The 511,898-nt window shown below is 39.2% G+C and overlaps 2 protein-coding genes, 2 long non-coding RNA genes and 1 other non-coding gene across 14 annotated transcripts; 3 read left to right on the plus strand and 2 right to left on the minus strand.

Moving 5' to 3' along the window:
- Positions 1-40,546: 40,546 nt before the first annotated feature.
- On the minus strand, positions 40,547-441,840 carry CEP112 (centrosomal protein 112). Of its 9 annotated transcripts, none has more exons than XM_049113963.1 (28): positions 441,713-441,840; positions 434,544-434,657; positions 431,392-431,582; positions 428,906-429,078; positions 401,045-401,138; positions 399,112-399,189; positions 389,980-390,027; positions 389,203-389,280; positions 366,924-367,010; positions 364,430-364,529; positions 361,076-361,194; positions 354,926-355,069; positions 342,173-342,327; positions 341,735-341,864; positions 340,848-340,940; positions 340,037-340,096; positions 331,690-331,769; positions 285,125-285,260; positions 268,792-268,899; positions 248,819-249,001; positions 193,746-193,976; positions 173,661-173,816; positions 133,436-133,498; positions 126,700-126,849; positions 84,238-84,327; positions 45,261-45,362; positions 41,549-41,613; positions 40,547-40,723 (listed from the first exon to the last, which is right to left on the minus strand). In XM_049113963.1, exons 2-28 carry the CDS (start codon positions 434,647-434,649, stop codon positions 40,720-40,722), a joined length of 3,024 nt encoding a protein of 1,007 aa, XP_048969920.1. In that variant the 5' UTR covers positions 434,650-434,657; positions 441,713-441,840; the 3' UTR covers positions 40,547-40,719. The 9 variants fall into 9 exon arrangements, 7 of the variants coding, with proteins under 7 accessions (XP_048969920.1, XP_048969921.1, XP_025292567.1 ...); XM_049113964.1 differs by having other exon boundaries at positions 401,045-401,135; positions 441,713-441,810; XR_007412846.1 differs by lacking the exon at positions 40,547-40,723 and adding an exon at positions 56,418-56,564 and having other exon boundaries at positions 41,593-41,613; positions 441,713-441,810.
- LOC112653022 (uncharacterized) lies at positions 84,323-87,851 on the plus strand. 2 transcript variants are annotated; one of them, XR_003131874.3, is made up of 2 exons: positions 84,323-85,473; positions 86,770-87,851. It is a non-coding gene; the product is annotated as an uncharacterized LOC112653022 (long non-coding RNA). The 2 variants fall into 2 exon arrangements; XR_007412848.1 differs by having other exon boundaries at positions 84,323-84,513.
- On the plus strand, positions 298,552-298,654 carry LOC112653044 (U6 spliceosomal RNA). The gene has a single exon (XR_003131892.1). It is a non-coding gene; the product is annotated as a U6 spliceosomal RNA (small nuclear RNA).
- A 12,448-nt stretch (positions 441,841-454,288) lies between the features above and the next one.
- Positions 454,289-466,927, minus strand: APOH (apolipoprotein H). Its single transcript, XM_025436742.3, has 8 exons — positions 466,777-466,927; positions 465,928-466,104; positions 464,563-464,659; positions 463,154-463,230; positions 460,769-460,957; positions 457,742-457,921; positions 455,924-456,121; positions 454,289-454,440 (listed from the first exon to the last, which is right to left on the minus strand). Exons 1-8 carry the CDS (start codon positions 466,838-466,840, stop codon positions 454,385-454,387), a joined length of 1,038 nt encoding a protein of 345 aa, XP_025292527.1. The 5' UTR covers positions 466,841-466,927; the 3' UTR covers positions 454,289-454,384.
- A 1,580-nt stretch (positions 466,928-468,507) lies between these two features.
- LOC118355786 (uncharacterized) lies at positions 468,508-482,226 on the plus strand. Its single transcript, XR_004818923.2, has 3 exons — positions 468,508-468,682; positions 479,966-480,094; positions 481,160-482,226. It is a non-coding gene; the product is annotated as an uncharacterized LOC118355786 (long non-coding RNA).
- The last annotated feature ends 29,672 nt before the right edge of the window (positions 482,227-511,898 follow it).

The raw sequence follows: 511,898 nt of genomic DNA on the forward strand, positions 1-511,898 counted from the left end.
TTCCTGCTGATGTGTGGGATGGTCCTCCTCACCGATGAGGCTTCTGTGAGTCTTTAAGACACAGTGAGCTGTGACATCTTGCTGCTGCAGTGATGTTGGGGGCAGGCCCCTGGGGTGGATGGGAGGTTTGGAGGACAGGAGTCCAAGACTGAGCCTCTCCCGGCTTCCCTCTGCCCCCCTGGTGCTCTGCACACTGACTCAGTGCTCCCTTAGCAAGCTGCGCCGTGCCCTTTGCCTTGCCTGGGCTGCCCTCATGCCGTGTGTGTGCCTGGCATGGGTCTGCGGTGTCCCCAGAGCCCTCTCGGCTCGGCCTCATCAAGGGACATTGCGGGGGCCTGCAAGCCCACCTGTTTCCCCCACCAACTTTGAAGCACACACAGTAGCCTGCAGGGCCGTCATTAGTTTTGAAGGCGGTAGGAGAGAAGGCAGAGAGGGAGGAGGGAGTTTGGTCATCCAGGAAGCACTTGACCCTGGATCGGCTCTAGTTTTTAGATTTCATTTTCCCTGGTGGGGGCTGGGAGGCCAGCCGGGGAGGCTGGATGGCCTTACTAGGTGCAGCGCACCCAGCCCGGGACCCCTGGGCCTGTTTCCTGAGGCTGGATGAATGTGCGGGGGACGGGAAAGGGCAATGGGAACATTTTGGGGCTTTCCAGCCGGACCTTCCCTGCTGGGCCTTGCTCACTTTCAGTCAAGTGGATCCCTGAGTGCTTCAGGAGTAAGGAGTAAAGGCCACTGGACACCTCTCTTCATTGACCACATCCTCTGACCACCCTTCACAGATGCAAGCCTGCTCCATCCTCTGCTGGTCAGCTGGGAGGCTGGGTCCTTACCTCCTGGCCCTCTGCATAGGCGCATGCTTCCCCGCACTCTTTTGATCCCATATGGGGGAGGGACCCCCAGCCCCAGAAGAGGAAGAGACTCACCAGGGTGTGTGTAACTCTGCCCATCCCTCTTTGGAATCAGCCTGTAGAGTCTCCCCATCTTCATCAGCTCATCAAAGCCCTAAGTTTCATAGGGCAGACCCCGCTGGGAAGATCCGAAGATTGGTCGTCCCTCCAAACCAGTGTCAAGTAAGCCTGTCTAATTTGGTCCGGGCGCTCAGAAGCTGGATTGCAGACTACTGCTGGACACCTAGTTGATCAGCAGCAGACTTGATGCATCATCACCACCTGCCTGACCCCCTATGTCTGCGCTCAATTAGCTCTATGCTTGGGCAGGGACAGGGGGTGCTATTTATCGGTGCCCCCCTGCTGGAACCTCAGCCCCTAATTTAGAAGTTCTCTCTATAAATGTACTCTTTGAGGTGGACCTTGTTTGGGAACAGGAGGGGACAAAATAGAGACACACAGAGACAGGGAGTCACAGTCACTCCCATCCCAGAAATAGCCTCTTTGCCACCCTTCTGCAGGTGACCTGGGCTGGGCCGCTTGTCTTGCATACAGAACGTGCTAGACTTGTCCAGGGATGCTTGTCTGGCCAACCTGACCTGCACAGACCTGTCAGATGCTGGGACCAAGCAAACCACTTCTTTTGTATCCAACGCAGTATAACGAAGGAAGGAGCAGAGGAGTTAACGAATGAGAAGCAACACCACTCTTGGGACTTTGGAGTCAGAGATACATCAACTTTCAAATCCTGACCCCACCACCGACCCGGAAAAAGTTGTATATCCTTTTTAGTAAGTTGGATATCCTTTTAAGCCTTCATTTCCCCTCCCACAAAACAGAGCTAAGGATAGATAATCACTTTTTGGGGTTGTTTATGACCGAAATAACTTTCAGGCTATTCTTTAAAAAAAAAAAAAAAAAAAAGTCTAGATAATTTTCAGGCTATCCTTTTTAAAAAAAAAAAATAAAAAAAATAAAAATGTTTCCCACTTACCAGTCCTGGGTTAACAGGCCCAAGGTGCTGTGGGTATCAAGATAGTCTATACAAAGTGCGTGGAGAAAGCAGAATGACCGCTATATGACCGCTATCGCTGTTGGGATTAACATATGTCCGGGCCAGGGAGCTGACCCCAGAGGCCTGGGCAGGATGATGACACTCGGGGGTGCACATGCAGCTTCTGAGCCAAGTCAGACCTGACTGTGGACGTTTCCAGGCCGACGCGCCCGGGCCACAGGGAATCCGAGGCCTGCATCCAGAGGGAAGGTGCGTCTGTCTGTGTCTTGGGAGCCGCGGCCACCAGTGATGGCTCCCTCCTTGGCGCCATCTTCCGTCACAAAGAGCGGCTCTGTCTGAACCCGCAGGGCCCGGGGCTGTAAAAAGGGCCATAAACAGAGCAGGCTGCCATAAACCAGAGACAGAGTCGTTAGCAGTTTCCTTTCTGATAAGGGCTTCAAGCGCTCCGAGGAGACTGCTGTGATTTCCAAGTCTGGTCCTTGTGCCCCAGATACTGGAATCCTCGGGTCAGAGTCCACGGAGAGAGCGAGGCTTGGGGGGGAAGTCCGCCGGGGGACAGAAGGGCGCGAGGCCAAGAGGCAGGCTGCGGGGGCTCGGGGGGACAAGAGGGGCCTAGGGCTGAGGCGAGGAGCCACTGCTGCGGGCCAGGCTCCCTGTGAAGGCAGCATCGCCGGCTCGCCCGCCCAACCAGCCTCGCGGGAGACGCTCTGTCACAGCCCGTGTCCCAGGCCGGTGAGACGGGAGTGCGGGCCCGGCCTGACTTCAGGAATCTCGAGATGGCGCCAGCACGGGCCCTCCCCGCCCGGTGACTGTGACTGCGCTGACCCCCGCCCGGGCAGCCCGCCCGCCTGGACCTGGAGGCCTCCGGCGCACGCTTGGCGGTCGGCGGTGGCGGGCTGGGCGCGGACAGGTGCGGGCGGAAGGACGAGGCTCTGGGTTGGCTCTTTGGCTCCTCCCAGCCCTTCTTCCACCTCACGGAGGGTGCTGCCACCAGCCACGGGGGCGAGGGCTCAGAGAGGGCAAGTGCAAGTTCCTGGTCACCCAGCTCGCCGATAGGAGCATTCTGCAGCTAGGGCAGGGATTCCAGGGGGGGCCATCGCCCGGAAGACGTCAGTCTTCGCTCGCTCAGATGCCCTTCTGGGACAGAGGAGGCACCGAGCTGGAAGGAGCCGCCACGCAAACATCCCTTGTAGACAGACGTTCCTGGGCTCTGCCACCAGGGCCCAGAGCCGGGGCCCAGGCCTGGCTCCTCTGAGCTGCTGGACTTTCCTCATCAAAAACTCTGGGCCAGGGTCAGCGTCCCGTTCTCTGAATGACACGTGTCGGTTCCCAGAGGTGTAAATAGCTGAAGGCGTCTAGTCGGAACTGCTAGCTTTAAGAACCAGACCCACCAAACCGAAGAGGCATTTTATTAATTTTCCAGGAGGCTGGGTGTTCTTATCAGTGGAACGCGTAATCGGGGAGGGTTCGCGGCGGGCGCCCAGGCCTCCATCCCAGTCCTGGGGCTGCCTCCAACTTGCTGGGTGGCCCAGGCCACTCTGGGCTGTGCAGGGCTTCCCACCTGCACAGGACGGGGCTTGAGGACCGGCATCTCTGCCTCCTACCCCCTGGGTCCTTCTACTGGATTCTCCTTCCTCACTGCAGGTCACACCCACAGGAGGCGGCACAGCCTCACCTTGGATACGGCTGGGCGCATCAGCTAAGAGCAGCAAGACTTCAGAAGGCAGCAGGCTGTCCCCCACTCGCTCTTCTTCCCCTGGTGCAGCTTGTGGAGGCCTCCTCCGAGGGAGTGGAGAGGGGCCGGTCTGTGACCTTTGGTCTTGGCCACAGCTCCAGCATTCAAGAACGATAAGACGATAAGACGGATGCAAGCAGATACTGAGAGGTGGGGACCTACTTCTCCTTTCTGTCCCCGCGGCCTCTTCCACGGAGCCATCGTGCCTCTGCTTTGGGAGGAAGGGCCAGATTTCCCAAACTCTCCTAAAATTAACAATGTGTCTAGGATGCTGTCCCGTGCATTCCTGACACTATTGCAAGCATTCAGGGTTATGTATAATCCTAGGGATTTTAAAATAACATCTACGCCTGTAAGAGGACCGATTAAGGAGATCATACACACGGCGCAGGCAACACAGAGGAACATTATATAGCCGTTGAAAGGTAATGGAGGGCAGCCCCGGTGGCTCAGCAGTTTAGCACCACCTTCAGCCCAGGGCATGATCCTGGAGTCCCGGGATCGAGTCCCACATCGGGCTTCTTGCATGGAGCCTGCTTCTCCCTCTGCCTGTGTCTCTGCCTCTCTCTCATGAATAAATAAATTAAATCTTTAAAAATAAAAAATAAAAGGTAATGGAATGGGGCGCCTGGGTGGCTCAGTGGGTTAAGCATCCGACTCTTGAATTTGGCTCAGGTCATGATCTCAGGGTCATGAGACTGAGCCCTCCATTGGGCTCCTAGCTGGGCGTGGAGTCTGCTTAAGACTCTCTCTCTCCCTCTGCCCCTCCTCCACTCTCCCTCTCTAAAAAGAATAAGTAAAAGGTAATGGAGCTGTAATGATATTGGAAGTACATATGAAGTTAACTCTAAAGGGCAAGAGGCAAAAGTTGTCTAGAACATGTATTCAAATAGGCAAAATGTATAGAAAAAAGACTTGAGTTGTAGATGGTGGGAGTATGGATAGTGTTTCTCTGGCTTTTTACACCGTGTTAGTGTGCTTGGGTTGAGTCATGCCCAGCCAGGCCTGGATGGTGACATTTTGCACCGTGTGACCCTACCCTGGCCTGGGCACAGCTGACTGAACTACGTGCGGCCACGTCACTCATGGGCGGCCCATCCGAGGCCAGCCGGCGCCGCTTGACTGGAGTAGTCAGGCCTAGAAAGAGGAGCTGGGTGGTTCAGTTTTTCTCTGAAATTTGAACTGAGAAACAAAGAAAAAATTGTGCTCTATGAGAGCCAAAGCTATAGAAAGGGGCCAGAGCGAGGCTGAGGGAATAGTTGCCATGGCCAGGGAGCTTTTGAAATGATGAGGGGCCCGAGGGAGGGGCCATGTCCTGAGGAATCCCCAAGCCCCTCGTGTTCTTGCAGCACATCTCTGCTCTCCCTTGGGGAAATCAAGTCAATCAAGTGGGTCTCTGATCCTTAAAATGGAATAACACTAATCTTGTGTTTTCCAAAATTTCTACAATGACATTATGTTACTTTTAATAAAACAATTCACTACCGAAGAGGGGTCCCATTGCATTCTTGGCAACCCTACCATTTCAGAGTGCCTTCTACTGGGTTCAAATATTTTAAATGAGTTTGGCCTTGCTTCATTTCACCAGGGTTACGGAGGAGCCACAGTTCAGGGCCATTTGAATGCTTTGCAACGCAGATCTCCATCTGGGGGCTTTGGCATCAGACACCCCCCAGCCAAGGCCTGCTGGGGACAACCCGATGGGCCAACAGAGCCTCGTTCCTCTCAGAAATGTCATCTCTGAAAGGCAGCTCGGCACTGCTCGTTTTGTGCCGACCACACTGTTAAGCAAGTCAGAGTATCTGCATTTGCACCGGGGTCTCTCCGCGGCCTCGCACAGCCCCTCACGCTCACACACGCAAACCAGACGGCGAACAGCCTGGAAGTAGCAGACAAGAAGACGGAAGGAAATATGGCATGGGTTGTATTGAATTTGAAGTCCGTTCCCTCGGCGAGGGGACTTCTGTTAGTGAGTCTGAACAGATAAGAGTGATAAATCTCTGGCCCTGTGATCCCTGGGCATTTCCATTCCCCTCACACACTTCTCCCCTTGAACGTTTTGTTCTGCACACTTCCTGCTATCTCAGGCTCTTGGCCGGGGCTGCTGACTTGAAAGGGGCGGCAGAGTGGCCTCAAGCGTTCTCTCCTCCTGGACAAGACGCACAGGACCCTGTCCTCCTGTCTCTCAGCTTTGGTGGCCCTTCTTCCCGCCTGCTTGTGCTGCAGATTGCTGGGTGGGAAAGGCCCAGAGTGGGCAGGCGGCATGGGAAAGGGTGGTGGTGGGGTGGGGGTGTGTGTGTGGGCTCTCCAAGCACCCTGGGCTCCTTGGGACAAGGCAGGGGTGGTGCAGCCACACGGAAGCTGCTGGGGATCCCTCGGTTCCTGGTCTCCTATCCCCGTTTTGCCACTTAAAAGCCATGTGGCTTAAGCAAAATGTTTTGCCCTTTTTGTGTCTCGATTTTCTCAACTCTGAAATGGGAGAGCGAAATGAGGAAGAGGTCATAAAGGTCCATGTGCTTAGTAAGTGGCCTCTAAATGTTTGCTTCCCTTCAGCTTAGGGAACCAGGTTGCGACGGCCTCTCCCTGCCAACCCTGGGGCCCCCAGCGGGAAATGTCTGAGAGCCTCTGGAGAGACTGGTGGGGGCCGGGCGTGCTGAGCACAGGGCATTCACCCCAGGCCGGGCACCTTTGAGACTCTTCCACGAGCAGACCGATGGCTCGTTTTGCAGACTGTGTCAACAGGCAATGCTGTCCTGGCTCAGGGAAGGGTGAGTGGCTGCAACCAGGTTTAGAAACACATGTCAAACCCAATTCCAACCAGATGAGGCTGGCCTGCTTCCAATGGCCACTTTCCATCCCGGTCCTGGCCAGGGGGAGGCTTGTCCAGATCCCGTCCCTGGGCAGCCGGGCCTGCTTGTTCCCTGGAGTCCTTGGGTCCAGACTGAGAAGCTCACCTCTCCACCCTAGAGGCTCCATTCAGGAGGTCCAAGCCATGAGTCACGGAGCCCAGGGAAGCAGCTGCCTTCCGGAGAACCCCCTGCCCATCCTATAGTAAACAGGCCCGTGCTCTCCCTGACACAGGTAGGAGCTGGGCAAAGAAGGAGGCTAGGAGATGCTGTTTAACAACCACAACAAGGGGGTTGCATGAGCCATTGGCTCCCCCAGGAAGTGAAATAGCCCATATGTAGCAGATGGGCCTGAGCCAATTGGCCGGGAAGCCACTGGCTTCTCTCTGCTGGGTTAAAAATGGTGGCTGGGAAAAAAAAAAAAAGTCACCACCACCCAAAAAACCAACCCACGAGAGAATGCAGCATACCAGCAAAGAGTCAAGAAGGAAAGGAAATCCAAATGTTTTGAGTTTAACTATTAAGCATAGTTTCCAGCGAGTGTACTCATGTCTTGAAATGAAACAGATGAAAGCAACATGTGTCAATGGCTGTAGGAAGGCGGCAGTGTCATCAGCAGGAAATAACGGAATTGAACCCTGAAGCCTCAGCCCAGAACTTAACTCTTCTGCTCCAGTCCCAAGGCCTTTCTGCATGGAAAGCCAGGGAAGTTTCTCACCCCACTGGGTCTCTGGCTCCACGGGCCCTGGAAAAACCCTCCTCCAGGACCAGGAGCACCACAGAAGGACTTGCTTTCTTAAGGGCTGATGGCCTTGGAGGGAAGGGAGCCCCACGGGCCCAGGAAGAGGATGGGAAGCACTGAAGAGGAACCACACAGCCTCTATCCATGGGGAGTTGGGACCACAGTTCTTGGCAAGGGCAGTGCTGGCTGCCGGCAGAGGTGGCCAAGCCAAGGCCAATGTGCTGGCACTGAAAGGGTGGGTGGCTCCCCGGGGAGACCCACAAGCCCCAGGAGGCTGTCAGGGCGGCTCTGTGGCCAGGGGTGCAGATGGGGCGAGCTCTTCTCACCTGATCCCTTCGTTCGAGAAGAAAGAAAGCACACATCCCCACCCCTTGGGCCCACCCTCAGAGACCCGGGAAAAACAGCAAGTCTGGGCCCAGGAAGGTGAAGCGGATGTCCACATGCCTTGAGAGTAGTGAATGGCTTGTCCAGGCCTCTCTCTCCCTGCTTTCATCTCCAATGGACTGACACTATGCAGCTTTGGGGATACCTGCCTCACTGTTGATCTGCATGCCACATGCAAATACTGCATATAATTTAAAAGTGAAACAGAAAAAAGTAGAATAAAACAGATAAATGACATAACGCGGGAGCACAGAGTGAGAGCCTTATGTGAGTTTGGTTGCAGCGCAGCGGGTGCACCTGTCACCAGCACCAGAATCCTTGGGGAGGTCCCCAGCTCGGCTCAGGAGACTCACTCAGGAGGCCAGGTTTAGGGGCTGGAGCTAGTCCACTGATTTTCCGACTAGGCTGGGCCAAAATAAGCTAACATGAATGGCTGGTGGCATCATTACATGCAGAGAAAATTAATGCTTCAATTCCTTCTTTTATCCCTAAAGAATTAAATGTCTAACAGGCCTCAATGCCCATCCCAGCGTAGGTGCTTTGGTATTGCTCAGAAATGTACATATTCGGATTTACCGTGCCCGTGTACACCGGTCTACTCAGGCCATCATAACGAAATGCCATAGACTGGGCAGTTTAAGCAACAGAACTCTACTTCTCACGGTTCTGGAGGCTGGAAATCCAAGATCAAGATTTCAGCCCATTCAGTCCCAGGGGAGAACTAACTCTCTTCTTGGCTCACAACAATCACCATCTCACCATGTCCTCAAGTGGCAGAGAGAGAGAGAGAGAGAGAGAGAGAGAGATCTGTTCTCTTCCTCTTATAATAATGGCATAAATTCCAGCGTGAGGGGCCCACCCTCATGACCTCACCTAACCCTACTTACGTCCCTAAGGCTCCATCTCCAAATACCATCATCTTGGGGTTTAGGGGTTGGACATATGAATGGAGAGGTAGGGCTCATTTCATTCCACAGCCGTGGGTTCAAGGACCATCACCAGGTCACTCTGACCCACGTTGGGAGGTGCCTGCCATGTACCATGCACACTGTCAGGCTCAGGGACTGTGTCAGGATGGCCAGACACAAAATTTTGTCCTTTAAGAATCTGGGAGGTAAACAGAGAAGCAGATGACATAACAAGAACAGGGAAAGAGCCAAAGCAGCGATAGACATGGGGCGCTGGGAAGAAGGGGGTGGGGACACAGGGCCCACCCTAGATGTGATGACAAAGGGGCAGAACCAGTCCAAGGAAGCTAAGGAGGACAGCCCTGGAAGGTAAGAGAGCATGAGCAAAGGCCCAGAGGCCAGACACAGCCCTGGGCCCGGGCACAGCTGCCCGCCGGATCATACCTCATGGACACACGACATGCCAGGCAAGCGGCTGTCCAGAGTGGAGTGGCCAGAGCAAGGAGAAACCGAATGTTCTGGTGTGGAGTATGGCCTTGGCTTTATAAAGAGGTGGGAGGGGGGGCTGGGTGTAATGAAGGGTGGGAGCCAGAAACCAGGGACCCCGGTGGGAGTCCACGGGAATCTAAGAGGTTGTAGTTAGATGTTTACATTTCATTTGAGCAACTTTCTTAGGTTGGGCTCCCCAGAGGCAGACCCGGAGATGGGAATTCAGGTGAATTCCTAGGAAATAGTCTCAGGGAAAATCTATAGGGGGAGGAGGTGGTGGCCTGGGTAGGGAAGGAAGCCAGTGAGGCTGTGATGTCCATTAGTGTCCCCCGGCAGGTAACTTTGGTTCACTGTCACCCTGGCTTAGAGACAAAGGAGCTGGGTACTGATGCCCTGGCATTTCTTAGTCACCGGTTAAGGGCTCAGGGGATAGGATAGGAGAGGAAGGCACTTGGTACTCTCGGAGCTGGTAGGCAAAGTGGGTGCTCGAGGGAGGGAGGGAGGGGTCGGATGGCAGAGTGTGGAGTCTTAGTTACCTGCTTGGGTTGGTTCTTAGACCTCCCAAGGACACCCAGTGTGTCCCGTGAGCCTCGGAATTAGCCAGGAACTAGTGCTTCAGAAGAACTCAGATGGTTCAAATCTAGAAGGTCAAGAAACGTCCAAACCAGGACCACAGGATTATGGGGACCCTGTGGATCTAGAAGCCTCCTCCCAGCTGTGCAAGGGGCAAGGGACACGGCCAGGAAAGGAGCGGGGGTGGGGGGGCCACCTTGAGCCAAGAGCTAACTCCGAACACCAGGGCTGTACAGCAGGGCTCGGGGCTGGGTTCCTGGAGCCCGGGAGCCCATCCATGGGCTGTCACTGACTGGTTATCTGAATGTGGGGCAAGGGCGCGTCCCCATCCATCAGTGACTCAGTGCTCTTTATTCCCATAACCGGGATGGCTTTACCTGCCCTGCCCACTTCTAAGACTGTTATAGGGATAAAAATAGGAATCCACCCTGGGAAAGTTCTCCAAGAATGTCCAAGCACACTCCGCTTCCGAAATGGTGAGTAATGTCAGACGTGGGCAGGCGGGGAGGAAAGTCACATCCACCGAACATTCCCTACAGGCTGCCAGCAGCCTGCTCAGGCTTCACGCAAATGAGAGGGTGCAGGGACAGAACTTTGACCCTCAGGCGGGATACCTACGGAGGCCACAAAGACACGTGATGTCCACCTCAATGCAACTCATCACCGAGCATCTGAGTTACCCCTTCAGACTTGAGGATAGAGATCAGAGTGAGCCAGCTGGTGGGGCGAGGATCAGCCTGTCGCTGGGTCCCGGGCTGGCTCCCTGCCCTGCTCCCCCCCCCCCCGCCCCCGTCCAGCCAGACACCCTCGGCCGGCCTCCAGGGCTGGGCATTCAGCTCCCACGTTACCCTCGTCTCCTTCAGATTGGGCTCAGGGAAGGCCCTGCTTCTCTCTTGGAGAATCATATCATCAGTGAGTGATATGGCTTGGGGACCCCACCCCGTTCCCTCTTTCCCTCGAGGACCCCTCTGCATCTTCATCCTGGTCGATCCACCAGCAGAACTGCTCCCCATAAGATGTTAAAGTCCGTGCCCTGGGCCCATTACAAAGCCTACTCGTCTGGGACCTTCAAGGTTGCAGAGGGGGAAAAAAGAACTGTGACTGTAACATCTGAGCGGGCAGAGAACACCAGTGTCACCCTGGAGAGCTTCCCTGTTAGGATTTGTGCCCCCATCTCACTGTGGGCATCCTGGCAATAATCCAAGCTGGTCGGGCTCTCCTAGGATGCCTGTGTCCACATCTAAGTCCCCATGCCACCGGACAGCGAGGCAGTCTGGACCCACAGCCCAGGACCCTTCAGGGTGAGGATGAAATGCCTTCACTTTTACGTTCCCAGAACTTCACCCGGGCAGGTGCCCAGCACAGGTAGGCGGCCTTGGCGCCTGGCTACCAGGTGACCGTGTTTCCTCACACACCACCCGAAGAACCGGGGACCTGAGAGGCTACGGGGCTTGTCCAAGCTAAGCTGGTCAGTCAATGGCAGAGTCTGAACTTGAACACGTGTCTGTCTGACTTCAAAGTCTGGGCTTATTCCAATACACCTCACATGTGTCTAAACTAAGACATCTGGGTTACAACATCATAAAAATCAAAGGTTGGCGATACTCCCATCCCCAGCATCCAGTTTCACACATGGACTCGTTCTGTCGCAGAGCCAAGGACTTGTGACCCTGACCTCAGGCCCATCTCTGCCGACGAGGGGTTCTGGGCAGTGAATGCAGACGGTGTCCGTGCAGCCCCCAGGCAGGAGGGATAGGCCACACTAAGCGTGTTTCCAGTTTCTTCCAGGTGCTCTCTTCTAAGCAGGGGAGGATCTAATATTGGAATTAGCAGATGATTTTTGAGGGAAAACTTTGGATTGGACCAAATCATGTGTATCATTTCCCCCCTATCCGGCTATGCTGAAAATTCATCATGATTTTCTATGAACAAACCAAATGCAAAGACCTGGCGGCACGATCCTCCCTGGCGTAACTCAGAGGGTAGGCGACCCCTCTGCAGTCATGGAGAGTCTCTGGTAGGCCGACTGGTTAGAGCATTTGGGTTAAAACTTCGAGGCGAAACCGGCTCCTTTCCCTGGTCCCACTTGCTGTCTCATCTCCGAAGTGGTCTTTCTGCGAAGGGGTGGCACCTGCAGGACAGGAGGCCGCTGCACAGGAGGTGACACTGCAGAGGTGCCACGAGGACCCTCCCCCCGCCCCCCCGCCGCTGTCTCCTGCTCCACCCAGATTCTTCCACCAGGGCCCGGGTGTGTGTGCACTTCTACCTTAGGAGTCCGGGAGTGGGGAAGCTGCAAACCCTCCCGCTAGGGTGGCATTTACAGCTCTCGAGGGAAGGTTTTGCAAGAACTGGAGTGAAGGCTGCAGGTGGATGGGGCTGCAGTCGGGTGGTCTCAGGCCCGCAAAGACCCCTGCCCCGGAGCCCTTTGCGCTCTGTGCACACTGAGGGAGCTTTACAGGGCACTTGGTGGCAAGGGCTGTGTGGGCCCTAGTGGCCCAGGGTGCACCTTCTGGTCCTTTGGGGGACGCAGGTGGCTCTCTGCAGGAGCCGGGAGGAGGAGAGGCCTTGCTGGAGGAGCTGAGGGGTGCTGGCAGTGGTGAAGGTATTCCAGCGACTTCCCGCAGGCCCAGCCTCCCTACATGACGGGCCCAAGAATGCAGCCAGAGAGCCCTGGCCCAGGTCTGCAGAGAGGCTCTGGCCGCCCTGGCAGCTGTTCAAGTGTCGATCCATTTCAAAGGCCTATTGTTAAACTTCTAACGGCCAAAAGGACAGCCCCAAGCCACGCACAGGGAAGTCCTCCAACTGCAGTGACCTGGAAGGCTAGCAAGCTCCCCTCCAAGCCGGGCAGGAGCTGGGAGCTGGGCAATCAGTGCAATAAATCAGAGGAAGGATCCGAAGCGGCCGTAGTGACCAGGAGGAGACCCCTTCTGGCCTCTGGGATTCATGGCCACATGCAGGTGCGCAGAGCCGGACGGTGACCTGGAGCTTTTGCACAAATGCTATGGAGGGATGTTGCAAATGTCTACACTAAATGTCGAGTAGAGTCTCCCTTGGGCCATCATCTAGTTCATTTTCCCCAGGTCTTGTCTGCTCCACCACCAGTAACTGTGGGAGTCAGAGTTCTTGGCTCTGCTACCACCTACCTACCTACCAGTTAGCTGGTGATTTCAGGGCAGGTCACCCCACCTTTCTCACCACAAAACAGGGGTTGGCCTGGTGGCCGGGCCTGATTCTCTCCCTGAACCCCAGGGGCTTCTCAGAGGATGCAAGGGAGGTTGAGGGAAGCCTCCGCTGAGGCCGGGGCGCCCACATTCCATCCTCAGACCTGAGAGTTCGAGTCCTCCTCCTGCCCACGGCCCACCCCCCAGACCAGCACAGAGTGGATTTGGGCCCCAGGACCCCCAGGTCCCTGTAAAGCCCGCCCCAGCTTCCAACACCCCCGTCCTCCCTTCCAAAAACCCTGGCACTTTTTATGTGTCTTTCATTTGATTTGAATTCTCAATTGCCATCACAAAGAGGTGGGGGCCAAGTGGGACCTTTGATCCTCTTGCAAGCCCCCCTCCCAAAGTTTCTGGGTTCTGTGGTTTGGCAGAGAGGTTTGGGTTAGCAGCAATCACTGCCATCCTGGGAGGGGAGCGCTCGGGCCCAAATTGATGTCAGGTTCCCGGCCGGGCGGAGTGTTACCTGGAGCTTTGAAGCTCGTAAGGACTCCAGACCGTCTTCTCAAGTCAGCGGCTACAAATGTTAATAAAATTAAAGCCACCTGAGAGCTCGCCCGGCGATCCTTTGAAAGCGAGTCTGTGATGGGTTATTACCCTCAATTATCTAGTTGTCCACTCTCTTAGCTTGGGGTTAAACTCTTAACTCTTCCCTTTGAAGTCATTATCCTTTTATCTATGACTGGACCAAGGAATCTCAGGACAATAATCAATGGAAACTTCATAAGAATAGAGGAGCCGGGAGGGAAAAGGTGTGAATATCCCTTTAACCACTGGCCTGCCTGGGAGGGCAAGAGTGGGGGGTTGGGGTGGGGGGGCAGGGACAGGACAGCTACCTCTACTTGGGGAAGAAAAAAATATAGAGGGTGGGGGGGATCCCCCAAAACAACAGCCCAGGGAGCAGTTTTCAGATCCTCTGGAAAACAAAGAGAAAGGGATCATGGTGGGGGGGGGCAACCAGAGAGGTGCAGCCTTCATCAAAGGAGGAGAGAAAGTAATGAAGCAAAAAAGACACAATTAAAGAATGGGTTTAATTAGGGCTTTGATGTCTGACATGGTGCACAGCACTGTTCAAGGGGAAGGGGACCAAACTCTTCGTGCGCCAGGAAATGGCTTGTTAAAAAGATCTGTCCCCCAAAGGGGCCTTGGGAGAGGGGAACTTTCATCCCGGCTTCTCCCACCGAGGAGGAAAGTCTGGTCTCATGGAGAGGGAAAAAACATCACAACTCCTTTTTTTGTTTTTTTGCAAAAGTCTTTCTGGGCTCCCGGAGGCAGCAGCGCTTTCAGGATCATTATGCTGCCTGTCTCTCTGTTTAAAGAGAGAGAGAGAGGAAAAAAGAAAGGGAAAAACATGGAGGGGGTGCTAACTCACGTTGCAAACGTGTCTTATTTCTCCAGTTCCCTGAATCCCATTCGGAACGCATGTCTACGCAGGAAAGATGAAAACACAGAGGGGGAGAGCAGGCTCCTGCAGCCCCCGACCCTGGCCGCGAGGAGTAACGAGAAGCAGCCCTTGCCCGGTTTCCAATGTGACATTTCTAGCATCTGCCTCTCCACCGTGCAGCCCACACCTCTCTTTCTGCCCAACACACAGGCACACCGAGGATTTGAAAAGCTCACATTTTGCCCTGGTTACAACTCCCCCTCTCCTCATTAAAAAAAAGAAAAAAAAGAAAAGAAAAAGAAAAAGAAAAAGAAAAAAATAATAAAATAAAAACCCGCTTTATTGTGCGCAACATCTGGAAAGCTCCCTTCTCCATCTGCTAGGCCCTGACAGTGTTTTCAGCCGCAGAGCCAACCTCTCCCCCTGCAGCCTGTGTCCTGGAGCTGGGGGTTGGGGGGAGGCCAGGCGGTGGAGGAGGCCCTGGCAGGGAGGAGGTGGGTCAGGGGAGCAGGCCTGCCCTTGGCCTGCGAGGTGCAGGGGCTCTCGGAACCCAGAGCTGGCCCCCGGGCCTGGGTTCTGGGGCCTGGGCTTCGTGGTGCTCCGGGTTCAAGGGAGGCAGCTGGTGGCTCCTCCAGCCTGTAGGGACAGGAAGCCATGGCTGCAGGTTCTCGTGTTCCTGGGAATGCTTGGTCAGGCCCTCCCGCCAGAGCTGGGAAGGACAGTCAGCTTCTAGACCCCAGTGCATATGCTTCTGATGAGGTTTGAAACGAGCCTGTCTTGGGTTTGGTTTCAAAATACCCCTGCCTTGGGTTTTTTTTGTTTGTTTGTTTCTTCTATCTTATTTATACACACGCTTCAGCTAGCATTCTGGGGGGAAAAAAGCAGAGGTTTCGAAAAGTAAAGTGGTTTATGTGCAAAGATCAAAATGTTTCTCATACTTTCTCCCAAGGCCTGGGGCTCTCCTCTCCCAGCGACAGAGCTTTGCCTCTGAGAAGGTCCATACTCCTCCATTACGGCCTCAACCCCCATCTCTCCTAGGCCACTCTTGCACTTCTTGGATTTTCTGCAACCAGAAGGGTCACGAATGTGGGCAGTTCCCTCAGAAGGAGTGGGGGGCAGGGGGGGCGGCTTGGGCCATTGGGATTCTGGGGCTGAGGAGCCTGAGGCAATGACTCCCCCGGTGACAGGGCCTGGTGGCACCAGCTCCGCCCATGAGAAGGCATAGAAATGTGGGGGTGCTCGAGCCATGGTGAGGGGTGGTGGGGGATGTCCCAGGCCATGCTTCTCTCTGACGTACTGCCTCTACGTAGACGCGCCCATTTATATGTGAGCAAAGGTGCTTGTCGTCCTGGGATGTGCAGTACATCTGCTCCCAATTAGAATCGATGCTAAAGTTAGCTTAACAAAAAACAAACTCCTTCAAATCAAGTGTAATTATTCTAGATACATAAAAGCTGCTTTATAATATGATTTGTGCAGACCCTGGAGGAACTTCTACTTGAATTGGAGGGTTTCATTTGCATTTTTGCCAGAACTACAACTGCTTAAACATTTCTACTGTGAAGAAATAAAAGATTTAAAAGGCACTGTGAGCCCAAATTGGCCCACATTAGGAATAACCGTAATCTCTCCTCCTTACTTCTGGATTTTCCATTTTATAGTGGTTTTCTGATCTTTGCACATTGGAAAGTAAGATGCTTGGGGATGTTTATAATGGGGGGGAACTTGGGGAGGACCTGGGTTTTTGTTTTGTTTTGTTTTTAAAGAGCTTTAGAACGCCTTGGGTTATTCTAAAATACTTTGAAACATTTCTTTCAGCGTTCTTTCCTCGCAAAAGGAAGATAGGATATGAAGTCTATTTTTAATAGTTGGTTTTGGGCAAGTCTAGTTCGGGCTCCTGACATGTAACTCAGCTGCATGGGGCTGGGCAGTCAGGTGCGGGGGGAGGGCTCTGGGCCAGTGCAGAGATCGGGAGTCTGGAACGGTGAGCCTGAATGCTGTGGGGGACTGGGGTCAGGGTTTGGCTTGATTCTTCAGCCCCCCTGTCCAGATCCCTCTTTGGGGGCATGCCGGTATTTCTCCTTTACATCTTGCCTTTTTTTTTAATGTGACAAACACTTAAAAATGAATGTTCATTATCAAGAGAAGCTAAACCTGTGTTTACCAAGAAGGTTCTCCAAAAAAAGGCAGCAAGGCCACAGAGAGAGTCTTAGTTTAGGAACCAAGTGAAGGGCTGTCTTTTCATGTTGCTTTCAGAGGGGAAGGTTTCCCATGTGATCAGAGGAGGTGTCAAGAGCAAGCTCTATTAGAGGTGGCTTTCCTGGAGGCAGGAGAGGCCCAAAGCCAGGGACAGTCTTCTTAATAAGCTTCCACCAGGCTTGGCCTTCAAAGCAGAAACAAACTCCAGGTTAGCACTTGGAGGATGGATGGCTTCCCTTCCTTGGGCCCCCCTCGGAAAGGACATGGGGCACACGTGTGTGTGTGTGTGTGTGTGTGTGTGTGTGTGTGTGTGTGTGTTTGCATGCACGTGGGGGAGGGGAAGTGGGAGGAGCACTCCAGAATGCTTTTCACTTCTGTGGAAATAAAGACTAAACTTAAGGGACGCCTGGGTCCCACGCTGGGTGGCTCAGCAGTTGAGTGTCTGTCTTTGGCTCAGGGCGTGATCCTGGAGTCCCAGGATCGAGTCCCACATCAGGTTCCCTGCATGGAGCCTGCTTCTCCCTCTGCCTATGTCTCTGCCCCTCTCTCTCTCTGTGTCTCTCATGAATAAATAAATAAAATCTTAAAAAAAAAAAAAAAAAGACTAAACTTAAGATCCAGAGATCCAGCCTGAGTCACACCCACTGCCCCAGGAAGCTGGCTTTGTGGAGTATCATTTTATCTAAGTCTACACCTCACTCTGCTGTCTGTCGGCTGAGGACATTTCTTGGAACAAGTTACCCAAACTCTCGGTGTCTCAATTTCCCAACCTGTAGAATGGGGGGTGTGGGAGGAGGAAATCTCTAGCTCATAGGATTGCTGTGGTTGTCAGAGGCAACGGAGTGTCTGGCACATTGTAGCAAGTGCTCCCTACACTCTTTATTCTTTTCCCAATAGTTGTTCTGGGGTGCACAAAAATGGGTAAGAATGAGCAGATACTGTATAGCCCTAAAGACCGCAAGCTCCTTGAGAGTAGCAACTGCATCTCCCTTTGTATCCTCAGATCTGAGCACTCTGCCAGCAACACGCTGGGCACCAGAAGTGGTCATGGTTGTGGCCGCAGACCATTGCAGATTTGCTATAGGTAGAGGTGGGGGAATGAGGAGAACTACAGCGCCTTTTCTTTACAAGAGCATAATCTTATAGGATTGTCAGAATTGGAAGCTGAGTAGTTGGACTGAATGGGAGCGGCCAACGCCAGGTGTGGGTTCAAGTCCCCTGGGTGTTGAGCAGGGGGCACCTGTTGTTGGTAAAGCATGGAAACACAACCCGATTCTATCAGACATTGCCAGCGATTAGCCCAAAGGAAGAGGAAGAGGAGGAGGTAGTTCAGAGTTGGGGAATCCTTGGCCCTGGAAGCAACAGAAGAGGAGCTGAAAGTGAAGGAGACATTCTTAACTTAGAAGAATCAAAATGCCACCAGGTTCTCAAATTGCTGGCTACAGGCCACACACAGAGACCAAGCACACCCAACATGCTACGGACCTTCCAGCGGAATCTGATCCTCACTGAATGGCTCTGTCTAGCGGCCGTGAAGAATCTGCTTCCATCCACCCTAGCTATCTTGTCTGGGCTCCTCCATGGCCCATCACAAACATAAAATGACCAACTAGGGCATAATCTTCAATGCTGGCACAAAGGAAATGGGATGAGCCAAGAGGGGGTCATAGCCATGGACCTGATGTGTGCTCTAGTAGACTGAACGAATCCCACCGGTTCTCCTGCTCCCCCCACTCCGGGTGACAGTTAGCTCTGGCCTCACAACAGAAGCCGATGGGAGAATAGGATGCACTTTACAGTGATCTTTGCTGGAACCCATTCATTTTGTGCATTGCCTTGGCCTTTGCTCTTGGCCGGGAGTGGGTGTGTGGCTAATCTGATGAGGTTGTCCACCACTTATTTCCACTAACATTCATTGAGCACCTACTGTGTGCTGGGCACTGTGCTAAGGCCAAAGGCCCCCTAGCCCAGGCTCCCTGTCCATCACACTGCTCCACTGTGTCAGGGCTGTTTGACAACTCAGTGACACTCAGCACCAGCTAGCCACCGGGCCTCGGCCAGGCCATCAAATGCCCTGTTTCTCCTGCTTTCTTCTGCGAAGTGAGGGGTTTGGACAAGACCATCTCCAAAGTCTCGTTCAGCAAGAATCCTCTGAGCCTCACGATCCTTGTGGAAGGAGCAGTTAGTTGCCACCGCGTGGTACGGTGGAGTGGTGACAGGTGCTCCTCACTGTCTGCCACAATCATCCTGTGCCACGTCAGCTCCCTCTGCACACAAATGTTTTCTCCCTTCTCAAAAGCCTGCTCCCTGGCCACTGTTGGTGCCACCTGCTTCCGGTGGGCTCCTTCCTAGACCCGGAGCGCGAAGGCCTCCATGCCATCCTGTCCCCCGCCACCTAGGGAAGCAAGTCAGGGACACGACAGCTCATCCACTCCTCCCTGAACACCTCCCGAAGGAGGGGAGGAAATCGGGCCATTTGAGGTAGAAGAATAAACACGGGCAGCGTTCTGTTTCTGGAGCAGTCGTGTGGATGGCACAGTGGCACCCCGTCCCTGAAGTTCCAATGGTCTCCTGATCCCTTGCCTCACATCTGGGGAGGTTTCTGGGGCCAGCTGAGTGGCATATGTTTCCCTATCTTTTGAGAAGACTATCAGGCGTGAGATGGAGCATCTTAACATTTTTGTAATTATTATTTCCCCATTGAAATGGAAATGTCTTCCCTCCTACCCTGTTTTACTGGAACATTGTGTAGGGTAGGTCTTCTGTTGTTCAAAAAAAAAAAAAAAGAAACCGTTTGGAACAGTTTGAAATATCTTTAAAGGAACAGTCAAATCATCCATTCAACTAAATAGGAGTCAACTCCCCTAGAAATAACTTACAAAAACTTCTTTGGAGTATGACATTTTCAAAGCAAAATTCTTTTCTTTTTTCAAAATACCACAAGCAATGCATTGAGTTCAGGGAATACTGCCTGCCAAACTTCAATTTTTATATTTAACCTTTCTTCTTTTTTAATGCCTTGCAAAAACATGCTTGAAACTCTTCAAAAACCTTTTCAGCTTGAAAGTTTGGGAAAGAGTCTTAACTGACGAAACCTTCAGTTCTTAGCTTCCCCGTACCTTCCCTCCCCCTCTCCCCTGGTTAGGGAGGAAAATTATTACTGCCTGTTCACCAAACACAGTTAACTCTAATCAAGCTGGGAAGGGCCAGGCACTCAGTGCTGGTTGCTGACTTGGGATGTCCATGCTGCCCCAATGACTCTTAATTAACTCACAGGCTCTTAGGCCATTAATAGTGAGAGCCCCTCCCACCCCCCAAACTGTGGTTACGGGAGATAAACCATATCAACCCTCCCCCGCAATTCTTGTTTTAGGGCAAATCAGCAACGTGTAGTTCTGTCAAAGACATTGAAAATAGATCTCCATAAATATATCAATAACTAGGGGAGCTGGTGGCTAGTCAGTAGGAGAATTAAACTTTTAAAGAAGTGTTGATCACATACTTGTTGGGGCAGGAAAATTGGATTAGTGGTGGTGTTCTGGGCATGACGTCCTTTGGGCCGAAAAAAAAAATAATCATCTTGTTCTATTTTTCCTGGAGCCCAGAAAAGCACTCTCAGCCCAAACATCAGCCCCCTAATCTTATTTTCTTTTTCTCTAGCATGTATTTTATTAACCCATTTTCTCATTTACCCACTCTGAATAGCGCAGTGGGTAGCATCCTTCTTAGAAAGTGAAAGCCTCCTTGGAGATGCTGTGTTGGAGCAGAAATGCACACAAACTCCCAGGCCTAGTGCAGCAAAGAAAAGCCCCTTCTGTAATCCTGTCTGGTGAATCCACACATTGTACTCCGGCCTGCCAGGAGTGCTCAGGCCTTATTAAAACATGGGCCGTCAAGGGATGCAGCTGGCAACAGGCTGGCAGTTTGCAAAGTGATTAATATCTAGGTGGGGATGAAAAGCAGTCTTTCCAAGCCAGGGCCCAGGGCAAAGGCAGCTGCTTTCCACTTATCTGCCACCTGGCAACAGGCTACTGTCCCAAACACAACAGCACCAGAGTGGATGGGCTTGTGGAGGCATCCAGTGTGGCTTGCCTCTGACTGTGTCTTAGGAGATCCGTCATGGGTTCAGATTCAGTCAGGTGACCCGAGTTCTCACCTTAGTTACACTACCGTCTTGATATCATCAACTTGGAGCCACTTTCCTCCTTACGGCCAATTTATAGGGGTAGTCCCCAGGGATCTTGCTGTATAAGGAAGTTGTGGAAAATTTTAGGACAAGACCCAGTTCCACTTCGCTTGGAAGAATGACATAGAGACATACTGTCCCTATTTCCAAGGCAGGGCCTTAAGGTAGGGGCTATTTCTCCCCAATCTGCCATGCTGACTCCTAAAAAAGTCTGTCCCCTGGTCTCTCTGCCGAGTTATAGGGTGAGGTGGAGACTGATGAAAACAGTACAGGAAGTGAGCTGACTCCGCTTAATCCAACAAAAACGGCGCTTGCTCTCTGCTCCAGTCTGTGCTGGGTGCTGGGACCATACAACATGCACGACATCACTACTCATGGGGGAAATGCAAATTAAAAACACAACGAGCTGACACTACACATCCACTAGAATGACTTAAATGAAGAAGGCTGACAATACCATGTGTTGGCAAACATGTGAGACAATGGGAACACTCATACATCATTGATAGAAGTGTAAATTGGTTCATCCACTTTGGAAAATTATTTAGCAGTTATCTACTAGAGCTAAATATATGTCTATCCTCTGCCCCATGACCTCTGTTTCACATCCAGAGGAAATGTTGCACATGCCCACCAAAAGACATGTATGATAACGTTCAGAATTGGGGTGCCTGGGTGGCTCAGTCAGTTAAGCTTCTGACTCTTGATTTCAGCTCAGGTCATGATCTCAGGGTTGGAGGATCAAGCCCTGTGTCGGGCTCTGCACTAGGCATGGAGCCTGCTTAAGTTTCTCTCTCTCTCTCCCCTTCTGCCCATTCCTCACTCTCTCTCTCTCTCTCAATCTAAAATAAATAAATAAATCTTAAAAATAATATTCATAGCATTTTTATTCTTAATAGCCCCAAACCAGAAGCAACAAATGTCCATCAATAGGTAAAGGGACAAATAAATCATGGGATATTTGTACAATGGAATACTACACAAGAGTAAAAAGGAATTGAATACTAACGCCAACAATAACATAGCTGAAACTCGCAGATGTTTTGTTAACAGAAGAAACTGGGCACAAGAGGACGTACTACATGAGTCCATTTATATTAAATATAACAACAGGCAAAACTGAACTTTGGTGGTAGAAGCCAGACTAGTGTTACCTCTGGTTGTGGGCACTAAATGGGAGGGGGGCACCCGAGAAGCTTCTGGGGTGATGGAAGTTTTTCCATCTTAATCTAAGTGATGATTCAAGCTGTTCACTTAAAACGTGTGTTCTTTAATGCATATAAATTATATTCAATAAAAAAGCTAAATAAAACAAAACATTTCCTAAATGTGTATGTTAACTTTTCTTAAATATTTCCTTGGTCTTCTTAACCAGACTACAAAATTTTTTTAGCGCAAAACTATGTCTTTTCTTTAAAAAGATCTATTTATTTGAGAGAAAGGGAGCGAATGAGCGTGTGAGCATGTGCATGGGCATGCGAGTGGGAGGAGGAGCAGAGGGAGAGAATCTTTAAGCAGATTCCCCACTGAGCACAAAGCCAGGAGTGGGGCTCCATCTCACAACCCATGAGATCACCACCTGAGCCAAAACCAAGAGTTGGACACTTGGCACCGACTGAGCCGCCTACGTGTCCCCAAACTATGTCTTATGCTAATAAATATCTATTGGAAAAAAAACCAATAAAACAAACTAGCCACGTGTGTGGTAAAATTGCACTGACCTAAGCACAAACAGGTACGTATACACATTTCCAGTGCACTCCAAGCCAAGCTGCAGAAGCAGTCAGGGAGAGAGGAGAGCAGGGGATAAAAGATGGTTTCTGAAACAATCTGAAAGGATGGCGACATCTTTCCAGCAGTTTATGGATGATCCATTGTCTTCTGGCCCCCAGTGTTGCTGACAACAGGCAAGCACTCATTCTTAACATGACTCCCTGGTTATAATGTCTTTTTTCCTCTGGTGGCTTTCAAGGTTTTTTCTTTATATTAACAGTCTACGATGTACCCAAGTGCAATTTTCTTTGTAGAATTTATTCTGCCTGGGATTTGCTGAACAACTTTGATTTCTAAATTGATGGTTTTCATGAAATTTACTGATTTTTCAGCCACTATTTCTTCAAATATTTGTTCTTCCTCATACTCTCTCCTGTGCTTTTGAGATTCTAATTGCACATACGTTAGACCTCATGTATTGCTCCAGAAAGCATGGAGGCTTTGATCTTTTCTGCCATATCCTCTTCTTCAAATTGGATGCTTTCTATTTTTAAATTAACTGACCTTTCTTCACTATCTCCAATCTGCTGCCAAGCGTTTTAGTAAAATTTTCATTTCAGATATACCTTCCAGCTCTAGAATTCGATTCTTTAGTTCTTAAAAAAATTCTATTTCTCATCTACATTCTCCATTTTCAAATTCATTGTGATCGTCTTCTCCTTTAAATCTTTGAGCATGTTTATAAAAGCTGCCTTGAAGTCCTTGCCTGCTAATTCCAACACCTGTGCCATCTTGGAGTCAGTTTTTTTTGACTAAGATAATATTTTCTGTTCCCTTTCATGTCCAGCAATTTTTAAATTATATGCTAAACATTGTATTATAAATGCTATAGGGACTGGATTTTAACCTCTTCTGAAGACTATAGTGATTTTGTTTCAAGCAGACGGCTAACCTTACCAGGTCTCAAACTCCAAACTCAATTTCTCCTGTGGTGTGGCACTGACATATTTGCTCTTCTCTTTCAGCCTCCCACCCAGTGTTCTCTGTAGCTCCTTGGGGTCTCCCCACATATCGATAGTTCATGAGTCAGCCAAGAATTTGAGGTTCATCTACAGATTTTGAGGCTCCAAATCTGTAGCTGCCTCCTTTCCTGGATCTCCCCTTCCATGTCTAGGCACTCTGGCAGCCCCAGTTATGTCTTCTGCTATCTCAAAGCTATAACTACGGCTTTTCCTTGAGTTCTAGTCTCTCCATGTCCTGCAGACTGTAGATTGTATGTAGATAGGGAGAACTACATGTATGTGGCTCTCAGTATGGTTCCCTTCTTCCTAAAGTTGAATACCTTCTAGTTTTTGCGCCTGTGTTTGGCCACTCTCCAGTGCCTCCAAATAGATTTTTTTAAAAATGATTTTGTCAGGAGTTTATCATTGTTATCTTTCAGAGTTAGTTCCATATAAGATGTTCTGACATTACTGGAACTCTATACAGTCTTTATCGTCTTTACCCTCCCCCCCCAAACTTTTATACAATGAACATCCTCCTCTATCCAAAAGAATAGGAAAATTGTCGTATGAACATCTAGGGTATGGTTGTGTTTCTGTTTATTTTTTTAAATTTAAAAAAATATTTTATTTTTTTATTCATGAGAGACACACACAGAGAGGCAGAGACATAGGCAGAGGGATAAGCAGGCTCCCTGTGGAGAGCCTGATTTGGGACTTGATCCCAGGACCCCGGGATCACGACCTGAGTCAAAGGCAGACACAACCACGGAGCCACCCCAGTGCCCCTATGTTTCTGTTTACATGGTAGCAAGGAGAATGGGATCTGAGTTGCCTGGAGATTCTCCTACTTGAAAATTTTCTAAGCATCTATGGGGACAGGGTATTCAGTTAAGGGGCAAGGGATCCTTTAGGGCAAAGACCACATCAGCTATGCTTTGAAGCGCCAGGGCCAAGAAAGCACCTTGCACAAAACCAAAAGTCGGCAAATGCTGACCTGAACTGAATTCCTGTTCTCAAAGATCTTATAGCATGCTGCTGTTCTGAGAGAGCTTATAACATGCTCTTAAAACAAAAAACATTTTACCAAGAAACAAATCTGTGGCAAATGATTTTTTTTTTAAAGTAAGCTCTATGCCCAATGTGGGACTTGAACTCATAACCTGAGATCAAGAATCACTTGCTCTTCCATCTGAGCCAGCCTAGTGGCCCCAGCCCCATTTGAAAACAGCTCAATGGTAGAGTAGATGAGGCATTAAGAACTTTACCTAATCTTAGGTCCACCACTAACTGGCTATGTGATATTGCATAAGTGCCTTCCCATAATTTGGTCCCCATTTCCTCATCTTTGAATGGATAAGGGCCTCGCCATATGACCCAGATTCCATTCTGTAGTCATAAGTCCCAGCTCTGTGAATAACATGAATGTGTTTTGATTCACAGAGATCAGAGGGGTCCTTGCTCACACTTTTGCTTGGGGCCCTGGGTTGAAGTTCAAAGCTGCGGTGTGACATTAGCCCAAGTCAGCTTCCCTCTTGCACAAGGCCCTGACATAAGGGAACTTCCAGATGGTCAGCTGCTGCTCACCCTGGGCTTGAGATGCCCCAGGAAGGAAGCCCTCTGCCTTCTCAGACGCATGGGCAGAGATAGCCAATCGCCATGGCAATTCAAGGAGGAGTAGCAGCAGAGTGCTAAGAAGGATAATGAAAACAGAAACAAGTCTTTATTGAATTCCTCTTGTGCTGTGCTAAGTACTTTACACACGTGATGGGTGTGAGTAAAAGCTGAACAGACCTCACAGAATTATCATGATTAAAACTGAGCTCCAGTTCCCTGTTCCCTCCAACCTGTAGCACATGTGGTTTGTCATCTCATTAACAGGAGACGGCATGCGTTGTGTTGCTCAGGCCAGACATTCTGGAGCCATCCTGCATTTTCTCCCTCACACCCCACTTCGACGCCATCAAGAAATCCTACCCCATCCGAGTTGGTCCCCAGGACCTGTGCCTGCTCTGCTCATCCAGTGCCTAATGAAGTCAGTCCTTCCTAATAACAACAGCATATTACTTTCCCTTTGTTTTTAACAAATGAAGGGAAAAGGCATTTTAGTTGTCCATTAAATCAATTGACTAGATGAATCCCCAAGACCATGGCTTCAAGTCAGACCAGACCCAAGCTCTGAAATCTTCCAGTTTTGTGAACTTGGGCAAATTCCTCCTTCATGAAGTTAAACACGACTGCTCTACCCCATCCATCCCAACTGGCTTAGGCCTAAGGGTATCCCAAGATGCCTCCTTCTCTGCTTTTCTTCTCTCTGCAACTTTCCCTCCTTGACCTCCTGCAAAAACACAAGAGCTCAGGAGGCTTGTCATCTCGTGGTTCCTGAGGATGAAACTCCTCAAAATCTGTCTTCATGGTACTTGTGGACAATGCCTTTTTGTTTCCAGATGAAAATGGTGGAGACTAAATCTCATAGTGAGGGGGCTGGGGCCTCTCCTCCCTCCTGCCTGCGTTGGCCAACTCCATAAGGACAGGGCCACTTATTATTGGGGAGCCACCACAATTCTTAGGTCACCCATGAGAGACATTGCCACTAGAAGGGGGGGCATCTGAATTGGCTACAGATGTAGATTTAATGTAACATTTGCTGCTTTTTCAAAACAGAACTTTGAAATGAGGCTTGAAAAGTCTATTGATTTTCAATTAGAAAAACTTCATTTCATGGTGCCTGGTGGCTCAGTCAATTAAGCATCCAACTGCTGGTTTCAGCTCAGGTCATGATCTCAGGGTTGTGAGATCAAGCCCTGCATCAGGCTCTGGGCTCAGTGCAGAGTTGCCTGAGACATTCTCTCTCTCCCTCTCCCTCCCCAATCTCGTGCTATCTCTAAGAAATAAATTAATTAAATAAAATCTTTTAAAAATTTCATTTCAACCTCTTTTCTCTTTGGTAGTTTTGAAGATACAATGAATCAACATGGTATAATGGGACCCTTCATTTAAATGAATGGTTTATACAATGCTCCCTGGGATCTGAAGACAACTGGTGATGGGTCCTATCGTTCTTTACACTTGAAGACAGGATGAGCACTGGAGTGGAAGGAAGGACAAGCTGAGGTTGGTGCTATGCACCTTGAAAAGGAAGGTGGGGACTCAGGAATTTTAGGGGTTTTGATAAAAGGCGTATCACCTGCTTGCACCAACCTTCTGCTCGTCTTGGGACTCGGGTCCCAAGTATTTGTCTGGTAAGTATGTTGTCTTACCAGAGACAAGTATGTTGTCAGGGTCATGTGTCACCTTCAGGGGTAACATACCATGGGGCTACCTCAATACAACCTCATGCAAGGTAGGTGCTGTATCTGTTATACGGGAAAGGAGACTACACTCAGTGGGACCAAATATCTTGAGGTCACAGAGCTGGTAAATGCTGTGACCAGGATCTGAAGCCAGCTTGAGCTTCAGAGTCAGGCTCCCTCATCATGCTCTGCCCTGGCCAGGCATGCTGTGCAGGGAACCAAAGTCCTCAGCAGCGACTGTCCCCTGAACAGGGATGAGCTGGTTCTCAGATGAGCTGGGGGTGAAACAGGGATCAGGAAAAATCTGGGCTGCAGGGTGCTGTCCAGAGGCAGCGGACAAATCCTTTCCCAGAGTGCGAAGGCCCTGGACTCAGTGCTTCTCCTAAGAACAGGGCACTGAGGCACCAGCGTTGGTGAGAGGGGCAGGGCACCAAAGTGGGGGAGGAAACCAGGTAAGTTTAATGGCTTCCTCCTTGTCACCATCTCTTCTGTCACCGTTCATGGGGTGTTTTACCAGTGCCAGGCCCTGGCTTGGCACAGTACTTGCATTTCCTCCTTTAATTCTATGGCTATTGTATGCAGCAGGTTTTCTGTCCCTGCAAACGAAGCACAGAGAGGGGGCATCGGAAATCTGAATACAGTGCCTTTGTTTCTCTGCTGGCACAAAGGGCTGCCAGATGCCACTGCACGGGTTCTCGTGAGAGGGGACATTGGGAGAAGCCTCGGCCTAAGCTGGGAGAGGCTGATTGGAGGATGTGCTTGACTCCTTCCCAATGCAAGGGGCTAATAAGAGCAATAGAAGTGTCTGCAGGCCCTGCCCCAGGCCTGAGCTTCTTATTCAATTGGTCTTGGGGGAGCACCAGGCTCGTGTCTTAAAAGCTTCTCCAACGATTCTAATGCGCAGCCCAGGTGAGGACCACAGTCTACTTTTGCTGGGTTAGTGGAAAGGTCTTCATGAGACAGACCTGGGTTCAAGTCCCTGTCCTACCACCAGGACGGTTTCTCCTCGGGAAAGAGCTTCTCAGTCTCATTTCTTCATCTGTAGAGAAGAGCCAATGGTACCCATAACAGAGTGGTTGTAAAGAGTCAGGAGAAATACCTGTAGAAGTGACTTGCCCTCAGGAGGTAGATTGATCCACATATGTTTTTGGCTCAAAGTTGGTATGCTCTGTGTTGTTTTAGGGTGTTAAATACAGCCAGCAACTGAGGTTGGGCTCTCTCAAGGAATTGCTTGCACCCTTTTCTGTGAGCCATGTGCAAACCACAGAAGAGGTGGGGACTGCAGGCTTATTTTCAAGTGATCCTGAGCCCCGATGACTTGTGAGGGGTCCAGGAGCCACTGGCCCTGGGAGGTGGCTTGAATATCATACTATCTAAGAGCATTTTGTTTCAAGGAAAAAAAATGAGATTTTTAAGAATCTCCCTTCAGCGACAAGGAGACCCAAACTGGGAAAACAGGAGGCTCTCTGCTTGTTTCCTTCTTTTTTTTTTTTTTTTTTTTTTTTTACTTGTTTCCTTCTCAAGTGACGTCTCGGGCTGCCCCAGAAACCAGCCACATTTCATTCACATCCTTAGCTTGTGTTTCCACTGTCTCCAAATGGAAATGAGAGACAGGCGGCAATGGGAAAGCCCAATCCTTATGTGTTAAGGGTCTTTCAAAAATAAGGTCCCCGTGTGAGGATATATGGCTGGCTATCAAAGATCTGTCTGGTTGCTTCACACTTTTCCCTCCCATTGCCCAAGTGTAGCTACTTATCTGCATCCTAGGATTTTGTCATAGGATCTTGGAGTTGCAAAGGACCCACGAGATACAGATCAAGGGCTTGCACAATGCCCTCTCTCATCTTCCCTACCGTTTCCCTGCCGCCACTGCTCCCAGGCTCGCAGGAATGAGGGCCCACTAGCTTCCAGGGGAACGGAAGGCCTATCTCAGATGGTTATTCTAACCTTGCAAATAAAGAGGAAGAAATGAAAGTGCAAAGAGAAAGAATTTCTTTACTCAATTCTAGCACTGGCCAATGCGGGAAGGCAGTGGCTTCCTCGTGGACCCCTTCCCCACCGCCCAGAGGGGATCTCTCTGGGGAAAACACCAGAAACAGAGCCCACGCATGGAGGGAGAATTGCTTGAGGCCAGAGAGCATTTGGAAGTGATGCCAGGACTCCTGTCTTGCAATCTCCTCTTCATTTCACAGACTCTTGCCCAAGAGCAGACTCTTGCCCATGCCACTTCTCTGGCAAGTGTTATTCTTCTACAAAATATCTTATCAGATGGTTTATGAAATTAAGCTTTGATGCCTTATAGCACATTTCCAAACAGACACTGTTGCCAGGGCCATGAAGGTCTAGCCAGACCTCTTAGCCTTTCTGGATCAGGAGGCACATAAAATACTGAAGAAACTAGCAAATGGACCTTGGCCCAAGTGTGACCATGTGAAAAAAAAAAAAAGAAAAGAAAAGAAAAAAGAAAGAGCCTTGACTCCTATCACCTGGAGTTCAATTAATGTGTCTGATACATTACAGGAGGGGGCGGGGGAGGATGGGAAAGAAAAAGCAATGGGGGGAAATAATGGGCCAGAAACTTGGGTTCTAGAGCGAATTTGGCCACTTGGTAGCTGACCTCCAACCTCAGAAAAATCACTTTACCTTTGGTCTCTGAAACATCAATCAGATTAAACACTAGGCCATCATGTTCCCTCTTGAAGGCTTTTGGTTCATGGGCTGGGTTGGATGGATTTTCTTAAAATATGAGCCCAATGACATTGCACAGAAAATGGCATCTTTGTACCAGCATGTTTCATTGCTTGGAGGGCCTCGGAACTGTGTTCAGAATGAGGGTCATCTCCAGAAAACAGGTACTGTGGCTCTCATGTGCATGGATGCTCTAGAAACCCACTGAGTGGTAACGGTGGGGGGAGAATATTCCATTGCTTCCTTTCATTAACTTTTCTGTAGAATTCTTGGATCCTTCTGAGTAGGTTCTGAAAGGTTTCTCCTGCCTGTACTTTGACATCAAACTAACAAATTCATTTCTAGAAGTGATGAAACACTGCTTTGGTGGTGCTGAAAATGCCTTCCTGTTCTTATGTGTTCAAAAGAAGAGTGATTTTTTCCCCCCTGAACTAGTGCTGGATTCTGAAACATACAGATCCATCACACCTGATTAGGTTCCTGTTATGCCATCAAAATTTTCTTCTATTTTATAAATGAGCCTATCTCATTTTCTTATAACTGAGGAACTGGCTCTCTACATGCTTCAAATTTTTGTATCCTTCGACATTGAGCTCACAATCAAATAAAATGTCTTCCTTTTCATTAAATGCTTTATTTCCAAAACTATGGCCTTTGTTTATTCATTTGTCGATGCAGGAATCCACACATCACATTTGCTTTGCTTATATCTAGCAAAGCATGAAAATACGCTAATATTCAAATTTTTTAAGTGAAGTATTGCAAAAAAAGGATGCATTTTTCTTTTCTAAGCTGCAGATGGGAGTCAGAAAAATCGCCATCAACCTTGACCTTGAATGTGACATGCTGTCCACAGTAACTGTACATGGCATTTCCCTTTCAGGATGGCCAATGTGATTTCTATAGTGGGGCTTCTAGATTTTAAACACATAGCTAATTTGATCATCTTATAGTCATTATTTCTTGTCTGTTTATCTAGATAATGAACTAAGGCACACAGAGTTTAAGCAGGTAGCCTAAAGGCCTATTTCACCAGTGTTAGAAATTAAATTTGTCTATCAATATAAGCTCTTGCTTTAAATAAAGTATGGTGAACTATACTTGGACCATAAAATATTTAATAACTTGCCTGAAGACACAGTAGAATTATACTTTCCTTTTCCTGTGGTCAGAAGGCATAATATAAAATTCAACTACCCTGGGGGGCACAATCACAGATAAAACCATTATGACCAAGCAGGAATTAGAGCATAAAATCTAAGTATATATGAAATGGAATTATTTAGATGGTGTTAACAATCAAGCTAACCTGAAATAAGGCTTTTCTTGTTTTTAGCTCAGAGGCTCCCTGCAGAGGAAGGCACATGGTACTCCCAGTTTTACCCATATTTCTCAAGACTTCTCAGTATCACTGGGATCCTCTCCATTTGTTCCTAAAGTGCCTGGGTGAACAGGACATCCTATCCAGCTGCAGAGTGGTATTTGAAAATCAAGCTCCTAATTACCTGTGGCATTTCTCGGTTTGCCCTTGGCTGATGCCATCTGGCAGAAAAGTGACAACACTTTTGGGATACCAGTGGCAGAAATACCCCGAGTCCGTGTCTACAAACCCTCCTCTCCTGCTCTCTATACTGCTGACTTCTGCAACGGACAAGTCAAACATGGCCATGCTCTGAGCTTGAGACTGGGCTCTGACTTCTCTTTTTTGTAGCTTGATGAGGCGTGGGGGTTGGGGGAGGGAGGGATTCTGTTGCTGAGAAAGAAATCTAGAGCTAAATTAGTGGTGGCACACATGTAGGCATCACAGTCCTCTTCAGACATTCCCAGTGGGGACCCACCCCCAGTGCCCTGGGGCAGCCTCAGTCTGGCCAGCTTGAGCAGACTAAATTCTCCCAGAAGCTCAACGGTACCAGGCTAAATTGGGTTCCCTTTATCATGTCTTTGGAGGATGGTCAGGAAATCTAAATCATGTATCCCCTCTCACCCCCTCCTGGAGATATAAAGTGACCAAATATCCACTTCTCAATTTTTCTCAGTAGAAAAAATAAAAGCTATCTTTTCTCCCTCCCTCTAAAATAAGGCCTTATTTATTCTTATTAATTCTTATGCAGAATTAAAATATCTTGGCTAATTTTCCTTCTAAGTCCCTGCTAAGAACTTTTGGTATTGGCATGAAGGAAATTTTGATGCCAAACTATTTTTTAAAGTATTTTATTTATTTATTCATGAAACACACAGAGAAAAGCAGAAACATAGGCAGAGGGAGAAGTAGGCTCCACGCAGGGAGCCCAATGCAGGACTCGATCCTGGAATCCAGGATCACGAGCTGGGCTGAAGGGAGGTAGCCACCCAGGCGTTCCTGGTGCCAAACTATTTAAAAAAAGAAAAAAAAAGTAAAGGAAGACATTTATGGCTTTTAGACACTGTGGGGTACATATCTACAAAATGTATTAAAGAAATTTAGGTCATCAAAATGTTTTTAGGTAGTAAGAAAGTCTCACCTATGGTTCTAGAATATGAGTAAGTTTAATTTCCCTTTTAAAAAAGTTATTTTGGGGGATGTCTGAGTGGCTCAGAGGTTGAGCATCTGCCTTCGGCTCAGGTCGTGATCCTGGGGTCCTGGGATCGAGTCCTGCATCGGGCTCCCTAGAGGGAGCCTGCTTCTCCCTCTGCCTATGTCTCTGCCTCTCTCTCTGTGTCTCTTATGAAAAATAAATAAATCTTTAAGGAAAAAATTTTTTTTAAAAAAAGTTTCATCTCCTGGTCTTCCATGCTAAAGTCCCTGTCCTATCCTTACATTGCTCGACTCGTAATGCAATCTTCTTTACCCTCAACATGTATTCACTTGGTGTTCTTTACTGTTTGGGATTTGGAGGTGGGGGTGGGGCATCGAAAAGTATAATTTTTGCGATCAATATACTAACCGTAGGTTAAATTCTACCTAAATATCAAGTTCAAGGTGACTTTTCGTTGTTGCTGTAAAAACAAAAAAGTCTGAAAACCAACCTAAGTCTGTATCAGTAAGGATCAGAAACACAAATATTTGAATGTAGAGGAATGTCCCTTGAGGACAATCCACTGATTTTATCTGGACGGCTGACTTCATTTAGTGACTTCGCTAAATGGACAAATGGGTAAAGACCCTATGATGAGAGAAGACCTGAACTTTCAAGGACGCTTCCCTGGTTTCATGGATGGGTCAGGACACCCACTGGCACAGCCGGCCCGCGCCAGCTCCTGGGCCCCGTGGCCTTGGGGTCCTGTGGAACCTTTGCCAATGGTGATCTGTTATCTGGAATCGGAGCAGGGCACCCCGCCTCCAAGCCCCAGGGGCCCCTCAGAACTCAACCTGGCTATTCTCCACTTATCTCAGGGTGGTGGATGTCTGGGAGGCACCGCGCCCTTCAGGCTGGACTCTCAAGGAATTTATGGGGCTCCTCTAACTCTGCCCCTCCTGTGTCTCTTGTCCAGGGCAAATGGCAGATGTTCTGTGCTCCACTGGGCACCCCCTGCCAGCCCTCTCCTGAGCCCTGCACCCTCCACCTCTTCTTCAGCTGCCAGAGGAACCGCGCGCCCTCACCTCCTGGTCCCCTCCTGCCCCCTCTTCCTCTCCTCTCCCCACTTCTTGGTGAAACCTTCAGCTTCTCAGCACCAGCTCTCACCCACAATGTTCCTGACTGACGCATCTTGGGGCCCTGACCCAGGCTTACTGGTTACCTGACCAAGCCCAGCATGTCTACACCCAAACTCATCACCACCCCCACTCCCAAATCTGCACCCTGCATCTTTTTAGGCTGTGGACCTCGGCCCTACATTTCTTTCGCCTTCACAATCATCTCATTCATTCAGGTGGCACAGTAGCTACTGAATCTTTGGCCTAGTTTCCATTCAAAGGGGGGTGAGGATGGGGGATGCTCCTTCTCCCTCAGGATTTGGTGGCACCCATGGGACTCCTGCACGCATTTCCTGTCTCTTTCTCTGTCTCCAACTCTCCTGGGCCTCATGCTGCTTCAGGACAAATGCTCATGCAGCAGTTTCTCATGGTGTCACTCCCCTGCTCAAAACACTTTAATTGTTCCCTGGTTTTGTATAATACAGAGTCCACACTTCTCCTCATCCATGGGGGCAATGCCACATAGCAGGAGGAGCAAAGAGCGAATTACAGGGACACGAGCTCCAACTGCACATATTCGAAGTGGGGCCTTGGCCAAACGTCCAAGCTTCTCTTTGCTTCGGTATCTTCAAGCATAAATCGTACTTAGCTCATGAAATTATTGAGGATGGTCAGAAAATAAAGAGCCTTCACTTTTTGCATGTTTATTGCATGTTAGACTTTGAAAATGCATTATCTCATCCAGTCTTCACAACCATGTTCTACTATTTCCTCCACCTTCTAAGATAAGGAAATGGAGACTCAGGGACCCAGCAACCTGCCTGGCTCCAGATCCTTCTGACTCCAAAGGCCTCGGCCACATGTGCTCAGAGGCTCGCTCAGCACTCAAGGGGGTCAGTAAGTTCCCTTTGGCTCCACAACCTGACTCCAACACACCTTTTACATCTTCTCTCGGACTACTTTCCTCCTCATGCATGTGATGCAGCGGACGTGAACGACTTTCCCGGCTTTGCATTCCAGCCGGAACACCCGCCCCACATTTTTAACCGATTAAAATCTTACTCTTACTCCAACATCCAGACTAAATGTCACCTCCTCCTATGAGATGATTTCAAAATGTTTCCACTTCCTTCGAATTCCCAGAATATTTGGCATTTCTCTTATACAAAGATCATGCTCTCTCTCTCTTTTTTCTTTCCTATGTATGTCTTATCTTCCCGTATGGATTACGAGCCCTTTGCAGGCAAAGAGCAGGTCTCATGCATCTCTGTGTGTCTCAACTGCCAGCCTCAGTCCCTGGGACGTGTCAAGCACTCAGCAAAGGTCTGCGGGGTATTCAGTTTGGGAGCAAATGCATTCCAGTTTTGAAGGACTGAGCTCAATTTCCATTTGCACGAAGTAAAAATGCTCCTCATATGGTAGAGGTGATACTGCAGAGGGAACAATAATTATAATGTGAGCTAGAGGTGAGGCCAATTAATCTCTCTCCTTTACCAATTGAAAGGCAGAAACAGTGACTATTACTATTATTATTTTAAAGATTTTATTTATTCATGACACACACAGAGAGAGACACACACACAAACAGGCAGAGGGAGAAGCAGGCTCCATGCAGGGAGCCTGACGCGCAACTCGATCCCGGGTCTCCAGGATCGGGCCCTGGGCTGAAGGCGGCGCTAAACCACTGCGCCACCCGGGCTGCCCGACAGTGACCATTAGATGGTCTTAGGGAAAGCACCTGATAGCAGGGGCTGGCAGTAGGTGGTCTACTTAGGTTTGCTGTCTTAATTAGCCTAGTAGAAAAAATATGAGACACACACACACACACACACACACTCCAAGTAAGATTGCAGAAATGATTTTGAAAGAAAAATATTCCTTTAATCCACCCAATTTGTCTTCTAGAAGCTTCCAAACTCACATACCCAAATGCATAAATACAAATACCGAGGAAGAAAATCAGATAACACAAGTGGGAACTCCGTCAGAGAAAGTTTCCCTAACATTGTAAGAGATTGCACTCTAGGCAGAAAACGGCTAGCAGATCCTTAACTCTGAGGAGGAGCAGGTGGAGACATGAAGAGGCCGCCCGCCCGGGCTTCACACCGTAACTGCTGCGCCCGGCTTGGATAAATATTTTTATTACAAACACGATGATCAGTAATGGGCCAAGTGATCCATTCTGAAAAGGATTTCCCACCGGATGGTGACACCGCCGTAGCCGGGAAACACAAAGCGTGCAGGGGAAGCCGGACTGCAAACCGAGTTTGCTCAGAACGTGAAGAGCGACATCAGGGTCGATGTCAGGTCAAGGGCAGCTTCAGTCAACCTGCACGAAGCCAACGTGGGGAGCGCAAACCCGCTCCCAAGACAGCTCAGTCGATGTCAAGGGGACTTCTGCAAAAAGAAGGGTGCAAGATTCTCAGGACCCTCGGCCACCCCTCCAGGAAAACATTTTCTCCTTCCTGGGGAGAGACGAGGTCTCTTCTCGCTTCCTCTCCCCGTGAAACTGCCAGGCTGTGCTTGCTGACCAGAGCTGAACTCGGGGCGCACCACGGCTTCTGATGCTTCCCCCCAAACACACGCTGATCACCAGGCCGGATCAATGCTCGGGGAGCCTGGGGGTTGGAAGGCGGAGGAGTGTGGCTGGGCGTCAATTCCTCGTTCCCTCCCCCGCCCAGGCCCAGGCCCAGGCTCAGGCTGCGGAGATCCAGGAGCTGGGCTCCTGAGCGCGAACAGAGATAACCCGGTGGTGGCGAGGAAGCTAACGGGGCAATTAGGAGGCTGATTCACTTGTTTATCTGGACGATTAGCTGAGTGCTCTCTGAGTGCTCTGTGGTTCAGGGAATGTTCCCTCGCAGGCTCATCAAGACCACGCCTTCCATGCGCCTGATATTTCCACGAAAGAAGGAAAAACCACGCTAAGCACTGGGTGTGTGTTTTGGTGGACCTTTATAATGATACACTTGCTAAGATAATTACGGTAAACAATGCACACCAAGCCCCAGACAGAGAAGGGTTGGGAGAAGCATTCGCCTGTGGTTGCTACCATCTTTCGAAAGAATCACAGAGGAAGACCTGGCCTTAGTGAATCCTCGTAACTCAGGGCTTCCCCACCAGTGGTGTTTCGGAATCCCCTTTAACCCGTGATTGTAGCAATACAACATGGACTAACAGAATGTTGCATGGGAAGAGACTTTTTAGCAATCACCTGGATTTGGGCTCTAACCCATATTTCTCAGAACGCTGGGCAATAAGACATGTGTGCTACAGAAAGACTCTTCATGGATAGACTGTTTAAGCAGAGATTCCAGGTTAAAGATAGATAGGCTCCTTTCTTGCCCAAGTGGTGGCAGATTAGAGATGGCCACAGGTTCTTCGACACTGCCTGAGTCTGTGTCCTCTACCCTTGAGTCTGGGCGGGCTCTGTCTTTGACGAAGTTGAGTAGAAGCCATGCTGTGCCCTTCCGGGGTCCATGGCTTATGTGGCTGGTGACTTCCACGTCTGGGCTCTTGTTGGCTTTGCCCTTGATAGCTCCCGATGTCCACCCTGTGAGCGCAGTCCCATGGCCTCCAGCCCTGTGAGCCCCTCATGGTGACAGCCCCAGCCACCATCTCACTGCACCTGCTTGAAACCCAAGCAAGAACAGCCTAGTCGAGCCTGGTCAACCCTCTGCACTGAGAGAGATTATAAATTATCATGGAGCCACCCACTTTAGAGGCGGTTAGGGTGCTGTCAGCACACAGCAGGCCTCAGCATTTGTTACACGAATGCCTGAGGGAGGGAGTGATGCGGATGTGAGCCTTCAGGAGGGGGACATAGCATGCCACATTTCCTAAATATGCCATCTGAAGACGTCAAGACAAGTCGTACAGGTGTGATAGACTAGAATACGGGTGTGAGAAACGCTGAATTAGAGGTTGAAATGGTGGAGTTCGGGAAATAACCAGTCAGGTTACAGATGACCCAAGTGAGGGCCAGAGAGGTGAAGGGAATTCCCTAGGGAAACAAAGCTAACTGGTAGACCACACCTATGGACTGATTTCCTTTCCTAGCTGAAGTAAAGGGGTGTGGACGACATTGTTTCCCTTACAGAAGCACGTTTCAGCTGATGAAGTCTATCAGGCTTCTCGTTAGGTAGCCTTGTCTTTCTGTTCGCTGATCAAGTCTTCGTGTCCAGCTAGCTCTCTTTCCAGGAGACCTCTCTTAAATGGTAGACTCCCAAAGAGGATATAGGGTATTTATTAGCCTGACATCTAGACTAAGCTCACTTCTAAAAACAGCAGAATGTATAGCAACATCTTGGCCCTTTGGTCTTAAAACATTTGCCGGACGGCAATCCTTGCTTAAAACTGAAAATCTCTGGAAGAACGAATTTTTTCAACTGACCTAGATGTTGGTGAAGGATCCAGATTTTAAAATTCCTTTAAGTCTTAAGTTACAAGTTCCATCTCTCTTCTTCCATGTGAGGTAAATAACAGGATCTGAAGTCTGACTCCGTTCTTAAAACACTACAGGGAAGAATGTTAATGCAGGTCAAAATCTGGGATGTTCGATTTTTACCTTTCAAATACCATTCCAGCCTATGCCACAGTTTCCCAATCAAGTCTCCAAATCCAAGAACCATTTCAATGGGTGAAAAAAGGTTTTATCTAATTATCTTCTTCTCCTGCTTTGAATTGACCAACCATGTATCTTTTTTTGGTCTTATCAAAGGGGCTGTGAGGACAAAAGCACATCCAATTTTAAGTAAGCTTTAGTTAGCAGACTTAAAATTGATCATGCATTTTAGTTTCAGTAACTTGCAATTTCTACACACTTTGATAATTCACTTTAAAGAGCAAACTGTCTTTAATGACAAGGCTTAAAAGAGATGACCTTTCTGAACAAAATATGAAAGCTCCGAAGAGACTGCTCTTTTAAGGAAACTATGAATTAAAATGACCTTGTGTTCTGAAACTTTTCTCCAACCATTTTTGATGTTTTACCTTTCCTTTTTACTCTCAGAACGAAAGCTAAAATACCACTGCCTTCTGCGGATGGTGATGCACTTCAATAGGGAGCTGTTAATTGTTAATTCAAACTCACAGTTTCTCCTGTCTGTACTTTCTCGGCCGACACCTTTAATGAGGTTGCTCACGACCACAGGCATATGCCTGTTTCTGAGGACTTCACCGTTACTATGCAACATTATGGGATAACGTCGGAATTGAGCAATTTCCCTTGAGTCACAGCCGATTCTTTTGTACAAACTACGAGGCAAGACCGACCCATTCTCCATTCCCTCCTCTTAGGCCTTTTTTCTCCATTGTGTCCCTGGATGGCTTGCCCTCTGAGGAGTTGATTGTTGAATGGGGAGGTTGCAAAATCAGGGGGCATGCCCCTGAAAGGTCTCGCTGCTTGGTGACGCAGAAGCGGTGGACCTTCAACAAAACCATGACATGGGCAGATCACTGGCTTTCGCATTGACCCTTCTCCTGCGCTCGATCCCATGGCTGGGTAAAAACACGCACCCAGAACCCTGCACCCCCCCAGCTTCCTTCCCCTTGGTTTTTCTCCGTGCCTCATCACCCACTGCCCATGGACGGTCGCACGTGCACACATAGAGAGCACAGGTGGATGACTCCAGGACAGGAGCCAAGAACGACAACCTGAGATGGAACTAAATGAGGTACTTGTGATGAACAATCGATCTTCCACCAGATAAAAGAAGGGATGAAATCTTAGATGATTTTATAATAAGGCACAATGTTTATAATTTATTTCCTGAGCACTTGCTTTTTCTCCCAGTAGCCTTTTGTACACCCAGGGCTCAATTCAGGAAGGGATTTTAAATGTGCCAAATGCAATTTTTCTTTCTCTTCCTTTATCAGAGGACGTTCACAAAAGCATTGGTGTCGGCCATCTAGTCCTCACACACACAATCAAACTGACCTAAAGTTTCGGCACGCTTACTCCCAGACGTATACGACACGCATCAGAAGGGAAACAGGATCTGGGTAATGTCAAAGGTTCACCAGTGTTTGTGATTTCATAACCCTTGAAACAAGGAAAAGAAAGAATAGCAGGCAACCTTCCAAAACACCTACTGATATTTACTCATGGAAAACAAATATTCTTGAGTGGGAGTTCCAATTCCAGCAGACAATACAATTCACCAAGTATTTTCACTTCAGGCGGCTAATAACCTTACTAATGAAATCTGTTGAGCTTCAACCTGTTTTTCACGGTCTGTAGAGAAGCACTTAAAATTAATCATGTAGCCTTAATCTTTCCTTTTCGAGCACTAAATCATAGTCTGAGTACCAATTGTCCTCATTTGGTAGGTGGTTTTAATAGCATCTGCTTCAATTGGACCTTTTCCTGAATATTCTTCAAGCCTGTGCTGTAATTTATTGTAAATGCAAGGAAGACCTGAGCTTTCAAAGGCCAGAGATCTCTACTTCTGCAGGAGGTGTCAGGGCAAACGTTACCAGCCAGAGATGATCTAGAGTAGCAAGGCAAGGCTTTTTATTGCTGGCCGCCACAAGGGAGCATTTATGCCCATCCTGGCCCTGGCTTTGGAATTGGCTGTAAAACCTGTTACTTCCTTATCATTTCTGGGTCTCAGTTACAGTGCAAGAAAGGGTCATTAATCCTTGGGCAGCAGACAAGAGAGGTGGGCGTGGGAAAGAGACAAGAATTTTGAAAAAGTGTAAAGAAATGTCCTGCCCTGTCCTGTTACAGTAAATGGGATGACTCTGGCCCTGCTGGCGGCCCAGATTTTTAGAGTGTCTCAAAGGGCCCATGGCACATACCACAGTGCAGTCAAAAGAATACGGAGCGTTGGACCACGGCAAATCAAAATTTCCTCGGCACGTGGGATTGACCAATCTGCATAGAACTGCTTCTTGGCATTTTCGTGGAGACAAACATCCAATCAGGGGAATACCACCATATTCTCAGAGAGAGAAATGGGACCAATCACAGCTCATCTGCCACCACCTGATGACACCATGTTGTGTGTCCTTGTAACACCCCTCACCCTTCATTTTTAGGCTTTCTTATGGAACGTCCATTGCTATTATAATGAAAACAACAACCATAAAAAGAGAAAGCAACAATAAAACCAGAGCTGTTACATAAAATTCTTACGCCATTCTGCCTCTGGAGTCCCAGGGTCAGATGAGACCAACGCGACAACTTCTTAAAATGGTATCAGGTGACTTAGTGATTTTTTTCATTCTAAATAAATGAATGGCTTATGGATTTGATCTCTGACATGATGACATAAAGGTATTTTTTTCCCAGAGTACAATTTCAGATTGTCAGGGTTTTCTAGGGAAAAATACCATGAATATGTCATACTTATATTGGCAAATGAGGTGCAATAAAAAGTAGAAATAAAATTGATAAGTACAAAATATAATGTTTTAATAATATATGAACATGAACATGAACACAACATAAGCATGTTAAAAATTGTGATACGGTACTACAAGCGTGATTTTGATTATACGCAACCGGTAAAATTCCATGCAAAAGCGTCAACGAGGCATATTATAAGAAATCATTTCTTTTCCCAATAAAAGCAATTCTCAGTACACACCCAAATGCACGCGAATATGGAGATAATAAAGAAATGTTAAAAAAAATAACTTAGGCAGACACAAATAAAACTACCCCATAGTGTATGAGTGATGCATGTGTTTATGGTCTTAATTACATTACAGTATTAAAAAATACCACAGAGCTCACAGTTTACAACATCCAAATCTTCAAACCTGCTGGAAGAAATCCACAGTGCACTCAGACAGGACATCCACTGCCCTCGCCTGTGCTACTAAGGCCAAGCCTTGGTGCAGTTACCTGAAAATCAAAAATCTCAGTTAGGGTTTTCTCCAGGTTTAAAGAGCATGTCAATGAAAAAATATGTCCCAACTCGGGAGGAGTTGGATGGCGATTAAAAAGGATATTTGATATCAAAATATCATCACTTATGTCCATAAAGGATCCAGTCCCATCTGCACCAGGCAGCGGAATCTTTGGGAAAGTGAATGATTCACAAGATCTGAACTTCTAATCCAATGCCAAGTAAGTGCTTTGGCCTTTCACTGCACAAAAACGGAGGTTGTTTGATTGAATGAGAGCAGGTAAACATGACCCATGCCTGTGATGTCTCTGGGGGCCTTGGACTAAAAAGGCATCCTCGAGAAGCACACACGGGGGCCACTGAAGTCATGGTGTTGCCACACCACCAAGCCGTTTATCTATTTTGGTCGCGAGAACATCTAGCTGCAGCAGCGCCAAACCTCCAGGGGATACAGGGCTTTGAAGATGTGGGCTACCGTACTAAGAATTGCATCATCTCGCTATCTTAAAAGAAAGACGGTCTCCTTAACCTGCAACTGATCTTCAAGACAATGTCTTGTCAGGACTGTGCAGGTGAGGTCCAGACTTGTCAGGCACCTGCAGATTCTCTCATTCCATTCTGATCATACTGACTAAGCACTGTGATTACAAGAGGTGGGTGGCTTCTCAAAGACAGGCTATTTAGTAAAAATATAAGTTTTCTTCCTCCTGAAATCGATACTATGTGTAAGCATTTTAATAAAGACCTTAATGTCAACCCCTGAGACTCACAGGTGCAAACAATACACAGTAACCAGAAGGCATTAGGAGCATGGGCTGTACCTTCTGCTTTGGTATGTAGTCAGTTCTTCTTGAAGGACAGAGGCTCTCTTCTGCAGAAAGTTAACCTAGAAAAAGACACCGTGTATGAGCAGAGGCGAATGTGGCCGAGGTGGCAATACTGTGCAAACAACGGGGCTCCCTAGGTAAAAGGCAGAGGATTTGCTGAATGTCAGTGTTATGCTTTTCACTTCTGATCACATTGCATCCCCTCCTGAAAATTCATCCGAGACTGGAGAATCAATTCAACCTCCTTTTGCAGAGCCATTTTGATCTGGCTCTAGCCTATCTTCAAGGCTCCATCTCTCGTCTCGCCCTCCCAACCATCACCATCTTGCACACCATGCTTCCCAACTCTTTTGCCCTTTGGCGCAGGGCATTTGCTCTCTTTGAAATGCCTGGCTAACAATCTCCTATTTACCCTCCACTATTTGGTTCACATGTCACTGACTTCCTTCACTCCTCCCCAACCACTCCGAGGCGAAGTCAGCATCCCTCCTCTGTATTCCTGAGCTCCATTATTAGCAATTCTTGAGCTGCCACGTGGTTGTTTGTTTTCATATCTCCCCCCCCCCCAAAAAAAAAACACCTGGGAGCTCTTCTGGGACAAGAAAGGATGTTTCTTCATCTCTGTGTCCCCAGCTTCTTTCATGGGGCTGAGTATGAATGACGCTGGTATGCACTAATGTTGCGTGAATGAATGTATGAGTGAGTAGAAAGAAAAGTACTGTCTTCTGGAAACCTTAGTCCATCCTGGGGATTCCCTGAGGTGGGAGAGACAATATTGGTACCATAAAGAGCTGAAGTCAGAGTTAGGCCAGCTTGGGTTCAACTCCTGGCTTGGCCTCCCTGACTCTAGGAAAGTTACTTGACCTCTCGATGCCTGTGAAATGGGACCAATGACAGCTGCTTCAAAGGTTAGGAGGAGGGCATGAAAACACTAATAGAAGCCACCTAGCACAGAGCTCGGAGCAGTACCACTCCCTGCTCCCACTCTCGGGGGTGCTGAGGGATGGAGCAAACTGGTGACTCAGCAAAGTCTCTTAAATCAGATCTTCAGAGTGTGGTTTGATTTTTTGGAAGCATAAATTTCCGTATAGTATTAAAGATACCTATATCAGGTATGAATTCAAAAGCACCTTCCACAAGCAAACAGAAACGGTTTTGGGGGTAACTGCTCCCACAGCTCCATGTAATCAAGAGTCAGCGGCATTTGATCATTTCAGAATTGTTTACTCTTGCCACTTTGGTCTGAACTGAAACCATGGCAACGGTTGATTCTGAAGCCTAGTTAGGCAAGAGAATACAGCTAGCAGAACGGCAAATGTGCTTGCAGGAAAGGAAGGCACACTTTCTCCAGATGGGTACATATCCAAGAGGTCCCCCTCGGTTTTGTTTACTTGTAATATCACCCTGGTCTTAATTCTATCCAATTGCTCATATGACCCATCGGACAATTGATAATGTTGACAGATGCAAGGATTATACTCATTCGGCTTCCCTTCCCCCACTGCGCTTTGCAATTGGAATCCCAACAATTTTCAGAAAACACAGGCACCTGTGCTTTCAAACTAAATTTGCTCACTCTATGGCCTGCGACTCCTCCATGCAGCTGCCAATGCTGAGGCCCTAACGCAGCTGGCAGCACTCTTTCTGGGTCAACATCCAGTTTTAGGAGGCTGAAGTGGCTTTTATTACAGGGAAATGATGTGAATGATAACAGAAGCCCTGCAGGTGGATATCAGATTACTTTCTTTCGTTCTTTTTTTTCTAAAAAAAAAAAAAAACAAAAAAAAAAACCAACAACAACACCCTCCTCTGAAGGTGCCAGGTCCTACATAGCTGACCCTATGGGAGCTCTCCTACAAAGTTAATAGGTAAACCACACTTCAAGGGGAGCTTTTCATGTAAAGAAAGAGGACTTAACCCTTTGTACAGTAACACTTCCCTGCAGTACTTGTTTTTATATGCAGGAGTGGAGGAGGCAAGACTCCACCGGCAGAAGCAAAGCCAAGAGTAGCACACGGATTGATATGATGAACATTTTATCTTCAGATAAGAGGCTTTTGACTGAGGGGAATACATGCAGGGCGGCCAAAATTTGCTGTGTGCGCTGTCTTACACAGGATAAAAAGCTAATGTGAATATCATTACATCCTATCAGTTTGTAAATAAATTTATTGAGCACCTACTATGTGACAGACACTGTCTTCATATGAAGAACAAAGACCTCTTTCTCTCAAGGAGCTCTCCCAGAAAAAAAGTGTGTTTTCCTTTTTTTTTTTTTAAGTTTCTTTACAGATACACGATTTGCAAATATTTTCTCCTATCCCGTGGTTTGTCTTTTCAATTCCTGAATGATGTCTTTTGAAGCATAATGTCTTAACTTTTAGTAAAGTCCAATTCATCTTTTTTTTTTCTGCTGCCGCTTAAATGCTTCATGTCATAGCTAAAAATAAACTTCCACCTAACCCAAGGCACAAAAATTCACTCCTTCATCTAAGAACATTTCTTCTTAGAGATTTCTTCTAAGAGTTTTACAGTCTTTTTGGAGGTACATTTAGGTCTATGATCCATTTTGAGTTAACCTGTGGCAAACATGTGAGGGAGGTCTCCATTCTTTTCCATGTGAAAGATCTGACTGTCCCAGTGCCTTTCTTTCCATTTTCCCCTCAGTGAATCATCTTGGAACATTTGAAAATCACCTGACCGAAAATATGAGGTTTTTTTTTTTTTCCTGGACTCTCAATTCTATTTCATTGATCTCTGTGTCTATTCTTTTGCCAATATCACATTGTCTTGATTGCTACAGCCTTCTAGTGAGTTTTTAAATTGGGAAGTATGAGCCCTCCAAATTCATTCTTATTGTTTCAAGAAGGTTTTGGCTACTCTGGGTCCTGGGTATTGTTTTTCATCAATCTCAGTCATACAAGGATCCTTGGACATACAAGAACATGATTGTTGTAGGGAAAAAGTATGTTTTAGATTTCTAAGTGTATTAGAAGTGGGAGTATGTAGATTCTTTCCCATGTTGGAGCACACGATCTCACTGCACTGGCAAAATATAAAATGTGTTTATAGAAGTACATGGAGAAAACTGACGCTGGAAGTTGTGAAAACATTTTAAGCATCTAAATTTACATCAGTTGCATCTCTCACACTGTATTTCATAAGTTATACCAGGAACTACACATTTCAGCAAGAAATATTTGACCCAATTGTTTGAATACCTTGTCATTATTCTGCTCGGCATCTAAAATGCATCTTGTTGTGTCTAACAACCATATAAAACACACCAGAATAAAAATGCTTCTAATTTAACCATTGTTTCTGTTTCTCTGCACTTTCAGTCAGGAATCACCAATGTGCCAAGTCATGGCATTCGAGGCCTGGTACCAAGAGTAAAAGGGGGGAGGCTGTCTTGGAATGTACACTGTAAAGTGAGTAAAAGTAACCATAACTGAACTTCTCAATTTCATGGGCGCTTTTAAGAAAATCTTACTGAGACAATGAGTTCCAAAACTAGTAAGAAAAACATTCTTAAAAAAAAAAAAAACACAAACAAAATCCAATTCATCCTCAGTTGTACTTTATGTTATGTATGATATTACATTAATTTCTGGCATCAATTCACAATGAAACGTATTCATAAGTCTGTTTTCAAGATATGCACACCACCTGGACCCTTAGGAAATGCCTTCGTTCTAGTAATTACCTGTGACTTTAAGGAGGAAATGGTGTCTTCAAGCTCTTGTCTTAGAGATGCTGGCATCAACCCTTTGAATTTTGTTTCGTATTCTTGTCGTATGTAAGTTATCTATGGTGAAAAAAAAGAGAGAGCTTATCAATTTCTCCTTAGAAAGAATGGTTTTAAATTTAAAACAATGAATAGTAATTATCTACTTATCACAAAGGTAAGTTTGTTACATGTGGTCAATACAAATGAAATGACAGGAAACAGAGTTACAAACTGCAAAAGGCACTCAGTCTGCCCTTGTGCTCTGGGATAGACAGTGCCTCGGACACTTTTCTTTAAAATCCCATTAATATAATTTTCAGCACTTGATAAATAAAACCTGTTCTCCTCTTACCACCCATGATATGTTCCACTATGCTGACCTTTTCTTGATCAGGATGTGGATACACTGTGACTTGAGGACAATTCATAGTATGCTATTGATTTGATTAAGATCCTCCCTCAAACTGGCTAGGTACTTAGGGGCTCAGTATAATCCATAGGATGATGGGGATAGGAAAAAAGAATAGTCTATGCCAAGGTGTCTCCAAGTCTCCACACAGGTAGACCAGAGTATCTTGCCATTGTGAGTTTCTCTGGCTCATGGGCTTCCCTCTCCCTCCAGAACACAAGGAAGCCTGGGCTCAGCTAATTGCTGGGTCCCTGGGCTGGTAAAGGAAAGTTTGGTGGCTCATCCATTCATCTCTCTAAAAGCTACAGACAGAAGCAAGTGGGGAAGGGGTGAGAAAAATCTTTGGAGGGATGTGCCTGAGCAGGATGCAGAGGTGCATGAGTGTGAGCATCAACATGTGTGTGTCTTGGTGTCCTTCTCCAGCTAGGCTGATTTCTCTTCCTCCTAATCTGAGATGTAACAGAATTAAACAACCTATTGCATATGCTGTATGTGACTTAACTGAATATTAAAGCAGAATTGCACAGTATCCCATAAATGATTCATTGGATGCATCTGGAAATAAGGTAACATACTATGAAAATCTGTGCAGCTGAGCTCACTTAGACAAGCCTATGGGTTTACTGAAGATAATTTAAAATTATCAGCCTTTAATTCCCAACTTCTCCTAGACTAAACCAAATTAAGAAATGTGTTCTAACAGTTCATTTCATTATCCACTAAAATCCCATGGCAAATGTTCTAGAATATGATTTTTCAATCTTTGGCAAAGTGTTTTTTGACAAATGTTATAATCTTGTGATTTACACCTAAAGGAAGAACAGAAATAATAAAAAATGATCTCTCCCAGTGGTGTAATATTTGATTTTTCCCACCTTCTCTTCTTAGACTTAAGTTCAATAATTAGAGCAAAATGAAAGGCACATGCAAAGCAAAACACAGATCTTAAGGGTAACATTTATCGAGGGTCCACAAGCCTATTGACTCTATTTTTCTATCCTTTAAGACTGACTCTGAAATTTGGAGCTACAACTCTTTCAAAAGGGACTCCTGCTGTCTTTCTTTCTTGTATCCTTGTTTGTTTGGAGTGTCTGGTCACTGCCTGTACATTTGAGCTGGATATAATAATGCCCAACCCTATCTCCTTTCCCATAGAACTTGGTGGCTCTTCTTTCTTGACTTTCATGACTCTTCATGTCCTCTGGCATCACATGGACCTATGGTAAAGTCTGAAGGCAGACTTCTTTCTTAGCTTGAATGTCCACATGATTTTCTTTTTCCTTGATTCAGGGACTTCACTGGGATATCTTTTGGTTTGAACGATGACCACTTTTCCTGAGACATTGTATGTGCCCTTTTCATCTTTTTTTTTCTTTTTAAGATTTTATTTATTTATTCATGAGAGACACACAGAGAGAAGCAGACACAGGAAGAAGGAGAAGCAGGCTCCACGTAGAGCCTGACGCGGGATTCAATCCCAGAACCCCAGGATCACGCCCCAAGCCAAAGACAGATGCTCAACCACTGAGCCAACCCGGCGTCCCCCGTTTCCATCTTCTCTTGAGGCCATCTTCCCTCAGTTTTAACTACTTTGGAGGTGAAGTCCAAGCACGTACGTTCCTCTGTGAAGTTTCATAGTTTCTCTTGACTCCCTTGTCCCCACTTCACTTTTCCTATCTGAGGGCCTCTTTGTATTGGAGGTGAGGTCATAGACAGCAGAGAAAGGTGTGTGAGCAAGACTGCCCTTTGATCATCCTATCACATCACTTTTAAATTCAGTAGGCTATATTTTCCGTCTTTTACTGAGGATTTGAGCATTCCCATTTCCTGTCTACCACCCCCCTCCCTTTTTTTTTTTTTTTTTTTATGATTTCAATGAACCTGAGTGAAAATGAGCTCTTGGAAAATCTGAAACTACCTCATTTATGAATGAGACTATCAACCAGGAAAATATTACTATCCTGAATCCTTAAACCCAGATCCTGAATTTAAAAATCATTATACCAAGCAGAATCCTGTTACTTTTAAAAAGTCACGGAAAACTTTAACCTGTTTTGCTCTATTTATAAGGTTAATAATGTTACTATTAGCAAACATTTATTGAGTACTTTTGATGCGCCAGATACAATTCTAAGTGCTTTAGTAAGTGGTTAATCCTTCTGACAACCCAGTGAGCTAAGCCCAGAGAGGTGAGTAAGCCATGATTTGAACTCAAAGAGTCTGCTTGTCAAGCACACATTCTTAGCCACTATGCTCTGCTCTTTCTCAAATAACCTTTCCAAATACTGAAATGTTTCTTCCACTCCAAAAGGAAAAGGACATCACAGACATAAACAGAGAAGTTTCGTCCACTACACACTGGCGCTCTCCCCAATACAGCAGGGGCTAAGGGAGGGGGTGGATGTACTACCATCCTTCCAGACATTCATCTATTATTTGCTTTATTTTTTTTAATGACTACAATAACAACAATGACAACAATAATTCATTCCTCATACTTTCCTTCCCATGAGTTTAACGTTTTAAAGATTTATAAATAAGACTAATTTAAAAAATCTCTGCAAATGCAATGCACATATTGACCTAAACTAGAAGTTCCATAAATCCCCCACAGAAGCACACATTTTAAGGGCCAACCAGTGAAGGCTCTGTCATGTGGCAAAATGAGAAAGAGGAAGGAAAGAATTAGCTTATGTTGCTTCATATCACTTTTGACGCCTGTTACTATTTTTCTATCTCCACCTCTGACCCAGGATATGTTTGAGGGGGGAGAAGGAGGGGGTGATAACACTTATCTATAGCCTAATCACTAACTATGAACTGCTAAATGTGCCAATCTCCCTTCTTCCTGCCTTCCCACATTTCCCTTGTGGTCTGAATCTGGCCTAACAACAGATCAAGAAGCAAGAGGAAACTGAACTGATCTGAGCAAAGGATTTGATGGACACATAAGCCCTTCTACTAAGGGAAATGAACGTTTTTACATATAAATCTACCTTATTATTAGGTGTGAATATTAATTTCCATTAGCCTACACTGTCCAATTATACTAGTGGGTGCTATATTAGCTTACAAAGGGCAGAAGCATTCAAAGACTGTCCTCACTTGAGTAATTCGGGAAAGGAATTTCCAGGACTGTTTTGGCTCATTTCCATCCCACCTCACCACTCCCACTGCCCTCTAAAAGCACTGTGTATAATTATCTGCTCTTCCACATTCCTCAACCACCTCACCCCAAATAGACATAAGCCTCCCTTGCTCCCTCTTTCCTTCATCTTCTTCCCTTTTGCAAAGGAGACTTAGGAAACATAGGACATCGTGACAAACAATGACATTCCTGTAATGTAATAAGACCCCTGGACGCTGAGTGAAAATGGTGTGTGTATAACATGGCACCCACGTGACCAAAGATAGCTGTGCTCCGCACCATGGCAACCGACTGCCCACCTTTCCCTCGAAGGCAGAACACTGACAATATTTCCTTTAATTTTTAAAAAGGGTCACGAAGACTGCGAACATCCATAACTAGAGATTAGTGTTACACTCTGGTAAAACTTATACCTGGGTAATCAGACAAATACGCGTTTGCATAAACAAGAGTCTACAGGGTGTACAGAATATGTAGTTGCCTTGAGCCAAAAGGATCTCTGGAGATAAAAATTCAAAGTGATGTTGAAAAAAGTGAACCTTGAAATCTTACAATTTCATTGAAAATATGGAAGGAGAATGAAAGCATATTTTGCCGTGTTTTTATCGAAAGACACTGTCAACCACTCGATATGTCAAAACCATGTCAAATATGTCATTCTCCTGTTGTGTAGCAAGATGACATGGAAGCCTGCAGCTTTATACACACAACCTAGGGGATGTGCCTCAACCACAGGTCGTCTTACTGTAAGCTTCGGTGTGCCCGAGATGGCATTCACCTTTGAAGAGGTGAGCAAAGGAGAGGCCACCTATTGAGTGGCCACTGGTGTCCACTGGGGTTTCCCTGTCACACGTCCCTGCACAGCCATTTGTAATTGTCCTCTGTGGTGAGAGGGAAGCAGTTTGGGAAAATGAGTGTGCCTGATGTTACTTCACAAAATCCAACGAGCGTTTCTGGGGTCGGTTCAGCAGAAAAAAAAGGAACTAAGTAAGACTTCTGCTGCCATCTCTGAAATATCTCCCCATTTCGCTGCGTGGCCCCAGGACCATCTCAGCCTGGGATGCCTTCATCTCGCACCTGACCTGCTGTAATATGGGTTATGTTGGTTTTGGTTTTTGATTCAAATTTTCTTAACATTTAAAATCAAAATCAAATCCTTTAGTGAGACCAACAAGGTCCTGCACCGTTTGGCCCCTGGCCACCTCACTGCATCCCTTGTCACTTGAGGGTCCTTTCACTTCCTGGCACCCAATTCCTTGGCTTCCTTCTGTCCATTCACCAGATGCCTGGATGCTTTTCCTCATGACAGGCCCTCTCTCCTCTCCCTCTGCTTACTCCCCTATCCCATAGGGCTTTGCCACTCCTCCATGTAGATCTCTGGGTCCGGAGGGTCCTGCCATGTGGGGTCTCAGGGGTGCCCCGTGGGAGCTTGGCAGGCTCTGGGGAGGAGGCTGCATCAGGGGCAACTCTCTCCTAATTTCAGATGAGCTGGAGCCCCTCATTGTGGCAGGCAACAGCCTTCCTCAGTTTCCTTTGGAGAACGGGGGTCACCCTATCCATTGCTTTCAAGCTGTAACCCAGTCTCTTGTCATTTCCCTGGCAAGGAGTCCTCTCAGCATTTTTGTCCCCATTACTCCTGGGACTTCCCTCCCAGCTGCCTCTGCCTGCAGATGGGCTCGGGACCCTGTACTTGCGGCTTTGGCTTCACTCATCACTCTGGGGCTCTGTTCTGTTTCCAGGTCACACACTAATGTCCATCCTGCTTTTGACACTAAATACATTTTACCTCTCTCTCTTTTTTTTTAAAGATTTTTAATTTATCTATTTGACAGAGACATAGAGAGTGAGTGAGAGCACGAGCAGGGGGCAGTGTCAGAGGGAGAGGGAGAAGCAGGCTCCATGCAGGGAGCCTGATAGGGGGCTCAATCCCGGGACTCCAGGATCATGACTTGAGCCGAGGGCAGATGCTTAACCACTGAGCCACCCAGGCACCCCATTTACTTTGCTCTTTTTGTATTTTCTCTTTTTATATTTTACCAATCACCACTGAGTGGTTGCAGAGGGGGTACCTGTGACTTGCCCTTATAAAGTCACCTTGTGCAAAAGGACAGACTGTTTTGTAAACTGCCTTTTAACTTAACAGAGTCAAGTATAGGGCTTAAGAAACCAGGCTCTGGATGGGGAATGTTGGAGTTGAAAATGAGCTGGGTCCCTAAACTGTGTGCCCTGGGAAGGCTAACCTCTCTATGCTTCAGCTTCTTTTTCAGGAAAATGGGAATTATAACTTCTCAAGGCTGCAGTGAGGTTTAGATGACTAAATATATGTAGAAGTTTTACAAGAGTGGAACTTAGTAAATGTTCAATAAATGTTAGTAATCATTACATCATATAATGGAGATTATACATATATATTTCATTACATTATGTCATTGTATATTATGAATTATAATTTGCACTACTAGAAATCCTGATAGCAAATTATTTGCATGTATTCACGATTAACTTGAGGGTCCCATGCAAACCTCTTTTTGCATTTTTGAGTGTCTATGGATCGAGAAAGTATATAATGGCAAAAAAATTCTATGATTTCAGAATCACTTTTAAGTAGATTTGTATTTTATAATTAAAATCTCTACTTACATTTGGAAAGCAGTAGTACCATATTATGTATCCTGGCTACCTAAAGTGATTAGTGTGTATGTATGAATTTTCTCAGACCTCACCAATAGCTCTGGTCCATAGGTGGGGAATCCTTGCTCTACGCTGAATGATTTAAGGAAAGGATCTCAGCTTAAAACTGTCCATTCAGCCTGGATTTCTACCAATTAGATATACATGGGAGGGGTGGGGGAAATGATCAGATGCTGCTCCTCATTGTGGATTAGTGTTTCCATAACTGTGTCCTTCTAACAACTGGCTTAGCTGAATGTCATAAAGGAAACGGAGTTTGATTGTGGAGTAAATTGTAGGGGTTTGGAGATGACGGCAAGAACAAGAGGTAAATTTGGAGCATGGTATGTATTCTGAGAGAGGGTGAACATGGGTGGGCACTGCAGTGGGTGGTTTGGAGTAAGTGGAAAATATCAAAAGGATGCTGGGCGTCTGAAGGGTGGTGACGGACAGGTAAGGGGTGGACAGGAGAGGGACACAGGGAGGGAGGTTACTGGGGGGATCTGATATAAGGCGGAATGTGGGGATGTTTCTGAGAGATGGGCCTTTGTGCAGCAAAAAGTTTTTGCACAGGCCTTTTTGGGGAGTATATAAAACTCATCGCTTTGAGACTGAATTCCAATGTGGTTTAAAGAATAAGAATGAAAGAAACTGTAGTAAAAGATGGTGCCAAAAAAATGCTCTAGTGCAGCTGAGAAAAAAATGCTCTGCCTTCTAAGAAATTTCATTTTTTATTGGGGTTAAGGTATTATGCGTTGCCACAGCAACTGCCAAGAGAGATCCATTTTAAGAAAGGTGCTCTGCAGCATAGCTGGTGCACTTTGATTCTAAAATACAACGTGAAAATGTAGAAGGAACCATAATTTTCTCAACAATCTTCAAAATGTTCATTTTCCCCTCCTTCTTCAACATGGTTTTATCTTATGGTTCTTTATTCCAACGGGTGTTCCCCCAGACTGAGGTTGCAGCTCACAGGACTCTGGTTCCCTGTGCAGAGGGGCCAGTTTCCACCCTCAGGGAGCAAAGCCTGCTGCAGACTGGACCTGAGCCTCCCAGGAAAGGGGGTGGCTGATTAATGAAGCAGCCACCAGCCCCTGTAGTGTGAGGATAGCATGAACTAATTTCTGGGAAGGGTTATGGTTTAGGAGGAAGGAACAGTTTCCTGCTACTGTGGAGTTAACAGTGGCCTGAGGGTGAAGACAATGGTCTGAACCTAGCACTTTAATTAGGTTTGGATGCTCTAAATCCAGCTCTGGGTAGTCAAAAAGGTTCCTGACGGCAAAAAGAAACATGGGTCTCATAAGTCTATTCATAAGAAACAACATACATAGAAAAGATGGGACGCGGGTATGATAATCATAGGCCAGAAACTTACCAATAAACTGCCCAAACCTGTCCATGAATCAAAGACTTGAATAAATATCTGATAAGAAGACTGAGGTTGGGGCATGAAATAAACATGGGCAAATATTACAATTTTGGAGGACATTTCGCACATAAGTGGTACCCTTTCTCTTCTGTTATAGAAAAAAAATCTGAGACCATATTTTAGAGTTCCTATAAACAAATGTGGCCTTTGGAGGTACTCATTTAGAATTTCACAAGATATATGTAGTGGATATTTGTTTCACCCTCCAGCATTCATTTGAGAGGCTTTGAATATACCTCTCCCCCACACCGTCCCACCCAAGGTCACAGGATGGGGGGGGGTAGGAGGGTGGAGTATGTGATAAGGCCCAGCCAGGCATCATGTCACATTCCCCTTGTGCTGGGATCATTTGGGGCCTGGGTACATGACCCCAGCCTTGGTAACCAGAGTCACCAAGAGTCATGGGACAAACTCTCTCATCCGCTAGACTTCACCCAGGGGACGTCATTCTGGGGTTGTGACAGCCATGTTGCTACCCCCCGAGTGAAAGCTGGACTGAGAGGGGAGCCAATCTGGAGGGAGGAGAGCTGAGAACTGGAGAGACAGACACTGGGCCTCTGTCACGCTGACCCTGAAGCTAGCCCTGATCTTAGATTTTTCAGTTTGGGTTGTGTTTTCCGTTACTTGCAAGCGAAATAGTCCTGATTGAAACAAGGCAGATTATGCAGAATAGTAACTTGTGACATATGTTGCGTGTTTGATCAGGGGCCAGGAAATTTTGCCCTATAGGCCAAATCTGGCCCACTGCCTATTTTTGTGAATAAAGCTTTATTGGAACACAGATAAGCTCATTTGCTCACTTACTATCTGTGGTGCTTTTGCATGAGCCATCTGGACAGAGACCCCAGGGCTCGCAGGTTAAGCCTCAACTATTTTCTGTCTAGCCCTTCACAGAAAGTTGGCTGAGCCCTGCACTAGGCTGAGGACCGCAAGGTAGGGCCGTGCTCGCTCTGCTGACTGAGGCAGCTCCAGCAGTTATCTCGGGGTCTGGCCTATGGCAGCAAGTCACCACATATTTGCCAAGTGAATGAATGAATCAAGCTTCACGGCACAAGGTGTTATTAAGTCAGTCTCTGTCTTAAGACGACAGGGTCTTCAGAACGTCCAGAATAAATGAGTCACCAAACCTTTCCCAAATACAAAGAGCAGATTCTGTCGTTATGGTCCTGCAGTTTTTCGTCAGCACCGTGGCTACGAATAAGCAGGCCAGCCTCGGAGCTGAGGACGAGGGAGGCAAACCCCAACGCCCACCGGGCTGCCAAGATGTGCCCTGAAAGGGGGGGGGGGCTGCTTCATCCATGGTTTGCCTCCTCCTCCGGCTTCTTTCCCCCACCGCACAACCACACTTTTTATAGGGTTGCAACATTAAATGGTAGAAGCCTGAGAGGATCATGATGCCTGCCTGCACCCACTCTGGAGGCGGGGACCGAGAAAGGTTGAATGGGGAGCCTGGGGTGGTGCATGCCAGAGACACGTGGAGGGCCGAGCTTATAGGAGTTAAAGGGAAGCAATATGTCCACCTCGGAAGGTCTGTCTCTGAAAGGGTTTGGAGAGAACAGTTTGGGGAGGGACGGGGTGGTTTCCACTGTCTTCCTCTCAGAGACAGAGTGGGTCTGCCCCTTTGGGGTGGGGCCAGACTTCATGAAAAGGTAGTGTCCATCAACAGAGGACCGAAACCCCAACCAAGGAGGAAGGGGAAAGACTCCTGAGACTTTTAACTGACTTCCTTAATAGAAGACCCAAGAGGACTTACGGAGTGAGCCTGCTACTGGTGAGGCTTTTGGAGTCCATTTGATATTTAACTCTCTGTACACTCAAGTAAGGTTGGAACATCTGGCATATGGTAAATGCTCAGCAAATACTGTTTTAATGAGCTAATGACTGAACAAAGCTATGGCTGAACAGGTAGTTGGGATCTTGAATTTATGGAAGGCAGTAAAAGTCATCCCACTGAATATAACAGAAAATAAACAAATCAACACTTACAAACACCTGACATGTCAGGCACCGTACTAAAGAACTGATACCTAATCTTCCACCTGTTATGAAGACACCATTCAATCCTTCCATTAAATATGGGAGACAGATAATATCACACCCATTTCATAGATGAAGAAACAGGCCCACAGTGAGCAACTGCTAGACCCAGGGCTGAAGCTGAACCCACACTGTGCCCACTTATGGTGGGGCCACTGGGAGATGGGACCCTAGGAGGGAAAATCTGGAGATGTTGTAAAGAAATCTCAGGAGAGGAAGAGCCTGGTGCTTGGGGACAGTGGGAGCAGCTGGAGTGATATAGTTGAGAGAGAGAGAGAGAGAGAGAGAGAGAATGAGAGTGTGCTCTGGTTCAAAGGCAAGGCTGTAGGAAGGTCCTATTACAGATGGTGATGATGAACTGGCTTGTAAAAAATAAAAGTGAGAGGTGAGTTGAATGAGAATTCAGGCCTCAGCCACATGCCCAGAAGAGCAATGTCCCTGGAGAGATGGGGTGATGGGTGGAGGGAGCCTGTGTGTAGGTGGGTGGGAGAGAAGACATGGTCTGGGTTTGTATTCACTTAGCTTGACACACCAGGGAGGTGCTCGGAAATGCCACGGAGCTTATGAGAAAGGCGGGGAATGGATGCCTGAGAGCCCTGGCTGGAGAAGCAAGGTGAAGCCTGGGGACTGGAAGGGCTTCTGAAGGGGGAAGGAGAGATTAAGAATTTCCCAGGAGCAGAGAGTCATCCACAAGGGGCTCCACTATTCAGGGTGTAGGTGAAGTAGAATGAGAGAAAGATCAGGAATGGTGGAAGAGGTGGGCTGAAAGGCAGGGGGTGGGGAGCATGGCCTTGGGTTTCACAGGTTGGGCAGCTGCAGGGGGGCCGAGGACCACGGCCATGGTTCGCCTCCCATGTTGTCACCACATGTGAAACAAAGCCACCTGGACCTCGGATCAGTCCTGGGAGATCTGAGAGCCACTGTGCTTCAAATAAAGAGTTCAGGATGGAATTTGTTTGTTGATAAATATGTTGTTTCCTATTTTAAAGCAAAAATTACAGGAGTATCCACATCTAACCTTTAAAGATCACTCCCAATATCTGATTTAGTCTGAGGTTTCTGACCTGGTTTGAGGGCATTTTTTTTTTCAAAAGAGGCAAGCTATGACTGCTCTTTCTTTTCTGCATATTTAAACTCTTGACAATTATAAATAAGTTAAATCTCTCCCTCAAAGTACCAATTATCTCCTTATGTTTGAGAAGGCATGTCTTGCCAGATATGGCATTCTATACAAAACACAAAATAGGAATACAAAGGCGGTCATTGTCCCCCTGGCGCACCCGGGATTTACTTAGGCAGTTCCAATTAACACTAATGAGGATTTTGTGCATGAATCCCCTTACCTCCCAACTAATGGGAACAGAGACCCCACAACCTCATAGCAGAAAATTTCAAAACACCATTGTAAACAGTCACTGACTAAATTCATGAGTTGTTCACCTTTACACAGCAGAGATAAAAGGAATTTTCATTCAATTAAAAGTTGGGGAACGTGCAGTTATCCAAAGACTCCATTCAGGCTTTCTGAATGACGACGGTCGGGAGCTGTATCCAGCCAACGTTTCCGGGTGATTACTCCGCGTAGCTCTGTGTGGAGTAGCAAATGGTTTTTGTCCTCGGGAAGCTTACACATTTGACATCAGACACGTAAAAAAGGAGCTACATAAAAACATAATTGAAGCATAATAGGCCAAGGACGGGAATCGGAGAGATTGATTACTTCTAAGTGGGATAATGGGAGTCTTCACAGAGGTGATGAGATGGGCCTTGGACTTTGTGGGATGAGTAGGGACTTTCTGAATGCAGGAGAGGGAAGGGCCACAAGCATCCAGGTGGACGTGTGTGGTATGCTTTGGGGCTGCCAAGGGGTGAGGTGTGGGCGGGGGTCGTGCAGTGACCTGGGGATAAAAGGGACAGGGAGAGACTGCTTCCACTTTTTTTTTTCCTTCAACTGCTTATCTACATTGTTGCCTATTTCTCGAAAATGCAGATCTGACCATGTTGGGAGCAATCAGGGGGGTGCGTCAGTGACTTTTTTTTAAAACTGATAGACTAAGGACAGCCTTGTTCGCATGGGTCACCTAAAAACCTTCTCAGCTGATCTTAGCCTAACTTTTTAGGACACTTTATGCTCCCATGAGGACTTGCATCCCCCCTCCCCCCACAACCAAATCACATGCCATTCAGTGCCTCACGCCTTTGCACGTGTTCTGTGCTCTCTCCTCCTCCTGACCAGCTGGAGCACTACTCATTGCTCTCACAGAGACCTTTTCTCTGGGATGCCCTTCCGTAGTGGTCCACTCAGGCCACCTGCTCCCTCCTCTAACAAGCCTCTAAGTCTGAGGCAGCAAATAGTTATGGCTGTTGTGACGGTGGCCAGCTGAGAATTCCTAACTGTCTTCTATGCACTATGCACCATAATGCATCCAACTGCATATATTATATTTTATTTCCTCTCCCTACCAATTCCACGTGGTATCTTTATGGCTATTAAAATCCAAAGAAACAGGCCAAGAGCGGCTCCTCTCTATCCAAAGGCACACAGCTAGTTAGCAAGTGCACTAGGACCCATATCCAGGTCTTTCTACCCCAGAACCTCTGTTTTTCTTCATGGTCACACGACAGTTATTTATGCACTCCTCCCTCATATTAGACTGTGGGTCCCCTGAGGGTAGGTTCTCTGTTTTACTGGAAATCAATGGTATTTGAAAAGAAAAGAAGATTGCATTGTTATTGAGCTGATACTTGAAAACATCCTAAGGATTGTTTTTGCCAACATAAAGGCATTTTTGCCCACCTCTTATGCTGGCTGGAGTTTGCACAAAGCAGAACATACCCGACTGTAAGCATCTGGGCTCCCCGCCTGCTCTAGGTCAGGTGCAGACATGGCTAGAGAGCAGCTCACGTTCAGTCTGAGAGAGACTGGCATTTCTGTTTTTATAAATCAGACAAACTGGGAGGAATAATAACTTGGCTTGGTCTACTGGGACATGTGTGAAAGTAAAATTGCTGTTAGAAACAGTTACATTCAAGTATCTTTTAAAAACTTGGGTACGTTGTTCCTGTCTTCAATAAAACTGGCACAACCCTAAAAAACTGTGGGGAGATTAGCAGTACGTTAGATTGAGCAAGAGGCTTCCTCTTCTAATCTTTTTTTCATTATTATTTTCATTGGTGTGCTTTTCCAGGAATGTCTCGGTGCATTCTTTATAAAACTGTTGCCCAGATCTTTTTTTAAAACACATCAAACCAACAAAGGTCAAGTAAAGAGCAGGAAGATTTTGTTCCTTCAGTTGAAGACATTTCTTTAATATTAAAAATGTACTGAAATCTAGAAACATATTCTGATGATGTCTGAAAAGAATTCACGGCGGAGAGTCAAAACACAAAGGGAAAAAAGCTCTCGACAACCGTTGCTGGCTGAGGGCTCCTCATCAGGACAGCTTTCTTCTTTACTTCAATGACAGAGAAAAATCACTGTTTAAAATTAGAAAAAAATTCCTAAACATTGGTGCTGATATTATGACTAATGTTATTCTTTATGTTTATTGGCCCTCAAGGCAAAATATATTATAGCGGGCATTTCCACTACCTCATTTATATGTGAAAACAAACAGAAAGAGTGTCGTTTCTAATTCTGATTGAATCCGCGAGGTTTTGTTTTTGCTATGTATTTCCAAGCACTGTAGGCCGTTATCAGATCTTTCTGTGGGGCTCCAGTGCCCGAGTGGGTCGCTCAGAACTCCAGAGCCATTTCATTTCCCTCTTTATCTTGTACATATATTTAAAACCAATGGTGGCAGCAGAAAGTCTGAGATTTGGGGGATAAGGATACCATTTATCTTGCATTATGCTAACATTTTTTTTTTCCAGCCTCGAGAAAATCTTTTTGTGATAGATTTTCTTTGAGAAAATTAATCTTGCTTCCTCCTGGCCTTAACATCTTATTTTTTCAAAGAAGACTTTAAATAGCCTGACAGGTGGGCCCAAGGGCCTGTAAAAGTGGCTTATGTGACTGTTGTCAGGTCCAGTGATCCTGGAAAAATAAGGGCTGTTGATCGCAAACTTACGTTAATATATATTTTAAATGTCCCTTAAGGCAGAGCAAATGTTTGGTGGAATGAGAACTTTCAGAAGATTCAGCTGAAATTTTTAATATAATCTACTCATGTAGCTCCACTGTGCCGTTGGTTGGCATGTGGGAACCAGAAGCAGCCTGGGAGAAAGGCAGGTAGCCAGTGTGGCTATAGAAGGATTATGTGTGCAACGTATCAAAGGGAGGCTAGTCTTAGGCACAGGGGCCTTTAAACTACTGTCTCAGGATTTCTGGAGCAACCTTTACATCTTCACTTAAATGATTCCATGCCAATGGGATGTAGGGCCCAGTGGGAGGTCAGGCGGAGATCCACTAGGATGGGAGGAGCCGACTCAAGGAAGTCTGGCCTCCAGTGTGCTCAGGACTGGGGGCTGACATTTCGTGCCAGTGTTCCCTCTTCACCTCTCCTAATCAATGCTGAACCCCTAAATCATTCTCAGTCCTAGCCTATGCTCCAGGAGGAACACAGAGGAGGAATCAAATCCTGTCTCCAATCCTGTCTTCCACTTTTGTTGGGAAACAGAATTAGCCCACAAACATTACACTTTCAGCTACGGGGACCCTGAGTGTAATAGAAGCTTGGAACGAGATCTTTGTGGCGTGGGACAGTTTGGAAGGTCAGAGGGGAGGAGGTGGGTGTTTAGCTATACCCCGAAAGGTGAACAGCAGTTGGATGGGTGGTGATTTGGCAAAAGGACATTGCAGGTGAAGAGAAATACCCTGTGTGCTGTGGCACCAGGAAGCGTGGCTTGTGTGGGAGTGGAGGCCTGCCGGGCGGAGGCCAGCCCATGGGGGCTGGGGGCCTGGACACAAGCCTGGACAAGCCCTCCAGACCACCAGAGCCCTCAGAAGCAGGCAGAGAAGTCTGATACGAGACCGTGAGCCGGTGGTCTCTTCCAGCAGGAGAAAACACAGCAGCAGTGGTATTTAGGGAAGATGAGTCAGAGATGGAGGCAGAGACACCGGCTAGGCAAGAGGCCATTTCCTCCCAACTTGAGTTGATTCGGATTCAAACAAAGGTGACAGCCAGGAGGGTGGGAGGTGGGGAGGGAAGGACAAAGTGGAAGAGAAGTCACACGTGTTGGTGATGAGACACTGTAAGGAGTCACTGACGGAGGAGGAGGAGGAGGAGGAGGAGGAAGAGGCCGAGGCAGCAGCAAGCACAGGCTTCCTCTCAATCCGCTGACGCAGTCCAGGCTCTCTGTCCTCACTGATGGATGATCCTGATTCCTCTGGCCTCTCAGTCCCAGCTGGTCTTCAGTCAGCTGAGGCTACTGTATCAGAATTCCATGGCCCAGGTGGCTTGGACGACAGGCATCTACTCCTCATGGTTCTAGAGGCTGGGAAGTCCAAGACCAGGGCGCCAGCAGCATCAGGATCTGGTGAGAGCCCTCCTGCCGACTCAGGGCCAGTCACCCTCTCGTGGTGTCCTCACACGGTGGACGTGAGCCAGACCTCTCCTGTCTCTTCTTACAGGGGCACTAACCCCATCCCCAACCCAACTACCTTCCACAGGCCCCATCTCCAAATACCATCACACTGGGACTTCAGGCTTCAAACACAAGAATTTGGGGGAGACATAATGCTGTAATGCCACTTCGGGTTTTTTTTTTTCCTTAAGAGAGTGCCAGGGCAAGAGAGAGTGGGGGGACAGCATGGGGGGAGAGAGAGTCTCAAGCAGACTCCATGCCCAGCTCGGAGTCAGATGCAGGGTCCATCTCAGCACCCTGAGATCCTGACCTGAGCTGAAATCAAGACTCAGATGCTTAACTGACTGAGCCACCCAGGTGTCCCAGTACCACCTTACTTTAACGATTTTTTAAATTTAAAAATACCACACTCTGGGTGCTTTTCATCCTCACTCTACTTGAGCCACTGGGCCCTTACACTGGCCTGCTCAGCCCTATGAGCTGCTGGGACAATGCAGGTAAGGACAGGAGACACATTAGTAGCTGAGGCCCAGCAGCCTGTGGACTTAGTAGCCAGTGGCCCCAGGCCGCAGGCCCCAGGCAATGGTGGTTTGCTTCATTAACCCCATTGGTTTGTATGAACTGCCTTTCCCCTCTGCCTTCTGCTCCAGGCCCTGCTAGAATTAGAGCTTGAGGCCAATGAAACTGAGTCCAAGACTCCCGCTGCTGTGGAGGGGAACTTTCTCTTTTCGGCTGATTTGAGCCTAGACACACACGCCCAGAACTGCTAGCAGTTAGCTTGCAACCACGAGAGGGATAACCTGCGGACAATAGGGACGCAGAGCTAACAAATGGAGAGAGAACTGGCTTTTGGTCACATAGTTTGAGTAATTGGATTAAGCCTCCTTTGAAGCCAATACTACTTCTCAGTTACAGGAACCAAAACATTCTTACTGTTTAAACCGGTGTGAGATTCAACCAACTATTTCTAATGGATTATTTGACAGGGGCCGAGATTCTCTGCCAAGGCTCCTGACTTTGCACCGACGAGCTGACCCAACCAATCAGCCAGCAACGATGACATGAGGATGGCCACTATTTAAAAGCCACCACACCCCACTGACCCTACTGGATCCTGGGGCACAGACATCTGCCCCACCCCCTGCACCACCTTCCACACCTCCACGTATCTTACCTCCTGCCCTCCTGTTACCTGCATTCCAACTCTGGTCACCCCAAGCCTCCCTACTTTCCAAATTAGTGGGTTAGTTCCTGCGTGAGCTCTCTTGCCGAATTAAGGTAGGCTTTACATGCTATCATCTGATGTTGTTGGGTGCTCTGGGCCAATCCCCAGCTCTGGGTACTGCCCACCATCTGCTCTCCCCATTCAGAGACTCTCTCTTGCTGCTGCAGAAAGTAAACAACCATAACACACATGCACACACGCACATTATTTTGATAGGGTCAACCACAAAGTCACATTATTCAACTGCAGTGTACCTTCTACTGGCCTCTGTTTTACGTTGTGGTGGGCCCTTTCACACAACTTCTATCTTATAAGAGACCTACATACCCGGCAGCCAACATTGCTGAGGACCTGCCCATGACTGGCCTTGGGGCCCTTCAGGCCCTAATGGCACCTGTGCTCAGTGAAGCTCTTGGTACTACCTTGGGGAGCACCACGGAAAGGAATTATTCAAACACAAGGGGTTTGGTTATTTGCTGTGTGATGCAGACCATCAAAGCAGTGGTTTCAGAGAGCAAGGCAGAAATCGATAAAATAAGTGGAAGTGACTGAGGACAGTGCCACTTTGAAGCAAGTATTGCCCCATCTCCTGAAAACGTAACCAAACTGCCTTACAAGAAAAATTGCTTTCGTTTTTACGAGAAAGCACTAATAACAAGTAATGAGAGGCTCAATTGATAATTAAAGAAAAAGAACACTTCACTCCTGAGCTTTCGTAAGCGAGGCAATCTTTTTTCAAATTATGAGTCTGGCAAAACATACTCAAGGTACTCTGGTTTTTTTGTACTTTTCTCCCCTTTATTTCAGATTTTATATGAATGAAACACGATGAGTAATTCCTTCTCTTTGGATCCTTCAGGATATTATTTAAACACTGGCATCTGGTCTCAGGGAAATTCAATGCTAAGTCAGAGAGGAGTATTTGAAAAATAGTTGACATCTGGTTTTGTACTACCCATCCCTGGAAGTACACAGTGAGAGCAGAGGAAATGAGTGTGCTGCTGGCTTTCTGGGTTCTGGTGCTGGTGGGGCTGGTGCTTTGGTGTAATGCATACCACAGCGTTCCCTTTTATAAAGTGAAGGATTAGTGCCACCTTCTTTGTAGCAATGTCGTGACCTCTATAATGCTTCTTAAATTGAGGACAATGATGGACCCACCAAGCCTCAACACATGATTTAAATCTGATCTGACAGTACTTAAACCCAGAAGTCCAGAAGGCTAATGGTTGAACAAGCTTGGGAAAATGTCCAGGGAACCAAATGTAGAAGCCCAAGGAATTACAGAGAGTAATCACAACTTCAGGGCCATGGGGTAAGGGAATAAAAGGATATTTTTGGAGTTGGTATCTGTTATAGGATTGACTTAAACTGTGGTCCCACTCTGATGTACTAGAAAGAAAAAAGGAAAGCCAACCAAATAAAAACAACGCCAAAAAAATAAAAAAAATAAAAAAAATAAAACACCCCAAAACTCTAAAATCCTATGTTCTTTTCTCTTATGCCTCTATAATTGATTGTATTACTAACATGCATTTTAAAAATATTCCTACTTTCATGCAAAAACAAAAGGCCCATTGAAAGGAGTCCAAGAGAGGCTAAAACTTAGCAGTGGGAATTAGAGTGATAATTAATTTTGGGAACCAGCATATTTTACATTTCATACATTTAAGTAAACAAAAATGGAAGCAACATTAAGGTCAGTTTCTATTATTTGTATGCTGAGAATAAAATTAATTTCTAGAACAACCTCAAGGAACAGAATGCACAACAACTCAGGCAAGGTAGAGTCCATCCTGGCCGGGGGTCACTACCTCCATTGTCTCCCACCGCCTGGGAAGCCTTAGCGCAGGAGCTATTCCCTGCACTTCATGGGGCGCGATGCCTGGGACACCATTCTTAGGGCAGTCACCCCATTTCAACAAAAAAAGACCTTATGACCCCAGTGACTTGTGTTTTAGTGGTTTCCTTTTCATGACTCCGATCCCCCACCTGGAAAATCCTCTGTTTGTGGTTAAGCACTAAAGGTCTATATGATTCATAACCACAAGGGCAGAGAAAACTCTAAAACCACCTGACTACATGTGGCTTTGGGGGCACAGCATTCCTGGGATTATATAAACTGAGCAGGAATGGAAGTGCTCTCTGACAACAATGCAGGGTTAAACCCACTTAGCCCCTGGCTTGGGGTGGAAGAAGAAGGGTTTCCTTTCCTCTCGTTTTGCTACAATTTGAGTGGTTTGTCTTCTTCCAGAGTTCAGCACTACTGATTCACGGAAAGAGTTCATACCACCCTGTTGGCCAAGAACAGGTTCGGAGGGGCCCTTTGTTCTTCTTTTAACTTTTTATCTCAATTCCAGTTAGTTAACATACAGTGCAGTATTAGCTTCGGGTGTACAATATAGGGATTCAAGGCGTGCAGACAGCACCCGGTGCTCATCACAGCAAGTGTGCTCCTTTCCCAACCCATCACCAGAAGGCTCTAATTGACTCCCAAGCCAACACTATGCAAAACTCTCGAGTGACACTTGTCTCCTGGTTTCTCCTTTCTCTGTCCTCCTCCTCCAATCCTGTTCTGGTGCCCAATATGTTCACATTTTCTCACCACTTTTTCCTAGCCAAATGCCTTTTGGTAAGTTGTGATAGGTGACCGGTTCAAGGGATATCTTGCAGTAGGATGTCTCTAATTGGGAAACAGTCAGGCCTCTGATACCTGAAATTGTGCCCCAATAATTTATGTTCAACAAGTTAGGAGAGCAAACATCTTTGGGAAAAGGGCAGTGAATCTTTCCCCCTCTTCACTGAAATCACACTACCAGCTTGACTGCTTGGTTTTAAGACAAACTCTGTTCATATTGCCTATTACTAATGACTCATTTCTCTTTCCTCCTGAAGATGAGGAGGAACTAAGAGTCCCAAATTCTTAGATTGACTCTAAAACCTAGATTTAGCAGCAAGGAGTTCTTTTTCTAAAGACCCTGGCTTTCAACCCAAGAGTCTGATATGCCAGACTAACATGCATGTGTCACTACACAGGTAGAAATAGTTTGAGAAAGAGGTACACCTGTGAATAGAAATTTGGAAGTTACTGAAATAAGTGAGTGTTGAAGCCCCTGGGATAGATGCTATCACTGAGGAAGACAGAATGGATAGTTGTGAGAACTAAGAAGGAAAAGACTAGAAAGCAGAGGTTACCTACAAAAAGGGTAACTCCCAAAGACCAGAAGTCAGTAGAAGAGATTGTGAGGGAGGTGAAAAACAAAGCAGAAAAATCAGATTATGCTGAGTCAACAGGCCAATACAGGCTAACTTCAAGAATCTCTTCTGTGAGGCCATGAGCTCCTTCTGGGAAGTTTCTCCCACTCATCTTATACTCCAGGCTAATAGTGCCTCGCCCATAGTAGGTGTTCAATGAATGTTTGCTGAATGAATAGGCGCCATCTCCCGTTAAAAAATAGCTTGTTTCTCCCATCAGTGAGGCATCTCTTCTTTATTTGGCTTATCGATGGTTGAAAGAGGGCCTAAAACTTTGGTGTTCTGTCATTTTAAAAGTATACTCCAATTATACCGTAATATAGTTGCATCGATATCATAGCTAGATTTCCCTAACAAGCAGGTCAACTCACTATTTGGGTCCTGTTGCTGTGTATTGTTATAACTCAGTTGAAATTTTAAAACTCATAATTTAAATTCTCAGGAAACTTTCTAATTGCTGGCAACATCTTTGTACACACAAATGCAAACACTTTTATCATTGTTTGTCACCTGTTTAAAAACCAAATAGCAAAAAGTGCCAACTTTACAACACATCATGCATACTTCAGGTTTCAACCTAACCTTGCCTTCCTCCAGACTTAGATCCTCCCAAATGTCACAGCTCACAAAGAAGTGGAACTGGCAACAATTAACCAACATCATTTTTACATATGCAAGCTTCACTAAAAAGGTTAATATATGCATAAGCAAAAATCTAGCAGTTTTAAAGATTAATGAAAACCAAGCAGACATTACTTTAGAATCATAAATCTGTCAGCCAACTCAGTCCAAAAACTTATGGAATGTATTATTCACATATTCACTGATCAAGCAGTTGGATACCCATTCTGCACAAAGCGCTGTGTGGAGGCAGGTACCAAGATTAAGACCAATGTATATGATTGGGGAATTAACTCATCTTACGGTCCTTGAAAGAAAAACTTATTATTATAAAGAAATAAAGAAAATATTAGATATAATATATTAACATAAGAAATACAACATAAGCAATGTCTACTACTGTTTCTAAAGGGAAATGCATTTTTCAGATGTTCTTTGAGGTTGTTTGGCCACATGGGGGTGAGTAAAACAAACAGCATGCAGCTGGTTGAAAAGAGAAATACTGTAAGCAGGTGGCAAAAAAGGAAAACAGTAGTCAGTGGGCCAGGAATCTGAAGGTCAGACCACAGGGTGGCTTCACAGATTCCCCCTGACAGTGGCCTAAGGGCTCCAGAAGGGGGGGAGTAGGGAGGGAGCATGGATATGCAGTAAGGGGAGAAGTGCCCTCTGACTCCTACACAGGGGATTCTACACCTTAGAGATGAGGGTCTTACACAGAGACCCCACTGGTATAATAAGAGTGGGCCGAGAAGTCACTCGTGGCTGATGACAGGACAAATCAGAAGGCAGAGGTACTTCTATCTTGCATGTACAGGAGGACTCTGAGGCTTTCTGTATGTCCGTCTAATTGGTGCAAATGTCCTATACCAAGTGGAGATAAACTCTTCTCTGTGCTGAAAGTTGACTATGAGGCAGATATCACACACACACACACACACACACACACACACACACACACGATCTCAGTATATGCATGTATTCCTACTCTAACATACACTTGGCCCTTAAAGGAGTCTTAGCCTAGTGGGAAGGACAAAACATGGACATAATTACAATGAACGTGATGTGTCTCAACCCCACAAACAGTAACTATCAGAAGCTCTCAGAAACCAGAGTACTTGTATGAGACCTAAGAAGCATTCTCATTAAAAACAACTAAAAGACAAGGACAAATTCTATCATTGCTGCTCCTCAGCACTGAACTAGAGGCCTCATCTGGGCAATAAAAAAATCAAATATCGATGAAAGAGGGAAAGGATGACACAAAATTATTATTTATTTTTTTAAAGATTTTACTTCTTTGTTTGACAGAGAGCAAGAGAAAATGAGCACATGAGTGGGGGTAGGGGGATAGGGAGAGAAGGAAGCAAACATCCCACTGAGCAGGGAGCCCAAGGAGGGACTCCATTCCAGGACCCTGAGATCATGACCCGAGCTGAAGGCAGAGGCTTAACTGACTGAGCCACCCAGGTGCCCCAACACAAAATTATTTGTTAAGGAACACTATAATTGCCTACTTAGATAAATTTAAGAAATCAACTGAAAATGTGCTTAAATTTTTAAAGAAATCAACTGAAAATTCAATAGCATTAAGGTTGAGAATAGTTCTGGTTAGCTGGATATATACAAACAAAACATGAACATTTTCCTAAACATGAGTCATGACTGTTTAGAGAATATATGGGGAAAACCCATGGAAAAAATGCCATAATATACCTGGGAATATATTTAATAAGAATTGTACAACGTCTATAAAAAGATAAATTTCAGTTATACTGAAAGACACTAAAGACATAATGAAATGCAAAGAGATGTGAAGTTCCTAATAAGTGAACTCAATATTGCAAAGATGTTAGTTCTTCCCAGACTAACACATGACTTCAATGCAGTTCCAGCCAACCAATCCCATGAATTTTACAAAATGGAAGTTGGCAAGATGATTCTAAGATTCACATGAAAGTGTAAATGCTTGAGAATGACTCAGGCAATTCTAAAAAGAGGTCTTAAGGGGAACCTTTCCCTAGAGATAATAGGTACTATGTACTGATACTTTTCTAAAGTTTCTACTTCTCTATAGTTTCTAAAGATGTTACTTATAATGACTGACCATTCTCACAACTTTACAAGGTGGGTACTATTACCAACCCATTTTCAATATGGGGGAACTGAGACAAAAAAGTAAAGTAACTTGTCTGAAGTCCCAGGGCGAGTAAGTAGAAGTAGCAGAGCTGGGATTTGAACCCAGGCACTGTGGTTCCAGAGTTCATGCTCTTAAGCACCATAAAAATGACTCAATAATAATAAAAAGACTCTTACTGGCATAGGAAATGGATGAATAAGAAAAAATACAAAGTCCCAAACAGATTCATGCATATATGGAAAATTTTATTCTTGACGAAGGTAGCATTTCAAATAAAAGGGGGAAGAATATCTTAGTCAATAAATGTGATCAATAATTGGCTATCTAGGGCAGCCCGGGTGGCGCAGTGGTTTAGCGCTGCCTGCAGCCCAGGGTGTGATCCTGGGGACCTGGGATTGAATCCCACATCAGGCTCCTGCATGGATCCTGCTTCTCCCTCCTCCTGTGTCTCTGCCTCTCTCTCTCTCTATGTCTATCATAAATAAATAAATAAATAAATCTTTAAAAAAATAATAATTGGCTATCTATTTGGAAATAAAACTAAAAAGGTAAGATCCCTGTGTTAGCTTTCTACTGTTGCTCTAACAAATTACCATAAATTTAGCAGCTTGAAACAATGCAAATTCATTATCTTACAGTTCTATAGATCACAAGTCTCAAGAGGCTCACCTGGTTCCTCTGCTCTGGTATCACAAGGCTAAAATCATGGTGTTGGCTAGCCTAGACTCTCATCTGGAGGCTCTGGGAGAGTATTTATTTCTGAGCTCATTCAGGTTTGGGGCACAATTCAAGTTCCTTGCAGCTATAAGGGCTGATGTCGCTACTGTCTTGCTGATGGTTAGCTGGCAGCCTCTCTCAGCCCCTGAAGACCACCTCATATTGCCCTCTCCAATTTTAATCAGCACCAGTGCACTGGATCCTTCTCAAACTTCAAATCTCTCAATCTCTCTGACCTCCTCTCCTGTCACATCCCTTCTGCTTCCAGCCAGAGAAAGTTCGCATGCCCTTAACCCATGCCCAATCATGGGTTTAGATTGGGCCTACTCCCTCTTTTGAAGTCAGTGATTAGTAACTTTAACTACATTTACAAAGAGAATATATTTTATAATATTAGGGTAGGGAAGACCTTCCCAGGCAAACTTAGAAACCATAAAGAAAAAATGAAAAACAATGTTCTCAAAAAAATTAAAATATTGAATACAAAATTAAAGAAGAAGCAACTGAAAGTATTTGCAGTTTACCATACCACTAAGATACAGAATATGTAAGAAAATTAATTTCTATAGGTCAAATTAGAGAAACAAATCAATAGAACAAATTAGCAATGAATGTCATTAAGCAACTCACAGAAATGCAAATACTGGATTTCCACTTCTAGTAATGGACACTTACATAATTCTCTACTAAGTCTGTTTCAAAGTTTAGGGAACTAACAAGGCAGGGAAGAATTATAGGACCAAGATCCTAGAATTATGGCTATCAAGAGAACTTGTAAGTCTGGCATTTGGAATATTTTAATGTAGTGGCCTTTGCCAACTCTGGAGTCATTGGTAAGAGGCTGAGAAGCTGAACAGATCTTTTAACAGCCTCACAAAAAAAAAAAAAAAAAAAAAAAAAGCCATGGAGACACAAATTGCAATCCAGGTCTCACTAAATGGGAGTGCCTGGTAAAAATCCCTTGCTTTGGGTAGATCTCAAAGGGCTAGCCCCTATGAGAAGGAGTAAACTGGAAATAGATAAGCTCTCTCTAAATTTGAGGTCTAGCTTCAAATCATCTCAATCCCTGAAAGTGGATTAAAAGGATTATTCACCATAGCAAGGCCACTACCTGCCTACCTAGAAGCAAATGCAAATTATCTATGGAGGAAATTATCATCATTCTAGGTAGGCCTCAAATTATTTCTATAAAGTTCTATATAAAATATCTGGCACTCAATCAAAAATAGCCGGCTCACAAGAAAGAAAGACAATATGACCAAAAGCCAAGACAAACAAAGGCAATAAAATAAGATCCATGTGAATTCCACATAATGATGATCAGACTTAGACTTTAAAAGAACTGAGATAAATATGTTCCACAAAATAAAAACAGTTGTGAACTTCAGCACAGGGCAGGAAACTAAAAAAAAACTAAGTAAAATTCTAGCTCTGGAAAATATAATAACCAAAATTAAGAACGGGTTTAACAGCAGATTAAACACAGTTAAGGAAAGAATTAGTGAACTAGAAGCTGAAAAAATATCCAGAATAAATACAGAACATATGGAACAAAATTAGAAGGTCTAATATAAATACAATTATCATCTCAAAAAGAGAAGAATCAGGCAGACATTAAAATAGAAAATCTGATACTATAACCACTCAAGAAAGTATATACACAATTAACTGAAAATCTTCCAACAAAGAAAACTCTAAGCCCCAGTGGCTTCATCTACCATTTTAAGGATGAAATAATATCAGTATTAGACAAACTCTTCCAGGAAACAGATAAAGAGAGGATATCCAGCTTGTTTTATGAGGACAGCAAACTTTGATACCAAAGTCTAATATGAACATTATAATAAAAGAAAACCATAGGCTAATCTCAGTCATAAACACAGATGTAAACCCTAAACAAAATATTGGCAAATTGAAATTCATTGAAAGATAAACAGGGATAAGTCATCTTGATCAAAAAGGGCTTATTCTAGGAACACAACACTAATGATTCAACATTAGAAAACTAACCTATGAAGCTCACTATATTAGCAGAATGAAGGGCAAAATTCGTATGACTATCTCAAAGGATGGAAAAAAAAGGCATTTAAGAAACATCCATTTTTAATTTAAAAGTGAAAATTTTTTTTATAAGAATAGAAACTTTCTGGGGATCCCTGGGTGGCTCAGTGGTTTGGCGCCTGACTTTGGCCTAGGGCGCGATCCTGGAGTCCCGGGATTGAGTCCTGCGTTGGGCACCCGGCATGGAGCCTGCTTCTCCCTCCTCCTGTGTCTCTGCCTCTCTCTATGTCTATCATAAATAATAAATAAATAAATATTTAAAAATAAATAAACAAATAAATAAGTCTTTTTTAAAAAAAAGAATAGAAACTTTCTTAATATGACAAAGGGAAACTACACAAAAGTCAACTTTATTTCTATATATCAGGAACCAATGGTGAGAAAATAAAATTTTAAAAGTAATACTATTTCAAACAGCACCATAATATGTAAAGTAAATAGGAATAAACTTAACATAAGATGTGTGAGACATCTTTACATAAAACAATAAAAATGAAAAAAAATTAAAGAATGCTTAAATAAAGCAGAGGAATATACTATGTTCATGGACTGGAAGACTCATTAGAAATTGACAAGTTGAGTTGAAAATTTATATAGAAATGCTAAAGGCTGGGACGCCTGGGTGGCTCAGCAGCTGAGTGTCTGCCTTCGGCTCAGGGCATGATCCTGGGGTTGGGGATAAAGTCCCACATCAGGCTCCTTGCAGGGAGCCTTCTTCTCCCTCTACCTCTGTGTGTCTCTCATGAATAAATAAATAAAATCTTTAAAAAAAAACACAAAAGGCTATGAAGAACCTATCACTAAATGTAAGCTTCCTAAGGGCAAGGGTTTTTCTTTGCTTATTGATGTCTATCAATAAGGCCAATAAAGGACACAATTCATAGTAGGTGCTCAGGAAATATTTGTTGAATTGAATTGAAATGTTGAATGTACTACTTAGGAGTTGTTTTTTTTTTTAATTTTTTTTATTTATTTATGATAGTCACAGAGAGAGAGAGAGAGGCAGAGACATAGGCAGAGGGAGAAGCAGGCTCCATGCACCGGGAGCCCGATGTGGGATTCGATCCCAGGTCTCCAGGATCGCGCCCTGGGCCAAAGGCAGGCGCCAAACCGCTGTGCCACCCAGGGATCCCTACTTAGGAGTTTAAAAAGAAAGTTCACCCTGAGCTTAGTTACCATGGCACATTCTGATTTACCATCTCATTTACCTTCCTCTGTTTACCAACTCAAGCAAAACCTCAAAATCTTCTGAGCCAAATGAAGCATTTGGAATCATTTAGTCTAAGTTGCCAATTTTTTCTTATTCTCTCTGCATGGGCATTCACTCAAGTAAAATCTTAAAGTGGAAGGGTAGAAAACAAAATACACTGCTGTTCTGGATCCGTAGTGGGGTACCAGGCCCGACGCGACACCTATCCGAACCAAGAACCAAGCCTGATGTAAGCCTGACATCTGGGACCTTTCTTCTTTATTGTACCTTGCTACCTACCCGAGCCAGGAAAAGCCCCCCTACATGTCTGTCGTGGCTAACACAGTGCAAACCCTCCCTTACTTTTTTTTTTTTTTAATAAATTTTATTTATTTATTCATGAGAGACACACAGAGAGGCAGAGACACAGGCAGAGGGAGAAACAGGCTCCATGCAGGGAGCCTGACATGGGACTCGGTCCCAGGACCCCAGGATCAGGCCCTCGGCTGAAGGCGGCACTAAACCGCTGAGCCACTGGGGCTGCCTCCTCCCTTACTTCTTAATTAAAATGAGAAAATCTACTGTCAGAGAGCTTTCTACTCCTACTTCTCACCTCCTCTCAATAAACCTGAGTGTAAATCTCACATATGAGACCACAAATGGATCTTTAAATGACATCTTCCTTTATTATAAAAACAGAAGCTCCTAGAAGACAAGATTTCCATGTCAATTCTATATGCTGAGCACTGAGAAGGTATTAGGTTTGTCTGCTTCAAAATAGGTGTCATATTTCATACAATTTATCCATGCCAACGACGCTATATTCACTAGTTCTAATTTCTCCATGTGTTTCAAGAAGTCATTTTTTGCACTTGAACATTTTATGACAATTGGAACTGTCCTTGAGTTCTGTGTAGAAATCCAAAAGGTTACTACCTACATGTAAAATATGTTCAAAGGGCCTTTTAAATTTCTGAAATTTCCAAGGGGCACCTGGGTGGCTCAGTTGGTTAAGTGTCTGTCTTCAGCTCAGGTCATGATCTCAGGGGCCTGGGATTGAGCCCCATGTCAAGCTCCCTGCTCAGTGAGGAGTCTGCTTCTCTCTCTCACTCTGCCCCTCCCCCCTGCTTAGTGCTCTCTCTCTCAAATAAATAAATCTTTAAAAAATATATTTCTGAATTTTCTTTTGTATAAAAATATCACCATTCTTTCCCTATTTCTTTTTTTTTTCTTTCCCTATTTCTAATTTAAACTGATAAACATCTGATGACTCTAAAAAACCTGTGCTCTGTCATTTGTTGGACAATAAACAATTTCAATCACTTCTACCTCAAAATAGCCTCTTTCAACAGGAATGACATATCTTCTGGCTAGAGAGAACAGAAAAGGAATTGTAAGTAAATGACTCAGAATATTTGATAACTTTTCTGAGTGTGACAGGCACAGTAAGTAGTCATCAAACATCTCTCTGTAACCCTGCTGACTCACTCCCACCCTCTTTTACCATCTCTGTGTTTCTCTCTTCTTTTACTTCCTCTTTCCAGCTGTTCCCTCAATTCCATGAATTCAGTGCTTAGCAGCTGCCAGAAAAACAAGGCTTTATATGACACTGCTCAGGGATATATTCTCCTTTCTCTCCTCCTCGGAGACTGTATTCCATTACCTAGGTTAATGATTGTGATAATTCCTCTTGTCCACCAACTTAAAAAGGTAGCATAGAAGAAAACTTGGTTTTAAGCTTTTATTCTTGGGATTTAAGTGCCTCTATAATTTACTGATCTGGAGTAAATCATTTTTGGAATAAAAAGATGATTAAAAAAAAACACTAAAATTCCAAACTACCTGAAAAAAAAATCAAACCGTAAGAAGTCAGAATGTATGATCACATTACTTCATTACACATTACAAGATGAGAGCCAGCCCCAGGCAGACACAGCCAAGCTTTGAAGCCGGCAGCCCCAGGTCAGAGACCTGTGTAGTCCCTTTGTGGCCCTCATCCCCTGTCCCCATCGTCCCCCAGTGTTCGCCACATGGACAAAGAGCCACTTTGACAATGTAGAAAAGGCTTTATGGAAAAACACCTGCAATGATGCAGTGGGTGCTCTGCTGACACTTGGATGTGATATGTCAGCAAAGCACAGGATTAAAAACACGCCTCCTCTCTCCTCCCCCCAGCACAACCAGCCCAGTGAAGTTAAAAACAAAGGGAATCTCAAGAAAGCCATGATGAAATGCAGAGCACATTCATCCCAGAAGAGCTGCTTTAAGTTCTCATTTAACAATGGCGTTGTGATCATCGTGCATAGTTTGGAGTAGACGTTTTGTGTACAAGTGTTGACTTGCTTTGCCACTAAAATCTCTAGAATAACTGATTTGTAAGGAATATTTTGATGAGATGTATATTTTAACAAAAATATTCATGTCCCTGACACTGTGCACCAAATGTTTTTCCGAAAAGAGGCAAGTATTCAAATAAACTCTCATTGAGAATAAGATGTGGCCAAAATTAAATGTGGTTCTATTCCTCATAACAACACAAATTTTAGAATGATGCATCATACCAGCTGTCTGGGAACAAATGTATTTTGTTGGCATGGGAACAAAAGAATTAGTCTGAATTTTGTAAATAAACTGTGGTTATTAAAATTACTCGAAACAAGCCAGAATAATAACCATTAAACATGAAAAGTCAATAAAAGTCTTTGAATTTTATTTCTGTTGCAATTATTATTCCTGTTTTCATAATGTGCTTTCGGATAAAACATAGTTTTGAGCTGTTAGTACTTTTAAATAGATTTCACTGCAGATGAGTTAGCCAACAGCAGCTAAGACTGTGAAGTTTTAAAATCCATTATGGAAAACAGAAATTAAAGGCTTGGAAATCTGCAAAAGACCAATTCTTCCTCTTAACAATTGTCACGATTATTGCTTAATTGATTTTCTGTCTACATAGCAGGGCTATGTAGGGCTGCTTGTGACTCTATGGATTTGTTAGTTACTCTTGATGACTGAGGTAGTTTAAAGACAAGCAGTGCTACCCAACGAAAGCTTTAAATATATTGATGTTGCTTCTAAAATCCATGTTACTCCCCCATAGATCACTAGGCTTTGTGGGAGGCAATTAAATTCTTTGGGAATACAGATGATTGTCATAATGGCGTACCAGGCAGAAGCAGCTAAGGCTCTGCCAGAGACGTGTAGTATGACCCCAAAGTCAGATACTACAGAGATCCAGGTTTATTCTTAAATCCAGGAACCTAGGAAGGAAGCTGCTGAACGCTAAGTTTATCTGTAGAGAAAATAAAGGACTTTGCTGGTATCCTTCCTGCTTTGGCCTTTTGAGGGCATCTTATGGAAAAGATTTGCAAGGAAAATCTGTCCTGGTTTAGAGAGGAGCTGAAAAGTGGGCTGCATGGCATTTGTCACACCATGGATGAACCTAGAGGACAGTAGGCTGAGAGAAATAAACCAGAGAACTCAGAGGATCTCACCCATCTGCAGATTTCTAAAAAGACAGAAAAAAAGGTGAACTCACAGAACCAGAGTGGAATGCTGGCTGCCAGGAGCTGGAGAGTGGGGGAAATGTGGAGACATTGGGTTAAGGGTGAAGTTAAGATAGTTCTGGGTTCTACTGTACAGCATGGTGACTATTACTAATAAGACTGTGTTGTCTCCTTGAAATTGTCAAGAGCGTAGATTTTTTTTTTTAAGAGCGTAGATCTTAAGCATTCTCACCACACACACACACATAACATTAAGTATGGGAAGTGACGGAAGTGTTAATTAACTTAATTGTGGCAATCATTTCACAATGTATACCATGTCATCACATTGTTTTATGTTTGTTTTAAATAGATACAATTTTATTTGTCAATTATACCTCAATAAAGGTGGAAAAATTACTGAGAAAAAAAGAGGAAAGGTGGGCTGTGTGGGTAGGGTGCTGGCATTTTGCTTTCTCCTTGTTTTCCTCAACCTACGAACCCTTCTGAGGGCCCACAGGTAAGTCATGAGAATGCTCAGTAATCCCACTCACCCCAGATGACAATTATAAAATAATTACAATATTTATTCTAACAAAAGCCTAGACAAGAATATGTTCAGAAAGAGTCTACTTAGCATATGTTTAGGGGGTGCAATATAAAAGGATCTGGAGTCATTACCCAAGTCTGGTGGCTTTTCCAACTCTTTTTTTTTTTTTTTTATTTATGATAGTCATACAGAGAGAGAGAGAGAGGCAGAGACACAGGCAGAGGGAGAAGCAGGCTCCATGCACCGGGAGCCCGACATGGGATTCGATCCCGGGTCTCTAGGATCGCGCCCTGGGCCAAAGGCAGGCGCCAAACCGCTGCACCACCCAGGGATCCCTTTTCCAACTCTTCATTCTCCTTGTAGCACACAAGGCTGCTAATCCTCCCTCCCTCCTTCCTGTCTTCCTGCCACAAATTCACCAAGTGCCACATGGGCCCAGCACTGGGTTGAATGCTGAGATACAAGGATGTAGATGACACAGTCCCAGCCCCAAGGCCCACCTTCAAAAGAACATCTACTACGGGGGTTTGATGGGAAAACCTTTAGTAGAGTTTCACAGAAAGTGTTAAAAGAGCACAGATGAAAGAGGGAAATGAAGTGGGCAAGAGAATTCTGAGGATGAGATTCAGGACAGGAGGGGCTTTACTGAGCAATTCAGTGCAGCATTGGTGGGCATCTTGAGGTGATACACAGAGCTGTTACTCTGAAGGACCTTAAAGTCTAGTGGGGAACTCTTGTTGGTTTTCATGACATTAAATTCTTCTGGCCTTCCTCTTCTCTCCCTGACCATTCACTCCTTTAAAATCCTTTATGGGGGGATCCCTGGGTGGCTCAGTGGTTTAGCACCTGCCTTTGGCCCAGGGTGCGATCCTGGAGTCCTGGGATCGAGTCCTGCATCGGGCTCCTGGCGTGGAGCCTGCTTCTCCCTCTGCCTGTGTCTCTGCCTCTCTCTCTCTCATGAATAAATAAAATCTTAAAAAACAAATCCTCTATGTACCCTTCCCTACTTTTTCTTGTCCATGCGTCAGCCCATGGGCCCCTCGTCTCTTCTCTCAGTATCATCCACATCCTGTGGGCATTAATAGATTCCCCCATCAAGAGGATTCAGACATATATACATTCCTTCTTGAGTTCTAGATTCAGATTTTAGACCCCCACCCCTCCTTGTGTTCTAGTTCAGATTGTCAACTACATGTCTCCAAATGAATGTCCTGCTGCTAGTCTCTCAGACTCAACATTCAGGGGACAATACACTATTCATCAGCCTATCAATTCAAAAATGTGGTATTATTTTTTTCTTCTGCCCTCTAAATCTTCGTGTTCTGTGAATTTCAAGTGAGGCTTCATATCTACTCCTTTCTTTCTATTCCCTTTGACAAGATCCAGTTCGAGCCCCCCTGATCTCCTGGGACTCGTGATGTGAATTTTAGTGCTATACCCTCTGAATTTCTCTTTTCATCCCTTGTTCGTCTCATCTTCTGCTGCCAGATTAATCTTTCTAAAGTATAAATGCAATCATATAACACTACCCAGGTAAAGGGCAAAAAGCCTCAATGGCTGGCAACTGCTTTCTGACCAATGCTTGAATTCCTTAGCACTGCATCCAAGATTGGCCACCAATGCTCCTAACACATAGCACGGTGCCTGGTAAAGAAGAGGTAACACAGGTCAGTTCTTTTTTTGAATGGATGAAATTAACATGGCTAACTCTCTGGTCTTATTTTCCTTTTCACTGATAATACCCTCTGACCAAGATATTACCCACTATTCCCTGAACCTTCTGAGCCCGTTCTGCTTCACACCTTCTCTCATTCTGTTCCAAATGTCTTTCCTTCCTGCTGATGCCTAGCTCATATGTCCCCTTGTACTCTATGGATAACTATAATGAAACACACTTCATCTGCATTATGTTTTATATTTTTTGAAGTATTTCTCACACATTATCTTGTTTTGATGTTCAAATCACCTGTGGGAAGGAATTATTACTGACATTTTATGAACTCGATATCCAGAAAGGTTAAGTAACTTGTCCAAGAGCATATGACCAGTAGTGACAAAGATAGACCTAGAACCAGCAGCACTTCTCTGCTGGATCATACTAGTCCTTGAAGGCTCTCCTTTTACTCCTCCTGGTGTCTTGGTAGCGGTCTCTGGGACAGTCTCTCTCCCCACCTCAAATACAATTACCTGTGACTACCTTGTTCACTAGATTCTCTTTTAATTTTAATAGATTTTATTCATTTCTTCACGACAGACACACAGAGGCAGAGACATAGGCATAGGGAGAAGCAGGCTCCCTGCAAGGAGCCTGATGCGGGACTCGACCCTAGGACTCCAGGATCATGACCTGAGCCAAAGGCAGACAGACGCTCAACCACTGAGCCACCCAGGTGCCCCTCTCCTAAATTAACTGATGTGGCTAGACCTTAAATATAAAATGCACTGCTACAAAGCTGTGATTGAAATGTTAAGTGTGACTGGATGTTGTTTATTCAGTTTTTGTACTTTTTAATAATTTTTCAATGTGAATATAATTGACAATGTTCCATTAGTCTCAGGTGTTATGACATAGTGATTTGACAAAATTATACATTATGCTATGCTCACCACAAGTGTAGCTACCATCTGTTACCATAAATGCTATTATAGCATCATTTACTATATTCCTTATGCTAGGCCTTGTAGTCCCATGACTCATTCCATAACTGGAAGCCTATGTCTCCCACTCCCCATCACTCATTTTGCCCATCCCCTCATCCCCCACCTCCCCTCAGGCAACCATCAGTTTGTTCCAATGTTATAGGTCTGATTCTGCTTTTGGTCGTTTATTAGTTTTTTTTTATGAATCCAAATGAGTAAAATCATATGGTATTTGTCTTTCTCAGTCTGAATTACTTCACTCAGCAAAATATCCTCTAGGTCTATCCATGTTGTTGCAAATGGCATGATCTCATCACTTTCTATGGCTGTGTAATATTCCACTGTGTGTGTGTGTGGGGGGGAGAAAGGGATAAATTGGAATATACGTGAGATACGTATAAAATGGGGTATATTCAATGGAATAAATTCTCACACACACACTCTCTCTCTCAATACATATATGTCACATTTTCCTTATCTACCTTTCTAATCATGGGCATTTAGGTTTCACCCCTATCTTGGCTATTGTAAATAATGCTGCAATAAACGGGGTGGCATTTATCTTTTTTTTTTTTTTGGCATTTATCTTTTTGAATTAGTATTTTTGTTTTCTTTGGGTAAATTGTATTTTTAATTTTTTGAGGAACCTCCATACCATTTTCCACAGTGGCTGCATCAATTTATCTTCCCACCAACAGTGCATGAGGATTCCTTTTTCTCCACAACCTCATCACTTGTTATCTCTTGTCTTTTTGCTTCTAGACGTTCTGACAGGTATGAGGCACTGTGGTTTGATTTGCATTTCCCTGGTGATGAGTGATATTCGAGTATCTTTTCATGTGTCTGATGGTCATCTGGATGTCTTCTTTGGAAAAATGTCTATTCAGGTCTTCTGCCCATTTTTTAATCGTATTGCTTGCATTATTTTGGTGTTGAGTTGTAGAAGTTCTTTATATATTTTGAATGTTAGACATTATAGGATATACCAGAGGCTCTCCAGGGACGGCCCCAGGCAACAAGATGAGGCAGGGGCTCAGGTGCTCCACAAGAAGCTGGCAGAAGCACTGGTCCTTTCCTGACCTCTCAGCGAGGATCTGGTTCCCTTGAAGGCCACAGGCTCCTAAACCCACTGCCTGCCTACAGGCTCCAAGCTCTGCCTGGGGAGATGGGCCCTAACCTTTTACCAGCTAAAGATCTTTCCATTCCTTCCCCTTGGGGAAGATATGCAGCAGTATCAATGTGCGTGTTTTTTCTGCATCTCGTGATTGAGTCTCTATGCTGCCATTTAGAAGAAAAAGAACCTCCTTTAAATTCCATGCCCGGCATCCATTTTACACGTATGTTCTCTGCTCTACTCAACTGTAAACTCTTTGAGGACAAGAACTATAACTTAATCATCTTTGTTTCTTCTCAGTACCTATCATTGTCTGGCACAATAAGCCTATCAAAAGAATGAAATATTGTGCAAAAAAAGTATGACCCTGCAAATGAAATACACAGCATTATACTTTATTGAATCTCAAAGGTATTATTTTTTCTAATTCATTTAAAATGATCTTCTGAGAAACTGAGTGATCAATGTAACCAGAGCTACTCAGACTTTCAAAACTTAAGATACTCCATACAAAGGACGAGCTTTGTCACACATATGCTATTATTTGACATTGTTTGGTGCCTTTGTGATAAATATGTGCTCTGTATAGTGTTAAAAATACCATAAGTAAAATGTTAGACTATTTCTTTTCTTCTTTTTTCTATAACTTACCAGACCAAATTATCTTGGCTAGAGCTAGCACATTACTTAGTCTCACTGCAAATACTGAAATATGGTTTGCTCCCAAAAATGAGATTTAGTTTTACATGTATCTGTACCTATGAGATACATGGCATTTATCCATTTTGCATAGTGCCCAACATCATGGGAAATAAATTCCGGGACGCCTGGGTGGCTCAGCAGTTGGGCACCTGCCCCCGGCTCAGGGCGTGATCCGCGGTCTCAGCATCGAGTCCCACATCGGGCTCCCTGCCTGGAGCCTGCTTCTCCCTCTGCCTACATCTCTGCCTTTCTCTTTCATGAATAAATAAATAAAATCTTAAAAAAAAAAAAAAAGAAAAGAAAAGAAATTCTTTTCTGGGAGTGAGCTGCCCACCTAGCGCACAGGTAGGAGCAGTCTTACCCTGGAGCCCACCACTACCATGTTAGGGATTCACCTCCTTTTCTGATGGTTTACTTTCCTTGCATGATGAGGAAGTTCACTCAGAGCTCTGATCCCTCTTTTTTGCTGCAATTATGGGATTCTTGCTTGGATCTAATTTACAATTAGAAATTATTAACCCCTGGAATGGACTCAAATAATGATGATTTTAAAATTAGTTTGTTATTTGTGGATTACAGGAAACCTGCTTCTATATAGCGTTTAGAACATTAGTATTTTCTCATTTTATTTGTATTATCTTGAATGTAAATGAGGAGCAAATTAACCCTTTGTAACTATGGGTGAACAAGCCTTCTTTGCTCGCTGAGGAGCAAAGACTGAGCTACCCAGGGTGAGGGGAGAGGTGATGGCACCCGGGCAAGTGGTGGACAGCGAGAATACCACCCATCAAGACCTGATGAGAAGCAGCTTTTTGTTTTTAATTAAAAACATAACTTTTAAAATGCCTCATTCATTTTTTGTTTTTATAGACTCAAAACACAGGAATTTTTCTTAAATGAAAAACAGAAACAGTTTAAAAAAAAATTTTTTTTTTTTAAGCAAGCAAGTTAAAAAAAGGAAGGCCGGGAAGTTGTCCTTTGTAATCCTGCCAGTCTCAATTTTGATTCTTTGTGCAACGAGTATCAGTATAATAATATTCGGTTGAAAAGAAAGAGAAGAAAGTTCCAAGAAGCTGTTTTGATTATTTGACAGGCTGATGTCAGGCTGGCTACTGGTACTGCAGTTGCTTTGACAGATGCAGAGAAGAAAATCATACACAATAATTTCGACATCTGAAATATCCTAAGTAAGCTCCCTGTATAAGGAGATCCTATACAATGTCCATGGCGATACTCACAGTTACTTTTCACTACTTCCATTAGGGTCGCAAATTGAAAGGGGGCTGCAGATAAAATCAAAGTTAGACGAAAGATAGAGGAACAGAATGTATTACATGCCCGTTATTGGCTCCTCAGTTTTGTTGAAACAATTGGCATTTAATCCTAGCCACACCCTAAGATCTTGCGGAAAGAATTCAACATTTTATGGTTGCAAAGATTACGAAATACTCAGTTTTACCCGTGGGTATTTCCTGACATTTCTTTGGTAAACTGTAGCCATAATAGAAGATATCAGGAATTGGTGCAAGAAATAAGTCTAAAAAGCCATTGTCACTGGAAAGATGAAAGCAACTTTGATGATCAAAAAGAAGTCAATAAAAAAAGATAGAAAATGGTCCCTGGATCCTTCCCTATTGTTCATCTGGGATTTCTTAATTTCCCTACTCTCAATATGTTATGGAATTTTCTGTGTGAAGTTTTGCCATGAATTAAGAGTGATGTCAACAAAGTTTCACCTGAAGTATTTTGTCACAAACTGGAGAAGCCCCGGGGAGGGAGGCCGTTTCCTGCTGTTAGGCAGCCGGAGCCGGGGGTGAGCTCAGCTGACCTCAGGGGCACACGGGCCTGCCCGTGAGGGGCACTGTCATCCGCAGCCACGTCTGCTCGCCTCGGGTTTCCTGGCGCTTGGCCGCGCTCTGCCCACGGAGGCCGGCGGCAGCTGCTACCGCAGCCAGCGCCCGCGACCCCGTCACTCCTGTCAGGGGGGCGGGAAGGGGCTAGAACTCTGATGCACCTGGGCTGGAATCCACCTCTCCTCTTCGCCAGCTGTATGCGCCTGGACGAGCTGCTCCGCCTCCTCGTGAACGGGTGAACCGGCGACAGTCCTGGCCTTACACGGCGGGCATCACGCCCAAGGAGCCAACACGGGCGGTTCTGGGACGGCCTCGGTCGCGGTCGGGCCTTTGATGGAGGGTAGTTATTATTCAATTCTTCATCCTCGTCCTGTCTCAGGTTGGGACACTGCTCACCGACTGCTCACTGGGCTCCACGCGAGTCCCGCACGGCCTCGTACGGGCACCTACGCACGCATTCGTGCATCCCGTGTGTACGCGGCGCGCACGTACCCGGATGTGCGTCAGAGGGCCGGAAGAGCCCTGGGAGACAAGTCACAGCCACGTACGTGCACTTACGCACGTATTCGTGCATCCCCCGTGTGTACGCGGCGCGCACGTACCCGGATGTGCGTCGAGGGCCGCAAGGCGCCCTGCGAGTCGTCACAGCCACGTACATGCACGTACGCACGTATTTGTGCACACCGTGTGTACATGGCGCGCACGTACCCGGATGTGCGTCAGGGGGCCGGAAGAGCCCTGGGAGACAAGTCACAGCCACGTACATGCACGTACAAATGTATACGTGCATCCCGTGTGTACGCGGCGCGCACGTACCCGGATGTGCGTCAGGGGGCCGGAAGAGCCCTGGGAGACAAGTCACAGCCACGTACATGCACATACACATGTATACGTGCATCCCGTGTGTACGCGGCGCGCACGTACCCGGATGTGCATTCTGGGGCTGCAAGGCGCCCTGCGAGTGAAGTCACAGCGACATACGTGCATGTACGAGCGTATTCGTGCATCCTGTGTGTACGTGGCGCGCACGTACCGGATGTGCGTCAGAGGGTAGGAAGGAGCCCTGCGAGTCGTCACAGCCACGTACATGCACGTAGGCACGTATTCGTGCATCCCGTATCCGCGGTGCGCAGGTACCCGGATGTGCGTCAGGGGCCGCAAGGCGCCCTGCGAGTCAAGTCACAGAGTACTAATGGGCAGCGTCTCGCAGATGCGCGCGTCGGCCTGTTGGCGCCCACCCCACCCGGATCCTGGTTGTAAACGCTGCAGACATGAAAGACGTTTCCCTGTCAGCCTTCCTTCAGTGTTTACTGTTCCCACGAGGTCACCATTATCGAACCTCGTGTTTCTACGGGACGAGCGGGGCCCGTAGGCGGCGTCCGTGCAGAAAGGCCGGTGGCGCCTGGGACGATGTCAGCACCCCTATCCTATAGCAGGGGCTGGGGACACGGCAGTTACCAAAGGTTTCGTTAGGCCTCGCGATCTCTATGGATGACGTGGCTGACTTTTTAAACTTTAACTCAGCTTTAACTTTTAAACTTTGAACTCAAAATTACCACAAAGAATACACCACTACAACCGGAAGAACTGGATGAACATAATTCTGTCTTTGAAAATAAAATAGGTCATTAGCTATTGTCATGGCCAGATTATTCTGGTTATAGGAGATTCACTTTACGGAAGTGATCAACTTCAAGATCAACTTCACGGAAAGACGGAGAGTACGAAGGCTCAAAAGAACGCGGGATCTGCGCGGCGAAGGCGGCCCCGCCCACCCAACGCCACCGCCCACCCAACGCCACCGCCCCTTCCCGTCCCAGGCCCTCACCAGCGGGGGATCCTGATTGGTCCAGGCTGCTTGGCGTCACCTGAGCCCTCTGGCCTGGGATTGGACAGGCCAGGCTGACCATGTGACTGGTCCTGGCCAATGGGATGTGCAGGGGAGGCAAGCGCGGGCGGCGCGGCGGGGGTCCGGGAAGGGGCTCCAGACTGCGCAGCAGGACCCCCCGGACGCCGCCTGGGGCTGCGGCAGCCCTCCGAGCAGCGGAGCCTGGCCTCCCCGCAGACTTGCGGCCGTGTGAGTCAGCGGCCCCTAAGCTGTTTATGCCACCGGGGCGGGGGGGGGGGTGTTCTGCGCCTCGGCCCCACCCCCCACCCCCCCAGCAGCCGAGCGGGAGCGGGACACTACCTGTTCCTGGGACTCCAGTTCCCTGTGCTGTAGTTTCTTCTCTGCGCACCGCACCTGGTTAGCGCGGGCTTCTAGTTCGTCTTGTAAAGCCTGAAACGGTGGAAGATAAACACGGAGACGTTAGAAATGACGCTAGAAATGAGACCACCGGAAAGGCCTCGGCTCTAGTCCGCCGTTGCTGCTGTTCCGCAGAGCTCGGGCAAACAGAACCAGGCCTTTAGGGGCACGCCCAGGTGTTTTCTGGTTCAGGAATAGCGAGTCTAACAAATTCCGAAGGTAAGACAGACACTAGCAGGTGTCAGCTCAGTTAATAAAAATGTCTCTGATACCCCCTGCACAGAGACGCAAGCATGCAATGAAGCATAAAGCTGTGGCTAATTACAGCAGCTCTGTGGGTCCACCTGCAAGGTGCGCTGCCCTCGGAGAAGTGTGGTGACAGCCTGGGGACTGTAATGTCGGACCAACACGTCAGTCTTCCAAATTATTCTCCTAGTAACCTTAAAGGAATTTCTTTATTAAGTCATGAAGGATGGTGTGGAATTTGAGGAACCCGTCAGAAGTTTACAGAGAGGAACTCTCTCCGTTGCCAAGTGGCCACTGGAAAAGAATTTTGGTTAATATGGGGAACTCAGAACCCATGAGGTCAATAATTATCATTGCCTCAACTACTATTTTGAGTGAAGAGGTGAATTCGAAAAGATACAATGCATTCAAACACCTTGACATAATTACGGATATGATATGCAGAAAGTTACAGTGAGAAGAAGACAGGCATGGTAACTGTAAAGGTGTCAAATTCTCAAAATAAAATTCAATCAAGACAACAGACTTCCTGCTAGGTGTCAAGAACTGTGATAGCATTCTAAATAGAAGAGTAAAAGAAACCAGACAACAAAAAAATTCCCTCTTCTCATGAAGCTTGTATTACATTGGGGGGTAGACAATAAGCAAATAAGTATAATATTGTCAGTGATAAGTGTAGAGGAGGAATTAAGCAGGGCAGGGGGATATTCTGGAGTGGGGTCAGTGAAGATCTTATAATTCTAAACAGATGGCCCAAGAAGACTTGAGCAAAGACCTGAAGGAAGAGAGAGAGCAAGTCATGGACATCTGCAGGAAGAACCCTCCAAGCAGGGGACACTGTATGTGCAAAGGCCCTGAGGTGGCATGTTCGAGCCAGTGTGGAGAGTGGGCTGCAACCACATCAGAGACATCCTAGATGCCAGGTCCCATCAGGTCACACAAAACCTCAGAGGGCAATTGAGAACTTTAGCTTTTATTTTTTTATTATTATTTTTTAAATGTCTTATTTATTTATTCATGAGACAGAGAGAGAGAGAGGCAGAGAGAGAAGTGGGCTCCTCGCAGGGAGCCTGATGTGGGACTCAATCCCAGACTCCGGGATCATGTCCTGAGCTGAAGGCAGACGCTCAACCACTGAGCCATCCAGGTGTCCTGAGAACTTTAGCTTTTATTCCGAGATAGAAGGAAAGCTACTGGAGGGTGTGGGCAAGTGTTGTTTTGGTTGCCATGAGGAACGGATGGACAAGGGGTAAGGGCAGAAGCAGGGAGGCAGGGCAGAGGCCATTGAAACATACTGGGGAAGGGTGACGGGGAATTGGTGGGCGGTAGCAGGTGGGGGTGAGGGAAGCGTCAGAGCCCTGATATATTTGAAGACAGTGACAGCCCCAAGGGGTGGATGCAGAGCATGAAAATAAGATTCCCAGGATTTTGGCTTGAACAGGTAGAAGGCAGCAGTTAGGGAAGGTTAAGGGAGGGGTCAGCCAAAGATGGGTTGCATTAAGTCTGGAATGTCCAAGCAAAGATACTGGGTTTGCTGCTAGGAGTAAGAGTCTGAGGTTCAGACAGAAATGTCTAAGTCATTAAGAATTCTTCCAATGCAACGCCAGTCTCTTCTACATACAGACCTATACACAGTGGTTCTTAACCTTTCCTGGGGTTCTGGACCCAGCCAGCCAGCATCTGATGAAGGGTATGTGGTTACTCTCCTCATGGAGAAAGTATGCTTATGATTTTGTTTTTGATTTCAGGGAGTCCACATACTGCCTAAAGCCCATCTATGGATGAACCCCAGGCTAAGAGCCTCTAATTTATTTATTTTTAATTTATTTATTTATTCATGAGAGACACAGACAGAGAGAGAGAGAGGCCGAGACATGGGCAGAGAGAGAAGCAGGCTCCGTGCAGGAGCCTGATGTGGGACTCCATCCTGGATCCCGGGATCACTACCTGAGCCAAAGGCAGGCGCCCAACCGCTGAGCCACCCAGGCATCCCAAGAGCTTCTAATTTAAAAAGTTAAATGGGGGGGGGGGGAGTTAAATGGTTTCAGGACGAGGTTAAAAGCTTTAGGGGCTCTTTGATATCATGCTTGATTATAAAATCCACAATTCAACCAAGTCTGCCAACCAGCTTGAAGGTATTGTTTATAATTCTGTTATTGTGGTCTGAGAATGTGACTATTCCTAGGTTTGTTGATCAAGTAGCAATTTCTTTTTTTTTCCTTTTGGTAGCTACCAGTACAGAGGATCTTCTCCGCTTCTCTGGTGGCATCATGGGGGAGAGTAATGATTACTGTCGTGGGAAGAACGTTGGCACGTTTTTTTGTTCCCAGTCTTGCCTGCTCTCCCCTTCCACCCTTATCCTGCTGTCAGAGTGATCTTCTTAACCCGAAATCTAATTATGTCAGTCCCCCACTGAAATGCTTAAACAATACTCCAGCATCCCTGAGATGGCGTTCAAAGTCCTGAGCGTGGCTTTCAGGGACCTCTGTCCTCTGGCTCTGGCCAGGCTGAGCCCCACGAAGCCTCAGTGTCATGCTGCTGCCATGGCCAGGATCAATAATGCCAGGAGATACCACTGACTGCGTGTGTTTTATTTTTAACCCTCACCGCATCCCCGGCAGTAGGTGTTGCTTCATCTATGCTTGAGAGCACATAATTGAGGCTCAGCGAGGTTGAGAAGCCGGCTCAGGTCCCTGTGGCCCGTACTCAGGCACTGGACTGGAATTTTAAAACACTAACTTCAAATTCTGTACATTTTGCTCCTCGTCGTGCTGCCTCTTTCTCCCTCTGTACCTGTTTTCTCTTTTCTCTGCCTGGAAGCTGCCCCACCTGCTCGCTTGATGGTGTCAATCCTGAGAACTCAGAATGGACTCCTCTGGGCTTTTATCCGTCCAGTGCTTAAGAGAATCACAGTCCAGGTCTGTGCGGGGCTGAGCGACAGAAGCTCAGGGCTCTCTCCCCTTCAGGTCTGCAAGCCGAGGGCCAGGCCAGCTCCACGCCAGGCACACACTTGACACTCGACTCATGTTTGTGGAGGGAGCTAATAAATATTTGAACTATACTCCCTGAGGAAATGTACTTCAATCAGCAGAGCTCCCAAACGTCCTTAATACAGCACGTTAAGCTAAAGGTTATTAGATTTCTCAAAATACAGAATATACCACTCTACCTTCCAAATACCTATATGACATTACTGTTTCTTGTGGCGATATGTTGTGTGGTTTCTGCCACATTAAAAACTACAACACTGCCTGTATTTTTTTTTTTTTTAGTTTTTGTTTTATTAAAAAAAAAAAGATTGATTTATTTGAGAGAGGGGAAGCGCGTGGATGTGTGTGCACACATGCGTACCCGCAGGGGGAGGGAGTGGTCGAGGGAGAGGGAGAGAGAAAATCAAGCAGACTCCCTGCGGAGCGTGGAGCCTGGTAGGGGGCTTGACCTCATGACCCGGAGATCATAACCTGAGCTGAAACCAAGAGCCCGAGGCTCAATAAACTGAGCCACCCAGGCACCCTTAGTTTTTATTTCACAGAGAAAAAAATAAAGGAGACGTGTATCTCCCTTGTCTTAAACAAAAAATAAAGGAGACATGTACCTCCCTTGTCTTAAACAAAACATTGTTCCCTGCTTCCTGCCCTCGCCCCTGCCATGCCTCCAGCAGCAGACCCTGGGAGTAGCTACATGCAGTGTCCCCTCTCTGTCTCTGCACCTTCTTAGCATCCCATTGCACCTGCCAGCTGTCCTCACCATGCTCCTGAGTCCATTTTCATCACAGTCACTTGTCACCTCCCAAATGCCAAAGCTTCCAGAAGCCAATTTTCTTCCTCATCCCCTGGCAGTATTTGGCCCTGTTCACATCCCAGTGTTTTGAATTTTGAGGAACTAATTCTGCGGAGTGAAGCCAGGGGTCAAGTAAGGCTGCTGTGAGAGTGCAGCAGCCAGACAGGACGCCAGACAGGACAGGAGGGCTTAAGAGAGGGCTGAGGATGGAAGTGATGGGACCGTGAATGGGGTGTCAAGGGAAAGAGGGACGCAGAGAGACCATAAGGCTTTGATGCTGAACGACCATGGAATATGACACTATGAACTACTAAAGGGCCAAGGAGCAAGCCAGAGCAGTGGGGGTGGGATTTTTTTCTTTTTTAAGATTTTATTTATTTATTCATGAGAGACACAGAGAGAGGCAGAGACATAGGCAGAGGGAGAAGCAGGCTCCCTGTGGGCAGCCCAATGGGAGACTAGATCCCAGGACCCTGGGATCACAACCTGAGCTGAAGGCAAATGCTCAACCACTGAGCCACCCAGGTGCCCCCCAGAAAATGGTTTTTGACCAGATGAGTGTAAGGTGCTGGTGGGACTTGACGGGAGACCAGTGACACTGGGAGAGGGTTCTGAGCAGTGAAGAGGGATCTCAGGCTAAGTACGAATGGGCCACTTCCTTGGGGAAGGAAGTAGAAAGAGAAGAGGTTCACAAACCTGACTCCTGGCTGACATCCCTGTGGAGAAGCAGGCGGAGGGGGAGCATGCCAAGGGGGCCGGTGATAACTTGGGGGTCAAGGTGTGGCTGAGAAGTTAGCATTACAGGGCTCTGGCTGAAAGCCTTTCTCAGAATTAGACCTGATTCTATCTCCACACTCCACACAGTGAAAAGATGAAGTCAACCATATTTTATCAATATTATCAAAACAGAAGTGAAATTACATTTGCTTTTCAAAAAGGTACCACTCTTCAAATTTGCTCGTAGTTTGAAGATGTAAGACATGATCTTTTTAAGGTTAATCAGAGAAAGCAGTGTGTCTAGAAATTACTTTTATTATCTGTTAAATCAGTTTCAAAAATTGAAAAGTAACCAAATAATATGCCACTTTCAAAAAAGTTAAAACGTCCTTAGATGAAAGGAAAATGACAGTTTATATTGGCAGCTGTTCCTAGCCTCGTATTCTAAAATATTATTAGGCCATTAGGGTTCCAACCTCAGAATCTGACATAAGGACTGTGTGAAAGTGACCACAATTACTCAATCAGTACAAGCAGGAACATTCTTTCGAGTTGTGGCTTCTTTATTCAAAAACCTTCAGATCTAACATTCAACACACACAAAAAAATCACAACTTTTAGTTTATTCCTGAGAAAAGCCCATGATAATGAAAGAACAGAATGTCCAACACTAAGTCACCAATATAAAACAGAATCCAACTTGCACCACTGAACTGTTTTTTCTGCAAAATTATTCCCCATCTCTCTGCTCTGCTGTGTTAACTTGCATCATTACTGAAAAGGCAGTTCTTTTCTCCCAATTAAACCTGCCTTTAAATGCCATGGAAGTCATCTTGCTGTAGGAAGCTACATTGTGCCGGCTTCCAGAGTGCTTTGTTGGTGGTTCGGGAACAAAGAATGACACTTTCCAGAGGAAAAATGTAAATGACATAATAAGCTTTGCAAGAACAATGAGGGCATACCACTCTTTAAAAGGGAGCACGTTATAAGAGAATTTGATTTGTTTGTTTAAAATATGAAAATAATTAGGGCAAATTAAAGTCTGAAAGACTATACATGTCAATGGACTTTTGCAGGGTGAGGAGGAGCACTGGTAGCTAGTGTGCCCATTGAATGGCACCTGTGTCAGTACTAGAGCTCTGCTCTTGGTTTGGGGATGGGGAAGAGTACTATAGTCAATATTATTTTCACAAAATTTGTAAACATGATTCAAAGCAAACCACTCAACTTGTAAAACCATGCATTAAGGAATTATTTGTAGTCTTATTAAAAACCAAAGTTTCGGGCAGCCCTGGTGGCTCAGTGGTTTAGCGCCGCCTTCAGCCCAGGGTGTGATCCTGGAGACCCGGGATGGAGTCGCACATCAGGCTTCCTGCATGGAGCCTGCTTCTCCTCTGCCTGTGTCTCTGCCCCTCTCTATCTCTCTCTGTGTGTTTCTCTCATAAATAAATAAAATCTTAAAAAAAAAATAAATAAAAACCAAAGTTTCTCTGGCAGTTCAGGATCAATTAAACAAACATGAAATGATGGCAGATACTTGCCTTTTAATAATGAGTAAGTGAAACAAAATAGTTCATTTCAATTATAAAGTGGTCAACAAGGTATTTACTGAAGGGAAAAAGTCACTGGAAGGGAGGAACACTGTGCTATAGTGATAAAAAAAAGATATAAGGTATCTGGTCGGCTCAGTCAAAAGACCACATGGCTCTTGATCTTGGGGTTGAGTTTGAGCTCCACATAGGGTGGAGAGATTGGATGGATAGATAGATAGATAGATAGATAGATAGATAGATAGATAATCACAATGTTCCCAGTATACAAGGCATATGACAGAGACTTTCAGATTTAGTCTTTTAGTGTGAGCAGAAGTCTTTCTAGAGATCTGACCTTGCCCTTAGCCAACCTCTCAGCCAGCTCCACAGATGGAGGTGGGGGTGGGTGTCCTTTCTGGCTCATGAGAGCTACGACCTTATGAACATTTTTTTTTTTAAGATTTATTTGAAAAAGAGAGAGCACAAGAAGGGGAGGGGTAAAGGAAGAGAGAGGAACAGGCTCCCACTGAGCAGAGAGCCCAAAGCTGGGCTCAATCCCATCATGACCTGAGCGAAAGGCAGATGCTTAACCACTGAGCCACCCAGGCACCCCATAATCTTTTGTCAGTGGGCTGTCTGGACAAGCACATTTGTCCTCATCTCATCCCCTAGAATATCTGTGGTCCAGGTTCTCAAACTCTCGACTTACCCATCTTTAACAAAACCTCCATTGTGAGAAATTTGGGAAACTACTTTCCAATCAAAACAGAATCAACAGGAAAAAGCTACCCTTCTCTTGAGTCACTTCTGGAAACACTGTCAGCAGAGTGAACTCTTACCATTTTGTTACCAAGACTGTAGGAGTATGAGTCCCCGATTTTTGAAACAGTTCTCACTGACTTGAAATTTAATGCATTTTACACTTCTATTCTGCCTCATTCGATGTTGCCAAGTTTTGGCAAAACGCCTACGTCTGACCTTTTCACAAATCATCATGAGGCCTACGGGGACATTTTTTCTGAGCCTGCTGTAAGTACACTGAGGGGCAAAGGGTAAACAGACCCTCTCCTTGGTTCTCTCCCATAGACCATATTCCACATATTCTCTGGGACATGGGAATCTTGAACAGTATAGAGTCCCTTTATTTGAAAAACTGGGTTAAAGCATATGTAGATAAAAAAATCATGGATTAAGTTTTGCCCTGTACAAAGTTGGGGTCCTCAAAGTCATTGATTTTGAAGACTTTGGGTTAGGTCTGTGGTCATGAAATAAGGACGCAGACAAGCCTCTGCTGGGTGAAACGCAGAAGGGGCCTCATTTAGCAGAAAGCTCTGTACAGCCGAGGAGTTTAACAAGCAAAAACAGAGTATTTGTACCAAAGATGCTGTCCAGTCCGCCTGGCAAACTGTTGAAAATTGATGGGTAGATGGGGATTTTGCTTATTATTCTCCCTACTTTTGTGGATGTTTGAAAGTTTCCATAATAAAAAGCTAAAAAAAGTTTTAAGCTTTTCCTACTTAAAAAACATGAAGTCACCATATCCTTCCTTTCATGAGGCTTGAATTTACTATCTTACTTCAGAGAAGACATGAATCATTCATCATTCAAAGGGTAGGAGAGATGTAGGAGGACTTCCCCATGTCTGTCCTGAACATAAAGTTAAGGAAGCAAGGAGTGATGTTCATATTTTGACCTAAGGAGAAGATAACTGGAAAGAGAGAAAGAGAAGGCTTACTTCTATTTTCACTAAGATATAATTTACAGACAATAAAATTCCAGGATTATTTTTTAACAGAAGTGATCTGTTTTCCATTTAAAACACGTAAGATGATTTAAAAGTTTGTGTCATGAAATATCTACTAAGATTATAAAATCTTGATATAAACCATCATCCACTGATTGGTTTATCCATTGCCCGGAAATGACACCTGATCTGTGACTACAGGGAAGAGATACTAATTAGGAAGGAGAAACAGGGATGACTCTCATTTAAACCTTAATTGCCTTTTTAATAACGCCCACACTTGTGGAAGTAGCAGTACTTTAATTCATTTTACAAATGGTGCTGACAATATTTCTGACGAGTAGGTTTTCCTCGACACGTCAACTGACACAGAAAGAGCAGCTGATTTTCTTTCTACTATTGCTAGTGAAAGCTAAGGAAAAATGAAAGAAAAGCAATAAAATTTCACTATTTTGGTTAGATTTATATACTTTTTTTTTTTTTTTTTTTTTTTAGCACAGTTTGAACAATTGGGATACAGCAGGAAGACCAAGCCCTGTCTCCCATATGAGGAGATCTACATCTGGGGGGGAGGGAAGATGACACAATGGCAGAATGACATTTTTACTGGGTGGTCTCACTGGCTATTTACAGAAGCCACTATGGCTTCTGTCTGATTTTATTTTATTTTTTTAATAGGCTAAATCTACTAACAAAAGTAACAAGTCTTCAACTGAAATGCCAGTCAAGGTTTTTGTCAAAGTGATTTCTTCATTTAGACCTACATAGGATGAATAACAAATCATAGACAAGTTTTACTAGTGATTCTACAGTGATGGAGAACGGGTTCATACTATAGATCTAAAGAAAATCAGAACCACAGTCACTGCGGAGGCCACTAATTCACAACACAATATATACTATTCACAACACAATAGTATATATTTTTTTCCTTATGGCTTACATTCAGGTTCTTAATTTTTTTTTTTCACATTCCAAGCAAGCACTTTCTTCTTCTTCTTTTTTTAACCCTCATAATTCAGTCTCTCGTGATATTGGTATGAAGAAAAGGAGATCTTGGGGGTGTTAACCCCATACATATGTTACTCTTCACATCAGGCAAAATTCCTTTCAGGTGGAAAGATTTTTAGTCCTTGTTGCAACAAACCACATGTATGAGAAACTGTACTTGGACATGAGCCATTGCTCTAGTATGTAGTAGGCTACTGATTCAACACCAAAGGCAAAAGTATCGTGGCCAGTATAAAAAACACGAGTAGCGTTTTCGCCAATGCATAAGAAAATTTTTTATTTCTTCTCTTTTCTCTTTTTCTCTATTTTCAGGCTTTTAAAATTCCTAAAGAACTTCCTTTAAAAGTCCTAAAAATGCACTTTTAAAAATGTTGGCATTTCCTGGTCTTAACACACAGGTCCCAGGAACAGAAATCATGTTATTTGGAGACTATGACCCACGTCTCCTCTTAAAGTAGCCAGTATTTTTCTACTCAGGAAATCCAAAGCACAAATTCTTATCTCAAGTGGTAGAGATTGAGGATCAAGTTCAAGAACTGTAGCTAGGATGTTTCAGGATCATGGAAGAGGGGAACAGAGTGAAAAGTGTTGAAGTCTCACAGACCACCCTTTCCTGCACAAGCCTGGGGAAGAGGAAGCACCCATAAGTCATTTATTTCAATTTCGACTTTCTTACAACGGCTAATCATTCACACGCGTGATCCCTTGAGCCTGCAGCATTCATTCCAATGAACCATGAACTTCTCCTCTATTAAAGCTGAAGGAGGGACGTGTCAGCTATGAGAGAAGGTGGTTGAAGGAATGGCTACAAGCCTCCCAGCACAGGTGGCTGGATGTTGTCATTGACCAATGAGTGGAGGTGGGGAGACAAAGCAGAATTAGAGTATCTGGAAAGGAAGAGAGAAAGTAAGTTTCTGTGTGATCCAGATTCAACGGTAATACGATGCCAATGATGATCATGAGCGCACAGTGCAGAGAGAGATCAATCATGCAGGAAGCACTTTGGGGCAGGAAGACTATGAGTTGAGTGCTAGAGTTGGAGCGTGCACCATGTTACCAGTGTTCCCATCCTGCAGGCACTGGTCCCCAGCTCCAGTAAGGGCCTTCCTGCTGATGGCCCTACAGCTCATCTCCATACACATCTCTTATGTTCCCTGGTGTGGCCTCTCCCACCATCTCTTACGTGTGTGCACGGCTGCCTCACCACCATCGCAGACATATCAAATCCAAGACCAAAGTCAGGGTGTCGTCCTGAACCAGCTTCCCCCCCACCATCCTGCCCATCAGCAACACAGCACACTTCTTCGCTGCCACCCAGGTTTAAACTCCCAGGCCTCTGTGGGTCATCCCTCGTTCCCTTTCACTCCCGCTTAGTTGTCCGAGTTCCTTCAATTTCTATTTGAAGCTGCTCTTACTTCGATCTTCATTTCTGCACACTGGGATTCCACAGTTTTCCCAGTTGTGGCCCCCTGCATCCCCTGGCAGACAAATTTTCCCCTGAGACTTTTTAGGCCATTCTCCATCTCCAAAAACATAAATGCCTAACCATCTCTTACCCTGTTGAGGTTAGCGTTCCTCTACCTGGTGCCGAATCCTTCCATAATCCTACTGTGCTCAGCATACGAACTCAAAGCTAACATGTTAGCTCCTAGCTCAGGCGCTGTGCTAGGAGCCTTAAATACTCCACTTCCTTTCACAATACCTCTCTGAGAAGCCTTACTGGGGAGGGAGGCAGCCAAAGCTACTACAGATTGCCCAAGCTTTCCAGCTAGAAAGTCATAAAGACAGGAAATGGCCCCAGGTCAGCTGGACACTGCCTGAGCATCTGTCCCATCTGCCTCTCCACCTGCACTTGCTGCTGCCGAGAGGGCCCCCTCTGCACTGCCCTGGGGCCCTCTGTTCCTTCCTTCAGCTTATCTGGAATGCCTTCTACTGTCCACGTTTTCATTCAAAAGCCGCCCGTCACTTGAAATGTTCTGGGTTTGGTCTTTTTTTTTTTTTTAAAGATTTTATTTATTTATCCATGACAGACACAGAGAGATAGGCAGAGACACAAGCAGAGGGAGAAGCAGGCTCCATGCAGGGAGCCTGACGTGGGACTCAATCCTGGGTCTCCAGGATCAAGCCCTGGGCTGAAGGCGGCGCTAAACCGCTGAGCCACCTGGGCTGCCCTGGGTTTGGTCTTAAGATCTTTAGCCTTTAGCTTATGAATCAAAATGTATGAAAAGAAGAAGGAAAAAGAAGTTTCTGTGTCACAGATTTAATAATAATGATGCCGGTGGTTTGCCTATTATAGTGTCAAAAAAGAAGGGCATCACACGGCATTCTGGGTTGAACTACATGCCCTCAAAAAGACATGTTTAAGTCCTAACCCTCAGAACCTCAAAACATGACCTTATTTGGAAATGGGATCCTTGAAGAGGGAATTAGTTAAGAGGAAGTCACAGTGGATCAGAGTAGGCCCTTCATCCAGTACGACTGGTGTTCTTATAAGACAAGAAACACGGGAAGAGGTTGGCCATGTGACACTGGAGGCAGAGACTGGACAGTGATGTATCTGCAAGCCAAGGACACCAAAGACTGCTGGGAAACACCGGCAGGTAAAAGAAGCAAGGGAAGATTCTTCCCCCGGGGACTTCAGAGGGAGCGTGGCCCTGACAACACCTTGATCCCGTTTAGTCTCCAGAACTGTGAGTCAATCACTTTCCATTGTTTTAAGCCACTCCGTTTTTGGTACTTTGTTATGGCAGCCCTAGGAAACTCACACCAAGGAACTTCCTTGCCTTACATGTTTTCTCTCTGAAACATTTCAGCGTGTGCGCACACACACACACATGCACAAGCACAAACAAGCACAATCCTTTTGTATCACTTAGTTCTAGACTTCATTTTGTCCATGTAAGGACTGACAGCATTCTCATTATGCAACAATCTGGAAACTTGGGAGATTTTCTCCAAAGTTGGCATTTCAAGAGGATGACAATTATATTTACCCATTTGCCTTTCTATCATTTTGTGTCCAAGCTCCTATCAGGTTATAAAGGCAGTTATTCCAGTAAAACACTGACGCGTTCCTAGACCATGAAAGAGGAGATGCCCAAGACACAGAGACAGAGAGCCTAGGTGAGCCTGTTTCTGGCACTCCCACCTTTGCATAGGGGATGGAAACTATATATGCCACATAAAGTATTTTTCTCTCTTTTTTTTTAACCCTAAGATACTGTGATATCTGGAGCCAATACTTCCGAGAAAGAAGTTTAAAATTTTCTGTTTAAACCACTTAGAACGAGAGGATTTACAAAGGTCCTGTTTAATGTTCAGCTGACACATTGTCAAAAACATTTATCATGCAACCTTTTGAAGTTTCTTCCACTCCCTCTTAGTTATTAAAGCTTGGATTGCAGTTAGTTATCAACAACAAAGCACACACGTGATAGTGTTTTTCTAGTCAGTCTTCCAGGCTGATTTCTGAACTAAGCAAAATTAAATTCTCCTGATCAGAAAAAATGATTAGTGACCTAGTTTTCATGCTGAATGCACCACACAATTGATCTCTGCAATTGCTTCTCTGTGGACCTAGAGACAATGGAGGGGACTTGGAAATTTCACTTAAGTGTTTCATAATGCTCCAAATTGTAAGACTCTTCAGATATAACAACGTGCCACTTAAAGTTAGGCTGCAATTTTTTCAGGGACAATTAGGAAACAGTGACCTCCATCACTGAGATTTCTCTGGCAACTTAATCCTAGTATAAATTTCTTCACATTGAAAATAGCTCCAGTTCACATTTTCACAAGAGGAATGAAACCTCTTTCTAAATAATTCCATTGGATAATGTTTTTAGAGTGTACACAATATATTAGATCTCATTGGGAAAGCAAAAGTTGGGTAAGACACGGTCTTACTTTTTAAGAAGCTCACACTATCACAGCAGATATGCAATAAGCACAAAGAGCAGGGGAGCACAAGAAGTGTCTTAAGCATCCAACTGGGAAAACAAAAGAAAAGAGAGAGGACAGACGAAGAAGTTCAAGGACACCATAAAGAAGCAAGCAGATAAATACAGAATGTGGGACATTCTCCAGGGACCACTGACTCGGTTTCTGTAAGAAGTCAATAGTTGGAGTAAAAAGAAAGAAAGGGTCTGCTTTCAACTGAAGAATATATAAGGTAAATAACCATCAAGTGTCACATTTGGATCTTGTTTGGATCCTGATTCAGACAAATCAACTGCAAAGTGGCATTTAAAGCTCAACTGGGGATATCTAGCTTGGAAGTAGGCATTTGGTGATACTAAAAGACAACTGCTAATTTTCTGAGGTATGATAGGGGCACCATGGTTGTGTGAGATAATGTCCGTATTTTCTGGGAAGCATTCTGGAATATCCAGGGTAAAACGACCCAACATCTGCAGTTTGCTTTAAAGTATCTTAGCAAAGAAAACAGGGAGAAAAGATAAAGCACATGTGGCCAGACCTTGATAATCATGGAGTACCAGCCTCTATGCTTTGGGTAGGTTTGCAATTTATAATAAAATTTTAAAATATATGTATACAGTAACATGACTAGATTGGGGAGAAAGCACGGCATCATTAAGTAAATCATCAGGTGGGATGTGGCACTTGGGGGAACTCGTGAATGGTAGTTGCAATTTGGACAGGCAGGTGGGGAAAGGGAAGGACTGACTGCCAAAGAAATAGCCTTTGTGAGGGTAAATAAGGGGAAAATGGGGGTGCAGCTGGCAAAAACCTGCAGTCCAAAGGAGCAGTCCTTGGGAGTGGGGGGTGGTCCTGAAAATGGAGTCAGGTCAGAGCATAGAGGCCTTGAATGTCAGGCTGAGTTTACACTTAATCTGGTGAGGAGATGCGCTTTGGTGCCATGCTTAAACTCAACAGAAGTATACAGAATTACTTCCTAGACACCAATGTCCCAGGCTTAGCACGTACAAAACCGGATGTATTATCAGTTCCCCTGCTTTCCTCCCCTACCCTCCTACACACCCCATCCCTTTGCCTAAACCCATCTCCCTACATATTCAGATCTAGATTAATGGAACCCATATTCCCCTAGTCATCCAAATCAGGAAACTCCAGGACACACTGAAGCTCCTGTTGGGTCACCTACCTGCCTTCTGGATGCTTCTCCTCTCCAGCCTTCAGTCAGTCCCTGAGCTTGCTGGCTCTTATCTGGGCCCTGCACGCACCTGGAGGTCTCTCCAGCTCACCGCCGCCAGAGTAACCACCCAGATCAACCTCTCCCCTAGGGAGCAGCACCAGCGTCACCTGCACAATCCAGCCAATTATCTCCAAGGTAAAACCCCGACGGCTTGCTTCTATTCCACTTACTCCCCTCCCCTAGAGTCCTGTTCGTCCTCACTAAGCCCTGTGGATTCAATCTCTTCAATACCTTTTGATTGGGTCCTCCTGGTGCCATCTCAACGGACGTCCTACTGTCCACAGAGCAGCCAGGTACGACTTCTAAGGCCTATCTAGAAGTTATCATTGAATCCCTCCTTCCCTCACCTCCCCTGCTGCGTGGGATTCATCAGTAAGTGGTGTTGCATCCACCTTATAACGTGCACAGCCACCCCCTTCTCTCCTCGCCGCCTCTGCTTCTACCAGCCCCATCTGAGCCATGGCCATCTTTCAGCTGAACACTCCCACTAGCCTCTCCCTTCAACTCCTTTCATCTCCCTCCTACACGGTAGTCAGATCGACCCACTGGAGGTTTGAATAGCTTTCACCTGCTCAAAACTGTCCAGTGGCTCAGTGTTAGACTTGGAATCCTCTCCCATTTCCCCCGAGGCTGGTGAGGCTCTCATCACCTGGCTGCCACCTGTCCCTAAGGCCTCTTGTGCCAGCTTCTCTCTGGTCCTGCTGGTCCAGCCACACACTGGCTTCCTTTTGTTCTTTGAATATAGCCCCATTTATCGCCACCTTTGAGACCCACACTAGCTCTTCCCCGCCTTCAGGAATATTTTCTCCATGAGCTTCACACGGTCAACTCCTTGTAGCTAGTCATAGACTACACATCACTTCCTTGGGAACACCTTTCCTGATCAGGCAGTTGAAACTGGCCACCTGGTCATACTTTATGACATCCCACCTTAGGTCTTTGCAGAACACTTATTACCATTTGATACTTTTCTTCTTTATTTTCTGTTTCTCTTATTTAGACCCTAGGAGGCCAGGAATGGATCCTGTTCACCACTGGATTTCTGGGGCCTAGAATAGGGCTTGGCATATTAGAAGGTGCCAGCAGTAAATACTTGCTGTAGAGTATCTGATCAAGTCCTCCTCTCTTTAAAATATTCCAAAGGTTCGTGCCTAGTCTTCAGGCACTGCCTCTAGGACTCCTTCCTCCCTGTCTGCTTCTGCCAGGCACCACCCTTGCCCACCCTTCATGCCATACTGGCTCTCTGAGTTGGTTGTGCCAGGCATCTTGCTCCCACCACAGGGTTTTACATATTGCTTTCTTTTTTAAAAAAATATTTTATTTATTCATGAGAGACAGAGAGGCAGGGACATAGGCAGAGGGAGAAGCAGATTCCCTGCAGGGAACCCGATGCAGGACTCGATCCCAGGACCTCAGGATCATGCCCTGAGCCAAAGGCAGACACTCAACTACTGAGCCATTTAGGTGTCCCCACATACTCCTTTCTATCTGGAGCATGATTTTGTCACTTAACAATTATCTCTCTCCACGCATCCTTTAGACCCCAGCTTAAATGTCACTCTTAATAAGAACAACCTCTCCAGTCAGGCCAGCACCAATGGCCTCTCTTTGGTTCAGGATCATCATTTTCACATTCATGTCTGTGATTGTTTTATTTGACTGGCATCTGTTTCTTCTTCTAGCCATATTTCCCATGAGGGCAAGGGTTGGTGTTGACACTGAAGGACTTTAAAGACCACTGTGGGAAACAGCTCTTTCTCCTGGGAAATGAAACTTACTGACAGTGGGGGCAGGGAAGCTGTGAATTATTTCCGAATTCCAATCTCAAAGGACATTAATGAACATGAACATCAATGCTTCTAAATACATAGCAAAAATGACAGTCATGATGAAATTATATGCCATCATTGATCTCGGGGTCATGAGTTCAAGCCCTACATCAGGCATAGAGCTCCCCCCACCAAAATAAAAGATGAACATTTCAGAAGTTTCCAACTGGATTTTTTTCTTTAAGATTGTGTTTTCCTATGTGAGTTAACAGAATGATAAAGATTAAAACTTTTTGTGAATTACTGGATTAACAATTACTATTGTCAGGAACATAAATGTTTTCCCTCAATCACTAGCAGTAGCGCATGATAAATACAAAGAAAAAACCGTAATAGTGTTTCCACAGCTTTCAAATCAGCTTCAGTCAGACAGTGATATGTAAGGTAAGCCACGACTTCATGGACTAGCATGGACCCAGCACACTTAAAGTAGGGATGCAAATAGTTAAAAAAATATTTTTAGGCAAAAAAAAAAAAAAAAAAAAATATATATATATATATATATATATATATATATATATAACACCCCCCCCCCCACAAGGCTGGTTCTTGGCAGAGCTTAGTCAAAATATATTTTTCAACCTTAACTTTTCAGTACATGTGCTGCCGAAGCGAGAGAGCACTCAACCTTAACTTTTCAAAGGCTCCTTTACTAATGAATTCCTGTAACTAAAACTGGAAGGCTAGCCAGGCCCGTTTGAAATGAACCACCACAAACCAAACACCTACAGCTTCAGATGAGTTGTTGTTTTTCTTCAAAATGTACAAGACTCATTTTAGCGCATTATGTGATGAGTATCCTTGAAAAAGATGAGGTCTAGGAAATCCAATGTTTTAAGTTAATTTTTAAGAATTCTATTTCCTCATTGGTTTATTGCTCACATGGCTTGTTAGCCCAACCTCTGAAGAGCCAAGACCTCTCAACCTCTCACTAGTAGATGAAACTTTGCTCTAGGATCTAATATCAATTTAAAAAATTATTTTACTCCCTTTCCCCCAGTTTTTATATCTTCCTTCTGATTGTAAAATAATATGTTGCTACCTGAAGGAAAATTAAAAAAGCATAAAGGGGAAAATAAAATTTCCACACTCCTTGCACTCAGACGTAACCACTACTCACACCACAGCTTTTTCCCTACGTGTATGAAGCTAGCATATTGAACTTGTAGGACTCACTGAGTGTGATCGTGGAGGCTCCTGCTCTCTGTCTCCCACTCTCCTGTAATCTTGTTTAGTGGAGGGAACTTTTCTCCTGTCCCTGGGTGAAAACTCAGAAGGGGCCTTGAAATTGCACACATACTTATTCCATTTGGATTGTTCTGAACAAATTTAAACTGTTCCTAAAAGCAGTTTCATCTAAGGCAAGACATATTTAAGGGACTCCAGAGCACCATTCTATGGCTTAATATGAACGTACTTTTGCTTTCTGTTTGTCTTTGAACCAAGAACCTGAAGCAGCTGGGGGTGGTTCTGGTGGAGCCCTGCACCCCCACATCCCTGAGGACAGCTGAGATCAGACTGGAGACTTGTTATAGTTTACTCTCCCCTGGGAATAGCCCTTTTACATGTGTCTTCACCTTGCCTCCTGGGCTTCTGCTCTTGGCTGCAGTTCTCTTTGTATGTTGATCTTGGCCTGCTGGATGGAGTGGCCCTCTTCATCCCCTCCCTCTTCTGCACAGAGGAGGCACACTGAGTGGGACACTATCACCCCGTGCCCATTTAATGATTATGTATCCAAAGTGCACGGCGCTCAACAAGACAATTCTTGAGATGCTCTAAGTGAGGGAAATCAGGGCATGAAATTAATGATTCTTGCCCTCACAGGGTAATTATACTTTTTCCCATAACTCATGGATAAGACACACAGAAGATGAATAGCAGAACAAAAAATAAACACCTCTTCATCCACCTCTTTTAGATCTCTGAGGAGAACTAAAGTATTCAGCATTTATATGTCAGGTGGAAAGCAGCCTGGAGAAATTGATGCCTAATTTGCTTATACCCCAGGCAGGAAGACTTCCAAAGACTTTTGAAATATGGCATATTACAAATGCTTGGGAAAGTAACATGAAACAGGACAGGGTTATCTGCACCACCATCCTCATTGTGTACTTACGGCCCTCTTCCCTCTGAGTGGCGAAGCCCAGACAAACATATAATTTCTGCTGTGCCATGGGGCTTCAAAAACGGTTTTGAGGAACAAAAAAAGCCTCTGCTTTCTCACCAGCAAATGTAAATAGTGACCAAAATAGTACTAGAAAGTAAGCAGGGTCAGAGCTGTCTGGGCCTGCTCTAATTTTCACTTTTGATGAGCACATGTGAGCAAGTCTCCCCTCTGTGTAGGTGGGTGCTGTGGGTGACATTCGAAAGCAAAGACTGGATGGGGCTCAGAGCTGCGCTGCCACTAACACGGAGCTACAACGGAGCCTGTGGTCATGCCAAAAATCACCCGCACCCAGCTGAGTTAGCTAATGCTGGGCCAGGAAGTAAAAAGCGGGCATAAAAACCAGGGAAGACAGGCTTGAGGCACAAAGGAAATGGGAAAACACATTCACAGTCTTCAGAGTAGAGCACAAGGACAACTCAGACCACACTATAATCCCCACACGGCAATCATGCTCACTTTTCCTGTGTGCTTTTCTAGTTTCTGCACTTTATGGGAAGGCAGGTAGATGATAAATGGCAAGTGAGTATTCTGGTAGCTTTACGGAAATGTGTAATATAAGATGTGAGGAGAGTATGGCTTTGTAGCAGATAGTAGTGGTCTAGGGTGTTACCAGGTATGCAGACAATTAGAACCTGCTGATATAATTAAAATTATTGCATAGCCTTCTGAAATTGCTGTTTTTATTTTAGGGAACTACAAACCCAAATCTGCAAAGGATACAAATTATATTAACTTTAGAAACAAAAACATAAGCAAACCTAAATACAGCCTTTTAAGGAAAACCTATACTATCTAAAGAACAACTTAGAAGGTATTTTAAGAGCTATACCAAATTATCATGCTACCCATTGGTTCCTACAAAACACACTCAGGTGATGCAAAACTCAAATATTTCACAAATACAGTCTATTCCCATCCCTCCAATTCTTTAATAGCTATTATTTCCTTCCACATCAGGTCAGTTTACTCTCCTTTTCCCTTAGTTCCTCTCTGAGGGGCTGAAGAACACTCGATCTACCTCTCCTCTCTCATTTTGGACACTCTTCATTCGTGCGTACCAGCTCTCAACACCCTTCTAAAGGAGTCTTTGAAAGCCAGCTCTTTAAACCTGGAATATGCTCCTCATCTAAATTATGCAAGCATCTTCTAGCTTCTCCTCTTCAGAAAGAATTTGATGTTTCCTGAGAGAATATGTCCCTTTGAGCTCCAAACACAACCTTTCTCTCTCCCTCTCCCTCCAACCCTCCTCCTCTCTTCCTCTCTCTCTCCCCCCCCTCTGGCTCTCTCTCCTTTTGCCCATAATGTAAATGTGTAACATCTTTAAGGTAATGCTGTTTGTTACATTTAATTCACTTTGAGTTGGGATAACCCAACCAATAAAGATGCAAAAAAGTCAACAAACCAGATATTTTACAAAATTCCTTTTTTTCTTCCTCTATAGGATACCCAAAATTTTTACCACTGACTTCATAATTATTGGCCATTTACATAAAGATGAACACCACCTAACAGTACATGTATGTATCTGTTCATTCTTGTCCCATTATCTGTAGATTCAGAATGTGAGCCGGGCCTGGCCTTCCTCTTTCCCAACTATAATTGTAGGACCTTGGGGTCCTCATTAATCAGCCATCGGTGTCCCTAGTTTATCTTCTTGGTGTATATATATATATTCTTATATATATCTTCTTATTTAGAATTGGTGCATCTCTAACATCTTAAATTAAGCAATCCCATATGCCTATCTAGTTAAAGGAACATCATCCAAGATTTTTATACAAGGAAACAGTGGGTGTAGTTAGGCAATAAAAAGTCTGCTCTGGTTGATGCTTAGGGCGCAGATGGAAACAGAAGACAGTAGATGGGCTAGGGGAGCTGTTTATGTCTCATTGGGCGGTGAGGAGCAATTCAAAACTTTTGAGGAGGGGAGTGATATGATTAGGTCTGTTTAGATCTGCAGCTGATCTACTCTAGTGATACATGAAGGAGTCTGATGGGAGGGAGCAAGGAGACCCAGGAAGAGCCCAGGACAGAAGTCACCAGCATAAATCAGATGGAGGGAATGTTAATAGGGAGGAAAGAGTGAATTTAAGGCACAGAAACAACTGGCTCTGTGTAGGAAGCAACGAAGGGAAGAATCAGCTGAGGATCTTGGTACAGTTGAAGTCATGAGCAGTAAGAGTGAGGAGGAGGTATGCTGAGTTCTAGATGCCAAGATCATCCATAAAGAGGTGTCTATTCAGTCTGGAACTTGAGGGAAAATCAGGGTCAGGAGTTCGAAGTTGTGATTCTTCTGCAGAGTCATCAGGGTTGGATTCAGATTGCATTTGCTGAGGAAAATCAAATAAAGGAAAAGAAATCCTAGAGCGTTGGTGCAGAATTTATATTGAGGGCTCCAGAAGAGAAAAGAAGAGCCAGTGAATGTAAAGTCATAGAGGTTAGCATTTTTCTCCTTTTTAAAGATTTATTTATTTGAGAGAGAGCTCAAATAGAAAACATTTTTAAGTATAGCATGGAATCCAGGGAGCCAAGGAAGGAGAGAATTGTAAGGAGGTGGTTAGCAGAACCGAATGTTGTTGAGAGCAGTTGGGGGAGATTCACGACTTCCTATCACCCTCACCATCATCATCGGTACGATCACCTTACAACCCTCACCATCATCATCGGTACGATCACCTTACAACAATTGCCATTTGCTGATGCTAAAAACAGGTGGGAGGAAGTTCGTTTCTAAAAATGTGGTTTTATGGGCTGGTAGATGTAAACACCAAATTCATTTCTTCATTCGACAAAAATGTACTGGGCCTTACTATTTGCCAGAGACTGAACTGGGCACTGGGGCATAAAACAAAGAACAAGAAAGAAGCCTGGTGAGGAAGTGGAGGACGGGCACAGTCCTAGTTGTGTAAGAATGTGAGGCTGTAACAGACTGAGAGGGGAAAGTTGTCCAGGTGGGGGAATGAGTCAGAGTCAAGTCAAAGTTTGGTTTCTTCAGGGAAAGAACTGAATCTGCACAAGATCATTTAGCCTCTACGTGTCTGAAATATTATATTGTGCTAATTGTACTCTGGGACCCTGTCACCATTTATAACAATGTCTCCCTTAGATAATGTGTTCAGAGTTTCCATCTGGAATACAAGGAACATGTCTTGTTATTGTAATCACTTCAAATGTGGGGGTCATGGTGGAAGTGAGAAATAGGATTACAAGATCATGAGGAGAAAACAGAGAACATGATTCCATAAAGGGACACTACAGGGGACAACGTGATTCTGAGGGCCTTGCTGGCAACATGATGGGACTGAAAGGCACAAGAAATGGGAGACCAGGAATCATGTTATGATTACAGGTCTGGACTCTAGAAATTACTGTTGTCATAACCTTTAAGTTAAAAAGCTGCATTTTCTACCTATAGAAGCCAGGAATATCTAAACAATGACACAGAGAAGTCAAGCCTGAAGACATTCTCGACTGCAATAAAATTTATACTTATGTGTCCCACTTTACTTAATTCCTAGAAAAATGCTAACCTTGGGGCGCCTGGGTGGCACAGTCTGTTGAGTATTCCACTCTTGGTTTCGGCTCAGTTTGTGATCTCAGGGTGGTGAAACAGAGACCTGCATTGGCTTCAGCACTTAGCTCGGAGTCTGCTTGAGATTCTCTCCCCCTCTCCTCATTTTTCCCTCTTCCTCACTCTCTCTCTCTCAAATAAATAAATCTTTAAAAAGGAGAAAAATGCTAACCTCTATGACTTGGCTCTCATTAGGAAATATAATTTGCTCAGCTAAATATACATGTATATTTTAGGAGTTCTTACTATATCACACTTAAAAGTTTTTACTATGAATTTACAAATTTGCCTTGCCCCTGGAAACAGTGTTTGAAAGGATGTCATGTGCCTCAGGCAAGCGACCGGATGGGCAGTACACAGCTCACGCACACTCTCTTTAAACTATAATGATCTCACAGATATGAAAACAGGTTAGTCCCAGAAGAGAGAGAATAATTCCAAAAAGAAACCAGGAATAGAACAAAAATCAGGTTTTAAACTTACTTGATGATTTTCATCAAATGGAATAAAATGCCATATTATGACCACTGTACTTAATTTTTATCTATTCTTTTGATTAGTGATTTTTCCTTTTTGCTGTTTGAATACTGGCTCTCCCTCCTGGCTCCAGGGCTTAACCTAAAAGCCGATGTTTGAAAGTATATATTCACATTCTGTGTCCCCCAGCAAAGTAGATAGACTTTAGAGATGCTAGATGATAAATACAAAGCATTGCTTTGAAAATTTCTTTTTCCCAAATACTTTTTTCCTAGATTCTCCTGGCTTTTGAGTTTAATTTTCCTGAACATGATTTCTTGGAAAATTAGCAGCTAGAGAATTTGTACCCAGGTGAAAATGTTGCAAAGGGCCCCTGATTTTTTGACCTGGAAGAAATGAGAGGAATAGAAGCAGTGGAGCCGATTCCTTTTTCATCTACTGATGCTCATTTAGTTGGCAGACCTAATAAGCATTTGTAGAATCTTACCCTAAAAACCAGAGGGAGCATGTGATGTGATGACCACTGGGTGTTATATGTTGGCAAATTGAACTTAAATAAAAACAAACCCCCCCCCCAAAAAAAACAAAAAACCAAAGGGAGCACAACAATTTTTTTTCTGACAAAGTTTCTCTATTAATAGAAAACTTGACTCATCTCTTTAACTCCTAAAACTTGACTAAGTGAAGGTGCTGGAATGTAAAAGTGGTATTATGCTACATTTTAACTGGAAGTTAAAATGGAAGTTTACTGTTTTAATTTCAATAAAATATTTACTATTTTTCCATGGAATAAATTCAATGATTAAATTTTTGCCGAAGGCCTCCTTCAATGCATTCTGGGAGGCAGACGGCCTCCTTCCATAGGCCCCTAGATCTTGGTAGCTCATTATGTACATGGATTCAATCCTACTGATTTTATTTCAGGAAGATGTAGTTTAACTTTTTTTTTTCTTTTTCTTTTTTTTGACATAGTTGTTTATGTTTACTGGTAAAATGAAAGGAATTTTTATGTCATGAACTAATCTAGCTTCAACAAGATGAAACAAAAACTTGGATAAACATCATAAGAGAAAGGGGAGGGAAATCCAACTTTGCAGAATTTCTAGATAGTTTAGGGCTTACGACTGAGAGAGGGCAGACCAGAAAATGTTCTCATCTTGGGGTGAAGCCTGTACATATGACTATTCGAAAAATTCTGTCAAGTGTTTCCACATGAAAAATTCAAAGAAATGCTCTGAATGATTTGCCTCAGTGAAAGGGGAAGAGAGGGAGAGTGGGAGGTAAACCTGAGGCCTTACCCCAAAACACATCATGAAGAGTATAAGTGGTTTTACATGTTGAAGAAGTTGAATTGCTTGTTTTCTCTGCATATGTGTTGCCATACCATTTTAAGAAGAAAGCACTTCCCTGTAGGGAACTATTTTTATTTCTTCATGCAGTCCATGCAGGGGTGGACACTAGGCCATGAACCTTTGGTGAGTCGACAAATGAATGCTGAGTGATCATGTGTCTCAGGCACTGGGCTCGGCTCTGGGGCTGGGGTGAGTGGCCGTGTTCTCCTGGGGCTTAGAAGTCAGGTGGAGGTGTAGACAAGTATAGAGGTCACCACGTCATGTGTGTCCATGTGATGGGAGAATCAGAGGGCAAAAGAGGAGCGAAAGGGATGGAATGCACACCCGTCTTGGGGGGCTGGAGTGGCCAAGAAGGTCTTTCTGGGGACAGAGACATCTAAGATGAGACCTGTGGGATGCTCAGAAGTTGGACACGAGAAGGAGCAAAAGCCGAGGATGAGAGAAGCTCAGTGGAGCTGAAGAGTTTGAGGGTGAGTAATGGTGGGAACGTGGGGCGCTGGGGGACAGGGGACAAGTGGCGGCACAGTCAGGCTGGGCAGTTGTGGGGTCTTGTGAGCCTTGTTAGAACATCAGGGCTGCACCCTCGGGCCCATGGGGACCCAGGGAAGCATAAATCACTCAGCGTGTGGTGTGGAGCAGGGACTACAGGGTTGAGAATCAGGAGAGCACCGGCGGGTCCCCACTCAAGGGGAAGGGCCTTGTGGGTACAGAGAAGAGGGAAAGCCCAAGTGAAGATCAGACGCAGGGGACTGGCTGCCTGTGAGAAGGAAGGACGGGGCCATTAACTGCACTTGGGAACACAGAGCAGAATCAGGTACAAGGGGCTCAGGAAATCATTTCAGCTTTGAACATGGTGAGTTTTCAGGATTCTGAAGGACACATCAAGCTCTGTAGAGATACCTAAGAGGCTTCCAGAAAGATCTGGAATGCAATAAGATCTAAGGGATCTGGGGTAGAGATAGAAAGTTGCAGTTTTCAAAATACAGGTGGCAGTGGACAAGATTGTCTACATGAGATCATTGAGCTTAATTAAAAGAAAAAGCCAAGAATAATCCTTCTGAAGAACAATGGGGTGTGAGGGCAAGAGGAACCCATAAATGTGACTAAGAGGGAGCTGCCTTCCACTGTGTCAGATGCTGCAGGGGAGTCAAGCAGATAAACACAGAGTGTCTGGTGGATTTAGCAACAGGAAGCCACTGGCAACCCAAAGATTGGTTTCTATGGAGTGACAGGGACAGAAGTCATAGTGTAAAGTAACAAAAAATGAGTGGGAATGAAGTAGAGATGGCAGCTGGAAGGGAACTGATCAAGAGAGGCTTGCTTACTATGTGTTACATTTGAGCATACCTCAACTCTTACTGGCTAGGGTCTTTTTTAAAAAAAAAAAATTTAATAGTCATGTAGTAGGACTTTTTAGTAGAAGACACTATTCTCATTTAATTCTCAATTTATTATCCTTTCCATTATTTTGAAATGGGGAAATGGAGGCAGAGAGAGGTTAAGAAGCTTGTTGAGGTCTCATGGTTTCTAAATGGTGGAGCTAAGATTTAAACCTCAGGCAGTCTGGCTCTAGAATGCATGCTATTAAGCCCTACACCTCTCTTTAATGCAAAACATACAGGATAACCTAAGAGGATACTTGGAGCCTTAGAAAAATGACACAGTGGTAATACTCAAAAGATTGGGTTTCATGTAACACTTCAGTTTGGCAAAGGTCAAAATATCACTCAAAGCGATCCTGAGTCTGCCATCTTCATTCCACTGCGCTAGTGGCCTTCTCAAAATCAAGAGACTGGCTGTATTTATTCATTTGATCATTTGACATCACAGAAATAAGATCATCTGAACCAAATGCATTCTCAAAATAATTGCTTTCCTCTTGGAAAACAAATTCCTCGGCCTTCTTGAAAATCAATCTTCGCGTAAGTGTCTTTGCCGAACCCTCCACATCTAGAAGGCTGAAGAGATCATTATTCACCAACATCTCTTCTTTTGGAATGCTCTTTAAATTAGGTAAAGTGTTTAGAAAGTTACTTTTCAAATCATGACCTCTTTTCTAAATTGGCCTTGAACATTCTGTTTCCAAGGACAGCTAAAGATAATTTTTAAAGAATCACAGCAAGCACCAACGCCAACTACTGAAGGGAACATTTCTTAAACAGTCCAGATGAGAAATGGCTCTGCTGGGCCACACTCTAAAACCCAAGGGCAAGTTCTGCTTAGGTCACAAGGGGTCACAGGAGATAGTGAGGAAGACGCCCCATCCATTTTAAAGTAAAAATCTTATTTCCATTTTCTTGTGTGTTTGAATACACGGAGGATGAGGGAAACACCAAAGCCTTGGAAGGCTTGGGGTTCAAATTTGGTGCTGCCAATAGCTGCGTAACCAGGCACTTCCCCTTCGGTGTGCTCAGAATTTTTTTTGTGAAGTGGGGGTTGAGGATGTGGAGAACGGGAGGTCAGCAAGGTCCATGGAGCCAATTCTTCAAGATTCTTTTCCACCTAAAGACGCTAGCAATCAGTGAAATAATATGGGACTATGATTTTCAGTGGGTGTAAGAGGAAACAGTTTCACATGAATCCACTACATTTAATAATCTGCTCATTAAACTTTGTTACAAATACAGGAAGGATGGATGAGGACGTGATGTTTGAGAACAGAGAGATGGTGAGTGGAAACCTGCCATCAAGGAAAAGAGAAATCAGAAGAAAAACTCAGCTAGAGGAAATGTGACACAGGATCTAATAGACAAGACTGGTATTTGATTTGTTGAGAGCTCAGGATCCATGTTAATGAAAGCGCATTAGGCCAAGAAGTGAAACGGTAGATTTGCTAGCCAGGCGGAAACAGAGGCCACAGCAAAGCTGATCCATGGAAAAATATCCATTGTTCAGGCTGGGAGGGATTTTAGGTGAAGCCTCCATCTTTGGCCTCTCCAAAGCATATCCACCTACTATTTAATCTTATGCTACGTACAGTGTGTTCAGAGAAAAATACACGCATGGCCCAAGGTAGACCATATACCATCTTGTGACGTTAATTGTGAACATGTTCCGTATCTAACAGGAGCCCAAACTGTTTCTGCACCCTTCCCGTGGTAGGTAAAAACTTACAACAAGGTGCTGTTTATCAACTCTATCAGAGGGGGAAAAAAAAAAAAAGGCGAAACTCACACTTTGTAAACTTTGCAGATACTATTTAAAAAGAAAGAAGGAAAGAAAAAAAAAACAGATAAGCCAGCTTGAAAAATTGAGAGAAAAAAATCCTCTCTGAGGAGTACTGATATTTGCTAACATTTGACATAGTTTTCAAAGCAACAGTGAAATGCTTCAGACAGAAGTGATTCCCTGCACAAAGCCTGGCAGTCCAGTGGAGGTCCGGTCAGAGCTGCAGAGGAAGACAGCTTTACTGGGGAGGGACCCGGGAGGGACCCCGTCCTCTGGATGAGAAAATGCAGACCAGCATCGTGTTTGCATTTGGAACGAATCTGCCACTAGGAATGGCAAGAATATAAGATGGAAAAAGAGCCACTGGGATAAAAAGAAAAATAATGCTTGTTTCTAAGAATGCTGCTGCTTTGTTTTATGAACTAGTCTATTTGTTTTGGCTGCAACTAAACTCAAGAATGTTTTCTGCATATTTTACAGTGTAGTTTATCGACATCAAAGGAACCATCTCTCCTTTCATCATTATTTACACATAAAAATAATGCAATTTGTGGTGCATGGAAGATGTTACTTCTTAAAAAGCTCTCGAGTCTAATTTATTAATTGCTTGAGATTTAAAGTTAAACAAGGGTGAGATGCAAATCGCATGTTACTCTGAAATACTGTACCACCAAATCTTGTTTTATTAATGAGATGGTGAGCAGCCATATGAATATTTATTGAGGTGGTTAGAGGGCTTTATGAAGAATCCTGGAGCAAGTGACAGAGACATAAAAGCAAAAGGGTTCTGCCTCTCTTGAAGAAAATGGGGGCTGTTGCTTTGTTTTTAATTCCACTTTTTCCTCTGTGCTTCCAACATTAAAGCATTCCTGTAACCCACCAACCACCCCAGATCTCTTTCGCTCCAAATCTTTGGTTTCAGCTGCTACTCCTGTGCCCTGGTAGCAACAGCCTCCTATTGACAAGCCCGAAAATGACATTTTGGTCTGTCCTGATGGCTCGATGGCATCACGTCAGGGTTTTTTGGGTTTTATTCTTATTTTTTCAATTATATGCATTTGGAAAATACAATTCAAATACAAAAACTCGATTTGTTTTGATTCATTTATTTATTTTGATTTAGTTACTTAAAATTCTGTTAAAGCTGTCAATTAACTCTCTAGATTTCTTTCTGCAACAAATTCCCTAAAAATAATACTATACACACACACACACACACACACACACCCTATCTTTTTTGGAAAAGCACATGCACATAACACAAACACAAATACATACACTCACATACATATATACATCCATTCCATTTCCTTTTGTAAAAACCAATAGCTGTCAACACAGACTGATGTAAAATAGAGTCAGAACTACTTATAAGGATAGGCAACAAAGATGAAGCCAAACAAAGTCTGACCAGGCCATGGGGACCCAGGAGCTCCTCCTCCCATCCCTGTCGAGCCTCTTTCCTGTTCACTGTGGCCTACTCTCCCGCCCTCAAAGCTGTCTGCCCAGCTCAGGCCCCTAAGTACTCTGTAGCTCTAGCTCCCACCCTTCCTACTCCAGATACCATTTCCTAGTCCTTCAAATGAGATGATCTCATCTGTTAGGAAGAAAGTCTCTGATTAAACAATTTCACATTAGAGCATGAACGACTTCAAGTGGTTTTAATATGTTAACACATCAAGGATGTCTGCATCTTGAAAGAGGAGTTTGCTGACCCAAAGGCTTAGATAGTTGACTGCAGACGTGTGTATATCCCTACTTCTTTCAACTGCAAGGTTGGTGATGATATGCTACAAGCTGCCTTAAAAAAATACAATAATAGACTTAACACTTAGCATTAAATAATGAGAGATTACACTCTTTAAATCAAGCAAGTCTGTATTTTTGAATGCCCAGGAATACTGGCGCTATGCAGAAACCAGAAGCAATGAAAGAATCACTATAGTGAGAAGCTCTCACTATAAGGAGAGCTTCATGAAAGTAAAAGGTCCCCAGCAAAGGGGCAGTCAGAAAGGCTTCCTGGAGGAGGCATGTAGGAGCTTGAGATGGCATTGCTAATACTTGATAAGTCTGAGGGCTGGAGAAGAGGCTGCAGTGAGGAAGAAGGCACAGCATGAATCCATGAATGGTGGATGGAAGCACTGCTGTGTACTTGCAGGCAGGGAGAAGACCAACTGGCTAGAACAGAATGTACATGTTGAGGAATACTGAGGAATCTGGATGGGCTTTGAAAGCCAGGTTGCATTATAACCTTTGAGGTTCCACTTTCAATCTAATAATGTGACCTTGTGAGAAATTAAAACATTATCAAAATACAGAAAGGAAAAAATGAAATGTCCTACCCCCCCAAAATGGCCAGTTGCCCCACTTTGAAACCCACTCAGGCAAATTTAAATGTATATGACATTCTGTATTCTCTTCACTTACAGCATGTTGGCAGTCTCGTCTTACTTCCCTAGAGGTCTATTTCAGTCTTTCAAAATGGCCTCACAGTACTCCACTGTGCAGATGTGTGCACCACAATTCGTTGTTTCCCCTAGCTTTTTGCTCAGATAATGCTACAAAGAGCCTGCATATCCCAGCAAGTATATCCATGGGATAAATCCCTACCTGTGGAACTGATGAGCCAAAGGCTATGTGCACTGAAAGTGGTAGCAGATGCCTCCACACTGCCCTCCAAAGAGGCTGCAGCCATTTATTCCCCCTGACAACTGGGCATTATTGGGTAGTTCTTCAAATTCAAAATTTATGCCTATTGCATGGCAGCCAGGCCCTTCCAAACTTTGTAGTTTTGATTTACATTTCTTTAATTATGCATGAGAATTAGCATATTTTTCACAGGTTTGCTGGATATTGCTTTTAGTTTGTGAATTCTGTGCTCCTATCCTCTGTTTTTTTTTTTTTTTTTCGTCCACTGGCTTGTTCGTCTTTTCCTATTGATTTTCAAGCACCCTTTGTAAGGCAGGGCAGTCCGTGATTTAAGATTTCTCTGGCAGATTTCTTTATCCTGGACTGAGCTGAGAGACTTTTGGCAGGGATACCAGCTGAGAGGAGGCTGTTTTAAATCAACTGCAAGTTGAGAAGGGCTCTGAATAGGGTCACAAGCAGAGGAATAAGATATATATTCTCGGATTCTGGTGATAGGCTTGAGGTACATTGGGATGAAGGAGAGAAGGGACAAAGAAGAACCCAGAGTTTCTAACAGGAAACAGGAAGCCTGGGGGTAACCCTGATAGACTCAAGGAGGGGCAATTTGGAAGGGAGGATGATAATTCAATATTGTAGTTACTGAGTTTGAAATAGTCATGCCTTCGCCAAATGAAGATGATTTACAGGCAGTGTAAGATACAGGACCCAACTGGGAATCAGGCTGAGGCTTCTGGGAAGCGTCCCTGTAGAAGTGACAGCTGAAGTCATGCAGGAGATGGGCTCATGGTGGAAGAAAAGGGGAAGCGAAGCCCCTGACACAGACTTGAGGAAACCCACAGGGAGGAAGAGAGATCAGTAGAGGAAACAAGTAAGAGACGTACCGGATAAACCAAAGGAGAGTTTCTAGAGCAGGGGTTAGCAAACTGTGGCCAACAGGCCAAATCTGGCACCCAGCTGGTTTTGGTAAATAAAGTTTTATTGGAAGGCAGCCATGCCCACTTGTTGACATACTGTCTAAGGCTGCCTTCCCACCACAGAAGCAGGAGCTGAGTAGCCACCACAGAGATCGTATGGCCCACAGGCCTAAAGTATTTGCTATCTGGTCCTTTACAGAAGACATTTGCCAACCTCTAGAAGGAAAACTGCTGATCAATATAAGTCAAATGCTGCATGGAGTTAGAGGATGACTGAGAGTGGGAAAACACCACTGAATTTAGAGAAGAGGTAATAGGTTACTTTGTAAACTTCCCCTATTCTATTGGGCTTAGAAAATGGACTTTAAGGGGACGTTTGGAAGAGCTGAATCATATAGTACATATCCAAAAAAGCAGAGCTAGTGGTTGCCAGGTAACTAGAAAGAGTAGCAAGAGGGATAACAGAATGCTGTTTATCTACTTGTCCATCCACGTACCCCTTGTTTTGAGAAGGTTGAGCAGCATCATGAACATAGTGACTACAGCTGGAAACTGATTTTTCATCAAGAAAGTAGGAGAAAAGGAACTCTTGTAGCAGCAGTATCCTAGTAAATGTTTAAAAACTGGCTCTCAAAAAATCTCTGTAGCAGTGTGCACGATTTCCACAGTGCACACATTCCACAGGTAGAGTTCCTGATAATGTGACAATCAGCTCACTCAAGCTAGGATGAGCCTGGGCCAGCATGCCAGCGGGGTGTTGCTGACACCCCTAGTGAAGCTGGGGGGAGAGTATAGGAGGGCCACAGCAACATGATGCATTCTTTGGGAAAAAGTCCTGGGAAGCAAGAGACAGTATTATGATCCATAAAAAGGAAGAGGTGTAAATTTCACTGTTGATAAATGGTTAGAGAGAGGTTTATCAAGAGTCACCTGACCTGAGGTTGACCAGAAACCCAGCTTCTGCTAGAGAGAATGGGCAAACAGCCAATTTAATCAAGACATCACAAAATTATTTAATATGTTGAATATATGAAATCATTATCAAGTCTTCTAATAACTAAAATTCTTTATAACTCAGTGCTTCTGAATATACACATGGACATGAATATATAGAACTATGTGTATATACACATATGTGTATAAATAGTAATTATTCGGTAACTTTGGCATACAGTTCTGTATTTCAGTGCTTGTTAGGTTCATTCTACTGACTTTAAAATAGTTTCTGGGATAGTTCAGAACCATTAAAGATTAAAATGTTTCCAAATAGTTATTTTTTATTTTTTTTCAAATATTAAAGAAACTGGTGCATTACATATTCCAATATTTCTTCACTAAAGCCATTCATATTTTGGACCATGGAGTAATAAAATGCACAGAATGGCTTCCAAAGAGTAGAGTTTATACAGCCACTGGTGAAGAAGAAACTGTTTTCACCTGCATTCTTTGAATCACTCTCTGTCACTCACACATTCACTCATCGAACCCTAATTCTGATCTCTTAGTTTATACAAGACAGTGTCCCAGAGGCTGCAAATACTTTTCATAATGCTTAAAGGATTTTGTCCACTGAACAAATAATCTGCGACTAGTCTTTAAAAAAAATAAATTTTTGTCCGAGAAAAGAACTGAAGAAAGGTATGGGGTGAAATGCTTTGGGAGCGAAGAACTGTTCATTTCCTCTCTGCTCATTTATTGTTATTGCTTCTCCTTGCTCTAAGGAAGCGAGGCCATAATTCACTACCACGCTGTACCCGACCTTATCTTCCAGAGTACTCTTCCTGGAAAATGGCACTTAGGGTTTCTGCTAGTATGAATGAATGGCTCTGTCTTCCTTTCTGAGTACACAGGCAAGCCTTCTTGGGTGGGATGGAAAAATACATTTCTATTCTTAGCATTATTAATTCTAATTCAGGAGGGCACAAAGAAAATGCCACTCCCCCCCGCCCCCCGCGCCCTTAGGACGTGCATGCAGGGGAGACAGGAATTAAATAATGAACAGGTCCCAAACAAAGCCATCTGATGCTAGGCACTGAGATTTCTTTCTGTTTCTCAATGCTACTAAAACCCCACAATGAGGTTTGTAATTTTATTCTTTGGGAAATGGATTCCTGTAAGCTTTTAGCACAGTGAGAATTGCCCAATCTTATGAAATATTCTCTTTTCCCCCCTCAAGCCCTTCTGGTAATACAGACCAGATTTCTAGATGTCCTACTGGCAGCCGACCTTTTCTCGTGAACTCCAGTCAGTGGCCAAGGGAGAGAAGCATCAATGCTTTAAAATCTCTTTTCTATGCCTGCAAGCAAAAATTTTACAACATTTCTCCTTGATATGAAATCTCTGCTTGGACATCTGGCTTCACAGTGAGGAACTTTCAATACACTAGCTTCAAAGAAAGGGCTTAGCCCTGGTGGGGCAGTGATGCCAGAAGAATGTTCCACAGTCTTTCTATAGAACTATTTCTAACAATTTCCCCCAGTGAACTTCAGTGAGTGCAGTGGAGAGTGCTAACATTTAGGTAACTTTGCTTCGGTGGACAGCCTTTTGGGAACCTTCCTCTCGAGTAGACCACTTATGCTCTCGGGTAATACATGCATAGTATAAGGTATTTTATTTGAATCTGCCTAATCAGGCAAAGCATATTACTGCTATCATAAGGTCGAAGTTATTTACACCTATCTGCTATACCACCCCCAAATATTTACAAGTTTGCTGCCATCCATAAGATAACATGAGAATAAATGGACACTATTAGTGCTCAGAGCCTGGATTTATGAGGTAGTGTCATTCATTCATTCAGCATATTTCTAGCACCTTCCACTGGACCAAATGTTGCTGCAGGTGCCTGTTCCCAAGAAGCTCAGAGTCTAGTCAGTGAGAAAGGCAATAAATCAAAAGACAGGTTCACAACCTATCTGCAATCCTGAAATTCAAAAACCCTCAGAACAACCACAAATTACTTCTGAAAGGTTGAGGTTAACTCATGAGGCAACAAAACAGGACTGATGACTGTCAGGGTTCGTAGTCTTTATTTTTCCCCTTTGTTACACTGACACATTTCACTGTGCATTTGTGTGTCTGGGTGCAGTGTGCCACCCCGACCCCACTGGGGATAAAGGACAAGTGCTGTACCACCTTCCTGGAATCTGCAGATCAGATCCTGAGTTGTGAAACATATCTAACTTCAAGGTTTTAGATAAGGGGTTTGTGGACGAGGTTACAGTGTAGTGAGAACTTCACCAGAGGTATGACCAAGCTGGCATGCACTTCCCACTCTGCCACTTCATAGAAAAGATGACATTTAAATCTTAAGAAGGAAAGGACCTCTTGCACAGTTCATGGGATCACAGGGAACATGGCATGAATGCTGAGGACTGGTTGTTTGATGAGGTAGACCAAAGGGCAGCATCTAGACAAGCAGTTCTCAAAGTTTTTGGTCTCTGGACCCCTTTGCACTCTTAAAAATTCAGAATCCCAAAGAGGTTTTTGTTGATAAGTGTTGTATCTATTGACATTTACCATAATAGAAATTAAGAAATACTAAAATATTTGTTTTAGAAGAACAGTCACAAATCCATTATGTGTGATCACATATCATATTTTTAATAAAAAATAACTATTTTCTACAGCAAAAAAAAAGTAGTAAGAAGAGTGGCTATATTTTATATTTTTCCAAATCTTTTTCACGTCTGACTTAATAGAAGGTAGCTGGATTCTCCTACCTGCTTCTGCACTCAATCTCTTGCAATGTGTTGCTCTGAATGGAGTACAGGAAAACAATCTAGTCTCCCACAGATAAGTAATTAGAAAAGGAAAGATTATTTTCATAGCCTTTTCAGGAGACTCCTTGGGACAACATCAAAACTTGACAAGGGGAAGTTTCTTAAAAGTTAGCTGCAATACCCAATTTGAAACTTGTATCCGTGAACTTTGCCTACTGCTACATTAAAACCCAGTGTTCTCTTTAATGCTTTGTGCGGATCTTTTACCCACACATGATTTTCTAACACCAGGTATTGGTCATTTGGAAAACACTGGTTCAGTGAGTTACATAAATCTTCCAAATGTTGATACACTACATTATATTCCTCTCCCTCTCTTCCCATTCACATCATTAGTAAGACCACTGATCTCATTCGTAAAGTCTTTAAGTACTGGGAAGCTGTCAAGCTTACAGTGCTGGTACAAGGTTTTCCAAATTTCTGATTTTTGCTTGAAAGCTCAGATTTTTATCATTAGCAACAATATAGTCAGTTGCTGGCCTTGAAGTGTCAGGTTTGCTTCCTTCCTTCTCAAGAACACCTCCGCCAGATAGTCAAATCTGAATAAGCAGAGTTTGCCTGTCAATTGTTCCTTCCAAGTGCCTAGAGTTCAGCACACACTTAAACAGATGCAGAACTGCTTTTCCTAGAGACAACCACCCTACTTCACTATGCAGCAGAAGTGCTTTGTGTGTACTTCCTATTAATATGAAAAAGATGTGTTCTCAAGGGTTGAGATTTAATAGAATTAATATACTTTATAGCTTCAGGTTTTTTTTTTTTTTTAAAGCACAAGTATGTGGTGGTGAAGGAAATAATCTCTACTCAGTTTAGTGATAATGTTGTGTTTTGTGCTAAGACACCAGCAGTTTTATCCACCATGGCTTTTATATTTATATCAGCAGTACAGATGTGAACACTGAAAAAGGCAAATGATGTCTTCATGTTATTATGAAAATAGCTTTGACCTTGTGGAGCTCCCGAAAAGGTATCGGGGACCCACAGGGGTCTAAAGACCCCCCTTGAGAACTGTTGGTTTAGATCACGAAGTGTTCTACATGCCATGCTGGCAAGTTTAGACTTGTAGGCAATGGAAAGCTGTTGATGGATTTTAAGTAGCAAACCACATTCTCATATTTGTTTTAGAAAGGTCACCTTATCAACAGGGATAGGGACAGACTTGGGACAGTTGAATTATTGGCAGTGATTCTACATAAGAGGGGTTGTAATGGACAAGGACAAAGATGATGAAGGGCTGACTAAGAAGGTAGGAACTAGTGATTGCAGAATGGGGTATGGGTTTGCAGATATTTAGGCATTATTTCTAGGAACTGACCTCAGAGAGGTGAGAGAGGGGAAGGGTACTTCCTTCATCCAAGGGTACTTCCAGAATCTGATTTGAGGGACTGGGTCATGGTATTTAACTCAGATCATCAATACAAGAAGAAGAACACATTGAGGATAAGTCAAGAGTGAGAGGAAGATGAAGTTCAGTTTATAAAATGTCTAGTTTGAGCAGCCTAATGGGTCATCCAAGTGACAATATGCAATGGCGGTTAGAAATCTGGATTGAGAGCTCAGAAAAAAGGTCTAGGTGGAGATGAAGACTCAAAATTCATTTGCTTGGAAGCTATATGCATGAAGGAGTAAGATTGTCCAGGATGCATACAAAGAAAACAGAAGAGGTCTTGCTAATGCCAATATCTGAGTGCTAAAAAAAGGACGAAGAGACAGGGAATGGGAGTGGGAGGGAGGGTTTTGGAATGGCAGATGAACTGGGAATGTGTTGCCAAGGAGCTAAGGGAGATGTTAGAGACTGCTTGTGGCCGATTAAATGATTGCTCATAGATGTTCATGGACTAGAGTGGTTCTGTGTTTTCCCTGCCCCATTGATGTGAATTGAAATGAGGCTGAGGCTGCAGAGATGTTTTTCCCTGCCCATGATTTTGTACCCACCATAAGGAGGATACCCCAGGCAGTTGCTAGGTTAGGGAGATTGTGCAGACACATAGAACAGGTTTGAACTCATTTTAAAGTCTGAAGTCAAATGCAGCCAATCAATGGCCTGAATCCAAGCTACAGCAATAATCCATAGATATGTTGCAAAATATTAAATAAATAAATAAACGCTTGTTACTATAAGTCATTAAATTTGGGGGGTTGTTATGCAGCATTATTGTGGCAATAGCTGACTAACACAGGTTCCTTGTTAGATGTTATAAAGGAATCAAACAGGCTTCTAAGATCAAATAGGTTTTGCAACACCAAATGAAGTGAGTAAAAGAGTAAAAACTAGCAAAAATGCATGGAAGCATTGATATAGGGTAGTAAGGTAAATAATACAAAAAAAAAAAAAACTCTCAAAAGCCCATAGTCAAGGAAAGAAACATGATTCTGATGCACAACTGCATCACGACACAACCTCCACATCTGCCAATGTTCCCTAATTCATTATTCTAATTATGAGTCAACAAAATCCCGAGAAATCTCATTATTATCACCAAATGTGGAAAAAAAAAAGCTGTATGAGTGACCTCATCTTTTTCCTCTTCCAACTGTGAGAAGTGGAAATGGATGTGGTGGAAAAACAGGTAAATATCAGGGCTGTCTATCTCATAGAAAACTGAAGGTGTCAGGACTTCAGGGATACATGCCAAATTGAGATAATTCAAACCCCAAAGAGATATCAGATGTCCTCTCCCATTTAGGTAGTTCGAATGCTGAAACACAGAACAGTCGCCCCAACCAGACTACACACACACCTCTATCCCAGCTCTTCCTTTCCCTCCTTCTCAGGTTAGGAAAAATGCAGAGACACCACAAATCAGTTTTACTTACAGTGGGGGGATCACAATGCTTCAGAAACATATATTAAATGTTTAATATGTAGAGGTATTCTGGTTAATTACTGAATTTATCCTGGTTAATCTACTAAACTTAACATAGTAAAGAAAGACTTCTTTAGGAATCCCTCAAAGAAAGCAAATCATTTCCATGGGGGAAAACCTAGCCTCACCCAGCTTTCCCCACAGCAATATCAAATGCTAGGTGGGCAATGTTTATGGTTTTCATGGGAAAACACATGAACAAGAAGTTGGTGCCTACCTAACATGTTGTTCAAACATAAAGGTAAATCGGCAGACATTCTTAAACATGAACAATTCAGGGAAGACAGTACCATGAGTCTTGAAAAAAATGCTTTGACCATGAAATCCAGTCAATTAAGAACCAAATTCGAGTAAAAACTTCAGAAATGGAGTCACTGTGATGAAAGGTCTAGTGGTAAGCCCCACACCCAGTAAGGTCTAGAGGTAAGCACTACGTCTAGCAAGGACAGCATGAATATTAAACTAAAGATTAGGGTTACGGACAAATTGTGACTATCACAAACCTGGACAGTGTAAAAATAATACCACCATCCCAGGCAGGAGAGGGAAAGCAAGGGTTAGGGGAGGCAATGAACGTACAGATGTACTCATTTTCAACCCTAAATCAAATTCTGTCCAAAAGCCCACCAATTCTTTTTGTTTGACTCTAGTTTCTTTTGTCTGTTGAACTGAAGTAAAATTAACTTTGGAAATCTTTCTAAAACAAACAAATACAGATTCTGGAGTATTATCTCATTTTATGAGTCTATTTGACTTTCCTTCTCTTTTTTCTTTATATATACTAGGATATTCGAAATGATGTTCACCACTGATGCTATGATGGTTATTTCTGAGTGATGAGATTTGAGGTGACTTAATATTTTTACCTTCTCCTCTACAATTTGAATCTTTTGTGAAAATATGTGATTATCCATTGTTTACAAAACAACAGAGATTTTCTTTAAAACTATGCCATGATGTTAATTAACACTGTTGATTCTGGGGTGGTAGGAATATAGATTTAGTTATTTTCTTCTTTGTACTATTTCGTTTGGGTGAGGAATTGATGGGAGATGAAAACCAGACCTTTAGCATAGGCTACTGTGTAGATTTAAGACAGCTTCACTATCTCTGCCACTCCTCCCTTCAAGGGGCAGGGGCTAATTCCACTCCCCTTGATTCAGGCTGACCCTGGGACCAATCTCAACCAAGAGAATGCAGTGGAAGTGCCACTGTGAATCCTCCTACAGTAGCCTTAAGAGAAGTGCAGATCTGCCTTCACCTATTTGAATACTCCTCTTAGACGCCAGCTTCCATGTGAAAAGTCTGACCACCCAGATAGCATGTTGCAGCCCCAGCCATACTTCCTGTTGAATGTGACTGCACAATACTACACATGGAGCAGAAAAACCCTCTACCCTATTCCTACCTAAATTTCTGATCCAAAGAATTCTAGGCATATAAAATGGTTGCTGCTTTAAAACATCAAGTTTTGGGGTGGTTTTATTATGCAGGAGAGCTGGGTCTTTTTTAGAACTTGACTTTGAAGGTAAGGAGTGAGCTAAAGTAGTAGATAAGTGATAAAGATCTTTTTTGCTATCGAGATAGGGCATACCACAGTATAAAAGATTTACCTGTATGAATGCATTTGTTTCTATAACTCTTTTTACACTCCAAGAATTCTGTTCTGTGAAAGACCTCCCTTGGTCTGTTGTTTCTTAGACAGCCGGGATCATGCCTGCTACTGGTCTTGACTACCGTGATTAATGTCTACTGGGTTCCTTTAGAATGCTGGCTCCTCCTCTTTTACCAAACAGTTTTTATTGTTTCTTATTGCAAAAGTGATGCTATAATTAAAAATATGGAGCTAAGATAAAAGAAAATGACCAAAAATTTCACCCACCAGAGATGTCCTCCAGTAAAATTTTGATATATGATTCCCATCTTTTTTCTCTTTATATGTTCTTTGATTTACAAACATGACCCATATGTAATTTTGGTAAACTGTATTTTCATTGAAAATTATCTTGTGAACATTTTCACTATCCTTAAATATCTTTCTCCAACACCATTTTCAATAGTGCATAGTTTTTAGTTTATGTACTATGGCAAAAATAAAGAGAATAGAAAATGTTAGTATTGTTGTGCCTAGCATGAACAGGACATTGATAAATAGTTATTGGCTAGATGAATGAATGCTAGAATGAACATTTTTTTGGCTATCTGAAGCTCCGTGCAACCTTTTAACTGTCACCTTTGGGCAAATTCTGGAAATGGGTCAAAAGTTGGGCATGTCTCTCAGGTAATATAGTAATGATAGGTATTGCCAAATTGTTCTCCAGAAATGTTTTAGCAGATTACCCTATACCACACTAGTGGCCTTTAAAGTGGGCTATTGTTGACTATTTTAGATCCTACTAACTTTTCTCTCAAGAATTACTTTAATAAAAAGGTCTATTGATCCACAGAGACATTATTTTAAGCTCTGGCAGGGTGAGTGCCAGGTTACTATCCACCTCATCCTCAACTGCAAGCTTGAGAGCTCAGCTCATCCCCAACCCAGAAAGTAGGACGGAGTGCATTCCACAATTAACACACACACTCTTTATACAGCATGTTCTGATTCTAATATTTCAATATAGTAATGATTAATATCACAAAATATTCGGTAATATTAGCTTATTTTAATATAGATGCAAACAAATCCATTTGATTTCAGAAAGCCAAATACAAGCCTCATGGTAACTGTGCCTCTCTCTGAGTATCTGGATCTATCCATATACCTATATGTACAAAACACTCAAACACAATGAGAGTGTCCAGCTCAAATAGCTGTTGCAGACATGCTAGTATCAGACAGACAGAAAATGAGAGTGAGGTTCTCCGGGTTCATTTGTGCACCTGGCCCATGACTGGCTTTCATGGACAAAATGTAGAGACTGGGGTATGTCCTGAAGTTTATGGCTGAGCCTCTCCGGTCAGGAAGATTGTGACCTGAACCTGGCTGTAACAGTTATTGAGCAATATGACCTTGGACTGGTTATTTAACCTCAGAGCCTCAGTTCTCCCACCTCTAAGATGGGGATGACAGAAATACCATCCTAATGAGGATTACTAGAAGGCCTAAATGACGTTAACGGGACTGGCGATGAATAAAAATGTCTGGCAGAGAGCCTGGTACATAGGAGATGTCAAGTAAGTATGAGCTATTATTGCTTTTATTTTTGATGACATCATCTAGGGTAAAAAATCTAGGCAAAGAGTGCTAATGAATTACTTATATTATGTAGGTTAGTAAAAAAAACCCAGAGATACCATTCACTTTACACATAATCTAATAGTCAATAAAAACTGTACTATGTGTGGTGCATCTGGGTGGCTTAGTCGGTTAACCGTCTGACTCTTGATTTGAGCTCAGGTCATGATCTCAGGGTCGGTCCTGGGATTGAGCCCTGCATCAGGCTTCAAGCTGAGTGAGGAGTCTGCTTGAGATTCTTTTTTTCCTGTCTTTCTGCCCCACCCCCATTCTCTCTCCCCTTCTCTTAAAAAAACACAAAACACAAAAAACTGAACTATATCTTACCTACATTATAATTTTAGTTGCTTGTAAGTATCTGTTTTGGAGGTCATAAATATCATGTAGTAGATACTTTAATATGTATGCACATATTAAGTCTTTGAGATCTGACACTTTTCTGGAAATTAGGATCTGGTTTAGCAGGTAAGTAGATTAAAACTGCAAAAACAATTAAAAATAGGCAATTGTACTAATTATTTTAAGATTTTTTTTTTACAATTTATTTATTTATTTATGATAGACAGAGAGAGAGAGAGAGGCAGAGACACAGGAAAAGAGAGAAGCAGGCTCCATGCCAGGAGCCCGACGTGGGACTCGATCCCGGGACTCCAGGATCGCGCCGTGGGCCAAAGGCAGGCGCCAAACTGCTGAGCCACCCAGAGATCCCCTTAAGATTTTTTTTTTAATCTTAAGAAACAATACTAGAAACTATGCTGTTACAGAGTAAATTTATGTTTTCCCTTTTTGTGTATATTGGGATTCAATTATTTATTTAAAATTGGGAAACTGCCTACTGCATGGTATTTGGACACCAAGTGGAAAAGAAATTCACTTAAAATGAAATTTTTATATAGCTAAAGGAATTTAAACAAAGTATCCAGCTCAGTTCATGCCAAGCAAAACAGTTATACAGATCAATGAGTGAGTACCTCCTGTGCATTTATAAATGAGAAAAGCTTCAAAGATTTTTTTTCAATTACCAGAATATAAAAAAGAAACCTCCTTTTTGGTCTCATATCACACGTAGGGGGAAAAGAAGCTTGCTGATGGCAATGTAGAGGGAAAATCTCATTAAGAACAAAATAAAATAAGTCCTCACCTCTAAAGTGAGGAGGCTGGATGAAATGGCCTCCAAGATTTGTCCATATCTGAAAGTCTTTTATTCCATTCAGTCTTGTCCAGGCTTAAAGAGTATATTTTAAAAAGCAACTGACATTAACACTAGCTTTTCCGTAAATTACTCAGATTGCCTACAATAGGCTATAGAAAAGAAAGACAGAGGGGTTGGGTAGAAAAGGGCAGCGATAAAACTCAAATGTTTCTTTTATTTTTCCTTGCTTTGTCTGATTACTCAACATGCTTTAAGCATTGTTATAACAAAGTAAAATCACTGAAAAATAATCTTTTGCTGGAAATTCTTGAAAAAAATTTTTGTTCTCTTTTAAATCTTATTTATAAAGGTTTCCAGATGCTTATCCTCACAGATTAAACCCAGCATGATGTAGACACTTACAATAATATTCACTGCTATGAAGCCAAGAAAAAAACTACTTTGAGATCGAACTGCCTATCACCTAAAGAATCAGGGTCCAGGGAACTTTTCTGTTGCTATTAAAGGCGTGATTCTCTGAAGCCATTTGGAAACAGCCTAGGTTCTCAGCAGCAACACATCTACCCTGCACTATGTCAAAGCACATCAAATGGTTGGCATTCCAAACCTCAAACAGGTTATTTCTCATTATGTGAATACATAATGAAAGGATGTGGGCAAAGAAGAGAATGTAAATTGGAAGCTGACTTCTGAATTTATTAGCCAGCAGTCCTGAGCTAAAACAGTCATCCTAATTTCAAGAGACAGTTCCAAAGTGGTTCTCAAGAGAAAGGACGGGTATTTTTCAAATATTTGTTCAATGTGAATGGATCAGGCTTGCCAAAAATGACTTTTTATGCTGGCATGTGATCTCTTGGAGGGAAGTCAGCCTGAGTCACTGGATACATCAAAGGTAGAGTCCAGTGAATGGAATTAGAGCAGGCTGCATGAGCAAGCTAGGTACCTGCATTCATCTGCCCACTGCTGGGATTGTAGCCCTCCTTTTAATTACATTAAAGCAGCTGGTACCATTGGTGACTGAAGTCTTCAGATTACCTTGATTGCTCGGTCATTATCTCTAATCAGCTGCTTCTTCTCATCTTCAAACTTCTGTATAACATCCTGGAGCCGCCTTTCTGCAGCAAGCTGCTGCCGGCTGTTCTCCTCTTTCAGAGAGGAAATGGTTGTCTGAAGTTCTGCTATGATCTAAAATGAAAACAGCATGCTATAACTTCAAATTCTTCAGTGAGAGGCATCTATTTTATATGTATTTATGCTTAGCAAAAAAGCGGATTTGGCAAAAGTCTAATCCACAAACTAAATATTTTCAATTAACATATCGCACACTATAACGCATGAAATTCCACGTAATAAAAGACTATAATAAAACTGTGAATGGTGAACAACTGCTGAACCAAACATATTTGGAAGACACTTCCACTATAACATTCCACAATATTTACTCATCAGAAGAAAGAACATCTGTGATCTCAAAAATATGAAACGCGTCAGATTTTATTTCACTGAGAAACAGACATATTAGAATGAAGAAAGCTATTTTGCCTTTCCTAATATTTGGAACTGTAATGACCAAAGAAAATAATGAACAGTGCTCATTCTTTATAGTTACCTAATTCTACACAACGGTTTTTGGGTACTCACTAAGGTTTGTGCACTGTGCTAAGTGTCTTAAGTTCTTACTGTCATTTACAAACATTATTATCACCCATCTTTTATAAATGGAGAAACAGAGGCAGAGAAAGAGGTCCCATATATCCCGTTGTCACAGATGATATCGAACCAAAAAGACAGGCAGGACCTGAACAATGCAGTCAGATCAATCGCCATACTGATTGGATGGATCCTCCAACTAGCCTTTGTTTTTCCCAAATGAGGCTTTGATGTAGAAGAGAACCTTATTGTAACATAGTTCCAAATGGGTTGCCTACTTCCCAACTGATAGATATCCATGAAAGTTTATTTAGAGACCCCTGTAGTATCCTCCAAGTAGAAGAACTGGTTCTCTCCATGAACGGGTATCCTCTAAGAGTTCCCAAGTAATCATGAGCTGAGAACATGTTCTTCCTTGGGGTTGTATACATCCATTACCTTCCTAATTAAAAATCTTTTAAAAAGCAGGAAATACGTTTCTTCTTCCAATAAAAAAAGAAACCAACATCCTTAGTCCTGGTTAGAATAGAATTCCGTTGGTTGTACGGGAGCAGGGCTCATTGGTGAGACACTTGGACAAGTTAGTTATCTTCCTTGAAGCTCAATTTTTCCACCTAATATTGGGTGGCAAAACTAGAGTGCGGTATTGTTAAGACAATAAATAGAAACTGTCTGCAGTTTCACAGATGCCAAGTCTTATAGGAATATTAATTGGTACTATGGACATAAATGATAGCATATTTACAAGAAAATATGGTGTAGATCTGCTTTTAGAAGTGAGCAAACTCACTGTAACAAAGGTTCACATTTAGGATTTGTAAATCATCACATGTTAAGACCATTGTGAAATAAATGGCAAGATACATAATAGCAGTATGTTAATATTTTTAAAAACGAACTTGAATCTTTTGCCATGAGTGGAGGAATCTATTTACTAAGAATAAAGATGTTTTTCATCTGTTTTCTGAATTTTGATTAAATGTTGTTCCCATTCTGGCATCAATTCAATTAATTTTCATAGCACTTCTATGAAACAGGGAAGGTTAAATTCTTATAGTGAATGTCAAAAACCGAGGCACAGAATAATCAACTCACTCGCAGTCACAGAGCAAGAGGAGCCAGAGATAAGAAAGAGCCAAATTTCCTTGGCCCAACATGAAACTTAAGATTGATATTTTTTAAGAGCATCGAGCCAAATAGTGAAAATAACTTACTATTTCAGTGACTATTGGAGCGTTTCAAGTTAAGTAAACTACAACTTTATAGAAATGGTAAGCTTACTTCTGTCATGTGTTCATTGTGTTTGTGTATGTGCGTGTATGTACATGGGTGTGTGCGTGTGTGTTTAGTGCAACAAATTGATATATCCACTACCCAAATCATGTCATATGTTTTTAAGGTAAAAAGTAATTTTGTTTCTTTAAAAAACAGTAAGATTAGATATTTGTGGGTTCTTCAAGTGACCACAAGGGTATGAAACAGGGATCCCTCGTCTTCAGAAGCTTAATGACAAGAGGACATCAAAAAGAAATAAATGCAGGTTTTGGAAGGATCTATGAGCATGTTCTGAGGAGAATATGTGGCTTTTGTGTGGAAAATGAAACCTTACATTCTTGGGGGAGATAATGAGATTCTTTGGGGGAAGTAATGAGATTATCTTTAGCAAGTTATTCTAAAAACTTATGAAGATGATCTACGGGAGAGAAATACTTCAGGTGAAACATGGTAGTAGCTGAGTAGATAAAGTGGTTGATAGACTGATAAGACTAGTTGGATAGAGAGAGGTGGATAAAATGTGGATAATTTTTAAAACCTGAAATGAGATTGAAGATTATGAAATAATCCTAACTAGATTAACATGTTTTAGGTAAAGAACAAAACTCACTTGGTTGTAGACATAGAGTAAAAGACTATAGACTATATTCACCTTAGCACAGTGCCCATAACTAGCCCTTAATATTTAACTAATGGAACTATAATGAGAGCAAATAAAAATAATAATTACCTGACAAATCATATTGAGATAATCTAGCCTTTTTATAGAATGATATGAAAAGTTTCTGAGAGAAATCAGAACTCATCTACACAATCATAAACCCCACCAGTTTTGATTGAATCTTAATTAAAAACCATAAAACAAAATGTCACCACTCAACTGAATGTTTACCCTGCATTCGCTTCAGAGAAAGATGTGGATTCGAACATTTCCATGTGATATTAAAAATATTTTGGGAAGCAAAAGGAGAGCTATTTCGGGCTGATGCTGTAAGCAACCTAACTCATGAAAGCTATAATGGTTAATTATTGCTAAGCAGTTAACACTTGGCAAAAAATGTTAGTGGTCTTATTAAGTCTTAAAATCAGATTCTGAATAGAGAGTTTAGGATTTCATATTTAACTCACTTTGATGTTTTACAGGTTATAGTACAGTTTGAGTTTTTTTTAAGATTTAATTTATTCATTCATGAGACACACACACACACACACACACACACACAGAGGAAGAGACACAGGCAGAGGGAGAAGCAGGCTCCAAGCAGGGAGCCCGACATGGGACTCGATCCCAGGACTCCAGTATACGTTCTGAGCTAAAGGCAGGCACTAAACCGCTGAACCAGCCACACAGGGATCCCTAGTTTGAGATTTTTATAAAACTTTAAAATACAAAAGGGCATACTTGGGAAGATTTGGTGGACACTGAAGATCCTTATAAAATAAGTGAAAGAGTGGCTCCTGAGCACATTTTGCATTCTGGGTTGCCACCCTGGAGAATGATATGAAGGTTGCGGGCATGCCGGACACACGCGATACACCCAGGCATAATCTGCATTAGGTATGTGGGAGTAAGTGGGGGCACTGGGTGGGTGGGGTGGGGGGGCGGGCAGCCAGGCTCTTGGCCGGGGGCAAGCTCTACCTGTATTCCATCTCTTGTCTTGTCCACAACTACCTGTATTCTTGCCACATGACAATATCTTTCTCTGAAAAATGGCCACCAGGTGAGTCAGCTGAATGGGAACAACTGAGCTAACATTGAAAAGGCAAGGTGACCATGTCATATTAAGACAAAAAGAACAAATATATGATTCTGATGGAAATTATATTTGGGAGTGTGCCCAGAGATGATGCACACATTGCCATCAGGATGAACGTTGAGAGACCCAGAAGGGGCACAATTCTAGATATGCCATGGGTTTAGTTTTAATGGTCCATTAGGTCTTAAAAGCTTGATAAAATCTTAAAAGATTAAGTAACTTCCTTTAAGGGAGGAAAATATTTAAAATATTTTCCAAATTCAAGCTGATGATCTAGATACCAATGCATTCATTATGAGTGCATTCATCACATTACTTAAAACAAAAATTTTTAAGAGAAAAAAGAGAGGGATTTCTTTCTTTCTTTTTTTTTTTTAAGATTTTATTTATTCACGACAGAAACAGAGACAGAGTCAGAGACACAGGCAGAGGGAGAAGCAGGCTCCATGCAGGGAGGCCAATGCGGGACTGGAACCCCGGGTCTCCAGGATCACACCCCAGGCTGAAGGCGGCGCTAAACCGCTGGGCCACCAGGGCTGCCCCTCTTTTTTTTTTTTTTTTTTTAAAACCTGAGAGACAGTTAAGCAACTTTGCTTCTGACATTGTCCTCAGCTTAGATACGAGTTAGCGATTCCAGCAAACTATCACTGGAAAACAGAAAAAGTCAGTCTATGGTTCTGTTTGTAATGCTCATTTTCAAATTATCTGTTTCTTTAAACTGACTGGACTGAAGATCAATGTTCCCAAATGTCAGGACACAGATACAAACATAAGCATCTATTTATGTACATGCAAATATTTACATGTATTTAGAGGTGGGGAAACCAAATATTATCAACGTAAGCTTGTCATCCCACCCTTTATGAGGATGGACCATCTTTTATTATGTTATTATACTATTTCAAAGATATTTTTTTCTCTTCTGGTGTTGCACTGTCCTTTGATGTATGAAATGATGGCTATGGGACATGATCGTTGTCACTAATTGGCTTTTCCTCCTCCTCCTCCTGCTTCTTTCACATCTTTACTTGGGAAAATATTTAGCAATTCCCTGCCTCTCAAATTTGGGGAGGGGGGGGAGATTTGATCAGTTGTTGAACACCCAAAAATAAATTAAAAATAATTTCTTGCTCCTTCCATATCTTTTTTTATTCTTTGATCCCTCCTTTCTTGTCTCTATTCCCATTTTAATCCTGCTGCCATGCGAGCTAACAGTTATTAAGCGCTTTGCTGTGTACTAAGCACTCTGTACTAAGCACTTTTTTTGCATTACATTACTTAATACTTAAAACTAGCTTCTGAGGTAAGTACTACTCCTTTATTTTACAAATGAGGAAACTGAATTCCAGAGAGTGCAGGTAACTCGCTCAAGGTCATATAAGTAGTAGGGCTGGTATTCAAATTCTGCTGGACTCCAAAGCTTAGGCTTTCTTCCGCATTAACTTACATTTAATTTGCTTTAATATGAACTAATCAGGCTGCTTCATACATTCCTTTAGATAAACTTAACTACTCCTGTTTACACTCTCATTATTTAAGCATTTTTACTAGCTATCTTCTATCTCACTTTCGGTCTGCCTCCCCCATTTAACATAACGCAAAATAGGCAGGACATAAGGGTATGCCAGTTGGGGATTCTTCACGCCTTAGTTTAAACTGGAACTACTGGAGCAATAATATTTCTTCTGATTATAAGAATCTTCTGCAGTGATTAAAAAAGAATATTTCCCCATGTTCCTTCTTCAAAGGAGGTCTGGAATAATGGCAATCAAGACCTAATCATCATCTTTGAAATAAGTACATGTAAGTCTTCACTCAGACAAAGACATTTGGCTTTCCAAGTGGGATGTACATTACATGGCATATGCACATTTTAGAAATAATTGTATAACCAAAGACATTATATGAGAGTTATCACCAGAGTTCTGCTATATGAAAAACGAGAGGGACTGAGCCAGGCCAGTGGTGTCAGACTGTGAGCTTCTGTTCTCCAATCTGATCCGGGGGGCGGGGGGGGTCCCGGTATAGTCACTTGCTAACCCATGTGACCTCAGCTCTCTGAGTCTCAAGTGTGAGCTCAGTTCCCTAAGCCTCAGTTTCCTCAATGGGAAAATGGAGCCAAGAACAGTTCCTAACTGAGTTATCATGAATGAACACTGAGTCAAAATGGTCCGTGCCCCATAAAATTCCTGATTTTATTACTGTTACGTTGTTGTGTTACTGTTATGACCACTGTGTGGTAACTTATAAAATAGTACATAAATTTCAGTTCATGGCCACATATCGCCGTGTATATGCAAAAATACTGTGAAGTGCTGATTTTAAAAATCATTATATGTGATGCCCACAAAAATGAATGGCTTAACCTCTCCATCTATACAATGAAAATTTGTATTTTTTTATTCTAGAATTACTCCTAAAACGAAGGGATGCTTGGGATTCCCTGAATGATACTTTAGGATATTATTATAACAACTTACACAGAAAAAGTATTTTAAGCATCACATGTCAAGTTGAGACAAGCATTCAATTATTGGCCTTCTACTAAAACTATGATAGCAACAACATGAAGCAAGATATGAATGCAGGGACTTATGATTCTTCTTTTCCCCAAAAGAAGTCAACAGTTCAGTGGCTAATTTAACCCAGGACATTTATCATTTTGAATTTTACTTTTAAGCAGTCCTTAGGTACAACTAAATGGAATATTGCAAAAAAGCACAGATGGTATCAAACTGCTTACATCACAAATGTAGGTGTGTATTTCCCGCCCTTGTGAAATATGTTGCAGCCTGGGCTTGTTCAAGCGCACTGGCTGGTTTTACAACATCTGAGTATGTGTGTGTGGGGATGTGTGTATGTTAGTTCAAATGGTTCAATATGCCTAATTAAAAAAATCTTTTCATAAGACCAAAGTATTAAAAGTATATATTATTTACCCACGTACCCACTGCAAATAGGATAGTAACCCTTAAAGACACTGAAGAGAATGAGGTTTAACTTGAAAGTACAAATGCTTTTTATGTATAGGTTTCTTTTTGGTTTGTTTTGGTTTTGCTTTTTTTTTTTTTTCCTTTCAACATTCTTACCTGTGAAGATTTGGCAAGCTTCTGAGTGTATTCCTTCTCAATCTGCTTCAGCCTGCTGTTGGCCTGAAAAACACACGTACATGAACACACACACACACACAGTGACCTGTGAGCTTGGTATCTCTTCCACATGCCTATCACCAGGCAGCTGGGATGGCTGCCAGCTGCACCGCCCTTCTGGGGCAGCCAGAAAACCACAGGGCTTGTCTTTGATCTAACGCCAACTATTCATCACTTAAAAAGCAAAAGCAAAAAAAAAAAAAAAATCTCTCCTGCCAATTATGAGACAAACACAGACTTCTGTGGAGAGAAAGAGAAATCGAGAAGAAGAGACAGAAATAGACCTAGCAAGAGTGTGAGGGTTCAGAAGGTAAAGTAGGGAATGGCAGAGGAATCAAAGGAGAAGAGAAAGGAAACAAGGGGCAGGGGGGTGGGGGCAGGAGAAACAGGAAAAGGTAAACTTAAACCTCTTCCCCATTGTTGAAAGATGAAAGAACTAGGTGCTCCTGGACAGAGGCAGATAGATTCTGAGACTCACCTAGTGAAGACATGAGCCCCCAGTCTGCCTAACACACAAGAACTATTTTTTTTAAAGTGACAAATGTGTCTACATCAAACCATTTTCATGTCCTGGAAGGAGGGTGGCCTTCCCAGAATCATCCGCATTACTTAGAACTCGACTATCTCTTCTGCCACTCAAGTTCCCATCCTCCGCACATGACCTGCTTTACTGCTCTCCGGAAGCTTCTGGAAGACTCACTGCATCCTGAGTGCTCGGAAATGGCTCTGCGACACGCCTGGACTGGGCCTTTCTTCTCACTGATTGTGCAAGCGCCAAGTAAGCCCTCCGATCTGAGCTGTGCCCTCTGCTTCTAGAAGAGCTTTGGTCATTACTCTCAAAGTCTCCTCTCTCTGTTCCCAGCGCTCACTCATTCTCTCTCTCTCTCTCTCTCTCTCTCTCTCTCTCTCTCGTATGTCCATCTGTCTGTCTCTGCAGCTATGGCCATTGGGCTGCTCAGGTATACCATCTTTTTTTCTCATTATTTCGATTTTCCATTTCTTTGTCTTTTTGATCTTTCACAGTGAGTTCTCAACTTTTAATTTAAACTTTCTATTGGATTAAAAAAATACTGCCCTTCTATTCGTAATTTTGTTGTTGTCATTCTCTGAGTAGCATCATGGATCCCCTTTTTAAGGTGAGGAAATGGAAGCACAGAGAGGTTAAGTAACTCACTCAGCACCACACAGCTAGGAAGCAATGGAGCCACTTTTTTTTTTAATATTTATTTATATGAGAGACACAAGACAGAGAGAGGCAGAGACATATGCAGAGGGAGAAGCAGGCTTCCCGCAGGGAGCCTGATGCAGGACCTCATCCCAGATTCCAGGATCCCACCCTGAGCCAAAGGCAAACACTCAACCACTGAGCCACCCAGGCATCCCTCAATAGAGCCACTTCAATCCCACACAGTGGAGCATGGAGGCTCCACCAGTAGAGCACATTGCAAACCTCTCTCTGCTGAGGTTATTAGATCCATCTGCACTTAAGATGTACCTATATGTCCACACACACACACATACAAACATTGCTCTCTAGAGTGTCTGTGTTGTTTCTGAGTTCCTTGCAAATATTTGCTTTGCCAACCAGTTTTGTCTCTGTTTTTCCCTTTAGCAACTTTCCTCAACTGTCTGGTGATCTTTTGTATTTAAAGGCCTCTAAAACAGGCAGGCTTGGGATGCGTGGACATCCTGTTGCAGGGTGTCTTAGAAGGACCTGGACTTTCCCGTGACTGGACATTTGTCTCAGGCCATTTTGCCCAGAGCTGCATCCTCCAGCACACTTCCTGGCAGCAGAGATCTGGCCATCAGTGTTTACAGAAGGGAGTCTACGTGTTCAGATTGACTCTTGCACAATCCCAATTTCATTTTGCCCCCAGCCACACCTGAGTCCCCTCCCTCATTCCATCTCCCCAGAGAGAGAACCAGGGGTGGGGGCAGAGGCAGACATGGAAACCCTAATCCCAGTGGGATGGAATGTGAGGTGAGGCCTGTGGGGGGTAATTAGGTTATGGGGTGGTATCCCCTCATGGGTGGGATTAGCGCCCTTCTAAAAAGCCTTCTTACAGAGCCTCTACAGAACTTGCCTGCTCCTGCCCTGTGAGGATACAATGGGAAGATGGAGTCTCCAACTCAGAAGAAGGCTTGCACTAGAATTCGATATGCTGGCACCCCAAGCTCAGACTTCCAGCCTCCAGAACTATCAGGGATCAATTTCTGCCTTCGATAAACCTCTCAGGTGATGGCGTTTTGTTATAGAACCTGAGCTAAGACAGTAGCTATGTGTTTTATGGACTTCAGTTCAAAAGCAATTCCTGAGAGTCTATTCCATAAATCTCTCTGCATCTATGGCCCCACTGAATACACTGGGGTAGTTTTGTTTTTTCAGACTAGAGAGGGCATGTGACTATTACTATTGTTTCTCTTAAGCCATCAGACTCTACTCTACCTCTATAATAAAGCACTCTCCATCAGAGAATTAAGGCCACTCTAGACTTCTTGAGGTTTGTCCTGGTTCACATTCCACCAATATTTTCTAAATCACAAAATGCTTGAGAAAGTATTTTTTGCCTATTTAATAAACACCTACAGAGCTCTCACCATGTGCTAGGCACTGCTCTAAGTGCTTTTAAAATATTTACTCACTAGAAAATGTAAAAATTACAGTGCCATAAAAATTAAATTATCTTCCCTAAAAACATTGGAGGCAGAGATGCTAGTTTGTGCAGGACAGCCTGGGTCAGAATCCCACAAACTCATGTAACTGCCTTTGCAAACCATCTAATTCATTCATCCATTCCAGGCCACTGGGACTAGAGCAGTGAATAAAACAGACAAATATCCCTCCCGACCTTTATGGCAATTCTATCCTAGTGAGTAAATGAAATAACTTACAGAAGTGACAATATTATAGATGGTGTAAGTGCTATGGAGAGACTGAAACAGGGAAGAGATGAGAAGTGATGGAAGGTGGGGGTAGTTTACAGTTTTAAGAATGTGGGAGTTAGGGAAAGCCTCATGGAAAGATATGATATGTGAGTCCAGACCTGTAGGAGATGAAGGAGCCATGGTGGCCTCTAGGGAAATAGCACTTTGGGCAGAGAGGGGGCCAGTTATAAAAGCCCCGAGGCAGAGGCATGCCTGGCATGTTCAAGGCACAGTGAGGGGGCCAATGTGGTTGGGTCAGTGAGCAAAGTCTTCCTTGGATAAGGGCTGAGAGAGAATGAGAAGACAGATCCTTCATGGTGTTGTAGGCAACTATACGGAATGTGGCTTTTAGAATGGGTGAAATGGAGAGTCACTGAAGAAGTTTCAGTACAGGAGTGACATGATTTAACTTAAGTAGTCATAGGATTACTCTAGCTCCTGTTTGGGGCAAGAATCCAGCAGAGAAGCCAGTTGGGAGGCTGTCAAAAATAATGCAGGATATAAAAGAGGATGTGGTGAGAAGTGGTCAGATTCTTTGAAAGATTTGAAAGTAGAGCCAACTGGATATGCTGTATGATAAAAAGAGATAAACCAAAGATGACTTCAAGAATTTTCTCCCAAGCAACTAGAAGAGCGGGGTTGTCATTACCTTACATCAGAAAAACTATGGGTGGAACAGGTTTTGGGGGGGAAGATGAAGAGATCGGTTTCAGACACATTAGGCGTGGAGATGCCTATCAGACATCTGTGTTGAGGCGAATATTTGGATATTCAAGTCTGGAGTTCAGGGGAGAGATGTAGGTTCAAAGTATAAATTCAGACATCACCAGTATATAAGTGGTACAGAGAATGAGGCTCCTGGATGAGCTCTCAAGGCACTGAGTGTACATTAAATACTGAGCTCTGAGCCTGCAAATGTCAGGAGGCTGGAGATGAGGAGAGAAGCAAACAGAAGTAATGGCCAGAGAGATAAGAAATCAAGATAATATGCAATCCTGAAGCCAAGTGAAGAAAGTGTTTCAAGGGCTATTCCACCTGTGTCAGATGCTACACAGAGAGAGGTCACATGCAATGAGGGCTGAAAAATAAGTACATGGCTTAGCCTGTGGGGGATGTTGATGATTTGAACACAAGCAGTTGCAGTGTCGTACAGAAGCTCAAGAGAAGGGGAGGTGGTGGAGCAGATACAGACAAGTTGTTCAGAGTTCGGTCACAAGGGGAAGGAGAGGAATGGGCTGGAAGCTGCAGGGGGAAGTGGGTAAAGAAAGGTCTGACTTGTTTTGTTTGGCTTTTTGTACCATGAGAGAACTAACAGCATGCGTGCAGGCTGATGGGAAAGAGTTGGCAGGAGAGAGGAAAAACTCGGTGCTGCCAGAGATTTGGAGAAGACGTGTTCTTGAGTAAAGGAGAGGGAATAGGATCTAGAGCACAGGGGAGAAGAGGGCCTCAGCTAGGAGTGTGGGGAAGTCACAGTACCAGTGGGAGCAAGCTGTGCTCGCTCTCACCTTCCCCAGGAAGCAGGGGGAAAGATTCATAGCAAAGCATGAGGATGGCAGAAGAGACTGGTGGAAGATTCGAGGTGGGAGGGAAGGGTATGGATGGTCAGCTAGGAAAGCAGGAAAGGGAAAGGACCAAGGAATGCAGTATGGGCCTCCAGGAAGCATTGGGACCCACTTCAAATTACTAATGTCAGATTTAAAGTGAGGCCAGCTCAGTCGGTCGAATGGCTAACTCTTGATTTTGGCTCAGGTCATGATCTCAGGGTCCTGAGATTGAGTCCCACATAGGGCTCCAGGCTTGGGGGGAAGTCTGCTTGAGATTCTCTCTGTCCCCTCTGCCCCTCCCCCCCATGTTCTCTCTAAAATAAATAAACAAATAAATAAATAAAAATAAAGTGAGGCCAGCTGGTATATATGCGTACCTTTGGAACTTGCCAATAGCTAAATAGAACAGAATCAATATTGTGGAGAATAATAACAGTGACTAAAAAAATAAAATTAATTTATCAACCTTCGAGGTTTTTATTATGTATTTGAATCTAAGTCATAACTACCTGAATTTCTGAACTTCTCAAATAAACCTAAAAAGCTTTGATTTAGGGGCACTTGGCTTAGTTGGTTAAGTCTCCAGCTCTTCATTTTGGTTCAGGTCAGGATTTCAGGGTCATGAGATTGAGCCCCAAGTCGGGCTCTGTGCTCTGTGTGTGGCCTGCTTCAGTCTCTCTTTCCCTCTGCCTCTCTCCTTCCCTCCTCCACTCACATGCTCTCTTCTTCTCTCCCTCTCTCCCTCTCTCTCTCTCTCTCTCTCAAAAAGAGGAAAAAAAAAAAAGGCTCCGGTCTAGTACAGTTCAAAATTTACAGCTAATTTATCATGCAAACTGTCTCTAAAACATGTCTTGAATAATTTTATTCTCAGGATGGTACTGACTGTACATTTCCATACATTAAATCAAGTTACGGTTATTTTAATCTGAGTCTTATTTTTATAGCTATCATTACTATATAGAAGCAATTTACAAACATCTGCTGCATAGGCAGAATAAATGTAGAATAACATATGAGAGCAAAATCATAATTTTGAAGTGAAAAAGTTGTTTTGTTTTGTCGTGGCTGTTGTTTTAATCTCTGGCTCTTCCTAACTGCTCCCATTATGGCTGGTCATGCCCTCCACCCTCCACCAAGCACTTAGTTCCCCCCTTGCTTTTCTAGGGCCTCTTTTTCAGATCATTCTTCCTTGTTAAAAAGCTGCCAATGTGTTGATTCACTTTCTCTATGTAATTCCCATCAAAATTTTGGGTTCAAACTCTAGTGGAAAGTAATAAATTTTTAGAAAGGCGTCAATGGTGCTTAGTCATCCTAATACACCACTTTCTTCTTGCAGGGTACTTTGCATTATGTCTTCATTCAAAAAAGTCTTTCATTTCTTTATTTTCCATTTCTTATAATTGGTGAAAGTTCAGGCATTTCTATTTCCAGGCAGGTAAATTTAGAGGAAAATTAGGAGACTCCTCTAGAATACTTATATTTAAGGCAAGCTCAGATCTTATAAAGATAAATTTCCTTAAAGTATAACAGCATTAGTTTCTGAATTAAATATTTGTTTTTAGTATTTAAAAAAAAAAAGGATGCTTCCCAGAGTCTTGAAACATAGCCTTAAGCTCAGATTATTATGCAGTACTTCCTACTCAAAAGCTTTGTAGGCATCCATTTGAAGCTTCTTTAAACACTCTGAGTACAGTTATGGCCAGTTGGTGCCAGATGCTAATATATAACTGTGCACTCCCTTAAAAACAAAAAATATTCAGAGAATTCATAGAATATATTTATTTGAACATAATTTAAAATACTTAGAGAACTTTCAAACTTGAAATTGTCTATATTTTACCTCAAAATAAAGGTATAAATTTGTGAAGCATAAGAAAAATTCATGATTTCTACCTGGGCCATGATGAAGTAACTGGGACCATACTTAATCTGCTATTGTCAACAGCTAGAAAACTGGGCAAAATACAGGGGACTATTTTAGGAATATTGAAAAAGAAGAGGTACAGGACTGTGATCCTGTGAAGAAAGGGGAAACAAGTGAGGTTAACCCTTCTAAATCACCCCTGCTCTCTTCCTGGAGGGACATCTCCATCTGAACATAGGCAAGAGAATCAAAGGGCAGCAGAATGGGACTGTGAACTGAGAAGACAAAGACTGGAGTTTGGGAGGCAGTTGGAATTTGTGGGAGCAGAGCACTAGACAGGAGGCAGCTATGGAAAGAATGAGCTCCAGACACTGACATGGGTTCCCTTAGAGTCTGCTGCTGATACTGAGCCACATGTACGTGTATAGGGTAAAGTTCTACAAGGCCAAGTAAAAAGTGACCGGTGAGATTTAAGATAAACAATATCCTAAGTTTATTGAAAGCTGAGGGATATTTGACTTCTGACCTGTCAGAATGAATGGTTCTCATAGAAAATCCAGGAAGGTCATACTTAGTCATGGAGTTAAACTAGCCTTAGAGTCAAGTCAACTTTAAATCTGCTCTAACAAAGTTTAAAAATAAGTTTCAAATGGATCAAACTGGTCATTGACAAGTAACTATTTTCTAAACAAAACCCAATGTTTTTTAAAAGAAGTCAAGAAAATCCAGCATTCAATAATATAAATTTTATAATGCCCAGCATTCAATAAAAGGAGGCATGAGAAGAAGCAGGAATATGGGAGCCATAAGCAGTAGAAAAATTAACAATAGAGTTCATCTCAGAAATGACAGAGATGGTGGAATCAGTAGACAAAGACTACTACTATGTTTTTACAATAACATTAAAAGCATACCTAAATATTTAAACAAAAAACAAGCATAATGAGGAGAGAAATGGAAGATATAAGAAAAAAACTTAAATAGCTTAGGGCCGAGCAATATATTATCTGAAAGGAAAATTTCACTGGATGCGATTATCAATAGATTTGGTACAACGGAGGAAAAGATCAGTGAATGTGAAGAAAAAGTGTTTTAAGTATCCAAGTATCCAAATGACTGCTAGAAAGACAAAAGACCAAATTTAATGAATAATCTCAGTAATGTATGAGACCATATCATATCATCTAACAAATGTCTAATTGTATATCAGAAGGAGAAAGGTTTGTGAAAATATTTGAAAACACAATAGCTACAGATTTTGCATGATGAAGAAAACTGTAAACCCACCAGTGGAAGAAGACCAAGGAACAAAAAAGATAAACACAAAGAAAACCACATCAAGATAAATCATAATCAAATGGCAAGAATAGAACTAAAGATAACATCTTAAAAGCAGCCAGAGAAGGCAGATGCATTTCAAAGATAAGAATGACTGAGGATTTCTCATCTGAAACTATTCTAGTCAGAAGATAACATAAAGAATCTTTAAAGTGATGAAAGAAAAAAAATCTGTCAATCTAGAATTGTGTATTTAGTAAAAATATCCTTTAAAACTGAAGATAAGCTACAGACATCTTCAAACAAAAATCTGTCACCAGCAGACATGAACCACAGGCAAGGAAGTTGTTCAGGCAGAGTGAAAATGGTACCAAATGCAAACCCAGACCAACTTAAAGAATAAAGAACACTGTACATAGAAAATAAGTATGTAAATATCAATTATCTTGTTTTCACCTCTTAAAATTTCCTTGAAAGAAAATGTACTTTGAAAAGCAGAAATAATAAGGGCACCTGGGTGGCTCAGTCAGTTAATCAGCTGACTCTTGATTTTGGCTCAGGTCATGATCTCAGGGTCCTGGGACTGAGCCCCACATCAGGGTCCAAGGTGGGTGTGGAATCTGGTTGAGACTCCCTCTTCCTCTCCCTCTGCCCCTCACCTCACTCATGTGCTCTTTCTATCTCACCAAAATGAATAAATAAATCCTTTTTTTTAAACAAAAAGCAGATATAATAAAAGGATATTTGGGGCTTTATAATATATGTAGAACCAGGATACAAATAGGAAAATGGAGCTACACTGTTATGAAGGCACTTACATTTTATTATAAACTGGCTTAGGAGTATGTGAAAAGACTAATATAATAAAGATCCATATCACAAAAAAAGGAAGAAAGAAAAAGGTACATCTACTAAGCCAATAGTAGAAATAAAATGAAATATTAATAAGTACTCAGTGAATTCAATAAAAGGCATGAAAAGAAAAACAATGGGACAAACAGAAAACAAATAGCAAAGTAGTAGAATAAAACCCAACAATATCAATAATTATATTAAATATAAATAGTTTAAAAATCTTAGCTAAATGACAAAGATTGTCAGACTGGATCTAAAAGAAGATGTAACTACATGGTATTTTCAAAATAAACACTACATACTTAAAACATGTTAAAAGTAAAAGGATGAATAAATATGTACCATTCAAAAAGTAATCCTAAGGGAGGTGGCTATGCTAATATCAAAGTGGATTTGAGAACAAAGAAATTTAGCAGAAAAAAAGAGGAATATTCCAATAATGATAAAAATTTAATTCATAAAAATGAGAGAACAATACTAATGTGTAGTATCTAATTTCAAGAGCTTCAAAACATATGAGGCAAAGACTAACAGCCCTGAAAGGAGAAACAGACAAATCCACAAATTATAAATGAGGAAATTTCAACCCTCTTCTCTCAAGAATTGATTGAAAAAGTAGAGAATTAGTGAGGTAGATGATCTGAAAAATGCTGTCAACCAACCTGACCATTAATCAGGCACCATATTCTGAGTCATACAAAAAATTTCAATAAATTTTTAAAGGATTAAAATCACACACAGTATATTCTCTGACCATAATGAAATTAAATTAGAAATCCATACTAGAAAAAAAAAAAAAAGAAATCCATACTGGATATGTATCTGATATTCTCAAAATATTCACAAAACTAACAATGCACCTAATTTTTATGAGCCAAAGAAGAATTTACAAGGACAATTAGAAAATACTTTAAAACAAATAAAAGTGGAAGCATTGCATTTGTGGAATGCAGCTAAATCAGTGCTTCAGGGAAGTTTTTAGCTTCAAATTATTTTATTAGCAAAGAAGGAAAATCTAAAGTAAGTGATATAAGCTTCCTGTAAAGAAAACTGAAAATGAATAGCAAATTAAAGACAAAATAAGCAAAAGAAAGAAAAAAATAAATGCCAGGGTATAAATCAATGAAATAGGAAATAAAAACCAATAGAGAAAAATCAGTGAAACCAAAAGCTGGCTCCCTGAGATCAAAAAAATTGATAAACTTCTAGTAGACTGATGAAAAACAACTGAGAGAAGATACAAATTAACCAGTATCAGGAAAGAAAGGGGACATCCCTGTCAGATACCACAGACATTAATATAATGGACAATAGGAAACATGAATAACATTGCCAAACTTTTTGATAATTGACACAAAACATGAAAGTCTCTTAAATGATACAAGCTACCAAAAGTAAGGCAAGAATAGAAAACTCAAAGAGTCATATATCCCTCTAACTATTAAACAGGCACATGTACACATCACACACACACACACACACACACACACACACACACACATACTACTGTGTGGCCCAAATGGCTTCACTAGTGAATTCTATCAAACATCTCTGGAAGAAATCATATCAACTTCACATAAACTCTTCCAGAAGATAGAATGGTAACTTAAGGGAGCAACGTTTCTCCACCAAAACATGGATTCCACCTCTTACCACCAATCAGGAGTCTGATACGCCAATCTCCTTCCCTTTCACAACACCAATATTTTCTTCTACATTGACTCATTTCCATGTGATTCTAAAAGGCTAATTTTACACACACACACACACACACACACACACACACACACACCTGCCTGCAATCCTGCTATATCCCTGTGATGGTTTTACAAACATTTACTTTGAGTACCTCCTCTGTGTCAGACACTCTTTGTTTACAATGGTAATGGTAATAATTTAATGCAGTTGAGGAGGAGACAAATAAGTGAGTAAATAAAATACACCACAAATGTCATAGAAGAGCTATGCACAGGGTGTTATTAGGGGAAAACTATGAGATACCTCACATTGGAGAAGGCTTTTGTAAGGAGATGAATATTAAAGGATAATGATGATGAAGATAATGAAGATAATAAGATGATGATAGCAACAACAAAACAACAACCAGTATTTGTTTTGCTCTCACTCTACTGACACATATTGTTTAAATGCTTTACACATATTAACAGATTTAACCCTCCCCAAAACTCTGTGAGGTAGGCACAATTATTATCCTCATTTAGAGACCTCGAAACCCAGAGAGAGAAAGGTAAAAAACCTGCTTGAGGTGATCAGCTCGTAATGAAAATGAATCAACCAATTGGAAAAGAAAGAAGAAAATTCCATGGAAGGAGAAATAGGTGAAAAATCCTGCAGGAGCATGGGAAGTGTCAGGCTTGCTTTTCTTCCATCTCAGCCACATTTGTTGGAAAGGCAATCTCTGTCCTTGGTCCCCATTTTCATTCATTAGTTCAGATATATTTACTGAACAGCTTGGTGACTCCTCATTCTTTATCTTTGGCCTGAATTTGATCCCCTCCCTTCCACTCAACTCAGCAATGACCTTCTTATTGTAAAAAAGAGGCCATTTTAATAAACATCCAAATTTTTTTATTATAAAAATAAATACAGAGTGTGGTGATAATTGTACAATTCTGTACATTTAAAAATGTGCATTTAAAAAAATGACATAGGCAGAGGAGAGGGAGAAGCAGGCTTCCCACTGAGCAGGGAGCCCAACTCGGGGCTCAATCCTAGGACCCCAGATCATGACCTGAACTGAAGGCAGATGCTTAAATGACTGAGCCGCCCAGGTGCCCCAATAACGCTGTTTTTAAAAAGTAAATACAGGGATGCCTGCGTGGTTCAGTGGTTGAGCATCAGCCTTTGGCTCAGGTTGAGATCCTGGGGTCCTGGGATTGAGTCCTGTATCGGGCTCCCTGCAGGGAACCTTCTCCCTCTGCCTATGTCTCTGCCTCTCTCTCTGTGTCTCTCAGAAATAAATAAATAAAATCTTTTAAAAAAAAGCAAATACACAGTGTAGAATATATAAATCTTCTCTATGTAAATACATAAAAATTATCTAGAATATATTCTGTATATGAATGTATAAAAATTATATATAAAATACATAAATATATTTCAAGTTATATTTTTAATATATTTAAAAATACATATTAATATATAATGTACAGTACATATTTAATAATATATTTTAATAATGTACATATTAATATTTTAACATTTAGTAATATATTTTGAATAACAGTTCTAATATGTGAGCTATATATGTATATAACATACATATAAGATTTCCTGTAACCTATCATCCAGAGTAACAGTGTTGACATCTTAGTGATTTTTACATAGGACATACTTGCAGGTACTAGGATATTTCTGAAGTCCTAAACCTGGTATTCTCTTCCATTCCCCAACACATCCCAGTTTGGCATCCTACCTTTACTACCTCCCAGGAAGGATGACACAGCAGAAGTAGAGAAAAAACAAAGGAGGCAGTTTTTGGCTTTTGACTCTAACCTGGACCAGTGGCACTCAACTTGGGGCACAGAAGTCTGTCGGTCACAGTGGGTTTTACTCAGTCTGCTTCCCCTACTGCTTCTCTACTCCAAACTAAAAATGATTCTGTAGCCTGGGAGCAGGAGACACGGTATGAAGTGAAGGGGAGTCTGTTCTTGAGGAAAGGCCTTGTTTCGTGTCCTATACAACCCCACCCCCACCCCCAAAAGAGACAGGGCTACTCTAATTGCAGAGGGGACTCTGCTTGCATGCCAGATAGAGGCCAGAGCTAAAGGACCTTGAGTTCTCAGCCACACTGGCGCATATACTGGAGCCATAGCAGAACTGGGCTGTGTGGCATGTGTGTCTACGCAGGCCAGCAAGACTGCTGTGCTGTTTCCTCTCCCTGACACAAGGCAGGGTGGATATAAAACCTCCTGGGTATCTGAGATGGGTTGTAGCAAGGAGAATGCAAGGCCTGAGGGGCTTTCAAAGAGGAAGGAGGAGTTACAGAGAAGTGACCCAAATCATCTGACTACCAAAGATCCATGGGGGCAGCAGATATATCAGCAAATGTCTATGTGGACAGGTCATACTGGGACCAGAGGGCCCTGTGCCTCATCCACCACACCATAGCATGATGGAGCCCTTGCGCTCACATGTTATCCTGGGCAAGGAGGAGAACGAGATCTAAGGCAACTAAGGACAAGTACCAACCATTGGCCATTCAGCCACATGATGACTCAAAACAGAGACTGAGATTACATCAAAATAGGCACATCTGAGTTCATGACCTGAGATTTATGTCCATTTCAGGTATATGACTATTAAGGGCTGGGATGAGATTTTGGTGGCATCTGGCTCAGATCCTCTTTGCCATCATGCCTCCTCTCTAGGAAGGAGATGTCCATGAGAGGAATGGTAGTAATTCAAGAGATAGAGGACAACCTGGTTCTGTGCCTGATACCGCTAAGGTGGTGAGAGTGTCAGAGTGTGAGGCCTAGACCCCCTCCTTCCAAGCTTGAATTAACATTTGACCTGCAGATTTCAATGCTCCATACTTAGTGACTCTTCAGTCATAATTCCTTTCTTAAAAACTGATAAAATCATTTTATGCAGTTGTTTTACCCAGAACCAGAATCAAGTAATTAGGAACTTCAAGTGTTTTGTTTTTGTCACTGCCTAACTATTTTGTAAGAATTCCAGGGAGAAGCCACATCCTCTATAAAGGAAGAAAGAAACCAGACAGTTTTGGAAAAGGACTGTGGTATCATTATCAATATTACCATATCTTGAGTTCTTAGTAAATATCGGCAGATCCATTCTCAAAAAAGTGCCCATATTCCTGAATCTGGCTCTAATTCTGAACATGCCCGATTAGTATTGAATACATTTTCTGTCTACGTTAAATAATGTGCATTTAATGACAGATAACCTATAGAATAACATGGGACAGTTGATTTTCTGCCGTCACTGTAATTCAGAAGGACTAATTTTCTTGCCATTGCAACATAGGTATTTATGTGGCTAACACCCATAAATGATCACATAAGATTTACATGAATTTCCACCCCACTCACTGAATAAGAAAGCAAACTGTGAAACAAGCTTATGGAAATAGTTAAAGAATTAAGATCTAATCATATTTCAAAAGCTCACCCTCAGAGGAATGCTCTGAAGCAGAGGCCACAGAAACTGAAACTCATTTATTACTTGGGCAGAAACACAAACTTTAAGAGAATGAAGGAGAAAAAAAAACTTTACTTTGCTCTAGGGAAGAAGCAACTATTCTCTGATGTGCAAAAAAGAATTTATCATCAAAGACCAAATGTAAATGGGGCCAATTAATTTTTTTAAGAATCTCTACCTTCTATATTTTTATGCCTTTGTTACTGTTATGCTTTATACCGAAATCTAAGGTTGCATGATTTGACAAAAGTTAAAGAAAAATGACTATTATATATAACAAATTTTAACATACATAATATATATTTTAAATTCACTTAATATATTTACATATGAGTGGCACATTTGTTGGTATAGTACTTTTAGGAAGCAGAATGAAGATCTATCTCAAATATATGACTTTAGACATTGAAACATGGTGATATCGTCCAATGACTAAATGATGTTAATTGAATTGTTGGTCAAGTAATAAATTATTTCAAATAAGCTTTGAATCTGGGAGTTAGAAGTCCTGATTTGTCATACTCATAAATCCCATTATTATTTTGCTTATTGTTTTGGAAATTTTTCTACTTTTTGGCTCATTTGTATAAGAAAAAAAGAATGTAATGGATATTAATTGGAAAGCTTATGAAATACACTTACAGGAAGTTGCTATGTTAGATTCACAGGCAGTTCAATATAAATCACAATACTTAACAAAATCTCTATTTTCTTTACCGGATAATTTGGAAGTTTGGAATAGATGTTCAAGAACGTTCTTAAATGTGGTCATTGGATCTTCCTAATTAAAGATGAGTTAGAGCTTATCCAGCTTTCCAGGGTTATCTATATTGAGATAGAATTACCATACCACTTTATTTTGAACATTATTTTTAAATAAATTGGTTATTTATGGTAAAAATTGGTAAAAATTTATGGTAATTCTATCTCAATATAGTTGACAACAATGAGTATGGTGCCTATATAAAACATGTCCCGGGGCTCCTGGATGGCTCAGTTGGTTAAGCTAAGTATCTGCCGTCAACTGAGGTCATGATCTCAGGGTCCTGGCTCTTCACTCAGCAAGGAGTCTGCTTCTTCCTCCCCCTCTGTCCCTCCCCTCACTCATGCTCTTTCTCCCTTTCTCTCTCAAATAAAATCTTAAAAAAACCCCAAACATGTCTTATCCTCCACTCCGTCTGCACACATAAGGTCTTTAGTTGGTTTTGTTGCTGTGTAGGTGAATCACCCAGACCCTCAAAGCTACTTCAAAAACCATCTTTTTCATCAACTCAAGTTACTTTGATTGACTATTCCAACAACTGTTGCCAAACAGTAAGCAGTAGAGCATGGTGGTTAAGAGCACAAGCTTTGAAGTGAAACCAACTGGGGTGGTGTGACCATGGGCAAATTATTGAACTTTCCTGGGCATTATTTTATAATGTTCAGATAAAGTGGACAATAAAGATTAAACAGGACTGAGGTTTAGCAACATAGGAATGGTGGAAGTTCAAGATGGCAAGGGATCAGAGAGTGGTGAGTAAGCACTGGAATGAGGATAAAGACCAGGTTCTTTATGCGTGAGGGAACGGGAAAAATAAAAGGTAAAGCAACAGTGATCAAAAGGAGAACCTGATGGGCTGAGATCTTGGAGGTGAACTAGTTGAGTAATGTTGAGGTCTAATGCATGTCTGAATTTTTTGATGGATAAAGTGGAAACAAGACAGAAGTTACTTTATGAGAGAGCTGAGCATACAAAACTGTAGGATCAGGCTATTGGAAAAGTCAGCTGTCAAAATCAGTCTTTTGCAGTCAATTCTTGCTACTCTTGCTCATTCTTTTACTTTGGGTCCTTGAAAATAACTGCTTGTTTCAGATTCTTTACTGGGGAAGCAATTTTTTTCCTGACATGTCCTAAAAAATGGGGTGCTTTGCTGCTTTTGACACTGCTGATAATTTTTATTTGTAACTCTTTAAATTTTATAATTGACAAATACAAAAGAATATTCTGCACATTTATGAAAGATGATAAAGAACCCTCCTAAAACAACCATACCACTTAACATCTAGCTTTTGCAAACACCAGTGATTCCTCCCACCCTACTGTATCCTCTAAATTCCTCCCAAGAATTAACCACTACCCTAAATTTTATTTATTGCCTTGCTTTAAAATACTATATATGGAAGTATCTCTAACATAATGGTCTTACTATTTTTTTGCCTTTTACAAACATAATCATGCTTTGTGTAATTTCCTGAAACTTGCTGTTTCTCACGTGTTTTTCTTTTAAATTCATTCATGATGTTTCATTTGAAGCTGTATTTCCTTCATGGTCACTGCTTTAGAATATTCAATTGTGTGAACAGATCAAAATCATTCTTTCTTGGTAACAGGCATGTGCGCTTTTTGTTTTTTTCTTCCATGAACTATGCTGATATGAGCATTCCTGTACATGTCTTCTGGTGCATATTTGTGAGTTCCTAAGGCATATGCTAAGGAGCTGAATTGATGGTTCATAAATCAAATGTTCAACTTTAAAGGATAATGCCATCAACATTTTAGTCTCACCACAGTATATAAGTGTTCTTTTTGTTCCACACTTTCAACCCTACTTAGCATTGTCAGACTTCCTATGTTTAATAGCAGATTTAGTAAGACATAATTCATATATCATAAAGTTCACACTTCTAATCTATACAATTTGTGGGTTTTAGTATATTCAGAGAGCTGTATATCTAAGACCATTATCAACTTCCAGAACATTTTTGTAACCTCAAAAAGAAACCTCACACCAGGGGTGCCTGGGTGGCTCAGTCAGTTGAGCATCCAACTCTTGATTTCAGCTCAGGTCATGATCAGTGGAGTCCTGGGATTGAGCCCCACCTTGGGAATCTCCACTCAGCAGGGAGTCTGCTTATCTAACCTCTGCCTCTGCTTCTTCCTCAGCTTTCCTCTTTCCTCCTTTCTCCCCAAAATACATAAATCTGAAAGAAAGAAAGAAAGAAAGAAAGAAAGAAAGAAAGAAAGAAAGAAAGAAAGAAAGAAAGAAAGAAAGAAAGAAAACCTCATACCCTTTAGCAGTTACTTCTCATTTTCCCCTCTCCCAAGTCACTGACAACTAGTAACCTCTTTTCTGTCTCTACGGATTTTCCTATTGTGGATATTTATATAAAAGGCATCAAACAACATGTGCCCTTTGTGGCTGGCTTCTTTCACATAGTACGTCTTCAAGGTTTATCTATGTTGCAGCACAGATCAGTACTTCATTCCTTTTCACTGTCAAATAATGTTCCATTGTATGGATACACCATATTTTTGTTTATCCATCCATCAGTTGATAAACATTTGAGTTGTTTCCACTTCTTGGCTATTGTAAATAACCAATGGATAAAGTGGAAACAAGACAGAAGTTACTTTACAAGGAAGCTGAGCATACAAAACTCTAGGTCCTTGCTGTAAACATTTCATCATGTATTTTTGGAGGGGAAATATATTTTCAAAGATCTTCAAGAGAAGATCATGGAGATTCTAATTGCAGGTCTCAAGCTCCTAGGTAGGAGTGGGATTGCTATGTCATATGGTAACTAGGTTACACTTTTTAAGGAACTGCCAAACTATCTTCCTAACTTTCATTCACACCAGCAAAGTATGAGGGTTCTAATTTCTCCACATCCTTGATAAAATTTGCTATTCTTTTTTTTTTTTATTGTAGCCATCCTAGTGGATATGAAGTAGTACCATTGGCTCCTTTGATCCCTTGCACAGAAGTAGTAGCAAGCAGGCAGCCCAGGTGGCTCAGCGGTTTACCGCTGCCTTCAGCCCAGGGTGATCCTGGAAACCCGAGATCGAGTCCAACGTCGGGCTGCCACGTTGGGCTCCATGCGTGGAGCCTACTTCTCCCTTTGCCTGTGTGTGTGTGTGTGTGTGTGTGTGTGTGTGTGTGTGTGTCACAAATAAATAAAATATTTTTTAAAAAAAAGGTAGTAGCAAGCATATGGGATCAGATCTTTCTCTGAAAGCTCTACTTGACTTTGGTTTTTCATGGAGATGCTCTAAAATAGTGGTGCCAACCTGAGAGCATTAGACTTACGGGGCATTACAGCACCATCAGAAGACATGAGGAAAAGTGTGTTAGAAGAGTCTGAGGCCTGTTAGGTAAAATCTCCACGATCTAGTGTTGAAGGGTGTCCCTCCATCCTTTTACAGATACTGAGTTCTTCAAATTGTTCAGTTTCTTCCAACTAGGCCTTTGTAGCACCACTGCTAAGTCTTCCTTCTTAGTTGAACGCTCTCTTGGGGAGAGATATCTGATGCACGCACTCATCAACTGGCTTTTTTTTCCTTTGGACAAAAATCAGAACCACAAGCCATCCTGTCTATATTCCAATTACACTTTATTCTGTTACCATTCGGAATGGAGAGATCTTAATCCTCATATGACCCTTTGGGGATGATCTGTTTACATCAGATGTCAGACCGATTTATTATAGCATTAGGGAAAATCTTCTAGATTTTGTAAAAGGAAAATTAATTAAATCTAATTAATAAAATTAATAAAAATGAATTCAATTTAATGAATAAAATCAATTAAAATTAGTAAAAGGATGATGACAGACTAAAAACAAAGAACCAAAATCTTGAGAAATAATTTTGCATAGCTTACATATCTGTAAATAGGTTAGAGCTTTGAAAAATATTTCCCCAAATAGGATTACAACAAAGGAGAAAGTAAGAGAAATGATATCAGAGAGGAGAAAATGTTATTTGAGATCCTAAACATACTGAATCAGAATCTCCAGGATCCTGTGGCCCAGGAATCTATATTAAAGACTCTCCCATTGCTTCTGATAATCAGCCAAGTTGGGGAACCAGTACTCCAGCTAATTGAGGATTTGACTGACAGTCCTTTCCTAAATAAAAAACAATAATTTATAAAGCATATAATTTCTGCTTATACTTCTGCATATTATCTCATTTCTACTGTAACCCTTCTGTGAAAAGCACCCAACAAGTTGAGGCTGGTTGTTTTAAATAAATGAATATCTTCAACTTTGATAACCCCCAAAGAGTTGCTATGGTAACACAGAACAAAGATAATAACCATCAAGATCTAAATAATCAAGGTTGCTCAGTGATCTTAAGCTGGCTTACTTTTAATGGCTTTAAATGTAGTGAAAAGCAAATAGTTCCAAGGAGTCAGACGGTATTACTACGAGAGCATTTAACTAATTGCATCGTCCCCTAACACCCCAAATAAAAAAAGAGAGGAGTACACTGTTTGGTCATGAAAGCAATTAAAATACATAAATACCAGTTTTCACAGTCTTCCCCTCTCAGCTCATATTTATCTAATTCAAGTCACGCAGCTAGGTGTTAGCATTAACTTCTCTGAACTAAATACAAAAACTCAAAGTCATTTTGGGATTTGATCCTCATTCATTTTCAACCAAATATCCAAATTCATTTCGAATTCACACAAGGACCGCAACAGCTTCACCTAAATCAGTTTCCTACAAGTTAAACATCCCTCCTACACTCAGATGTGATTGTGGAACTACTTTGATCTTTATTCCCAAATTTATTGCTCTGTGTAATCCATGACAAAATATAATGTGATTTACTATATCTCTATATGACAGCCCAGCAGCTGACAGAACTTAATAATTCAGCATAAGAAAAAAAAAAAAAACCTTCTGGCACCCAAATATACAGATCATAATGGGGACTCTTTAGTATCAGTTTACAATGAAGCTGATACAAGCTGATCATAAGAACTTCAAAACAATTCTTTTTTCTTCCTCGCGTATTTAATGAAGGAAATTTTTATTCCCTCAACGTGCTTTGTAGCTGCAAGAAACTAATTTTGGAACACTCTGCTTTTGTTCTCATTAAAACAACGCAGGACTAGTCACTACTGATGTTTCTTTCTCAAAGAAAAGGACTAAATTTCTCTACTGAATTTGAAATAAGTGAATAAACACATACGTGGGAAAGTAGGAGACTCTTAAAAAAAGTAAATTTGTATTTGGTTATAATATTGAACAAGCACAGATTAGCTAATTAGGCACTGTATACATAATTATTGAAATGAAGACTTGTGTTTGAAATTGTGAGGGCTGAAGCTTCTCTAAGATTCCCTCTCCCCGAACATAAGTGTGCCTCCAGGGATGGTAATGTCAGACCAGACAGCTCTTAGGTCTCTTTCAACTCAAAATTTCCAGGATTTTTTAGACTGCTTTGTAGAGGGTCATGGTAGTTCCTATTTTGGGGTGGTGATGGGTCTGAGGGTCTCTCATTTTCCTGGCCAAAGAGGGATAAGTGGGAGATGCTTACAGCTCACTTGTCTAGCTCCCTTGGAGACAACCTGGTGGTGTGTGAATATGGAGTCTCTGCAATGGGGTCTGGCTGGGTTGGCAGAGCTCCAAGGTCCCTCTGACTGGTTTTCCAGCATTGTGGTTCTCAACAAAATGCCCCCAGACTCCTACACCTCTTGGATCTTTATGTATTTGTCAGCCTATGACCCAATCAGTGGAGACTCACCTCCTTATCACCTCTCCAGGACATTTAGTTATAAAAGGTAAATTATATATTACATACTCAAATTTGTTTTTTTTTTTAATTTTTTTTTATTTATTTATGATAGTCACAGACAGAGAGAGAGAGAGAGAGAGAGAGAGGCAGAGACATAGGCAGAGGGAGAAACAGGCTCCATGCACCGGGAGCCTGACGTGGGATTCGATCCCGGGTCTCCAGGATTGCGCCCTGGGCCAAAGGCAGGCGCTAAACCGCTGCGCCACCCAGGGATCCCACATACTCAAATTTGAAACTTACTGTCTTCTTACAGACATTTGGATGAAATATTCTTATCTAGATTGGTCTATTGCTTGGAAAGGCTGGCTGGTCAGCTAACTCCCAAGAGTACTTAACCACTTCTTGTGAAACCATCCACGAGGTGCATCTAACTTGTTGAAATCCACTGTGGATCACAATCTGATTTTCCACTTTGTACGTACAAAAACTCAATGTTGTTCCTGTGTAGGCTACAGACCCGGGTTCTAAAGGGCATCTGATGTTAGCCTATATTCTATTAAATTTCATTTAGATTTGCATATAACCTTGTTTACGCTCTAAACCAGCTTCTCGACATGCTTAATACTGGTGGGTTGTCATAACACTCAACTCTCCAGTACTATAATCTCAGAACAGAACTTGGAAAAATTCCAGGTAGTTTTACTGTCTCTTGTTTGGAAAAGCTGAAGTTAATTGATTCAGAATCTAAAGCCACTAAAATCTTGAAGTGCTTTTTCTAATGAACTACATGACTATGGATTTCAATTCACCTAAAAATAAAGACCAAATAAAACTCTATGCACAAATATATCATGAACTAGACTGTTCTGGACTGCTTTAGCGGGCTCTTAATTTTTTTAAATGGCCACAAGCCTTCAGAGTATTTTTAAAGCAAAACAAAACAAAACAAAAACAAAATATGTGAACTAAATAATTTACTAGCTGAACAGGTGGAAACTAAATTTTTAAATTTCCTTCACTGATCAAAGGTATAATACAAATGTTTTCACGTGACACAGACACAAAAGATGTGCCCTTCCACTTGTTTTTCAAAGTTTAAATTTAAAAGTGTAGTATTTAATTCTCCAGTGTTACTTCCCTTTTGTTTTGAGGTGAAATAAAGAAGAAATGTTTTCTATGCATAATCTCCTAAGAAAAGTTTGTTTTCTTCTGTTGTTTACATTTAAAATAAAACCTGTGGCTGTCAACAGAAGATCTTTAGAAATTTCTACCAAAAGAAACACTATGTAAAAAAAAAAAAAAAGAAAGAAACACTATGTCCTTGACAGTTTAGACAAAAAGTTCCTAATACCCCTGATTTAATTTCTTAATATGCTAACCCCCCCCCACCCCCTCCCCCCTGCTTCACTCAGTCATACTTATTATTGGTTGTATTTATTCTCTTGTTTGTCTCCCACTCAATTCTGACTTCAGAGCCAAAAATTCAGGGTTTGGGCCAAATCAAGGCATCTGAGGCCAAGGAATTTGGATTTTATTCTGGATCCAGTGGGATACATTAAAGGTTTGTGAGCAGTGAGTGAAATTAGTAAAGTAACATTGAGAGTATGGCTCGCTTGGGACCATGGAGAATGAACCAGAAAAGCAGAGCAGATAACTGCAGCAATAGTCAAAGAGAGCTGCTGCCAATGGGTGAGGGCTTTTGTTCAAAGTTCTAAGGAGATGACAATAACTGGGGAGACAAAGGAAATGAAACATGGCTCTCCTAGCCTTGTGCTGCTTTCTGAAGGAGAAAGCTGCATTAGGGAAAATAAAAAAATTAAACAAAAGGAAATAATAGCATTCTCAACTCTTTGCACTTCTCTACCATCCATCTTTCATCCAAATACTGACACATTCACAAATGGATTTTCCTATAGTAATTCCTTATTTAAGGATGTTTAATTTTGGCATATTTTTCAGAATGCAGCTGGAACAAATGAAAGATGTATTGTGAGATCTAACTGTGGGTGAATCATAAATAATTCCTCAGAACCTGGGGATGAGAAATTTATCTGTGGGTGGATGTGAAACCAATTTCCCATCCCTTGAGTTCTCCCACCTCTTGACAGATTCCTTTCTCAATATTATTGATTGCCTTTTTTTTCATAATCCACTTTTTAAAATTGATATATAATTCATTTACTATTATATTCATCCTTCTAAAGTGTATATAGTTCAGCAGTTCTTAGTATATTCACAAAGTTGTATAATCATCTATCTAATTCCAGAATATTATACTGCCAAAAGGAAACCCTGTATATTAGCTCTCATTCTCCATTTCCTCCTCCTCTCAGGCCCTGGAAATCTCCAGTCTATTTTCTGTCTCCATGGATTTATCTATTCTGAACACCTCATATAAATGGAATCATATAATGTGTAGCCTTTTGTGTTTGGCTTCTTTCACTTGTATAGTATTTTCAAGGTTTATCCGTGTTGCAGCCTGAATCAGTACTTCATTCCTTTTTATGGCCAAATAATATTCCATTGTTTGTATATACCACTTTTGTTTATTTATCATCATTAATGAGCATCTGGGTTGTTCCCACTTTTTGACAATTATGAATAATGCTACTATGAACATTTATGTGCACATTTTTACATGGACCTATTTTCAATTCTTTTGGGAGATGTCTAAAAGTTCTTCAAACTGGCTGCCATTTTACATTCCCACCAGCAAAATAGGAGGGTTTTCATCTGTCCACATCTTTTTTTTTTTTTTTTTTGGTCTTTATTTTATTTTTTTGGTCAGATTTTTTTTTTATTGGAGTTCAATTTGCCAACATATAGCATAACACCCAGTGCTCATCCCATCAAGTGCCCCCCTCAGTGCCTGTCACCCAGTCACCTCCACCCCCCGTCCACCTCCCTTTCCACCACCCCTTGTTCATTTCCCAGAGTTAGGAGTCTCTCATGTTCTCCCTTTCTGATATTTCCCACTCATTTTTTCTCCTTTCCCCTTTATTCCCTTTCACTATTTTTTATATTCCCCAAATGAATGAGACCATATAATGTTTGTCCTTCTCCGATTGACTTATTTCACTCGGCATAATACCCTCCAGTTCCATCCACGTCGAAGTAAATGGTGGGTATTTGACATTTCTAATGGCTGAGTAATATTCCATTGTATACATAGACCACAGCTTCTTTATCCATTCATCTTTCGATGGACACCAAGGCTCCTTTCACAGTTTGGCTATTGTGGACATTGCTGCTATAAACATCGGGGTGCCATTCTCTTACACCATACACAAAGATAAACTCAAAATGGATGAAAGATCTAAATGTAAGACAAGATTCCATCAAAATCCTAGAGGAGAACACAGGCAACACCCTTTTTGAACTTGGCCACAGTAATTTCTTGCAAGATACATCCATGAAGGCAAGAGAAACAAAAGCAAAAATGAACTATTGAGACTTCATCAAGATAAGAAGCTTTTGCACAGCAAAAGAAACAGTCAACAAAACTAAAAGACAACCTACAGAATGGGAGAAGATATTTGCAAATGGCTCATCAGATAAAGGACTAGTATCCAAGATCTATAAGGAACTTATTAAACTCAACAGCAAAGAAACAAACAATCGAATCATTAAAAGACATGAACAGAAATTTCAGCAAAGAGACATACACATGGCCAACAAGCACATGAGAAAATGCTCCGCATCATGGCCATCAGGGAAATACAAATCAAAACCACAATGAGATACCACCTCACACCAGTGAGAATGGGGAAAATTAACAAGGCAGGAAACAACTAATGTTGGAGAGGATGCGGAGAAAAGGCAACCGTCTTACTGTTGGTGGAAATGTGAACTGGGTGCGGCCACTCTGGAAAACTGTGTGGAGGTTCCTCAAAGAGTTAAAAATAGATCTGCCCTACGACCTAGCAATTGCACTGCTGGCAATTTACCCCAAAGATACAGATGCAGTGAAACGCTGGGACATTTGTCCACATCTTTGACACTTCTTATCATCTGCCTTTTTGATTGCAGCCACCTTAGTGGGTGTGAAATAGTATCTCATTGTGGGTTTGATTTGCATTTCTGAAATAATGTTGAGCATCTTTTCAATGTGGTTATCGGCCACTTACAGATCTTCTTTGGAAAAATATTCAAACCCTCTGCTCATCTTAAAATTGGATTCTCTGTCTTTTCATTGTTGGGTTATAAAAGTTCTTTATACACGCTTCTAGACCCTTATCAGATGATTTGCAAATATTTTATCCCATTCTGTGGACTGTCTTTTTGATCTTTGGTGGTTATGCTCCTGGAAGCACAAAAGTTTTTACTTTTGATGAAGTCCAATTTATATATTTTCTCTTTTGTTGCTTTTGCATTTGTTGTCATAGCTACAAAACCACTGCCTCACCCAAAGCCACAAAGACGGATGGTATGTTTTCTTTTAGGAGTTTCAAAACTTTAGCTTGTATATTTGGTCTAGCAGGGTTGCTATCAACAGATTTTCTCAGTTTTTGCTTACCTGTGAATCTTATTTACCCTTTCTTTCTGAAAAATGATTTTACCTGAAAGTCTTCTCCCTTCAGGACTTTGGATGTTTCATTTCTTTTGACCTTCATGGCTTCTGATGAGAAATCAGCTGTTGGTCTTCCCATTAGTTCTTTATACATAGTTTCCTTATTTCTTTGAACATACCTCAAATAGTTGATTTAAAGTTTTTATCTATTATGTCCAATATCTGGGCTTCCTCAGGCACAGTCTCTATTGATTTTGTTTTTCCCTGCATATAGGTTATACTTTTTCTCTGCATGTCTCATAATTCTTTTGCTGAAAATTGTACATTTTGGATATTATAATTTGGTAATTATGGAAAACATATCTCTCCCTTTTCCAAAAGTTTTTGCTGTTGCTAGGGTTTACTGTTGATGTTATTTTTAGTGACTTATCTGAACTAATTTTGCAAAGTAGGTATTCTGTCATAAATGGTCACTGAAGTCTCTATTTGATTAGTAGTCTGCTAATTATTGGGCAGAGGTTTCTTCAAATATCTGGAACCAATAACTCTTCTGGTTTTTGTCAAGGGCATTTATGTACATGTTGGTGAGCATCTTCCACACTAGGCTGGCATATTACAACTCTGCCTTAGTCTTCTCTTCCTGTTTTTGTCCAGAGCTTCAAGAAGCTTCTCTTCTTATTTGTGCAGGCCAGAAGTGAGAGTTTAGAACCTCAGATCTTTCTGGGGTATGCATATGGCACGTGGCCATACAAATGTGCATGGCATTGGACAGCTCGTTTCCCAGTTTTACATTTAAGCTTTTAGGTTAGCCTATTGTTTACCCCAGCTGTTATATACCACATCAGGCAGCCATGATCTTAAACAAGTATCTCTAATTGTTTTTGAAAAGTACTCCTAGAGAAAAAGGTTTTCATACTGGATGAGCAACAACTCAGGACAAAAAAGACAACCTTCTGAGTGAGGTCTCTCTGGGATCCATTAGACAGGCCAAATAACAATAGTTCTCAGGAAATGGGCTTTGAAGGAGCTACCTGTTTTTCCCTTCCTGGTAGTTTCCATGCTACTAATTTTCTCCATGATTGTTGGCTATTAGTTTTCAATGCAACTGCAGAGATGGGAAGAAACGTTAGCTAGGAATAGCATAAGTCAAAAAATCACAAAGCTTGCTCTTCTTACTGTTTCAGCTGGGTTTTGTTTTTGTTTTTTATTGAATGTTCCCTAGATTCTAAAGCTTCTGATTAATTTCCACAGTTCTGAAAAGGTTGATTATGTCGTTTTTGCCTGTTTTCTCATTGCTTTCATGGAGAAAAGAATTTCTAGAGGTCCTTACTCTGACATTTACCCTGATATCTTCCCCAGGACATTAATTGAGTGTTATTTTCTACAAGGTTACATCACTTCCCCTATTCTCTTATTATTCCACAAAATTTCCTTGGGAAATATTATCCATGTAGATTTTCAGATTCTACTCAAAAGTCAATATCTCTCAAATCTACATCTTCAACACAAACGTTTTCTCTGAAAGTCTTATTGATGACCAGTGGCCATATCTATGTGGATATTTTATAGGTGTCTCCAGCCCAACATGTTTTAAAACCTTCATCCACTTGACTACCCAAACCAGGAAACTGCAAGACATTCTAGATTACTCACTTCATCTTCAGTCTTCATTAAACACCTCCTCCATCAAACCTGCCAACATCCCACCTTCCACAAAGCTAATATTCTTTTACCTTATTATACCTATCCCCTTGTATAAAATTTATTTACATGGCTATTCCCATTACTAGACTACAGTATCACACAAACAGGAATTGTATACCATTCACCTTCTTATTCCCAGAACTCATCATATTGCCTAACACATTATACTTAGTCATAGATTTTATCAGTGCAGCAGACTATATTTTCCAAAGATGCTCACACATCAATATACCCATTCCCACATGGTTCTGCTCACAATATAGTGTTCATATTCCTGCATCAAGATATGAGGTCAAAGATCTCTCTTCTTGAAATTAGAAAAAACTTTGTAGCTGCTTTGACCAAAATAATGTGGTAGAAATGACACTATTTGATTTCTGAGTGTAGGTCAAAAGGGTGATATGGATTCCACTTGGTTCTCTGTCTCAGGACATGAACCTCAGAAGTCCTAACCCAACATGTGAGAAGTCTAGCTACTCTAGGTATCTTGTTGTATGCATGATATCCCCCTTTGCTTTCTTTACCATGCATCATTTTTAAATGGAAAAAAGTGGTAAAAACGTGATTAAAAGAAAAATATCTCATACTTGTGTCAAAATTTTTCAAAATGTAATTTATACAGATGCAAAGTTGACTTGTATCTGGCAAAGAAATACTTAGGGATTGCATTATTTTCTCAAAATATATTTGATTGCATTATTTGACCCAGACCCATATGGTATCCTGAAAACTCTATCCTCCACTCACTCCAAATAGTTTTATAGAGATAATCTTTAGTTAATAAAGATAACTTCTGGGCCATTTCTATTACAAGTTGATAGCATTATATCTAAATGTGTCATGTTTCATGCATTGACTCTTTGCAGGCAAATTTTTGCTAAATTACATGTCTTAAAAATCAATGTGTTTTAGTAGTTTTTCTAATCAAAAGAGTTCTTCTGAGTCATTGAACACTTCTGTTAATTCTGAATTTTCACATATTTAGTGAAAATAAATTTAAAGGTTTATATTCATGAATTATTAAATATATTCTAGATGTAGACAAATCCACAATGACAGAAATGATTCTGTTTTTAATGCATGTTTAACCTGAAGCTAATAGCTGTTAATATCTTGAGATTATATTTCTTTAGAACAGATGCTTTCCTAACACAGATTTAAAAAAAAGTTAAATAATAAACAAGGCCTCATCTAAAGGAATTTGCCACCTTGCCATAACCTCTTAGCATGTCTTAAAAGAGTTGTGATTAATACCTGTAGTTTCTAAAAATGTGTTTTCCCTGGTTTATGTAAGCAAACTTACTACTAATTTAAGTAAACACAAAAGCTTTGCATTTTGATTTACAAATACAAAATATATTTTCTCTCTATTGTTAAAATTAGATGTGCAATCTATGTCCATGACATTGTTCTTTATTCTAAGTCTATAAAGCTTTTTTTAGAAAACAAATTTTAGATATTTTTACTCTTAAAATGTAGGTAAATAAATCTAATTACTCACTCAACAGATATGTTGGGAGTACTATATAAACTGTCAAAATTTCCCCTGCAAGAGATCTATGCTTTACAGTCACCAGGAAAAATTTCCTCAATTCACATTTCTTTTTACTTAGTACATTGAGCATAATTTTTCACTAAGTATATTTTTCTAAAAAAGATTTATTTATTTATTTGAGAGAGAGAGAGCAGGTTTGTGCATACAAGCATGATGTGGGGGGGCGGGAGGGGCCAAGGGAGAGAGAGAAAGAGAGAAACTCAAGCAGACTCTGCACTGAGCCCAATGTGGGGCTTGATTCTCAAGATCCTAAGCAGAAACCAAGAGTTAAACTCTTGATTGTGCCACCAGGCACCCTTCACTAAGTATATTTCTGATGTCATCACTTAAAAAATCCCATCTATGAGTTTTATTACCCAATTTCAGGTCACTACATTCTGGACTGAATGAAAAAAATTAATAGTACTTTGTGAGTTATTTAAAATGCTACTTATGTAAAAGGGTGAATATAATTTATTGTCTAGATTGGATGACACTTGAGAGTGAATGGAGTGTTAAGAATTACACTGAGAAAAAAGGACTAGAACCTATGATCATCCTAAACATGAATTATATCTTCGATATGCTATTAACAGGATAACATTAAATACCACTATGCTAGGTCAAGTTCATAGTCCATTTAGCCAGAAGAGATTGTGTATAACTAATCTTTATAGACACAGGAAGAGTAATAAAGGTCCTCCTTAACACCATCATTTTATTTTTTTTAGATTATTTTACCATTTCTACTACCACCATAATACCTCACTTGCCCAGAGATCAGAATTCTGGCATCAATCGTGTATGTTATTTAGGAACTGCCCTGAAGCCCTTGCCCATGCCACTGGGTGTAGAAAATAAGCCAAGAGATAGAAAGCGGCTGCCTTCAAAACAAAGTGACATTCGGAGATGCAGACTTAGAACTGTAAAAGGAGATAGCCAGAATGATGACAGGGCATGCTGGTTATAAGCCATTTTCTGTATGGCATCATAATGTCCACAGGGACAACTGAGCTGTCAGGAGGGTTGCTGATGTCCTATGTCATCAGCATTTCTGTTTAAAAGAGTTGGGGGGTATGTTAGAGAAATAGCATTCAAAATGTCAGTTTGGGCACATATGTAGGGAATATATTTTAGTTATTTGGAAATTGACACCTGGAATGTTTTATTACTGGACAGTATCTGATGAATGAGGCATTCCTATACTTCCTTTTATTTGTCTTGAAACTATCTCTTTCAAATTTTTCTAAGCAATGCTTTGTTGAAAAAATAATCTGAATTAACCCAATCATGGTATTAGAAGATCAGAGAATCTGATCAAAAAAATCTCTCAATCTTCTGCCTAAAATGAAAATTAAAAAAAAAAAATCTTCACGTGGAAGCTGCTTCATTCCCTTTAAAACTTAGCTGCTGCTCTGTTTCAAATGTTTACCAGTTCTATATTATTTTCATAATTTTAAGCTTTATTATGGACACATTCAAATCATATTTGATATGATAGCAGCAAAAATGTTTTGACCTATTCTGTTTCTAGAGAGCTAGAGTGAGCCAATTTTACTAGTTGGTGAAATTAAAGCCCAAGAATTATTCTTTATGAAATCTTCTCAGTCTAATTGAAAAAACAATAATCATCCATCTGTCCACCTATCTATTCAATAAATTTTTACTGGATGTTCACTATGTCCCAAGCATTGTTCTAGGCCCAGGAAAAACACTGAATAATAAACAAGTAAACAATAGTAAATTATAAGAAGTGAGCAGTGTGGGTACAATAATAGAAAGTGGTAGGGGCATTTAATACTTAGCAGGGACCAGTTGGTCATTAGGAGATATGAGATCTGAAAGAGAAATGGAAAAAGTAAGTGTGAAGGCCTTATATAGGAACAAGCTTGGCACATTTATAAAAAAGAAAGCTGCATGCTGGATCTGCCTAATTGTGGGAGGGAGGAGCAGGAGGTAAATTGGACAGACAGGCAGGGGCTGGATCATACAGCAACCATAAGGGCAAAGCTAAGGAGTTTTCATTTTGTTCTAATAATGATAAGCCCCTGGAGGGTTTTGAGCAGAGGAATATACACTCTGATTTATTTCTAGAAAGATCTAACTGTTGTTATGTGGAGAACAGATTGTTAGAGCAAACATGAAAACCAGGAGACCAGGTGCTTGTGGACCAGGGTGGTAGTGGCAGAGTGCTGAGAGTGGTCTGATGTGGGATACTTTTTGAAGATAAAATCAGCAGGACTTCTGATAGGAAGACTGTGGGTGTGGAAGGATGAAATGAGTCAAGAGTAATTCTGAGTCCTATTCGCCGGGTTAGAGAAGATGCGGGGAGAATCAAGAGTTCCATTTTGGAAATGGCAAGTATGGGATTCCTATTAGAATTTCAGGGCAGATGTCTAGGAAAAGGTTAAATACCCAAGTTTGGAGCTCAAGGCAGAGACCGGGACAAAAGATACAAAGCAGAAGTCTTCAGCACCTAGATGGCATGTGAAGCGGTGGGACTGGACAAAATCAGTCAGGAACTGGGTAGAGAAACACTAAGAGCTCTGAAGATGAGCTGGGGCAAGTAAGAGAGGTAGAGTAGGAGCAGCTAGCCAGTTAGGGGAGACCCCTGGAAAGGGTGATGTTCCTCCTAACTGATCATGTGATGAAAGTCTACAGAATGGGCAGCCCCAGTGGCCCAGTGGTTTAGCACCGCCTTCGGCCCGGGGTGTGATCCTGGAGACCTGGGATAGAGTCCTGCGTCAGGCTCCCTGTGTAGAGCCTGCTTCTCCCTCTGCCTCTCTCTCTCTCTCTGTGTGTGTGTGTGTGTGTGTGTGTGTGTGTCTGTCATGAATAAATACATAAAATCTAGAAAGAAAGAAAGAAAGAAAGAAAGAAAGAAAGAAAGAAAGAAAGAAAGAAAGAAAGAAAGAAAGAAAGAGGAAGGAAGGAAGGAAGGAAGGAAGGAAGGAAGGAAGGAAGGAAGGAAGAATTCTACAGAAGAGGGAATGATGGCCGATGTCAGAACTTCTGAGAAATCACTGGGGATGCAGATGGAGGAATGAGCACTGCATTCAGTGCAGAGGTCATGTGTTGATTGGACAAAGTTTTCAGTGTATTGGAGTGGCTGAGAGCCCCACTGACATGGCCACTGGAAAATAATGAGAAATGCAGCAAGTATGCAAACAACTCTTTTTGGATAGTTTGGTTATGAAGAAAGGTAGAGAAAAGGCAGAGTGTTTGAAGGGGGGTTTGGATTGCAGCGAGCCTTCACTTGTTAAATATCCGGATCTCCTCCCCAGAATCCCCCACCTCCATTCCCCAGTCCCCTCCAGCTAGGTTGGCAGGCCTCTGTCTAATTCTGGCTGAAGGGCTGATAATAGACTATGTGTCACTTCCCAACCAAAGCACAAAGAATCAGGTAGGAGTTCTTCATGCCCCTTTTTCTCTGGCCACACATGACTACTGATATTCAAGATAGTGGAGTCTGCCTGTCAAACAATATTGGACTCACAGTCTGGGAAAGTATTAATTAGTCACATGAGATTATCGATATCAAACCATTTTCGCCCTATAAGAGTAGCACTTTCTTATGGTTTAACTTAACAATATACCTTTGTTAAAACCCTGAGATTTGGGGGTCAGTTTGTTAACATAGCATAACATATAATTTGGTAGAGGTGGTCAAAGAATTCTTTAAAATATTACAGTCTGGGGGCCCCTGGGTGGCACAGTAGAGATAAGGAGTACAGGGCCCCAGCAAAGGCCTTTGGAAGAGGCCTTGGGTAAGGTACCATGCACTCTAAGGGAGGGAAGGCACATGGATATGGATGCAGCTGGATGGTGGACATGGAGAACCATTGATGAGATGGTTTTCTTTTGTTGCTGCTAGTTTTCTAGTGAAATAAAGGTCTAGTGAAATAAAGTGAGAGAGTGAGGTTTGAGAGGAAGAGAAAGGCAGGAAAATTTCTTAGAGGGTGGGAAAGAAATTAACCACTACCATGTGTAAGGCTCACTTAAGCTTCCTGGCCTTAAGCTGAAGTAAGACCAGTTAAGCGTAAGTGTCTCTGCTCTTGAACACAGTGAGATACAAAAGTAAGGTATGTGAGTGTTTGGTTCAACCAGGGTGGAGGATTTGTGAGTGAGGAAGGTAGAGGACAAGAGAGACAAAGAAATTGAGGGTAGTCCAAGGGAGGGATTACATTGATAGACTCTAACACCAGCTGGAAAATGAAGAAATAAGGAAGTTGATGGAAAGTGTACAATGGAGGGGCTAATGGCTCAGAAGTCCCTGCTGGGCAATGATTCGGGTTAGGACATGCTTTGTTCTGTCTGTACCAGCTTAATTACATACAAGTTTTAGCTGTGAATGTCAACCTCTATGAGATAATGTTATCTAATTAAATAAAAGTTTGAAAAATTTTGCTTTCCTTAACTTTATCAATCTATTTAGAACTGAAAGCTAAACGGAGAGCCATACATCTGCAACAACGGAATGCCTCATTTTTGGTCTACCACTCTACATTGAAGTGGCATGTAACTATTAAAATATATGTAAAACCATTCTTGGGGCTTTTAGTCTTCCATTAACATAATTTTTTTCATTGCTGTTTTCCAGTCATCATCATGTATATTGAAAATATATTTTTCTTATTGAAAAATATCCTACTCTCCCTTAATTTCATTTTCTTGCTTTCCAGGATACTTACATGAAGAATAGCTTTTCCTCCTTGCAGATGATTCATAGTTAAGGAAAGAATAGAAATATTTTTTATACTCCGACACAGACCCTAAGAGCCCAGAGAAATTCTTCCACATTGATCAAAAGCAGCAGTCTCAATGCAGCTGACAAGGACACCGAAAGCCATCCAACAACAGCTAGCCTATTTATAATTGAAGGCTTTTTATTGAACTATTTTGGGTTCCTGTTATATATTATCTCCACAAAAACCAATCAGATTAAAATGAAATATCACAACGGAACAACAAAACTTGTTTTATTTAGAAAAAAAAGGCAACCTTCCAAACAAACATCCTAATCTCTTAAAGACAATGATAAGGCAATCTGGCAGCTTTCAAAAGTCAAAGTGACTTTTAAGCACTGTTACTTACATGAGCAGAATTTTCTACAGATGTCAATGCAAAATTAAAAAAAAAAAAAAAGAGCTACCACTTTGAAAAATAAATGTGTAAAACTTTAGAGTTCATACAGGATAAAAAGCTTGTTTTAAACATTTTTAAGATTGAAAGCAAAATCAGACACTGCTTTTTGGAAGTATTTTTAACAAAAAAAAATAAAAGTAAAAATCAAATAAAGTGCAAATTCAAACACAAAGCAAAAATCAGAAGATTAATTTGGGTAAATCAGATACTGCATGGGTAAACATTTCCTCTGATACCAAAGAACCCAGATGACTAGCTGGACATTATAGGACAACCACTTCAGGTTGTTCTACACAGAAGCAGCAGGGAAAGGTCTGATGTTTGTCTAGGGAAATAGACTAATAAGTCTACTAGAAAAGACACATTAAGAGAATTCCATGAAGTCAAATGGATCTGAGGTCAAGTCCAAAGTGATCAAATAAGAGCTGAAAGATGAGTCAGCTACCAAATATTCAAGGAGATCAATCAAGATTGAAGTCAGAAATATAGATAAGGAGGTTTGTGAACCCAAAGGTGCAGGTAATGAGGAGGTGGGAACCCAAATCAGAGTCTAGTTGGGAATGAGGAAGGTAGGAATAGGCATGAATTGGTTCAAAAAGCTTAATCATCTTGCAAAGAGGAGCTGCTTCTACCTTTTGTTCATGATGACCCATCTGAGCCAGCACATGGCTGGATTAGCTGGGTCATGACGTGGAAAGTAAATAACTCCTTGTGTGGGTTTGGAGAAAAAAACTGGAATTCGAATCTTGGTTCTGCAACTTATGTCCCTGTAATGCTGAGCAAGCTACTTAACTCTTCCAAGCCCTAGTATCTCCAACTATCCTAAGGGAATATGACCTCAAAAGAATTAAAGCAGATTCATGTGGCAATTAAGGTAGATAACATATGTCCAGGTGCCTGATACATGATACAGATACAATAAGTATCTTCTTCCATTAGGCCAATACATACTGAACATGCTTTGCAATTATTTTAACTTACATCAATTATTTTTAAGAACTTCTTTGAGCACAAGTAAGTGCAAAGCAGAGGATCTGTGTTTTCTAGCCTTACAAAAAATAGAGAAGATAGTTGATTTGTTTTATGACATTGAAAATGTGAACTTTTAACAAGAATGATTCTATAAAAAATCTTGTATTGCCTGATCAAACTGTTGGGGTGGAAATGAGACAGGACAGAGGGTAGTAAACAAAATAAGTAATTATTGCAAACATAGTTAACCTCACATCAAAATCCTTTGTCCATCAAAGGTGCCCATTTCTCCTAACAGAAAAAAGAAAGCATTAAGATATGAAGTTTATTATATTGTACACTTGAAACTAATACAACATATGTTAATTGCACCTGAATAAAAGATAAAAATAAATTTTAAAAATCTAATCAGAAAAAAACCTAAAAAAAAAATTTTAATTGAAGCTTGAAAAAACAACCTTGTGGGTGAAGGACAGATTCGTGTTCAGAGAGGTCACTGGTCTAAAGGCTGCTATCTAGTCACTAACAGGAGCCTGGCTAAAACCCACATCTCTCCCTGCATGTGTATCTAACATTCACTCATCAAAGGAGCAGCATCAGCATTATTTCTTCAGGGAAGTCTTTCTGAGACCAAAGACTAACTTGTCAGCTCTGGTATATTCTCATATCTCCCTTATTTCTCTTCTCATTATAGTCATCAAACTTATTGTTACCATGTGTACAATAAGAGCAGTGCAGAACATGGGTTCTGGATTCAAACTGAGTTTGCATCTCATCTCTCCAAATTACTGAACCTATCTAAACCTCCGCAAAGGGAATAGCAGTCCTTACTTCAATGAGACAGGACAATGAAATAAGCCTTTACAACAACGCCAGGTGCAAGAAATATCGACCATTTTTATTTCCAGTCAGTAAGAGTAATTAATTAGGGCAAGGAGTGTTTAATACCAGATGTTTCATACACACATAGTATGGTGCTCCCCAAAATAACACTGGGTGTCTGTACCTTATTGGACACTTAAAATCGAAAATCCAGAAAATTCATATACTTTGAAGGTAGTTGTGATTCTGTTTCTTAAATATAGGCAGTCCTTGCTGCACAGAGTTCCAATTTGCATAGCTTTTTATGGTTTAATTAGATAAGCTCAGTGCCCCAACAAAACAGTTAAAATTTCAGTTAGTATAGTATATCTTCTGTGGTGAAGAAAAATTATTTTCCTTATTTTTAAAAGTATATTGTCTTCTTATTAAGTTATAATAATTTTTATATGTGTTTGATAGCAATATTTTATTTAAAAAATCCGTTAGAAGATACATATTTTGCAGATATTTTTCCTCCCAGTCTGTGGCCTTTTTGTTTTCTTAAGAGTATCCCTCAGGGTTCCTGGCTGGCTCAGTGGGTAGAGCATGTGACTCTTAATCTCAGGGTCGTGAGTTTGAGTCCCCTGCTGAGTATAGAGATTACTTAAAAATGAAATCTTTTTCACACTACATCTGAAAGGAGGTATGTACTTTGTGTTGGCTAGTTGGATTTAAATACAAAAAAGTATTTTAAGAAATAAAATCTTTAAAAAAGTATCTCTTGAAGAGCAAGAATTTTAAGTCCAACTTACCAATTTTTTTCTTCCATAGTTTATACTTTTTGAGTCCAAAGAGAATTTTGCCTAAATTGACATCACTAAGATTTTCTCTTAGTGTTTTATACTTTCCTCATTATGTGTAGGTCCACGATCCATTTCACACTACTTTTGTGTAAACATTGAAGTAAAAGTCAAGGCACTTTTTCCCCCGACATGGATATCCGATTGTTCCAGAACTATTTGCAGAAAGTTTCTTCATTCTCCTTTCTTCATTATCTGAGCACCGTTTTTTGCCAAAATTCAACTGGTTATAAATTTATAGGTCTATTTCAGGATTCTTTATATTGATCCACTGATTATGACAGATTTATCCTTGTGCCAATACCACCTTCTCTTAGTTGGTGTAGGTATATTATAGTCATGAAATTGAGCAGTGTGCATCCTCCAACTTTATTCTTTTTCAAAATTGATTTGGCAGTGCTTTGCATCGTCAAACCAAATTCAGAGTCAACCCGTCAATTTCAACACAGAACACTGCTGAGATTTTTTAATTTGGACTACACTTAACGTAAGGATCAATTTGGGAGTAGTGACATTCTAACAATTTTGCATCTTCTCTCTCATGGGTTTGATATTTATCTCCCCTTATTTAGGTCTTCTTCAATTTATATCACCAATGTTTTTAATTGTCAGTGTATAGATCTTGCACATATTTTGTTAAAACTTGAAGTATTTTGTCTTTGTGTTGCCATTTTTAAATGGTATCGATTTTTGAAATTTCAAATCATTATTACAGGATACACTACTAGTACACAGAAATACAACTGATCTTGCATATTGACCTGGTACCTTGGGATCTACTCAATTTACCTATTAGTTCTAGGAGGGTTTTTCATTTGTTTTTTGCAGATTCTTTTTGATTACTTCAGGTAGATGACATGTTATCTGAGAATAAAGACAGTTTTACTTCTTTCTTCCTGATTTATATGCTTTTTTTTTTCATTTTTAATTGCCCAGGAGCATTAGTATAAAGAAGAATTATAAGTGAGAATGGACATCCTTTTCTTTCCAATCTTAAGGAAAAATCATACAATCTGTCACCATTAAGTACACTTTTAGCTATAGATTTTTCTTTTTCTAATATTTGCTTTTGATCCTATTTTTCTGAGTTATCCAAAGATGGATGTTAAACCTTGTCAAATGCTTTTTCTGCATCTACTGAGATAATATCATGGTTTTCTTTTTTTAGTTTTTTAATATGGTAAATTATATTGATTTTTTTTTCTTTTTTTTTTCTTTTTTTTTGAGAGGGAGAGAGTGAGCATGAGTGGCAGGAGAGGCAGAGGGAAAGGGAAAGAGAATCTTAAGTAGGCTCCACACTGAGCCTGGAGTCCATGGGGCCCGATCTCACGACCTGGAGATCATGACCTGAGCTGAAATCAAGAGTCACACACTTAGCTGACTGAGCCATCCAGGTGCCCCTACATTGATTTTTGAATGTTGAACCAACTTTGCATTCCTTGGATAAGTCCTACTTGGCCATGATGTGTTATTCTTTTTATATATATTTTGATGAGGAACTTTTTCCGTCTATAATTTTCTTCCCATAAATTGTTCAGTTTGGGCATCAAGGTCCTGATAAGTTTATATGCTGAGAAGTGATTCTCTTCTTCTATTTTTTGAAAGAGTTCATGTATTGAATGGTATTATTTCTTCCTAAAATGTTTGATAGAATTCACTAGTGTAGTCATCTGGTCTAAAGTGTACTTGTTTATTCATTTGTTATTTCTGGGCTAATTCCATAAAAAGGTTCTACAAGCAGTTGTTTATGATTCTTCTTTCCAGGGAAACTGGCATAGAGATTGCCAAATACATATTTATGAAAGCAAAAAATAAAATGTTACCTGGCTTATTTTTTTAATTCACTTAAAAATATTTTGCGTGTGATCAGAAAATATAGGTGGTAACTTATATATGTATATATAATATATAATATATAATTAATTTGGATATCAGATCATATTAAAGACTATTTTATAAATACTAACATTATAAAAAGGATTGGTATACGTTAATTATGTACAGTTAAGTGTAAATATTCAGCACATTGACAAATGTTCTTCATTTAATTAGGTGATTAGTGAGACAACCTAAGTTATGAGAACAAATCAAAATATTATCTAATTACAAATATTCAAAACAGTGGCTGAAATACTTGATGGGAAGATGTGTGAAGCTAAAAAGAACAAAAGTTATTTAACTGAAAAAGATTACAAAATGTTTTCCCAAGTAACTTTCTCCTTTCCTTCTTGAAAGATCTGATCAAAGCCAACATCAGACTCCTTTCATGCTCCTGCAAATCTCTGCTCATGTGATTTTTAAAAATCTAAGATTTCCCCAAGAATTGTCTATCAAAAGTTGTGCTATTTCTAGTTTCTGAGTGGTAAGGACTGGGTCTCTAGCATTGGCCAATTTTGACTTGGTTTTATTCCCAAGGTCTTACAGAGTATTTAAAAAAAACAAACAAACACTGATCTTCACATCTGGATTTTTGATTAAAATGCTGTCTAATTCCTTAGCCATATAAGGCACATTTTAAAAAGATGGCACAGGGCAGTTAAAAATCATGCCAAAACACTCTAACTGGAAACTTTTATAGTATTTTATTTTCAGTTTATAACCTAATAAATGCAGATAACATGGAACTTCTAAAGATCCTGCCAAATATAGTCCACTGACCCTGGGTGAGCTCTTTATCTAATTTGAGCTGATACTATGTTGGGGCTATTTTATTCTCAGTTAAATTGTACAGGAAATAGACTAACCTGTAATTTTTTTAAAAATCTATGTTAAAATACATTGTGACTCTTTAGGTCTTAGTCAACAATGTTATCTTTTCTTTGTATCCTTGTATTTAATACATTTCTAGTGCACAGTTAACTTGAATATGAAGTTCAACTGAATTATACTAGTGATATGGCAATTTTCAAAATAATCCAGAGATTCAGATCCTAATGTGATATACAATGAAAGAATTACACATTTAGTTTTCCTTCACTAAACGTTGTTCTAAATGTACACATGCATTTACTTTGCATAAATCAGTCATTTAAATCCTGTTTAAGCTTTTTTGTTAAAATTAGCCAACACTTCATTGCAGATCAAAAGTCACATATTTGAAGGCAATGTCAAAAATCTTAAACAGTTTCAGCTCTTTAGAAATAGAAAATGAACGAGAGAGAAGCTAAGTAGCATGTGCATACTCACTCTTCTTCTTCCTTGCTACTTTTCTAACATCCTTTCTCGGTGTTCAGTTCCAAGGGATAAAATTATCATCAGAAGTAAAACTTAAAAATCTCTCAGGAAGTACAACAAATAAGGCAAATGCTTAGCAAATCTCAATTTTGTTAACTGTCTCCCCAAAGTTAATACTGTGGGACTATTTTATAACAAGACTATTCTGGGACATCCCTATTTAATCTTTATATGGTTTGAGACTGAATGATTCCTACTCCAGAGAAAATACTGTTGCAATAAGGTTTTGGTTATTTAGCACAGTAGCAGTGGACTAGCAGGGATTCAATTTTTGTTCATGTAAATACTATCTGGTTGGTAATTTGCTTGATCCCAAAATAACTTCATGAACCTTCTAAGGACTTCTGGAGATCAGATTGACTTCTTATAACGTTATATCTCATGGTAACAGTTTCTCCATTTTTAGAAAAGTTGAAATCAATATAATACCTACTACTCACCCCCTCCATTTTAAGAAAATACTGAATAAAAATGTCATGTTCCATGAGATTGTTGTTGAGGATGTTAACCACATCATATACTGATTTCTTTGTGAGAGCCTCTAGGAAATTTTTCTCCAAAGATTTCAATTCCGGGATCCCTGGGTGGCGCAGCGGTTTAGCGCCTGCCTTTGGCCCAGGGCATGATCCTGGAGACCCGGGATCGAATCCCACGTCGGGCTCCCGGTGCATGGAGCCTGTTTCTCTCTCTGCCTGTGTCTCTGCCTCTCTCCCTCTCTCTGTGTGGCTATCATAAATAAATAAACTTAAAAAAAAAAAAAGTTCTCTCCTTTCTTTAAAAAAAAAAAAAAAGATTTCAATTCCAGGAATTTGAACTAATTATTTTTTAGAAGATTTTTTTATTTAATATTTGACAGAAAGAGAAAGACAGAGTACAAGCAGGCAGAGCAGAAGGCAGAGGAAGAGGGAGAAGCAGTCTCCCCGATGAGCAGGGAGCCCGACATGGGATCAACTTGAGCAGAAGGCAGACGCTTCACTGACTGAGCCACCCAGGTGCCCCAGAACTTGAACTAATTAATTTTTAAAGTCTGGTTGCACCGAATCTTGTTCTAATTATGATGCTCTCTTTTCCATTTGTTCTTGGAAAATGCAGAGTCAAATTGAGGTCATTCTCTAGGTATATAAACCCTTGTACCATGCATTGTTTTTTCACAAGCCTTACCTCTGCTTTCATCTTATTTTTTTCTTTTATTTTCCTCTAAAGTTGATTCCTTACTCTAAAAAAACTTACATTTAAAAAGTCACCTTGAGGGATCCCTGGGTGGCGCAGTGGTTTAGCGCCTGCCTTTGGCCCAGGGCGTGATCCTGGAGACCCGGGATCGAATCCCACGTCGGGCTCCCAGTGCATGGAGCCTGCTTCTCCCTCTGCCTATGTCTCTGCCTCTCTCTCTCACTGTGTGCCTATCATAAATAAATAAAATAAAATAATTTAAAAAAAAATAAAAAATAAAAAGTCACCTTGACTTCCAGTATTTTCTCTCCTAAAGATATGAAAAACTAAAAATTAAAAAAAAACCCACCCTCTGCTTAAGTTAAAGCCAGAAAATGCCACAACTTCAAAGGAACTGAGTAAAAAAAGATAATAATAGTGTTGCAGGCAAGATTACCAATAGATGACAAAATTAGTGGATGCAAGTCTGAGGAGAAGCAGAATATTTTCATAGTCTCAAAGTATCTCAAGATATTTTTACATATTACAAAGGAGAAAAGATGACTTTACAGCAGAGAAACCTGACAGATACCACCTTCACCAAGTGATCAATGTCAATGTCACCAGTAATAAGACATTTCGGTATCATGCACCCCTTGATATAATGCATTTGAGAAAGGCACACCATTTCCGTAGCATTCTTGCCAAAAACGCATTACGTTAGCGTAATCACAAAAAAGCATCAGACAAACCCAAAGTGAGGAACAGTCTACAAGATAACTAATACTCTTCAAAAATGTCAAGGTCAAGAAAGAAAAGGGAAGATTGAGGAACTGTCATAGACTGGAGAGGACTAAAAGTTGAGCAAGTAAATGTGGTGGGAGATCCCAGAACAACAAAAAAGGAGCATTAGTGAAAAAACTGGTGTAATTCAAATAAGGCCTACAGTTATTTACCAAAATAAATGCAGGTTGCCAATGTTAAAAAGTTATTTTATTAATGTGAATCTCCTCATTTTATTGGTTGCAATGTAGATAAATAACATGTTGACATGGGGGAAGCCGGGTGAAGAGTGCATGGGAATTCTCTGCACTATTTTTGCAACTTTTCAGTAAGTGTAAATAAAAAGTTTTAATATGGAAAAGTTTCAAAAAGTCACCGTCCATCTTTTTTATAAGTAAGCTTTTCCTAATTACTGTTTGACATTCTCTCAATTCATTCTAAACTCATGGCTTCCCATTTTATCCCCTTGGACTGCCTCAGAAAATTCTTCATATCTAGTGCCAATCCAAATATTGTACTTCAAGGGCCACCTCCTCCATAAAACATCCTCTGAATACGACAGACCTTCTCAGATTTCCCAGCATTGTACCCTAATCTAGAATTTATTATACAGAGTTATATAGTTTTAAAAGCTCTTTCGTGCTTGTATTTCTCATTATCACTATAACAATAAAAGCTTCCAGAAAGCAGGGACACAGTTACATTCCTTTTTGGGACTTAGCACTGAGCTAAGTATATAGTAAATGCTTGTTAATATATGTTGACTCATTTACCCACAAGTTAATAAGGAAACTAGAGATTTGGAAGTTCATATCACCCATTTACTCCCTCTTTGTGCTATTTGACACCAAATATAGGACAAAAAGGACCATCCGTTATAAACTATGTATGGCAATTCTAATAATTTCTTGGTCTCAGGAAGTCTCTAAAATGGATGATACTTCTTTCAATCTAACAAAATAGTCTGGGTTGAATAAACGCCATCATCCATGTTAGAATTGCAATAATTAATAGAATTATAGGCCTGAATTATAACTCTTTAAAAGCTCATTTAAAGACTCGTTAAAATCCCTCATTCAATAATAACACGAAATGTATAGTAACATAAGCAACTGTCACAAATATGATTCAAAGATATTGATGTTTTATGAGATATTTTCCATGACCCAGGGTTGCTTCCTTAGAGTATCCCTAGGATGTCTACTGATCTGTTAAATTCATGCAGTGGGAACAAATGTCCATTTTCTTTGCCAAGTAAATACCATAGATGAATATTAAAAATACTTCTGTTAGCCAAAACTCACATCTGCACACACTTAAAAATGTAGCTTTTCTTTTTTCAATAACAATGTGTAATACATTCTGGAAAATACAAAAAATATTATATAATACTCTACACCTGGCTGGTTAACTAGCATTTTAGTCATAAGTGCAATGATACATACAGCCTATATTATTATTGGAGTCAATTTGTGTATTTTTAATTCTGGACCCATGTATATGTATGTTACCCATTAGTAACTTTTTTGGGCATATATCTCAGGTATATCTATAAAGAGAAGGCTCTCTCATTCTTCCTATCTGTTAACATATCTATATATGTATGAGATACACACACACACACACACACACACACACGTATGAGATATATATCCCAAAAAGTTACTTGTGAGTTGGTTGTAAATCAAAACATAAAGTTCAAAATACACTCTAATGATGTAATGAACCAGTTAAAAATGTTTTTAAGGGGAAAAAAGAAAAAAAATATTTTTAAGGGGAATGCAATTTCAAACATGGAAGTTAAAGAGATTCCACATCCTACATGCATTTTCTCATTGGTGTGATCTCATTTGATTCTTAAGATAGGTTTGTTTCGAGAAGCCATTTTCCAAAATTCACCAGTCAAGTAAAATAATTGTGCTAGTTAGAGTACTGAGAAATAAAACATCTTGATGGCTTCATTAAAAAAAATTCTCACAAGTAAAACTATTAAATAATAGGTACTTACCTGAGTATATAGAAATCCCAAAGAATCGATAAAAAGAGAGGCTAGAACTAGTAGTTTAGAAAGGTCACAGGATACAAGATTAATATAGAAAAGTCTATTTGTATTTCTAACATTAGCAACAAATAATTGGGTATTCAAGTTAAAAACATTAAATGATTAGATGTAAGTCTAACAAAATAAATGCCACATCTATATGCTAAGAACTATAAAGACTGATGAAAGAAATGAAAGAAAACCTAAATAAACAGCAAAGATGTTCTATGGTCGGGCAGCCTGGGTGGCTCAGCGGTTTAGCACCACCTTCAGCCCAGGGCATGATCCTGGAGACCTGGGATCAAGTCCCGCATTGGGCTCCCTGCGTGGAGCCTGCTTCTCCCTCTGCCTGTGTCTCTGCCTCTCTCTGTCTCTGTGTCTCTCATGAATGAATAAATAAAATCTTTAAAAAAAAATGTTCTATGGTCATGGATTGGAAGACTCATTATAATTAAGATTCCATTTCTTTCCAAACTGAGAAATAGATACTACACAGTTTTTTAAAAATCCCAGCAGGATTTTGTATAGACATTACTATGCTGATTCTAAGAAAAGCAAAGGAACTACTGCAGGCAAAACAATTTTGAAAAAGAACAAAGTCGGACAACTCATACCACCTGTCTCCTAGACTGACTAGAAGACTACAATCATTAAGACACTGTGTGGGGCACCTGTGAGGTGAGGGGCTCAGTCAGTTCAGCATCTGATTCTTGGTTTCAGCTCAGGTTATGATTTCAGAGTCCTGAGATCCAGTCCTGCATCGGGCTCCATGCTCAGCATGGATTCTGCTTGAGAGTCTTTCCCCCTCCCTCTCCCTCCCCCTCTGCTACTTCTCTGCCCTGCTCGCGAGCCCTCTCTCTAAAACAAACAAACAAACAAATAAAATATTTTTAAAAAACCCACTGTGGCATTATTAGATGAGAACAGTTACGTATAGTATATAAATTGTACAAAATTAGAAAGTCCAGTAGCACACTACATATTTATGGTCAACTGATTTTCAAAAAGCGGCAAATGCCATTTAACAGAGATAGTTTTTTAAATAAATAATGCTGAAACAACTGAATCTCAATCTGTACCTTGTACCATTCATAAAATCTGACTCAAAATGGACGACAGATCTAAATATAAAACTTAAAACTTCTAGAAGAAAACAGGAGAACATCTTTGTGACTTTAGGCTAAGCACAGATTTCTTAGCTATGACACCAAAAGCATGATCTATAAAAGAACAAACTGATAAATTGGACTTCATAAAAAATTAGGAATCCCTACTCTCTGAAAGACATTGCTAAAAGATGAGAAGTTAAGCCACTGACTGTGAAAAGTGTTTGCAAATCATATCTTTTATAAAGGATTTGTATCCAGATTATAAAAAGAACTATCAAAATTCAATAAAAAGAAAAAAACAAAAAAAAACAAAACTGGGGCAGCCTGAGTGGCTCAGCGGTTTAGCGCCACCTTCAGCCCAGGACCTGGAGACCCAGGATCGAGTCCCATGTCCGGCTTCCTGCATGGAGCCTGCTTCTTCCTCTGCCTGTCTCTCTCTCTCTCTCTCTCTCTCTCTCTCTGTCTCTCATGAATAAATAAAATCTTTAAAAAAGAAAAAACTGGATACAAAATTGGATAAACATTCAGATAGTTTACCAAGAAAGATACTCAAATGATACATACATGAAAAGATGTTCAACATTATTAGTTATTATAGGGAAATACACATGCAATGAGATACACCTGTTAGGAAGGCTAAAATGATGTCACAAATTCAACAGTTATCAGGTGCTGGTGAGGATACAGAGCAACTAGAACTTATATGTATTTTTGATAGAAATGCAAAATGATATAGCCAATTTGGAAAACAGTTTGGAGTTTCTAAAGCTTAAAGATAGAGTACATACAATCCCACTCTTTGTTATTTACCCAAGTGGAATGAAAAATTTATGTTCACACAAAACCCTTATCTGAATGTTTAACCACCCAAATATTTCTCCATGGAGAATGGACAAACTTTGGTACATCCATCCAATGGAACATTATTGATAATAAAAAAGAAAGGACTATTGCTACACATAAGAACATGAATGAATCTCAAATGCATTACACTAAAGGGAAAGAAACCAGATTGAAAAGGCTACATACTGAATGATTCATTTATATGATATTCCAGAAAAGGCAAATCTAATAGTCACGGAAAATAGTGGTTTCCAGGAATCAGAGTAAGAGGAAGTGGGATTGACACAAAGGGCCTAGAGGAGTATTTGAGGTGATGGAATAGTTGTTTATCTTGATTGTGGTGATGGCTTGTCAATGTTGCATAACTGATCATCGTTTGTATGAAAATTATATCTTGATTAAAAATGTTTTAAAAAGAAGATTTCTGATAAAAGAAAGAGCCTGATTCCTTCTGGAGTTGGTGTAAGAAGGAATAAGGCAAGGGCAGGTAACATTTTTGAATGAGGATGATGAGTTCCCCAGGTCTTCCAGGCAGAGAGAAAAAACACATGTAAAACCATGAAAGGAGAATGCTTACAGCCTATCTGGGGGAAAAGGGAGTCTTCTGGGGTGAGCACAGCACAGATTGTGTCTGTGGTGGGGGTGACAGTTAAGAAAGGTAGAAGATGATACCGCTTCATACTCATTATGATGGCAATCATAAAGAGAAAACAAACAAACCAAAATCAAGTGTTGGCAATGATGTGGAGAAATTGGAACCCTTGTGTACTGCTGGTGGGAATGTAAATTGTGCACCAGATATGATAAATAGCATGGAGAATTCCTCAAAAAAGTAAAAATAGAATTACCATATAGTCCAGCAATTCCATACTAGATATTATACCCAAAATAACTGAAGGCAGAAGCTCAGATTGATATTTGCACACCCATATTCAAAGGAGAATTAGTCACAATAGCCAAAAAGTAGAAGCAACCCAACTGTCCATGGGGGAGATGAATAGATAAAATGTGGTGTATACAAACAATGGAATATATTCAGCCTTTTTTAAAAAAAGGAAACTCTGACACAGGCTACAACATGGATAAACGTTGAAGACATGATGCTAAGTGAAATATGGCAGTCACGAAAAGATAAATACTGTTTGATTCCAGTCACATGAGGTACCTAGAGCCATCAAATACATAGAAACAATGTAGAACCCTGGTTGCCAGGGGCCAGGGTTGGGGAGAGAAATAAGGAGTTAGTGTTTCATGGGGACAGTTCAGGTTTTACAAGATGAAAGAATTCTGGAGATGGTGGTGATGGTTTCACAACAATTTAAATGTACTTAATGGCACTGAACTGTACATTGAAAAATTATATTAATTAAAATAAATGAGAAGAAAAAAAGGGGAAAGGTAGGAGAGGAGAAATGCAATTATGCACATCCCTGGCCAGGAAGCTCAGGAGCTGTGGCAACTTCACTTTGCTGTGGGTAATGACACTTTGCAGGCTTGTAAACAAGAGAGGGAAATGCCATTAGCTCACACTTTACCTTTCCACAAGGTCCTGCCCGGTCCCTACCCTTCCACCCAGACTTCTTGGGAGTTTTTCAAGGCGTGCTGGCCAACAGATCCAGACAATGGCTCTGATTTCAGTTCACTGTAATCACAGGGTCCTTTGTCCCATTATCCTTGCCCCCATTAGAGGGTATCTCTCTGAAGGGAGAGGCTGTTTTTATACTGCCAGTGCCTAAACCAGCCCAGCCACAAGATTTTTTTTTCCCTTTTTAAAAAGTAAGCTGTGCTGCCCAACATGGAACTCAACTGAGCTCACAACCCTGAGATCAGGAGTTGCATGCTCTACCCACTGAGCCAGCTCAGCGCCCCTGAGATCTGTGTTTTTTAGAAAGATCCCTGTCTCAGGCAGAGAGTGTCTCAATCTTACCTTCTTCTCTTTGAGGCCAGATGGTCCTGTGTCCCTCAGGGGCCTCAGACTACCAGCCTGCTCTGCCTCGGGGCCACTATGAGCTTCTCCTTTCCTCCCTATCAGACCCTGAGCTGGGCTTTTCTGGGAGGCGAGTGATCTGAAATCAGGGAAGCCCACATTTCCTTCGGCATTCATTAAGGTTGCAGAAGCAAAAATGAGAGCCCTATGAGCAGGCTGACGTCAGGCAGGCAAAATTTCTGCTTTTTTCTGAAGCTAATGAGGGCACAGCTTCCCTGCCCTGATAGGAAGATGACCTGGGCCAGGGGCAGGAGCATCAGAGAACATCCCAACCTCACCGGCATGGCTGAGGAGGGGCTGGTGACATCACAATCACACTGTTTGGTTTCTGACAGCAGCTAATGTAATACTAGGCCTGAAGGGTTAGGACATTATTTTCTTTGTGACTCTGGTCTCTCAGGGCAGAATGGGGAAGCAGGTTGAAGATGTCCTAGGGCTCGGGGCAGGGCAACAATATAACCAGGGGGTGATTTGTATGTCCCTGTTAGGACTACGACATGGTTAGAACAGAGAACATTTAGAAAAACTGAACAATACAATTTAAAAATCACTTATAATCCCATTCCACAGAGAAATGAACTAGCATATTTGCATTTTTCCGGTGTGTAAATGTATCTATGACTTCCTTTTTTCTTGGTCTCACATCCCAAATCAAATTTGTCAAGAAGCTGTGTTGGCTCCATCTTTAAAATATATTCAGAATCTGACCACCTCCACTGGCGCCACTCTGCTCCAGGCCCCCATAATCTCTCCCTTGGAGTACCACAGCGCCCTTCTAATGGGTTTCCCACCTTTGTCCTCACGCTGCCAGAATGATCTTTTCAAGTCTAAGTTGGATCATATCACTCCTTGGCACAATGCCCTGATGTTCTTCCATTACTCTGAGTTAAAGTCCTTACAACTGCCTCAAAAGCCCTATGTGCTCAGGACCCTTGGGATTCCTCAAAATTCATTTCCTACTCTCTCTCCCTATCTACTTTCTTCTCCCCATGCTGGCTTTCCTGCTGGTCCTTAACCATGCCAGCCATGCTCTTGTTTGGTCTTTGCACTGGCTGTTCACTCCATTAGAAATGTTTTCCTCCAGATAATCCACATGGCTGATTCAACTCCTTTGCTGACCTCAACGAGGCCAACTCTGATCACACCATTTAAATGGCCCCAACTCTGGTACTCCAGTCTCCTTTACTCTTTTCTATCATTTCTCTTTCAGTAGCACTTAGACACTTTTTAAAAATTCTATGTACATTAATTATGTGGCATGTTAACTGCTTGTTATTTGTCTCTCTTGCTAGAATGTGAACTCTGAGGAGGCAGGAATATCTGCCTACACCAAGTGTCTAGGACTGCTATACACGAAATTGGCACCAAATGCTGAAAGTGTTAAGAGTGTGCCATTGTCTGCTAACTGTCCCTCAGCATCCATTCTTCTTCTATTTCTTTGTTTATTGACTTCTTTATTAATTTTAATTCCAGTGTCATTAACATAGTGTTGTATTAATTTTAGGTGTACAGTAGACTTATTCAACACTTCCATACTGCCCAGTGTTCATCATGACAAGTGCATTCCTTAATCTCCATGTTTTACCCATCCCCCTATTCCTGTCCCCTCTGGTAACCATCAATTTGTTCTCTATAGTTGAGTCTGTTTCTTGGTTTCTCTCTCTTATTCTAACTTTGCTTGTTTTGTTTCTTAAAGTCCACATTTTAGTGAAATAATATGGTATTTGTGTTTCTCTCACTGACTTTTTTTTTTCTATAGCTCCATCCATATTGTTGCAAATGGCAAGATTTCATTTTTTTTTTAAAGATTTTATTTACTTATGCATGAGACACAGAGAGAGAGAGGCAGAGACACAGGCAGAGGGAGAAGCAGGCTCCATGCAGGGAGCCTGATGAGGGATCTGATTCCGGGACTCCAGGATCATGCCCTGAGCTGAAGGCAGATGCCCAACCACTGAGCCATCCAGGCATGCCTGATTTCCATTCTTTTTATGGCTGAATAATATTCCATTGTATATATACCACATCTTCTTTCTTCATTCATCTATTGATGGATACTTGGACTGCTTCCATATCTTGGCAATTGTAATAATGCTGCTATAAACACAGGAGTGCATGTATTCCCTTGAATTCATGTTTTTGTATTTTGGGATGAAATACCAGATAGTATGACTACTGGATCATAGGGTAGTCCTATTTTTAACTTTCTGAGTACCCACCATACTGTCTTCCACAGTGGCTGCACCAGTTTGCATTCCCACCAATAGTGCACCAGGGTTCCCCTTTATCCACATCCTCACCAACACCTGTTTCTTGTGTATTTTATTTTAGCAGGTGGGATTTTGACAGGTGGGAGATGCCTGTGCTCTTTTCTAGGATTTTTATGCTTTCAGGTCAATCTATTTTTTAAAAAGATTTTATTTATTCATTTGAGAGAGAGAGAGAGAGAGAGAGAGAGAGCACGTGTGAGCTGGGGGAGGGGCAGAGGGAATCTTAAGTGGAATCTCCAGTAGACTCCACGCTGAACAAAGAGCCCAATGCAGGACTCAATATCATGACCCTGAGATCATGACCTAAGCTGAAATCATGAGTCAATGCTTAACTGACTGAATCACCCAGGTGCTCCTCAGGTCAATTCATTTTGAGTTTATTTTCGTGTATGGTGTAAGAAAGCGATCCAATTTCTTCTTTTGCATATAGCTGACCAGTTTTCCCAACACTGGGAAGAGACTGTCTTTTTCCCATTTGATATTCTTTCCTCCTTTGTTGAAGATTAATTAACCATATGATTGTGAGTTTATTTCTGGGTTTTTTATTCTGTTCTTTTGATCCATGTGTCCATTTCTGTGTTAGTACTATACTGTTTTGATTAGTATAGATTTGTAATATAACTTGAAGTCTGGAACTGTGATACCTCCAGCTTTGCTCTTCTTTTTCAAAACTGCTTTGGCTATTCAGGCCTTTTGTGGTTTCATATAAACTTCAGGGTTTTTTGTTCTAGTTCTGCGGAAAATGCTGTTATTTGGTAAGGATTGCATTAAATCTGTAGATTGCTTTGGGAAGTATAGACATTTTAATGATATTTGGTCTTCCAATCTATGAACATGGAATGTCTTTCCATTTCTTTGTGTCATCTTCAATTTTTTTCATCAGTGTTCTATAGTTTTCTGAGCAGAGGTATTTCACTTTTTTGGTTAGGCTTATTCCTAGGTATCTTATTTTTGGTCCAGTTGTAAATGGGATTAAATTCTTAATTTCTCTTCCTGCTGCTTCATTATTAATATATAGAAATGTAACAGATTTCTGAGATTAAACTGTTCTCAGAGGGATACCTTTTTTGGGTTTTGGTATTTATGTTATGCTAACCAAGAATAGACTACCACATCAAAAGAGATGAATATTTTAGAAGTCCACAATATAGATAACTAAAGGCTTTCAGGCAGGTTGTACCAATTTATGTTCTAACTAATAATATTTTGGAGTATCTATTCATTACACCTTTGGTATTTGGTATTATTAATTAAAAGTGATGCCAGTATCATTTAAAATAATTTGTTTATTCAATACATGAAAAATAGTATCTTATCTTAATTAGTATTTCCCTTGATTGCTTGTGAGGATAAAGAGGTATATTTAAACCAACTGTAGTTTTTCTGGTCATATACTTTATTTTTACTGGGTCCCATAATGTATTCAATTTAGTAAATTAATTGACCATTTTCAATTATTATTATTTTTTAAAATTTACTTATTTGAGAGAGAGAAAGAGAAAGAGAAAGAGAGAGAGAGTACACGGGAGCAGGGAGCAAAGGCAGAGGAAGAGGGAGAAGCAAACTCCCCGCTGAATAGGGAGCCTGACTCTGGCCCTTCCTGGGATCATGACCTGTGCCAAAGGCAGCTGCTTAACTGACTGAGCCACCCAGGTGCTCCATTCGATTATTAATTTAATCCTCACAATATTGAATTAGGAAACCCCATACCACAGGGAATAATTGCCTCCCTTCCATTATGAACAATGATTAGACTGACACTTGACTCTCAGCCCAGAGCTCTTCCAATGTGCCATGCCCTCTGACCCCTCTGTGACATCAGACACTCTGTGCCTAACACCGAATGCCCATCAATCAGCTCACCCTCTGCCCTCCCTTCCTAGAAAATCTCTAAACAAAACAGGCAGGAATATGGACAGTGAGGCTCTGCTTCTTTATTCCAATCTAAGTCTGCTAACAAATGGAAAATACTTTCATTCTAAGTTCATCAAATGCTACTGAAATGTTGGCATGGTATAGAAAAAAATATCAGATGAAGGCTAGTCCGGATATTAAAATAATTAGAGTCTAGTTACATATAATCTAAGTTCAGTATTACTTTCAAAAAGGCACTCATTTAAAATATATGTAGTCAGCATTATGATGTTCAATAATTAAATTATAGGATATATAAAAGAGAAAGGATACCTCCTTTACATAAAAAGCACATAGGGTGATCACAGAGCTTAACATGCAAGTTAGGACATGTTTAAGAGTGGAAGAGGTGGGGAATGTTAAATCACTCAGGATCCTGGAACAACAGGTGCAAACTGGGACCTTCCCAGGCAAGTTGGGACGTATAGGCCCCCCACTTCTGGTAAACCATTGAGACAGTGCCATAAAATATTCTTTCTGTTCTTATTTGTAATCACTTCATCATTGTTGAAGATACTAATGGAATACATATTTATTTTATTTTATTTTCTTCCATGTTATGAAAAAATGATTCACTGCCAATAAGACTCCTATAGGTTTGGCTATGAAGCCGAAAAGGATTGAAAGCTTTGTACAATTATCACTGCTAATCTGAAACACACACATGAATGCACACACACAACACATACCAAAGAAACTCACAAAAACCAAAATGAACACACATACAAGTGTGTGTACCTTTGGGCACAAATACCTGCTTATTTTACTCTCAATTCTCTCAGTTGGGATATCAATCTCTGAAGAAGCCAAATAAATTGTTCGTTTTCAACAGCTTCTCAAGTCAAAATACCATCTTTTGCTACCCTGACCTAAGATAACTTCCCTTTATTCTAGGTAGAAATTTTTTCCCTTAAGAAAACCCTAAAGGATAAAACCAACAACTTCTGGTGAATGGCAGGACTTACATTTATAATGATGCCATTAGAATATTAGAAAGTTAGGTCAGAGAAAGGCAAGGGAGGGCTGACCTTATAAATTGTAAATATTTACTTTAAAAATAAATTTACACTTCTAGATTTTATTATGAAATAGCCTTAACATAGACTATACTGCTTTAAATTTTCTGTAAGTAAAACATAGCTATCTAAGCCTAGGAAACTCAACTTTGAAGTTAAGCTATTGATCTGCTCTCCCAGATTGCCAGGAAATAAAAGTGCTTTTTAATATGCAGCAAAGAGGCAGAGGGAGAATCAGCAAAAGATTCTCTGGGAAACAGCGAGAGCTGCATTCAGTAGGGAGTGCCCATTGCTCTCTGCATTGAGCTCCGCAGCCCTGCATTCAGGTCGGGATGGTAAAAGCTTGACAATGTAAATATCCAATAGTGGCTCTTTTTGTTTAATAAACAGACACCCCAGACATTATTCCAGCATTTATTTAGTAGAATCATTGTGAAACAGGTGCCTCACATCAGAACCACAAAAAGTAGGAGAGAGCTGGGGATAGATGCAAAACTGTGTCTCTAAGAAACACACAATTCCTCCTGTTACATAGGAGATACATAAACTGATTTAACTAAAATATTTGGTTTGAGGGGGATTCCTGGGTGGCTCAGCAGTTTAGCTCCTGCCTCAGCCCAGGGCATGGTCCTGGAGTCCCGGGATCAAGTCGCACATCGGGCTCCCTGCATGGAGCCTGCTTTTCCCTCTGCCTGTGTCTCTGCCTCTCTCTATGTGTCTCTCATAAATAAACAAATAAAATCTTTAAAATAAATAAAATAAAATAAAATAAAATATTTGGTTTTGACTGCTTTGTAGATATTGTCAAAATGACAAAAAAAGTCTTAGCTTTGGTATGAAACAAGGCCATAGCCGCTTTCACCACTCCAAGAAGGTTTACAGTGGAGGTACTCTGAAGACACTTTAAAATTCTAAACCTTGATATAAATGAACACCAGTTCATCACATTCAAATTATGTACACACTCATGGTTTTCCAAATTGTCATTTGTGCATGTTTTTCTTTTGTGAATCAATTTACTGTTATTTTGAGATGTATCACTGTGGTCCATTCTATCAAGCTGCAGTCACAGGCAAATGCCAACTAGAAATTCATCAACATTTGTGAAATTATATAAAAATGAGATGGATGTTGTTTGTCAATCAATTTTTGTAAGTCTGAACTGTTTGAGGATAATATTTAATTTAAAATTTTAAGGATATAAAACTTCATATTTTTAGCAAAGGAAAAAGTCAGGGAAAAGATCAAAGCAAAGGGAACAGAATTGAGATTAGAAATCCATTTTAAGCCAAAATGACAATGTCTTCATAAGTTAATATTAATCCTTTAATTATAAATTTCAAAGGTTTAAGTAGTTTCTATGACCTTAGCTTTGAATAATTATGCCATATGGAGCTTTTCTTAAATTTGAAAAAGATGCTGAATTGTTGCTCAAAGCCTTTTAATGACTTCAGGTTGGCACAATTCCAGTATAATCCTTCAGACACTATTAAAATTACAGACCAGGAACCCAAGCTGGTAAATGCTATGTCAGTTTCACAAGTGCTTTCTACTCAGTAGAGTACGGTGTGGAAAATGTTTGATGTGCTCCTATATTTTTAAATATTTAATTTTTAATATGTTTTCAAATTTTGTGAAGCTTACAATAACTACTTATAGTAGAGAATTCACAAAGGAAATGATGGATGAATTTACACTAAACACAAATAAGATCTTTTGTGTATCATAAAGTTAAATGATAATAAAAGGCAAGCACCAAAAATATCTGCCACAAAGGTAAGAATTTTTTCATCCTGTAAGGCGATAAGAAAAACATTAGAACACTAACAGAAGAGGGATCCCTGGGTGGCGCAGCGGTTTGGCGCCTGCCTTTGGCCCAGGGCGCGATCCTGGAGACCCGGGATCGAATCCCACATCGGGCTCCCAGTGCATGGAGTCTGCTTCTCCCTCTGCCTGTGTCTCTGCCTCTCTCTCTCTCTCTCTCTGTGACTATCATAAATAAATAAAAAATTAAAAAAAATATTAAAACGTAAATTAAGAACAACAAATTATTTTTAACAAAAAAATACCAAAAATTAAAGAAAAGTATTAGTGGTAAGGATTGGCTAGATAAAATGGATATTCTGTTGTGGAAAATATAAAATAGTACAACTTTTCGGAAAAGCGATCTGACCCTCTAATTCTATTGGGATCTTAACCTAAGACAAAAACAATGGAAATGTTGACAAAAATATACATATGAAGATGTTCATCTCTGCATCAATGTAGGCAATTTTTTAAAAGCTAAATGTTTAAAAATAAGAGAATACTCCAATACACTATGCTGCATCCATAAAATGGAATATCATGAAACAACGAACACTATATTTTCAAAGAATCTCCAATGACATTGGAATATTCTTTGTATGACTTTTCAAAAAAGCAAAACACTGCACTGTTTATTTAGTGTGATCTCAGTCCGCTAAACTCACATAGCAATTTTACACATACATTAAATTATCACTATTGGTTATCTCTAGTTGGTGGTAGTAACAGGAAATTTTACACTTCTCTGTTTCCCATATTTTCTAAAATAGCTTCTTATTTCAAGAAAGGTTATTTAAAAAATAACTGAGTAGATTTCTGAAACAATGGTAAATTATAAATACCAAAGTTTTAATCAAACTTCTGAAAATGACCCACTACCATCACCTAGTAACAGTCTAATTTTTCAAAGGCTCATGTTTTTTGTGGACTCTGTTTCAGTTTGGTTTAAAAAGATTTTTAAAAGGTGAGAAAAGAAGCTTTCACTTTGCAAATGTCAATCACTGACTCTTTTGGAATCTCTATTTCATGTCTTGTGACCTGCTGGAGGATTTCATGCTTCTTTTAAAGCCACCGAAGATGTCGGCAAGGCCTGAGCTGCTGCTGACAGAGACACAGGTAGGGACTCAGGGATTCCTTCATATCCTCAACATTGTAAGTCCAGTGGCACAACCCAGACCCACAGGGAATGTTCTGTCCAGATTATTTATTATTCTGGTGTTATTTTCCTCTCTGAACCTCAATTTTATGAGAGAAAATTAATTTCTAAACCCCTCAATTCTGACAGGATTCTGGGCTTCTGGCAAACATTTTAGTTTGCAGATTTAAACATGATAAAACATTAAACCTTTTATAAAATACAGTAGAAGAATTCAAGTAGCACTCACAATCGCACAACAGGCAGCAACAGGATTCTCTACCAGTTTACTAGTGTTAATTCAGGTTCTCATATTAAGAACTCTACTGATGCGTGTACAAAAAAATAAAACTATGTCTGAAAAATATTTTATGCAATACATTTAGTTTACTAAGTAACATGGAAGAAATTACCACACTAAAAAAAAAAAAAAAAAAAAAAGATGTGAATATAAAGATGTATCCTGTCTCATCTAAAGTATTTATATGGGTTGAAATCAAATGTGGATGAATCAAAACCAATGACTTATTTATTCATATTACCATTCCCATAGCTAGGCTGAATTTCTCAGTTCATCATCATTCTCTCATTTTCTCAACATTTATCAGTATCTGCTTTGGAGGAGACGCCAACGCATGATCCTGGGGCTTTAGAAACCAGCATTTCACAAGGACTGCTTTCAGGGAACTCAGCCAGGTCTTCCTGCACTTAGAAATGCTGAACTCCTTTCATTAGTTAAGTAAAAACATTTGTCAATCAGAAATACAAATTGCTTTTCACATTAAGAGCTCAGCACTTGTATTTTATCATTGGACCTTGGGATTGGTTAATTCCACCAACTCAACAAAAACTAAACTCATGGCACTGAACACTAGCCTAGGTAATGCTCTCATCCCTTTCTCCAGACTCTCCATCTGCCAACACGTTCCTATGTCCTGATGAACCCTGCTGGCCCCTTTAACCATGGGGGCTAAAGTGCTACCATGCTAAAACACCATTTCTATCTTCTTGTGCTACTTGGGTTCTCAGTTCAATTCAGGAGCATTCCATTCTTCCAGACTCATGCTGCCATCCTCCCTTCTGTATCTGCAGAACTCCAATTCTATCTGGGCAAATTCCCTTACACCTGCTTCCTTCTAGCCACATTCCAGCCCAGCCCAAAGCCTGGCTATTTCACTTCTCCTGGAATTCCTTACTCATAAGAATGCTATTCTTTACTAAAAGCATAGATGATATCAGATAGAAGGTCCTTGCAAGTCTCATCACAGACCCCCTTGTATCTTTACCAGTTCTCTCCTTCCTTCCTCCCTCCTTGGAAGTCATGGCTCCTATAATTCACTCACTCAGTATATGCTAGGAGGGTACCTATCAGGTGCCAAGTTTTCTAAACACTAGCAGTACAGAAGTGAACAAGGCAGACAAGGTCCTGCTAAAAGAGCTTATATTCTAATGTGGGGGATGCGGATGAATAGAAAATAAACAATCAGAAAAATGAAAAGATGAGTCCAGATAATGAGATGAGCTATGAAGACAATGGGACCACTGAAGGTGGTAGAGCTGGACACAACTTTAGAGAGAGAGGTCAGGGAAGGATATGGAGCAGTACAGAGTGAGGAGAAGGAAGATGGCCACAGAAAATCTGGGGGAAGAACATCCCGACAGAGGGGTGGCAGGTGTCAAGGCCTGGAGGAAGGAGAGCACTAGGCCTACTCCAGGAACAGGCCAAGGTCTCCTGAGGCTGGATGCCTGTGGCCAAGGAGTGAGGGTGGGCCTGTGCTGGTCTTCCATCCACACCTTCCTGCCTCAGGTGGTGGCCCTCCGGTGTCTATGGCTCTCTGCATCACTAAGCAATAGCTCTCCATTAGTCTCTTCTTGTGTACTGCAACACAATTTCAGCCTAAAAATATACTCCCTTAAGAACTACACCTTCCTTTTAATACCAGACATATTCACGAATCTCCACTGCCACACTTATCTACTGAGACTCTGTTTCTGTCCACAGTATTCCTTTCAGGGCTCTATCCAAGATCATCAATGACTTCTCATTTTCAAATCCCGGGACCTTTCCTCCACCCTCAGCCTTCCTGATTTTCTGTCACATTCTTGAAAATCCACCTTTCTAAATATTCTCTTCGTTTCCATGAAAATACATTCTTCTCAGATTCCTCTTACCTTGAGGACCCTTCTTTGACTGTTTCCTCCCTGACCTCTTCAATGAAATTCTTCCTTCACAGCTGCCTGTTTTCTTCCTGTAACCCTCTCTTGAACAGGCCCTCTCTGTGGGTGACCCTTACAGCTGTTTGTTCCAGTCCTGCCTTCTCTTATGATTATCTACAAACGTTCTTTCCACAGCTAGAGAACATCACAGCTGGGCAGAGCAGAGGCACTTCAAAGCCAACAAGTTCATCGCGGTACATACCTTCTTCCTCCCCAAACCAGACTTCTACCTTCCTGATTTATGAACAGTCGGGTTATATTTCACAAGTCTAATCAACCTCACAACTATAATCAATGCCATTTCTGAAATGATTTTCAAACATGTCCCCTTTGTCACTGCTATGCTCTCACTGCCCTCCAGCTCCTCAAACGTGCCCTCAGGGGCCTCCTGCCTGCGTGAATCTGGTCCCCACCAACTCCTACTGAGAGGGCATCTGAAAGATTTTCCTAAGAAACACTTGAATCTTGACATTCAGGGCTTAACAACTTTTGGCAGCTCCTTATTGTTTACCCAATGAAGCTAAAATACTACTACAGTTTGGGAGACTTTCAGTGATCTTGAGCTATCTTTTAGCCTGAACTAATCACTCCCTTTGATTAACCTCTATGCCATGCATGTAAATGGCTTTGCTCTTGCTGTTGTTATTCCTTTGGCTTAGAATGCCATCTTGCATATCTATTACTGATATCTAGTAAAAACAACATCTCTTCCAGTTAATTTTCCCTCATTACCTTAATAGGAATAATTTCCCCCAATTCACACTCCACCTTGCATCATAGTCATTTTTGTACCTGTGTATGTCTTGGCGTCACTATTATTTTATGATTCCTTGAGAACAGTGCCTTTTTTTTTTCTTTTTCCTGTGTATCCCCACAGTGTCTGGGATAATGCCTTTCTGGGTTATAGAAGAGTTTCCAGAAATGTTTGCCAAATGAATCACTAATGGTTTCTAATACTGATTTTTTTTTTCATTTTCTGTAACCTGCTAATTAGTTACAACACATATAAACCTATACTGGAAAAAGTTCATCTTCTACTAAAGAGACACATTTGAAATGTGAATATGTAATGAAAGAAAATTAAGGCCAAACTTGTATGTTTTATAAGTCTGGCTTTGTTATGTCCAATTTCCTTAAATTAGTATGCACTGGTACACATGCCATTTAAGAACATTTAGAAATACCTCGAGCTGTTGGCAGAGACAAATGGAGCCAAGGCAAGGCATGATAAGAGTCGCCAGAGAGAGGGGTGCCTGGGGGGCTCTGTCGGTTGAGCATTCAACATGTGATTTTGCCTCAGGGTCCTGGGATAGAGCCTTGCATGGGGTTCTTTACTCAGTGTGGAGTCTGCTTGTCTCCCTCTCCCTCTGCCCTTCCCCCCTGCTTGCACATGCTCTCCCTCTAAAATATACAAATAAGTCTTAAAAAAAAAAAAGAGTCAAAAGAGAGAATACTATTTTCACTCTTCATCAGTCTCATTGATCTGCTATCATTGGAGGGTAAAACTGTCCAGATAAGGAACTTTTCTAAGATGTGTAAAAGGCATCTCAACTGGAACCCACCGCCAGTGGCCCTGCCTCCTGCTTCAGCCATCTTCCTTCAGCTGCCAGAAGGCTGACTCCATTGGTCCACTGGCTCCAGCAAGTCTCCTCGGAATCACCCTTGACTGCTCAACAGCATGCCTCTCTCTTTCTGTCTTCCGCCTCACATCAGAACCAATAGAGGATGCCATCAGTTCCACCTTTAGAAACTAATCTGACTCTCATCAGGTTTCACCCTTGGCTGCTGTTGCCCAGGCAGAGCCTCTGTCAACCGGTCTAAGTTCTGGCAGTGGCCTTTTAACTAGTCTCCCTACTTCCTTTCTTGTCCTCAATTCAGTCTCTTCTCAGCATGCACAGAGAGATCCTATTCAAATGTGAACCAACACATTCTACTTCATTGCTCAAAACCTGTGAAGCCTCCTGACTCCCAGAGAGTCAGAGCAAAAACCCTGAGGTTCATCCCCTGAGGTTTCTTCCCTGACTTCATTACCTCCTTCTCCTCCTTCTCTTTGGTCTCCATTTCTGGCCATATCAGCCTTCTTGCTTTCCTCTAAGAAGCCAGGCTCACTTCTGCCTCTTTAGAATTTTCTTCTTATTTATTTCTGGGTTCAGAACTATGCTGCCAAGGGCAAAGTCTGCTGAAATCTGAGTCTCAGATAAATTAAGATACTATAAAAGAAGCACCTTAGGATCACAATCCATGTAAAACTAATGGAGCAGTGCTTAGAATGGTGGTGTGTGTTTTATGAAGGCATAACATTTAAAGATGAAGAAAAGGTAAAAAAAAGTAAGCAGAACTGGAAGATTCTTAGATTACCATTTTCAAGTTCTTCGATCTCAAGATTAGATTGGTCTAAAGGAACTAAAAAGGCAACTGATAGTTGCTATGATTAATAGCAATTCACATTTACTACCCAATTAAAAAGTTTCTTCCTTTCTAGAACAGTGAAAGAATATTTGAGATTGTACCTGGAAATTCAGTCAACCCAAGATGTGCAAACATTATATTGACATATATATCAAAAATGTATCAATTCAAAAGAAACTTTCCTTAATTTGAAATAGTAATCTGGGAAACTATGTCATCATTTACATTATGCTGTTACAAAGTTCCAAAAGATTGTGAAATAGAGAAATGACTATTAGAAAACTGAAGAAAGATCTGAAACCTAGACTTAGCCTAGGAAAACTTAGGGCTACAGCCCAAATATGCCTACTCAGTACAATACTGGACAATATTACACATTGTTTTATCACAATGTGCATTTAATCATTATGGAATGGGATATTCCACACTATCCTCTCCATGGACATTAAGGGAAAATAGGAAATCTAACTCCCTGGATTATTTTTGTGGAGCTTAAACATATAGCAAGATAGTTAAATTGCTCATTTGAACAGTTGGTAAATTTCAGTAGTTCTATGCCTACCACATTTTCGAGATTAGGTGCAAGGTGGCAGCAGTGTGGTCCAAGCACAGGTTTCAGGGGCCTGTACAAACTCAGCTAGATAGCTCACCTTTTCCAAAGTCACTTCTGTCTCAGCAGCATGAGTCTTTTTCAGCTCCATCTTCATCTTTTCTGACTCAGCCTTCAGTTTGTAGACAGTAGTCTCGTGGTCCCTCGCAGCTCTTTGTTTTTCCTCTTCACGAAGAAGACCGAGCTCTACTAGCTGCTGTTTCCGCTGGGAGTTCACGTGAATCAGCTCTTCTCTCAGCTTATGAACTTGGGCCTCCATGTCAGCAATAACCTTGTGTTTAAAAATGGAAAAATGGGTAGAGGATATGAATGGGAAAAATCATAAAAGGAGAATCGCAAAAGGTTAACATACAAGTTCACTCTTTCCTTCCTTTCTCTCTCCTTCCTTCCCTCTTTCTTTACCCTCATCACTTATTCTCCCATCCCATGCCATTCTCTCCTAGCTTAGACATAAAATTCTACCTAGAATGTTTTACCATATACAACATGTTTAGTTCTATTTGCTTCAAATATCTATGTAAATGGAGTACTATGTAAATGTATTCTCATGCAATGTGCTTTTTCAAATATTCAACATTATATTCCTAAGATTCATCTAGTATTTGCTATGGTATTTTTGTTTTTATTTCATTGATATCAGATCTTACTTCATGATGCATGCTATATTCTTGGGTTTACTTTATATTCCTTCTCTTGATTTATTTTCAGTATTTAACACATTTTTTTAGAAGATTTTATTTATTTACACCACCTAACCAGCTTTGCAAGAAATATAAAGGGGGACTCTGTAAAAGAAAGAGGAAGCCCAAAGAAATAATTCACAAAAACAGGGACTGAATAGGTATTATGATGACACTAAATTCATATCTTTCAATAGTAACTCTGAACGTGAATGGGCTAAATGATCCCATCAAAAGACACAGGGTTTCATACTGGATAAAAAAGCAACATCCATCTATTTGCTGTCTACTAGAGACTCATTTTAGACCTAAGGACACCTACAGCCTGAAAATGAAAGGTTGGAGAACGATTTATCATTCAAATGGTCCTCAGAAGAAAGCTGGGGTACCAATCCTCATATCAGATAAATTAGTTTATCCTAAAGACTGTAGTAAGAGATGAAGAGGGACACTATAATCATACTTAAAGGATCTATCCCACAAGAGGACCTAACAATCAAGAATATTTATGCCCCTAATGTGGGAGCTGCCAAGTATATCAATCAATTAATAACCAAAGTAAAGACATACTTAGATAATAATACTCTAATACTGGGAGACTTCAACATGGCACTTTCTGCAAATGACATATATTCTAAGCACAACATCTCCAAAGAAACAAGAACTTTAAATGATACACTGGACCAGATGGATTTCACAGATATTTATAGAACTTTACATCTGAATGCACCTGAATACACATTCTTCTCAAGTGCACATGGAACTTTCTCCAGAATAGACCACATACTGGGTCACAAATGAGGTCTCAACCGATATCAAAAGATTGGGATTGTCCCCTGCATATTTTCAGACCATAATGCTTTGAAACTTGAACTCAATCACAAGAAGAAATTTGGAAGAAACTCAAACATGTGGAGGTTAAAGAGCATCCTGCTAAAAGATGAAAGGGTCAACCAGGAAATTAGAGAAGAATTAAAACGATTCATGGAAACTAATGAAAATGAAGATACAACCGTTCAAAATCTTTGGGATACAGCAAAAGCAGACCTAAGAGGGAAATACATTGCAATATAAGCATCCCTCAAAAAATTGGAAAAAACTCAAATACACAAGCTAACCTCACACCTAAAGGAACTGGAGAAAGAACAGCAAATAAAACCTACACTAAGCAGAAGAAGAGAGTTAATAAAGATTCAAACAGAACTCAATGAAATAAAGACCAGAAGAACTGTGGAACAGATCAACAAAACCAGGAGTTGGTCCTTTGAAAGAATTAATAAGATAGATACCATTAGCCAGCCTTACTAAAAACAAAAGACAAAAGACTGTAATTAATAAAATCACGAATGAAAAAGGAGAGATCACAACCAATACCAAGGAAATACGATTTTAAAAACATATTATGAGCAGCTATATGCCAATAAATTAGGCAATCTAGAAGAAATGGACACATTTCTGGAAAACCACAAACTACCAAAATTGGAACAGGAAGAAATAGAAAACCTGAACAGGTCAATAACCAGGGAATAAATTGAAGCAGTCATCAAAAACCTCCCAAGGCACAAAAGTCCAGTGCCAGATGGCTTCCCAGGGGAATTCTATCAAACGTTTAAAGAAGAAACAATACCTATTCTACTAAAGCTGTTCTGAAAGACAGAAAGGGATGAAATACTTCCAAACTCATTTTATGAGGCCAGCATCACCTTAATTCCAAAATCAAAGACCCTACCAAAAAGGAGAATTATGGACCAATATCCCTGATGAACACAGATGCAAAAATTCTCAAGAAGATACTAGCCAATAGGATCCAATAGTACATTAAGAAGATTATTCGCCATGACCAAGTGGGATTTACCCCCAGAATGGAAGGCTGGTTCAACACTCATAAAGCAATCAACGTGATAGATCATATCAACAAGAGAAAAAACAAGAGCCATATGATCCTCTCAATAGATGCAGAGAAAAGCATTTGACAAAATACAGCATCCATTCCTGATCAAAACTCTTCAGAGTGTAGGGATAGAGGGAACATTCCTCAGCATCTTAAAAGCCATCTATGAAAAGCCCACAGCAAATATCATTCTCATGGGAGCCTTTCCTCTAAGATCAGGAACACAACAGGGATGTCCACTCTCACCACTGCTATTCAACATAGTACTAGAAGTCCTAGCCTCAGCAATAAGGCAACAAAAAGAAATAAAAGGCATTCAAATTGGCAAAGAAATCAAACTCTCCTTCTTTGCAGTTGACATGATACTGTACATAGAAAACCCTAAAGACTCCACCCCAAGATTGCTAGAACTCATATAGCAATTTGGCAGTGTGGTAGCATACAAAATCAATGCCCAGAAATCAGTGGCATTTTTATACACTAACAATGAAACTGAAGAAAGAGAGATTAAGGACTCAATCCCATTTACAATTGCACCCAAAAGCATAAGATACCTAGGAATAAACCTAACCAAAGAGGTAAAGGATCTATACCCTATAAACTATAGAACACTCCTGAAAGAAATTGAGGAAGACACAAAGAGATGGAAAACTATTCCATACTTACGGATTGGAAGAATTAATATTGTAAAAATGTCAATGCTACCCAGGGCAATTTACACATTTAATGCAATTCCTATAAAAATACTGTGGACTTTCTTCAGAGAGTTGGAACAAATAATCTTAAGCTTTGTGTGGAATCAGAAAAGACCCCGAATAGCCCGGGGAATATTGAAAAAGAAAACCAGAGCCAGGGGCATCACAATGCTGGATTTCAGGTTGTACTACAAAGCTGTAACAAGACAGTGTGGTACTGGCACAAAAACAGACACATAGATCAGTGGAACAGAACAGAGAACCCAGAAATGGGCCCTCAACTCCATGGTCAACTAATAGTCGACAAAGCAGGAAAGACTATCCACTGGAAAAAGGACAGTATCTTCTATAAATGGTGCTGGGAAAATTGGACAGCCATGTGCAGAAGAACGAAACTAGACCACTCCCTTGCACCATACACAAAGATAAACTCAAAATGTATGAAAGATCTAAATGTGAGACAAGAATCCATCAAAATCCTAGAGGAGAACACGGGCAACACCCTTTTTGAACCTGGCCACAGCAACTTCTTGCAAGATACATCTATGAAGGCAAAGGAAACAAAAGCAAAAATGAAATATTAGGACTTCATCAGGATAAAATGCTTCTTCACAGCAAAAGAAACGGTCAACAAAACTAAAAGACAACCTACAGAATGGGAGAAGATATTTGCAAATGACATATCAGATAAAGGGCTAGTATCCAAGATCTATAAAGAACTTATTAAACTCAACAGCAAAGAAACAAACAATCCAATCATGAAATGGGCAAAAGACATGAACAGAAATTTCACCAAAGAAGACATAAACATGGCCAACAAGCACATGAGAAAATGCTCCGCACCACTTGCCATCAGGGAAATACAAGTCAAAACCACAATGAGATACCCCCTCACACCAGTAAGAAGGGTGAAAATTAACAAGACAGGAAACAAGAAATGTTGGAGAGGATGTGGAGAAAGGGGAACCCTCTTGCACTGTTGGTGGGAATGTGAACTGGTACAGCCACTCTGGAAAACTGTGTGGAGGTTCCTCAAAGAGTTCAAAATACAGTTACCCTACGAACTGGCAATTTACCCCAAAGATACAGATGCAGTGAAACGCCAGGACACCTGCACCCCAATGTTTATAGCAGCAATGGCCACAATAGCCAAACTGGAAGGAGCCTCGGTGTCCATCGAAAGATGAATGGATAACGAAGATGTGGTCTATATACACAATGGAATATTACTCAGCCTTTAGAAATGACAAATACCCACCATTTGCTTCCATGTGGATAGACCTGGAGGGTATTATGCTGAGTGAAGTAAGTCGGAGAGGGACAAACATTATATGGTCTCATTCATTCAGGGAATATAAAAAATAGTGAAAGGGAAAAAAGGGGAAAGGAGAAAAAATGAGTGGGAAATATCAAAGAGGGTCACAGAACATGAGAGACTCCTAACTCTGGGAAACGAACAAGGAGTAGTGGAAGGGGATGTGGGCAGGGGGATGGGGTGACTGGGTGACTGGCACTGAGGGGGGCACTTGACAGGATGAGCACTGAGCGTTATGCTATGTGTTGGCAAATCAAACTCCAATAAAAAATATACAAAACAAAAAAAATATTGAAAAAAAAGATTTTATTTACTTATTCATCAGAGACTCAGCAAGAGAGACAGAGACACAGGTAGAGGGAGAAGCAGGCTCCATGTAAGGAGCCTGATGTGGGACTCAATCCCAGGACCCTGGGATCATGCTGTGAGCCAAAGGCAGATGCTCAACTGCTGGGCCACTCAGGTGTCCCTAACTCATTTATCTTTATACTTTCTTCTTGTCCTTTTTTTTTTTTAATAATTTTTTATTGGTGTTCAATTTGCCAACATATAGAATAACACCCAGTGCTCATCCCATCAAGTGCCCCCCTCAGTACCCATCACCCAGTCACCCCCACCCTTTCTTATTTTCTGATTTATTGACTTAAGACTATAATCCGCCTCCAACTACTGTATCGGTTTAATCTCTCAGGTGTAGATAAATAGTATTATCATTCAGCTCAAAATATTTTTTAACTTCCTTTATTATTTTCTGGTTTATTTATATAAATGGTTTATTTATATAAACCATTTAGAAGCATATTTCTTAATTCTCAAGCATATGGGGCATATTAGTTTCCTGAGGCTGCGATCACAAGTACCCCAAACTAGGTGGCTTAATGCAACAGCCAACTACTCTCTCACAGTTCTAGAGATTAGTAGTCTGAGATCAAGGTGCTGGCAGGGATGATTCCTTCTGAAGGCTGAGAGAGAGAATCTGTTCCACTCCTCCCTTCTAGTTTCTCATTTCTGCTTGCAATCCTTGGTATTCCTTGGTTTGTAGACACATCATTCCAATCTCTGCGTCAACTTCAAATGGCTTTTTTGTGTATCTGTGTCTCTGGATCCAAATTTTCCTCTTCTTTTAAGGACACAGGTCATCTTGGGTCTTTAGAATGTAATTAGTGCCTTTATAAAATGGGATTAGCGCCTTTTCAAAAGGAACTAAGAGACCCCTTGCCCTTTCCACCATGTGAGGATACAGTGAGAAAGTGCTAGCTATGAACCAAGAAGAGGGTCCTCATCAGAACACAACCATGCTGGTGCCTTGATCTTTGACTTCCCAGCCTCCAGAACTGTGACAAATGAATTTCTGTTATTTATAAGCCACCCAGCCTGTGGTATTTTGTTATAGAAGCCAAAACAGACTAAGACATGTAGTCCAAGAAAAAGAGACATGCAAAGATTTTATCTAAGTTAGTCTGATTTGAAAGCCTTTGTTTTTTATCACATACTATACTGTATCAAACTAGTAAGAACTTTTTATAAAGAATGAAACTTACTGTATTTTATTAATTTATTCTTATTGTGCACCTCTATGATTAGAACAACATTGCCTCCCACAGTTGCAAGGTCATAATGTCTTTATTAAAAATAAAAAATGAGCAAAAAAGTTTGCTTTCCAAAACCACTGACACCAACTCAAACTCAATTTCTATCTTTGTCAAAGTACGTAAAAATATTTTTAATGGTATCATCACTGTCTGGGTCTTACTTTGCCTTTTCCTATACCTAATTTTACTTCTTCATTGCCTTTTTATTAGTGTATTTGTCACTTTTAGTGGCTCTTTGATATTTCATCATTGCAGGATATTGTAATTTACTTAATCATATTATTCTTGGATATTTGTCTTTTTCCCATTAGTCATTATTATATATGAGACATCTATGAATAAATTACACTGGTATTTTGCTTTTAGGTTATATTATCAAAATTCTTTGGTCAAAAGAATAGCTTTCTAACTTTTTTTTCCAGATTGTTCTACAGAAACAATGAATCCATTTCTAGTGTGAACAATGTGGATACATGGGCCTGTTTCTCCACACCCTTGCTACTGCTGTACTTCATAATTTTGTATATTTTCATTAGTTGACTAGGAATGTGATGATAATTTAAGGACGGTATTTTAAATTGCTGGCACATTGGTATAAACTGGCACTAGTCCAATGATGGTTTTCAAATAGAAAAACTATAATGAAAAATGTATCAACTAATTATGGAAGAAATAAACATTAAATGAAAGAACCTAATGCTGAAGACTTCCCTGGGGTATTTAATATTTCAGTCCTTAGCATGTGCTGATAACTACAGTGATGGAACTGCCAAGATCAATCTAGAATAGATGTGTTCATTTTTCTTTAATATTATAAATAGTGAGCTAGAAAGCTTCATCTGTCTGACTGATATAAAAGAGTAGAATTACAAAGAAATTTTACAAATTAATAAAGGCTGTATCTGTAGGAAACACTGTAAGGACAACTTTTTTTTTAGTGGAGTTCAATTTGCCAACGTATAGCATAACACCCAGGGCTCATCCCGTCAAGTGCCCCCCTCAGTGCCTGTCACCCAGTCACCCTAACCCCCATCCACTTCCCTTTCCACCACCCCTTATTCGTTTCCCAGTTAGGAGTCTCTCATGTTCTGTCTCCCTCACTGATATTTCCCACTCATTTTTTCTCCTTTTCCCTATAATCCCTTTCACTATTTTTTATATTCCCCAAATGAATGAGACCATATAATGTTTTGTAAGGACAACTTTTAATCAAGCTGATTTTAATTAACAGTTAAAAACATACAGACCAGAAAACATGGAAGCAACCCAAATGTCCATCAACAGATAAATGGATAGGCAAAGTGTGGTCTCTGCATACGAAGCAATATTATTCAGCTTAAAGGAAGAAGGAAAATTCTGCCTTATGCTACAACATGGATGAACCTTGAGGACATTATGCTAAGTGAAATAAGCCACTCACCAAAAGACAAATGCTGTTGATTCCACTTACTTGAGGTGCTTAAGGTAGTCAGAATCATAAAGACAGAAAGTAGAATAGTGGTTGCTGGGGGCTGGGGGAAGGATTGGGGGATTACCGTTTAAAGGGCATAGAGTTTGAATTTTATAAGAGTTCTGAGGATGGATGTGGTGATGGGTGCACAACAATGTGAATGTATTTAATGCCACTAAGTTGAACACTTCAAAATGGTTAAGATGGTAAATTTTATGTTATGTGTATTTTATAATAAAAAGATGAATTACAATAAACCCCACCAAAACACTAAACATGCACACCAATTTCCTTGGAAAGCTAATGACTCTTGAAACCACCCTGAATCTGATAATTTTGGCAGAAGAATTGAGAGTTTGAAACACCTAATAAATGATTATGGATTGCCAGGATTATCATCAAAGCAGTCCCAAACAAAATTTAAAAATACAAATTATGAAAGCAAAATGTAGCTAAATTGGGAACACATTCATGGTTAAGAAAGAATCATTTGGACTATCTTGCAAATTGAAAAATTATTCTATAGGTAATCTTGGAATAACAATACATTAATAAGTTGATGTATTAGGTTACTCTGTACTTTCACAGAAAGTTTATGAGCAATCACCACTACTGGCTGAAATATTTCCAATGTGCTACTCTTTAATTTATAATTATATATAATTCACTATTTGTTAGCATCTATGATGTAGAAGCCATTGTAAGTGACTTCTAGAAAAAAAATTTTCCTAAAGACTTTCGACTGTGATATATAAGCTACACACACACACACACACACACACACACGGCATAGAGCCAGAAGAGAAGACAAAGTGTCATAAAAGTTCAAAAGAGGGAACAGTTTTTTTTTGAGCTAGGAAGAATTCTGGAAAACTGAATAAAATTGAATGCATCTGAGGTGGACTTTAAGAGACAAATTAGTACCACTTGGGGTCAGGGACAAATATAGGACATTTCAGGCAGAAAGAATGAGTTGCACGGAAGAAGAAAAACAGAACATCAAAGGATAGGGGAAATCTCAGAAAAGAGAGATTTGCTGCACACATTGAAGATATTAAACCAAGGCACTGGAAGACCAATAAGATACCTCAACTGGATGCTAGAGAGGAGTATATGGGGATAGTAAGAGAAGAAATACCACTGAATTTGTATTAAGAAAGATTAAAGTGGAATGGGTTTCTATAATGGGTTAGAGATACCAGGGAGGAGAAGGCCAGCAGACAAGAATGGGTGATACAATTTCAGAAGTAGAATTAAAAGGGCTAAGCAACTAAATGTGTGTTGAAGGCAAGGAAGAGACAGGAATATTGGTGGTTTAGGATGGTTATTTCAGGTAGTTTGGTAATTAGATATTCTGAGAGGCCCTCTCGAGATGAAACAACCAGATTCTGTATAAAATACAATGTTTTCTTTCTTTGCTCATAGGAAGTAAGGGAAAAATCCAAAGGGAAAACCAAACAAAACAAAAATCACACATATATAAACTACATGGGCCAAAAATAGGATAATGAGCAGTAAGCATACCCAAATGGCAAGACATCTTTGAAGACAAATGTCCTTATTGGTACTGCAGCTTCAGGGACAAGGGATATGGGAGCTGAACATGATTCCACAGAATTAAGTCAGAGAGCCTAGAATAGGCCTAAAGTGGTTCCAGTTCCATAGTGTTATTTACTCCTGCCTGAAGCTAAAACAAATTCCCTCTGGAGAAAAGCTTCTTTGGTTTAATGTCTCCAAGTTTTCCATAAATTAAGATAAACCAAAAATGAGCTCATAGTAGAAAAATTACTGAATCCAGAAAAGAAAAAAAAAACAAAACATCATTGGTATGAGTCAGCAAAAATAGATTTCCACTGGCAAGCACTTCAAATATGAGAATTATCAGAAAATAAGATAAAATAATTATGTCTTAAATATTTTAAAAAACAAAAGATGGAATCACAAAATTAGTAAATCAGAAGAGATTATGCAAAAATTGCTAGATTTGAGGGGAAAAAATATAAATTCCAAAAAATAAGGTTTTTGAATAAAAGATAGAATAGATGAGTTAAAGCAGTTTAAACATAGCAGAAGCAAAAAATAGTGAAAGAGAAGGAAGATCTTAATAAATTACTAGGGATACAACATATTAGTATCAGAAGACAATAACTATAAGTGAGATGTTTAAAGCTCTGGAAGGTAAAATAAAAATATCTAACATACGTCTAGAGTTCCTAGAAGGAGGGGACAGAGAAGAGAAGATACAAAGCATATGTAAAAATGACTGAAAATTTTCCAGAACGGGAAAAAGCAAAAATCCACAGAAATAGTGAGTTGAATAAATATCAACCAGGATAAAAAAGGAAGGAAGGAAGGGAGGAAGGAAGGAAGGAAGGAAGGAAGGAAGGAAGGAAGGAAGGAAGGAATGGAAGGAAAGAGCTCCACATCTATATATTAGGTAATGAAATGGCAGAACACAAAAGACAAAGAGAAAAACTTAAAAGCAGGCAAAGTGAGGGAAAAACAGAATACATTCAGTAAATTACATCCCAGTAGCAACAAGTACACCAAACATCCAGATCTTGGGTTCTAGTACCATTCTTCAATAAAAGGAACCAGTGGCCCTTGGACAGATGACTGATTCTAAGAATGGGCAGGAAATACATAAGATGAATCCAAACATCTCGCTGGATGGAACCAGCTGATACAGGAACCAACTGAAAGACCTTCCAATGGCCAATGCTGGAACAATTTGAGAAAAAAGGATTAGACTATATCCAAAGAATAAAATAAATATCCATGAAAATATACTCTATAAATGATTTAATAAATTAATAAAATGAGGGAGAATAAACAAATCTTCCTTGCAGAAGAATTCCAAATTATAATGAAGGGTATTTTACAAATTCCTAATGGTTACTCCTCAAAACTGTCAAAGTCCTCAAAAGTAAGGAAAATCTGACAAACTATCATAGCAGAGGAGACTAAGGAGAGATAACAACTAAATGTAATGTTATATTCTAGATGGGATCCTGGAACCAAAAAAATGACATTAGGTTAAAAACTAAGCAAATCTGAATAAGGTATGGATTTTAGTTAAAGGTGATTTATCAATATTGGTGCATAGTTATATCCAATGTATCATACTAATATGAGATGTTAGTAATAGGGGAAACTGGGTACAAGGCATATGGGAGCTTTTTATATTATCTTCTCAATTTCTCTGTAAATCTAAAAATGTTTTTAAAATAAAATCTATTTTAAAAAGGGTAAGAAAGAAGCATAGAAAAAAGGGGGAAAGATGAAAAAAGTAAGGTCTATTAATAATTGCAACAAGTGTAAATGGACCAAAATTACTACCTAAAAGAGTGTGATAGTTCAGATTTTTAAAACAAATCAAAATTCATCCATTTTTTAAATGAGACATACTGAAGACATGAAGAAACTGAAACTAAGGAAATGGAAAAAGTTATGCCAGTAAAATATTAACCAAAGATACTGTCAAAATAGAGTATCATTAAATTATTATTTTTAAAGATTTCATTCACCAAAGAGATACATCTAAACTATATACATGTGATAAAACAAACTCAGATTATATATACAACAAATTTACTGGAACTACAGGGGAAAATGGAAAAATTCACCATTCTAGTAGATTTCATCTCTCTCTCTCTTCTCTCTCTCTCTCTCTCACACACACACACACACACACACACACACACACACATACAAGCATAAAACCTAAATGTCAACATACTGCAAAAACAATGGTGGTATCAAAAACCATTCTTAACACGATTGCAATTAAATTTGGAACCATGACAAAAATAGTAAGAACAAAACCAAAATAATTCCCTACATACTTCAAAATTTTAAACATACATTTTAAGTAACTCATGTCTCAGGACGCCTAAGTGACTCAGTTGGTTAAGTGTATGATCCTTAATTTTGGCTCAGGTCATGATCTCAGGAAGGTGAAATGAAGTCCTGTGTTGGCTCTCTCTGTGCTGGGTGTGGAGTCTGCTTAAGATTCTCTCTTTCCTTTGCCCACCCGCCCACCACATTCTCTTTCTAAAATAAAGAAAGAAATACCTTATAGTTCAAAATGAAATTAAGATAAAAACTAAAGTACTTAGAATTGATTTCTGGAAGAAGACCAAAAACATTTTTTTTTCATTTTTTTCATTTTTTTTTCATGAGGGAGTTAGTGCCAACAGTCGGGGTGCATGGGAGATATTTTACTGTATCTATTTTTGTAACTTTTAAATTGATTGATATTAACATATTTCCCAATAAAAATAAATTTATAACATTTAAATTAAAATTCTCAGAAATGACTGATAATGAAAATATTATTTACCAAATCCTGAAGGATGAAACTAAAGTGAAGGAAATATGTAGCCACAACATGCTATCTATTTTTCAAAGTCCAATTGTTAATAAAAAGCCAATTTAAGAAATTAAACAATTTCTGGTAAGACTGATAAAGGAAACAAGAAAGAAGGCACAAATAAACAATATTGGGGCTGAAAATAAAGTTGTGGCAATATTACCTGGAAAAAAAGAGATAGTCACTAAAATTAAAAAAAAAATACTACAAATCCATCACAGATTAAAAAGGGCATACCATAAAAATATTATGCCAATCATTGGAGAACCAAAGTGAAATAGATTCCTAGGAAAACCTAAACTGCCAAAAATAAGAAATAAAATAAAATAATCTAACTAGTAAATTGAAAGAATAGTGAAAAATCTTCCTACAAAGAAAACTCTAAGCTTACATAATTTCCAAGTACGTTCTAAAAAAATTTCCCAGAAGATAGATCATTCTGGTCTTTATAACCTCTTGCAGAGTATACAGAAATGTACTCTCAAACTATTTCAGAAATCATGATATTGATACCAAAGGATGACAAGAATAGCAAGAGAAATAAAAATTATATGCCAACTCATTCATGAACACAGACATAAAATCCTAAATAAAGTATTAGTAAGCCAAGTCCAGTAATGTATACAAATAAAATATGTAATTGCCATGTTATAGAGAATGCAAGAGAAGTTTAACATTCCTCATAAATCTATCAATGCCAATAAATATGAAATTTAAATGAAATGGAAAAATTTATAAACTATAAAAATTTACCAAAACTGGCTTAAAAATTGGAAAATGTGAATCATCCTGTATCCATTAGAAATATTTAAACAGTAGTCAAAATCTTTCCAGAAATGAAATATCAAGCCCAGATGGCTCTACTGGCCAGATCTACCAAATTATCATTTTTTAAATTTTATTTATTTATTTAATTGAGATAGAGAGTATGAGAGTGTTAGCACAAGTCAGGGGCGGGTAGAGGGAGAGGGAGAAGCATCCCACTGAGCAGGGACCTCAACTCGGAGCTCCATCTCAGGACCCTGGGATCATGAGCTGAGCCGAAGTCAGACACTTAACTGACTGACCCACCCAGGCACCCCTAGATCTACCAAATTATTAAGAAACAAATGATCCACTCATATTCATTCTTTCAGTGAACAGAAAAAGATTAGTCAGCAACTCAATTTATAAGGCTAGCATAACATCAATTTAAAATGTCTAAAAAAGGAAATTTCAGATTGATCACTCTCAACAATCATTAGCAAATTTAAGCCAGCATTAATACATCACTTAAAAATTGGATGGGGGCAGCCCGGGTGGCTCAGCAGTTTAGCGCCGCCTTCAGTGCAGGGTGTGATCCTGGAGACCCGGGATGGAATCCCACATTGGGCTCCCGGCATGGAGTCAGCTTCCCCCTCTGCCTGTGTCTCTGCGCCTCTCTCTCTCTCTCTCTCTCTCTATGAATAAATAAAATCTTTTTAAAAAATTGGATGGGACATAGTATTGTTGGTGTAATGGTAAAAAATTAATCTATGATATGATTTATTCCATTAATGTATTAAAAGAAAAAAGTCTTATGGTTATCACAATAAACAGGAAAACATTTGAAAAAAGTCCATGACAGAAGCACTTGCCAAATAGGAATAGAAGAGACTATTCTTTCTTTTTTTTTTTTTAAGATTTTATTTATTTATTCTTATACTTGGATTTTTTTTTTTTTGGTGTTCAATTTACTAACATACAGAATAACACCCAGTGCCCGTCACCCATTCACTCCCACCCCCCGCCCTCCTCCCCTTCTACCACCCCTAGTTCGTTTCCCAGAGTTAGCAGTCTTTACGTTCGGTCTCCCTTTCTGATATTTCCCACACATTTCTTCTCCCTTCCCTTATTTTCCCTTTCACTATTATTTATATTCCCCAAATGAATGAGAACATATAATGTTTGTCCTTCTCCGACTGACTTACTTCACTCAGCATAATACCCTCCAGTTCCATCCACGTTGAAGCAAATGGTGGGTATTTGTCATTTCTAATAGCTGAGTAATATTCCATTGTATACATAAACCACATCTTCTTTATCCATTCATCTTTCGTTGGACACCGAGGCTCCTTCCACAGTTTGGCTATAGTGGCCATTGCTGCTAGAAACATCGGGGTGCAGGTGTCCCGGCGTTTCATTGCATTTGTATCTTTGGGGTAAATCCCCAACAGTGCAATTGCTGGGTCGTAGGGCAGGTATATTTTTAACTGTTTGAGGAACCTCCACACAGTTTTCCAGAGTGGCTGCACCAGTTCACATTCCCACCAACAGTGTAGGAGGGTTCCCTTTTCTCCGCATCCTCTCCAACATTTGTTGTTTCCTGCCTTGTTAATTTTCCCCATTCTCACTGGTGTGAGGTGGTATCTCATTGTAGTTTTGATTTGTATTTCCCTGATGGCAAGTGATGCAGAGCATTTTCTCATATGCATGTTGGCCATGCCTATGTCTTCCTCTGTGAGATTTCTGTTCATGTCTTTTGCCCATTTCATGATTGGATTGTTTGTTTCTTTGGTGTTGAGTTTAAAAAAGAAAACCATATCTGGGGGCATCACAATGCCAGATTTCAGGTTGTACTACAAAGCTGTGGTCATCAAGACAGTGTCTTGATGACACAAAAACAGACACATAGATCAGTGGAACAGAATAGAGAATCCAGAAGTGGACCCTGAACTTTATGGGCAACTAATATTCGATAAAGGAGGAAAGACTATCCATTGGAAGAAAGACAGTCTCTTCAATAAATGGTGCTGGGAAAATTGGACATCCACATGCAGAAGAATGAAACTAGACCACTCTCTTTCACCATACACAAAGATAAACTCAAAATGGATGAAAGATCTAAATGTGAGACAAGATTCCATCAAAATCCTAGAGAAGAACACAGGCAACACCCTTTTTGAACTCGGCCATAGTAACTTCTTGCAAGATACATCCACAAAGGCAAAAGAAACAAAAGCAAAAATGAACTATTGGGACTTCATCAAGATAAGAAGCTTTTGCACAGCAAAGGATACAGTCAACAAAACTCAAAGACAACCTACAGAATGGGAGAAGATATTTGCAAATGACATATCAGATAAAGGGCTAGTTTCCAAGATCTATAAAGAACTTATTAAACTCAACACCAAAGAAACAAACAATTATTTATTTATTCTTGAGAGACACACACACAGAGAGAGAGAGAGAGAGAGAGAGAGAGAGGCAGAGACATAGGGTGAGGGAGAAGCAGGCTCCCTGTGGGAAGCCCGATGCAGAACTTGATCCCAGGACCCCAGGATCATGACCAGAGCCAAAGGCAGATGCTCAACCATTGAGCCACCCAGGTGTCCCAGAAGAGACAATTCTTAACCAGATGAAAGGTATTTACCAGAAGCTCAGCAAATTTTATTCATTATTTATTGTGAAGCTGCAGACTTTTAAAATCAGAAAGAAGAAAAAAATACCTACCACTACTTGTACTGATAAGTATATGGCAAGAAAAAAAAAGTGAGAACAAACTGTCTGTGGTCATGAATCCTATAATTATCTACAGAGAAAATGCAAAATGAATCTACAAATTATTAGAAATAATAGAGTTTAGAAAGGTGCTTGAGTTAAAGATCTATGCTTAAAAATGATTTGTAATTTTTACACACCAGTAAAAAAATTATAAACACCATATGTAACTATAACAAATACAAGAGTATCAGAAACAAGTCTACCAAAAGATGTGCAAAACTTTAAAGAAAAAATTATAAGCCTTTTGAAAGACATTAAAGAAGATCGAAATAACTGGGAGATACACCATGGTGATGGAAAGTCTCTCCATCGTTCTCCCCAGACTGATCAATAGCATCAATGCAAGTCTAATTAAAATTTCAACAAAAGCTTCCAAGAAACGACAAGCTGAACCTAAAATGTGTAGAATGAGCACAGTACCATGATACTCCTACAGAAGAACAAGTGGTGTGACATTCCATACCACATATCAGGGCCTAAAATAATGTTACTGAAATTAATACCATGTAGTATTAGCATAAAGAACAGAAACATCTTGACTAATGGAGGGTAATAGTGAACCTAGAAACAAGGTTACTTTGGACAGAGCTGGTATTATGCTTTGGCGGGGGGGCAATGATGAACCAGCTTAAAAACTGTGCTAAGACAAGAAATTATTCATATGGGAAAGAATGAAATCTGATCCCTACCTTACAAAACAGACAAAACTCAATTCTCTCTACTCCTAGGTGTATACTAAAGAGAAATAAAACATATCTCCACACAAACACTTGTATGTAAATGTTCATAGCAGCATTATTTATAACAGCAAAAAGCAGAAACAAACTGTCCATCAGTTGATGAATGAATAACTATAGTACAGACAAATAGTGGAATATTATTTAGCAAAAAAAAAAAAAAAAAAAAAGAATGGAGAACTAATACAGGCTGTATTAAAAACATCACGAATGAAAGAAGCCAGTCACAAAAGACCACGTATTATATGATTCTATTCATAAGAAATAGCCAGAACAAGCAAATCTAGAGAGATAGAATTTAGATTAGTGGTCGCCTAGTGCCAGAGTGTTGTGGGGAAAATGGAGATGGCTAACTGTTAATAAGTACGTTTTTTGAGAGGAGGTGATGGTTGTACAACTCTGTGAACCATACTGAAACCCACTCAATAGCACACTTTACATAGGTGAATTGTATGACATGGAAATTATATCTTACTTAATAAGGCTAATATTCTAAAAATCAATGTATAGTGAATCAGAGACCAAATGCAAAAGATGACATTTTTTAAAATATGAGGAAAGGGTTTTTTTACTTCAAGGTAAGGAAGGATTTCTTAAATATAACTCAACAGGCACTAAAAAAGATTGATAAATGAGACCATATGATTAAAAACCTCTATTCCTCAAAAGACACCATAAAGATAATGAAAAAATAAAAAGTTAAAAGGGGAGATTTCTAACATGTAATTAATGAAAGAACAGTATCTAGAATTTGTGAAGCATACCAATAAATACAGAGACATAATTCTCTGTAATAGAGAAATGAAAAAAGTCATGACCAGGAACTTTATAAAAGAAAAAAATTTAATAGTAAAGTTATGAAAAGGTGCCCAACCTCAGCAGTCATCAGAAAATGCAATATCATTTTACAATCACTATATTTGCAAAAATTAAGAAGTCTGATACTACCAAGTGTTGGCAAGGACACACATGATGGGAGGGTAAAGTGACAAAACCTTATTGTAAATTAATTTGGCACTACCTAGAAAAGTTGAACATTTTCATGAGCTATGTCCCAACATTTTAAAGAGAAATTCTTATACATGTATACCAGGAACATGTCCAAGAATATGCATAGTGGAGTTTTTAAAACTACATAACTAGAGGTGACCAAACTGTGTATCACATTAATTGACTTCCCATCATAATGGGATATTATATCCAGAGAAATGAATAAACTAGAACTGCACATAAAAGAAGGGGTGAATCTTCAAAATAAACTATTAAGAGAGAAATTCAAATCATGGATTACCTACAATATGCAATCATTTTTATAAAGTTCAGAAACAAGCAAAAGCGAACAACATATTGTTTAGGGACAGATATGTGATAAAGCTGTCCTGAAAAAAACATTCAGTAACCATCAACACACAATTAAGGCCAGAGGTTGCCTCTGGGGCAGATCCTGGGAACACAGGAAAGGAAGGACCATCTGGTTAGAGACAATGGTTTTAGCAGTGTTCTAATTCTTAACCTGGGTGGTCAGTGTGTCTTAATATTATTTATGACATATTTTTGTACATGTAAGATTTAACGCAATAACCTTTTTAAAAAATAATGCAGATGTTTTTATGCCTAGATGGCAAGGAGAAGGCTTCTAATAAGGAATAATTTTTAAAAATTTAATACAATAATTATTTTTTTAAGATAGTCTGTATTATGGAAATGCACAATCCTATGATGATTTTTCTTTTTATTGTGCATTTTTCATAGAGGACCCTTGATTTCATTTATGTCATTGAATGTCACATTACTTCATCATTCTTTACCTTTCATTATTACACAAAAATCTTTAATACATTTTCTTTAGAACAATATGAGTTCTAGAATACATTTTTAGTTATTTATATTTGATATTAAGGCCACCAAACTTATTAAGTCATATAAAACATCTAAACAATTTCTCTTTTTTAATTACGCTGGATATGATAAATAAATATTTGGATTTAAGCTTAAAGACTCAAAGAAAAGACACTATTTTAAAGTATGGTCTTTTAATTTTCAAACATATTTTATAAATATCAAATGCAATAGAATTTTCTATTGTAAATAGCTCCCACAGAAACTTCAGCATAAAAGAGAATTTAACCTTGTAAGAAAACACTGCTTTTGTCTCTCAAAAAAGTACCAGAAATAATGACATATGATTACTGTGTTTAATAAATGCAACAGTTAAACACGAATCAGCATTGTTCTGAGGCAGGACAACTGGTGTGTAATGAACACCATGGCTCAGGCAGTAGTAGGGTCAGACAATATGGAAAGATAGAATTAAAAAGAAACAAAGTAATAAAAAGGTGGGAGATTTGAATTCAGAATGGTTTGAGGCAGAGTTATTCAAAGAATGGTGAGTACCTCCAGGTGAACTCTTGCTTTGGCATAGGTCTCACGTCTTTCAAGACTTTTGACCCTTAGTAAGTAGTTCATAGATCTCTGGCCAGCTATGTCAGTCATTGGTTTGTCCATCTGTATGTCCATGCATCTAAACATCCATTACCCCACCGAATCACATATTCAGGAGCTGGAAGGCCGTACCTACTAATGAGGCTTCGGTGTCCATTTCTGAAGAATTATGTTCTCATTTATAACAAGGTTTATCAAGGAGGTAGACCTCTCAGAGGAAATGGTTTGGGATTCCATTTCAGGAGAAATAGTCCAAACTCCTAACCTCCTCCTCACTGGAAATTTCCTTCCAAATGAAAGGGTAAGACCCTAAGAACAGGGGCCCTGACATCATTCTCCTGCCCTCCTTAGACATTCTTTGGCTGATGACAGAGTTAGAGTTAGGAAGTATTCTGGTATAGAAGTGGATAATTTTGGGTTAGCTAGTATAACTGCTTCATACAGGCTTCAAGAGCAAGAGCACACAGAATTCAAACACACCTGTATTTCTTACATGAATTAGGATAGAGTGGAAGGGCTGAGATGTGCCTGTTAATCTCTGTGGGGTATAGGGCAGGCAGTAAAACACTGTTTGCAACTTCATCATTTCAAGGAAGTTACACATAAATGCCACAGGAATGAAAACCTCACAGAAAGGTAAAGATTTGAAGAAATGCCCATCTAATTTCTTGGCTGGTTACATCATGCAGAAAAGGTCAGAGCACTCCTATATCCTGCAGTTAAGCGGCCTTGATAGGTTATGTTTTTCATCTTTTATTCACTTGGTCCTTTCATTTTACCTCAGACAGGAAGCACCAGGGCAGTTGGTCTGCATGGCTGGTAGACCTGAGACAATGAACTAATTGCAAGTATCACATATTGGAAGTGCACCCTATTCAGGAGGGCAAGTTGCTATGTATATACTTATAATACTTTAATCTTTCTTTGAAGACTTTGGAAATATTCCAGGACCATAAAATAATTCAAGGGCATTATAGTAAACATCAATTAGCATTCTAAGGAACATAAATGTATAAAGGGACTGGGGTTCATCTATGGTGACCAGATGGATATCCTTAAAGTAATTTCAGAAAAAAATCCTTCCTATCTGCTATTTATTTTTATGGAGCATATACATTTAAATTCTCCTTACCTCTTCCTTTTGCTTTAATAAGTAGGTGTTTATTACAGAGTAACTTAGCTTTGTTTCTTCTCTATTTCTTAATTTAAATGTGTCTTATGTAAACATCCATAATTTGTCTTTGAATATATGTCTCTCACTGAGATCTTTGAAATACTAGGAGATTAACTTTTGGTGTTGAAGCTTCTGGCTAATAAGGAAAAAGCCTATGCCTTTTAAAAAAATAAGTTTGAGAAAAACCCTGATGACTAGGTTTGAAAATACAGATTACTGTTAGTTATGATATGTAATCTAGTATATAATATAGCTACCATTTGTTTATATCATTATACATTTTTAGTATCAACTATTATATTTTAAAAATTAAAATACAGATAACAGGTTTCTTTGTTATATTTGGTTGTAGATCACTCCTATGTCCCAGTTATTTCTGAAGCAAAACTTCAGACTCTTACTCTTCTAGAACTTTCACTCTACCACAATAAAATGCTTTTTTAAAGAAAGAAATACACTGAATGAAATATGAATTTCTCAGATTTTATTAAATATATAGAATTGAAAAAATTTATATAGTATTGATGTGAAAGTGGATATTCAATTTAAGAGAGGACAGCATATGTAACAAAAAGTAGTAGAACATATTAGGAAAATACTGTTGGATCAGTCAAAAAATAATACCTTGTAAAGGTTTAATGTATCTATCTTAGAGAATAAACTTATACTATGTATAAACTTGTATCATGTATATCTTACCTGATATATTTTATTTATTGTCATTTTAAAAACAAAAGTCATATAAGTAGTAAAAATGGAAAGCTTATTTTACCATATAATTATATCTGACATATACTATGCCTTTTAATGTTTTTTGGAAATTAATAATTTCAAATTAAACCACATATTATAAAATCATTTTATACATAAGGTAATTTTAATAAAAGTTTTTATTTTATAGTATTTTTATAGGGCTAAAGCTTTTAAAATGTGCTCATATATGCTACAGTAAAGACAGATAATTGATAAAAGTAGAAAAAAAGAATATTAATGGATGCAGTAGTCACATTAAAGTCTGCATAAGGAACTGGGTCTTTAGATTCCTAGGACAGCGTATTTTCTATTTTTAACCTGCTGCATCTAAGCTGCAAACAGAACTTTCTTGAATCATAATGTCTATGTTTTATCAAATGGAAAATCTGTTTTAAATCCCTTAAATGACTGAGAAATGTTTAGAACTAAGAGCCAGCAGATGTACTTTTAAACAATTCGAAAATTTCATGGGCATCTGATAGGCACATTTGGTATATTTATTTATTTTATTTATTTTTTATTTATTTATTTATGATAGTCACAGAGAGAGGGAGAGAAAGAGAGACAGGCAGAGGGAGAAGCAGGCTCCATGCACCGGGAGCCCGATGTGGGATTCGATCCCGGGTCTCCAGGATCGCGCCCTGGGCCAAAGGCAGGCGCCAAACCGCTGCGCCACCCAGGGATCCCGCATTTGGTATATTTAAAGGACATTTGTGCTTTTAGACTCCTGTTCTACAGTTATTACATCTACTAATTAAAAATAAAATCATTAGCCCACCTTGTGGTTCAGTGAAAATATCTCCTCTCCAACTCGTAGGATAGATGGGCTAGAATTCCCCCAAATTCCAAGAGACTAGCTTAGCTCTAGAAGGAATACTATACACAAAAATAAAATAAAATGCGGTACTGCTGTGTGCAAGGACACTACTAAATTATGTAATGAAAGAGAGGACAAAGTTTAGCATATAGGAAAGGCAAGAAAAATTTTAATTTGGATAAAAATTTTAGAACAACAAATATTCAGTTTGGGAATATATTACAAAGGACTTAAGAAAGGAAATTTATTTTTACTTGCAAAAGCAGGGAACGTTCTAGGTGGAGGGAAAGAAAAAAAAAAAGAAGGGTAAAAATACAAAAGAAAAGCCCCAGTAATTTACATGCCTATCTGCAGAAAAAAGCTTCAAAAGGAGTAGAACATGTAATGAGTCACACGAACTGGCAAACGTTATGGCTGCATTTGTTTTTCTGTGAGTAATGACGATATTGCTAAAAACTCATAACTGATGTTGAAATTTCTAGTGTTATTCTAAAAGTACCACCCAAACCATCTATTTGAAAATAGGTCTTGAGGAAAGTGAACAAAAACCCGCAGCAAATTGCTTTTAGTTTAGATTAAAATTAAAAGGGAAATAAGAGGGTTCCTAACACATTGGCCCACTTTGGAAATTTGCAAATGAAATGTCTACTAGACATGAAATGATTGTATAGGGGCATTTATGTTATAAATTAAACTATATAAATAATTAACAGAAGCACAAAATATAAATTTTTATAAATTTTCTAGACTCAAATGGAATTAAAAGAGTAGAAATACTCTACTTGAGAATGATGGCCCTAAAAAGATACTGTCTTTAAGGGGAAGGGGAGGAAAAATAAAATAAGATAAAAACATAGAGGGAGGCAAATCATAAGAGACTCTTAACTGTAAGAAACAAACTGAGGGTTGCTGGAGGGGTGAGGGGTAGAGTGATGGGTAACGGTGACAGGCATTAAGGAGGGCGCATGATGGAATGAGCACTGGGTGTTATACGCAACTGATGAATCACTAAATCTACCTTGGACACTAATACTATATTATATGTTGACTAAATCAAATTTAAATAAAAAATGTTTAAAAAGACCTAGTCTTCAAACACCACTTTTAGTAATCTCATCTGGAGAATGTAAAATATGAGTATTAAAAAGCCAAAACAGACATATTATCCACAGTTCATTCTGGTGCAACATCAGAGTTATCAGGAGGACTACATGCTGGGAAGATGTTATTTGCAGCATCTAGAAATACTTAAAACTATTTCTTGACAGAGTGTTTCCAGGAGTGACAGGCAACCTATTTGCCCTTGGAAGAAAAATAAATTCAGGCTGAATCCTTCTTCACTAGAAGCCTTCTTCTAAAAGAATGACATTCAAGTAATTGGAAAGCAGATTTCAATACTCTCCACTTACTTCCCTGTTCTGGGAAAACAAAGTTTGACCTATGTTTTCTGCCGATTCTGCATTAGCCACTCTATTCAAACATCCTATACACACTTTGGTCACAAGAGCCCACACATTATACTAGTGCCATTCAGAAAATACTGATTACTATGCTAACAACCATATGACTTTTTTAAAGCAAAGTATTCGCAAGTTTTGGCTGCCTAATTAAACATAAGAAAATCTAGAACACTCAGAAGCACAAATCGTTGACTTGATAACAATGAGCTGATGAAAGAGAAAGGAGTCCTACCCTCTGTGAAAGGTGAAGCTCACTCCATGACTGCCTGTCTCAGAATGGACCTGGTGCAACCTGTTTTATCATTATGCATACTTTTTTATGTGTTGTGTGCACTTGGTATAACTAATTCTATAAATATATGCAGAAATACAGAAGGATCAAATATGTTTTAAGTCGGTACCATGTAAACCGCATTTGTAATTGCAATAAAAATATGTAAGTCAATAATCTGAAAAACTGTACTATTATTTCAGCCTCCCCCCCAACCTAAGCATCAGATTATAAGTGAGGATATCTAGTTTAATATTCCTTTCAATAACTGCATACAATTCTTGATAGATCTAGTTCTGGGGATTTTGAAAGAAGCTCAAGATAAGTGTCTAGGAAATCCATTCTCAAGCCATGAAAGTATTGGTGGTACATCTCTCTAGCAGAGTAGCACAGTATCCTCCCCAGCCAACTTGACCGTAAAGGATAGCGTCATTGCTCAGGTGGGCCTCCCCAAGATATCTTAGGTGTCAGAATACTGGTATTATGTTTAGCATACAGTGTCAGAAGAGAGAGGGAAGCTACCTCACTCTTTTTTTTTATTTTAAGATTTTATTTATTTATTTGAGAGAGAGAGAAAGAGGACAGAAGCAGGGGGAATGGCAAAGGGAGACGGTAAAGCAGGCTCCCTGCTGAGCAGGAGCCAGACGTGGGGCTCCATCCCAGGATCCCAAGATCGTGACCTGAGCTGAAAGCAGACGCTTAACCATCTGAGCCAGCCAGGTGCCCCGAGGTTACATCGCTCTTAATCTACTCTACTTGGGAAAGCATCCTTGATGATTTTGACATCAACACAGCAACCCAGAGATAGAGAAACTTTAACTAAATGTACTATAACAATTTGCATTTTTGTTCATGACCTGCTGTTACTTGCTGTTTCACTTCTCTATTCATAAAATGAATCTACCTAATGTAAGGAAATATTTTGTGGGCAAAGCCAATGCAAATAACTAGAAAAAAATGCACTAACTAAATCCGTAGCGGTATTATTTGCCTCTGCTAATAAACATAAAATATATATTTGTTAATTTGTAATAAATTGGCTGTTTCACTTTAAAATTACTTTTATTAATATTTTTGTGAATTTTTTTAGCTGAAGCTCTGTAAGAGGATAAAAAAGGTTGTCCCTAAATATATTCAAGTGTATATTCAAAAGGTATATATAGTTTCTTTTTTTTAAGGTTTTTTTATGTATTCATTTGAGAGAGTGAGAGCGCACACGTGCACAAGAGTACAAGTGTGTGGGGGGGTACGCTGCAGGGGACCTATTCTTATTTATTTTAGAGAGAGAGAAAACGAGAGTGTGGGGGGGGGGTAGGGACAGAGGGAGAGAATCTTCAAGCAGACTCCCCACTGTGAGCAGAACCCAACTTGGGGCTTGATCTCATGACCAATGAGATCATGACCTAAGCTGAAATCAAGAGTCAGAAGCTCAACCAATTGAGCCACCCAGGAACACCTAGACTATCATTTTTAAGAATTTATCTTAATAGATGTAATGTTAAACTCTTTCAACATTATATTCTTGCATCTGATAAAACTAGACAGTTATGAGGTCTAAGTTACACATCTTAGATATTTATACACTTAACTACAGGCACACTGGTCTTAAAACACTTTTAAGATAAACTAAAAGACAACATTTAACAAGATCAAGATCATGATACCAATGGATTTTCAAAACCTACAGAAAAATGCTTGTAAGTAAATTTAGAGATGAACAAAAAAAAATTTGTTTCACAATCAGCCTCACATTTTTGATAAATACATAAATCATTTTTTTCACGAAGTAGTAACTGACATCAAATGTATTTTAAGATTGACAGTTTTGCTAACAAAAATGGTTTATATAACTTAACACAGAGCTCTTCTAAATCCATTCTGTGATTAAAAGTTCTGGCCATAAAACTACCTATAACTTCTACTAGTCAGTTAACCAAATTTCCATTGCCTGTTAAACTACTGGTAGCCTACTAGTTGTACTTACTTGGTGTACTAAACAAAGTCAACTGACATAAAGGAGACACATGATTTACAAGATTGTTTTCCTTTTCATTAACCTAAAAGTCTCAGAAACTCCCTTCACTCTCTCTCCCATTTAACCTCCAGCACAAGCTTGCACTTGCCTATTCACTCACTGGATCATTCCCTTGCTAAGGAAGGGCACACCCAAGAGGTCTTTAGCCAGAAGAGACCTTGCCTCCAAGATAGGCTCACAGTCATGAACTTTGGGTGTCTGACTAAAACCTTTTTGTTACCCTCAATCTCTGATACTTCTTTGCTTCATAATCTGGGATTTGAATTCCTGATGTTATACATGTTTCAAAATTAGGCTTACTACTGGTTTCCCAAATCTATTGCTGTGCTTAGATTCTTGACATTATGTAACTACATCTTTTTATCTCTTGTTTTAACTACCTGGACTCTCAAGGTTCTTTTCATGACCTCATGATCTGATTTCATTATTCTAAAACTGACCTACTTGAATTTCTGATCCTCTAGGACCTTAATGGCCCATATTAGTGCCTAGCTACCTGGTCTCCTCCCTCTGCCGTGTCCTAATGCAGTGAGATTACTGTTTATTTCCTCAGGCCATTGACTGAGCTATCTATACCCCAAAGCATCCAACAAACCCTAGGAAGTATAAGAATGAAAATAAATACCTGCAAAGTATTGAAACAGAAATGCATGTTGCTATGGATACAGAACTGTGTTTGTGACCACAATTTTATTCTATGCAGTTCCAAAGGAAAATGGCCAGTAAGGAGGTAAAAGGTTAGAACTGAAGGATGCCTACGTGGCTCAGTGGTTGAGTATCTGCCTTTGGCTCAGGGCATGATCCCGGACCGCCGGATCAAGTCCCACATCAGGCTCCCTGTGAGGAGCTTGCTTCTCACTCCGCCTATGTCTCTGCCTCTCTCTGTGTCTCTCATGAATAAATAAATAAATCTTTAAAAAAAAACTGAGAACTGAAAATGTAATCAAAGAAATCACAAAGTACATATTACTTTTGTTAGCAGAAAATTATATAAAGGACTGTTTGTTTTTATTGTAAGAGATGTCTTAAGTGTGGGTATATACTATACATCAATTTCATACATCATAAAGAATTTTTCCCAGGTCTGTATGACTAAAATTGAATGTATATAATAAAGTGGGATGCTGTTAATTAAAATGTTATGCATAATACAAACCACATCACTTAAATAACCCTCTTTCAGTTTTGCAGTTTAGAAAATTATTGTGTGTATGTATTGTTCCGAAATTTTACAAGCAGCTTCACAGACTTATTTGAAATCCTTATAATAAACATGTACGTATTATCATTTCCATTAAAAATTATAAAATGGATGCTCTGAAAGACTGTATTAAGGTATCTATTTTAGTGCAGGCAAACATCTTGCAAGTAGCAATCAGGACTGGCTTCCAGGACCTCTGACTTTCCTCATCTGCTCTATTGGACAGCACTGTGCTTTAGTTAACCAAAGCTCCTTGCCCTAGAACTCAGAGATATTTGCACAGTTTAGTCCAAAGTGACTGGGGCACTTTAAAAATTTTTTAATTAAAATCTTTAATGATTATTATTAATTTTATTTTAAAAACAGTTGCCAGCTGGATAAATAAAAAAGATTTAACTAACATGTCAATTCTAAAGAAATATAAAATAACATTAGTGGAAAAAAGCATTTAGATCCTTCCACATGAAGTGATTCCCTACGTACTGGTGAATTACCTAACTGAAACAGTATCATTTTATTAAAGTCTGATATTTTGCTTCTCACCTCAAATTTTATGGCATCATGAAATTACATTTCAACGAGATGTTCAAGATTTATTAAGAAAGTCTTGCCTCAAACAGTCTTCTACTTATTTCCACTAATGTTTCATGCAGTTTCTATTTCTCAGTGCATTATTCTGAGTCCTCTCTCTACTTAGATTTTATATTTTCTATTTCCTACAACACTGACTACCATACCATGCGGGCTGTCTGATGTACTCTCTATACTGAGGAACCTGTGCACAGCCGTGTTCTATTCTTCACCTTGGCATCAGAAAAGCATGTCACCCTTAATCCATCTATGACCACCACCTGGCGTATAAATAAGGTTTCCTCTGTACTGTCTTGAGTTCTCCATCTCAACTATTGCTCCAACTAATACGTATCCTTGCCTTCCTAACGCTAAAATGTAAATACCTCCGTTGCACTAATGACAGGAATACCTTACTGACCATTCTCATAGGCACAAAGTAATGATGGTACCATAATGTGTTTTGCAGGATGCCAGAAAACTGCATTCCGAAATATCAGATGCAACTTGGAGAAGCCTTCTGAATATCTCTTCATTTCTCTGAAAACGTGCATTATAAATTAACTAGTAAGGAATTTGCCCAAACTGTTCAGGAACCTATGTCTGTGCAACATCTCAGAAAACAAAGAGTAGAGTAGATGAAAGCGGAAAAAGAAAAATCCGGTCTTGTGTTGACAAAAGTTTTCTTTATGAAATTTTTTCACTCAAGTGTTTAAAATTTTAAAATGCTCATAAATAAACAAACCAAATGGGATTCGAAGGGCTTTTCATGGGAACAGTACTTTACTGCTTTTGACTTCCCGTCTCCAATCCACCCTCCAGATGTAGACACATTTAATTCTTTCAGTTGCATTTTTGCCTCTTCAGATAACGACCTTCATACCTTTACATATTCCATTAGTTACATTCACTACCTATTTATTTCCTGCTATAAAAGATAAAGATTTAGCTTCCTTACACCATCACTGTCCCTCCTTCTCCATCTTTGGAATATAGCTGCTTCACCATTTTTAATTTTTTTATTGGTTGCCTTTATAACTTGTTTCCAATTTTATTGATATAATTGACATATAACATTGTGTAAGTTTAAGGCTTATACCACAGTGATTTGACACGTGTATTTATTATGAAATGATCACATTAAGTTTAGTTAACATCCATCAACCTCATATAAGTACAATATTTTTTTCTTGTGATAAGAACTTTTGAGATTTATTCTCTTAGAAACTTCCAAATATACAGTATTGCTAACTATAGTCACCACACTGTACGCTACCTCTTCAGAACTTAACTATCTTATAACTGGAAATTTGTACCTTTTGACCATCTTCACCCAATTTCTCTACCCTGACCCCCACCATCCCCTGCCTCTTGGCAACCACCATCTGTTCTCCGCTTCTAGGAGTTTGGGTTTTTGAAGATTTCACACGTAAGTGAGATCATATGGTATTTGTCTATCTCTGTCTGACTTATTTCACTTAGCATAATGCTCTCAAGTTTCATCCATGTTGTCATAAGTGGCAGGATTTTCTTCTTTATGGCTGAGTAGTATTCCATTGTGTATATAAACCACATTTTCTGTACCCACTCAGTGACTGAGGGACACTTAGTTTGTTTCAATGTCCCGGCTAATGTAAAGAATGATGCCATGAAAATGGGGGTACAGATACCTCCTCTGGATAGTGATCTCATTTCTTTCAAATACATACCCTGATGTACAATTGCTAGATCATATAATAGTTCTATTTTTAATTTTTTTGATGTGGAGAAACGAAAACCCCTGTGCACTGTTGGTGGGCATATAAACTGGTACAGACACTATGGAAAATAGTGTGGAGGTTCCTCCCAAAATTAAAAATACAACTTTCAATAAGATAATTCAACTTTTCTAGCAATTATAGATGACCTCTTTTCATTCTTCACTTAATTTGATGAGTATATTACAACTGCCTAACCTTCACCTGACCTAATCATTCTCAAAACCTTGATTACCTGAGTTTGTACTTCTGTTATTTGTACTTCTGTTAAGGTTGGTAACATGTTATGTATATAACCATGAATAAATTTCCCATGATTTATATGGAAACTGATTTCACAAGGCGAAATTTAAACATAGAATCTAGTTATTGTTCAAAACACAAGAGAATATATTATGTAACTATGCTTCTGGTAGTTCCCTCTCACCCACTCCGAACTGAGGCTAATTAACTTCCTTATATCACCTTTGAATTTTCTGCTTTTATTGCCTCCTAACATGATTAAGAATTCTCATGCATAGTATTTATAGAGTCTTCCTCCCTTCACCTCACATCTGTCCTGGTCTGGACTGGATGTTTCCTAGACTCACTGTGCAGCAGTCTCTGAGACTTCTCTTTCCTCCTCTTCTGTTTGAATCCACCGTTGCTTCAATCTCTGAACTTATAGTTCTTTTATATTTTCTCCTTTAGTTTATGGAAGAACATCTACAAGCAACTTCCAAAGAAATGCAGGAGATAAACTTTCCAGATCTTTGCATGTGTGCAATGTCTTTCTCCAACCTCATAGCTGACTGAAGTTTGACTTCTGTATAGAAACCTAGTTTAAAAAATATTCCTCTTTTGTTGTTCCAATGGCATTTTTAAACTTACCATTATTGGACACAGGATGCCCATCTACCTTGCTCCTGTGGAGGGGGGACTTGTTTTTCTCCAGAAGGTGTTAGGATCTCTTTTATTGATGTGTGCAGATTAGACTTACTTGCCTTTTCCACACATCCTTCAGTCTTGATACTTCAGTCTTCATACTTCCATACTCTTATTACATTGATAATAATTCCTCTATTCTCTGTTTCTTGAACTTCAGCTAAATATTGAGCAGCGTGGTTTAATCATCTACAGCTCACCTTTAAAAGTGTGTTTTTATACTCAGATTTTTGTCTCTTTTTATCCTCTTATGGGAGATGTTCCTGACATTAGTTTTTGCAAACAATGAAAGTAATTCTTTAATTTTCAAGGCCCTTTCTTATTCCTTTATTACATTTTCATAGCAGCCTGTTCTTCTTTTGTGAATACCGGGCTTGGTGTTTCAGTTTTGCTTTTCTTAAATTTACTTTTTGCTCCCTGAATTGCCTTGTTTTCTTTGGAGTTATCTGTTGAGTTTTTCTCTTTTGTGCCTCTGAGGCATTCCTCAGATGTCAGATGATCCAGGGTTTTCTGTTCATAGTCAAGATCAAAGAGGTAAAACACAGACTGGAAGCTCTGAATGTGTAAGGGACTGGCGCTTGTATGTTAAAGGGGTCACTGTGGTTGAAGGTGAGCAAGAGTAGAGGAAGCTGTGAGGCTGCAGATCCCTCTAAATGCTACAAAGCAGAGGCTTTGTTCCAAAGCATTATTCTCCACACCAGCTTCCCTGTACTCCTCCCAGACAGATCATCCATTTCTCTCAGCTTGGGAATAAATGCCTAGCAGCTGGCCATTCTGGGCTCGTGGTGGAGAGAAATCGCCTACTCTAGATGCTGACTTTAAATGAATCCTATTTTCATCCTCCCATCTCTCTTCTGCTGCCCTTCCTTCTTGGCATTTCCTAGTCCTGGGCCTCTCTTGAGTTTCATGAGGAAGACAGTCTTTTTCCCAGACTGTAATCTTCATGTGTAGCTAGATGCAGCTGCTTCCAGAAACATGTCTAAGTCTCTTGTCTGCTGATGTCCTCTCTTAGGTTTTCTTTGCCATGGTAGTTTTAGGCCTTTAGTATTCCATTATTATCATTTTACGGGGGCCTTCTAAAGGACAGGGAATCAACCCATGTGATCTGACGATCTGGGGTTTCTATGGGTAAATACACATGATTCAAATCTCTGAAAGTAGTTTTAATGCAGTTATGTAGGGAAAACAATTATGTAAAGAAAGACACATCCATATTTCTATTCTGCTTTTACTCTTTCCATTCAATTCTAGATGCTTCGGGTGTCCTGGGCCACATCTCTTTGACCCACCTGATCATAGCCCAGCTGAGGCAAGAACTCATACTTGATTCTCCTCGAATGGGTGATGGTGTGACTCAGTTTTGCCACCTTGAGCTTTCTCCAAAGACAGCGAAGGGCACTCAGCCAGGACGTGCAGGAGCAAGCAGGACAGGTAGGTGTGGCCAGAAAGTGCAAGTGTGGCCAGGAAATGCAGGAGAAGGTGCCCCTTAGGAATACCCTCAATTGAAAGGGGCTGGAATTTCATGGATAAATGCTCCAGATTCACATTCTTTGGTGGAATCACTCCATGGTGTGTTCTAAAAGATTATCCAGGATCTTCAGTGGAAGGAGTCACCCCTAATTTCAGGTAACTCAATCAATGAGGTACCCTTTATTGGCTTTTCACTTCTTTTATTCATTTTTCCCATCCCCTCACTTTAGATTCCTGGAATCCATGCTCCCCACCCCCCACCCATAAACTACCTGCATGCTCACACTTGTATCAGGCTCTGTTTTCAGAATAACCCAAGCTTCCACAATATCATGCACAATTAAAGCTTCTAATAATGGGCTTTGTAATTACATTACTTTATAATGTAAAATTGCAAAGGAAGTGGCAGGCTGGATTTCTACTAATATGTCTAGTTATCCTTCATTCCAGTCAATTTCAATGGCTATGAGTTTAAAATTAATGTGTATCACATTATTTGATCTGATAGGAGATACCAACAAAGAGTTTTAGCTGATAGTCATTCCTCGAATGCAGTATTTTAGTCATTATGTGTGCAAATATTTTTACATCTTTAAGTGAATATTATGATGTAGCAGGAATTCTGCTTTTGTGAACCTTTAATCAATCTAGTGAACTCCTAAAAAGTGAGTCTGCATTAAATAAAACTATAAATGTGCAAAATAAAGCCAGCCAAGGAAACAGAGAGAACGGGAACAGGCACTTTTAGGCAAGAGACACCAAGTGAAAATAGCTTTCAGTAAATTTCCGCAGGACAGAAAGTAGATAAGGCTATATTCAGATGCTGAGAGATGAAACAGTCTGCGAAAGCTGAGCCAAGAAGGAGGCAGCAGTGGAGTGGGGAGCCCATCTATCACAACCCTCTCGACAGGCTCTAGGCTCAGGAACTACAAAGACAGTAAAGACACCAGTGAGGGTCAGAATAAAAACAAGCTCCTAAAGGCCTGTGTGCAGGCAAAGGAGGTCCCCAATCCTCGGACTATGGACTATACAGGTGAAAAACAGAAGCTCTTCCTTAAAAAAGAGAAGGAACTAGCCAGGGAGAGCTATGGCTTCACGTGGCTTCTACAACCCCAGAATGCAGCCCTCTCCATTCCACGTTTAAGGAGACTGAATTCTAACATATCTTTCAGTCCAAATGTCCCATCCTTCCCCAAGTCTCACTCTGATTCCTACTTAGGGAGAGACATACTAGGACATGGGGTGGACGTACTAGGACTTTCATTTGTCCAAGTCTGCTCTCCTTTTCCCAAAGATGTCCACATCCTAATCCTCAGAAGCCAGCAGCAAAGAAATTTCACAGATGTGATTAAGGATGCTGGGATGGGAGATTATCCTGTAGTATGCACATGGTCTGATGTGGTCACAAGGGTCCTTTTAAGAGGGAGGGAGGAGGCCATGTGACAATGGTAGCAACAAGAAGAAAGGCCACATGGGCCATGAACCAGGAATGTAGGTGGCCTCCAGAAGACAGGGAAGACAAGGAAGCTTATTCTTCCCTGGAAACCCCCAAAAGATCCATCCCTGCCCTGCCAATACCCTGATCTTAGTTTTATAGGACTAACTTCAGATTTCTCATCTTCAGAACTGTAAGATAACAACTTTCTTTGTTTTTAATCCACAAAGTTTGTGGTAACTGGTTACAACAGCACTATGAAACTACTACCCATTCATCTTTTGTAAATCTCAACAGAAAGTAAGAATCACCAAGCATATATAAGAAAACTAGGAGAAATAAATATGAAAGACAAATAGAGAGACAAATAGAAAAACCAACTCTGAAGGAAAGAGATAATTCAGGGAATGTAACTAAAAAAACATTCTAATTCATAAACACGGAGAGAGGAAAATTTATTACATCTATCAAATGAAAACAAGATGCTCTGAAAAATAGCAAAAGTACAAAAAGATCTCTTAGGATTTAAAAATATGATTCTTGAGCATAAAGGGAAGGAAATCTGCAAAAAACATTGAGTAAAAGACAAAACGAAGACAAATTTGAGGAAATAACAGTCACAGAGGCTTTCTGAGGTCTTTGATTTAGAGTTAGTGCTAGTCTGAGAGAGGCAATTAGCCACCTTGCAGTTTTGAGGAGTGAAAAACTGCCAAGGACGGGACTGTCTTCTACCTCTGACCAGGGCAGGAGACATGTGGCAGTGCTCGACACAGCTGTCTTAACTTTTCTTATTCAAATGATAAAGTCTCAAGACTGTTCCACCTCAGAGTCTTTGCCTAATGGAGGAACAGTGTTTACTAATTCCTCACTCTTAATCTCAGATGAGAAAGTTTATAATTATGGTGAAAACAAAAACTAGGAAGAGAAGTCAGAGGCCCTCTGTAGCACAGAGCAATGCTACTTTATTTTAACTGATGTATTTTCCCCCTTTGCATCATTTTTATAAGAACAGACACAGCCAACTTCATACATAAACTTCAGAGGCAAAGCTGAAAAAAGGCTGCATGTGTCTCTGTGTGTGTGCATGTGCACACGTGCATGTGTATGTTTTCCCCCTTGGCCATCAGACATGGCTTCAAACAACTGTCTTATTATTTTAGCCCTCAAAAGTTAATTTATTGCCTGGAAAAGAGCTAAAGAAGTTCCTGAAGATGATCTCAGACTGTGTTCCCTTTGCCAACTAACTATCCTTAATTATAGCATCATACCCACTGGACGCGGATAAAAAGAATGAATGATGGCCCCATGGTACCACAGTATACCATGACACAGTCACCACATTTGTCCTCCTAGTGGCAACACTTCAATAGTATGAAAGGAGGATCTCTATAAACTGAATTCATTTTATGTACCAGAGAAGCACCTAGAAAATCCCTAAGGTAAAACTGTATCAATCTCAATAATCACTAACAGAGGACAACAAAATTTAAGGACATTCTCTATGCTGAACCCCCTTTTGAAGATTTTCATGTTAATTACAGAAAGGAACACTAAATTGTGTAGGAATATTGTTCTAACACCACAGATTCAATAGCATAATTCACTCCTTGGGTGATCATGGCGGCTTTCAGCAAAGAACTAAAAAAGGACTTTTGTCGATTATGTTCCTGCTTCTTATTAACATGGCTGCCTCTAACCACAGCAGCAACACAGAGATAAAATATTTTTGCATTTATTGAAAAAAAATTAAAGAAATAATAAAGGAGAAAAAGAACACTCTTTTCAATTGAAAGAAAATTCCACAAGAGTGGGGTCTGAGGAGCATGTACTGTTAAGAGATGGAGCAACCTCCCAGCAAGGTCTTAGGTTTCCTTCATGGCTCATAATGCTTCCTCATGTCTCCAGCTCTGCACTTAGCCCATTATTTCATATCTGCATTTCTCTGTTTTCTACTCCTTATCAGTAAGTGTGTCTTAATTCATTTTTGCATCTTCAGCAGCTAACAATGTGCCTGAGATTTAAGGAGGCCCTCAGCACATGTCAGATGAATATAGTATAATTTTAATCACTTTACCAAAATAGTAACCAGTTCTCTGAAGTGATTATTGTTTGGAGATTTAACAAGCATCTTCCATGTATTTAAGAAATCAGAAGGTTAAAAAATAGTTTATAGGTACAAGCAAAGCCCAGACCTAGACCAATCCCTGCAAAACGGTTAAACTTACTGACTTGTGTTCATTTCATTCAGTGATGAAGCATCAGCACTTGGGCCATGTCCTCTGGTATGTTCTTAGAGATGCAAAGACAGAGAAACGATAGTCCCCTCTCCGGAAGACACAAACATGTAATTAATAATGACACAACAGTAATTATGGGCTAATTTTATATATATATATTTATAAATAAAATATATATAAAATACATACGTGTGTGTGTATGTGTATTTTGTCATTGTATTTTAGAAGTTCTGTGTGATCTCAAGAGATTGGAACGATAAGTACCCTGACAATGCCACCCAAATAAGCAAAAAGAACAAATAAAAATATTAACAAAACTCGGGCAGCCCAGGTGGCTCAGCAGTTTAGCGCTGCCTTCAGCCCAGGGCATGATCCTGGAGACCCAGGATCGAGTCCCATGTCGGGCTCCCTGCATGTAGCCTGCTTCTCCCTCTGCCTGTGTCTCCGACACTCTCTCTCTCTCTCTCTCTCTCTCTGTCTCTCATGAATAAATAAATAAAATCTTTAAAAAAATATTAACTAGAAACAAAAACAACTAACATGAACTGGTGGTTTCTATAAGAGCATGGCAACCATCAGTCTCTTCCCCTGTGACCTAACTCAACCCTGAAGCCACTACTGGCTCCTCAGAGGAGAGCCTTGCTTGGCTTTCCTATGGCTCCTGCTGATTAGTGAATCTGCCTATGTTAATACAGACGTTCACAAATGTTTGCTCAGGCCACAGCCTAGACCAGGAATCTTTTAGGTACAGGTATACAGAAATGAGGAAAATGGACAGGGTCCCTTTTTTCAGTCTATTTGGTGGAAGAGATAAAAAATAATAAATATGTAACATAAATAGAATTATTTCATTAATGATTTTTTTTTCCAGATCAAGAATCAGTTGAGGGGAAGTTCTTTGAAGTTCACAAGGTGCTCTGATAGAGAATAGCAGGGCAAGTCCTTCTAGAGTCATTAGAGAAGTCCTATCTGAGGAGTTAACAATTAGGCCAAGACTTGCAGAATGAGGAGGAGCCAGTCATACAAAGAGCTAGAGCAAATGCCTTCCAGTTCCAATCGACATCATGAGCCGAAGCCGGAAGGCAACAAAGAGAGTGTGTATATTTTAGCAACTAAATAGAGGCTACTGTAGCCCAAATATGGGGGCAAGGGGAGAACAACTAGAGAAGACGTGGAGGAGGTAAGAATAGGAGGACCAGATCATGCAGGGTGTTGTAGGCCATGCTACGAAGTTTGGATTTTATGCTAAGTGTCAGCTATGGAAGGATTTTAAGCAGGGGAGTTTTCTAACCCAATATACATTTAGATCAGTATGGCTATTGAGAAGAAGAGAGAAGGCAAGGCAAGACTATCCAAAGCCTGCTGTCGAGGTCTGGGTAAAAGACGGTGGTGAGCTGCAGGCACTAGGGCAGCAGGTACAAGAGGAGGTGAATGGATTAGAAATCTGTTTGGGGGCTGAATCTATAGTATTTACTGATAAAGTACGAGAAAGGGAAGACATTGAAGAATGGCTTGAGCATGGACTATAAAATAACACCATTTATAGACACAGAGAAGATGGGTGTGGAGGTTTTGGTTCTAGGCATGTGAAATTCGAGGTGTTTGTGAGCTAGTGGGGAGAAGATGCCAAGAGGCAGCTGGATATTTGAGTCCCGCTCTCAGATGAGAGATAAGAACTTTGAGGTTATTAGCACAGAGTTATTTAAGGCCACTGAAATGTAGATGATCACTTAACAGAAGAAGGAAGAGAAAAAAGAGAAGGGGCCAGACTCCAATAATTAGTGGAGAGGTAGAGAAGCTGGTAGAGAAAAAGGAGCTGAACTAAGATGGAGAAGTAGAGAAGCAGGAGGAAAACAAGGACTCAGTGGGAAGATAGGTAGAATTTGGTAGGATAGAAGAAAAGGTGTGTATTCAGTGATAAAAGCCTAACTATAGGGTTAAAAGCAGTGAAAGACTGGCCATGCTGTAACAAAAAGGGGGAGCTAAAAGAGGTCTCACAGAGTGAAAAGCCATGATGATTATAATGGAGAGAAATCCAACTTTTGCCAAGTGACTCAATAAATTCTCATGAATCTACAAAAAATATGTAAGGACTAGCAAAATGTATTTCCTGGTAAATCCTATACAAAAAATTAAAGGTTTCCTTCCAAAGAGAAGAGGGGGAGAGAGAGAAACATTCTAGAATGAGGTAGACCACAGACTAGAGTAAAAGAAGAATTAAAGTACTGCTTCTCTTACTGACATCTGCTTTGCTAATTTGAAACTGAACATATTGAGAATTTCTTCAAACTCTAGTTTGGATAGTAATTTGTAGTTTAAATAGAAATTCTATCTGAAGAGGAAGAAAATAAGTGGTGCAGAATGACCAAATCTGTACAATTTAATAGTACCAAACTGTCCAAGTAAACGGAAGAAGCATTTTTATTCTGAGAAGCAGACAGCAAATTTCTAATGTAAAGCAGGTGCACATTATCTTAAGGAAATTTTCTAATGGAAAATTTTCTAATTCAGGACTGTTTATCCTGAATTACTAGGAGAAAATTCAAAAATAATCACTTTTTACTCTAAAGTGGACTTAGATCTATGTTCTAGGTTTGTAATTATCCTAAAGGACTTACCTAGTTACGTCACTATTTGTCTCAAGATAGTATTTATCATTCAATAGTATACTGAGTAAAGACAATGTTAAAGTCAGCTTTCATTAATGATTTTTTTCCAGATCAAAAATCAGATGAGGGGAAATATTTCAATGTGGAAGAAGCAATTGTTTTAAAATCATGTTGTTTTCTTTTTTTTAAGTGGTTTGAGTTAACTGATTACACTTCATTACCCCGCAATGCACTTGAACACATTAACACTGCAAGAAGAATATGTAATAAAAGAGAGGATGCATCTCCTAATCCTTCCTGTCAAATTTAAAGAGATACCAATCAACCAAACACCTCGCTAATAGTCATGAGACTGCTGTTTTAATTAGCTGGTGATATTTTTGACTAAAGAATCTCCGATGATGAAACTGTTTTTCCTTGTATTGAACCAGCTTGGCCCAGACTAGCCTGTCCCGCAGTGACATGTATATTGAATACAAATCAGACAGCAGCTTTAAATCTGTGTTGCAGCTCTCATTTCCAATTCGAGAACTGTACTATAATCATAAGCTTCTGGTGGATGAAAGGAAATCAGCTCTCTGAATATTAGCTAATGCCACATTTGCAAGTCCTGAAGAGATCTGTGCTGTTAAAAAAAAAATAGATCATTTCGCGTGAACCTATATATATGAATTGCTTTGTACTGCTCAACTGATAGAAGCAATGCCTGTGCTGGGATTAAACCCCTTTTCATCATAAAACCTCATCTGGTTCGGAGTCCAAGTCCATCAAACCTTTTTCCTTTAAAGTCCCGCCTTTGATTCTACATCAATTTATTCAAACCGCAGCTGGGTGGCTGAAAACGAAAGGACAGCATCGTTTAAACCAACCATGTTCCCAACTTGAAAGAAGGGCTATAATTAAAAAAATGGGCATAAAAGAATGGAAATGGGATAATATTTTTTAATGGTAGTTCAAAGGCCGACAGATGTCAGAGCCTTTGAAGATGTCAGTACACTGAGCAAGAAGTTGCCATAAAAGAGCTCGCCTGAGAGGTGAAGCAGCTTTTTAATGGCTGAAAACCCTTGCAGACACATCCTTGTGTTTTTAATTTGTCAGAGTTTCTGCAGTATTTTCTGATTAATGACACATGATTATAACTGCATAGCAGACATATTTTTAGACTTGGTTAAATGAATAGTTTATTCTACATTCTTTTAGAAGTAGATAAGAATGGGGACACTTTCCTAGGAAGCCCAAAATTGTTCTGATTGCCTCGCATGTTTATGCTAATGTTGTGGGACTGGCCAAATTCAGAGTTACTATACGTTGCCAGCTTTTGTTCTTTAATAGTCTGATTGCTGGTAACATTACAATTCACATGTGGTCGGTACAATGTGATTCACTACAATTTCATTCTTTTCATGTACGTGGAGCAAGATGTGCCTGAATAATTAATTTGTGCACCAAGTCATGTCAAACCAAATTAATGTTTAAAAACATTGCTGAGCTCAATCTAAACAACCAGGGGCTGCCACAAGGTTTCAGAAGGCAAAGAGCTGCTTAGGGGGAAGACTTGCAGCCCTCACTACGGTATGCCACTAACGACTACTCAAACAGAAAAGAGCCGCAACACCTCCTGTAAAATGCTGGGGGATGCTTTGTGGAGATTTGGGGGGAGGGACTCAAAGTCTCCCAGAACTATTTGCTCTTCTAAATAGTCCTGACATGCTGATTTGATTTGTTCTGTGAAACTGCCCTCACGATATTCATGAATGTTAACCACAAGTCACTAGTGAGTAGTAGCAAAAAAAGGCTTTCCCACCAATGCGTATGCCTTTAATTTCCATCACAAGGTACAGGGGAGAGGAAGTTCCCAGACTTTGAAGTCAGGCAGATTTGGGTTCAGGTTCTACCCTGGCACTTAAGAGCTGCACAGCTTGGGTCTGCCTTCCCTCCTGGAAAAACCGAGGTAATATCTACAACCTTCCAGAAAGCACGTGAAAGTGTATAGTGCATAACATGATGCTCAATTCCCCTTCTCAAAATTAACAATACACAGAACAATTCAAACTAGGTCATTTCTTGTTAAAAAATGTTTATGTTTCTAATATACAACAGAATCACATTTTAATGAAAATGACCATTCTTTTGAAAGTGGATGAAGAAACTCCCCCCTGTTCCAGTTCCAATAGCTCCTAAGTACTGCCTCTTCCTTATGTTGGAATCTTACCTGGCCATCACCAGTCAAACCCTTGAGCATATACACCTGTTTGCTTGTGACAGCTAACCTTTAGCATACCCCATGGAGGGAGCTCAGTGGATATGGCACTAGGGACGGGAATGTGGTGCAGGAGAGGGCTGAAACAGAGTCAGGCAACAGGTCAGGGAAGTAGAGAGGAGGAAGAGGGACCTGCACTCCCCAACCCAGAGAGAGCAGATCTTTCACAGGCAGGAGGGTTACCACCTATTCAAGAGGAGCTGACCTGTACCCTCTCACCTGCCCCCAGGCTTTCTATGAGGACTGGAGCATCCTGGGGCTTATTCCCCTAAGGGAGGGGTGGTTTCTGCTTTTGTGTCTCAAGGTGGCTATAGTTTGGGCATTACTCACCCCAGGCACAACTTCAAAGCCAGTGAAGCTTGCCTTAGCATCTTCCCACCTCCTTGTCTGTACTTCCTAAGTCTTTTTCTCCCCTCCCCCACCCCAGATGTCCCTGCCTTCTGACTCCAACCCTCTATGCAAACTTCTTTCTCCTTCCACACTCTTTTATCCATTGAAACTCCCGTTTCTTCAGTGTAATGGATTTTAGCTTGATGAGAGCAATTTAATGAGAAACAATTTCACAATATGGTGGCTTTGACAGTTCTTTGCCTCTCCACCTCAGTGTACTTCTGAACTTCCCTTTTGTCAAGACTTCCCTGACATGGGATGCAGGGTAGATAACCAGATAACAGCAATTAGCTTATTTTAGTGATGTGTTCTTGGCTAAACTGCCTGGCCAGATTGCGAACTCCTCTGGAGAAGGGTTTTGTCTTATTTTTGTATACCTTCTCTGAGCATGGTGACACAAAGACATTTAATAAAAGAGGAACGAATAGAGACAAGTGAAGAAATCCTAGGAGATGGATTTCCATCTTAAAAGATATCATTTGTTCTTTTTTACCATATGCCTTTATTCATGTACATTTAAAAGTGCTCCTGAATTCCCTATGCAAGAATTCATTTTACTGTATGGATTTATCCAGTATGAAATTTTAAATGCAAGCCTGGGCTGCCTACTCAAGGCAAATGTATTCAATAAAGAAAAGGGCAAGCAAGATAGGGAATGTTCACCAACCCAGACTCTACTCAGAGATGTTTCAAGCAATGTAACTGCCAGATCCCAGGCATAGGGGTAGGGTATTCTGGGTGGGAACCTTTTCACAGCTGAGTGACTCAGTCTGGGAATCTGGGCATTTGAGGAGAGCTTCAGAGAAGTCTGTGATCTCCTTATCTCCTGTCAGCTGATGCTAGATATGTTCTCCCTCCCATCTCAGCTTCTCTAACTCTTGGCTGTTACAACCGCCTAGGGAAAACCTGATCATCTGTGTCTCACTGGGTGATCTTAACAACTGATCCCTGCTTCTGTAGGTGAGCTGTGGAAGCTTTCTCTGTACTCAGCCTGGAAAGGCTCTCCCAGGAGCAGCAGAAGGAACACAGGCACAGAGCTGGGCACATAGTTGGCCCTCCTCTCCACCCACACACTGCTGTGGGAGCCTGATTTAGGGTTGCCTACAAATGATGCCTGACTCTGCCTGAAGCACCCGAGGTGCTTCATTCTCCTAGGTCTCATGTTTCCTGTCTCTGAAATGGGCTCCCTGTTCTCAAGCCGATGTGAGGCTGCAGAATTGCAGAGTCTCACTTCAGAGACTGTTGTCCATTTGGTGCAGTGGTCTGTTTGTGGCCACAGTTCACAAATTGAAATAAACAAACTGGTATTTATTTATAATAAATAAACTGTTATTCAAAAATACTTGCCCATTCCGAATTCTCACAAACAATCCAGGAGTTAGGTATTGTGATTTTTCCTGGCTCCTGAAACCCCACTTTCTTTTGGGTCCCTTCCTATCATATTTGGCCCACCTTCTTGGTCTTGTCCCTCTCTATTTCCTCCATCTTCCCTTAGGCAATGAGTGTCATCCTTTCTCATTCTACTCCACCTCTTTAGGAGATCTCATCTTCACCATTACTACCCATTACCATCCATCCTGGTGACTCCCAAACCTCTACTCCAGAGGAGAGCTCTCTTTTGAACTCTAGTCCTGTATTGCCACTTAGCTACATGACATCGACACCTGCTATCCCATGGCACAGCAAGCCATATCCCTGGGTCTCCTCTCTCCCTCACTGCCACATCACCTTCTTCCCATTGCCAATTCCTTAGCTAAGTCCTTCATCATCTCTCTAGGATAACTCCTAACTAGTCACCCCATATCCAATCTCACTGCCATCCACTTCCTAATCCTCTGCTGCAAATTCTTCAGTGACTTCTGATTATTGATGGGTATGATCTCTAAACTTTTTTTATTGGACATTTCTATCATAAAAAATTGGGGCATGCAACCCAGTGTGTTTAAGTATAAATCTGTAACACCACTGTGCTAATACATCATGTACATTACAAAAATTCACACAAAAGGGGTATTATTAAAAGATGAAACATAAGTACATGTAAATAGAAGTTTTATCTTTTTTCTCCCTATATCCCAATAAAACCTATTTGGGAGAATACTGTTCTAAATTATTACCAGAAGGGGTAATAGGTGTTTCAAGTAGGACAAGAAGGTGGACAAATGGAAGACATGGAAATGGCAGCATAGACAGAGTATAAGCCCCCAAATGAAGACAGTATTCAAGGGCATCCAGTTCAGATTTCTCTATGTGGTATAGGGTGTTCTCCAGGTATTGATCATGCTATTCCTGGTTTTTTTTTTTTAAGATTTTATTTATTTATTCATGAGAGACACAGAGAGAGAGAGAGAGGCAGAGACACAGGCAGTGAGAGAAGCAGGCTCCATGCAGGGAGCCTGACGTAGGACTCAATCCCGGGACTCCAGGATCATGCCCTGGGCCGAAGGCGGCCCTAAACTGCTGAGCCACCTGGGCTGTCCCTATTCCTGTTTAAAATGCCTCTCCTACTCTAATTTGCATTAGAGTATTCTACTCATTTTTGAAATGAAACGCATATGATATGTCCTTTAATGCAGCCTTTTCTGATCACCTCCCCAGACCCTACACCCTCATACCACAAGACTGTTGCATCTTCTTCACTTGGGACCAGAGTACTATTACTGCTTTCGTGTGTGTGTGTGTGTGTGTGTGTGTGTGTGTGTGTGTGTATAAACTCTGGAAGGCTGAAAGGCTCTGAAAGGCTGGGCCTGCTAAAGGAGGCCACAGAATAAAATTATCCATTTCCATGCTGATATTGTTACCAGTTCCTTACACACCTGGTGGACAAGGCAGGCATGAAGGCAAAGTTTCCAAACAGTAGGAGGGGGCCAAGAGGATATTAATCTCCTTCCACCTCACAGAATGGTGAAGGAAATATCTTAAAGGGTCTCATTAAATCATCACACCAAATTAGGTGGTGTCATCGGCAAAAGGATGCCTTCAAGGGGACATGCGGACCAGAGTAGCATGTCCTCTGACCAGGGGTGTTACTATGCCTCTTAGTCTATGCAGCCTTTGATGTGTGATAAGATGCATCCTTTGTCTATGTTAAAAGAAGGCATTCTTTGCTCTTAACTGTTGGTATGAACCATATTATCTTCCTTCTATGACAGTTGTACAAAGCCTATTTCCCCAGAGACTATAAGCTAGAGGGCAGGGATCATTCCTTTTTCAATATTCCAAGGTCTTGAGGTACCTGGGTGCCTCAGTCGGTTAAGTGTCTGCCTTCAGCTCAGGTCATGATCCCATGGTCCTGGGATCTAGCTGAGCATCAGGCTTCCTGCTCAGTGGGGAGCCTGCTTCTCCCTCTGCCTGCCATTTCCCCTGCTTGTGCTCTCTCTCACTCTCTTTCTCTCTCTCTCAAGTAAGTAAATAAATAGATAAATATTTTAAAAAATATTCCAGGGTAGCCCAGGTGGCTCAGCAGTTTAGCGCCATCTTCAGCCCAGGGCATGATCCTGGAGACCTCAGATCAAGTCCCATGTCAGGCACCCTGCACGGAGCCTGCTTCTCCCTCTTCCTGTGTCTCTGCCTCTCTCTCTCTCTCTGTGTGTGTGTGTCTCTAATGAATAAATAAATAAAACCTTTAAAAAATATTCCAAAGTCTAGTGTAGTGCCTGGCACATAGTAGAAGCTCAACAGATGGTACTAAATGAATGAATGAATATTACAGATGTGAAATGATGATCCGATGATATGAAGTGAGTCACTCAGGTTTAAAAGGGCCAGTAAGTGGTAGGGACTGGCCATGAATGGGCATTTCTGTCTCCGTATTTGATAAGAAATTGGTAACCAGGATCATGCTTTAATTATTATCTACATACCAGTGATGTCCAAATTCCTTTTTCTGGAATCTTGATTGCATCTCCAGCTCCCCATCTGACCTATCTCCATTTGGCTGGTAAACATATGGCTCAAACTCAGCTTGGCAACAAAAGAAATCTTGCTTTTGCTTTTATTCCCCCCAGTCATGCTCATATTTGACGCCACCATTTATCTAGCTGCTCAGACCAAAATCCTAAAGAATTCTCTTTCCCTCAGTTCCCATACCTACCCCATCTGAAATTCCTACTGGCTCAAATACCTATGTCATACAGACATCTAGGACTGGACACAACAGCCACAGTGGACCTCAAAAAACACAAACTGGATCATGTGACTTTGATGCTTCTTGTCTTCCAATTACATACAATAGAAGAACCTTGGTTCTTCAAAGGCCCGTCCTTTCCTGCACCTGCTAATAAGCTCATACCATCAGACCTCATTTTTTCTTTCCTAAACACACCAAATGTATTCTTCTCCAGGGTCTCTGCACTGGTTGTTCCCTCAGCCTGGCTTCTCATCAGTTGGGTCTTTCTTAGTTTAGATGGCTCTTCCTTGGAGAGGTCTTCTCTCATGACCAACTAATGCAATCACTCAATCATGTGTCACACCTCTCTGTGTTAATTCTCCCCCTACCAGCTATTGCTATGTGATGTTCTCCTTGTTACTTTGTATTTTTATGTGAGTTATCATCTGTCTTCCCCCATTCCAGTGTAGGTTCCTTTAGAGCAGAGGATGGGTCTCTCTTGTTCTTTGCTGAACCCAGAGCAGGAACTCCCTTAGGGCCCGACAGGCTATGCCCTTTACAACCCTGGGACAACAGGCACAGGCACCAGGATGTAAAAAGTACCCCCTAAAACACCTAGCCTCAGGACTTGGTACAGAACAGTACTCACGAAATCTTTACTGAATAAATGAATCAAGCTGAATAAAGTCTCTGTCATAAGGAAATTCCATATACATAATTCTGCCTAATTTTTACAGGTAGGGAAATGTATATGAAGATAAGTTTCATTTCTATGTTATCTAAAAAGTCACACTTATAAAATGTTGAAGTCACAGAGTTGCATCTAGTCACTATCTATATGGAACAATGAGACTCCTCAAAGCAATTAGAATAGTTAACAATAATTATGTTTTCCAGAGATTTATTTACTCAACTATCCTTATATCTGAGTTGAATGATTTAATCTAAGAAGCACCAACTTTATAGTAACAGATTGTGATGTCAACGGCATGTCACTAGAAATGATTAGAGAGGTAAAAGCACAAGAGTGTATTTCCATGTTTCCCAAAGTCTGAACCAGCACATGCACAGTCAGGATTGACTTTAATAGGGGCTGGCAACACACTGTACCTCTTGAACTCATGGCTTTTGTCTAACGACAGCTTTGGCATAATTTTTGAATAATTGAAGAACAAAAGTTTTCAAACCTCACACTCCACTTTTGTTGCACATGCCAACATCACTTTATCTGGAGCTACTATAAAACTTGCCCAACAAGTGAGGATAACATTTACATTACAAAAAATTAGCTTTTCAGGAAACATTTGGTGAACACATGCATTTTGTACATTAAATGACATCTTTGCAAATAACAAAATAAATAAGGTCCCACTTGACCCTAGGGATCTGGGGTTTGTTTCATTAATAAACACTGACTTAAGGAGCAAACTTAAGATGAATGAATCACCAGTTTAATTTTAACCTTTTTAAAGACCTGTAACTTTCAAGTCTTTCCACTGGAAAATCCCCTTGCTTTGAGATGCTAGGCCTGGCTGAGCTGTTGGGTTTCATGTTCACTGGAAGCTCCTCTGTAACACAGACTGATGATATCAGTGAGACACGCACACACATATACACATGTGTGCATGTACACACACACACTGCAAGATTAATGCTGCCTTGAGACTGCCCCTATTAACAAGGGAAGAGACGCCAGGTCCAGGCTACATACTTTAGTAAACTCCATTCTCTAAGGACGCCATTAACTCATTTTCAAATATTACTAATACCTTCAGGCCTTGACCTCATACCTAAGAAAAACAAATCAAAACAAACTGGAAAAATAACACACATTTTCAAACCCTCCAAGTCTAATGATGTATTGTTTCTTCCTGATTCCTTGTGATCTTTCTCCAACCTCCCAGTACACAAATGCCCCCAACTACTTGAGAGGTCAGGTAACAATTTAAAATAATTGTCAGGTACCAATGTAAAACAAATGAAGAAAAATAAGTTTCACTGAGTTTTAATATTCATTTTAACTGAAAAACATTACCTCAAGTTTCACATTAATCCACCAATTTCAAGGCTGTGGGTCTCAATTAGGCCAATTTTTATCATCTAAATGTTTTCTCCTATTAATGATATTTTTCAAATATTTTCTGTACACAAATATTAAAGCAGTTTGAAAACAGACTATAATTTTCATGTAGTTCCTTTGCTTTTTTCCTCAAACACAAGGTTAGGGTCTCCCTAACATCGATTCCTGTCATTTTTCTCATGAGAAATTCTCAGGTGTTAAATATCTTTCGTGTCATGCAACTAGGCATGATTCCAATTAGTCCTGAATGGAAGACAAAATGACAGTTTAATAAGCTTCAATTTGCCAGCTCTTTGAACATTTGATGATATCATCATTTTGCCAATCATTTCTTGCACTTTGGCTCCGACCTCCCTGTCACAAAAAATTACCTCAAATTTCTAAATAAAGACATCAAGGATGTCTCTGAGAGAACTGACTGAGTCAGAAATCCAAAAATGACTTTTCCAAGACATCAAGAAAGAAGAGCTATTCATCCAATATTTCCTCAAAGATAAATTTCTGCCAACATTCTTAGTAATTTCATTGAGGCAGAGGTGAAAAGGACAAGAGCAATATGCTAAAAATAACTGAAGGCATTTTTCCTTATGTCAATGGGAATGACATTTAGTATGTGGAATAACAATTCATCTCTGAGGTATTTTATGTGAAAAGAAAAGAAAAAAAGAAAAGAAAAGAAAGAAAGAGAGAAAGAAAAGAAAAGAAAAGAAAAGAGAAAAAAGAATTCACCTGAAAAACTTCTCATTTTGACTAAGTCAAATTGCATCAACATAAACTGATTCTGAGGATTCTAAAGGAAACACATTTTCTAATTATTCCTTGTATTTCTATCAAGAAAGTCTCCCAGTTTGAACTTACTCAACCTCCATGACCTCACTTCTGAAAGGTTTGGACTAGCTGTTGTCATGCAATCAGGATCATCATATGGGTTCCTTTAGGGAAAAAAATTCTTTGAGAATAAAATCTTTGAGATTTAAAAATTCATTCCATAAAATGAAGGGATCATTTGTAATATTACAAATTAATATATGAATACAACAGATATTTACTTACAATAAACCATTCACAACAAACCATATTTCACCAGTACTAAATGTAAATCCCTAATTGATTTTTATAGAGCTTGGTAGATCCATTGACTTAAAAGCTTCCTGGATTCTTACTGTAGACATATCTTTTTATTTCAGTATTAATGTAAAAGCCAATAGTAAACCCATCTCAAAATCACATCCATTTTTCCATTCTACAAATTCTGAAACTTGTGGGAAGGAATTCTATTCCAAATAAAATATTAAGAATTGCACACCTCTTCAGAGTTTAATTTGTCTCAGAATAGAGACATAGCCATGGCTTGTGGTTCTGGAGAAAGTTTGAAACCACTAGCTAAATCTTGATTTGGATATACATAGTCTGAGTTATGAGCATCAGTATTTTATTTTATTAATTATTTTTTAAGATTTTATTTATTTATTCATGAGAGATATAGAGAGAGAGACAGAGACATAGGCAGAGGAGAAGAGGCTCTCTTAGGGAGCCTGATGCGGATTTGATCCCAGGACCTGGGCATCAGAACCTGAGCCAAAGGCAGATGCTCAACCAATAAGCATCAGTATTTTAAATCCACTAGTGTATTAACAATACAAAATTGAAAATATAGTGGAATTATACAATTCCACAATTATACAGCAAGCTCATACAGAAGCAGGCATATGGGACAGGGGACATTGCCATGAGTCTTAACCACACTAACTACTAGTTATGTAACCTTGGGCATTTGACTTGTGCTTTCTGTAACTTTTCTCATCAATAAAATGGAGTAACATACATTCATCCTATGGCCCAGGTAAGAAGGTCAAAACAGAGTTTCCAAATGGGAAATTTAATCCTTATTGAACATTGGAAGGGTAGAAGATGATGATGCAATGTAAGGGACCTAGCAGACAGCCTGGTGCATGGGAAGCATGCAATAAATATTTGTTACTGCTGCTGCTGTTAAACACAAACAAGCATAAAAATTCAGTGTTGTTCTAGGAGGTATTGCTTACTAAAACTGGAACTCACACAGCATGATTCAATTACGACTTTGCAGCAACGTCAAGTATGGCGAATCAGTGAAAGAAATGCAAATTGCGATGAGAATCTCAGCTTGAGGAACAAAGAATACCAGTGTCTCTCTCTCTCCTGCTAGGCAAAGGTTCACATATAACCCTGTGCCTTTTCTGCTGTGTCCAAGTGTCTCCAAAAAATCTAAAATCTCTTTTGAAAGAGGCTGTGAGATAAAGAACGAGCACTGAATTAAAATTAAGAAGCCCTGGTTTGCTCGTTCTGTGACCTTGGGCAAGATAATGTCCTTGAACCAGAGGTTCTTTATCTGTGAACCGAAAATAATTGGATGTGGTCATCTTTTTACTCAATCTGGCAATGTTACTGCTGGATACTTAGATACCTGACATGACTACAAGGTGCGTGTCCAGCGCCACATGCTGTGTCAACAGACTTGTACTCCCTGGGCAGCTCTCTAGTTTCCATCACTGCAGAAAACACTGCACCCCCTATTTTAAATATCTCCAGCATTTAATTATTACTTCTTCAAGAACAACTTTAATATTTCAAAAAAAAATCTATGAAGTATAATGAGAAAGAAAGACAGATTTTTAAAGCAATCATTCAATTGACACAGAGTTGTTAATTCAAAGGGAATACTTTATGTTATGATTTGGAAGGTTTGTCTTTAAAAGGAATATTCTTTATCTAAAAGTGGACCACATGCCATGGAATGTGGTTTCCATGGTAACTGCCACATTTAAAAAATATGCACAGGACTAAAGATACACTGTATAGTACTTCTACAAATGGATCATTCTTAGAGAAACTGATTTCCTTGTCTCAGCTTGTTTTTATTTTTTCATCTTAATATAATTTTCTCCACAATGAGGATCAAGTTGAATTATTTATAATAGTTTAATTATAGGTATATATGCTATTTTGTTCTTAAAAGATGAAAATAACTACAGAATTTTAGAATTACAATGGAAAAAGAAAGCTAGTGATCTACGAAAAATGTAAACTTTACTTGAAAGGTTATCTTTCCATCTTTCCTCCTAACGAAGCACCTAAGAAACAGTATTCTTGTACACAGAAATATATATAAGATATAAACAAAACATACTATTAAGTATATGTGATACTATTAGACAAACTACCATTGGATACTAGTAAAACGACATCTCTGCATTGATATATATCCATGTCAATATATAAGAACTTTGGTCGTATTTGGAAAATTCTGTATAACCTATGCTTTTAATATCTGAAAAACAGTACTTCCCTCCTGCAGGCTTTTAAAAATGGCTTAGTTAGTAGGACAACCTCTGTTTATATTCTAAATGTCTACAGTAAGTTTTGATCTATCTTAAACACAGCACTTAGATAATACTATAAAACTTCATCTAAAGAAAATAAATGGAAAATTGTAATGTGTGGTTTTGCCACAAGTCCACTGAAAAAGTCTTATTTTCTTTTTGCAGAATAATAAAGTAAATGCTAAAAATATCTTCCCACCATCTCTTATGTCTGACACTAAACATGATGTACATTGTAGCAAAACCCCCCTTAATACTTAAAAACACACTTAATTCCATTCCTCTTTCCATCTAACACAGATAAGTCAGTGTAGCGGGGAAAGTATCAAAGTGTGGTGTGTACACAGCTGGAACACCAGGCAACCACTCTGATGTGGCTGTATGTGTCACCAGGGACACAAGGGGAACAAAAAGCGGGGTTACATTAACAGCAACAGCCTCATTATGTTGGGGGAAAGATATTTACATAGTTTGGTTTTTCCAAGACATCAGTCCACCCAAAGAGATAAAAATATTTACTACCTCAAAACAAAGTAAATGATATTAGTGAATAAATATTGATGATAAAGTACCAGTTTGGTTATGTAGGTAGAAAGCAACCTATTTTACAAATAGATACAAATAGCCTACACTACTGGACCAAATTACCACTTACTTTTATTTCTCAGAGTTTTCCATAATATAAATTCAGAGGACAAGAGAATCAGAAGAAAGAGAGTAACAGTCTTGGAAATTACTAGTAGGGCATTAACTCTTAAACTATTTCTAATCCCAGCCATGTTTCTAATTGGAACTTCCTAAAGACATTTTTCTAAGGGTTTCAGGATCAGTCACATAATGAAAGTACTGGAATTTGCTAGGCTTGTGACTTAAAATATGCTTTCATTTTATTACATAATATGTACAAAACTGGATCCCTTCTTAAAGCAGATGTGTTTCTGATATTAAGAATGATGGTATTTTCAATTAATTAACATGAAATTTGGACACATTAAAATAAAACCCGCTAATTACATTTTGTGAAAGTACTTAAAGAATCTGGTCCTACAAGATTTTATTTCCAAATGTCTTAACATATAGAGATCGTCATTGGCAGTTACGTTGGTCAGTGGCCTTATGCTTTATGGCCTTAGCATAAAGGCCACTGACAAAATAAATATGACATTACAAAAAATAATGTCATAAATTTATCTAGAACTGAGAGCTAGAAAAAAATGAACTAGTATGATTTCTTTCATAGATAATTAGAACTATACAGTTCATTATGTTTCCCTCTTTGCTGTGGCTTCTAGGTGAGCTCAAAGCTCAAACTTGTACTTAACTAAAGCATTTTTTAAAAAAGATATAGATCTTCTGGTGGGTTAATAACATTTATTGCTTAATTACTATTTTCAGTATATTTTACCTGTTTAAATGTGTGTTTATTACAAAATGCTGCCTCAAATCCTTTTTGAAAGTGGTTGGCACATAAAGAAATTAAACTCAATGTGTTCAAAGGAAAAATATTTCCCTACAAAAGCCCAAAGACCATGCATAGGTTTAGCAGAAATGTTCAGAACACACATATTGCTAAATTTATCCATAAGCTGTCTTTGAAGAATGATAGCCAGTATTCAATCCAATGCACACAGGCACATACCCAGTTTATAAATGGACATTTTTATTTTGGACCCAGGCTACCAAATTCATGGAAAACAAAGTGATGTTACAGAGATATAATTTAAAAAATTAAAATTATCTGACCTCAAATAGCTTTTCTGGAAGATATTTTTAGGTAGAAAAGAGAAAGGAGGATTTCTGAAAATCCTGCATTCTAGAATTAGCAACAAGGCAGCTTCTTACTTATCAAAGTGGCAAAATCAAGATGATCTGTCCATTTATTATGCAAAGTTCATTCATATGAGCATCATGGTTCTCAGTTTAAGCAATCAAGAAAGGCATTCAGATGCCAGTGTTAGGCAAGATCCAATTTCCTATATACAAATTTTAAGTTTAATGTATTTTTGGATCTCATGATAACCTTCTCTAAGTTTGGTGTACTAATTTGCCTTACTATACTGATGGTGGTTCACAGTGGCTGCTGTGGTTACCCTGAGTCTTCCTGTGTCTGTACCCCAACAGATCACATAGACAGCTGTCCTATGATGGTGACCCCACCTTTGGGGCAGGTCACAAAGGTTCTCTACAGTATTCATATATACCATTCACTCTGGTGACAAACATAAAAAGGATCAAGCAATCTCCAAGTGGTTCAGGGTCCTAAAAGAACAACCAAGAGGTCAAGGAACCTAAGTTATGTTTTTCTTGTCATTCAAAAGAATAAGCTGTTGAAATTCTTTCACTACATTGCAGTTCAAAAGCAAAATGACACGCAGAACCACCGTGTTAGAAGAAGCTCTCCTAAGATTGTCATAACAAAACTATACATTTTCTTTGTATTAAAAAATATTACTAAGTCAATCAAATCATCCTCCAAATTAATTTCAACAAGAGGGATCTGGCAAATGAGAAATATTAGATAATGAGGTTGTAACTTCTTATTATCTACTGACCTGGATGCTTTTTCTTAAACATTATGACCCTAGGTAGATACCAGGTTGACCATCTTGTATGAGGATGATAAAATTTAATGTGAATTTTAACAAATGTAAGCATCACAACATAAAATATCCTATTTAATTGAAAATCAAGTTACGACAAAGATATAACATATGCATAGAATAATTAGCTAAATGCACCAAATAAAATGAAAGAAATAGTTAATTGTCCTTAGTTGCATTACTATATCTTCGGATTTCTCTATAAAACAGAAATTACCTGGGTAACAACTAACCTGTAATAATTATACAGCATATTCACCAAAAGGGAGTAGTTCCTGTTTGACGCATGATTTACCTAAAGTATAGTAAGTAACTATACTTTAAAATAATGGGTTTTCTTATCAGTATACATTATATGTTTGGAAGAAACCAAAAGTAGATCTTTAGTATGTTGTCTGCATTGAACAATCTGGTGGAAGAAAAAATGGCAAGCAAAGCTGCAGTATCCAAAATAGGTACCTTCACTCGTCCTCTTTTGGTTAAGTATTTCAAACAATCCTTTTTACAAAATGGCCTCCATTGCTAAACGGGAGTAGCTAAACGTGAACTGAAAATCAAATCTCTCTGGAACTAAAAATTAAAAATTATATAATCCAATATTTAAGATACATCACACATGTATCAAGCCACAAAACAATGATTTGAAAATAATATCTATTTAAAAAATATATATCCACTTTGCTTTTTTGAAATTCGTGAATGGAATTCAGGACTTCAAAGGTATACATTATATTATTTAAATCATAACCATGAAAAGATATATTTGAAAAATTTATATCTTACCTGAAGGAAATATTGAATTAATATCCTCAATGAATAACCAAAATAAATACAAATTATTAGCATTTTGGTATACATGATAATATTTTTTAAAATATAACTTATTGGGAAAGATTTTTTAAAAACACATTCTCTAAAAACAATTAAATTTAGCTTACACAGAAAATCATTTTCATTCAGATCAAGAATGCATTTAGCCTTAGTTTCCATTGCTTTACTAGCATTCCCATGACAGCAATTCCAATTGTTCCAAGAAAGACACAAAATAGGAGAAACACAATCCTATGCTACAATATTTGAAGAGGTCATATGGTCCTCATACTGATTATTTCAATTAGAAGAAATTCAATTAAGAACCTTATTGTACTCTCCCTGTGACTTAATTATATGTAATAATTCTAAAATTTCCCTTTTGTTATTGGATGAACCGCACCCTATATATGGCAGATATGACGTATGTAAAATCACAAAGATTTCCTAAATTTGGCCTCCACTACTGTAAGCTTTCCACAACAGCACCAAAATAGTAGGAAGTTACATAAATTAATGTATTTTATCATATCAAGTATTCAATTCTACTATGCAAACAGACCCTACACAGACTCAGAACCCAAATACTTTATCATAGAAGACAATGGTAAGGCTTAGCATCATCTTTGAAGAAGAATAGGAGTTTGAAAATATTCTTAGTAAATTATACGGCTAACAATCAGAAGATCAGCATATATTTTATAAAGGCTCTAATGAGGTTGGTGGCAAAAATATAATACACGTTGATTTAGCAGGAACCACCTGACTCTTCTGGTATCATGGCTACTACAATGACTACCTTTTTAGTTAGCAAACCCCCCCAAAACAAATTGAAAATAGTTTTCCTATAAATGTATAACATTGACCAAAAAAACCCACGTTGAGTATACATATACTGTATACTCAGTGCCCAGTCATTTTCTGAAGGTAAAAGACAACTCAAGGTCAAATGAAAAATAACCAATAACTCCTATTCTTTGCCTTACCGCCTCCCGCCCTCCACCCAAGAAATAAACATCTTATTTAATCAGTAGTATTTTTATTGTTTAGATGATTATATAAAATTGTTCAAACACATGTAATAACAAATAGAAGGCTTAGTTCATTGTTTAAAAATTGTATTATTTGGGGAGAAAGGATAACTAGGAAGAAGCTTATGTGTGGTATGAATAATATGGTGAAGATTTCAATGGGAAAAGAGGTATTTAGACCTAGTATATGATATGGTTTTATTAGAAAAGAAAATTATCTTTTTTTGTTATCAATTGCTCCTCAATTTTTCTTTAATAAAATGTCCCAGCAATCTCAAGAGGATACACTAAAGGCCTTTGATTATATATACCCTAAAGAACGTATTGTACCACAAAGATGCACACACCCAATAAGATTTTTTTTTTCATCTGAAATTTATAAAGATAATTTTCCATGCTGACAGTGCACATTTCATCCATAAGTTTGAAGAGTCAAATGCTACCACAGCTGGGGGTTATTCTGCCAAATGGCTTCCAACAGGGACTCCAGAGATGGAGGCTAGGAGGCATGTGCAATGTGCATGTAGGAAAAAGCGACAGACCTGATGGGAAATAGCCCTTCTCTGGAGTCATTTTTATCAATTACCATCTGAGTGATCTAATCAAATATAGAGTCTAATGGAAAAAAAAAAAAAAAAGCAATACCAGGAAGGAAAAGCAAATATTAAAACAGCTGCTTGATTACCTACAGAGATTAAAACAAAAAGCAAGGAGTGAGGCTGATATATTTCATAGGGATTTGCTGAGGCTGAGGGGAGGGGTAAGGGGCAGATACCTTAAAAAAATCCATCATGAAAGGCACCGAGACAAGATTATAAAAAAGGGGCCAAGTTATAGCGCGCCATGGGATTTTTAATCTGGCTACCTGTGGTTTCTGTAGTTAAAGCCTTATTCATCCTCAAAACGGGGGGGTAGGGAGAAGAAAACAAAAAAAAATCACATTTATATGTCAGTTTTGCAAATGATCAAACAGCGTGCACCAACAAGAATAATAAGAAAACACTAAACGCTGATGACTTTTTAAAAATAGATACCCGTTTTATCAAATATTATTGATAATTACCTGTGAATCTCGTTTCTTGAACTCTTGAATTTGATTTTCGTGCTCCATATTGGCAGCGCGAAGCTGTTTTTCCAGGTTTTCAATTTCCCGTTCATGGTCTCGGACTAGGCTATCCTTCTCTGCGCTATGCTGCTGTGATAGGTGCGTCTTCTCCTGTTCATGCTCCAGCTTCAGCTCTACTATCTGATTGGACAATGAGGAGGACAGTTCATCAACAGAACATCCTTGTCGTCATGACAACTCATGGACAGCTTAATTTTTCTCTAATTTGTCCAAGTTGAAAATTTTATTTTTGCGTCATTATTACCTCACCCTTGAAATACTCTCGTCTGTAGGGGGTGGGGGGGAGGGATTTTATCCAAACCTCCTAATATTCAAGACAGTTGGGCATATTCAGGAAATCGTTCTGCAATCTGTTGACATAAATGCCTGAACATTGAATAAAATTATGTTGAATGCTAGGTATTTCCTACCCAAGAATTCGGGTATTACTGATCAGCAATGGTTATAAATGGTTAATAGTCAGTACGCTTTGCTGTTTGCTTCAATATATACACGTAAAAGCAGCAATTAAATCGGTCAGTTTTCTTTATGATTTTCAAATAAAAGCTCGAAGCTAAATACGCATCTGGATTATTGTATATACAGTTGTCTTTTTAAAAAATAAAATGATAAATTTCAAAGCTCTATTATCTTGTTGTCAGCTACGGTGGACCAACATAAACAGATGTTATGTGTTCCAGAAGGGCACCTGCTGTGCTGCAAGCTTGCGCCATGATTTCATAAAGAGCATTCTATTCTCAGGATCCTTTCCCAGTCCACTCCACACTGGAGACTGTGACCTTGGCCAGTCTTAGCCTCTCCCTGCTAGACTGAATGGCAGCCCGAGACCAAGGGCCTGGTTGCCGCAGCTTTGATACTAATCCTCCCAGACTGTGCACAATGGCACCCTACCTGGCCTGCACACTATAGCCAGCCAGGCTGTCTTTGAAGCAGGTGATGAATAGGGGACTGCAGGAAGCCAGCTTCCCCAGTGAACTCCGGGCCACACAGCTGCTAAGAACAGTCACTTGGATTTTTCTTCAGTTTTGGTGGATTTCAGGGGAAAAACTGCTGTTATCTAGAATATGTTGTGTTATTTTCGGCGTGAGAATCCATCTTCAAAAAAGCTAACAGTAGGAGCCTGCTCCAAATCGATCTTGTTTCTTGTTTCGTGCAATGAATCACCAGACTACCTTATCTTAAAGCGATAGCATTCATTTCTCCATGCGTGCATGCTACGTTAAATTTCAGAAGTTATTTTCTTTTGAGATTTGAAATTCTCATCCTCTAATTGCAAATTAAGAATCAAAACACAAATCGAATATGCTTATAAACACAGGTTTCATCATTTTTTTCTTATTGTGATTTTTCTTAGAGTGGAAAATGAACAAGAAATTTCTGACCACTTATGAATGTATTACATATATACTATCGAGAAGAAAGGAAAAGATACTCACTTCTCGATACATGTGCTTACCAGAACAAAATAATGCATAAAGTAATATAGAAACATTTATTTTGCATCTGAGAACAAAGACACATTCTAGTGAATCTGTGTCTACTTCAAATTTAGGGATCTTTCTTCCCTATTATTCTACTGCTGGCAATACATAGAAAATATAATATAACCATCTTCTCTTTATATACCAAGTGGTAAAGTTTTCTTTATTTAAAATTAATGGGCATGCTTTACTCTGTGACTCACACAACTACAATGTTAATCCCAAGAACAGAGAGAATTTAAAATTTTATTGATATTACTGCATTATTTCAGGCATCTGAGTTTATGAATTATTGAGTTGGGATATTTTTAGTTCTTGGACACATTATTATTTCTACTCAATGTTACACTACCAAGTATTATTATAATAAATTTATAAGTTTTAGTTAAAATCATTTAAGTTCACACATTGAAAGGAAATAGATGGAGGCAGAGAGTTCTACGGATATCCGGATACTCAAAAGCCTCAGAAAAATTGAGAGAATGGGTGTGATTTAAAATTGATGGAAAACAATATATTTTACATACTCCAGGAAAAAGTAACCAGTTGACCTGTAATCAATGCAGAAGAATTATAGAACTCTTCCCCCAAGAAAAAACACATGACCAGAAGTCACCATGAGATCATTAGTAATGATGCTGCCTCATTTTAGGCTCTAAATAATGTACTCCCATAGTAACTTTCTCGGAGTTTTTTGAAAAGCTCCAGTAGACTGATCAATGACCCTGCCCAGGTTCAGATTTCAGTTTATTCGTTTTTTTAAAATTAGGAACAAATGAAATAGAGATAGTGTAATTTCAAGCCTAAAGATAGATGTTCATAAATTATTAGTAGTTTGTTATTATGTCAGGACCCATTGTTCAGTGATGCTAGTTCATGAATGAATAAATCTCAGGGTTTCTGGAGCCTTTTAAAGTAAAACAGCTCAGGTTTGTCTGTTCGAACCAACACTACTTGGCCAACTTCTAGATGTTATGAACCTTTCTGGTCTTTGCCTAGGATTCCTTACTGTTAGCATCATCTGGCAGACATGTCTTCTCCTGATAAGTGGTGGAGTCCAGAAGAAAAAGAACTCTAATGTTCTGGAAACATCTTAATGATGATATTCATTACTACAAAGCCATCACCAAAGTAAATCTGTTTAAATTCAAGATTGTACTGATTCCTATCCCCTTCCCTGTCAGTAAATGTTAAAAGAATTTTTTGGCTTTTCCAGCTCAGTCCTTTACTTATAGGTATATCTCAAAGGTAAACATGAAGTAGGGTGTCCTTTTTATCTTGGACTACTAGATACTCCTGGTTGACCAACAATCATGTCTAATGGAGTTAATGGTGATCGGGAGGTTGTAAATCATGGAAAATGTGGAGGATGTAAGAGCACACAGCATCCAAGCGATGAATGTTCAGTGGTCGATAAGGTCTCTATGTCAAGGTGATATATATATCCTACAGGGATAAATAGGATGCACCAGCACCAAGGAACCTTTTAAAGTAAGGCCAGCTAAAGAGCTCCCTGTGATACAGAAGGGAAAGCTTTAAGTTCCCTAATCCAAAAGCACTGGGCTGTAGGCCAGGTACCTATACTGGCTATGTACACCCACGCAACATGTATTAAAGCAGATCAGCATGTCTTCCAGGGAAAGTGAAGTGAATAGCTCTCAAGTACAAGCATCTGGTAGTATCTGGTAGTCCCCTGAGATGCTGGGCTTGATGGCTTGGTGGTTGGGGTTTGGGTGAGAAATTGGCTTTATTGCCTGGAAGCTATTAGGTTGAAATTGACATTTTTGAAGGTAAAAATGGGAGACATAGTGCTCCATTCACCACGTTACCCCACATACACTATACACACTACATATGAAGTTCAAGAGTGAAATTCTGAAGTTCTGAAGTCCCTGAAAGCGCAGCCCTCCATCACAGACTAAATCATTTTGCAAACTGATGATGATGTCCTCATTCTAATTGAAACTTCACCTGAGTGTCCAAGAGCAGAAGTACATTCCAGGCTCTGAGAAGACCAAGATGGAACAACCAGATAGCCAAGTCTCTGGGGGTCTTAGGATATATGTTTTTTTTTAGTCCTGGTGACTGTTTTACAGTGAAATCAGTGTCAGCAGATGTGGCCTGAACACCTTTTAATAATATCATAAAGAAAAAGAAAAAGGGGGATGGACGGAGTCATTACTCCTCAGTACATAACCCATGGAAGACCAAAACAACTCAATAACACATCTCAATGTCAGAAATTTCAAAACCAGAAACATAAATTGTGCAAGTGATAGAATGCATCCAACACATTTTTAAAAAGGACTTGTGGTGCAAAATACTAACTAAAATAACCTTATGCATAACCAAATTACAAAGATCTATATTTCTATAAGCCTTGGTAGAAAAATGGCTTAAAGCTCTAGGAAGTAGAAAAAGAGGCCCTTCCTGTGCTCTGGCTGGGAAAGGAAGAAGGGGAAGGAGTTTTCAATTAGGAGCTCTGGGGATGGATGTGCCTTACAACTCAATGGTAGCTACTCTAATTCCAAGTGAACAGAAGTATGAAAGATGAAGAGTTGAGAGAGATGAAAAGGCTAGCCAGGTAATACAGTGACAATCTTAATCCAGGAAGCTTCCCCATCACACCCTAATGGTCAGTCATTCAGCTGCTGCTGGGATGTTTCTGGCACTAAGGGAACAAATGGTTTCTGAGGCAACCTAGGCTTCACAGTGAACACACCTGGCACCGGAACTTCTGAGTCAAGACGGCTGAAAAATTCTTAAGAACAACAAAACGAGCATTAAAAACCAACAGAACACTCACTGGCAGCAGCCCCACAAAGAAAGAGGGTTGTCACATTGGCCATCCATGACAGAGAGGTTCTGACACGGCGGGACAGGAGCTGGTGAATGCTGGGGAAGATCTCCTAAGGGGAGAGTGGGGAGGGTGACTGCGTGGAGGAGAACTGGCTGCTGGAAAGAGATGAGTAAAACTGAGAAATTGAAAAATTATGGCGGGTTCTGATGAAAAAGAGGCTTCAGAGTTCCCATTCCCCCCCCCAAAAAAACCCTCCAATACAGAGAGCACATCCTGGTGGAGGACATGAGTAAAATGTTAAAAGGCATAGTAGTTATCAACTTCTCTAACAAAGAGTTGCTCACAGCCCCAACTAAGTTCTCCTTGTTCTCCTCATCTCAAGCTGTAGAAAGTAAATGTTACATGAAGTAAAAAACAACCTTAGTTAAAAAAAAAAAAAAAAAGAGGTGGGGAGGAGGGAAAAGGAGAGAAGAAAGGAAAGAAGGCCCATCATTCTTGAGGAAAGAAAATACAACTTCAAAATCAGGAACAAGCAGAGTGACAATGAGACCTAGTAAGAGCATGAGGGCGGTGCAAGAAGAACCCAAAGACAAGAAGAGAAAACAATAGAATTAGCTAAGGACCAAAATAACCTGATCACAAAATTAATTCTAAAGTAGAAACATCAATCAACTGAATAAGCATGGCTGAAAACTGGATCCCTGGTATTGACAAGAGACTTGAGATAAGGAAAGAGATGGAGAAGAAAATGCAGAGAGAAAACAGCAAAAGAAAATCCATGTACACACAGACATATCATAAAATTTACCATTAATGAATGAAGAGCTAAGTGTGTATATCAAAAAAACACACTGTATTTATGTATTTGTGTTATTGAGGAAAATAACAGCTCAAGAATACTATAACAAGACTCAAAACTACTGAACCCAAACCATTCTTGAAAAAAAATACTTGAGGATGAAATTTAGGCAACCAAGAGATGACTAGAAAAGGGGTATTATGGACAGTGCTTAGTGCCAAAATACAGGGGAATACTATGTACAAAGCTTTAGGGAAGAGAGGGTCATCAGTGTATTACGCCCAGCCAAAAATAAGGAAACATTATTCATTCATGCAAAAATGCAATGAATATAACAATGAGATGCCCTTCCTGGAAAAAAACAATTTAATGATGAAATCTCAGCACTCAACAGATGAATCAAAATAAAGGAATTCACTATGAGGAAGTTGTGCTAAAAGTCCTGGTGGTGAGCATACAAATGATTTAAATAAAAAACTAACTCTATGTAATTATGATAATCATGATTATAGAACAGAATACAAATGTTATAACCCTCCACAATGTATACATAACACTATAATTGACAAAACAGAGTGGAAGGAGTGAGTGGAAAAGGTTTAAGAATGTAAATTAAAAAAAAAAAAGAATGTAAATTTTATTTTTCTTATTATACTGAGTAAATTAATGCTCTCAAAATTGAGCCATAAAATTAAAAATGACTCTGACGTCAATTTGTTATTTTTTTTTAGAGTGCACACACATGCAAGTGGAGGTGGGTGGCAGGGAAGAGAATCCAAAGCAGACTCCATGCTCAACATGACCCCAATGTGGGGCTCAATCTCACACCCTGAAATCACAACCTTAGCTGAAATCAGGAGTCAGTCACTTAACCAACTGAGCCACCCAGGTGTCTCACATCTCAATCTTACTTTAATCTTTATTTCTTAATATTCTAAGAAATCACCTCTCATATGGCAAAGAAACATTTTCAAAACTTCAGAAATTCCTTGTTTTCCTTGTTTCTTTACTAGTATACTAATTTCACATAACATTATTTTAGTAAAAGTAGAAAATACAGCATAGTCTCATTTCTTAGAAAATGTTTGTGTCTATATATCTACATACCCTTCTATTAATCTATGTCTCAGAAATCTCAGGAATTATACTCTTATCAGATTCACAGTAGTCAAATCCAGAAGATAAGACTTTGGTGGCATTTCTGCTTTCTCCATTGTGCACAGTACCAAGTTGGATGGCATTTCCTTGGCATTGTAAGAGTCCTTATCAAGGGACATGGTCTCCCTTCAAATACATGGGTTTTGGGTCTACAAACTGTGAACTTAGATCTGGAAACTTAATGAAAGACCATGATTTTCTTTTTTTCTTTTTTTTTTTAAGACCATGATTTTCTACTCAAGTGGAGAGCTGTCTAAAGTTCTCTTGCCAGCTCTTGGCTTTTTCTTGATGTTGTACAAGCAGTACTCTTGTTGGTCTCTCTTAACCCTCAACATCATGCTCTATTCATTATCACCACAGATCCTTGCCAGGCAAGACACCTTGATTGCCTCTCTAGTCTTGGGGCCCATTACAGTAATCACTTCTACCTCCCATCCGACATTTGAGTTCCTCCCCTGGTGTCTGCCATTTGGAAACCCTACCATCCTCCTGGAAGTGGGCACCCCCATTCCAAGCAGCATCTCCTACTATCAGGGCCAGCATATGGAGGAAGCCACCACGTAGCTGCTCAAGAGTATCCAGGCACCCACCATCAGTGCATTCCTCAACACCTTAGTGAAGGCAGTATCTTCTAAGCCCTCTCGAGGAGTAGGTTATCTGGTCTAAAGTAACAAAATCATTCTAATATTCTCATTTTCCTGAGATTTTGGATCTCCTCCTCAAGACAATGCTACTGCAGTTCTGGTAACTCCTCCCTGCTTCAGTGTGAGTAGAGGAATAGGAAGGCCACTGCCTAGTAAAATCATAAACTATTGTATTTTTTTAAATATTTATTTTTATTTATTTATGATAGTCAGAGAGAGAGAGAGAGGCAGAGACACATGCAGAGGGAGAAGCAGGCTCCATGCCAGGAGCCCGACACGGAACTCGATCCCAGGACTCCAGGATCGCGCTCTGGGCCAAAGGCAGGCACGAAACCACTGAGCCACCCAGGGATCCCTTCATAAACTATTGTAAATGTGCTACTTTTTTAAAAAAGAGAGATGAGGAAAAAAAAAAAGAAGAAGAAGAAAAAAAAGAGAGGAAAAAAAGAAAAGAAAAAAAAGAAAAAAGAGATGAAGGTCAATTCAAATATCATGAGCAATTATATATATGAGGCTAATAATTCAAGGTATACTTTCTTTTAGAGAGTTGGCAATAAAAAAAACAAACAAGGATTTTTCAGGGATTAAGAGTATACTTATCAGGAGGAGCACTAAGTAATGTACAGAATGATTGGATCACTATATTGTACACTTGAAACTAATATTATATTGTATGTCAACTAACTGGAATGCAAACAAAAACTTAAAAAAAAAGATAAACCTAAGGACATATACAATCTGCCTGAGCCATTGCAGTCAGAGTAAAAATTCCACACAAGTCAGCACAGAAAATGCCATGGTATAGTCTGACTTTATGAACAACATCTTCATAGAAACAGGCACCCCCCCCCGCCCCGCAACAAATAGTCAGTGAGTCAAGAGCAGGAGTAAAATTTGTTATTTGTGCGTGACCATGTGGCTCTGGGACTAAATGATAGCACTGCAACAAAAAACCCATCTATGAAATCTGTCTATCAACAATTCAGTTTTGTTATGCAAGTTCTCTTTTTAAAAAGTTTGATATTGCTGTGCTAACTGCTATTTGAGATGGAATGAGGACCTCCCAGCATACACGGCCACTTCTCTTTTTCCTCTCCTGTGAGCCATCGACAGCCAGGGACGAGTGCCTGCAGAAGCTAAGCTGTTGGAGCTCAGAATCCTGGAGGGTTGATGGCTGGAGGCACACCAGTGGGTGGGGAGGAACGCTGGTAAATGCTGCGCATGGGGGAAGTAAGTACTCTTCTCTGCAGTTTTCTTTAACATGTCCAAAATACTTCGCCAGCACCCGTAGGTCATGGGTGACAATAATGACCCTTTTAAAACTTTCTGAAAAATTAGCTACTATTTTCTGTCTGCCAGATCTCAATTAAAACTCAGGAAAGATTCATTCAGATAGTCAAATTCTTCAAGATTCTTCTCTATGGTTTAATGACGGTCAACTCAAGCCACTCAACACTGAGAAAATTCATTAACTGAGAAATCACCCTCTTAGACAGAGTTCAACATTTTGAGGGAAAACATGTCTTCACTGTACATTTTATCTTTAATTTATTTTACCTCTTATCTGTTCCTCTAAAACACATTCGGTTTTCTTAACCCAGCACATCACTGCTGCTGAATGAATAAGGAAATAGAAAAATCATCAGTTTCCCAGCTAGTATGGAATTTAGAAGGACAAACAGATCAACCCAGCTATCAACTCCTCTAAGATATGGACTATACCTTTTTTCTTCATCCTTTCCTCATCACCTACCCCAACACTCCAAGAACATTCATCGTTTTGAATGAAAAGCTGGTTTCAGGAACAGCCAAACAATAGAAGTAGTCAGAAGGGAACTACTTCATCTTCCTGACCACCAAACAGATGTGTCTACCTGCCTCTCCTGTGACTTGGATGGGTGGCCATCTTCATTGTCACCTCAGGAGAACCCTGCCATCTGTGCACCAACACCATCCCCTCGCGCCGAATTAAGCACTTGCTCTCACAATCATCCCACCACTGTCTGCATCATTGCTGGTTTCTTCCCCAATGGATCGTGCTCAGCTACCAACAAACGTCTGTACTTATCTCGTTTTCTAAAAACTTTCCACTGACCCTACATATCCTTCAAGCTACCACCTCATTTCTCTGCTCCCTTTCCTTTCAAAATTCCTCAAAAGGAACTGTCATATCCCATTCTCCCTCCACTCAGGCTTCTGCTCCCACATTCCCCTGCAACTGGCCTTGACGAGGTGGCGAGAGGCCTTCTTGCCAAATCCAGTGGGCGCTTTCCAGTCCCTGTCTAATTTCCCCTCTTGGAGGCGCCTGGAACAGCCAGCTGCTCACACTTCCTTCCTGAAATACTTCCTGCACATGGCTTATGGGAAACCAGACCTTCTCAGTTTTCCTGCTACCTCTCTGGCCGCTCCTTCCCAGCCTCTGTTCCCTCCACCTCTCCCCCATTGCTAAGTGTTGTAGTGCCCCTGGGCTCAGTCCTGGGCCTTCCTTCCTCTTCTCTCTCTACTCATGAGCCCGGGTGCATCACCACCATTCCCCTGGCTCTTCAGCAGGAAAACTGAGGAGTCCCGTTTGAGTTCCTTCTTCCCCTCACACTCCATTTCCCATCTATTAACAAGTCTTTCCTGCCAAATACATCCGGATTTAAGCACTTGCCATCACCCTCACCACACCCCCCAGGTCCAAGCCTTGATAATTTCTCACCAGACCCCTGCCATCTCTCCTAACTAGCCCTCCCCTCCACCTTCCTTACAATCAGTGCTCCACACAGCAGCTAGAGAAATCTTTTTAAAACTCAGACCAGATTTTGCTCAAATGCTCCAATGGCTTTCCATCACACTCAGAATAAAACCTAAATTTCCCACCACAGTCCATAAAACTTGATAGAAACTGCCTACAGCTTAACCTTGGTTCCTAACACTCTCTCCCCTAGCTCACCCCATTCCAGTCACATACCAACCCATTCCCTCTGTACAAAATATTCTTTCCTCTTCTCAAGTTTTGTATGGTTTCCTCCTACCTTTCATGCAGGTTTTAATTTGAGTATCATATCTTTAGCAACTTTCACAGTCTGTATCTAAAATAACACCTTACATGAAACAACTCTATATAAAATACGCCCTTCACTCCAAACACCTTATCCTGCTTTACTTTGTAGAAATTGTCATTACCTTACCTTACCTTACATTTTGGGACACAAAGAGATACAGAAAGAGAGTTGTTGCTGTTGTCCCCTCTACCATAAGAGCAGACACTGTATTTTGTTTGCTGCCATATCCTAAGCACCTGGAATTATGGTGAGTACAAAGCAGTCACTCAATAAACATGCATTAACTAATGAATGATTGGAAAGACACTGCTTCTATATTATAAACTTCTAAGGTATCTAAAGAATGGGAATCATCAGTCATATCACTATCTAGGACACATTTTTGTTCATTTTATTTTTATTTATTTTTTACTTTTTTTTTTAGAGAGAGGGAGAATGAGCAAGCAGGTGAGCAAGGGTGAGGTCTGAGGGGAGGGTCTGAAGGGAGAGAGAGAATCTTTTTTTTTTTTTTTTTAAGATTTTATTTATTTATTAATGAGAGACACAGAGAGAGAGAGAGAGGCACAGACACAGGCAGAGGGAGAAAGCAGGCTCCATGCAGGGAGCCCGACGTGGGACTCGATCCAGGGTCTCCAGGATCACACCCTAGGTGGAAGGCAGAGCTAAACCGCTGAGTTGCCCAGGATGCCCGAGAGAGAGAGAATCTTAAGCGGGCTCCACATTCCGCACAGAGCCAGACATGGAGCTTGATCTCACACTCCTGAGATCATGACCTGAGCCAAAATCCAGAGACAGATGATTAACTGATTGGGCCACCCAGGCGCCCCATAGCAAATGAAGTATCCCTAAAACAAAACATATATACTTCACATTATAGTTACTGAAAAGAACTGTGTTCATCTTTGCCCTCTTAATTCCCACTCCAGATAAATGTGCCATTTGTTTTAACCTAGATGAGAAAAGTTCCAAACAAACAAACAGGAAGACGAGGCCTGCCTTAAGTACCTTTCACCACGCATCAATGCCCATCCTATGGACATAGGCTCCTAATGCTTGACCTGGACCCATGGGCCCAGGCTCTACAGCTTCATAGCTTGGGTCTCTGACTCTGGCCACCTAATGTCCAGGAATCTGGCACTCTGCCTCCTGCCTGTAGGGCCAATCTGTGCCTTGCAGCATCAATGGATCATGACTACATTTATTTACACTACCATGTAGAGAGCAGAGCAGCTGATATGTCATTAAGGTTCAAAAATTATTTTTTACAAACTGGAAACAGAAAGCCAAGCCAAAAGACTTTTAAAAGGAATAGGATAGAGTGAGCAAAAAGAAAACAAAGAGAATGACAGAGCATGCTCGGCATGCAATGAGGTACACATATGTTCAGAAAGCATGAAAACCCATTTTGAAGAGCTCTTAGGGAGACCCACAAATTCATGGTCATTAACCTCATCGGAGACCTTGATACCAAAAAGAAGTTTCACTGAGTTTTTCTGATGAGATCAGTCATGGGATCACCACAATCATATCAAACCATCCTCACTTCCCTTGGCCCTGCTGTCTGTGTACTTCTAGTTTCAGCAAATGACCCTTCCTCCTCTCTCATGAAGGAAAACCTTCAGTCTAAGAGCATCCTCATTTTCCTGCTGCAGATTTATAAACTTCTATGTATCTTTCCTCCCCTCCCCTTCTCACTACTTGTAGCAGAGGCCTGCCCCTCTCCTCTGAAGCCAACACCTCTCTCCGCACACTTCCACATCCCTGGGCACCTCGACTAGTCATGTCTTCCCTCTCTGGCCTCTATGTCTTGCTTTGTACTGTATCCCCTTCCAGTGAGGCTACACAGTCTAACATTATAGAAAAATTAAGACACCTAAAATATTCATAGGGGGAAAAGTGGGAATTGCATGTTATCTGCTAATTAAGTATCTCAACTGACCTTCTAACTTCCCAACTACTTATCTTGTATAATTTGTCTCATCTTTACACTGCCTTTGCTATCAAAATGTTCTTAAGTTTCAAATTAAGAGTAATGTGTAAGCAGTTGGCCCTTCAGTGTTTTTTATGATCATTAACAATAAGTATTTATTCTTCCCCAAGAATTTGACCACTTGTTTATCTGTTGAACTACATTTCCCTTTAAAGGCTTTGTAGTGAAAAGAGAAGATATAAAATATAAGACTAAAGAATGATATGATGGGATTGCCAAAAAAATCTCCATAGTTCAGGAAATCCTAGCATGCCTGGTTTGTTGTTTGTTTCCAGCTTGAATGAGGTTTGTGCAGACAATTAGAATTGTCTTTTTGTTCCAATGGGTTATACAGGAAAGAAACAGGAAATCTTGATGAAAGCTTGGGCTTTACAGGATATTTGTGTGAGTGTTTAGCCCATGTGTTTGAAGTTTTTCTCTCCACATCTGCCCACTTTATGCCTGCACTCTGGCTAAAATATTTTAAAATACCATTTTGCTTTTTTCACTTCATTTCAGTTCCTGGCATGATGCTTTCCCTATGGGAAGGGGCTCAAAAATAAAAACCGAATAAGGAAACTAACAACCAAAAAAGCACAAGTCATTCATTTCCTCTGGATGGCAATTCTCTCATTATAAAATGGGAGATTAGGTCAGATAAGTGCTTCTAAACTTTTTCACCAAAGTACCCCTGGTAGCAGTGAAAATGAATAGCACCCCTCTAGGGGATCTGAGGGCATAGCCTGAAGCAGCTTCTGCAAGCTGGAGGTTTCTTTGAAATGTCCTATTTTATCTTAAAAATTCATGAGAACTTTGCATTTTACAAAACAGGAAAGTCTCTGTTTGTTTTAATATGATTGTTACCTCAATAGTAAAACTGCTTCGCTTTCCCACAAAATAATCAAGTGACTCTGACCTTCCAGGAAGCATGTATGCAGCTTCACACACACCCTGGCACTGGCTCACTATCCCAGGGAACACCTACCTCAGTTTGAGTGTAGACAAGGGCCTGGTGGATGAGCATCTACATCCCCTTCCAGTGTGAGTTGCTATAACCATAATATTTACTATTTCACATTTTATAGAAAAGTCAAACAAAATAATAGAAAGCTTATCACACACAAAATGGCAGCTGAGAAGGCAGGTGGAAGCTCTGAAGGACATCCAGCTAGACAAGTATGTAACATACAAGTCAGTGGTGGAGTCAGGGATGTCTCCATCTGTCACGATACATACACACACGGGCTGAGGGTCTACTCAGGCAGATGAACAGAAAGATCACAGAACCCTGGATTCGAAAGGGATCTTAGTGATAGGACAGCCCTATGAATGCACAGCCTCCCCCTACAACACCGCCAACAGCTACTTCGACACACTCAGGCTGGGGAACTTACTTTCTCACAACATAAACCACTGAGCATTTGCCTAATTCTTTAGGAAAGAATGACTTTGAAATGAGTCAAAATATGCCTCCCAGTGTTATCTACACATGGGTTCAATTTCTGTCTCCTGGAACTGCAAGGGGAGTCTGTTTAGAGTGGAGCATGGCTCCAGTTCAGGCTTGATTCTGTCAAGTGTGTGGGACATTGGACAGGTTACTTAAGAGGATGCGCTACAGTTTCTACAACTGGAAGATGGGAAAAATACGTAATAGTCTCTGCCTTGCAAGACCACTGTGAGGAGGGGCGTGGCTGAGTTCACACACAGCATCCAGAAGTGGGCCGTGGCCCCAAGCAGGTCTACTAACTGCTGGCTACTGGGATATTCCCATACAGACCAATCCTACTATTTCATAGATGACTGATTTCGAATTTAAGAATAAATATGGCTCAGTTAAGCATCTGCCTTCAGCTCAGGTCATGATCCCAGGGTCCTGGGATGGAGCCCCACGTTGGGCTCCCTGCTCAGATGGGCACCTGCTTCTCCCTCTCTCTCTGCTTGTGCTCACTCTGTCAAATAAATAAATAAAATCTTTAAAAAATAATAAATAGATATGTTACTCTCCTTAGTCTTGTCTTCTCTTGCTGAAATTCCTTTAAATACTCTCATTGACATAGCTCCAAGTCTTTCTATATTCTGGAGACTTTCATTTGAACATGCTTTTGTCAATGTCCTACTTCAAATGTGGCAACTAGAACTGACTTATTCCTTATGTGACCTGATGTGTAAACAATGTACTGGGCCCATTACCACATCATCCCAGGCATGTTGTTCTGTCTGCCTTGCTGCCCCCGCCCTTTATACCCCTCATACACCTCACCCCTGCCTTGTATTTTTTGCAGATAATTTTTTAAATCTAAGCATAGGATTTTATATTCAATCCTAATAAATTTAATCATCTTAATTTCAGCTGTTTAAAGCTTCAGAGTACTGATTTTCATGTCCCACGTGTTAACTACTCCTCTGAACTCTGGGGAAGCAGGGAACATTACCTCTGTATCATCATCCAGTGATGGCCCTTTGACCTACCACTTAGCCACATAACTGCACCAATATCTAAAGCATTTTTTCCATATTGCCTTCATGAAGGACCTTACCAGGTGGCTCAGTGAAGTCCAGCTATACTTTCCTTATCTACCAGCCTGACCCCCGCTCAAAAAAGGAAATGAGCTTAGTTTAATTGGCTTCATTTTTAGAGAACTTTTGCTAGCTTGTAGGGACCACAACTATATGCCTATCATTTCTCATAATAAACTTTCACAGTAAAAATCTTAACAATTTGGAGTGGTCTGGGGGACTACTTACTGTTCCAGGTAATAAAATTTTCTGCTGGAATGGATTTTAAAAGTTGGCATATTATCACATCAATAAATATTCTCCTGGGGCACCTGGGTGGCTCAGTCAGTTAAGCACCTGCCTTTGGCTCACGTCCCGATCAAGGTCCTGAGATCAAGTCCCAAGTTGGCTCCCTGATCAGTGGGGAGTCCGCTACTCCCTCTTCTCCCTGCTTGTACTCTCTGGCTATCTCTATCTCTCTCTCTCAAATAAATAAATAAATATTCTCCTAAAATCTATTAGCTCGTATTCCTGTGTTTTCTTTTCCTAGTGAGTTACTGCCTGGGATCTTCAATCTCAACACCAAGTCTAATAAACAGGCCTATAGATACAGGAAGAATAAAATGGGTGAAATCACCAAGATCTGAGAGATCCTTAAGTGAGCTTTTTTTTAACTACTGTCACACACTTGCATGACAATTGTATCATTTATCCCCTTTTCATGAAAATGAAATGCAGAAAAGTTAATGCAACAGCAGTTTCTTCCTTTCTTTTTTTTTTTTTTTTTTTTTTGCTGTGCCTTGTTCTGTGCTAATTTTTTTTTTTTTATCTTTTCTTGGCAAAGTTCTTTTTTTTGTATATTTTTTTATTGGAGTTCGATTTGCCAACATTTCTTTCTTTCCTTTTTTTTTTTGAGAGAGAGAAAGTGCAAGCAGGAGCGGGGGGGCGGGGGGGGGGCAGAGAGGGAGAAGATAATCTTAAGTAGGCTTCACTCCAAGCATGGAGCTCAACAGGGGACTCAGTCCCACAACCCTGAGATCATGACTTGAGCCAAAATCAAGAGTCAGACACTCAATGAACTGAGCCACCTAGACACCCCCACAGCATGTAGTTTCTATAAATAGTATCAATTCTTTAAAAAACTAATTTCTCTGATTAAGTATTTTTAGGCAAGACTATACAAAGACAAAACTTTAGTAGATTTTTAAAACTATCATTCTGAGAAAAACCTTTGAAACCTACATTCTTCCAAAATTTACACAAGTGTATTTTTTAAAGTTTTTATTTAAACTCTAGTTAGTTAATATATATGGTAAAATTGGTTTCAGGTGTAGAATTTGGTGATTCACACGATGTAAGTGTATTTTTAAATTAAAAACATAACTGTCACATTAAAAAAGACAGTCACAATGTGTAAAGGAGGGAGTATAGAAAAAGAATCAACCATGATTCCATCACCTAAAAAATAACTAATATTATTGTTTGAATGTTTCTGTCTGAGATTAAAAATAACTGGGCCAGCGGGTATAAATACTTTTTATGACTCTTGGTAGATACTGCCAAAATTCTCTCCAAAAAGGCTGCATTAATTTAAATGTCACCAGCAATATATGAAAGTACAAATTTCACTAAACTTTTGCCAATTTTAGATGGTACATCATTGTTAATTCTAATTTGCATTTTTATTGATACTAAGGCTAAAGATGTTTCTACATGGTCATTTATTCAATTAGTTTCTTATCTGTTTCTGTCCTTTGCGAGGTCACTTATTGGGACATTAATGATTTTCTTATGATTTGTGATAATTACTTAATTTATATACTAATTATTTTTATTTGTTACAAATTTATTAACTTTATAAGAGAATCATTTTTGGCCTATCACATTCATTGCAAAATATTATTTCTTCTTTTTTTAACTTAAAATAATTTTTATTTAGTCAAATGTTAATTTTCCATGGTGATTTTTCTTATGTATCCAACTTTAAGAAGCCAGAGATGTGCCAAAACAATCACAAAATAAATGCAAATCAGGCATTGAAGTCACTTGGCTATATCTGGTTATACATTTGCCACCAGAAGATTATCACCAAAAAGAAAATACAAATTAAAATTTATTTATTTATTTATTTATTTATTTATTTATTTATTTATTTATTCATTTATTTATTTATTTTAGAGAGCAAGAGGGAGAGACAGAGAGAAAGTGAGAGACAGAGAGAAACTGAGTGGGGAGTGGGAGGCAGAGGAAGAGAGAGAGAGGGAGGGAGGAGAGGAGCAGAGGGAGAGTGAGTGAATCTCCAGCAGACACTCTGTTGATGGAGGAGCCCAATTTGAGACTTGATCTCAAGACCATGAGATCATGACCAGAGCCAAAACCCAGAGTTAGACACTCAACAGACTAAGCCACCTAGGCACTCCTGAAAATATAATTTTTTAAACTCTCAAAGAGAATGCGTCTCCTCCTTATACTCACCCTGAAACACAATAGTTTCTGAGTCATATCTGTGTCACAGAAATGGTTTTGTTTTTTTTTAATTTTTTTTTTAATTTATTTATGATAGTCACACAGAGAGAGAGAGAGAGAGGCAGAGACATAGGCAGAGGGAGAAGCAGGCTCCATGTACCGGGAGCCCGATGTGGGATTCGATCCTGGGTCTCCAGGATCACACCCTAGGCCAAAGGCAGGCGCTAAACCACTGCGCCACCCAGGGATCCCCAGAAATGGTTTTTAACTTGTTGAGTTTCCTCTCTCCACCTGGGAGACAGAGTTGGGGTTTCCTGTTACTCCACCAATTTATTTAGAGGAACTGACATTTCTCTTGTTTTTATTTTTGCTTTTAATATTGCTTTTAATCCCCAAATCATCTCAGTTATACCTCATAACTAGAGCATAATATGCAACACTTCTTGACCTTCCTTACTATTCTTATTTATATTTGGTCATCTTATGTTCCTTCTTTCTCCCAATCAATTAATCTTTTCTACTCCAATCAATTAAACAATATAATGAATTCTATAATGTATTTCTATTATCAGCTCAATCAGAAATATAATGTAACAGAGATTGGAAGAAATAGAAGAGAAAGTTTCTGCTTCCTTGTAGACTGCACTCCACCCTGGATAAAAACAGCTCTACATGATATTTTACAATACAAGAACTGATTTAAGTGTACAGAATAATGAGATGATTAATGCTGTAATTTCAGAGAAGGAAGAACTGGGTGTGGGCCAAAAAGGTCCTGTGACATTGTAGGGAAGTGTAGGAGCAGGAAGCAAGTCTTGAAGGATGGGTGTGATTTGCATAGACAGAATAGAGCAAAACGCAGATAATGCAAATAAAGAAGGACCGATTTGCGAACTTTAAACCATCACTATGAAAGTAACTCAGGTATATTTACAAACATTTTAAAATTAAAAGAGCGACAACAACATAACAGCCATAAGGTTACATACATGTCAGATCAGAATTCCTTTTCATGGAACTCAACTGAGCCCCTAATTGCTATCACTTAGGAGAGGGATTAAAATTCAGTAATCATTACAAGATTATTAGTTTTTGATGTAGTAGCCACTTAATAAGGACTTGAAAATATAATAATGAAAAAATTATTCAGGTTTTCAGAATAAAAAGATTCAAATATTGTCTTTAGAAAAACAATTTCTTAACTTAGTAATTAAGCTAATTAACATTTTTCCAGATGTTTAAGGAAACAAGGCAAGCAAATTAAACAAATAAGTAAAAATTAATAACCACCTTGAATATTCCAAGAATTAGCAGGAATACAGTTTTAGAAAAGATGAAAATAAAACTTTTTTTATTAGGTAAATAAGATGCAGATCCAAATCCAAACTTCTTATGCTGCTCTGGATTGTCCTGGTCCTAGTCCAAGCCGAGTTCTCACCCCATCTCCTACAGCTGGAATCTTCCCCTCTACATTCCTGCTGAACCGTCTTTTTCTGTCATTTTTGTTCCTTCAACACTCTCAAGTTGCTCTCATCTCAGATCCTTGCACTCACTGTTCCGCTAGCCTGGAATACTATTCCTCCAAGAGACTTCATGGCTGGCTCATCCCGGGTTTTCAAGATTCTCAGCACAAGGTTCTCCTGCTCAGAGGGCTTCCCTGACCACCTGTCAATGATGGTAATCCCCCTTCCACCTCCACCCAACAAGGCCTCTGTACATACTTTCTTCCTCTTTCATTAGTCACTCTCCGAAATTATTTTGTGTTTTTTTAATTAATAGGCTGGCTGCTCACCAAAATGTAGCATATGTTCTATTAGCCATTTGTATGTTTTCTTTGGAGAAATGTCTGCTCATGTCTGTGTCCATTTCTTGTCTGGATTTTTTGGTTTTTGGGTGTTGAGTTTGATAAATTCTTTGACAAGTTTCTATGACCCAGCAACTGCCCTAACTAGGTATTTACCCAAAGGATACAAACACAGTGAGTGATTCAAGGGGGCACCTGCACCCCAATGTTTATAGCAGCAATGTCCCAATAGCCAAAATATGGAAAGAGCTCAGATATTCTTTGACAGATGAATGGATAAAGAAGATGTGGTATGTATATACAATGGAATATCAGTCATCAAAAAGAATGAAATCTTGCCATTTGCAATGATATGGATGGAACTAGAGAGTATTATGCTAAGCAAAATAAGTCATTCAGAGAAAGACAAATACAATATGATTTCACTCATATGTGGAATATAAGAAACAAAACAGATGCATATAGGAGAAAGGAAGGAAAAATAAAATAACATAAAAATAGAGAGAGGGGCAAACCATAAGAGACTCAACTCTAGGAAATAAGCTGAGGGTTGCTGGAGGGAAGACTGGTGGGGGTATGGGGTAATTGGGTGATGGGCGTTAAGGAGGGCACGTGATGGAATGAGCACTGGGTGTTATATGCAACTGATGAATCACTAAATTCTACCCCTGAAATTAATAATACACTATATATGTTAACTAAGTTTAAATTAGAAAAAAAATTTTAAATGATTGTTAAAAAATGCAGTATATGCTCTGTGTGAAAAGGTACGTCGTCAGTTGGCTTACTGCTCTGCCCAGAGTCGGGACATGGTAGGTACCAAAAACTATTTCTTAAATAAATAAGCAACTCAGATTTATGCTCTGACAGGAACAGAAGGACTCAAGAATTACCATAAAAGTTTCAATTAAACATGCAGATTAACAAACCACTGTAATAGACTTCAGTGAAGAGCTAAAATCCTATTTCTGGATTTTACTAAAACAGATTTTATTTCAAATGATTCATATGTATTGATAATAACATTCTTAGTAACATTTTCATTGTGAAGGGATTTTATCATATATCTTTTTAAGATTTCATCTTTAAGTCTCTACACCCAACGTGGGGTTCACACTTATAGCCTCAAGATCAAGAGTTGCATACTCCACCGACTAAGCCAGCCAGGTACCCCTATAATGAAATTCTTACAAAAGAGATTATAGCATTTAAAAATTCAATGGCATCATCAAAATGAAAGACTAACCTGCTGTTCATATCGTTGTTTGACATCCTCCAGCTGCCATAAAAACTCCTTTGATTGCTTCTCACGAAGAGACTTGGATCTAGTTAGATCGGCCTCCACTTTTTCCATCTATAAAATTTAAAAATCAAATATTATATTTTTTAAACAAAAAATTTATTCCATGTTTTTGTAGTTTGACCATTCATTAAAATGGCAGATTTTAAACACCCCCTATGGATCATAATGGTGAATTTTAAGATGATAAGATAATGAAAGCTCTGTCAATTTATTTACATATCTTTAATAGTTTGTCAGGAAAATTAACACTGGAATATAACTGACTACATTCTGATGCTATAAAAATGGAACTATAATGGAAATATAACTTTGAATATTCAAATATTTATTCTACAAGAATTTTTAAGGCCTTGGCATATGCTGAATGGGAGAAAATATTTGTAAGCCATGTATCTGACAGGGGACTTGTATCAAGAATACATAAAGAATGCTTACAGCCCACTAAGAAATGGGCAATTATACTCTATATTAAAATGGGTAAAGGAACTGAAAAGATATTTCTCCAAAGAAGATATACAAATGGCCAAAAAAGCATATGAGAAGACGATCAACATCACTGCCATTAGGCAATTTCAAATTGAAACAATAATGACGTATCACTTCGCGCCCCCTAGGATGGCTTCAATCAAGACCGATAACAGCAAGTATTGGTGAAGATGTGGAGAAATCAGAACCCTCAAACCCTGCTGCTGGGAATGTAAAATGGAAGACAGTTTGGCAGTTCCTCAAAAGGATAAACATGGTTACCATATGTGCCAGGAATTCCACTCCTGGGTGAGAAATTAAAACATCCACGCAAAAACTTACACAAATGTTAAAAAAAAAAAAAAAAAAAAAACAAATGTTTGTAGCAGCATTATTCATAATAGCCAAAAAGAGTATGAAATAACCCAGATGTTCACCAATGGATAATGGATAAACAAAACAAGGTCGATACATAGGAGCATCACTGAACCATAAGAAGGAATGAAATACTAATATGTGTTATAATATGGGGAACCTTGAAAGCACTGTGCTAAGTGAAAGGAGGCAGTCACACACACAAGACTATGTATTATGATTCCATTTATATTAAATGTGATACAGAAGGCAAATCCATAGAAACAGCAAGTAGACTAGTGGTTGCCTAGAGTGAGAGGGAGTTGAGGGTGAGCACTGACTGCTAAAGGGTGTCAGATTTCTTTTGGAGGCAATGGAAATTTAAAACTGATTGTCCTGGGGTGCTTGGGTGGTGCAGTTGGTTAAGCGACCTACTCTTGGTTTTAGCTTGGGCTGTGATCTTCAGGTCATGAGACTGAGACAGGAGATGGGCTCTGCGCTCTGCGTGGAGTCTGCTTCAGATTCTCACCCTCTCCCTCTCCCTCCACACCTGCCTCTCCCTCTGCCCCTCCTGCTCATGCTCTCTCTCTCTAAAATAAAAAAATCTTTTTTAAAAATCTATTATGCTGATGGATACACAATTGTTAAGTATATTAAAAATGATTAAATTGTTACACTTAAAATGAATTTAATTCCTGGTATGTGATTTATATCCTTTTTTTAAAATTTTTATTTATTTGTGATAGTCACAGAGAGAGAGAGAGAGAGAGAGAGAGAGAGAGAGGCAGAGACACAGGCAGAGGGAGAAGCAGGCTCCATGCACTGGGAGCCCAACGTGGGATTCGATCCCGGGTCTCCAGGATCACGCCCTGGGCCAAAGGCAGGCTCTAAACCGCTGCACCACCCAGGGATCCCTATATCCTTTTTTAAAAAAAATTTTTTTTTTTAAGGAGGCTCCATGCCCAGCATGGGGCTTGCATTCATAACCCTGAGATCAAGACCTGAGCTGAGATGGAGTTGGACATTTAACTGACTGAGCCACCTGGGCACCCCATATGTGAATTATATCTTAATAAAGCTGTTATCATAAAAAAATTAAAAGTCAAACACTATGCCATATCCCACAAGGCTTCATCCAATCCCAGGTACTGCTCTCAATTCATCTCTGCTACTCTATACCATCACCACCACCATTCCAGCCCATCTGCCTCTTTGCATGCCAGAGACATGCCAGAGATCCTCTGGAAGCTTCCCCTCAGAGAGTCACATGGCTTTTTTCTCAAAATCTTAAGTTTCTGCTTAAAGGTCATCTTTGTGAAGCCTCCCTGACCACCCTATTTAAATTGCAGCCCTCCTCCTGCCCCAGTCCTCTTAAGTCTCCCTTTTGCTGATCTACTGTTCCTTTTTACCATAGGACATATCACCTTCAAGTATATAATACAATTTACTTACTCCTTAGGGCTCATTTTAATGTCTGCCTCACCCATGGTAATGTAACCCCACGTTCACTCACGTATCCAAACAATTTAGCACACTGCCTGGCACCTATAGGGACCCAATAATCAAATGAAGCAGAAAAAAGACAAACCAAGTGTATATACCTAGGTTTGAGATTTGCTGAATAAACAATTTTCAACATTTAGGATGCAGATTCTTAATAACATATACAAGATCATGTTGAATCTGACACTTTCTATCACATACAAAATTAGAGATAATGTATGATTATCTTGCTCTTGCCAGATGCTCATTTATATGTGGCAAGAAAGAAATGTTCTTATATATAGTAATGAAAAATCGCTCCATATAAATAACATGAAAATGGCACCTTCCTAGTGCAGTTTTTCATTTGTCTTTCTTCCTCTGGTTTGACTATGTCTCAGAAGTTTGTGTTGTTTTTTTTTTCTGAAACAATTGTCAGTTAATATGACAATCGTCCTACCAGTGGCTACTCTATATTTATTATTCTGCTTCACTGATTGGTTGAGATGTTTCTTTTTTAGTTGTACACCATGCTCTCTTCCAGGTTACCTTTTGGCAACTGCTAGGATTAGACACAATATGAATATCAGAGGAAATGAATCCTAAAAATGTTCCTTCAGTTTCTCATCTTAAATTTTAAAAAAATCATTCAAATGCATTTTTTCAGACATGATTAAACCTTAAGGCTCCAGAAGCAAAGATGTTAGGTGAAGAGTAGCCAGTTGCATTAGATAAGAAAAAAATGCATATAGCCACTCACTACTGCTGTCCAACAGTACATCTTGCTTCCTGCTTCTCACAGCAAGGTCTGGGGTATCTAAATTATGGCATGAGATTTAGCCTAAGTATTTCTTCGTAAAATCCAAAGAGTGCAACCCTAATAACACTAAGTCATCTGCTTCCAAATTCAACAATCAGAGTTGTAAGAGTATTGATCCACAGGTAGTCAGTACAGTGGCCGAGAACACATTTACTAAGGAATTACTGAAGGACCCATACTCAAGCCCACTTTGTTGCCCTCTGTTTCTAACTCAAGACATGGGTTTCCAGTCTTTCTCTACTTCAGTGCTCTTCACATCAGACCTCCAGCAGAAGGCAGTCTGCGCTCCCTATACTCCAAGATCCTTGGCATTTCCAACATTAGCCATGTCTCGATTCAAAAAGAGCCTTTTGCTCTTTGTGCTATCTGGAAAGCCCCTTCAAGTTTTTCCCTTCGTCCAAAGTGATGGTCTTCAAGGATGACTCATCTACTCTCCTCTCTCTGAGGTGTTTTTTTTTTTAAGATTTTATTTTTATTTATTCGTGAGAGACACAGAGAGAGAGGCAGAGACAGGCAGAGGGTGAAGCAGGCTCCCTGCAGAGAGCCTGATGTGGGACTCAATCCCAGGACCCCGGGACAACAATCTGAGCCAAAGGCAGACACTCAACCACTGAGCCACCTAGGTGTCTTCTGAGGTGTTTTTTAATCCCACCAACTTATAAAGTGCCTTCCTTCTCTCTACATTCAAGGACTTAACATCTATTTCCATAGCACGCTGTTTTTCTCTATAGTATGGAAGTGTTTCAAACGTGTGAGCTTTGTTTATTCATCTAGATCATGAGCTACTGAATAAAAGGAACTATGATTTATAATTCTTTTGTATCTTAATTATGAACTAATTGGTATAGTATGCAGAATAAATATGCATTAAATCCTTAAGGATGAATAAAATAATTGGCAAAAGCAAAAGGGGATGAAAAAAAGGAAAGCTGTATCAAGAAGAGAAGATCTGGTTTATTTAGTACTTTCAAGACAGAGCTTCATATGAAGTTGATTTTAGGTTCTTATTTTATCTCGGTACAGATTGTATATTAAAAGTAAATAAGTATTTAAATAGTTAAAATACTTAGAACTTAAAATAAAAACTAAGGCCTTTATGTACTCTATGTGTGTAAAAATTCAGTACCTTCAAGAAAAAACAGAATCATCTTCTATAACCAAAATGGATAACAATTTAAAACACATGAAAAGACCTTTTATACCTAAACATTAAGACAAATTCATAGTAAATAACTGATATAAGAAAAGGAAATGCATGTCATATTAGATGATACTGACCGAAAATGCAAGGCCCCACTCCATTTTCCTTCAACAATGTAACAAAAAAATTTAAAGTCTTGTAAAAGACTTTGTATAAAAACAGTGTTCTCAGTTGCCATAGATACAAAAGATCCTGCTTCCTCATACATCATTCTACATTCCGTTCAACTTCAAGGGTTAGGAAATTAACAACAACACTCCTTTACAGTGTAACTCTAGCTTCAAGAAAACCTAGGAGTAAAGCTTGGTGGGCAAATTAGGAGCAAAAAGGAGTTGGGTGTATTTCTGCGAATGTTTAGTGTTTAAAGAAGGAAGGGGAGGGTGGTGTTTTCCTCCTCTGGTGCCTCAGGCATTGGGTCCTTCAGCTACATGGAAAAGAAAACCCAAGAGACCATGCATGCGTAAATAACATGGGCTCTTTATGTTTTTCCTTGTGCCACAAGTTCAAAAATAGGCTGCCACACTGGCAGTTCAAAGATGTCAGGGTTAGGTCTCTGCAACTCAACCTTCCTATAATAGTTGCAAAATGGCTTCTGCAGCTCTGAACATGAAGCGAAGGGCAAAGGGTCCGTATTAGCTGAGCTGAATACCCTTTGAAGGAGCTTTCCTGCAAGTTCCTGTCAATAACAAATTAATTATGCTGTTTGCCATCTCATTCACTAGAACTACATTAAAAAGTAAGCTCCATCTGCAAGGTGAGAAACTGCAGTTTTAAAACTGTGTCTAATGTTGCCCTAAATAAAATCAGGGCTCTATGAGTAAGAAAGCAGGCATGGACACCTGGTAGTCACTGTCAAAGAGGGTCATAAGTTATTGTTTTTTTTTTCTCTAGCAAAGTCCTCTTGTGTTATTATATTTGGAGGAATTCGACATGTACAATTCACATTATAACAAGCAGACAGTTATATACGAATATACAATTCAAAATATATTTTTGTATTTAATACATATTTAGGTAAGCTATAAAAATTAACCTTCAAGTATGTTCTGGTAGATAGATCAATCAATTGATCAGTAGATCAATAGAAACAGGCAGGAAGGCAGATAGATATAAATGGCAGAAAGACATCATTTTTCTGTGCTTGGCTAAAGACTTAGTAGGAACTAATATCCTTAGCAGGGAAAACCAGTGAATAACATTAACTGATTATACCTACAGTTCTTTTGTGAGAAAAAAACCATAAGTTGATATAGGACAAACAGTATTTCTGGTATCTGTCCTGATCGATTTGTGGGAGTTGTTGATCTGCTCTGGAAATGAATTTTAGCTCCACATCTGAATTACAAATATCTTCCACTCTGAGGAAGCCTTTCCACTTTCTTTCTTTTTTTTTTTTTTTTTTTTTGCCTTTCCACTTTCTTAATGAGAAGTTTATTTAATTTTAATAAGGTTAAATTCAACAATATTTTGGGTTTTTATGCCTATTTGTTTCCTATTTAGAAAATCTTTCCCTAGTTCCAACTATCAAAAATGTTTCTACATTTTCTTCTGAAAGTTTTATTGTTTTACCTATCACTTGTACATCTATAATCCTGGAATTAATTTTGTGAATGGGGTAAAAGGAAAGATTCTTTTTTTTCCCCCACGTGGTTACCAAGCTGACATGGTGGCATGTATTAAAATGATCATTCTTTCCCTGCTGCACTGCAGCACTTCCTTCGACCTGAGTCAGGTTGATCATGTACATGAGAGTCTAATTTTGGGTCTCCTTCGTCTGTAACACTGATCATCCTTGTGCCCAAACCATGCTGTATTAATATTATAACTGAATATGAGTCTCAGTATCTGGTCATATATGTTGTGTTCTTCCAGATTGCCAGAGCAATTCTCAGTCCTTTGCATTTTCATATACGTTTTAGAATTAGTTGCCAGTTTCTCTCATTTCTCTTCACCCCCCACCAAAAAAAACCCCAAAGGAACAAAAGAACCACTACTAACATTTTGATTTTTAGAACTATATTGATTTTATAGATTAATGTGGGGAAAACCGACGTGTTTATGGCATTGAGTCTTTGAATCCACCAATTTATTTAGGTCTTCTTTGGTTTCTCTCAATGTTTTCCAGTTTTTAAAACAGAGGCCTTGCACGTTTTTTTGTTAGATTTATTCTTAGGTATATACGTGAACCTTTCTCGTGCTATGGTATCTTTTCCAATTTTATTTTCTATTTGTTGGCTGCTGGTATATAGAAATAAAACTGCATTGTCTGTCTGATCTTACAATCAGTAACCTTACTAAATTCACTACTAGTAACATTTCAATAAGTAAATATCTGAGAAATTAGCAATTACAACAAAGATGCCATAATTGCAGATAAGTGCCAAACTCACTGGGCTAGCTTAGGTGCCCTCCTCTGAGCTCTCTTACTGACCTGTTTATTCACTTATTAAATCACAAGCTTTTATGTGCTGGTCTATCATTCAAGCCACAAATATGTCTAATAAACTCTGAATTCCCAGAATCAACAACAATGGCTGGTATAGAGCAAGTATTCATAAATTTTTTATAAATGAATGAAAAAAGAAGTCAAGTCTGTTGAATCCTTGGCCAGTAAGTCAATAAAATAATTGAGATATATTAAAAAATAATAATGTTACTATTTCACAATCAATAACACTTCTAATCAGTCAAATGCAGAAAAAAATAACATATTTTCCAGTCCAATGTCCTCAGTAGATTTTTTTGGCTTATATTCTGTCTGCAAAAGAGATTAGTCATTGACGAATTTTACAAGGAAAAAGCTCCACTTACTCCTCTTACGTTAAGCATTTAAGGATAAAAGTTAAAATTTCTTTTAATTATTTGTTTTGCTGTTTTTATTTCATTTTGGTTTTCAAAGCCAGATACTTAGACACAGTCTCTGGATGCTGTCATTTGGAATTGATGAATGACCACAATAGCTTCTATTGAAACATTTAGATAGAATTCTAGGATTTTTCTTCTGCTACCTAATCTATTTAAAGACAAAATTCCAAATGTGAGAAGAGTAGAGAGATTTCTTCATTATCATCAAAAAGTAACTGAGAGAAAATGCTTCCATTTATATTGGATGTTTTATTATCTTAAAACTGGTCTAAAAAAGCCTTATTTAAAATTACATGAGCTAGCATGATCCTTAAAGGACAAGAGGACAAAGGTGTAAGTCACAGTGAATGGTCCATATGATGACTCTTTCTTTGTCTGTTTGTGATCCATTTATCCTTAATGACACAAATATATCCATATGGCATTCTTTAATTCAACAGCAATAATAGGATGATGAACTAAATTTACGATCTCTAAGAATATAAGAAACTGCTACCCAGTTTCAAATGTACAAGGAGCCAGAGTACCCTCACTAGTCAAAAGCAATGTTTCAGAATTTTGTTTGCATGGCAAGCCAGTGTGTTCTCCAAGTCCAAAGCTAATATCATGTAGCTGATGACTGTGAAAAAAAAAAAAAAAGGAATTAAATTTAAAGTCAGATATTTAGCAGCAAATACCATTTAACAAGGATGTATTTTCAAGGGGAGAAAAATTAACTAGAAGTCAAGTGGCTAGTGGAGGCCCCAGGAGGACCTAGCTAGCTGACATTCATGCAGTCAATTTATAAGATTAAAAAGTTTCATTTAGGATTCCTGCCAGTACTTCAAAAAACATGGCTGTCTTTTTCAGTCATTTATTTGTTTCACAGAGAATAGGTAAATATAGAACACTCATTCTTTTAAAAATATGATTATATACATATATATGTGGAAAATTCTATCACAGTAGTACATTTTCACAATTAAAATATGTATATTTTATATAACTAATTGCTGGCAGCTAGCATTTATAATAGATTTCACCACTGGAGGAAAAATTAGGTTATTGAAGCAATCTTAAATGAGATAAAAAGTTCTTCAAAGAGAAAGGAACAGTGTGAAGCAATTTTTTTTTAAACTTTCTCTGTTCCATTTTCTCTCATGGGCCTCATTTTTGAAATAGCAATTCGCTTTCAAAAACAAACTCAAAGCTTTACTTTTTTTAATTCAAAATCTTATTGTCTGCTATCTGTAGCAGTTTCCAAATGGAAAAAGATGCCCTAAGCTCTGCTGGCTTTTGCACAAAAGATTTTAGTAAGAAGAGAAAAGAGCAGTTCAAGACAACAACAGAAAAGGAGGACTTAAAAATATACACTACAGAAAAATCTGAAAACATTATGATTCTCCAAATAAGGAATCTGCTGATTTTTTTAAAGAATTTGAGCTATATCAGATGCACACTTTTTAACTGATTCATAATCTATAATAGAAGACTTCTAATTTATCATGTTTCGACATATATATTTTACTTAACATTTGTTAAAATCTGCCAGGTAAAACCATTTGATTTGTGAATGAGCCCAGCTATAAGGATTCCATCAGAAATGATGTTCTTATTATTATACTCACATCAAAGGTGCTTTCTCTATTTCAGAAATTCAATTGCACTTGGCAAAACCATTTATGATGGAAACCGTTGGAGACTATTTCTTCAACAGAAGACCTTCAAAAGAATTTCCTGTTCATCAGTTGCCATCACTGCCATTTTTCAAGAAGACTAAATCGAGCACCGCTGGGCAGATCAGATGTGATGAGGACTACTCACAAAGACAAAGCACTTCCTACGTGTAGGAAGAAAGGAATCCCAGGGGCATGCACCCAGTAGGATGCTTCATGGGATCATTTAACCAGTCTAAGTAAGAGATGTGATACCTACAAGACAGGAACACTTGAACTCAACATTCACAAGTAGGGGAGTCAAATGCGTCTGGCAGGATTGGTGATGTAAAATAGAAAACAGACCATGACAAAGCACAGAACAGTCAGACATATGAGGGTAGAACAATTAAGGGTACTTCCAGAATCAGTTCCACATATACTATTGTTCATCCCTGACCATTAGCAGTCTCACTTTGTGGCTAGGTAGGGTTCTTAATTAAATGGTTGCTGAGATGACATTATCTCCAGGGCTTTCAGTTCTGCCATACAGCTCTTAGACCACTTCATCTTAAAAAAAAACAAAAACAAAATTTATCAGTTTTAAAGTATTACTATTATTATGGATTGTTTTAATTTCATTTGTAGATATTTCATTGCTATAACAGAAGTATGGCTAAATTTCATATATTGATCTCATATTCTGAAAACTTGCTTCAATCATTTATTAGTTCTTGTATTTCTTGTATGGATTTTAACCATACAGGATGATTGAGTCATCTGAAAATATGTGTACTTCTTCCTTTCCAATTTATATGTTCATTCTTTCTTCCACTTCCTTCCTTCCTTCTTCCTCCTTCCCTTTCCCTTTCTTTTTCTCTCTTTCTCTCCCCCCACCCCACTCCTTTTCTTTGTTTTGCCTTAATGCACTGGCTAGAATCTCCAATACAATACTGAACAGAGGTGGCAAAAGCAGATATGGTTTCTTTGTTCTTAGAGGAAAAGTGTTAGGCCTTTCAGCATTAAGTATAGTAGCCATAGAGTTTTCATAGATGTCCTATTAGGTTAAGTTTGCTTCTAGTCTTAATTTGCCAAGAATTCTTTTTAAATCATGCATGATATTGAACTTTTTAAAATGCTTTTTCTGCCTCTAGTGAGATGATCATGTTGTTTTGTCCTTTATTAATATGTTGCATGACATTAATTGATTTTCAAATGTTAAAACCACTTGCGGTTCCTGGAATAAATTCCATTTGGTTGTGATGTATAATCATTTTTATATGTTTCTAGATTCCATTTTCTAAAATATCATTAAGAATTTCTGTGTCTACATTCATGACAGGTAGTATTTTGTAGTTTTCTTCTAGTGTCTTTGGCTTTTTTTTTTTTTTAAGTTTTATTTATTTATTCAGATTGAGAGAGAGAGAGAGGCAGAGACACAGGGAGAGGGAGAAGCAGGCTCCATGCAGGGAGCCTGACGTGGGACTCGATCCCAGGCCTCCAGGATCACACCCCGGGCTGCAGGTGGTGCTAAACCGCTGCGCCACTGGGGCTGCCCTAGTGTCTTTGGCTTTGATAATAGGGTACTACTGGCCTTATGAATGAACTGGAAAGTGTTCCTTCCTCCTCGATTTCCTGAAAGAGTTTTCAAAAAACTAAAATTTTCTTTACTATTTGATGGAAACCACCAGTGAAGCCATCTGGTGCTTGGTTTTTCTTTGTGAAAAGATTTTTAATTGTCAGTTAAATATAATATGACAATACAGATTTTCTATCTCTTCTTGAGATAGTTTTAGTAATTTGCATATTTCTATGAATTTGTCCATTTCATCTGAGTTTTGTAATTTGTTGGCATAAGTTTGTAAAATGCCACCTTTATAATTCTTTCATTTTCTGTAGGATCAGTAACGGTGTCCTCTCCTCTTTTAGTTCTCACCTTGTTAATTTGTTTCTTCTCATTTTCCCCCCATCAGTCCTGCTAAAGATTTGTCAATTTGGTTGATCTTTTCAAAGAACCAACTTTTGGCTTCATTAATTTTCTCCATTTTTTTGTTTTCTACCTCTTTGCTTTCTGTAGAAATATAAAAATATTTACTATCTCCTTTCTCTCTGCTTACTTGGGCAGAAGCTTGCTTTTCTTTTTCTGGTTTCTTAAGATATAGTTTACAGTACTGATTTGAGAATTTTCTTGTGGGATATAGATGTTTAAAGCTATAAACTTTTCTCTAAGTACTGCTTTAGCTGCATTCCATAAATTTTGATATTCTGTGTTTTTGTTTTAATTCAGTTCAGAATATTTCCTAATTTTCCTTGTAATATCTTCTCTGACCCATGAGTTATTTATAAGCATGTTGTTTAATTTCCAAATATGTGGGGACTTCCCAGATTTCATATTGTTGTTTATTTCTAATTTATTTTCATTGGGGTCAAAGAACACATTTTGCATGACTTTAATCCTTTTTAAAACTATTGAGAATTGTTTTGCATCCAAGCATATCGTCTCTCTGGGGGAATGTCCCACAAGTGCCTCTATGATTACTGGGTGGAGTGAGTTAAATACCACCCACGTCTCAGACTCACTCTTGACTGGCACAATCCAAACAAACCCAACACAGCACAGCAAAGGGTTTGGAACTTAACTGAAACTGGAACCCACCCACAGAAGATGAGACAGGACTTTCACTCTGAAACAAACTGGGTTGACAATCTGCTAAAACAAAAAACTTAAGATCATCTAGACAATTCTAACCTTAGAGACTATACCAGTACAAAATTCATCTGAGACTCATCCATGTTGTTATGGGAATCAGTAGTTCATTCCTTTATACTACTGAGTAGTATTCCATTGTATATACTACATCTAACTGTTCTTTCAACTTTTTTTAAAAAAGATTTTATTTACTTATTTTAAAGAGAGAGAGAGAGCGAGAGAGAGCAAGCACACATGAGTGGGGAGAGGGGCTTAAGGAGAGAGAGAATCTTAACCAGGCTCCACACTCAGCGCAGAGCCTGACACAGGGCTCAATCTCATGACCCTGAGACCATGACCTGAGCTGAAATCAAGAGTCGGGTGCTTAAATTGTTCTTTCAACTTCTTTTGTTTTTGTTTTTTTTGTTGTTGTTGTTGTTGTTCTTTCAACTTCTGAGAAACACTTGGGTTGTTCAAGTTTGGGGCTATTGTGAATAAAACTGCTGTCAGCATTTGTGTACAAGTCTTTGTCTGGGTATGTCTTCATTTCTCTTGGTTAAGCACATAGGATGGAATGACTGACAAATGGTCACTGAATGCTTAACTTTTTAAGAAATTGGCACTTTTCCCACCGGCAGTATGCAACAGCTCCATGTGACTGCATCTTCACCAACACTCCGCATTATCAACCAATCTTATAATTTTAATCTAGTAAGCATATATAGTGGCATTTCATTTGATTTTAATTTCCCTGATGATTGATAATATTGAACATCTTTCATGTGCTTATTAGTCATTTGTATATCTTTTTTCTGTAAGGTGTCCAAAATTTTGCCTATTTTTAACTGGGTTGTCTTTTTATTATTGAGTTGTAAGATTTCTTTTATATTTTAGATACAAGTTCTAGGAAATATTTGTGAATCTCTTCTTCCATTCTCTGGCTTGCCTTACTTCTTTTTGTTGTTTTTTTAATGGTGTCTTTCTAAGAGCAAAAGTTTTTAATTTTGGTGAAGTGGAATGTTGTGATTTTAATTGAAATTTAATTTCTGGTTTTATTGCACTGCGGTAAAAAATATGTGCTCTCTGTCATGTCAAGTGTTAGAAACATATTGAGTGTTTCTTTATGGTCTACTGAGTTTTATAACTCTTCCAAGGGAGTAGGAATTAAATTTGTCACATTTGAAGGGTACAAAGTAGAAATATAAGTGTTTTATAAGCTGTTACTTAGACTTCCTATTTGTTTGTTTGGGTTTTTGCCCCCTGATCTGTCAAAGATAGAGAAAAAAATATTTCAAAGCACCCATGACTATGTCAATTTCTCCAAGTATTCCTAACATTTTTTCATATTTAAGTATTCTTGCTTTTAGCATGAAAAATATATCCATTCATATATGGATATATTTATTATTAACTTTATTAACTTGTATTGATGCTAATTTATATGATGGTATTATATCTTTTTTTCTAAATAAAAGAGATATATTTGCATCATTTTCTAATATAATTTTCTGTAAACTAGTCACATCTTTTATAAATAGCATACACATGGATTTTAGTCAACTAATCAATATCTTCTTTTTTTTACTAAAAAAATTAACCTGTTAATATTTATTACTACAGTTATATACTCTGTCTTATTTTGGACATTTCGTTCTGTTTCTGCTTCTGTTCCTTTGGCAATAGCTCCTCTCAAGTTTTGCTTCATCTTCTCAAGATTTTTTTAAAATTTTATTTATTTATTCATGAGACGCAGAGAGAGAGAGAGAGAGAGGCAGAGACACAGGCAGAGGGAGAAGCAGGCTCCATGCAGGGAGCCTGATGTGGGACTCAATCCCGGGTCTCCAGGATCAGGCCCTGGGCTGAAGGCGACGCTAAACCGCTGAGCCACCCGGGCTGCCCTCTTCTCAAGATTTTTATGAGGATGTAACATCTTGTTGATTTTATTAATGCCTATGTTTATACATTCCAAAACTATTTTAACCCACATTTCCCTAATTTTAAGAACTTTGAGTCTCCCCTTTCCATGGCCAAGAGTTTTAGCATACTGCTCCTCTCATCCACTCACTACTCACATCTCCTTGATCTTCGTTAATGTACTCAAGAGATTTAGATTTAAATTGTTGTTACTAAATTTGTATTTTCTACTTTATATACCTTCTTTTTTAAAAATCAACAAATCTTGGCATTCTTTCTTATAATCGGATTTGTAACAATTTGTTAAATTTGTTTCTACTTCATTGGATTCCATTGTCTCCTAGTCATCCTTAAATATGATGGTTTAAGGATGTGTGGGATGTCTTTTGCTTCATCTCTGGATTGGTTGATGTATTCATACAATTTTTTTTCCAGGAAAAAAAAAAGCAATATTCATTATAAGAGCTCTAAGAATGCGTTTTTCCATTGATTTTACAAGTGAAAAACTCTTTGATATTGTATAAAATCAGGTCACAAACTTTGTTCTTCAAAACTCTGAAACATTAGTCCATTATTTTTCTAATTTCTTTGCCAGTTTCATCCTGCTTAGAAACTTGTGGGATTTTCATTTTTATTTTTGAGATTCAATTCTTTTTCCAAAATGTATCCAGGTTTCATTATATTACTTTTACTTAAGATGTGTGACCTCTTTTACATAGATCATGTCTTCTTATAAAGAAACCGCTTATCTGATTTTTGTCCTAAATTCTACTCTAGATTATCTTCAGAAGTATGCTTTTATTCTGACTGCTGAATACAATGTCTTTTTCTTGCTCTACAGAAAGTTCTCACCAGTTCCATGTTGTTTGCTTGTTTTTTAATCCTTCCTTACCCATGAGTGCTGTGATCTGCTAGTATTACACCATCAGCCCCAAGTGGTGCATTCATTGAGCCAAACGTAGCTCTCATGGTCTCAGCTTCTCTCAGAAGTTGTACTGTCAGTATTAACACTTTCAAATGCCTCATTTTTAGACTTCTTGAGGCTAAACACTTCTTGCCAGGGGCCTCCTCCTTCAATATTTTCTGTATTCCTTTAGTGTTAAAGAGATCAGAGTTTCCTATGCAGCTCCATTGCATATTTGGACCAAATACACATTCTAGGGCCTGGGCCCTGATGCTAGTTAGCAGGGAACTAGAAGATTTACATCCATGCAGCAGGGGCTGGTCTGCACCTTCTGGCACAAACACTCCACATGATTCCAGCTTTTGCCCTAGGCAGCGAGTAGAAGAATGGGATCTCAGAACCCCACTCGCAAAACCCAGATTCAAACAACTCAACAGGAGTGAAAATCCAAATCGAGAAAATAACAATAAGAAACGACTGCTTCAAACTAGAAACAGTACAGGGCTCAGTCATAAAACCTTCCACAGGGATGTTTCTACCCCCCAGTGTGTGCTTGGGGCTCCTGAGGAAGATAACTCTGGCTGCAAAAGAGATCACAGATAAGACTGCAACATTTTTTAGAATTGAGAAAATTCAAAAATAAACCAAAAGCCCTTGAATAGAGGAGCTGATAAATGAAATGTGGTATAGTCACATGATATATTAGTGTTAAAAGGACTGCACTAAATCAACATGGATAGGGCATGGATATATAAAATTAAACATAAAAGAGCACCCTTGCACCAAGTAAACTCGAAGCAGCCAGTTGAAAAACAAAACAATTAAATATAAAAGAGCAAATAAGGCATACATAAATCTGTAGTACTCACCAAACTTAAAAAAACAGATGTACAAAAAAATTACATATGCATGTAATACACACATATAGAACGTATGTACGCATATAAGATACATGAACATTATCCATAATACAAAAGTATAAAAGAGACTGAAATAATAACACTAAATTAATGATAGTGGTCTTCTCCTGAGTGGAGAGGAGAGAGTATTGTGATTAGATATGCAGAGCAAAGTGAACTAAAGCTTCATCTCTAATGTTTTTATTTAAATAAACAGGTGTTAACAATTGTTGATTCCTCATGGAGGGCACCTAGGTGTTTGTTCTCTTTATCTTTTCAAATTTTTAATTTTCTCTCAAAACTAAAAAGCATAGCACTAGACTTGTACCAGAACAAGGGATAGTCTCTGTCCTCCTGAAATGCCAGTTGCAAATAATTTGCTGTAACTGACCAACAAAACACTACTTATGGAACATGAACAAGCATAGACATGGGTAACTGGAGCCCTAGCTCGTGGAAACTGCTCATGGGAATTTACCGAGAGGCCGATCCATGCTCCTATAGCAAGACACACACTCCTGCTATTACTATGTTTGTAGCTACGACTTTAAAATGCCTATGCTGGCATTGCTTTAAGGTGAATCAAGGAATCCTGAAGAACGAAGGAGGACTCATTTCGTTGTCTGTCCAGCTCCTAGAGGGCGTCCACCTTTTACCCTCCACGAGCTACCACCAAGGAGTTGCTGATCAGCGCCCACTTGGTGGCCAGGGTAGCACAGAGCAGGCATGCCAGAGATGTGCTCTGGGCCTCCTCCCTTCACATGTTCTGCTGGGGGAAGGGTGAGCCTACCAGCGGAGCCCTTTCTACCAAGGCCATCCTTCTTGCCTGTTTGGGGCCACCTCCTCTTTCCAGGCTCCAGTGGAGGTGGGTATCTTCCTCTGCCAGGGCTAATATCCCTTTTTCATTCTGAATCTCTGACCCAATTGTATGGCTAATTTTGATAAAACTTTTGTTAAAAGTAAATATGTTTCTGTCATATAAAGATCAGAAATGTACCTTCCTACTGAGAGAGTGACTTTCAAAAAAGATGATACAGTGGCCTCCTCACCTGCTCTTTCATTTCGGCATAGACTTTCTCTGAGTTCAGTTCCACCTGCCGCTTAAACTCTTCCAGGGCAGCATCTGCCTGCTGGGCCTGCAACCTCTGAACTTCAGTCACACGAGTTAGCTGTTCCTCTTTTTCCCTAGAAGAGTCCAGAAAAGCTTCACAGTTGAAATGTAAAATAAAAGAACTCGGCTTGAATGAAAGAGCAATATTTAACCCTCTCTAAAATAACATTCAGATTTCAATTTTTTGATCCCAATTCTATAAAACTTCCCTTTAAAAAGTTGACAATAAAACACTTTGCAGAAAAAGAGACAAAGTGTTCTGATAACTACTTTCAAAGATTTCTTTCAAACTACTTTCAAAGATTTCCCTAAAAACAAAACCATTTAAACCCATTTATTTGCATCAACTGATGAATGGATAAACAAGATATAGTACAGTTGTACAATGGAATATTATTCAACCTTAAAAAACACTGAAGTTCTGACACATGCAAAAGCATGGGGGAGCGTCAAACATATGCTAAGTGAAAGAAGCCAGACAGGAGAGGCAGCATGTTGTATGATTCCATTTATGTGAAATACCTGAATAGATAAATGCTCAGAGACAGGAAGTAGATTAGTGGTTGCCAGGATCTGGGAGGGAGAGGGGGGACAGAGGGAATGGGGAGTGACCGCTAAGGCATACACAGTATAGTGTCTTTTCTGGTGAAGAAAATGTTCTGCAATTAGATAGTAGGGATGGCTGCACGTCCTTGTGAATATACTAAAATCTGCTGAAATGTATACTTTAAAAGGATGAATTTTATAGTATGTGAAATATATCTCAATTGAAACAAAACAACAATGTACCATTAGAATTATCTCTAATATAGCATGTCTAGCAGCAGCTGACTTGCAGGGTGACAGACACAACAGAGCAACCTGATGGCCTGAGATGTTTCTACTGCCCTCTAGTAGACTTGCCTAGTGATAACCATCTCATTTCTTTACATCTTGAACTCAAGATATATGGTCAAAAGGGTTCAACAAAATAGGAGAAATCTTTGCATACTGATAGAAGGAAAAATTCCAGGCTTTAGGTTATAAATGTATGAAAGTTAGCAATGGCTAATATTGAGTTCTGACTAGGTGCTGGGTAGTGTGCAAATATTTTTATATTATATATCTTCTCTCCTTTACTCTCATAGCAAACTTACATGAGTATTATTATGTCCCTAGTTTTACAGAGCAGGAAAGAGTAGTTCCAAGACAATATGTTTAGTAATAGACCTAGCCAGGACCAGTCCTGGCACCCTGACCCTAGAGCTCATGCTGTTGGCTCCTATGCCATGCTGCTTTTCTGATTTTCCAGATGCCACACTTTATGGTCTGAAGGTATCCCCCTGAAGTGACACTAGTGCTCTTCTAAAACAGGTTTCAGAGAGAGGCCAAGCCCCTTCTACCATGTGGGGACACAGTGAGAAGTCACTAGCTATAAACCAAGAAGAGGGTCTTCATCAGAACACAACCCTGCAGATACCCTGAATCTGGCCTTCCCAGCCTCCAGAACTATAAGAAAACATCCCAGTTGATGGTATTTTGTTACAGTCCCCCAAACAGACTGAGACATCATAAGTAAGATTAACTGGGCTCACTTTCCCGAAATCCAAAAGTTTACACAGATATAAAACATTATCTCATTAACTGTAATACCAAAGAATGCTGGGAGATGGAGTGATTTATCTCACATGAAACAAATTTAGGGAAACATCATGATGGGGTTGGGGAGAGGGGAGACATTTCCCAAACAATGATGCTACTGTCTAAGAGATGGGCAAAAAGTAATATGAGTGTTTTGGAATTACTCAGATCTGAGTTTTAAAACCCCTCTAAGATACTTAATAGTTTCTAGGCCTTTTAATGAGAACATATATGTGATATAAAATATAATACCAAATTTTCTCCAAAAACACTGAAAAATTTCTCAAAGCTTTAATGCAAAATACTGATAAGAAACATTGCCACCTAGTTTCCATTTCAGTAGAATTCGCCTGTCCCTTTGTAAAGAAATGTAGCAATGCATATATAGTTTAGAGTCCCCCCTCGCCATGTTTGGATAGTATCTGAAGTAAGTAGCTCTCTGCATACAGGCTTGAAGAACATACTCCAAATCCATCTTTCCTTTATTTTTCATTAAATACCACTTGTGTTGACCTCTTCAAACCCACCACATATCCTTCTATCTGCAATATATCCCTGTGCAGAACAAAGCAGCTTTTCCACTGAAACCCATTTCTACATGTGTGTTTCACAGGTGGAGCCACCACTTTAATGACCTAAGGGTCTCACACTCTGCCCCAAGGATGTGTGAGGCCCTCCACGAGAGCGAAGCCATTCTAGGTCATGCTGCATACCAGATGTAGCTCCTGGTTGCTGCATTTTACAACAATGTGGTGCAGGCTTCTGGAACTCTTTTAAAAAAGCTTTTCTTTAAGTGGTTTAGTTTAGTTGAATATTCACAACAGGAACCTGGGTATCTTACTGTTCTCCATTTTTCTTCCATGTTGTTAAAATATCTTTAATGTTAACTGGATGCCAAATTCTAAGGCCTTAATGTTTTGTTTCTTTGCCTATAATGTTAATATTAGCTAGTAGACGATGGTGATTAATAACTGGATATTATAATGAGACTGATTCAAGAGACATCACCACACAAAAGACTGAGCACTCTGATGGCAATAGGGAATTTTATTTTATTTTATTTTTTAAAGATTTATTTATTTATTCATGAGAGAGAGAGAGAGGCAGGGACACAGGCAGAGAGAGAAGCAGGCTCCTTGCAGGGAGCCTGAGGTGGGACTCGATCACCAGACCTGGGATCACGCCCTGAGCCAAAGGCAAACACTCAACCATTGAGCCACCCAGGCATCCCAGCAATAGGGAATTTTAATTTGGTCTGGTGCATTTTCATTCTCTTGTATTAGTTTGCCCAAGAAGCAGGAAGGCTTGACTAGGGTTTCCCTGATACAAACATTGAATATTTTGTTTAAATATTCAAATATCTGAATACTAAAACAACAAATGAGAACATAAAGTCATATAAGGTATACTGGGTACCATGTCCTAGACCTAGGTTGGCAAATGCGATGGATATTTGCCATAAACATTTTGTCACAAATGTTTAATGGACATTTTTTCTGGTGTGATGGACCCAAATGACTGAATGGGGATGCCAAGAACTCTCTGTTAAAAGGATTTTGAGACCAGGCTCAGAGGAAAAGGCTACTGTGGTTGGATTAAGGTTAGGAGGCATAAGAGCTACCTCCATGCTATCCCGGGACTACAGTGACTAATTCATCCTATGTCACTCTTTCATTTTTTAGGGCCTCTAAAAAGTACTTGAAAAGACCATTTTTATATCAGGATTATAATTTTTCGGGGTGCCTAGGTGGCTCAGTTGGTTAAGCATCTGCCTTCAGCTCAGGTCATGATCCCAGGGTCCTGAGATTGAGCCATGCATCAGGCTCCCTGCTTAGTGAGGAACCTGCTTCTCCCTTTCCCTCCACTGCTCCCCTGCTTGTGCTCTCTCTCACTTTCACTGTCAAATAAATAAATAAAATCTTTAAAAAAAAAATTACAATTTTTCAAAGGTCTACTTTGCTTGGTCAGTCTTTCTTAAACAAAAGAAAGTACATTAAACACTATTTGAAAACTTTAAAAACTTATTCATCATATAATTTAAAAATTATGCACCATTACTTAGCAAAAGAAAATTTTGCTAACACATTTTATAAAATATATGACCAGTATCTGAAATATCCATTCTGTTCTATGAATGCTAAAATTCTGTTGCTTTTGCATTTTTTGCCCAAATATTCACATTAGCCATTTAGTTCATGTAAGGACTTTAAATTCAATTGGGAAAATATTTTCTCTGTATCATTTCATTTTTATTCTCAAATTTAGTCATTTACTTTATAACTAACTTACGGCCACATAAATCAAAGTCATAAACTTTACCTATAACCAGGTATATATTACAAATCATATTAAAAATAGTTAAAATAAAACCTATGTAGTAATGCACATTACTTTTAATTGATAATTTCTATTGCTATTTACAAATAGAAAAATTGTTGTATATTAAATAGCAAGCATAGGGAAGAGGAAATCTTCCAACTAGGTTCCAGTCCCACCACACCTGCCAGTAGTAAAACTAAATATCAAAAAAGGCCTCACTCAATGTAAATCACTGTTCTGTCTAGATCAACATGACAAACATATCGAACTTCACTAATATTTAGGAAGCTTCTCAACATAAATAAAATATCTGTCTTAGTTTAAAGAGATGTTATTCATTTTAACAAGAGATGCATTTTAATTTCTATCAAAGTAATGAAATAGAAGTGAAAACTTTCAGCATCTGAAAAGAGAAAGATCTACCTCTCACTAAGAACAGTATTCTTTTTACCATGATTCCAAATTGTGTCCTGTAAGAAGCAAAAAAAAAAAAAAAAAAGGCTTTGAAGATTATTTTTTCCAGTGGAACTAGTTATGGGGTCAAGTAAAACTGCCATCACTCAAATGCCTTAAAGCAGGGCCTCCATGAAGATAAAAAGGTGGGAAGAAAATTTGCTTTTTAGTTCTGATTTATTTATAAAATGCTGTAAATTTTCCTCATCTGAGAATATAAAGCATAAAGAAAAAAGAAGTTGCATTCTTATACAACCACAAGCCAGCTCAGATTAAAGGATGTTCTGAAGTACATGATTATTCCAAAAAGGCAATAAAACGTAGGAGACTAATAGACTACAATTTAGTATTTCTTGAGCTTTACAAGCTAACATTTATATGTACAGGCCAACCTTAATTTGAAAATCTTCCCTTTGCACATTTCTGTACCAGCACTTTTGATAATGATGGCAGTGATCCAACATATATTTATAAGGCTTCACATTACAGGATACTTCATTTGCTGCCAGCATGGCATCTCCACTGGAAACTCCAAGAAAAACAAAACAAAACAAAAAAACTTCAAACAAATCTGAAAAACAGCTAGAAGAGTCTCCATTCCCTTTCCAGCTGGGCTGGAAAACAAGACTTCTGAGCAGCTATATCATCAACGTCCAAGGCTTCTGATTGGTACTCGAGGTGATTAGAGTCAGTCAGTCAAAAATCTGAAGATACAATTGACTTAAAAGGCTCTAAAAATAATACCTTGCACTATGCATGATAAATTAAGGAACTTTGGCCTCTTCTTCACATGACTGCTAAGGCTTGAGGGACTCTGCTAAATTCTTATAAAAAAATGGTAAACACTGTGAACATCTAAACATTTGATACTTCAAGAGTCAGAAAGAATGTGCAATAAATTGGAAATTAGTATTCCTCTCCATATTGGAAAGATGACAATAATCCTCATTTGATCTACAGATTCAACACAATCCCTGTCAAAATCCCAGGTGATATTTTGCAGAAATAGACAAATGGGCCCTACAATTCATATGGAAATGCAAGGTACAAAGAATTGGCAAAACAATCTTGAAAAAGAAGAACAAAGTTGGAGAACTCACATTTCCTGATTTCAAAACTTGTATTACAAAGCTAGATTAATCAAAACAGTGTGCTACTGGCATAAGAAAAGACATATAAATCAATGGAATAGGATTAATATTCCAGAAATAAACCCTTACATCGATGATCAGTGGGTCTTTGGCAAGGGTGCCAAGACAATTCGATGGCAAAAGAACAGTCTGTACAACAAATGGTGCTGGGACAACCGGATATCCATTTACCCAAAAGAATAAAGTTGGATTCTTTCTTTACACAATACACAAAAAGTAACTCAAGATAAACCACAGACCAAAATGTAAGACTAAAAATATGAAGCTCTTAGAAGAACACAGGAGTAAATTTTGGTGACCTTGAGCTAAGCAAAGCTTTCTTAGATATAACACGAGAAGCATAAACAAGAAAATAAAATACAGATAAACAGCAAATTTTAAAAACATGTGCTCCCAGGATATCATCAAAAGTGAAAAGGAATCAAAAGTAAATAGGAGAAAATACTTTCCAGTCATTTATCTGAAAAAGTACTTGTATCAAGAACACATAAACACACTTACAAATAATAGTTTAACAAAAAAAAAAAAAGAACGTAATTTAAAAACAGGTGAAGAATCTGGAAAGAGGTTTCTCCAAAGAAGACATACAGTTGCCCATAAGCATATGAAAGGCCATTCAATATTAGTAATCCAAAAAATGCAATTCAAAACCACAATGATATCATTATCATACAACCTCTAGTATGGCTGTAATCAAAAGACAGATAGGAACAAGTGTTATTTGTTTTGTTTTGTTTTGTTCTGTTTTGCATTTACCCTGCTTTATTTTAGCTTCTTGAATCACCCCAATCTCCCTTATTAAAATATTTTTTGCCTCTATTACTCTCTGCCCTTTACTTCTGACTCAAATAGAATTTATACAATGTGATTATCCTACAAGTCACTACAGCTCATTTTTTTAAAGTACATTTTTCTCTTTGTCCTCAGATTGGCTGATTACTATTGATTTATCTGCATGTTCACTGAATCTTCTTGTCCTCCATTCTGTTATTATATTTAGACCACATTTTATTTTATTTTATTTTATTTTTTTTAATTTTTATTTATTTATGATAGTCACAGAGATTGAGAGAGAGAGAGAGGCAGAGACACAGGCAGAGGGAGAAGCAGGCTCCATGCACCGGGAGCCCGACGTGGGATTCGATTCCGGGTCTCCAGAATCGCGCCCTGGGCCAAAGGCAGGCGCCAAACCGCTGCGCCACCCAGGGATCCCATTTAGACCACATTTTAAATGTCAAATGCTGTGTTTTTCACTGTTTTTCTGTTGAGATTTCCCAGTTTCTCACTGATTACTAATTTTTCTTAATGTCCTTGAGTGCAACTATAATAGCTACCCTACATTTTCTATCTGCTAAGCCCAGCATCTAACACATCCTGAGGTGGTCGTCAATGGTTATTTTCTCAAGAATAAATAGGTTATGTTACCTATTTCTTCATATGTCAAGTAATTTTCGCTTATCATCTTTACAAATGAGACATTGTAGAGAGTGTGGATTCTGTTATTTTCCTCTGAACAGTACTAGTGGTTAATTTTAATTTTTGCTTTTAGCAGGCAGTTAACTTGGTTGAATTCAAACATAAATCCTTGACATCGTTATGGCTTTGCAACTATATTTTTTCTTTAATATGTTAGACATATTTTTTTTAAGATTTTATTTATTTATTCATGAGAGACACACAGAGAGAGAGGCAGAAGTGCAGGCAGAGGGAGAAGCAGGCTCCACGCAGGGAGCCCAATGTGGAACTCGATCCCGGAACTCCAGGATCATGCCCTGAGCTGAAGGCAGTCGCTCAACCACTGAACCACCCAAGCATCCCATTAGACATATTTCTAAACCAGTAAATGTAGGTTACCTACAAAAAAAATTAAAATAAATTTTTAAAAAACCCTCTAAATTCTGTCTCCTCTGTAAGTGACAAAAGTTCATATATAAGTTCAGTTCTTTTAGTCTTACCCTGGGCTGCTTAGAGTCTTTCTCCAACCATGCATGTTTCAGAGATCAGTCAGAAATATGGACCAAGATTAGACAAAGAATTCTGGGCTTCCTACCTCTGCTTGCTTGTTCACTTATTTCCCAGGTGTCTCTCCATCTTAGTTTGCTAGTGGTTGCCCATTCTTTCATCTGGTTTTTCAAGCACTAAGATCACAGGTATCTACCCAATTCCAAATGTCCCACAGGCACCAAATGTAGAAGAATAAAAACTATAAAAATAGAAGACACCTTTCCTTCTTCTAAGTATGTACTCCCTCCTTCCACTATCTCTGTCTTTATTTATTCTCCAGGCCATCAGGTAGTTGTACTTTGTATTTTGTACAGAGCTTCTATTCGTGGTAGGATTAGTCTGATAGGAGCTTACTTGGCCATAATATATAAACTGGAATCCCCCCTTCTTTGTTGTTTTGACTGGCAGATTACTATTCATTCTTTAGGGGGTTCAAATGCCAATTCTTTGGATAGAATTGCTAGCTACTTCTTTTGTCTTGTCAGCACTTTTTATATACTGCCACTATAGCATTTTTCTTTTTCCAGGAGGGTCATAGTTTTACTGCTGGGGCTCAAATCCACCCAATATCCCTCACCTTGGCCACCAAGTCCTCCATGGTTTCCACCCTGACACAAGCTGTACACAGGGGCAGGTCCTCCACACTAATCAAGGACAGCTTGAAAAAAAAAAAAAAAAGGACAGCTTGGAGGTCAGGTCCACACCCAGGTCTCCAGACTTGATGACCTCAATCTTCTTCTTGACTTTCATGATGTTGGGCAATGTGGCACAACAGGTTCATTGAGCCGCAAGTCTGTCATCACCACAGCAAGCAGCTTCAGGCAGGTGCAGGGTCTCCAGGCCCCTCTCAATCTCTACTCCACTTTCACCTTGTACTTTCCAGTGTCACCTGGGAAGTGAATGTGCCCTGTGGCCAGTCTAGAAATCCAGCTGTCATCTGCCCTGTCTGGTTACAATTATAGCATCTTATATGTACTATACAAGGGTTAATTTATATATTTATCTTTTCTAGGATAATGAAATCTCTTTGAGCCTAGAGGAATGGAGGATATGAGGATACAACTGTGTTTTCCTCATATTCATATATATACCTTGAAGATACTACATGTATAGAGTAATTCATTATTTGTTTCATAAATTCATATTATATCATCTAGATAGAATCAGTAAAACCATGGAACTAACAAATTTCTCAGCCTTAGCACTACTGACATTTCTGTTTGGATAATTCTTTACCATGGAGAAGACCTGTCCTGTGCATCATGATATGTTTAGCAGTATCCCTGGCCTCTACTCACTATATCCCAATGACAATGTCCCATCCCCAATTCTGACAACCCAAAAATGTCTATAGACACACCAATATGCCCTCAAAGGGCAAAATCATGCCTGACTGAGGACCACTAGGCCGGAAAGTATGGTTCTTTATCAAATTCCATGGAATGAAAGAAGCCTTAGGTATCATTTGGTTTCTGGGTGTTGATTTTTTTAAAAAAGATTTTATTTACTTATTCATTAGAGATACAGAGAGAGAAGCAGAGACATAGGCAGAGGGAGAAGCAGGATCCTCGAGGGGAGCCTGATGTGTGACTCTGGGACCACGCCCTGAGCCAGGCAGAGACTCAGCCACTGAGCCACCGAAGCATCCCTGGGTGTTTGATTTTCAAACAAGGTTTAGGATATTGGTAATTGGGAATAACCTGAAAAAACAATTCCCATCCAATTTCTTTGAGAATTCAATGCCATACAATGCTTATAAATGACTATAATGGCTCCACCATCAGGAATTTGTTTGTTCCTACAGCATGTGCCTTATAGGTGTTTTTGACCTGGAGAGAGAAGATTCAGATAACCCTAAACTGATGATGATCATGATCATGATGATATGCTTGTGTAGCTCTTTTTAGTTTGAGTTTTTGCATGTATTTTCCCAACTAAGTATATATTCCTCTTTTTTTTAAGATTTTATTTATTTATTTGAGAAAGAGAGCATGACGGAAGAGAGGGGCAGGTGGAGAGGGAGAAGGACAAGCAGACTCTCTACTGAGTGGGGAGCCTGACATGGGGCTCAACTGATCAGGTCATGGGATCATGACCTGAGCTGAAGTCAGATGCTTAACCAACTGAGCCACCCAGCAGCCCCTAGGTATGTATTTCTAATGGAAAAATTTGAAGAGGAAGCAAAAAAACAATAAGGGGGAAAACTGATAACCATAATTAATTAAGAATATACTCTGTATGGTAATTGTACTTAACATGTATAGATTTTTCAGTGTCAAGGAGGGAATATTTTGTAATTATCTAGTTGGACTGATACCACAGTTTGTTCCTTTAGTTTATCAAATGACCTTTGAAAGGTAGCAGAGGAGAGTAAATTCAGATATCAAAGGGAATAATTAAGTCTTAAAAAGGCAAACTCTGAAAGGCAAACTGAATGATATCCAAAAATACCAAGTGGAGGAATAGTTCATATCTGAACAAGAGAATGGTAGTAGCTAAAAAGTTCTTGTTGCAGAGAATGAAAGGGTGATTGTTGAGATATCACCATTACAGACATGCTATAGGACAGACAGAGGAAATTCATTAATGAAGTCCATGGAGCTATATATGAAAGTGGCTTGGTCTATCAGTTTCCCCATAGCTGCTGTAACAAATTAGCACGTACTCAATAGTTTAAACCAAGAGGAATTTATTTTTTCTCAGTCTGAGGCCAAAAGTCTAAAATCAAGGTGTTAGCAGCACTGTACTCCCTCTGGAGGCTCTTAGGGGAGAATTCATTTCCTGGCACTTGCAATTTCTGGAGACTGTTGGTATCCTTGGCTTGTGACTATATCTCTCTCTGATCCATCTTCACATCACCTTTTCTGTGTCCCTTCTCCACAGTGTCTCTCTTATAAAGATGCTCAAGATTGGTTTTAGGACCCACCTAGACAATCTCCTCATCTCAAGATCTTTAACTCAGTTATGTCTGCAGAGGTCCTCTTTTCAAATAAGAACATTTACAAGTTCTGAGGATTAGGATATGGACATATCTTTTTGGAGGCCACAAATCAGCCCACTAAACATGCGTTGATAAGGTACAGTCTTTTTTCTGTTTTGGGGGCTTCAATACTTAGCTCTAGCTTGAACTTCTGCTCATCTCTGGAACACAAGTCTTTACTTCAAACACACTATTGAGCGGTCCTCAATCCTCCTGCAGGAACCCCAATGAGGAACTCAACTCCAGGACCCCAGGATCACGACCCAAGCCAAAGGCAGATGCTCAACCACTTAGCCACCCAGGCTTCCCATAAAATCACTATCTTGAAGAGATATCTGCACCTCCATGTTCATTGTGGTGCTGCTGTTCACAATAGCCAAAACATGAAAACAACCTCAGTGTCCATCAACAAATGAATGGATAAAGAAAACAGGATACACACACACACACAGTGCAATATTATTCAGCAATAAAGAAGAAGGAAATGCTGCCAGTTGCAAAACCACGGGTGGACCTTGAGGGCACTATGCTAAGTGAAAGAAGTCAGGCAGGAAAAAGACAACTACTGCATGATCTCACTATTTCTGTAGTCTAAAAATACCAGACTCAGAGACAGAGAGTAGATTGGTGATTGCCAGTGGAGGTGTTGGGGGAGTGGAGAAAATGGGTGAAAGTGTTCAAAGAGTACAAACTTCCATTACAAGATAAATAGGTTCTGGTAATGTAATGTACAGTAAAGTTAACAATACTGAACTGTATGTATGTTTGAAAACTGCTCAGAGAGTGAATCTTAAACAATTGTCACCACAAAAATTTTTAATTATTTGAGGGGATACACGTGTTAACCAACCTTATCGTGGTAATTGTTCTGCAGAATATACATATAACAAATCATTACATTGTATACCTTAAATTTCATGTCAGATATGTCAATTATATCTTAATAAAGCTGGGGGGGAAGAGCCAATTTAGGAGGAAACATCACATCATTATGCCTTGATAAGATGCATCCACATCTTATTATGCTTGGGTAAACTAGCCTCCTTGAGCTTACCTTCATTAATCCACTCTAAGAGATATGTATGGGAAATGATGATATATCTTCAGAAGGAGACAGAGTCATTTCTCCTATCAGTGATACCAATTCTAGTATCCAACAGGGTGGATTAGGTGATTTAGTCTGAAACAGTACTGATGTGGTAGGCTGAACCATGGCTCCCCAAAGATATTCATATCCTAATCTCTAGAACCTGTGGATATGCTACCTTATATAGCAAAAGGCACTTTGAAATGTGATTAAGTTAAACAGATTTGAGATGGAGCAATTATTCTGGATTATCTTGCTAGGCCTCAAATGGAACCATAAGGTCCTTAAAAGAGGGAAGCAAGAAGGTCAATCGAGAGACAAGGCAATATGAGAGAGTAATCAATGCCAAAAAGACAATGTGATTCAAGGTCACAAACCAAGCAACGAAGACAGCCTCCAGAAAACGGAAAAAGCAAGGAACAGATTCTTTCCTAAAACCTCCCAACAAAAACCAGTCCTAACAAATCTTGATCTTGGGCCCTAAGTTTTATTTTGGACTTCTGATCTCCCATACTATAAAATAATAAATTTGAACTGTGTTAAGACACTCTATCATATGGCAGTGACAGGAAATGATAACAACTAACAAAAATACTGTATTTTCAAAACTTAGAACATATAAAGGGCTCTCTGAAGTACTTAATATATAATATTTGTAATTGCCTTAACAATGCTGTATGGACAAAAAAAATAAGTTGAGAATTCAACAAATTTAAAAGTTAAATCAGGCAAAGAAAAAAATCCATAGGTTAAATTTTGTTATAGCCTTTGAATGTTTAAAGTTTTCATGTTTGCTCTGTTAATTGACTCCTTCTAGATAATATCACCAGGTTAAAAACAAAACAAAACAAAACTAAGAGCCAAATTATTTCTACCCAAAGGTCATATTTACATTCAATAGTGGTAAACTTGGATGAGATAGGACCCAGGGTAAAACTGTCCAAAGACTATTCAGTTAGTTCTAGGTATTCCCCTTGACCAAGACGCATCTCCCCAAATACGCAAACTCTAAGTGTGGTTAAGTGCAGGGAATCAGTATGGTTAGGAACTAAAATTTCTGGAGATCAACAAATGATTACAAAGACTTGCAAAAGGAAGAAGTGACCAAAGAAAGTTTTAGTTTTTTTAAAGTAAGTTCATAAGACTAGAAGCTGGCATAGAAAAGTAGTGTGCAATGGATAATGAGGAATGAGGTGCTGTTGAAAACTTCAAGGCACTCCAGGGATTATGAAAGACTGAAGGAAAAAGCCAATTCACAGCTAAGGTACTTTTATGGAAACATTTTAAGGCTCTATATGGAAATGAAGCTGCTAAGCATTCATGTGCTCTTGATATCAAAGATACATATCACAATTTTGAAACCTAGTATGGGTGTGCATGGTGCTAGTCCAATTCAAAATACACAAGGACAGGGGTGCTTGGCTGGTTCTGTCAGTAGAGCATGTGACTCTTGATCTCAGTGTCATGAGTTTGAGCCCCATATTGGGTGTAGAGATTACATAAAATAAAATAAAATAAAATCTTAAAAAAAAAAAAAAAAAAAGCCAGGGATGCCTGGGTGGCTCGGTGGTTGAGCGTCTTCCTTTGGCTCAGAGCATGATCCCGGGGTCCTGGGATCAAGCCCCACATTGGGCTCCCTGCATGGAGCCTGCTTTTCCCTCTGCCTGTGTCTCTGCCTCTCTCTCTCTCAATCTGTCTCTAATGAATAAATAAAATCTTTCTAAAAATTGGCCAAAAAACAGAAGGGCAGAGCTTGCTTTGGCTACACATATACTAAAATTGGGATGATACAGAGATTAGCATGGTCGCTGTGCAAGGATGACACGCAAAACACACAAAGTGCTTTCCTGAGTCACAGAATAGGACCCATATAAGATAATCATAATCACTGAAGTCTAAAAACAGAGTATAAATGTATTTCTAAGGATAACAAAATTATGTTTAAAATGTCCATAGCAAATCCGAGAAGACTTTTCCATTCTTCTTCCTTCCTTAAAGAATATATTATTTTGAGTTTACAACAGAGTCATCCAATCTTTTATTAACTCATTCATCAAAAATTGGCTAAAGACCTATAGCCATATGAGAAACCGGTCTTTCTAAGAAGATGCCATAAGGTAAAGGAAAAAAAATATTTAAATATCAAATATTTTAACAGAGGTTTAAACACAGGGTCTTGAAAAACAGAAGGCGAGGGTTCAGAGAGTTTTCATTGTACTCCTTTCAATGGAAGAGATGGATTTGTAGGAAACAGATCTCTACTGTAGGAATCTCCATCCTTTTATGGTGAATCAGAACAACCTTCTTAAGGACAAACATTATATGTTCTCATTCATTTGGGGAATATAAATAATAGTGAAAGGGAAAATAAGGGAAGGGAGAAGAAATGTGTGGGAAATATCAGAAAGGGAGACAGAACGTAAAGACTGCTAACTCTGGGAAACGAACTAGGGGTGGTAGAAGGGGAGGAGGGCGGGGGGTGGGAGTGAATGGGTGACGGGCACTGGGTATTATTCTGTATGTTAGTAAATTGAACACCAATAAAAAAAAAACAAAAAACAAAAAAAAAAACAAAAAAAAAAAAAAAAGAACAACCTTCTTAGAAACCACTCAGTGGCAAGTGGGCTTACATACAGCAAAACTCAAAGTAGAACAAAGAAAGCCAGCAGTTCCCACCACAATCCTGGCTCAAATATGACAGCATGGATATATCTATGAGCAAATCTGCAATAAGGCTATGAAACTATCATGCTCCAGTACTAAACCAGCTAGAGATTTTTCTCTTAATATTAGGGGAAATACTCAAAAAGGGTATGATAACAGTATAAAGTACTATGAAACTCTTTTCTGACAAGGACATTGTACTATCAATGACTTAGGCTTCCCCAGTAGGCTATGCTCCTAGAGCCAGCCTCCAGTCTTGACCACGATGATTGGTTTTGAAGCATATTACCTATGAATAAGAAGGAGGACTCTTCTTAAGCTATCGAAAAATATCTTAAAAACATATGGATTTCAGCTAGTAGGTCCAGAAATTCCTTGTAATCAATTGGATTTGTTTTTTATTTTTTATTTTTTTAAAAAGATTTTATTTATTCATTCATGAGAGACACAGAGAGAGAGAGAGGCAGAGACACAGGCAGAGGGAGAAGTAGGCTCCATGCAGCAAGCCCGACATGGGACTCGATCCTAGGAATCCAGGATCACACCCTGGGCTGCAGGCGGCACTAAACCGCTAAGCCACCTGGGCTGCCCTCCACTGGATGTGAATCATGATTCAAGAGAACTTACTCTGGCATCAACCTCCTACACTGTATTTTCAGAAAACCAGTTGTGTTCTAGGAGCTGAGGCAAGGGTCCTGGCAGCAAATTTTGAGACCTACTTGGTCAGATACTGCACAAAACCAAGAAGTATAAAAATGGATTCTATCTTAGAAAAACTTACAATCTAAGGAGAAAAAGAAAATGCAAGAAAAAAATCAAACAGAAGTATAATATATATATTTTGTGACAAATTCTAAGTGCTATGGGAATATGACAAATGGGAAGAGTCAGTGAGAGTCTGTACAAGAAAACTAGTCTCAGAAGATCAGAAGATTTTTGTGTAAAGTATAAAATAAAGCAATGTAGGTAAATGTGATGACATGTTTATGTAGTTTAAAGTTTTACATAATAATTTTGTGCTAAACTAACTTCTGCCTACAATATAGGCCTATAAATAAGTGAAAAGAATTCTACCCCAGCAAATAGAAGAGCAATTGAAATATTCATGGTAAAATAAGAAAACCTTGAGAAAATGATTTTTAAAGATAAGACAGTTACAGTGAAGAGTGAAGAAAAATTCCTTCAGAATCTTTAAACTTCAAAAAAATCCCCAATCTAATGTTTCCTTTTATGTTTCCTCTATTTACGAAAGTACTGATTAAAAGTTCCATGTATAAATTATTCATCATACATGCAAATCTCCATACATACCAACCAATACAGTTTACTTTACAGGCAGTCATGTATCAGTAAATAAGAAGAGATACGTTCATCTGATAAAATGACAAAGCCTAAAATACATTGAAATAGGTGCAGGACCATTTCTTGTTACTAGGGAGAGGAAAAAAGCAATGTGAAGCCATTCAAGCAGAATAATAAGTAAACCAAAGCCAGATCAAAGGAATACAGAAGAAAGACTGAAACGTGAAGCTGAAATATTTATTTCCTTCAAAACATTATCCATGCCTTGTCCCTGGGCAGTTCAATATTTCAAAGTAGCTGGAAAATATTCTCACATTCATCACTATGCACAAGTAGATCAAATTTTAAGTAGGCAAATTTTCTGTTTATTTACCAAACATAAATGTAATATTTATCATTGAGAAAAGTTTTTCTGCTTATAAGAAATGATTTTTAAATAATGTGAAATAATTTTAAAGTCATAATAGATACTTTTCAGTACTTCCAGTGGAAGAAGCTGCTACAAATTATAACATTCATGGTGTAACCATCATTTTTAATGTCTTCACAAATGATGAAACAGAGTGAACATTTTTTGAGTGTTCATTACCCTCATTGGTTTAGAGCAATTCATTTATTTTTTTTCTTTTTGAGCAATTCATTTATTATTTCATTTCATTTTTATACTGATAAGAAAGTTATCTTTTAGTATTTTTCACAAATGAAAACAAGGAAGTTTAGAAGAGTTAAATGATTTGCCCAAATGTTCACAATGACAGAATGAGAAATTAAAGCAGCCCATCTGACTTCAAAGTCCAAAGTTGCATCCAATACAGAAAAGAAGACAAACTCTATACTATTTTCATTATGTTAAAAGCTACACAGGTGATCCCTGGGTGGATCAGCGGTTTGGCGCCTGCCTTCGGCCCAGGGCATGATCCTGGAGTCCCGGGATCAAGTCCCATGTCCAGCTCCCTGCAAGGAGCCTGCTTCTCCCTCTGCTGTGTCTCTGCTTCTCTCTCTCTGTGTCTCTCATGAATAAATAAATAAAAATCTTTAAAATAAAAAAATAAAAAATAAAAAAATAAAAGCTACACAATATGAACATAATAATACGAGCAAACAAGGTCCAGGGGAATTCACTGTGCCTAAGGTAAAATAGAAAAGTTTTCACAAAGGGCAGGTCATTTGTTTGGTAAGATCATCACTAAGAATGTATAAGAGGTGTAACTAACATATATACATATATGTTTGTTAACTATATATATTAAAATGTATATGTATTTGTAAAATACATATTTGTATTTGATATTTGTAAAATATGTTTTATTTTCCTCCTTACCATCACACTTTCCATGAAAAGGGGAATCTCCATCAGAAGATTCTTATTTATTTCAAGAGGAAGATGAATACAGTAGAGGTAAGAGATTTCTAAAGATAAAGTTTTATTTCAGATATAATAAAATATGCAACCATTTTTGCTGAATATAAAAAGCACATGCTCTATTAATAAGTGCATAAAAGTGTGGTTGCTGGAGAAACCAATCTTTATTTATAAACATAAATCACCCATGTTTCACTGACCATTTCTCCCTACCTCATACTACATTTTTCCAAAGGCCCCAGTGATTATCTTATATGTGCTCAGCAATAAGTGTAGTCACTGTTAATCTGCTACCATGTGGCATTCATTAATTCATTACCATTACTATGTTAAGCACCCATTATGTGCCAGGCACCTCACTAGATGTTAAGAAAACATCACTGAATGAATCACACCCAGTTCTCGTGCTAAGGGAGCTTTCAGTCTAGCAAAGGAAAAAAAGACATTGAATTAATACAAATGAGAACAATGAGGATTCAATTCAATGACCAAAAAAGAAATATGGAGTATTAAGGGTTTGTGTAACAGGGTGAAAAACCTTAATTAGGAATTAGGATGAAAGGAAGTAATGTTAAAGTTAATTGAATTTATATGTCAATTATACTTCAATAGAAAATAACATTTTTTTAAATGACAAAAAAGAAGTTAACTGAAGGGCGAGGAGGACTCCATAAAAGAAACTGCAGGGTAAAGGGTATTCTAGCACAAAGGATAACAAATGGAGAAACTGCAAGAGGGGAAGAGTGTGGTTAAACAGGGAAGAGCACAGAGGCCAGGATGACAACACAGGGAACAGAAGGAAAAGAGCCTGTGATGAGGCTGAAAAGTACCTCGTCATACTGAAATTCTAGAGACAGAACTTTTTTTTTTTTTTTTTTTGAGACAGAACTTTTGTAGCTTTGTAGAAAAACTACAATGTCCAAGATGAAAAATACAATGGATGGGATTACAGTCACTGCTAAAGAAAAGGTTCATGAACTTGAAGACTTAGTAGTGGAAAACTAACCAAAACGAAGTACAAAAAGAAAAACAGAATTAAAAAAAAAAGGAAACAAAGCTCTGGTGACAACTCTCAGCAACCTAATATATGTGTATTTAGAGTCCTTAAAAAAAAAGAGAGATGGGAACAGAAAAATATTTGAAGAAATCATGGCCAAAAGCTTTTCAAATTTAATTAAAATTATAAATCTAAAGATCCCAAAATTCCAAGAACTCCAAGCATAAGATGAATAAAACTACAGGAAGGCACATCATATTCAATTTGCCCCAAAACCAGTGACAAAGGAAAAAAGAATCTTAAAAATAGTCAGAAAAAAGACATGTTATAGAAGAACAAAAGTAGATGTCTGGTGGAAGCAACGCAAGCAAGAAGACAATTTGGCGACATCTGTAAATTGCTGACAAGTTGGAGCTATGCCATGAAGGCAAGAACAATTCAGTATTAGATAATCTAATAATACGTTTAATAACTACTAGATTACCTAATCCCAAAATGGCCAATAAAATTGATAATCTTCCAGCCAGACTGACTGGGAAAGAGAGACAATACAAATTAACAACATTACAAATGACAGGGATTCCGTCACTATAGATTCTACACATATTAAAAGGATAAGAAGGCAGTCTTACAAAAGAAAGAAAAAAAAGTTTAATCCATACTTCCCAGCCCAAACAAAATTAACTTGAAAAATAGACCACAATCATAAATGTAAAACCTGGAACTATAAACTTCCAGAAGAAAACTTCTGTGATCTGAGATTAGGAAAAGATTTCTTAGTTGTGAACCCAACAGCACAATCTGTGAAAGAACTAACAAATACACTGGACTTCATCAAAATTAAAAACACCAGTTCCTTAAAATAAACCATTAAAAGAAAGACAAGGAAAGCCACACACTGGGACAAATACATTGGCAAATCATCTACCTCTTAAAGGATTTGTATCCAATATATACAAAGAATTTTCAAGACTCAATAATGAGAAAACTAACCCCGTTTTAAAAAAAAAATGAAGCTAAAGATTTGAACAAACAGTTGCCAAAGTAGATACATTTATGGCAAAAAAAAAAGGACATGAAAAGTTTTTCAACATTAGTCACTAGGGAAATGCAAATTAAAACCACAGTGAAGTACTTGGACAAGCCTGTTGGAATTGTGAAAATAACAACACTGACCATATCAAGTGTTGGCAAGCATGGGGAAGAAACAGAACTCTCACACACTGCTGGAGGGAATGTAATATAGTACAACCACTCTGGACGAGGGTCTGGCAGTTTTTTAAAGACTTAACCATACATTTCCCATGTGATCCAGACATTTGACTTTCAGGATTTTACTCAGGAGAACAAAAAGAAAATGTACAAAGACTAATGCTCATAGAAGCTTTTCTGCAAAAGAGCCCCAAACTGAAAACAGCCCAACTGTTCACCAACAGGCATATGGGTCAACAAATTATGGTATATCCATACAATGGAATATAACTCAAAAATAAAAAGGATTGAACTATTGATATTCAGTAAAACATGGATGAATCTCAAAATTATTATGCCAAGAGAAAGAAGTGAGACCAAAAAGTGAACATAGCATATGCTTCCATTTATTTAAAATTCTAGAAATTAAACTAGAGTGACACAAAGGAAATTAGTGCCTGTCTGCATAAGGAGAAGTTGAAGAAAGGTGGGCAGGAGATTTCATTAGAGCATAAAGATCTCTTGGGAATAACTATATACTCATATAGGCATATTTTTGTGTGTTGGTAGTTTCACAAGTGTGTGTATATATATATATGTCAGAATGTGAAATGGTATATTTTAAATATGTGAAATATATTGCATTTCAACTATAACTCAAAAGACCTATTAAAATAGCTCTGAAATATATTAAAATATGTTCATCTCACTTATTAAAAGAGAACTGCAAGTTTAAACTATATTAAGATACTCTTTATTACGTATCACCTATCGGACAGAAATTTTAAAAATGTAACACATTCCATTTGGGAGGCTATGGGTCAAAAATCCTTCTAATATGCAGCGAGTAGAAATTCAACCAATGTGTGTGTGTGTGTGTGTGTGTATGAATTTGGCAATATGTAACAAAACTACATATATGTTTATATTTTGACCAGACAATACAAAAATGCATGACTACTAGGTTATTCATTACAGCATCAGCTATAATTGCAAATATTGGAACCAACTTGTATGCCCATAGATAGGACAACTGTTGCATAAACTGTGATTCATCCACACATTAGCATACTATGCTGATATATGAATGACCTCTAGTTTATAAGAAATGGAAAAGGCAAACTGTAAGAAAAAAACCACTGAGATATACACATATCTGCTCATCTGTGCAAAAACAAATACAGAAAGGATCTGTTAGAGATTAATGAATGAGACCACTCACCTACAGGGGCTAGGGCTGGGGCTGGGGATGAAAGGACAGGAATGAAGGTGGGACGCTGCTTCTCTGAATATACCTTTTAGTCCAGGTCTGATTTTTGAAACCATGTTAATGTTCGATTTACTCAAAAAATAAAGAACAAAACCATGAGGACGGGGGATGTGATTCTAAAATAAAATGCCAACAACAAAAATATCTAACAGGACTTGAGCTCTCCAAAAAGAGAACTCTGCCCGTTTTGGTCCAGCCCTCTCCCACACCTGCCAATGAGAGTGGGCTTTGGAAGAAACAACCATGAAGGCACTGTCTAGCCCCCTCCTCTCTCTCCAGGAATGTCCTCTGCTATACACAGACTCTTGCTAGCTGCTTGGGCTGTGACCAGATGAGTACATTAATTCTATGAGGGAAGATTCCCAAGCTGTATATTGGCCACACACCTAAACCACAACCTTATCTATCTAATTCTTCTATTTTTTCAAATTAATTTTAAATTTGAGAGGGAAAGGGTTATTACTTACTGGCTTCTAATCTCTTCCAAATAAAAAAATGTTACAAATTTTTCAGGTTTTTTACAAGTTTAGGTCAAGAATTTATTCCTACTGAATAGACCCTAGCTGTTCCTAATAAAACAGTATCATAATTTTATTCTCATAAACAATCTTCCTTAAAATTGCTAAGGAAATCTATAGAAGCATGCCATTCACATTTTAAGTCAGCCTTTGTTAGTAACAATTTGTGATAATTCTGACAGGACATTTAAGATTTAAATAAAATATTTAAAAAAAAGAAAAATTTTTTAAATTTTTAAAATTTAAAAAATAAAATACAGTTTGCAATGATATTATATAGGCCACATTGGGTCTATTGTTAAAAACGGGCATAACTATTTCAATAAATTCTTAATATACATTCTTCCAATTCATACTCCCTAAATAAATAGAATGGCTATTACTGTCTATTACTGTAAAGGTGGGAGATCTCAGTGAAGAGTCTCTCTTGAGATGGAGCTGGAATAGACAAAGCTTTTGTACATGTGGGTTGCACTTCCTATAGCTTCCCAGGCTCTCCCTGTGCATCTGCTCCATTCTCTTCTCAACCTCAATCAACACAACTACTCAGAACTTGAGCTTGCATACGGCCCACAGTGGCTGCCTAATCAATCCTCATCTTAGTAACTCTCCATGTTTCCAGCTTCTGCACTGATTTAGTCTCTAGGTTTCCTGGTTTCAAATTCCCAAGATCAGGAAGGAGGGGTTGTGCACTGTAGCACAACGGTTAAAACTAGGGGCTTCAGAGTCAAACATGTACAATTTCAAATCCTTGTACCTCCACTTACTAGCTGTGTCACCTTAAGCTTTTTGTATCTCCGAATAAAATGAGTTTGCTGGGGATCCCTGGGTGGCGCAGCGGTTTGGCGCCTGCCTTTGGCCCAGGGCGCAATCCTGGAGACCCGGGATCGAATCCCACATCGGGCTCCCAGTGCATGGAGCCTGCTTCTCCCTCTGCCTGTGTCTCTGCCTCTCTCTCTCTCTCACTGTGTGCCTATCATAAATAAAATAAAATAAAAATTAAAAAAAATAAATAAAACAAAATAAAATAAAATGAGTTTGCTGTCTTTGGATCAGGTAGGTGTCCACTCTAGACCCAATGTACGTTATCAGAGGAGAGGGGTCCTATGTAAAGAACATGGTGGGTGGCTATCAGAAGCTGTGGCTATGGCGTAGTCACCCATTTGGGACTTCAGGGAAGCACAAACCATGACATATACCTAGTATATGCTGCCATCTAGGAATCACCAGGATCAAGTCATTTAAAAAGCAAAAAAGTTGATCTACTAAGTGACCCAAGAGGTAAAAGTCCTCTTTACATACATTCTATCAGGAAAAGAGCACTGAATTGGGAACCAGAAGGCCTAGGATTAAGTTCCAGCTCAGTCATGTATGAACTGCACCATGCTGGTTAAATTGCTTAATCTCTTTGAACCTCAGCTTCTCCCTTTAAAATGTAGAAAATCAGGTATCCCTGGGTGGCTCAGTGGTTTGGCACTTGCCTTCTGCCCAGGGCATGATCCTGGAGTCCCGGGATCGAGTCCCGCATCAGGCTCCCGGCATGGAGCCTGCTTCTCCCTCTGCCTGTGTCTCTGTGCCCCCCCTCCCGTGTCTCTCATAAATAAATAAATAAAAATCTTTTTAAAAATGTAGAAAATCACAAACAACCACATAAGTATCTTTTGAGGATGAACTGAGAGAATATATACTGAAATCATTTTGTTGACTATAAAGCATTAAATAAAGTATTGCTATATTTTATTAGTTTATCAGCTCCCTGCCAGGCTTAAATTTATTTCACATTTCATTGTTAAAGTGAATTTTGACTGTAGTAAAACTCAAGAAGCTAAATATATAAACTGCTTTTAAAAATGAGTTTTGCAAACTTAATTCCTGAAGAAAAAATCTAAAAAAGCTAAAAGCCTCACGTTACAAATTAAATCTATTGTGTGAAATAGTGTCACAAATGTCTCTGTCAATAAGAGGTTTCTTGACCATCATAGCACACTGACATTGATTTAAAGCAGTGAGTTCTCACGAGAAGAAATGCAGAGTTCTGTAAAGACATATCTACAAAAGAAGTATGTAACAGAATAGAAACTTTCTTTTCAATCTGAAACAAGGTCACCACATATTTCTGTCCTTTCCATCATGCTTCTTAGACAGAGGGTTATGTCAGCCTGCTCACTGGGGCTAAGGAATGCTTACAATAAATGGGAAACTTTGACTGCTCTCCATCTAAAATGGTTTCAGATGCTCAAGCAGAGTGCAGAAAAGAGAACAGATGGGTCCCCCCCACCAACATCATTGATACTTAAGAGTGCTATTTTTAAAGAAAAAAATTATGTTGAGTTTATGGGCACTTTCCAAAGTGTAGGGGTAACTTTTCTCAAGATGACTCAAATGTCCGCATCAATGCAAAACTGAATACTTTTTAAATCACCTAACAAAAATGAATATAAATTTTTGATAGTGTCTTCTAATAATTTATCCATGATTTTCAACTTCAAATATAATGGTACCAGTTATAAAGAAAAACACTATTCTATTCCCACTAATTACTTAGAAAATTATTTAAATGAAATTTCTTAAATATACTATAAAAGTATGTTCACATCATAGTCACAACCTACAGAAGGAATGATGACAGTTTATGGGTGTGATAAACTTTCATGATGAATTGGAACTTTCTACCAAACAAGGTGACTCTCCCCAGTAATAATTTCAAACACTGCTACCATTCAAAACCACTGATTAGTCATAATAGAGCAAGTGAAGGAACAATTAACTTCCCAAGTGAAGAACTTGAAATGTTTCTCATTATAATCACATAGCACCCCTTTAAAAAGCAAAAGCGAAATCAAAGAATCAGACATCAAAAGACTATTAGGTCTTTCAATATAGACCATTTCCAGACCTACTTTACTCCACATCAAACCTCCTTCGGGGTGTTTTCATTGTTCACTAAGAATAGAGATATATGGTTCAAATTACTGAAAGTTTCTTCAAAGTTCCTTGACATTTGTGTATTCCACACCTAAGATGAATAAATATTATATCAAATAATAAAAAACTAGAAGATCCAAATTTTAACAAAGTCATCAATTTTTAAATTCCCTTGTTAAATTTCATGATCTCAGACTTCAGGGACTATGAGTTAGGGGGAAAAAATGAAACATAGAACGGAAATAAAAGCATGTTTTTCTTAAGGTTGGAAATGTTTGACATTTGCTTATTTATTGTTTATTATAGTCTGACAAAAATCTCTCTTCCAGAAAACCAGGTCTGTTTGCTTTACTCCTAACCCCATACTTGGACTTTAAACACATTACCACATTCATTTCTAGAAAAATGTTCCCTCCTTTTTAGCAGGGAAATTATCTCTTCTCCACCAGTTCCTTTTCTGTTCTTCAAAACGTAGTTTATTGCAGAGATATTCAGGAAAGTTAAGTTTTCCTCCAAAGTCATCATATACCACACTGCTACCAATTCTCCAACCATTTGCTGTTCCCTATGAGAGGAATTACATCCATCTGCCTCCAGTTTGGGGGGATTTAGGGTCCTTCTCAGTCTAGACCATCGGTCTCTTCTATTTCTGTTCCAACTGGGCTCATTTTCTCTGGTTCCTTCACATGCCCTCTTGCACTCTCCATCCCTCCATACTGGGTTCATACTCTTCCAACTTCTTGGATGACTTCTACCATATACAAGAATAAATGCATCAGGTATGTAAGATGACATATTCAGAATATACTATGGGGATACCATCAGAAAGAGATCTACTATCAAAATTAACACCGAAAAAAAATTAACACCAGATTGAGAGTTTATATTAATTTATTACTGATGAAAACTTATTTTCTGAGTCTCTGTGAAGAAATCAAAGTATCTGATAGCTAACAGCCAACAATAACTGTGAGAAGTTACCATCATTAAAAATGTTTTCCAGTATTTCACATGTGTTATTTATTTTTGCTTTCTTCCTTTATACTTTTAACACATAGGCTTGAGTCCAATGTGAAATTAATTGAGCTTAAAGAAACATTGCTTTCAACATGGGTGATGATCTCTATCTTGTCTCAATTATGCTTTCTTTGTAAGACGTGATTTCTTATCACTAGTGTTGGCACTATTTTTCTGATTTGTAAAAATACAATAAAATACTAAGCTATAGCAAAGGGAGACAACATTCACGAACTGCCTAGTGGTAAAAACCTAACAATTCTATTGTGACTCTCGGCATAAGGTGGGGAAGTTCCTAATTTACTATTTTTTATGATGATGATTATACATGGACAGATATGGAGGGTAAAAATCTGTCAGAGTACTTTTAGCAACGGTTAGCAGAGGAAAATTTTGCCTACAAAGCCTAACAAAGGAGATACAGGTAAAAATATCCCAAAGTAGGGAAGGACAACCCATCCAAGTTAATTGCTCACTCTAATTTGATATAAATATGACTTAAAAACATCCAGCTCTCCTTGTTTTAATTCTACGGTTTTCAGAAATACTTCAATCAATGGTTTGGATTCTGGAATAGACTAGTCCACTAGAAAAGAATATTCTTACCAAATATGTAGAAGCTCTTTACATAATTCTGAGTGGGGATTTTTGTAGACTATAGTAGCAGCTAAAACTAGGCTGACAAGGAAATATGACAAGAGTATCATTTTGAAGACCTGAGAACAAAAGCCAAGTTCAAAAACAAATAGCTTTCCCAGTAACTCCACTCCTAGGTATACACCCAAAGAATTGAACACAGGTACTTGTACAAATACTTGTGTATGAATGTTCATTGTAGCACTATTCATGATAGCCTAAAGATAGAAATCCAAATGTCCATCAACAGTAGAATGGATTAATAAAAAAGTATTGTGTATACACACAACGAAATATTATCCAACCATGAAAAACAATGAAGTAGTGATACACACTGCAACATGGAAGAACTTGGAAAATATGTAAGTGAAAGAAGCCAGACACAAAGATTACATGTTGTAGTATTCTATTCATATGAAATATTCATAATAGGTGAACTCCAGAGGCAGAAAGCAGATTGGTGGTTGTGAGGATCTGGATCTGGGAAGGGGTAGAGATTGGGGACTAAGTTGTTTAATGAGCACAGAGTTTTATTTGGGAGTGATGCAAATCAGATACAGATGCTCGTTGTACAATATTGTGAATGTACTGAAAGTCACTCAAATGTTCACCTTAAAATTGTTAATTTTATATTATGTGAATTTCAACTTAAGTTTAAACAAAACAAAACAACTAAACAAGAAAACAAAACAACTAAAACTGTGGAGAGGGGCACAAGTGAAAATGCCTACAAGGTCCAGGTAACAAAAATAAGAATGAGCCCAAAACAACATTCTCTGCATAGAGTTATGTTGTCGCTTTGAGGTAATTGGTTAATGTTGTTTAATTTTTTCCTTTAGTTTTCTCTTTTTTAATCTGTCCAATAGAGATCTAACTAACTTCTTTTCAAAGTGGTTTCAGTGATTCTTTGCATTGTTTACAATTTCACAGATTTCTGCTCTTACCTTTATTTCTTCTGTTGTCTTCATATTGACTCTTGTCTTTTCCTAGCTTCTTGAGGTCACTTCAATCTAGACACCAGATTAGAGATACTTCCTAATATTTGATGGGGAACACTTTCATTAAATATTTGGACATTTTAATTATAATTCCATTTTTAACCTAGTTATTTAAAAGTATAATTTTAAGTTGACAAACCTGAGGGTTTAAAAAGAAAACTGGCTGCTTATTATTGATTACTAACTTAATTGCACCAAAAACAGAAAAAGTGGTCTCAATGGCAATGATTCTTTGAAAACTGTTGTGACTTCGATTATGACTTAATCTAAACATTATGCAATCAGCTCCAGCCACCTGTTGCCATGAGAGAGGATGGCTTAGTGCTGCCAGATCTTGCAGAGAAACCAGAAATTCAAATACATGTGAAGTCTCCTAATTTTATAATGCTGGCAACTGATTCAAACTTTGCAATCTATTTTGCAGGCCAAACTGAACACATGTGCAGAATGACTCAATCTGCAGCCCAAGAAAGTAAGAACTTGAGCAGGAGAACATCAAAATGAACAAGTAAGCACAGAAATGGCAAAGATCAGAGCAGCATGAAGGAGAAATGATGAAGGGAAAGGAATGGCTTCAGTGACTTCCTGAAACTCTATAGGAAGTGAATTTAAAAGTGGAGTTTAAAAAGCGAAAAATAAATATAAGTATCAAATATATACTAATAAGTGCTATATAAAAAATTAAGGCAGGAAATGGTCGGAGACTAAAATATATATGTGCAAGTCATTGCCATAAGAATGGTACAGAAGAATGGTTTCCAAAGCTATGGTCTTGGACTGGATTGTCTGGGGAAAGGATCCAGAGGAAGCAGAGCATAGAATGACCATGCAATCAAGACTGGGTGGAAGGAAGAAAGTCAGGAGAATGTGTGTCCCAAAAACTGATGAAGAGAATGTTGTAGGGAAAGGAGACTGGACAAAATCCAGATCGAAGGTCACTGTGACCTTAGGAAAAGTTTGGGTAACATGATGAAAGAAACCAGATGGGACTGGGCTGAAGAAAGGAAGTGGAAGATGAGAACACAGAGAAAATTTGCAAAATAGCTACAGAAACCTGCCTATGAAAGCAAAGAGGGTAAATGATCACAAATGCGGGTGTTGTGAGAAAGGGTGTTTTCAGGTGGATACCTACTCTTGTCTACACGTTAAAAGGACCAAGATAGGTGAGAGATAGTAAGATCTTAAATTAGTCTGCACAGTGGAGAAATGGGCAATATTTGGGAAAGGAGCCAGAGAAGAAAATGGGTATGAGAGACGACCTTCTAAATTCACAGAACATAGGAAAGTAAGGTTTTAAAGCAAGGACATTAAGGAAAGTAGAAACTACTTGGGTTTGGAGATGCAAGAATAGAAATAGCTCCGATTTTACATGTAATTAGTGACAGGTGGCAGGCAAGGAGGAGAAGATAACAAAGGCTTCCATATATGCTCCATGAACAAATAGTGTCAGGAATAAAAAACAAAAAAACAATAGATATAAAGGCTCAGAAGGATATGACTGTGATCTATTATACTAATAAAGCATATATCAATGGTGTGAAAAATTAAAGAATACGCATGGCAACAGAGAATATGATTTTCTGGAGTTAGAAAAAAAACCATTTGGGAGATCTGAGTCAGCCTTTGATTCACTTATTAATTTTGCAGAAAGCTAACAGTGTTATACTGCTCAGGAGGCCGATACAGCTCCACATGGCTCACTCTTCTCCTGAAAAAGAGGCAAAAGAGCATAAAGCAAGCTAAAATCAAGGAATTTTTTTAAAATCCAAGTTTCAAAGCCATGGAAAGGTCACTGTATTTAGATTTTAGTCACATAAATTAGTCTATAATTGAATCTACAGTAAATCACAATAATTGATTCCAAAAATGGCCATTCTGACTTCCCATAAATTGTTTTCATTATGCAATGATAAGAAAGATGGGATACTATATATTATATTTCAAAAGAATTCTATCAGAAAATAAGTTAAGAATAGCTCTAGTCTCCATATACAAAATGGCATCTGGCTAACTAACATCTCTTGAATCATGCAAGTACTCACTAAAAATACCTAGAAAGAGAAAGAAGGGGGAAAATGAGGGAAAAATCCCAATAACAAGAACTAACAACCCAATGAATAAAGCTGGGAGGAATCTCCTAGAAATACAAAGCAAATGGAAACGGATCGATAAAAAATACCTAAACAGGTCCACCTGAGAACAAACGTAAATTGGTCTTAGGAAATAGAACCAGAGAAAAATTAGGTAGAAAGACACCCTCTTCGTCTCTCAGGTAAAGGATTCTGTGTTTGAACAAATAAAAAAAAAATGGTAGCTGGGATTCTTCCACGTAACAAAGAACACCAGGGTAATATTCACAGATGTTTTGGATACATCCATTCAGAGCCAGTAAGTCCCAGAAAACATCTCACTTTACCCAATGAGAGTAAAGAATGAATGATGGTAGACTGTATGCTGGAAGCTGTAATTTCCACAACTAAAGTTATATAGATGGAAACAAAAATAGGAAGAAACTTGAGTTCAGTATATACAGGACTCACATTAGTTCAGAAGAACAGACTCACCACACTGCTCATGAAAAAGTATCCCATCAGTATAGCAGAATTTCTATTGGTAATACTTCCCTAGAAACTTCAAACTTCACTGGCAGCTGACAAATAGTGTTTCTAGCCAGCTGTAGCTCTCAAACAGAATAGGAATATTATACAAGTAGATGCAGAGCACAGACAGGACAATCCATACCCAAAATTCATGGTATACTAATGCCAGATGGTATCTACAAAAATGCACACCCAGTGTAAGTTCAGTAAGTATTTGTGAAATAAGACCGGACAAAATTTACCTTGTTCAAGATTGAGTAATAAGATATGAAAATACCAACTGGAGTCTAAAAGATAAACTACAGAACCTGGTAATACAAACATTTCAAATACACAGAAGAGTCACCTGTCAAAATGGTCTCCTATAAAATCCACAAGAAAGCAGCAGGGATACTGAGAGGGATATGAATGACAGAAGACAGTCTCTAAGAAAGAGAGGGTTAAGTCTTAAGAATGATCTGAGATAAAAAGAATTCAGTGTGATTTAAAACTGGGAAATGATTAGGATAGAGAGAGATAAAAAAGAAAAATTTAGAGTAGAATAAAAACTCATCATGGAAGTAGAAGAGATACATGCAGGTAGAATGTCAAATTGGTGATGTTTTAAACCATCTTAAACATACTAAGAGGACCAAAAAACACAGATAAAAACATAAGAAAATCGGAAATACGAAGGAATAAAAGATACAGAAAAGGACATAGAGGATGCTAAACAGATATTTATATTTATACATATATATGCTAAATATATACATTTACATATTATATATTCCATACATATATATAAAAACTCAATAAAGATGTTGAATTAAACATTCTGGAGACAGATCTGGGCCAGAATAATAAAGATGTGAAATTTACTAAGTATTTGCTACTTGAAGCTGGGGGCTTGATGAGATCACTTAAGAAGTGAGTGTAAATACAGAAGAAAAGATGATCAAGGATTTAACTTGAAGAATTCTAAAACACAAAATCATGATATAAAAGGGGAATTCAGGTCAAAGGATATTGAAAAGACGCATCCAATCAATTAGGCAGAAAACCATCAGATGCTTCTGGTACCATGGAACCACAGAGGAAAGTTTCAGAAAGAAGAAGAAAAAGAAGTCCAAATTAAAGGGGGTCGACCCAGATGACATCACAGGTGGCCCCTCCTCCCACAGACACATGGAATATACAGCTGCACATATAGTAATTAACTGTGAAAGAAACCCCAAAACTAGCTGAGTTACTCAGCTACATTTGCCTGGCTCTGATAGAGAATGAGGCGAGAATGAGAATGAGGCCTGCATTTACAAGTCCCACAGGGCTATGGCAAACAAAGTAGTTCTTAATGTCTGCAGAAACAACCCATGAGTATACAAGAGAGATTCATCAACTGGGGTAGGAAGGGCTGACACACACACACACTCTTGCCATAAACACCACCCCCAGCACAGTGCCATGTAATAATGAGGAAACTCCCAACCCTCAGCTTCTGCTTGAGGACAGAGTTTGGACCTTACAGATACAAAAAGATAAGGAGAAAGGAAAAAAAGCATACTGCTAAAGAAAATCATCAAATCACAAAAGAAGTGAGCAAAAGAGGAACAAAGGACTTACGAAACAACCAGGAAACAATTAACAACATGGCAACAATAAATCCACAAACTATCAATTATTTTAAACGTAAATGGTTTAAATATTCCAGTGTTAAGACATGGAATGGCTAAGTGGATAAAACAAGACCCAACTACCTGCTGCCTACAAAACATCCACCTCAGCTTTAAGGACACATATAGACTAAAAGTGAAGGGATGGAAAAAGATATTCCATGCAAATGGAAACCAAAAGAGAGCAGAGTTAGCTATATATCTATCACACAAAATAGACTTTTAGCCAAAGACTGTAACAAGAGACAAAGTGGGTCATTATATAATGATAAAAGGATCAACCATCAAGAAGATATAACATTAGTAAATATTTAAGCACCCAACACAGGATTAAGAAATATGTGAAGCAAATATTAACAAACTAGAAGGGGGAAATAGCGGTACAGTCATAGTAAGGATATCAACAACCCATTGTCAACAATGGATACATCATGCACAGAGAAAATCAATAAGGAAACACGACTTCAGCTACACATCAGATCAAATGGACCTATAGACATTTACAGAATAGCCCACCCAACAGCAGCAGAGTATACATTCTTCTCAAGTACACATGAAACATTCTCCAGGATAGATCAAATACTAAGCCACAAAACAAGTCTTAGTAAATTTAAAATTAAAATATTCCGAAGTATCCTTCCAACCACAATAGTATGAAATCAAAAATCAATTACAAGAAGAAAGCTGGGAAATTCACACATATGTAAAGATTAAACAACATGCTACTAAATAATCAATGGATCAAAGAAGAAACCAAAAGAGAAATTGCAAAACTATCTTGAGACAAATGAAAATGGAAAAACAACAACCAAAATTATGGGTGGCAGCAGGTCTAAGAGGATAGTTGATATTATAGATAGACATCTACATTAAAAAAAAAAAAAAAAAAGAGGGCAGCCTGGGTGGCTCAGCGGTTTAGCGCTGCCTTCAGCCTGGGGCATGATCCTGGAGACCAGGGATCAAGTCCCATGTCAGGCTCCCTGCATGGAGCCTGCTTCTCCCTCTTGCCTGCGTCTGTTCCTCTCTGTGTGTCTCTCATGAATAAATAAATAAAATCTTAAGGAAAAAAAAAAAAGATCTCCTCCCCAAAGCCCTACATTTACATGAAAATGTGTTCAACATCACAAACCATTAGGGAAATATAAATCAAAATCACAATGAAATATCACTACAAACCTGGTAAAAGGCTACTATCAAAAAGACAAGAGATAACAACTGTTGGTGAGGGTGTAGGAAAAGGCAACCCTGTGCACTACTGGTGGGAATGTAAACTGGTGCAGCCACTATGAAAACCAGTATGGAGGCTCCGCAGGAAATTAAAAACAAAACTACCATATGATCCAGTAATCCCATTTCTGGAAAAATCAAAAGAAACAGAACCACTACCTTGAAGAAGTATCTACCTATATTTTCATGTTCCTTGAAACATTATTCACAATAGCCAAAGTATGGAAACAACTTAAGTATCTATCTGTGGGTGAACAGATCAAGAAATTGTGGTGTATACATATAATGTAACATTATTCTCAAAAATGAAGGATATCCTGTCATTTACAACAATGTGAATGAATCTGGAGGATATTATGCTATGTGAAATAGGCCAGGCAGAAAAGGATAAATATTGCATGATATCACTTATATACAGAATCTTAAAAAAAAAAAAAAAAAACAAGAGAAAAGTTAACTCCTAGAAACAGAGAGTAGAAAAGTGATTGCCAGGAGCTGGAGGTGGGGAAAATAGAGGATGGTAAAAACGATACAACTTTTCAGTTGTAAGATGAATATGGTGTTAGGATCTAATATATAATAATGATGTAACTACAGTTGATAACACAGTATTGTATAACTGAAATTTGCTTAAAAAGTGGAACCTAAATTTTTAAGAATCATTTTAAGAGGGCAGCCCCGGTGGCGCAGCGGTTTAGCACTGCCTGCAGCCCAGGGTGTGATCCTGGAGATCTGGGATCCAGTCTGGCGTTGGGCTCCCTGCATGGAGCCTGCTTCTCCCTCTGCCTGTGTCTCTGCCTCTCTCTCTTTTTCTCCCCCTCTCTCTTTCTGTGTCTCTCATGAATAAATAAATAAAATCTTAAAAAAAAAAAAAAGAATCATTTTAAGAGGTGCCTGGGTGGCACAGTCAGCTAGGTGCCTAACTCTTGGTTTCACCTTAGGTTGTGATTTCAGAGTCGTGAGATCAAGCCCTGTGTTGGGCTCTGTGCTCAGTGCAGAGTCTGCTTGGGATTCTCTCCCTCTCCCTCTGCCCCTCCCACTTGTGCGTGCGGCCTCTCTCTCTCTCAAATAAATCTTTAAATAAATAAATAAAATAAAAATCATTTTAAGAAGTCATATGACCACTGCAATAAAAAAAATTTTTGATACATTATGACATCCATCTATGACTTTTAAAAACATAAAGAACTCTTAGAAAACTAGGAACGGATGGGGAATTTCCTTACCCTGATATAAGTGGCCTATTAAAAACCTTCAACCAAAAATTATACATCATTCATAGTTAAAGTATTCCCTATATACAAGGATGCCTGCACTCACCATGATATTCAACATTTTGTTGGAAATTCTAACCAGTGCAGGAAGGTGAGAGTGGTGATAGAAAAAGCATAAAAATTGAATAAGGAAGAAAAAATAAATTATTTACTGAATAATCAGTAAATAATCACCATAATCCACACAGCAACTCCAACATAATTTATAGGCCAACTTTGAAAATACATTCTGCAAAGTTGCTAGATGCAGGAGTCCAGTAGTTTTTTAAAATGTATTTCCAGGGACACTGGCATGGCTCAATCAGTTAAGCTTCCCACTCTTGATATTGGCTCAGGTCACGATCTCAGTGTCATGAGATTGAGCCCTGCACCAGGCTCCAAGGGGAGCTTGGCATCTGCTTGAGATGCTCTCTCTCCCTCTCTCTCTGCCTCACTGCCACTTCCCCACCATGTGCATACTCACCCTAAAAAAAAAATTTAAAAAAAAATTCTATCAGCTGGATCCTTCAATTACGAAATATAATCTTGAAAAAGATAAAATACAAAATGGTAATATAAACTATATGTAAGAATAAATTTAACAAAAATATGAAAAATATATGTGGAGAAAATTGTAAACATTTAAAGACATTAAAATAGGGGCTCCTGGGTGGCCCAGTCAGACCTCTGACTCTTGGTTTCAGCTCAGGTCATGATCTCAGGGTCCCGGGATCCAGCCCTGTGTTGGGCTCAATGCTCAGTGGGGAGTCTGCTTGAAGGTTCTGTCTCTCTCTCCTTCTGCCTCTCCACTCCCCCTGCTACTGTGCTCTCTTTTTCTCTCTCAAATAAATAAAAGCTATAAATAAATCTTAAAAGCTATTAAAATAGACTAATGGAGAAATATATTATTTATGGAAGAAATAAACCAATCTAGTAAAAATTTTAAATCTACTTAATCTATAAAAGCAATGCAAATAAAATAAAATATCAACAGAATTTCATAAAACCTGATTCTGAAATTGAAACAAAAGAGCATATAAGAATGGCTAAGACAATTCTGGAGACAAAGAGTGTGGGGAAAAAGAAAAAAGAATAGAGTGTGAGGGGATGTTATCACTGCATGAGAGCTCAAGATTTAGTGTTTTCTGAGTAATTAAAATGGCATAACAGTAAAGTAGCTCAATTTAATGTGATCATAAGCTATTTTGATTCTTTTAGGCTCTTCTATCATTTTCCAATTTTCTACAGCAAATATATACTAATTTTATAATAAAAACAAAGCTAAAGAATAGATATGTATAAAAGTTTTCTCATTGGATAATGTCAGCATCCAGAGTTCACCCTCCAAAGACCCTGCATAGGTTCATTTTAACATAAGCTCTCTATTACTATAGTAGAAAAAAAGTATTTCTCTCTTGGATTAGCCTAGAACAAAAGTGGGCAGTTACAAATAACAAGCTTTTTAAATAAATCAACTATAATATAATTTATCAATCTCTGGTTACATTTAACCCAACCTTGATATAATTAATCTAATTCCAGTTGCATGAAATCTATAATAATGTCATATGCATCAATTTCTTCTTGCTCCTCACTCTGTATAATATTTAGGCTGTTGGAGGTAATATGATAGATATGAAAATCTGACGTATTTTCATTGAGTAATACATCATGAATTGTATCTGTTCTTAATTTCAGTAACAGTAATAAAAAATAGACTGAAAATTTGCAAACCAAATTCATCTTTAAACTTAAATATTCTTCATTAAAGCTACCATCACATCTTCCTTATTAAGTATCATAGCTTAGGGGTTACTTTATATTGTAGTAGAACAGTTTTTATAATTAATCTTCCAAGAAAACTTTCTTTTCATTTTTCATATATCATACTGCAAAAAACTTTATTTTTTTACATTTTATTTAAATTCAATTTGCGAACATACAACATAACACCTAGTGCTCGTCTCATCAAGTGCCCTCCTTAATACCCATCACCCAGTCACCTCATCCTCCCACCACCTATTCCCCTTTTTGCAACCTTCTTTGTTTGTTTCCAGAGTTAGAAGTCTCTCATGGTTTGTCTTCCTCTCTAATTTTTCCCCCCACTCAGTTTCCCTCCTTTCCCTTATGGTCCCTTTCACTATTTCTTATATTCTATATATGAGTGAAATCATATGATAATTGCCAAGAAAACTTCTTAAAGGTACAAATTTGTTTTCTAAACAAAATAAATTCTCTTATCAAGGTAAAGATACTTTCAAGCACTTATTAGGCACAGAAATCTTTAGCTTCTTTTTGTATAACTCTTTAATTTACTTTTTTTTCCTTTTTAAAGTATATATCACTAGTGATTCCTTAAGGTATTTTTTTGCCAACCTTATAAACAAAATGATCAAGCCACAGTCCTTCACTTTGGCAATATATAAAACTGAATTTAGAATTATACGATTCAGCTATACTTCAAAATTCCTGCACAAGACTGAACCTAGCTCTCTCTTTCTACCAAAATTCAAAATTCAAGCTCCTGGGTAAACTGAAAGGTTATCTGCTTTTAATGGAATTTCATCCAAATTTTTACAATAAGCAATGTTCCATTAAAAAACAAACCTAATCAAAATATAGTCCACTCTGTCCTTTGAACAATCACAAAATTATTTAATATTCCATTTGTCTTCTTTTAAGATTACCTTCTAGCAAATAAAAGTAAAAAAACTGTATTTACAACATTGGAGTTTTATTATCTATACTCTAAGGCATTCCTATTTGAAGATTAATCCCCATTCCTACTAATATTATAAATGTAGATTTATAACAACAAACAACCAAAAGATAAATGAAAGAGATTTATAAGAACCTTACAGGAAAGCTTTTCTACTCATGTTTAAAAATATAACTACTTTAAAAATATGACTTTAGGGGTAAATAATCTGTTTTCCACTGTAATGGGAGATTATAAATACTGTGTATATTAAACAAGAAAAGACTGTGTTTTCTAAAATGTATTAGAAAAATAGCACCCCAAAAATATTTCATAAATTTTCTCATTTTAAATAAAACTATAAAGTCAGGCAAAAGAAGAGGTGCTGCTCATTTTTATATAAATAAATATTTTATTGAAATAGAATTATTTTATAGAATGACTTTCAATAAACCAAATGATAAACATTTACTGACCATCACTACCATTGAGGGTTGGCCTCAAAGCAAATAAAAATCTACTTCAAGAACATTCTGAATTACGGTAGAAAACCTCAAGAATTTTTTTCTAATAATTGTATATGCAAGTGAAATTGTACTTGAAAAAGCAGTGGGTAGGAGCCACCCCACCCCCCCAAAAAAAGCAGTGATACCTGAAAAAATGACTTTATTTTTTCAAAAAACAGTTGTTGGTAACAGAATCTTTACTGGAGGCAGGAATATTTCAAAAATCAATAATATTATAAGTTCTTAAGAAATTCTCATATTTTTTTCCTTACTTGTAATATTTGCTCAATTAGCTTATATCATCACCCATTCACCAACCAGCCGGTCTATGAATCAGATCACTTGTGTCTTTGATCCTCCAAAACAAACTAAATTGATAGATATATGACTGGGTTCTCAGAATGAGACGTTCAAAACTGTACCAGAGTGAAGTAAAAGTGAGGAAAGGCCTCCAATAACGTCTTCCCTTTGATTCCAAACCAACCCAAATCCCCACTAAGTTATATATAACTTTATGTGTCTTTATGTGTCTAGCTTGGCACAACATAACAATTTGGATGAAGATGTATATTTAAGGGAAATGTGTATATGTGTCCACCAAAAGAAACATAAGAATGTTCACTTCAGCACTGTCAATAATATCATCCCCAAGCTAGAAACTGACAGTAGGATGGATAAATAACATTGTGGTATGTTCACTTTGAAACATTATTCAACAACAACAACAACAACAAAGAAACATTATTCAACAAGTGAGAATAAGCTAAAATGCTATTTAACAATATGGTCTCAAAATCTAAGTTGAGCAAAAGAAGTTCATTTTTATCCAACTCCATCTGGAATACTGAATAGCTGTGTGACTAAAGGGTGGGGAGAGGATGGGAAAATGGTAGACAAGACTCTCAGGGGGCATTAACAGGACTCAGATCCTACTCACTGCACCATGGACTCCATCAAGAAGCCTGCCCATGAGCCACTGGAAATTCCCTACCCACAGATCCTTCAATAGGCCCACGCCCACCCACAGCACTCAGTGCACCTTACCCACACACACCCTCTCCCTGCAGCCAGCTCCCTGTGTGAGCTCCCAGTGGCAGCAGCCAGAACAAGCTTTAGCAAATGGCTAGAGAGGATACACAAAAAGCCAGCCTAAATCTGAGGGCCAGACAGAGACCACAAACTTGAGCTGTAGTGCCATGTCTGTAAAAACAAAGAATCTGTCGGCACTTGGCCAGATATGTTGCAGAATCTAGAAAAGGCATATAAGCTTAAGAATTCTGCCACAAGAGGGAGAAAGAAGCATGTAGCAGGTGTACTCTAGAAAGTCTGAGAAGGCCTCAAAATAACTAGCAGGGCTGAAGGAGGGTATTTCTCTCCTGAAGGCAAATAGTAAAGACCCCTGGGAGGTGACTACTATGTCAAACATGAGGAAGGCAATGCCAAACCTCAAGAAACATGAAAAATCAGGGAAACATGACACCATCAAAGGATCACAATAACTGTACAGTAACTGACCCCAAAGACATGGACATCTGTGATTTACATGATAGAGAATACATATTATATATCCTAAGGGAACTCTGAGACACAGAAAGACAATTCAATGAAATCAAGAAAATAGCACATGAAAAAATAAGTTTAAGAAAGAGAAAGAAATTATGAAAAAAAAAAGAAGCAAACAAATTCTGGAGTTGAAGAATAAATGAATGAAATGAAGAATGCAATAGAGAATGGTCATGAAAAAGAACCAACAGCATCCAGACCAATAGGGATCAGGCCAAAAAAAGAAAACCTATGAGACAGAAGACCAGAAGACAGGAACTTTGAAATTACCCAGTGAGAGGAGGAAAAAAACAATGAAAAAGTATGAATAAAGCCTACACGGACTGTGGGATACTATCGAAAGAACCAATTTGTGAATTACTGGAGTTTTAGAAGAAGACAGGAAGAAAAGAGTAGGAAGTTTATTTAAAGAAATAATGGCTGAATTATGGAAAATTATTCAGCCATAAGAAGAAGGAAATCCTGTCATTTGCAACATGGATTGACCTTGAGGGCAGTATGCTAAGTAAAAGAAGTCAGACTGAGAAAGAGAAATACTGTGTGAGAACCCTTGTATATGGAATCTTAAAAAAAAAAATAAAAAAAAAAAAGCCCAATTCACAGAAAAAGAGTAAAATGGTGAACACCAGGACCTACTAGGGAAGGGATAAGGGGAAGATGTTTATTAAAGAGTACAATCTTCCAGTTATTAGATAAGTAAGTTCTTGGGATCTAATGTACAGCATGGTGTGTATAGTTAACAATACCTACTACACACTTATAAGTTGCTAAGAGAGTAGATCTCAATTGTTCTCACCACACACACACAAAAAAAAAAATTGGTAATTTTGTGAGCTGATGGTGGTGGTAGCTAAAGCCATGATGGTCATCATTTCACAATACGGAAGTGTATCAATCAACACATTGTATGCCTTAATAAGCTTAACAACGTTCTAGGTCAATTATACCTCAATAAAGCTGGCAACAAATTTCAACAATAAAAGTTAAACATCTTTAAATTTATATCTCCTAAGACCATGTTACAGTATTTTCAAACACATTTTACTTTATGTTCCCATTTGCTCAACAATCTATGTTACTCCTACATGGCATAAAAATATAAAGCAGGGGAGCTTTTCCGTCAGCATATCTCTTGGAATTTATCTGTGAAAGTTCATTCTGACTCTGAATTTTTTTAAAAAGGTACTTAGATGAACCTGAATAGTTCCAGAGAAATTGCTTTTCCTGGGAGCTGTCTTTCCACTCTGTCACAGACTCACTAGATTCAGAGTCCAGTGCCTTTCCCCCAGGCTGTTACTGTGTCCCCATCCCTTAATGTTCCTGCTTCCAATTTCTTGTTACTCATATACATGATATTCTCACTCTTGCCAGGATAATCTCCTGAAAGTACAAGTCAGACATGAGATTTACCTCTCCTGAAATATCAGGATATTTAGGTGTTAGGAAAGGCAGTCTCATACTTGCAGTCTTTTGACCCACTCGGCCACATAAGAATGGGCCTGGGGCTTGGAATACTTCTCAACAGACAAAGAGCCCACAAAGCTTATGCTGGGCTTATCATCTTGTGTGGGAATATTTCTCCCTGTTTCGGGTCAAAGAATGTTCTTTTGTCTTTGCTTGAAGTGTGTGCATCATCTGGCACCTGGCCAACCTCACTGTTAGATCTGACCTCCACACGGAGAGGACAGAGTCTTTCTACTGCAACAAAGGAGAGGTAGGCAAATTGCCTTGGGACAGCCATTGGGAAAGAGACATTGCCCATGGGTGACTGAGCCCACTACTGAAGCTCATCTTGCTCTGTCCCTTCTCTGTGTAAGGAAAGCACTGTTCCATCCAATGCTGGTGCTGTGTTCTTGGTGACTCCAATGCTAAGATGCAGTAGGCAGAAATGTTTGGACTTCTCTTTCTGGTGGCTGGCATCATGATGATCTCTGTAGTCCTTCCCAGGGATTGGTAACCAGTGCATTGTGTTTTACTCTTGGGATCAATAAGCAGTGCATATAATCTGCTCTGACATTAGGAATCGAAATTTGTGTACTATAATCAGATTCAAGTTTTACAAAATAAGATTCATAAATGAAAAGCAGAAAATGAATCTATATTATATGTGAATTCCCACAAGAAGACTTAAAGCATGTCAAAAATGTACTATAATCTCCCATAGCAAATACCTTTCACTTTCATTAATAATATTCTAATTGTACACTTATTAGAAAGCTGTATTTCCTATTCTATATTCCATAGGCTTCCTAATAGCCTTTCTTAAAATATTGTAGCAGGTTATCCCTTCTCTAGGTGACAAAAATTCTCACCTATAAAAAAAAGTGAAAAGCCAACCCTATCATCTGTCCTTTTATTATATGAAATACATGAAAGGTTTTTTCCAATCAAAACCCCAAATAATTAGACTTCAGGTATTTCCAGAGACTGAACTTATTACCTGCTCTAGCCCATGCTGGCTAAGAGATTTAGGACAAGTTGAAAGGGTCTCAAGACTCTGAGGAATTGCTGAACGCATGTATTTTAGAACATGTGGAATACAGAGAAATTCTTTCTAAATCCCATATGCCTACCACCCAGAGGTCACCGTTATTAATACTCCACAATTCTTCCCTCTAAAATGTGTATTGGTTTCTTCTGTCTTTTACTATTAAGCTACAAAAGTAACATACACTATTCTTATTAGGAGAGATTTGAACTAAATACAAACACAGAGAGAAACATGAATATCACTCCTACTCTAGTGCTAAACATGTTAGCATATACGTACTTCTAGGCCCCTTTTACTGCACTTACATGCATGCAAGCTTGTGCACATGCACTCATACCACAGAACCTGCTTTCTAAACTCATCCTTGTATGAAAGTTAAAACATGAGAAAGTTAAATAACACACAGACGCAACATATTAGGGCTACATTAGGTTAGATCTCCACAAAATGTTGAAATAAATCTCAATATAATGACTTCAATTTTTATTGAGGGTCAAAATAAGAAATGGTCAGTTAGCATTTACCACAAAATAACTGTGGAGGATCTTGTCCCTTATAGCTTATTCTTTTTAGTCAGAAAATATCAATTATGAGAGTTTCCTTCTAAAATCTGATGCCATAAGGAATCTTTTGGGCTGATGGAATGTTCTAAAATTGAACTATGGTGATGGTGACACAACTCTACAAATTTACTAAAAAGCACTGAACTATATGCTTAAAATGAGTAAGTTTTATGGTGTGATAATCATACCTCAATAAAGCTATTTGTTTAAAAAAAAAAATGGTGCCAGGGAAAGATTACTACTTCTGAAGAACGTGTTGTATCTTCTGATAAGGCAATGAGAAACATATTGCTAAGGGCTCATATATGTATGTAACAGACACTGTTCTAAATGCACATGTTAATGCTTCTAAGCCTCTTAGGAGGAAGATTTTATTACTATCCTCATTTTACAGATGTAAAGACTGCATCACATAGAAATTACGCACCATAGCCAGGGTCACACAGCTAGTAATTTGAGCATGTATTTGGATCTCTGAACGCTGGGTCCAGAGTCCATGCCCTTAATTACGCTAAACTCAAATGCTTCCCTAAATCACTTAAAAAGAGTTCAGGCCAGGACAAATTTAGAATTTAAATACAGAAATAATTTTATATCTGGTATAATAATACCCCCTTTCTCAACATGTTTATGTTATATTTTAATTTTATGTTAATATGTTTGTTTATACTATAAAAGTCAATTCTTTTTTTTTTTTAAAGATTTTATTTATTTATTCATGAGAGATACACAGAGGCAGAGATACAGGCAGAGGGAGAAGCAGGCTTCATGCAGGGAGCCCGAAGCAGGACTCGATTCCGGGATCATGCCCTAAGCTGAAAGCAGACACTCAACCCCTGAGCCACTCAGGCGTCCCTAAAAGTCATTTCAATCTATTTTAAAAATAGATATTTTACTTATAAGTTCACTCTATGTATTATAAAACCATTATATACTATTATTATAAAAACATTAATTATTTACTTGCTGAAATAAGCTCTACTAGAAGTTACTATTCCTTATTTTTCCTATATTCACCAATTACTTAAATGATATAATCCTGAAAGTATTGCAAATCCATAGTGCTATCTAGAATCAGTACTACAAAAAATAAGTGGTATTCTAAAGAGATCTAGATAGAAATTCCACAATAAATAAGACTTGGTATTTAAATTCCTAAGATTGTTTCTTCTCTGAAAGGAAAAGTTGGGTAGCTTTAAAGACATCCTATTAGACTGGCCGGCAGAAGAAAACAACACTGACTTTCATTCTGCCTACATGAACAGAAGAAAACATTACACAAAGGATGAACATGATACAGTCTGAATATCTGCTGATGGTAACCAGTAAAGGAAAGCCGACTAAGTAGTAAAGACACTTAGGAGGTGCTCAGGCAACTTTACCTTAAAAAGATGTCATGGGCACAGGAGGTTAAGCAGACAGATTCTGGACTTCCTATAAATTACCAATCCAAACTCTGGAAATCGTGCATGAAACACTTCATTTTCCCCCCTCAATATAAAATTTCTACTTTTACAAACAGTACAGTAATCCAAACAATAGTTTAATAAAAGGCAAAATAACTATTTTATGCTAAGTTCATAAAATGAAATCAACAATATCGGATGTTACCAAGTAAAGCAGGAAAAAACACATCTAGCTTCCAGAACATCACATAGCAGTCTCCGTGAACAGTGCCCCCTGTATTGTGGGCACTACTACACAGTGTACCACACCGCTGTACTAATAGGTCCTATGCAATACAAAACCTGTGTGCATCTGTGCACAGTGGCCATAGCACAGCCCTTGCCTGCTCTGTCCCACACAGTGTATACTTAACACCAACACAGATCCTAGAAGAAAATAAACGTTGGGAGGAATTAATCAATTAATTTGATTAAATAAGACAACTGAATGGCTACAAAGGATACACAAAGCTAGTGATGCCCTAAAGAGTTCTGCATTCTTCATAGACAAGTACATGGTGTGTCCAAAAGTACAGAGATTTTTACAATCCATACCTCAAATTCTAGCCTAGAACCAGCCTAGAACATACAACATCCTACATATTTCAATTTTCACATCACATACCTAATAAATAGTCAAAATACTAGCACACATGCCTAACACAAAAGAACCAACTTGTGACATTTAAGTAACAAATTTCTTGCAAACAATATTTGTTTCAAAAAAGGTATGGCACCTTTTTTTGGCACAAAAAGGCCAAAAGAAGACCTTAACAAAGAGAGAAGCATATCATGTTCTTGCACAAAAAGATTTAACATAAAAGATGTCAAAAAAAAAAAAAAAGATGTCAATTCTTCCTTTGTTGAATTTTACATGTTCAGTTAACATTAACAAAAAGACTGATATTTTTTAAGTAGACGGTTAACTGTAAAGCTCAAGTGGAAAAATATGAAAAGAAAAAAAAAGGATTCTAAAAAAGACCACTGTGGCAGAATAAGAGGTCCTACTAGACATTAAATATTATTTTTAAACTGCAATAATTAAAAGAGTCTGAGACTGGTACAACCACATCCAGATCTCTGGAGGGGAACAGAAAGTCTAGAAACATGTGTAGTAATGGCTCTGCAGCAGAACTCAAATGAGGGAGAGGCTAGATCATTAAAATAAATGATCTCGAGGTAGTTAACCATCTGACAAACAACACAAACAATGGGATCCATACCTCACAACCTACACTGGATACATTCAAATGAATCATAGATTTTAATGTTAAAATCAAACCACGTATGTACTAGAAGACAAATGAGAGAATTTTCATCATGTTCATAACTACAGAACTAGCCAAATAAATTACATCAAATACATAAATTAGAATGAAGAAGCTCTTATGTCCTTATATGAAATGATTTCCAATTTTAATTGATAAGTTAAAAACAATAAAAAAAGAAATACCAGGATATATGTAGAATGTAAGGGGAAAAGATAATGGGGAAGGAATATTTATATTTGCCTATGAAAGGATACACAAAAAACTGGCCAACATGGCTCCATCCAAAAAGGGAAAATGTACAGCTAGAAGGCTTATATGGAAGGGGAGCTTTTTCCTATATGCTTTTTAAAAAATCCTTCAGATGTTAAACCATAGTGCTCTATTAACTAGCTTTAAAAAAAGACTATTAAAAATCATAAGGGTACAATGAGCCACTGTTTCACTTCTCCTTATAGTATTTTTATTTACAGCAAACTCTAAGCAAGAGCAAACTTAACATATATTTCTAAATATCTATATTCAAATATATATATACATTTTATATATTATAAAAATTTGCAAAAAGATAAGCATATGTTTCAAGGTTATAAAATAACATGACAAAAATGTAAGGCAATGATTAAAAAGAATAAAGGAATATCCAGTTTTCATATCTCCTTTTAACAAAAATGCATGACTGGTTTGTTTTAGTAATGTCAAGAGGCCTCTGGGCGAGAAATCAAGGCCCAGATTCTTTCATCCTTCTATATTTTTTCTTAAAACCCAGTAAAAAATTTTTTTCTGGCATATACATTCACACCCAGTCATGTATATATTTATATAACAACTATGACCAAAACAAAATGTTTTAGCTAAGTAAGCGCTTGTTTCCTATAGGCTCACTTATCACATCATCTAAAGACCAATATTATCATATGTTCTATGGAAATTATAACTACATATTTTCAGTACTAACTAAAAACCAGTAATCATTCATATTTATATATATGTTCATTCATATATATAATATTTATATATATAATCATAATAATAATATATATAATCATTCATATATATATGTCTTTTGGTAAAGACCTTTAAAGCCTTAAAGAGTGTTACTTGGCTCAGTGGATGATGTTGTACATAGAAAACCCCAAAGGCTTAGAGTTCTTCCATAATGTATCAGTGAACATTAAAAGATACTAAGCTATTTTACACATAAACTCCCAATATCCCAATGAAAAAATCTTTGTGAATTCCAATTGCACTGACTGTCAACAACTGAGTATCTAGTATTTCAGTGCCTAACCCGAACTATATAAAAACATTGAGAACAGCATTCTGTCTTGAGCTATATACTCTAAGTCTTCTATTTGTTTTCATATCATACCACAATCTATAGACATCTTAAGTACCAAACAAATACTTGTTGATGTACTATTATTTAGAGGGATTCTCTCTTCTTTTAGGAATATAAAATGCAAATCAAAAAGCCACTGAAAGAAGTATAAAGAAATTATAAAAGAACAGAGACAAAGTAGAACAAAAGAGAAATCAACATTTGAAGGAGAAAAAAATGAACAAAGAATAAAGGAAGGGCATGCCCTCCATGAAGGAAGCAAGAATGCCCTAGTTTTGTCACCATCCAAATTGGAGTATAAAATACACTTATTTAACTCAGTATTTAATGAATATTACAGTTCTCTTCTGACTTTATCTAATTCATGTGTGATGGTGTGGACAAATAAGCAGTAAGTCCTCTTGCAGATAAAAAATTTATAATCATAATGTCCTAGTACACAAATTAAGATGCTCTATATAACAACTTGGCTAATTCGTTTTATTAACAAGCAAAATGAGGGAGAGGAAATGGTTATGTGATCTGCCCAGGCAGAACCTGATACTAGGTTTGTTCATTCTGGGTGTTCTTTTTGGCTTTTCTGCAAGTATTCTTGTTTGAAGGTTTGAGGAAGAAAGAAAAATCGAATTAGCTGAGTCTCTGGGAATTAACTAGATATAATGCACTCAAGTAAGCCTCCTTTCTTAAATCACTTTTTTGGGTCAGGTACCCTGTTACCACTCTGTAATATGATTGCCAAAGTTCTTGAATATCTTTCCAATTGATTCTAATGTCCTCTGGGAAGGGACTACACGTTGCCTGACACATGGTGGAAACTCAATATTTATTGACTAAATCAATATTTTTCAGCTAAAAACTAAATGATAAAACCTACTGATAAGTAGGACCTAATCAACCTAGTAAATGAATGGAGAAGACAAATACAATCTGATACTTTAATATGTAGATTTAAGTGTTATATCATGAGACAAAATCTTTTCCAAACAATGCCTATGTAATAGTCCATTTTCAAATATAACAACTAGAACATTTCATTATCCAAATTTCTACAAAAAAAAAATCTACAGAGGAATTTCTAAATGTCCTAAGACCTAAATCTTGGTTTTTTTCTTTTTAATCTGTTTTCATTTAAGAAGAAGAAAGCATCTAAAACCACTAAGTTCTATTTTCTTACATTCCTATCACTTAAAAACAGATGAACTGATTTTTCCTTTTTGAAAAAAAAAAATGTGCTGGCTAGTTATAAAATTCAAAAAATAGAGATTCATGGTAGGAAACCAATTCACACTAAACCACAGCAAGACTCATAAAAATAGGATGTTTAAGTTCTAGTTGCTTAATGTGGCTCACAGTCTAGAATAAGGGTATTTTTTAATTAAATATATTACAGTTTTACTCACTTCAGTGCTTCCTCAAATTTATGGATTTTCTTTTGAGCATCTTCTTTCTCTTTATCAAGTTCACTCTGCAAGTCATGAATCTGCCATGATGAAGATATGTAAAAGTTATCAGAAGACAAGTACTCCGAGGAGAAATACAAACAATGAAATGGTCATCTTAAATCTATTTTTAATGTAAAATTAGATTTAGATATTTCAAGATAGAGACTTGTTTAGTCATAATCATTTACCATCCAACTATTTCAATATTATACTTCCAAAACCAATTTTCTGGTCAAAGTTAGTAATTGTTTTGAGTCTACCTATGTGTGGATTTCCTGTAAAATAAACCGATACCTAAGAACTTCAAAAGGAGCAGTCACTTGTTAAGTTTTTTTTTTAATTTACATACTAGCCAAAGGAAAGGAATCTCACAAGATTCAGGAGAATATAATAAATCATGTGTCTATATTTTGCAAACATATACAGGTTTTGATGAAATAGCCCTCTCTTCCACTGTTGGGAACAGTTTGTATAACCATTCACTGAGTTTGGGAGACAATCCCTCCACCATAAGGATCTCTTTCCTAAATGCAGCACCCTTTGAGTCAGTGGGATGGTGGCACGAATAATGAGGGCTAACCAAAACTTTCTCTTCACAGTAAACTTCACACGCAAGTACAGATAAGCATATCCAACATGGACATTATATGGATCTGCAGGGAAAGGAGACTTTGGTATAGCTGGATGGAAAGAGAGGAGTAAAAGGGCAGCCATGCTTCCACATACAAGACAACTGAGGGTACAGAGCCAGCAGGTAGATAAGAAAATGCAAGTCACTTAGTGGGGCGAGGACACCAGCTGCATACATGCTGGCAAGCCAGATGAAGCTGACAGCGCCACTGGTGGGTACAGGGGATGGGAGAGGAGTGACAAGCACAAAACCAACAACAACAATACACATACCTACACACATACACATGCACTTTACAAACACTGACTCAGTGCTAGCCCAAAATGCCTGTACTTGGCTATTTGTATTAGTTTGGATGGAGACCTCCCCAATTCAAAAACCTTTTACTCTTTGACCTCTTCCTTTGATAATTCTCTTATGTTTTTCTCCTTTGGGTGGTTTAGTAAAACAAATACATAAATAAAATCAACCATTTGTCAACTGAAAGGAGAAAGAGGAGAGAGGAAATCTACCATGAGTTTTTTTGTATTCTCATATTCCATGAGAATATCAAAAAGTTTCTACTGGCTACTGTGAGACAAAACTGGAAACACACAGGGTGGTAGCAAGGGTAGGTCCTTGGGAAAATAAAGACAGAGGGCCCCTCTCCACCATATTTTAAATGGTAAAATTAAAATACCTCATAAATACCTACCTTACTAAAACAAGAAAGAGCAACCAACCTCCCCGACAAAATTTTGCCATTACATTTATTTTACTTTACATGAGGAAAAAAGTCCACTGTCCAAAATTTTACCAGGTCCTAGACTCAAATTATTATCTTACTTATATTGGATTCCTGGTATGTGTTACAAGCTTGGCACATAACAGGCATGCTAAATCGGAGTGCATACATTCATTAATAAAGCAAGAGAAGCACCATCGCAACACTGATTGGTCTCTTTCATGTATGGAATCAAAGAAATTAAAGCCCCAAATTAAACTCAGAGATGACCCAATGTGGACATTTTGGAAATATATGTTTTTGTTTGTTTTCTTAAAGATTTCATTTACCTATTTGAGAGAGCAAGCCTGAGTGGGGGAAGGGGCGGGGAAAGGGAGAAGCAGACCCAGCTGAGCATAGAGCCCATGTAGGGCTCGATCCCAGGACACTGGGATCATGACCTGAGCCAAGGCAGATGCTTAACTGAGTTACCCAGGCACCCCTGGAAACATGTTTTTATATCAGTTAAATCCTTTCTTGAAATATCTTAAGCAAAAAACCAAACACTAACTAAATAAAAACACAAAAGTTGGAGTAGAAGATGGGGGAATGACAGTTGAGAAAACAGTTAACATCTCCACGTTAATGTTTCTATTGTTTATACATGCTTCCCTATCCTTCTGTTTTAAGCTACCTCTGTTAATTAATTTTAAGTCTCTTATAAATATCACACAGATCTGGCTTTTGACCTAAATTATACATTTTCTTTTACTAGGGGAGATTATTGAATCTATTCCTATCACTACAATATTCTTATTTACACAATTTTTCTTTATGCTGTGATTTTTTTATGTTCCTTTTTTATACAGCTTTTTGTTGTTGTTCCAAACTTCTCTAAAGTTCTGATAGATTGACATAGACACAGTCTTTAATTTCACCAGTGATACTATAAACATTTCACAATTATTTTTAACGTGTACTTCTCTAATAGTCAACAAGCAAAAAACTAATTTCTGTGTCCTATTTTTGTTAAATAATAGCTTAGCACATTTACCTCTTCTCCCATCCATTTTGTTTTTTTTAAATAATCTGATTAATTTGATCCAGTCATTTTCACATTTTTAACTACACATCTCTTCTCTCAAGATATTTTTCTGACATCTGCATTTTATATCATGTACACAATAAACATTTAAATTAAATTCAACTATTAACTAAAAAATTTTAGTTAACTGTGGCATTCAGCACATTTCTCTTTTTATTCTTAATTTTTTGTTTTATTTGATTCAATGTTTTGCTTATCCTTAGGGGGATGAAAGTACATTTAATAGCAATTTTATTTTCAAAAGGAATATCTCAGTGATCTCTCTCTGAGACTTTACACATCCACGAAGGTCAGCTGTTGTCTTTGCACACGAAGGAAAAGTGTGCATATGAGATTATCGAGTCACATTTTGGCCAAACAACAGAACATGTGTCACTCTGCTGTCTTAAGACATTTCGATTTGCAACCAAGGAAACTAAACTGACCTGACCTTTACCCCTTCTCACTCCAGCCTGAAGACTTATAAAACCACTCTCTGTACTGAGGCTCTCTTTGATGGTTTTTATCTGATAGAGGGTGAATCTTCTTAGTCTGTATCCACAGACCTTCCAAAAAGTTCTTTCCTACCTATCTTCCTGTGTGAATTGATTCTGAGCCCCCTTCAGCAATACCGATTGCTGTCTGCTAATTTTCTGTTTTCAGTGGTCGTATCTGATCTCCGCAGTCCTCTGCAGTCTGCAGCATGGTGGTCTGTCCTCCACATCACTAGCTGGGCACCTGTCAGCAGTGGCTCTCCCCTTGCCAGCTGCCACAGGGACGTCAGCTCCGCGGTGGTGTCTCCAGGTTCTTCACACTCTTCACGTGGCAATTACCTCCACTTTCTCTCCATCCTGTTCCTCCTTCCTAGACATTGCATCTCCTGGTAATCTATGGATGAAGCTTTTTGATGCTCTCTTTTGGGGTAAAAGACAGAGCACACTCCTTCCTTTGCTCTGCATGGTTTTGCCACAGACCCCAGGATGGCTCTATACTAACTTGTAAACAGCACATTATTGTTCAGATTTGGTGCTTGAGCAAGAATGCAGGGCCACTGGCTCACTTCCTTCATGTGTCTGCTCGTAGGGCCTCCCACACGGGGCTGCAGCTCTGGCCTGGGACCCCAGGAGCCTCCCGGCCAGTGGAGAGAGGGGTTTCTCTCCACACCTCCTGGCCCAGTTCTGCAGGACTCTGAAGCCAGAGGCCACGTGGGGAAGGAACAAGGAGCTGCAGGTGGAATTACCAGCCACTCACAACATCTACATTACCGAGACTGTCCTGCCAATGCACAGCACTACCAGGATCTTACCCTCTGTTCCCTGCTAGGTTTCTTTGTTTCCAGGACTCAGAACTCTGCGTGAAAGCATAACTAAGGTTTACCTCTTTAAGTTAAAACTTTAAAAAATTACCCATCTTTAAGGAAAATCTATCTGAAATTACATGGTGATTATGAGTGCAAGCCCAGGAGTCAGACTGCATGGGTTTCCTCCCTCCTCCTCCATAAATTACTTAACACTGTGCCTCAGTTCCATCCCCTGAAAAAATAGGGTTAACAGTAACTATATTTTAAAAGCTGTGATGGGTTAATAATAGTGTTAAGGTAATAAATTACTCCATGTAAAGCTCTTAGGACGATATTAGGAGCATAATAAACATTCCACAAATGTTAAAAATTATTACCATTATCTTCTTGGAGTGAATATACCTAAACATTTTATTGAAAAGTCCAGATCATTATGAAGACCCAAAGTGCCAGTGAAGGCAAAATACAGTAAATCCCTTACGTAGACTGGCTGCCCTTTCCGAAGACGGCTGCTGAGTTGCTAAGAATTGGAGCTCTTGTAAAAGTGCTTTTTATCACTCTCTATTCAATCTTAACCTGTGTCAGGCTTGCAGCTGTGACTTCCTGATGCTGGTCAGTGTGCTAACACATGCACCTTGATCTGATTTATTGCCGCTAAAAGCACTGGAACCATTTCTGAAGCAGAAATGGGACTATATGAGGGGGAGAAGGAGAGACTTCCCTCTGTGGTAAACATACATGTGTTGATGCACAGACTTTTGACCTGAAGGGTCCTTAAAGCTAGAAGCTGTTTCCTCCTCATTTATTTCTATATCCCCAGCAACCAGCACAATACCTGGCCCACACAAGAATTGTTTGTTTATCTGTGACTAATTGAATATACTTGTGTGGTTAAGAGCCTTGTTGGATTTTATTTTTAGTTTTTACCTATATTCCAGATAGTTGCCATGATAAGGATAATGCTGTCGATCCTTGTTTTTTAATGTACTCAAGGCAATGGAGAATAATCTGACCTGATCTTGTAATCCTTTCCCTACTCTATATGGTTAATACCAAAAATGAATTTTAATAACTTGAATAATGAAAATACAAACCAGAAAGTCGAAGATACAGCATATATTCCCCAACATGAGGGTTTGTTGTAAATAATTGATTGAACTAGACATAAGCACAATTACTGAACATTAGTAAATGTATGTAAATATATGTAAAATGTATGTAAACATATGTAAAATATTATGAATATTTCCCTTGCAACCCAAGAATTTAAGTAATCAAGAAAGGAGTACTTATATAAATAAGAAAGAGATTCTGCTCTGCATAAGGACAAAGATCCACAGTGGCAGACATCCCGGCCTAGGAAGGAGCAGTGAAATGATGCTCACCTACATTATCGACTATCTGGCTAACTCCATCCTATCTCTAACTCAGCTTCCCTGCAGGAGAAATGTGGGCACTGGACTACACAACTTCTTTCCATAAGTCCTTTCACCGAGCAATTGCACTGTTTAAAACTCCACTCAAGGCAAGAAAATCATGCCTGTAGTAGTTGGAAAATATTACATGATATTTTATGTGTAAAACTGAACACTTTAACTTATTTTAACCTAATTAAAAGAATTATAAGCGAATGCAAAACACTGGAATACTATTTTTGGTGGTTTTGAACTCCAGCAGACTTTATATCTCATCTGTTACAAAGTTACATTAGAGAAATTATAAGCAGGTATTTTAATTCTAGCACATTGTAGAATATACATGCTCAACATCTGTCTTATGAACTTCTTTAGGTGAACAGCACCATCTTTCAGTCTTTGGTGCCTGTTTGGAAAACAAGCAATAGGTTATTTGTAGGAGGCAGGTGTTTCCTTGCTAGTAAAATCATTTAGCCTAACCATTTCCTGATTTAACAGATTAGGACACTCCATCAAACAATGACATGTAGTTTTACTACCTATTATTTGTTTGATGTTCAAAGATCTTAAGAGCAGGCAATAGCCGCTGGAGATCAATAAAAACCATTAGATAATGTGTGTGTGCCTAAATTAGGGACAGCATTTGATGCTAACTGTTTCTCTTACCTCAAAGACAACTTAGGATCCCTCATGCTGCTTTCTTATTGGTGTGAGGAAATAATGTCACTCAGATGGCATTTCCTCCTCAAGCAGATATTCCAAACTAAGTTTTCTACCAAAAGTTATTGAATGTGCACACCTGTAACACTGGCTCACAAACAAAAAACCTATACGACGCATTTAGCTATGGACTTCCACAGTCCAGGACTATGTCAGACCTATGTCAGCTCACTGCGCAGTCAAAAAGGATATTCCCTGAGGGGGGTACGAGACATCCAATCTTCAAGGACTGAAATCACAGCAGGTTTAATAAAGAAAGAAGAACAGATGTCAATTTAAAAGGAAGAGATTGTGGAATTAATTGTAAAACAAAAAGTGACATGCTGAGCAACATTTTCTTCCAGTATAAATAGTGTTAGAACTAGAACATACGAGATGGAAACAATTGCGCTTATTTTTCTTTTTAAGACTGCTAGTATTTTAAACACTTCTTTACACTGAAAACAACAGACTCTAACTAGTTACATTATTAAAAAGCTAAGGCCAACTGATACTTTGTAGAAAGGGAAAAGCTGTAGGTAGGATGCCTAACAAAAAGAATTTAGGTCCCTCCCTAAGTGAAATGGAACAGGAATGGGTGGAAGGTCCAGACAGGGACCAACTGAGCACTGACATGGTTTCTCAAGTGTCTGCCAGGCAGAGGGGCTGACCCAGAAACTTCCATGTCTTTTGTGGCTAAATGGTCAAGAAAAGACAGTGGTAGCAGAAAGACGGTCTCTCCAGCTCTCTAATAGTCCTCAGGAGGGTTTACAGGAGTTTGGGATAGGGACACATTTGTTCACAATTAGTCAATGCAGGCCTTTCTCTTTGCTACCTGCCTCTCTCCCTATCTCACAGGTACCCAGATACCATCTCAGGAAGAGGGCTGACCACAGAGTTTAATGAAGCAGGAGGCCAAGAAGGTGTTCCTTAATGAACAGGAAGCCAGACATCTGCCCAAAGAATGAACAATGGACTAATAAGGACACCCAGAGGATGCCTTATACAGTGAGGATAAGGCTTATAATAACATATATCCTCTTTTTAGTAAGTAAAATATTTATGAAGCTGCGTGGCTCAACAGTAAAAACTAAAAAAAAAAATCTTTATTTCAATGAAAGCAGTATTTCCCTCTCTTGTTCAGATATCATTTTGTAGATATGAAATATATTTAAGACCCTGTATTGAGAGTATATTAAAACAGCAGCAAAACAAAAACAAAAAACAAAAAAACTTTAGCACTAAGAAAATTATAATTTTAAAGGTCATGTATTCAGATCAACATGTCAGTAGAAATATTCACTCTTCCAAATGACAAACATTCTTCCTAGACATTAAGCTCCTGGAAGACAGTATCTGTGCTAATTCATCCTCAATCCTCTCCCCTATCCTTAGCACCTCCTATGATATCCTGCCCAATGAAAGCACTTAATGAATATCTGCTGAGTGACTAAGATGAGATATACAAAGTGTTTTAAGAATGTTGTGCTACAGAGTGCATGGGTGGCTCAGTCGGTTAAGCAATCTGCTCTTGGTGGATTGCTCAGGTGGCTCACAATCAGCTCAGATTGTGAGCTAGCCCCGCGTTGGGCTTTGTCCACACTTAGCACAGAGTCTGCTTGGGACTCTTTCCTCCTCTTCCTCTGCCCCTTACCCTGCTCTCTCTCTCTAAAATAAGTAAATAAATCTTAAAAAAAAAAATAACGTGCTATAGAACTTGTTTAATTTTAATTCGTATTGCGTGATGGGTTAATGTTTTACTCATTTTCCATTAAGTGGGTATTTTACAAATTGATTTGTTTAATATTACAACAGTAAATAATTACAAAAGTAACAATAAAATCTTTGCTATTTCAACTGTTTTACCTTCCATGTCATATAGCAAACAACAAATTCAAAACTGAAGTATAAAAGCCACAAACCTATGGAACTCTGCATTTTATTGCCAAAGGTGTTAAAGTATGTCAATAAAACCCCAGTTATTACTGATAACAGGGATGCCAGCATATGCAGTAGAATTAGTCACTGTTCTAAATGACAAGAAACAATTATTAATGAAATTTTTAAGTAGTAGACAATTCTGTTTTATATTCTTTGATTAAATATTCAGCATTATGACATATATGATACAACAGAATACAAATAGCTCCCATCAATTGTATCATATTTTTAAACTGGTAGAAAAAATATATAATTTCAAAGCATTATTATGTGAGTTTAACACCATAATACTCCTCATGCATTACATAATATACAAGGGGTGCTTTTACATTAATACAGTTCATAACCTAAAGAAGCCATTTATGAGCATGAAAAAATGAAGCAAAATTGGATCACTGGCTAGCTGAAATAAACTTAAGAAATTAATGATTTTTTAAGGCTAGAATGCATGGCTTCATAAAAACCAGCCCTCATTCTCAATTGCCTCATTGGCTACTTTAAATGTCTTACAGTGTCCCACAAAACATATTACCTTTTTCTCATAGGTGCGTTTTAAATGACTTTTCTCCATTTGAAACTTATTTTCTTGATCCTGCAAATAATAAATATTTACTTTTATTTGTACTTAGAGTTGCTACTAGAGTCAATACAATTTGTAATCTAAGGAAATCAATCTACCTGATGACAAACTTTACGAAAGTTTTATATATTGTTATGAGACCCCTACCTGTCCAATCTTCTAAACTACAAATAGAAATAGGAGTAGCTTTATGTGAACGCAGAACACTAAACCTCAGTTATCTGAAGATATTACTACTCTCAAAAGGGCTTACTTTACAGTTTAAGAGAACCTTTCTGGCGCTTAGGACTAGGAGATTACTTAAAAGTAATCAACTAACTCAGTATAGAAATAATACATTTGAAATGATATCATCTGTCAGTCTTTGGCAATTTTTGACCATGAGAGAAAGGGAAAGATCTAGAAGATGTGAGGGAGAAAGAGATAGTATGGAGACTGGTAGAGAGTAATTTAAAGGAAGGAAATTCTAAAATAATAAGAAGGAAATTATTCTAAAATAATAATGTATTTAAATAAGGTTTATTTTTTAAATGAATCTAAAATGACTATTCAATAAAATTATTATCCTTTATTCTCTATATCCCATTAGCAGCTACTTTTGTTAAAATAAATAAAATGAAAAATGATACAATGCAACAAAAGAAACAAATGGCTACTTGCATATCTGTGGGGTTTTTTCTTAATTGACTCTTATTGATAGACACGATCAAGAAAAGGAAAGGTGAGTCTGAGCCACTGCTCTGAATAAACATATAAGACTCACCCTCAGTTGTTGCTTTCTTTGAAGTTCTGATTCCTGGAGCTGCTGTTTTAATTGACAGATGTTCTGTTCTAGTTCTTTCATCATACCAGATGCCTACAAGAATTTTAAGAATAATGAAAAACAGTACCATCCTAGAACTTCTGGTTGAATAATTTACTTTTTTTTCCCCGATTAAACATTTAGTCAGGATTAAAATCATCTATAAATCTGAATGACAGTTTTTTTAGGTTTAAAAATTAATCTTTAAAGGCAAAATATAAATTCTGCACAGTACTTAAGTTACAAAAATATAATACTAATGTAAAGATAACAGGCTTACAGAAAATCTTCTAAATTTTAATTTTAAAAGAAATCCACTGGAATACTTAATTCATGAAATAGCAAGTAACTGACTACCTTAGAATTGTAGCTATAGGATTCTCTTTGTGGAGAGTTTCAGTATCTGACACAAAAGTGTGTGGGTGTCAGTAAGGGTGTCTATGGGCTCCTGTATGTATGTGTATGTGATGACAGGAAAACTAAAGCATGACTAGATTTTAAAATAATAATAATAATGTATATAGTTACCCTAAAAAATGTATTATTAACACAATTGAGCATTTCTACTTGAATTTTTCTGTTTCCTCCTTTAAAAAACTTTGGTAATTAAAAGGATTAACTTATAGTAGAATTTAGTTTATTAAATATATTATGCTCTATATTAGACACATCATTTTCAGTATTTTAAATACCAATAATTCTTAAAATTTCAGTTATTTCAAGAATAAAGCAAAAAAAGAGACTAATTTCAAATGCCAAATTGTTAGCTTCCACATGGCCATCTATGGCTCTGTGCTGAGTCAGGTAAATAACTACTTTGTATGGCTGTATCTACTAGCATATAATACCTTAGAAGTGGAAAGAGCATGCTCCTTTTTCAGAAGGTTTATATCAGCATCATATTTGGTTTGTAATAATTTAATGTTTTGTTCATAGTCATTTACGAGATGATCTTTCTCTTTATGCAGTGTGTTGCGCCTAAAAGCAATGAGAATAAAATATACTTCCAATGCATTTAGAATATCTAAAATGAAATTTTTTAGTGAACCAAAGTCAAATGCATTATCTTTCAATATATCCAGTAAGTATTCACATTTTAATCAACTGTTCTTAAACATTATGCTTCTTATATTAAATGGGACTTTAAAAATTAACAAATGGCAATATTTATGCTAGAAACTGCCCAAGGTTAAATGCACAGGTGTGATTAACTTTATAAATAACTTTTAGAGTTAATATCAGTACTTTACAGCCACACCCGATAGATATCTGACTTTAGACAATACCTTGCCTTTACTTCTTGTAATTCACTACATGTTATCTGGTAACATCTTTCAAGTTCCAATTTTTCTTGAATTAATTTCTGTCTCTGTAAGTTACTGTTCTCCGCTTCTCCAGTCAGCTGCTGGACCCGGGACTCCAGTTCCTTGACCACCTGGTTCTGAAAGAATAGGTCACTGTTAGGAAAGCCTCTGACTGACTTTATAACATTTCTGTATCATTAAGTAGCCTGAAGAAAATATATACCCTATTAGAGATAAGAACACAGAAAATAAATGTATCATAAATCATACTGGTAAAAATTAAACCAACCTCTAATTCAACAAAATCTTTAAAAAAAAAAGAATGCTTTCTCCCATAAGAGTAAGACCATCATGCTCATGTGCTTTTAGCTATTCATTCATTCATTCAAAAAATATTTACTTACTGAATCTGATACTATTCCAGCATCTACGGACAAACCAGTAAGTAAGAGAGATGAAGTCCTTATCCTCACAAAGGTTACATTCTCTTTATGCAACTATAAATGTGTATTTGTTAGGTAAGTACTTGGCAATGTTCTTTAGGCTTCACTTGAAGTTCTAGAAACTTCTTAAAAATTTTATTTTAAAAAGTGATACCTATATTATCACATAAGTATATAAAAATATTTTATCACATAGTTGCAGTATTAGTGAGTGAAACTGTTTCATATTTTTATTTACTTACCATTTTATCAAAAGCAGTGCATTTTCCAAAGTCTTCCAAAATCATCACATAATTAAATCATTCCCCTACTCTATGATGTTTAAGTTACTTTGAATTTTTCATCATTATAAAACTAGATCAAGGTGTTTATGACTAAGTACTTTATCTAAAATTAGGGTAAGCAGGGATCCCTGGGTGGCGCAGCGGTTTGGCGCCTTCCTTTGGCCCAGGGCGTGATCCCGGAGACCCGGGATCGAGTCCCACGTCGGGCTCCCGGTGCATGGAGCCTGCTTCTCCCTCTGCCTGTGTCTCTGCCTCTCTCTCTCTCTCTCTGTGTGTGACTATCATAAATAAAAAAATTAAAAAATTAAAAAAAATAAAATAAAATTAGGGTAAGCAGGCATTAGCTGATAGGACAACTGATTTTCATTTTAACAATTACACTCCCAGTAAGTGTGAGCAATTAGAAAAGGTTAGGATGATGTTCCAATCAATTGGTATCCTTTTATACTCATTCTAAGATAAACATTTAAAATAAAGTTTAAGCATTAAAGAATATTACAACCCTAACATTCTTTATTCATTCCATCCTTTCTTCATTATAATATGAATTTAGATATATAATTTAGGGATCCCTGGGTGGCGCAGCGGTTTGGCGCCTGCCTTTGGCCCAGGGCTCGATCCTGGAGACCCAGGATCAAATCCCACGTCAGGCTCCCGGTGCATGGAGCCTGCTTCTCCCTCTGTCTGTCTCTGCCTCTCTCTCTCTCACTGTGTGCCTATCATAAATAAATAAAAATTAAAAAAAAAAAAGATATATAATTTAAATTTTGGAAGCAACAACTTCTGAATTTGAGAAAGGAAAATAATTACATCTAATGCAAAAACATGGTATATAGGTAGGGTATACAGAAAATACATACAATTCCTAGCCCAGAGTCTGACACACATCAGATGCTCAGATTTCTTCTCCACGGATCCTATTCATTCTGCCTCATTATTAATGATCCCTCGGCTTTGGAAGTTCCTTTTAGAAGACAGTTCAATTTTCCAATACATATCTAAACTCTCCTTGTTTCCTAAATATCGATTGACTGGAAGAAACAAAGAAAAAAATACATCCTTGGCCTTCCAATTTTAAATGGCAGAATAAAAATGATTTTTATTCTCTCTCCTCTTTGGAAATGACCCAAAAGATACAAGATATACTAGAAACAGAAATGAAACTCTGTCTTAATAAATCTTAGGAGAGGAATTTCTAGCTCTGCGTAGGAAGGAGAAGCTTGCTGCAGATCACACTTGCACTGAGAACAACTGAAAAACCCAAAAGACACTAAGAGAAAATCAATTTGAAAGCATGAGAGAACCTCCAAGGCAGCTAGGACTTAAGAGGGCCAGAAAAAAACTTCAGGAAGATGAGACAACATTCCATAAGCTGCTTTTACCTCTGAGGCATTCTGCAGTCTCGGCAAATGAGGATGAGGAAAGGCAGTAGAGCAGGGGGTGGCCTTGGCAGCCAGGACTTGAGGAACCAAGATCCCTGAGAGAAGGGGGGCACTACACAAGCAGTCTTCTCCTTAAGGAATTTGCCAAATTCCTAACATTTACAGGGAAGACAGGTAAGAAACCAAGAAAAAATGTTCTGAAATGCAGACTAGAGTTTTCAGCAGTGTCACTGGTAACATCAGAGACTTTCACCTTCAACTGTGTAGAAGGCCTCACCAGAAGTAGGACTGAATCAGAGTTAAACCAAGGACTACAACCTAGCCTTGAGTTACCTTGGTCCCTGAATGAGTCAAGGGGGAGCTGTCACTACACCAGATGCCTCTCAAAGGTTAGGGTGGCAGCTCTCTGGAGGAAGATACCATCATCCAGAGCATTTATTATCTTTCATACACAATGTCTAGCATTCAATCAGAAAATACCAGGCATGTAAAAAATCAGAATCAAAAGGGAAAAAAAAAAACAGAAATCAACATGTAGAATGGCCTAGATACTGAAATTTAAAAATCTATCAGGAATATGTTACATAACTCAAAATATATGAGGAAGGTCTGCAAAATGAAATGATTACATAGAATTGCAGGAATATTCCAAGAAAGCACAACCCATGGCTGGAGATCTTAGAAAATATCATCAGAACATAGCTATCCAAACTAAGTGGGATGCAAATAATCTGTTGCTTGGTTCAACAATAACTTATATACAAGTTGTGACTATAGCATCTCTGAACATAATGTGGCATGAAAGAATAAACAGGAAAGTCTGGGCTAGGTGAAAAATCACAGAAAGCCACATCAACAGGAAGCAAATTATGACTGAGGTCAATTCAGGGAAATAAACAACAGTATGAGAAGACTTACAATGCCTGTAGAAAGAATAATAAATGCAACAGAACTCACTCATATATACTCCTACAGAGTAAGACAGTTATTCATTTTATTATTTTTTATTATTATTTTATTCTTATTATGTATTTTTAAGGCATTTTCCTAACACTCATGGTATCTTACATAAAATAGACCCAAAGTAAATAAAATAAATTTAAGGGAAAGCATATAGACAAAAATTGAAATACCTTAAGGACAACAATATTTAGGCAAAGTAACCATTTTTTAAACTGAATACAAAGAAATGGAAAGAATATAAATAACAGAAGCCTCAAAATGGGGTAAAAAGTCATGCGGGGAAAAAAGATGCCGTCAAATCATTACTCTGCAGGCTGTGACAGTGTAGAGGGGAATTCCAGGTAGGGAATAATAGGATCAAGGAAGGAACAAGTAACTCTATAGTTAATGACAAAGAGATTACCTTGTGTGCAAAGAATACCTTCCCATATTGTGAATTCAAAGGTGGCGCTCGAAAGAGGGGGCTGCAGTTCCTGAATGGGCATGGCTTATAAGCAGAACTTATAACAGGCATTAGATTAGTAATTAAAGTTCTCAATCATGGGTAAATGGGACAAACTGCATTTGTGGGATACAGAACAAGAGGAGACAGGGAAAACAACTAGCAGGTTACTAGAAGGGTCTTAGAATGAGGCAACAATGGCCTGAACTCAAGTGGTAGCTGTGGAAACAGAAGGGAAGAGAGAAGATCCAAGAAAATGTTTGGAGTAGTAAATAATAGTATGATTAAGTAAAAGACCAAGTAAAGGAGATGATAAATGGCAAGAATTATAAATCTTCCAGGCTCAAAATCTAATATGCCAAGAGTATTATAGCACAGGGAATTAAGAGAAAGCTCAGCAAAGAGTTCTGCTTTGGTAGGAAATAAAAACAGGATTTTCAACAAGTTACATATTAGGCAATTATAAAATAACCAATGGGCCTTCGGTTATGAAACTAATAGAATAAGACACCAGGACTGGAGATACAGATGTTGGAATTTTACACACTAACATTTGAAATCCGATAGGAGCTAAAAATTAGAAAGGGTAACTCAGTAACTATGTAGAGTAGCAAAAAGAGTGACATATTTTATCTTATGTCCTAAATTTATTGAAATATGCCAAAAGATATACAAATTCTAAGTATACGTTTTAATAGCTATTTACAAATTGAAAATATCCATGAGCCACTACAAGATGTAAACATGATCAGCCATTCTGAAGCCTTATTGTCATCCTCTCCACAAAGGCAATCACTACTCTGACTTCCATCACAAAAAAATTAACTTTGGTTTTGTAGAGTTTCCTATAAATGGAATCTTAGAGTACTCTTTTGGGTCAGGCTCCATCATGCATATTGTATATCTAAAAGATTCATCCATGTGATGGGGTATAGTGTAATTAAAACATTTTCATTGCTATATATAGCTCTTCCTTGTGTAAATATACACAAAATAATTTATCCATTTTATTGATGGGTTGTTTTCAGTGTCTGGCTATTAAAAATAATGTATATAGTAACTTTCACAAATATTTTACAGTACATATTTATGCACTGATTTGTTTTGGTTATACTTCCTGTAGTGAATTTGCAAATAATTTGAGTCACAATTGATTGAAAACTATGTCTGCAAAACTCTCTAAGTGAATATTTATTCATCATTGCCAAAAACTGGACATAAACTAGATGTACTTCAATAGATAAATGGATAAACAAACAATGGTACATCCATATAACTGAATGTTATTCAGCAATAAAAAGAAATGAGCTTTTAAGCCACAAAAACACATGAAGAATCCTTAAGTGTATAATTGCTTCGTGAAAGAAATCAGTCTAAAAAGGATACATACTGTATGATTCTAATTACATAACATTTTGAAAAAGACAAAACTATGCAAACAGTAAAAAAAAGATCAGTGGTTCCCAGGGATTCTAGGGAGAAGGGCTAGGGATGCCAAGACTACAGCACAGATGATTTTTTAGAACAGTGAAAATATGTATGACATTATAATGATGGATACATGAGAAGATTTATTTGTCAAAGCACATGGAATTTTAAAGCACAAAAAAAATGAACCCTATGTTATGCAAAGTTAAAAAATCATTTAGAAATTTGGGAATCTCAGAGAAAAATACAGGCTATGACAAGAGTATCTGGTTATATTACAAATATATGAAAAACACTCATTGAAGGGATGGGGGAAAAGTGACAGTCTAAGCAATTTAAAAATGAGTGGAATTTGTAAGACCAAAAGCAAAAAGTAACTGCTCATAAGCACTATACTCAAAGTTGGTTCCTACAGGGGTATGGATTAATAACTCTGATACTGGTATACATGTATACTGGAATTCAACAGTTAGGTAACAATTAAGGAAGGTGGTGGAAGCCAAATTTCCACTGTTGGATTAGGAATTTACAGATACACATTGGGAAAAGGCTAGAACATTGCATGTGGTAATTTATTAGAGGTACAGACATCAGTAAGAAATTATGTTTAGCTTAATATACATACAGACGGTTACATATAGAAATGTTTATAGCAATGCATGTGTACACAGTTTAGTATATGCACATATGCTCTCTTGCTCCATCAGGTAAAAGAAAATAAAAGAAAAGACACCCCATCAATAATGAGCACACCTAGCATACAGATCTTGGTTTCTAATATCTTCTTTACAGTATCCACATTGATGGGGATATGTCAAAGGGGAACAGGAGCCCTGTGAAAGACCTCCCAATGGCTAAAGCTGGAGCAATTTAAGCAAAAAAATGAAGGAATATTGGATTATAACCCAGAGTATAAGATAAATAATATCCATAAGTCCATACTGATATAAATAAAAGATTCAACACATGAATAAATGAGAAAGAAGAGACAAATCTCCCATGCAGAAAAACTTCAAACAATTTATATAGATATTCCATCCTCAAGGATGAAGAGCATAACTCCCTACTTCTTAAGCATGGGCTGCACATAGTAACTTTCTTCCTTGGAGGACAGTATGGAAAGGTAGGAGTAACTTTATGGTGAAAATCCTAACAAACACGACCTCAACCAGGTGATCAAGATTAATATCAAAAGTGATGTCATTGGGGTGCCTAGGTGGCTCAGTCAGCTAAGCGTCCTACTCTTGACTTTGGCTCAGGTCATGATCTTGGGGTCATGAGATCAAGTCCCAAGTTGGGCTCCATGTCCAGCACTGAATCTGCTTGTTCCCATCCCTCCCCGCGATTGCACATGGTCTTATTCTCTTTTCTCTCTCTCAAATAAAATCTTTTCTTTTTAAAGTAATGTCATTAATTTCACATACTACTGATATGATGTGATGAAAACAACATTACACCTGTGGGATCCTACTGCTTCAACCCATAACCCCAGTCTAATCATATGAAAAACATGAGACAAAATCCAATAGAGGAGCATTCTACAACATGCCTGACCCACATTCCTCAAAAATGTTGAGATCATGAAAAACAAGGAAAGTCTGAGAAACTGCCACAACCAAGAGTAAACTAGGGAGATTTAACAACTAAATGTAACGTGACATCCTGCATGAGATCCCGGACAACAGGACATTACATAAAAATTAAGGAAAACTGAATAAACTAGGGAGTTTAGATAATAATACTCAGTACTGATTGATTTGTTGTAACAAGTGGGCCAAAAGAATGGAAGATATTAATAAAGGAAACCAAGTATGGCATATATGGAAACTATGTACTATCTTCTCAAATTTTCTGTAAATTTAATACTGTTTTAAAAAAATTATATCTACTTTTTAAAAATCGTCATTTAACTCAAAATGATGAACTGGGGTTTGGGGGTTTCTTTATAATTATGAGGCTGGGAGAAGAAATGCTGGTGGCAACTACAAAAGGCCATCTCAGAGAGGAGATGAGTTGCTCCATGAATTATCACATGTCCCTACTAACAACAGTTAATAATGGCTAATAAAATACTCAGATGTCTAAGGCCCTTTGATATTCTTTAAGGTTGAGGCTTTTAACCTTGATACAGGTACATGAACACAATTCAGAGTGTCAGGAAATTAGAATGGAAAAGAAAATCTCATTTTAATTCTCACTACTTTAACTGACCTTCAGCATTTCTCTTCACCTAAGAATATAGTCAACAAACCAAAGTAGTATCTAGCAACACCTATGACTAACAGAAATCATAGATATTTGTATAGTCCATCATAGCTGAAGATAATCATAGCTGAAGATAACAATAAATATTGTTTATCTTCATCCTTATTCAAAAGTTACAATGATTATTAGGCCCACTGCTAAATCTTGATATTTATTGCATTAGTTTAGAAACATATATATTACTTTATCATGACTTTGACTTACTAGTATTTCCATAACTGTAATTCAATAAAATCTCTTCTCCTTGTAATCTTAACATTTTATTAAATTTAAAAATATTTTTCTGAGAAGGACTACATAGACTTCACAAGATTGCCAACAGGATCCATTATACAGGAAAAAGTAAAGAATTCCACTAACAGAGCCTAAAATCTCAACAAAGCCATCCACAGACTTCCAGTGTGTCTAAGTGTTGATATGAATAGAGCCCTATATTTTACAGCTGTCACCTTCCCAAGCATCTGGTAATTTTGCTATAATTTTCATATTTATAAGTTCTAATATCTTATTTTAAAAATTCACTGTTTACATGTTTTATGAATTTCACACATGAAAATCCTTGCCAATATCAAAGGACATAAGTCTAATAATCTATATAAGTCATCTGCTTAAAACAAATGGCAATTAAAAAAAACAAGACTCAACAAAAAAAGAAAGAAAGAAAGAAAGAAAGAAAAAAGAAGAGAAAGAAAAGAAAAGAAAGGAAAGGAAAGGAAAAGAAGAAAAGAAAAGAAAAGAAAAGAAAAGAAAAGAAAAGAAAAGAAAAGAAAAGAAAAGAAAAGAAAAAGCCTGAAAGAACAAAACAGAGAAACTAATTCTCAGTGACAGTCCCGTCTTTCATCTTAAGCCATGCCTTGAACTCTATCTTATTTAATTATTAAATCAGGAGCTGCTCAGCAAGATCTGTCTAGTTTTGATGATTCTTAAATTCAATCCTGCTGACAGACTCTGTCCATTTTTCTCTATATTTACTGTTACCTAATGACAAGGTTTGAATGCTAATTTTTAACTTCAACTTTCATTAAAAATAGAATGAAGTTTCCCTGACAATAACCGCTTAGCTCCAAAGCATCACTTTTCTTTACATCCCAAATGTATAAAAACTAAAAATTCCACTGTGAAAAATATTGCTCTTATATTACTTAATAAAATATAACTACATAGTCAACGTTTTAGGCAATCAATATGTTTCACAAATTTCAACTTACAAAATTAAGATGTTTAATTCATGTTTGCAAAAATTTAGCATGCTGAGATGACAAAAATGTATTTCAGATACAAGTTTGGTGTTTGTTCGTGACTTTGAATGCATCGTTATACTGGTTATCCAGAAAATAAATTCTTGATTTTATTTTTTACCCTAATAAACCTGATCCACCTCCAGCATTGCACTGAACAGCATCATCATTTGCCTGCTGATACCTATGTCCATGCCAGCCCCTTTCTTATCTAGAGTATAAAAATTAGCTTCCTAATCGGTCTCCCTGCTCCCATTCTTGGGCCTTACACTTCTTCTCTGCACAGGGCCAGAGAGACATGCTTAAAATATTAGTCAGATGGAATCACCTCCTTGTGCTCAACCCATTAGAAATTCAATACAAATATATTAAAAATTCACTGAATTGTATACACTTTAAAATAATTTTGTAATATATAAATTATACCTCAGTAAAGCTGTTTAAAAAACAAAAACAAAACAACAACCACAACAAACGAAGAATCAGAACCATCTATACAGCTTTGTCTGATTTGTGCCCTATCTGCTTTTCCTGCCACTCCCCCTTCTGCTCCCACTGCTCGGTCTACACTGCCCCCTTGCTGTTATCAGAACATGCCAAACACATCCCAGTGTTAGGATCTTTGCACTGGCTGTTCCTTTTGCCTGAAATGCTGTTCCCAGATAATCACATGGCTCCCTCCAATACTTCCTTGGATCTCTCTGTAAACACCCCACCTTCAGAAAGACTTTCCGTGACTGCCTTACCTGTGGTAGCACCTCTTCTATCCTATCCCCTTACACCAGTGCAGCTCAGCCTATTTTTTTTCTTTTAATTTTGCCCCCTTAATAAGGAGACTCTTTAGATATATTTTCTTTTAATTGTTTCCTACCATGAAATTTTAATACCGCAGACTTACCATTTATAAACTGTGTCCAATGGAGGTTCACAAACCATTATAATATCTAAAGTTTTTTATCCCAACAACCAATCTCACCCTCTTGAGGACAAAATCACCCCCATTTACAAAGTGTGTCTTACATTGAATTCTTTTTCATCAGAGCACTTAACACCTCTGGACATTTATATTTCTTTATTGGCTGTCACTTCCACAAAAATGTGAGCACTGTGGATAGGACTTTTTGGTCACCACTACAGCTCCAAGTATCCACTATAATGCCTGGAATGTTTTTGTAATAGACTATATATGTCTGTTGGGCTTATTATACTTTTGATAGGGAGGAGGGGGTGAGCTTCAGGGTAAAGCGCCCCAGAAACTGTTGTTGCTGAGTTGTGGGAGCTCCTTATATATTCTGGATGTCTATCCTTTACCACATATGTGATGTGTGAATATATGCATTCTGCTTGAAAAAAGAAGAAAACAAGAGGAGGAGGTAGAAGAGGAAGCCACCAGCAAATGAAAATACTGGATGTGAAAAAATATATAATAGCTAAATAAAAGCAGAAGGACACAAAAAGCAGAAGGAATTCTACTAAAGAATTAATTGGTGAGAGTAAGATCTGAACAGGAAACCATCGTAGGAGCAGAGAATAGGAAGGAAATATAAAGAGAGAAAACAAAGAAAAGACCTAAGAGGTAGGAAGGACAGATCTTTTTGGAGGAATAACAGAAATAAATTTCTCTGAACACAGATTTAAAGGGCTCCAATAATGCCAAAAAATTCACATCTAGAGACATCAGAGTGACATTTAAAATTTATAAAAATCAAAGATATGCTGGATGTTCAAAACTACTCGTATCCTCTACTTAAAAACCATTTTAGGCCATGCTTCTTGTCCTGTTTTTCTCTTCATGTTATTCTATCGTCTTTTGGCACCAAACACTGAGGTGAGAAAATCTGAAAGAAGCTTAATATTTTCCCCTTATAAGTGACCTAAGTTTTTGTTGTTTTTCCTTTATTGGGGTGGGTAGTGGGGGGTGGAAAGAGTTACAATCTATAATCTGGCCACTCAAAAGATTCTAAAGAGTCTCAAGGACTTATCAGGATGTGCTCAGCACACTTTGAGAACTGCTGTGGTAAGAAATCTCTTCAGAAAATAATCTTGTGTCTTCTGCTAAGATCCCATGCTTCATAAAGAGGGGTGGGGTGCAGGTGGCAGAAAGATGTTTGTTTTTGGTTGCTAATTTTATCATTAAAAAAGTTTTATTATGGGACATTTCAAACATATATAAAAATAGAAAGAATAGTATGATAAATCCTCTTGTGTCCAGCACCCAAAATCAACATATAGTGGCTTCTGAAACAAACTTTCTAGGAATCCAATGTGTTGAAGTACCACTTGCACCTCCTCTTCCAGAGGCAACCAGTGCGTACGAGTCCTAAGCCCTGGTATCACCCAGTTTGCTTATAGATTTCTACAGCGCTAGTTTAGGATTCGGCTTTCTTGAACAAATCAGTTTCCGTTTACTCACTGCCTTTCTAACTCCAAAAATTTCATTACTGCCAAATGCTATTTGCCCTTCTGAGTTATACCTTTTTCTTTATCCCTTTACTATCATTTTTGTGGGAGGGGATGGAGGCCAACACAATCTTCAAACAAATGTTAACTTCTTGAATTCATCATGTCCTCATTTATATGTCTCTCTTGATTATCATTCTTAAATGTTACATTTTCAAAGATAATATTAAATTAGCTATTGAGCACTTATTATGTAACTTAATTTATGTGTATTAAATTATTAAAAATTTCCAACCATAGGGATGCCTGGGTGGCTCAGTTGGGTATGCCTTCAGCTCAGGTCATGATCCTGGGGTCCTGAGATGGAGCCCTGCATCAGGCCTCTTGCTCAATGGGGAGTCTGCTTCTCCCTCTCCCTCTGCCCCTCCCCCAGTTTGTGTCCATACATGGTCTCTCTCTGGTGCTATCTCTCTCTCAAATAAATAAATAATTTTTTTAAAGATTTTATTTATTCATTCATGAGACACAGAGAGAGAGAGAGAGAGGCAGAGACACAGGCAGAGGGAGAAGCATGCTCCATGCAAGGAGCCCAACACGGGACTCAATCCCAGGACTCCAGGATCACACCCTGGGACAAAGGCAGGAGCCAAACCGCTGAGCCACCCAGGGATCCCCTAAATAAAATCTTTTAAAAATTTTCCAACAACATATATTACGCTGTACTACTGTTATCCTATCCAACAGATGAGGAAAATTACCATGTGAATGAAGAACTTACATGGCACTCAAGCTAGTAAACTGGGATTTGAACCCAAGACCCTAAAGCCCAAATTCCAAATCACTATGGATCCTGCTTCCCATTTCTTTAACCCTGTGAGATAGTCTGTAGAACTGGTCTAGGGATCTCCAAGATAAGCCTAAGTAACCGACTCTTGTTCAAATTCCACAGCTTTAAATTCAAGGAAGTACATGGCCAAGCCAGGCTGGCTGGGGTGAACCATGAGTGGAAAATGAGAACTGTGTTCAAGCCTAGTACATGAGGCTCTACCATTCTGCAAGGTCATATCATATATTAGGAACAAGACTGATGAAGTGTACTTGCCTCACATATGAGGAGCCCCAACCATGTGCCCATGAGCCTACCTGTTTCAGGCTTACATATTTTAGGAAGTCAGCCAACCTTCTCAAAGGCTGAAGATGCTCACTCTCTCAGACCTACCCTCTGCAGCCTGCTGCTTCCCCAATTCTCCTTTCTTGAGGGGAATCCTTCATGTTTCCTTAGAGAAAGCTACTGGTCACTCTGCAGTGAATTCTGGTGACTTCCTTCTCCATCTTTTCAGGAAGGGAATTTTTAGGGTTTATCCATGCAATATCTGGGTCTGGTCCCTCGGTCAAGTTGAAATGAAACAAAACAAAATGAAATTAAAAGAAAAGAGAAAGACAAACAAGGAGAAAAAGGGAGAGAGAGAGGGAAATAAAAAGAAAGGAAGAAAGAAAGAAAGAAAGAAAGAAAGAAAGAAAGAAAGAAAGAAAGAAAGAAGGAAAGAGAGAGAAAGAAGGAAAGAGAGAGGAAGGGAGACAGGAAGGAAGGATCTCTAGCCTAAAAGTCAGTGAAAAAACAAGAAAAAAGATTTATCAAGGCCTCTGGGGGTTAAGCAAAAAAAAAAAAAAAAAAAAGTGGCACTGAACAATCCAGAGCAAAATCCCACAGCAGACTTCAAGAGCTGTCCATTGTCGCATATAATTTTGTATCAAGTCAGAAGATAAAACGTTTTTTTTTAATTCTATAACACATTTATTTATGCACTGCACACATCGAGGAAGCATGGAGTCATGGAGATTAATAGGATAGCTACTTAAAACGGCAAGAAAAGGAAAAAAAAGACTCACCGTGGACTGTGTCTGTGCCATGTATTCACCCTCCATTTTATTCAGACGCACGTTTGTGTCCTCGAGCAATTCTTGAATATTTTCCGTGTGCCGCTTTTGAAGATCAAACTTTTCCTTTTCCATTTCTGCGACAGCATTGTGGAGCTACACAGTGAATTCAAGAAGTGACTCTTTTACTATTATTAAAGATAGAAGAGACTACTTTGCAATTCAGAAAAAAAATGTTTTCTTATATTTCTCTATTTATTTGGTCCTGAACAACAAAAGATATAAAACTCATAAATAAACATTTGAAGTAAAGATATATAGAGCATGATTAATAAACAGTTTTTTTCGGGATCCCTGGGTGGCGCAGCGGTTTAGCGCCTGCCTTTGGCCCAGGGCGCGATCCTGGAGACCCGGGATCGAATCCCACGTCGGGCTCCCGGTGCATGGAGCCTGCTTCTCCCTCTGCCTGTGTCTCTGCCTCTCTCTCTCTCTCTCTCTCTGTGACTATCATAAATAAATAAAAAATTAAAAAAAAAAAAAAAAACAGTTTTTTTCATGGTGCCTGGGTGGTTCAGTCGGTTAAGCATTCAACTCCTGACTTTGGCCCAGGTCATGATGTTGGGGTTGAGAGATAGAGACCTGCATCAGGCTCCATGATCAGCAGGGAGTCTGCTTGAGATTCTTCCTCTCTCTCTCTCTCTCTAAAATAAATAAATCTTTAAAGAAAAAAGAAACAACTTTTTTCTTCACTTCCCTGAGCTGAAAATTTTAATGAATAAACAAATATTAAAGGGAATTATCTACTTCAGGTAGAAATAGTAAATAAATCGTACAGATAACACAATGCCTCAGCTAAACAACACTAGTATTTGCCTGAAAATCAGGAAATAGAAATACTTATAATATTGTTATTGACTAGGAATATTATCTCACTGCCAAGATTTTCATCCCATTTGCACAAAATTTTGTATAAGAGTAATGTTAAAAATGTTTTTCCTTCACCCTAACCCCTGACAAGAAACTATTTTTACCCATTCCATAATCTATACAAAAGTAGATTTAAAGATGTCATTTATAAATCAAATAGGAAAAGAGTTCTCTAAGTAGAACTGTATACTACCTGTCGTCTTGTATATAGGTCTTTATGAAGATAATGTATCCATCATTTAAATGGATGAAACAACAAAATATCAATTTAAGGTAAAGAAAACATGGTTCAGTGGCTAGCTTTCAAAGGGCGTTAAAAATCTGTTCCCAGCCTGGGGGCATTCCCTCACTTATCTTAATGAAAGTGAAATTCTGAGCCTAACTCCTATCCTCTACCACCAACCTCCTCACCCCTACCCCCACCTCCACTCCCCACTCCACCTCCAACCCAGCACCTAACCCCAGGCTCACTCAACTGGGGCAGGGGTGGGGGCACGAAGTCAAGAAGAGTTTAAAAGATTTGATTAACCCATTCATGACTAGGAGAGACACATGCATGTAGATTCTGATTTGACTGAGAAGATACTGAAAGAACAGGGAAAACCCTGAGAGATGGTAGGAACTCGAGGCAGAATGCAGTCAGTAATTGAGCCCATTACTGGGAAGAGCCTCAAGAACTTTTCTCATTTCTAGGGGAACAGGAAGAGTGGCTCAGCAACAGCCACACAAAAGAAGACCCTTGGGTTTCACAAATTTAACATATGCAGTTTGGACTTTTTTTTTTTTTTTTTTTTTAGTTTGGGCTATTTTTGAGTGGTCCCCAAAATCCCTGATATGTTGTGTTTATATTTTTTGCCAAAGTCTGTTTTAAATTGGTGTAATAATGTCTGATAGTCAAAGGTCAGTCTCTTAGCTGGCACATGAATGTAGCTAAGCCCACTGCACCTAAATTTCAGTGCTGTTGACTGACATGATCGAAAGGGTCACTTAGCATTTTGTGGCTTTAATCATGTTGTAGTGGTTTGTTTGTGGTCTCCCAGAGGTCCTAGGACATATGCCTACCAAAAGTTACAAATCTACTATATCTAGTCATCCATTAGTGCCTTTGGGATTCTCAGGTGCATCCCACAATTGATTTACACGGGGACTGTGCCTGCTGAAGCCGAAGGTGTGTCTATAAGTCAGAGTTATTTCATCAAGGGAATTTATAGTTAAGACTGCAAGGGTAAACATGATACCAGCAGAAACAAGTATGCTCTAATTTGGCTGATACTTTTGAGGATCAAACAGGTGTATGTAGTCTAATAATCTGACTGGAGATGACTAATACTCCAGTATTCATCCAGAAATTTTATTAGTATCTACCACATACAAGGCATAATACATCACTGAGAGCTTTCCCAAACCTACCAATGAATTGGAGTCCAGGCAACTTGGTTGGGAGGCTTTAAAGGGCAAATATTCCCCTGAGTGATATACTGTTTTAGCAGCAAATATTTGTCATGCTCTGAAGTACAGACCTTGCTAAGGTTTATTAAGCCATCAGGATGCCACCAGAGCACTGATAATGAGGAGATCTATACATTTTTTTAGTCAGGGTTTGGCAATGGGTACAGGGGATGCAGAAGGCCCTCCCCGCATCCTACATATGGACACCAGCATCCTATATATGTACATTTGACCATGTAGTTGCCTCATGCTAGAAGGGACCCAGAGAAAACAGCAATCTGTCTAAATAGATGGGGGAAGTACTGTAAAAGCCCACAGGTTAATGGTGTAGCCACTTTGGAAAACAGGCAGTTCCTTGAAATGTTAAGCACAGAATTACCACGTAACTCAGAGATTCCACTACTAGGTATATACCTGTGAAATGACAGAAAATTACATATATTGGTCTGTGCCCCCACTTCATGGCACAAAGCTAAAATCCTTGTAATGTCCTAAGTAATAAGAGTACTAGGAGCATCTTTTGTTCTAATATTTGGTCTTTGACCCTGGCTCCTGATTTAGAGATCCTAAATCCCGTAGAACTTCCTAGGTGAAAGAAGTCTGTGTGGTTCTAATAAGGTGACTTTTGATGGGCTCCTGGGATGGGGGCTGGTGATCTAGATGGTCAAGCCAGATTAGAAGCTTGTAACTTTCAGCCCTACTCCCCACCCTCTAGGAAGGGAAGAGTAGCTGAATATTAAATTTACTGTTGCTCATGCCTGCATAATAAGGCCTCCCTAAATATCCTAAAAGTTTGGGATTTGGAGGGATTCTGGGTTGGTGAACACATGAAGGTACTCATGTGAGAGTGGTGTGCCAGGACAGGGCATGGAAATTCTCTGCCCCTAGCCCTGTGTATCTTTTCATCTGGTGATTTATCAGTATCTACTATTACATCCTTTATAATAAAATAATGAATGTAAGTAATGTTTCCCTAAGTTCTGTGAGCTATTCCAGCAAATCACAGAATCCAAGAAGGGCTTCTGCTACTACTATATATAGCTGTTTGGTAAGAAGTACAGGCAACAATCTGGGACTTTTGATTGACATCTCATGTGGGATTTAGCCCTTATCTTGTAGGATCTGACACCAACTAAGTCTAGGCAAACAGTATCAAATTTAGTTGAATTACAGGACATCCAGTTGGTATCCAAGAAAATCGCCTGATGTGTAGAAAACCCACATATATGGAGTCAGAAGTATTATGAATATATGAGTGAAGGAAAACATAAGCAGTGTTTTTCCCCAAACAATAGCCAAGAGAAATGAAAACATATGTTCAGACAAAAACTTGTACATAAATTTTCATAGTAGCGTTATTCATGATATCCAAAAAATGAAATCAATTCAAATGCCCACCAACTGATGAATGGATAAACAAAATGCAGTATATCCATTCAACAGATTATTCAGCTTTAATGCTGACTGAACTCTTGATTCATACCACAACATGATGAAACTCAAAAAAAACATGGTAAGTGAGAGAAGTCAGTCACAAAATGCCACATGGCATGTGATTCTATAAGCAAAACTCTAGAGACAGAAAGTAGATTAGTGGTTGCAAGAGGCTGGAGGAAGGGGAAACAGAAATTGACTGGCAATGGGTTTCTTTCTAGGGTGACAGAAATGTCCTAGAAATTAGATAGTGATGATGGTCACACAACCTTGTAAGTATAAACCACTAAACTGTACCCACATTTTAAGAGGATGAATTTTATGGTATGTGAATCATAATTCAATGTTTCAATGTTTTTAAAGGCCCACACATTAGAAAGAACATGACAGTCAGATAACTGGGAAAGTTCCATGAAACTAGTACAAAAGTACAAGTGTAGTGACAGAAGGTGAGGCTTGAAAGAGACAGTCTCAGTTATGAAGAGCCACATAAATTTCCCACTGCGAAAACCACTGGAGTGATTTAAACATGGTGGTTAGGGAAACCAGATATGTGTTAGAAAGACCATCAGTGTGGTGTATTATTACGGGGCATCGACTAAAGAGGTGCAGAGAGTCCAGTTAGAGCAAATATAGGAAAGGGTGATCGTCTCTGGAACTAGAGAGGAAACAGCGGTGAAAAACAAAACAAGTAGAGTGAACAAAACAAGTAGAATTTAGCAAGTCACTGGATGTAATAGGTAAGGCAAAAAGAAGAGTCTAAGCAGCTGGGCAGATAGCATTGCCACAGGGAAGAGGAAATCAGGGAAAAGCCCTAGGAGGAGATCATTTTAGCAACAAAGGAAGAAAATGAGGTTTGGAGAGAATGATGAGATTCAGGTCAAGGAGAGATCTTAACTAGGTAGTTGTATAACGGACTTGGAATAAAAAAGGTGGGATGGAGATTTCTATTAGGGACATTATGGAGTACATGCACACACGGGCACAAGCATACACACATGCACACGCACACACACCATACACCCATGTGTATAAATATACATGCACATGTATGCACACTCATACCACCTGTCCATGTAGATGCTTAATAATTTTTTAACAAATAACTACATAAATCACAAAGCACATCTATCATCTGCTTATTAATTTTTGGTACCTATCTTGCACCACATTTTCTCTCATATTTACATGCAGTTGTACTTCATAAAAAAAGACTTTCAATCACGTTTGCAGAACATTCATATCCACTAATTATTAGGCAGCTGTAAGAGAGACTTGTTAATCCAACTGAAGAAATAAAATGTATCCTTGAACACAGCAGACTTTTCCAATACTTGGCAATTTAAACTGAACTAGGGAATTCAGGCAAAAGAAGGAAGGGGTCCTGCTATATACACAATGCACCTGCAACAAACACAAAAATATGCCAGATTTATAGAATACATAAAACCGAAAAAAGAGAAAGAGGAAAAAAACACAGAAATTGACAAAATAAAATCAGAAAAGAGATCACTCTATGCATCCTAATATATCTGCAGTGTACTTCCCAGACTCATCCTAAAGCTGCCATCACCAGGACATATTTCAGACCAACAGTATCTGCTTGGAACGACACTTGTAACTGTCAGTAAAATATTTTGAATTCAGACCATAATTAAGAGAAATATGAGTTAACAATATGAGTTATCTTTATGATAGAATACCTCAAAAGAAGTGACATACCTAATTTATTTTAAACACATATTGTAATTTGAACTAATGGCTAAGGGCTCCTAAGTGAAAGTACTATATGACTATGTGAGATTCGTAAATAAGAAGTATTTTTATTACATTTCTCTTGGCACTACTAAACTATATGAAAATATTTTTCTTAATTAAATTAAATGCTTCTCCAAGAATAACCCATCCACTACTGATTTTGTTTACATCAAAAATAAGTTTATACTATAAACATTGTGTTATCTGAAATTTCAGAAAAGAAATGATCCAGTGGCCTAAGTCCAAAATTAAAAAGGTAAAATTTCCAAAAATTATCTTACTGCTTTTTCCCTAATTTTTCTTAAAATCCATATGCTATAACAAAAAATTCAGAAAATGAAATTAAAGAATTAGTCAAAAGTAAATTTTCTAAGTGAAAACTACTTTATAAGCCATTAGACTAGAGAAAATATACCAAAACATGAGCAGCAGCTATTTCTAGACAGTTGGTCTTAAATTTTAAGTTATTTTAATTTTCTTTTTTCATGCTTTTCTGTATGTTCTGTAAACATTCATTATTTTTATAATTAAATATATTACTTTGAGGCATAAACCTTTGTATTTTCCATCATTATTTTATTTTATGACGCTTACCTTTTTTTCCCAATCATTATTCAGAGATTCTGTACTCTGTTCACACATCTTTTTTAGCTCCGTAATCTGGTTTTCTTTGGTTTCTCTGATAACTTGACAGTCACGTATAAGGGTCTGAACTGTCAAAAATGATGGAAACATAGTTAAGCCAATTCTAGCTACCTCATAAGAGTCTGATGACAAAAAATATGGTTTAACAGTTAACAGATAATTTCATTTTCTGCCAGTCTTCTCAATTGTCTAAAGTATCTCTTAGTCCTTCCTTCCTCCATTCCTACTACCAAAGCCTTGGTTGAATCCATTATTTATCACTCTGTAGGTGATTTTAACAGTGTTCTGACCTCCATATCATTCTCTCCCAGTGGGTCCTCCATTGCTCTGAAGAGGACCTTCTATAGCACAACCCCAGAACCGTTACTCCTAGACTTGAAATCTTTCTACAGCTTCCCTCACCTAAAAGGTAAAAGCCAAAAATCTCTAATATGGAAAACAATTCTACATGATGTGACTACTTCCTGGCCATATCTCTCACCACCTCCGTATTTTTAACCTTGTATTGTAAACACACCAACCTATCTACAGCTTCCTGAGGCCACATTCTTTCACTGCCTAACTGTGATCATTTATTATGTGGAATGCCCATCCCTCCCTTGTTAAAAAACCCCTACCTATCCTCAGTTGCAACTCAAGGATCATCTTCTTTATGAACTATTCACCAACCAGATTTCTCCCTTGCAGAGACAGGAAGAAACTCCTCTTTATCCCCAGGGAACCTCATCTATTTCTCCAATAAATCACTTATCACTTTTAATATGTTACAATGGTTTACTTGCCTAACTCCCAAGGAGAAAGATATCTCAACTTTTTATCTGCAAGGCATAACAAACACTACCATACAGGCAAGTACTCAAAAAGATATATCCTGAATACAGATGAAGAAACCCATCATTTCAATATATCATCACTCCTAGATACATTAAAATCATTGCCAAGGTTTATGTTACTGAAACAAAATAGGCTTTAAATTGTATAAAACATTTTCCTTATAAATCATCTAGATTTCTATCTTCTTTTTTAAAAATGCTTTGAATTACTGCTGATTTAAGTGAAAATTTGTTTAATATATTCATGTAAAATAAATTCTGGAGGGTAAAGTAAATTCAGTTGTATGTTTGCTTGAATGTACTATTTTCCTAGCTTACTGAACATGTTCCTCACTTACTATAAGATTGCAAAATTTTCATAAACATTTACATAGAAACTTCTTTCACTCATGTATCTCAACTATGTAACACAGGAGGGAAACAGGCAAATGATCCAAGCTAACCATATAGTCTTTAGCACCTACAACATTTTACTTCACAATTCCAAAATTAAAACTAAGATCTGTTTGCAATTCAAAAAGTCTTAGGAAATATTATTTTTAAACCTTAGGCATGTTTAAATTGCCTGGTTTGAATCAGAGTAAGAAACGAAAACTTAGAAAAAAAATTTTAAATATTTTTGTAGCCACTGATATTTGGCGAAAGAACCTGAACAAATTTCTAATTACTCCCACCAACGTTTAAGGCTGGAAATAAACCTAAAAATATATATTTTATTAATTTACTTGTATATGTAATTGCCACCCTATATTTCAAGGGCATTACCATCCTCTCAGATACATTCAGGCTTGGTGGTTTGGGAGAGAGCCAGTAAGTTCCATATGGAAACCCTAAACAGAAACCTCTCCCATCGCCTATACCTTACCTTCACCAAATCCTCCAAAATATCTTCTTCACTTCCACTCTCACTACCCTCCTCACCCTCACCATCATTTAGGCATTCTAGGTCCTTATCACCTCACATGCAAAGTCACAGAAACATGGAAGCAGAACATCCTTGAGTTGGAAGGGATTTTATACCTCACCATTTTATAATGGTTAAGCCATGGCCCAGAAATTTCCTGATGTCATATAGCAGACACTGAAACAGCAGAACTGGGATTAGAGCCCATGTTTCTAATAAGTAGAATGCATTCTCTCTCTTTTTCTTTCTCTCTCTACCCCACCTCCATGTTGCTTTTATTATAACAAACTAGAAACAAGCCTCACCTTGTTTGGCACACCCACCGTTAACAGGCTACTTTCCTAAAACATGAGGTCCTAAAGCTCACCTCTCAAAAATCTTCTCTGACTTCCCAACATCTACAGGTAAACTTGAAACCTCAAAGTCTGAAACTCAAGGTCATGGTTAAGTCAGGCCAAGTCCCATGTCTAGTCCTTTTCAATCTTCCTAATGGTATAGGATATCCACTCGAGCCCAGCGGTTCAGCAGCATCCTCCCCATACCTGACAACACAGTATATACCTATCCCTGTACTCGAAACTCTTCAAACTAAACAAATCTGACAAAACTTTTAAAGTTCCTTTCTCCAAAACATATTTTCAACATTCACTCTCTCTGACCACTGTTGCATTTCAATTTTGTAACCTACAGTCATAGTCGATTTTACACTTGATTACATGCTTTCTCTTCCTTCGTAATGAAAGTATAAAGGGGGAATACTTTTTAAATGTTTGTTCTGTCAATCACAATGCCAGCATATACCACAAAGCTTAAAGTAGATAATTAATGCATTGAATTTTATTAGACCAACAGGAGTAATTTCCCTAGACTTCCCTGTGAAAGCCAGTAAGCTCTAATCTATAACCCACCCAGGGCAGTTCCAGTCCAATAAGGAGAGAGAGCGTTAAGAAGAGGGAGGAAGAGTGACAGACTCATCCAACTCCTTAACCAAACCAACTACCACTACCGCCACCACACACACACACACACCACACACCATGTGCGTACATACACACACACAACATATGCACATATACACACACTACATACTCCATATCCCACATACCTACACATTCACATACACACATACCATACACATGAAATACTCCATATCCCACATACCCCATGTACCCCATATGCACACACACACCATACACACATATACATACACAAATCACATACTCCATATCCCACATACATATATACACACACCACATTATCATACACACCACATACCACATACACACACCCACACACACCTACCCCATGTACCCCATACACACACATACACATCCATATATACACATATCCCACACCCCATACATATACGCACATATACACATACCACCTGCACATACACATCACACACACATCACACCACATGCCTTCATACACACCCACACAGTTTTTCCTCATACATATGAAAATCCACAGAAATATCCCCATGTCAGAAATAAAATTTTACTTTATATAGCCAATAAAATAAAATGCGAATGCTTTTTAAAAACTAATGTAATAAAACATCACCTTTCATTTCAAGTTTTCTAATAGTCTCCTCCATTTCATATTGTTTCTTTTTGTATAAAGTTTTCAATTCTTCTATTTCATTATTCTTTCTTTCTAAAATCTGCAAATGAATTTAAAATGCTTTAGTAAACTATTTTTTATACATAGGACACATAACTTTTTAAAACAAGCACAATATTTTTTGCAAGTCTATCTCAGCTAATCCCATTAATGGTTTCCCAAAAAAGATGTAAAAATTATATTTTAGTGCATTGAGGAAATATCAAATACAATAATTGATTACTGAAAGAAATATGTTATCAGCTTCCAATTCTAATGTATCAATTCTTGAGAATCTAAATAATAAATTAGGTGAGTCTCTAAGATATAATTCCGAGATTAAAGTGTCATAAGGTAGCAAAGAGAAACCATCAGAAAATTGGCATGTTGGCTCAGCAAAATCCCCTCCCCACTGCACTGGGACAGAACATCTTCAGATGAGTGGTCCCCTGGATCCTCCCTCTGGTGTCCTTTCTTTTTCACGCATAATAACAAGAATCCCAGATACATGGGAAGATGTGCTATAATAAGCTTCTTTTATATCTAGCTCTGCTATTATGAATCAAAAAATAAGTTCAAAACAAGCCAAAAATTGCATGAATTTTTTACATCATTAATTGTACTATGTCAGAAGTTTTAAATGAATCATTTTATAAGATTAAATCATGATTTTATACTTCTAAATATATCTACACACACGTATCCCCCCCCCAAAAAAAATAGAGAAATAACCAAAACATAGTAGCCAGCAAGTAGGACAAAAAATGTGCTAACAAAGGGGAAAAAAGAAAACCAAATTGAGGCAGAAGTATGAATATCCATTTTTCTTATGGTTAGAGTATATTTCCTATACACCCAAATTCAGCTTTAAAAAAAAAAATGGCAGAAAAAAATAAATTAAAAATTTTTGTTAAATGGCAGGAGGCATTATTCACAAACATCTAACTTTTTCTTAGTGCTTTTACTATCAGTAAAAGTTTTAGTTCAAACTCTAAGAATGATTGGTAAATAAGAAAAGGAGCTAGTTTGATCCTAATGTTCATAAACAAGCATAAAAAGAAAAAATGTCCACAAAAAGATAAAAAACTCTAATTTTGTTCCTCCCCAATTTCTGACACTTAGAAAATGCCATCCAAGCAACAAACCGATGAATATACTTTCCAAATCTGGCATAAGGTCAAGGATTTTATTTATATTTTACCTGACGTTTCAAACTAGCTGCATTGCTTTCTTTTTTCACGCAGAATTTATTTTAAAGAGGAATTCCTGGAAAGAATTTTATTATTAAATGTTTTTCTTAGAATAGATTTTTGTAACGGACATACCAAGGAGCCTATTTCAAACTCTATTACTATGATTTTTCCAAGTTTATTTTTATACTTGTTTATCTTATACATCACTAGATTCTATTTCATTTGGATATACATTATGTTATATTAAAGTTACATTATAAATCTCTAACATATTTGTGACATAGAGCTGTTTTTATCTATCCAATTTAAGCTAAGGTAAAATTCTAGTAAGAGCAGAAAGTAATACTGGCCTTTAAAATGTGAATGGGAAAGAAAGAAGAAGGAAAAGGATTCAATATTTTTCTCTTTCTAATTTTCAATCCGTGGTTTCCCTCTTGTTGCTTTGAAAGAAAAGGAGCCAAATAGGCACCTGACTAAATATTAATATATTTTCAGCTTTTGAGAAAGTGTGGATATGTGATGTGTGGCCTCAAGTCTCTGCCACCATCTCTGTCACTCAGTTTTGTGAGGCAGGATCAGGCTTCATTGTGAAACAGTAAATGCCAAGTTTCTATTTGGATTGATCTTCATGTATTAAATATGTAAAAACATCACACAACTTTTTAAACAATACTAAAATAGACTAACATTCATTCAAATTCCAAGTAGGATAACTATAAATTGCTTATTGGTGCTGTGCCCATTAAGAAAAATAAGTTTTCTTTAAAAAAACAAATTGAAACATTAAAAGGCATAAATTCCAATGAACTACTGAAAAAAGAAGCCTACATTCAGTGCTACCATCATGATACATGCAGTCTATACCAAACAGAACTAAATACAAAAGTTCCTTTTCTAATTAAAAAGAAAATGTTAATTTCCAGAAACCCAAAAAAGTATCAGACTAAAACAAACACTGGTGTTTACAGCTGATGTCTTACTTCAGCTTTTACAAAAGGTAATAATTACAGACTGTAAGTCCAGCCTTCAAACATCAGAGGAAGAACTAACAAACAATGCAAGCTATAAGGATATTTACTTAAATACATTTGTTTAGAAAATGAAGTTTACAGGTCAGCTTTGCCAAATTATTAATTTAACCAATTCCATTTATAGCACAGTTATAAGTACATAAATAAATGGATGGTGGGATGATGGTCACAAGAGCTAGACTATTCTGAGTATTCAATATTAATACAAGAATATTACAGCAGATACCCTACCTTCTGAACATCGGCATCATGTTTCTGCTGCAGTTTAAGCTTCTCCTCATGACATTTAGCTTCCAACATTTTTGTTTTTATGTCCAACTTCAAGAAAAACATTTTAAAGGTGTTATTAACATACTTTTTTTCCCTTTGGCAAAAGCACACAATTAAACTAAAATAATTCCCGATGTGAGAGTATCACTTTCCACTTTTTTCTTATAGTCACTGGTCTAGCGATCACATCATTTCACCAACACATTGGTGACATTCTTTGCTTACTTCCAGGCTAATTTTCAAATACATTTCACTGGAAAGGCAAAACTGAGACTACTAAATACAGATTCAGCAGTTATCCCCCCTCCTGCCACCCCTCAAAAGAAGTTATTTTTGCTAAATCCCAAAGTAGTTCAGCCTTTGTTTACTATTTTTGAGTCTCTATTTAACCTTTTTACTGTTTTATTCTCATATCTACATGCTCATTAAAACTACTCTTATTTACCTACATACTTAATTATGACAAGTTGAGAGTGGATGTCCACAATTATGGCATATTACTGATAATTACACATTTCTCTTAATAGATCTTCCGTTCTATCTCCTGGAGTCGTAGATTCCAACTACTTCAAGGAAGTAACTTGATCTCCTTTTGAGCATTCATTAACAACCCCTATCCTTATCAAACCAATATCTACTGTACCAGTGTTCTAAGCAAAGCCAGTCAAAAATGTAACCAATCCTTGTAGATAATAACCGGCACAACTCAGAATTAAAATAGTGGCAGGTTTTAAGATGAATAACATGAAATTGATTATCTCAAATGTAAAAGTTTGGGAGCATCTGATGCCCTTACCCTTTGAAAGAATATATACACTAGAGTCTGACAGACTTCAATTCTATTGCGAATTCTCCTCCCACTACATTAACTATTGTGACTTTGGGCAAGTCACCATTTCGAGACTCTATTTCCTCTCCTGCTAGTTAAGATTAATTATCCTTACCTCAATGAGCCGTGAAGCTTATTTTAATAGTATCATTTAAGTAGCTACATTTAGAACACTACATGGCACAAAAGTAGGTACTCAAAAAAATTAGTCTACAACCTTCAGGAAAATTTTCTTTTAAAATAATACAAATGTACTGTCAAAATACTCTCTTGAAAATGTTTGAAACACTTTATATTTTTCAATTGCTATTTCAAAAAAGTAATGAATCTGAACTTAAGATAAACATGCATGATCAAATCAACATAGTAAAATGAAATTTAAACTTTTACAAACAAAGTTAACACAGTCTCATGATGTTTTAAAAACACTGAGCGGTGGAGAGGGCAGCAGTCATCCATTTACTACACAAAAGGAAGAAATACTTAATGATTCCATTCTTTTGCCTCTAACTCCCTTTGTCACTTCTTCCTCATTCTAGCAGAAAGGGGGCTGGGTGATCTAAGTCTACATGAAGATCCTAAACAGAAGCATTTTAGGACTCTATTGAAAAATAAACTCAAAAAGCAATATAAGCAAGCTGGGCATATACAGGAGACAGAATTCATTGCCATATATTTCCACAACACCTTCGAGAGAATTTGTCATACCCTGGCTTCTGAGGATCAGCCTTAAATGCCATGGAACTATGTAGCCATAACCCAATCCACCTCCTCCCCATCTGTCCCACTTTTCAATCCTGGTTGACCAGATTAGGAATAAACACCTGACATATGCTTAACCAATCCATTAGTTGGAGAATAATCATTCAAATGCTCTCTCTTAAGAATCTGAAACTAGAATAGCAAGTTAGCAACTTTGAGGAACAAATAAGTTCTAGAAGGGCAGGAACCAAAAGAAAGCAGATGAATCCATTATACAGAACACAGCAAAGCACATAACCAACACCGCAAAGACTAGAAGCCACACAGCATCTGAAATATTCACTAAGCAAACTCAGGCCCTAATAGTCTCCATGACACTAGGCATATTTGAATTTGAAGGTTTTTGTATTCCTTTTTATTTCAGGGAAGCTTGATGGATCTCTGTTCTTGCAACCATAGAGATATGTCTAAATTTGATTTTTCTGCTATAATTTTTGCTTTAGTATAATATTAAATTTAAAGAAAAGTTGCAATAATATTAGAAGGCATTCCCATATGCCTCCATCTAGATTCACAAACTGTTTATATTTTGCCTGATGTGCTTTATCATTTCTTATATCTATATCTACTTGTACATAAAACTATTTTCTAAGCCATTTGTGAGAAAGCTAGAGACATCATGCTTCTTTGTCCTAAAAGCTTCACTGTATATTTCCTTAAAACAAAGATGCTATCTTCCACAACCACAGTCATTATCAAAACCAGGCAATGTAATAGAACACAATAACATTACTTAATGCACAATCTACAGTCAAGCTTTATCAATTATCACAATAATGATATTTATTTCTATTTTTGCCCAATTCAAGATCCAATTCACAAACTGCCTGTAGATATCATATCAACTGTATCTCCTTTAATCTAGAACAGCCTTTGTGTTTCTTGATCTCGACATTTTTGAAGAGCACAGCCAATCATTAAATGTCTCCCAATTTGGATTTGTCTGATGTTTCCTAATGACTAGACTTACTACATTTTGGCAAGATTAACACTAACATGACACTGTGTCCTTTTTCATTCCATCTTATTAGGAGGAGGTTGGTTTGTCCCAATATTGCCAATGTAACATTTGGTAACTTGGTTAAAAGAGAGAACACCAAGTTATTATAAGGGTAGTACTAAAAAGAAAGTTTCTCTACTGTCATCCTAAAATAATAATAATAAAGGAGTATCTCTTTTCTGGAAACTCTTACCTTGACACCACAGAATAGCTCTATATTTCTGCCTGTGCTCTGGGGCATGATTCATGATAAATTAATTATCAGGATTAGAATATAGAAATGATCTTACTAGTATAGTATATAAAGACATTACAGGACACATGATATAGATATACAGACATGCATACATCTTTGTGCGTTTATATACACATACCATATGCATATGGAAAGTAAACATCCTTGCTTAATTTAACACAAAGACTTTAATTCAAAGACTGAATAGAGCACTTCTAATTTGACACCGCCCACCCCACCCCACCCCGCACCTCCCACCCCCTACCCCACCCCCGCCAGTAAATCTGATTCCAAACAACATTTAAGTTTTCTTCAACTGGGCTTAGCATATACACTATCAATTTCAAAGTGAAGAACCATGGGGGTCTACTTCAGATTATAATGAGGCTACTTCTCACCTCCCACTGTTAACAAGCACTAAATGGTATGAAATGTAGGAGGTGACCATTCCCAGGTATTAGGAAATGGGCAGTGTGATACTGACATCCTCCTAAGTTGAGCCCCACTATCATTCCTGGGCACAAACACAGTCCAAGCAGAGACCCAAAACTCTACTGAACTGGGAAGGTAAAGATCAGAGTTCAGGACAACTGAAGAAGCTGGAATCTTAAGTATAGGGCACTAGGGGAGATGAGAACTGCCACCAGGAACCACTGCCAGTCCTTGACCATGGCTGGGATGTATGTGCATTTGGCACATGGGGTGCATGCATAGGTTAAATAACAAGGCAATGGCTGCTATAAGGTAGAAAATAGAATAGATACCACAGATCACACAGTGCTGTGAGATATATTGAAGGTCCAGCCCAAACAAACTAGAGGCATCTTCCTAACAACTTGGGAATACCTGGGCATTCAGCCAAAATACCACAAAGGCCACACTTTAGGCTTATCCTAAACCTACCCAATGAAGTTTAAAACCAAATTTTTATAAGATCCTCAGAAGAGACAGAGCTTGTAGATTAGATTCCACCACGTTGGCGGAGTTTGGGAAATATCTCTGACTTTCCACATATTTGCCTTAATGGAATGTAACGCCAAGTTTACACAAGTTAGAGGTTATTAACCAATAACTGAACAGCCCATAAAAACAACAACAAAAATCACTATTCTATGGAGGAAGACCACAGAATCTAGAGGTCTCTAAAATGTATCATCCATAGTGACAATGTCCTTTACACAGAAATTAACAAACATGAAAAGAAAAATGTTGTCTATAAGCTAGACAAATAAGTAAAAGGATGAACCTACTTGGCACGCAAGACTTTAAAGCAGTTAATATAAACAGTGCAAAGAACTAAATGAAAATATATTCAAAAAATTAAAAATGTATTTTAATGAGAGAAAAGATAAGGAATCTCAGCAGCAAAATGGAATTATAAAAAGAAACAAGTAGATATTCCAGAACAGAAGATTATAATAACTGAAAGGAAAAAAAATCTCTAGATAAGCTTAAGTGCACATTTGAGATGGCAGAAGAAAGTGTCTGTAAATTTGATGATGCATCAGTAGAAATGATGTAGCTCAATGACCTGAGGGGAAATAAAGATTAAAGAATCAATGAAAAATGAACAAAACTTTAGGAAGCTGTGGGACAAAAATCAAAGAGCCTAGTATACCTAAAGAGGGGAATGAGAAAGGGAGAGAAACTAGTTAAGGAAATATTGGCCAAGAACTTCCCAAGTTTGAGAAAAAATAAACACTAACTTAGAGATCCAAGATAGTCAGTGAACTCTGAGCAGGATAAATACAAAGAAAATAACATCTAGGCATCTTACAGTCACACTGCTGAAAACCAAAAATAAAGAGAAAATTTTTAAAACAGCCAGAAGAAAAGAGACATTATCTACAGGGGAACAATAATAAGAATGACTGCTTGCTCCTCACAAGAAACAACAGAAGTCAAAGGAAAACAGAATAATACCTCAGAAGTGCTGAAAGGGGGCGGGGGGGGGGGGGGGGGGAACCATTTCAGATAAAAGAAAAGCTAACACAAGTTGTCACCAGTAGAAGTACATAACAAGAAATAATAAATGATGTTCCTGAGGATGAAAGGAAATTATACCAGATACAAACTCAGATATGAAAAAAAGAAGAGTACATGAGAGGGTAAATAAGTGGATAAATACAAAAGAGCATCTTTCATTCTCTTCTCCTAATTTCCTCAAAAGACAACTACTTAAAGCAAAATTAATAACACTGAAAGGTGGGGTTTAATGTATGTAGAACTAGGTCAACAGCAGAGAATCAGGGCAAAGTTAAACTGAATTACACTATTTTTAAATTATTAGATTTGCAATGTGGGAAGCAGAAAGTGGGAACCAGTGTGAAATGGTTCAATATTGACACTACATAGACTTTGACAGGGATATCTCATCATGGTTTTGACTTGCATTCCCCTGCTGACAAGTGATGTTGAGCATTGTTTCAAATGTCTTTTAGCCATCTGTATGTCTTCTTTGGAAAAATGTCTATTCATATCTTCTGCCCATTTCTTAACTGGATTATTTGTTTTTTGTTTGTCTGTCTTTGGTTTTTGTTTTGGGGTTTTTTTTTGGGGGGGAAGGGGGTTAGGTTTGATAAGTTCCTTGCATTTTGGACCCTAACGCTTCATCAGATATGTCATCTGCAAATCTCTTCTCCCATTCCATAGGTTGCCTTTTAGTTTTGTTGATTGTCTCCTTCACTGTGCAGAAGCTTTTTATCTTGATGAAGTCCCAATAGCTCATTTTTGTTTTTGTTCCCCTTACCTTCAGAGACATGTCTAGGAAGAAGTTGCTATAACCAAGGTCAAAGAGGTTGCTGCCTGAGGCACCTGGGTGGCTCAGGCAGTTAAATGTCCAACTCTTGATCTCAGCTCAGGCCTTGATCTCAGGGTTGTAAGTTCAAGCCCCCATGGTGGGCTCCAGGCTGGGTGTAGAGCCTACTTAAAAAAAAAAAAAAAAAAAAAAAAGGTGATGTCTGTGTTCTCCTCTAGGATTTTGATGGTTTCCTATCTCCTATTTAGGTCTTTTATCCATTTTTAATTCTTTTTTTTTTTTTTTTTTTTTTCCATTTTTAATTCTTTGTGTGTATAGTACAAGAAAGCAGTCCAGTTTCATTCTTCTGCATGTTACTGTCCAGTTTCCCCACACCATTCATTAAAGAGACTATCTTTTTCCCATTTGATATTCTTTCCTGCTTTGTCAAAGATTAGTTGGTTATACAGTTGTGGGTCCTTTTCTGGGTTTTCTCTTCTGTTCCATTGATCTATGTGTCTGTTTTTGTGCCAGTACCATATTGTCTTGATGACTACAGCTTTGTAATATAGCTTGAAATATGGAACTGTGAAGTCTCTAGCTTTGCTTTTCTTTTTCAAAATTGATTTGAAAAAAAAAATTGATTTGATTATTCAGGGTCCTTTGTGGATCCATACAAATTTTAGAATTGTTTCTTCTAGCTCTGTGAAAAATGCTGGTGGTATTTTGATATAGATTGCATTAAATGTGAAGATTGCTTTGAGAGGTATAGATATTTTCACAATATTTTTCTTCTAATCCATGAGGATGTGAGGTTTTTCCATTTCTTTGTGTCATCTTCAATGTCTTTCATAAGTACTCTCTAGTTTTCAGAGTACAGATCTTTTACCTCTTCAGTTAGGTTTATTCCTAGGTATCTTTTGGTTTTTGCTGCTATTGTAAATGGGATCAATTCCTTGATCTCTCCTTCTGTTGATTCACTATTGGTGTATAGAAATGCAACAGATTGGGCAGCCCGGTGGCTCAGTGGTTGTGCCACCTTCAGCCCAGGGTGTGATCCTGAAGACCCAGGATTGAGGGATCAAGTCTCACGTCGGGCTCCCTGCATGGAAGCCTGCTTCTCCCTCTGCCTGTGTTTCTGCCTCTCTCTCTCTCCCTCTCTGTGTGTGTGTGTGTGTCTCTCATGAATAAATAAATAAAATCTTAAAAAAAAAAAAAGAAATGCAACAGATTTCTGTACATTGATTTTTGTATCCTGCAACTTTGCTGTATTCCTGTATAGTTCTTGGTGGAGTCTTTCCAGTTTTTGGTAGGGGTTTTCTACACAGAGTACCATATGGTCTGCAAATAGTGGAATTTTCAGTTCTGGATTATTTTTATTTCTTTTTTATCTGATTGCTGAGGCAAGGACTTCCAGTACCATGTTAAATAACAATGGTGAGAGTGGACATCCCTGTCTTATTCCTGACCGTAGAGGAAAAGCTCTCAGTTTTTCCCCATTGAGGATACTAGCTGTGGGTCTTTTGGTTTTTTTTTGTTTTTTTTTTTTTAATCAAGAGTCTGATACTTCTTCCCCTTATTTTTTTTTTAATTTTGATTTCTTTATGATAGTCACACAGAGAGAGAGAGAGAGAGAGAGAGAGAGAGGCAGAGACACAGGCAGAAGGAGAAGCAGGCTCCATGCACCGGGAGCCCGACGTGGGATTCGATCCCGGGTATCCTCCAGGATCGCGCCCTGGGCCAAAGGCAGGCGCCAAACCGCTGCGCCACCCAGGGATCCCTGTGGGTCTTTTGTATATGGCCTTTAAGATGTTGACGTAGGTCCCCTTAGCTCCACCTTGTTGAGGATTTTTATCAAGAATCGATGCTTTCTCTGCACCTATTGAGAGGATCATACGGTTTTTATCCTTTCTTTTATTAATGTAGTGTATTACACTGATGATTTGCAAATATTAAACCATCCTTGGAGTCCAGGAAAAAAATCCCACTTGATCATGTTGAATAATTCTTTTAATGTACTGTTGGATACAATTTGCTAGTATCTTGTCAAGAATTTTTACATCCATGTTCATCAGAGATATTGGCCTGTCATTCTCCTTTTTAGTTGGGTCTTTGTCTGGTTTTGGAATCAGGGTAATGCTGGCCTCGTAGAATGAGTTTAGAAGTTTTCCTTTCATACCTATTTTTTAATAGTTTGAGAACAATAGGTATTAATTCTTTTTTTAATATTAGGTAGAATTCCCCTGGGAAGCCATCTGACCCTGGACTTCTGTTTGTTGGGAGACTTTTTATTACCGATTCAATTTTTCTGTTAAAGAAATTTTTAAAAGAATTAAAAGAAATTTTTAATTGACAATATCAAGTGTCAGTGAGGATTTGAACTCATATATATTGCTGATAGGAGTACAAAATTGTACAACTACCTGAAAAGCAGTTTAGCAATTTTATCCAAGAGAACTAAATACATAAGTTAACCAAAAAACTTGTACATTAATTTTCATGGTAGCTTTATTCATAACAGCCAAAACTGAGGACAAAGCAAATAGTGATTAATCGGCAGATAAACAAATTATGGCATAGTCATACAATAGAACACTACTGCCTAGCATCATCACACCACATACTGCTAGGCCAGGAGAACAAAATTCAAAATCTAAAGCATGGTTTCTGCTGAATGTGTTTTGCTTTAGCACCATCATAAAGTCAAAAAATGCATAAATCATCCTAAGTTGGGTACCATCTATAGTATCTATTTCAGTGTAGCAGCAGCAGCAAGCAGTGAAAAGAAAATACTGCAGAAGCAGAAAAACAATAAATACTTGACTGATTACATACAACTTGCAAATCTCTGTTCCTAACAATTTACATGCATTATTTCATGTAATCCTCACAATGATGTTTGTAAGGGAGTACTTTTACTCTCTCCCTTTTACAAATAGTGAAACTAAAGCACAAAGAGGTATCTGTTCAAGGTCAGTGAGCCACAGAGGTATAAAGCCTGGATTCATACTCAGGAGACTGGGTCCAGCTAGTGAATACAAGCTAAATAAAGCTGAGTAGCTTTTAAAACATGAGGGTTAGAGTTGCCTGGATGGCTCAGTCAGTTAAGCATCTAACTCTTGATTTTGGCTCAACTCAAGCCCAAAATCTGGCTCTGCACTGAGCATGGATGGAATCTGCTTAAGATTCTCTCTCTCTCCCTTTCACTCTGCCCCTCCCCTGCATTCTCTCTTTTTCTTCCTCTCTCTCTTAAATTAATTAATTAAATTAATTAATTAAAAGATGAGGATTCATCTTTTACCAGCTCAAAATATAAAAAGAACTCAAGCAAGGAAAAGAAGATGCTTTCTAAATAAATAGTCTGATGGTTTTAATGAGAAATGCTTGCCTGGGACAGAAAACCTGACACAACTAGGGAGAAGAGTAGGGACAGGTACACAACCTGTAAGTCACTGACACTAAAACATGCTAGGATTCAACTTCTATTCCCTAAAGACTTCTAGTAATTTATTAAGATTAATTAAGAGCTCCTATCTTTTTAAATCATTTAACACTTTATATACATTTTCCTCAATGATATTTAATAGATTAATTAAATTAATATTTAATTTTTTAAAATCCCAATTAAAGGATACCAGCAGAAATTGCTATTTAAATATCTGAGCTTGCACCACAAATTATCATTTTTCTTTTCTCCTTCTTATATTTAACTAATGACCTTCTCATTGTGCATATATTCCACATTTTATACTTCCACTTCTCCCCTTCCTTTCAGAACTTGCCTTCCACTCTTCATTAAAACTGCAATTTCAAAGGTCACAATGTGACATAACTGTCCTTCTTCCTCCAAAAGCCCTTCAATCACCAAATCTAAGGGCAAATTCCATCCTTTTGTCTTCAGCGAATTGCACAAGGATCATCTTTTTTTTTTCCTCAGCTTCTGTGACTCTGCTGTTCTGGTTATCCTCTTGCTCTGGAGAGGGTTTCTCTTGTCTCCTCCACATTACTCCGACCTTCCAGCCAGCCCTGCTGGCTTCACTACAGTAAACACTTGCTTAGGTGATTTTATCCTGATTTAACCCCAGTCTCCCACGCAGGTGAGTCACATTGTCCATCTCCAGCACTCAGGTCTTTCCTAGTTTCCACCATCTCTAAGCCAGCTCCAGTTGGTCGTTGCTCTAGTACAATTCAACACTCGATACAAAATAAGAGTCACTATGTATAAATAAGTCCCTTATCTTTGCCTCCTCCTTGTCCCTGACTCTAAACATCCCCTGAGTCACCACATTCTAGGCCAGCACACAGTGCCTTGTTTCAGCCTGTTACAACCCTACAGAGTTCCTCAGGAACCCAACCCTCCATTGTCAGAAAGCCTCTTCACTCCACACTTGTCATCCCCATCTCCCACCCCACTAGTCCATCTGAGATACCAATACCCATTCATTTTCCTAAAGCACAGTTGTGAAAAGGGGAGGTAACACCCCCTTCCTTTTCTTTTCCCTGTACCACCAGCCAAGTCATCTACGAGCTCCAGCTAAACACATACCCTGGTTTCTACTTCCATGTCTTTCTTTTCTGCCTCTTCACATCTCATGGCTCAAACGCCATTTCCTCCATGAAGCCATCCTCAAAGTTCCCAGAAAACAGCAATTTTTCCTTCCTTAGGATACCCTGTAATAATTTATATTCAACACTGCCCTGCAGTTGCTTTGCAATTCACTTTCTTTCCTTCTTTCCTGGAACTGAAATACACGTTTTAAAGGATTTTCTCATCATGTTTGCCAAATAAAATAATTAAACATTGTAGTCACATTTATATTCTCTTTGTACTATACTTACACACATATATGTAAGCACACAGGTATGTATATGTCAAAATTAAGTTTTAAAGTTTAGACAAATGAATAACTGAGCCTAAATTATAGAACTTTCGAAGTCAGGCTAAGAAGAGGGAGTCAGTGAGAGAAGGCAGAGAAACTCTGCTAAAGCAATGCATAAGAAATGCCACTGATTTTACCCCATTTCTAAAATTAGCCATTGTCCAACATGTTTTCAACTATCAATCCTCTGATGTAAAAAGGGTTTGGACTGGAACTGAAATACCTGCATAGGCCATTTGCCCTCTTAAAAATATCTTATGGCAAGAATCAGTTGAGGTAAGTGGAAAGAGGAGAGCTTTACCTCCTCTGACCAAGTCCCTGTGCAATAGAACAAGAAGATCCACTCAATTACTTGAACCACCACCTCAGGGCTAAACCACCCACTTCTAGAAAAAGCAGCATACAGCCAGCAAGAGACTTAGACAATTCCACAGAAATACAAGGCGTGTATGACAAGCCATTCCACGGACAACTCACTGCCCAAACAGAGGAACTGAGAATGGATAGCCTCCCACTGTAGGAGGCACGCCCCTGAGCTATTTCTAAGAGAATCTCTAAAATTTGGACTTAGATCTTAAGAAATTTTATTTAGAAAGTCCATTTGGCTTAATTTTCTCTGAAGTACGTGCTTCAAAGAATGGCTCTGAGGTTGGACATTCTTACTAAGTGAATAAAACTGATAAAGGTGCTCACGTAGGATTTGAGTATTTCCTTAGGTATAAAAATATCCCATTTACAGTATAACTAGTTAAATTTTAGAACAATTTCCACTGTCATTTTATTTAGCTGAATACACACAAACTTTAAATTAAGGGTTGTTTAAAAAAAAAAAAAAGAATTACTTACCAATCTATTCACTCAGGTATTCAACATTCACTCCTACAGAGGGCAAATTTCTTACTTAGAATGGTACTTTTTACTACTAGCAGTTTTGCAGGTGCGAAGTATGTTTAACATTTGATACTGAAATCAGTACAATACCAAAATAACAGCACAAGAACTATTAATGAATTTGTAAGAAGAAAATGTATTAAAGTTATTTAAACAGGCATCATCTACATATTTTAAAAATAGCAATGAACTCCTTATAATGTTATTTCAAAGCTTTAATGTTGATCAACTACCTTAATCATATCAAAAGGAATAAAACATACAAAAAAGCAAGATTTATTCTGATATAGAGAATAAGTCTACAAATTTCAAGTTTTCAATAAAGTATAAAATGTAATATTACTGAAATATTATTTGTCTTTATTTACCGTACCTACATAGTAATTCAATTTGTAAGGCATAAAAGCTTGAAAACATTGCTGAGGTCAACCATCTGTACTGCCCACAATTGCACGATATATTTGTTTACTCACACTTTCCGCATCTCAACAATCACCACAGCAAATTGCAAACATGATTTCTAAAATAATCAGCACTACTTACTCGGATACCTAATTGTTACAATCATTTTTTTTAGAGAATTCTGTTAGTTGCTAGTCAGAAGATATCGTGTGTTGATAATTAAGATTCAGCCTGATTAACATCTCCAGTGTATCCTATTCTCAAAATGTTCATTGGTGATATTTCATAATGCCAATTGTTACTCATCCTGCTTATTTATAAACACAGCACAAAGAACAATGCATCTATCTCTCTTGTTACCTTATCCGTGGGGCTTAGAGGGAGAATTCTCCTGAACAGTAATTTCTAGTCTCCTCAGAACTCATTACATTCAGGGAAAAAGTGATAGTTAAATAGACACAGTGCATGCCAATACTTTTTTTCGAATTTTTAATTTTTGTTATAGAACGTATACAAACATAATTTACATGACACACAAACATAATCATAATCCTACTTTATACTGAGGTTTTGTTTGTTAAGCTTCTCTGCACTCCTTGGTATTCATTTCCTTTTTCATTTGAATCTCTCTCCCTCCTCCCTCTACATTAATATCTGCATGAGGTATTCCATACTAACAACCCAGTATATTTGCATATCTCCTGCCACGTTCACAGAATCATATACAAACACACATAAGCTAAAATGCATACACCGGTATGGGGTTTTGTAGACAGACTGCCAGTGTCCTCAGAGATCTATCTTCCTTTTCTTCCTTCAGGGCCCCACCACCACTACCAAATTTGGGCTGGGCTGTATCACAGGAGGCTGCATGTGACCTGATGACTAGGTATGGTCAAGGAGGGTATTGGGACAGAAATGCTGCAGGCAACTTGGACTATCTTTAGAAAATAAAGTATTTTTCTTTTCATGCCCTCTTTCTGAAGGATGACACATAAAAGATAAGGTACTGGTGAGCAACCGCCACCTCAGACCCGGAGACTAAAATCACACTCTGAAGATGAGAGAGCTTCCCCAAGAGCCTGGGCCCTGGATGATGTCACAGAGCAGAGCACTCCCTTACACACCCTGGACCTTTAGTTCACATTGAACTAAAACAAATTTCCTTCTTTAAGCCACTATACCTTCGACAATATAGATTTTTTTATTACGAATGTTTTACATACATATATTTTTTTCTTCATCTTGCTTTTCTCTCTGAACATCTCATAGAAATCCCTCTTAAAATACCTGCTATAGTTTGTATTCATTCCTTTAAATTGCTACCACCTATTCCTTAATGAAAACAAAATTTGTTTAACCATTTCCTTTGACACATATTCATCCCATTTTCAGTATTTTTCTAATAAAAACACCACCACAAAATAATTCTCATACATGCATCCTACACACCAGGGCTTTGGCTTCTCTGGGATGAATTCTAAAAAGACAGGCAGATGAATCAATGGTGCATATATCTCACTAAACTTTGCCTTCTGATAAAGGTAAATTCAAGTGCCTACAGGGCAGAATATAAATGCCTCTTCCTGAACAGCAACAATTATAAAAATAAAATAAAGTAAATAAAGGTAAATTCACCTTTCCCCTATAAGAGCAGTTACCTCATTATTACTCTGACTTGAATTCCCCTGAAAACTATTCTCTCAGCCCCTTTTTACACATGCTGGGTCTATATTAATCTTCTGGAAAATACAGTCATAATTTTGATAACATTTCTGTGGATCAGTAAGAACTTCTAGTGTGCTTCCCACATTAACACACCATCTATCCCAAATATTTCCCCAAAATCCATTATATCTCTACTGATCTTGTTTGTTCTATTTTTTACTGTACAAAGTCTTTTATTCCACTTGAGTTGAATACCATTATTTCTTTTATACATTCTAGGTATGGGAAGGTTTTTAGTTTAGAAAAATCTTCTGATTCCTAAAAGTTTGTTTTGTTTTGTTTGCAACATTTCTATTGTTTTGAGGCTTTTGGGGGGCACTTACAGATTGTTCAGTACATCCAGAACCTGTTTTGTTTCATTTTGTTTTTAGAGGATGAGGATCCAATTCTATTTTCTTCCAGGTAAATGAAAGATTGTAACAGCATCATTTATTAACTAAAAGTCTTTTCTCAGTGTACTGATAAAGAATTTTGCTATTATATTTTTATTTTTCCTGGGATTTAATTTTTTTCTCTTCTGGTTTTGGTGTCAAGATGTCTCATAAAATGAATTCCGAAGTATTCCTGCCTCCTCTACTATCTCAAAGAATCTGTATAATATTGGAATTCATTCTTCCATAAATGCTTCCTTATATAAATACGTAAATGGAAAGGGAAAAAGTATTTTAGTAACCTTTTTGGATAACTGCGGATAGTCTTCTTAAGTAAGCCAACACTAGCAAGTACTTGCACTGTAGAATCTGAAACTTTTCATGCTCTGTCACAGTAAGTTCTGTTGATCTACCTTGAACTTGGGATGGACTTTTTACCCAGGTGTGATCTTATGACGGCACATTACTCATTGTGAAAACATCAGTTCAATAAGTTATGTGGATTTCCAAATATTGAAAATTTCATTGTACAACACCAAAACTTCACATTGGTTAATATCACTATTAATCTCACCAGAAAAGTCTTAGAATTTGAAAGCTCTCAAGCTCACAGTGACTGACAGAGCTTCCAAAATTCTAATATTATCATTAGCTTCCAAAATTCTAATATTATCATTAGCTTCCAAAATTCTAATATTATCATTAGCACCTGTACTTGAGGTGGGTGGGGGAATGGGTTAGCTATGTGATAGGCATTAAGGAGGGCACATGATGTAATGAACAATGGGTGTTACATAAGACTAATGAATCACGGAACTCTACCTCTGAAACTAATAATATACTATATGTTAATTAATTGCATTACTGTTTGTAAAGGCCAAAAATGAGAGTAGACTCATCAACAAAATGGCAAGAAATTATGGCAGTTTCATTTAATAGAAAGCTAGGTGGCAGATTCACCAACATATTGAGCAAACGCAAAAGAATATATAAATCTTGGTTCTATTTATATGGAGTTTAAAATCCACTAAGATAAAAATATTTTCATTTTTAAGGATGCTGGCTTTGGTGATAAAATCAATTTTAAAAACAAAAGTGGTAAATTATCAGAATCAGGATAGTAGTTATTTTTTTAAAGATTTATTTATGTATTTATTTGAGAAAGAGAACATGACTAGGGGGAGGGCAAGAGAAGGGGGAAGGGCAGATGCTTAAGCAGACTCCCCATGAAGCAGGGAGCCAGACGCAGGGCTCCACCCAGGACTCCACTTAACCCACTAGGCCACCAGGCACTGCAGTAGTTACTTCTAAGGAAGATGGAAACAATTATGTCTGGGAATGGTCAGGCAGCAGGCCTCTGGGATGTTGGCAGTGATCTAATTCCTTGCCTGAATATTGTTTACAATGGCATTCCTTTGTGTAATTATTTATCATATATTGTGAGACTGTGTATCTGAATTCACATTCATACAAAATGTTTTAAAATATCGATTTTCTCATTTGCTATGTTGATAATATAAATTTGCTATCTTGGATTTATTTAAATTCTATCTTTAATTAGCAGATTCACAAAGGTAAAAATATATAATTGGCATCATATGCGAGAATGAAGCAATATCCCTTTTTATACAATAGGTTAGAATGTTAAATTTAAGTGAAGGTGAAGTTCAAAGGAAATTTTCTATTTTATTCCACAAAGAGCAATTTCTACCATCTGCTCTCTGAAAACTGATGGTTGCTCTAAAAATTGATCTCCCCTTGTGCTGTCTCATACTTCATTTCCAGTGACAACAGTTTTCCACATAACTTAAACTATGTCAGAAATCTTTCTTAAGAATACCAAAAAAAAACAAAAAACAAAAAAAAAAAAAACCCACTTCTTAATGATGCTCATTGTCACAGAATTCTGTGATATAATATCACAGGAAATGTGTTAGCAATTAAAAAGGCAAACACCAATAAATAAAAAATAAATTTACAAAAAAAAAAAAGGCAAACAAGTTTGGGATGCCTGGGTGGCTCAGTGGTTGAGCGTCTGCCTTCGGCTCAGGCCATGATCCTGGAGTCCTGGACGGAGTCCCACATCGGGCTCCCTGCAGGGATCCTGCTTCTCCCTCTGACTATGTCTCTGCCTCTCTGTGTGTCTGTCACGAATAAATAAATAAAATCTTAAAAATAAATTTAAAAAAGAAAAAAAACAAAGGCAAACAAGTTCAAGTGTGTTTGTGAATGATAGGCTACAGTTAAAATAAAGGATCACTGTCTCTGAACATGTTTTTCCATAATGTCCAAAATTAATTGGAAATTTAAAAGACCATCTTTAAATATTTTATAAGTTTATTTTTAACCACCAAAAAAAAAACCTACAAGTCTTTAAGTGCAATAAAATAATATTGCTAATATTAGTCATTTAACATATATGGTATTTACCACACAATTATAAATTTAAAATGAAAGTTGTATTTTATAAAGTTTGATTTCTAAAAGCTAATTATTTTAGAACTCTCTAAAGTTTAAACAGAAGTAAATCCTTCATTAAGTGCTTCATGACACAAATGAATCCTGTAATCTGTATAAAATTTCATACCAATCCTCTCCACACTTACTGCCTTCTTTAACTTAAGCACTACAACCTCCTAAATTTTTTATTATTAACATTAAAATTGATGGCTCTAGATTACCATCACAACAAAAGCCTGTGAAACAGATCTGAGATAAAAATAAGATTTACAAAGAGACAAAAACATGAGTGAATTTTTTCATAATCATATAATAAGAAATGTTTTTCTAGGTATGATACAAAAACCACAAGCTATAGAGAAAAGGTTGACAGATTTAGCTTTTAAGAGAAAACTTGTATACATTAAAAAAATACCAGAAATAAGAGACATAGAAAAATGCTTGCAAGAAATATAAAAAAGCCAGAATTCTTTAATATAGAAATTGCTAAAAAAAAAAAAAATATATATATATATATATATATAAATTGCTCAGGAATCACAATGACAATATAATGAAAACATATGAAACTCTAAGAAAAGACAGCTCACAAAAATGAAATTAAAACACACAAAACAGGGGCACCTTCCACTCAGATAATGATCCCAGGGTCCTGGGATCCAGTCTCGCATCAGGCTCCCTATTCAGCAGGGAGTTTGCTTTTCCCTCTACCTCTGTCCCTCTCCCTACCTCTGCCCTTCCCCCTGCTTGTACTCTCACTGTCCCTCTCTGTCCCTCTCTCTCTCTCTCAAATAAATAAAATCTTTTTTTTTTTTTTTTTTTTTTTTTTTATGATAGTCGCACAGAGAGAGAGAGAGGGAGGCAGAGACAGAGGCAGAGGGAGAAGCAGGCTCCATGCACCGGGAACCTGACATGGGATTCGATACCGGGTCTCCAGGACCGCGCCCTGGGCCAAAGGCAGGCACTAAACTGCTGCGCCACCCAGGGATCCCAAATCTTTAAAAAATAAAAATAAAAATAAAACAGAATATATGTTCATTATCATTTACAATAAATGAAAATATCAAAACAAGATATTATTTTTCATGTCACAGATAATCAAAACTGTTTAGAATTGAGTGTTGATGATGAAATGAGAAAACAGACATTCTGGTATACATAATTCCCACATCAGAATATTCACCTATTTAAAGTATACAATTCAATGGTTTTTACTGTACCAGAGAATTAAACAAAAATCCTCACAATCTAATTTCAGCACTCCACAAAACAACTCTCATATCCCTTTGCCCTCATCCCCCCATTCTACCCACACCTGCAGCCCTAGGCACGCAGAACTTTATTTCAAGGGCAATCTGCTGATGATTAAAAAAAAAAAAAAATTTAAGTGAGCAACCCCGTCAACAAGCAATTCCATGTCACAGAATGTATCATATAAGAATAAGCCTGGGTGGCTCAGTCAGTTAAGCCTCTAACTTTTGATTTTGGCTCAGGTCATGATCTCAGGGTCCTGGGATTGAGCCCCATGACAGACTCTGAGCTTGTCAGAGTCTGCTTAAGGATTCTCTCCTTTCTCTGGAGAGGATTCTGTCCCTTTCCTCTGCCCCTCCCAAAAAAAGAAGCCTAAAATACACAAAGATTTAATATTTATACAGGGATGTTCCTGAAACACTATTACAGCAAAATGCATAACTTATATTCCTCAAAAGGAAACTGGATTAATTAAATCTAATATAGCAGTAAAATAAAATACAATGTAACTACTTAAAAGAATGAAGACCATTTCTAACATAGAAATATTATCAGAATGTATATTTAAGTCAAAAAAGCAAACTGAAGCAGTATATAGAGTATGGTCTATAATCTCATTTGTATAAAAAAAAGAGATATTAATAAAAAATTTTAAAGAGAATACACACTTTTCAGCGATGATTACTTCTAAAGAATGAAGATTAGGTGTTGAGAAAATGAAGATTAAATATTTAATAATTCACATTTCATTTAAAATTAACCCACTTAAATAATGCTCTTTATTATTTTTAGAACACCACTCAGCATTTTTCGATGAGAACATGCACAAGACACATCAGGGTTTTCTTACACAGACATGCAAGGCCCTACGAATTTCAAAACAGAAAAGCATTTATCATCATGCCCACAAGTAAATGTTTAATAAAAGTGACTTAAGTAAGTAGATATAGAACTATCCTAGAGGATAACTATGCATATCACAACATAACTATGTATTTAAATTTAGAGAAAAAATCCAAGTTAGTAAAATATCTCTAGGAAACAGACAAAAATAACAAAACAATATGATTGCTATTTTTCATTTCAAATATGAAAATGCTAAAAAATTTTTGTCCTGCAAATATGTGGTCTATAATTAGTATTTTGTATTTACAAAGGCAATATAGGGACGCCTGGGTGGCTCAGCAGTTGGGCGCCTGCCTTTGGCCCAGTGAGTGATCCTGGTGTCCCTGGATCAAGTTCCGCATGGGGCTCCCTGCATAGAGCCTGCTTTTCTCTCTGCCTGTGTCTCTGCCTCTCTCTCTCTGTGTCTCTCATGAATAAATAAAATCTTTTTTTTAAAAAAAAGGGAATATAAACTGCTACTTCCTCTGCCTTCAAGTGGCTCTTGTCTTTTTATTTTCCTTTTCATTTTTGTACACAATAAATTCCTTACTTGTGTCTTACAGTAAAATACAATTTTCAATAAGCTTCCAGTGTTAATTTTTATTCTTAAGTTAAATTATTAATGATACTAAACTTCTAGAAATCCACCAATTCAATTTTATCATGTAAGATATAATTCATTACCCCAAGGAAATATTTAGGGATGCATATAGAGACATTAAAGATATTCTTCCCAGGATTATTTTTATTAGTAAAAGTATTTTTAAAAATCTCAATTCCCAACAATAGGGATAAGTTAAATTAACTGAGAATACTTCCATAATTTGAAATATAATACAGCCATTAAAAATAGTGGCTTAAGAACAATATTTAATAGAATAAAAATTACTCAAAATATACAAACCAATATATATCATCTCAATTTTTTTAAGGAAAAATTTGTGTTTATAGGATACATAAAGAAAAAAACAAAGACAATACAATATTTTGCCAGCATTTTCATTTCTAGGTTCTGGTTTTATGGGTGATTTTATTTTCTCCTTTATATATCTCTTTATCTTCCAAAATGTCTTCAATAAAAATCTACCAATTATAATTATAAATACTAGTTTAAAAGAAAGATGAAACAGATAATTCTCACCCTGGGGCAACTCACCATATACTTTTTAAATATTTTAGTAAGGAGAAAAAAATATGATAAAAAGTTTTCATCCAAAAGGCCAAAACTATGTAACTGCACAAAGGATTACTTTAGCCAAAATATATGCACTGGATATATTTTAAGATATGAAGTAAGTTGATGTTTACATGCAAACTTCTCAATGATGCCAAAAATATTTTTGCAGTATGCCAAAAAGAAAAACAAAAACATAAGGGTGTGGAAAAAAATAAAGCCACACACATTTAAAAATGAATGTCTGATGTAATACACAACAGCTTTAAATGCTTTTCTTCTCATTCAACACACACTGGTATGCTTATGCCTGATCTAAGGTGTCATCATAAAGAATAAAGATATTATTCATCAAAGACCCCAAAAGATTAAAAAGGCCAGTACTTCCCTTCAATTATTTTAATTATTCTATAGTAAGCAGCCTCAAGAGTAGGAATTAGTACAAAATAAAAGTAAAAAGAAAAGTGGTTAGGGATGACTTGGAATGACTTGTAAAAACAATTAATGACAATTTGGAAAAGAAAGAAATGCAAAATAAGAGCTCAAAAGAAGATACATCTGCATATGAGAAGTATTACCCTCAAAGGCTTTTTAAAATGTAGTTGCTTTTTATTCCAACAGCATTTTTAAACACTAAGATTCCACCAGGAAACAAAACTCTACATGCCTCCATGCCTCACACTAGAGGCATGAAATGACAAATCTACTAAGATCAGCAGCAATAATTCCACCAGCCTGAAATTTAAAAGAAAAAATTGCCTTTCCTCCTCCATTATCAACAAAAATTAAATTAGATGCTTATGCTATTGTTTGGAATATCTAAGGAAAAAAAAAAATCAATGTCTTTTATGATATTTTATAAATAAGGTGGTGAGAAAACCCTTTCATGTTGAAAATCACCAAACTTAGAAGCATCTTTATTAAAATGAAAGAAAAAATAATGAAAGACACAATTATTTAATTAAATTTATTAGAAACATTAAAACTAAGTCCAATAACATTTTCATATTTGCATAAACTACAATTTACAAGTTTCATACATATTCATTCTCATTAATTTTGGTAATGACCCTGTGACATCAACAATTATCTCCTTTTTAAACAAAAACTAAACTAATATTCTTAATTTCCCAGGGTAATATGACTAGAGAATGATAAAGACAAGTTAAGGACATAGTTTTTCAGATTCCTAATCTAACTGTCTTCTACCACCACACAGATAATCCAAGTGTTTCACTGGTATCATAAGTAGACATAAAAATAATGATGATTTTCAAATTTTCTAGAATAGAAATTTTATTTTATTTTTATTTATTTATTTATGATATTTTATTTTATTTTATTTTATTTATTTATTTATTTATGATATGATAGACACAGAGAGAGAGAGAGAGGCAGAGACACAGGCAGAGAGAGAAGCAGGCTCCATGCACCAAGAGCCCAACGTGGGATTCGATCTCGGGCCTCCAGGATCGCGCCCTGGGCCAAAGGCAGGCGCTAAACCGCTGCGCCACCCAGGGATCCCCAGAAATTTTAAAAAGAAAATAATAAAGCAAATTCACTTTCATTTAATATCTACTATATGTGAAGCATACAGTTATTTGCAGACTACAGAATTTTCATACTCATCCTGTTAAAGCGAGTATCTCCCAAATTAGACAAAGAAGGCAAGTATCTGCGCATTTTCACACAGCAAACAAGTAGGATTTAAATCCAGGTATTTCTGACTCCACAGTCTATGCTTTTAACCAATAAACAATACTGCCTCTTGGATAATTCTATTTTCAAATGACCAAAGAAAGATAGTATATTATGTTACATACTAGCTATAGCATAACTTAATTTAGCAGATCAATTTAAATAGTACAAACAGGGACACCTGGGTGGCTCAGTTGCTGAGAGTCTGCCTTTGGCTCAGATCATGATCCCAGGGTCCTGGAATCAAGTCCCACATCAAGCTTCCGGCAGGGAGCCTGCTTCTCCCTCTGCCTATGTCTCTGCCTCTCTCTCTGTGTCTCTCATGAATAAATAAATAAATAAAACATTTTTTAAAAAATAAATAATAAATAAAAATAAATAGTACCAACAGTAAGAATAGTGAAACTAGAAAAATACATTAAAATAAGTTGAGATAATGGCAGGATGGAGGGGTTCACTGACGTCAAAGACACTGATTCTGAAAACTGCCACCTCCCAGGTCCTGACAAGCAGGAATGGATACTCAGAAGAGAGCCCCTCAGCACACTCTCACAAAGTGGGGAATGTGCTTGAAAAAAAAGAAAAATCTTGCCTACCCTTGCATCATTATTTTACATCTGTACCAAAGACAACCTCTTCCTACCATGTATCATTATTCAAAGACCTGAAAACTCCTATTATATAAAATACAAAAACCAGGGGATCCCTGGGTGGCGAAGCGGTTTAGCGCCTGCCTTTGGCCCAGGGTGCGATCCTGGAGACCAGGGATTGAATCCCACGTCAGGCTCCCAGTACATGGAGCCTGCTTCTCCCTCTGCCTATGTCTCTGCCTCTCTCTCTCTCTCTCTCTCTGTGTGTGACTATCATAAATTAAAAAAAAAAACAAAAATAAAAACTATGTTCATTATCTGATACATCAGAAATATCTCAATCCTACCTCTTTTTCATGCATTCGAGAGAGTAGATGATCATCATGGAAACTGCTGGATTTTCTCAGGCTGAATTTGGGAGTCACCTGTTGAATAAAGTAAGAGTTATTCAATACTTTTTTGGCCTGGCTTATCCTTAACCCAAAACGAAACTCAATTCCCTGAAGTTCTCATCATAATAATACAAGCATTGGAGAAAAAAGTGATTTATTCATCCACAAGTGATAGGATTAATAAGACTATTAAACTTCATAATGTGGACTAGTGTTCTTTTCTGTAATGACTTAATGATTACTTTATTGAAAAGTATCTGTCCAGGGCAGCCCTGGTGGCGCAGCGGTTTAGCGCCGCCTGCAGCCCAGGGCGTGATCCTGGAGACCCTGGATCGAGTCCCACATCAGGCTCTCTGCATAGAGCCTGCTTCTCCCTCTGCCTGTGTCTCTGCCTCTCTCTCTCTCTCTGCATCTCTATGAATAAATAAATAAATAATCTTTTAAAAAAATTTTTTAAAGAAAAAGAAAAGTATCTGTCCATAAGAGGGCACTAGGTGGCTCAGGCAATTGAGCACTCTATTTAATTTCAGCTCAGGTCATCATCTCAGGATTGAGATGAGCCCCACATCAGACTCCACATTTGTGGAGTCTGCATGGGATTCTTTCTCCCTCTTCCTCTACCCCTCTCCCAGCTTGTGCATGTGCTCTCTTTTCCCTCTTCAATGAATAAATAAAATCTTTTTTAAAAAAAAAATCTGTCCATAGGAAAAGTCCAATGAAATTCTCACCTACCAAAGAAACTGGGATTGGTTTCTGTCTCAGGTATCGAGGATTTTCTATCTGAAAATTCAAGATAGAAATTAATAATTTATTAATTATTAATACTATTTTTGAGTTTTAATTATTTGATAAAATACAGAATTAAGTTGGTATATGAAAACATTTTCTATATGTCTTAATACTTAGTGTTTTAGGATGGGTATTGCATAATATATTTTTAGTAGTCCACTAACAAAATATAAAACATAAACTCTTTGCAGACAGAAATGCACCATCGTGATCCTCTCACAGCCTAACTGCTCAGCTTCATTTCCACTACTCCTCCCAACAAGTTTTAGATTCCCAGAACCTTGGTGACTTACACTGCTGAAATACAGTAGTCTTCTTGTGCCCCTCTACCCCTAGGCACAACTCTATGCCCCTCTAACCTCAATAAGCATGCACCTATTCATCTTTCAAGTCTCATTTTAATTATTACACAGCCAGGCAGGTTCAGTGCATGAATCCTTATATTTGCCTCCAGAAAAGGTAGAGAATTACCTCTCTACTAGAGTAGAGAATTGCTTTGGGACTACTCCTATATCTACCTTCCAGGCTCATCTACCCCCTCAGTATACCCTGTACTCTAAGAACACCAAACGTCTTGTTTTACCTTTAAAAGCACTACATTCTTTCCCAAATCTGAATCTTTGCAACCTATGAAATCATTCTCCCAACTTCTTATTGTTCACTTATTCAAGACTCTTCCCCAGGAAATTTAATTAAGTTTCTACTACTTCAATTGTACCCTTTTATAATCAAACATCTGTCTTCTATAAAAGAGTAAAAACTCTGAAAACAGATTATGACTGTCACAACCCATCTATCCCAAGCATCTACCACAGGGCCTGGCAGGTAGGGGCCCAACAAATATTCATTAAGAAGAAAGGAAGGAAGGAAGGAAGGAAAAGAGAGAGGGAGGGAGGGAGGGAGGGAGGAAGGAAGGAAGGGGCAAAATGTACCTGATCCCACCCTCTTATCAAGCTTCTAAACTATCCTAACGTGTCTCTCATAGCACATTCTAAGTGTTTATCAGTATGTCTCCACATCTGCCTTTGTGCACAATAAATGCAAAGATAATGGCTTCTCAATTTTGTATTCCTAGAAATACCATAATATCTAACTCATAGTAGGCTTTTGAGGAAATATTTAGTGAATGAATATACTATATGATAAATTAGAAACATTCATTATTATTTCAACTATTTCATTCATAAATGAAGTGATAATTAAAAATCATTATCATGAAATTCTAATCTGACATCTTAAACTTATAATTTATGACATAGATAATCTCAAAATGTACAATAACATAAACATAACGTGTACACACGTGTGTCCTAGAACTATATGTCCTGAAACCATTGACTGAATAGCACCTTGATTTTATGCGTGACACTAACCATGACTTCAAACTAGGATAATTGTTTTTACCCTGAAGTATACCATTGGCACCAACTGACAAACTTTGTTAAACATATATTATCAGGATCTACTCCTCCAAAATCTCACTATGTTTTCAGAAAGCTCCTCAAACAATTTATTATAGTTAATAATCATAGAAGATAATCCATGCTCAAGTTGATAATAAAGATAAGGATGAATAAAGGGCCAACTACTAAAAGAATACAGAGGCAACAAAATTAAAAATAGAACTGATTATTCATTTTAAAAAACATAAAAGCCTCTCTAGCAACAGATAGAATCTGAATAGTTAACTATATTTTAACACTTAGATAAGGAGTAATTTACAAAATAATTTTCTTTTGCCTGAAGGCTGATTCCTATAAAGTAATGACAACTGTCTGAATTGATATTTCTCTCCCCATCCTCAAAAACCCGTAAAGATCACCAAAGACAGCACATAAAAACACCCATCACCTATGCCTACATCATAATAAGGAGAAATTACTAAAACCTTTGACTTACATTTAAGTGGCCAAAGAAAGATCACGGATCAGCAGAATAAGATCCTAAGCTAAACCAGAGTGACGGAATGGAACAAAAAGGAAGTGCCTCAGGGTCCCAGTGGTATTGGAATATAAGTGTCATCAAATATTGACTTGTAGAAGGAGAGTGGTCTACCTTACGTGAGTGAGTCGTACAAAATACCTGATGGATCAGAGAGCTGGAGACAGGAGAATCAAAAGAAGGGTGTGAAAAACTATAAAGAACCAGAGAAGGTTCTTACGAGGGAACCACTTCTGCAGGAGAGACAGGCCCCTTGGAAGGAAGTTTCTCCATGGTGAAGGGAAAGAAAGGAAGAGCTATAGAAAAAGGACCCTACGGGGTGCCTGGGTGGCTCAGCAGTTTAGCGCCTGCCTTCAGCCCAGGGTGTGGTCCTGGAGTCCAGGGATCAGTCCCACGTCGGGTTCCCTGCATGGAGCCTGCTTCTCCCCTCTGCCTATGCCTCTGCCTCTCTCTGTGTCTCTCTGTATCTCTCATGAATAAATAAATAAAATCTTTTTAAAAATAAGTAAATAAAATAAAAGCAGAACCCAAACCTTTCAGAAGACAACTTAAAAGAATGACTTAAGGCACCGGGTGGCTCAGTTGGTTAAGCATCCATCTCTTGATTTCAGCTCAGGTCATGGTCTCAGGGTTGTGAGATTGAGCCCCTCATGGAGCACCTGCTGGGTGTGGAGTCTGCTTAAAATTCTCTCTTTCTCTCTCCTCTGCCCCTCCTCACCCCATCCCCCACTCCCCTTCACTTGCTAAGAAAAAAAAAAAAAAAGAATGACTTATGGCCAAAACAGAAAAGATTTCTTACGCAAGAGACAAAAAAATCCAAAAAGCATAAACAAAAAATTAATAAATTTGACTAGGCAAGAACTTACTCCAAAAAATATATCATAAATAAAATGAAAAGATAAACCATAAACTGGAGATGTTTGAACAAATTATCAGTCTCAAAATACGTAAAAAAGGTCTTTAAAATTTAATGAAAGAATACAGGTTTTTTAATGGGAAAAATATGAGACACAATTTACTGATGAAGAAATTTGTATGACTATTACACATATGAATATATGTGCAATCTTTTCCAATGAAAATGTAAAGTAATACCACAGTGAAATAGCATTTTATAGCCACCTGATTGGTAACACATTAAAAATCTGAAAATAAAAGTGTTTCAGATGGTGTACCACTAGTGGGTGTATGCATTTGTACATTTACTTTGGAAAACATTTATTAAGTGGAGATAATAATAAAACCCACTTAAATATCACCCAGAGGAAGAGGCACATTTAGTAAATAACACTGTACTATATATACACAGCTTTTTGAAAAATAGAGGCAGCAAATTTCCAGGAGGCAGCAAAGTGCACTCAATAAATATTTATTGTCTGAAGGTATATATATGAAAAGTAAGTAACCATTCTCTATTTTTGGAATGGATAAAAACAGCCTAGAAAGTAAGTTCTTCAAAGACACACCCATATCTGCAAATATATAAAACCCTAATTCATGAAGCAGAATTAAATAGAAGGGGAAAAATAAAGGCGGGGGAAACGGAATTCTCAAAGATGCTCAAGCTCTAATTAAGCTTAAAATTTAAAACCAAAGCCAAGAAAACCATCTGTGACTTATTTTGACACAGCTCTACATTTACAAGCGGAGTACAAAATATTGGTTTAGCTAATTACAATGTAGCCTTTCAACTATGGAGAAGTGACTCCTGTTTCATCCTCTGCATCTTTAAAAGCCATTTAAATACAGAAGTTAAAGACTCATTCTGTTATCATAAATTTCCTTTCTCAAGCTGACCAAAAAAAAAAGAAAAGAAAAGAAAAAGTCTATTATAATATTTAAAAACAATAATGAACACTGTAAACATTTATGAATCTGTTGTTGTTCATTTACAATACATTGAGTTTGTCTCATTACCACTTTCAATATGTAATGAGAATTATCCATAGTAAAGCATGTTCTTGCGTCTATTTGGGGGAAATAAGCAATCTATTTTCTGATTTTATAACAGCAGCCAGATGTGCTTTGAAGTTAAATGTTCCCACTTTGTAACCTACCAGTAATGGACTTGAAGCAATCTGTAAACAGTCTTAACATTTTTTTCATGTTCTTTTAGAAAATTTCTTGTTCTCTCATAATACCTCAGGAAAGAAGACCACAATAAAGAATGTCCAAAATAGAAGATAGAAAAGATGTATGTGAAACACTAAAGTCTAACAAAATATTATACAGAAAACAAAGCCAAAAAAATTAAGTTCCAATAGCAGGAATGAATCACATGACCAAACACTTCTTATTTAGAGAGCAAATAGAATCACAGTAATAAAATATGTAATAGTTTAAACTAGACACAAATACAGATATCTGAATTCTTTCTAATGAAAACTGCTTTTAATATTCTATTTTGGTTAGTGTTTTAGCCAATTTGTTTGATTACAAAGGGCTCTGCCAGTTTCTTTGGATTATTCAGGATTTTGGTCAAACTGATCAAATACCCCTATAGACTAATGTTGACCAATTAAAGATGTTCTATGATTCTAGAAAAATAGATATTTTATCTGATATTTTAGCCGCCTTAAAGGAAAGGACATTACCAAGCAATATATTACTAGCACCACAACTAAAATAAATGTTTTTAGGTCATGGCATCAGTCAGAACTGCCAAAATTCTCTCAATAGCATAAAATAAATTCAGTCCTCAATGTCAAATCAATTACGCTCCAAAATAGTGTTTTTTAAGTCAACATTTTAAAACTTGAAAAACGTTTTTCCTCAGAAATAATACTACAAATGGAGGCTGATTCGTTGGTTTACTCACATTTCAACATTTAGTGAGCACAAATTAAATACAGACATAAAGGCACAGTCTATTGGCATGAGGAAAAGCAAATAAGCCAAAGGAACAGAATGGAAACAGAAAGACATGTACTGTCACCTGATCTATGAGACAAATAACACTGTAGTACAGCAGGATGAGTCTTTACAATATGTGAGAGTGTCACCTGGATAGACATAAGGAACAAAAATAAATCTTAACACCCTATCTTATACCATATACCCAGATCACCTCCAGATGGGATGTAATCTAAATAGAAAAAGTAAAACCATAGGGCTGCTAGGAGAAAACAGAGAAGAACATCTTCAGGACCTTAAGGTAGTCAAAGATCTTAAATGGAGCACAAAACAGCATTAATCACATAATGAAAAAATGAGAAAATGAACTGCATTAAAATTTAATTTTTCTGTTCATCAAAGACACCAGTAAGAGATTAAAGGAAAGCAACAAAGTAGGAGAAACTATTTATACTTAGTCCAAAAGGACTCTTACCCAGAATAGATACAAAGCTCTGACATACCAGTATGAAAAAGGCAAACAACCCAACAGAAAAACTGGTAAAGCCACAAGTAGGCACTTGACTCCCAGAGACCATCTAAACTGTCACGAACATAGGAAAAGTCACCTAACTGTGTTAGTCACCAGGAAAATACATATTAAAACCACATAACGCAATGTTACTAACCACTCTTAAGAAAGGCTAAATTTTTTTAAGTAAAAAAAAAAAAAATTAACTGACCATACCAAGGATTGAAGAGAAAGTAGACTCTCAGAAGCCGGCACTTTGCTGCTGCTGATGAAAACCAGCACAGTCACTTCAGAAAATCATTAGGCAGTATCTGTATTAATTAGCTTTCTGCTACACCACAAATTACCCCAAACCTTCACAGCTTCAAACTACAACCATTTTATTTAGCTCGCAATTCTGAGGGTCAACAAGTTGGGCAGCTCATCTACTGGAATCGCTCATCTCAACCTACTCTTTGGTCTTACTCATATTCTTTTGTCTGCTACACCAGCCTGACAGCTGTCCCTGGTGTCTGATTAAGACAGTTCCCAACAGCCACAGTGAAGAAGGCCCCAGGGAGCAGAACAGCCAGGCTTCCCACAAGGACAGTAAAGGCATATCCCCACTTGCTAACAGCTCACAGGTAACCCCTAGCCCTCGGCAGAAAGGTTCACTCCTCCCTAATGGCCCCTGACCTCCAGCTGGGTCTGCCTAACTCTAGGGCGCTGTCCACCCGCTGGAGCTACTTGCGGGATCTAAGGGGCACTCACTTCTGCTAACCTCACCCAGCTCCCACTGCCTATTCCTGAGAGCAATCCCTGTGCTAATTCCATACTCCTCCTGGATCCTGCTCTGGGGCAAAGTAGCAAAGAGAGTCCTCACTATTCCTCTGCTTCTGGTGAGAGTGAGATTTTACAGTCAGTGCATAGGCCAATGGCGGCAGTGGGCAGGTGACTAATAACTAGAATGGAAGGTCCAGGAAAGTCCTCCTCCCAGCTCTCTACCAGGGCCTCAGAAAAATAAAACGGAAAAAAAAAAATTTACATAAAGACAGTCAAGCATGGAATATATCAATTATATGGCACAGTAAGAACGTTTCCCCAAAACTAAAGGTTAAATGTTTAAAGAGTAAGAAAAAAATACAGGAGGAAAATTTAATTGCTAGGTTTAATAAATAAATCTCTCTATTTGAATTATGTATTCCTTAAAAAAAAAAATACTAACACTCCCGGGAGAAAGAAAGAATATATTTGCAGGAAAAAAATGTATTTTTAACAAAAGCTAGAAAATTCAAATTCTAGAACATCTAATGCACCTGAACGAAGGCGTATGAAAGTCATGCCAGCAATATAAAAAATGCACCCCTGGCATAGAGCACTAAAATTAACTACTATTAACCATCATTCACAGGAAGAAAGAAAAAAAATCCATCACACGTTCTCGTACAAAACTAAAATCAAAGTAAAATCTAAGCTTTTTAATACACTGGATTCTTAAATTATTCTACTGTGATCAAAAGATATAGTTCAGCCTGATTAATGTATATATGTTATAAATATATAAAAATGCAAGACTTTCATATTTTACAATGTTAGTGCATCCTTTGAACAATAAAAGTGTGAAACAAACCCAGGCAGACCTAGTTTTCAGGCATTACCTCAAAATATTTTAGATGTTTTATTTTAATTTTATTATATGAATTCAATCCACTGAACAGTTAAATAATCAGGCAAAGTACTCTCTGTGCTAAGAAATGTACATCAGAAGTTTCAAATGGCTAAGGGCAAAGGCAAGTTTAAAAGGATAGCCCAGGATTTCACTTTTCACTTTAATATTGCTTTCTGGCAAATAACAAAAATATTTCTTTCTGGGGGATTTCCTGTGCTCTTCTCCCACACTCGTAACTTAGGCCTGCCCTCCAGTGGCAGCTTCTGCTCCACCTTCAAACATAACAGTGTGTTTCTTTTGACTTATTATTCCCCTCTTGTTATTAATTCTCTCTCTTCTCTTTAGCTAACATGCTCCCAAAATGGCTAGAAGATTCACATTGCTTTAAATTCTTATCCATGCCCTACCTTCTACTCATGTCCCTTGCAGGAGCCAGCTGTCCTTACTCTGTCCCCTGAAGACTGGCTGTCCAGCCTCTGGGTGCAGCCACCACCCGGCACCGTGTGGCTATGAAATAGGATTCCAGCCCTCGAGTCTCATGAAGCTGACAGAGAACCAATGTTCCCATTTCCTAGAAGTAAACCTTTAGGTGCCCTTCTGGTCAGCTCACCAATCAGTCGCTAGCATCTTTTACCCTCTTTGAAATGTCTTTTTTTCAATACTTGCCATCTTCACAGAAATCATACTAATGTGGTATTCATCACAAACACCAAAAAGATGATTGGTTCCCTTTCTCCAATTTCTATTCACACTCAACACAACCTTCAAAATGCCACCAAGTCAATTTTCCTAAAGCACTGCTTTCATTAAAGACCATTATTAGGAGGAAAGGTTTTACGTTTTTAAAAACAACAATCCCTAATGTGCAGTGAAGAAGTAAGAAATAGATAATCTTATATACTGCTAGTTGGAGAATAAACTGGTATATACCATCTGGAGGCAGGTGCCTAGAAGGGATGTAACCTGAGAAAGCAACCAAAAATGTATACAAAGAATCTGTAGGAAATTTTACGGCAGTATTACTTATATGTTACTTATATTAGCCGCAAACTGAGAGCAACCAAAATGTCCAAAAACAACAGAATGCTTAAATAAGTTATGTAATACCCATCCAAAAGAAAAATTAGTGCTATTGTTAATATTCATATTTATAGAACTATTATAAACCTATAGCAAATTTAAAACAGCACAAAATAATATTTATAACCCCAATTTTGTTTAAAGTTTAATTGTGTAAATACAGGGGAAAAAAGAAAGGGAGGATATATAGAACGCAAGGTTAAGCCATCTCTCAGTGTTAGGATTTTCAAACATACTTTATTCCTCTGATTTTCTATACTTTTCAATTTTCAAATTACAAATTATTTAATTAATAACAAAATGTGATAAAAATTGCTCTAAACCCCTTTTCATTTCCTCAGAGCATTTAAACAGCATCATGTAGAGTGGACCGTGGAAGGAAAAAATAAACCTCTATGGCTCACTATTGCCTAAAATGTAAAAGCTAAATCACTCCATCTAGCAATCAAAGCTCCAATACAATCCAGCCTGATTAACACTGCCCACTAATCCCCTACATTAATCCCAAAGATCCCGTCATGTCAAGTGACTTACACCACATGTTCCTTCATACCTCTCTCTTCCCAGCTCTGTACCTCCACAGCTATCCAGATACATCCATGCCCCTCTCGGCCTCTGTATCTCTAAACTGCTGCCCATGATGGCAGCTCATCCAGGAAATCTCCCATTTTTTTTTTTTTACCCAAATGACCTTGCTTCTCCAAGTCCTCCCTCCCTGTTCCACCACTTTAGTATTGTACTTTCTAATTCATTTTAATATTTCACCATATACTATCTTAAATTATTATTTAATGACTTATGTGTATATCTTCTATTTTACCAATGAGAAAATCAGCTTGTTGAGGGCAGGGGCTGTTTTATGCTTCTTTGGAATGTTCTTTCTCTTTCCTGTACTCAAAGTCCTTCTCCCACAGTACCACCGCAGTACTGAATGGCTGACATCCAATAATATTCACTAAACAGAATTAGTTGAGATGTTTTACAAATATAATACGATTCTCCTACATTAATATACATACATAAAACAAGTACTTTTTTTTACCCCAAGATTCCAACTATTAAGGCGAGCTTCAATGTCGCTGTCATCCAAAGAAACAGCAGATTTTTTGGAATGAGCTTCCTGAAAGACAAAAGACAAAAGACAAGAAGGGGGAGAAGGAAGGAAGAAATAAAAGCAAAAACGAACGAGGGAGAGAGGGAGTGAGGGGAAAAGAAAGAAAACAGAAAAGACAGAAAACAGGACAAAATATATGTCATTCAAAGTAATGAAAAATTTTGTGTGCTTTTCTGGTGGTGGTGCATCACCCTCAGAGGAAAGGTTTATGTCAGCTGAGCTAGAGTTCTCAATTCTAAGTAATGACTGTTTATTATAGCTACTGAGGGCTATGAGGTGCCTTCCAATATATTCGCATAGTAACTAGATTCAAAAAAAAAAAAAAAACACATCAAAAGAACTTTTTAAAAATTAATCCAGATTCTTCTCTTTAAGTTCTTTTACAAAAAGTTTTAATTGTGGTATACCACAGTAGCTTTAAAGGGGGGTGGGGAAACACTTGAAAAGATGAATTATTTATAATCCTTAAAATTAGTTAACAGGGAAGTTTGTGTTGATGTCCAAGAAGCTCTTTGTTCTGAAATTAATTCTCATTCATACACTGAATATAAAGAGAAATAAGCTTTGGATTCACATCATGAGAACACAATAATGGTGAAATTTTACTTTTTAAAAAATTAAAATTGCATGCTTTTTTCTCCTCCCATATAACTTATTATATTACACATTTATCAAAGCCGATTAAAAATATAATTAACTGAACACAGTCTAAAATTGGTACCCAGAAATGGGCAATGATCTAAAAGCTCTAGAAACTTAGAAAAGTAAATCTGTGTATAATAATAATGTGTATGTTACAGTACAGCCAAAAAATGTATTTTGAAATTAAATTTATTGGCACAGCATTTTCACGCTTTTAGAAAAACCTCATTATTAATAAATAAATCTATTTACCTATAATCATTTAAATTATCTGAAGTGATGAAGATATACTAAAATGTTCTTCATATCTTATTATCTCCAAATTTCTATTGAACAGAATGTTGAATTTATTATATATACCATATTCAAATTCCTTATTATTTATATTGTTGGTCCCCTGCTTCTTGTCTGTTTTTCTTTGTGAACAAGAAGTTCTCAAGAAAAAGCACCTGCCTTGTTTATTTTAAGTGAATGTAATGGTTGATAATAAACCCACAAATATTTAAAACACGCTGCCCTTAAAATATTTTCCAAAGTTCCAAACTATCACTGGAGAAAATGCAGTGAGTTATGTTTGGAGCAATATTTGCTGAACAGTCACGCATCACACATGATCTCTTTGTAACTAAAAGTCACATAACCCAAGACAAGCCAGAGTTACAAAAGAAAGGCCATAGTAAGCAGACAAAATTCTTCTCTTTAGAAAGCCAACTGGAATGCTCACTAGCACCTTGTTCAAACCAAAACCATGTTAAGTAATTAGATGCAAGAGAGGCATTCACATTTCAGGACATAAATAGTTCTTTTTCAGCAAAAATGCAATGTCCCCTACTTCACTACAAATTAATCCCAGTTTCTTAAATTTGTGACCACTGGATGTCTAATCATTTATATACACACACACATACCCACACACATATACTCTGAGTAAAAGGGGAAAGGAAAAAAAACTAAAAAATGAAGCTTTCCAAAGTCATTCTTCAGTGCACAAGAGAAACAACACACTGCTTCACATGATGCCTCAGAATCATTGAGAAAGCAGAAGGAACAAGGTGGAATATACCAAACACAATTTTCTTTGCTATCAGGGTGTTCACCAAAACATTTAGACTTTATTCACTGTTTTCAAATAATTGTTGGAATTTTGACAAACATGAAATTAAACATTTGTGGAGTTATTTTAAAATAACAAACAAACAAAAGTAGAATCTGATCTTACACAACTCTTTGGGGTAATATTTTGTCCATCTTCTCTGGAGGTGGGACTCATAGAATGGGATCTCATTTGGAGGTTCGCAGTGGATTGCTCCCTACTAACAGACCAAAATAGTAACAATCAGAATGGGGGAAATTCAGAGGACACATGGGCATTCAAATCTAGGATTACTAATTTTTTCCTCCTGGATATCAGATGATTGTTTATATTTAACAATGATGTTTCCATAGTAAAGAAAAAATAAATGCGAATAACAACCATTTGTATTTCTTATGTTTTAATTCACTTAGGCTTAACTATAAGTAAAATGTCACCTAAATGCCACACACTTGCTTACAAACAAGTGCTATTTTTAAGTGAAACTATTAATAAACTACATGTATTTTTTTAACTACATGTATTTAAACCTTTTCTCCTCCCTCCTTCTTTTCCTAAGGTAGAGAACAAGAGAAAAATAAAACATATATTCTCAGAGAGGATAATTCTTTTAAAAGGTTAGTAAGTGTTATTGGATTCATGTTGCACATCAAGATGAAGCATTAAAATATATAAAATTTAAGTATCTTGTGTACTGAAAATTTGGATTAATTTGAAACCATGTCAGAAACTACAGATAAATCAAAGTCTTAAATTTAAAATACACCACATTAATTCAGGTAAAATGTTGTACATACAGTATAAATAGGAAAATAGTGTAAGCTTCCAAATGAATTTGAACAAGAAGACTTTTCTCCAATATAAAATATAGTGTAAAAATACCATTCTCAATATTCTACTTTAGCCTGGAGTCTCTCATGTATTTTTACTCAAGCTATTTCAATGAAAGTTTCATTATTATGAATATCTTTTCCTCTGAACAGCTCCTTAAAGATACATAAAATGGAAATTAACCATTAAAGAATGAGTTAAAGTCACTAACTTTTAACCATAAGCCCTATCAGGATTCTCTTCACAAATACTGGTCCATACTAAGTATTCTCAAGGACAGAATAGTAGTTGAAAAAGACAAGATGACAATGAATGTGTTTTTGTTAGTAACATTGAAAGAGCAACAATCCTTAGACTAGTTACGAAGTAATGTAGAATATCTGAAAAAGCTGTTTTAAAGAGAGCTATTAATTTTTATACCCCTACTCAATATCCCAGATATCCAAATACTTAAGAACAAACAAGAAAATAGATGAAGTAATATTTTGAGAATAATTTCATTAGCCCATGTGCTTGAGCTGATATAAACATTTAAAACTAAGGATGTAGGAAGAGGCAATCTGATACATCATACTAAGCACTGGCCTGTCTTTCTTTAAGAATAGATTAAACAGGGATCCCTGGGTGGCGCAGCGGTTTGGCGCCTGCCTTTGGCCCAGGGCGCGATCCTGGAGACCCGAGATCGAGTCCCACATCGGGCTCTCGGTGCATGGAGCCTGCTTCTCCCTCTGCCTGTGTCTCTGCCTCTCCCTCTTTCTCTCTCTGTGACTATCATAAATAAATTTAAAAAAAAAAAAAAAAAAAAAGAATAGATTAAACAATCATAAAAAGAGCTAACTTAAAAATTGAAAAATGCTTAAATATTAAAAGAAATTCTCATAGAAAATATTAATAAAAAAAGAGGACTGAAACATTTATCTATTTATTACACAGGGTGCATACATAAAACAACATATCCTTTTAATTCACTTGTAGCTGTCCTCTGTACCAATCCACCTCTTTCCTTTCATAAGTTTTCAAAATAAGTTATTAGATCCATGTCCTAACCTGACGTATACTTTTCAATCAACTGCAATCTGACTTCCACTCATCCCGAAAGTGCTGGGAAGTCATCAACGATCTCCTAGTTGCTCAAGCACATGAGCCACTATGTGTCCTTACCCTAGTCGATCTCCCCAAAACATAAGGAACAGTGTTTTAAAGAAGCCATATTTACTGGCTCTGTAGAACCATTCTTCCCCCGTTCTCATTCAATTCTTCGGAAATCTCCTTCACAATAACCTTTAGCAGCTTTTCCTTCCCTGACCACCCCAAGTATGCTATAATCTCAGGACTCTGTGTCTAACCTTATTTATTTCCCTTTTACATGCATTCCCTCTGGACAATCCAAACTGCTAATAAAAGGACTATCAGGGGGATCCCTGGGTGGCTCATCAGTTTGGTGCCTGCCTTTGGCCCAGGGCGCAATCCTGAAGTTCCAGGATCGAGTCCCGCGTCAGGCTCCCGGCATGGAGCCTGCTTCTCCCTCTGCCTGTGTCTCTGCCTCTCTCTCCCTATCATGAATAAATAAATCTTTAAAAAATAAAAAATAAAAAATAAATAAAAGGACTATCAGTTTCAAATAACAAGGAGCTTTGATTACGAAGTCAACATTTCCAACCCAAACTGCTCTCTCTCGACCTCTAACCCCATTACAAATACAAACTGAAAAGCCCTACTTTCTTACAATTCAATGTGTCCCGCACTAAATTCATTATATTGTCCCTAATCCATGCTCCCATTCAGGCCAAGGAAAGCAGAGGCACTGCTTGAAGCCACCTTCTTGCGCTGGCAGTTGAGACAACTAATGAAGGAGGCCATATAATTGCTAAAATCCGCTGGCACAAGAGACATGGACATTAGGCAAGAAGTTCCGTTTCTTGCCATTAAGACTGTCTCCAGCTGGAAACACCATTTACTGGAACTCAAAGTAGATAAGACAGTTCAAACTCACAGTGATGGAGCCAGAGATCAGAGTGACCATGAGACAGAGGGTAGAAGATAAAGCTCAACGCTCAACACCATAAGCCTCTTTAGGAAGAGTAACTGGTGCTGTCTACCACACAGAACAGCAAGGCATGATGCTCGTACATAGCCTACAACTGGTGCAAGGGACATGATTACAGGAACTCATGGTTATGGTACTTGTGCCAGTGAGAAGACAGGGAATGTGGCTTGATCAATTTCAGGGTGCTGAAACTAACACAGAAACATTAGTAATTATGTTAGTAAGTTCCCTGACATCCAAATGCCTCTTTCCTCCTCAGAAGGAGTAAAACTATAGGAAATATAAATTCTTCCCTTTCACTTTTTCCTAATGCTATTTCAGCAGGAATCCAGAACCATTCTCTCAACATTATTCTTGATTCCAAATACTAAAGAAACAAAGACGTGTCCTCATAAAGATAAAGAGATAAGACACAAGACATGTAAGATTTAAAGAAAGACCAAATGTCCTCCTACAAAATAAATATATAGAGAGAGAGACATAGATATAGATATACGGGGAACTTCTAGATATAACTTTAATTTGTGTTACCAGTGCAATTCAAATGGATATTTCAGATGTAAAAAGGAAATGAACAATCTATTATCATACAAATGTGCTTACAAATGAAAAACATGGGGATGCCTGGGTGGCTCAGTAGTTGAGCATCTGCCTTTGGCTCAGGGAATGATCCCAAGGTCCAGGATGGAGTTCCGCATCAGGCTCCTTGTGGAGAGCCTGCTTCTCCCTCTGCCTGTGTGTCTGCCTCTCTCTCTGTATGTTTCTCATGAATAAATAAATAAAATCTTTTAAAAAAATGAAAAACGTGATTACCAAATTTCAAAATCATAATGGAAGAGAATAACAGATTAAATATAGTATAAGGGGATCCCTGGGTGGTTCAGCGGTCTAGTGCCTGCCTTCAGCCCGAGACGTGATCCTGGAGTCCCGCTTTGGGCTCCCTGCATGGAGCCTGCTTTTATCTCTGCCTCTCTCTCTCTGTCTTTCATGAATGAATAAATAAAATCTTTAAAAAATAAATAAAGTATAAAATAACATGAAATCAAATCAGTGAATTACAAAACTAGGATAAGAAATACTCAGATAACACACAGGAAAAAATAAAAGGATAATTATAATAAGTGAAAATGCAAGAGATAAAGTAGATAGTTCCATAATCTCTAACACTGAAATAATATGAATTCCAGAAGGAGTAAATAAATAGGAACTGGGGAAATAATAATTAAAGGAATAGTAGTGACAATGTCAGTCAAGACTGCATCAGAGAAAAGCTTAAAAGAGGAGCTTACTATGTCACTTTTTTTAGCTAGAACAAAAATGCAACGCCATGAAAAGGATGGAACCTGAGATCTGCCAGGCTCTGGTTCCAGAAACAACGAGAAACGGCAGGAAGTGTTACTCTGGAGAAGTAGAAGGGGATCAAAGTTCCCCAAAGTAGAGGAACAAGTCAAACTCACCAAGAATCCAGAGGCAGAAATGGAGTTCCTTGCCCTTGAGAGGAAACTGAAACTCAGTGCAAGTGATCATTTCTGAAAGCTATGGCTTATAAGAAGGTGTATGCCTAGGAAAGGCAAAGGACACAGACATAGCCTCAAAACCATTGAATCAGACTAATTTCATATGAAAGGGACAGAGTTCAAAATGAAAAGAGACATTTGATTCTCCAAATTCCTACAAACAGGAGGGAGGCTAGGAAAACTACTCAGCTTTAAGGAAGCAAATCATTCCTTATGGTTAAAAAATAATAATAATTGAGAGGGAAAAGCCAAGAGCCCAAAAGACACAGCAAAGAGTCATGAGGAACATCCCCAGAAAGAAACACTAAACCCTAATCAAGAAACAGGAAACAAATACCTGGCTAGATTTCAGAATTGCTATAGAATCGTCATCACTATGGGTCTCCCATTTTCCCTGGTTTTTGAATGGGAGCTTGCCAGGCTCTCTACCATGTGTTGGCTATAGCCAGGCTGGGAGGTGGAGGAAATCACTTGTTCCTTTAGTTCACAGGTGTTTAGATTAGAAGAAGCCATACCAAGGAAGCCTCAACAATACCTGGATATGATTTTTATTAAGTTTATTGAGGTATAATTTATATCAATAAAACTGTATCCACTTAAAATGTAGAGTTGGATGAATTTTGACAAATACTTATATAACCATCACAATAAAGATTCTATCACACTCAAAGGTGACTCAAGCTCCTTTGTTGTCAATCTCCTACAAACCCAGACAACTCCTATTTAATAGAATCTCATGTACATGGAATCAAACAGTATGTACATTTTTATGTCTGGCTTCTCCACCTGAAGAAAATGTTTTTGAGATCCAGCCATATTGTTACATGTAACAAAATTTAATTTCTTAGGGCCCCTGGATGGCTCAGTCAGTTAAGCATCCAACTCTTAGTTTGAGCTCAGGTCATGATCTCATGGATCATGAGATGGAGCCCCTTGTGGGCCTCCATGTTCAGTGGGGAGTCTGCTTGAAAGATGCTCTCCCTCTTCCCCACCCCTCACCCCATTCATGTGCTTTCTCTCTCAAATAAATAAATCTCATTTTTAAAAAGTTCATTTCTTTTTATTGATTAGTAGTATTCCCTAATATGAATGAACCATAGCTTGCATATTTATTCATATGCTGATGAACATGTTGATTGTCCCCACATTTCAGATACTATGAAAAAAACCATGAACATTCCAATTCAAGTACTTATGTGGACATACATTTTCATTTGTCTTGACTAAACATCTGGTAATAGAATTATGGAATCATATATGGTAAGTTATCTTAAACTTTCTAGAAAATTAACAAACTGTTTTCCAAAGTGATTGTGCCAGTTTACATTCTCATCAACACTGCATGAGCCTTCCTGTTTCATCACATCATCAGCATACTTGGCTTTCTAAGTCTTTATAATTTAGCCATTCGAATGCATGTGTGGTAATATCACATTGTACTCAACCATGTTCATTTTCCTGATCAAGAATAATGGTGACCATCTTTTCACATGCGCATATTAGTCATTGATATATTTTCTTTTGTGAAATATCTGTAAAATCTTTAGCACATTAATTAGGTTGTCTACTTTTCTTGAATTGTAAAGAGATCTTCACATATTCTAGACACAGTTCTTTGTCACATATTTGTACTTAGAATATTTTCTCCCATTCTGTACCTTGCCAGGTGATTTTCCAAATGATGTCTCTCAAAGAAAAAAGTTTTAAATAGTCCAGTTTATAACTTATTTCTTGTGGGTTTTTTTTTTTACAACTTATTTTAGTAATCTTTACCTATTCCTGGGTCACAAAGATCTTTCTGTTTTCTTTTCAAAGTTCTCTAGTGTTGGGGCAGCCTGGGTGGCTCAGCGGTTTAGCGCCACCTTCGACCTAGGGCGTGACCCTGGAGACCCAGGATCAAGTCCTGCATGGAGCCTGCTTCTCTCTTTGCCTCTCTGTCTGTGTCTCTCATGAATAAATAAAATCTTTAAAAAAAAAAAAAAAAAAGCTCTCTAGGTTTAGCATTTTCATTTAAGTCTATAACCCATTTCATTTTTTCCCATATGGATATCCAGTTGTTCCCTCATAATTTGATTTAATTCCTTTAATTCCATTGCCATCTTTATGGAAAATCAATTGACTGTATATGTGCAGATATATTTCTAGAATTTCTGTTCTAATCTATGGCTCTATCTATCTTCTCACCAACACTGCTATCTTTATTACTGTAGCTTTAATTCTAAAAGTCAGGAACGTTAAGTCCTCTACCTTTTTCTTTCCTTTACGTATAATTGCTTTGGTTTTTCATGGATAACAAATTGAGCAGAGGACGTTCCCCTCTATTCCTAACTTACTGGGAGTTTTTATCATGGATAGTTGTTGCATTATGTTAAGTGCTTTCTCTGCATCTACTGAGATGATGACATGATTTTTCTTTCTTAAATTATTTATGTGATGAAGTGCCAAAACCCCTCATGTTCCTGGGATTAAACCATGTACATTCATGATATAATAACCCTTTTATCCTTTTTCTGGATACAATTTGCTAATTAAGAACATTTAAGTCTATGTCCATGAGGGAATATTGGTATACAGTTTTATGTTCTTGTAAGGTCTTTGTCTACTTTTGGAAACAACATAATACTGACTGAACAAAATCAGTTGGGAAGCATTCCCTTTTTCCCTATTTCCTGAAAAAAATTTCATGCAAGATGGTATTTCTTCCATAAAAGCCCGATAAAATTCACCAAGGAAGCCATGTGGGTTTGGAGATTTCTTTGTGGGAAGGTGGTTAATTACAAATTAAGTTTCCTTGGTGGAAACAGGGCTACTCAAATTTCCCATTTCTTCTTGAGTCAGTGTTGGTTTTGTGTCTTTCAAGGAACATGTCCACTTCGTCAAAGTTTTCAGTGGTATAAAGCTGTTTATATTATTCTTTTTATATTCTTACTGTGCGCAGAATCCATATGGAGTCTCCTTTTCATTCTGGATAATGCTAATTCATGTTTTCTCTCTTTCTTTTAATTGTGGCAAAAGACACATGAAATTTACTGTCTTAACCATTTTTAAGTGTAGTTTAGTGGCATTAAGTACATTCACAGGGGTGCCTGGGTGGCTCAGTTGGTTAGAAATTGAACTCTTGGTTTCAGCTCAGATCATGATCTCAAGGTCATGGGATCTAGCCCCATGCCCGGCTCCGCACTGAACACGAAGTCTGCTTGTCACTCTCCCTCTGCTCCTCCCCCTGATCATCCACTCACACACTCTCCCAAATTATAAAATATTTTTTTAAAATAGTACATTCATATTGCTATGCACCCATCACCACCATCCATCTCTAGAGCATTTTCATCTTCCAAACTAAAACTCTGTACCTATTAAACAGTAACACCCCATTCCTCTTTGCCTGCAGCCATTGGCAAATACTATCCTACTTTCTGCTTTTATGAATATCATTACTTCAGGTACCTCACAGGAGTGGAAACATACAGTATTCATGTTTTTGTGACTGGCTTATTTCCCCTAGCATAGCATCTTCAAGTTTCATCATGGTATAAAATGCTTCAGAATTTCCTTCCTTTTTAAGGCTCACTCATCTTCACTCTCTGCATATACCACATTTTCTTTCCAATCATCAACTAATGAACACTTGGAATTCTTCTACATTTTGGCTAGTACAAATAATGATACCATGAACATGGGTGTACAAATAATCGTTCAAGTCCTTGTTTCAATTCTTTTGGATATATACCTAGAAGTTGGTTTGCTAGATCATAAGGTAACTATTTTTAATTTATTTGAGGAACTGGCATACTATTTAACACAGTAGCCTATCACATTTTACATTCCTCCCAATAGTGCACCAGGGTCCCAATTCTCCACATCCTTGCTACTAAGAAACAACTATTCTAGTTGATGAGTTTTTTTACTAGCAGCCATCCTAATAGCTGTGAGGTATATCTTAGCATATTTTTGATTTGCATTCCAGAGCATCTTTTCATGTGTTTCTTGGCCATTTGTGTAACTTCTCTGGAGAAATGTCTATTCAAGGTTTTTTGCCTACTTTGTGACCAGACAGGTCTTCTTCTTGACACTGAGTTGTAGAATTTTTGCTTTTGTTTTTCTTTGTAGAAACAATGCATGTGTGGGTGAGCCTGGCAGCGGAGGTTGGGGAGGGTAGGGACAAGAGAGAGAGTGAGAAAATCTCAAGCAGACTCCAAGATGGGCAAAGAGCCCAACTCAGGGCTCAATCCCACGACCCCGAAATCATGACCCAAGCCACAAATCAAGAGTTGGAAACCTAATCGACTGAGCCATCCAACCATCCCAACTTGTAGAATTTTTGATATATATTCTGAAGACTAATCATGTTTCAATTTGCAAATATTCTCTCCCATTGCATGAGATGTCTTTTCATTCTGTTGACTGTATCCTTTGATACACATTAATTTTTAATTTTGATGTAACTCATCTATTTTTCTGCTTTTGGTGTCATAGCCATTATTAAACCCACTGTCATGAAGCTTCTCCTCTATATTTTCAACTAAAAGTTGTATAGTTGTAGCTCTTATGTTTAGGTCTTGATCCATTCTGAGTTAATTTTTGTATATACTGTAAGGTAAAAGTCCACCTTCATTCTTTTGCATGTTTTGCATCCAGTTTTCCCCGCAAAATTTGCTGAAAAATCTGTTCTTTTCCTATTGACTGGTCTTGGTACCCTTGTCAAAAATAATTTGATCATATGTGCAAGAGGTTATTTCTGGGGTATTATTCTATATATGTCTGTCTTTATGCTAATACCACTGTTTTGGTAACTATGGTTTTGCAATAAATTTTAAAATCAGGAAGAGTGAGGATTCCAGTTTTGCTCTTCTTTTCCAAGATTGTTTTGGCTATTCATTGTCACTTGAGATTCCATATGAATTTTAGGATGGATTTTTGTATTTCTGAGGGAAGAAAAAAAACACGTCACTGGAATCTTGATAGTACTGCATTGGATCCATATATCACTTTGAATATACTGGCATCTTAACATATTAAATCTTCCATGAGCACAGGATGTCTTTTCATTTTTTAATGCCTTCTTTAATATCTTTCAGCAACATTTTGTAGTTTTTCACCTCTTTAATTCCTAAGTATTTTATTCATTGTCATGCTATTGCAAATAGGATTGTTTTCTTCATTCCTTTTTAGATTGTTTACTGTTAGCATATAAAATAACGCAACTGATTTTTGTGTTGGTATTGTATCCCGCTGCTTTGTTAAATTTATTAGTTCTAACAGTTTTTTATAGAATACATAGGGTTTTCTGTGTATAAGATCATGTCATCTGTGAACAGAAATGATTTTACTTTCTTTCCAATTTGGATGCTTTTTATTTCTTTTTCTTGCCTAATTGCGCTGGCTAGAACTTCTAGCACTGTACTGAAGTGACAAGAGTGGGCATCATTGTCCTGTTCCTGACCTTAGCGGAAAGTCTGTCTTTCAACATGAAGTATGATGTTAGCTGTCTGCTTTTCATACATGGACTATTATTTTGAGATAATTCCCTTCCATTCCTAGTTTATTAAGCATTTTTGTCATAAAAGGGTATTAAATTTGTCAGATGCTTCTTCTGCATGAATTGAGATGATCTTGTGGTTTTTTCCATCATTCCGTTAATGTAGGTATTATATTGATTGAGTTTCATATGTTGAATTACCCTTACATTCCAGGAATATCCCACTTGGTCATGGTAAATAATCCTTTTAATATGCTGCCAAGTTGTAGGCTAGTTATTCTTTTTTTTAAGATTTTTTACATCAATATTCATCAGGGAAATTGGTCTGTAGTTTTCCAGTAGTCTTTACCCAGCTTTAGTATCAGAATAATGCTGACCTCATGCCATGAATTTGAAAGTGTTTCCTCCTCTTCAATTTTTGGAAGAGTCTGAGGACTGGTATTAAATATTCTTTAGATGCTCAGTAAAATTTACCCATGAAGCCATATGGGCGAAGGCTTTTCTTTGTTGTGAAACTGCTGAATATTCCTTCAATCACCTTAACAGTTAGAGGTCTTTTCAGATTTTCTATCTCTTTGTGATTTCTATCTCCTCTTGGTAGATTATGTATTTCTAGTAATTTGGTCATTTCATCTGGCTTATCCCATTTGTTGGAATATATCAGCTCATCATACTCACCTATAATCCTTTTTATTTCTATTAAAACAGTTGTAATATCCCCTCTTTCATTTCTAATTTCAGTTCCTTTAGTCTTCTTTCTTTTCTAGTCAATTCAGCTAAAGGTTTGTCAATTTTGTTGAATTTTTTTTAAGAAAACAACTCTTGGTATTATTTTTTCCCTAATGTCTTTTTCATTCTCCATTTTGTTTATCTCTGCTCTAATTTTTATTATTTCCCTTCTGCTAACTTTGGAGTTTGTTCTTCTTTTTCTAGTTCCTTAAGATGCAAATTTAGGTTGTCAATATGAGATCCTTCGTTTTTACTGTAAGCTTTTACAGCTATACATTTCCCTCTTAGCACTACTTTCACAACCTCTCATAAATTTTGGTATGTTGTTGTATTCGTTTTCATTTATCTCAAGATATTTTCTAATATCCCTTTTGATTTCTTCTTTGACTCACTGCTTGCTTAGAGTTATTATAATTTCCACACATTTGTGAATTTTCCAGTTTTACTTCTGCTATTGACTTCTAGTTTCCCTATATTTTGATCAGAAAAAAAAAAATACTCTTTGTGAGTTCAATTCTTTAAGACCTTTTTGTAGCTTATCATATGGTTTACCCTAGATAATATTCAAAGCACACTTGAGAAAAATGTGTAGTCTGCTGTTGTTATGTAGAAAGCTCTGCATCTATCTGTTTGGCCCAATTGGTCCATAGTGTTGTTCAAGTCTTCTGATTGTTATATACATTATTGAATGTGGGAATGTGGGGTACTGGAGTTTTCTACTATTATTGTAGAGCTATTTCTCCCTTTAGTTCTATCAATGTTTGTCTCATATATTTAGGACTTCAGATGTTTGGTGAATATACTTGTAATGGTTATGTTTTCTTGGTGAATTGACCTTTTTATCATAATATAATGTCCTTGTCTCATTAAAACTTCTTAAATTAAGAAAATCATACTTTTGTATGATATGTAGCCATATCTGCTCTCCTTTGGTTACCATTTACATGGAATATCTTTTTTTTATCTTTTCATTTTCAATGTGTGTGTCTCCTTAGATCTAAAGTGAATCTCCTGTAAACAGCATATAGTTGGCATTTTTTATCCATTCTGCTAAGCCATGACTTTTCATTCTGGAGTTTAACCATTTACACATAATGCAATTAATTAGTGATAGACAAAATCTTATTATTGCCATCTTCTGTATTCTTATAGCTTCTTTGTCTCTCATTTCCTCCCTTACTGCTGCCCTTTTTAGTTGATTTCTCTGTAGTAACATGTTTTGATTCCCTTCTCATAGCCTTTTCTGTATATTTTCTTTGTGGTTACCATGAAGATCTCACACTCACATACACACACACACATACACACAAATCCTAAAGTTTAACAATATATTTTAAACTTCAATTGCATGCAAAAACTCTACTACTTTATAGCTCCACATCTCTCCCCACAATTCTGTTATTCATACCATGTATTCATTAACACATATTTATAACTATTTTATGCATATTACTTTTTACTCTTAAAAAAATGGAATTAAAAAAAATGGAATTACACACCAAAATTAAAAATTCTACAGGTTTTTATATTTGTCCATGTATTTCTTTTTAATTGATCAGTCTGACCAGTATTAACCAATTTTATTTAGCTTTTCAAAAAAAAAAAAATTAATGCCTGGTCCATTGATCTTTCTCTATTGTTTTCTGTTGCATTGATTTCTACTATTTATATTATTTCCTTCATTTTACTTACATTGGGTTCACTCATCTCTTATTTTTCTAGCTTCCAAAAAGGGAAGCTGTGATCACTGATTTTTGTTATCTCCTTTTCTGTTATAAACATTAAAAACTGTAAATTTCCCTAGCTGTACCTTTAAGTTTTATATTTTCCTTATCCTTTGTTTGAAATATTTTCTAAATTTCCTTGTGATTTCTTTCTTGACCAATGAGTTCCTTAGAAGTGATATTTTGGGGGCACCTGGCTGTCAGTGAGGCATGTGACTCAGGGTTGTGAGTTCAAGCCCCACATTGGGTGTGGAGATCACTTAAATATAAGATCTTTTTTAAAAGGGGTGCCTGGGTGGCTCAGGGGTTGAGCGTCTGCCTTTGGCTCAGGTTGTGATCCCGGAATCTCACAGGGAGCCTGCTTCTCCCTCTGCCTATGTCCCTACCTCTCTCTCTGTGTTTCTCATGAATAAAGAAAATCTTTTTTAAAAAGAAGTTATTTTTTAAATTTATAAACATTTGAGGGCTTTTCTGGATGTACAATACTACTATTGTTCATTTCTCATTAAATTCAAACGAGGACAGAATACATACTCTGTGTCTTTCATCTTTTGATCAACTGAGATTTCTTTTATGACCTAGACATGACCTATCTGGATGAACATTCCATGTGTACTTAAAGAATGTGTAATCTGCACCTATTGGGTGGGGTATTTTATAGATGTCAATGAGGCTGAGGTGGGTCAGTGCATTGTTCAAGTCCTTTAGCCTTACTGATTTTTCTGCTCCATCAGTTCCTAAGAAAGGGTGTTAAAATCTGCAACATTTATGGATTTGTCTATTTCTCCCTTTAGCTATAATTTTTGCCTCTTGTTTTTGAAGATTATTTGCTTATTATTTTTTTAAAGATTTATTTTTTTTTATTTATTTATGATAGAGAAAGAGAGAGAGAGAGAGAGAGCCAGAGACACAGAAGGAAGGAGAAGCAGGCTCCATGCCAGGAGCCTGACATGGGACTCGATCCCAGGACTCCAGGATCACGCCCTGGGCCAAAGGCAGGCGCCATGCCGCTGAGCCACCCAAGGATCCCCCTGCTTATTTTCTACATACGCATTTATAATTGTTATGTCATGTTTATGAACTGACTCTTGTATCATTACAAAATTGTTTGTTCCTAATAATTCTCCCTAGCTTACCCTCTATTTTACCTGATATTAAATACAGCATTCCAACTTTCTTATCCTTGTTTTCATTTTAGATCTCTACATTCTACATCTCTTTCAATTTACTTGTCTTTGTATATTAAAGTATGTCTCAGAGATAACATACAATTAGTTCTTGTTTTTTTATCCAATATAACAATCACTGCCTGTGGATTGGGCTGTTGAGTCCATTTACATTTAACATGATTATTGATATGGTTCTATTTAATATGTCACTTTGCTATTTATTTCATATTTTTCCCATCTCCTTTGTTCCTCTGTTCTTCCCTACCTTCTTTTGTGTTGACTATTTTACTGTATTCCATTTTAATCCCTCTAGCTATATTTATTCCCAGTTATATGTCTATTTTATTTTTGATACTTGTTCTAGGTATGTGCTACATAACATCTAATGTGGCTCCCAATGATCCCCATTTCCCGGTATTCATGCCCTTCTATAAGCCCTTTTTATTGAGTATACAGTGAATCTAATGATTTACTTCTAATAACCTGAATCTACAAGTGACAAGCTATCACTGCCAAGATTAGCTTACAAAAAGAGCCTGGTTTCCATCTTGCTTATTCTCTCCAATGCAAGCCAGCTGCCATGCTGCATGCTGGATAAAGTCTAAACAAGGAACAGAGGGAAGCCTCTAAATGAAAGCCGTAAGACTGAGGCCCTCAGACAAACATCCCACAAATACTTTAACTGTATGTTTATAAGAGAACCTGAGCCAAAATCCCAGCTAAGCCATGTCCACATGATAATAAATATTTATTATTTTTAAGCTGCTAAGACTTGGGAGTAATTTGTTATTCAGCAATAGACAACTAATACAGATTTTTATTACTACTCTAAAATGTGGAAAAGTCTTTTGAATCAGATAGTGGTTAGAGGTTGGAATGACTGAGTAGTAAGCTAGAGTAAGACAAAATTGACTTGAAGAGCTGTTAGTAGAAATCTTAAATTTAAGGACATTGCTAGTGAGAACTCAAGACAAAGTGAGAGACATGTTATTGAAAATTAGAGGAAGAGGTATTCTTTTACTACAATGGCAGAAAGCTATACTATCACCTTCAGTAACATGTAAAATAGAAAAAGTACTTAGTAAATTGGGTGAGTGATATAGTGAAGGAGATTTCCAAGCAAAGTAGTTCTTGTTGCCTATAGTAAAATGCAAAAGGAGAGAAAAAATATAGTGGAGGACACTTAAAGAAAAAAGAAGCAGGACTTCATCATTTTAAAAATTCCTAGTCTCCAGCTGGCAAAAGATGCTAAAGTAAGAATGGCATCCAAGTGAAGTTTGGGCATTGCTTAGAGATAAAGCCAAGAGTACAGATAAAAAACCTTTTAAGATCAAAAATATTAAAGGTGGTACATCAGAGCGCTCTATACATTCACACATGGAGACCTTTAAAAAAAATAAAGGCTATGACATAAAGATTCTCTCAAACAGAGTCTCTAGAAAGGTTAAAGTCATTGTCCTTCAATTATATCAGTGGAGCACCTGCATGGCTCAGTGGTTGAGCCTCTGCCTTTGGCTCAGGTCGTGATCCTGGAGTCCTGGGATCAAGTTCTGCATCGGGCTCCCTGGAGGGAGCCTGCTTCTCCCTCTGCCTATGTCTCTGCCTCTGTGTGTCCCTCATGAATAAATACATGAAATCTTTTTAAAACATTATATAAGCAAAATAACTACTCTCCTGGACTGAAAAAGATAAGTGTACAAAATGAAAAGGGACCACCGGACCCCCAAAGTCTTCTAGAAGGAAGCAACTGAGAAAACTGCTCAGCTGCAAATACATGCTATCTTTCATGAAAAAGGAAGAACTCAGAAGACGGAATCAAGAACCTAGTGGGAGGAGTCAAGAGACATGGAATATTATTCCCAGGTCTTAAGCCTGAATTAAGGAATTCCCAATACCTACCCAACTAGATTTCAGAATTGCTATGGGCCAGTGACTATTTTGTGACTCTTATTATTCTCCTTTTTAGAAATGTCTATAGTGATTATTGTAGTTGAGCATGTAGGGAGCAGGTTAACTACTGGAACAGATGTTTTGCCAAAGATGAAACACAAATGGCCATTAAGCACATGAAAAGATGCTCAGCATAATGAGTTATTAGGGGATACAAATTAAAACCACAATGTGATACCACTACATGCCCATCAAAATGACCAAAATCAAAAACACTGATAATACCAAGAGTTGAGGATGTAAAAAAACTGAAACACTCACACACTGCTAATAGGGATGTAAAACGGTACTGCCCCTTTGGTACATGGTTTGGTATTTCTCTTATAAAGTTAAATTGTACACTTATCATACAACTCACTGCTAGAATTCTACCCAAAGGAAATGAAAACCACGTGTTCAAACAAAAATCTGCAATATGCAATATGAATGTCCACAGCAGCATTATTTATAATAGCCAAAGTCTGATAACAATCTAAATATCCACTAACTAGTGAATGGATAAACAAAATGTTTATTGATGATTTACTCATCAATGGAAAACCATTCAGGGTTAAAAAGGAATAGACTATAGATACATGCAACATGAATGTCAGTAACAATGCACCAAGTGAAAGAACCGGATGCATAAGACTATATACTTTATGATTCCACTCATATGAAATTTCTAGGAAAGGCAAAACTATAGAGACAAAAAACAGATCACTACTTGCCTGAGCCTTGGAGTGTAATTCAAAATTATAAAGATATTAGTTCTTCCCAAATTGATATACAGACTCAATACATTGCCAATCACAATCTCAATGGAGGTGAGTGTGTATAAACTGGCCAGCTAATAATAAATTTTAAATGAGAATGTGAAGAACCAAGAAGAGCCAAAGCAATCTTGAAGAAGAAAACTGGAGGGCATAACTATACTACTAAAAAATCAAGATTTATTTCAAAGCTTTGGTAATTAAGGCAGAGTAGAACAGCACACAGATAGACAAACAGACCAATGGAAGGGACAAGAGTCCAGAAACAAACCCACACAAATAAGATTTCATAGTTTACAATAATGATGCCAACTACAGGAGAATGGCTTTTTTCTTTTAAGATGCTGGATCAAATGGCTATCTGCTATCCTGGGCGGTAGCAAGGGGGTATGGCAGGGAGCCCTACCTCACTTCATATACAAAAATCAATTCCAGATGTAGCACATACCTAAATGAGAAAGATAAAACTAGAAAGCTTCTAGAAGCTAATATAGGCAAGTATCTCCATGATCCTGGGTTAGGCAAAGGCAAGAAATCTTAAACAAGACACACAAAAACAAACACAAACAATATCTCAAATAACAGATAAAACTATAATTAATAACATTCAACAGAAGACACAGTGAAAGTGGGAGAAGATATCTCCCATACATATATCAACAATTTGTATCCACAATATATAATTAGAACAAATCAATACAGAAAAGAATGACAATGTTTTATTAAAAAATGAGTAGGAACTTCATAAAAGTGCACATCCAGATGGCCAAAAAGCATGGAGAAAAGTGCTCAAAGTCATTAGTCATGAGGAAAAGTGCAAATTAAAACACCACACTAGAATTGCTAAAACTAAAAGAAACTGACAGGAAAGATGAGGAGCCACAGGCTCTGAAGTCCTACCATGGAAATGTAAATTCCTATAACCATTTTGGAAAACTCTTTGGCATTATCTACTGTAATTACACTTCCAAGTCAACATACTGCACGAAAAGACACGTAAAAGAATGTTCACCATAGAATTATTTATAATAGCCAAAACCTGGGGAAAAAAAAAATGTCCCATAACAGTAGAATGGCTAAAAAAAAAAAAAAAAAACAGTAGAATGGATAAATAAATGTGATATATTCACACAGCAGTAAACTAAAAATATAATCCATTGATAAATGCAACAACATGAATCAATCTCACAACATAATGTTGAGCCAATGAATAGAAAAAAGTGAACATACTTTATGAATCAGAAACAATTAAAACTAATCTATAGTGACATAATGCAGAATAGTGGTTACTTCGGAGGGATGATAAGTGACTGGGAAGGAGCAAGACAGGTTTCTGGAGAGTTGGTGATGTTCTCTATCTTGATTTAGAAGGTGATTACATAACAGTATTTATTTTGTAAGACTTCATCAAGCTTTAGACCTGATATCGTGCCTTGTATGTTACATGTTAATTTTAAAAGTTTGTCACAAAGAATGAACTACAGCTACATTTATTAACATGGGTGAATCTGAAAAATATGATGAGAAAAAGAAGCTTCAAAATAATACGTAAACGATGGTCCCATTTATATAACATTCAAAAAATCAAAAAGCAAAGAAATGATTAACACAGAAGACAGGACAATGATCCTCTCAGATGGGAAGAGGAGCCAGTAGGGAAGGACATCTAAAGGTCTCCTGGAGTACTATAACATGCTATTTCATGAGTAGGCTACAAGTATGGGGTATTATTAGAAGTATTATTTTGTAATTGTTCTTTAAAGTGTATCTATGTATTTTTACACACTTTTTACATGTATGCTGTTTTACAGCTGTAAAATATCACAAGAGTAATATAACTCCTGCACAACTACTGCATTATAAATGATCACAAAACTAAAATAAGAACTAGATTTCATGTCTTTGCATTCATCTGAGCAGCAGGTAATAATGTTATATACAATCTGAAGAATCATCTTCTTAAGGTATTGGAAAATACAAATGAAACATAATAAATAGTAACAATTAATAATGCAGTAAACTATCAAATAACACTGAAAATAAGAAAAAAATAACTTTCAATGATCCACAACATACTTAATTTTTCAAAGGGAACTTTATTAGGAACAAAAACAAAACTAAATGAAAAAAATTAGATGCTTAACAAAATTAAAAAATGACCAGAGATTCATAAACAACTTAAGACTTCATGTTTTCCCTACTTCCTACCTTAAAACAACACAATTCATTTTAAAAATTAAAAATAAGAATGTCTTTAAGTCAAACAATTAAGTCAACATTTATTAATAGATCTCTGGTTTAACAGATAACACTTAGAGAGTATTTTAGTTAACCTTAAAATTAAATTTTATGTTAATATAAGCATACTGTCATCCCTTTTTATTAAAAGAACAATCAAAACTGTTCAATAGTATGATCTCACAAAAAGAAACTTACTCATGAAATAAAAAGATGTTATTACAAAGCCCCATTCATTAAAAATTTTTTTAAAAGTGACCAAATTTCTAAAAAATATGACTCAGAAAAAAAAAAAAAGGCCTGAGAGAAAAGCAAGGCCATTATTTTCAAATCAATTCCATCTCAGTTACAATTTGTTGCCACTTCCTTGTCTTGGTAAACACCGAAGAATGATATTTAATTGGTATGCTAATATTGAAAATTAATGAGTAGTTAAGTGGTTTCATGAGTGAAACATTATGTGTTATGGAGTATCCTAAGAAACAGTTTTCATTCTTCATTTATGTAGCAGACTTATTTCTACAGCTCAAGATTAAGTGGCTATTGTATCAAAAATATCAAATTAATCAGATATAATACATCCTAAGTGGTCTACCCAAATAAAATGATAAAAAATTTTAAGAAAAATGATCAATTTTTCTTTCTTTCAAAAATATATATTCACGAGAACTCCTCCGAAACCTGACACTAACTGAAAGAAAAGCAACTAGGTGTTGATCATGAGTGATTATCATCAAAGAAGAGATATACCTGTAAATTGCAAAGAAGCACAGAAAGGTCTCCTCTGGAGCAGAGGCAATTTATATGCAACAACACTCAACTCCTAGTCCCTGTCTGCATCCCCCTGCCCCACCTAAACAGCAGGTCTCCACTAGCAGGTCAGGTTTTACAACACCCCCACAGAAGACTCAGGTCTACAGCTCCAAGCCCAATACAGCAGCCACTAAATCACTGTGGCTGTTTAAATTAATTGCAATGTTAAATTCAGTGTAGTCACATTTCAAGTGCTTAGTAGTCATATGTGAATGGCTTAGTGGCTACTGTGTTGGACACTGTGGCCACAGACCATTTCTATGCAGAAAGTTCTACTGGACCATGCTATTATAGAATATATCTTTGCCCAAACAATGGGGCTATTCCTAAATATAATGAATGTACTTAGTGAACATTTAAGGATGTTTTACTCTATGTATTACCAAACATATTTATTTATGCCAGTGGATATAAAGAACCCCTATGAAAGGGGCACCTGGGTGGCTCAGTGGTTGAGGTCTGCCTTTGGCCCAGGGCTTGATCGCGGTGTCTTGGGATAGAGTTCCACATCAGGCTCCCTGCAGGAGAGGGATTCTCCCTCTGCCTATGTCTCTGCCTCTCTCTCGGTGTTTCTCATGAATAAATAAATAAATAAATAAATAAATAAATAAATAAATAAATAATCTTAAAAAAAAAAAAAGTATCCCTAGGAAGGAAAGGTATTGATCAGCTCCCCCATATACTCATCCAACAATTTAGGAGCAGGGGCTATTTATAGTGTTAATTTCATTTACATATAAAAATAGAGCTTAACAGTGAAAAGAGATTTTTTTTTTACAGTTTTTTAGGTATCCAGACTAAAAAATTACATCATTATTTTTTTTTTAAACTTTTTTTTATTTATGATAGTCACAGAAAGAGAGAGAGAGAGAGGCAGAGACACAGGCAGAGGGAGAAGCAGGCTCCATGCACCGGAAGCCCGATGTGGGATTCGATCCCGGGTCTCCAGGATCGCGCCCTGGGCCAAAGGCAGGCGCTAAACCGCTGCGCCACCCAGGGATCCCCTACATCATTATTTTTAAAGTGAAAAATGTTTTTTCACAAAGATCTGACATACTGGATCACAAGTACACTTTCATTATACTTGATCACCATCTGCTGGCCATGTTATTAAACTGCATAAGCAAATGAAATGCTAGCTGTAATGGGAGACATTTTTAAAGGACATACACAGTCCTGGCTTTTTGCTGCAATGCATTCCTGGAAAACCACATCATAAAGAGATCATTGTAAAGCAAATCATATTTTCCATAAGGGCAGGGCTATAATTAGATTCTTCATTCCAAACTAAAATCTGGCATCAAATAACCCATGGAAGGATCTCATTAAAGCAAGATGCAAAAATTATAGTCCTCTATAATCACTTAAAGTAGGATAATTATTCTCCAAGTCCTTTCTTATAGGTATGAACAAATTTATTATTTAGAGAACACAATATAAATTAAAAGATAAAACTTTAATTCATATAAAGATAACCTATATCTAATACGGTAAAAGTAATATACAATAAATAATAGTTGTTTGCACACTCCTAAAATTTTTATGTAATGTAGATGGTACCTCTTTATAAAATGGCTTCTAAAGAAATCTAAACTAATGACTTATTTTTCATGAACAAAGTCCTCTAAAATAAGCAGAATCCATGTGTTTCTTCCATTAGTACACAGGCTGATTCATCTTTATTCCCCTCCACCCTCTCCTAACCCATAACTTTTAAGCAAAGTTTCAAGTAAAAATAAATGGTATTAAATCATTCTTTTTCATCTTTTCTATCCTAGACCCTAACTTCACTTTGGTGATAAGCTACCAGACCACATCATACTTCACTGAAAAGTCATAAAAATAATTATAAGCCATTAAAAAGAAGCTTCACAGAATCATAAGACAAGAATACAACCTATTATCTTTGTGTTCTGTGTTTGGGGTAATGCACAAAAAAAGAATATACAAAGATGACGTGAACTTATGTCTACTTAGACAGCTTCTAATTCAGGGTATGACCAAATGCAAAAAAAAAAATTTTAAGCGGGGGGAGCAGCTACATTGTTATTCCTTCTATCTGGGGGGAAAGGGATTTGCTGAGTTATTTAAATAAAGATTCTTTTGAAGTCTCTTTTAAAATACTCTTAACACTCTTTCTGAGAGTGTGCAGGATTCATGTTTACAATGAGAACCTTCTACATAGCCATTAATTTATTTTTCTCAAGAACACATGATTTTTAGTAATTAAAAATAATTGACCAATGGATTTTAAGATAATATCCTTTAGGAAGAGTAGATAATTAGAGAAGCAAAACAATGGTCAAACAAACTAATAAGGAAGCCCCCACAGGAACTATTAAAATAACAATCATCATGCCAAAAGATGGTGGCCACAACAGCTAGCACTTTCCCAGGTCCCATGTCAGAGGCTCTGTGTCTCCATTTTACAAATGGTGAAACCCAGGTTTTGGGAAATTAAGTAATTTGCCTGAGGATACATGGTTGCCAAGTGTCAAAAGTAAGATTTGAAAAAAGGCAAACTGCCTCATTTCAGCTCAATCTAGAAATAACCAAGAACAAAGGCACGGTCACCCAGGACTGCCGATGCAGCTCAAGGGGAGAAAAAGATGGATGAAAGGGGCATTTCCATACTTGCTACAAAAAGTACTCATGCCTACATGGTAGGTTAGAAAAGAACATGAGGTCTAGAATCATCAAGACCTAGATTCCATAACTGAATCCATCACTGGGAAAGTGGCATGACATTACTGACGCTGTTATCTCATCTATAAATACAAAGGCCCATCACGCCAATCTTACAGAACCATAAAGAGGATGAAATCAGATAATATAACTTACCAAAGATTTCTAGAATATTATCTAGCATACAAGGAATGCTTCATAAATGGTACAATTTATCCCACTTGATTTCTGTTTTAACAAATTAGAAATACAAGTGAAATCAACAAGTATTTATTGGGAAAATTTCATCCTTATGTTTAAATTTGTGGATTTGTTACATATAGTTAAATATATTAATGTACATCACTAATGTTCATGATGTCTATCCCCATACATCTTAACAAGACGGTATTTTGGAGGGCAACCTAATAGTACCTATCAAAAAATGTGTGTGTAGGGCAGCCCGGGTGGCTCAGCAGTTTAGCGCCGCCTTCCGCCCAGAGTGTGATCCTGGAGACCCAGGATCGAGTCCCAGGATCAAGTCCCATGTCAGGTTCCCTGCATGGAGCCTGCTTCTCCCTCTGTCTGAGTCTCTGCCTCTCTCTCTCTGTGTCTCTCATGAATAAATAAATAAAATTTTAAAAAAATACATGTGTGTAAACTATTAAAAATAACACAGACACGTACAAAATAAAAGTTTTTAACTTTCCACCCAGACTAGTCCTACACACTAAAGGTAAAACTGTTTCAAATGTGGCACCCAGAAATATCCCTTACACATGTACACATATGTCCATATATCCTCTGTAAAACATAAATACACACAAAAGGAAGCTTACTACACTTTTATATACTTCTTTAAAATTTTATATAGAGATATCTCCATACTAGCCCATATAGGTTTTTCTTACCAATCCACAAGATGTTGTACCTAGTAATAATCTCACCAATAGTTTATCCATTAAATCTGTTAATGTACCTAGTTACTGAAACAGCAATTTCATTTCTGGGCATCAGAAAAAACAAGCAGTTGCATAATGGTATATGTACCAAAATGTTAACTAAAGCATTCTTTATAACAATAAAAAAATTAAAAGCAACAGAGATAGGTTAAGTTAGGTTAAATTACAGTAAATCTACACTATTGATTCGCAATTAAACAAACTACACAGACTACATGACACAGGTTCAGACAAGTCAAGTGGCAAAAGAGCAAGAGCAAGTTGCAAAATAGTACATATAGTATAAATTAATTCATAATTGTTAAGTTACATTTGTGTGGCTATGTGTCTACTGCAGAATGATACACACCAAATTGCTGATGGCCATTATCTCCCATGAGGCAAGTGGAATAGGGGGATAAGGAGAGAAGGATTTCAACTTTTCATTCCACATATTTCTACATTGAGGTTTTTACAAGCATGTATTATATATAGTTTGTACAATTTCCTAAAATGAGGATAAAAACTGTTATTAGTCACCAATTGCTGCATAACAAATTACCACAAACTGAAGAGCTTTAAACAACATATATTTTACATATTTTCTCATAGTTTCTGTGGGTCAGAAACATAGGTACAGCTGAGCTGGGTCCTTTGCTTAGGGCCGTGCAAGGCTGCCATCATGGTTTGCCCAGAGTTGGGTTCTCATCTGGATACTCTACTGGAGAAGGATCCACTTTCCCCACTGGCATGATTGTCAGCAGTGTTCAGTTCCTTAGAGCTAGTGAATTCATGGCAGCCTGCTTCTTTTAAACCAGCAAGACATTAGAGCCAGTCTGCTGGCAAGACAGAGTCTTATGTATCATAATGTAATCATGGAAGTGAAATCCCAATACCATTGCCATACTTTATTAGTTAGAAGCAAGTCACAGGTCCTGCCCACACACAAGACTATGAACACCCAGAGAAGGACCATGGAGCCACCTGAAAATCTGCCTACCACAAAGATAATTAATGTCTTTACCAGATCACAGTGGTTAAGTACCTGAAGGATGACCAGGAAGTAATATATATATATGGATCCAGCTCATGGTTACAGAACTAAATGAAGTCAGCCAAACAGCACAGGGATGAGATCTAAGTCTACAGTTTCATCAGTAACATTCTGTAAAACCATGCTCCAAACTCAAATGTAAGTAAAATATTTCACCGTCAAGAAAATAAGCATATATTTGGCATTAAAATACAGTAATAGATCTCTAATAAAATAGAAAAATGATTTGAAAGTGGTTTTTCTAAAAGAAAACATAGGTAATGACATAACCTTAAACCAAGAAATATGAAAAAGGAAAGCAAAGAATAAAACCAGGATGGAACAAGCTATGTGTCAAAACTGATGTGAAATGCTAAGTTTACTAGTGTATGATGTGTATTTGGTGGGGGGGGGGGAAGCACGAAGATAAGCATGATTGAATATAATCTCATACTACTTCTAACATGTCTGGAATGAAGCTATACCCTGTATCCTACAGGAAGAATAAAGGTAAAGAAAAGGTGCCACGTCTACTGAATAGAGAATCCTAACAAAGAGGCTTCAAAAGGGCTCTGCATCTTTAGTAATATGAAAAGGCTAGGACACAAACAGCATAATCTAAAATGCCATTAGAAATACTTCACATACAAAAAGGTCTAAGTAAAGCAGGATTTTATAAAGTGATCAAAAAAGAAACACTAAGGGGGAAAATCTTTTAAGATTAAAGAGGTTTTTCAAAGGACAAGTTGAAGTGATTGTAAAATTTATGAGGCAGCATTAAACTTCAGTTCTAAGTAACAATAAATTATTCACTATAAAAACATACATGTGTCAAATATTATAAGACTCTTAAACTTTTTAAAACAATTTCTTACAGAACTGATTAGATGTATTAGGTCAACACTAGCAGACACTAACTTTTTCATTACCGCAGGATGACCACTCAGAGAGTAAAGGAGTAACTTTAGAAAAACAAAGACAGACCATCAGTAGACTCTTCAGCACCACTCCTGATCTCATCCCACTCATTATGTATTTGGCTTTTAAATCAATTTTATTGCCTTAAAGTAAATGTCAGTTTTATTTTTTAAATGCCTTCATGTATACAAAATTACAAATATGTTAATTCATGTACATGTGGATTAAAATGTTAAATCAAACTAAAATTGAAAATAGATCGAATTAAATTAAGAGAAAAACATAAGAAAAGATACTGAGAAGTTTTGTTTTTGCCACACTAACTGGTATAAGCCTTGGTGGTATTCTGACACTTGACCAGAAAGATATTTCAATATGTCTTTCCAGCTCACTGTCTTTATATTCCTCACAGTGTGTGAAGAGCATCTCTATAGTCTACATCCACACTTCTCTTAACTTTAAAATTTCTTTCCTCAACTTGTCCAAAAGTTTTTTTCATCCTTGTGGGCCATCTTCTCTGTCACAATCTACCTATCTCAAAAGGTTTTTGTACAGATTAAATTAAGTATGTGGCAGTGCCTAATATGATACATTCATTCATGCATGTAAGCACTCATCAAATAGAAATACTTAACAAAGTTCCCAAGAGGTTCCTTGCCAGTGTTAGGTGCTGGAAACAGTGCAAATAGGAAAAGCATAGTTCCTGCCTCACAGCATTTACCATCTAGCACAGAGGACAGATATGAAATCTTTGCATGTCATGAGTGCAGCAAGGAAGCACAGAGTCCCTTAAACAGACCTGGGGTGTTAGGTAAGAATTTTTTGAATTGTGAGCTCTAAATGACTGAGGACCAAAGGACTGCCTGCTTTTCCCATTAATTACTTATTATATACCTGAATTATTATAAAAAATAATAATAATTTTTGTCTCATATTTGAACAATTTGCATTAAATGCCATTTTATTACAGGTGAGCAACAAAGAAAAAGAAGTTATGTGTTTAAATTATGAAGATTTTATTACGGTATCATTTTCTAGAAAAGTCACTAATATTTGAAGAATATTCTCACTGTATTTTCTTAAATTTTATCCTCTGTTCCAAGGAAGAAAAGCCCATTCACTTGGACTCCTTGAGATCTCAAATCTATTCCTACCCTAAATCTTAATTTTACACACACCTCAATCTTCACAAATATCCCCACAACTACTTATAACTGCTATGTGGAAATTATCCATGCACCTAACTCTCTTCCTTATTTACCTAAAACACCAGTTAGAAATTCAAGTCTGTACAGTCTAGGTAACGAGTGATTATGCTGCCAGATGTAGGGATAGTCTTCACTTCTACAAAGATGCAGTCTCTCTCCTCTTTTTGAGTCTTATAATCCCTCTTCATCTATCTACCTTTTCTTTCCCCTTGTGATATAATGTAAAAATGTGAAAAGAAGTACTTCTTTTACCTCTCAACCCTCCTTAAAAGGGAAGAAAGATCATACTCAACAAGAGATGCAACTGATCTCCAACTCAGTGTCAAAAATGAGCAGCAAATAGCGAAGGCATTCTGTATTAGAGGAGTAGCCAAGTATTACTTAGCTCCAATGTATGGCTGTCTTCTGGAGAGACAGGTGCGTCTCCAGTTTTTTAAATTGTCCAGAAAACTAGGTATTTATATGAAATTCCCCGTTTTTAAGTCTGAATAACTCATTCAAAAATCTTTAAAGATACTACATAAGTCAAACAAAAATCTATTCACATGATTCATTCAGTCTAAGACCACAAGTTTCCAACTTCTGCTCAGCTCCAAGACATGGGAAACTACTTTAGTTCACCTTTGTACTGTAAACTCCATATTCATTACCTAGAAAGGAATACAGCTTTTAGTTGGACACTCAAGAAATGTTTTGGCAAACACCTAATGGATTTTGCAGGCAAACTAAGAATTGTGTTTTTCTTCATATGCAAACCACAATCCCTTTATACCTCCATTTACCAGCTATAAGGCTAACAAAAATTCCATGATAGCACTTCTATTTTTAAATCTCCCCTGACTGCAAAAAAAAAAAAGTATCTAACACCACCTGCTATTAACTTATCTATTCATTTCTCTTTAATCTTCTGAAGGCATCCTTAATTCTACCTACCACTTCTTCCTTTTTGCCTCTCCATTTTGTTGCCCCTTGCTAGTAAAAAAATTTTATGGACTGGATCTCTTGCATTGTGTTCATCTGCCCTTTTCCATCATAATACCTGAGGTCTCAAAAACATACCAGGCTACATCAACCATGAAGGCATTTCAAATTACTAATAACATTTCTCTGATTAAGGGAGAAACAAAAAAATTATACCAAAAAAGAGAGACTATACTGTTAACCAAATCAAATTCCAAAAAAGTAAAATTAGCAAGATAATTAGCAAGATAATTAGCAAGATAATGGTGATAAGAAGTGAAGCATGAAGTATAGGTCATTTCAATTGCCACTGTCCAACATTTTAACATTTCAGAAAACAATATCAAAGGTAAAATTTAAAATTTGATAAAAGCCCAACGTAAACCTATCCCTCCTAAAGGCCAAAAATTATACTATGACAATAATAAACCTTTTGTGTATTTGGAAAACTAAGAAGTTTATTTTTATTTCCACTAAAAGTCCTATTTAAGTTAGGACTTTAGTGACAAAGTACAGTTGAGCGGGGTTTATTGTTACAGTCATTATTTTATTAAATCAAAACAAATATTGTTCAATGAGGGGAAAAGAAAAAATTCAAGTATAAGCTTCAAGATGAATATGCAGGATGTTATATTTTGTTGAAGTCATTAGTAATGTTCTTAATTCATGCTTGTCATGAAGGAAAACAGAGAATTAAGTTATTTAAAGATACTGAGGCACTACCTTTCAAGTAATGGGATACATATATATTTAATAGATACCCACAAAGTAGCTAAAACTGTAACAAAATCTTGAATATATAGTAAATGTTAAAGCAAAACTGTTATTTAACCTACCTCACATCCCTTCACAGCCCTCAACTTTAATAAAATTATAAAGTAAATCAACTACTTACCATAAAACACACACACACACACACACACACACACACACACACGAAAAAACAATGTATGAACCAGTTCTGAAGACAGGCTAAATTACAAATTCTATCTGAATCCCATTTTGATAGCATACCTGTGTCCATCAGTTGGCGACTGCACCAAAGAGTAACCTTCTCCAGAAGAAAGCTTCCATGATTCATTTAATTTGTGTTCACTTGTCCCCAGCTCACCCATTACCCACTCTGGTAATCCTTCTGGGCTTGAACCTTTTGCTCGTGCTGGATTTGGTTCATCAAAATAGATGGACTGATTTTTAAAAATTAGAAAAATTATTCTTTCAGAATGTACTATAATGAAATAAAGATTTCCATCAAGTTTCAAGTCTGGTAACAACCTTTCAAATACTCAATGTAAATTCAATTACATAAAAAATGAATAATGAATTATGAAATATTAAAACACATAAAATGGATACATTATACATTTTATTTATGCTTCGCTGTATAAGAAATCTAATAAGTGATAGAAATTATATAACAGGTGAATCTGGTGATTATTTGTATTATAAAAAAATAAAGCTTTATAAAAAGATAAAGACCACAATGATTTCACTCATATGTGGAATTTAAGAAACAAAACAAATGAACAAAGAAAAAAGAAACAAATAAAAAACAACAACAAACGAACAATCCCTTAACTAGAGAGAACAAACCAGTGACTATCATAGAGGAGGTAGGTGGAGGGATGGGAGAAATAGGTGAAGGGGATTAAAAGTACACTAATTATGATGAGCACGGAATAATGTATAGAACTGTTGAATCACCATGCTGTACACCTGAAACTAATATAATGCTGTATGTTAACTATACTGGAATTAAAATTTAAAATAATAATAAAACACATGTAGGAGTGATATGTCTGAAAAGTTATAGCACAAAGAATGGGAGAAGGAAATCTTATAAGCTTCTTCCATAATTCATAAATTGGTAAAATACTTTTGAAGGTAAACTGCCATAAATTAAAGATGCAATTAGTATGCCCTAAGGCAACTACTAAGAAGGAAAGATACAGCTAATAAAAATAGTGAAGATGAAAAAAAAAATAGTGAAGATGAAATGGAATACTAGAAATTCCCAATTAAAAAAAAGATAAATGAAAAAAAAGAAAAAAAATAAAAATAAAAATAAAAAAGATAAATGAAAAGTTCCTTTTAAATTATGTGCTCTATTTCTTTCTGTGATCATTAATTACTCTGCACACACACAATCAATGGGCAGAAAACCACAATCTATAAAAATCAGAAACAAAAATTAGGAATCCATTGATAAAATAAAGGAGGAGCAACAGGTAGAGACCAGGAATTTAGTTCTGACCACACCATAAACTAGAAAATCCCAGGCAGGTCCGCGGCCTTCTTATTTGTGAAATAAAGCCTTTCCTATGATTCTGTGAAATGAATATGAATGGGAAAACATGATGCAACACATCCATCTATCAACGTCTGAATGAGTTTCGGACAATGTTCTACCTTTAGTCCTTAAAGAAGAATGGCAGGAGCCTAATAATTGCTTTTCAAGTGAGGAGGACTTCCTGACACACTTCTGAAGAAAACTCTGCATTAACTGGATACTTGGGCACCAATTCTCCAAATTCTACCCAAAGAATCTTCAAGAGGGGTGTACTCGAGGGAGAGGTTGACACATGACCCTCTCTATTCCAAGTCAGACAGGCACAGCAGTTTTATGAGACCCTCATTGCAATGTTCAATTGAATATCAAAGTCAAGTCACTACTGCCTCCAACACTACTCATCTGAAGCAAAATACAAAGTTCTACTTTAACATTCAACTGGAAACACCATTACAACTTTCGGCATCTCTGCCTTGGACAACAGAATTATCATCTAGGGTACAGTATGCCTCTTGACTGCATTTTGGTTTAGGTTAACCAAAGTCAACTTATAAAATCAGCTTTAAAAAAAATACATAAATATCCTAATAGCAACTACCAATACTGAGTACCCCAGTCAGATTTCTCAAGTATTCAAACACCACACGAACTAAGGCATATTTCATGGTTACAAGGATCAAGACAGTGACAATTCACCAATGAAACATTATTATATCTGCCTTTGTAACAGCTGATTTTGATAGTGAAATTAGGTGAAGTATAAACTCCAACCTACTATCATCATTTTATTAGAGTAGAAAGGAATTTTAGATCCAACCTCTCATGAATTTTTAAATAATGTATCTGAAAGAATTTAATAAACCAGAATTTACTGGTAGACATAAATTATACTTAATGTTATTAAGTATATTTATTATACACTTAATTCAGTGAAAACTAGTGGGAAATTAAGGCTCAATATAAAAAATTTTATTTCAGTTTTTCAGAAATACTGTACAATATTGTGGAATGGGCAAATCAATAAGCACAGTGCTCTTAAGGCCAATATCTGATTTTTATTCAAAGTGGGAAAAAGTGAATTACAAAGAATAAAAACAGTTTTACCTCATATATTACCTAGGACTTATAATATAACTATTCCCAATTGGGATGATGAGTTGACATTTTTAAAGGAATGAAACTAAGACATTTTTTGGTCTATGATACCTACCATGTAGGAAGGCAATGTTTTCAGTGTCCCTGGTTCAGGACGGTGTGTAAAGGGCCCTTCAAGCACTCCTCGCTTCAGCATGTGCAATAACAGTTTTGCATACAAGTTCCGGTTCTTCCGGCCCACTATTCCTGCACCTGTTCCTGAAGGCTCACACAGTTTCCTGATCCAAAGTGCACACCTCTGCCGTTCTAGAAATAGGTAAGAACTGTTAGAAACTTGATTTTTCAGAAAATAAACAGTAAAGATCTGTAAAACACCTGCTTTGGTCTAGAGCAGGACCTAGCAAACTTTGTCAAGTGCCAGACAGTGATCATTCTAGGCTTTGCAGGCTACCTGGTCTCCGACACAACTACTCAACTCTGCCACCCTAACGTGAGAGCAGCCACACACCACATGTAATCAAATAGTCATCAGCATCTTCTAGTAAAACTTTACAGAAAAGGTTTGGCCCTGGGAGGCTATAGTTCACCAACCCCTGGTCTATAGTTTAACTTTTTCAGTTAACTAGTCATCAGGCAAGACAAATGCATAGAATTATTTTCTCAAAAATAAAACCTCTGGATCACTATTGAATAAATGTCTGAATAAAATTTTACTATAAAAACATCTCTAAGATAATTTTAGCTGTGTTGAAAAATCTTTCTATAATTCTAACTACACAAAGCAAAGGAGAGATGAAATGCAATCTTATTTAAGCTTTTAAACTTAACCTAAAATTAGATCTCAAATGTTTTACTTATTAAAGCTGATAAATTTCAGATTTGTAGTTGATTAATTTAGGGTTTTCTTTTAGCCTCTCTAAAAATAATTGAGGGCTATTAACCTGTAATTTAGCAAAATAATTATCCCTCTAAAGACTACCTTAAAAATACAGCACAGTTTAATCCACATATAATGACCTATTGACTACTTTATCTGACCACAACACAGAATTCTAGGCCTCATGAAAACTATTTTGACATTAATCTTTTATCAATCTAACTCAATTTGAGGATTATATATCTAACATAAATCATAAGTCTGCTTTAATCTCTTAGTTTCTAAAGGTCATATTCATTTATTGTTTTACCTACAAAAATCGCTAGGACCGGATTTACCACTTTGCTCATACCAGATTTATCACTACAAGTACGAGGGCTAACCTTTAAAGAACTATTGTATTTTTAGCTTTGAAAATTATATAATCACAAAGCAAAGTTCATGAAATATTGGGTGTACTTTGAGAAAAAAATGTGAAACAGATAAAGATAAGAAAACACTTTTTCAAACCATGTATTTTCTATATGCCTTGCAACAAATCTATATAATACCCTAAGGGCCAGAATGTGGTACAATTTAGCTCATGAAAAGAATTCTTTACTTAAAATATTGAGGAGAGCCATTATTAGAAGTAGAATTCAGCTGTAAGAAGATATAAATTATTATCATTGTTCAGGCTCTTGACTGGAATGGGAGTTCTGGAGCATTCATTACAAATTAATGAATTAAACAAAAGGGCAGAAAATATCAATACTGACAATGAGTCATGAACCAAAGATTACAATTAATCCGATTCTATGTACCTACATTCACTTTTAAAAGAAGATGAAATATGAGAATAGTTTTATTACAAATACATTTATAATGGAAGACTTTAATGCAAATTTGTCCTATCAGCAGATCTAAGACAAAAGATAAAGGCAGTGAGTATCAGAAGAGACCACAGTATAGATATCATTAAATAGAAATACAATTAATCAAATAATATACAAACAATACAAATCATGAATGAGCCACAGGATGTGAAATATGCATCTTTGAAGACTAGCAGAGGGAGAAAGAGGAGGTTACAGTCTGATGAGGCAAGAGAAGAGGGTAGGAAAAGAAGCTTGGAAGAAGACCATGCCAAGCCATCCTGCGAGAAAAGGCTGCAGCCCTGCAACAATGGGTGGCCACAAAATGCATAACTGATACACTATACCCTCTTCTCCCAGTGTAGCTCCCTGGAACAAATATCTAATATTGAGTTGCTGCCTTATTTTGAATACGGAGTTCACTTAGAGACCTTAGGGAAATAGGGAACTTGGACAAAACTTGGATAAAAGCCAGAGTTTCTTGCTCCTACTCCCCACTACCAAATCAGATTTACCTTCACACCCTACTACAGTTTAGAGAATCATCCTGGCCCCCTAAACTCACTCCAAGTATTCTCTGATGCCTTAAATTATCTGACAAGTCTTTGACTTGATACAAAGACCCTCATACCATAATTAGAGAAAACAGGCCAGGAATTGCAGACAAGATAGCAACAAAAACTCATTCACAATTGATTTCATTCAGTCAACCAATAAGCATATGAGAGCAATAGATATTTTTCTGCTTTGATAAATAAAATTGTCAGAAAAAAAGATAGACAGTAAGCTCCTTTAAGAGGAAGCATTTCAGGGAGAAAAAAGATGCAGGAAGAAACAGTTGTAGCTAACTCTAGAGATCCACAGGCTTTAAGCTCATGATGTCTGAAAATGGTATCATAGGAAGATCTTTCCACAGTTTACTAGGATATTATCACTAAATTTCTACCAACCGTTGAATAGCTCAAAGCAAACAATCCTACATCAGCTTAAGATAAAACTGATTAAAGAAATTTAGCTTTTTGGGATGCCTGGGTGGCTCAATCAGTTGAGCATCCAACTCCTAGTTTCAACTCAGGTCATGATCTCAGGATTGTGAGACTGAGCCTTGTGTCTGGTTGTGGGTTCAGTGGGAAGTCTTGAGATTCTCTCTTTCCCTCTCCCCCTCCCGCCACACACACACACACACACACACACACACCCATGCCCTTTCTCTCTAAAATAAATAAATCTTTAACTTAAATAAATTTAGCTTTCTTTTTCATTTTTTTTATTTAAAGATGTTATTTATTTATTCATGAGAGAGACAGAGAGAGGCAGAGACACAGGTAGAGAGAGAAGCAGGCTCCTCACAAGGAGCCCGATATGGGACTCGATTCCATGACCAGGATCATGCCCTGAACCTAAGGCAGATTCTCAACCACTGAGCCACTCAGGTGTCCCTTAGCTTTCTTTTCATTGTGATAGTTCATTGGTTTGAAAAAGTAATATAAAGAAAAAAATTATTCTTAAGAATCTAGTTTACAATCATAATCTTACCTGACCTATGGGATAATTTTAGAACAAAGGGCTTCATATCTACCACAAAGTGATCAAATTCTGCATCCAGCTTCTCCCATTTTTCTTCTTCACTTCCTATTTCCATAATTCAGCCTATAAAAGATTTAAAATTAAAATATTAAGATCTGTCTGCTGATAACTACACAACTCTAATGAAAGAGAGAAAGAAAAACTCATTAGAGCTAAATAGTGTTAAATATCCCCAAACTAATCTATAGATACAATTCTAGTCAAAATTCCAGCAGTATTCTTTGTAGACATGTACAAGCTGGTTTTAAAATTTACATAAAAATGTAAAGGAACTAGAATAGCAAAAACAATTCTGAAAAAAGAAAAAAGTTACTGGAGAATTCAATTACCTGATCTTAAGATGTGCTATCAAGCTATGTAATCAAGACAATGTGGTATTGGTGAGAGGATAAGACACACAGACTCATGAAGCAGACTAGAGTTCAGAAATTGATGCAAGTATGGACAGCTGGTATTTGACAAAGGTGCAATTCATGGAGAAATGATAGGTTTTACAAAAAAGACACTGTAACAATTGGACATCCATATGGGAAATAAATAAATAAACGTCAACCTAAACCTTATAGCGTATGCAAAAATCAACTCAAAATAAATCATAGACGTAAGTATATCGAAAGATGAATGGATAAAGAAGATGTGGTCTATGTATACAATGGAATATTACTCAGCCATTAGAAACGACAAATACCCACCATTTGCTTCAACGTGGATGGAACTGGAGGGTATTATGCTGAGTGAAGTAAGTCAATCGGAGAAGGACAAACATTATATGTTCTCATTCATTAGGGGAATATAAATAATAGTGAAAGGGAATATAAGGGAAGGGAGAAGAAATGTGTGGGAAATATCAGAAAGGGAGACAGAACGTAAAGACTCCTAACTCTGGGAAACGAACTAGGGGTGGTGGAAGGGGAGGAGGGCGGGGGGTGGGGGTGAATGGGTGACGGGCACTGAGGGGGGCATTTGACGGGATGAGAACTGGGTGTTATTCTGTATGTTGGCAAATTGAACACCAATAAAAAATAAATTTATTATAAAAAAAATATATATATAATGTAAAACTATAATACACTTAGAAGAAAAGATAGGAGAGAATCTCTATGACCTTGAATTAGACAGGATTTCTCAGATATGACACCAAAAGTACTCCCCATAAAAGAAAAATTATTATATTGGACTTCACCAAAAAAAAAAAAAAAAAAAAAATGCTCTGCAAAGGACTCCATTAAGGGATTGAAAAGATAAGCCACAGACTGGGAGGAAATATTTGTAAGTCATATATCTCATAAAGGATTTATATCAAGAACCTATAAAGAACTCTCAAAATTCAACCATAAGAAAACAACCCCAAAAAAACACATAGCCAAAAAAAAGTCCCTTTGCCAAAGAAAATACAAATAACAACTAAACACATGAAAAGATGCTCAATGTCATTAATCATTAGAGAACTGCAAATTACAATCACAAGATCTCAGCACATACCTATTAGGACAGCTAAAATTAAAAATACCAAATAAACAATACCAAATGCTGATGAGAACACAGAACCACAGAACTCTCATGAACTGCTGGCAGGAATGCAAAATGGCGCAGCCACCTTGAAAAACAATTAAGCAGTTTCTTCCACAGTCCAACATACCCTTATTACATGATCCAGAAATCCCACTCTTAGGTATTTACTCTAGTGAAACAAAGTCTATAATCATGCAAAAAAGACCTGAATTTAAGACCCGTAGCCGCTTTTTTCTTGGTTAATCACCAAACACAGGAAACAATACAAATGTCCCTCACCTGGGGAACAGATAAACAAAGTCTGGTGTATGCACACAATGAAGGAGTACTCTGCAAGAGAAAACAATGAACTGACATACGTGGCAGGGATAAACTCTAAAGGTATTTCGCTGAGTTGTGGAAACCATTCTCAAAGGGCTATACTGTACAAATCCATTTGTATGACATTCTAGAAAAGGCAAACAGTATGAGTACAGAGAACAGGTCCACAGGGGTCGGCAGGTGGGGGAAGAATCTGAACACAAAGCAGAGGCATGGGGAAAGCAGCTGAGGTGCTGGAAATTATTCTCTATACTGTTTTTATAGCAGGTTATAAGACCCTATTCTATGTATGTGTAAAAGTTCATCAAATTGTATACCAAAAAGTGATTTTTTAACTGTATGTAAATCCAAAATTTTTAATTCCCCTCAAAAAACTAAAAAGATTAGTCCTTGCATTTCTTCGTAATTAGCAAGAAACACACTACCTATAAGAAAGTGAATCCCCAAAATCAGTAGGTTTTGACAAAATTCCTTAAGTTAAAAATATCCACACTCAACATGTTCCCTTAAATTAAGAAAGGTCTTGGAAGGGATATGGACTACCTCTACACTACGCATAGTCCCCAATTTGTCATTTATTTATTTACAAATTACAGGTTGGAAAAAAATTTGTCCTGCCTCATAAGCTGTCTCCACAGACTGCGCTACCCCTGCTAAACCAGCTTCTAATACTGATCACAGTGTCCTCCCTCTTACTACCAACAATCTCCTTCTAGAAAGGTCTTTCTACCTGTCTCTGCAAGTAAACCATAGTTCTTGCCAGTCGCCATGACTTCCCTCCCAGTTGCTAGACGTGAACCCATTCCCTCTCAGAAACATGGTACCCACTCTCTGGGGTCTTTCACCCTCCCCTTGGCCTCGGGCCAGGAAGAAAACCAGTGACTGCAACCCATCCTGCCACTTCCCAGCTACTGCTCTTCCAACCTCAACCCAGAACTCTTGTCTTAGGAGGCCCTCAACATCTGACCAGACCTCATTCTCCCCATTCCCATCACCGTTACCTTCCCAAATCCCTTTTATCTGATCATAGCCTTTATCCTCTTAAACTCTCTCTCATCCTCCGCTTCTCTCAGCAAGCCTGAACTCCTCCAATGCCCTCCTTCACCCCTTCACTAAGGGTCTGCTGGAGAAAAATGGCATTGCCTGTAGTCAGCTTCCCACCTTATCCGAATCCTCGGATGTCTTTCACTATTTCCTCCTCCAAGATGAGCTTTTGAGCTTTTATCAGACATCTTAGAGCCCCTCAAACTGCTCCTGCCTTCCCTCACTCTCAATTTTAAAAAATCTTACCCCAGGAATCCCTGGGTGGCTAGGCAGGTTCACGTCTGCCTTTGGCCCAGGGTGCGGTCCTGGGGTCCCAGGATCAAGTCCCGCGTCAGGCTCCTGGCGTGGAGCCTGCTTCTCCCTCTGCCTGTGTCTCTGCCTCTCTCTCTATGTCTATCATAAATAAATAAAAATAAATCTTTAAAAAAAAAAACTTACCCCCTCTTCATGGGAAAAATAAGAGTCAAGTGGTGACACCTCAAAATGCCCTTCCCTACACCTCTGAACTTTCCTCTAAGAGAATAGAACACCTCCTTGCCTCCTTTGCTTCGGTATCCTTTTTTTTTTTTTTTTTTTTTAAGATTTTATTTATTTAAGTTAAGAGACTTCAGGATCGCGCCCTGGGCCAAAGGCAGGCGCTAAACAGCTGAGCCACCCAGGGACCCCCTGCTTCTGTATCCTAAGCGCTAACTCTCCTCTCTAGTGCCATTATTTCTATCACCTATCAGTTACCTCCTCACAGGTTCACACTTTCCATCCCCTCTGCATCCAGCCCCTCCACAGGTTCCATCCTCTAATTCCCCTCAAGCCAGTAAGTCAATAAGTACTCAGAAATGTCTCCAAACCTGCCTGTGTCCTCTTCTTGCTGCCCCTGTGTCAGAGAGAGCCCTTCCCACTACTCCCCAGCCCTCCTGAAACAGCCAGCCTCCCCTCTGTCTGCTTTTCCTACTCCAGCCACTGGTACCAGAGTAAGTTCCCTAAGTGCAAAGCTAAGTATATCCCTCTCTAAACAAAAATCTCTCTTGACTACCTACTATAAGATACTATTTAAAGCCAAAGTTAGGCCTACAAGTGAACCCATCTCTCACCTCTCCCTACATCCATGCTGCCCAACATGTCCACCTGCCAAGGGCCACTTCCCAGCCAATGACCTCCGTGCCATTCTTGCCACACTCCAAGCCTTTACACAACCCCACATCCTCTCCTCAAGCAGTTCCCTCTGCCTACAGTCAGGTAAATACAACTTAAACAGCACTTCAGAGAAAAGCCTGCCCAGTTTGGTCAAGACTCTTAAGTTCCATTCTCAGTGTGCACTGCTCACATCTGTGGGGCAGCATTCACTATGCTATTATTCTTTGTACATATCTAGGTATTATTTACATGCCTTCCACCATCTGTGAGATGTTCCTAGAAGGCAGGGCCCATGACTCACACATCTTAGACATATCTGGTACTTTACGTGGCACGTTATTAGAAGCTAAAGAACTCATACAAAGAACAAATGCTAACAAAAGGGGAAAATGTCCCACTTTAACAAGACTAATAATGTTGAGAAGATTCTAAGTACCAAACAGATCTTCAAGAATAGAAATATTATATGGCCTTAATTCGATTTACCAAAACGGGCCATCCTACCTTCTGCATCACAATAGAAGAAACATATTGTCAAATTTAAGACTTGATTAAAGTAAATGTTATTTAGGGCAGCCCGGGTGGCTCAGCAGTTTAGCGCCGCCTTCAGCCCAGGGCGTGATCCTGGAGACCCAGGATTGAGTACCACGTCGAGCTCCCTGCATGGAGCCTGCTTACTCCCTCTGCCTCTCTCTCTCTCTCCCTGTGTCTCTCATGAATAAATAAATAAAATCTTACAAAAAAAGTAAATGTTATTTAAATACATTTTCTGATTGGTTAGTTGGCTTGGGGGTGTTTGGTTGGTTGTTTTGCCTTCCTACAATAACTAACTGCATTCCTATATAATTACACCTGTTATGTACTTGGTAACAGAAGACTATGATACCACTACAGGATATTAGATCATAAAGCTGAAAAGCAACTATTCAAATGGATGAACAGACAACTGGAAACTCCCAAACTCAGAATTTTAAGCACAGCTCTAGCCTAGGAGTATATTCCCAGGCTTAAACAGCGCATCCTGCCCATCTATTCATTCACCTAAGAGCATCAATAGATAAAGCTAAAGCAAAAAGATTTCTAATGATCACTAATTCACAATAAATCCCTTGACACACGCAAGAAAGGTTAACATTTAATGTTAGAGAAAAATAAAACTCAATAAAGACTCCCCCAAAGTCATGAAATTAAGCACAAAGCTCAGATTAAAATTCTGAAATCCCATGCTCTCAGATCCATTATACCCGACCTCTTGGCTATTTACATATACGTCAGCAATATCTCCAATAAAGACATACTTTGAAAAGTAGAAAGGCAATTGGAATTGCTATCAGAACTTACAATACTAGAGTACAGTTTTTTAAAACACAATAAAGGGTCTATGTGACATTGGGTAAATGCTAAAAATCTGCATCTCTTTATCCCTTATTTATTCTCCAAAAAAATTAAGAAATGCAAAAAGGGAAAAAATTAAGGTACCATTTCAAACCTTCAAAGAATTCTTGCTACACAAATTACATCTTATAAACAAACTGTATCTACTAAGTTCCAACTAATCAAAAAGTTTTAGGACTACCTAAAGCTGTATGTTTGCCTTAGGCATGTGCCTATACTAGTCACATAAATTACTTCACAAGCAAAAAGAGAAGTCAACTGGGTGACTCTTGCTTATAATCTAGATTTGATCATGTCTTTCATTTAACTCACTGGCATTATCTTTAAAAACAAAACAAAACAAAACAAAACTGGGCAGCCCGGGTGGCTCAGCGGTTTAGCGCCGCCTTCAGCCCAGGGTGTGATCCTGGAGAACCAGGATGGAGTCCCACATCAGGCTCCCTGCATGGAGCCTAGGTCTCCCTCTGCCTGTGTCTCTGCTTCTCTGTGTGTGTGTGTGTGTGTGTGTCTCATGAATAAATAGAAAAAAAAACTAATTATACGTGGACACCTATCAAATGGGCTTAAACCTCCTCAAAGTGCTGAGTTGCCCTAGGAGTCAGCAAAGTAGAAGCAAGCCTCAATGATCATAAGGCCTTGGAAGAAAAGCAGCCACGCTGCATAACGAAGGATACGCATCTCTCACGCCCTCTGTCCAACACGATAAACATATTCCTGAAAGCTGCAAAAAAAATAATAAATCAATTTTGTAGGAGTCATTCCAGAACACTTGAAATACGTCCCCTCGGTAAATCAGCAAGTTTTGCAGGTGCACGCGATGTTCGGATGGTCAGCAGAGGGAGTGACTGGGGCTTGCTTTCCCTGACGGTGCCAGGAGCGTGCTGTGCGCTTTACAAACGTGTCCCGGGCGTCATCATCACCCTGGGAGGACGGGCACTGTTTCATGCCCATTTCCCAGAGGGGGAAGCCGAGGCTCAGCGGGGTTAAGGAGCTGCTGCTGCCCCGGGAGTCGGCCCCACGCAAAGTGGCAGCTGGGCCTCGATACTGCGCGCTCCGGGCTGCGGCCGCACCACTGCGCAGATGCTCCTGCCATTCCGCTCGCCTCTTCTACCTTATCTTTACGCCCATCTCTAAAGAACAAAGGGTAAGACAGCCACGGAGGAGGAGGATGAAAGCTGTGGGTCTGGACTTGCGTGGTCGGTCCTGAAGCGTGGGGCTCGGAGCACGCCGGGCCAGGCCTTCCCGAGCGCGGGGCGCCCAGCCCGCCCTGGGAGCAGCTGAGCTGCCCCGCGGGAGCGGGAAGCAGGGGAGCGGGAGGCAGGGGAGCGGGGGGTGGGGGCCTGCGAGCCCCGGAGGCCGCGGCCGCCTCCCTGCCCCCGCGGCCGGACCCCGGGACCCCGTCCTGGGGACCAGCTCCAGCCGCTTGGAAAACTTTGCCCGGAACTTTCCCAGCCTGGATTTCCCTCGGCAAGTGGAAGCGGGGCCGCCGGCTCGCAGCCCGCCCCCTCCCCTCCCCCCTCCCCCCTCCCCCGCCTCCATCCCCATCCCCGAGCCGCGCGCGCGCCCCACAGGCCTGGCGAACGGGCGCGGGGCCTGCGAGGCGACGCCCCTCCTCGAACGGGCCCCCGGCCCCCCGCGCAAAATTCCACTCGAGAACCCGGGGGGGCAGGGGCGGGGCAGGGGAATTCGGGAAACCGAGAACCTGACGCCCCTACATGCAAGCTTTCGGGTCGGCCGCCTCCGCCGCCGCCGCCGCCGCCGCCGCCGCCGCCGCCGAGAAACGGTTTCAAATCCTTGCGGGCCGCCGCCGCCGCCCAGGCAGCCCGGGGGCGGGGACTTCCGCGCTCGCATTCCCCGCCCCCTTTTCCCACCCCTCCGGTCGCGGCCGGCGCGCGCGGCGCCGTTGCCAGGGCGACGCTCCCGGCCCTCCGGAGGCGGGACTTCCGTCCCCGTGTCCTCGCGCTGCCGGTCGCGGGGAGCGTTGCCATGGCGACGCTCCGGGTCGTCGCGCCGCCTTCCCGGACGGCGGGGCTGCCTGACGACGGTACGTGGGCGGGTCCCAGGCGGAGGTTCCCAGGGCAACCGGAGCGCGGGGTGCGCGCTGCTGCCTTGGGGCGTCTCGCTGGTGACCGCGTTAGGGGTCGTGGAGGAGAAACAGGTGCAGGGTAAGGAAGACGGGATCGCTGGAGGGTGTCACAAGAAGGGGTGCGCCTTTGGACAGACGTCGTCGAGTCTGCAGAAGTGAGAATTTACTGCCTGGTAGCTCAACACCCAGAGGTGACTGAGGTCGGATTAAACAGGAAGCATGCACATTAGTTTGCTTTTTTCTTTTTTCCTTTTCTTTCCTTTTTTTTTTTTTTTTTTTTTGCATTCAGAACTATCCGAGGTTTGGAGACACTGGACCCCCCAAATTCTGTCTGAAGATGCTGAAATAAAATAAAAGGTTTTGTGTTTGCCAATTCTGTGTTAGAATAGCAAGATCAAAAAAAAAAAAAAAAACATAATAGCAAGATCAAGTGGAAAACGTAATTTTGCTACTCCCAGGAAGTCTCAACCACCCCAATGGCAGTCCCCGTGTCTGCGTTGCTCTGTTGTGGCTTTCTTTGGTCTTCTATTCCATTTCTGGAAAAGCTCTGAAGTATATTTATTTAAATGGAAGGCAGAAACAACATTTAAATTGTAAAAACACTGACTTAAATGAAATTCCGTTTACCACTGCTTTTCATCTAATTTCACAACAGGAATCCTTCTGCAGTATCTCTGCGATACACTCAGCGTGATGCCAAATCTAACATAAGCACAGCTTGACGCAGCTTTTCAGTTTTCCACAAAGAAAATAGAAGATTCATTCGTTTGTAACTAGTTACTTTCAAGCTTCCAAAGGGAAGTGTATTCTCTCCAAGGTGCTTTTTCAAACCCACCCCACCGGAAATAAGCACCAACAGTTCTTCATTGTTTCCATGACAAATTATGAAGGCTAAAAGAAGGTAATGAGATGAAACGCTCTTAGAAATTAGCCTTCCAAAGCATATTTGAGTATGTTTATAGCTAAAGAATGATCATTAATCCGGATCATTTGCACTAAGATTCAGGGATGCAAAACCCATGCAAGCAATTAATTGCAGGAATTTGACCCCTCAGTGAAGATCTTCAAAATATATAACCACATTAAATGGAGAACATGAAATGAATTTTCAACATTTGATGTCTAAGTAAGCATAAGCAAAAAAAAAAAAGTGGAAGATGAAAAAAAGATCAAGGGAAAAAATATAGCAGTCAGGTTCATCTGAGAAGAAATAACTGCAGAGATGGTTACAAATAAAAAATAAGTAAAAAACTTAAGAAAGTAAACTTCTTAAACTATTTTCTCTAAATGAGTATTAAGAGTATTAAGTATTAAGTAGAGTATTAAGTAGAGTACTAATTAATTACTCAAGTAAGTAAGAAGATACGAAAATCTCCCTTTCCACTTTTAAAAACTGGAAGACTGTCATTTTTTTCATTTAAAAAAGTTTATACAGGGGATCCCTGGGTGGCTCAGCGGTTTAGTGCCTGCCTTTGACCCAGGGTGTGATCCTGGAGTCCTGGGATCGAGTTCCATGTCGGGCTCCTTGTGTGGAGCCTGCTTCTCCCTCTGCCTGTGTCTCTGCCTCTCTCTCTTTCTCTCTCTCTCTCTCTCTCTCTCGCTCTCTCTCTCTCTCATGAATAAATAAATAAAATCTTTAAAAAAATAAAAAAATAAAAATAAAAAAGTTTATACAGGGGCACCTGGATGGCTCAGTGGGTGAGCATCTATCTGCCTTTGGCTCAGGTCATGATCCCTGGGTCCTGGGATGAAGTCCTGCATCGGGCTCCCCACAGGGAGCCTGTTTCCCCCTCTGCCTATGTCTCTGTCCTCTGTGTCTCTCATGAATAATTAAAATATTTTTTAATAAATAAAAATAAAAAGTATAGACAGTTGACCCTTGAACAAAATGGGTTGGAATTGTATGAGTCCACTTATACACCAATTTTTTTCCATAAATCAGTAGTATAGTCCTGTTATTTTCTTTCCCCTTCCTTGACCTTTTTTTTTTTTTTTCAGATAAGGGGGGGGTGGTTAAAGTCTTTTTTTTTTAAGATTTTATTTTTTATTTATTCATGAGAGACACAGAGTGACAGAGAGAGAGAGAGGCAGAGACACAGGCAGAGGGAGAAGCAGGCCCCATGCAGGGAGGCCGATGTGGGACTCAATCCCGGGTCTCCAGGATCACACCCCGGCCTGCAGGTGGCACTAAACCGCTGCGCCACCAGGGCTGCCCTTCTTTCCCCTTCCTTATGATTTTCTTTTCTCTGGCTTACTTTATTGTAAGAATACAGTATATGACAGTATAACATACAAAATATGTGTTAATCGACTCTTGTCAGTGAGGCTTCCAGCCAACAGTTGGCCATTAGTAAAGTTTTGGGAGAGTCAAAAATCATACATACAATCAACTGTTCAGGGGTTCAGCCACCCTAATCCCCATGTTGTTCAAGGGCCAAATGTACGTAAACATACATACATATATTTACGCAAAAAAAATATTGTTATGCGGGGAGGTTTTAATTGTTATTTATGTTATAAATATGTAGCTGGGATACCAGTTTGAGACTGAGCTGTGTTCACTTTAGGATTCAAGCCTATACATCATGTTGAGAGGTCTGGTGGAAAATGTAAAGAATCTCCTTACATGAGAACCAAGGAACCCCTAGGAAATAACTCCTCCTACAAAATGGTGAGCAGATCTGGTTCAATGATGATACAAACATTGAAGGGGAAGGTAGTTCTCCATAAAGCATAGTGCTAGCCATAGAATGGCTTCCAGTTCTCCTCCTCTTATAAAAAAAAAAAAAAAAAAAAATGATTCCTAATCTTTAGAAGTAAGGAATGTCCAAAAATCTTAAAAACTTATAACCCTCCTCCCTTACTCCTCCACCGTCAAATGCTCACATGCCCCAAAATGTGCATACCAATCAAAGGGTTTCCAAAATTTCTGAAGCTCATCCATACAGCTTAGGTTAAGAACGCCTGTGTTTGGATTTTATACCCATTTAAACATTGAGAACAGAAGCCATAACTGGCATTTGTGAACATAGTTTCTCAAGGTAGCAAGTAGTACAGACAACATTGCCCCTAGCAGTGGGCGCCAACAACATCAGAGCAGGCCTCAATGAAAAGTAGCAGCAGCAGGGATGCTTTCGTCAAGCATCAGAGATAAGAAGTGAGAATAACAGCATCCTCACAGCTACACACACTAAGAGAAAAATAAATGCTGCACAGCGTATGGTAGTTTAGTAGGATACAGAGCACATGTGAGACCCACCCTGGAGACCTCATTAATATTCAGGAAGAAGTGGCCAGAATCAGAGTCCATTCAGGGACCTCAAGGGTAAAGCCAGATAAATACTCTTTTGTGACTGTTGTAGTAATAGGCCCAAGTTTATATGGCCTGAAAAACACAGTTTCACATAAACTTTTTATGGCTAAACACCTATGGCAACCAATTAAGAAACAGGACTTTTGTGTCTAGTTACCTTATCAAGCATAATAATTTTTCAGCTCAAAATAGATTTATTGAATGCTACTAGGTACCACTGAACCTTTAGTATGTATCTTCAAGGAATGTTTCCTCTACCAGAAATGTTCTAACACTTTGCTCTTAAATGTCGCTTAGTGAGGCCTTCATTGATTCTTAAACCACCCTTTATTCTCTTTCAAAACCCCTGTACCTTTCGTCCATTGCATTTATCAAAATTTATTATCAATTATTAACTAATATTAATAATCTTTTTCAAATGTTTGTAGGCTCCGTAAGGACAGAGACCATATATGCCATGTTTACCACAGTAGACCCAGCACCTTGCAGAGTACCTACCACTTAGAGATGATCCATAAATGTTTATTGAATCAAAGAATGAAGACAGATTGGTCTTTTGTGCTTTTCTCCGCACCTGTGGTAGAATAGGACCACCCTTAACTTCCTACTTTACAAAGCTTCCATTCAAAAGACCTAGGAGACTAACTTGTCTGGATTCACATTTTCTTTCTGGGAGAGTGCATCTGATTAGTCTGATTTGAATCCAGTGAAAGCACACTTAATCAGATCGGGTATGGTCAGGAGATTGGGCATCCCACTATATAAACATGACTTTATTAGCTCAATTTTGTGCTAAAGGACAAGGATTGGGATTCCTTTCTCAGAGAAGAAGGCTGAGGAGTTAGCACAAATGGTTCCAACTACATCAAAGCCTCAGGAGTTGTTGGGAACAAAGATGAGTTTCTGCCCTCCGAAAATTTAAAATATAGTACAGATGATAAGACAAACACCAGATTAAAAAAAAAAAAACAGATAACTACATTTGGAGTCAGATTATGTCACCTGCTTTAAAAGGTATATCAATAATATATTATGGGAAGAGAAGGAAGATAAAGCAAACACTATATAGTGATTATAAAGTCAGGAAATGAAAGTATATACTCAATCTTGTTTTATCTTTGCCTTTAAAAAGGTATTGAAATTGAAACATTACTCCCATTGAAAATATTGTTTCAAAAAATATATATTGTTTCCTATCAGCTACAAACAACTTAAATGAAAGATGTTTCAAAACCAAGTAACATTTTACCTCAATTTTTAAAAATCCAATGGTAATACAGTTGATAATAGAGTATGAACATGATAGTAAAAACATGACATTCTGCAAAATACAAATTGTTTTTATTTCTTGTGTGGGAAGTTGATTATGCTATAATTCTCACGCCGCAAGCAATCTGTTTCTTTTCAAAATATAAACTTAAACTGAGAAATTAGCCTAGATAATACTGAACTATGTGAATTCAATTATTCCCTACATAAAACATGGGGAAATGTGACCTATTGCTAATTAGAAAGATAATAATTATTCATACCTAGTTTGAACTGGGCCTAGATTTTGTTGTATTAAATCTGATGAACTCTATATTTTAAACTCTGGCTCTTAAAATCATAGTAACTGAAGCACAGACCGAGAGGTTACCTTTATTTTGTGGAAGCCACTGTCATTTGAGTTTCCTGTTTTATAAAGTCAAATGTAAACCTGATTACAGTAACTTACATCTCTTAACTTTAAGCTATAGACACATAAAATTTACATATTTCCTAAAGGCATTCTTTTGATACCTTAATTGCCCTAAAGATCCATACCGAAAGTTTAAGTCTGTACTAATAAATACCAGCAGTGAGTTACAAAATATCATTATTCCATCTCACATACTTGCCAGAAACACAAAGAAGGAAAACAACTGGTAAGAATATGAATCAAGTGTGGACAGTGATTCTCTAGGTGAAGCAATTAAAGCCCCGGTGGCTCAGCAGTTTGACACTGCCTTCAGCCCAGGATGTGATCCTGGAGTCCTGGGATGGGGTCCTGCGTCAGGCTCCCTGCATGGAACCTGCTTCTTCCTCTGCCTGTGCCTCTGCTTCTCCCTCTGTGTCTCTCATGAATAAATAAATAAAATCTTAAAATAAACAAAAAAAAGTTAAGGCTTTTGATCAGGACTGTCAAATTGCTTTCTAGAAGTGTTTTGCAAATTTGCAATCCCACCCAATTATCCCTGAGAGTGGCTGTCTCACATTAACAATTTTTCTAATCTGTGCTAACTGTAAATAAAAACAGTCATCTTTAATTTGCATTTTCACTATTAGAAACATTGAAATATTTTTAAATCTCTATTCATTTTTTTCCTTTTATTCATTTGCAAAAAAAGCTCTTTAGCCCTTTGTCCATTTTTCTAGACTTTGACACGTATACCTAACTTCCATATTTTGATTTCTCGCTTTGAAACCAGCAATGGCTGTGTACATAGTACTTAGCGTGGGCTGATATTCTAACTAATCAAATTTTAGTTGATTCACCATTTCGCATTATCAAGATACTCTGTATCATTAGAATGAAATAAATGAATGACTCTCTTCTATCTAAATGGAAAGCAATTCGTAAATACCTAGAATGATTACTATTATGTAAACACATTAGAGGTAGATATCAAAATAATCCTGCAGCCACTAAATTCCTTAAATTGGATAGGAAATGATTCAGAACTTCCTATTTACAGGTCACAAAATATAAATTGTAAGACAAAAACAGATGCAGCATGTAGAGAGCAGAAACAGAATTATGAGGCATGTTTTCTTTTCTTCACTACTAAAAAAGAGAACAAGAAAAAGTTACTACCTGTAACACGATGATGCTGGATTCCATCCTTCTGCCAGAACTAAGCTGCGCTCACCATTCTATCCCTACCCCTGTGGCTTACTCTATCCTGCCCTCTGGGGCAATCCCTACTGGAGCTACCAAAAGAAACTGGCCCTTCTCCCTTCAGTAATATGCATACTGCCCTAGCCAGTGTGCAAACTGGCAACCACCTACCGGGGCATTTCACAGCCTCCCTATACAGACATCTCTCCTCTAATGCTTCAGCACTTCTCCCTTGGCTGTGAAATTCTAACTTTAGATTGCAATCATTTCCACAAAGCCACTGGGGAAACTCATAGCTAAATTAGCTGCATAAGAATGGTAGAAAAGACAAGATTCTGAAGTTTGGATAACTGTCACTAGCTTTGTGACTCAGGTAAATGAAGTGACATGAGCTTTATTTTCTTTACCTTCCCTGTGGCATAACTGGGAAAATGAAATTAATAAACGTGAGATATATGGAAAATTGCCCAATGCTTGACATGAGGAAACTTGAATATCTTTTTCATTCCCAACAGTTTTGCAAGCAATTTTAAAAGTAATAGATGCCACCAGGAGGCAGCATTCGTCCACAAAGAACTGTTTATCTAACACACCCACACATTCACGTACCTACTCACACACACGCTCATGTCGACCCATACATCACACATTCATACACATACACACACATTCATGCACACACAGACATCACACGTTCACATACACATACATCACACATTTACACATGCACACTCACATGCTCTCAAACACACACTCACATACACACACTCCCACTTGGATAAACTTGCTCACACATGTGCACACCAACCACACACACACACACACACACACACATTCATGTATATGCATACATCTCACATTCACACACATCCTTGCACACATCCCAGATGACTTTCTTTTCTTTCTCTACTTCTGTGTCTTTTTAATCTTTCACTTAGGGATTAAAGTGAGGAATGGGGATCCCTGGGTGGTGCAGCGGTTTGGCGCCTGCCTTTTGCCCAGGGCGCGATCCTGGAGACCTGGGATCGAATCCCACATCGGGCTCCCAGTGCATGGAGCCTGCTTCTCCCTCTGCCTATGTCTCTGCCTCTCTCTCTCTCTGTGACTATAATAAATAAATAAATAAATAAATAAATAAATAAATAAATAAATAAAATTTAAAAAAAATAAAGTGAGGAATGATCCTCAGGGTAGATGGGAAATTTCACTGATGAATATTTGTTATTGAGTTTGGGGCCTCAGAAATGAGACCTTATATATTGAAAGACTGTTCAATATCTTAGAAATGAGAGAATTCATTTTTGATACTCTAAACTTCTTAGAGATATATAGGACAACATGAGAGAAAAGCTAAAACATGGACACCTTTGCATTTAGAAGCTTAACCAGCCATAATCCAAGAAAAGAAAGCTGGTCATTGGGAAGCACAGCTGGGGACCTAGTTGTCCTGAAAGAAGGAGGCCTCCTTGGTCATATGTAGCTTATTGCATTGGATGGATCTGCAGTTGCTAGTTAATTACTGTAGCATACCATGGGAGGACAAATTCAGCCATGCTAAAATATAGGATGATAACCTGCTGCTTAGCCATAGTTGTACCTTTCTCATCTGACTGCCTGTGGGAGGAGGAGGGAAGTACTTCCTGGCCTGTCAGCCAGCAGGAGAGATCACTGAGCTTGGGCTAGGGAGGGGATAGCTGAATTTTGATGACAGGTGACCTGAAGACCTAAGCATTTAAGAAGAAAAACATCTGGGAAAGAAAATCTACCTATGTCATCAAGTGGACCACATAATCATGAAAGGAGAGGACTGCAATTGGGCAGTTTCTACTGATGGAGCCCTCTAATCAAATAACCTCTTCAGATTGCCAAAAGTAGCAGATTTTCATCCTATGAAAATATCATTAAATTAGAGGACTCGGAACTATGGCCTAAGCTTCAAAGTCTACTCTGATTAATTTTTCAGGGATCCAATCTTATCCAGCAGCCTGAAATGCCTTCTGAGGAACAAAATGGTGCAAACACTATCCTCACCAAACATACCATATTCTAGGAGCTTCTTTGTGGAGCAAGTTAAGGGGATAGGAGGTAGAGAGGTACTATAGTCTTAAAATAGGAGAGCTAGGATCAGGAAACTTTGGCATTGAGAACACTTGGTGTTGTTACCAAATAACAGATGTGAAGCTCCAGTCATCAAGAGAGTGGGTATCGACAAATAATAGGCAAATAGATCAATGGAACAGAATAAAGAGCCCAGAAAAAGACCACCGTAAATACAGTCCACTCTTTGATAATCTACTTTATCCTTGATAAAGAAGCAAAAGAAATTCAAAGAAACAAAGATAGTCTTTTCAATAAATGGTGCTAGAACAACTGGACATCCCTATGCAAAAAGATTAATCTAGAACACAGACTTTACATCCATCACAAAAAATAACTTAAAATAGATCATAGACCGAAATGTAAAATGAAAAACTGTAAAACTCCTAGAAGATAACATGGGAGCAAATCTGAATGATCTTGGGTATGGCAACACCTTTTTTAGATACACATCCTATGTCATCAGGGAAATACAAATTAAAACAATGAGATCTCATTATATACCCATTAGAATGGCCAAAATTCAGAACACTGTCAACATCAAATGCTGACAACGATGTGGAGCAACAGGACTTCTCATTCATTACTGCTGAGCATGAAAAATGGTACAGCCACTTTGGAAGGCAGGTTAGTGGTTTCTTACAAAACCAAACACATTCTGGGTGAAATAGGTAAAGGTGGCCAAAACTTACTTCCAGTAATACAATATATACTTCCAGTTATAAAATCAATTAAGTCCCGGGGATGTAATGTACAGCATGGTGACTATACTTAATATTACTCTATTGTATTGTATATTTGGAAATTGCGAAGAGAGAAGATCTTAAACGTTCTCATCACAAGAAAAAAATATATAATTGTGTGGTGATGGATGTTAACTATACTTATTGTGGTGATCATTTTGTAATACATATATCTCTCAAATCATTATGTTGAACAAGAAATTAATATAATATGTTATAGGTCAATTATATCTCAACAACAACAAACAAACATATTCTTACTATATGATCCAGGAATCATGCTCCTACGTATTTACCCAAAGGAGCTGTAGAAATTATATCCACACAAAAATCTGCACACAGATCTTTATAGTGGCTTTATTCATAATTGCCAAAACTTGGCAGCAACCGAAGTGTCCTGCAGTCTGTGAAAGGATAATAGGTAAACTGGTACACCCAGACAATGGAATATCATTCTGCAGTAAGGAGAAATGAGCTATCAAGCCATGAAAAAAGAGATGGAGTAAACTTACACGTAGATTACTAAGGAAAGAAGCCAATCTACAAAGGCTAAATGATTCCAACTATTAGACATGGAAAGGCAAAACTATGGACACAATAAAAAGATCAGTGGTCGTGGGTGATCATGGGAGATAGATGAACAGACAGATTACAGAGGATTTTTAGGGCAGTGAAAATACTCTTTACGATGGATATATGTCACTATACTCTTGTCTGAATCCATAGAATATATTCTATTATTGTAGAATATATTCTATTGTTGTATATCTGTTGTATACAACACCAAGAGGTAACCTTAAGGTAAACTATGGACGTGGGATGATGTGTCAGTGTAGGTTTATCTTTGGTTAAAAATGTGCCACTTCGGTAAATGATGTTGATAATGGCTAGGGTATGCATGTGTGAGGGTGAGGGGTATACGTGAAATCTCTGTACTTTCCTTTCAATTTTGTTGTAAACCTAAAACTGCTCTAAAAAAAAAATAACAAAGCCTCAAAAAATAAATGGTAGAATAATGTCAAAAATACAATATGTGTTCTTGTTTTGTTTTGTTTGATGTGTGTGGTTTATTTTTATGTTGTTTATGTCCTTTCAACATCAAGATGTCCCAAATATTTCTTGAAAGCAGGCATGGCAGAGCCTACAGGGTGTGAAAATATTGAAAAGCATTTATGCCAATTGATAGATAAGTGTTGCCTCAAATCTCTGAGTACCAACCACGAGGCCAACAGCTTTTCCCATAGGACCTCCTGCCCTGAGTTCACACAGTCTGACAACTAAAGACTAATGCCTGATACATCAGGGGGCTTTCAGCCCCAACTCCCCACCTCAGCCCCCAGTCCAGGACCACCATTCATTCTGATTGGTCCTATATGGTCCTATATATGGTTATACCCTCGAGATAGGTCGTAGATAATCAATACTTAAAGTGAATAATCCCCCATTGGGTGTATTCCTTCATTGGGTATAAGCTGGATGATAGTACTTCAAAATTTCTGGATTACATCTTAGTTGATCCAGGTAGGTAATGGCCTTGTGAAAGAACAGGAAAGCTTAGTTGTGAGTTTTTATTAAAAGGCCATCAGAGATCGAGCAAAAGGCCTTGGAGCTCAGGTCTACATTAGAAAGGCCCCCAGTAATTACTAACCAGATGTAAAAGAAAGTCATTACCAACTTTCACTGTTCCATAGCTCTGTTCAAATGAGCTGAGGGACAGTAAGCAATTTAAAATTTTTTCTATGTATTTTTAAATTTTGAAATAACAAAATTAATTAGGAAAGTGGGTCTAAAGCTTTGCAAGAGAAGAAGTCCAGAGCAATGTCTCTTTTGCTCAGCAAAATCTCCAAATAGGGCTTTTTGGTTTATGAAGGGGAGGTATGAAACCATCTCAAACTCAAGCCCTAATACCCAGACAGAGGGCAGGGAGAGACAATACAGAAAGGATTGAGGAAGAAAAAGTAAAATTGTTTTTTAAGGCTAAGTAATGGGAATGTGGAGCTTTTGAATCACCACCTGGGAGAGAAGGAAAGGGCGAGAAGCAGAGAAACATCTTGGAGAAAAGATCTGACCCGCATCACAGGAAGCAGGTCAAATCCTGATGAAAAAGCATCAGTGAGAAAATACCTTTGGGGAGACAGATTTCAAGTGGCAGGTACTATTTGTGGAGCTGGCAAAGAGAAACAGCTTTTTTCAGTATTTTTATAAAAATAAGAAATGAAAAGATGGAGCAGTGGCTGGAAAAAAATGTCAGGCAACAGGAAGCGTTTTTGTAAAGGATAGCATTACTGAATATTTGTACACTGATGGAAATATTCCAATAGAAAGAAAAAAAATTAAAATGGAAGATCATTCATGGCAGGGGGAAAATCCTTAAGTAGGAGAGACAAGATGGGATGCAGTGCATAAAGTTTGCCCCCAGATGGGAACTCAGAGTTTATCCACTGCAGCAAGACAAAGGGCAGAGAACCTGGTGCAGGTACTGGTAAGTTGACAGATTTGGTCACAGGAAGATGATTTTATTTTATTTTATTTTATTTTATTTTATTTTATTTTATTTTATTTTATTTTAAAGACTTATTTAGAGAGAGTGTGTGTGTGCATGTATGTGCATGAGTGGGGGAGAAGAAGAGGGAGAAAGAGGGACAGAAAGCATCTCCAGCAAGACCCCCCTTCCCCCTGCTGAGCATGGAGCCCAATATGGGGCTCGAATCCAGGACCCTAAGATCATGACCTGAGCCAAAATTGAGAGTCAGCCATTTAACCAACTGAGCCTTCCAGGTACCCCATGGGAACATATTTTAAAAGGTCTTTTCTATTTTCTTGATGCAATAGGAGCATGATTATCTGGCAAGCGTGAGGGGAAAGAAGGTGGCTAGGGGAGGGTTGAGAAGAGAAGTAGCCACCTTGGAGAGGAGGAGAGCGCACAAATGGAAGAGATATGGTAAGACTGCTAGGCAGAGCTGAGGGCTCATATGATGGTTCTCTGGACCATTCTATGAAAAATACTGCAGTCGGTTTAGGCATTTGAGAATAGAACAAGGGAGAGGGGAACTGAGTTACCTGGATAATAAGTGTACTCTTTCCATTCCACAGCCATAAAATTTCCATGTTCCAAATGTTCAGATTTCTTAACCAGCTAACATAACATAACACAACATAAAGTAAGCTACCACACTGCAGTGACAGAGCGGGTAAGTTTTCAGTCACTTTATTTTTCCACCTTTCTTTATGTTCCTTGGACAGACACCGATTCCAGTATGGCCTTTAATTCTGAATCTGAAAACCAGTTTAGCATGGCTTTACATCTGATGCATCGGTTTTCCAGAAAGCCAGAGAGCTGTGTTCTGTTTGGGAAGGAAAAGAGAAAGATTCTAAGCGAAACAATCATTTCTTAAATTTGTTAAGTAGCTAAGCCAAATCAAATACATTTTACAAACGTGTGGGAAAATTTAATTATATGAATAAAACCATTGACTGTGAGGTTTAAGTGTTAGGAGAAAACATCAGGGAAATGATAAGGCACTCATTTCCAAGAGAGAAAATAAAAGGTTCTATATAATTCTGACAGTCAAGATTAAAAGGAAAAAAAAACTATATAAGGCTTTTATTTATTCACTGATGCACTAACAGTGCTGCATCTGTCTAAAGATTGTAAGAGACAATAGCCTGAAGAAATACATCAACAAAACTCTGCTTGTTTTTTTTTTTTATTATCCTAATATTTTGTATTCTGATTTGTACTAGACTTCATGTCCTCTGTCGATTTCAATATTTAACATCTGCCCAGGGGTCTGCTATATTTTGAACAATAACAATTTATCCAGTGCATTTCTAACTGTTACTGATTATAATAACTATCATTGTTTGAGCACTTACTCTGGCTTGGATCATTCCGATTATCAAACCCATGAAGTAGGTATGAGTACTAGTTATCATTCCCTCTACTGTCTCTAGCTGGTCACTTCTCAAAACCCTCTCTTCTCTAATCTGCCTGCCCAATATAGAGCTGTCCACATTCTTGGAACACTTCTAAACTAAGAGCCAATAGTACTTCAGCCTCTGGCTCATTCTTCCTTTACAGTACAAGGATATTTAAACCCTAAACCCCCAAATTTAAAAAGTCGGCAGTTCTAAATGCTGATCATTGTATGCTTCTTTATCTCACACAAATATGATCCCATATTCCTTAAAATATTTTGCTCTAATGAGTACTTTGCTCTAATGGGTACTTTTCAAACTCTAGGAATTGCTGAAGGAAGGGAAAAAAATGTTAGAAGATCTATAAACCAATCACCATCACCATGAGTTACTTCGTAATTGAGGTGACTTCTCTATAATTTGGGACCAAGAGGCAGCAAATATTATTATTATTCAATATTCCATGAAATATTTTTATTTTTATTTGAGCTTAACCTGAAATTATACAGGACGGCATAATTCATCTCAATATTCATTGAATAAAATTGCAATCCTGAGTTTTAAGGAAGAGAATTGGAAAGGAAGATGCTATTGCAAGTGAAAAAAAATGAATCCATTTATTGCTTCATCGTGCTCTTTCCTTTGGTCCCTGCCTCTTTTTAAAAAACCCAGCAGCCAGGGGCTCAGGTCATGATCCCAGTCTCCCTGCTCAGCGGGGAATCTGCTTCTCCCTCCCCCTCTGCCTCTCCCCCCCTCATGCACCTGCACACGTTCCCTCTCACTCTCTCTCAAAAAAAAAAAAAAAATCCAATGGCCAAACTGATATGGCTTCTTATTATGTAACTAAAGTACTTATTACGGTGAGGGGCAAGTGGAAGTCCTAGCTAAAAGTACCAGTGTTAGACTCACCCTTGAAGCATTTGGGGATTTCAATGGTGCCATCTATGCACTCAGCATCTTCTGTGTAGCTACACTTCTTTTCCTTATTCTTGCAGTAGAAAGAAACTTTTTGACCATGCAGCATTCCATCCTTAAATTTTTCTTGAAGCTTTACTCTCTCTCCTTGGTATAGCACAGTAGCTTTTTTAACAGATAATTTACAAGATGCTGAAAGAGACAATATTTGTAGTCAAGACTTAGGAGTTCATTTAGTCTTTCTTAAGGACAACATAGTATTTGAATTAGTAGATGAGTACACCTGAAACAAACTGCTCAAGACAAGAAGACTCCAAGTATGTTCATAGTTACTAATGTCAGTGTCAGTGCTAATAGCAATTCTTTATCAATAGAACCATTAATCATGGCTTCCAAGATGCCCTTTTCTCCCCGCTGTAGTAGTGACATATGAGGATCAAAGCAGAAGCATCAGATTTTAGGCGTCAGTGAAAAAGAATTTCTACTAGATATTGCCATTTCATACAAACCTCCACTGCCCCATTTAGATCCCATTTATTAAGCTAGTGTAGCCATCTACCAGCCACTGTGTGCATTGGCTGATAATAGCTCATAAAGGTTCCTTTCTCTGAAAAGTTGCCCTCAGCCATAAGGGAGCCACTTCTTCTGGGAGCGAATCAGCCCCCACACGAGGGTCAGGGAAGGGAGCAGCCCATAGCCAATGACTGATTAATAAAAGGATACAAGAGGCAGGTCCCCATGCCCTTTGGTGGGATCCATTCTGGAGTAGAATTCATGTCTAGAGCTCCCAAGGGGATGAAACTGAAACCAGTCTCCTGTTGAGACCACATATTTGTTCAAAACTTAGTCCCTGAATCATCATCAGCAGAAGCAGCAGGAACTTGGTGGAAATGCACATTCTCAAGTCCTATACCAGATCTACTGAATCAGAAACTCTGGGTTTAAATAAGCCCTCCAGATGATTCTGGGGTACAGGGAAATTGTGACACTCACTGAATAAATCATCTGCACTTGAATCCCTGTCTTAGGCTCTGCTTCTAGGGGACCCCAACCTAAGACACTAATTATACATCATTTTGCCTGCTGTGCCTAATTTTTTTTTTCTGCTTAGACTGCCTAGCCCTATGGCAACCTGAGCAGAAATACAGTGCTAATACTCTTGCATAGGCATGACCCCAGATCAAGGATAGACACCTAACTCAAAAGGAACCAGTGTTTCCAGGGAAAAATGCCAGTTAGTGATGAATCCTTTGGCTGAAAGGTCCTAGTGTAGAGTCAAGCCAGGTTTGAAGTGAATGAGCAGGGAAACACGGAGATGAGAGAGAGACCATGAGGCCACTGAGATATGGAAAGAGTAGCAATAGGGCCTGACTTTCAGTTCCAATCCTCAGGAGGACCAGTTGCATTTCATTTCCTCATCTTCCATGTCCACATGATCACTTGTTGCCCATTTATGACAAACCCCCATTTCCTTGAACAAGCTTGAATGTCTGGTTGTTTTTTGCAATAATGAGAAGAGTCTAGACTAGAAGAAAGCAGAAAAGGATGCTCACAGGAAGGCAAGTATAGGAAACCCACACAATCTTCCACCATATCATCAATGTTTACAAAGGATCTGTTTATCCTCTACAGTATCATCTCAAACAAGCTTCCTAAGCATGAAGCTCCCCATGCACATGTGAGTCCTGAAGTTCAATAACTGAAGCAAGTCTAAACAATGAGCAGAAAATGATTGGCACAAGAAAATGGCAAGTAAGGGTAATCCACTGGATAAATTCAGAGATGAGTTATGATCTCACCCATATTTCATACCTTTACAACTTGGCTGTGCAGACCAGTTTCCAAATTTGTTACATTCCACTACTTCTGGGCCATCCAAGGTATACGTATCATGGCAACCATACATGGCTTTATCCTTGTAATAAAGGATTTGTTTTGCAGGATAGTTCACAAACCCATTGTCTGGTCTTGATGGGAATGGGCATTTTACTTCTAAAAAGTGTATTCAATAAGACATATTAGTATAAAAGGTAGTACTTTCCCATAGTTGTGAAATATTTACTTTCCAGCTTCCATTACTCCCATTGAGCCACTGGGTGTTCCTGTAGCTGGAATGCAATTTTTAGGGACCTAGGTGTTCAATTCTGTCCCCCTTATCTTATGCTCACATGACCCTGGATATTAAAAAGAAACAATACTTTGAAAGTAAATCAGTGAGTTACCAAGTTCTTTGGGCTCTCATACAATCACAAGGTATTATTTATTTCAAATTTCATCTCCATGCAGTCTAAGATGGCAGGTTTGAAAGAAGAAAAAAGTCTGTCTCTTTTAATCAACAAACCATGAAATTAAAACACAAAGACTCCCTCCACACGCACTAGCACACCATTATTGGATTTCAGATGTTAAATCTAATTCTTATGAATGTCTTCCGTCTATACGAGAAGCCAGAATGAAATATGGAGAAACATGGTGCTTCTAGCTGGCACCTGAATCTAGGAGTCTATAGTAATATTTAAAAAATAGTCCATGGAAGAAAAGAAAAGCTCTTTTCTATAGAAGCGTGCAAGCTAATAAATAAAGAAGAAAAGATAAAAAGTCACCAGTCTGCAACCACCAGTGTCATGACTAAGTCAAGGATCCTCAGAGGATGTCAAAATGCCAGCTAGAGTAGATATTCACACAATCTCAAAGTATTACCCACCATTTGCTTACTAATTTCAAAGAGGAAAAGATGCCTTTACCAAAAGAAGATCTAACAATCCACCTGACCAAGGGATCAAATGAAGCAAGACCAGTGGTGCCTCCCGATGTGATGGAATGGATTCTTAACAAAATTATTTAACTTGAAGCTAATCACAAGTAAATCATCAACCAGATTCATATTATGGAATATGCTAGAAGACAAGCCTATATTCTTTAAAAATATCAAGGAAGGGCACCTGGGTGGCTCAGTCAATTAAGCATCTCTCTTTCTTTCTTTCTCTCTCTCTCTAAAATATTTTATTTATTTATTTATTTATTTATTTATTTATTTATTTATTTATTTATTTATTTATTTGAGAGAGGCGGGGAGAGAGAGAGAGAGAGAGAGAGAGAGAGCACAAGGAGGGGGAGCAGCAGGCAGAGGGAGAAGCAGGCTCCCCACTGAGCAGGGACCCTGGAATCATGACCTGAGCTGAAGGCAGATGCTTAATGACTGAACCACCCAGGTGCCTCTAAGCATCTGGCTTGATTTCAGCTTAAGTTGTGATCTCAGGATTGAGAGACTGAGCCCCCCATTGGGCTCCATGCTGGGCATGGAGTCTGCTTGGCATTCTCTCTCTCCCTTTCCCTCTCCCTCTCCCTCTCCACCCCTTGTACACACTCGCACTCTCTCTCTTTCTCAAAAAAGGATATAGGTAAATAAAAATAAAAATGCCAAGGAAAGACAATTATAAAGTCAGAAGGGGCCATTCTTAACCAAAGGAGACTAAGGAGACATGACACTAAACCAAATGTGTGACACTTGATGAGATTTCATGTAAAACAAAACTGAACACTTTCAGGTCAATGTGGGGGGGGGTTGCACATGAAATTAATGTTGTTAATTGTTTATATTATTATAATAATTTAAATCATTATTGTTAATAATTCAAAATGCATTAAATGTCTTGTCTACAGTGACAATGTTCTTGTTCTTAGGACATTCATGCTGAAGTATTTATGGGTAAGTGTCATGATGTGTACAGCTTATTTTCAAATGGTTCAGGAAGAAAAAACATCTGTCTATGGAAAAAGAGAGAGAGACAGAGAAAGTCACAACATTTTGGCAGTTGATCCATCTAGGTGAAAGGTTGAAAAAGAAAAAAAAATGAACCTATTGCTTAGGATTGAAAGAATTAAATGAGATGACACATATACAGCAGGAGACGAGTGCCTGGCCCAGAGTTTCAGTCCCTCAGAGGTGCTTTGTATCATTATTGGTAGTTTCCCCATGTTAAAAAGCACTTATGCTTTGGATCATTCATTCAAGACATATCTGCAATATCTACTTAGGAGAAAGTAGTAGTCCTCAGTATAACTCCTTGTGTACATGATAAAGCCTATAATTTTGCTACTTGTTGTGTAGTTGACAAACTCAAAGATAACGAAGATAGGTGAAATTGAAAGAGGAACGGGGTGCCTGGGTGGCTCAGTGAGTTAAGCATCTGACTCTTGATTTCTGCTCAGGTCATGATCTCAGGGTTGTAGGACTGACCCTCATGTCAGGCTCTGTGCTAGGCCTGGAGCCTGCTTGAGATTCTCTCTTCCCCTCTCTCTTTGCCCCTCCCCCTCTCTGCAAGCACATGCATGCTCTTTTTCTAAAAAATAAAAATAAATAGAAGAAGAAGAATTTTCATAATTTTTTAAATCAAATATTCTTGTGATTCCTAGTAAAAGCTTGTGACAATCTGACTACAGCCCAGTTTTTCACCTTCATCTCCTGGTACTCCCCAGTTTAATCCTGGCTTCTCTCTACCAGCCTCACCACCATATTCGACTGTCCATGCACACACCCTATTCTCTCACATCTCCCTGATTTTCCATGCCTTTTCCTTATTCTCCATTCTCCTCTTCCAGGAAGCTCTTCCAAGCAGCTCCAAACAGTTCATTGCATTATATTTAATTGTCCTGAGGTCAGAAGCCAGGTCTCATTCGTCTGATATCCCCAACACCCAGCACACTGCCTGGCACATGGTAGATGCCAATAAACATTTGTTGAACAAGGCCATTGGAAACACTCGATGATATAATTTTCTATACTTCTCAAACATGGGATTCTATACTATTGTAATAGTTTTGTCTTGTTACACCTACCTCTGCATTCTGGTAATGTAGTCCAATTTCCATGTGCTGTGCAGGTAATTGTATCATTTCCAAACATAGCATAGTGTGGCAAACATTCAAAGACAGCCTTGTTTCCATAGAGGGAGTTGTTTGTAGCCAATGGCTTAAAAACACTAAGTGTTGCAAACTTAGGTACGGATGGGGGAGGGCAGGTTACACCTGGAAAAGAAAGAATGATTGCTCTTATGAAATAGTTGAGTCCTTTAAAGATACTCTTTCCAGAAAGGAAAAAAAAAAAAAAACAAAAACAGATTAACTTGAGAAAATGCAAAAATTGATCAAATGCCAGGGTAAAAACAGTCCATTGTAGAAGTTGCACAAGAATATATGATTTGAAAATCAGATGTCTGAACCAGTCCAAAGACTGAAAAATGAAGTGAATCTAAGTTTCATTACCACTAATTTGCCTATTATAATGACACAATGCATAGGTTTCCCTAAGTCTTTGATCTAAATGCTACTTGGAAGATGTTTCTGGAAGTGAATTGGTGGAGAACCATACTGCAATAATTTTTTTAAGATTATTTATTTTTTTATTAGAGACAGAGAGAGAGAGATAGAGAGAGAGAAACAGGCAGAAAGAGAAGCAGGCTCCATGCAGGGAGCCTGACGTGGGACTCAATCCCGGGTCTCCAGGATCATGCCCTGGGCGGAAGGTTGCGCTAAACCGCTAAGCCACCGGGGCTGCCCCATCCTGCAATAATTGCTGATGATAGCACTTGGTACAAAGTCGTTTGTGACATCTCAGTTCCACTGCTGTTTTACATTTGTTCCTATTGAATATCTCCTGCTTTTGCACTCTGTATGTATGGAGCTTATATAAGTAGCTTTACCTGGAGGCATAGTAGGGATTGTCATCTGGACTCACTAATATGGGGTTTCAATAAGTCCAGGGAGAGTTATACCAATGTAAAGGAAGTCAGTGCAGACCAGAATGTGATTTAATTTGAATTATTTAGGGATCCCTGGGTGGCGCAGGGTTTAGCGCCTGCCTTTGGCCCAGGGCGTGATCCTGGAGACCCGGGATCGAATCCCACATTGGGCTCCTGGTGCATGGAGCCTGCTTCTCCCTCTGCCTGTGTCTCTGCCTCTCTCTCTCTCTCTTTGTGTGACTATCATAAAAAAAATTTTTTTTTGAATTATTTAGATCCTTGCTACTCAAAGTGTGATCTGTGAGCCAGCAGCAGGGGCATTGCCTGGAGGCTTACAAGAAATGCAGAAGCTCAGACCCCACCACAGACACTTGAATCAGAATCTGCATCTTAACAAGATGCCCAGTTGAGTCATACATACGTTAAAGTATGAGAAGTTCTCACTTAGATGAGATTGAAGAAAAATAGACTTTCTGTTTGTAACCAAGAAGAAAAAGTAACTTTACATAATTTATATAAATCTGCTTACAAGGGAAACAATAGGAATCATGGTGATTTTTGGTGTTGAGAAAAGAACTCTAATTTACCCTTAAAAAAAACTTTTGGTAGTTCAGCTTTTCTTAAACTATCATTGATTTGAAATTGCTTTACTTTGTTACTGGCTCTTGCTAGGACAGGCCTCACTGAAATGTTAAAGAACTACAACCATTATTGTAATGCAGGGGGCTCCTGGTCAATGATTGTACTGGACTCCTATGAATCACAAGTTAGGGAACATCAGAACGTCCCTCCCTAGATGAACAATGCCCAGAGCTGACTCTGACTTCGTGACTGAGTGTCCCTTGGATAAACCAGCAGTGTTTTGGGGGGCAATCCCACCCCACTCCTATGAGGCAAGGCCCTTACATGGAGTCCAAGCTCACTGTGAAGGTTACTTTCCTGTCTCCCTCATCACTAGACATACTTCCTGGGGGCAGACTGAAGTCTTCTGAGCCATGTAGCCTCAGTGCTGAGAACAGGATATGGCACACATTAGGTCCTCAACACCTGTTTATGGAACACAAATGGTTGAATGTATAAATGAATGAATGAGGTCCCAGAGTGGGAGGAAGATGTTTGATCTCACTAGATGTTCTTCTAGTCAAATGATGGCAGTCTGCGATTGACCAATGCCACATGTATCCAAGCCCCTGCCAAGAACTGTGAGTGATGAAATGAATAGACCCAGATATCTCTGGTTCCACGAGGTGAAGGATACAAATGTGTTCACAAGTCAAATGCTTTCTTTCTGTCATTCCAAAAGGGTTGTTGTATCTTCCAAGGTGAGATGATATCAGAATGAACACTCCCCATAAAGGTGAGCAACTGTCCAATGAAATCAGGACTGAGGGATTTCCAGGGTATGGAACATACAGGTGTCAAAACCAGCAAAGTCCCAGGCAAACCAATTAGTCTCCCCATAACTGGGTTCCCCCAGACTCACGAGTACAGACAGGAAGGTCAACACTCCATTTTCCTTCCTCGGTGCATTTAGCAGAGCTACTTCCATTTAGATAAAACCTGCAAAGGGAAAATGGAACCCATCAAGCAGTAAAAGAATCCATTGATGGCATTTCAAATGTCTTCTCCACTGAGCATTGCTTCAGATTAATGCTACTGACTTTCCCCCTATTTTGTAATGCTGTTTTCCTGAGTTGCTCAGCACTCATTTAAGGCTCATCAAATTTCCCAACCCAGGGCTGCAGAGGTCTCACAGAAGAATGAGAAGTTTCCATAGCTATGAGCATAGAAGCCAAAACCCCAAATCCCTCTTTTCCAATCAGCAGGCCAAATTAACAGCTTCTTATGTGGAGCAAAGAAGCGTCTGTCTCTTCTTCAGGATCACAAAAGTGAATCAAACTGAGTCATGGCTGCTATCCATTTTCTGAAACGATTCAGTCTACTGACATAAATGGGTAAAAACAATGCAGTATATTTCCACTGAAAACACTGTCTCCTCGAAGCGAATTGTTTCAAGGTACTTTGTCATCAGACCCACAAATTAATTGATGTTTCAGATGAAAGGAGTCCAATTCTCTTTAACACATAGTATTTCTTAATTTCCAATTCCGAGCAAGAAGTCTCAGTGAAATTTTGCCCTAGGATACAGACGACGTGCTATTGACAATGTCACTGGCAGTGCCTTTGCTCATAAGGCACATAAGCTATATATGACCCGCTGTACATGCTTTCTTGCTGGGAATGCTGTCCTGCATTGTGTGAGGATTAACAGAAGTATGTTTTATACCACCACACGCCAACCTTCACCAAAGAACTCCCTTCTAGGGGAAGCCCAGGTGGCTCAGTGCTTTAGTACCGTCTTCAGTCCAGGTTGTGATCCTGGAGATCCAGGATGGAGTCCTGTGTCAGGCTTCCTGCAGGGAGCCTGCTTCTCCCTCTGCCTGTGTCTCTGCCTCTCTCTCTCTCTCTCTTTCTGTGTCTTGAATAAATTAAAAAAAAACAAAAGCAAAACTCCTTCTGGAGACTCCCAGGTCAGTCAATCAAATTAGGTTCATAACTAAAGCCCAAGTCCAATTCCTAAAGTATCTTAACCTTCATGCCAAGCTTTGTCCCAGAGATGATTAGGAATTATTATCCAGTTTTAATCATTCCAGTGTACCTCCTCAGATAAGTAATTAATTGGGAGAAAAAAGTTTTAATGCAGTAGCAACTTCACATTTCACGAGTTGTTATGGTTTCCCTAACCCCAATACCACTGTGGTATAGATTAAAAACAGGACTATAATTGATTTGTATTCAGCAAGTCCAGCCTGAAGGCTAAAAATAAAATATGTCTTGATGTTTAGCTTAAAGGCACAGAATGTTCTGTATCTGTTGGCTAGACGTCCTTACCCAGTGTTACAAGCAAAACTGATCGTGTTGGGATATTCAAAAGTTGTATAGCGTACAGCTCCATTTTCTAAGATTCCAGCAAAAGGACATACTCTGGCTGTAATTTAAAGATAGAAAGGTGAATTTCAATTTATAGAATTTTTCATTAAAGCAACAACATATAAACTCATTTCTATTTTTTGATTCAATAACTCTACTGTTAATTATTCTAAGAAAAGAAATCAAAGTTAGTCAAATGATATATACACAAAGGGGCTCATTGCACTGTTATCTCTAATAACAAAAATTGGACAGGCTAAATGTTTAACATCAGGTGATTGTTCTGATTAATTATGGCAAATCAATAGTTGAACTCTCATGCAGCCAATATGAATATGAATTATGAAGAGTATGGAGATACAGTTAATGTTTATGCTATGCAGATGAAATAGAAAAATATAAAATGGTACCTACTCTCTGCAACGATGCAAAAATACACACGTGGAAAATAACTTGAAAAAATGAAATTGTTAGTGTTCTAGGCTTATGACCAATTTAAAGAAAGCTTTTCTCTTATGATGTTATAGCTATTTTTTATTAAAAATCGTGTTTAGTCCTTTTTAAATCAAAAAGCATGCTAAAATCACTTTTATGAAATATGTGATTTTCACAAAGGTCATGTTCATATGATCAAAATAACCAGAGTCATATAGATCCATATTGTTATTTTTACTGTTTAACTTCTACATAAAATTGCCAGAAATTCTATTGGGTTGATTGCTCTATATTTGACTGCCAAAAGTAATGTGGGCATGGGACCACAGAACCATGGTCTGAGGAATAAAGAAAAGCCACCATCTACCATGAGGTGATGGCAATAAATTTATACTTAAGTTTTTAATATGTGTATATATAAATTATTGTAACTTATTATAAATTATGATTAGATAATCATATATAATTCATCTATTATGAGGTATTATAATGTGATGATTATATTAGATCTGCTTTAATTTTGAGGCAAAATCCAAAGATATGATGATTCCTTGTGTTTTACTTAGTCAAGAGTCTCTTTGGTATCTAAATTTTGGAGTATCTGTACATCTTTTTTTTTTTTTTTTAACTCTGCAGTGTTTCTCTCTCCTGTACCCTGGCAGGTCTTCACTCTCCTACTTCTGGGCTATGCTCACCTCCTCCTCTCTAAACAGCACCCATTGCCTCTGGTCTCTCCTCCCATGAACATCCCCGCAGGTCCTCTTGTTTCTTCACAGCTCTTCCCTCTGTGCCTCTGCTGGCCCTCTGTGCCCCCAGCATGACAAAGTAGGTTATCCCCCAAGTGTCCAGAATCCAATGAGGGAAAGCGAGTGAGAGAAGGCACTGACTTACGTATACACCTCACGGTGTTCGTGGGCCAAACTCCTGTCAGAGGGCAGGTGAACCGTCTCGTCAGACCTCGGAACACATAGCCAGGCTGGCAGGTGTACGCTATCTGCTCCCCTGGGTCATAGAATGTTTTTAATGGAACAACTGTGGCAAATGGTATATCATCTGGTTTGGGACAAGCTGAAATAAAGCACAAAGTGGTTAATTAAGAAGTCCATATTTTTCTAAAATAAGGTGAAATCAGAGAGGGAGGCACACCATAAGAGACTGTTAACCCTAGGAAACAAACCGAAGGTTGCTGGAGGGGAGCAAGGTGGGGATATGGAGTAACTGGGTGATGGGCATTAAGGAGGGCACGTGATGTAATGAGCAGTGGGTATTACATGCAACTGATGAATCACTAAACTCTACCTCTGAAGCTAATAATACACTATATGTTAACTAACTGATTTTAAATAAAAATTTAAAAAGAACTCTATATTTTCACTTTTAAGCTCAGCTAAAAGTTGAACTTTTAGCTTTTCATTTTTTCAGCACAAAAATGAAAAAAACTATTTAATGCTGCCAAAAGTAACTATGCCAAGTTCTATGTCAAATATTTCACATATGCAATATCTCATCTAATCTCCTCAACAACCCTGTGAAGGATACTATAGTTATCCCCGTTTTATAGGTCAATCCATCAAGGCTTCAACTGGCTGAATATCTTAGGGAGCTTTAAGTAATGACAATATTGAAGAATCGGTATCCAGCATCTGCACTAGAGAGAATTTTAATTATCATTATTGATCCCTGTCATGTGCTAGGGGGTTGGATATATTAATTATATTTGCAAAAGCAAAGAATACTTACTCCGTCCTGCAGTAGCAACATGGCAGAGAACACTCGAGAACAAGATGAGCCCCAGAGAAATCATTATGGATGACACACACGGGCACTACCAAAGTGGTTTCCTCTACTAAAAAGAAGGATGTAAATATAAAAGTGCTTAAACATTAACCTCTTCTCCTGTGTCCTTTTATCTCTGTCAATAGAAGGTAAAATATCACAATTTGAAAGGAACCCTGAGACTTATTTTTTAATCATTTACTTTCACTTCTGTGGATCTGTTGTGAAATCTTTGGCAAATGGTTTCCGTCTTCATAGCATTTATTTTAACAGCACAACACTGCCCATTATCACTCCTGATAGAATCCTGGTGATTCCCAGATTGTCAGGCCTCTACACCAGACCTCTCATCCTCCATCCTTAGTTTTGTATACATAGTAGGTGGAGGATCAGAAGTGAGGAGCACCTGCTTCTCCCACCATCTTGATGTAGAAACCTAGGACCATCTCTGGGTTTCAGTCTCCACACCTCTAAAATGATATTCCACTTTCCAGATGTATGATTCCAAAGAATATCCACCAGGGAGGCATCGAAAATTATAATGCCTAAAAAAACCGAGTTCATCATCTTCCGTCACAAAATGATGCTTTCTTCCAGATTTCTGTTCTAGCTGCAATTAGTAATGAGACTGTCCTGGGAGCTCCAGGTACAAGTTTACAGCTTTCCTTAAATCCACAGTCTTCTCACATCAAGTCAACACAAAGTCCTGCTCGTTATTCTTAATGCTTAGATCTGTCTAGGCAGATTTCTAGATCTGTTTTAGGAATTGGAAAGTTGACATGAAGTTACAAGTTGGGACTCAGAGAAGAACAGAAGTTGAGTAGGTGGAGACAATGACCAATGCTGATGATGTTGCTTAGGGGTTCAGAGAGGACCAGCCATGACTCCTTCATCCTCTCATATACTCTTTGCTCTCAAGGACTGAATATACAAGTGGACGATGGCCAGAAAATAAATAAAAATAGAACTCTGACCCCTAGTTTCTGTAGCAACCAATCTGGCAAGCCAAATCATGACCTCCATGAGCAATTGAGCAATTTACTCAACTTAGGACAAACTGGAGAAACCCAAATATGTTCTTTAATGAATTGCATAGGATGCCCAGCTTCTAATTAGTCCACTTCCGCCATCCCTATCATACTAACAACCTCCCATCAGGACATACCTGAAATTGGACCTTTCTGTCCACAATTAAGTTTGGCCACTCCTCTGACTTTGACTCTCTGCCAAATGCAAATGACAGTGATTGCCTCCCTTGTTATGGCAAGGTCTGAGTCAACTGTCTTTGCAGGTTCTCAGGTCTTTGAGGTCTAAAGTTGGTCTTTGATGTCTAAAGTTGCTTGATATACATCAGTTTAAGTAATATCCTTGTCAGGCAGTGATTCTTGAACTATGCCTCTAATGAACATTGTGTTCCATGACAAGAGGAAAAGTATACTGCCACTAATAGAAAACAATCGTAGTCCTTCCCCTTCTGTGATTAAACAACAATCTTTACAAATACACACACACACACACACACACACACACACACTCCATCTTCCCTTTCAAAGGGTTTTCTAGATCATCCACAGGCTCTACTTTATCGTGGAGAATTCCTTTAATGCATGGAGAAGAGAGAAGCTAAAGAAGACAAGACTGAGTTGTTCTACAGAACAAAGATCTGAGGTAGATGGAGAAAGAGAGAGAAAAACCAAATGGGCTGGGCATCAGGAAAACAAATCTGAGAAGTGTGAAACTAAGAAGAGACATTTTTGGCAACAGATGCAAATGCAGTGATAGATGTTGAGAGAAACAGTGACAGAAGAGGGGTTTTTAACAATATTTGCTGACGGATGTGCACCTTCACCTGAGGGGACATTTTGGAGTGGTGAGAACTTTCTATATTTTCTTTTATGTATTTGTTACTAGTGCACATGCAATGATCAAAACTCATTTTACTAACACAAGTGAACAAAGAAATAAACAAAAGACAGAAACAGACTCATAAATACACAGAACAAAATGATGGTCTCCAAAGGGTGAGGAATGGGCAAAATGGGTGAAGGGAAGTGAGAGGTACAAGCTTCCCAGTCACTGAATGAATAAGTCACAGGGATGAAAGGTACAGCATAGGGAATATAGTCAATGGAACTGTAATAGCATTGTATGGTGACAGGTGGTAGCTACACTAGCAGTGAGCACAGCATTGTCAAGTCACTGTGCTGTACACCTGAAATTATGTAAAATTGTGTGTCAACTATAATTCAATTTCTAAAAAATAATTTATGAAATAAAATTTTAAAATTCATCCAATTAAAAAATTTTAAAAATAAAAATTCATCCAATTAAACATTTAAATCTGTGCATTTTATTATGTTAACTATACCTCAAATTAAAAGCAGCGCAGTCCTTCTTTCCTTCCTTCCTTCCTTCCTTCCTTCCTTCCTTCCTTCCTTCCTCCCTCCCTCCCTCCCTTGCACCCTCAATCCCTCCATTCCTTTGTCCTTCCTTTGTAACTCTGTCCAAAAGTCATGGGGCAGACTCAGTGGGGGAGTCACATTGACCCTTGAGATACTGACAGCCCAGTGTTGCTGCAGGATTGGCTACAAAAAGGGATTGAGAAACAGGCAAATATATGAGGGATAATGGGAGTCAGGATTTTAATGGTGGGGAGAAGAAGCAAAAAGGAAAGAAGGAAGGCTTAAATAAACCTTGTAGCTTTAGATTGGAAGTAGTGATAGCAGTACAAATTTTGCATATATATGGACAGAAACAGAAATTATAGATACAAATTATAGATACACGTGGGTAAGTATGTGTGCCTGTACATACATATTATTCCTAGCTCTTTCCAAGATAGCCTGGGAATGACAATATACTTAGTATATTGTCTAGGCACACCTGGTGCCTAGATCTTGGTTTCTACTATAACTATCCAAGGCTACTTGGAAAATTGGCTGATTCTAGGACTAGAAAGTGTAAGACAAGTCTGGAACATTATGTTATGAAGAACAACTCAGATAATGCTCAGAGAATGATAGGGACATGTTAAAAGGACCCAGAAGGCATTTGAAGGGGCTCTCAAAATGAGACAGTTTGAGTGTCAAAATAAGTAATGATAGTAACAAGTTATAATCCATTGACTAAAATGGAAATTAAGGAGTCCATTTTGATAGCAATAAACATATTAACAAGTATATTGGAAGATAAGAAAGTTTTCCTTATGGTAGAGTGCCAATCAATTAATGTAATAGGAATACTGAAATCAGAACATTGTCATTTGGAAATCATCATAGAAATATTTAATTCTAAAAAAAAGAAAAAAAAAAGAAATATTTAATTCTGGCAAAAATACCAATGGATGTTAAACTAGGGGGTATTAGTGGGATTAGAAATGGGATGCTCGGGATCCCTGGGTGGCGCAGTGGTTTGGCGCCTGCCTTTGGCCCAGGGCGCGATCCTGGAGACCCGGGATCGAATCCCACGTCGGGCTCCCGGTGCATGGAGCCTGCTTCTCCCTCTGCCTGTGTCTCTGCCTCTCCCTCTCTCTGTGTGACTATCATAAATAAATAAAAAAAAATTAAAAAAAAAAAAAAGAAATGGGATGCTCATATAGCCTTAAAAATGTCTCCACTTAAAATAAGTATTTATTACAAAAAGAGAAAAAAGGAATTTATAGTGGAAAGATTTGGCAGACATCATCTTAATCAAATTATCAAAATTATATCACCATTAATGAGACAAATTGACATAGTGTGCCCCCAGAGAGGATGTAATGGAAAGGACACAGCATCTCTTCTGCAACAGTCCTGCCCTTCACTTGATGACCTGGGTTGTGTCATGGGAAAATATTGCACATACTCAAGTTGAAGGACATTGTGCAGAATGACTGCCCTGTAATCTTCAAAATGGCCAAGGCCATGAAAGGCAGAGAAAGACTGAGGGACCTTAGGGAGAATTGTTACGTGAGTGTGCCATGTTGTTGCTGTAAGTGCCTGAGGGGATGTTTGGTGAAGGTTGAATGGGGTCTCTGGGTAAAGAGTATTTGGAGGTTTTTGTTCTATTCTTGAAATTTTCTGTATATTTTAAATTTGAAGTTGCTTAAAATATAACAACACAAAACAAATACGTGCCCTTTTTGTGGTTTCCTTGAGGGTGGCCTTAAGCCAAACTGTATAAGGCCTCAACTTTTTTTGGCATCACCCCATAAAAATCAGTATAATGGACAGAATTTTTTCAATTTTAAGTTTGTATATATGTATGTGTATGTGTGTGGATATGCGTGCGTGTGTATGAAGAGAAGTAGTCATAAGCAGTTATATATATATTATGAATACACATTATTTTTGAACCATTGGCATCCAGCTCCTATTTGCCAGCTATTAAACTTTGGAAAATAATGCAAAAATTATAGTATCGAGCCAATGAAGAAACAACTAAATCAAACTTAAGTCTGAACAGCTTTTCAGGGGAGTCAGATGTGTTTGTGGTTTCAGGGGAAGCGGTGTGTTTTCCCTTTTTTGTTGTTAGTAAAATTTTCCCTGGTTTGTGTAATTAAATACAAAGATAATGGATGGTAATGTGCACAATTAATAAATTATCATTATTATTAGTCCTGAGTGTACTGCCACTTGAACATGTCTGAGAATTACAAGATGTTCTCAGAACTCTTCCAAAAACACACATGGATCTAATGAAGAGCCTTCACAATGAGCCTTAGGATGAGACGCAAGCATTCATCTTACATTGGTGAATCATTGCCCCGAGTAACTTCAGCACCATGTGGTTGGCCTGGAGTCTGATCTATCTCCTCCATATAATTCAACTCCCACTAACTGCCTTATAATAAAAAACAAGAAGCTGGCTGATCATCGATGTTACATGACATTTTAAAGACCCATTTAAACTTACCATTGAAGTTTAATTTGGCAGAGTAAATGGAAAAACCCTTAAGAAAAAAAAGCCCCAGGAATTTTGGCAAATCAAGTGGTTGTTTTGTATTGTTGGGGTTTATACTCACCACTAAAGATTAGCCAACCCTTGGACTTAATGTTGCACTTAGTATATTGCTTTGTTAACCCTGGGCAGGAATACACAGACACATAGACATTTATTTTGAAGAATACATGAAAACATTTGTCTTATAAGAAACATAGGACCTTGTACTTGAAACCCTTAATGACTTCATAGATCCATCCCTATTCTCTTTTGTAGATTAAACTATAGAGACCTTGACTCAGAGTTCAAGGTTCTGTCTTCCTAAAATCACATTGCATCACATGTTCAAAAATGTTCTTATTTACTTTACAAGCAGAGACTTTGACCATAACATTAAACGTTTCGCAACAGTTTAGATTAAAAACATTTTTTTTCAATATTGCCTCTTTCTGGGGTGAGATTCTAGCCACATCCACCAACAAGCTCCCAATGCAAAGATGCAAGTGCCTTTTCTCCTCTGATAACAGAATCTATCAGAAACTATGCACATGTTTGCAAAGAGGGTAAAGGAACATATTACAGAGCTTAATGGGCATGATTATACATGTCTACAAAAACACACATGGCCAGCCTGAGTCATCACTGAAACATCTTTGTGTGAATTCTGAGATCCCCTACATGAAAATAGCTTCTACCTTGAAGAAACGAAAGTCTTCTATATACTACAATTTCAATCTTCATCTAGAGCTGTTCTTCTTAACCTTGGCTGTACATTATAATCTCCCAGACCATTTTAAAAAAAAGAAAAGAAAAATTGAATAGACTTGCTGGGGGTGGTAGAGGTCTAGTCATTGATTAATTTTTTTAAGTGCTGAGGTAATTATGATTGCAGTGAGGGTTAAGACCTTCTGTCTTAGCATGGTAATATTTACCTAAGTCAAGTTCAACTGGTAGGTTTCCACCACATACGTTCTCTCTCTTGGCAAAGTGACACTACTCTCTATACTTTCTATATTATGGGACTCCTTGATCTCTTGTGAATTACCTCTTGGCTCCATGAATTTATTCACTCTCTTTTTTTAAAGATTTACTTATTTATTTTACACAGACAGAGAGAGAGAGTGAGTGAGCGAGAGCACAAGCAGGAGGGGAAGGAGAGAGAGAGAAAATCTAAAGCAGACTCTGCACTGAGTGCAGAGCCTGATGTGGGGCTCAATCTCTCAACCCTGAGATCATGACCTGAGCCAAAGTCATGAATCAGATGCTCAACTGACTGCATCACCCAGGCACCCAATTCATTCAGTATTTTACAAACATTTACTAGGCCCTTATTAAGCCAAACTTTGTGGTTGATACTGGAATTTCAGAAAACAAGAAGGCTTCATTGTTGTCTATAAGGAGTTCACAGTTTACTAGGATTGAAATATGGTGCTGTAAATAAAATAATAGAAGAAAGTCAAAGGTGTTTATTTTCCTTAAAAGCACCTGCAGAGGGACACCTGGGTGGCTCAGTGGTTGAGTGTCTGCCTTCAGCTCAGGGGCGTGATCCTGGAGTTCTGGTTTCGAGTCCTGCATCGGGCTCCCTGCGAGGAGCCTGCTTCTCTCTCTGCCTGTGTCTCTGCCTCTCTCTGTGTGTATCTCATGAATAAATAAATAAATAAAATTTAAAAGCACCTGCAGAAACTTCACAGTGGGTATTTCACTTGGATTATGTTTTATAGGACCTTAGTTGTTCAAAGGGAGTAAGGTGGGGTGTGGGAATGTGATGGTAAGGATCAGATATTCCAGGTAGTTGCCAAGGCAAAGAGGCATAAAACAGCAAACAGTTGAATGTTGCTGGAGCAGAATATTTCAGGTATGGAATAGAGGGAGATAGGCTGGAGGGAGGGGGGGATCTAGATGACAGAGCCTCTTATATTCCATGATTAGGGGTTTGAATTCATCCTGAAGGCAGTGAAAGAGAGAGCCAAGGTCAGGTTTATATTTTGGAAAGAGTGTTGATGGTGGTATAGAAGACAAACGGGGGTAAGAGAGTAGTAAGGGAGAGAAAGGGATTGGGGAAGAGAAAGAAAGACAGAAAGAAAAGAAGAAAAGACAGAAATAAAGATAATAAAAGAAAGAAAGAAAGAAAGAAAGAAAGAAAGAAAGAAAGAAAGAAGAAAGAAAGAAAGAAAGAAAGAAAGAAAGAAAGAAAGAAAGAAAGAAAGAAAGAAGAAAGAGGAAGGAAGATAAAGAAAAGAAGGAAAAAGAAAGAAAGAAAAGAAAGAAAGAAAGAAAGAAAGAAAGAAAGAAAGAAAGAAAGAAAGAAAGAAAGAAAGAAAAAGACCTCAGTACATCTCAAACCGAACTTGTCTTCCATTCTGACTTTCCAAATGAAACTTGAACGCTGTGGTGTCAGTGAGTGGGAGCATTTTCATGCAATGAGCAACGTAAAATTGGCCACACTTGGAATTGGAACGTCGCTGTTCTCCCGAGGCATGCATTGGAAGAAAGGACTTTACTCCAAAGAAGGGACTCCTAGCAAAGGACTGAGGACCGTAGTCAGCACTGGAGGGAATTTTGCTGGACAGAATCACCAAACTCAGATGTTCAGGTTTTAAACTGGATTTGGAGAAAAGTGCCCACCATGTAACTGTGATATAGAATCTATGGAGGAGAATATGAGCCAAATAGAACAAAGGAGCATAGTGCGTAGTTCTTCAGAGGATGACTCCTCCAGGAAGGAGGCCATGCCCACCACAACGGAGAGAATGTGATGCCCTGGTTAACGATGGGTTTTAATCATAGTACACTTGAGTAGGAGTCTTGACTCTGCCTCTTATTAGCTGTGGTATCTTCAGCAAGTAAGAGCCTATAGTCAAGTTTTCATCTCTTAATATGAGGATGAAAAGAAAACCTACTTCAAATGCTTGTTGTCAGGATTAAATTGGAATACATGCAGAGTACTTAAAAAGTGCCTGGTTTATACTGAGCGCTTGAGAAAATTTTGTTCTCATTAACATTCTTCTTATTGTTAATATCAATGAGTCAAATGTCTTACACCAAAGTCCTGGAAATTCCCACACAAAACCATAATAGATTTCAATAAGACTCAGTGAATTGGTGTTCATTACTAGAAAACACAAAAGAACAAAAGAAAAAAAAAAGCCACTTTCCATACACTACTGCAAAATGTCAGCATCATCCTTAGGTGGTGGAATATGGGTAGTTTCCTTTCTTCGCTCTTTTTAACATGTCAGGCTGTTGTTTTATTTTGTTTTTGCTGATTTTTTTCAATATGCTCAGTAGAGAAGACAGAAAATCTATTTCCACTTTCGGGGAAAATGTAAGATTTCCTGCATGGAGGGGCACGTGGGTGGCTCGGCTGGTTAAGTGTCTGCCTTCAGTTCAGGTCATGATCCTGGGGTTCTGTGATCCGGCCCTGAGTTGGGCTTCCTGCTCAGCAGGGATCCTGCTTCTCCCTCTCCCTCTGCTCCAACCCCTGCTAGTGTGCTCTCTCAAATAAGTAGATAAAAATCTTAAAAAAAATATTTCCTCCATGGAAATCTACAAACACAAAAGTAGGTATGTAATACTTGTGTGTTACAAGAGCATTCCTGGGCACTGCATACTTGGCCTTGGTCCCCATGGACAGCACAAGCATAGGATCCCTCTGCTCCATGAACTCATCTTTGTATAGAAAATACTACTGATGTTTCCCTCCAATATAAAGCAGAGTCATCATGTCACCCATGGAATGTGTAGTGATCACCAGAAACCCCAGCCAGTTCCTCCAGAGTCAGTCTTCTCAGCGTCCTTTACGCCTGGCAGGTGGATCTGGTGCCAGGTCCCAACTCTCTCCCTTTTCCTGTTTCACATGAAATCCAGAGCTATGGCACATTTGGGACAAAAAGGCTGTGACACTTTGGAATACCAAGGAGAGAACACTGGGATCTTTCCCATAGACATCATCCTCTATTTAGAAAAAACATATTGTAAGCAATCAAAAGGACAGATCCATATGATCTCATTACTAGAGATTCTAGAAGGGAACAGATGAGGGCCTGTGAATAAAACGTTGAAAATGTGTTCACTGATTATCTGAGGTAGAAGAAAATGAGAAGGCAGCCAGAGAAACTAACATGACTTTTCAAGAAGTTCTCTGATGAGCTCAGATATAGAAAGAAAAGACCCTGCTAAAAAGAAAAAAGAAAGAAAAACAGAAAGGAGAGAAAAAAGAAAAGAATGGAAGGAAGGAAATACTACATAGAATGAATTCAAATGCAGCATAAACCAAGTCTGCAAAATATCAGGAGCTCAGATGACTAAGACAAGGCCAGGTTGAGATAAAGATGACGTGAGCTACAAGGACAACAAAGGTCAGAGTCACAACAGGAAGAACGGGGGCGGGTGTTCTACTTCACAAAGAAGAGGTTCATACAGTGGAGAATTATATGTTTATTCTTCTCATTATAGAAGCATGTTTCATCTGTCTAATCAATCTGGAAAACAAATATTTGAAACAAATAAAAATCCTATCATCTTGCCACGTAGAGTTATGTCCTTGCAGCCTTTTTATATACCAAAATCGAAATCAGGATCATACGCAGCACATAATTTTGTGTTTTATTTTCATGTCATAAGCACTTTCCTAGATCACTACTTCTGTTTTAACAGCATGTTCTTTTAAAGTCGCTGTATAAAAACTTTCATTGGGTGTAGTTTAATTATCTCCCAATTTTTGGACATTTAGATGGTATCTTTTACCATGTGACTAATGCCAGAGTTAAGATCCTTTTATAAAATCTCTCAATATATAATGTTCTTAAGATCTTATTTCTAGGGATCCCTGGGTGGCGCAGCGGTTTGGCGCCTGCCTTTGGCCCAGGGCGCGATCCTGGAGACCCGGGATCGAATCCCACGTCGGGCTCCCGGTGCATGGAGCCTGCTTCTCCCTCTGCCTCTCTCTCTCTCTCTCTCTGTGTGTGACTATCATAAATAAATAAAGAAAAAAATATTAAAAAAAAAAGATCTTATTTCTAGATGTGGAAGGACTTGAACAAAAAGCAAAACATTTTTAAGGATCTTGATACACATTACGTGGTTGCCTTCCAAAAAGGTTAGCCAGATTTACGTTCCAACTTTCCAATGCTTGAAGGATCTAAACACAGGGCAAAGAGAGAGCACAATTATTTAATCTTCAGTCTTCTTCTGGCTTATCTAGCAAAGAAAATTATACTTACACCAAAAAAGGTAAGGTGGACATTATGAAGATGGAATTGGAATTCAACTAAAAAATACTATGAGTAGCTAGCTATTCAAAATGTATTTCAGAGGGGCACCTGGCTGGCCTAGTTGGTGGAGAGTGTGACTCTTGATCTTGGGGTTGTAACTTCGAGCCTCACGTTGAGTGTAGAGATTACTTAAAAATAAAATCTTTAAAAGAATGCATTTCAGGGCTATTAACCGAGGAAAATGTATCCCAAGTTGCAAGATCTTGTAGTTGTGACCTCAACATCACTGTCATTATTCTTTATATGATGGTAAGGAAAACAATCTAATAACATGAATATTTTATTTTAAAAAGTACATATACAACATTGTGACGTCATAAAGAATATATATAGAAAAAATGCTAGAAGTTAATGCACCAAAATGTTGAGTATGTCAGCTAGAAGGAGAGGGTTTTTTTTTTTCCTTATTTTCTCCATTTCCAAATTTTGTGTAATGAATTTGTAACACTATATGGTGGGGGAAAATGAATTTCTAAAAATGACAAGAGAGATTCCTGAAGACACAGGAGGAAAAGCCATAGTTTGTGAAAACCAAGGATCAGTAAGTTTGACATAAATCCACAGCCCAATGGTTTGAATTGTTATGTGCACTTGGATGAAGGTGAGGGGATCACTAAAAACCAACATGGGTTCTCTTCCAACAGGTTACAACATAGTAAAATTGAGTCTGATTTTGACACAGTTATTAGGCTAACAGACAAGGGGAAATGCTCTAGCTGTGGTGTGTGCCTCCATTTTAGCAAACTTTTTGATGACACTCCTCCTGATGGAATCCCTGGGAGGGGGACACTGAGTGTGAGTTGGACTGAGGCATCTGGATGGCTCAGTCAAAAGAGTGTGTGATTCTCCATCTTGGGGACATAAGTTTGAGCCCCATGCTGGGTGCAGAGATTACTTAAATAAATTTTTTTAATTTAAAAAAAGGGCGAGTGGTTCAGTCAATTAAGGGGCGGTCCTTGATTTCAGCTCAGGTCATGATATCAGGATCCTGGGATGGAGCCTGAGTTGGCTCCGCACTCAGCGGGGAGTCTGCTTCAGGCTTCTCCCTCTCCCGTGGCCCCTCTCCCCACTCGCTCACTCTCTCTCTCTGTCTCTCTCTCTAAAATAAATAAATCTTTTAAAAAAATCTTTAAAAAATATTTGAAGTGTGGATTGGACTCACATATTACCAGTTGACTTTGCAGCTGCTTGAACAAACTGTATGCGAAAGGCTCTGTTAAGTAGCTCTAAGGAAACAACCAAACCCCACGGGGGTTTAATAGCTCTAATGGGGTTAGATTATGTGAAAGTGTACAAAGTCTTGGGGAATGGTTCGCAATTTTTTAAAAAGATTTTATTTTATTTATGTATTCATGAGAGACACACAGAGAGAGGCAGAGACACAGGTGGAGGGAGAAGCAGGCTCCATGCAGGGAGCCCAAGGCAGGACTCGATCCTGGGACTAGGATCAAACCCTGAGCCGAAGGCAGATGCTCAACTGCTGAGCCACCCAGGTGTCCCATGGTTCGCTATTTTTAAGATGGTTGGAGGCAAAGATCTCTCCCATGAATACTATCTACTGCTTTTTTTTTTTTATTTTAATTTTTGTGCTCACTTCGGCAGCACATACACTAAAAAATTTAGTCTTTAAATTTAGAGTGGGTATAGACACCCAACAATGTTGAATTATGTGGACTCCTCAAGAAGATCATGGATTTTAAGAAACATTCTTAAAGCATCTCATTATATGAATATGTATGAACATATCAAGGACCCTTACAGATGTCTCCTAGGTGAAAACAAATCCAACTGGTCATTCAGCCTGTCAAGGGCATTATGACTTTCCCTTTGTTTCTGTGTGTTCTCTTATCAGTTTTCTTCAACACAGCATACCTACCTTCATGTACTTGCCCTGCTCCTAATCTTTCCATCAACATCCTAGAACTAAAGATCTTTGTGCTATGTGCATAGGAGTACACTCCTCTCCTTACTCAGTCTGTTATACAAAAAGCTGATAATTTAGAAAGCCTTTTCAAGACGAAAACTATAGAATTTTGTCCCGAGTCCTATTCTGTTTAATAGTTTCAACAACCAGATGAAGTCCAAAGAACACTCCTGCAGGTTTTCAGATGTTGCACAAGCCAAGAGAACACAGAGTTGATCACAAAAAAATGCAACATCAGCCAGAAACCACAGGATAAGCCACAGGATAAATTTCACAAGACTGATGTAAATCACAGCATGTAGGTTGATTGAGTAGAGGGCGGAGTAGTTGTAGCTTGAAGAATTTCCAGATCCTTCTATTGACCACAAGTTTAGCTTGACCCCCAGGATGGGACTGAAATGTAATCAAGTTAGGCTCTGTTCAAAGACATAGACAAATCCTGTCTCAGACACAATTGCTCCTTTGTATTGTGCTGGTCAGACCAAGTTTGGCAGTTCTTACGGAGCATACCAAAAAGTCAGAATTCTCTGAAAGACAATGAATAGTCTCAAAGTCATGTAATGGGATAATAATTCAAAGGATCATGGATGTTTACTCTAGAGACGAGAAGATTTAGAAAGCTGTCTCCAAGTATTTCAAAGATCCATTACGTTTTGAGTTGTTCCTGGAGGCAGGACTTGGATTAATGAGTAGCATTCATAGGGAAGAAGGATTCAATATATAAAATAAATGTTTAATAATTAAAGATGTTCAGCCATGGAATTGGTTTCTTCAAGAAATAGTGAGAGTTCCGTCACTGGTAACATCAAGGTTCTGGATCCTTCGGAGTTCAATGAGTAGTCATCCCAAGAACAGATCAGGTCACTCCTGTTTAGACACTCCATGGCTCCCCATTAAAATTAGAACAAAATGCAGACTCCTCACTGTGGTCCACAGCGCCCTCCGTAGTCTGGCCCCTTCTGACCTGTATTTTCCGCTCTTTCTCCTTTGCTGCATTTTGTCTATTTATTCATTTACTTTGTGATTGTTCTTTAAGGATGACCATGCACCAAGCCAGCTGCAAACAAAGCCAGCAAAAGTCTGTGCCCTGAAATTGCTGACATTCTAGTGGAGGAAGAAAGACAAGAAGATAATGATAAGAAACAAATAAATGAAGTGTCAAGTGGTAAGTGCTATGAGGAAAAATAAACAAGGTAAAAGAACAGCGAGTGATAGGAGGAAGTGCTATTTGAAATGGGGCAATCAGGGCAGGCCTCTCTGAGGAGGTGACTTAGGGCAGAGACCTGAAGGAAAGGAAGGAGCAAACTCCAGGGATCCCTGAGGTTGTATTAAGGACACAGATCCAGGTCAGGAAGGTGATGGGCATGTCCAAGGAAGAGCCCAGCGAGGCTGGCGGGGAGTGAGCAAGAAGTGAGTGAGGTCTGAAATGGGGTAGGGAGGGGACAGTGAGGGGAGAGAAGCAGATCTTTTGGGGAAAGGATCCCTCTCGTGGCTGTGTGCGGAGCGTTCTCTAGGTGAACACAGATTAGAGCAGGGGGACCAAGACGATGGGCTCTCTAATAGTCGCTAAGACAGTTTGGGGTGCCAGAGACTTACTAGAAATAAGAACCAACACTTATGAAGAAAGGAAAAGCTAGATTGCCAGACAAAAAAGCGGAACTGAAATGTGAAGCCAGCAAGCCTCGGGCAACCCAGTGGGAAGCTCCGGGGCAAGTATTGGCCACCAGTGTCCTGAAATGTCTGGGCTTCTGTGTCCCCTCCCAGCTCAGTCACAGGAGGCAGGTTGCCCAGGATGGGCATGACATCAGGCAAGGACTGGAGTTCCTCATCAAAGGACATAACAGTGGGAGGCTGTGTGCCAGCCACACTTCCTGTAGATGAGCAGCAATCTTCCCTGGTGGAAGATTTTGCTGGGGCATCCGTGTGACTCCCACAGAGGTAGATGCAGAAATTGCTGGAGTTTCTCTTTTATGCATTCCTGTCTAAGAATATTCCCTGAGTTTTATCAGGGCCAAGGGCTGCCCAGCTGGACACCACATTTCCTAAAACTCCTTTGTAGCTAATGGGGCTGTGTGACCACATCCTGACCAATGGGATGTAGGGGGAAGTGATATACTCAACTTCAAGGCTGCATCCTTAAAAGGAAGCCAGCTTCTCCCCTACACACACACACACACACACACACACACACACACACACACACTCACTCGTTTCCTCTCCCTTGCTGTAGGCTGGAATAGAAGACATGGCATTGAGCCTGCTTCAGCCATGAAGGGAAGAACAGTAACTTAAGGAATACTGGAGACGCAAGATAGAATCTGGTTCCCTGGATGACCTCACAGCATAGAACTTTCTTCTACCTCTTGGCTAGGGAAAAATAAGCAGCTACCTTATTTGAACCCCCGTATTTTTAGTTCAGTATCTTAGCTAGGATGGTATTTCAGTTCCAGCACATTAGCCGACACCCTAGCTACCGCTGAGGCAATTGCCATAGCTCATGTGTTGCACCAAGATGGTAGCTATGGAAGTGGTGAGCAGTGATCAAATGCACTTGGAAGAAACAGTCATCGTGATTTGCTGATGGATGGAATATGAGATTCCAGAAAAAGAGAAGGTTAAGAATGACCTAAATTGTAAGCTTCAGCAATTGGAGAAATGGAGATGCCATTTATTGAGATTGGGAGACCAGGAAGGGGTTGACTTTGAGGTCGGTTCATGAAACCAGAACTGCAGCTTTTTACCCAATAGATTTGGGACACTTTCTAAAGCCAAGTTGGATATAAGAATCTGGAATTGAAGAAATAAGGATAGGCTGGAGAGATGATTCTGGGAGTTTATTGTTGGTATTTAAATAGTCTTGTTTCTTTCCCTGAAACATGCCAAAGTCTTTGCACTATTTCTCTTTGCTTGGAAAACTCTTCTTTGAGACATTTGGGTGGCCCTCCCTCTCATCACGGGAGGCTCCTTCTTTCTACAAACCTGGTAAAAACATCATCCTGACTCCCCATTCATTCACTCAGACCCACACCGCCCTGCTTTACCTGCTCCTCACACTTACCAGCACCTGAAGTTATCTTTACTAATTTGCTTGTGTATTTATTACCTGCCTTTCCACTTGGAGTGCAGGCCCCTCTAAGACTGACTCTGCCTTTACCTGTTATGTCCTCAGCACCCAGAAAGTGCCTAACACCCAAGTCAGTGCTCCATAAATAGCTGTCAACTGACTGATGGAAGAACATTGTCGCTCAAAGCCATTTCTCTGGCAACACTCACCAACTTCACATTCTCTTGTGCTAATAAAGCTCTTTGGAAAATGCAAACACTTCTTGGAAAAGTTAAGTCTCATCCATATTGTAACAAAAATTAATTTAATAGGGTCATATATATAGTAAATACCTATTATAAGTATATAATAAACATATAGATAGACATCAGATAGGGTAGCATTCAAGAAATAAGCATTTTGGTTGAAATGGAAGGAGCATCTTGAAGGGGGTAGATGGGCCTGGCGGCAACTAGAACAAAACAATAAAACCGTGGAGTGAGAGTAAATGTGACTGAGCCAAGCAGAGAGAGAGGGCAGATACAGGGAAGATGCAGAATAGAGAGTGACCAGGGCCAGTTTTATCTTCTTGTAGCATCCCTAGAAGCTGGGTGCTGAGCCTGAGTTAAAAGATCCCGGTTGCCATTGAACAGTGTGTCTTGAGCACCTTCAAACTAATGTTTTTATTCTTTTTTAAAAAAAGATTATTTATTTATTTATTCATGAGAGACACAGAGAGAAAGAGAGGCAGAGACACAGGCAGAGGGAGAAGCAGGCTCCATGCAGGAAGCCCAACGTGGGACTTGATCCCGGGACCCCAGGGTCATGCCCTGGGCCGAAGGTGGCAATAAACCGCTCAGCCACCCAGGCTGCCCCTAATGTTTTTATTCTTTTTAAACAAATGTTATTTATTTATTTAAGAGAAAGAGAGAGTGAGCGCATGGGGGGAGAGAGGGAGAAGCAGACTCCCCACTGAGCAAAGAGCCAGAGATCATGACCTGAGCCCAAGGCAGACACTCAGACACCGACTGAGCCACCCAGCCACCCCCAAACTAATGTTTCTAAACAAACCAATGTCTTCTATTGGAATCTGGCGGAAATTCTGGAATTGTCTTTCACCGAGATCATAATTTCACAACAACCCACAATATAGGAGAAACAGGTTGTTTAACTCAGGTCTCAACGGACGTTTCCTTTAGTGAACAGCAGGTGGCGGAACAGACCCCAACGTGCAGGCCGCGTTCTGGTTCTGAAGATTCAGAACATGAATTTGGCGAACCAGTCACACATTAACGAGCCTCTATAGATGGAGATGTTTCAATGCATCAGCAAAAGCAGATGGTAGCCTGTGCTTTCCCACCCCACCCCCCTTTACTTGAAGGAACACTAAAAAGATCTTCACCTTTTGCTCCATGATTCCTCCCCGTTACCCAAATACTAACCTTTTCTCCAGCTAAATGGAAAATGTGTGAATGGTATAGAGAACACAAGTTAGCGATAATAACTCTTGGAGTTGCATTTATGTGTGAAAGTGACTTATTTAGTTCATGTTGCCGCAACAAGGAAATGTATGAACATATGTATGTCACATAAGAATATTTCTTCGAGCAAATAGAAATGAATAATTAAAGTTGATGTATTTACTATGATAAGGCTTCCCTTTGGCAGTACACCAGCAAACCAATTTCACAGCAGAAAAACATTCTTTTTTTTCCTGGAGAGTTTGTCATTTGGACAGAGTAAATATGATTAGAGTGACACCTGCTTTGTAACTTATATACTTAGATATACTTTTCGATCTGAGTTTAAATAGCTGTCCCCAACCCACAGCCCATAGCCCACATACACCCCATAGAGATAGTACCTGTTGACTTGTATGTACTCACCTGTAAAACGCTTCCTGCTCTGCAGGGGGAAATATTTTAAATCCATCCATCATTCCTCTAACAAGTTAAACAGGTAGGAAGTTAATGATATTGATCTGCTGAGCTACCTGTACGGGATCAATATCCACTACCTATTACAGAGTCTATTATTGCTCTTTCTGAGTGTGTGACAGATGCCTTATTTGTGAAGTATCTGAAGACAAGAGGTATGCATTTTAGGGGCAAAAAAACCATCTGGTTCCTATAGTTCCTCAGGACATTAAAAAAAAGTCTTAAGCTGAACAGGAAAGGAACCTGCCTCAAAGAGGGAAAAATTAAGATTTTTTGAAAACCTATTAATTGCTAGATCTTTCCAACTGCCATCTCATTTAATTTCTATTACAACTTCATGAGGCAGAGGTTACACTTATGTTTTATTTTTTTCTATTGGAGTTCAGTTTGCCAACATATAGCATAATATCCAGTGCTCATCCCACTATACACTTATGTTTTAGATGAGGAAACTATGGCTCAAAGAAATGAAATGACATACATTAATTAACACAATTACTGAGTAGCCATCAGGATTTAGACCAAGCCTATCTCCTAGACCAATGCTAGGTTCTCATGTGTGACTCCCTCAGACCAGTACCACCAGCATCATCATCATACCCGGAAATTTCTTCAAAATGCAAATTCTTGGGCCCCATCCTATTCCTACTGAATCAGAAACCCTGAAGGTGGGGCCCAGAAATCTGATTTTATTTTATTTTACTTTATTTTATTCTATTTTTTTTAGAGAGTGGGAGGTAGAGGGGCAGAGGGAGAGGGAGAGAGAGAATCGTAAGTAGGCTCCATGTCCAGCATGGAGCCCAACATGGGGCACCATCTCACAACCCTGAGATCATGACCTCAGCCAACATCAAGAGTCAGATGCTCACCTGACTGAGCCACTCGGGCACCTCCAACAATCTGTATTTTAATAAGCCCTTCAGGAGATTCTGATGCAAGTTCAAGTTTGATAACCACTGTCCTAGAGGCATTCTTCTTCTACAACATTGTGATACATGGGAGCGATGCACAAGGAGGGGGAACAAGTGTTTACAGAGGCACCATCAAGAGCCAAACACTATAATGGGTGTGTCCCATCTTTTAATCCTTACAGCAGCCATTCAAGTTTGGTGACATTATTTTGATTTTATGCTGAAGAAACAGAAGCTGAGGGTGATAGGGTCATTTGCAGAAGCTCCCGATACCAGTAAGAGTCAGAAAGGCAATTCATACTTGGGTCTATCTGATTCCCTAGCTTAAGCTTCTTTTATAATGCACTAGAAAGTTCTATCCTAATAGTGATACTGGTCATCCAAGGGTTTGTCTATCCTGAGGGTACTCGTCACACACAATTGTAGTAGGCTTGATTGTGTGGCTTCCCAGGCTAAATCTAGATCAAACGTAACAAACAAGAGGGATAGTGCTAGAATGTATTAACAAAAGCCAGAGGTAGTAAATAGATAGGTACATGGTCTGAAAGCTATTAAAAAGTGAAGCATAAAAAAATGTTAAGACTCTGTCACTTTATAGTCAGAAAAACCAATAAAGGTTAGTTATAAAAAGTTGAAGATCTGGCACTATATTGTGCAAGGGTCGATGGCACTTCAACACTTCTTAAACTTGTCAGGGCAATAATGGATATCCCAATGGTGGTTTGGCCACTGAAAATAAGTTGTGGTTTCCATATAATGATGTGTAAAGTACATTTTAGAAAGATCTGTGTAGGGATGCCTGGGTGACTCAGCAGTTGAGTGTCTGCCTTCAGCTCAGGGCGTGATCCAGGATTGTAGGATCGAGTCCCACATTGGGCTCCCCACAGGGAGCCTGCCTCTCCCTCTGCCTACGTCTCTGCAGAATAAATAAATTTTTTTTAAAAAAGGAAATATCTGTGTAAGAAATAGTTAACTTGAGAAATGCTTTGGCTCTTGAAGCTCAAGGTATAATTCACTTGAGCAATTCTTCGGTATAGAGTTGCACATTCCTCAAAACCACTACTGCCTCAAATCAAGTTGGCCTCAGACTCCCAACCCTGCTTTTCCTCCCATCTCACTTTTATTGTTAAAGGACTCCATGATGCACCCTGTCCTAGCCCTCAGCTTGGAGAGAATGAGGTCCTGACCTGGATGCAATCACATGAAAAAAGGCCAGAAGATTGAATTTTAAGTTATTAATGCTCCTGAAATAACAGATAAGAATCTTGGAGAAGCCAATCCATCCCTTATCCTTCTGAATAAACAGAGATAAATAAAAAAGGCCCCATGAGTTCGAGCCCACTCAGGGATACAATAAATAAATAAGTAAATAAATGCCCCCATGAAACTGCTCTAGGATATCTTTTAAATTCAAATATCTTTTTAGCCATTGTTGCTACTATGGTCACTTACCAGAGATTTTCTTTCCCCCAGTGTTCCTAACCAAGATTTTTTTGCTCACTGAGTAACACCAGGCTTTGATGGTTGCAAATAAAAGATGCGCTAACAGACCACATATCGGAGTCTTAAATGTCCAGGAGAAATAGGACACAGAGGTGTACAGAGAATCCAGGAAATTGGCAAAAAAGAACAGGTCAGTGGGCCTGCTTGAGGGTTCGGCCCCATGAGCATCCTTTGCCACACTCTGCAAGTACCCAGCCAATGGTAAGCCACCGCCGCTAACAAGATCATGATAATTCCGAGCTCCTGCTGGGTCTTGCCAGGATAGTCAATGAAGTCTCACCAGGGAAATAAAAAGTGTTCCTACCTGAATCACTCATCAGGCTGGACTCATTACTGGCTTCTCTATAGTTGGGCCAAAGCAACAGGATAGCAATTTAGGGATGGCTGAGCTAAAGCACATCAAGACACGGTTGCTAAGCCCATACAGCGGTACCAAATTCAAGGCAAGCCCTTAAGTGGCTCCTACCGGCGAGGTGGGTTTCAACCAGCACCATCCAAGCAAGCTTCATAAGAAGTGCAGCTGATAAAGCAGCAGCAATTTCCACAAACTCTCACAAGTAGTGGAATATCTGAGGGTTTGGGCTAACGTGTGGGATGGGACGGCAAAACAGCAGAGGTGACAGCCACACCCAGAGCTCAGTTCAGACCCTGGCCGCCCTGCCTCCCCTCCCAGCACTGGCTCTGGACACCTCCTTTTCTTCAATCTGTTTATTAATGCTGGCTCACGGTTCCTACTGTGTGCCAGGCACGGTGCTGGGGCTTTTCTTACTTTATCTGTTAGAATCCTCACAGTCCTATGACATATGCACTATTATTTCCCCCTTGCTCTGATACAGAAACTGGGCTCTCAGTAAGGTTAAGTGTCCTACCCAAGTGAATGCAACTGTTAGGATGGATGTAGGCCTGGGATTTAGACTCAGACCTTGTGAGCCCAGAACCTGCCCTCTGAGCCCGTCACCCTTGCTATTCAAGGGGGGTCCCCAGAGCAGGGATATATGGCAGCGGAAAGTAGCAGTAGGGCCTGGGAGCTTGTTAGAAATGCAGAATAGAATCTCCAGTCCCACCTGTCATGCCCCAACTAAACAAGAATCTGCATTTTCACAAGATTCTTCAGCGAGCCATGTGCTTATTCCTTCCAAGGACCAGCCTGCTCTGGACCGCTGTGCCTCCTCTCCCCATCTACTCCCAGTCCAAGGCATTCCCTGGGGACTGGTGGGGACCAGACAGGGTTGGAGGGAGGGAGAGGGAAGGAGCAGGTGTCAGTTAGAGGACATGGCTGGCCTACCACGAGGAGTAGCATCCAAAGGGGTGCCAAGGTAGATCTTGTTACTTCCAAAGACACAGAAATGACTTTTATTGCTCTTTCCCTGAGCGTGGCAATGTTTCGTTATGCTAATGGGCTAGAACACTCCACCATTCTAGTATTTCCCTCGGTGCCTGAGTCATTACCAAGAAACAGCTGCCTACCACTGACCTCTGTTTCTTAGAGACTGTTAACAGTCTTTAGAGCCTGTTTCAGTGCAGAATTTGTCCCTTTAATAAATGAGTTGGAACTTAAAATCTCTGTCTGAGAATGACTATCTGGCCCTAGAATCAAAAAAGATCTAGTGTCAGGGTGGGAGTGGCTATGTAGTCCAGAACCTGGGGATGCCTCCTAGGTCTCCGAAAGCTCTTCCAAAACATATCCCTGAGTCCTCTCCAGATTTGATGAGTCAGAATTTGCAGGGAGACCTAGGGATCCTTGTTTTAAAATGCTTTCCAGGTGATTCTGGCATAATCTCAGGAGTAGCAATTGTAAGCGCCTATTTCTATCCCAAACCCTCCCCTCTCCCAAACAAAATCCTATGGGCTAGGAGAAATTAGCTCCTTTGGCATGTGGTTGTCCAGCCTGTGTTTGGTCACCTCCAATGACAGGTAACTCACCACCTAGTGGGATGCCTTTTTAAAATTTTGAGTCAGTTCTAACGACAAAATTATTTTACCTTCTGCAATTGTAATTGGCCTCTCTGAAACTTCCCCTGATGATCTCGTTTCTATATCCTATGACCAAAAAAAATTGGGTTGATTCCTCTTCTACCTCCCAGCCCTGCCAGTACTTGCAGACAAAATGGGAAGCGGAAAGAACATGGATTTAGAAATCTGTTAGAACTGAGTTCAAACTACAACTCTGACACCTGCTCCAACATGGATGAAACTTGACCCTTGACATTATGGTCAATGAAAAAAAACAGGTACAAAGGACAAATATTGTATGATTGCACTACTACGAGGTACCTAGACTAGGCCAGTTCATAGAAACAGAAAGCAGAACAGTGGTTAGTAGGGACTGTGGGTGGGAAGACGGGGAGTTATTGTCTGATGGGCAGACTTTCTGTCTGTGATGAAAGAATTCTGGAAATGGGTGATGGTGGTGGTTACACAACGTTGTAAGTGTACTTAATGCTACTTAAAAATGGACAAAAAAGTAAATTTTGTGTTATGCATATTTTTACCACAATGAAAAAATGAACAATGAAAAAAAAAAACCCACAGCTCTGTCATTACTGGTTCTTGTCACATGTCTGAGCAGAAGCTTCTTGGTCTGTGAAATGGGTATAATATTAACTGCTGTGCACGTTGTTGTGAGGGGTCTGATAGGTGCAGTTAAATAAAGCATCCAGCATCACGTTGGTCTTTCCAGGTAACTTAGGCAGTGGAAGTGTTTCTCTGTGAGGAGTGATAGGAAATTTGGGTTCATCATCTCTAGTGACGTGAATACTGAGAGCTAATCAAGATGAGCAGTCCGTCACAGAGGGCAGAACTTTAAAAAATCAGAATCTGAATGAGTTTTAAGACAGAACACCAAAAAAAAAAAAAAAAAAAGACAGAACACCAGCCTCCAGAGGCGTTGTAGCTTTTGACAGGCACTTGATCTATGGGCCCGGATTATTCCCAGGGGCTCCCTGCTGATTCTCTTCTGTGGTTAGGAAGTGGACAGATCCAGGAGCTTGGGCCAAGGCGATGGTTTTCAAACCTGGCTGTACTTTAGAATGGCAAAGGAAGGTTGAGTGTCTGGATGTCTGGCCCCATTCCTGGAGCGTCTCGCTCAATAGGCCATCAATTAAGGACTTGGATGGATTCTTTATGTTCCCTCAAGTGATTGCGATATGCTGAGTTTGAGGGCCACTGGGGACTGTTAGCTGCCCCTGATGCCCAAGTAGTTCCAGTGGCTACGTGAGGAGAAGGGCTGGGACAAGACTCTGAGGTTCCAGAGGTCCCTGGGGAGCCAAGAAAGAGAAAGAGAAACTTCCCTAACCCAAGATGGGAAGTTTGTTGAAGAATCAACGAAGTGAAGAATCAACGAAGCAGAAAGAGATGACAACAAAGAGAGAGGGAAAGGGAGAGCCCACAACTTTAGATCTGCATCAAATTAGGCTGAGCTCCATTTGACCGAAACCATGCAACACAGTTCTGTTGCACAGAGTTTGCTTACAAACAACGTTGCTTCTGTAATGAAATGAATGCACCTGACCTGGTTGTACGGTTACTGACTATGGTATCAGGGAGCCAAGAATTCCTTTCCCCTCAAAGGTCCTTCTAGCTGGATGAAGAATAAAATGGACATGATAGAGAATAACAGGAGGAAATCAAATTTAATAGGTGTAGGGATGGGGAATCCACATAGACATGGAAATTCCAAAGCCGGTCAGGCAAAATGAGGTCTGTATGCATCCTACACTGAGGAGAAGGGGGTAGGGGTCTGGGATGTCAGAGGAAAGATATGCACGTGCATGGTCAGAAGAGTAGATGTTTGGTAATTAGACATTTGTCCTGCCAAGCAGGTGGGTCACTCAGATAAAATGTACCTCTGTCAATAACCCTTCTTCTGGGAAAGACCCCCAATTTAGATTCTTCTGTGTGATTAAGGGAGGACAAAAATTCCTCTTGAGCCCACAGGGTCTCAAGTACCTACAGCTCAAAGTAATCCACATGCCAAAGTGGCCCATGCTGGTGGGGACTGTCCTGAATCCCTTCCACAGTGAAGGCTGGAAATTGAAAAGTGAGCAAGTTACATGTGGAGTGTGAATTCCGGTGCACCCAAAATCCCATTGCTGTATATTTCAAAACCAGCTTTGAATTGCTTTGGGCTCCTACCCAATGACTGGCAGAAAATTCAATCCTGAGAGATTCTGAAGGATCCCACCACTTCCTCTTGGTCATACAGTCCTCTGGCTTCCGTGGCATTAGCAGAGGGGGGCAGGAGCTTGGACTGAGGCCTTGGTCCCTCATCACCACCATCATTCAGGTGGCTCTTTGACCTCCAAGATGCTATAGATAAGCTTCGGTCCCCCCAAGATATGGTTTCAGACTGCCAGGCATTGTTGTGCTCTGTGGCCTCAGTGACATCCTTCCTACTAGTTGCTCAGAGGTCCCCTTCACTGGCCTGAAGGTTCTACATGCAAGAGGGGTGCTCATGTGTGCTCTGAGGGAGCAGTCACCTCCCCTCTGGTCATTTCTGCCTCCCGCACTCCCTTCTAGCTGCTCTCGTTTGCTTATTTCTGCAGATCTCCCTACAATGTGCCTTTGGACACACCATGCTGGCCTCTCCTTCCTGGGAATGGGAGCCAGTAGGGAATGGAGGTAAGAACCCCACCTAAAGATCTTTTTTTCTCAGTAATTCTCCCTGATGCTGCTGTGGAGTCCATGGCTGGCTCCCTTCTCCCTTCAATGTCCTCAGCGTATTTGGGAAACAAACACACTTGCCAACCTGGGATGGCCCCGCAGTCCCCACGGTCATAGCGATGATGTTATCTAGATGGCAAATGGAGAAGTGTCCCCCAACCCTGCCCCTACTCACACCGGGAATGAGCATTTCCCAAAGCACACTTCCTGAATCACCAGTAGGACCTGCTTAATATTGCTGCTTAGAAAGCCACAATCTTGCTCAACAACAGTCACATCCTTTGTGTTGAGTCTGGCCCTGAGATTTACATTCATAAGTGACTATGCTAGAAAATGTCCTGAAACTTCTGTTTTGCTGATTCTACTCTAGATGCATATGAGTCAGGGTTCTGAGCTGCAAGTGACAGCAAGTAACTCTGGCAAGTATAAGCACAAAAGAAGCGTGTTCGAAGGCTATCTGGGCATTCATGGATTCTGCAGGGAGGCTGGAGAGCGAGGCTTGAAAAAGGCAGAACCAGGGGAGGTGAGGTAGCAGGAAGCCCAGCCTCGGTGCCTTGCAGATAGCACCATAGACCACAGGACTTGAAACATGACCACCGTGAGTAACCCTCTCCCCTCCACTCCTTTTAAAAAATATTTGTACGGGGGACACCTGGGTGGCTCAGTTGGTTAAGTGTCAGACTCTTGATTTCGGCTCAGGTTCCTTGATCTCAGGCTCAAGGAACTGAGCCCCAAGTCAGGTCCCAGTACTCAGTGTGGAGTTGGCTTGAGATTCTTTCTCTCCCTCTTCTTCTGCCCCTTGCACACACACTCTCTCTCTAAATAAATAAATAAAATATTTTTAAAAAATGTGTACAGTAAGCTATGTTTTTTTTTAAATCATCCCAGCTTTTTAATTGATTGATTAATTAATTAATTTGAAGCCCTGTACTGGGCTGAGCATGGAGCCCAGTACAGGGCTTGAACTCAAGACCCTGAGATCAAGACTTGATCTTAGGGATCCCTGGGTGGCACAGCGGTTTAGCGCCTGCCTTTGGCCCAGGGCGCGATCCTGGAGACCCAGGATCGAATCCCACGTCGGGCTCCCGGTGCATGGAGCCTGCTTATCCCTCTGCCTGTGTCTCTGCCTCTCTCTTTCTGTGTGACTATCATAAATAAATAAAAATTAAAAAAAAAAAGACTTGATCTTAAATCAAGAGTCAGATGCCTAACCAACTGAGACACCCAGGCGCCCCTCAGCTTTTTTTAAAACTGAAGTATAGTTGACAATGTTACATCAGTGTCAGAGATACAACATAGTGATTTGACAATTCTATACATTATGCGATGCTCACCATAAGGGTAGTCACCATCTGTCACCAAAGTTACTACAATATTATTGATTATATTCCCTATGCTATACGTTTCATCCTTGTGACTTATTTATTTCATAACTGGAATCCCTTTTACCTGTGAATCCATTTTGCCTGTTTCTCCCATCCCCCACCCAAACCACCAGTTTGTTTTCTGTAATTATGAGTCTGTTTCTGTTGTATGTTTGCTCATTTGTTTTGTTTTTTAGATTCCATATGTAAGTGAAATCATATGGTATTTGTCTTTTTATGTCTGACTTATTTCACTTGGCATAAAACCTTCCAGGTCCATTCATGTTGTCACAAACAGCAAGCTCTTATCCTTTTTTATGGCTAATTTTCCACTGTATGTATGTGTGCATCTATATACACCACATCTTCTTTATCTCTCATCTCTTGATGGACACTTAGGTTGTTTCCATTTCTTGGCCGTTGTAAATAATGCTGCAATAAACATACGGGGCATATGCCTTTTGAAATTAATGTTTTTGTTTTGTTTCTTTTTTCTTCTTCTTCTTCTTTTTTTTTTTAGTAGACTCCATGCCCAGTGTGGAGCCCACTTGAGCTGAGACTTGAGCTGAGATCAAGAGTCGGATGCTTAACTGATTGAGCCACCCAGATGCCCCACTGTTTTTGTTTTCTTTGGATAAATACTCAGGGTGTAATTACTAGATCATATGGTATTTCTATTTTTAGGTTGTTTTTTTTTTGAGGAATTTCCATTCTGCTTTCCATAGTGGCTGCACTAATTTACATTCCCAACAAGTGTACAGTTCAGTAGCACTTGGTACATTTTCACGGCTGTGCTCCCATCACCACCATCCATCTGTACAATTGTTTCATCTTCCCAAACTGAAACTCTGTCCCCATTAAGTGACTTCCTGTTGTCCCCTCCCCCGAGCCCCTAAAAACTACTTTTCTATTTTCACTCCCTATAAATGTGGCTACTCTCACTACCTCATGTAAGAGGCATCATACAGTCTTTGTCTTTTTGTGATTCTATTTCACTTAACCTAATGTTAAGGCTTAAGGCTCATCATGTTGTAACATGTAGCAGGATTTTCTTTCTTTTTTAGGCTGAATAATATTTTATTGTGTGTATACACTACATACTTTTTATCCATCCATCTGTTGATAGACACTTGGCTTCCTTCCAATGATGAATAATGCCATTATGAATGGCATTATATGAGTATACATATCGGTATACAAATATCTCTTCTAGACCGTGCTGTCAGTTCTTTTGGAGCTATAACCAAAAGTGAATTGCTGGATCATATTATGAATAATCTCCCCTTTGTTGCTACACCTTTATGTACCTCTCTTAAGATTTGACACCTTAGGGTAAAGGTAGCCAACATTTCTGGTGCCCTTGAACACTTCTGCTTAGCTCACTGTCATTGTGGTCAGGCCCCAGCCATGCTCCTGCTCCCACCTAGTGCACCTGTTGCCCGGACCTCAGGAACTCACCCAGCCCTCAGTTTGTATCCCGGATATCAGGGGAGCATCTCCTAGAGGCCCCTTTCAACCAGGATCTCAGCCTCCTTTTTCTTTTAAACAGCTTTATTGTGATATAGTTTCTAAATCATACAATTCACTTATTTAAAATGTAGCATTCAGGGATCCCTGGGTGGCGCAGCGGTTTGGCGCCTGCCTTTGGCCCAGGGCGCGATCCTGGAGACCCAGGATCGAATCCCACATCAGGCTCCCGGTGCATGGAGCCTGCTTCTCCCTCTGCCTGTGTCTCTGCCTCTCTCTCTCTCTCTCTCTGTGACTATCATAAATAAGTAAAAATTAAAAAAAAATAAATAAATAAAATGTAGCATTCATATTGATTTTTAGTTAGTCACTGATATGCAACCAGCACCAGAATCAATTTTTATCACTTCAGAAAGAAACCTCAGGGCACCTGGGAGGCTCAATGGTTGAGCATCTGCCTTTGGCTCAGGTCATGATCCTGGGGTCCTGGGATTTAGCTCTACAACAGGCTGCTCTCTGCCTGTGCCTCTCTGCCTCTCTGTGTGTCTCTCATGAATAAATAAATACAATCTTTAAAAAAAAAAAGAAAAAGAAAAAGAAAATGAAACCTCATACCCTTTAGCTATCACCCCCTTCCCCAATGCACTCATCCTTAAGCAACCCTGTGTTCCAATCTCCACAAATGTTCCACTTCTGGACATTTCACATAAATGGAATCACCTAACATGTGGTCTCTTGTGTCCGGCTTCTCTCACTTAGCATCATGTTGTCAAGGTTCATCCACGTTGTAGCATGTGCCCATACTTCATTCCTTTTTGTGGTTGAATAATATTCCAGTTTGTGGAGATCCCATGTTTTATTTATTCACTCATCAGTCAGTGGACATTTGGGTTGTTTCTTTCTTTCGGCTGTTTTGAACAGTGCTGCTATGAACATCTGGGGTCAAGTTTTTATGGGGACATACGTTTTTATTCCTCTTGGATGTATGATTAGGAGTAGAATTGCTCTAGCCTTTATTTTTTAAAAATTTTTAAAATTAAAAAAAATTTTCAGAGAGAGAAAGAGAACATGTGCATGAGCAGGGGGAGAGGCAGAGGGAGAGGGAGAGAGAGAACCCTTCAGCAGACTCCCCGCTGAGTGCAGAGCCTGACACAGGGCTCAGTCCCAGGACCCTGAGATCATGACTTGAGCTGAAACCAAGAGTCAGATACTTAAACAGCTGAGCCAACCAGGTGCCCCTCTAGCCTCTCATTTCTGAAAGACAATTGTGAGATTCATTCTAGATTGTTCCCCAGATGGTCCCCAGCAGGATGGAGCCCCAATGCCCACACTGGAAGCAGCTCAATAATGCACCGTTAATTGGTGCTCCCTTCTTCTCCATTGCACTTTTCCTGCTCCTGCAGGTTTGCTCCCTGGGTTCATCTCTAACATATGTTCCCCAAACCCAAGTCCTTGTCTCTGGCTCTGCTTTTAGGCAACTCAAAATATGAAAGCTCATCATTGGCAAAACCCATTTACACACTTGCTCCTTAGGGATCAGGGGGAAAGAATACGTGGCCCTTTCACCTTCCTTAAAGGGTGACAGGTCCTGCGGTCCCAGGACTCATCCCCAGATAAGAAGGGTATGCTGGTTATAAGGTAGGAGAAATAAAATAGCGCCACTACCCAAAAAAGACAGCTGTCCCCCTTTAAGGGGATCCCAGTGTGTAGAGGAAGAGAACTAGCATGTTGGCGTATACTGTGTTAACAGGGACCTATTTTATTTCCACAACAGCCCCAAGAGATAGGTGCTGGGATCCCTGGGTGGCGCAACGGTTTGGCACCTGCCTTTGGCCCAGGGCGCGATCCTGGAGACCCGGGGTCGAATCCCACGTCGAGCTCCCGGTGCATGGAGCCTGTTTCTCCCTTTGCCTATGTCTCTGCCTCTCTCTCTCTCTCTCTCTCTCTCTGTGTGACTATCATACATAAATAAAAATTAAAAAAAAAAAAAAAAGAGTATAGGTGCTGTCAGAGGTTGGGAATTTGCCCTGGGTTGTCCAGGAAGTGGAGGGTCCCAGACTGGCAGCCGACTTCGTCTGGTTCCAGCGGCTGTCTTCTTTCACATCATCAGTCATTCCTACAGTGCTGCTCACAGCAAAACTGTAATTCCCTAATTGCATTGAAGTGAGAGTGTCTTTTTGGCTCCATATCCCATTGCAAATGAAGCCAGATGCTTCTTTTTCAGCCTTATGAACTTCCCATCACTGAAAGGTGGTTGACTCTCCTTTTCCCTGGATAGAGTACAATTTCCATTTGCTTTTCAGCAATCTTTTGGTTGAATGTGGTTCTTTTCATCCTTAACATCGTAGGTGTCAAGGAAGGGGGAGTCTGCCCCCAAAATGGGCCTCATTGGTATGAAGACTATTTCGAGTTGAAAAGCAATCAAAACCCAGCAGATTCGGGAGAAACTCTTTACCTCCCCCTCAATGCCTCACAAGAATTTACCTGGAGGATCTGCTCCAGGAAGAGAGATATCACCATAGATAACTACATTATCATATGAACTAGGTAGATAAAGAGGCACCTAGAAGGCCTATTCGATCAAAGTCCTCTGTGTCTCATTCAGTCTGACCGGTCCCATCAACATCTGTTTACCAAACATTTACTCTTTTTCTTTCTTCCTGAAGATTGCATTCCTTCCCTTCGAAGACCCAGGCCTATACCCCCTCTCCTTAGTTCAGAATGACAGATATACTTTATTTTGCCTGTTTTTGGAATTTCCATGTCTATGGGTTTCCTGTACCAACACCATCAATTTTATTTTCTGCTGTTCATCTGTCTCATGACAATTTGATTCTTAGTCTGGCTAGAAGGACCTTGCAGGGAACAAGAATTCTTGTTCTCAGACAACGCATCACCTCCAGTGTAGTACTACGGGGTAGGGAGTATCTCTTTTGAGGAGGAAAGGCCAAGACACTTTAGCACTTCTCATGTAACGAGCTTCTTTAGCTTATTCCTTGGTTAAAAGTGAGCAGGCCTCATGAACAAATACTAAAAAGCCATCTGGGGATTGTGGGTGATAAAGTCATTCAATGTATGGACTCTGCAGTGAATCAGACACCTCATTACAGATATATGACCATAGTGGGAGAAAACCCACCTTCACACTAGGTTATAACAACAACAACAACAACAACAATGAAGTTAGTAGTGTTTGATGGAAAGAATATAAGCCTAGGGGTCAGAAGACCTCAGAATGAGTGCAAACTCTAAATTTTCCAGTTGTGTGAGCTTGACCAAGTCCCTCAACCTCTCTCAGCCTCATTGTCCTCATCAACAAAATGAGGCTTTGGTAACGATCAAATTAAATTATATTTGTGAAGGGTCTACACAAATGTTAGCAGTGTTACTGTTATCTCTAGAGAGACTACTATCTATTGCTATTTTTAGGGCTATTTTCTCATAAATCAGGCTGATATCTGAAGTATGGAGCAACTGTTAATTGTATCTATACAAAGAAACTATTCAAAAGCCTAAACCTTGTTTTAGAGCTGCTCATTGCATGGATGGAAGAAAAGGAACCCATTAAATTCATGTCTAAGTCTTAGAGCCCAAATACTTTATTTTTTTTAAGATTTATCTATTTGTTTGAGAGAGAGAGAGAGACAGAGGGAGAAAGACAGAGAGAGAGAGAATGTCCAGCAGATTCCCCACTGAGCACAGAGCCTGATGAGGGGCTCCATTTCACAACTCTGAGATCATGACCTGAACTGAAATCAAGAGTTGGATGCTTAACTGACTGAGCCACGCAGGCGCCCCAAGCCTAAATACTTTAAAACAGTAGTTCTCAAATTGTGGGACCAGGACCAGCAATAGAAGTATCACCTAGAAATTTGTTCCAAATGCAAATTATCACGCCCCAGTTGGACCTATTAAATCAGAAACTCTGGAGGTAGGGAGCACCTGGGTGGCTCAGTGGGTTAAGCGCCCAACTCTTGGTTTCACCTCATGGTCATGGGGTCGAGCCCTGCTTCAGGCTCTGTGCTGAACTCAGTATGGAGCCTGCTTGGGTTCTCTCTCTCCTCTCCCTCTGCCCCTCCATCCCTCCACTCCTGCACAGGTGCTTGCATACATGCATGTACTCTTTCTCTCTTTCAAAACAAAAACAAAAACAAAAACAAAAAACCTAAATTAAAAAAAAAGAAAAAGAAAAAAGAAACTCTGGAATTAGAGCCCATTTCAATGAGATTAAAAAACTTTTATTAATTTAAAAAATTTTAATAAAAATTTAACAAGATTAACACTTTTCAGGTGGCTGAACTTAAGATCCGGTGCTTTAAATATATGACCTCAGTTAATCCTTACAATAAAGCTTATAGGTATGCTTTATGATTACCGTTTCATAGTTGCAAAAACTAAGGCTCAAGAGAGAAATAGAATTTGCCCCAAGCCACAGGGATATACCTGACTCCTATGTACTTCCCCATTACATTATAGATTATCCTTCAGAGATCTTAAATGCCTAAGACAGTCTTTCCAGTAGATGACTAAGTAAGCTGGCACAAATTTCCAGACTAGCCAGTAGAGTGACCACAATGTATCAGGAAGATGTGTCACTAAGAAAACAAGACCAGCAAGGGGTGTATACTGTGCCATAGTGACTCACTGGGGCTCAAGGGCCCCCACTCTGATTATTCCCCTGTGACCTCTTCACATCTTACCAATACTTTCCTGATTGGCTCTTCTAGCTGCACAGTCATTCCCATGCCGCCTGCCCCCACCCTGCTTCAGCTTCTCCCCTCCAGGAGCCAGAGTCCTATCCCCTGGCTGAGATTTCAGGCTGACTGGACCATGCAGGGGCTTCCACTGAGCACCCCACCCTCCAAGCCCTCTTCAGACTCTCTGAGCACAAGCAAGGACCCCGGCATTTCTATTCTCCTTTAGCTAAAAGGTCTTCCTTTCCAGACTGATTTTTCCTTGTACTGAGGGTGGGGCCTCTCTACTTCAGCCTTTCCTCCTCTACCCCTGCAGCTCTCTAATCTCTGGATATGTCACCCTACCACCAGGAAGGATAACCAAGAATCATCCCCAATACATCACATAGAAACCCTCCTCTCCCAAATGGATTTTTCCATTTTCCTTCTCAGGAGCCCCAAAAGTATAGTAGGGCACCTCCTCAACCCAATCACACTTACTCCATACCCATGTGAGGGAAGGGGGAGAATTTCACCAGACTTGAATTCTTATAGGTCCTAGGGAAATGTTTCCTTATTGATCTCAGGTCTCCCAAGGCTGGATGGAAAAGCAAGCTATAGTCAGGGTTTTGTTCAAGCCACCAGAAGACTTGGGTGATGACCCTCCAAGTTCCCCTTCCCTGTGGATAACCCTGCTTACATCTTACTGGACATTCTAGCGGCCAAGGAGGCTGTGGTATTCTAGATGAGCATCATGCCTCCAGAATAGGCTAGCATGGAAGAAGGGGCCAATGGGTTGGGGTAGACAGCTAGTATTCTCAGACACTAGGGGCATAGTTAGTTATAGAAACATTGAGTTTTAAGTCAGCCATGCAGATATCACAGAGACTAAGAGAAGGCCATACAATTTGGCAACCAAGAGGTCACCAATGACCTTTGACAGGGAGAGGTTGGTAGAGTGCTGGGTTGGGGGGGGCGGGGGTGGAAGACACAGGACAAGGGTTAGATAATGAGCAAGGATGAGGAAGAAAAGATATAGGACCTAGATGTCTCAGCAGAGATAGTTGAGTAAAGAGGAGAGGGAGAGAGAGGGAGAATAGAAATATACAAGATCCCTAACCTTTATTTTGACTGCATCTTTTCTGCTCCCAATTCAATCTTGATAAGACTTGCTAACAGCAAAATTGACTGATTGGGGCTTCAGCTACTCTTTCTTCTTCTCAGGGCAGGTGCTAATGAGCAATGAAATGGCTAAAGGCTGAACTGCAGGAGGGAGGAGGGGAGGCCTGCAATAGGTACCAGCCCAGCACGCAGCACACATATTTTCTCCATCACAAAAAGGTTTCTGTTACTTACTTCGTCTTCCTCTGCTTGTCCTTGATTTGCCCTTCCTTGTCTTCTTTTTCTTAAGATTTTATTTATTTATTTACTATGAGACACACACACACACACACACACACACACAGAGAGAGAGAGAGAGAGATAGAGAGAGAGAGAGGCAGAGACACAAGCAGGCTCCATGCAGGGAGCCTGACGCCAGACTCAATCCCAGGTCTCCAGTATCAGGCCCTGGGCTGAAGCCGGCACTAAACTGCTGAGCCAACTGGGCTGCCCTCCTTGTCTTCTTTTTATTCTTCCTTAATGATCCTTTCTTTCTCCCATCCCTAATATATATCTTAAGTAGGGTACTTACATTTTTAAGCACCTACTATGTGCCAGATACTGGGCTTGGAACCTCATGTCCGTTATCCCACGAAGTTCTCCCAATAGCTTCAGTGGGGATGTCTGCTACTATTCTCACTTTATGGAGCAGGAAATTAAGACTCACAGAGGTCAAATAATCTATCAAGGTCAAACAGCTAAATAGACTGCCCCTAGGAGTTACATCTGGCTCTATTTGCCTCCCAAACTCTCATTTCTCTCCATTATTTTTCAGAGGATCCTTGAAGTGCTATCAGGGAGTTACAGAAATATAATTACTTATTTGAGTATAAACTCACAAAATAGACACGGAATTCCTGTTTGTTTGTTGTTGTTGTTTTTAATAAAGTCCTGATCTGTCTTGCTATCAAGTGCCATTGGCCTTCCAGTAGAATTCCTCAGAAGAATGAGCTTGAGGCATCCAAGCTTTGGCTGACTGTCTAGATTTTTCTTTTTTGTGAGCCTAAGCAGGCAACAAGCCGCCAACTGCTCAGCCAGCCCCCTCCAGGGGCCCTTGACCTGTGAGCAAAGTGATGATGAGCCACAGTTGGGGGCACATGCCCAGGCTTACAGAATCTCTCAGACCAGAGACAAAACAGTATCAACTTTCATAACAACTTGACATTGACAGAGTTTTCAAATAAACATAGACATTTTCTACTGTTACTGCCCCAATCCTTCTCATAAAAAGTCAAAGAGGGTTTTGGCCCCTACTTGGATTATCAGCAGTAATAAAAGATCTGGAACAAATCCACTGGATGCCTTTCCAGGAACATCTACGTGTGTGTGTGTGTGTGTGTGTGTGTGTGTGTGTCCCTCCCTCCCTCCAGGCCAGGTTACATTTCTGATCATTCGTTAAGGCTCTTTTATTTGTGGAAACCTGCCTCAGAATATATTTTCTGTGGTAAAAGAGGCAAAAAGTGGTGATTATATGCTTATTTATGATTTTCTCATTTAAGAGCCCCTTAGTGAGCCAAAAACAACCTATTTGACCAAAAAACATTTATTGATTTCTTCTAAGGCTGAGTAAACATGCAAAGAAATTATTGGATATAGTTAGAAAAAGATATCCTAAGCTACGGTGCCTGTTAACCTTTTAATTCCAAACGTCTGGTGGAACCAATTTGTTGATATTTGGATTGGGCCCAGCAATGATGGAGGCTATCTGAGGCATTTTGTCTTTCACTTTTTAAAAACTTGGATCAAGACACTGTGTTGTGCAACAAGAATATTTTTCTTTAAAAGGCAAGTATATACAGAGGTTACCTCTGGGGGACGGGCAGGGAGGAGGCAGTGGAGAGAAAAACAGTTCCCTAATATTTGTATTTTACCATGTGCCTATCTGAGCTTTCTTTAAAAAAAAACAAACAAACAAACAAACAGTAGTTCAGATGAAAAAAGAACAGCCCCACAAAGGAGGGGGCACAAGTAGAGGTTGTTTTTGAGAAACTCACCCTCTTTGTACAGATTCACTAGAAACGTATCACTGCCATTTCTTTCAAGCTGACATGCCTGCTGTAAATTCACAAAGAACCTCAGTTGTTGAGATCACTAAGAGAGAGAAATACCGATGGGAGGGTTTCAGGTTTTGATCCTAACTTCTGAGCTGTTCTGGCTGGTTCTCATTGTCACATGCACCTGAGGAAGGGTGAAGGGGAAAGATAAGACATCTTCCTGAAAATTTGAGGGAAAACATTTTTGGCTGTGATTAGCTGGATGTTTCAGGAAAACTCACATTACCTTTAGCTCTCTGCTTTAAGAACCTCCAGCACCAGCATCCTCATTTGTAAGTGAAGATTTTTTTTTTTCCAGTTCAGAGATTCATTAATTTGGAACCCCTGCTTGGTTCTGCCTAGATTCATAGGGCTCCGGCACCTCAGGCAGCTGCAGCCGAAACCCACATGGCATCTTTTCCAATAAAAAGGAATCCAGCTCACCTGTCCCTGCAGGCCATGCGACTGTAGCATCAAGAAAGAGCGACAAGAGAGGCTCTCTCCATAATCTGCACACCCTTCCTTAAAATACACATATTTATTTATTTCTCTACATGAAGCAGCAGGAGGCAAACTGGTGATTGTTAGGCCATTTTATACTGCCAAAGGACTCTTTTTATTTGTTTTTAAGATTTTGTTTATTTATTTGAGAGTGAGAGAGAGAATGAGCAGGGGGAAGGGCAGAAGGAGAGGGAGAAAGACGATCCAAGTGGACTCCACGTTGAATGAATGTGGAGCCTGAGGCGGGGCTCGATCTTACAACCCTGAGATCATGACCTGAGCTGAAATCAAGAGTCAGACATTTAGGGCAGCCCGGGGGGCTCAGCAGTTTAGCGCTGCCTTTAGCCCAGGCCGTGATCCTGGAGACCCGGGATCCTGAAGACCCAGGATCAAGTCCCATGTTGGGCTTCCTGTATGGACCCTGCTTCTCCCTCTGCCTGTGTCTCTGCCGCTCTCTCATGAATAAATAAAATCTTTTAAAAATAAATTTAAAAAAGAGTCGGACATTTAAACCAACTGAACCACCAGGACTCTTTTAAAAAATACTTGTTGGTGTTTGATAGTTCAGTCCAATAATTTAACATTTTTTAGACACTGGGGGTGGGTAGAAATGGGTATGGTTATACTTTTGTAGGAGACCTTATGTGTGAAAATTCAACTTTATGAAAGGATAAATTATATGCATTGTGAATGAATTTCTTACTAACTCCTTTTTTTTATTCCATAAAGAACTTCTTCAGATAAGAGCTCTTCATATTTACCCTAGTATGTGTCTAAAGATGACTAATTATTTGAGTTGGGAATCAGAAGAACATAAAATTCAAGTGTAAAAGGTCGTTGTTGTGGATGACCCGTTAGAAGTAAAGTCAGAGCATTTTTCAAAGATCATCAGTCATTGGATAAAACAAGTTCAAGTTGACCCTGAGCTCCTTGAAGACAGGAACCTTAGCTGCTTCTTCTTCTTCTTCTTCTTTTTTTTTTTTAAAGATTTTGTTTATTTATTCCCAAGAGACACAGGCAGGGAGAGAAACAGGCTCCATGTAGGGAGCCTGACACGGGACTCAATCCCAGGACCCTGGAATCACAACCTGAGCCGAAGGCAGACACTCAACTACTGAGCCACCCAGGTGCCCTGGAACCTTAGCTTTCATTTCTGATTCCGAGGACCCAGCAATTTGTTTGAGTAGCATCACAAGCTACAGGCCATGGACTTTGCCTACCGTGCTTGAGATAATAGGGCACAAGAGGGCCATCCCTGAGGCAACTGGGTACATTTGAGATTAGAGGGACATGAGAGGATGAGGCAGCAGGATGGAGGAAGAGCAATAAGGGTTCAGGAGAGAACAGGACAGGGCAGGAGGGCAGCAAAACCATCTGTGGCTCTGATAGGAAGGACAGGTTTTAGAGTCTACATCCTTGGGCACAAAAAAGGTAGAGATTGGACAACATCCTTCAGAAACCAGATGCTCCCCAGGAATCAGCCTCCTGGCAGAGACAGGGAGTAAAAGACTGGAGAAAGAGGGAGAGGTTGATTAGCCTCTCCTTCTGATGATTTTCCATTTCATAGGCACCAAAAGTAGGATGTACTTCCATGGCCCCTATCAAATCTAGAATGAGAGAGTCCAGAAGACCACTCCTATTTTCCTGATCATGCAAATTTATCTAAAAAAGCCAGAAAGACAACCCACAGATGGACAAAAAAGATTTAAAATGCAAATAAGATCAACTGAGGAAGTTAGAGACGAATCGCTTGGGTCAAAGTGAGAAGGGTGGGGCCAGGTTGTATTCTAATGGTTCAGTTCAGCCTAGGGCATGAGAATGGAAGCTCCATCAGAAGAGGGACTTTATTTTAGTAACTGCTGTATCTCTGGTGCTTAAACACAGTGGGCACTCCAGGAATATTTATTGGATATGGAATGCATGGAGCTGGAATGTGCTAGATGCTAGGCCAGAAAGTGGGAAGGTAAAAGAAAGGATTTTATAAAGCTTGCTGGTGGGGAGACTAAAGAGGAAAGGATAATTATCCCAGTATGCTGGGGAGGAGCTCAGAGGGCTACGGGGACAAAGACAGAGAAGACAGGGCACAGGAAGACAGGAACTACTTGGTAGGTGAGGGGAGGTTCTAACACTGCTGAGTCAGGAAAGAAGGAAATGGAGACAAACTTGACCATGCCAGTGACATGCCCAAGGCCTGCCTGGTTACCTTTATTCACCCAAAGTCCAACAGACACTCTTTGTAGAGGTATTTTTGTCATGATGGTCAGACATCTAACTCCTTAGAGCAGTAGCAGAGTTCATTTGCTACACTTTACTCACATCTATGGTATAAAACTAGGTGTATCTGTTTTGAGTCTCCTTTGTAGGACTGGAGATTCTCTTGAGTTTAAGACATCTTTATCATTTTTAGTGACTTTGCTAGTATGAGTTTAAGAAACTGCAGAAGAAAAGCAATAAAAGCCACAAACCATTCCTCATTTGTTGCTATCCTGCTTTGATAGTCTCCATAATGTCACCTTTCTTTACCATATTCTATCCATACGCTACATGATTGCAAACAACAGCAAACAACATCCTTCCAGGTGCATGATGGAAAGCACAGGCTATGACAAACCCAGGAGAGCTCACCATCCCCAAAATGTATTCATGTCTTTAGTTCTCAGCTTGCAAAACCAAATGATTCTTTATTAATGATTCTCGGCTGCCTAGGCGCCTAGGTTAAGGTCGCCATAGTTGCAGAAGAATCAAGAAGTATCAAGCATTGGAGTTTGTGTTCGTTTGCACCATCTTTGCTGAGTCCCATCGCTCTGAGGTAAATTACACATGTGTCAAAGGAAAATACCCCAACAAAAGAGGTGGTGACTCCGATGGAGGGGTTGAAATATTTGTTTTGCCTGTTTGTTCCTCCTTTGAGCTATGTTAAGGAAGCTCTGTGTTCAACTGCTACAAATCATTCTCACACCACTAGATGGAAGACTGGCTTCTCTCCGACTCTTTCAATATTTACATTCTGTCAGCCGTAGCTTTAGTTCCTCACCAAAAGATTTCCTAAACTGGAAAAAAAATAAAATAAAAATCCTGTGCTACCCCTGAGAGAACCAACTTGGGAGAATTCCTCTTGTCAAGACATGGAGTTGACATGCAAAATGCTGATGTCACCAGCACCATCATTGTATATGGTGGACAGGTGAGTGGATGGGTTTAGGATACAGGCTGTGGCTCCAGCTGCCAGGATTCAAATCTCTCAGCTCTACTAATTCCTAGTTGTATGATCTTGGCTATGTACATTCACCTCTTCCTGTCTCAGCACTCCTTTACTCCTCATAGGTTAAGGGGGGAAAATATTAATACCAACTCCTATGATGTGAGGTTGAATAAGCTAACACTTGCCTTAAAGGCTTAAAATAGAGGTGCCTGGGTGGCTCTGTGGCTGTGTCTGCCTTCGGCTCAGGTCATGATCCCAGTATCCTGGGACTGAGTCCCACATAGGGCTCCCTGCTCCACAGAGAGCCAGCTTTTCCCTCTGCCCCTACCCCCCCGCTCATTCTCTCTCTCTAATAAAGAAATAAAATCTTTTTTTAAAAAGCTTAAAATAGTTCCTGGGATATCATTATGGCCCCAATAAATGTTAAGTGATTTTTTTTTATAGTCATTTCTCTCTTGCTAAACTTTATAAGTTACCAAGTCTGTTTAGGTTAGCTATAGAGAGCTAAATGATGTAGTGTTAACTACAGGTATTTATTAGAGACAGTGTTTGTAAATATAGCATTTATATTTCATTGGTCAAATGGGCAAGGGAATGCCATTGTCTGACTGTGCCTCAGCAGATCTTCCCTGAATGTCACTGTTTCTGTATGAGAACAGCTGGCATCAAAGGGTATGCTTTCTGTGTTAGATTAATTCACTCCTTTGAAATTCCACCAACATTGTTTTCTAAGGCTATGGAGCAATTTGTAGGCCAGATTCTTTTTCAATGTTAGACCTTCATTTCTCCATATAGATATCTATATCTATATCTATATCTATATGGAGAAATATATATAAAATATATCTATATATATAGAAATATATATATTGAGATCTCTTCATTTTTATATATATATATATATATATATATATATATATATATATTTAGTTCAAATCATTTTTTGATCCCTGACACCCAAGCTCTAAGGGAAGTGCCAAGTTTCAAAGGTAACAAATCTAAATTTGACAACTTTTAGTCCAATCCCCTTTCAATATATGTTTGATATTTTTGGGGGAAAGGAACTCATGCACCCTTCAAAATGTCTATGCACCCAGTACCCCAGCTATGAAACTTAGGGTTCCCACTGTTCCTAGACCCTTGTAAAAGGGCAGAATATAAAAATCTCCACATAAAACTGAGTATAAGGTGGCTCTGTGGTTGAGTGTCTTTGGCTCAGGTTGCGATCCTGGGGTCCTGGGATTGAGTCCCGCATCAGGCTCCCTGTGGGGAGCCTGCTTCTCCCTCTGCCTATGTCTCTGCCTCTCTGTATCTCTCATGAATAAATAAATAAAGTCTTTAAAAAAATGATAAAGCTGATTAGATCTTCAAATTAGACTTGGTTGAATTTTGTAATGTAACACTGTCAACATGGGTTTTTGTGTCCCTGAGGGTCACTTTTGTCACTCCTTTGCTCAGAAAAACACTCAGAACATATCATTAACCTTTATGTTGAATTTACTAATGTCATAGTTTTAAAAATTAGTTCCTCCTTAAGCTTTTAAGTTCAATTTATAATATCTTACTCTTTTATTTACAAATCACTTTAGAGATGCTTGAAGGAAACCCTAACAAACCATAGAAAAAGAACCAATCATCTGGCAAACACAGGTTCCTCTTTAAGACTTACCATTTAAGTTTTATAAAACAAAGGGATTAAACTTATAAAATTGATGAATGTTAAAATTCCCTTAAATGTTTTACTGCTGCTGATAAAGGCAGTATGATTTCAACTTAAAATCACAGTCTAAATCCATTACTCAGTTGCACATTTTAAATTAGAATCACAAAGTAAATCTGTCAAAAGCCCTCATATGTCAAGTTCTCTCAAATATAAGTATACAGTTTGTTACTAAGATCAACTCGATAATACAAATGCTGCAGGTTTTTTAAGATTTATTTATTGATTTGAGAGAGAGAGAGTAAGTTGGGGGGGAGGGGGAGAGGGAAAGAGGGAATCTCAAGCAGACTCCCCTACTGAGTACAGAACCTGACACTGGACTCATGTCACAACTCTGAGATCACAACGTAAGCCAAAATCAAGAGTCAGACATTCAACTGACTGGGCTACTCAGGTGGCCCCAAATGTTGCAGGTTTAATGTATTTTATCATCTATCAAGGTGAGTCTAGATCCCCTTGGTGTAAAGAACATTTGCCCTCTGAATAGAAGACATTTATACTGTACCTGCAATGTAAGATTCCCTTCTCACTTAGCTAGTCTGTTGCCAGACATTCCAAAAGTGAGTGAAATCCACAACTATGACACCAAGGGTGACTTTTCTCATGACTGCCTATAGAGTTGAGCCCTTTTTTCAGAACCGCTCTGCCACAAACTCCATTCTCCTTATCTGCCTAGAAACAGAGCCTTCCAAAAGAACTCAACTGTCACAAATCCTCTCCTTGGGAGTTTCATAACTTTTATCCATGAAGATGAAGTCACAGGGATAAGAAATCACCTAAACAGATACTGTCACAAAAATACCGTATTTCCCATCCATTCTCCTAAAGGCCCTTTTATCCTTCCTAAAGGTTATTTTTTGCATAAGTGGCCTTTCTGCCCCTATTAAGACTTTGAAGCCCCATATTCTAATGACCCCTTTGAATAACATTTTCCTGTGTGCCTCTGCATAGGTACATGAATAAACTTGGGTCTTTTCTCCTGTTAATCTGTCTTTTGTCAATTTAAATCACATGCTCTAAACTTTGAACCCAAGTGACCAGAGGAAAATTTCTTCTTCCCCAACACCTATCAACTATACTTATAGCTCATTGACCACCCTCCTCCACTTCTTTCACTCCTGTTTGCAGGAGTATTGTATAATCTCATCCTTCTGTTTCTATTTTTTTCTTCTATCTTTCCACTGAAACTGTCTGTTCTGTCCTTACTTCATCCCCATTATCTGAAACAGTGCCCAAGCATGTTATCCATGCCCGATCAGTATTTGTAAATAATTTTTTTTAGAGACTTTATTTATTTATTTGACAAAGAGAACACAAGCAGGGAGAACAACAGAGGGAGAGGGAGAAGCAGGCTCCCCACTGAGCAGGGAACATGGTGCAGGACTGGATCCCAGGACCTTGGGATCATGACCTGAGCTGAAGGCAACCACTTAACTGACTTGAGCCATCCAGGCGCCCCTATAAATTTTGTTTCTAAATACTTTCCTTATTCTTCCTACTTGTTAGAGCTGCACTTTGTATAGAAAGTGGAATGACATTTGAATAGATTCCAAGGCTTTGGGTGGAGTCACCGTTCTAGTTCCAAGGCCATGCCAACACAGATACAATTGCAAATTGTAGAGTTTGTAAAAAAAAAAAAAAAAAAAAAAAAAAGGTAGTAAGTGTGCATTTGAGAGAACCAGGCTGTCACCACTGCACTGAATCTTGTGAAAGATTCACCCCAGGAGAAACTGGCTTCTACTCCACTTACTGATCCACCTGTACAAACTTTAATGGACATACCTTTTGAGATGCTTCTCCAACTTCTGCTTGAATCTTTGCCCTATGCCAATTGGTAGGAGGGGTGCTATTTTTACTCCATTACTGTGTACTGTGTACAGCATAAAACATCCAAACTAAAACGAGATCAATGTTTTGAAGGTAGTTATGCATTAAATGATGGCTGTCATAAAAATAGAAGTGAGCATATGTGAGGAGTTAAATTTTGTCAGGGAGAAGTGTCCCCAAACTTCCTTCTCTCACTCAAAGCACAAATAGAATGTAAATTACACAGAGGCAGGTATTATATCTGTTGTGCCCACCACTGTAGCAATGTATAACAAACATACAGTACAATATATTAATATTCCAGGACCTAGCCTTCATTGTTGTGCAAATGGACCTGGAGCTGGTCATTACCAGTAATCCCTCTCTCTGCTCAGTTACCTTGAAGCTCCCTCCCACTCTAAACTACCCTGTTGAAAGCCAGTTCCTAGATTTTTTTTAATGATGTAAAAATCATAGAAAGGGTACAGAAGGCCTGGCCCTGAAGGGAGAGGTCGAGAGAGGTTTTGTCCAAAAATAAATATATAAAGGGTACAAGAAATAACAAAGACAAAGAGAGGAATTAAAAGCTGATCTAGCTGTGGGTAAGGGAGCAACTATTATTGGGGGGTGAGGGCATATCTGAGGAGGCTACTGAGAATATGGGAGGTTACCATGAGTGTAAGAGGGGTCGTAAAGTCTGGTTGGGGGTTGGTTATGAATTGCGTTTTGTTTACTTCCCTTTGAGGGACTTGAAAGATAAATGACATTCTTTTCATTTTAACTTCACTTCCTTTTGCTTGTTGGATCGAGCTTCTTTATAAGATATTCCACTTCAGGGCTGAAGCTCTCTCCTTTTTTTTTTTTTTTTTTTTTTTTTTAAATTTTTATTTATTTGTGATAGTCACAGAGAGAGAGAGAGAATGAGGCAGAGACACAGTCAGAGGGAGAAGCAGGCTCCATGCACCGGGAGCCCGACGTGGGATTCGATCCCGGGTCTCCAGGATCGCGCCCTGGGCCAAAGGCAGGCGCCAAACCGCTGCGCCACCCAGGGATCCCTGAAGCTCTCTCCTTTTGGGCTGCCGCAGAAGGACACTGAGCTCCCTGAGGGCAGGGGGCATATCTTCTTTATTTTGTATTCCTGAGTGTAGCAAAGTGTTTGCCAAAGAGTTGGAGCTCAGTGAGTACTGGAATGGACAAAAACGGGACTGTCCTCTATCTGACAGACTGGGCTTGTTTTAGCTCCCCGGGGAAGAGCAGCCCAATGCCATGTGGGAGGGCCAACTGGTTTTTCTACTCCATTTTCTTCTGGCTTGTCTATTTATTTTAGTGTTCTTAGCTATTTAGCCTTTAAAGCTTCAAGAGTTTTTGTTAAGGTATAAAGTTTTGTTAAGGTATAAGTTTTGTTAAGATTCACAATAAACTCTACACAAATTTAAAGTGTATAATTTGGTGAGTTTTGATATAGGAACACCCAGGGAACCAACAAATAATGAACAAGGCCATCGCCCTAAAAGTTTCCTCTCAGTATGGATGTTTTGGTATGTTTTACTTTGACTCAACGTTTTATTATCTAGAGATAAAGATATGAGATAGGGAATGGCTGAAACAGGATTCATCATGAACTGATAATTGTTGAATCTGGGTGCTAGATTCATGGGTTCATTTTCACATTTAGGTGGGTAGATAATTTTTTCCCCCCAGCTGTGGGAAAGCGAGATAACTCTTAAGTACCCACTCCCATTTCAATTAGTAGTGAATTGAAAGTCATGAGAGTTGCTTGGGTTGTCTTGCAACCAGCATTTTCAAAGAATCTGGGCACTATGACCTTTGCTGAAAAGCAACTTAAAGGTGGGGGAGGGGGCAACGGTGTATGTTTGCAGTGTGAACTATAAGATACGTTTTCTTCTCCTTCCATGCATCATCTCATAGTCACTGGGAGTGGAAGGAAATACATCTGTCAGTTTTGGAGGAAGAACTGGCTTAGAACAAGAGAGCTCTCAACTCTCTTTCCCCAAAGTGCAGACTTGGTAAAGCCAAGAAGGACCATCCTACCTTGGTTTTTTACATGAGACTTTAGATTTGACTAAACACTTGTACTCACCAACTGGTTCAATTCTTAAGAAAATCCTTAGTTAAGAATAGCTCCATTTTTAGAAGGAGAGCTAGAGACTTGGAGAAGTTAATTTGTTCAAGTTATACAAACCGGTAAGTGCTGGGGCTGTGGTCGAACCCCATGTGATTTGTGCTATGGTTACTGTAGAAAACTGGAAGTGGAGAAAAAACATTTTGAGGGCAAAGGTGAAACACTGGACACCAAGAAGCTTCCTTGGGCAGTCAGTCTACTCAGGATCGACTCCCCACTGTGGATTAGGGCTAAGGAAGAGGTGAGGGCCAATGGTTTAAAACAGACTTTTCAGATATGTTACATTCACATTGGTAAGGTTTCTACTCCATGCAACAACAAAAGTCTGCCAATGAATCTTGCCGTGCTTAAAATAGTCAATGCCTTTTTGATTAGAGGAAAACATTAGAAAATTATGGCTTCTGATGCCCTTTCAAAATATGAGTCCTAGGCCAAAGGCTTCTGTTCCAGGGCAGAAAAGTATCCATATTCCCACCATATAGAGATAGTCATTTACACTTGATCTTAGCCAAAAGGCTGAGAAGCGATTGGAGATAGTCATTTAAATGAACATTTTGCTGTATGCGCCTTTATATATGTGTATGTGCATGCATTCACAAGCATACTTATGTGCATATAGATGTAAGTGTACATACATGTACGGACATTAAAAAAAATGGGATCCTGGGGCACCTGGGTGGCTCAGGCCATCGAGCATCCGACTCTTGATTTTGTTCAGGTCCTGATCTCAGGGTTGTGAGATCAAGTCCCGTGTGGGGCTCTGTGCTTGGTGTAGGGTTTGCTTGGGAGTCTCTCCTTCTCCCTCCGCCCCTCCTCACCTCAAATAAATAACAAAATCTTTAA

This window comes from Canis lupus, chromosome 9 (genome assembly GCF_003254725.2).
Source record: "Canis lupus dingo isolate Sandy chromosome 9, ASM325472v2, whole genome shotgun sequence".
NCBI classification, from domain to species: Eukaryota; Metazoa; Chordata; class Mammalia; order Carnivora; family Canidae; genus Canis; species Canis lupus.

Coding starts and splice junctions, on each gene's coding strand:
- CEP112 (XM_049113963.1), bottom strand. CDS start 434,649: ATGGAAATAGGAAGTGAAGAAGAAAAATGGGAGAAGCTGGATGCAGAA. Junction 429,079..431,391: donor AAACATTGCCTTCCTACATG/GTAGGTATCATA, acceptor TTTAAAAATCAG/TCCATCTATTTTGATGAACC. Junction 173,817..193,745: donor CAGAAGTGACTTTGGAAAAG/GTGAGCTATCTA, acceptor TATTTATGATAG/GCACACAGTGAGAGAGAGAG.
- APOH (XM_025436742.3), bottom strand. CDS start 466,840: ATGATTTCTCTGGGGCTCATCTTGTTCTCGAGTGTTCTCTGCCATGTT. Junction 464,660..465,927: donor GAACACCGTGAGGTGTATAC/GTAAGTCAGTGC, acceptor TTTAAATTACAG/CCAGAGTATGTCCTTTTGCT. Junction 454,441..455,923: donor AATCCCCAAATGCTTCAAGG/GTGAGTCTAACA, acceptor CTTCCCAAACAG/AACACAGCTCTCTGGCTTTC.